This window comes from Aphelocoma coerulescens, chromosome 10, assembly GCF_041296385.1.
Source record: "Aphelocoma coerulescens isolate FSJ_1873_10779 chromosome 10, UR_Acoe_1.0, whole genome shotgun sequence".
Taxonomy (NCBI): Eukaryota; Metazoa; Chordata; class Aves; order Passeriformes; family Corvidae; genus Aphelocoma; species Aphelocoma coerulescens.
Genome location: NC_091024.1, coordinates 10420657 through 10948294, shown reverse-complemented (window position 1 = coordinate 10948294; position 527638 = coordinate 10420657). Strand labels below are relative to the sequence as shown.

The window sequence follows — 527638 nt, the reverse complement described above, 5'->3', positions numbered from 1 at the left end:
ACTCTAATATGAATGACTATAGGCAAGTGTTAAAGCAGAGCTCCATCTATTCTAGAGCTTTGAGATAGCTTAATGAGACTGATTTTTACACTGATGCATTTATATTATTATGCATTCCCAATACAGTCGAGACGCAGGGCAATTAAGTTCATTACTTAATAGATGGGAGTTCTTTTCCTCCACGAAATAGAAAAAATAAAGGAATTTACTTTATGTGAATTCTAGCCCAGATGTTTTGCTTTAAGGGTAGCAGAAAAGGATGGATTTGGAATGGTTTCTTTGCCCATGTTGAAACTGGGAACCAAAAGTTACAGCTTTGACTTATCACTGGTAGACATGGTTATAGATATTCCCATGGGAAACAAAAGGTTTCAGAGGAACAGTGGCTCTGTTGGTGTTTGCCACATTTCATGTAACACTATCCAGGAAAAAGAGCACTAGGTAACCATTATTGCACTTTTAAATTGTCAATACCATTGCAAATCCATGTTAACCTGGAAATGCAAACAGTGGGCACAGAGTATTCCTTCTAGGGGTGATATTCTCTGCATTGCAACATCATGACTCATGGTCCAGGAGGAACTGAAGCCCTTTGGGACAGTTGGTTCCAGGGGAAGTAGGTGTGGACATTCTTTTGAGAATATGAGCTCCCATACGAAAGCTGGAGGCCTAAAATTCAGTCACCTTCCTGTCCCCAAAGGCAAGGAACAACAAAGCAATGCATGAAACAAAAGAGAAAAGTTGTTGAAATTAAGATATGAGGACTTTATGTAAAGGGCAGACTTGCAGGCAAAGGATGATCTGAAGAACGCAGCGATAGAAACTGCCTGAAGCATCTGGGAAAACACCATAAGAAGTACAAAGATGAAAGAGGAAAAGAGGGAAAAAGGGGACCCAGAGATCAAATTTGTATGAGCTGGGAATGTAGAGAAGGTGAGCACAATTCTGTGGGTGAGTTCCTGGAAGAGACGCAGTAAATATATTAAAAAAGCAACATACTGCTACTGTGACTGGGTAGGAGAGTTTTTGTCTGAAGAGTTTGAAAATTGAGGTCACAGTATTTAGACTTCAACCGTACGTGGTAGCACAGTTGGAAGCAGGACGGATGACATGGTTTAACAGGGCTTCATTGTAGTCACATTAATTCAGTTTAAATAATTAATTCTCTTTTAAATTGACTCTACTCTGCACACTTGACATTTTGGAAAAGCTGCCATTGCCTGGCCTTCTGGTAAATGCTTTTACATCTGTTTTCCATTGTTTCCTTCTTGAAAAAAATCCTTGTCACTAACAGGAACCATCGGCAGCATGGAACAAATTGACTTGCCAAGGACGTTTCCTCCCATCTCATTATTTATACTGGAAGTACTCTCTTTTTTTTTGTATCAAGAGTCAGTCTGTGATTTTTAAAAATTGCCATTTATTAAGGTAGTTTTGTACTGTATTATAAGTCAAATTCTAGCTTGGTTACGTAAATTACTTTCTGTGCCTCAACATTTGGTCATACATTTTCCAAGGAGGTGATCAAGCAGTTTAATTAATAATCAATTCACAACTTCTCTTTGCCTACCTCATTATGAAGAGCCCCTGACTGTTGCAAGAGAGGGTCTCCCCCAGGTACAAATCAGAGCAGATACATCACTATCCCCCTTCTGCTCTTAGCACATTGATTTTGAGCCTCATGTGGCTGAGATTGAGTGGATCTATAATATTATTTGACACAAATTGGGTTAAACAAACAGGTTTTGTCTTTTACTCTCAAGGTGATTTGGTTTGTGTTTTCTCTTCTATCCTTTCTCAGCTCTTGATTGTGGATCAGTTGCTAAGAAAGTGTTCATCTTCTGTAAACTCCCCCATGGAAGTGGCAGTGCTGTATGGCAAAGGAACACAAACACAATTTGGGGGGGGGGGGGTCTGTTGGAGTTGGGGCTCCTTCAGGTAACCTGGAGCCAACCCTCTGATAGCTCAGCAAAGGGCAGAGCCTGGGCTGACCTACATTCCCAGTGACTCACCATGAGATTTAATGTTATTGCTCTGTTTTGCTGGTTTCTCAGCAGTTGCTCAGGCTTTAAACAAGGGCACTCTTACCTAACCAAATCGATGGATGAGCAGTTAGGACTCAATCTACTAGAGCCAGTATTTGTAATAAGAGAAGGGCACATTCCAGAGCAGTTACAGAAGAAAGGAATTTCAGATAATTAGGAGAGGAGTTGAGCAGTGATACAGATTTAAAAAGCACCAAAGATAAAATAATAGATACTAAAAATATCTGTATTGAGATTAAATCCTCATGACTCAGTACTCAAGCCAACTTCCATTCTCTAGGAATTAGTAAGGAAATAATCCAAACAGGGTAGGTCGTGGTGTGTTGCCTTACTCTGGACTTACACTTACACTTCAAAGATGTATCTCACACTGAAAAGGGACAGACTCAGGTCTGACTTTTCAGGGCAATTGAAAATTTTTAAAAGTATGTTCTGTAGTTGTAGCTTTTTAAAAAAATGGTGAGTTTATTTCTATCTAGAAAAAAATTGAATAGTGAGCACCCTGGATCTTGAAAGGCAAAAGCAATGACAGCAGGGCCAGAGATGCATTCTTTGTGACAAGAACATAATTTTAAATACCTGTGACTTTCTAGCAAATAACTGAGGAGTGATGAATCCAGCTTGCAAATAGAAACACAATTTTTTCTCTTTTTTTCTGCATGAAGTGTTCCCTGACTAGATGCAAGACTTTGAAAGTATTGAAGATACTGTAAGCATTGAAAGTACTTTGAAAGAAATTAGTATTTTGAAAAGTATTTTGACATGCTGTAGAATCTCAGAAATGCAGAAATCTGTGTTAGGAGAACTTCAGCTACAATCTGGGTCAGATTTTCAGTGCAGATGTGTCAGATGCATTTCCTTGGAAACTCTCCATGACAGTTAGTGAGAAGAGTGGCCCAACATTTTCTCACCGTACAAAATAACCGTTCTGTTTGATGATGTAATGTGCGTGAAGCACTGCTTGGATTTCCACAGCAGAGTCCTGTTTAAGCTTGTTTGGGAGAAGAGATTTTGTCTCAGAAGAGTTTCAAACATAGTCTAGCAAATCTCTTTGGTACATCTTGACTGATCTCAATCAGTTTTCGGAATTCTAATGATCTGGTTTTATTTCCAGATAATGACTAATTATGTAAATGAGATGCTTTATAAATAAATATGGAAATTATTCCATAATATTAATTACAGGCTTTATGGTTCAAACACTTATTATAGGCAAATGGTGCTGGGGATTGTCTTTGAGTTTATTAATTTAGTTAGTTTGTTAGTTTTATTTTAACTTGATTTACATATGTTGGGCAGTATTTCCTGAACTAAAACAAGGTGTATTGTGTGCCTGGATATATCAAAGGATATAGAAGGACAATAAAAATCAAAGTGTATCATACAGTGGTAGTAGTAAATGGAACCCGGACTTCAGAAAGTTTTTGTCTAAGAATCAAATAAATGAGTTTTACTTGGAGAAATCTCAGCTTAAGTGTTGTTAGCCGTTTACTCAAAAATTAGTTTTAAATTAATTATAATCCTTTGCACTTCTATAGCTGCTTCTCTTGAGAATCTCAGTAGTGTTCTACAAACATTAATTAAGCCTAATAGTACTCCTGAGAAGTGGTTAAGTGATAGATATACTTCACCCACCGTGATATAAGCAATCTCTAGAAAAAAATACAAAAACCTTAAACAGTAGGACTACACAAGAGTTTAGAGCCTGAAGTATCCCAGTCAGGCAAAATGGTGGTGAAGGTTTAGCTATGTGGAATACAATTGCAAAGCCTGGCCATGATTCAAAGATGAATAAAAGTGCAAATAATAAGGAACTCTTCACCAGAGATTTCTAGTGAAGGAAAGTTGTTTTCTACCTGATGTGAGAGGAGATACCCACAGTATCATGTGGTGTGGCTCTGGTGGTGAATTGGATACTGATTCAGAGGAAAACTGCTGTTTGCAGAAATCACCCCCAGATGGGCCAAAGAGCAGGCATCCACATGGAACATTTAAGGCTGATGCATGAACAGCAGGGATAGCAGTTAAGTCCTTCTCTCACCCCTGAGGGAACAGGAGCTGCTGAAAATAGCAACAAGCCAGCAGTATCAGTGTGTACATTTACAGCCCCAGACTGTTATTTTTGCTGGCGAATCTGCATGCACAATTTCCTTCCTGATATTACTCCACAAAGAGAAGCTTTTGTTATCTGGCTTTACTGATGACAGCAATACTTAAACCAGGTTAGTGTTGGCACAGACAGCAAGCTGCCTTTGGTAGATGCATTAGGATTTGGGCCATCCTCAAGCAACACTTCTGCTGTCCCATGCTCACAAAATGAGCTGCAAATATTTGTCCAAACTGTACACACTGATCGCTGACTAATGACAGAAGAGGTATGGATGGCATCATTGCTTGACACACCGACCCGCAGCAACACAGCCAAGCACAACTTAACTGTTTTCTTTCTCCCTGACTAACACCAAAGGCCATCCCCTGAGTCTCTTGCCATTTGAAAGCTGGTAGCTGCTGCCATGCTGCAGTGCCTTGTGAATAATTTTAGCAGTTGATGAAGGAAACTTTATGATGTGCAGCCTAAGTCCTTAGATGCACTGAAATCTTGAGGAAGCAAATCAGCACTGGAAAGGGAAATTGTAATAAGTTTGCATCAGATTTTTATTTATAGAAATGACTTGGAAGCAGTTGGATCTCCTCCTTGGGTACATTCTCTTTCCTTTTTGTTTCCCAGCATTTCTGTGCTTTTGGGACCAGAAACTCTCCCATAAATATTGGCAATACATGCTTGCCGAGAAACTCTACCTGCTGGAGAAAAAATCTGCTCATTTTATCCAAGTGGAATGCTTAGATACTGCAATTAGACAATTAGACTTTATCCTTACACATATACACTAACATTCTTTATTTGCATTTGTGAATTGTAATTCATGATACACATGACTCCAGTGCTTCTGCTGAGTTCAGTGGCCTGTGGATCAGGGCTTGTATTTGCTTCATTTCCCCATATTTTTAGCTGCTTTTAATTACTTTACCTAGAGAAGGGGCTAAAAAATATTTTCTTTTTTTGTTTTTAATATATATATGCTATTCTATTTCCTTTTATAATTTATAGTCAGTAGTTTCCCTGGAGTGTAAAAGCTTTTCAGAAATACTATATTTGAATCAGTAAAAGGAAGGGTTGACTGCACTGTTGTACTGCTGCACCATAATATTTAAATACTTTATTTATTTCAAAATCTCTCCTAGAATTTAATCATTCCAAGCAGGGACAGTCTCTTTATGTCAAAAGGGATAAGTTCCAGATTTTCAAATATGCATATACGAAAAAATCCATGGAGACGTTACTTCGTTTCCAGTGTGATTCCAGCTTGCCAAAGGCTCCATTTCACTGCATAACCCTCCGGATGCAGATCCATTACTGCGCCATAAAGTGGGTTACTGGACAGGGTAAGGCAATTCATCTTCTGAAATGCAGAGTCTTGTTTTGCCAGTTACGGAGTTTATAATTATCCATTATCATTATCTTCATAGTTATTTTTACCAAGGTTACAGATAGGTCTATTTGAAAGGTATTCTGTTGGGTTCTCTTGGAGGCTCATCCTTCCCCTCATAGAGGTAGACGAGCAGTGCCCACAGCACAGCCAAGCAAGTTCAAAAGGCATAAAACTGGTGAGAAACCCAACAGATTAAGTCCCAAACTGCACACTTAAGAAACTGAACTAAAATTGTTTTGCCTATGGAAGCCAGTCTCTGCCAGGAAAAACTGGGAATAGTGATAGCTGCCTTTTTTTTTTTTTTTTTAAGCACTGCTGAAGACCCTTGAATTATAAATTGTCAAAGCTCACAATCTTGGGACAAAGCCTCTTAAAATCATGTCCTGGGACAGCAAAGTTCTCCATTTTATTCCTGGCTCTGTCACTGACCATCTGCCACTTGTCTTCTGCCTTGCTTGAGTTTACCCATGTGTAAAATGCACTTAAAATAAGCTAAACCAGACTTTGAAAATTACTTCAGTGCCACAAGCTAGAAATTTGGGGTTGTAACATGGAAAAAAATCGTTCTGTGGTTGCTGGTCCATAGAAAGCCTGCGTGTCTCTCTGGCTGCACTCCGGGGGAGGCTAAATCTGGCTGCCAGGGCTCCACCCTGCACTTGAGAGGCAGCAGAATCCCACATTAAGCGTGCTTGGTGCCTGCCCACTGCACTACATGCAATTGTTAATTTGTGTAATTAGCTTACTATGCACAACAAGAATCTGATCCAACACTAACTGGAATTAATAAGTAGACTTCAGTGACTTGATGATCTTGGGCTTGGGTCTTCATGTGCAAGTAGAGCTCCTCGCTCAGAGATCCCGAAAATCCCTGGGAAGGGAAAGGCTTTGTCTGACTGACACATAGACACATCTCTGTGCAATGAGCCTGGCAGGAGCTGGGCACACAGTAAATCTGTCTCTGACTGTACAGTAGCACTATTCACTGATGCTGCTCTTTATTCACAAATAAATACAGCACTATAGTCACAATTTTTCATAGGCCCTTTCACACGTGGCTTTAGAAGAGTCTTAAAGTGGAAAATTGATGACAAGCTATGCAGGAAAGCTTCGTGGCGAGATTTGTTAGGAAAGGTGACTTGATAAAAGTGGTGACAAGCTAGTAACGAAATGGAACATTGCAATTAAATGTGCTGGTGGGGAAGAAAGTATGCCACAGCCAAGAGCATGAGCAGCAGGTAGGTCAGGGAGAGAAAGCAGCAGAGGCTTGATGGAACAGGGTGGGAAGGGGGGGAGATGTAGGAACAAGAAAGACAGGACAGAGATAAGCACTGTTAGCTGTGATGGCAGGATTGGGCAGAAACTACTTTGGTGTTTGCATCAAGCCTTGCAGAGAGAGATCCCTGTCCCTGACCGCAATTTGTTGACATTGACACAATGTGTAATTAAATGCAGATAGTCCTAGAAGGACAGAAATGGTGGAGGGAAACAAATTGACAGCAAAACAAAGACATCTACACAAAGTTTTACTTATAAAAGAGCTGCAAAGTATGAAAAATGCCAGAGAGTACTTAAGAATTCTGTTTCTCTAAAATGAGTTTCCTTTAGAAATAGTCTAGAATATTTTAATGGCTATGAACTTAAACCCTGCAACGAGAGCTATTCATACATCAGTGCAGGGATTTTGCTCAGTATACAGGCAGCTGTAACAATACTCTTAGAAACAGGAACAGACCCATTAATCTTGGATGTTAACGCTGAAGCCTACATGAAATTTATGCCTACATGAAAAATGAGCAAGGGCAGAGAACACAGAACAGTTTGCATATCAAAAATTACTAACACTAGCCAGAAGATGGACTTCATTATTGCTATTTATTTGAAAAGCACTTCCAAGATTAGAATATATCAGAAATTGATTTAGAAAAGTTTCTACCAGCACACAAAATAATTTAAGGACATGCTACAGGACACAGAGCATCTTGCTGCAGTGACTAGTGAGATTCTGGGTTCTTGGTCTCTCACCACACTGTGTATTGTCGGGAGAACCAAGTTCTTTATGGGTGTGGCTAGAAATGCATTTCAGGTAGAAACACAAGGAATGAGCAATATTCTTGTACTCCCTGACACATTCCTTACTCGGATTGCTGCCTGTTGAGAAAAAAAAAAGAGACAGACTCAGCTTCCAAATATCAACCCTGGCAGTGCAGAGCTGTGCCTGCATGTCCAGGCTTGCATATGAGTGCTCCTGTCCAGGTAGACACCAGCTTGTGTCCGCCACCACATTTCCTATATGAGGGCACGAGGAGCAGCATTTCTGCTGTAAGCAATCTAAATAATAAAGGCAGGTGGGGACAGTGTTATTTTACACTTTTTTGGTTTTATATTCTCCTATTTGGTCAGATTTTCAGAGGGATGAGGTAAACCAAGAGAGTAGCTTTGAACATAATCTGAGTATTTACAGTTCAGTTTTTATAAATGCACAGTATTTACAAATTCAGAACTTCATATTAATTTTATGGCTTTTATAACAAGCCACATCTAAACCCTCCAGCCAAACATCCAAAACTGAGGTAAGCCTGAATTCAAACTCAAAATTGTATGGTTGGAGCCTATCCCTAAACAGTACTTTGGTATAAAATTTGGAGACTCAGGGTTGCAGTAGACAAGCTGCCAGAAAAGTAGTATTTATTTCTGTGTCGGTACAGGCAAGAGGACTCGTTCTGTTGCGCTCAGCAACATCTTGACACGCTGCACTAATCTTAGCTGCATGCTCTTAAAAGATTATTTTTGTCTCGGGTTCTTTTTCTAGTCTTTGATGCAACAGCCTGCTGCGGGTTACATCAAGCCTGCAGAAAATCCCTCGATTTTCTCATCCCTTGTTTTCCAGACAGCCGGCACCTCCTCCGGGTCCAGGCGACGGGCGCCGCAGGTGAGCCAAATCCCGGCCTATTTGGGCCGAAGATTAATTTCTGTTTAAATTAAAGATGCTGTCTGGATTAAAAGGCTGAGGTGGGGGGGGAAGCAGAGTCGAGCCCACGGTCTGTGCACTGTTTTACGCGCTTTCACTGAGGGCGCCCCGCTCCCCCCCTTCACAGCTCGGAGCCGCGTTCCGTGAGGGGGAAGGCGGGAGCGGCGGGCCCGCGGTGCGAAGGGAACGCTCAGAGCGGACCCGATGGGCGGCGCGGCACGGCCGCCTCCCCCTCAGCAGCACCGGGACCTGGCGGGCGCCGTTCCGCGCGCCCGCCCCGCCGCGATCACGGGTCGCCGCCCACCTCCCCCGCCCCGTGACAGCCAAGATGGCGGCGGAGGGGAGGGGGGATCCCGCTTGAGCCGCCCACACGGCGGGAGGCGGCGGGGGCGAGCCGGGCTCCGCTGGGATGAGATAAGGATTCGGGCACCGAGTGCGCTGCCTCCCGAACCCCCTTCACTGCCCGCTCCTCGCCCCGGGGAGTGCGGCTCCCGCTTGAGGTGAGGGCGGCGGGGCTGTCACCGCTGCGGGGCGCGGACCGGGGGGGTTCTCCGAGGCGATGCCGCGGGTCGGGTACTGCCGCGTTCCGGGGCCGGCGGGGAAGGGGCGCGGGGCTGTCAGCGGGGGCGGGGAGGCCGGCGCTGGCGGGCCGGGGGCTGAGGCGGCGCGGGGGCGGCGGTAACTTTCTGCTGGGCCGCGGTGGGAGGGGGGAAAACTTTCTCCTTTCTCCTTGTGCTCGTCGGCTCGAGGCTCCCGCCAGCCCCGGCCGGGCCCAAGGGGCTCCCCGGGCTGCGGGGCCCGGGGCTGGCCGAGCCCTCGCCGCCGACCTGCCATGTTGTACGGGCTGCACGCCGGCGGGCCGGGGTGTGTGCGTGTTCCCGAATTCGCGTGTGTGTGTGCGCTCCCCAAATCCCCGAGTGTGCGCGTTCCCCCGATCCGCGTGTGTGAGCGTGTCCCCCAAATCCATGTGCGTTTTTTCCGCGCAGCACCGCTGCGTCAGCCGGAATTGCCCAGTGGTGCTCAGCCCCACGGTGCGCGTTTCTGTCCCGACTTTCCCTTCGGTGGCCTGGGTTACCCTATACCTGGATTAATGTGGCGCGCTGGACACAGTGGTAAAAATTAGCCTTGGCATTTTTATCGTCGCTCTGTCATGAGGTCTGCGTGCAGCACAAGTTGCTGGCCAGGGGATGATGGTATTTAATAACTTCCCAATGGTGGTTGTTATTCTGAAGTTATTTCAAACAGGCTGCATTTAAAAATGTGCCGCTTCTCCTTTGCTAAAAATGGGGTCTTGACTTGCTGCCTAGTTCTGAAACATCATTTTTTTTTAATTAACTGAGTGGAAGTGTGGTGCTCTGGACAGCTTTTTACTTCATTTCACAATTTTTTCTGGAACTGTTGCTCAACTGAAGGTTTCTGAAAAAGTGTTACATTACAGTACATAGTATTTCACTTTTTGAATGATTACACACAAATATTTAATCTTGGCAAGTGTCTGGTGGTTTAGGGAAACTAATTGAGTTAGTCTAGCCAAGGAAGGTCGAGGGGGAGTAAATGGATTATTTCTGGTTTGTGTGTCTAGCATGTAAGTCTTACTTTGTAAGAGTCCCTTGCTTTTCTCATTTTTTTAAAAAAAGTCATATATTTAGAGTACTGGTGAAACTTCATCTTGCTTTTAGAGTATTGAGGAATCTGTAAGTTTTTTAAAAACTAATATTAAAGTGTAACTCTGGTAAAGGGAGCTCTTTTTTAGGTGCTATCGTGACTTGGCATTGAAATAGTTTAATTATCAAAAATAGAGCATTTGAGTTTCTGTGGTTAGCTTTTGAAGAAGGGGAAAACTGCATGGAGCCTTCAAGACAGAACAAAAATGATTAAGCTTCTCTACAGCCTTAAGAGCTTCTGTGATGTACATGTTTTACTTCTGGAAATGTTGGGCTCCAGCTGGATGAGTACTTTCCTCAGGTTTGAGTGGCTTCTGCTTCTTTGTACAGGCTTTACCCAATGGCTTCTGCTTCTTTGGAACAGGCTTTATCCAATGTCTCTTCTAAAAAGTGCATTTGTTAGAAAGTAGCATAAAATATAAGATCTGCTTCTGCAAGCAGTAAGACAAAAAGCACCAGGACTTTTTCTTTAAACAGGGACTTACTTAGAAATGTTTTCACAGTATTTGAGATTTTCATAGATCTGAGTATTCATATTTTTTGTAGCTGTGTGGTTGCAGGTTTGTGTTTCTGGTGAGCAGCTTGTTCTATATGACTTGACACCAGTATGGTGCTTAATGGAATTACTATATGTGTTAATGGCAATATTAGCAGTTGTCTAGTTGATATAGCCAGAGTTAATTATTAGTTAGAAAAAGCACAAATATTGACATAGCCTGGCACACTCTATAGGGCTCAGGTGAACAGAGCTGATGCAGGTCAAGCCTTAGAAACAGTGTAAATAACCTGCTTCTATTTAAAATATGTGCTTGAAAGGGAAAGTAGAAAGGTGGAGAGTAAAGCCTGCTGGTCCTTAAAGGGAGTGAGGTTGTAACTAATACAACTCTTCTGTGTGACAAAAAAGAATTGTGGGCACCACCACTGCCAGAGGCCAGTCTGTCAGTTTTTAATCTGCAAGATTTTGCATTGAGGGTTTACTAATTTCTAGGTTAATTCCTACTGTAGTGTGTGATAGCTGGAAAAAACTGTCTTGTGACTCTTCTGAGAGGAAGACAATTCCTAGACCAAGCTGAATGGGATTTGATGACCTTGAGGTTTTAATAGGGGAAAAAGAAATTTGCAGCATCACTTAAATATTCAACATCCTTTTTTATTTCCATCATGCTCCCTAGCAGATGAGCTGCAGTTAGTTTTGCAAGTCATAGTAGCCTAAAATGCTTTTTATAACAGTAGCTGCATAAACATTTGTGCTTCCTGGCCAAACACAAGCAGGTTGTGGAATGGAATAGTACAATAGGTACTTAGTCAAAAGCTTTCTCAATCTTATCTCCTGAAATGAAGACTTGCAGAAAGCCTTCTTTCCGTTTCTTGTCCTTTCTTCAACTATGACCTGAGTTTTTAAATACGGTGTTAACATGACCAGAACTTTAGAGGCCAAATGTTGCCCAATTTATGTTGGATTAAATAATAAGAAGTGAGTATAGCCTTGCAGTGTTGTTCAAATGTATGTTTGGGGTATTGATGATTTCCAACTATGTTGCTATCTGACAGAGCATTTCAGTAGTGAAGGTTTTCATACACATGTGGCTGTAAAACTGAGGTATATTTCTGAAGTTTCCTGGAAAGAACTGTAATACTGAATAATGCTAATAATGAAAGAACCAAAAAAAGACAACAAAAAATTCCTGTACAAGTGCCTTAAGAAAGCATGATGCAATTTGTGGTGATTGGTGTATTTCCAGTATGTTTATCTTGCTTGTTACAGTATTTTAATCAGGCTTCTCTGGGATGTATTCAAATTTTAAACTTTTGTTAAACTGACTCATAAAAAACCCAAACAAAAAAAGCTCAAAATCCAAATCAAGCTATTCCATCCACCACATTGCAATCCCCCTCCAAAAGCAAACCTGTAAAAATGTAGGACCTTTGAAGAAAGTTTAGGTTGAGCTTGCCCTTGTGCAAGGGTGCAGGTGTGGTTTGGGGGACTGAGATTACCTGTCCCTTGTCCTTCTGCTGTAGCTTCACTGGATGGTGACAAGAGCACAGAAAAGGCCCTTGGTCTCTGCACTTATATATCAATTCTGAATGTAAATAATATTTGCTACTGCAGACACAAATCATGATATAGTTTTCTGCCATACTAAGAGCAGCTTAGAGCTATCCTGTGGAGTTAAAGCCAGCTGTGCCTTGTTTTAATTGAGGAATAGCCAGCAGATAGGGGATGAAGATGTGTAAGCTGTGAATGCATCACCACTGTTCAACTAGTGTTAAAAATCAGCTGTTTCTAACACTGGTACTGACCAATTAATTACTTGAAGTGATTGAAGTTCTCTGCTATATGGCATAATAATCCTTGGATATTTTCTGCTGTCCTTCAGTTCAGGTTTAGTCTATGCCTAGTCTAAAAGTTTGGTCTGTGCCTGCTCTGGAAATAGGCTGCTGATGCTTATTAAGTGCTCCCACAGACTCCAGAGTCAAAATTAAACCATGCAGGGAAGGCTGTGTGGGGCAGTGATGCCAAGAGATTTGATCTATAACACTCATTTCAGTAGCAGTCTGTGATGCAGAACTAGTCACTGGTAGTTCCCTAAAGAGCTCAGAAACAGTACCAGGAGGAAATTGAGAAGTGGAAATGAAAGACTTCAGAAAGTGTTGACTGGCCCAACTATTTTAAATGGTGTATTTTTACCTTTTCAATATATTAGATGTAAGATACATTGCATTATCTAATATATAGATGAAAAATGTATATATATCTAATGGATATATTAGATAATGGTTACTGTAGAGGCTGAAATAGAATGAACTAAGTAATAATGGGAAGGGAGTGAAAGGAGGAGGAACTGTGGTCTAAAAATAGGATGAGAAGAGTAAGGAGTGTGCTAGAGGTAAGTTAGCCAGTTATATCCTCCCTGTTTAATGCTTACTGTAAGTCTGAACTTTTAAAAATCTGGGTCAGGAAAATCATTAATGCTAATTAATAAAATAATTTCAATTTGGCCATCTGAAATGAAAGTGAACAGGCAGTAAGTGTGATGTGTAAGTCCATGTATGTAAATAAAAATGTCCCAAGAGAAAACCCTCACCTTGTGCGCAGGCTTTATGCAAACACAGAGGAGGGCTTTGTGGGCTGGACTCTTGAGTTTTGGTTTTGTCTTGAGCTTCAGAAGAAACTTGTGGGCCTAAGCAATTATTCTCAGAATTCCTAACTTGCCAAGATCAGGGTCAGCAGTAGTTACCTTGGCATATCATTGCTCTTCAGCTAATTTACGGTGATTTTTGGGAGGGGACCCTAATGTTGTTTTCCATTGCTTTGCTGGCTGGGATACTGTCCCATCAATGTATGGTAGTTGATCAATATATTTGTAGCTGAGCTGGTAGTGGTACTTGCACACTTATTTTTCTGTGAAATAGATGCTGAACATTTTGGTAACTGGATGTAGAGATTTGCTGGATGAGGGAGGTATAAGTGAGTGTTATCCCTCCATTAAGCCTTTCCAGTGGGGTGTAGATGATCTGCAGGCAGCAGTTACAGCCCTGCAGATGCAGTCTGTGCATGGCTGTCCCTGTCTATAATTTGCAGTGTGGTTGAGTCCAGTTTTCTCATCCTACAAAACATTTTTGCTAGTCAAAGGGAAAAAAATCGTATAAAGCATTGTAAGTCTCAAAGTGTGTTTTTAAATGTAGCAAAATACATTAGAAACAATCCCCACCTGTCTTTTCTTCCATCACATTGCGAATTCAAAATTTAATTTGGGTAGAGAATGGTTTCAAAACAAAGCTGAGGTTGGCATGTGTGTCCAAATGTGGCAGGGTGAAAGCACTTCTGTCACTCTTGGTTGATGCACTTTGACATTTTCGGTGACAGCTTTTGGGTTTGAAGCTCAATATTGGAAGATTTTCTATTTTCATTTGCCTTTATCTGCTGTGCCAAGAAAAATAGAACATTCTGTTTGGGGGACTTTGCCTTTTAAAAAGTTGTTGTATAGTAAATAGTTGTACAAAAAACATGGATAAGCCACCCTGCTGAACTGTGCTTTGGATGAAGTAATATTTACATTTTATAGTGCTTATTTTGGCTTTTCTCCCCCTGATTTGCTACAATTTGTTTTCTGCATCCCTCCCTACACGGTTGTATTTCAGAAATCCTTTCCATTCTTTGGTGGTGCCTTTTGGCCGTAAATACTGTAATCTAGAAAGAAAAGTGGAAGTTTTAAAACTGGCCCTGTTGAGATTTGTCTCTGTTGTGAATCTTGTGGGATACTTGAACATCACTGTCCTGAATTTTTTGTAGGCAGGGTTGAATTTCATGGGATTTTGCTGTGGCACAACTGGAATGATCACCAAAGGAGCCTGTGCCTTGTTAGACCCTCTTAGTAAACGCTTTGATTTTGAGACTACAAACAGCACTGTTTGTTGTACTGAGAAACAAACAAATAGAACACTTGGTGAGTGAGGGGAAAATGTGTAGAAGATGTGGGATATGCCTGATTCTCCCTCAGGGTGAATGAAGTCCATTCCTTCCTGCCTTCTCTCTGCCACTTATTGTGCTTCCTCCTCTAAGCTTTGATGCTGTAGATGACCAGTTCCTGCTCACTTTACTGTAGTCATCCTGCTGAATCTAGATTAGCCTTTGAATTTAGGCCTAATCTTTCTTGCTTTCTTGGCATTTCTGAACAAGTCTCCTTGTCCCTCAGTTCTTGGCTACATTCCTATTTTCTTCTCCCGAATTCATGGTCTTTTGTTTTGTCCCTGTGCTTTTATCCAGCGCTCTTCTGTTTCCCAGCACCTCTTAGACATCCTTTGTTGCCAAGTTTTCTGAGCTCTCTTGATTATCTCCTCAGCTGTTTGGATCAGAGATGTAAACCATGACTTGGTACAGATGATTGTGCATGGGCCTGCAAAACACTTGGTAGCATTTCCAGTCCTGTGATGCAGGGCAGAAAAATCTTAGGTTTTCTCCTAGGTTTTTTGTGGATTTTTTTCTTTTTTAATAAAAATTGATGCAGCGTCAAAGGGAGCCTAGTGGAGGCTGGTGGCTTCCTGTGAATTATTGTGTTGTCTAACACAATAGTGCAGATGTGTGCAGTAGGGTCTAAAAAATAATGCAACTGATCGCTTTAGCCCTGTTCTCACTGTTGCTGTCATTTGTGTAACTGTAGTAGGAAATGGGAAGAAAAGGTACAGGCAATGTCCTACTAAAAATAAAAATACTATGAGAAGCTCTGTATTTGGGTTTTAATGTAAGTCCTCTGCATCTTGTCTCTTGAAGAAGTAGATCCTTTACTTAGAGGACCAAAAACTATTTGCAAATAAGTTCTGCAAGTAATACAAAATACAGCTGCAAGTATGTTGGCAGCAGTGCTGGCTGTGTTCCTTGTGATGCCTAAATCTATATTTTTTTCTTTCATTTAAGTCTCCTCATTGGTTTTCCAGAGAGTTGGCTAGAAAAGAATCTATTTGAAGTGTCCATGGGGAGATTAGTCATGTGTTAATGCTGTGAAATTCTTGGACTTTTTTTCAGCTGTACTTGAGGTCTGCAGGTGATCCCAAAATTTATAATTTCTGGCACTCCTGGAAACTTGATATTAATGATTGTATAGTTGGAGAAAATTATGTTGTACTACTGCTGCATGCTCTCTTTTTAGTCTTGTATGAAAATGTTCAAGGTCAGATACTGGGAAGTACCTGGCTGTAACTGGTGCAGGTCCATGGTGCTGTGTAGGTTAGAGAGACCTGCACCAGGGCTGGATTCACTCTCTGGGCTGTCAGAGTAGTGAGCTAACAGTGCTGATTGCTCCTGTGTGATCTTGAAGAAATGGTCTTGTACATTGGGTTATGAACAGAACCTTGAACTTTGTGATCCCAAAAAAACGATTCTGATAATCTAATTCCCCAGATTTTTCCGCTTCAGGAATGGAAGCAAATATTTCATGGTTTGCATCAGCCCTCCTGGGATGTGTTTCTTCCCAGCCTCTCTTATGTTACACTTTGTTTGCTGCAGTCTTCTCATGGTAATCTTCTGAGAGTGTTTCCCAGTCTTGGGGAATAGAAGCTTCCTTTAAACAGAGTTCACTTTTGACTACAGCCTTGCTGGTGCTAATGAGTTGTTCTGGGAGCCCAGAGTCTGAGTGTCTCCAGTGAGGCGCTGTCCTCAGTCCTGTGGTGCAAAACTGCTGCTTCAAAATGCTCAGATGTAGCACAGGCTCCTGGGCTTGCAAGTGCCTCAGTGTAAAACACAAGCTCAAGCTGTCTGTGGTGATACCAATGTTTAAAAGTGGCCATGCTGATGTTCACCATATCTAAAGAAAAATTATGTATTGTGGCAGTAAGGGGCAAGATGACTATCACCCACTGCAAGAGGAATTGGGGTAAGGTGGCCAAATGGAAGAGTATGTGTGTTTTGCTGATTGTGGAGTAAGAAGGATTTGCTTAAATATCCGAGTCTTGCAAAGAAAAATGGTTTCAAGTAGACTTTGAAGGGTTCTTGGGCTGAGAGAGCACTTTGATAGCTGGCTAACACCTAGGAATGGACACAGAAAGTATTGATTGTCAGAAAATAATGGAAGAGTTGAAGTAATTTGGGTGGCTGGATCATCTTTGATTTATTTTGGTTTAAAGCATTAGGCGTTGTTTGCATTCTTAAAATATCCATGCAGCATAAAACTTGATATTTTGTTTCTTAGCTTTAAAGTCTGGTTTAATTTACTTTTTTTAGTGAAGTGATATGTAACTTTATCTTAGCAAGGAGTCCTACCGCAATCCACAGTGTTCATTTCGTGTGACCGGTGCAGTGAAGTGTGCAGAAAGTAAGTTTCAACAAATGTGTACATTGTTTGATTCTTATTTTTACTGTTTCTATAGGGAATGAAACTTTAACAAGAAGTCTATGTTAAAGCCTGGCTGACAGCAAGAGAGGCAGAGTGTAGAAGCAATGCCCTGATGAAAAGGTAGGGAACACATTGGTAGAGTTGGCAAAAAGCTTGTGTTCTGCCTTGGGAATTCCTGTGAAATTAGAGGGCTTCTGCTTTGTTCCCAGGATTGTTTGCTTGCTATGAAGAAAATACAGGGGGGAAAAGGCTTATCTGACAATTTTGCCAGGCAATTTTGGCAGTACAGAGATGGGGTGAAGTTTTTTCCTTGTGTAACTGCAGTTACTCACATGCCTTGAGACTGTTGAACTCCCATGGGATTTGTGTGGTGTTATGTCTGAGAACTGGTTCTGAGTAGCTCTGGCAGGACTGACTTACCCAGTTAACTTTGCTTTGCTCTTGTATGCCCAGCTGACCCTCTGTGGGGAGGTTACTTCAACAGGCTAATGTAGCAATGCACATATGAGATGCTGGGGGCTGTTAGAACTTTACTGACAATTTTTAATAATTAGCCTCTGATTTGTGTCTCTGTTAATCTGTTCTTCGTGTTCCTTCGAAGGAAATAACTTAGAATGTTACTGTATGATTAATATTTTAAAAAAAAATCTACAGCTTTGAACTGTTTTAAAAAAGGTTGCAGAGCCCTGCACTGGTTTCCAGCCCACTGCAGGAGATATTTGTTGCTTGTTTATACATGATCACCTGGTTTAGACAGCAAATGGATCTAATAAGGAACTCAAATTAATAAGCAATTTAATATTCTCAAAGAAAAATGCAGGAAGGAATGAGAATGACAACAAGGCAGATTAAAAGATTACAAGGCAGTTGTTGTATTTGTCTGCCAGAGGTGGACTGGCAGAAACTCTTCTAATGGAGTCAGATGGTCCTTACTGCTGTCTGGGAAAGTTGGCTCCTGGAAAGAAACTGGCATGGCTGGAGCAGTTCTTCTGGTCTGGAGCCACTTAAAAGTTACCTCTACAAAATTCTGTGGGTAGGAGCAGGTTGTAGGAATTGGATCAGTATTTTTTTCCTTGCAAATGTTGTAGTGCATCTGTAGTAAACTGTACTTTGGGAAGCATCGTGCCTGTTCCTGCTGCACAGATGGAATTTATGGCACATCCACATCAGTTCTGGTCATGTGATGGAGAAAAGCTGATGTGTGCTTTCCTCTTCTAGTATTTGAATGAGGAATGTGATCTGTTTAAAAAAGCTTGGACACTGAATGAGTTATAACAGTGGTGACAAGCAGCAAAAATCTTTAATTAGTATTTCCTAAACGTTTATGAAAAAATAGGATGTTAGAAAATTACATTGAATAAACAGTGAAACTGTGTTACCCTTTGTCTTTCAGCAGAGCAATCAAGCTAATAGTTTGTGGATTTGAGAGAGTATCTGATTGTTTCCCCTGTTCCCATATTTTTAGAAATTACAAAAAGCCCTCTCATCTATGTAGTCATAATTTGCAAAGTGTGTTTAATTTTTTTACATGTGACTTTGCTATTTGCAAGGATATTTTGGTTCTCTCTGATCTTTATGGTGTTCAATTTAATGGCTGTCATATGATTAATGCCAATATAAAAATAATTATCATGAGATGGCTCAAAGACCATATATTGCACTTATTTCCGGGGACTTTTGTAAGAGGTTATGGTTATGATCCCATGGCACTGTCTTCAAAGTGCAGCCTTTTGTCCCCAGATTACTGAAGTGTAGAGAGGCAATGGAAGCTTCTCAGTGTGGCACTCTTAATTGTGGAATTTCATCTGGAACCAGCTGCTTCAAGCAACCCTCTTGTGCAGTGTGACTTTTTCTGCAGTGTTTTTCATGTTTGTTTGGTTTGGGTTTTTTTTTCTCCTCAAAGTTTACTTGCAGTATGGTGTGATGATGTAGGCAGCATTCCTGACCTCCCACATTACAATCCAAGGGGTGGAGTGGAGACCCCATGGCCAGGCTCTGTTGAAACCATTGCAGAGGAGGGAACTCTGGGACTTTCTAGCTGATAGAGCCACACAGCAGCTGAAGACCAAGGGAGATAAGGAAAGCTATCCTGCTGTGGAATCAGCAGCTGTGGAGAAATCTCTCTCCTTGGACTGACACATGTCCCCATCCCAAGGTTATCTCAGGTACTATCCTGAGATTCATGCCTGCACGGGACAACCACTTACTCACTAAGATGTATGACTAAAGTCACTGTGGAATAGCTTCATGGTAAGAAATTTCTACAGAAATTCTTCATCAGTTTATGTGAAATGCTCTTCACAGAATGATTATTTGTCACTGAGTTAGCTTGAAATTTATGCCTTCTTTCTGGGGTCTGTTAACATAAAATTTGCATAAATCTGCTCTTCCGGTAACCAGATCTTGAACATTTGAGTATCACAGTAGCTCTAGTAAAGTCTAAGTCAGCCTTAGACTAAAATACCACTGAAGTTTATCTTTTGCATTTTATTGCATTTTTAGCTGCAAGCTTTTGTATCAAAAGACAAAAATCATATCCTCATAGAATCCCTGAATGGTTTGGGTTGGAAGGGACCTTAAATCCCATCTCATTCCACCTCCTCCCATGGGCAGGGACACCTTCCACTATCCCAGGCTGCTCCAAGCCCCGTCCAACCTGGCCTTGGACACTTGCAGGTATGGGGCAAATATGAAAGGATAATACATCATCAGCCAGGCCTTTTTTTTTCCTCTCTTCTGTAAAATCTGCATTAAATTATGAAACTCTTGCTGACTTGTGTATTATGTGCTATAACCTTAGGAAGCAAATCTGTCTGATAGCAGGTGTTTGTATGTAGGGGATTCTAATTTTAACTGCCTCTAAATGAGGAGAGCTCGTCCCAGTTTTTCTTGAAAGTGCTTTTGGGAATAAATGAATGTTTGAATTTAAGACTTTTGGTATAAACTTTATATGGAATAATGGTGAGGTTTAAATGGTGTAAAGGTATGGTTCTTCAATATTATATATATATATACACACATTATTCTGTTTATTTGTAATGCTGTCTTGGCTGATTAAACTGGAGTAGTGCTGTTAATACACTGGAGTTATAAGTCTTGCTTGCAGTTTTAACAGCCATCATTTGTATAGTTTTTGATTAGTAAAGTGTTACTTTCATTTCATCCTAACAGGCATCATGAATCACTCCAGAAATCAGTGTAGTTTTGTGAAATGGTGCTGGTGAGAAAAGGAAAAAAACCTTAATGTTACAACAGCTATAATGTAGTCTTACAGAGAGTTGTTAATGTAACAAAATACTTAGAACTTCAGTCATATTAGCTGAAAGATGTCATTATCTGGTCTTATGCCAGAGTTTAAGGATACTTTGTTAAACATCTCCTCTCCATGCATTTGTTCCCAGCCTGCCTGCGTTTGCTGGAGCCAGATGGACAGTGAGATAATAGGCGGCACATGCAGAGGTTGAGTTTGTGTGTCTTTGAATATATCACTCAGGGAGGAGTTTGAATTTGTAGTCATTACTTTCATATATATGCTGAGTAACATATTCCAGATGTTTTTGAAATAACTGAATTTAGGTTAAACTAAGCTCAGTTTTGTAACTGCATTCTCTCTTCAAACACAAGCTTAATAGTTATTTTCAAGTTGTTACTCTCCTATATATTGATGATTGTTTCCCAGTAATCATGTTTGCTGAAGTGTCCCATAGGGCTTATTAACCGTATAGAAAAAAATAAAAGCTAAATAATTTGGGGTTTCTTCTTGGCATTTTCTAGAACAATGTAAATAAGCATAAAATAAAAATCTTCACTCACTTCCTTGCAGCTTTAGAAGCTTGTCAAGCCAGTCCAGCAAAACATAACCATCCTAGAAAATAAGAGCAGGAAGAGGGAATTGCCTCTCTTGTGCTGGTGGATGAGGTTGGTAGAGGTGATCAGGCACAGCCTGACATTCTTCCTGCTTGAGCAGGGGCTGGTGCTGGAAATCTGAGGCCAGCTGGGAACAATTTGATTAAATGCACATTATCAACTTGGGATATAATTTTCCAAATTACAGTAAGAAATGTCTGAATTTATTATGTTTTAACAAAAATTCTTGGTCAAATCCAAGAATCACGATGGCATTAAGTTTGAGAAGTCTTAATCCTTGCTGCTTAGAGCAAAAAATAAAGGGAGATGAAGCAAAGGGAATAAAAGTTACGTGAAAACTGAAGTCTTGTACCAACCATTCAAACTGTTTTAAATTCTGGTTGTTCAGTTTCGTAATGTCAGCAAGCTCTTGCAACTCCTGTGTGGTAACAGTTTCTCTTGCAATAAAATTTTGCACCCAAACAAAATTAATTCAACAAAAGGGAGTCTTAAATAGCTTGTCTGGTTTAAAAAGTCTGTAACTTGATGACAGTAAACTTCCTGAAGCTACTCTAGCAAGATTCCAGCACATATGGGTGACTTGGATAAACATTTTTTGCCCATTTCTCAATGTTCCATGAGAGAGCAGAAAGCATTTTCTTTTTTGCAGGCTATGATTTTCTGTTTTTAAAAATAGCCATAATTTTATCATTTCTGATCGGTATTTCTTTCTTAGCAGTTGTAACACCTTGTAATGGAAGATGGAAGACAAAGGGGCTCGTGTTGCTGACTACTTTGTTGTCGCAGGATTAACGGATATCTCAAAACCACTGGAGGAGGAGATCCACTTCAACGATGCCTGCCATAAAATCGCCAAACCAAAAGAACCCATCACAGATGTAACAGTTCTTAATAAATCCCTGGGGGAGGAGGTTCCTCAGGGCTATAAATGCATAGATGTCACTCCCTCGGGCCTGTCCGCAGATCTCAATAACGGCAGCCTTGTAGGACCACAGATATACCTTTGTTATCGCCGAGGGAGGGATAAGCCTCCACTTACTGATTTGGGGTGAGTGCTTTCCCTGTTCCAGTGGGTGATTTTCACAGGTTTATTTAACTAAAGAGCAAATAAGGCAGGTTTAGGGAAATGCCATACTGTTTAAATACAAGGCAAAACTCTAAACAGGAAGGTATTTGTTGACTTGAGCATACTGTAACCCAGTATGAAAGGGAAAATGCATGCTGAGTGGATTTTAATGACAAGTGTAATCCTTCCCATTTTGGAGTTTTCAAATCCATTTATAATTTTTAATGTATATATTTGGATTGGGATAAGATGCTTAACCTATTTAATACAGATTGAAAAGAGGTAAGTTATATGACATTCTTAGGACTAAGCAATGAATCTTTAACAGAACTGAAAATAACACTATTTTGCAGTAAACAAAATGCTTAAAAGCAATTATGTATGAGGAAAACCAGTATAGTTTCGTCATGAAGTTTTCTGTTAGAATACAGTTGGAGATAATGTGACCTGAACTTGTCAGTAAAACTGTTTTGCTCAGAGATGAGACAAGAGCTGTGATTAAAACTCAAAAGTGTTTTAAAAATGTGCCTTCTGACTTTTTTGCTTCCCCTTTTAACTAGGGTTTTATATGATGGGAAAGAAAGAGTGAAGCAAGGCTGTGAAATCATTCAGACCACCCCATATGGGCGGCCTGCCAACATCAGTGGCAGTGCCTCATCACAGCGGGTGTACATCACCTACCGCAGGGCCTCCGAGAACATGACCCAGAACACCCTGGCTGTCACAGACATCTGCATCATCATACCAAGCAAAGGAGAGACTCCTCCACATACCTTCTGCAAGGTGGACAAGAATCTTAATAATAGTATGGTAAGATTCAAAATCTGGGCTTTGAACACTTGATACTCACTGATGTGATGTTTGTGAAGTATTTGTGGCAGTTCTTGGAGTACCTGGTGAAAAATTTTGGTAAGCGCTCTCCAAAGATAAATGAAATATTGGAAGAGTTGGAGGATTGCATTCCTTTGTTCCTACTTGGCACAAAGTCTTTCTGGAAGCCTTAGAGCAAATGTTTGGGTTTTTTTAGTGCTGACTCCGGCATCTTTGGATTGATCCTTTAGAAACTGTTGTGTACCATGTGTGTAACCGGAGGCTTTACAGGTGTGGCTGTTTCTGACACTGCTTTTACTGTTGTGGTGGGAATTCCATATCTAGCAACCAGTTGCTGTTTTGTTTTCCAACTCTTCCCTTCACCTACAATGCTATTTTATAAGTGTTATTCTCCCCAGTCGTTTCACAAACTTCTTATTTAAAGAAAGTTGTATGTGAGTAATATTGGAAGCTGTTGACTGTAAGCACATTTGAGTAATTAATATAACATTTGAGTAATAAGTCTGGCCTGCTAAAATACGCAGGTTTCACAGCACTTTGACTTTCAGAACTGAGTATTTCAGTGTCTCCTGGTTAAATCTGCAGCCCCATGTGCTGGCTCTTGCAGGGTCCTCAGAAGTCAGTGTGCTGGGGAGGATGCTGACTGTTCTGCAAGTGGGATCATGTGAAAAAGATGATGGGAATTGATTTGTGCTTGTTTTTAAATAAATGCCTGTAGGCATTAACCAATGGATTTTTCAGTTCTTCTAGTCCCCGCATTGACTGTTATGGGAGTGCTGTCTTATGGAAGTTGTTACACCTTTCTCCCTTCTGTAAAAGCTCTGTGTTCGCTCTGTGGGTGCTGGTCTTTTCTGTTCCATGGCTTTCCCCGTTCTTTATTCTCATGTCCAGAACTTGAGAATTTAAATACTTTAAATTATCAACTTTATTATTAATTATATTCTGTTATGTCCCTTTGTTATACTTCATCACTTAGTCCAATAACTTCTTTTGTTTTACAGTGGGGCTCAGCAGTATACTTATGTTATAAAAAATCTGTGGCAAAAACCAACACCATATCATATAAAGCTGGTATGTAACTACTATTTAGCTTTTTTTATCTTCAATTCAGGATTTGCAGGCTCATTTGTAATGTAATATATTTTGTATGAAAGAATTTACTATCTTGCCATTATCCAACAAGGAATCTTTCCCTAAACAATTATTTTAAAATCATGTCCAAAAAGAAGCCTTAGAACTGGGTATCATGACCATGCTGTTTTAAAATTGGCATTTAATTGGGAAGCTCAGCTGTGTTTTGGTAAGTTTCTGCAAACCTGTGTGTCTCCCACCTGGGTTTTTGTTACTGGTAACTGTCTCTTAAGGATGTGTGTACATGTATATGCAGAAGAAAATACCACAAAAATTATTTAATACATTTTCATGATCACTTTCTTTACAAACATTTTGAAGAATCCTGCAGATTTCTACACTGCCTTGAGCATCACTGGCACTGAGCTCTTTAAGTATTTTTGGATTGTGTATCATCTTTATTTTATTGTTTTATTTATAAGACAGAATTAGATTTGCTATGACTGATTAAACGTGTTGGGTTTGCATTTGTTGTGAGGGGGTTTTTTTAAAGCCTAATTTTGTTTGGCATACAAGTCATGAGCATGATTCACACTTAAGCTTTAATCCACTTACATCCCTTTTAGATGCTGCTCTCTGTAAACAGAAGTTCAGGATGTACTAAAAGGTGGACTAAGGTGTACTAAGGTGTACTAAAAGTACATTTGTAAACAAATAAAAATTTTGAAAGGCCCCACATCTGGTGGTGACTTGCACAAAATTTTGATTCTTGGCAGGAGGGGGAGCCACTGCCCTTTTTGGTTACAAGTTTTTATTGCTTAATATTCCCCTTTCTATTAGAAAAGTGCGTAGTGATTGTGCTGTCTAATGGAGAGAAATCCTAAATCCCTTCATGCAGTACCCATTCTCAGTGTGGAGTCCCCTGGGCTGGCAATCAGACAGGATGGATTGCTACAGCCTCTGATGTAACCGAGGACCTGTGTGCTAAAAGCCTCTGATTCAGATCTTCGTGTTCTACAGCTGTGTTTAAAATTAAGTCTGAACACATTGGTCTGACAGCACAGTAGCTGAATCCTCAGCTGAGGTGGATCAGCATATTTTATTTGATTCTATTGATATTTAAAGACTATCCTAATATCTAACATACATATTTTTCAGGGGATGTTTGTTGGCAAGAATTAATTGGTGTCATATTGAAAACATCAGTCTTATTTCTCAATTATTCACATTACCTTTTTTTTAAACTAGATTTTCAATTTTTGCTCATACTCGTGATGAGTGTAGACTGTTATAATAACAGTTGAGATGCACACAGCCTGAAAAGAGGAAAAGATAATCAGTTATGAATAGTTTCTAGAATGGAAAGTAAAACTTCAGTGTAATGCTTTAGTCAGGCGATTTCTCCTTAGGCCATGGGAGCATCTACCGCTTCCAGCTATTCCTGTGCCTGATTATTTACACCTTCATTGATCTTCTGAAGTTACTGTGTGCTCATATATGAATTTTCTGGCAATTATTTTATGGAATGAGCTGTTACAAACCTGTTTCTGCTGGCTCTTCTATAACTGCCTCTTTGCACATTCTATTTATAGGTTTAATATGCAGATATCCCGAAGAAGATTATGAATCATTCCCATTACCAGAATCTGTGCCTCTTTTTTGTCTCCCTATGGGTGCAACAATTGAATGTTGGCCATCTAACAGTAAATACCCTCTCCCAGTTTTTTCTACATTTGTACTAACTGGAGCTTCTGCAGAAAAGGTATTTTGAAACCTTAAAAAAACATTATTCATTTAACTGAAGAAATTCAGTTGTTTTTTTCTTCAGGATGATGATAATGAATGTTTTTATAGATAAGCTTGAATCTGTTCTCTTGGGCTTGATTCCAAGACTGCTTTGAAGAGTGACTTGCAGTAGTTTCAGTGCTGGACTGCTGATCATAAATCTGTGCTCCTTTGCTTTCCTGTTAGCCTGTGAAACTGGAGAGTTGTAAAATTGCACTGCATATACATGCAAGTAATGCTGTTTTTATTGCAAGCATGGAAACGACCTTGCATGTACATACTTGTTCTAAAAAGTAAATTGGATGTCAGGGGATACGGCTTTGAGTTGTGTATAGAGGATTCCTAAAATAGCTCTAAAGGCAATTGGAGGAGCAATTGACTGGAGTTGTACTCTTTATAATCATTATTTTTCTCTCAAATAGATAATTTTGTAAATTACTTTTTCTCATATGACATTGAGTGTTTTAAATAAATAATAGTCTGGATTTTCACAGCCATAAGAATATTCTGGAATGGAGTGCTTCAAAACATGATGCATTAATGTATCTTTTCAAACAGTAACACAGACTTGATTTTCTGTGAGTTTGGGGTTTCTTAGATTGCTTTGAAGGTCAAGGAAAAGTTGCTGACTTCGAATCCATGATGTGTTTGCAGGTATATGGTGCTGCTATTCAGTTTTATGAACTGTATCCTGAAGAGAACCTCACAGAGAAACAAAAATCTCAGCTGGGATTAGCAGCTGCTGTTGAGGGAAAAGACACGTGCAGAACAGTGCAGACAAATAAATGCATCTGTCTGCTCTCTCACTGGCCTTTCTTTGATGCTTTCAAGAAATTTCTTACCTTTCTGTATCGTTACTCCATTTCTGGGCCACATGTCCTTCCCATTGAGAAGTAAGTAATTTCCAAAATTCATAACAGTAATTTCAGTTGATAAGAGGGGGTTTTTGTTCTAAGTGTCCTGTAATATCCTTTTTACTTGGGTCATCAAACATTAAATATAATGGCTGCACTTTGCTCCTCTGATAAACATATCTTTACCTACTTCCTGAAAAAGTCTAGATTTTATTTGTGATTTAAGTGCCTGCAAAGGTCTCTGAAAGCTGTTTTAATTAGCTTTGCACCCTTTAGCCATAGTGATTAGAAAGAGCAAGATTATAAATCCTTTCTTAATCTTGGACACATCAGGTTAGGAGAATTAAATGTGTAGATTTTCATTTTTTCAAATGCCTATTTGCAGTGTAAGGAGAGATGATAAAGCAGATTGAATATTTTGCACTAGTAATTATCTTCTATTTGTGATAAATAAACTTAATTTCTTTCTCACATAAAGGATTTCACATTATAAAATGCAGAGGAAATCCTTACACCAAGAAATGGTCGATAGCTGTAATTGATACGTAATGCCACGTAACATTTCTTGGATCATGTAATGTTTTCATGCAACAAATTTCAGATACACCATTTACTTCTATTACACATCAGTGTTTTTTTCTGCTTCAGCTTAAATACTAACTTCTAGGAGACTTCGACTTTGTGGATTAAGTATTTCTTGTGATTGTTTATCCCCTTGATTATTCCACTTCCCATCACTGTACTTATTTGCAGATTCTGACTGTATAAACTTCCAATGATGAAAACTTTTTTTTTTTTAAAGCTTAGGGGTTTGGTGTTTTGAGAATGAATAAAATAATTTAATATGAGAAATGCTTTATCAACTTGGATTTTATGGATTTATTCTAATTTCTCTGATTTGCAAACTCGTCAGTTTACTGTGGATAACTTAAATATGGGATTCTAATGTAGTATCCAGCCTACTTTCTTTGGCTATTTTAATGATGATGAAAGTTGTGTGTACCATACATGTACTTGAACATTTTCAGTCAGACCAGCTGCTGCAAACAGCCAGCTTCCCTTGTTGTGTGACGTGTTCCATGTTTTGGCCACTGTCTTCATACACCAGTAATAAAGAAAAACCCAAATTAATGCTGATTTGTGGTTTGTCTTAATTTCTTCAAAGTGCAGTTGCCTGTGTCATAATACTGGTAACATTTGTAGAAATCCTGATAAAATATGTGCTGTAGGAAGGAGTTTAGGATGGAATACCTGTTTCTCATGAGTTTTTACTGACCCCGTGTTGCTTCTTTTAATGTGAAAGTGTCTATTGTGTAAAACTGCACTTCTAGAACGTGTGTAAGTTTAATCAATTCATAAAACTGAGAACTTTGTCAAATTATAAAAACATTTTTCTGTATTTGTAGTATGTGGAAAAACTTTAATGTTTTTTCATCAGCAATTTTATATAACATTTTGTATTTAGAACTGAAGAAAATGGATGAGCTTAAGGATTCTCCTTGATACTCAGCCATAAATATTTTTTTGCAAATAACCAGTTCTAGTCTCTGAGGTTTAGTGCTATTTCAAACTCTCTCAGAAGCAGGATTTTAAAATGTGACTGTGATACTCAAACATCAATGTTTCTACTTTACAAATGAAAAAAAAATCTCTTTGTAACAATCTCACAAACCAAGTTTGTATTCTGAAAGAGAATCTGCCCTCCCATTTTCTTGTGACCAGTAGAAAAATAGGTTTTCAAGGTCAGAATATCCCAGTAGTATTCAGGTTTTTTTGCTCTGTTTTCTGAATAAGTATGTGCCATTTTAATATCATAATTGCTCTTACTGTAAAAAATTTTGTCTTGAGGTAAAGTAGTTTAAGCGTGCTTTCTACTAAATCAGTGTTTTTCTTTTCCTCTAGACACATTTCCCATTTCATGCATAAAGTACCTTTTCCATCCCCTCAGAGGCCAAGAATTCTAGTTCAGGTAAGTGTAATTTGCTTTAATAACTGTGTCTAAGGTGAAGATAAAGCAGGCTAATAAATGGAAAATGTAGTTTTTGTGCTCAAATTATTTTTGTTCAGGATTTCTTTTTCCTAAATTCATGTATGTGATGTGAGAAATCTGTAAAAATTCTATTTCCAGTTTAGTTAGTGACCTTAGTGAGTTATTACAAGAAGCTGTTTAGTGAGCTTTGAACTTAATTTTTTTTCAGAGTATATGGAAATTAATGAAAAACTACTCCAAGTCAGCATGTGGTCTGACTTTTGCACTGTTTGCTTTTGAACTGTTTTCTTCTTGCTACTGTATGAAGGCTGAGTGTAAAATAAATAAATACAACTAAAACCAGATGTGAAATGTGTATCTGTGATTGCCCCTCTTCCCAAAGGGCTCTGTGCTCTCCTCTCCATGATGGACGGCTCTCAGTGAGAACTGCAAGAGCCATACCGAGTAACAGCCCCTTTATCAAACATGGGCCTTGCTCTGTCCTCCCTGCAGGACTGTGTGGGAGTGAAATAATTACAAGAATTGCTGCCTGTTCTTTGAAATTTCAGCGTGTCAGTGTTGGTAGGAGAGAAAAAATCCTTGTCATGAAGACTTCTGAAGTGTTATTAAATCTTTTTATTTCCTCCTAAAGAGGCAAAATAGTTAGAGACATGTTAAAATTTTTATGGCAGAGAAAAGAGAGCTCTCTTGCAGTCATAGTATTCTATGAATTGTGGTTTTGATTAAATACTTAAAAAATGATGCTCTTCTCTGTTATTACTTGTAAAACATAAAATATGGAGAGCCCTGTGCAGTTCTGAGCCTTAATTGTGTAGCCCATATGGTAGTGAAGTCTTTCAGAGCAAATACAATCCTGGGTTATGTCTTTATAGCATGTACTGAATATTGAAGGTCCTCTTTAGTGTATTCTAAAGGAGTGATATTTATTAAAGTTATTGGAAAGGGATTAGAGAACAGTTATACTGAAACTATATCTGGAACTTTTGTCCCTTTTCTTATGATTTTAAATTTCAATTCAAAACCCAGCATTTTTACGTCTTGTTTTAGGCTTTTTGTATTCAAATTCAATAAAATATTTGTGCTAGGAAACTCTAAACACCTATTTAGAGAGATTGTAATTGAGTTCAGAGAAAATAGTTTAATGCTTTTAGTCTGAAATGTTGGGGAATTTTGTTGAAGTATGTATGGTTCATATCCTGGAACAAAGTCTGAAGATCTAGATATAAGTGATGTGAAAATTATGTCTGTTATACCTTATTTTCGAAATGTTTTCTGCATTAAATTAGTACAACTTCAGGAGCTGATAGTACAGATTGAGAAAACACTGCTTTTATGGTAGGCAGTGGTAATTGAGGTCTGTGAAAAAATTCTTCCTTCCAGCTGCTTCCAGGGACTTAAGTTGTGTTTGAAACTGCACTGAATAAAATCACAGGTGATTGTACCAAAGACTTTTCCCCAAAATTAGTGGGGGAAATGCATGTGTTGAAAATGGCAAGCTTTTAGGACTCCATTTCTCTCTGAAGCCTGTTAATGGAAAATGTGTTGGTCTTTTGCTAAGCAATTAAACTTTTAAGTTTCAAAGACATTATAGCCATTAGTAAAGCACTCCAGAATGTTCCTGTTTGCCAGCTTCCAGCTGCCATAGTTGAGAGGTTTCTTCTGACCTGAGATCTGCTGGACTCTGTTCTGTGTCCTACATCCCCTTACTGCACAGAGGTTGCTGTGCTAATGTATCACAACCTGCAGACTTCAAGAGCATGTGGAGTAATGTTTCTCCCTCTGGGGACTGGGGGTAATTACTGCCCCTTCTGCCTGAGGGAGATGTGCTCCTTGAAGAGATGCTTAATTGTGTTTATGTGCTTTTGCTGAAGCACAAGTCAGAGGACGTCAGGCTGATGCTTCCTTTCAGAGGGTAGTTTATAAAGGTTTGCCTCAGGATGAAAAAATGAGTCCTGTGAATTCTTGCACTGAACAAGCTAATGGTGCTGGTGGTCCCAAGGTGACTTACTTGACAAATCCAGCATGTGGTGTGGTCATCCTCATTTGTCAGGGAAGTGGGATGTGAAACATGCAGGGAAACAGCATTACAGACACTCCTTAATTCCCTGGGTTTGGTGGGTCTGCAGACACAGCATTAGGTGACTTTGTGCTTCTAAGTCATCAGTCTTGTCTTCTGGCTTCTATTACCTGGTCACCTGCAGTGGGTCTAAGGTCAAACATACTCAAAACTGACATGTTACTAAAAATGGTCCAAACTTGCAGGTTAGTTATACAAGTTGCTGTGACTGAGTTACTACTGCTTTTATACAACAGAAAATGCAGGCAGGATTAAGCCAGCTGGTATCTTGTTACCCTGGATTTACTATGGCTGAAAACATCAGCTGAGCTTTGATAAACTGATTGTGTATTGCTATTCTTGTACTGACAAGAGTCTTCCTATTCGTGCTGAATATGTGAATGATTTGCTCGATGCCATGTCACTGTAAGAAAGAAATGTGATTTAATAGGATCTTCTCCTTGCATCTTCAACTAATGCAAATTTTAAAGATTCTGTCAGAGCTGAGCAGTTTCTACCAGCCAAGAGCCTAACTCTCATATGTCTTCTGAAGAAAATATAGCTTTACATTATGACCTGCCATCTCTCCCCTTCATGGGTTTTTATCCCTCTCTTTATCCCTAAATCCAGAAAGAATTCCCCCCAGTCCCTGAAAGCTGTATATGAACTATGGGTCCTCACAGCCCTTTCACTACAGAAGGCTTCATTTTTCAGCAGTTAATATATTCAAATTTTTGCAACATTAACTAGTTTAAAGTCCTCTTTATGAATATGCAGTATATTCAGTTCTGGCCGAGAAAGGAAGATCGTGCTTTGCCCAGTTTTTACTAGAAGATCCTGATGCATATCATTGCACAGCACATCTTACAGTGCTATACTACTGGGGTATACTAGATTCAGCTTAATTTGAATTGGTTTTAAGTATTCTTTGTTATAGTTGTAATTTCTAATAAATTAGTGTAATTTCTAATAAATACTTCCAAAGTTCAGAATAAAAATAATGTATTTTAAAATCTTTTCCCAGCTGTCTCCACATGATAACCTGATTCTTAGCCAGCCTGTGTCATCACCCCTCCCACTGAGGCGAGTAACAGTATCTTGTTCATTTTGAGATGTATTTTGATTTACGTTGTGGAAAACATTTGGTATTTTGAGTTGCAATTGTGTAGTTAACTTACTTTGTCTGGTGCCTTTGGAAGCTGGTGGATCTGAAGTTTATTTATGTGATTAGACCTGCACCCTGACAAGCATACACATTTAATTAACAATGTATTTGGGGTTTTTTTTAATAATTTTAGTGGGTCTTGAGGAAGAATATATAGACTATTAGATCCCGTTTCTATGAGTTGATACCTCCCAGGGCTCCCAGGATAGTTCAGTTTTTTGTTTTGGAAGGGAGTTGAAGGAGTTCTGTCACTGTCTTAACTTCCATGTCTCTGTGCAGGAGGCTGATGAAAGGAACGTATGTTGTCTCCCTGTAAATTGCTTCTCAAAAAGAAAAATTGTCATGCCTGTGTCCTGAAAATAGTCTAGACTGAGTCAAGTCTCAAGGAATCAGGGTTACTCTTGGGAAGTAACCATTCCTCACTGGCCAGTGAAGTGTGTCAAGTATTCTACCAAGTAATCTTCTCTAAAAGGAAGATTTGCAGATTTCCATTTATTTTATTATTGAACGTTTCTTTTTTTTTATTGTCCCTTGTAACTCACTGGTGTGTTTATGTCCTGTAACAGTGGTGGCAAGTTTTCTACACTACTTCAGAATTTAGGACCTGAAAATGCAGTAACTCTGCTGGTGTTTGCTGTGACGGAACACAAAATCCTCATCCACTCATTGCGACCTTCTGTCCTCACGAGTGTGACAGAGGCATTGGTCTCTGTAAGTACCAGCTTTTAGTCATACACCTGTAAAAGGAATAAAAGAATGCATCTCAGATAAAATCTAAAATTAGTAGTAGTACTGTTAGACTTAAAGGCTACTTAAAAATAAGAATTAAAGATCACTAGAGAGAAAAATTACTGTTGCTGATGATATCCTGTGAAGACAGAAGAGAGTAACTGTTGCTTATTTTTTGTGTGTAAATATTGTAAATATGTTTTTGATTATCACAGCGCACTAAAGAGTTCCTGATTTTTCCCAACTAGCACTGTATCTATTCCTGTGGAATTTTAAATGCATGATTTTCCCTGCCTGTCATCACTAAGCACTGTTTGCTGCCTCTGCTATGTTGAGTCTGTGATTCTGAAAAGCTTTTTCCAGTGGCATTTTAGAGAAATTAGTGCAGTTTTTAATTAATAATCTACATCTAGATTTTCAGTAATAACTATCTGCCATGTTAAATAATTTTGGAGTTAGTGAAGTGTGGTTTATTCTTGCATAGACTGTATTGCACATGTTTAACCTGTGTTTTTGTCTCTGCATGTTTTCCAAGATGATATTTCCCTTCCATTGGCCTTGCCCATATATTCCTCTCTGTCCCTTGGCACTGGCAGATGTGTTGAGTGCCCCATGCCCATTCATAGTGGGAATTGATTCCAGATACTTTGATCTCTATGACCCCCCACCTGATGTCAGCTGTGTTGACCTGGATACCAACACAATTTCTCAGTAAGTATTTATTGACAATTTTTCTTCCCCGTTAATTTTTTTTTTTGCTTCCTATTTTCAAAGGCAAAACCTGGCTTTTTGGCAAAACTTGGAGGGGTGTTTCTTTTAATTTTTCTTTTATTTTCTTTTCCTTCTGTCCATGCCAGTTTAAGTAATTAGAGCTCAAAACATGGCATGAGTGGTGATTGCTGGTGCAATGACAGGTGTTTAATACCATTAATCCATCTCTGCTGAGTTGTAACTGGATTGATTTCAGTGCTGATGAGTGTGGCAGTATAATCATCAGCCTGAAATATAGGGCATTGGTTGGATGGCTCTGATCAGATCTCCACACAGTAAATCAAATTTGACTTTGTTAGTTGGTTTGCAATCCTTCTCAGTCCAGTTTTAATGGAGTGAAACCTCTTTCTCTGGTGGGAGGGAACATCCTCTGAACACATTTGAGTGTATGCTTATACTTATTTTTTTTCCCTTTCCAGAACTGGAGACAAGAAAGCTATTGCATGGAAGATCTTACCAAAGAAACCTTGTAAAAATCTGATGAACACTTTAAATACTTTGTATCAGCAACTGGCAGAATGTGAGTGGGAAAGAACATAGTAAGATTTACACCAGGCACAGTGTGCCACAAAAACAGATAAATGTAGCTAATTAAATGTGTTCCAAAGTTACCAGTTCCAATAAACATTTATTTTTACAGAATGGGAAAATCTGTGCTCTAAGTCTGGAGATTAGAGAAACTATGTCGGGACTTTTGGGACAGAGGAGCCAGGACTTAATAAAGACCTTTTTTTTTCATATTCAAAGTCTGCTCAAAGTTTGCTGATGTCTTGGCAATTGAAATTGAAATAACTTCGGCACTTAAGCTAATAGTACCTCATTTAAAAATTTAAGATGGAAATAACAACCACTATGTTTTGTAAACATTAGGGGTTTAAATGTAAGGCACAATTACTGAACATCTCTAAGTAAAAATTGGTGGTTGATAGAATCCTCAAATATTGCTGAGCAAGGTATACTGCACCTTGATGTGAGAAGCAGAAAAATGGATAAGGGGTGGTTTTAGTGGAATTCATTATAACAAAGCACTTTTTTTTAAAAGGCTTTTTACACATTCCTGGCTATTGAGGTCACAAGAATTTGTGTCCTGATTAGAATGTACAGAAACAGAAGTTTATTGGGATGTGATGCACAAAGAAGTGTATAGCTGATGAAAATTATCTGATGCTTCAGAATTTTGATATATTTTACCATGAGGGCTTTTTTAGAAAAAACTCTAAACCTTGTATTCTGTATGTAAAAATAGAGTGGTAGTGATCTTAAATCTTATTACAGAGTAGGTTGCTTAAGAATGATATCGAGGTAAAGTTGACTATAATTATATTATGTGGAAAGACAGTGATGAAACCATCCTTTCACTTTCCTGAGACATTATTAGAATGTATGTGAACTCTGGGTCTAGCAGTGAAGTCTTAGCTAGAGTTCTGATAGCTTTAAAATGTTGATACAAGTGCATAATTAAAGAATACAGGTTTTGCTAGATCTTAAAAAAAAACCCACCAGCTTTTTGTCTGTAGCAGCATTTTGCAGTGCTGTGTTTTAATGGCTCCACCTTGCCTCTAAGTGGTGTTTTTCTGTGTATGTAGGTACTTAAAGTGCATTGTCCGCTTTTTGAGAGCACTTTGAAATGAAAGGCACAATCAAAAAAAATACATCCCACCTATGTGTTTGTCCTGAAAATATGCTTCTTTAGTGAGCTCTTGTCTGAATTTTCACATGGTTTTACAAAAACTTTCTTTGAGGGCTTTGTAAAGCTCTGTCCACACTGGTTCTCTGTTGCTGTAGTAACATGTGCTGACAAGAGCAGTACATCTTGCTTTTGGTGTTATTCCCAGATATGAGGTACAGAAGGTCAAGCTGAATCCATTGTCACATGTCATGATTGAATCTCTGTATATTTTAATCTATTCCAAATGTAATGGAGTTCAGTAATCACTGAATCTAGGGAGATAAACAGAGTATTTTTGACCAATATTGAGGGGGGAAAAAAGTAAAACCCTATAATGTTGTTTTGTTCACAGTGCAACAGCGACCAAGAGAAGATGCATTAATGGAATTGGCAATGAATGATTATGATTTTAATTCTGGGAAGAAATTGCATCTCTTAGATTTGGAGATCCAGGAAGCATTTCTCTGTTTCATGGCTTCAATCCTAAAAGGTTACAGGTCTTATCTCAGGCCAATAACAGAGGCACCCTCTGAAACAGCCACAGATGCAAGCTCTCTGTTTGAACTACAAGGTGAAAAGTTATAAACTTGTTTTGTTTGTATTAATTTACTATTTTTTATTCTCTTTTATCTACAGAATAAAAACATTTGCGTGTTAGTGTTGTAAATTATGGGGGAAATATAAATGCAGACAAATTTGCACAGTAGTGGCAAAGATTGCAGAAAACTTTTTGCACATAAGTAGAACCTGCACTGAGTTCTGGTGAGGGCTTTTCCATTCTAGGCATTCTGACAATGCTGCTGATTGCACTTTGCAGGGTTCCTCAAAAGCAGAGACCGTTCCCATCAGAAGTTCTACACCCTGATGACCAAAACCCAGATGTTCATTCGCTTCATTGAGGAGTGTTCTTTTGTCAGTGACAAGGATGCCAGCCTTGCCTTCTTTGATGACTGTGTGGATAAAGTAAGCAAGTCTTGGTGTGCATAGTGTTGAATTTCTGGTGTTGTCCACCTTATCTTATAATGTACTACCAGAATGTATTTGAAATGCAAGGTTTTTTTTCCTTTTATTTTCCTATTTTCTCATCATCATAGCCTTCCTTCCATTTTCCTTTTTTGTGGGGCTTCATTCCATTTCTTGCTTCAAATTCCTGAATGTAAGTAAAACATCGGGAGAACAAATTAGAGGTCCTAATTTTCACATGTGTGTAAATTTCTGTAATACTGGCCTGTTGTAAGAAGTTCAAGAAGGAGGACTGAACCGAAACCCAGAATCTTATATCCCTATTTCTATGAATATGATAAGAAATTCCACACCTAGTTGTCACTGGCTACCTGTACCAGTATATTCTGGGACCCTGCTGTTTAAGCAGGGTGCAGTTGTCTGGGATTTCCTGGAAAGTAGGTCACCTGCTGTTCGTTCCATGGGAATTAATATTGAAGACCGATAACTGCTGTTTACAGTTCCTATTTGTGGCTGGTTTTCCCGTGGAAGTGCAGATGAGCTAAGAGGAGCTGTTTTGAGAAGAAGTCTGAAAACAGTGAAGTTTGAGAGAAATATAAAAGGATGGTATAATGATATTTAATGCTCTTTATAGCTCTTGCTAGTCTCAATATTTTAGTAGTAGCAGTTTTCAAAACTCTGCTTCCCAGTTCTATAGCATGACTTGCAGGTATTCGTGTGTTGTAAATCGAGTTAATTACAAACATTTTTGTAATGTTGAGTCAGTCCTACAGCTCTGTTAGAAACCCTTCAATGTGTAGTGCTTGCTTTGCCATGTGCCAGTTTGTGCATAAAACAGGAGCTCTCCTACTCAGAAAGAGACTCCAGTGACTGAACTGCTGAGCAGCACTTGGTTTCCTTTGTGCTGCAGTTTAGTTCTCTGGCTGATGTTAAATAGGATGTTTATTCAGAATGCAATGACGGTGTAAGTGTCAAATTCTATCTGTTGCATTTCATTTTATAGAATGGTTTATGAGGGTGCTGAAGTTGATGCCATAAGCTAAAGTTATCTTGTCTGGGAACTCAGACATCTCTTTAAAAAAGTCATGCTTAGATTGCTGATGTCACTGTGAGACTGCACATAATCTGTGGAGCTGTTGGAGCTTTCACCTTTTAGGAAAGGTTAAGTAGCCATTTATACAGCTGAAACAGAGACTTGTCTGTTCTAGTGCCAGGTATTTTGCTGCTTGATGCCCTGGACAGCTTCTTTCCACTCTAAAAAATGCTCATGACAGTTCGGTGAGAATAAATTTTCCAGAATGCACTTACACTTCCATTCCTGGCAGGGAGGATTTTATTGAAGCTTATTAATGGGACAGCTGCTTCTGTGCCAGGGATAACTATGGGGAAACTGAGGCACTGGCATTGCTATGTTTTCAGGATTTGCCGTGGCTTTAGAATTGCTTGTGAAACTGGATATTCACTGACATGAGGGAGCAGGTTCCCATGTAGGATTTCTTTGAACAATTATATATTTGCCTCATCTTTTCTTTCCTGCTTCTCCTTCCTGATTTCTCTTTATTTCTGATGCCGTTCTTACCAGTAACATACAAAGTCAATATATTGAAGTATGCCAAGGACTGCTGTACCAACTAGAGCTGTAGCCAAGACCAGATATTAAAATTGAATTGTTCCAATAAAGCTAATATTTATATTTTAATCTTTTATAAGGTGAACCAGTACCTGACAGGATATGTATGAAAGAGTGATGTCATGAGTTGAAAGGTGCTTTCTTATGGGTAGTTATGGACTACTGGCTTGAGACAAATTTTACGTACTGTGAAATTAGTTATCTATAAAATATCAACTAAGCCCAGCCTTGAATAATTTGTAAGAGTAGTTTAAGCTGTAGAGTAATCTCTTCTATGTTATTTGGTCCTAGACATCAGCAGCAGATTGTAATTGATTACCCATTTTGTCAACTGAAAGATACAGTGTAGTTGTCTCACAAGTTTTCATTTTTCCAGGAGTTCAAAAATTACCTCAATTTGACACACATTTAAGCTACTGGCTTTATTATATTTCACTGGTAAAACTTATAGCTGTGGGGTTTTTACATCCTTAGAAGTATTTAAATTGCAAGTAAGGTTTCGTTTACTGCTGCTTCTCAGGAGCCATATGTTCTTGCTACTTGGCTGGTTCAATTTGCTAATGCTTTCCATCTGTCTCATGCAGCAAAATGTGTAATTAAGGACACCTCTTTGTATGTTTATCAAACTTTAAATATTCAAGAATTTTACTGAAACTACTTGATATATTTGCACCTCACTGAAGGGAGAGAACTGTTTTATGCAGTCTTTTTATACATTAACTCTCTGTTGCCAAACTCTTAATGCATGAAAAACATGCATTCTTGGATTCCACAGGTTGCTTATTCCTTTCCTTGAAGTATTCTACCATTTGGCTGTCATTTGGTTGCCACTTAAACCATTTAAGTAATTTAAATTAGAAAAACAAAGCTGTGCCTGTCCCCCCTTTAACTTCAGTAAGATCACACATTTATATTTCATTCTCTTGGAGTGCGTGTGTATTTCTGCAGTCTCTGCAAACTATCAAGACATTAAGTGCTGTGTAAGTCACTGCAATTGTGGATGGTGCTGGTAGCACCTTCTGTATGCACCAGACAATTTGATAAAGCTTGGTATTGCTTTCAGTGATTAAAAGAGGGGGAAATAGCTCTTATTTTTATATTTAAAAATAAATTTCAAGCTACTGCTGCAGTTGGAAGCATAGTTCTAGAAATGGTTGTGTTCAGAAGGATTAGTCTCTTCATACTATTTAAAATACTTACCTGAAAACAGACAGTTCAGACTATACCATTAAACACTGATTATTGGATTGAGGTAAAGTTCACAAAACCAATGCACTTACTATTGTCATTACAACTTGGCAAGGTGTCCTTGCTTTTAAGATGCTGTTCTTTGTTGCTGATGCAGACTTTGTCCTGTTGATCATACAGCTGTAAACAGAAAACACAGTACCCCTGGTAACTATGTTTTCTTCTAACTTCCTTCTCCAGGTAGATATGGACAAAACTGGGGAAACACGACTTATAGAGCTGGATGAGTCCTACAAGAGTGAGCACACAGTTTTCATAACACCACCTGAAATCCCTCATCTGCCAAATGGGGAAGAGCACCCTCTACAATACAGGTAGCTTAAGGACGCAACAGGATGCCAGCCAAAATCCTAACAGCTGCCCTTGTAGAGTTTAATTTCTAGGTTCTTGTGAGAGTCAGGAAGTACAGATTTTTCCTGTCCCTTCATGTTGCTCAAGTAAAATGTGTGTGTAAAATGGCTGTTGTGCCAGTTCTTTTGAAGCTTTAATTTTGTGCGTGTACACAGAAGCAATAATACTTAATAAAGCTTGCAGTGATCACATTACATTGTGCTGGCTATTGTCACCTTTTAAGCTTAAAGTTGAAATTAATGGACCCCGTCTGTTGTCCTCTGCTATTACTGATAACGATACAAACTGCAGATATTCTTTGGAAAGAGAGTGCATATAAAGAATCACTGAAAACTAGTGTTACTAATTTAGTAATTATGTCAGATGACTTTGTTGGTTTCTTCATTAATTCTGAGAAATATTTTTATTTCTAACCTGATTTAATCTTTTAGATTGCTATTGTTCCTATTGATTTTCATAAACCTCAGTCATGTGATGCTCACTGGGGACTAAGCCACACAGATTATTTTCTTGTATTAAATAGAATCAATACTAATGCATTTGACACATTAATTAAAGAAAATGCTACGACAGTAAATACATTTATCAATTTAAGTTGCTTACACTGAATAACAGGTTAAGAGACTGCTTGTGCAGGCATATTGAAACCATGCTGAGGGATAAGTGAGCCACTTTGTCAGTGGTGTCTTTAAAGGTTTGCTTTTGCGTTTATTTCCTGGGAAGCCTCTGGTGCAGGTGTGTAGCTGATTTCCTTTGCCATTATGTGATGCATTTGCTTTGGAGCTGACTTACAGGACTGACATTTCTCTTACAGCTATAATGGATTTCCAGTATTAAAACTAGAATTGTTTGAACGGCCTGAAGGATTTCTCACAGCACCAAATAACAAACTGTCCTCAAAAGCCAGTAGCCCCAACAGCCCATCACCAATGTTCAGAAGAACTAAACAGGTACTTGCAGGTATTCTTGGAGTGTGAGGTGCTTTGGAAGGGGACAGCTTGAGTTTGACTGTTAAGCAGTCTGATCGTTCTTCAGTTCTTCACTGACCTGGTCACTGTGTTAATTGTTCTCTGGATGTGCTTCTTGCCTGCACCGTATGCTACAAGGGCCCCTGTACAGGTTGTTACTTGCTGTGCTGTCCCTGTCCCTTCCCCTTTCTTCACACTCTTCTCCATGAGTTTTCCAAATCCTCTTCTTGATTGCTTTTAACTGCCCAGGGCTTTGAGGGACTCTAACTTCAAAGTGATAGAGATTTAAAGAAATGCAAGGTTTTAGCACTGGAATATTGCACAGTGACTGTTTTTGGTGTATCTCTCACTGCTTTTATATTCCTTCCCACTTTACTATATTGTTGATATTACTGTTGCAGTTTACATAGGTATGATGGTACATGTTCGGTTTTTAACATGTAGATTTGTGTGATGTAGATGCAAACACACACAAATAATCTCCATGTTTCTTTCCAGGAAATTAAATCTGCCCACAAAATTGCTAAGAAGTACTCCTCCATCCCCCAGATGTGGTCCAGGTGTTTGCTCCGTCACTGCTACGGCCTTTGGTTCATCTGCCTCCCTGCCTATGTGAAAGTCTGCCACTCCAAAGTCAGGGCTCTGAGAACTGCCTATGATGTGCTACAGAAAATGCACACCAAAAAAATAGATCCACCTGATGAGGTAAAATAACCCCGAATTCCTGAAGGAGTGCGTGGGTTTGAGGTGTTGGGAGCTCAGGGCTCACTGGTGTGTGTTTGCAGGTGTGCTACAGAGTCCTCATGCAGCTGTGTGGGCAGTATGGACAGCCTGTGCTGGCAGTCAGGGTGCTCTTTGAAATGCAGAAGGCTGGCATTGACCCCAATGCCATCACTTATGGCTACTACAACAAGGTGAGTGTGTTTTAGAGAGGATGGGGGGGGGCAAAACTTCATTTTTGTCCAGGCAAGTAGAAGGGAGAAAAATAACAAAGCAGTTCAGGTGTGATTCTGTAATTTCATGTAAGTTGAAGTAACACAAGACAGAATCATTTTGTGGGTTTTGGTTTTGTAGGTTAGAAATCTACTGTATTGCTGCCAGTGTAACTCAGTTTGAAATTTTAACAGTTTTCACACCCGACTCTTCCTGTAGATGACTTTACTTGATTTTGATATTTCCAAAATAGGCTGTTTTGGAAAGCACCTGGCCTTCAAGCAATCGAGGTGGCTATTTCCTCTGGATGAAAATACGAAATGTTGTCTTAGGAATAGCACAGTTTAAAAAAGCATTGAAAAAGCTACCGGCAAGCACTGCACATACATCTGTTCCTGGTAGAGTATTCACATCCTACTGTTTTTTTATATTCATGCTGATGAGAAAATTCTTTGAAAAATCTTTCTTTTGTGATTTTGATAAAACTGTTTTAGAAGAAGAAAAAACAGTAGTTCCTGCATAATTTTTAAAAAGCAGTATCTTTTCTTGCCTTTGAATCTGAAACACTCTGCTATTCATTTGTTGTATCAGCTATTCACAAGACAAGTGAAGACAAAATATGAACCTGAAATTTGTGATAATTATCCTAGTTCATCCAATAACCAGTCTTATAACTGGCAGAAACTTTTGTCCAGCCTTGCTTTTTTTTTTTATTTGCCCCTTTTTCTTTTGATGTTAGCTAAGAGGCAACTAGAACTAGTCCTTGAGTTTGCAGTACTCATTGCAGGTTCTGCATACCCACCTGCAGTGATCATGTTTATTTTTATCTAGAATATAAGTAAAACATGTGAGGCTGTAAATTATGGGGTTTCTTTCTTTTTCTTTCCAGTAAAGACTTACATAATGTGAACATCAAATGGTCATATGGCCATGCCTGTAATTGATATTTTTTAAAGGTACTGCTTTCCATGGTACTTAGAACTTCCTGGTAGTAAAGCACGATAGTACATCGTAAAGTAGCAGCAATGTAGTTAGTTTAGTTCACGTTGACCTTGGAAGACCTTTACAAGATACTTTCATAAATGTATGTAGGTCATCTGACTCAACTTTCAAAGCCCTTCCCACCAGGGCTGTTCTGTGATTCTAAATGTGTACAAATAAATCTTTGCCCTGACAAACAGAACAGATATGATGGCATTATGGCTAGATGACTTCTCCTAGACCCCAGAGACTCCAGTCCTACTTCTGGCTCTATCATTAACCTTATGGATGACCTTGAACACTTTTGCTTTATTTCTGCCTGTTCTTCATGAAGCTGAACTTCCTGATAAACCACTTTATTGAAAACCAGCTATGCAAAGCACTGTACAAGAGCTTAGCAATGCTGTTTGTAACTCAGACCATGCAAACTAAGGAAGTGTAATTAGTTCTTAATGAAATAACTGTCACTTATATAATTAATAGTATTTGCTTTTGACATCATCTGATTTTTCAAGATTAGTTTGCATGAAATCTCATAGCTAGAATGTGTGCTGACTCCTCAGGAAATCAAAAAAACCCTCCCATAAATTCCAGATTATTTTCTTATCTTTACCATAGCAACAAGGTTTTTACCCTGTCTGTAGCTGTTCAGTGCAGCATCTGTAGGGAAAAGAGGGAAAACTTTGAATTATGTTGGACTCTGTTGATTCTGGAGAGCGACTATATTAATTACACCTGGGCAGTGTTTTGGCTTGAGAATGACCAGATAAGTGGTTTCAATGTTTGCAGGGGTTTTTGGATGATGTTGGTTATTTTTATTTTAATCTAATTTTGCAGACAAACTCATGTTTGCCACTGCGTTGTTTCAATTTTTTTACTTTCTAGAGTGAAGCCACGAGAATCACATGCATTACCTCTGAGAAACATATGACACTAAAATGAAACCATGTTTACATGCCTCTTAGAGTTCTTGAAAAGATGTGACATTTTGATCAAATAAACCAGGCAGCAGAATCAAACAGTGCTTTAGTTCAATATTTTAAAAGAAATGTTGCTCATTACCCGTTTAATTTCATCCTCTAAAACATGATTTCAATGTTTATGCTATAAGAAGCCAATCCTTTTTCTCTTTTTTTTTTTTTTTTTTTGGTGATAAAATGTTCATTGTTAATTGGAATGTTCTTGATAAGAGGCCTTTGAATTACTGTTGATATTCAATTTATTCCCCTGAACAATGTCACACTATTAAACACCATAATTGTCTTTATTCTGATGTTGCCCTGCAGTGATAGGGGGACTTTCAGACACTGGCAATAACACATCACTCAAAGAAGAAGCCAAGCAAGGCAAAACTTGTCTTCAAGACATCCAAGAACAAAAGGAGGACAAGAGAGAGAGTGACTCCAGTTCTCGTATGTATCTTGTGAATACAGATATCTGGTTCATTTGGGATAAATAAGGATTTCAGCAAAAGCTAAGTGGGACAGCTGATTCTTCACAGTGAGTGTGTGTGATAATGCCAGTTTATGCCACTGCCTAAAGTTCTTTTTCCAAATGAAATTTTCTGGATGTCTAATGGTTTCACTTTGAAAATTACAGTTCTTTTTTCTCTCCTGTTTCAAATAAGTGATAATGGTAGCATAAAGGCTTAATGATAATTATAGCCTAATGTTTTTGTCTTTTAAAAAAGTGAAATTGCCTCATAGGCATAATCTACAGAAAAGCCTTTTCTACCAGTCTGATTTCTTTATAAATCCTGTAAGAGGAGAACAGCTGAAATTATGCAAGTCTGAGAGGTCTAAATTACCCAGCTCCTTGGAATTCTCAAAGTCTGGGAGATGCATCAGAATGGGAAGGCTTTTTTTTTTCTTCAGGTTTTGCATCTGCTGCTCTTGATTCCCTCAAGTGCAGTCAAGCAGCATCGACTTCATGCAAGAACATAGAAGATCAGATTGTGTAGTAAAATTGTAGAAGTACTACAGATTCCCATGTATATTCATGGAAAATACCCTTCTTAGTAAATGTTCCCCTTGTTTAAATTTTTCAGTGGGCTTTCTCCTACTATTTGAGTTAACTATCCCTTTGTCAAGTAACATAAAAGTCTGAGAAAATATGCAATTAGGTAAGTTGCTTCAGTGTTTTCACCATGATCTTCCTTCTAGCACTAATATTTTTTCCTTCAATTTGCTTGAAAAGTTGTCTTATCTGTGATCATAAGAACATATATGTAAGATTACAGACAAGTTATTTAGGTTTAATAAAACTTTTGAGGATGCAGAAAACGTGAATTCTGCCTAATTTATTAATTCTGACATTTGTGGCTCTCTATAATAATATGATGTGCTAAAACATTTTGCAGTTTTGAAAACAACTTGATAATATTAAAGTTGCCTGAAATCCCTTAAGAGAAGTAATTCTTTATTTTGGGTAGTCACCTGCAATGGAACTTTTATTTCATATCTAAAAGAGTTGAATGTGAATATTCACATTTACTTCATTTCTCCTGTGTGGTCCTGGGGGAAGTGAGATCGATGTGAAGCTGAGCTCTTGCAAAGGCAGGAGAAAATGCTCTTACACCTTTTCTATGCAAGTGAACAAGGATGGTCTTAATCTTCACAACCACCACATATTTTGGAATGATTTTTGTGCTCTGTGTAGAGAAGCTTATGGAACTTCCAGTTCCAAAAGTAATGCTGGGAGTTAAATATCCATAGTGAAAACCTCTGCCCAGGCAGATGTCAGCCTGTGTATCCTGGGGTGGGTGCTACATGATGTCACTTAATCCTGTGTGAGGTGTCCAGTAGGTAATGGGGTCTTGAGATTTAAGGGGAGTTCCTTGGATTCTACAAAACTCTCTTTTTCTGTCTGCAGTGTCCGAAGTGGAGAGCACAAAAGGGAGTGGGGACTGCCTGCCTAAACTGAATTACCAGAACTCCAGGAATGACAAAGCCACTTCCAGCATCGTGCGGCTCAATGGCACTGTTGACAATACTGTGGCAGATGGGAGCAGGGGTGAGTGGAGGGAAAATATATATAGTTACTAATGCACTCTAAGTAGTGTTCCTAAGTTCTGTTGTCCACTAAACTTACAGTATTTTATTTCTGTAATAGCAGTGGCTGATGAAATGTGGGGGAGGGCATTTAGGTTGGAGTCAGTATATGCTGTGTCAGGAAGATGCATGGGAATATTCTGCATTTCCAGATTTTTTTCTTGTTTGTTCTGTTTTTTTGCTGTAGTTAACATCTGCTTACAAAACACCAAAATCTTGGGTTTTTTCTTATAATCTCCAGCAACTAATTAATTCCTTCAGGATGGACAAGGGGTTTCTATGCAGTGGAATTTAAAAGACGCTTTCAAGACATTTTCAGGTGTCTTTAGTAATTTCAGATCTGGTTATTATAATACTGTCAGCTATGCTTGAAGTATTGTAGTGTACTTTAAAGTCTGCATCTTTATGCTCTAACAAAACAATGGAGATTTCTCTGACAATAATCCCCCTTATTAGCTCTGTTTTTAATTCATTAAGTTAGAAGGTGGTGGGGTTTTTTCATTTCCTGGATACTTGTGCTATGCTTTGCTTTCAAACCTTGTAGTAATGTCTCCAAAAGAGGAAAGTAAATACAGCTGAGACTTTTCTTGATGGTCTCTCAAAGTGCTCTGGAGGTGTATGATTTTACTCCCTTTTAAATGTTTTATTGTCTGTCCCTTCCTAAAAGTTATGACCATGATCAGCTCAACATTTCAGCCTCTAGCAGAACACAGTGAATTCCATCTCTGTGTTGTAAAATGCTTGAAAGATGAGACAAATTTGCATTCTTCTGTACTTTTGTTTCGTTTACTTGTATAGCAACAAATAAAGCACCTTGTTCCATCTGTTTTTCAGAGAGTTCTGTAGGATTACTGTTTACATCATCTTTTGAGGATGCCAATGAAGCAGAAGTTATAAAAAATAAATCCTTAAGAAGGAGACATAAAAGTGCAGTGGAAGCTGACTTAAGGGAGATTCCATGGGAAAGCAGGAACCGGAATCTGAGTGGAGATGGCTTAGTGGGACTCATGATAAACAGAATCAACCAGGAAGCAAACCCTGGAGAAATTGTTGAAAAACTGGGAGCTGATGCCAAAATTCTATCTAGTGCATTACAGAAAAGCATAAGGCCAAAAACTCTTAATATCAGAACTTCCTCTTTAGGGTCTAAGAGAGAAAGCCTGGAGAAAGAATCCAGTGATGAAGATGCAGCTTTTGATTGCAGTTTTACAGATAAAACAGAGTCTCCTGTTATCTTTGATCTGGAAGACCTGGATGCAGAACCCGAAACACCTACAGCAGTGAAAACTTCCAGTGAAAAATCGAAAAGGTTGCAAAGAAAGAGCAGCTTTCCGGTAAAGCCAGTTGAAAAGACAGATGTTGAAACTGGATTTGATCCATTGTCTCTGCTGGTTGCTGAGACGGAGCAGCAGAAAGAGGATGAGGAGGAGGATGATGATAGAAGTGTTTCTACTCCATCTGCAAGAAGAGACTTAGCTGAAGAAATAGTCATGTACATGAACAACATGAGCAGCCCTTTGTCCAGTCGTGCCCCGAGCATTGAGTTGCAAAAACCCTTTGACGACAGAAATGCTAATAAAAGGAGCCCAACCATTATCCAGCCTTGTAGGAGGTCCAGCCTTCCCCCAAACTCCCCAAGGCCACCCAGTCTTACCAAATCCAAGAGCTACCATGCAAAAAATGAAGAAAGGCCAAGGGACAGGCTTTGGTCTTCCCCAGCTTATTCCCCAAACAGCCCAGCCAAGGAGCAGCCCCAGGACACAACCAGTGCATTGACACTTGTGTCATCACCGTCGTTCAACTTGGACACACTGTTAACTCCCAAGTTTGATGTTCTGAAAAGCAGCATGTTCTCTGCTGGAAAAGGGGTTGCAGAGAAAGCAAGCAAGTGGTACTCCAAATTTGCAATGTATGCTGCATCTGCAAAGGTAAATGTTTATTAAGATCCTATCAATTAAGGAAGAACTTCATAAAGGTTTAATTACTGACCTTCATGTGATGAATCCCTTGCATGACCTATGTCATTGTAGACTATGTACATTAAGTTGTTCTAATCATGTTTGATATACCAGAACCCTAATTTTAATGTCCTGAATAAAATTTGTCTAGCTTAGGTTCTGAATATATTTAATGGGAGAACAGAAGTGTCTTGACAGAACAAAGACTGCTCTGGCTTCCCTTTTTAACCTAAAGAAGAAACATTTAAATAAGAAAATACTGGGTTTAAGTCTTTATTGCTTTTATGAGTAAGGGGAAATCTGGTTGTATTGTTTGCCAAAGTAATTTAAAGCTAGTTTTGATCAGAGGTCATTTGTTAGAACGTTCTTTGCTGCTACCAATTCAAATCAAAACTACTTTTGTTCCCACTCCTTGGTAATGAAGAGAGACACTTGCCTTGTCTATCCTAATGTATTCCTACAGCTGCTGATAATTCTTGTAGCAATGGGGTGAAAAAGTTATAGGATTAAAATGGTTATGATTTCACTTAATTATTTTTATTAGGAGAATCTTTAAAAAGGAATCCTGGTGTAGCTGTTTAGCCCAGAGTGGGACTTGCCTTGTCTTGCATCAGTTCTGAACACAGGTCTGTGATCTTCCAAGGAGGGAGGGTCATGCCTTAAATTTACTGAGACAAAGAAGGCTTCCCCTTTTTGTCAGAAATATTTTTGCTTCCCTTTCATTTTTTTACTGGAACTTCTTTTTTTCTCTCAGGATCAAAATTCAGACCGAGCAAGTGTTTCATCTCTTGGAGCTCTGGACTCAGAATCTACTTCTCTCACTGATGAAGATGTCTGCAATGATTTTGAAAGTGCTTCTCCTCAGGAGAACACCACATCAGAAATAAAGGGAATTAGCATCAGCAAGACAAGCCTGGAAAGCTCAGCTTCCCATGATGGCTCGGCTAAACAATTTGACCAGTGTGGTAAGAGACAGCTTTTGCATGGTAGTCATCACTCTGAACAAAAACATTCTAGTTTGAAAAGTTGTTCTTTCATAATTATCAGCTTAGGATCATCCTGGTCATTAGTCCTTTTTGTGGAAGAAGTAAATTTCTTTTACTACCTGAAAACTCTTACTCAAATAGGAAACCCTTTGAGTCCTTGAGTATTCATGTAAACACCTTACTTGTGTAAATTGTACAGCTCCAGAAAACATCTATAGAAACATTATAATGGTAACTTCATTGGTCTGGTTCTATTTTCTAAAAGTAGTAAAAATACTTTTTTAAAATCTGTTACAATTTTCTATAAGCCACTGTTGAAGCTGATTATCAGACAGACTTCGTAGGGTTTTTTTCCTAATGTGTGCTGGATAATTGGTCATGACTGTTGTATCAGTTTCTGATGTCATTGTGGGGTACAAACAGCACCTCTTGTCCTTCCCTAGTTTTTGTCCACACAGAAAATGTGGCTATGAATTACTTAAAATTTGTTTTCAAGCTACCAACTGTTGTTAACAAAGAAAACTGAACATATGGAAATTGTTTGTTGGTAGCTTTTATTTTTGCCTTGGTTGGTGCTGGGCAGATGGCAGCCTCACACTCCACAGTTCTGAACCAGTGTATCTCATTTGTTGCACCTTCCATCACACATTTTATAACTGCAGTATTGTTTGAGCAGAAAGACAGAGTGCTAAAAATGCATTTTTGGAATAACTAGTACTTTGGGTTTCTTCTGTTAACAGGTTCACTTTCCAAGTTCCCTTTACCTGACAAATCAGAGTTGGTATCTTCCTGCAGCACAAGCAGTACCAGCGTGTTCCAGAACTATGCCATGGAGGTACAGGATGATTTACTGATTTTAATCGATGGACTAGGAGCATATGTCTTTAAATATGAATATTATCTGTATCTCTGGTGAAGTTGAAAGCTTAAAACTAATACACTGAAAGACAGATATTTCTGTCACAAAGTAGATTTAATTTCAAATCCTGCTCTAGAAAGGTCTTTATTTCAGTCACATCTTTTAGTCCTTAAAGCTTCAGCTATCAAGAGTTTGCTATTGGATGCAATTGAATTCAGGCATCTAAATCCCTTGTGGAGATAAATTTGTTCAAAGTGAAAATACCAAGTCATAAGCAGCACTGTATGTTTAAAAATACAGAAAAGAGAACTACCTATTTCTTGGTGTAACTTCTAGTAAGATCATTTTTCTTTTCATTGTTAGGTTGGTTTGGGTGGCTCGTCATTATTTTCTTTGCTTTTCTCCCTCCCCTTACCGCCGCCCCCCCCCCCCCCCAGTTTTAGGTTAATGACTGTTCATTTGCATCCTTTTTTCCCCATTTTTACAATACTGACAGTCACCACAGAAGTGTGTTTAAATTCTAATCATAGTTTATGTAGCTGCATAAATAGTCTTGTACTTTTGTGCTTGCAGATTACAAATAACGTGTTATTGTTAATAGAAATGTTATTTAATAACCGGCTGGTTTTATTCTGATAAGCAATAACAGGATGAACATGTATGCAAGGGGGGAGGAATATTCATCAAAGGGCAAAGATTTTGGCTGCAGTTTTAAGTGCTTTGTGAAAGAAAAGTAGCTTTGAGAGCATGTTCTAGTGGATTCTGTTCCTGCTCTGTGCAGGTCCTCATCTCAAGCTGTTCTCGGTGTCGGACTTGTGATTGTTTGGTTCATGATGAAGAAATCATGGCAGGCTGGACAGCAGATGATTCAAATCTCAATACCACGTGTCCCTTCTGTGGCAATTTATTTCTGCCTTTTTTAAGCATAGAAATCCGAGATCTGCGGCGGCCTGGGAGGTAATAACAATATTGGAATTTTCCTCAGTTTTGAATGCTCATCATTGGGAAGTGCTTTTTGTTTGGGATTTGGGAGTTTTTGGTTTTGTTTTTTTTTTTTTTTGGATAATGTTAAGCTTCTGCTTTCCCTGCAGGTATTTTCTGAAGTCCAGCCCTTCTACAGAAAATATGCAGTTCCCATCCCTTTTTTCCAATCAGAGCGGGAGGTCCTGCAACACCACAGGCACTGTTGGCCTTACTACATCCCTGATGTCTGTCCAAGAGGATATCAATTCAAATAGGTAGACATGCGTTTCCTGCCTAGAAATTCCTCAGCTTCTCCATGAATATGCCTGTATTTTAATCAACTGAAATAAATTTATATTTTTTGAAGAGGAGAAATTGATTTGAGAGGATCTCTCTGCTGCCTCTCCCTTATCTCTCAGCTGGCCACATCATGCTTTCTCTGCCTGATATGCACCATTTCATCCCTAATATAAAAATTCATGTTGGCATTTGTAATTCTGCAAGTTTTATGAACTCTTTTGAGGACGTTTGTGTTCATCATCAGTGCAAGGGGAAATAAAACTTGCACTATAACATGAATGAGTGTGGTGGCTGACAAGGCAGAATTCAAACTGTCAGGTCCATTATTTCCAGTTTATTTCTGTCTGTCTGTGTACATGTTGGAGCACTCAGAGTAAAACAAAAAGCTGAGATTCTTTTTTCTTCTTTTTTTCCTCTCCTCTAGCAAATCTAAGCAGCATGACAATGTTTATGCCAGAAGTATCCAGATCCCCTCAGGACGAAGACAAAATACCTCTGGGTCAGAATGTACAAGTCACCCTGTAGCAAGGAGCATCAGTACTTTTGGTCCTTTGGAAGAAGATGAGAAGGAAAACCAGAAGATCAGCCATATCATTCCTACTGGTAGCCTGCCTGCTACTTTGCAAGGACCAACAGTGTGTAGTTTTTCTACCTTAAAAGTCATTTTTTCATGTGTGCCATAGGTTAGAGAAATGTGTAACAGCATTAACCTTCCTAAATTACAGTAAATGCTAGGTTGTATTAGTTAAACTAATGCTAGTTGCAGCTTTTAGATATTGGTGTGTCGTAGACAAGAAAAGCATTTATAAGACCTTGTAAAGACAGTTACATCCATTACATTAGTTACAACTAATGGCATTTTTTCTTTCTTACTGCAGGATTCCTTGGGCCTGGAATGGCGCTTGCCTAGTCCTGATCCTATTACAGTTCCTTACCTCAGTCCTCTTGTGGTATGGAAAGAGCTTGAAAGCTTACTTGAAAATGAAGGGGATCATGCAATAACGGTGGCAGACTTTGTAGATCATCATCCCATCGTGTTCTGGAATTTGGTGTGGTATTTCAGGCGCTTGGACTTGCCCAGCAACTTACCAGGATTAATACTTTCTTCTGAGCACTGCAATAAGAACTCCAAGGTATGGAATCAGGAAACACTGACATAGGAGAAATGGTTGTTTTCCCATATAGGAAATCGTTAGATGATTCAGTAACTCTTAGAAATGTGTCTTGCGCTATGCTGAGCCCAGTCCTGAATTGATAAAGAATGCGTCAGCTGAAGGAAAATATTCAAAACTCTGGAATGTGTGCTCAGCAGTGCTTGTGGGGGGCCGGTGTTTAGCTCTTACTTGTCACACTGTAATTTGTGATCCTCAGTTTCAAGGAGGATAAGCTTCTAGTTAGTTTTGTTGCTATTTGAGTAGCTAAGCAGTAGAAGTAGGAAGTTTAGATTTTAGGACTGTAGAAAATAGTCAAAACACTCATTTGCCATGTCACTGGCAATCCCGTTCAGATTTAGCTTTCTGTGGTTTTAATAGCAAAGCTTTTTACCATGAGGCCTAGAGATGTGAAGATATATGTTAAATACAGAACTCCTTTGTCATGACTTCGTAATAAAATATCTTTGTGTGCTTTCTGCTGTTCAGATTCCACGGAACTGTATGTCAGAGGACAGTAAATATGTTCTTATTCAGATGCTATGGGACAATATGAAATTGCATCAGGATCCGAGGCAGCCTCTGTATATTTTGTGGAATGCTCAGAGTAAGTTTTGTTTCTTGTGGATTTTGGTGGCATTTTTTAAGAACAATTTTCATTTTGAGCAACTGAAGCATATGTGTTGAGAAAAGATGTCTTTGTGGATAGTTCACACAAGCTACAATACTGATTTTTGATCATACTGCTTTTTGTCTTGCAGGTCAAAATCGCACTCTTTTGTTTGAGAGTGAGTGTTAAGTTTGGTGTTGCTATTCTCAGTTTGGGTGACTTGTTTTGGGGGGGAGGTTGGTTCTGTGCTTAGCAGTAAACTGCTTGAACAATTCTTAGTTTTCCAGCATTTCTATCAAGTCACTGACTGGCATTGCCAGTGGCGGCTTCTTCTTTGGGAAGGGAGGAATGACAGAGCAATGCATTTCATTGATGCCATTCATCCACTTGGCTCATGTTCTTATTTTTAGAATTTGCTTACTCAGAGTTTTGTTGCTGGTTTTGGATCACACACCTGAAAATAGCTCATGGCCCATTGCATCTTATGTGCTTTTTATGTTCTACATTGAAAATTGTTTTACTTGATGTTTTGTTCACTACATACATGTCAATATTTTCAGTTTCTGTAGCCTTCCACCTTTTTTTAATAACTCTGTACTTGCTACACAGAGAATCTATTTATTCTTACAGCCTTTCTAATGTTTTTCAGCCCAGAAGTACCCAATGGTCCAGTTATTGCAAAAAGATGATGACTCCTTTAACCAGGAGCTCTTGAGGAGTATGGTGAAAAGCATTAAGATGAATGATGTGTATGGACCAATGAGTCAGATATTGGAGAGGCTCAACAAGTGGCCACATATTAAAAGACAGAGGTAAGACCACCAGTGTGCCTAACTGGAGCAGTGTTGGGCAATAATCAGGTTATTTATGTGAATTATATTTTCCTAGTGTGTTTTGTAAAGAAAAGAGCACTGTTTTCCACCAGTGTTCTCAAATTTGTCACTCTGGTAAGTTGGTTTTTTTTATGGTAACTTTCACAAACTTAGTTTGTCCATTTTTTTTCTTTTTACTTTTTCCCTTTCCCCTCTCCTTTACAGCCACCTCTTTTTCTTACCTCTGAACCATGGGAAGTAGGGAGTGGGTATATGTGTGTATATATTATTGTTAAACGTTGTTTATATATTACTAGGTGTTTTAAAATAAAAACCCTACATTTGTTTCTAGGGTATATGGGTATATTTGGGGTTTATTTTTAAGTCTTCAGTAGAGGACAGAAAAGGACCAAAGAAAGGTTATGTCTCATATTTAGGAAGGGGATTTTTTCCATTAGCAGTGGAATTAGTGAACATTAATTCCTATGAATTTTCATTTCTTGCCTGGGTTTACTGCTTAATACTAGGATATACAACAGTCTTCAACAGCTGGAGCATTGACGAGGTGTTTATTTGCTTGTCTGCCTGCTTTTTCAAGCTAATGTGAAAATGCAAAATAGCAAATTCCTTGCCTGGTTAAATCTGGTGGAATTTGGTTGAGTGCTTAAGCGCATGTTTCTCTCTGTGTGCACTTGGTGCAACTTCCAGGAGACCTACCATGGGTGATGTCCATATATGGGGAATCCAGGGCATTCTCCAGAGCTCAGAAATGACAATATTTTGGAGATAGAATCAGGAATTATATTCAAAATTACATTCAAATCTTTTTAATAATAAGTTATCTTTAAATGCTTCAATCCTTTTTTTAATAGAGGTTGTTTTGTGGTGTATCAGTGCAGTATGTAAACTGATTGAGCTTTTTACCATTTCAGGAGCCTTTACAGAGAAATACTGTTTCTTTCTCTTGTTGCCCTGGGAAGAGATAACATTGATATAGGTGAGTTCTGCCAACTATTTAAATGAGCACAGATGATGAATTCATGCAAACTTAGTTGTTCAGCTTCCAGAAAAAATAATTCTGTAGATTAGATATGTGCCACTCTGGTAAGTGCCAAATAAAAAGGACTTTACAGATATTTTCTGCTGATAAATGCAGCTGTCCTGGCATTTGGGTGGTGTTTTTGAGCTCGATATCTAAAGTTGTTTTCTCCCTTCCTGCAGATGCTTTTGATAGAGAGTACAAAATGGCCTATGATCGTCTCACCGCTAATCAAGTGAAGAACACTCATAACTGCGATAGACCACCAAGCACTGGCGTGATGGAATGCAGAAAGATTTTTGGAGAACCATATCTTTAAATATACCTGGCTAAAGAGGTGATATCTATGACGTATCCCTGTGTAAAATAACCACTTCAGTCACAAGGAACATCTCAGTCTTCAGTGTTCAGGAACGTGCGTACGATGGACTGTGGCAGGAGGCCTCAGGAAATTCGGCCTGGCTACGGTTTGGAGATGGACAGAGAGCAAAATGGGCCAAATGTTATTTCCCTGTCCCTTGTCCTTTCTGAAAATTGGTGTGTGGAGAGGCAGGTTCTAAACAAAATCAGTTCTCTGACTTGGGACAACATATTACAGCTCCCTTAAAAAAAAATTAAGTAACAGGTGGACAGAAACAATGCACTGAAACTAATGTGAGCGAAGGAAATTCTTCAGAATCTATTGTTTACATAGAATATTCATGATGTTATGAAGAGCATACAAAATTGTATTATACATATTTTAAATTGTTTATAGTAAGTTGATATTTTTTTAATTTTTTTAAATTACTGGAGTGAATTTTAAATGGACTTGCTGCAGAAGCAATACAGTGCTTATTTTTTTTGCAGTATACTGCTATTTATAGTAACTTGTCCAGTTACTTTTTGGAGAGTGATTTGTTTTTAAAGCAGAATAGAAAACGTTGACCTTCACCTAGACAGTACTCAAGATCCAGGATTTCTCATGCGCACTTGGAAAACGTGTTACCACAGCAATCAGAAGGCAGGTATGGTAAATTTTGCAAAACTCTAATGAACACACTGATGTCTCTGTGAAACACTTCTGTAGAAATCTCTTCCTCTCATGTTCTCTTCCCTCCCCACTCCCTAGGAAAGGGAAAGCATATTGAAGAGTCCTATGGATTATGTTATGGAATCAGCCCATCTCAGCTGTTGGCATTTGTTAGTGTGGCCTCATTCCAGATGGGACATGGAGCAAATGCCAGTCTGCATTGAGTTCTCCATAAACACACAGTGCTCAGAGTCTCTGTGGTTTTGTTTGAAACACTCTCAGTACAATACCACATAATGCCAATCCAAAGCTTCTAACTCAAGTACATCCAGCAAACTTGCTACAGGGAATTATAGGGAATGTAACTTATTGGGGAATATTGTGCTTAGTTAAATATACTTGGAATGTTCAGTCTGCATTTCACAGTTGTTTGCAAAACAACTTTTTTTTCTCTGAAGAAAACTGCTATATGTCCTTGTGGTGGAGTCATGGCTTTTGCCTCACGTTTTCTTGTTCTAGACATATGAAAAATGTTCTGTGCTCTCAGTCACATAGCAACTCCTCACCAGAAGGTAGGCTACAGGGAAAATATCAGAAGTCTTGCATGGAGGTGGGAAAACAGACATCGAACTGTATAAAACACCCTAAACAAATTAAATCATGCTTTAACAGATAGCTTTAAGTAATCTTAATGATTTTCCAATTCTAATTTCTTTTAGTTGTTGCTGTTATAATACTTCCAAATATTCAACTGTTACATTATATTTTATATTGCAGTCTGCCTACCAGTAGGTGTTTTTAAAACATCTTTAGTTTGCAAGTATAATAAATCAGCAATATTTAGTTAGGCAGAAAGGTGATAAACTTTAAAGCTCACATTTACTTTATTAAGTGAAATAGAATGAGCCTTAGAGGCTTAAATGAAAAGTAATGCTGCTATGAAGCTCTGTAACCTCCTCCCAGACCTCTGTAAAGTTGTAAGCAGATGCTGCCCTAAGAAGAAAGAATTTAAAATGTGTAGAGCTGCAGGTATGCGCTAACAATAATTGCAGGATGTAGTCTTGGATACAGCTTCCATCGGGTAATGCCTCTTCTCTAACATGCTGCTAATTATGTAGCTGACCTTTTTGAAAGTATCCCCCCACCTGAGGTGGAGCTAGCAATGCTACACTTACAACATCTTTCACATTTAATTTATTTTAATGATTTGTGATGCTCTTTTGTACTGCCACACTTGTACAGTATCCCTTGTGCATGAAATGGAGCTCCTTTTCTCACCCAGGTACGTGGTAGACATACCCTCTTCATTGTGAAGTAAACAGGCTATTTTTGAACACATTCCCTGTAAGTACCCCTTAGTGTGCATCGCTGCTCTGCTCTGTACAGTAGGAATGCTGCATTACCATGGAAATCTTGCCTCCAGTAGTTGCTGTATTTAAGCTCACAGCTGGGTGTGCCATGGGGAGGGTCGTGTTCCCAGCTCCCTGCAGTTCTGTTTCCCATTTGCTACTGGGGCAGCCACTGTCCTATAGGACCTTCAAGCCATGAAAGGAGAGAGAGCAAGTGCTTTTTCCAGAGCTGCTGTGGGGCATTAGAGGGGCTGAGCTATGACCCAGCTTCCCACTCTGATTCCGGGGTGGCCGAAGCGCCGAGCCCAGTCCCCAGTCCAGGTCACAGCACATGTTAGTGCTGATGTGGGGGCAACACTGTCACTCGTGGCCCTTCCTCCATCTAGTCCCAGCCTCCTTGTAAGGACTTCCAACTGCCTCCAGACTTATAAATCCAACAAGTTTTACTTCTTTCCAATATCCCCCATACTATCAGGTAGTGGATACTGCACTGGGAACAGGATTGTCCGTGCAGCCTTCACACAATCTCTCTGTTCTTGCATCCCCGGCGTGGCACTCCTGAAGTGTTGCTGATGTTAATTTGGGTGTGCTTTTAAATTACTATATCATGTAATAGCTCATCAAGTGAAATCATTATACTTAATGAATTATTTTATAAAGTCTGTTGCAAGTCAGTCCACTGTAAAAATATATAAAAATAGAGTTGGAATAACAACATACTGTAAGTGAGAAATTTTCCTCATTCAAGTCATAATGTTCCAAACGTATCCTGAGGTCAATAATTTTTAAGCATCATACAATTCAGTGTTGAAACAGTTTTCAAATCTCCCTGTCCTTTATTAGAAAAGCAATTGGACTATATTTTCCAATACCACAAAGATGAATAAATAAAATATTTGAGACATATTTTCAATTTTAAATTTTGTATGAACTGAATTTCTTCCTTTTGTGTACTAAATAGTGCTTATGTCCAAAACCTTAAACAAAGGTTTTACATTTGCAGTGCAATATATATTTTGCTTTACATATGGTTCCACTGGAATAATTATTGGAGATGAAATACTGAAATGTGAATAGAAACTGTGCTGTTTCTCTGACACTGCTGTGTCCCATTTGAGAAGGTTTGCTGTTGGTACAGTTACAGCCTGATGAATTTGACTTCCACTGGCAAATTAAATGATTTGTATCCCAAGAAAGAGAAAATTCCTGCATGTAAAATCTTTGTGTAACAAATGGAAGGTGCAAATAGTAATAATAGAGAGGGGTATTTCTGGATATTATCTCACTGGGATTTAAAAATGGTACTTTGTTAGTCTGCAAGCAGCACTTTTTAAATGAATGGTTGTAGATTTGTAAATATGTAATGTTTAAATTTTATTTACCAAAAACCAATATGTTGGATGTTTGCTTTGGTTTGTAGTTCCTTTAAAATATGCAAAGTCAATGTTCACAATGTTAAGGTTTTTTTCTGTCTCATCCGAAAAAAGAAGTTTTACAGTGAGTCAATAAAAAGCTTAAAATCTTTCTGGTTATTTTCATTAACATTTTATTAGAGGGATTAGAGTGACAGAAATATCTGCAACTCTTAACCGTGTTGTGTGCTGCCATGAGGTGTTAACAATAAACCTCTTGGGTTTGTTGTCAGTGGCATTTTTTCATCTTGTCTATGTAGAAGTCAGTGCTAACAAGAGGAACTAGTGCTGGTTAAATAATCTGTAACTGTCAGAGATTAGTGTCAGGATGAAAAAAAACTCCCAGCAGTTCAACTCCTTGTAGTATTTGATTCCTGGCTTTAGTTTTGATTAGAGGTGATGTGCTATTCTAACCCCTGAGCCTTTTAGTCTCATTGCAGGAAGAGGTAAACCCAGATGACGTCACGCTTGTACTGGTGGCACGTCGCATGAATTTAGGCACCACACTGCAAGATCAGGTACAGATTTGAAAGGAGCTCAGTGCAGTTTGAGGGAGTTCATTGCTGAGCTGCAGCCTGTGTGTCCACACAGGGATTTTAAACAGAGCAGTTCTGTAAAGGCCCAGCCACATCAGTCTGATTCTCTTCCCACTGAAGTAAAAGTCACTGATTTCAGGGAGTTTGAGCAGTTCACTGGGTAATTTAGTGTGGTCCTGAAAATTTCCTATAATGAGTAAATATTCTGTGCTGAAAATCAGCTCTTGTAACTTCAGGGGATCAGCCCTAGTGAAAATTTGATGCATCTAAATTGTATCAGCCTTTCCACAAGTGCTTAAATGTGTGTTATTTGATATTGGTCATTTCAGTATCTGTTCTGATCCTAATGAAAAACAGTAGAGGCTGACACACCACTTGAGACTGATTTATTTTTTAGCATGTTAAAGATACCTTATTTTCAGTAAGTTTGTTACAATTCTGGTTGCTTTTTTCAGCAGAACAACTGCTACTTCAACCATCTTTTGATGTTGCTGGATCCTCACATAGATCTTGAAGTGTCCACATGTCATACAGATACTGGGCAGGATATTATCTTGTCCTCTAACATCACACTGATGATCAGAAACACAAAGTAGAGAGCAAACATGGTGAGCCCCAGTAGTTTGTTCATTTTCCATTTACAGAGAGAGATGGAGATAATCACAAACAGGAGCATGAGGAAAAGGAGAACAATTGCACAAAACAAACCATTGCTGCTGACTGCCACAGGGCTGAGGCCATTGAAGATAGAAAAAAGGAACCAGGGAACTGGCAGGCTGCAAGGAAAGGAAAAGTAATTGAAATAAATGTTTTAAGGCAGTTCATTTTTTGCGTCACAACTAAGCAATTTTTCCAAACTGTTACAGGGGAAAAAAAGCATGATTGTATTCACTATAGCTCAGCATAAATCTAAACTGAATGTTGTTCCTGTCAAAACTGCATTTGGATAATGCTTGCACTATCATAATCCAATACAAGAGTAAAAGGGGTTTGAAAATAATGCCTAAGAATTAAGTGCCTTGGTGTGCTATAATAAAGAAATGTCCTGATTGTTTAGGATGGGAGATCAAAGCACTGATACTGACCTTCCCCAGGAGCTGAGTGTCTCTGAGTGACCAGATAAGGTTCCTGCCTGTGTATCTTTGACATTAGCCAAAGATCTCTTGCATTTTTGTCTTGAAAAATTGGTAATTTTGTGTTGATTTAGAATTGGGTGAGGATAGTGGGCTGAGTTATGACAGTTTGTCTTTCCTGGCTGGGTTTGGGTTGGGTTTCTTCAAAAGGAACTGGTTGCTCAGCTGCCCTTCATTTTAACTACAGCTAAAATGAAATTAACTGAGGTTTGTTTGGTTTCAAACCAGGTAACGTTGTGGTTCAGAAATGCATCTCTTAGCATTGACCTGCTACTCACCCAACAGTGATGTCGAAGATGTTGCTGCCCACGGAACTGGACACAGCCATGTCCCCTAAGCCCTTCCGTGCCACGATGACACTGGTGATGAGGTCAGGGATGGATGTGCCTGCTGCCAGTATGGTTAACCCCATAATTTCCTCTGATATCCCAATTGTTTCACCAACCTAATCAACACAAAGTTGGGTAGTGCAGTTAGCAATGGAACAGGAGTATACTTGCTCTGTGAAGTGTTAGTGTTTGTGCCATATTTGCATTAAAATATTCTGAGTTCCATAAATGTGGCAGCATTTTCCTGCTTTATAGAATTAAAAAGTTCAATTTTACAGTGTCTGTTGATTCTGGATTTGCTCTATAATGTAGGGAATCTGACCACAGTGATGCCAGCACCGAGCCAAGGTCAAGTCAGCTCCAGCACAATTTTCCTGTCCTCAGTCCTCCTCTTCTAGATGCTGTCTGCCTTTCCAAATTTAACATCAGCTCCGCAAGATCCAAGGGCCTTTGGAGATGACAGTCCTTGGATTTACAGCATGATCAGATTTACTGGGCATGTGCAATATATCACTCAATACAGACTGGGGGGCTGATCCTACAAGATGGAAGTATTAGTTCCCAGAATACCAGGTGAACATTAAGACTGGGGGAGTGAAGATCATTTAGCAGCCTCCAGAATCAGAACCTATATTTTCCTAGAATTTTAATTAGGTAATGGATAATTATGTTCTGCACAGAAACATTAATCAATGAAAAGTCAGAATTAAGATAAATCTTGATAGTACTTTTCCTTTCACTGATGCACAAACTCCCTTGGAAGTTCTCAGAAAAGAATGAATCTTTGTCAAATCAAAAATTCCCATTTGGGTTTTAACAAAACAAAGTTTCTACTGTTGTGATAGATGACTGCAGCTGTAATTCATCAGATAAAATGCCACAGTAACACTGTCCCCTCTCTCCATCTACTTGTTCTGAAATGGTGATTTGCAGAAAGAACATAAGCCTCTTACCTGGTGAGCCCACCACACCATGAGGTAAGAGAATGCAGCAATCCAGAGGATGGATCCAAAAAATGTGATGACAAAGAATTTTTTGGACTCCTGTTGAAATCAAGTTTGAAAAGAAAAAAGAGATGTTTCAGGGAAGTTAATAGTCCCCACTGAAAACTATTCACCTGAAACACTTCACTGCATTTGATTACTTTAACTTGGACCCTGGTCTCTGTTTGCTCTGTTTGCTCTGTTTTTCAGCTTGATTAGGTGACCTGTAGTTGCTAGAGTTTGTGGTTTACTAAATAAAGTCTCTGGGATGACATTACACTGCAGCTGGGGCTCTTGTCCCACTCCCTGCAGCAGTAACAGTATTTCAACTATGCAGACTCCAGACATGGAAAAATGGACCCAGGGACTCTTGCCTGGAGGAAGTCTGTAGCTTAGTTAATGACTCCAGTAGCAGAAGGAAGATAGATTCTTACCGAGTTTCTGACATCAGGCAGAGTGCTCCAGAGAGGAAAGACAATGGGAAAGAGGAAAAGGTAAATTGCTTGTTTCTTCCTTGATTCTGGCCATTCCAGAGATAAGGGCTCATCGTTTTCATCACCCTCTGTGCTGTCACCATCGCTGTCCTCCTGGCTCTCAGAGCTGCTGTCTGAGCTGTCACTGCTTGATGGGGGCTGTATGTCAGGATAAAAAATCAAAAAGCCAATATGTTTTCACACTAACAAGGAGCTGCAGTTACTCACTATGGCCTCACCTGAGCAGAGCTCACATTTGTAACCTGCTGAGGGAAGCCACAGCTCTTGTGGGACAGAATCCAGGCACACCCCCACCCCAGTACCTGTGTATTGTTAACTAATTGGCATCCATTAACTAGAACTACCTTCTAGACACAAACATTTTATATCCTTGAAAAGCCTTTTCTCATCAGAGCTGCCAAATTACATCACCTGAAAGGGATTTGGGGAGCAAAACAGAACAGTCTGCTGGTGAGCACAGGACAGGCAGGTACTCTTATCTTCCCTTACCCTGGAGTGCCCTCTGACCACAGAAGAGTCATTTGAGAGGACAATACTATCCAGTCTCAGTTGGTGTCATAATTTGGACCCAATTTGTGTTTGTAAGACAAAATGTTTCAGCCAGCATCTTAATAAATCACTACACACAGAACCTATTTATAGATGCCAGTGCCATCCCAACAGCTCTGGAGAGGGAAGAAAGAAAGTACACGTGAAGGTCAGCCTGGATGGGCACTTAGTGCCTGTGCTCCTGGTTTTGATACCTGTCCATCCTGTGGCACTTCTGCCTTCTGTGTGTCTTTGCTGGGCTCTGAGTCACTGGCAGGAGTTACCTGGACGGTGCTCGGTGCTTTCTTTTCCTCTTCTACAAAAAGCAATAAGAAGGAATTCTGGTTTCAGTCATCTTGGATGGGTGGTCATCATAGCAGGTGGTCACTTTCCCTGTGACCAGCAGGAGCTCTGAGCTCCCTACCACAATGGTGGCATTTCAGGTTAAACACCCTGAGATTGCTTAGGTTTGTTGTGTGTCCTCCCTGACTCCTATGACTGTGTTTGGTAAATCTGGGCAGAATTTGGCCCACCTGGAGTAGAATGACATCTTGATGCTCCCCTGACCTTCCATCCCGAACTGCTGTAAGGGGTACATGTGTAACAGGGAAATGCTAATTACTCCATCTGCAGCTGACTAACATTTCTTGGTTTCTTTCTGGATTCTGAAGATTATATTAAAACCATCCTTAAAACCCAGAAAGGATGTAAAGCTTGGCTTCTCAGATTCCCCCCACCCCCCCTTCCCAGCAGAGCACAGCGTTCTTCAGGGACCTGATATTCTTCAAGGCTTCTGAGAAATGACCAGGATGTACTGCCAGACTTTAATCCCTGATCATTTGGTGGGTATTCAAAAGCAAATAGGAGGAAAGTGCTGACACATACAAGGAAGTAACTGCAATGTCCTGCTGTTCCTGAATTAACCTGCATAGCCAAGATGAACACGGAAACCTCTGTGGAAATAGAGTAGAAACATGGATAACACGGAGCAGAGGTGAGGGAGTGAAGTCAGTGTGGTGCTTATAGCATGCACCAAAAATTTAGTTGGGTTTTAAACAGTGTTTTTCTCAAGTTTGGGATTCATTCACCTGCGTGAGGCCCAGTGTTGGGAGGTGCTCGGGTGCCTATGTCATGTGGAGCTGGGATCTTCCACACAAAAGTTTCTTGTTATTCAAAAGCTGCAGCCTTGCTGGCAGCACAAACCTGTGTTGTAGCACAGGCCAGTTCTGGCTCCAAGGTAGCTCACAAAGCCTGTGTCTCAGCAGTGACAGAGAAAACCCAAAAAAACCATTAAACTGACAGAGGGCAGATCTAGGTTAAATGTTAGGAAAAAATTCTTACCTGTGCGGGTGGGGAGGCCCTGGCACAGGTTACCCAGAGAAGCTGTGGCTGCCCCTGGATCCCTGGAAGTGTCCAAGGCCAGGCTGAATGGGGTTTAGAGCACCCTGGGATAATGGAAGGTGTCCCTGCCCATGGGAGGGAGTGGGGCTGGATGGTCTTTAAGGACCCTTCCAACCCAAACCATTACATGATTCTGTGATTCTATTAAAGGAAGGGTGCACAGGTCTTTGGAATTGCTATAGATGGGAGTCAGTGCAGCTTATTTCCTCTGGAGGAGCCTTCTGTGTCCTTCTGCAAGTGTGTGAAGGTACTTTGTTTTAACAAACGCCTCATTTGCACCGTCTACCAAAGACCAGCAGCACCCAAGTGCTATCTGCAATGGTCTGATTTCACTCCTGCACTGTTCCCTGGCCATTTCCAGTGCATCCTTGTAGCCCTCCCTGCCCGGACGCTGCCTCACTAACAGCTCTGCTGGGGATGGCTGTTCCTGCCTGCGTGCATCGATTGATTTCTGCTGCATTGTTACAGCAGTCATCTGTGACCAGTAATAGCACAAAATTTGTGTTAGACCCCAGTGTTTCTTTGCCAGCCCTCGGGCTTTGTGTGCTGGGAAGGTGAAGGCTTGCAGTGCAAAACAAAGCAAACAGCACTGGCTCTTCCTGCACTCACCTGGCTGGGAGCCTTGTCCTTCCAGGGTCTCAGCCTTGGCCATGTTGCTCAGGATGTCAACCCTGTCTTTAAATTTTGCTGTGGGTGAGAGAAGGACACAGTCATCAGGGGCTGTCACTGCTTCCCCAACACACGCATGCTCTTGCCCCCTTCCCCTTGCAGGGGCTGCAGCCAGCACTTCTCCAGGAGTTGTTCTGGCTGTGACCCCAGGTTTTGGCTGCTGCTAGTTAGTCATAGCTGTGGTATTTAACTGCCTAGTGCTACAGCAATTACACCAGCAATTTGACATGGTACTAACACCATCCTATTTAGAGAGAATCTAGAGGAATGAGAAATCCTTTCTGGGTCAGTAATACAGGGGATATCTGTACTTCATAGGAAGAAAATGCAGAAAGAACAGAGGAGGAGTTTCGGTGCAATATCATCTTTTTCGCAATGGACTATTGATTTTTTTTCCAGGCTAGATTATGTGCAAACTAAAAATGACACCTTCCTCCTGCCATGTGGCTGCTGAAGAGGCTTTAGGGTGCTGCTTACAGCCTGGGGATCTGATGGGAATGGAAAATAAACACCTTTTATGTTCCAGTTCCCTGAAAAATTATTGCTTTTTCTAAGTATACACAAGTGTCTCCTGCTCCTGGTATCCAGGTTCAGCATGGTCCAGGCTGTCTGAGAGATGATCTTCACCAGCACAGGTCTGCTGCTCTATTTCTGGGACTGCCGAGGGCTTCTTCCACTATAAACCAAGCTCTGCTCTACTCTGCTGAGCTGCTTTTTTAGTGGTTTACGGTGAACTGTGAAACTGTGTGTCTCCATAGTTGTTTTTTGCTCAAATATCTTACTGCTGATTCTCAGAGAAAGTGAACAAGAACGGGTTCAAAGAAAAGTCCCATTTTGCTCTAATCTATGTCCTTTGTTGAGCTGCACACCCAATGACTGAGGGTCACTGGATTTGCTCGTGGACAGTAGCCACAAGGAATTGGCCAATGCTGTGCTTGGCTTTTGTGCAGGGCTGTAAATTAATTTCCTCTGAAAGTTTTATCACACTGATTTAATCTACTGTGCTGTTGACTATGCACCCAGAAGGTGCTGTTGTCATTTGCCTCAAGGGCAGGGCCCTGCCACTTTATTAATCAGAGTGACATTGAGATAATAGAAATAGCAGGTCCAGCCATTTGAGCAGAATTACTATTCTGAACTGAACCTTGTGAAAATCAGTAAATTCTGGTGTATGCCCAATAACGGGGCTCAGCTCAGACATTAACACCTCAGGGGACAAGTCCTACTCTGGTGAGATTCCTGCTTCTGTCTGACAGAAACATCTTTCACCAACCAGGATTTCCACTGAGCAGTGGAATGGCTGGACTGAGATGAAATGATCATGAAGTAACAGAATGGTTGGAGCTGGAAGGGACCTTAAAGACCATCCAGTGCCACCCTCTCCCATGGGCAGGGACACCTTCCATTATCCCAGGGTGCTCCAAGCCCCATCCAGCCTGGCCTTGGACCCTTCCAGGGATCCAGGGGCAGCCACGGCTTCTCTGGGCATCCTGTGCCTGGGCCTCCCCACCATCACAGGTAAGAATTTCTAATCTAAATGGTAATTTATTCTCCTTTGAAAGGCTGGCTGGACTCAAGAGCCGGAATCTTCCATCCTCCTTGTCAACTGAAGTTCACTGGAGGGGATGTGAAGTGTTTTACTTCCTTCTCCCTGTGCTTGTGCACAAGCACATCCCTCAGTGCAGGGGTGACCTTTTGCTCCCAGTCTCCTCTAAGCAGTGGGCAGTGCATCCTTCTGTTTGGCTTTTCCCAGAAGCTGCTGCAAAAGCTCCTGTCAGCAGGGTCAGGGTAGTCAGGCTCAGGCTGAGATTATGGAAATTCAAGCTGCTGGCTCGCTGCCCTCAGCCAGGCCACGGGCTGGGAGTGCCAAGTGGAGCCTGGGAGCATCTCTCTGTCAGGATAAACAGATTAGGCCCAGGCCACTGTCCAGTTCTCATGAGATCAGCCTCATTTAAAAGGGTGTTAATTCCTTTGACACACAATTCCTGCAGGAGGGGCTGAGACTGGAGGCAGAACTGGCTCTAAGCTGGCCAGATCTGCATGTCAGCATGGGGAGGAAGGATGTCCGTGAGCTCAGTCCATGCTGTTCTGGATTAGCTGTGCAGGTCAGTGTCCCTCTCAGTCCCCTGGGGCATTCACTGCTGGCAACTCTGTCCCCTGGGTGGAGAATGCATGACACAGGGCATGTCTGTGTCCAGTGGCCCTGAGATGTTCTCCAGGAGAATTCTTGTTCTGTGAATTGACAGCATCCAGGATGGACTTCAGGTGGTAGCTGAGCTTCTACCTTGAATTTGGCTTTTACATTTAATTCACTCTTTGGCACTAGTATTCAATCCAACAGGATTCACAACACAATCAGCAGGGAGGATTTTTTCTTTACAATTTGGCATGAACCTGAAAGATTTGGAGATTCTGCTGTCTAAAAGTGGAAATATAAAAAAAAGGTCTTTCAATTCCTCTTGCCCCTTTGTATCATGATTCTCTTACAACAAATGATAGAATGCTAATGAAGCAAGGAGAAGCTGTAGCTGCCTTCAGCCTTGTCCGGCCTGCAACAGTGCCCACTGCTCTGGTCTAATTTCCAAAATCATTACCTTGTTAACTGGGGCATAGTGAGGGCAGGCAGCTCTGAGAACCTCTCTGCTGGAGCCTTTTGCTTCATTCAAAAAGAAATGTAGGCTTCTGCCTTTTTGTGTGACTAGAGTTTGAAGAGTCTGATGGTAAGGCTAGAGGTTCAGAAATGAGAGGGTTCCTGAGCATTTCCAAAATCCTCGCTCCCTTTAATTCCCCAGCAGTTCCCTCTGGTGTGTAATGGGATGATCTTGAAAAGATCTCGTGCTCTTCTTCTACTCACTTTCACAGAAAGTGGGGAAAGGGACAAAAGAAAAAACTTGCTAGAAATTCCTAATTTAAAAAAACGCACATTGAAAGTAAAAAGTTCTGTCAAAAATATAATTCAGGATGAAATGTGAATATTGGAATTTCTAAAGTAAACATGTAGTCTCCCTGGAGACAGAGAAAAAGACTTAAGTAATGATACCTTCCTAACACAAAAAGGAAAAAAAAACACATTCTGAACTCAATCCACTCTTCAACTGAGAAATTTTGTTTCACACAAGGGGTGTTGCAAGTTTGTGTTTCAGATTTGTTTTGTACTTCCAAGACCTCTGCCCCTGAAATTCGGTTTTGGAGGCCCAGCTTTTCTATGTTTTGTACCTTGCTGCCCTGAAACCACTTCTGTGCTGCCCAAATAAAAAGCGAGGGCAGCAGAAAGAAGGAAACCCTACAGAATCCTAATTGCAGTAGGTTCAGTGAAGAACTGCTGAGCAACTGCTGGCAACCTTTTCCTCTGTCGAGTGTTCATTACCACAGCCTCTAAGTGCTGATGCTACAGGCCTTGGCAAGAAGGAACAAGGGCCCTTGAGGAAAGATAAATTGCTTTGGGATCATCTTTTATGTGGCAGCCTAATTACAGAAATGTGCCTGGTACAGACAGTGCTGCACACACAGCAAAGGGAGGGACTGTGTTGGTGATCCATGGCAACCAGGCATAGCTGTCCCCAGGGTCCCACAGGGCTGCAGAGCTGTTAACACAGGACTGGGAACTATTAACATATCAGAACACAAGTCCTGATATGCCTTGGCAAGTTCAAATCCTTTTTCAGAGCCATCCTCAGGATGTCATTTCATTTCTTTGGCCAAGCTCCTCAAGGCACTTAGGTTTTTTAGTCCATGCATAAATTCCTTTTCTCCAGACTTTCTTTTCTTCAGGTAGGAATTTATCAGGGTCAGGAGTATCTCCTACAAGACACACTGGCTCCTTGATTTTGAGTGCTGAACTGTTGTAATACAGTCATTTTATTGTTATATTTTATAAGGCGCTGTCTCTGTTCTCACAGTCTTGAGTGGAGCAGGCACGAAGGGACAGAGGTTTTGCCATTAACTCAGTGGCGTTAGTAAAGTAAAGGGTCTAGGAAATAAAAACCTTCTGGAGAGGCTGTTGCAGCCCATCCCGGCACAACCCCTGCGGTATCAGACCCAAATACACACGGCCACACTCCCATCTAGTGGCTGCCGCACACACAGGAGCTCACACCCTGCTGGGCCGCCGGCAGAGGCTTAGGTTGGGTATCAGGAAAAATTTCTACACCCAAAGGGTTCTCAAGCCCTGGCACAGGGAGTCACCAACCCCAGAGAGATTTAAAGGATGTGTAGATGGGGCAGTTGGGGACATGTGGCCTTGGCAGTGCTGGACTCGATGGTCATAAAGGTCTTTTTCAACCTAAATGATTCTGTGATTCTATGTAATGGGTAGGGAAGGTCTCTGAGAGAAGATCCAAGCTGGTCCCCCAGACCTGTTTATTCAGTATTCACAAGACCTGGGAACAACAGCCTCGTTAGCAAGGACAGTGACTCGCAACTGCATGAAAACTCCCAGCAGCCTATTCTGGGCTGAACTGGCTGGGGCTTTCCTTGGCTTGGGCTGCCAAACTCAGCCCCCCACAACTCTCCTGCTGACAGGCTCCAGGGTTTCACCAGGGCACCAGCCTGGACCAGAAAGCCAAGCTTGTGGTGGCCTGGGGTGGGGAGATACTGCACAGAGACATTTAGAGGTGTGGGAAGGATGAGAAGGTGCTGGGAGATCTCTGAGTGGCATCAGCCCCTCAATTCTGGCACTTCCTGATGCTCAAGGCAATGGCATATCCTCTTGGAAGGTTTTGGGTCTATCCTGGTGCTGTTGATACAACCTTTCGGGGGCAAAGGAGGCAAGGAGCAAACCCTGATGAGTCTGGCTCTTGTTAGGCTACTGTTCATAACACATTGGGTGCCTTCACTGGAATCTGTCAAAGCAGCCACTGATCTGCTTTGCTGTCCTCATCCAACCTCCTTTGTTCCCTCGATCAGTTTGTGCAGCTGGGATTCTGATCTGGAGAGTCCTCTTTGTAACCTCTGTGAGGGACACTAGAGGTGTTGATCTGCTTAGCTTCAATCTCTCTTTGAATGGGCAGCAGATAATCTCTTTAGAACAAGTAGAGCAGTGGAGGGGTGGGGCATGTGCTGAGCTAGGAAAGAAAACCTTAAAAATGTCTTTTTTTAATGTGCTTCTCTATTTCTTGGAAAAGGAACCTCCACGGTGTGATTGGATTAAAGTTAATATAAAGCAATCTGTTAAAAGGCTGTGTACAAAGCCCCTGGACTGTCTGGAGATGAAGCTTCTCTGCACCCTGAGCAGTTTAAAAGAGGTCTTGGACCTGAGCTGGTCCCTCCCTGGCCCTGGGGAGCTGCCTGCACAGTGCTGTGGGCATGCTTTGCCATGGTAGTGATAATACCATAGCAGTGCAGGTGGGCTTTTAGAGGTGTCGGTCTGAATCACATAGAATTGGCCTCACCATCATGATTAGAATCTCAGCTGGGATTTTAACTATTTCAAAAAGACAATTCTTCAAGGGTTTTAACCTCTTTTTCTGCTGATGTTTCAAGGCTGGGATGAGGTCTGAGCTAAGAAGAGGAAGATGGGACATGCTGCGGAAGAGAGGAAGCCTGTAACTCAACGTTTGATGACCCTGCAGTCGGAGAGACAGCAGAGATGAGGGACAGGACTGACTGTCACCACTTTCGGGGACCCCAGCAGCAGCAGCTGCCACCATAGCAGTAACTAGCTTGGCACAGAAAAAGTAGATATGGCAGGACCAAAACATTAAGTGTTTGTCCTTGCCAGCCACACGATCAGAAGGGACACATCCCACCACCACAGAGCTCCCCTCACCAAACACCGTCTGTGATGCTCAGCTGCATCCCAAGGGTGAGTTGCTGACCCTAAAATACTGATTGTATTCCCAGTTAAACCACTCAGGGCTGTGAACCCAAGGCCCTCTGGTGTGGAACATCCACTCACCTTCTGCCAGGGGGTCCAGGGTGTAGATCATGAGCTGGAAGATGGTGCCGCGCATCTGAGAGTTGTGCAGGGAGGCCGAGCTGCTGCCCCGCTGCAAGGCTGGCCCAGGCTGTGGGAAGGCACAAAGCCAGTCAATTCCAGTTTCCTTGTCCACTACATCAGACAGGGCCTCTCCGGGCCATAGGGCAGCAATTCAACAGCAACAGAGGAATGAGCTGTTCAGTGTTTGCTATTGAGGATCCTGCCAGCCTCTGCTATGAGAGCCCAGGAGGAAATCTGACCATGAAACCAGGTAAGAAGACTCACTTTCTGAATTTCTGTATGCCTGTTTATAGCAGAGAATGAACAGTACTCTTCTAGTTAAATCCACCCGGGAAGCCTGAGCTGTCTCTTAAATTTTATAAAAATTCCTTTAAGGACAGGCCTCAGCCAGGTGTCCTCTTAAGCAAAGTGTGGCCATTGTGCCTGATATGATACAGGCTTTGGTCCAGGTTTCTTGACACAGGAGTTGACACCTTTATTCATGACCTGACATGGGGAGAGATTCAAAATACAATGACTTCAGATCCCTGTAAAGTTGCTTAGACCTACCTGCAGCTTCCTCACATCTGGTGGCTTCATTGTTCCATCATCTGCAACTGCCCCAGTGCTTGTCTGCAAGCAACAAAGAACAGAAATGACCAATCACCTCTGCTGCTTCAGGATCTAATGATCCTTCAGGCTGCTGCCTGTGAGGAAGGGGGACAGCTGACACAAATGTCCATGGATGCTACCGAAAGAGCCAAAGCCATGGGCCTCCTTAAAACCATTGGCTTCTGAGAAAAACAGGATTCTACCTACAGCTCCCCAGTGAGGATGCAGGCACCTGGGGGCAGAGTCACAACTGATTCCTGTAGCTACAGACAGACCCAGACTTCATCCCCAAACATCTGTATCCTTACTCATTTTCCAGCAGAGTGAAGGTGCAAAGGGGGATTTTTTACAGTAATTAGCATTACTTTCCATCATTTATAATTTCTGTGATTTAATTTTCCCAAGGGATAGGTTCAGCAGCTCTCTGTCATGCTATTAAACATTAATAAGAGTTCTCTGTAAACTTCAAGTGCAGGGCTGGATTCAATTTGTGATGCTTGGTGATGTCCACAGCGATGTGAATGTGTCACTGCTGTATTTTTGCACATGTATCCCACTGGAATGTAGCACAGGAGCTTTCAGGACTCCCAGCCATGAGCACTGGCTGAACAACAAACCAGAAGCAGGAAAGAGAAGTAGTTTCTTGATTCTGCACCACTTCAACTATCCTCACTTTCCTCATCTGCTTCCTTCCTTTCCTTAAATGATGTGGAATGCCAGGATCAGAAGGCAAAGCAAGCTTGAGGGCCAGGGACACATCCAACTAGCAGAGCATGCAATGCCAGGGGACAGTTTGAAATCTGGTAGCATGGAATTGGGTTTGGGCACTTCAATCTGATTGCCAAGTGCTGCCCAGGAGAGCTGGCAGTGGTTGCTAAAGGCTGCCAGATGCTTCTCTGTGCTGCTGATCAGGTAACGAGTGATACCACCAGCATCCCAGCAACCCATATGGCTTCAGAAAGGGAAAAGAGAATTTTCCTCCAACATCTCTCAGTTGCAAGAGGCTGGGACAGAAGCCTTTTCCCCCCTATTTACCAGAATTGTCCAACCTTATTCCCAGACCAAGAATGTGTTCCTTCAACTTCTGAAACTTTGTTCTGAAGTTCGTTCTGAAACTTCTTTACAACAACCAAGTAAGCAAAATTCCACACGTCTTTGAAAGCACATAAGCAACCACAACTGAGATCTTTAGTAATTGCTCCCTTTTAGTGAGTTCTCCAATCTCTTAGAATCTCTGTCTAGTTTGCATTTCCCTCATTTTAAAACCATAATTATTGACCAGTACCTGTATTCTGAGGTTCAAATATGTGCTTTGTGAAGGAGATGCAGTTTTTTCTTTGTGGTTTACCTTAGAAAAAGTTACTTCCAACTTGCCCTCTGAACTCTAATGGCACCAACCTTCTGCATATGCTCTGCTGATACTGCCTGCACAGCATTTGACTTCTTGTTGAGCTCCTGCTTCACCCATTGCTCTAGGAACACGTTCTGTTTCATGGTGTACACGTATGTGGCATAGGCAGTCAGTAAAAGGAGGCTTTCCCACCAATCAATGACACTGTCTAGGAAAAACAGGATGAGCATCAGTAAGTCTACAATGTAGAATGAGATGTCTCTAAATAAGGGCCACCATGTCAGGTGGAGTATCTCCCTTGAGAAGAGGGCACAGGTGCCAACAACAAAGAGGATATTAAACACTGCTGAGCCCACAATGGTACCGATGCCGACATTGCTGTGTGAGATGAAGACACCTATGAGGGAGGTGAAGAGTTCCGGTGCTGATCCACCTGCTGCCATGAAGGTGGCTCCAGCCACATCTTCAGAGATCTGCAACTTCTCTGTGATCACTCCCAAAGCAGGGACAAAATACTCATCACACACTATGGCCAAGGCCACAAAAACATACATTATGCCAAAGATGTGAAGTACAACCCACCCTTGCCTGCGTTCTTCCACACTGAATAGGTCCTGGGGATATTCTCCTTTGGACTCAGAGGGTGGTTTTTCATCTTGGGAGCTTTCACTGGCATTTTCTTGCTGTGGTGTCGTACTCACTGATGTAGTGACCGGCACAGCTGGCTCAGGATCCACATAGATACAGTGCCTTATTTTGGGTGCTGTGGCATTGCCTCTTACAGCAGTCTTGTTGCTGGGGAGGTCTCTGGAGGTCACTTTGACAGGGTCTGTGGGTTGGGGGGCTCTGTGTGATGCTGGAAGGGCAGAGGGGCTGAACTGGAGCTGGCAGAAAGAGAGGACCAACACTATGGCAAGCAAGAAAAGGATTCGGTTCCTCTGTAGCCGCCTCCTCTGCGGTAAATGCATTTCCTAAAGGTTCAAAACTCAGAACTCAGTGTCCAGAAGCCACTGAAGACTTCACTTGGTCAGCAGTTTGCTGATCTGGAGCATCAGGATTGGAACTGCACAGCACAATTTCTAGCTGATCTGGAGCATCAGGACTGGAATTGCATGGCACAAAATGAGGAATCCTGCAAAAGAAAATCTGGTGTGAAAAACAAAGTACTGCAACTTTCCACCATTTGGGCAGCAAGACTTCACTGACTGCTTTTCTATTATCCAATAAAAAGAAATTAACTTAAATGAGTAACGAGACATCTAGATCCAGGTTTCAGTCTATTTTTTTATATATGACTGTAGGCTATGCTGATTAATAGTCATAGGTTTGGCTTAATAGAGAGGAGTTGGCTGAGACCGTCCAATCCAAGCTGAATTCTGATCCCAACAAATGCCCATATCCAGGAGCTGTTAAGGATTGTGCTTTTACTGCAGTCCAGTTGTTATTCTGTAATATTATAAACTGGGTCAGTGTTCTGCAGGAGGAGAAGATACGGCTTCTGTCAAGGAACCAACTTTAAATTGCTAGAAATGATGCTCTGAAGACAAGACTAAGCTGTATAAAACTCCCTCCTAAACCAGTTATTCACCAAAATAACCTCAGCAGGAGGATTGAAACTGGTTTAGAGTTCCCAGTGATGCTGCTCCGTGGCTTTCCAGCCTTTCAGTCCCCAGGAAACCATCCAAGGAAGGGTGAGTTTTTTCCTTCCGTTTGAGCAGAGCACGAGGAAGATGTGGTTCTAGTAAAACTGGGGGTGCTGAGCAACCATTTGTTTCTATGACTACATCTTTTCAGGACTTTCTGTAGAAATCAGAACTGGCAAAGTGGAATTGTAATCATACCTTTTATTAGGGGGTAATTAGCATATCTTGCATAATTATGTGAGCGGCATTTAGAAAGGGAGAGAAATTGTAAATGCCAGAGTGACAGTGCCTGCAGCTGTGACAGCATGGAGACAGGGGTTTGGGGCTGGACAGAATTTACCCTTCAGCACTGCTTGAATGTTTTACCTTAAATGGACATTCTTCATGGATTATTTTTTTCCTCAGAGTGGGCATGTTACATATTCTTTAGCTGGATATGAATCATAGTTTTCTAAATCATTCTCAGGTAAGCTCTTCATGCAAGTTATCACACACTTACCCTCTTGCATAACACCCAGGGAAGTTATCAACCTAAATTTCTTGCGAAATAGGCAACGTTAATTTAAACAGTTGGGAGGATCACTAAGGCAACAGTAATAGAGGGTCATGGGAGTACCAAATAAACAGATGAAACATGCTTTGCTTTTCATACCTAAAAAGAACATAAACATGCATGTGGCAGAACATCGCAATAGGTATAACAAATTGCACATTATGAGAAAATCACTCTCCCTAACAAAGACAGGAGAGTTAAAAGGATGGCACGGAGAGGACACAGACGTATGCACACAATCCTATTTAAACACTGGTTTTACTTCTCCTCTCCAAAATGAGCTGCTGAAAAGTCTTTATGCAAACAGAAAGACATCCGAAGCTAGGATCAGTTCTAAGAGCTCTCCAACCTTTCACAATTCCTGACCAGAGGAATTGTTTCTCTAGTCTTGTAAGTCTAGGTCAGCTCCTGATAAACTCCTGTCTCAGTCACACGAGATCCAATGCAATCAAACAAACCTCCCCAGCCTACCTTCCAAAGGTTTGTCCAGGAGAAAGGGAAGTTCCAGGGGTTGGATGTAGTACTGGAAACTTCTTTGGTACTGAACAGCCAGATGGGAGATGCTGCTGCAGAGAGACGCAGGTGAAAATTTTCACAATGTCTCCTCTGCTGGTAGAGTCCTAAAACAAGAGCGGGTCAGGTGTGAAGGACATGTTAGTGGGGGAATAGCCAATCCCATCTAATATGCACAGCCCCTAAGAAGATTAAATAGTATTGTATAGATTTGGGTCTATCTCTGAAGCCAGCACCTTTGTCTGCTATCACAGGTTATTCTCAATGTGAGGGCAGGTGATTATCCCCTTCACAAACTACTGGACTGAAGCAGTAGCCATGGACAAGGATCACCCTCACGGCACTGGCAGGGGGTAAATCACACATAGAAACACTTTTAAACAAGGCACATGGAGCTGCATTTTGAAGCATCTCCTATGGTTGACAGGCCAGATGCCAGACAAGCAGCTCTGCTGGCCTTTGCCACAGTATGTATCTACTTTGCAATGCCAGAGGGAGGTTTAAAACTCGTTGTCTCCTGGAAGAAATCCTCAGGCCCTGTGCCAGGAGCACCAAGGAAGAGGGAGGGAGCAGGGACCTGCTGGGCACAGCAACCTGGGGATGGTTCTTGCGACTCCTCTGTGGCGCTGATTTGGTGCAGCTCCACAGGGTAGGAATTAACAACATCCCTGGCCAAGGATTTAACAGCCACAACAATCTAATCATCAGATTTATCATAGGTGAATTAGAAAATTATGATTTGATTTTGGGTCCTTCATGCCAAGAAGGACACTGAGGGGCTGGAGCATGTCCAGGGAAGGGAATGGAGCTGAGGAAGCAGCTGGAGCACCAGGAGCAGCTGAGGGAGCTGGGGGGGCTTAGCCTGGAAAAAAGGAGGGTCAGGGGGAACCTTCTGGCTCTGCACAACTCCCTGACAGGAGGGGGCAGCCAGGGAGGGGTCAGGCTCTGCTCCCAGGGAACAGGGACAGAAAAAGAGGAGATGGCCTCAAGTTGCACCAGAGGAGGTTTAGGTTGGATATTAGGGAAAATTTATTCACTGAAAGGCTTGTCCAGCATTGGAACAGGCTGCCCAGGGCAGTGGTGGAGTCCCCATCCCTGTAGGGATTTAAAAGTTGCATGGATGTGGCACCTGGGGACATGGCTTATGGTGGCCTTGACAGTGCTGGGGGAATAGTAGGATTTGATGATCTTGGAGGGCTTTTGCAACTAAACTATTCCGTGACTCTATGATAATTTTAAAGCAAACTGTTGTCTGAACACACAATTTCGGGAATACATCACTTTTGCACCGGAGTTCATTGCCTCTCGCCCCACCTCACTCCCACACGTATAGAACTGGGAAAAGGAGCCGCACTGCCCAGCCGGGATGCTTATCCATAAACCCTTCTCCACGCATAGCGGTTTATTTTATATGGGCACCACATTCCCACATCATGGACATCCAACTTTCCCGCTTCCCGTGCGGTCTCAGCCCTCATGGGCTTCGTGTGGCGCGGCCCTTCCCGCCCGGGTCGCGCGTTCCGGGGGGACGCTTGCCGTGACGGACGCATGGCGGCGCGGCGGGCCGGGGGTGTGCAACAGCATTTCCCTTCCGCTGCCCTCCTCCCAGCCCGCTGCCGCCGCACAGCCCGGGCCATCCCGGGAGCGCTCCGGGGAGAGGCCCCGCTGAGGGCGAAGGGTTGTAGGGAGGGCTGGATCCCTGCCGGACCGCCCTCGGAGCGGCGGGGCTGCGCCCTTTCCCCAGCGAGGCTCAGCTCCTGCCGTCTCCAGGCCTTGCTCTGTACCCGGCTGGAAATGCTGTGCGGGGTTCACCGTGCATTCACTTAATCTGTGCTCAGTCCCACGTTTTGAGGGGGAAAAGGGTAATTGTCGCTTCTCCACGGGGTGAGCGTGAAGTGGCTCCACAACTACAGCTTTGGTAATGATTTGTGCCTTTTCCTCCCGCTGCAGGCAGGTGATCCCGGCTGATCCCGTCCGTGAGGGCGGCGGAGGAGCAGCTCGCCATGCCCACGGTGGTGGTGATGGACGTGTCGCTGTCCATGACAAGGCCGGTGTCGGTGGAGGGCTCCGAGGAGTACCAGCGCAAGCACCTTGCTGCCCACGGGCTCACCATGCTTTTCGAGCACATGGCCACCAACTACAAGCTGGAGTTCACGGCCTTGGTGGTGTTTTCATCCCTCTGGGAGCTGATGGTGCCCTTCACAAGAGACTACAACACGCTTCAGGTAGGGAGTGTGAACACGAAAGTAATAAACTGTCAACATCTTAAAAAAATCAGCCAATTGCACCACCAAAGCACGGTGGAATTGTGTGATTTGGTATCATCTTGTGCACAACGTCTTGAATTGAGTGGGTTTCCCTTATTTTAAGGGTAGGTGAAATCAGTGTGTTTGAAACATTTTGCTATTTTGCAAATTGTACTTCTGCAGGTGAGCACTGGAGTGTGACTAGTTGACTTTGAAATGGGATGGAGGAAAGGGCTGTCTGATGAAGCTCTACAAGTGGTTCTGTGATGGCCCTGTTTTTATGTGTGGTTGTTGGTTTGCTCCTGATAAACGATGCAGATGACAGGATCATTTAGAAAGGCTTTGAGTCAAGTGATTTGGTAGAAAGAAGGTGCTGATGAGAGTGTGGAGCAGCGAAAACAGTGCAAGTGTGAGAGTAAGTGATTTTAGGCCTCACAGATGTGGTAAAAAGTTGGGAGGAGGAAAGGGAAAGGAGAAAGTCCAAGAGGGAAATTTCACATGAATGCAGTAAGGCACTGGAGCCTCTGAATCCAGTAAAAATTGTACATTTATATCTGACCCTCATATTTAGGAGGAAATTCCACATTGCTGTCACAGGGCACCATGGTTTAGATTTGTCCATTGGACAAAGAGATTTTAAAGGCTATTCTCTGTAATGTTTGCAGTTTAGCAGGTGAGTGCCAGTGCATCCTCTCTGATTTATTTTCACTTTCCTAAGAGCTCACTGGAGGAATTTTGCAAGCCGAGAGCCGAACCATGCTCCTTTAGCAAGTTCATCTCACAGCTGCACGCTGGTGATGCTGTGTTAAATGTGAGGTTTTCACTTTAGGACAAAAGCTGGTTTATGGATCCAGATGCGAGTTTTGGGTTTGTTACTCTGCCAAAGAGTTTTTGTGAGACAAACTCCTTGTGCTCTCTGAATCTCTGAGGAGTTTGAGCTGCTCTTGCACCTGCAAGGATTTTCTCAGCTAAATGTTTCCCATTAGATGTTGCCTCAGGTTTTCACTTTTTTAAGACATGGGAAGGTGTTTTTTCATTCTTAAAGAGCTGTGTTTATATTACAGTTCCTTTCAAGTCAGCTGTCATTGCCTCATGATCTCATTCATCCTTTCTTACACCTTTCTCCCTTTTTATTTCTTTGTGTCACAGTGGAGGTGCTGCCTTAGCACAGAGCCATGAGTGACTGTTGGGTGTCTTCTGGCAGGGATATTCCCCCAGCAATGACTGTGGTGTTTGTCTTTGCAGGAAGCCCTGAGTAACATGGATGATTATGACAAGACCTGTTTGGAGTCGGCACTGCTGGGGGTTTGCAATATTGTCCAGCAGGAATGGGGGGCAGCAATTCCTTGCCAGGTATGGCTGATTTCACTGTTTTAAGTTGACTGCATATTTAGTTATCTCTGGCAGGGAGATTGGAGCTTGGTGATCTTCAAGGCCCCTTCCAACCCAAACCATTCTGTGATTGATTGATTCTATGCCTGTGAGTTGCAGATAGAAATGTAAATGTAATTTGGAAGCTTGGAATACTCTCAGGCATGCTGGTGCTGCAAAAACACAAAGAATTAGTATTTTGGCTAAATCTGGAATATGAACAGAAGGTGATCTTTATAAAAATATTCAGCAGCAGGAAAAAATGAGACCGTTTCCTGCCCAACATGTTATTGTAATGCAGTGGATTATAAAATGTGGCTCAGGAGCACTGTTGTGCAGGCCTGGTGTTTGATGTGGATGCAATCTGCTGTCCCAGGAGCCTCACTTCATTTGGACGGGGTGTAGTCACACATGCATGAACCTCTCCCCTGCAGTCCGTGATGGTTTCCAGGGCTTGTAACAATTCCAGCTCTCAACCAACAGCATGGGGCTGCACTGAGTGTGTTTTGATCTGACTTCTTTCCCAAATGAGTCATTTGCCATGCAGCTGCTCACACACTCCATTCAGCCCTCAAAGCTCTCAGCCTTCCAAATCTGCTGCCTCTTATGGCAGAGTTTGCTTTTAACCCTCGGTTTTCTGAGACACTTTATTTAAGTTCAGTAATTTTGCAGCTCAGTGAGCTGGGAAGATGCCTGAAGCAATATTCCTTAAGGAGAAAAAGGAAAGAGGCTTATTGGTTAGGCAGTACTTCATCATCTAACACAGATAAAAGGCACCTTGGGACAGCAAAAAACGTTCAAAGCAAAGAACAAGAAAGATACGAAAACCAAGCAGCGATAGACCTCAACAATTTGGTCTCTCATTTGTGTCATGGCTCATTTTACTGGCACTTCAGGTGCTGGGGTGGTGAAGAGCACTGGGGAATGTACTGTGCAGTCTTGGAGTAGTGGAAAACATCACTGGTGAGCAACAGTTCTGAGGAGACTGCGAGAGACTGAGGATGAAGAGCGAATACAAATCTGGATGTAGCAATCAACACATGGAGTTCCAATTGGATTTGATTTTCCTTACCTAGCAGCCAGAAATTCTGCTTGCAGTTGCCATGCAGCATTGAAGGAGCAGCTCTTTTACTCCTCTGGAAGTGACTAGGTCACAGCTGAGTGTAAATAATCCCGTTATTCAGTGTAATCTATTAGGTTTCCACAAGGATTGACTCTGGATGTGCAATTGAACGGAAAAGTGTGTATTCTTGCTGTAGTAGTTCTGCTGCAAAATGTGAGCATACTGCAGCTGTATTTGCAAAGAACAAAGATCATTAATACTACACTTTTTAAGGTTTCTGTGGCTTGTAGTGGAAGTTGAGTTGCTCTCCAGATTCCGCAGAAGAAATAGCTTTATCTTCCATCTGAAAATTAACCTGGGATTCTTGAGTCCAACAGCAACAGGCTGGTTTTTGGCTGTGTAGTCACTGTGCTTCTAGTGTACACTTAAAAATGAAATGTATGAAGTCCAAATTTTAGTGCAACTGCCTGACGCCAAGAAAATGTTTATTTGCCGTGCACACTTGTGTAAATCACAAGGGTTCAATCTTCAATTTCTCATTTATATGGTTTTTTTTCTGGAAGTTTTACTCACAGTTCTTTGACCAGGTCAGTGGAGGAAATCCGGTGGGAGCAGGGATTTTCAGTAGGAGCACATGCTGCAGGAAGGCTCCTGCAGTGTGTAGGTGTTCACGTGCCCCTTGCAGCTGGAAGTGTCTCACCTGTCCCCTGTCGCTGCAGATTGTCCTGGTCACCGACGGCTGCCTGGGCATCGGCAGAGGCTCCCTGCGCCACTCCCTGGCCACTCACAGCCAGCGCAGCGAAAGCAACAGGTTCCCACTGCCTTTTCCGTTCCCATCCAAGCTGTATGTCATGTGCATGGCCAATCTGGAAGAGGTGATGTCTTATTATGATGTCTTTGTTGCATTGGATAATTGTTGGTCTTCTCTGAACTAACGACCAGGTCAGCACAAAACACGTGTTGATGTTCTTGTGCTTAAGGTTTGGTTGACATTCTGGTGCTTAGTTATTGGGTGAAAGATAATTTAAGGTTTATTATTGCACTATTGTTATCTACTGCTACTGCATTATTATCGTAATCTTTATAAATCATGTCAGTTTTTCCCTAGGGAATATTATGGAATTTTAATTTCTCCATTTATATTATTACTGCATTAATTACGTTGAATGCTTTTGGGGCTCTTCTTAATCTACAGTTAAATTCTTGAATAAATGACTTGTGTTGCAAAGATGCTCAACACTTAAAACACAGTAGCTGTATGTAGAAATGTGAGAGGGCAAAACTAAAGTCTCCAAGCCAGTGTTCAAACCAGCTTCCCTTAGTTTTGAAGGAAAGGTGTCAATTTTCTTCCTCCTTTCTTTCTCTTGCAAATTTCAATCCCAGCTTTAAAAACCTTCACAGGAGTTAGAATTCTGCTGCATAAGCACTGTTTAAAAAGAAGTCTATTTGGCTAATATTCCTTAGATTAGGTTTCATTAATAGCATTGCTTTTGATTTGACTCCTGTATTCTCGTGTCCTTCACAGAAGGGTTTTCTGCTTAGGTATCAATTAGATATCTCAACTTCATGGTCTCTGTCAAAGATGATCCTTTTGATTAAGCTGGTGGATTGAAGCACTGTTTATATATCAAAATAACTGGGAAAATATTTAAAATAAATCTTCTATTTCTGATAAGTAGTAAGAGAACATTGCCTGGGAGACAAAGAATGTTGGTTTATTTGGAAAGGAGAGAGATAACAAAAAATCATGGGAGCATCCAGGCAGATGCTTTTTGCTGTGTTGTGTATATTTTCATTAAAAATACTGGTTAGTACAAAAGAGGATAAAAAGATCACTCAACAAAAATATTTCCCTTTATTTTTTTGTAGCTTCAAAGCACAGATTCCTTAGACTGCCTGGAACGGCTCATTGATTTAAACAATGGGGAAGGACAGATTTTCACCATTGATGGCCCCCTGTGTCTGAAGAATGTGCAGTCCATGTTTGGGTGAGTACGCTTGTAGATAACAGGCCTTTGGGAATGTTCCAAGTTAGTATCTTGAAAGGAAAACAAATATAATAAGAAATCTGGTGATAGGAGATGTTCTAATTAAACTCTTTTTAAAAATTATTTTATGATCTTGTTAACTGTAATTTCATCTTGGCCTTCACTGGTTATGGTCAATACTTATTTTAGTCATTGTAACCAAACCATAGCATCTGTTTAGACTTGGCAGATAGAAGACAGTAATTTCCATAATTATTGTTCATTTGCCATCAGTGGGATAATGCTGCTTTGTTTCGTAATTTAGCAACACTAGAACTATTGAATTAACTGTAATTATAAAAGGTTTGGGAGCTAAGTTAGTGTGCTTTAGACAAACTATTTTCATTTTATATGTATTATGGTTTTTTTAATAACTGTGTTTTAGAAAGCTAATAGACCTGGCTTATACACCATTCCATGCTGTCCTCAAGTGTGGCCACTTAACATCTGATGTGCAAGTATTTCCCAGACCAGAGCCTTTCATTATAGATGAGGAAATAGACCCCATTCCTAAAGCAATTAATACAGGTAACAAATCTTTGATTGCTTTTTTACTAAAATCAGTTTGATTTCTGCCCTTTCACTACCACCTCTCATCCTGTGTAGTTTTGCTTCATCCGCTTTGTCTCTGCAAGGATCAGTCACTGGCTGTGTAATTTTTTGGTGTATGCATGACACCAGGGGACAAAAATATCATCCTACTTCATCCTTGTGTGCCTGGAAAAAGGACTGGAGTAGCACAGAGGCACTTTCAGAACTCAGGGTGCCAATTTCTAGGGATAGAGACTGGAAGACAGCCACAGGCTGCTTTCCATGAACACCCTCATAAGCTTCAGGGAGGAGGAATTATTTTTAAAAACAACTGTGCAAAGAAAAACCTTCCCAGCCCTCCCATTAGTGGACACAGCTCCCATGAGCAGCAGGTATTTGGTTTTTCTGCTTTGGAATTTAGAAGACAGCAATGGATTGTGTACAGGGTAAATATCAAGGTGCCCAATTCTGTAATTGTCCATCAGCACAGCATGTGGGCAGCAGTATGTGTATGCTGAAAGTCATGTTCTCATCTTCAAAAGTTGTGTGTTTTATGTATTTCTAACTTATTAACACCTTTATACCAGTTGAGTTTGGGTTCTCCTGTGCTACCTTTTGTCATTGCTTCAGAGAACCTCGTGGCGTAAGAAGTGGTTATGTTAAATTGACTCTGAATGCACTTCAGCTATTTCCAAATATGACTTAAACTGTCTTAAATCTGATTAAAAATCTGTTGTTTCCGTGCAGATCTAGAAATTGTTGGGTTTGTAGATATTGCTGACATTTCCAGCCCTCCTGTCTTGTCCAGACACTTGGTACTGCCCATTGCACTTAACAGAGGTGAGCAAGTTGGGTTTATTTCAGCAAAAACTACTGTAAGCTTCCCTTGTAATGTGGTTTAGACTGGAAGCACAGGTTTTCTGCTTTATCAAAATACCAGATGTCATATTCGTGTGAATGCATTAAAATTAAAACCTTGACCACAAGCTCTCTTATTTTGCATAGTGTGTTCTCTGGGAAGTTCATAGAGGGACCAGAGTGCTAACAGCATCATTATTAATAGAACATGTGAAACTTACAGTTTGGAATAATAATGAGCCATGAAATATGTGGTGCAAGATGAATATTTAATGTCCTTGAGTACAATGCAGTGGAATATTTATGTATCATTATTGTGCCACTTTGCCCAAGCAGTTCATTCTGCAGCTGTTTGTTCTACAAAAGTATTAATTAACTCTTGCAGGCGGACAGTAAAGGGTGGTGTCATGGAAACAGAGCTCGTGTGTTTGAATTTATTCTCTTGTTCTCTCTTTGTTTGCTTTTATTCTTCCCCAGAAGGGGATGAGGTGGGACCTGGGATCACAGATGACACCGAAGATGAGAATTCAGCTAATCAGATTGCTGGGAAAATCCCCAACTTCTGTGTTTTATTACATGGCAGCCTGAAAGTGGAAGGCATGGTGGCTCTCGTCCAATTGGGGTATGGAGCTGGATGTCTGCCTGAAAAATCTCTTACTTTGCTCATTTAGGCTTTATTTATAAATTAAGCTTATTTATATCTGTATTCTGTGCAGAACTCTGCACTGCTAGACAAAGCTGTGCATTTTTAATTGCAGATTTGTTTCTGTCAGTACAAATTGCAAACATTGAGCCTCCACATAGGGAGAGGGAGGCACATTCTAGGCAGAGAGATGGAAGTTTTTAAGCCTTTGTGGATATGCTCTTTCCCCCAGGCCAGAGTGGTATGGAATGCTTTATTCACAAGCTGATAGCAAGAAGAAGTCAAACCTCATGATGTCACTCTTTGAACCTGGTCCTGAGCCCCTCCCGTGGCTGGGGAAGATGGCACAGCTTGGCCCCATTTCAGGTACTGGTCACTCCTCTGAATAACTCTTACACTCAGTGTTGTGTGAATGATCTTGCCAATTCTTAGTTGCTAAGTCTGTATTTTCTTTTTTCTCCCAGATGCAAAAGAAAATCCTTATGGGGAGGATGACAATAAGAGCCCTTTCCCTTTGCAGCCCAAGAACAAGCGCAGCTATGCTCAGAATGTCACTGTCTGGATCAAACCCAGTGGCCTCCAGGTAATGATCCAGGTTCTGCTGCTTTACCTGGAGCAGCAGGAACCATCCTAGCAGGAATTGCAGTCTGTGCATGTCTTGCCCATTTAATGTAATTGCTTTATTGCTTTTCTTTCAATTTTATAAACACTGCCTCTTTACAATGTCATGATTAAAATGCAATCAGAAAGCATAGCTTGTTTAATGAGAGCTGTGTCTCCAGTGGAGCATCTGGCTTAGTTTATTGGATTTAGTATAATTACCAGTTATGTTTCAGCCTTTGTGAGCTGCAGTCTTGTCAGTGGTCAGGATAATTTATCCATAAAGAGTTGGGGGTTGTTCTGCAGCTTCCCCCAGAAGCTGCCACAGTTTTTGTATTTTTTTTTCCTTTTTTTCTGCAGACAGATGTACAGAAGATCTTGAGAAATGCAAGGAAACTTCCTGAAAAAACACAAACCTTCTATAAAGTGAGTAACATTCCAGGCTGGCCTAAGTTTGATCCATAGTGATGGTGGTACATTTGACAGAGGAACCACCCTGTGTGTTTTGTGTGGGCTTGTAGTGCTCTGCAAAAGCTTAGACTGGTTAGGTGAGACAAGGGGGCTGATTTCCATGCTCTGCCACCACATTTTCTGGCAGGGTGGCAGAGATGTGTCATGTTTACAAGTGCCCCTCATGACCCCTGCTACTTTCACGGTGAACTTCTATGCTGTTGTCCAGGCAGAAATAAACTGAGGGATCAGAGAGCAATAGGAATGCAGATGTCATTCTGAGTCTGAAAATGTCTCCTCCATTTTATCTACAAATGAAGCAGAGAAACACAAAACTCCAGGCACATTTGGCCACACCATTATAATCCATAACCAGACTATAGCTGGAGGTAATTATTCCTCTTGCAAGCTTAGTGCTGAAGCAGTTTGGTATTGCAGCCTCCAGAGACTTGAAGAATGAATACCCTGCCTAAGTGCACATAAGCACTGTTCAGTTTAGAGGGAAGAAAAATCAATGTATCTGCATTTTACTGGACACTGTGGTTAAAGACAGCAGTCAGTCAGTGAAGCCCAAGCTGGAGCCCTGCTGGGACACCGACAAAGCAGGCAGGTACAATAGCCAAATGCACAAAAGGAAGAAGTGGAGATTTATAGGAAAGGATCAAGGGAAAACCACTGTTTAGTTGTGCCACTATCATCATTGTCAGCCCTGAAGCATTTTCTGTCTGTGAGCAGCTGGGCAGTGTCCAGCAGCTGCAGTGTGAGTAACGTCACCTTTACAAACAGATATAAGAAACCCAGGTTTGATGTCAAAGCTTGAAGTGGCTTTAAAAGGGGTTTTGTGTCTTTGCAGGAGCTGAATCGTTTACGCAAGGCAGCTCTGGCCTTTGGCTTCCTGGAGCTGCTGAAGGGCGTGGCAGACATGCTGGAGCGGGAGTGCACCCTGCTCCCCGACACTGCACACCCTGACGCCGCCTTCCAGCTCACACACGCGGCCCAGCAGCTCAAAGTGGCAAGTACTGGAGCCTCAGAATATGCTGCCTATGACCATAACATTGCTCCTCTGCAGACAGATTTTTCCAGTAGCAGCACTGAGAGAATGTGAAGTCTCCATTTTGGGAGCTTCTCTAAGGCTCAAGTGGTTCAAATTTTCTTCTGTTTACTTCTTAGGGCCTGTTCAATCACTGTTTTAAGAACTTCCTATCCAAACAGGGAAGTTTTGCATCAGTGCTCTCTAAACAAACGTAGCTCGCTTGTGGTGGCTTTAGTCAGACCTGGAAACTGTGGAAAGTGTCCCAAAGCCAATGATGGTGTCGGATGATGGGTGGAAGTTATTTGGTACGTGCAACGAGAAAAAAAAACGCCGCTGTAGGCAGCTCTTGGCTTTTGGCCCCCCCCAAAATGCAGTTACTATGTAACTGAACTCACTGGTGAAAGTATCCTAAAAGGCAGCTACTATATTTTAAACATCAACTTGATTAGTCCAAAGAAAAGGTGTGAGAAGCACCCTGCAAGATCACATACAGAGCTGATTTGGGGGTGTTGGCCCTGACTTTATGCCCAACTTGACAGTCTGTACTGAGCGTTATCACTGGCATTGCAGTGCTTATGCTTGTGAAAGTAACTTAATCTTGGGACACGTGGTTGTTTGCATAATACAAATAAAGATTAATTCTTCATAAAAATTTAAGTTGGATTTGTTCCATTTTCATAGCAACGAGGCTGTGTGGCCCAAAACACTGACCTGGTGAAGGCTCAGCTCCCAGGTGTTTATCACAAGTGAAATACCAAATCATACGAAGTCTCAGAAAGTTGTAAAATTTGAAGGAACAAACAACTGAAGCAAAATTTGGTTGTAAATCTTTATTAATAGAAACACATTCTTTCTGAAGGACTAAAATTCAGTAGTGTAAGATCCATGACAACTTGCACTAGGTACCACAATTTCACTGATGAATACATACGGATTTCATAACAGAAGTTTAAATGCCCAGCGGAGAAATTAAAATATGAAAGTGATCCTTGCTGTTCTGTAACTCAGCTAATTCAACATTTTCACATACTTCAAACATAGGTACAGTGTGTGCTAACTGAAATATTGTGTAAATAGTGCTCAACTCTCCTGAGTAAAGTAGGCTGTGCTTCTCCCAAAGAGAAGTTGTACCACGGCTCTTGTTGACAGAACACAATTTGTGAAATGCAGCGTGGAGCTTGTACTGCTTCTTTGTTAAAGTCTCCTTTTAACACTTACTTCCTTTCCTCTGCAGTAACAAGCACTGGGTCCATATCACAAACCTTCTGGTGTTTGTTACTTATATATAAAATAATTTTTTGGAGGGTTCATATTGTTTTACAGTAGAAAAAGATAAATAGTAACATGGCACTAAGCTAATCTCAGCTTCAGTGTCTGTTCTGGATTGCTGGCATTGCTCTGCAGTGCCCTGGGGCAGTGGCAGTTGGGAAACAACCTGTTCACAACCACAGTACAGTTTAGAGTAAACTTTCTGTACATTTCAAAACTGGATTAAAGAGGCCAGAGGAATCTGGAATAAGCAACGGGAGGCTCGGTGTGAAGAAGGATATGCTGAAATAAAGTCAGCTGAGCCAAAGGTTTCCAGGTGAGACAGCAGATGACCTGAAATGTGGGGGGAGCTTCTCTTTGTTGGTGGTGGTGGTTAAAGCAAGCAAATAGAAAAGGGTCCTTCAAACCCTGTGTGGGATCTCCCTTACTAAGACTTGATATGTGCTATCTAAATAATACAGTTTATTTGCCCCACTGTTCCATCCCACCAGGGGCCAGTCAATCCATACACACCAACTTCTCTGCTGGACCCCTAAATGCAGGTAGAAGAGTGATTTTGCTGCCTTGCTGAAGGCTATAAATACAGGAGCCACAGCCCTGCCAGGATGGATCAGAGGGGCCCCATCTCCCATGAGAGTTTCATAGTCTCCCTTTGCATGGGTGGGATGGAGTTCTGTTGGGGTTCACATGCCAGAGGAAAGCTGGTACCTATGTTCCCTTGTTTTGTTATGTTTCAGTGCTTGCTCTACCAACCAGGAAAGCATTTCTGCCCTCACTGGCAGTCTCCTTTCCCTAATGAGTGGATAGATGTGTTGCTACAGGAATACACATTGCTATGGTCCACACAGAGCTCCTATTCTGTTAAGGCTCAACTAGAAACAGACTAAGTTGGTAGCATTTAAATCAGCATTAGCTACTTCCAGTTTTAATTCTGCACATTAATAATGCTGCAGAAGAAAAGGGGGGGTATGTGCTGAGCAAGTTTATCCCAGTGGTTGATAAACACCCAAACACTGCACAGTGGTCTCCAACTGTCCCTCCTCCTGCCATCAAGACGCATCCCAGGAACAGCACAGGCCAGCTAAGAGCATATCCCAACATCAGAAGCCCTATCTGCATGCAATATTGAAAGAGCAAATCTCCAATTAAAAGATAAAACACTATTTCTAGTTAGTGCTGCTCCACTGATTATAAGCATATCATATGCAGATAATAGGATTTCTTTCTAATATGCTGGTTGACAGGATACAAGTTTAAATGTCCAATGGTAAATGCCATGCATAGATGATGGAAAGGGAACAAAATCCAGTATAAGGGAATGTTACCTGAATTCACTATGAAATCATGAAATCTAGCGTGGTCATTTCATTTTACAAAATTCTTTGCATTACAGTGGGTAAAACCATAAGAATTAGAGGCTTGTCTTGTCCTTAAGTGAGATAAGAAATCATTGCAGTCCTCCTTCACTTCATCTTTCTCTTCTTTGGTCCAAGGTGCTGTTTCCTTTGCTTGTAGAGGTGACGGAAGTTTACAAATATCCCTGGAAAAGAATGAAGCATTTAGGTAGGATGTAATTTCATCTCTTTAATGCTAAATGGCTGTACTGGATTTAAAAAGCAATAACAGAACCCAACCAACCCACCACACAACAAAATAAATTATTTAGGGGTGTGTATAGCAGTGAAAGCTCATGCAAGTGTTTTCTTGCTGGGTGAGGCAGGAGTTGCTGCACAGGCTGTTTGGTAAAGGGCTGCTCAGAGGGTTGGTTTGTCACCTTTAAGAAGTTGTGACACCAGCTGTGCAGAGCTAAGGAGGATGAACCATGTATTTCAGGGTGAAACTCGATTGAAGGGTGGCTTTAAGCAATGTCTGTGAGCAGGAGAAATCTAGTGAAAGCTCAGTTTAAAATTCCAGGTTAGATTTCGATGAGCTGTGGTTACCCAGAGTACTGGGTGTGGGTACAAGGAAGTTAAATTGTGTTTACAAATGTAACACCAAAAACTACATATGTATGAAGCAGCTTTTCGTCTTTAAATATACTATTTAAAGAGACTTCTATATTGTTTCCTGGAAAAACGTAACTTCATATTGCATTTGTGATTATACTTCAATGTTTAACTAAATTGCTTTAATTTGAAATTTTGTTTAGACTGCCACTAAATCATTCCAAAGCTCAAATACCCCATAAAAGGTGAAACTAAATATGCTATGGTTATAAATGCATGTAAAAATTATTCTTTTAACCCAAGTTTATGCTGCTAATTTGTTACCAAGATCACCTTTTTGGAGGGCTTTGGAGGTGTGTTCCCCTCCATCACTGACAAATTTACATGAACAATCCACAAGGATAATGCTTAACCTCAAGCAATTTTGTGTTGCCATGGTCCCCAAGATGCAGGAATTTAATTTTTTTTTGAAAAATCAAGTTATGCAGGGGAAACTGGCCTTTTTATTTCAATACTGAAAAATACAATTAAAGACTTACCTAAAAACAAGGCTATAAGATATATTTGAAGCACAAATGGAAACTGGATTGTGACGTTCAGTGGATTTGGCAATCCCAGACTAAATTTCCCTGTTTCACTGAAGATTGGAATTGACTGAACAATACAGACAGCTGAAAGCAGAAGGTCACCATTATTACCAAGCACAGATAAAATATATTATCACCCAGCCCACACCAACTATTTCAGCATAGTCCCTTCTTATTTGCCAGTGCTGATTAGTAACAGCAATTTTGAAGGTGTTGAACATGCAATAATAGGGTGAGAAGCACCTGGCTGAGGGGGTGCAGCAGTGAGCCTGCCTGGTGAGACACTGTTCTCACACACAGCTGCAGCCCCAGGGCCTGTGCCAGCAGGATTTGCCATCCAGAAATACCCCAACCAATGAAACAGGCACAGTCCTCCCCCTGCTTGGCACTGGGCAATGCCCAAAGCTCGTCCTGGCTCACAGACATGGGTTTGCAACACAGGAATAAGCTCCTGCCTGTCCTCTGCAGTGATTTACAAGATAATATCAAGACCTGGGAGCTGGTGTGAACCCAGGCCAGGCTGAGCAAGTCAGGCCCAGCAGACAAAGGTTTGGGTCAGTAGAGGGAAGCGAGCACTGGCATCCTGTGCAGCTTGTTCTTGTTCCACTTGTTCATGCAACCTTTTGTTGCCTTTACTCCCCCCTCCAGAAAGAGAGTCTTTCCTCCATAACAAAGACTTCTTTTCACATCAAATTGAAAATAATATTTGATTCAGTGTGAAAGACAAAATGCTTATATTTGGTTCACCTCAAAGCAAATCTATTTATCTGTTGTTCTATTTTACTATTTTAAGTCCAGTTACCAAAAAAGAGATTGAGTTATTTATCCAGCCTCAAATTCATTATTTAGTAAACTGTGTTTTAAGGAGATACCTTCTGCCAAGCCCCCTAAGGGGTAGAGGGGGATCCAGATAGTGTAACGGAGCCAGGTGAGCGGTTTCCATTCGATTCCAATGCAGGAAAGCATGTAATAGGGGTACCTACAGCCAGTGCAGTGTGAGGAGAAACAAACAGTTTAAAATGGAAACTACTACTAGAATTAGTCTTGTGTATATACACTGTGGCCAACACAATTCCCAGATGACACAAGAATATTCAAGGCATTGTCTCTGTGGATGACGATGGACACACAGTTGTTGGGCAGTTTACAGAGCTCAGGCCATTATTCTGAACACAGGGATGAAGGCAACTGCCTGGCTGCCTAATAAACCTTTCAAAATAACTTCTTTTCAAATATAACAACCTCATTTAACAATGGAAATTCAAAGCAACAAACCCCTCAAGGAATCAAGCAACAGGGCAGTATTACTTTAAGACTCCAGCCCTGCCTCAGCCTTTGGCAGATCAAGGAAGGCTGTGACAGTCCATGACTTAAGGAACTTTTACCCTCTGGGGCCAATGCACTGGTGCCACTCTTCCAAAAAATACGAAGATCAAAATCTTCTTCACAGAGTTCTTGGGAACAACCACTTTGTTCTGTGCACACCTGGTAGGAGGAAAATCCCACCTACCTGAACAGCTCAGTGATACTCCAGAAATAAAATATGAAGAACACCACAGGTTTGCTCTGCATTTCCTCCAAGCTTCCAAGGATAACAAACAAAACGAAGTTTCTTCCAAATACCTGTTAAAGAAAAACATATCAAGGAATGTTGACGCTTCATCAAAAGAAAGGGCAAGTCCTTGCTGTCAGAAACATATCTACTCTTCACACATTTGAGCACACAACTAATTGACAGCTGAGCTGTGACCTGCTTCTTACAAGTAGGCATCTTGCTCTGTATTTAGGTACAATCCAAGGGACCCAGTCTTAAATCATCCACCCTCATTTTTATGCACAACAACCACAACCAGAATAAAAAGGGCACTGGCACCAAATCAAAATCATGTACTTTTCATCAACTTCTTGCTTTTGGTGTCCTGCATTCTTACCCAGGTGACGGAAGGAGACAGACAGCCTGCCACAGCCAAGACTGGGAAGCATGGATTCCTGCCTCTTGAATAAGAAATCCTCTAGTCCAGTGCCAGTGAGGTTGCATCACTTATTTTAGGAGAGTCTCAACACTTGTGTAAAATAAACATTTACTTTAAACATAAGAGCAAGGAGAAGAACTTATAAATATTACCTGCACTACAGCAGGTATCAGCGGTGATCTGACCAGTCCTATTAGTGAATTCATGATCTCCATTAATGCCAGGGTCTGACAGAAATACATCATATCAGAAATCGTGTGAAATGTGTCATAGAAGGAATCTGTAAGACACAAGAAACCAACCATTTTAGAGAAAAAATGAATTTCCATGCTCAGGAAGCTGGTGCAGCAGCACAGCTTATGATAACAGGATTCTAGCTGCATTTGAGAAAAACATGATGCATAATTATGTAAGTTCTTTACAGGCCTTATCTTGAACTCACAGCAGTTGGGCCAGAAACACTGCTCCATTTCACACACAGAAGGATCAAGAGCTATTTCAGTAATTGCTTTACCAAAAAAGCAATAGTGCTGTACCTCAACAGAATGGATTGTTCTTGCTTCAAAACCAAAATATTCTGTCCAGATCATTTTCAAAAACATTAACATTGCAGTGAGCAAGACATTTTGCTTCAGCTGATTTTGTTAGAAGTGATCCTGGCAGAGCACAAGTATCATTCACTGAGTGCACAGCTGTGATTACAAGGGGACAGTATTTTCCTGCCCTTGACACTTTGATGACTTTTGAAAGGCTTTCATTGTGCTCTTTGGCAATGCATTCATGGTTTTGTTCCTAAATATGTCTCCCATTAGATTTTGCTATTTAAAAAGTCTTAAAAACAACACTGAAAATCAACTCAAACCCTCCAATATAAATAAAATAGTGCTCATTACTTGCCTTTTCCTAAGATGAACAGTCGTACTGTCATGTTCACAAAAATCCAAGAGAATCCCAAAAACTGTACAAGGTTATACATGATTAAGTATCCCTTCTTCAGATGTTTGAAAGCTAAAAATCAAGAATAAACACATCAGGTGAGCAGAGTACAATGGTAATAGAGCTGCAAACCAGGCTTTCTGAGAATAAAGCTTACAAGGAAAAGGGAAGTTATTGATTGTGATAAAAGCATTGTCGGGTACACTGGGGGGTTCTGGTTTTGCCATCATCTGCCAGAACTCAATTCCTGCTAGTCAGATTTTTGACATTCCTTGGAAACTTCATTCCATTTTTATTAAATTTCTAATAGCTCACAATATAAAGATCCCCCTCCAAGACGCACCAAGTCACTCAAAACTGCTCATTAAGAGTTGAGGTTCACAAAGAGTGAACAAACTTTCTAAATCCCACTTTACCCACTAAAAAGATGCAGTTACTTACGGTCCTTTGGGACTCTGGATTCTATTTTCATTTTGTTAATCTTTTCTTCTTCCTTAAGATGAAGGATAAGGTTTTAAAGACTTACTGTAATTAGCAAGTGATTTGTTAACTATACTACTGCAAAGCTAGTGGGTTTAAAACTCAGCCAAGCAGCCAGTAGCTAGAAGGTTTTAATTTTCACCAGCACAAAACAGCACATTCATCATCTAGAAATTATAGTACAGTAAAAGCCAGAGGGTGTTAACCAGTTATCCTGCCCTCACCATGTGTTTTGTTGTAGTAATTAGATACTTTTGCTAAAAAAGCCTCTGCTTTCTGTGTCAATTCTCAGTTATTACTGTGCTGTTTCTTACATGACCCACCAGCGACCTGAATGGAACAGAGAACATCCAGCCCAGGCTCTCTGCCTGCCCTTCCCACTGCTCATGGCTCCTGGCACTGCAGTGACCCTCTCTGCTCTGTGCTAAGCTCATGGCTGCAGAGGGGAACAGGGCAGTGTTTGTTGTAAAAGGGATTTGCAGGAATGTGGTCTGTTCAAGTCTTTTCCAAGTCAGTCTTGTACCTCCCCACCGCAGTAAGCTGCTCAAGCTCACCAGATGGTGGGAATGCACCAGCAGGGCCAGCCCAGTGGCTCAGGAAAGCCTTAGGAATCCCTTCTTCCCAGACAGACAATGCCCAGGACTCACTCCTTTGGGCTCCACACCACAGAGTGACATGATCCTCTGTGGATCAGGACACCAGGCAAGGGGTACGTGCAAGGAGCCAGCACAGAGCCTTCAGTTCCAATTCTAACCAGAAATGTCCCAATTTCCAAATTCTTGCTCACAATTTGAACCACTTAAACCAACTCTACATAGAACAGCAATAACAATCAGCCTGCCAGGAAACTCCTCGTAAATGAAGAATGCAGGTTCAGGCATAGAACAGCTGTCCTTGCTTTGCTGTCCTTGCACAAGCCACAGGTGCCCACAGGACTGACCTTCTCCTTCAGCTCCATTTCAGCATCGGATTCGTCCAACCAGCGGTCGAAGTCGGGCGCCAGGAAGAGCGGGCGCTTTTCTTGTTTGGTGAGCCTCTCCCACCAGTTACTCTCTTTCTTCTGCACAGTGATGTTCAGCTGCCTTTGGGTCACCCTGCACATAGGCTGGAGGCAGACACAGGAGCACACATCAGCAAAAGTCCTAAGAAACAAGCTCTGAGACCCAAGTTGATACCCAAGTTCCCCTTATCAAGGAGGCAGGGATGACACAACTGCTGCAGCACAAACATCTCTCTGCCACCCAAGGCACAGAAACAAAGGGCAGTCCAGTTGAAGATGGCAGATGTGATGGTTGCAGGATTTGATGAGCACCCTGCCTATATCCACTGCATCCCACCACAGAGCTAGCAAAGATCTCAGCACCAGCCTTCCCAGGCGGAATTCCTGATCTTGGCTTTAGACCTTTTGCACTTAGTACTGTGAGCCACCCACCTCCTCTAGCAAGCAGTAAAAATAACACTGCCAGCAGCCATACGCACATGTCTAAACAGGGGACCCCATGTGACACCTGCTGCAGTGAGAGGAGGAGCTAAGAGCCTTAGGAAACACCTGGAGACAAGGTGAGCTGATGGACTGGGCAGTGTGGTCTCTGCCACCCCAAAAGGCCTCTCTACCTGCATAGTGACAGCCCAGAACCTCTCCATCTTTACAGCCCACAACATTGTCACCTTGAAGCCCACCCCTCTGCCACCACCAGGGCTGCTCTGCATGGCACTGCCTCTCAGACGAGCTGAAATTGCTGCATGAGCTGCACTCTTAACTGAGCACGTTACTCCAGCTCTGCTCTGTCAAGGCTGGCTGGATGCTCCTCAGACATCTGAAGGCTGCAGCTGTAATTTACAGCTACTACACTTCGTCCTTGCCTGCCAGAGGCTCTGTCTCTCACTGCTGGCCAGCCTGGCACCAGCAAGGGGAACTCATGGTGCACGTCAAAATTGTGATACTTCCTGGTCCTGACCATCTGTAGTTACAAAGAGTTCAGTCTGTTCTCCAGTCCCTCCACAGTGACTCAGATTGATGACTTTTGGAAGGAGGCTGCTCTGCAGAGGCAAGGACTTGCCTTCCAGGCCTGGCTTACAGCAGAGCCCATGTCTGCCAGCACAGGAGACAGGAACAGGCAGAGACAGGCACCTCTCCCACACTGTGGGCCAGGCAGATGACAAGGCAGTCACCAGACCTTGGAACCAAGAGCTGTTCACTGTCTGCCACTCCACACCTGGCAGGAGCCACACCAGAAATGTGCCTGCAGACAGAGCCTTGAAATTCGCCCTCCAATGGTCTCGTTCCCTGTTCAAAGAGCGGAGGTGAAGGGTGGCTCCTGGTCTGACTGTAGCTATCCCAAATTTGGCCAGGAATAAGCAGCACAAATCCTGCCCCAGGAGCAAAGCCCAAGTTCTCCTGTGCTCCTAACAGCTCTGAGAGGGAGGGACAGACCTCACAGCCACCTGTGAGTAACACAGAGGGACAGCTCTTTGAGCCAAGCTCTTTCAGCTCAGACTGCAACAGGAATTAAGGACAGACTTCTCCAACAGGAGCCACAACATATCACAACCTAAGAAACTTGCACATGCCAGAAACATGAACTCTCCTGACTCTCTTCTTTTGTCCAGCTACAGAAGGAGCCAGAAAACATCACACTTGAGTGGACAATGTTCCCCGGATCTCCAGTCAAGGTTGCATCAGACAATGTGTTGTCAGATTCTCTCATTATTTTGCTGCTTTAAATCCTTTAAAAATTTACAACTGCTGTGTAACAAGTGATACAAGCAAGTGTCTACCAAAGCTGGTCCATGCGAGCACCAGCTCCAGCGAGGTGATTTGCATGAAGACAAGACAATGGCACAGAGGACTGCCACAGAGCTGGCTGTTACAGAGTTACCAGGAAAATTTAAACCGTATATTGGGAACTTTATGCATAGCCATTTTCCTTTCAAGTTTTTCAAACATTACTTTTTCTTTGCAAGAATGAGAAAAGTAAAAATACCTACTTTAGGCTCGACCGGCTCAAGGAACTCAATCTCAAATTCATAGATATTGTCTCCTTTGGCACCGTGACCCTGGGCTAAAAGACAAGACTTGACAGTCAGTGTGAGGTTCCACACACTCCACCTGCAAAGGATGCTTTGTACACAGAAATATTCAGCACTTATTCACAGCACTTTCTTCCTGCCTTCCTGGGAGGCAAGACGAAACCACACAGTAACAGGAAAGACACCAAAATGTTGCTTGGAGGACCAGATGCAGGAGTCAGCAGCTAAAGCTGCTACAAGTCTGCACCATGCTGGGAAAGGGTCCCTGCTGCATGAAGGCCGCGTGTGAAATTCCCAAAAGAGGGGCTCAAAAGGCTGCTCATGGATAACTCAAATCCAGCTGAAAATCTCCTGTCTTTGGAGGATCCAGCCTCTGCATGATGGAGCACCCAGGGAGATGGGTGCTGCTGGGTGTGTAGGAGGGTGATGTGGTGATGTTGGCTGTGCCAACAGCAGGAGGGCACTTATCAGGGTTCATTTATCATCTCCCACATTGATCCTGTCCCCGGAAGGACTCCAAAACCGTGCACACTGTGTTTAATTTCCAGCCTTCCACACCGTAAACCGATCCCAGTTGAGAACACGATGCGCAACACCCTCCTATCAAATGGCCTGGCTGCGGCTCAGCAGGGAGGCAGCAGCTCCTAATCAGGCGTCTTTTAAAAATCCACCAAATAAAGGAGAAAACCCAATAAAACCAGTGACAGCAGATACTCAGTACTACCCAGCCATGCTAACCAGCACCAGCTCCATGGTGCTGGAATGTGCAGCTGTCCAGCTGCAAAAAACCCATCTTTCAGGGTGAGATCTGCTTTAGTTTCCAAATGGAGCACTAGTTCCTGATGTGGAGGCTTGATAACAAGTGCACACAAGGTCTTTGTGACAGGAAAAATTTCTGTGAGTTATCTCCAGGGTTTGGCTGGCCCGGGATGGGAAGGATGTATGGAAATTCCACTGGTATTTAAATATGGGGAGATTGGGGTTTTCTTGTTAGATAAGACAGGGCCTGTTGTGGTTACCAGGGCTGGAACACAGAGGGCTGTGGGTGGGAGTGCGGCAGATCTGAACATGCCCAGCACGGTGGCTCCTGCCACTGACGGGAACCAGGCACCCCACGGTGGGGACAACTGCGACAGCGGCAGCCCCGGGTGGGGGCCAGGCTGAGACCCCCTCCCGATGGAGCCCCTACCTCTGAAGTGCAGGACATTGTCGGTGATGGTGATGTCCGGGTTCTGCGGAGGGAGAACATGCATTAGTTGGCAGCTCACACACCCGCGGGGGTCAGTGCACCCACCCGGGGGCTCCCGCCGGCCCAGCGCCTGCACAGCTCTCCCCGGACCCCCGCGCCCCGCTGCGAGACCCTCTCGGCTGCCGCTGCCCCCGAGGGGATCCGCGGGTGACTTCCCCTCGGGGGTCCCGCAGGTGAGTCTTTCCAGGGGTCCTGCAGGTGATTTCCCTCCGGGGGTCCCCCAGATGAGTCTCCCCCCACACCCAATCCCCCACGGGTGTCCCCGCCCGGCGTCCCCCAGGTGTCATTCCCCGAGTGTCCGCAGGAGTCCCCTCCCAGGTGTCCCCAGGTCAGTCTGCCCCCCGCCCCCTGCAGGTGAGTCCCCCCGGGTGTCCCCACGTGTCCCCGCCGTGTCGCGGCCGTACCCGGACGTCGCTGAGGTCCACGCGCAGGAAGAGCTCGCGGTGCCGCTGTGCCCAGTGCACGTGCGGCCGCAGGCTGGGCCCCGCCATCGTCCCGGCCCGCACCGGCCCGCGGCGCCCCCGCGCCTGCGCACACCGACCCCCGCTGGGCGGGGCCCCCGCGCCTGCGCGGGCCGCTGGGAGTGGGCGGGGTGGCCAGGGCCGAGCCCCCTCAGCGCCTCTGTTGGCCTTGTCGCTGACAGTCGTTGAATCACAGCGTCGTCTGGGGTGGGAAAGGCCTCCAGGATCCATTGTAACTATTTCTCGGCACGGCCGAGGCCACCACTAAGCCATGCCCTCACATCTACGCGGCTTTGAAATCCCTCCAGTATGGGGACTCCACCACTGCCGCGGGCAGCCTGTGCCAATGTTTAACAACCCTTTCTGTGAAGAAGTTTTCGCTAATATCCAAGCTAAACCTTTCCTGGTGCAACTTAAGGCCGTTTCCCTTGTGACCTGTTACCTGGTGGAAGAGACCGGACAGGTCATCAGCCATGACAGGAGAAGCTGATAAGAGGAGCTGTGTCTGCCTCATCCCTGGAAGTGTCCAAGGCCAGGTTTGATGGGACTTGGAGCAACCTGATTTAGGTGGCCCTGCCCATGGTTGGAACTGGATAAGCTTTAAGGTCCCTTCCAACCCACACTATTCCATGATTCTATGATAGTAAGGCTAAAAAAGGATAGCATTTACTTCAGTGTTGTTTCCAAAAAGGCCACCCCTCGCTCCCTCAGGAGCTTACACAAGGGCCCCTCGCCCATGGCCATCCCCATTCCAACAGCAAATCTATCCTCCCTCCAACCCATCTTGGCACGACCTCTCTCTCCCAGCCTCAGGGTCTTCCATGTGAATCTCTGGTGTGGAGACACCAGCCCCAGCCTGCCCCTGGATGGAGGATTCCCAACCTCTGCCAGCTCCTGGTGCTGTGAAGCTACCACAGAAGGTCGGGTGAGCTGTAGCAATGGTCCCCAGGAGGCTTTATTTCAGAGCACAAACCCCACAGGCCCTCTGGGGAAGCATGTGGGGAAAACCAGCCTCAGGTCCCAGTGTGACCTGGAGCTTCCAGCTGCACATGTGGAAAGGAGGGAGCACCTGCAGAAAAGTTATTTTTTCTGGTTTCTAGGGAGTCAAAAAAGATTTTCCTTTGAAAAAAGGGACTGTGCTTTGCAAAAGGAAATTCAGGGGTATAGAAACATTTGGTTGGGGGCACACAGCTCTGGAGCCTGGGGGTGTTTTGGGGGTTTACTGCACTGGAGCCTGGGTGTGCCCTGGGTTTAACACTCATTATGACAGCTGGGAATTTCTTTCCGCTGTGGGAAGCGTATCATTGTGGAGGTGGTAGCAGTTTTTGGGGAGGAAAGAAAAAGCGATTTTTGAAACTGCAGGGTCCCTGTGCACTGGGGGTTTGCGTGACCTGACTCCCGCCCATGGTGTAGTGTGTGTGTTTGTCCCGGTCCCTGTGCAAGGCCTTGGTCCCTGTGTCCCGTGTCCCGGTCCTCGCGCCCGGGTGGATGTCGCACCCTCGCCTCCGGTCCTCCCAGCCGGCAGGTGGCGCTATCGCCGGTGCGGCGCGGTGCCCGTGGCCGCTCCTGGAAGCGGAAGCTGTAGCAGCGGCCCGGCGGGGCGGTTCGGCAGCAGCGCCGCCGCGGAGCGCCGTGAGTACCGGGAAAACGCCGGGGGTCGGGCAGGGGGCTCCGCTCCGGGGAGGACCCCTGGGGGCCTTGGGACTCCTGAGGTGGGCGGGAGGAGGGGGCTTGACCCGGGGCGGCCGGGCCTTCCGCCCCCGGCCAGGCCTGGCCGCCGCCCCGGCCGTATAGAGATACCCGGGATCTGCCTGCCGCCACCCCGGGATCTGTCCCTGGCCTTGGAGGCGCCCCGGCATCTGCCCCTGGCTGTGGAGGCTCCCCCAGGATCTGCCCCTGGCCGTGGAGGCTCTCCTGGGATCTACCCCTGTCCGGGGAGAGCCTACTCCCGGCCGTGGAGGGACCCCCCGATGTCCTCTCCCGGCTATGGAGGGTCCCCTGGGATCTGTCCCCGGTCGTGGAGGAACCCCCGAGGTCTGACCGGCCGTGGAGGGACCCTCGGGATCTGTCCCCGGCCGTGAAGGAACCCCTGGGAGTATCACCCTGGGCTGACATTCCCGTACCGGGTGGCCGTTCCCACTGCTATTGGCTCGTTAACGTCTGCTGCTTTTCGGTTTTTATCCCTTTTCCTGCGAGAAGTAGGTCGGGTTAAGAAATAGCAGCGTCTGGGGGTAGGTGGGGAAAGGAGGTTTTTTCTTTGTTGGAATTCTGCAGATTAAACGAGATTTGCGGTTCAGGTTTGAAGGTTCATTGTCAGTTCCTGACGCTGTCTCGAGCACAGCACTCCTCGGTGCATGCCTTGGACCCTCCTTCCAGTTGGACAGGGCTCTTTTGTTCTGGATTTTTGTGCTGTAAATAGTATGGGCAGAAGAAGGATCTGTGTTTACTTGGTTTGTGTTGCCAAAGGTGAAACTAAACTATTTGTGTTAAGATGGCTTTGTATCAAGGTGCAGATCATATCTTTTTCACTCCTCTGGGGACATGTCTCAGCTGCTCTGTAGAGCCATGGGAGAGCCAGTCCATCAGAGAGCTCTGCCAGCTGCCCAAGCCTGTGCCTTGAGCTCCAGTGATCCTTCAGTGCCTGTTTGCTCAAGGGAAATGCTTTATTTAGGCTGTATTAGCGTTTGTCAGGCTTAGGCCAACATGCTCTGCCCTAGCAGCGTACACAACACTTGTGCAGTCTTTCCATGCTTTATATAGACACCCCCTCCCTCCCTTTGAGGTTTGACAACCCTACACCTTGGGCTCTCCAGGAATGAACTATGTGACAGGAATTTATAGCTTGGATCCTTTTGGAGCTGCCCTCAGCTCTGGGATTTACAGTGGGAGGACTTGGTTTCCTCTTGCCAGACGTCCGGGCTGATAATTTCAGCTCAGATACACTTTGTAAAGCACGGCTGACTGCAGGAAGAGATATCTGCTGAATTAACAACCTGTTGGGCAGATAAGACTTGTGTTGCAGATAAATCTGTTTGGGAAATGCTTTTTTCACTGTGTCCCCTTCTGGTACTTGTAATTGGGACAATATAATAGTGTTGATCACTGCTAGACCCTTCTGGGCTTAGTTTGAAAGGAGATACAAACAAACCCAAGAAGTTATGGGAGAATAATGGGAATAAGGACATGAGGTGCCTAAGCCTGTTGTGTGGCCTGATGGTTCCAGATCAGCTACCAGTTTTATTTCTGCTAAGCAGTTGTTTGTCCCAGCTCTTCCTCCACTCCTAATTATCCCCTGTTCTGATATCAGTGTAGTGAGGTGATATTTGTGCAGGTCTTGTGGGCAGAGAAGCAGGTAGGAGCTTAAAAGGGAAGAATTTATTCACTTCATGAACTAAAATGAGTGGCTGGTATGTGTGGACATGGGAAACACAACAATAAATCTGTGCCTTCATGAAGTCATTAGTCCCATTCTGAAAGGCTGAGTGGTGCCAGCCTGTTTTCCAGAGTGGAAATATCTTTCCTAGTCCTCTTCCTTCTGCCGTGGGTTTTATTCACCACATGAAATTATGGTTTTCTTAAAGCAGTTTTGCTGTGGGGTGTGTTCGGAGTGTGCAGTGAGGGTTTGCTGGAGCTGCAGCTCTGCTGTTCTGTTTTTTCCAGAAACATGCAACATGGCAGCAGCCATGGAAACTGAACAGCCGGGCCTGGAAATCTTTGAGACTGCAGGTCATGAGGAGCAGGTCCCGAGAGAGGAGCAGCCAAAACTGGAACCTTTCTATGTAGAGAGGCATTCCTGGAGCCAGCTTCGGAAACTACTCACAGATACACGGAAGTATCATGGATACATGATGGCAAAAGCCCCTCATGACTTCACATTTGTGAAGAAAAATGATCCTGAAGGACCTCATTCCGATAGGATCTACTATCTGGGTAAGCTGGCTGTGACAGTAGCACTGCAGGGCTGTTTGGGATTGACTGTTCCTGACAGCTGGGTGTTCCTGGTAGTTAAATCAAAAGGGATTCCAGGCCACACTGGCTGGTCAAAAGTCATGATTGTGATCATAATATCTCATTAAAACTTATGATGTAATCTCCCGTGGGAGTAGCATGATTGGAGGTGACCCATTAGGCCTGGAAAAGAACTCGGAAGTATCCTTTGGGGCATGTTCCCAAGCTGGAAGTCTGTTCAGCCCCTTTTCTCTCACCCCGAGTATATACTCTCTCCAAAAGCTATGCAGGTTCATCTCCCTTCTCTTATTACAGCTGTTGAGTGGAACCTTCTTCTCCTTCAAAGTTTCCTTCCAAAGCAGAGATTTTAACTGTAATTTTGAAAGTCCTTTGTGCTTCAGCTACCAATGGAGCAGGTTTTCCAGGAACCCTGTGGAATAAATAGCAGTGTAGGTCAGGGGCAGCTCAGAGAGTAAATACTTTTCTTAACATTTTTGGTCTTAATAATAAAAAACTTTATGTAGTTTGTTGTTCTTGGATTCAGTGCCTCACTTGAGCATTGTTTCACTAATTAATGTTTGTCTGATAGAAGTGATTTGGCATCATAAGCAGTACCGTGAGCAACCCTCTGAGTGGCTTTTTGGAGCAGGCCTTGTGGTAGAGAAATGCTTTTGTCAAGAGCTGTGGTAGCTGAACATAAATCCATGAAAACCTGGATTAGGGAGAGAAGCAATGGCTGAACCAGAGCCATGTTAATAGCCCCACTGCTTGCCACTTAGGCTACTTGCTTAAGCTCAGGTTTGTGATTCACAGAGTGCGTGTGCTGCAGTAACATAGTCAGAAAACTCCTGCTCTTTTTCCCCTTTTCAGAGGATGGGGGTCATAATCCTTGGATGATGCTGAGTTCAAGCACATCATGGGTGGGTTGACGTTGATTCCCCTGGGATGAGCTCTGGTTTCCCAAGTGCCACTTCCTGAGCTATAGACCAGGCTTGGCCTTCCCTGGAGCACACCTGGCTCCCTCTGGGCTGATCCCCATGTGCCTGGGCAGGAGCCTTCAGAAACCTGAGTGAGGTTTCACTGACTGAGGAGAGACTTTCAATGACTGAGGGAGAGGAGCAGGAAAGGGGTGTCCAAACCTCCCTAAAGGTCTGTTACTTTTGAAACACAGGCTGTGTATCCCAGACAGGGGAACTGGCACAAAACCCCTTCTTGATTTATAAAGCTTATGGAATGAAAGGGCAGTAAGAAAACACAGAGTGCTTCAGACAGCATGGGGTAAGCCTGGGTGTCATTGTTCTCTGCCTTCTCTGTGACTTGCATTTCTGCAAAGCAGGGAACTCCCAGAGCGAGGCTGCAGTGCAGAGACCATCAGTCCTTCCTCTGGTAGGAAGGGCCTGGGAAACTGTTCTTCGGCATCCTTTGAGAGTGTTTGGATTATTAACAGAAAGCTAATACATTTTTTTTTCTCTTCACTTTCACTATAGCAATGTCTGGGGAGAACAGGGAGAACACACTCTTCTATTCTGAAATTCCCAAAACCATAAACAAAGCTGCTGTCCTGCTGCTTTCCTGGAAGCCTCTTCTGGATCTTTTTCCGGTGGGTCCTGATTTTTTTCTTCAAGCACATGGGATTTGGGGTTTTCATCCTGAAAATTTGAAGTTTACCGTCTTAAAAATTTTAAGATTCTTCTTGTACATGCCAGCCCTGCAGCCATCCCAAAATGAAGCACAGCTTTCTCCTCAGTGTTTGGAGTTCCATCCACTCTGTGTGCTGGATAATTCCCTTGCTGGCAGAGATTGCAAGTGCTAATTTGCATCAAGTTCTGTGCTGTGAGATCCTGGGGATTGCTGAAGGAGCCTGTAGTCTCCAATCACTTCCCTGCTGTCTTGCAGGGGAAGTGATGATTCCCCCGAGGATCAGTCAGTGGCTCCGTGACTCATGCTAGAGCAGAGGATCCCTTTCCTACTCACTGGAATGTGGATTCCCTTTTCCCTGCTGCACATAGCAAGCCTGCACCATCCCATCCCATGCACCATGGCAGGTTGGAGGAGGTGGGACAAACCCCACATGGAATGAAGTGTATTTCTCCCTGTATTATTTACCAGGGCTGTCAGCCAGACATAAAGCTCCGGCTGGGCTCTCCTCCCACCAGACCAGTCACTGCATGTCTGGGAAAGTGAGCAAAGCCTCTCAGGCTCATTCTAGAAATAACAGACCCTCAGTCTGAGCTTTCTTATACCAGGGAATATTGGGAATAATGCTGGCCTTACAATGGGTGGAGTGACTGTCAGTTTACAGTTGTGTGGGATCTGATCATGGCCTGCACCTACGAGTGCTGATGGCAGAGGCAAAGCCGGAGCTGGCTTCCAGCTGGCAGCAGGATTCCGGAGGAGGAGGATGTCTGCTCAGCCATCTGCTCCTGGAAGCAGGGTAAGCATGCAGAGCAGAGGTGTTGATTGGGCTTCTCTGCCTGTTTTCAGGCCATCCTGGACTATGGGATGTACTCACGGGAAGAGGAGTTGCTGCGGGAGAGGAAGCGGATCGGCACTGTTGGGATTGCCTCCTATGATTACCACCGAGAGAGCGGCACCTTCCTGTTCCAGGCGGGGAGTGGGATTTATCATGTGAAAGATGGAGGCCCCCATGGATTCACCGTGAGTTTACTCATCTCCTGTCTCTCTGCAGGACTTTGCTCTGGCAAGAACCTCCTTTGGCTTGGAGTGAGAGCAAAGAGCTGATTATCAGTAGTTATTGCACTAGCACAGGAAGTGACCTTGATAACAGTGGAAACAGGGTTATCCACAGGGGTGTGTTTCCATGATTGTAGAAACTCAGATGCAGGTCTACAAGAAATGGTAAAATGGTGGCAGCAAGGCAGGACGCCAGATTTGTTTGATTTTTCATGACTAGCAGTGTCCATAAAAAGCAACAAAAGGCTCCATGCTCTTCCACAGAGTCAGACGTTACATCAGAGGCAACTTTTATCCCCAGGCTGCAGTTTCCTGGTCACTGTTCTGTGGTCAGTGCTGGATGTGTTACACCATTTTTACACCATTTGACTGTACAACTTGCAAAACAAGCAGCCTTCACTCCGCTGGTGCTGGCCTTCAAAGCTGAAAAAATTTACTATTATTATAGTAAATGCCTGGTGTTTGTCTAACCCTGTTGTCAGAGGTAATTTACTGTATCTTGAGTTGCTTTTGGAGGACAAGGTTGCATGTTCTGCCAGCCCCTTTTAGGGTGCTGTTTTTAAGAGTGTGCCAGGCTTCTCTACACATGCTGCCCTCTGATTTGGGGCTGATCCTCAGCTCTGGGGAAAGAGGCCTGGTGGGACCTTGGTAGAGGCACAGCTTTCCCTATAAAATATATGCATGGTATTTTTCTGTGTGTAAAGTGGATAGATTCCTCTCTAAACATATTTGAAGTCAGTGTCCACACTGCTGTGGTCTTCTGAAAATCCAGGTTACTTGGTGGTGGATGTGTTCTTGTGTTATATCTTACTGTGCTGCTTTTTTTTTTTTTTTTTTAAATTCCAATTCCAAACAGCAACAGCCTTTAAGACCCATTCTAGTAGAGACCAGTTGTCCAAATATCCGGATGGATCCCAAGCTTTGTCCAGCTGATCCGAATTGGATGGCATTTATCCATTGCAATGACATCTGGATATCTAATATAGAATCCAGGGAAGAAAGGAGGCTGACATTTGTGCACAATGGTAATGCATCCTGAATTAAATTCCTGTACCTCCTCTGCACTTGTTCTTGCTAGACTGCATTAAGCAATGGCACTAAAGGTTCTCCTGAAATGAGGGTAATGGCCACTGTTTATTCCACCTTGTTTGTCACATTCTGTGTGCATCCTATAGTGCAGATATGGGATGATTCTTTTCCCTGCACTGTGCAATCTGGCAGGATGTGTTGTTTGTTGGATACATATGGAAGGGCTCTTCTGAAACACAGCACAGTGCTTTTCTATGGAACAGCCTTTTTTGTGTGGAGGACCTGTGGGTGGAATAGAGCTAGAGGAAAGTTTCTTCCAGTGAAATCAGGTTGCAGAGACTTTTAGAAACAATTTAGGCAGTTTCTGAATAGCACTGGGGCTTCTGCTGTCCCCTTTTACTCAATAACTTAGGTTCTCACTGCTTACCCTCTCCAACTCTTAGACATCTATCCTGGAAGAAAGAAAATGGGAAATTGTGGGTAAAACACTTTAAAAATCAATTGCATTTTGTATTTAAACTATACCATCTGAATTTTAGTCAATTGAAATTTTTGACACTTTATAATAATGCTTTAGACTATTTAAATGCTGAATATTAAAATATTATGTAAGTACAGTAAAAATAAACTGTAGCAATGACTCCTTCTCAGATGATAATTATTTATGGAGCGCTGCTAAGTTACCTCCAGGGTAACAGGAAAAATATTGAAGCCCTATGGATATGTCATCATGTTGAGATGTTATGTAAGTCTGTTACTTTTGGTTCGTACAGTGAACGAAATACTGATGCTTTCGTTTTTCTGAATGTTCATGTTTTCAGTTTCTGTTGTTCAGAAAGGTTTGGGGTTTTGATTTTCTTAAAAGTTGTAGTTCCAATTCACTGAACTCAGGTAGAGAGAACATTTTCTTTCTTTGACTAATTGAGAGCCTGATTAGGTACAAGTAAGAAGAGAGAATGGCTTTCCTTTCCTAAAAGAAGCTGCCATGTCAGAGAGGATTAAATCCTCCCTAATATATGAACAGAGAAGGCTGGAAGCAGAAAACAAATCTGCTGAGAAGTCAGATTTATTATCATGTAATTGTTCCCTGGGGTTGAACTTGGGCTGCGTTTGGGATAATGCAGAACTGGTTTGGTTCTGCAGCACATCATGAACTAATTCTTTGGTGTCTTTTTTTAGAACTGGCCAATGTTGAGGAGGATCCAAAATCTGCTGGCGTGGCTACTTTTGTGCTGCAGGAGGAGTTTGACAGATACACTGGCTACTGGTGGTGCCCAAAGGCACAGCCGAGTAAGTGTGGGGATCCAGCGTGTCTGACAGGCCCTGTCCAGTGCAGTGCTCTCTCTTCCTCCTGCTTATCTTTATGCAAATTGGGAATGGCCTCCTTTGGAGCTGTCTGCAGCAGGGACCAGTTACAGGGGCCTTGTGAGCACTGGGGGGAGAGACTTCTCTTCTCACAACAGTGGTGGGAGTTGTAAGAGTCTCAGTGTTTTATTTTAATGAAACATGAATCACAGGCTTTGTTGGATTTTTCTTCATCCTTCCAATCTGCTTGTGCTCCTGAGAGAATATTGATGCCTGCAATAACTGATAATTCTGTTCTGTAATTTGGTAATGTTAATTCATTTACAGCACTGGATGGGGGTAAAGTTCTTCAAATTCTTTATGAAGAAAATGATGAGTCAGAGGTAGAAATTATCCATGTCACATCACCCATGCTGGAGACAAGAAGAACAGATTCCTTCCGGTACCCCAAAACTGGTGAGACCCTGAAACCTTACATCCATGTTTCTGGAAGACACCTATTTTATTCCATGTGCCTGGCAGCAGTGACTCTCCAAGCTTAGAGCAGAGAGGTGTTGAGTCATCTTTGAATTGGTGTCCAGGTGGTACAAATGTGTTTGGGGAAGCTGCTCTGGAGGCTGGATGAGTCACTGGTGACTGTGCTGATACTGCAGCCGTGTGGTTACTGGGGGCTCTGGGGTCAGGAGCTGGCAGAAACTTTCTCTCACTGTCACTGTTTGAGCCACTCTCTGGGATCCTGACAGACCTGAGTTGCTGAGGAGTTGATTCTCATTACAGTCCTGTGTTTCTGAGGGAACAGCTCCAGAATTACAGCCTTTTGGGGTTTTAGGAGGGTTTCTGTTTAGCTGCTGGCACTGCCCCCTGGCAGTTCAAGTTCTGGAGGACTCTGATCTCTAGGATTGCTCTTGGACTTTGAACAGCAAACCTGTCCTGCTGCAGCCTGCCAGGAAAACTACCTGTGGTCACATTTGCAGACAGTGAATGATCTGGAGGCTTCAGCAGTGAAGGGCTGAGGGCAGGCTTGGAGTGCCACTGGAAGCCGGGAAGTGGGATTTAAGCACACCTGCTGAGGGCTGATTCACTCTCAGGTGTGGGGCAAGTTTGAACAGTTCTACCCTTCTGAGATGTCCCTGCTGTCACAGCGGGACACATTGCTCCAGTAACAGTGGTTTGCTCTCTTTCCTCACTCCTGAAATCTTCATTTTTTGGAGAAATACCTTCTGTTTGGCTGACATTCTCAAGCTGCAGAATTCATTCAGATCTTGTGGATTCCCCAATTCAAAAGAAAAGCTTTCTGCTTTTCCTGATTTACTGCTTGTATCTAGGAGAGACAAGGGCTCAATGTGAGGCTGGGAAGAAAGAGGTGACACCTCGTGTTTTTTTGGTGCATGTGAACACTCGGATTTCTGAGAGCGTTTTGCCGTGGCTCTATTCAGTGCAAAGGAAACAAGCTAATGAATGCCCAAATCCCTTAAACAATATGTAGCCTTATTATCATAATGGCACTAGTGATGGCAGTAGGTTTTTAGGTGTTTAATTTTCACTGATGCTCTTTAGCACTGGATCAGTTTCTATGTACCACCTTGGAATAAAGCCAAACAGTGAAGCAAAGCTTGCTTTGCTATTCCATTCACTCCTGAGCATTTACTTCCACCCTGTAAATGCATCCACTGATTGTGGGAGAGAAGACTGACTGTTACAGTAGTGTGGTTCTTGGTCTGTTTGCAGGATTACATCCTCTAAATCTCCCTATGTTTGCAGTTTCTTGGTTCTGTGGTGTCTCTCACACATGCAGGGAGGCTATTTGATCAAAGAGCATTCTGCTGTTTGCCTTTTCCAGTCCTGTATGAATAACACCACAATAATGCACAGCAAACAATTGGTGCTTGACTGCTAACATCTGTTTTTATAGGTACAGCAAATCCAAAGGTCACTTTCAAGATCTCTGAAGTGACAATCAATGCAGAAGGCAGAGTAAGTCTATGTTCTGTTTGTTTGCCAAATACATATAATTGCTATGATTTTTTTTTTTTTTTGATAAAATTCATTTTCCAGTTCTGTACAAAGAAACTTTCCTGGTTGTGATGGCTTCCTGGCCTCTCTGGAGGCAGTGCCCTTGGCTCATTCCTGTGCAGATACTCAGTGTGCAGCAGTATTTCTCAAGGCTGTGCTTTCCTTTGCTACCACTGGTGTGTGAACTCAGCTGCAGAGCAGAGTGTTGTAGGTGTGGATGGTTAGACCTTCTTATGTGACTGATCTCTTGATTGGCTGCAGATATTGGGAAAACTGGATTGCAAATACAGTATATCACCTTACTAAAGTATGAACATATGGAAAGAGATGAACTTTGCTTTTGCCCTGGGATTTTTTAAACAGATGGAGAAATTTCCACAGCCCAGTCCAAGATTTTTGGACAGATGGGAAATTAATCTTATCAAACAGATACATTACAGCCATAAATTATTGGAATTCTCCCAACTCTTGAGCTACTTCAGCCATCAGCAGTCACCTGCTGGGATAGTGATGCTGGTGTCAGCCAGGAAAGGCAGGGAAAGCCTTCAAGACACTTTGGGTACCACTGGGACTTGTTCCCAGTCCCAGCAGCAGCAGACTGCAGCACTGCATATCATGAATTAGAACCACATTGGTAACTGGGTGTCATGCAGGATGTTCAGCAACTATCCATGAAAATCCTACAAAACAGCTCGGTACAAATTACCTCCCCTTTATGGGGGGGAACTGAGAGTTCAAAAGAGTTGTGCGAGATGGATGATGGGTTTGTGAGCAGCATCCAGATTTCTCTGGTCCCAGCCCTGGCTGTACTGGCAGTGTGCAGCTCTCCTGCTGTGCCGGGGTCTGGCTGCAGATGGGGTTCAGTCCCCTGTGTTGCAAAGGCTGAACAATCTAAATTGCATGAGCTGCACAGAAAAAGTCTTCTGTGTCCAGGCTCTCATCGTGCATGAAAAACTGGTTGTGGGGGTTCATCTCAGTGTCACTGAATTGCTGCTTTGTCAACAGATTGCAGATGTTGTGGATAAAGAGCTAGTTCAGCCCTTCGAGATCCTCTTTGAAGGAGTAGAGTACATTGCTAGAGCTGGGTGGACGCCAGAAGGAAAATAGTGCGTATGTTAATCCTGTCTCTGCTCAGAGGGTTTGGGGTCATACAGTCAGAAGCAGATTGTAGTGGTCTCTGTCTTCTTCCAGCTTAAGCCTGCTTTCACTTTTACATTGCTACCAACTTGTTTGTGCAAAGGGGACCGTTTTTCCAAAAGCCAAACCAGAGCCCTCCTTGTGTCTTTCTCTGCTCCCTGGCCCTACTGCTTTGGGTTTGGGCACTCGCAGCCTTTGATGTGTGTGTCCTCTCAGCATCCCTGTGAGAGAGAGTGCAGTGCTATTATCCCCATTTTACAGATGGGGAACTGAAGCCCAGAGAGGTTAAGTGCCTTGCCATGGTCACGCAGGAAGTCTGTGGCTGAGGAGAGAAATGAGCCCAGGTCCCCCAGGCCCTAGGCTAGCGCCCTAACCACTGGACCATCCTTGCTGACCAGACTTACTGATCAGAAAACCTGCTGTAAGTGCTACTTACATTTGCATGTCATTTTAACCCTGTAGATGATGTAGTACAGTGTTTCTAACTCACCAGAAGCTTCTCCGAAAGGGTATTTCACTGAAAGGGTTGTCCAGCCCTGGCACAGGCTGCCCAGGGCGGTGGTGGAATCACCATCCCTGAAGGGACTTTAAAGCTGTGTAGATGTGGCACTTGGGGACATGGTTAGTGGTGGGCTTGGCAGTGCTGGAGGAATGGTTGGACTCGATGATCTTAAGGGTCTTTTCCAACCCAAATGATTCCATGGTTTTCCAGAATTGCACTCCTCCAGTTTTCGAATCTAAAGATGGCTTTCACCTTTTAAATTTCTTTCCCATCCAAATGTGGAAGAAATCCAGGGAAACATTTGCTACTTTATCCTGTTTTTTTGCAGGATTATTGTTGGAGCTACATGTAAAGCCATCAGAATATGGCAGGGGCTGCTGCTGGTCCCTTTAGGTGCCAGTGTTACTCTCTGCTAGGTGTAGATCTAAAAGTGGTATTTTCACAAGCATCCTGAAATTTCAATTGAAATTTTTCTGCTTCATTATTCCCTCTGATTTTTCTCTTCTTTTTCTCCCTTGAAGCACAATTCAAATCAGGGAGAACAGAATGAGTTAAACTTTTGAACTTGCAGTGCTTATGCAATATTAAAATGTAGCGAAATAGGTTCTTGTGTTATGGAAGAAATTTGTTTATGTGGGTGAAATTTTGCACGTGACTTACTCTGCAATTGAATATTCTTGACTCCTTCAAAATGCCTAGTGCTACCGAGTGTCTGCTTAGATTTTTAGACTTGTGTCATACTCATGGTTGCATGTTATTTTCTCTAATATCTGTGTCCTCAACAGCATCTGGTCCATCTTGCTTGATCGCTCCCAAACTCGGCTTCAGATAGTCCTGATCCCTCCTGCATTATTCATCCCCACAGAAGACGATGCAATGGAAAGACAGAAACTTATTGATGCTGTACCAGATTCTGTTGCACCTTTCATTATTTATGAAGAAACAACAGACATCTGGATAAATGTAAGAATTTGAATTTCAGCCTTCTCTGACAGTTTGTAGCACTCGAGCAACATTGGTGTTACTGTGCTGTCAAGGACAGTGATCCCATTAGTGCAAGTTCTGTGCATATTCGGGGCTTCCTGCTGTGAAAAACAGGATGTAGAGAACAGATTTGGGATGTGAAAACAGAGCTGCTTTGCTTGAGTCTATGCAGTGCTCAGAGCCAGGAGCAGAGCCCAGGGCTCTGGTGTTCCCAGGCAGCCCCTTGCCCACAGTGTCACTGGCACTCTCCAGCTTCTTGGCAATTGTTATCACCAGCAGTGCCACCCGATGAAGTATTTTCTAGGCAACAAAGATCTATGAAGATGACACTGGGTGAACAAGTCCTGAGAGTCAGCTAACAGGCATTGAACATCTCCTGAACTACATTTGGTCTGGTGAAACAGGTTAAGGGTGTGATGTTCTGGGAGGTGAAATGCAGGGCCTGTGCTGAGAGCAGTCATGGGTGTGCCTGGTCACTGCTGTAAACTGTGCCTCTCCTCACACTGCTGCACATAAAGACCCATGACTCTGCAGTGACATTCCGTTGGAGGTGTGCCTGGGAGCATCAGTGACTGGCAACATAGTTGGATCTTTCAGCAGAGAACATTTGCACAGAAGCTTCCAGTGAATAGTCCCTATACAGCAAGTGCTCTCTATGATACCACATTCCTTAGTAAACGTTTGGTTTCAGGATGGTGCAGTGAGTTTCCCTTTCTCCATTATTTTTACTGGCTGAAGTGATTTTTGACTGGCAGCTCATACTGTGAAGACAAATACTCCCAAGTCCTTCAAAGATTGTCCCTTGAAGCAAGAGCTGGCATGTTGATGAGTGGGAAGATGATGTCAGCTCATCCTTCTTTAAATAATCCTTCCCTTGCAGGCAGCACAGGACAGAGGTCTGCAGAGGTAGACCCACCTCTGTGTCTAAGGTAGAAGGGCAGGTGCAGAAAAACTTAATTAGTTTGGTGACCAGGATATAGAGTTAGACTGGCAGAAAGCTGGAGCTGTGGGGATGTGGCACTGGCTGCAGACCCCCCTGGTTCCAAGTGTAACTGGTTCTCCCAGTAAGGTACAATGCTGCACCCAGTTAGCCTGGACTGTGTGGTCTGTGTTAAGCAGCAAGAGGAACATATTTTGTGTGACTGCAGTGCCAGAGTCCTACTGATAACAATAATCCACTGCTCTGTCTCCTCAGATCCATGATATATTCCATGTCTTCCCTCAAACCCACGAAGATGAGATAGAGTTCATTTTTGCCTCCGAGTGCAAAACAGGCTTCCGGCACCTGTACAAGGTCACCTCGGTTCTGAAGGAGAGCAAGTACAAACGGTCCTGTGGAGGCCTCCCTGCTCCGAGTAAGGGGAATTATTCTTGTGCTTTAATTGGGCATTTGTTACTGACCAGTGAGGAAATAAACGTCCTTCCAGCTGGCAGGAATTATTGTCTCATTGGAAACTTCTGCTGTTGTCCAGGGAAGCACTTCAGTGTACAGTCATTCCTCTGGAAATTGTACAGGGGTTATTCTGTTTTCAGCATGCCTTAGTTTTAGCCCCGATCCTTCCTTATGGACTAAAGGGAAAAGTTTCCAAAAACCAGATGGGAAACAAGCTCCCTGTGATACTGTGAGACATATTTGGCTTTTCCTCCTCACTGCTGGAACTTGCTGTTGCTCAGATGCAAGAAATCACTGTGTGCAAAGCTCCCAGAGTGTTTTTTTCCACAGCATGTGTTCTTTAATTCACAATTTCATGCTGTGATACTTAATTTACTTAGCGTGTGTTGAAGGCACCTACTGAACTCTGTATGCACAAAAAATACACCTAGTTTTACTAGTTCCTTGCAACTGTTGTGGGTCTTTTTTCCACATAGCATTATATCTGGGGTTGATTAGATTTCTCTGAATGCATCTGACTTCTTTTTCATGCTAAATCTCCCTCATTCTAAGGGAAATGAAATCATAAAAAGCAAAATTCTTGCAAAATTTTCCATTTCTGACACCTCATATTTCCATTGCCTGCCTATTGTTCAGTATAAAACCTTTATTTCTAGACAAGTGACAAAATATTTTTAGAAATAAAAATCTCTGTACATTGGCTATTTGCAGGTGACTTCAAGTGCCTCATCAAAGAGGAGATAGCAATTACCAGTGGGGAATGGGAAGTGCTTGGCAGACATGGATCCAATGTAAGTCTTGCTCTTGTGTCATGGATATCCTGCCACACACACAGGGAGATGGTCCCTTGGAGGGATCAGCATAAACCTAATAATCCAGTATGGTTTTAGCCAAAATACATAGTATTTCTGTTCTCTATAACTTTTGAGCTTGCACAAGGAGGGAAGGAATGGTCCCCAAACTGCTGCTCTTGTAGCTCTGAGCTGTATGAATTCTTTGATCATTTGAATTAAACTGACAGAGTTGTGGACAGTAAGAACAGTTGTTTGGTTTATACCTTGCAGATTGCTGGGCTCCAACTCAGCCATATGGAAGGTGGGGCAGGAGGGATGTGGGGGAGACTTTGAGGTGGTAGAACTGGATATTGAGGGATATGCTGTTTGTTTTGTTCCTGACAGATCTATGTGGATGAAACCAAAAAACTGGTGTACTTTCAAGGCACAAAAGACTCACCTCTGGAGCATCACTTGTATGTTGTTAACTACGAGAACCCCGGGGAAGTGAAGCGCCTGACAGAACGTGGTTACTCACACGCCTGCTGTGTCAGCCAGGTATCTGTGCCTGCCAGGGCTGGCTGGGCTGCTCTGCCTTAGCCCTGGCTTATCCTGTCACTCAGCACACAGGGCAGTATATATATATATAACAAAAGCAGGTTTTAGGCTGTGTTGTGCCCTCCTGTATGTTGTACAGTCAGTGTGTAAAACTACCCTGGAAATCAGACTTGACGTCCTGGTTCTGTTGCTCTCCAACTCACTTCAGGCAAAAGGAGCTGGGATGAATTGTTTGAAACTCTTTGAGCCTGACTCTCTGCCTGCAGTGGACTAGAGACCAATCACCAGATGAGATGAGCCTGGGCAGCATTGGGTGCAGTTCCAGGAATCCAGCTGGGAATTCATGACCCAGAAGAGAGTGTGTGACAAGCTCCTCATGCCACTCTTGGATTTGCAGGTGTATCTTTGGGTTTGGAGTGTTAAGGACTGTAGTGTTTCAGAAGCAAAAGTGCTCCGATTTCTGGTTTAATTTGGTCCATAAGCATCTTCTGAAAGATCTAAATGCAGAAAGAAATGATCATTTGCTTGTGCCTCTGCACTGAGGAGTTCAAGGCATGTTCTTTTTCTCCCCAGGACTGTGACATGTTCATCAGCAAGTACAGTAATCAGAAGAACCCCCACTGTGTGTCACTGTACAGGCTGACAGGATCGGAAAATGATGCAGCTCATAGGACTAAGGAATTCTGGGCTACCATTTTAGATTCAGCAGGTAATGGCATGGATGAGGAACAGGAAAAGGACAAGTAAGATCAATGGATGAAAGATACCCCAGTGTATGCTTGCTTGAGATTTGCTGTTTTGACTGACCAGTCTTGTCTCTGAAACTCAGGCTTTTGTGAGAAGTTCTGTGAAGTACAGGAGGGACATTTTCAGCTCAGCAACAAATGGATATAAACAGACCATGAAGGAATTTAAAGTGGAAATTACCAAGTTTCTCCTGCCAGTTTTAGCTCAGAGAGGGGTTTAAGTGCTCTCACTTGCTCTGTATGATGTGTTTGCTAAAGAGTGTGTTCATGGGGAGGGAGGTGCACTTCTTAAATAGTGTGTGCTGCTGCCTACTCATGTCTTTGTGAGACAGCTCTTGGGCTATAATCTTCCACTGGATTTCTGTTCCCTTTGATTTCTCCTTACCTGAGGCATACTTCATGTCCTGTGCTTTCTATGTGTTAATGTAGTGAGTCCTAGGTGGGATTAGGAAGCGATGGGACATCTGTAATGGCTGTGTCAGGGGAGATTTACTGTTGTTCACAGGAGAACGAGGATGGGAATGTGATAGGGCTCAGAAAGCTTACCTAGGGATGGGCCATTCACAGTCTCTGCCTGGATCCAGCCACATCCACTGGAAAGCATGGGAGACCTCCACTGGGATTGCAGTGAGACTGGTGACAGGGCAGTGGTCAAGCAGAGCTGTGTTACTCATCCATTCCTGTTTAAACCAGGCTCTCCTCCCATGGCAGGTCCTCTTCCCGATTACATTCCCCCTGAAGTGTTCTCCTTTGAGAGCTCCACGGGGTTCACGCTGTATGGAATGATGTACAAACCCCACAACCTGGAGCCTGGGAAGAAGTACCCCACAGTGCTCTTCATCTATGGAGGCCCTCAGGTGAGTTGGTGAGCAGTGGGGTGGGCTGGCAGGGATCACTCCACGGCTCTCCTGCAGGAACAGTTCCTGCTCTGTGCTGAGGGCAGCAGGTGGCATTTTGCCTGTTCGGTATGTGCTTGGCCAAAGGTGCTGTAAGGGTTCATGATCTCCAGGTCATGGATCCAGGCACTGCCACTTGTCTGAGGACAGATCTGGAGTAGCAGAGTTGGAACTGGGAGAAAAGGGAATCAGGTAGTCCTTGTTCCCAGTTCTGTCTCCTTCTCTCGAGTCGCCTCAGTGGACCTCAGCTCTTCATGCCCATGACACAGAATGGCTTGTTTTACTGGGGGAAGAATTTATTGCATAGCAGGGAGAGGAAATCTTACAGCAGGGAGTAGGGATCTTGAAAACTTCACATTATAAAATTTTATAAAGCATTTAAAGGTAAATATAAATAAAATCTGAAATTGGATTAAGAGGTGACCTCTGGATTCTGTGCTGCTCTTGTATTCCAGGTACAGCTGGTGAACAACCGGTTTAAAGGAATCAAATACTTCCGACTGAACACTTTGGCCTCTTTAGGCTATGTTGTCGTTGTCATTGACAATAGGGGCTCCTGCCACCGAGGGCTGAAGTTTGAAGGAGCCTTTAAATACAAAATGGTAAGTGGACTCTGAGTCTGGCTCTGTTCTCAGCCAGAGATGGGTTTGAGTCCCAGTGTTAGCAGCGCTGAAGCACTATTTTGGCACAGGTGCCCAGCACTGCCTGTGTGACATTTCTGGGATTTGGGGACAGGAAGTGTGTATAGGTGAGAGTTGAGAGAGGAAAGATGCTTGATGTAGGAAAGATAAAATGTCATGGTTTCAGGCTGTAACCCAGCTCCAGCCTGACACAGGGTAGTTCATAATGAGGCTGTGACTCCTCAAAGATACAATTTGCAGCTCACATGAAGCAGGACAGTTGCATTCTGAGCATGGACCACTCTTGAGCACCAAAGCTCTGAAGGTTGTTGCCTTGGGCAATCCTGAGAACGTAACATTGGCCTGTAACTAACAGAATTTACCTTTGTCTCTGTCCTCCCAGGGACAGATAGAAATAGATGACCAGGTGGAAGGGCTGCAGTATTTGGCATCGCAGTACGACTTCATCGACTTGGAGCGTGTTGGCATTCATGGCTGGTCCTACGGAGGCTATCTCTCCCTAATGGCTTTAACACAGAGGTCAGATATCTTCAGGGTATGTTCATGCATTGAGTACTTACTCTGGTGGTACAGACAGAATTTTTCCTTTAATAGTGTGACTTCCATGGGTGATCACAGCACAAAGACCTCAGAGCTTGCTCTAGACAAGTTAGGACACAGTGCAATGGCTGTTTTCTTCAAGACTCTTCTGTTTGGCTGACTTCAGAGAGAAGTTGCTTTTCTAGCAACTGTTGGACTATTGAGCTTGCAATGACAACTGTGCTGGTGTAGCTCTACCTATCTCAGGTCACCTGTGCTGAAGGTACCTTAGGTAATGTCAGCTGCTGCCCACTTTGTGCCAGCTGAGCTCTTTGTGTTGTGAACCAGGTAAGGGAAACAATCCTGGTGAAAAACAACACCTCCTTCTCATTCTCCCTCTTTTTGGCCCTGAGAGAGTAGTTGCTTTGCAGACTGATCTATTCCCAGATCAAATTGCCCATGCTGCTGCATAGGAGCATGTTCTAAAGCAGCCAGAAGGGCAGTCTGGGGATGGGAAGAGGTACTGGAAAGAGGTTCTTGTGCCTGCCTGACTTTAGACCACTATAATAAACAGCCAGACTTTCTTTGGGTAGAGATGTGGGAAGAGCTGGCTATTGCCCTTGAGATGTGTTTTGTTCTTTGTGACTACTCTTGCTTTCTTGAAGTCCAACCTTAATATTACTGGGAGGTTTAATAATTATTTGTCTCAATCCTTTAAAATTGTTGTATTTTTACCTTTACAAACACCTGCCTTGCAAAGGGGTTTTGGGTGTTTTTGTGATTGTTTTTTTTTCTTATGGGTCTTTTTTTCCACAAGCCTCTGCAAGCTGGTGGTAGCTATGCAGGGTAGTTTGCTGAGTCCTAGGGAGCTGTTTCTGTTAGGCATGCAAATGGACCCAAACCCACAGAACCCCACAGAATGCACTTCAGTCAGCAGCCCTTGCAGGTGGTATGTTTAAAGTTGCTTTCAATTTGCCTGTAGACTCTTCCTGGTTTCCAGTGCATGCAGGTCATAGCTGAGCTGTGCTGTGTGTGAACTGGGGCAGGGACAGCAAGGATTGCTTTGCTTGTTCCACAGTTACAGTGGGATGAAGCTGTGGGAGGGAGGGACGTGGCCAGGTCAGGGGGCAATGTTGTCACTCCCCTCTCTGTGGCACTGGCAGGTGGCCATAGCTGGAGCCCCCGTCACGCTGTGGATTTTCTATGACACGGGATACACAGAGCGCTACATGGGCCACCCAGAGCACAACGAGCAGGGCTACTACCTGGGATCCGTGGCCATGCAGGCTGAGAAGTTTCCTTCTGAGTAAGTTTGTTTCTGGCTCTTGTCTTCTATTTTTCCTACCAGGAAAGTTCAAGCCCCATAGACACGTTTTTATCTCCCTGTTCTTGGTACTTCTGGAATCGCAAATGCTAGCATTAATAATTTAAAAAACCCCAATACCCAACACTAATAAACTTAATACTCGAACATTTGCATTGTTACAGACCATTTCATGTAAGCCCTTTTATAGTAGCTGTAATTAAAGACTATCTTTTATGTCTAAGAAATTACAAACATATCTTCAATTTGATTAGCACTTTAGAGCCACATTAAGCTAAACAAAATTTAGTTGATTGGGATGTTTTTGTATGTTCTGAGGCTCTCTCAACACAGCAGAGCAAGCTGGGGCCATGGGCTTTCTTGCCAAAGAGCTGACAATCAGCAAGGTTTAAGGCCTTGTATTGTCCAAGCTAGGAAACATTGCTGAGAATAACTAAGATATTCAGATAAAAGGTCTGACTGTAATATGCATGTGCAGGAAGAACTTTCAGAGGAGCAAGGAACAGGTTTGAGAAATATGTCTATCCAGAGCAGTTTAGAACTGAAATCACTGCCTTCAATGCAAATATTTTTTTCTGAGGAGTGTTTTTGTAGGGATGCATGTGGACTGTGAAATGAGTGGGATTCTGTCTAGAACTGTTTGTCTCTTGCATTTCCCAGACCAAACCGTTTGCTGCTGCTACATGGATTCCTGGATGAGAATGTTCACTTTGCACACACCAGTATTTTGCTCAGCTTTTTGGTGAGAGCTGGGAAACCCTATGACCTACAGGTAAGGCCATGACCAGGGTGTAAAGGTGACGTGTCTGTCTTGGAGGAGTCCAGAACTGGAACTTGTACCATGGTTGTGCTGGACAGCTTGGAATTCTAGGATAAAATTGTAGCATTTGAGCCAATAATTTTTTAAATGTTAATATTTTAATATTATTTAAATGAATTAACAAAAAGAAAAACTGGGCAAATAAGCAGTTAAGGCTGTTTCTGAGGAGATCTGCAGCTGGAAGGCAGTGCAGCAGCATTCATATAGCATGGAACAGGGTTCTTCATTTAATTAAACCCTACTGGCTCAGTGCAGGTGGAGCCCAGGGATCCCACACCACACTGCAGAACTGGGAATGTGCTCTGGCCAGGAGCTGCCTCTGCTCAGCCAGGCTGATCCCCTCCAGCACAGCTGGATCACAGTGGGTTCTCCTGGGTTCAGGCAATGGAGGATGAGGAGTGTTAGCTCAGGTGCAGAGTTAATGCAGGGACATTCCATGGACATTTGGAATGTGGCTCTGGGACTGGTTTAAATGTTGGCACCTGCAGCTCCTCTGGATATTTACGACTTTATTTTACATTTCAGATCTACCCTCAGGAGAGACACAGCATCAGAGTCCCTGAGTCAGGAGAGCACTATGAACTGCACCTGCTGTATTACCTGCAGGAGAACCTGGGCTCTCGAATTGCTGCCATGAAGGCCATGTGACTGACCTCAAAACTCTGCTCCACGGCTGCTCTCCGGACAGGGAGGTGTAGGAAACTAGAGAAAATAGGATGGAACATTGCTTTCTGGTGCCTGCCACATGTACACACCCGTACACACCCTCACAGACACTTTTTTAAAAGTAAATTTGGTGCCATACAGGAAATTAAAGTACAGTGATCTAATAACTTTAAGCTGTAAATAAAATCCAATGTCTGTGGTATAATACAGTACCATGGGTGTTCTCTTGGGGGACGAGCTGAAATTGAAAATAATGTACTTCTACAGCACCAGATCTTCACTTTTTAAAAGCATTATGGCATAATTGATGTATTTTTACAGTGTGTTCCTTGGTATCTTATTACATAATACTGGGTGATTTACTCACTACACAGCAAGAGTTTACCTGAATGGTTACAACTTTTATTAATTTTAAATGCTATCATATAGCTTTTATGCTTCATGAAAGGGATGTGTCTCACTCCTTAGAAGCTGGTCACAAGTTGGACACATCCCTCATCTAGATGTTAATTGTTTTTTAAGAAGAAAGACTTTTAAGCTGCCTCTTAATATATTTAAAGTTTGGATTCGGATCAGTTGATGCCAGGTTCTTTGATTCCTTCTCCCCTAGGATAAATCATTGTCTTTTCTTCCAGCAGCTTGAGAACCTATCCTGATTGTACTTGATTTCAGTGGAGAAGTGAATTGATACTTTACTGTGATATGGGCTTAACAATCTTTTATTCTGAGGTGCAAACTAACTTAAGTTAAAAAGCTGAAACTGTAAATTTTCAGACAAGCTTCAAAGTGCATCCTGTTGAGATTTTTCCCTGATGTTCACTCTGGAGCTGGGTTTGCAATACTCCTTCCTTACCCTCACATCAGCATGATACGGGCATATGCATCCTGTTACAATTTAGAAGTTCAATACTCTAATTCCAAGGTCTGCAGAGGATGTGTGGGGAGACCTTATATGCGAGGCAATATGAACTGTTCTGTTGAATTTCCTCATGTATGAGGGGCTATTTCCCAGGCTTGTGTCCTGTCCAGTCCCCTATTCCTGGATCCTTTCTAGCACTACTGTGCATGTTGATGATGCTGATGCTGATGATGCTGTCTTTGAGAACCCTTTTCTGTACAGCTTCAGGTAACCCTCAAGGAATTGCAGTCCCAGTTGTGTTTTTGCTACTGAGGTTGGTTTTAACTAAGCAGCAGGCTTGGCTGAAAAGCGTAAGTGTGTGAAGGCACTTTTAACTGGCAACAGGTAATTTAGGATAGAAATCCATCGAAAATTATTCTCTTTAATCCAGAAAATTCTCCCCTTGGGACTTGCCTCTGACACTCTGATAAGTTTTAACGGTTTTCTTAGAAACCCAAGAACTTCCTTTTCTTTCTGTTTTGGTGCTAGAGAGAAGCAGAGCATGATTTTCTTTTCATCTGCTGAAAATCTGGAATCACTCTCAGTGTTTACGCTCTTAGAACTCCACATGTTGTAACCTTGTACTTTTCTTGATTTTGTACTGTTCAGCTTGATCCCAGAACTCTGGGATTTAACAGACTCGGGCTGTATCTGATCAAACCGCATCGTTTTTCAGTTAAACTGCTGGGCATGTGCACTAAAGGGAGGGGAGCTGGGGCAGTTACACGGTTGTAAAAGCCGTGTGTGAAAACGGGATCTGGTTTTTGGGATACGCAAAGGAGCCGAAGCCAACTGGCGTGCAGGGAGTGTTTCCTCCGCAGTGGGGAGCCTTGGTTCGGGCTGTTTGTTGGTTTTCAGATCGCAGTGATTACAAGTGGATCAGTTAAAAGACCATTAGCAGGTCAATAAGGGGTTGATTTTGGGAAGGGCGTGGCACGGAAGGAGCCCAGCTCCAGGAATGTCTTCTCTTAGCGGTTAATTGTGGCTGAAGCAAAGGCAGCATCCCTGGGGACTGTATTACAGTCGGCACTGAGAGAGGAGCACAACAGTGGGGAGAGACAAAAATAAGCTGTTCCTCTGGAATTCCATTGTGTTCCCAACATGTTTATGCTGTATTATATATACATATATCTATATCTGTTCATATATACATATATGTATAAAATTACCCATGGATAGTATTCACCTTCTCCAAGGTTGTTTATATTTTGTTCAATATTAAATTAACTTGCTTTTTTGGGGTGGTTTTGTTCTTTTTCTAGAGGTGATTACCCTTGAATGTAAATGTATATGATTTTTAAGACAAAATTGATCGTTTTGTTTAAAAAACAGAGCAAAAATGGCCTTCATCAAACACTGCATTTTTTGGGAATTGAAGAACTAAACGTTACGTGAGTAAGCCAGGCTGGGTTTGGATTTGAGGCAGGATGTGATTATAAGTGTTGACATATAATTCTTAATAATGCATCCTTCTACTGTTTTAAATATATACATCAAAAAGCTATTAAAGTACAACATACTGTAACTGCTCTGTTTTGCAACATAAATTATGGATTCTTTCTTTCCTACCATTTTCTTTCCTTTTTACTGTAGTTAAGCACTTTAAGACCCCGTGCTCTCTTATCCTGTGGAAGTGCTGGAAGGATTTATCACCAGAGTTTTGTAGTTATTGCAAAAGAGATGCCTTAGATGAAGTCTGACTCCAGCTAATTTCCCAGTGAAGAAAGGAAAAACCCCGTTGTGATCGAGACTGCAGAGGTAGGAAGGTGTTAGTGCTGAGGAACTTTGCATCGTTAATTTTTGGGGGTAGCGGTATTCCTGCACCCTGTATGGTGAAGTGTTGGTCTGGCCGAGGGCCAGGACAAGGCTGTACATTACAGTCCTGGAGATGGGAATGTCACTTGAGGAAGTTTCCAGCCTGTTTGATATTTGGGATTGTACTTCATCACTTCCTGCATGTTAAAAAATCTCTTGGTTAATGTGAGTTTTAAGCAGAACTAGTGAGATCCTGGGGGGGCAGGGGAGGTTGTGGAGCAAAAAGGTATGAGGAGGAGCCTTTGCTGTGGCTCCCAAACCAGAGGTTGGTATGTCCCTGTGGAGGCCCCTCTGCCTTCTAGGGGTGTTGTGCCCAGAAGGAGCCCTACTCTGAACAGGAGCAGGACTGAGCCTTCCTTGTGTGGTGGATATTTAGTTGCATAGGTGTCTTTGAGATGAATGTTTTCGTGTGTTTAAGAATATATATGAAATATGGGGATCTGAGTGCTGAGATACCGAAGTTGTGTGTTGGTGCCAGCAGTTTCCTCTCTTTCGAGGTGGTTGGGATTGGTTGTGCTTGTTCCTGGTGAAAGCCCATTCTTTCACCCCATTTTAATGCAGCTTCCAGTGATGTCTCGTGAGTGTGGGATGTGCAAAGCTGTTGGGTTTCACGTGCACCCCCCTTTGTTCTCAGTGATCTCTTTTTACTCAGAACACAGTAAAATTAGTATCTACCCAGAACTGCTTAATTTTTACAAACTCAATGGAAAAATGAGCTCAAAGCACCAAGCAAAGCTTTGAAAATAACTAACCTCATTATATTAGAATGGAAAATTCATTCCCTACTTACTGGTGGCATTTGGAAATAGGCTATGGAAAAAATTTCTGAGTGGGATGGTGTAGTAATGCTTTAACCCTGGAGCACCTGCGTCTGAACCTGGGTAGGAAATTATGGAGAATTCTCATACTCCGAGTTCCAACCCATATTCCCTGCCAGGAGAAGTGGGTTGTGTTCCTACCGTGTGTGTCCGTGTGTCCGGCTGTTCCACTGCTGCCATGACACCCAACCCCTGCCGAGGCAATAACAGAGTCTAAGTCAGTGAAACATCGGCCAGGAGGCCCCTGCCTTGGGCTGCCTATTCACTTGAGTGTCAGAACCCTGCAGAGACTTTGTGTGTGCCCCTTCAGAAGGGGAAGAGAGCTCTTGCTGCAGTTTTCACTTGGCTCTTCTGTGGAGTAGAAGTTCAGGTGTTTAATTTGAGAACATGAAGTGCCTGCTGTTTGCGTTAACAAAATTGCATGTTTCACTCCAGTGGGTTTATTGGGCTCCCTCCCTCCCCCCTCCCGAGCTCCATGGCTTTTAATCATGTAAAGTGGAGACATTAGTTTTGCTGCGTTTTATTACAAAACCTTTGTTGCAATAAAGATGCTGCTAAATAAATTGAATTAAATGTTGGGTTTTCTTCCACCCTATTTTCAACTGTCTCTCTCCCTGATTTAGGAGAGCTTGTGTGTAATTAAATCTCTGCCCTCGTTGCGCTGTGGAAAGCAGCAGTGATGTGTGTTTGATGCGTGTTGGGTGTTCCGCAAAAGCATCTGCCATGTTTCCTGTCCCTTGTGGTTTGGGAGATGGATACCATCAGGAAAATCAGGCATTTCCTTGGCACGGCGATGTTCCCTCTCCGGAGTGTTTCCATGTGAATGCTGTTAGCAGCTCTTGGCAGCCACCAGCCGGAGCTGTCGCACCGGGGACTGCAGGACACAGCCTCGCCTAGGTGGGACAAGTGCCACAGGGGAGGGGGTGGCCCTGGTGCCCCAGCAGAGGAACCTGTGTGAATGGAATGGGCAATGCAAGGGAAGAGATGTCCCTTCCTACTGTCACCTTGTTCTCAGCCTCCTGTTTGTCTCTCTGAGCAGAATGGGCTTTGCAGGCACCCCAGTCCCATGTAGTGCTGTTCCAGAAGGTCGGGGGGGGGGGGGGGCTCAAGGCAGATACAATTAATGTTTTTACTCATTTCTGATTTTTCACCCACGGAGAAGCACCCCCTGTTCAGGAGGGGGGGAAACGCTAGCCTGTGCTCTGCCCTCTTCCTGTACAAGGTTCCCAGTTTGCAATCCTATATGTGCATCCATGGAGGCTTCTGAGATCTGAGAGAAAGTAGCAAAGATTTAGCAAAGTCCTTTCAGGCTAAAGTTATGGTATACTTTTAGTGTTTAGGGTCACAGTACTGGTCAGGGACAGGATAACAGGAAAAACTTTCCTGGAAGAACTTACGGCCTGGGCACAATTAACCCTCTCATCTTCTTACGGGATTAATAACAAAACTGCAAATGGCAGCTGGGATTAAAGGCCTGTATTTTCCTCCCCAGCATCAAGTCTTTTCTCAGGATAATCATTCTGCAGACTGCTCCTGCCAACAGACCTATGGAGAACCAGTGCTGGTTCACTCAAGCTCCTCAGCACAGGCACGCAACACCACCGGGCTGGCCCTACGGGGCAGCACATTTCCCAGGGAATTCCCAAGATCAGGATTTCCTCTCATGAAAGCAAACAGCAACAGACTGCTCCAAGGTAAAAACCAGCAGCAAGGAAATGATGACCCAAAAGCAGCAAGGTAGGAACCTGTGGGAGGAAGGAGTGGTGGTGCAGAGCTGGGACTGCATCCCCTCCCTCAGCTCTTGGAGCCATGCTGTTTGCTTCCTGCTGGAAGAAAAGCCCCTTTGCTTTTCCAACAAAGATAGTTTGAACAATTTGCTTTCACCATTGCCCTCCCTCTTCTCCTTTCTATTCTGCTTGCAATTTTGTTAGAAATAGATGAGTAAATACCATGTACGTTTGTGTGGGAGCTGTGGTGGCTTGTGGTTTTATGATTTTCCCCCCAGCTGTGATTCATTGCTTTTTACATTTTTTAATCTATTCCCCCACACCCCCTCCTGCTCTCCCTGTCTCCGTGCAGCCCAGCAGCTGTCGTTATCAGTGAAATGACTTGACATTATTTTGCTGTACTTTGTTTCTATTCATTGATTTGTTGAATGAAAACTATTTATCTGGCACTGACATGCAAGATTGGAGCCTTTCAAGAAGAGGCAACTCTGCAGTACAATTTTGCTCCAAAATGAGCAGAGCAAGAGCTCTGTGTTAAACCAGCCCTGCTGAAATCCCTGGCCCCATGATGGAGCAGAAGCAGCGGCTGCACAGGCTACGGAGGCGGTGTATAGGAAAAGCATCTTTCCTTATCCTGCCTGCCCCCTGGGAAGCCCTGCTGGGCTCTTGCCAGAGGCAAATGAGGGATTTCTCTAAGGCTGGGGATGCAGGGAGGTGTAGGAGGGGAGGCAGGTGCTGGCAGCAGGTATGCAGTGTCTGACTGGGGCTCCCAACATCAGAAGGATGTGGAGCAAGTCCAGAGGAGGCTATGGAGATGCCCAGAGAAGCTGTGGCTGCACCATCCCCATCTTGAACACTGGAAGTGTTCAAGGCCAGATTGGATGGGCTTGGAGCAACCTGGGATAGTGGAAGGTGTCCCTGTCCAAGGCAGAGGAATGGAATGAGATGATGTCTGCAGTTCCTTCCAAGTGAAAGAGTGTCTGATTCTGTGATTCCTTGATTTTGTCTGGGTGTAGGTGAGTTGTTCCCCTCAGCATGATGAGCAAGGCAGTGCTGGAGCAAAATCCAGACTTGCTCCTTTGCCTCCTGTCTTCTCCATCCCCTGTGAGTTCACCCTCATTTCAATATCGGGCATCCAGCAAAAACCACATTCTGGATCCCTCCTGTGATCCAGTAAGCCTGGAGAAAGGGTTGCACATCTCCAAAAACAGGTGCCAGTGGCCGCTGTGATTTTAGTTTAAAAGAGCCCTGGGCATTGTCACCTCAAATGCCAGAAGCTGGTTCCCTGCCAGCGCTGCTCAGAAAAATCCCACCTCCTTGCCTCCATCAATACCATCCCACAGCTTGAAGGACAGGTTTTGCCTAGGGAATACACTCTTGTTTGAGGGATTCAGGATCCCTTTTTCCCACAGAGCCCTGGCTCTTTTCTTTCGGCACAATCAGCCCTCTTGCCGCTTTTCTTGCCTTTTCTTCCGTCGCTTTCCCACATTCTGTTCACACCTTCATGAATATTCAGAGGCCATTGGCCATATGAAGCTATTGAGAGCTCTTGTTAACACTCCTCCTAATGACATGCACCTTCAATAGAAAACAAAAACACAGATAAGAGCTTGTTAGCGCAGACCCTTGTTCCCCACCTAACAAGGTTTCCATTGACTCGGACACTTGTGGTGACACATTGCTAGCTCTCACTGTTGCCTCTTTTGATTTGCGACTGGCTTTTACTGAGGGGGTTTTTCCCTTTTATTTTTTTTCCTTCCTTTTTTCCCCTTTTTAGATTTTTTTTATTGTGCGGTTTTAAGCTAATTAAGAAAAAGGTCAAGCTCCCCGAACAATGAGGAGCGGTGGTACAATGCGCCCTGGGAGTGGCGTGCGCACAGCCCCGAGCAGCAGGCGAGGACCGGGCTCCGGCGCCGCGCGCCTGGGAAAGTTGTGCCACGAGTGGCACAGGAAGAGCCGAGCTTGGGTCAAGAGGTGATTAAAGCTCGGCGAGAGACTCTGAAAAGGGGCTGAGACCACCCGCCGCGGTTCCCAAGGACTCCCCGGGTCCCAGCCTAGCTGGACATCCGCGGTGGCCAAAACACTGTCCCCAAGGCCAGGCCATGGGGTTACTTCCAAAACATGACCAAGCTTCTGTGAGATGCTCCCAGTGATGCTGCCCCCAATTTATGGCCGATGTACACGGAGGGCAGAGCCCCATAGCCACATCCCGAGTGGCACGTCTGCCGCGGGGCTTTTCCCTGGGACTGGAATCCCATCCGGCTTTGGCAACTCTTTTTCCCTCCTCCAGTTGTGCTTCACCTCCCTCCCGCCGTCACAGAGATCTGCCAGGCTTTCATTAGCTGGGCCCACCCATTCGATACCATGAGATGCCTGGTTTCGTGTTGGGTTTTTTGGCCACACCTCATTATTCTTGCTATTATTAGGCTCTCAAGGCGTTATTTGTCATCTTGTCAAGGCCCTGGAGTTTCTATGGATACTGGTCCCCTAAGTGGCCATGCTATCAATTAAGACAGCTCCATGTCTGAACTCTTCCAGGGGACTTTGTGAAGATCCACAGATAATTTCCCTGATTTCCCTGCAGTTGTCTGTTCCTTATGTAGCTGCCTATTCCGTAATGACCGCTCGGTCAGAGCTCAGCGTATTCGGGTGTTTCAAGCATCAAAAGGCAGGATTACCTACTTGGCTAACAGAATTAGCTGGAGGGTGACAGGGTTAATGATAAACCACCAGATTATATATATATATTATATATGCATATATATATACACACACATATATATACATATATATATTTATGACAGGCTGTAAAAAATAATAATGAGATAACCATCACAGTGATGTAAGTAAAAAGCAGCAAAAGCTGCTATGGAATAAAAATATACATGCTTTATTATGCTTTTTTTGGACTCTCTGGGAAGAGGAAAAAGCCTCTTTTTTTTTCCTCTTCATGTTCAGCTTAAGGACAGACAACTGTGCAAAGCTCAGAGGATGCTGAGTATTTATTCTGAAAATAAGACTGCTGAAAGTTTCCAAATAGAGCAATTTAAACTTGTTTTCCTTATGAAAAGCAGCATAAGCAAGTAAAATGAAAAGCATAGCATTTCCAGTGGGAAAATTAGACAGAGGAAGATCGTGCTGGGTTGATCAGGACTTTACTGGGAACAGGCTGAGCACAGGAACAGCTTTGCTGAGCACCTGGCAGTTTCTCACTCTCCTCTCGCTGTTTCTTGAACACCCAGTATGTTTCCATGGATAAATTTGCTTTACCTACTGACTTTTCTTTCATGGGCATTCTGTCTCCATGCCTATACCAGCTCATTTTTTGCTCTCCCAATGCAGGTGAGCAGGACAGGGGCGTGTTTCTGGAGCTCCCCCACTCTCAGCCAGGCACTTCATTTTTCTGTGTCTGTAACCATAAAATGTAGATATTTAATGATTTCTCAGAAGTATCAGGAGGTTTTCAGCCAGAGAGGGGCCGAGCACTGTTTGCATTTACTCTCTGGTGAGAATTAGTATCTGGGGGCAGGAGGCAGCAGGGAAAAAGGCTTTGATTTGGATTTGAGTTTTGGCTGGTGATTACAATTCTTTATATGCTCTAAACCAGTTTATCTCTCCCTAGGTGGATGTGTGCTGCCAGCAGTGCGATAATATCCATTGAGGGCTGCCCAGAGGTACAAGGAATAAACTCATCCGTTATTAGCTAATACAGGAAAGTGATTCGATATGGGTCTCAGAAGCTGGAGTAGATAAATAGGATGATAAATGTTGGCATTAGCAGACGTGACTGACTCCTCTGTCTCTGTGATTTGGTAGTGCCCAGTAATTAAATAGTTGGAGTTTAATGTATTTTAAAGTAGAGCTGCAGCCTGTAAATCACGGAGATTATGCTCTTCCCTGCTGTGCACTCTCTGGGTCGGGAGGAATTCCCATTCCTGTGCCGCAGCTGTCCACGGCTCTGGCTGGGTATTGCATCAGTTGGGACTGGGAAAGGCAGCACCAGCCCTGCTGCTGGCCTGGGGCAGTAAACACATTCCCAGAGCCTTTCCATCCCAGCAGGGCACGTTCTCCAGCCCTGGAAGGATCCCAGCCTGTGTCCTCTCCATTTTGGATTGTCTCTTCTGTTCTGGCTGGAGCAGCTTCATGCCCATGTACACATGCAAACACACCCCAGGCCACTGCAGAGCCTAAATTCCAGGGGGCAAAGCATCCCAGGGGGGTGATTTCCTCCCCAAACCTGTGCTATGTCACTGTGGGGGCATCAGCTCCTTGGGCTGGTTTTGCTTTCAGACATTATTTTCAGGATTATTGTTTTCAATGATCCCAATTTCATCATTGTATTTCACAGGAAGATTTACTTTTCTTTGCACCCGTACTATGACCTTGTACTAAATTAAAATGGTTGTCTTTTTTTATATACAGGTTGTCCAAGAAGGAAACCCAACCCATTCCAATGCAGCTTGAAACTGTACTGAACTAAAAGTTACTTTTTCTCTATATACAGAACTATTTTTGTTTCTCATCCATTATTGGCCAGACCTGACTCTTCTGCTGGAGGTTGGTTGTATTACGCAGAGTTTCCCCATTAACAAAGGACAAATTTAAACATTTCCATGAAATTCAGCCATTTTATACCTTTTAAAACCATTTCTGGATTAGTTCAGGCTTTTACTCAGAAATTTCTCTGTGATAACTGGCCACACATTCAGACAGGGCTTTACCAGAGCCCTGCCATGATGACCCGGAAATGCTGTCTGGAACTACAGCTGGAAAAAAACCTGTCCTTGCTCTTCCTGCATATAATTATTTTTAATAAAATCTATTTGTACCTCAAATTATTTCCTCTTCCAAGCATTTTATAATTAAACAATTAATTTTGCTGCACCGTTGCAAGTTACAGTCTCTGAGGTCTGCCTGCTGCTCTGCACAGAGTGATGGTGAGGAACTTTCCTCTGGGGGAAGGATAAATATGAGTTCTGTTTTAGCTAAAATAGATGTTTCTTTACTCTTTTTATGAGCAGAAGCTGATGATTGTCAACCCACAACCTGAAGCAACAACTAATATTGCTTTCAGCAAGATCAGCAGCAGCTTAATGACCGATAAGCAGGAATTATTGGAGAGGAGTTGTGTTTTGGAAAGCATAAGGTATAACCTTCCCCACTGGGCTTTGCAGGGAGTTGGATCATCTGTTAATCATCTCTTGTTTTTTCCATGCATGCTTGCTGTTTTCCTTCCAGACTACTTTTAGCCTGCCTGTTCCAGGTACAACTGTGATGCACAACCTGCACAAACCCAGGGGACTTCACCCTGTGAAGGGTGGCGTGGGAGCTGCCATCGGAAGCTGAAGGACATGGGGACCTTCAGACTCTCCTGGCTCCATTGTGGACTATGGTAGGGCTACGGATCAACCGCCTTTTCCAGGTCCCACTGTAACCCCCTTCTTTCCATGCTGTTGTGCCTCCCTGTGCCCCATCCTTTGAACAGAGGCTGTTCTTTAGTTGCACAAGGGGCCATGTGGGTGGGATACACTGCAGGTTGCCCATGGACCAAAGGAATAAACTTTTACAAGCTCTTGCTGAGATTTAGAATGAAGAAATATGTGAGCTTGTAGCTGTTGGACCAGAGAGGCTGTTTGGATATGAGCATGGAGCCATGGAAAAAAGATATTGGTAAGAGTTGGTATAGAGCTGGCAGAGCTGTCCAACAGCAGCTGGAAGATTTTCTCATGATGAAACATCTCTGGAAGAATGAATTCCTAACCCTGGGTGACCTACAGTCTTAAGTGTTGAGAAAGAATGAAAATGCCCAAATCCTCTCATCCTTGCAGCTGGAAGTTAATTTTCCTCCTATCTGGTCCTCTGCTAAGCAGAGTCCCTGCCCTTGCAGCTAATGGCACCTTTGGTTGCTAAAGTTATTTTAGCATGAATAGAAGTGACTCAAAGGAGATCAGTGTGTGGAAAGCAGTAGAAGCCACCTGGTCTGATACAAAAGGGATTTTTTTAGCCAAGTTAAGTGGTAAATGGAAAATACAGCTGGATATAGACAAATGCAAAATGATAATTGTGGGCAACGAATGGAAAGAGGGTGGAAAACAGCAGTAGCACATCAAAAGTGGAACAGCCAGAAGGGAGACAAGAGGTACTGCAAAAATCCTTCAGAGTGATCCAGATAACCCTGGATGGAATGGAACAAAGTGCCCCCATACACTGTACATCAGCAAAGGAGTCAGGGGGGCTGCAGAGGTTTCCCATGTTGACACCCAGCCCATGGCTTAGCAGCAGAGACAGTGAATATGGCTGTGTCTGAGGAACAGCTCCACACAGTACCTTTGCTCTGACACCTCTTTTAAAATAGAAATGATGGGTCATTACTGCAAATTTGCTGAGTTAATTTGTTGGGTTTGTGTGTGTGGAGTGGCAAACAGGAAAGCAAAAGGGTCCAGGTTTGCCTGCAGCCATCTTTTATAGTCCAAGCAGCCAATTTTCTGTGTAACTGTAATAAATCACAGCAACAGACACACAGGATGGCTCAGTCTTTATAATAATTATTCCATAAATCGCCCCATTTTCTCCCCCAGAAAGGCCTCCCAGTCCCTTCTCTTTGCTGCAGCAGGTTGTTATCCTGAACACAATATGACAAATGCATTTGAAGAACTTACTTTGTAAGCAAAGGGTAAAGAGAGGGAGCCTGCTCCTGTTTCCATCACATGGCTGTTTGCTCCAAGGGGATTTGCAAAGCAAGGGAAACAACGTTACAGCTCAGGAAATCGAGCGTGAACTCCAGGACTGAAGGGAAAGCATGGCTGAAAAGCTAATCAACACAGCTGAGCTGCCAAGGGAGCAGCGGGCAAGGGCACGGCCAAGCAGGGCTCTGCTCCTCCTTTACTCCGCTCTTCCTTCCACTGGGCTGCAGCTTGGAGGTGCCTCCTGCATTCCCTGGAATTAGCTCCCATGATGAATTTTGAAGTCCCTTGCAGCGGTGACAAAGGGAAGCTTTGGCGTCTCTGAGCTGTCGCTGTGCAAGTGGCGTTTTAGTTGCTGCTATGGACAGGGCAAACTCAATCCAGCAAAGTCACCTTGATGAGCAGTGCCTTCCAAACCATCCCAGCTCCTTCCTGCTCAGATTTGCTTCTGAGAAGCTTTTAATTCTCTTCTTATTCCTTTTCCATTCTCATCCCCTGACTAACTCCAGATTCAGGCTGCTTAGCTGGAAGGCACAGACCAGGGCAGGCTCTGCCTGCAAGAAGTCAGATAAACTGTTCTCCTGTGGGCAGTTTTAAAACCCCCACAATTTGTGTACAGCAGGACTTTGGGGACCTCTTGGCTTGGCTAGTGTTTTGATAACTGAGCTTGTGTTGTTTCTCTCTCCTCCTGCCCTCTCTCTCCTCCTCCTCCAGCAAGTGGGAAGGAAAAAAAAATAAGACCTTTTTCCAACAGGGATATAAAACTTCCATCAAATCAGCTGTGTCACTAGAGACCCAAAGCTAATAAGTTGATCTTACAGATGTATAATAAACTCATTTATTAGGTTTTTATTTTAGGAGTTGCTGGTATTAATTAGATTGATATGGCCCATAAATCACTTGATCTGGCTGAGCCCTCAGATACTTGTAATTTAAATTAATACAAGTAGTGCTTAATTAATCTGATTAAATTCTGGGACAAGCAAGGCAGTATTTGCAGCATCCAGGAATACATCACAAGAAAAAGGAGTATTTTAAGGTAAAGCAGCTTCTTCACTGGAGGGTCAGTTTTGTTCAGCTGGTGAATTAGGGGACAAGAATGGAACTACAGAAGATGCAACCAAAAACTAGACGCTCTTGCTCTGCCCTGAGACCTGGCAGCTGGGCAGAGCTCATCGCAGCTTCTGGGCCCAGCGAGGGGCTGAACTTCACAAATTCATGGCAACCGCTCTAGTTTCGGCGAGTCCTGATCTTTTTTCATCCTTTGGCAGCAATAAATGAATTCTCAGAAGGTGAGTTTAAGACACTGGTGAGCGTAAGCCACAGTGTGGTCTCTTGTGGTCACAATCTTGATTTTTTACTCCCTTCAGTGCTACTAAGAAGAGATAACATTTCTTTCCAAGAGGGAATAATCCATTAATTGGTTCTTCCTTGCTCAAGAGACAGACCTTTCCAGGCACGAGTTGCCATGTTCCCCAGGCCAGGAGCAGACCTGGACAGGAAACAGAGCAGGCAGAGGTGGAGGTGAGCTGACATGTCCCACCTGAGACTTACCTACTCTGCTATTCCCTTCCCATCCCGAGTATTCCTCCTCAGGGATGTTTCTGAGTAGTGGATGGTGATTTTATTGTGACTTGCCTGTAGAGAAGATGGAATGCACCCTCCTGTGGGACACACTTTGCAGGGTGCTCTCACGGAGTGCACCCGTCTGCTTCCCAGCATTGACGGTTCCTAAACCTTTTCCAGGTGGATAACACCTGACACTCAAACAGTGTTTCCATCTATTTTTTTTCCAGAATGCTCTGTGCTTACAGCTCTCAAGATTGATGTTCCAAGTCTGTACAGTTCAGGCAGTTGCTGAGTAGCCTTTTCCCTACACTTCTGCTAACTTGCCTTAGTCTAAGAGAGCTCCCCTATGGATAGGAGTGGAATTCAGACCCTGTGGTCCGCCTTAGGGTTGGTTCCTCTGTTGTCCACAAGCTGTCCATGTGGGGTGGAGGTACACATCTGGTATTTACAGCAGCTCCCTAGAATCTGAATGAAAACCCCTTTCAAGGCTCCCATGGTATGCTCAGCAGCAAAGCACCAGCCCAGGGCTCCTGCAGCCACAGGTTGTTTCCCTTAGAGTGTGGATGCCATAAAATATGTTTTCTTTAAAAGCAGGAGATAATGCTGTTACAGCAGTTGGATTAATCCAATATTCTCCTTCATCTTCAAAAGAGAATTGCCTAAATAGCCAGAGAGAGGCACATTTTATGAGTCCTTCTTAAGAGCTATCAATCAAACCTTCCAAGAAAGGCACTGATGCCCTTTTGCTCACGAGAGGGAAATTGGATTCCCCACGGCTTTGCTTTCCGTCTGCTGTAGCCTTGCCGTGTAATCGCTGCATCGCAAAGGGTCTGGCCATCATTTTCTTCTACTGGTCTGAAGAAAAAACCCACATGGAGGAAACCTGTAAGAAGAGAGGGAAAACAGCCCAATTAAAGGCAATGATCTCTTAGCTCTCTGCCCTCTCTCCCGCCTGGATGAGGCAGATGTAAAACAATAGCTTTATTTGTGCAAGTTTTAATTGGGTAGTTCAAAGGAAGGAGCGGAGGCTCTTTTGATCTCTTGGTGTGTTTGAATGCCACGTTGCAACGGTGCCTGCTGGCCACGGAAGTGACCTCTTGTGTTAATTAGTGTTTATCTGAAATCGAATTAGCTCACAATTGGGAGAAAACAGAGCGAAAAGCAGGGGATAAGCAGAGATTTGTGCAGTTTTCAGAGGTAAAAGCAGATCTGCTGAAGTTGATGTTAAAATAACTCAGAGAACATTACATTTTTGCTGTGTTTTTCTAACACTCTTGGTCAGATGGTCCCATTTCTCTTCCTAATACCCTGTGCTGCCTTCATCTTTGCTGAGTCTGCTGGTCCGCGCCGCTCATTGGAACTTAAACCATAAACCAACACCGAACAATGATGCATTATTTATAGCAGACCGAAGGCTGTGAGGTTGACAATAGTGCAAAGCTTCTCTTTCTTGTGGTCAGTAATCCATAAATAAATACACCATCTATTTAGGTTTGCAGACTTGTCTGATGGATGGGAATAGCCTGCATTATACAACAAGGGCAACAAGGACCTTGTGAAAGCCACCACCTGCTTTTGGGACAAATCGGCTGTTTCTGAATAAACTCTTGATGGAAACAGGGGGTGTGAGAGCTGCCCAGTCACCTTTCTGGTTCTCATCTGGGAACTCTCTTGAAAGTAAAGGGAAATTGAGCTTAGAAATGCATAAAAGCACCAGGTTCTCTGAGTGAAGTATTAGCAAGGACAGAATTTTATAGCTAAAAGTATCTCACTGGACAGGTATATAATCCTAGTTTCTGAGCAGAGAATAGCCAGGGTTGTGGAAATCAAACATCTGTCCAAACATCTAGGAACATCTGCAGGCCTTCAGAGTGTTGGACTGGCTGAAATCCCATCCTCAGAACAGATCCGGATCCTAAGGTTTTTCAAGTGCAGGAATGGTTTTATTCCCACCTTGCTTTTCACTCCTAAGCTGGCTTCAAGTGTCAGCAGGCTGGACTTCGCTGCTTGCCCCCGCAATGATCTCATCACTGTGGGGCAAGGCACCCCAAAAATGCCATGGTGGCACTTACTCTGTGTCCTTGGGTGTACAGCACTATTTTCTGGGATTAGCCACAAGAGGGTGGCATGAGGATGTGCACCAGGCAGCCTCCCTGCTTTGCCGCATGGCATTTTATAGCCAGCTCTGTAGATCCAATAAAACTTCGGAACAGATCCTTATTTTTGGCACATGAACACATTTCCCACTACAAATGAGCCTGCCGGGTGTTTCTGATGGCAGCCCTGACAGAGCGTATTCCTTGATGTTACACGTGTTCTTTATGCCTAAACCCAGCCTTAGTTAGTGGGCACCATAGCAGCATATAAAATTTAGACTATTTAGGATCAAAACTTTTATTGGTCCTTGGTAACTGCTGTAGGGAGAAGTCCACAGGTGCTGTTTATGAGAAAATATTATTTTTCCTAGTCCTGTGTGTTTACAAGACAGTGATGTTCCACATGACTGCTTTATAACACACTGGGATGGTTCCAGTAGGTTTTTATTTGGTTGTAGCTGACAGTGAATGAGCTGGTTAACAAACATGCACAAAAGCGCCTCAATGACAGCAAGGGAGAATAACTGAAATGAAACAGACTCATTTCATCCAAAATCTCAGCCTGGATTGTCTTGATGTGTTTTTTTCTGAATTGGACTGTCAGCAACCCAACCCAATTCACTTGTCTCAAATGATCACAGAACCCCAGAATGGTTTAGGTTGGAAAGGACCTTATAGATCATCTCATTCCAACCCCTGCCATGGGCAGGAACACCTTCCTCTAGACCAGGTTGCTCAAAGCTCCATCCACCCACCCTGCTCACTTCCAGGGATGGGGCAGCCACAGCTTCTCTGGATAACCTATGTCAGGGCCTCACCACCCTCACATGGAAAAATGTTTTCCAAATATCTAATCTAAACCTCTCTTTTAGTATGAAGCTACTCTCCCTCATCCTGTCATTCCATATTCTTGTTAAAAGTCCCTCCCTACCTTTCTTTAACACCTTCAAAATCAGTCGATGTGTCTCTGTGTAAGGCAAATTTGCATTTGGTTTTGCAAAGCTTCACCTCACCTGGCTGACAAGTCCCAGAAAGAGCAAGAACCAGGGCACCAGGACATCCAGGCAGCAATACAAATCAAAAAGACATAAAAACCCACACCAAGTTTGACGTGCAAAGCTTTGTAAATGCTGGAGGTTTTGTACCTTACTTTAACATGATAGTTTTCCATGTGCAGGCAGAGGGATGATGTTGGTACTTAGAATCCACCCTACCCTCATTCCTGCTCCATAGCCTGGCACTGTCTATATCATAACTCCCCCATCCTGGATCTGTGCAGGCTTCTTCAGGGTGTGAGTCTCTGCTCACCCGTGGCTCTGGCTGTAGGACCAGGGCCCTTGCATGCAGAAATCCCTTTTGCCATGAACATATTTTAAATACAAGCTTCTGAATCTCATTATGTGCTGCCTTTTCCATTCGTTTTCCTCCTAACAATGCACCTGCCAATATCTGCCCCTGAGCTCCATTTTAAGCAGCGTTTTCCATAGTTAATGTCACACTCTTGCTCCCAATCTATCTTTGGCAACTGCTGACTGCCTGCAGCACGACCACGGGAAGAAGGAAAGCCCTCCCTGGGTATAACAATAACATAACACCCATTCCTGGAAGAATGATGAGATAAGCCGTGTAATAAATATTTATAAGAGCAATCGTAATGAAATGGATGTGTAGGATGCTGAGTCTCCCTTAGGGTTTGGTCATCACATGTTTTTTTCCTCTTCTTTCTTCCCTGTGATACAGAATTGTCCTGATGTCCCTGGGTTGTTGAGCAAATTGCTCATTGTGTTGCTCACTTACACAATGCATGTTATTATGTGCAACCAGCTGCTCCTGTTTGGCATTGCTCATGCATACGGAACAGGAGGCTACCATCACTTTCCTCGTCTGGAAGTCAGCATTCCCTCCAGCATCGAAGTTGCTGCCAGAGCAGAAGAAGTCTGGGAACAAAGTGAGTCCTGGTGGTAAAGGTCCCTGAGAGACTCTGTTTCTGGGAAGACCAAGGTTTAAGTCTTGCAGTGAGTTTGACCTGATCCAGCTTTGTACTGCTGTTGAAAACTTCCTCGTGTCTCTGTCTATCCCCATTGCTTTTCCTTGTGCTGGCACTAACTCCTGAGTGATTGCACACGGAGCTGGAGCAGGGCCCTGATTTTGTTGTTAATGTTGTCACCAATTAAGTTTTCAGCACCATCCTTCCCTCTGTCCAGCTACAGGCTCATTCAAACACTAATGCCGTCACCAAGGGAAGAGCAGCCAACTCTTCTGGTAATTAGAGCTGCTTAAATCCGTCATAAAATGTCAAGCTCAGCACTGCAGACACGTCTGGAGTCAGGAATGGTCAGAAAACGGAGCAAGGCTGTATTTGAGACTGGGAAGTTTAATCCTGCTTGGGAGAGAAAGAACCTAAGATGTCAATCTTCTTGCTCCTCACTGCTTTCTCTCTGAAATAGCTTCCCCCTGTTGCCCAGGTTTCTTTTCTTTTAGGGTGGTTTTTTTGGAGCAAGTGTTGTTCTTTACCTGCATTTGTTTAGTAACTTGTACAACTAGATCCTGGTAGTCTGAATCCCACAGCTGCCACCTGGAAGTGTACATAGGCTGCTTTGTGTGGGTTTGGATCTAGAGCTGGAGAAGTTCTGGTCCAGATCCCTCTGTAATGTGTTGCTGTGCTCTGAGGTCTCTTGCATGACACCAGCCTTTCAGAAGCATGGATCCTCCCTTGGCTACAGGCTGCCTGCATGGGAAAAACCCTAAAAAAATGAGGCTTTTAACCCTTAAAATGGGACTTTGCACCCTAAAAATGTGTCTTTGGATGTTCAAAATGACTGCTGAGCTACATAAATTTATAGCAGCTTTTGCTGAATTTCCCTAGTGGGCTATTATTCCTTGGATCTTATACAAACCAAGACATGTGTATGATACACTGTCCATACACCTGACTCACCAAAAAAATTTTGTAGCATAGAAATAATGTCTCTCGAAGGGGGAACAAAAAGCTGAACTACAAACACCTGCCACTTACTGCTGCTGCTCTGCCCGTCACACTTTCTTCCCTCAGAGCAGCAGAGGTTTGCAGCTATCGAAAGGCAGAAACGCCTCATTGACAGGAATGGGAATGCTGGGGAGTCTACAGCACATAAATGGGGGTTTTGCTGCCCTAAGTATTGGGGAAGAAACACCATTATCTGGGGAAGGAATGTCCCTTCTGTTGGCATGGCCGTTGTCACTTTGTTCTTTATGGACTGACAGCCAGAGAGTTATCTGATCCTTCCCAAATATTCTAAGTGGCTCTTTAGCCAGGCTCTCCCTCTGTAAGTGCCACAGGGAATCATTTCACCTCTGTGAGCAGACACTGGGACTTGGTGTTGCTCCTGCAGAGCACAGGTGTTGTCAGTGTGACGGAGCTGGTGCTCCAGGTGATGTTTTTGCCACCTTCTTAGTTCGAGGGCTGTTTGCCAAGTCATCTTTTTTTCTTTTCCCCAGGGACAGATATTAAAGGAATATGTGTTGCAAGCTTGGGTTTGTCAAAATACTGGTTTAATTCCTGTTTCCACAGACATGCAGGAAGACAGAGAGGTGCCATGGAGGAATCAAGTAACAGTAAGGTCAGGTAGAGAGCTAAGACAGGGATGAGACCTCGGTTTTTCAAAGCCTGGTCTAACCCTGGTCTGCTGACATGGAGCTTGGTCAACACCTTAACACAGGCAGGTGCTCTTAGCCAAAGTGTGCAGTGTTTTGCAGACCACTAGCAATTTTCCTTATTTATATTATGCCAGACTTGCCTGACTGCAGGGTAAAGTTTTTCCTTGCTTAAAGGGAGGGAGAAATGTCTGGGATTTGAAGAAAAAAGGGCAGGAGTGTGTCTGAAAGAAACCACTGGCAGACACAAGTAGATACTCCTTTACAGACTAGTTAAAGCATTTCGACAGCACCCTTAAAACCCTTAAAACCACCTCACACATAAAGGAGCAAGTGGGAAGGACTCAGAGAGAAAGAAGTGTTTGTTGATGATGTTAATCTTTACCTCCATGCTGGACTAGTGCAGAAGAGAAGGTGGATATTACTACCCCTTTTTCTTTCCATAGGGAGGTGAGATGGTGCAGGAATGGGGTCAGTGGAATGCTGTGGCCTTATTACACACTCCTTCTCAGCAAGGTGCACAGTGAGTGCCCACCTGATGCTGGGCAAAGTCCCCCTGCACATCTGTCTGGGGGGGGGTGGGCCGCTGCTTCCCAGGGTTTGTCTGTACTGGCAAGTGCCAAGTATGAACTTAGAGTTGCATAACTCACACTCATGGGAAACCTGCTTCCCACCACACAGCCTTTCTGGTTTCATTTAAAATTTTATAGTTCATTATACAAGCTAATAAATAGGAAGGTCTGGATTAAAAAGGGTTCTCTTTTCATATTCTGCATAGCTGAAGCCCTCTCTGCATTCCACACTGCTGTGATGAAACATCGCTGTGTGCTGGGAAGCTTCGTATCCTTTTGGAGTGCAAAGCAGACCCACTCTAAATAAGGCTGACCTTGTGTTTGGTGCCAGGTACCACTGCCGAAAGAAGGACTTGGTGTCACTTGCCCTTGGGACTAAACCTGCACCTGTGGCTTTATGCACAGACATGTGGTGCGAGTTTGTGTCTGGGACCCAGCCAAGCCAAACTGGGAGTCAGCAACTCTGGACTCCATCTCTCATCTCCTTGCCTCATTTCCACTGCTTGGCTCAGCTGGTGGATAGGTCCTGCCGCTCTCCGCAGCGATGGGGTGCAGACATGCCACACGATGTATTTTATTTGCTTTATTTTTTCAGACGGCTGAGAAGCACAGGCTAACCTTTGACGACCACTGAACGATATACACTTGAAGGAGCTGTGCCTCGAAACTAAACCCCAACAAAGCCATGGCGATGTGGGCACTGTGACGATACGGTCACCGGTGTGAGCTCCGGCAGCCCCGACGGGCAGCGGGGCCGGGGAGGCGTCGCCGGCAGCACCGTGAAGGGAGCGCGGCGGCGGGAGAGGCGCAGCGGCGGGAGCGGCACGGCGCCCTCCGCGCTCACCCGTGGCAAACCGGGAAAAAACGCTAAAGAGAATGGGGGGGGGGGGGGGGGGAATTTTGATTTAAAAAGCCACATAAAATGTTATAAATGTTTGTGGCTTGCGGAGCTGCTGGCGGGCGGAGGAGCCCCGCACCTGCCCTGTCCACCCCCTCAGGGAGCAGGGCCGCTCCCGGGGCCGGCTGAGGCGTCGCCGGGCAGCATCGTGAGGGGAACGCGGCGGCTGGAAGCGGCCCTCCACGATCACCCGTAGGAAACCCGGAAAAAAATACTAAAGTGATTGAAGAAAAAATTATTTTAAAAACCCACATAAAATGTTATAAATGTTTGTGGGTTGTGGAACCGCCGGCGGGCGGATGAGTTCCGCACCTGCCGTCCCCCACCCTGAGGGAGCGCGTACGCCCCCCCGCCGCGGGCTGGCAGCAACCTGTTGGTGCGGGCGCTGCCGGGCGGCGGGAGGAGCCCCTCGGAGGGGCGGCCGGGCCGCTGACAAAGGCGGAGCAGCGGCAGCCCAGGGCCGCCCCCGGCAGCGGGGCCCGGCGGGCAGTGCGGGGCTGGGGCTGGGGCGCTCGCACAAGATGGCGGTGGGGCGGCGGGAGAGCGCGCTCCCCTCGTAGATGCGGCCGCGGCGGCCCCTGCTCCCGGCGCCCGGCAGGGCTTACATGGCGCTGGAGGACCTGCTGCTTTGTCTCTGCTTCTCCGCCCTCGCCGTCCTGGCTGTGCAAGGTGGGTGAGGAGGGAGAGGAGGGAGGGAAGGTGTCGGTGACCCCCCCAGCCCGCGGGCGGCCGCGGTGCCACCTGCCTTCACATGGGTAGCGGGCGGCTCCGCGGGGATGCGCTCCCTGGTCGGTCACCCGCTGTACCAGCCTTCCTTCCACTTTAGTGGCCATTTACTCCGGTCGTCCTTTTCCCCCCTTAGTGGCCGTCCCGTCCTTCCGTGGCCATTCCCCCCCTCTCCCCATCCCCTTTTTCCCTCCGAGGTGGACGACAGCTGTGCTCACGGCCCATGCCTAGATGGTGTTTCCTTTGGGGTCATCATTTGGGGGGTGACACCCTCACACTTTGAGGGCGACACTCCCCAAAGGAACTCTCCTCGGTGTCCGGGCTGGGTGGGCAGCGGACCAGCAGCAGCAGCATTCCACGGTGTCTGCCTGGACAGTGGCAAGTTTCTGCCAGAGGGACGGTGGCTGTGCCAGGCTGGCAGGAAACGAAGTGTTTGTCCGGCACAGGGTGGCCCAGAGCAGGCCCAGGTGTCTGGCAGGGCCGTGGAGGGAACCCTCGGCTTCCTTGCCCTGCTCTCGCTGGCATGGGACACACGGGTGGGCAGATGTCCCATTGGTCAAAGAAATGACCCAGGAATAGCCATGCTCCTCGCTCTCGTGTTTTGCAATGGTTACGCAAACGGCACCGTGCGAGGGCACACGTACGCGGCCGCCGGGCATGTTGGTGGCTTTCTGTGGTTGCCGTCGAAGTTTGCTTTGAGGGTCGGCTGAGCAGTGGACCTTAAATTGTGGGGTTCCTTCCCTGTGTGTGCACAACCCACAAAAGGTTTTGTTCTCATGCCTGAGAAGGGCTTGGAAAGGTATAGGCTGGCAGAACTGCACCAAAAAATGTGAGCGTGTGCCACGGACTTGCTCTCATCTAAAATTCCCCCTAAACAGGGGATTGTGGTGGAGGAGCCATCCCTATGTCATTGTACATTTTTATTCCTTTTAAGATGCATTCCGGTTCAGCAGAGCATAATAATAGCACGTGGATGGCTGCAGGGTTGTTTTTATTTTCTTTCTTTTTTTCTTAGAACATTATGAGCTCCTGTTAGGGGTACGTTATGATTTGACATAGGTGTAGCTTTTCAGTGGCTGTTGTAGAAGTGAATAACGGTCCATGTAAATGGCCCATTGCCACCAGTGAGTGTGGATTTTCCTAGATGGATGGCAGGCTGTGACCCCACCAGCAGCCAAGCAGGTAGGCTGGACTGGGTGGGAACTGTGTCTCCTGTGTGTTTGAGCAAACAGCTAAGTGGATCCCAAGGCTTGTAATAGACAACAGTGATTTTAAAAGAAAAAAAAAAAAAACACACAAAAAAACCCCAAAACCAAACCAAAACAAAAAAGGCGAACAAAAAAATGGAAAAACGGGGGTGGTGGAGTGGATGTTGTTTTTCCAAACCCACTTCAACAAGAAAACTTCACATGCTTTTCGAGAATTTACAGTTGTGACTTCTTGGTGTTTCTTGCAAGCAATTCGGCAACTAGTGAAAATTGTTGCTGTTTGTTTTCTAACAATGGGCCACATCTTGTATAGGGAGTCAGTGAGTGCATCTGTACAGTCCCTGGACGTGCCGCTGGGTACGTGTAGATGTGCTTTTCAACAGGTGGGTTTGATTCCGAAAAGAAAAACGTGGACTTGTTTCAATCTGAAAGTAATCTGGCAGAGGGTTGAAATGGTTTTGGGAAAGTCTGCGTTTGATCCCGAAGCTGCATGTGTTTTGATCCAAAGTTCAAGCTTCGCTGAGTATGAAGTACCTGGGAGAGGAGTGGAAAACCTACCCCCCTCTGGCTTGATGGAAGTAGTGCCAGTGTACACTTGCTGGGGGTGTGATCCAGTGTTTTTGGAAGCCTTCTGCTGTCTGACTTTGAGCCTGTTTTCCCTGCAGTAGCAGGAAAGGGTTTAAAGAAACAAAACAAGCACTAAACAACCCCTTTTCAGTTGACTCCAAGAAGGGGGTTGTGCTGGTTCCTTTCCTTGGGGCTCTCTACAGGGGACGTGTTGGTGGGAAGTGGGCTGAGCTTTCCATCGAGGGATCAGCTGAAATCCATCTGGGTTTGTATAGTTTGGTTTTGTGGTTGAGTTCTCTTGCTTTAGAACAGATTTCCTTTTTCGACATCACCTCACTTGAGTTGTGATTTGTTTTATCCTTCCCGTCGCGTTCGTCTTGGTGGCGTGACCCCGCAGCCGCTGCCTGCCGTGAGAGCCTGTGCCGGGCAAGTCGTTCTTCCCATTGTTAGGGATCGCGTGTCCCCGCTGCTGCGGCCGCCTGCGCTTCGCAGGATGTCACCTGCCTGCGGATCCGCCGGCCCTGCGACTGTGGCGTTGCAATGTCACCGGGACGGGCGGTGCAGGGAAGCGGTGTTTCCTACAGCCTCCAAGAAGCTGGGGGGGCACTGACAGTGCCAAACACTGTGCGCACAGCGCTGGCGCGGCTTCACCTGTATCCCCTTTCCAGAGGCAGGGTTCTCGTGCTGAGGTTGGAGCTTGCTGCCGTTTTGCCGTGGCTGTTGTGACAGCCAGTCTCTCCAAGCCAGTCAGGGGCTGCTCCAGCATGGGGAATGCTTTTTGCTGGCATTTCTCTGTTTCTCTTCTGGTGTGTAAAGCTGAAGGAGAAACTGCTCAGGTTTGGTTCTGGTTTTGTTTCTCCTATTTTCCCTAGCTTTTTCCTTTTTTTTTTTTTTTTTTTTTTTTTGTGCCTTCCCTGCCTTGAAGTCCAAAGTGAAGCAGAACAGGCTAATTTTCAGGCATATCCCCCTCTTTTGCAGCAGACTTTCTCCTGGCAGCTGTAGCAGGTTTGATCTGCTGTGGAGGCCCTATGGGGGAGGGTGACTGCTGGTGGTACATGAGAAACTTTGGAGTGATGCAAGTAAGAATTGGAAAAGAAAATATTTGACAATCTGCCTCTCCCTGGGGATGAAGGGAGATGATTTTCCCTGCGTGAAGCCTCATTTGGAGATGGAGGCAGCTTCTGTGGGACAACAAAAGTGTCTCTGCACTGGGAGCACCAGGGCCTCCTGAGTTTGTGAAGCGCTGGGGTGGGCTGTGGCATACAGGGCATCTCTTCTGAGTGCCCACTGTGATCCCAGGCCAGTGACTTCATCTGCTCTAGCAAACTCATGGCCCATCTTTAGCCAAATGTAGCGATGCTTCTCTCTGTCAAAGGTATGAAATCCATCAATAAGTATTCAGTACATACATGGTCTTTGTCACTCTAGTGCACAGCTATCTTGAGAGCAGAGTGCTCTGTTGTCCCACGGGTTTGTGACTCCTGATACCATATTGCTTGCCAGATGATTTGAATTCTTACCTCCCCTGGAGCTGCTTTTCCAAAGGCTGGCTGTTCTCCCAGGGAAAAAATCCAGGTGCTTGTGAACCAGTCTGGGCATTTGCAGTGTAAGAGATGCTGCTTGCACTATTTACATGCTCCTCTCCTGGTTAAATGGCTTCAAGGCCATTAAGCCTAGTCATGGTTATATAATTAAGATGGAAATTAATATTTAATCTGATTGTAATTTGTTGCTGGAATCCATCCTAAACTGTATCCCTGTGTGAGGTGAGTGGGTACCTGAGGGAAAATTGAGGCCACTGTTACATGCAGGGTATTTTTTGCATAGACACTGGGAATTACAGGTCTGCCTTGGGTGACAGAGAAACCCTAACCTTTACAAACCCCGAGTGATCATAGTCATTTTGTTATCAGTAGGAAGCAAATGTTTGTTTTATAGTCAGCTGTAATACTAGAGGGGATATGGTAAATCATTGTTATCAGTATTTGCCAAGTGTACCTTGAGCCAAAATCAACTCTGGTGCAATTTTGTTACTTTCTGGAGAAGAACTGGCTCCACTTGACTGCAGTATTTTTAGCTGGTTTTTGAAGGTGAAGAGGTGTAATTATCCCATCCAGTTATCTGTCCATCTCCCTTTTCTTTTTCCCAATGATTCCTGGACCTGCTGATCAGTCATAACTATTTTGGACATGGACAATTCAGAGTTTTTGAAAATAAGTGACCAAGTAGAGAAGGGAGATGCAGTTTCTGCATGGACTGAAGGAGAAGCACTGGAAAACCCACCTGTGCAGGAACCTGAAGTGCCTCAATGGCAGGAAAAGCTTTGAGCAGATCATGAACCTTGTTTGGGTAGAACTGGGCAATCCACTCACAAGACACAAAACTGCAGGAAATCACAATCTCAAGTCCTTATATTCATTTGTTTATTTTTGAAGTATTTTCTGCTGTAAAACATTACTTATGATTACACCAGCATTCACGTTATGGGGCTTGGTGTCTGCTTTGTTTTCTTTTTTTTGGGAAAGCACTTCCAAACACAGGATTTGGAGCTGCTGTGACTTTGGCTGTTTTAATTGTCTTTGTGTTGGTCACTTGCTGTCTGTGCCTCAGTTTCCCCACTTGTTTCCACTGATCAGAGGATGCTTTTACACGCTGTAAACATGAAGAACACCATCACTCTTAAGCGCTCTTCTTGCATTTATTAAATCCCTTGAGTAAGTGACCTCCAAGTGCTGCTTGTGCTTTTCTGACTTAACAGCTTGTTGGTGAGAGGATCCACAGCTGCTAAAACTGAATTTGCCACCTTCATAGAAAGCAGCATTGAGCCATGTTTTTACAAGCCCTTCTAGAGCTGCCAAACCCTCCACCAGATGTGGGGGGAAGTCTGAAGAGCTTCTGTGTATCACTAGTATGCTGAAGTCATCCTTGAAACACCATTGTATTTCCTAATGCTGAAGTATCATGGAGGCTTCAAGGAAGAGGAAGAGCTGGTCAGTGTTTCCTTGCAGGAAGGTAAAATTCTGCTGGAGCTGCAGCTGCTGAGAAGGGAAATTCGTGGGAGAGCCAAACCAGGTGTCTGAGCCTATCTAACACTGTCCTGTTTGCAGGTGTCAGGACACTTTGTGAGTGTGTAGGTCATGGAGCTTCTCCCTTGGATGTGTTTTTGTTCATGTCACCGATGCCCTTTGGTGTCTCTGAGTCAGATCCTCTCCTGCTCCTAATCCATGTGATCCTGCTGTTTTGATATGGGCTGGCTTTATCTGAGAAGTCCAGCAGCTGCTGTGTCTTATCTCTGTGGGTAATAAACATACTTTGTGGTGGTTATGAAAAGCAATTACTGTGTTCCAGGGAAACTTTCATATCAGATGTTCTGAAATTATTTAAAAATATTTATCAGCATTTTGAACACAATTGCCTGTTATTGCCATATTCAATTCAGCTGAGCTATTGAATAACCTGGTTTATTCTATCCTTTCTTGTTTTTCTGTGTTTTAATTTTTTTTTGAGATCTTTCATGAAGTTGTTGAGGACAGGTCATCAGTATTAAAGGTGTGTTAATAAAATGTGAGCATCCCCAAGGTTTGCTCCCAGCCTAAATTGGTGGGAGAATTAAAATCTAGCATGTGAAGTATTGCATTTGTTCTCAGTCTGCTGTGGGCTCTTTCCCTTGTTCTGACTGACTTCTCTGGTCTCATTTCCTGCTCGGGTCTTTGAACCACATTGAACCCACATCCCTTTGGAGTTGGGATGGCTTAGCACTTTGTTAAATGTAAGACTTTGGGAAATTAAACAGTTAAAATGGTGCTAGGATGGCAGAACTTGGTGGAGCAAACCTGGGATGCAGAAGCAATGCCAGGCTGGCAGCAGGGATGTGATAAAGTCCTAGTTCTGTTTTACTGTGTGCTGGGAAATGTGCGTCCTTGATGGTTTCTAAATTGACTGTCAATAGGTGATCAAGGTAATTGGTGTGACCAAAAGGTCATTACTTAATGAAATGGATTTCCCGTGCCCTGTCAATACACTGAGAGTTTTGGCAAAATCTGTTCGTGCACTCAAGGCTTTGATAAATCTTCTTTTTTCAGAAGCATCATCAGTGCTTACAGGTTCCAGAATTGCCTTAAGTTTTGCGCCTAAGGCAAGGCTGTCCTCTCTGTGGCTGTTGGCTGGCTGTTGGATAGCTGTTGGATAGCTGCAGAATGGGTGCATGTATTTTCCAGACAAAACTGGAATTTTCCCTGATATTAAAACTAGTCAAGAGTTCACCGATTTTTTTTTTTTCTGTGCATGTGAGAAGGATTTTCTCTTGGAAAGAAGGATGTTCTTTTGGAAATCTTTGTCCCTTTTTTGTCTCTTTTTAGCTGATGGTCTAGTGAAAATGTGCTCTTACCCTTCTGGAGTTATCTGTGCTGCTTTAAAGGAATGATGAGCATAGTCCTCCTAATTACATATACCCAGAAGGGACTGAGCCAAGTTTGAACCCATTTTTGTGCCCTGCCAGTCCTACCTGTCTGTCTGACTTGTGGCAAAGCCTTGAAAGAGCTTGTAAAAAAGGGACAGGGAGCTTTTCATGGAAAGAAAAACCAAACCAAGGACTGGGAAGGGCAGAGAATTAGCAGGTGTTCAGGCTGATGTCGGGGCGGGGGGGGACGACGACGGGGGGACGGGGATCAGCGTGTGGTTTGGGGGTGGGAGCTGCCCCTGTGTGGGAGATAAGGGGCTCCTCGTTGAAGGTTATCTTCAGCAGAGGGGTACAGAGTGTGGCATGGGGTGGAGGAGCTGGAGCTGCTGGCTTGGCTTCGTGGTTTTCTTGCTTGATAGGTATTTCCCCCTGTCACAGAGGCTAGGGCAGCCCTGCTGTTGGAGAATTCAGGCTTTCACAAGAGGGTGATCCTGTCTGTGGGTGACAAGTCTGTGTGGTTTGCAAAGACACTTCTGAAGGCACGTTGCATTGTTCCATAGCAAGGCATCTTGGCAAAATACACTCAGATAGGATAAAAAGGGAAAAATAATCCCAGGATTTGATCCAACACCAGCTCCTTTGCTGGCTTGGCAAAAATTGTTTAGATTCTCCCTCCCAAGAATGGTTTTGTAAACATAATACTGCCTATTAGCCATATAAATTACTGTCATTGGTGGCAATTGTTGTGATGGAAAGATAAGTATCTTGAAACTCTGGTCTGATTTACCCCACCTGCCCAGCCAGCTTGCTAACCAATTGTTTGTGTCAGTGCTGATTGTGGTTTTTGTCAGAGAAATCTAAATATTGATCAAATTTATTTAGCCCTGTGTTCCCTAGGTCACAGTAAAGGCAACTTTTCTTTCTTTTCCTTTGTACTCTTTTTCTCTGTACTGAAAACAAAGGGAACCTTTCCTCAAGAAGATGAGCCATACGTTCCCAAAGTCAAAAGTCATCTGCTTAAAGAGGGTCCTTAGGAGCAGTCTTCCTGTCTGGAGGCTTCTCTCAAGAGTCTGTTGTGGCATTGCCACAAGTACTATTGTGGGGTTTTCTTTATGTGCACAGTGGGGAGAGATGGACGTTTCTCCCAGCGGCTGGCAGAGAAGAGCTTCCCATTTACTTCGTACTTGTGGCTGCTGCCAGGATTTGCTGTTTAGCAGCAGAGGAGTTAAGTGAGGGGTGAAAGGCTTCAGCAACACTTCAGCAGCCAGGCACGAGACTGAGCTGTCAGATAATTCTCTGTTTTTTACACCAGTGAAGGCACTTGGGATAGTTCTGTATGTTTAAGGCAAGCAGTATATTGTGCTGCTTTCTTGTGTACTGTGGGAAGCTGAGACATTTCTTATTCGAGGTTTAATGGTTGTGCTTGAGAAAGAGCATCTCTTAAAAAGCAACACCCACTTCTGACTTAAACATTTTACTGTGGGTGCTTGTCCATCACAGCCCCTCAGGAGGCTGGTTTGATGTCCTTGCTCAGTGATGTGCACCTTCAGTTTGAGTTTACCCAGCTGTGGTTTATAGGGGTATGTGAAGACAAGTCCTGGTATGAAGAGCCTCCCTGTGAGGATGGGTACACTCACTGAATTTCCCGGTAACCTGCTCTTCATTAAGCCAAGTATAGGCAGGTACTTTCTTCACCTGTTTTCTGTCCGTAATCTCAGCCTTCTGTAGTAACAGTACTAAGTAAGCCCTGCTTTTCTCACAGTCAGGTGTTTGCTCAGCTGGGAAAATCTCTACTGCTTCAGATCAGAGCCTGACTTCTTGGATCTGGACTGTGAAAATCCCTAGGGCAGCAGTTCCCTCCAGCTCAGTGCAGAGCTGCCATTCAGCCAAGACAACCAGTGCTGGATGTGGCTTTCCAGATGTGATGGGATCAGAGCCAGCAGAGGGAAAAGTAAAGAAACCTTCAGCTCCAAGAGTGTCTCTTTGTGGAGCAGCCGAGCTGTTGCTGAGGCAGATTTGGGATGTTGCAGGAGGATACTCACATGCAGGAAACCAGAGGAAGCATCAGGATGGGGCACATCTGTGTAACTTCCATATAGATTTTAAACAGAAAGGCTAAGTTGGTATGTGGTATGGGCAGGACTGTAAATGAAAATTCCTGAATACTTGTTTGGTATTTTAAAGTTCGTGAGGTTTAAAAACATGCTGCCCTCATAGGGAGTATTTTCTTCTCACCAGAAAATTGCTAGACTACAAATTTGACAGAACTAATTTTTATAGCATTTTCTAAGATGAACTAATAGTGTATTTTGGACAGAGGAAGACAACAGTGTGGATGTGTGGTTTTTTTTAGATTTCATTTAAAATGTGACTTGGATTATCCTGCAATTTATCTGAGCGATGTAAAGATTTCTGCTGGAAAATGCAAGTGATTATAGGCTGGTGACTAACAAATAATCCTTGGCTAATATGGGTTGGGATCAATTAACCTTAATCCCTTCTCAACAGTAGTAAAAGTTGGATAAAGGAGATTTTGCAAGGCTGTTGCTGACCTGAACGTGAGAATGATCACACAGCATTCCCTGAAATGAAACTGGCTCTCTGGAAAAGACATCATTCTCATAATTTGTTTCTAACAGTAGAGAAGGAGCTATTCAAAGTGGCCCAAAATTGTCTGGTTATGAAGATGAGGATTTCTTCTGTGCTGGTGTTACGTGCTGAGGCACAAGAGACCTCATTAAAGGAGGAGCAGCAGTAATTAGTCTAGATTAATGGAAATAAATCTGGTTTTAGTAAAAAATGAGGTTGGATTCCTTGGTCCAGAGCAGCCACCATCTATAGTGCTCATCTTGCAGTCAGATGCACAGAGGCAAAACTCTCCCTACTGTTGAGAAAAGTGGACGATCTGGGGTGTTTTTGTTGAAATCTCAGTGTGAATCCAGGAGTGGTTTTTAGATGTGTTTTGGTGAAATAAGCAGAAGCCCAGAGACAGCCAGGGAGAAGCATCATATCCGAGCCTGGACCCCCATTGATCCAGGAGGGCCCCGTAGTGGTGTGGCAGTCCCCACAGGAATTCTGCTGCTCGGATACTGTGTGTTGAAAGCATGTCCTTCACCAATTGGAAGCAGACCCAGGCCTTTTACTGCTTTGTCCTCAAACTGTCATGTTTCAGCTGGCTGCAGCTTTGGAAAACAGAAAGATTTATGTGTTCTGAAGAGAAACTTGTGCTAACAGTGGGTAAATGCACTGTAGATGCTGGAAAGTTAAACAGCCAAGTAGGTGTGACGCATTTTTGAAATAGATTATGAAATATATTATCCTCCTGTTGTTATGATAGATGTACATTTAAGTTTGGAAATGGGAGGGCAGATTTCCACCCATACTGACCCTTGGTCCTAACCATGTTCAAAAGTTTGTACTGCTCCTTGTTTCCTTCCATCTTCACATGCATCCCTGTAGCCACAGATATGGCTGTTATGTTGCAGTTTCTCGTAACACAATCCCTGAGCTGTAAGAGGTCACTTTGCACTTTCAATGATAACCGAGTTTCCAGATCACAACTAGATACTGTCCTTTCAAACAGGGCTAGGTAAGAAGTTAAGCCAGTAGGATTGAAGTCCCAAGGTGGTCAGGTCCTTGGTACGATCACTGCATGTCTAGCTGTGGGCACCCCTTTGATTTAACAGTTTATCATCTCCCATTTTATTATTTTCTATGTCAAACCTGCCCTCTTATCTGCTATTGTCCCAGCAAGGCTGGCTGGCTGCATTGATAACATACCGGTGGGGTTAGGTGATAACAGAAAGAAGCAGAGCAGGTCTAGATAAAGCCGGGATGGTCCACGCCCGTGGAGTGAGCTGGTGTCAGACACTGCAGCTGTAGCCAGGCAGTGAAGCCCAGATGGGTTTTGTGACTTCCAGAAGGCCATGCGGTGGGTGGTGACAGGGCTGTCCCTGGACAGGCTGGTGCTTTGTCAGGACTGCCCACACTGTCTGTTCTCTGCAAAATTAACTCTTGGCCTAATCCCCCCTCACCTTTGCCTTGTGTTTGTGTGCTGTGTGGGTGGTGTGTATGTCCTTGTGTCCTCCAAGGGAAGTGACACCTCTCTTGGGGCAATGTGGGCTTGCAGTGACAGTTGTCTGCACTGAGCTGTTAAAATACTTTTCCATTAGTTCTCTTTGTTGCTGATCTGAATTGTCTTCTCTTCCCCTGTGTGCTGGCTCATTATTTCTTATTAATTCATAGTTTGTGCAATTACCTGGGAAATGCAGGAGAGTTGGCAGGAATTTGACGAGCCCGACTTCTCTTCTTGGGAGTAGATGACTTTGTTCCAATGTAGCCTGGGAGGGTTGGTTCTTGTCCTTTCTGAGTGACAAGTTGCACACCCAGGCCTTTCTGCAGGACAGATTGGCTGCTTGGAGAGAGCTAGAAAGCACAAGGAGCAGGGAGAGGGGCTATGTGTATTTCCTTGTGTACCTTGTAGGACTGAAACCAGAGCTGTTTTTTGACATTCTGTATCTGCTCTGCATTATGGCACTTTACACCCTGCCCTGAAGACACGCTCCAGATTTGAACCCCAGCCTATCAAGAGCAAACAAGGGAGGCTCTTTGTTTAACTTGAAAAGACAGAATTGTACAATAAATAGTTCTAAACACATGCCAGGGGATTTTGTTTATTGTGAAAGCTTTCAGCTCAGTCTGTGTCTTGGGGTTGTCACCGAAGTTACACCACTGCAGAAGGGTTCTTTGCCCCTTTTCTCTGAAGACAGTATTTCAGGTAAGAGCAGAGATGTGATCTGGTCTCCTTTTGCAAGGAGAAAGCCAGCACACAGCAAGATAAAAGGGCTGTCACTGGTTAAAATGTGGCAGTTTGGCTGCTTGTACCTTACGTTTTACTGGCAAATCTGTTGTGCCCCTGGTTCTCTCATATGAATGCTCCTCTTTTTAAAAACGGTTGTATTCATACATTGACTTCCCAGCTGCCAGGAGGGACCTCTTCTTGATGGAGCTGGACTAAGCTGTTTGCTGGATGGCTTCACAGCTAGACTTCAGGCTGTTGGTAGAGAAGGAGCTTTACCTGCCCTTCTCCTTGCAATTTTATTTTCAGGTGAACTGCAGAATCTCATTACCCACGACAGTGGCAGGGTGTTCAAGATTTCTGACCTAATTATCTCATCTGCACTGCAAGTAGCAGTAAAATTCATGTGCTGTCAAGGGGACTTCGCTGTGGCAGCTGTAGAGTGGTGGGAGAAAAAGCCTTCATGAAAGGGCTCGTGCAGAGGATTTGCTTCCCACAGTGCAGGCTGGCTTGGGCTGCCTGCACGTTCCCAGCTGTACAGGTGCTTTCCTGCAAGACCTGGATGGCTTGAATGAGGTGTAAGTGAGAAGTTACCATGTTCTGGACTCCACTGAGGCCCTTCAAATGCCATTTTTGGGTAATGTTTGTGAAGGTCCAGCTTGGAAGGTGGAGTTATTTCTTTGTCAGGACTGTCAAAGATTAATGTTATGTAGAATCTGCCATTTGACTAAGCCTCGTCTACAGAGGGGGTGTTCAGTTGTGTTGGGTTAAATATAGCAAGTTTCAGTGGTGAGAGCTGCGATAAAGCCAGGTATTTGCACATCATTTCTGAGTCTCTCATAGATTCAGGTCTCTGTATTTATGCCTGGATATAAGGAATCTTCTGCTGTTTGAGTGAAACAGATCAAAATATTAACTCTAGCTATTCCTACCCTGAAACTTCAGTGAAGTGTTGCTACATCTCTCCTAGGCAAGGAACTTGTGAGGCAGACGTGGTCTAAGTAACACTAAACTGTGTGTAGCAAGAAGGCAAGAAAAAGGAGTGTGGGAGTATTTGGTGCCTTGATCATCAGTTGAAGGCAGAGGGATGAGAAAGATCTTTGATGATTAGTATCTTTGATCTTGAAGATGATGAAAAATTCAGAAACATTAGCATGTGCTCCATCCTGGTATAATTTCTTGTGTATTTTTGGGTCTGTATCTCTGTGCTTCCAGTACCTTATGGAAACAGTAACAACCATGGCTAAAAAGGTTCCCGGGGTAGTTTGTTTTCAGGTGCTGCAGGTGGCTGTCCTTGGGGGGGTCTGTAAGAGCTGTTTTCTCTGACCTCCTCTCTAAGCTGTTGTTCAGAGTCATCTTCCAGGTTTCTGTGTGGTTGTGGCTCAGTGGAAGGCAGCGGACTGGCAAAATTGTGACAAGTCACAAAAGCTTGGCAAAATGCTGGTTTCCCCCTGGCATGGCATGAGGGTCTGAGTGAACCCTCCCAATACTGATGTGTTGTGAAGCGAGCCGGTCTCTCCAAGGCTACTGCTTATTCCTAGCAACCCTCCCTGTGGCTTGTGTATCCAGGCCACTGATTGCTGAGTAAAACAAGTGTGCAAAGTCAAGTAATCTTTGTACATCTTGAGTATTGCTTTCCCTTTCTGTGGTTCCAGATAGCAGCTGGGAGAAAGTTGGTTTGGAAAACAAAGCTGTTAGGAGCTGTTTGTTTAGACACAAGGCAAAATGAAAGTGGAAAACATAATCTGTCTGTCCCCCTCCGCCTCCCACCTTCTTTTTGTTTAAAATGTCCACATGCTATTTACTTTCAATAAACAAAAGATGTTTCTTATAAGCTGGTGTTTACTAGTAGGGGTATGTGATTTATTAGGAAACAGAAATCCCTGCTTGTGCCTATGTTTTCAAACTGGAGCAAGAGTTCATAATTTTATAGACCTTTCAAGAACAGATTTTCTAAAGCAAACAGTGAGGAACTGTTAAATTATAGCCATGTAAAACAACAGTGTAATAGTGTGATTGCTCAGTAGTAATGGCTTTATTATTCCATCACAAATAGGAGTGGTTTGGGCTGCTGGGAGATAATGGGGCTTTTCTGAGATAGCTTTGGAGCTGATTCAGAGAAGCCCATTTTAGATTATTTTCCTCATGTTAAGGAGATAAGGAGTGCATGGGTATTCCCTTACCCCAGCTTTCTTCCAGGATCAGGGAAGCTTCAGCTTCCAGAAAAGCGACGCAGAGTTTCTCTCTAGAGCCTGAGAGCCACCAGTCTCACACTGTCCCTCTGAGTTAGACAGGGTGTCACTCCCCCAGCATTTGCTTGGGGTGTTTTTGTGACTTGTTTTCTCTTTAAAGGGAGTAGGAGAGTGCTGCATTCTCCCCAGAACCATGAGTGGTGGGGGCTGTGTCTGTGCCTCTTCTCAGTCCTGTCTGAGCTCACAAGCCCTGCAGGACTCCCAGGCAGTGCAGTGTGCAGGCCAGGGGCTTTGGGAATGAGCTGCTGTGGGTGCTGCTGAATTCTTCAAACCCCTGGGCATGAGCAGAAATGTCCTCGGAGTACCTGCCACTGTCATGTCTGGATCCTGTGGAGCCCCAGATTTGTACCTCCTCTACTCCTTGCTTTCCACAGTTTCTCCATGAAGCTTAAGCAAGCTGAGGTGCCAGATGCCTGACCTTACCTCTGTCTTCCACGTGTCTGTCACCTCTGGATGTTGTTGATGGTGAAAATGGCTGTTGGAGGATGGTCTGTGCTCCCTCGTGCAGCTCTGCCAGCCAGGCGCTGGCACTTAGACACTGCAGGTAGTGAGTGTGAGGCACAAGAGGCTGGGTGGTCTCAGCTGGAGCTCCTGCTTTCTCTAGCCTTGCAGTTCCCGTGTGTGAGGATGCCTGCCTGGAGCCTGGGTGGGATCCCTGACAGATGCATGCATGGTGCCCTGGCCCTCCTCCAGCTCCGAGTCATTGCAGTGACCTCTGCTGAGACACTGTGTGTTGAAAGCGACCCATCTCCTGTGTTTATTCCTTTCTTTCTCCTGGTTCCCAACTTTTGCCTGGTATATCAGGCTCATTTCTGGCTGCCCTACACATGTGCCTGCTGGAAAACCTTGTAACAGCTTAGTTGGGCTCTTGGAGGAAATTATCTGCACAAAGAGAGCCGTGATTTGTAATGAAATGGCTTTACAGTGACATAGTTTTAGTGCTGTAGTGTGTCTCTGCTCGTTTTCAGGTTATTCCTGGGCTAAAAATATGGCTCATTAAGACTTCTGAAACAGGATGTAACCATATTTTAAAGGTATTCCTGGGTATTATTACAAAGTGATTTAATTGATACTGCATTTGGAGACCTACTTTATAGGATCTTTTATCTGAAGTGGAAGTTGAGGAAAGAATTAAGTGTGTATGTCTCTGTTTCTGATAGGGAGGATGTGGTGCTGGCATGGAAGGCTGGGAGGGCTTGGGAGCTGGAAGACAGCTTGGGAGCTGCACTGGTGCCTGGTGCTGACTGATCAAAGCCACCGGACTAGCCATTTCCATTTCTGGTCTTCCCTGCCCTCAGACAAGAAGAGAGTCAGAACTGCATGGAAAAGAGTTTTACCACCTATTTCATTTGAAGCTGGATGCACTAGAGATGTGTTGAACAAATGGACAGTAGCCTTTATTCTCCCTGGGGACAGCTTTTACATGGATGGGAAGCTACAGATGGGGCCCAAGGCAGAAATGCAAATAGGCAGGGCTGTGATACGAAGCATTTGGCAGCATCGAAGGCTTAAAAGCTTCATCCCCACGGCTGCTTGATCCTCCTTTCTCAGTTGTGCTGACACAGCTGGTTGTGGGCTGTACTGTGAACTGTGCAAGTGGAGCTTTGACCTCAAAACTGTGGGATTAGGGACTTTGCTGCTGGCACTGCGAATCTGGCCCAGCCCAGGCCATCCCAGAGCTGCTTGTGAGAAGCCCTCAGAGATGTACTTGCTGTGGTTACAGCTTTGCAGAGAAGAGCAGCAGTGAGCACAAACAGCTAATTAGTTTTTATAGCCCTCTTTTGTTTGCTTTTGAAGACACGAGTCCTTTGCTTGCTTGCCTGGCTCAGTATGGTGACAGTGTCAGCGCGGGTGTGTGAAGCTCCGGTTACATGGGGAGAGTTCAGACAGGTTTGGTTTCAGCACAGATCTTGTCCCCGAACTGTTCCAGCACTTTCCTGACAGGAGGCAATCGGTGTCAGAACAGGTTTGGCCCTGCGACTGTGAAAAAAAACAGTGTTGAGGGGCAGATCTCCAGCGGTAATGAGTTCAGTGGTGGGCTGACTGTTTTTTGTAGATGAAAAGGTCAGATCTGTTGCCTGGGTTATGTAGGAAGGTTTTGTTCTGGAACAGCCTGCTCCTGATGAGCTCCTGTCTCTGCTGAGCTGCCGGGCACTGTTCTAAACAGTGTTTTTCCTACATTTTCCTCATCAGTGAGTGTTGGAGAGGTCACTTTTCCATACATTTTCCATTGCTGGGTGTTGAAGAACTTACTTTTTAGGTATGCTCATTTAAGGATGTGAAGTTTTGAGTTTAGATCAGCAACTTGGACAGCTTTAAAACCTCCATGGTTTTGAGCCTGCCCTACTTGGAGTTTGCTTTTAATCACAAGTTTTAACTGAGTCTGTTGAAAACATTCTCAGTGAAACACCCTCTTTTTTTTTCCTCAGAAGCCATTAGCTGTCTTCAAGAAACAATATTTTAATTGAAGCCATGATAAAAGCAGAGCGGCAGCGGTTGTTGTAAAGCTTAATTTATTAAACAGCTTTGTTTTTAATGCAAAAAAAATCTGTAAAGAAAAAAAAGCTACGCGCTTTAAAACTGTCAAAATAAAACCTACAACTTTGAAGTCTTAAAATACTTTGGGAAATGCTGAATGTTTTTGACTGGTTATATGGAACAGCTGAACTGACTTAACTGGAACAAAATTAGAGGCACAAAGAGGTTTTGTTTCCAGAGTGTATTCTTTGCCCTTTGACAGCACTGTCTGGCTCACACTCTGAGTTAGATATACGGAGCAGGTCACTGTCAGCTTCCCCCCCTTTGGTTAGACTTGCCACATAGCCAACCCCATTGGAACAACAATAGTATGCTTATAAAAGAGCAAAAAATACAGGAAGATTCAGGGGCAAGAGCAGAATTTGAACCTCCCATAACTGTTGGGTTGTTTTTTTTTGAAGGAGTCTGAGTCTTATATTGATGGTGCCATGTGTCAGTGCTGAGTTTGGGGATACCTCAGGCTAGCAGGGCTTTTCCTGGCTGGTGATTGATGTTGTATCCCACACAACTAGACCTTCTCAGCATGGTCTTGAAGTAAGAGACTTTTTTCCATGGAAGATGCTCTGAAAGTCTCCCAGTGAACTCTTCCCATATACCCAGCAGCTTTCATCACCAAAAGGGTGAGAGGATTTCTATGCACATGAGGTGTCCCTGGCTTGGTATTGGCACCCCGGCTCTAGGAGCTGCTCACTGTTCTTCTGTCATTCCCGACTATTTGCATGAAAACAGCCTCTCTGAAAAGTCTTCTTTTGGGGAAGGGCAGACAGCAGGATGACATGAGCAGCTGAGAAATGGGGCTCTTATTTCCATGCAAATATCGTATAAAGAACAAAAGCGGGGGAGAAGCGTGCACAGAGATGGGGTCTGCCAGCAGAAAGGCTCCAGAGTTGTTTTCCATGAGTATCATCAAGTCCATGTGAATGTAATTTTTACACTCTTGTGGCTGTGGGTCTCATGGGTGAGTCACAGATGCTGCTTTTGTTTTGGACTTCTTGAGGGCTAAATCCTCCTCTCTGTGGGAATTTTGCTGCTGAATTCACTACCAGAGAATTAGGGCTTTTAGGATCTGCTGCTGAAATGAGTTACTTCTTGTTCCTGAACCTCAGCTTGTACAGGAGGTAGGATGCAAATGAACACAAGAGGTGCCTTGTGTGTCCCTGGCTGTACCGCTGTGTCTGGCTCTGAGGATGCTGAGGGCACATTTCACTGGCTATAGGACTGCACTGTGGTTTCTTTCCCAGTGCATGGGAAAGTGCTTACTTCACTTTCCATGGCACCTGAACAGGCTGGGAAGGTGTCAGAGGGTGGGAAGACCTGCATGCCCACTAAGACCACTAGGAAAACAATGTTGTGAGCAGCAGCCTTGCTGGAGTTGACTTTGAAGGTCTTGGGGAGGAGGTGGGACTGGAGAGAGGGACAGCCCTGTGATGCGCTTGAACTGATGTGTCAGTGGCAAAGAGGACGTGGGGGCTTGCTGCTATTCACTGCTGCAGGAGCTGGGGTGGTTTAAGACTTGGCTGCTCAGAGCTGCCTGTAGTAGAGGGAACCGGCTTGATAATAAAGGCAACAGGAGTAAATGTACATCTCCCTCCTCCATCACTGCCCCCAGAAAGGCAGAAACCTCCCTTTATTAGCATTCGTGTCCTTTTCACCTACGGGTATTGAGTTGAGTTGCAAGCCAGTTCAATGCTGGAGCAGATGCACACTGAATTTAGTAGCTTGCTTAGAAATAAGTATCAGCAAGATGTCAGAGAGGTTAGGCTCATTATGAGATCTCATTAATTCTGTGAAATACCCTGTAGAGAATATATTAATATTCTGTTGACATATATTAACATATATAATAGTTGTATAATTGTTACTAATAATTATGATAATAATAAGCTTCTTCTCATAGACAAGTCAAAATGGATATTCAGAAGTCCCTGTAGGTACTTTTAACTCACAGTTGATGGACAGAGGTGCTGGTGCCTACAGTGTGGTGAGAAGTGCCAGTTCTTCTACCTGCTCCTGCCGGGGAGTAGCGTGAGCCTGGAGGCCAGATTTCACGGGTACGGTTGCTAGTGTTCATCTGTGCTGCTGGGTTGGGTTAGGCAGTTTGGGTCAGGAAGTTCCTATGCTGTTGACTGGAAATTACTGTTTCCTACCCTGGCATTTGCTGCCATTCAGCAGAAGCACCTTAATTTGCTGTGTGCCTGCTCTTGTGCCATTGCAGTGGTGCAAAAATAAAAGTCACCTTCGGCCTAAAGCATTGGTTTGGAGAAGCCCATTCTGCTTTGCCTTGCAAAGAGATCACTGTCAGTGACAGTCTCATCGGTGGGTCTCCTTTCTTACCAACTCCAGGCTTTTCAGATCCCTACCCTAGACAAGATAAAGGCCTTGGTTGTGTGTGTTTTGTGTGCGTAGTTGCCATCCTACTAGGCCAAATCTTGCCATTAGTTCTAACAGAAAACCAGAGGGTGCTCTGATTTTTAAATCATTAAAAGAACTCAAAGACACGTGGAGCTTGAAAGGTTCTGGATTAAAATGTGTTCTCCTGTTTTCTTAAATATAAGACCTGCTAACAAGCACACGGAGACCTACAGCGATTACAATTCAAAGCTTGGTTCAAAGGGTAAAGCTCGTCTTGATTTATTGGAGAACATTACTCTGTGGCATTACTCTGAAAGCCAGATACAGGGTGATGAACCAGCAGGATTATGGCAAAGCAGTAATATTAAGGATTGTCCAAAGAAAGATTAACTTTTCCAGCCATCTTTTACTGATGCAAATTGCCACCCTCTGTGTTGCAATAAAGAGCAGAAATAACTAAATATGAAATGCTGACTCATAAAGGGGAGTAATCTAAAGTGCTTTGTGTTGCAAGATTTCATGAAAATGGTTTTGAAATGTTCTGCTGCCTTTATCTTACAGAGAGGCCAGTTGTGCCAGCTGGCAGGTGCTCTCGGCAGTGCATCATCCTGGAGTTGTTCGGGGTGGAGCCTGAGCACTGAAACATCCCGTCCGGCTCAAAGGGGTCAAAACAGGATTGTTCCCTGTAGTGCCTTTTTCTTCTTTTTCTTCTTCTTTTTTTTTTTTCAATAAATAAATTTTAAAAGGCTTTGTCCAGTGCAGGTATAAAAGTCTCCAGCTTGGTTTCAGTCTCTTTTTTCTGGGCAACAGTTCCAAATCACTCCCTTCCCTAGCAGGGGGATGGCTCTCTAAAGTACATCTTAGGGTTCCTGGTCTTTAGGATCAATGCAAGTTGTGTTCAGTGAAGGTCTCTTTCGTTAAGTTCATATTATACAATATAAAGGACATTTTTCTTCCTAGTGTGAGCCCATTGCTCTGTGTTGTAAGTACCTTGTATCCTGGTGCCCAGTGTTACAGTTCCTGTTTCCTTTATGAATTGCTCTTTTGCTGCTCCCATTGTTAATCCTTACCTGGTTTGTGTTTTTGTGGTATGTTGGGTATTTCTTCTTTTTTTTTTTTTTTTCAGTAGCCTGCATTAAAGTTGTGTGTTCTTTATAGCAGACATCTTGGGCTTGATTTTTTGTTTGTGTTTGTGAAGCATCCAGTACAGTTTTGCAAGACCACCCCGAGCTAAACACTACAGCCTGTAGACCTTGTCCTGCTAAAGCTTAGAGGTTTTTGATTTCCCTGAGTTTTGCCAAGACCCTGTTGGGCTAGGTCCAAAAGGTGAATTCAGACACCACCCAGCTTCTCTAGAACTTTGTTTCCAGCTTCAATCCTTGCATCCCCTCCCCTCAGTCTAATTAAACCCCGCTGTAACGAATGCTGTGAAGCCAGCTGCCATGCTTTGGCAGGTAGCAAGCGCAGGGCAGCAAAACCTCCAGCTAATCCATCCATGCTATGAAGTCATAAGAATCTTGTTAATTTTTAAAAAGCCCTTGATGCCCACTAATCCAAATCAATTTTCATTTCTTTCATAAAGTCATGCTTCCATTTAAGCTTCAGCTAAGAATTACAGCTAATTTGTTCGATTTTATAACAGTATAATTGAAAAAGTGATTTTAATGTCCTGGCAACCATATTCCCTTTCTTTGGTTGTTAATGAAAGAATCCATTAAAGTTAAATGATTTGGGCACAGATTCAAGTTGAATCGCCTGAATATTCTAGGGGAGTGTTTCTGACCATCTGCTGCTCTGTCATTGGCATTTGTGTTGTAAATGGGACCGAGAGAAGGACTTCACAGGTCTTGTTCGAACCATTAAGCATAAAATATCATTTTAATTTTCTGATCTCATTGTAAATAGTGGAAATACTCAGGAGAGTTGGGACTGCGCTGGTCTGTGGGATCCTGCACTCATAAATATCGCTGCTGAGCAGTGCTCCCACATCCTTTCCAGGGGATCTTGTGGCTATTTGTATTGATTACAGTACATCATTCAGCAGCGGGTTGTGAGTTCCTTTTAATGACAGGCAAGACAACTGGAAGTGGAGCCTGTGAAGGGTAAAGCACACGTGATGGAGAAGTGTTTTTCCCGCTGCCTCGAGTCACATTCACCATTTCTGTCTGGCTGTGATTGGAGTGGTGCATCCTAGGGAGGGTTGGTGATCATGAACAGACACAACTAATAAATTAGAGCAGCTGTTGTCAGTGCCTGCCTCCTTTGCAGAGAGCTGTGGTGGGCGAGTTGGGGCTCTGGGGCCAAGCTGGCACTCCAGGCACAAGCCTTGTACGCCTAAGCAAGGGCAGAGTCCAAGGGGTCATGTCCTTTCTCTGTAACATGCTCTTCCTCTTTCCTTTGCTGCCAAGCTTTCTTGCTGTCCTTGGTGACATGCAACATGCCTGACATGCTGGGAAGCAAAATGGACCATGAACCAGGTCATGAAATTCACTGGAGGTGCCTCTGACTCTCACTGGAGGTGGATGAGTCTTTGGGCGCACCATTAAAGCTGGAAGCATGCCTGTCTTGCAGTGTGAAAAAAAGAAAATAAGATTACAGGTGGTGTGTTTCTTTTGAAATTGTAAAGTGTAGCCCAAGTTTCTGGAGGTCTTTAAAATGAGGGAGGAGCAGGATGGGCTCTGATAAAGCTTGCTCCACAGCTTTACACTGCATTTTGTGGATAAAATTTTGAGTTACAAAGGCTAAAGAATTATCAGGTAGAGAGGACAGGATGTATTAGCTGGGAAATTTGGCTGCTAGATTCAGACTTGGAGTGGGGACACTGTTTCAATCCTCTTTGACTTTTCCCAAGGTTTAGCATTGGATATGCTGCCTTTTCTTCTTTTTTTTTTTAAATACTGTAGGGTGATGAGAACTTGACTGATAAAATATTCGCTGTCGGAATGGAACATTTTTCAATTTAACGTATTCATATTTGTATCTTTGGAATATGCAAAGCCCATAACCCAGGGGAAAAGAGCTCCAAAATACTCTTAACTGTAGCCCATAGGTGAAGGATTTTTGTGTTTTTATTTGACAATATTAGTTTCTGGTTAAGTGACTATTCTCAAGAGGGATGATACTGAAGCTTGTATCATACTGCATACTTTTAGCTTTCTCAGGCATGAAGAGATGGAAGTATATCCTAAAAATATGCTAAACTGAAACAGTTGAAGTATAAAAATAGGTAATGTTGTAACAGGAGATGTTGTTTCAGACTCCTCTGTGTCATTTGCAGATAAAGTGTATGTATGATGAAGTAAAATCAGGAACTTGTGCATCTCACAAAAGCAAAATAACTGGTTTTCCTTTCCAACATCAGTGAAAAATGCAGGAAGTCAGTATGTGTTTAAATCGGTGTCGGTGAGATCATGCAAATCCAAGGCAGTCATTTTAGTCTGCAAATCTCAAGCTTATTCAGCCCAGACCCTCAGCAGCACAATTACAGTCACTGCAGCAAAAGGGCCTTCTGATGTTAACACCAGCAGATAACAAAAATAGCATTTAATAACTTTCATTAGAGTTAGTGTTTCTAGGGCTTTGGGGCTTTGCTCTTTCAAATAATTTAAATAATTTGCAGGTACAAGCTGCTGTGCCAGACTGTCCATCTGATTCTCTCTCTGATCAGAGCATATTAATGCACTTGTTTGATGGTGTGTTACCAATAATTACCTTGGATTGCATTAGGAGCATTTCCAGCATTGCAGCTGGTCTGTATTTTTCACTAAGTGTATTTCAGGGCCCAATTACAGGACTCTGATGTGTTATTGTTCCAGTGCACTTGTTCAGGCTTGTAATTTTAATGTGCCTCCACGCTGTAAATCTCTGAATGCAAACCCAAGACTCTGTCCTGAGTTTCCTATGCATCCCGTGCCTGTGGCAGCTTCTGCAGGGATCGTCTCAGCTGTTCCTCTTTGGCTTTTTAAGAAGGGAAGGATGAGGGCTGGGAGATGGACACTGCCTTGGAGATGTTTACAGAGTGAAGCCTGAGGTTTGGTGCATCATGTGCTTGGCATGGAGCAGCTGGGAAAGGCACAGGAACAGCTCAATCCTCCCTGGGTTGGGCAGTGTGGGGATTGTGGAGAGGTTTTCAGGGATTTTAGTGTTTAAGGCACTTCGGCACCTTGAGCATCCTTTAGTGCAAGGCAGGCTGACATTTATATTGCTATACGCAGGGACACCTCTCCCTGTTCTGCTGTGAGACACCTTGAGGAGAAGACCTGAAAAAGGCTGAGTTTAGCAAATCTGGATTTTGAAGTTCTAGACTTCATCTGCCTTCTGCCTTCATCAGAAACCTTTTTGGGGTCAGAGAGGGGAAATACAAAAGCTTAACCTTCGCAGAAGTCAAGCACTTTACTGTTATAATTGCCATTGACAATTCAACATGATGAATAGATTATTACTGCTGTTGATTTATTTCATCTTTCTGGACCATTTGTTGCAGGGGATACATCAGAATAACACACATCTCAATGAGAATGAGCTTGATCTTGAGTGCTGATGTGGTGTTTGTCCCTATCTGTTAGGCATCATCTGTAGACAGATATTTGGGCAAATGTGATGCTTCTGTTGGAAGCATGAGAGCACATAGCCCTTTCTAGAAATTGATTGGCATTTTACTTAGGTTAGCGTTTCCAGGGCTACGTGGGTTAGTGGCTTTGATGGTCTTGGGTGGCTGAAATGAGCAGCTTCAGTTGACTTCAGTTTTAGGAGCGTCTTCAAAAATACTTCCATGGGGACCTTTTCAGCTGTTTTATTTCCTTGGTGTTTTCCTTGGTGTATATTTATACACAAAGGTATTCACTTCCCCATGTGAAGAAAATTAATTAAATCCCAGCCCAAACCAGCAGATCTGTTTATTGTAATTACGGCTTTAGATTATATCATTCTTTCCTGCTATGGCCCATAAACAGTGATGTAGCGTTGCATGTGTTTTAGATGTTTCTTTCATGCCATCCCTTTTGCTCTCTTATTTTGAACTGGGAATTTGAACAGGACAAAGGCCAGAGGCTCATGCCCAGCATTGTTCTTCGGGGAGAATTGCATGCTCCAGCTTTCCCTGCCAGTACTCCATCCTGGGTCCAGATGTGTGCTAGGACTTGAGGAGCACCACTGTGCAACCAGGCCCAAGCTGGGGAGTGACCAGGACACTGTACATACACCATGACTGCAGCTGGATCTATGCAGGGTGTGAGGGGATTGCTCCTGGCATGGCCTCTTATCCGGCCCGTTGACGTGGGGACAATGTGACACTCTCCGCATGCTGCCTCTTGCTGCCTGCAGTGCTGGGCTGGCACCCAGCTGCTCATGAAAGGCAGGGATCAGCTTAGTGACAGGGGATGATCTGAGAGTCCCTTGCTGCCAGCTGGATAAATACTCCTGCAGCAGTGGGACATGCTGCATTATTAAATAAACCGTCTAGGTTGTTTACATGCAGAATTAGGATAAGGTTGGCTTCCCACTGGTGAGCACTGCTCAGCACTGGAACTGCTCCATTGTGCCTGGATATTGAGTGTTAATCAAATGGTCTTTTCAGCAGCTCTGGAGATTAGTTTTAGGAGCCTTCTGTTCCAGAGAGGCTTAATGGGTGTTGAATGTGTAACTTTCTTATTCGTGTTGCTGTTACAAGGTAGAAAGTTCCAGTAACATCTGGTAAATGAATAGGGAATGTAGGGATCTTGACCCTTCTGTCTCACAGGCCTCCTTTACGGTTGAGTGGAAGAATGTTTTCTGTTTTATTGTGCCATGGGGAGGCTGAACAAGTGATGCACAAGGGGATTTAGGTGCCCAGCTCCTCTTTCAGCCACCCATTCTGTAGAGATCATGGGAGTGAGGTGCTCCAAGCCCAGAGCTCCTCCGGTTCTCCTTTCAGTGCTGGTGTTGCTGAGCACCCAGCATGCAGACGGTCAGAGACCTTCATCCAGATTTCTTTCTGGGTCACCACTTGCCAAGTGCAATTGCCCTAAAAACAGACTGAGACCAGGCTATTGACTTGTAATTGTCAATGCATAAAGTTTCCAAGAAGAAAGAGAGCTTTGTGTTGCTTTAATGGGGACACACTGAAGTATAGTCACTCTTTGAATTAGACAATGGGAACTTAAAGATTTTCTACAGCTCTAAGAGCCTCTGAAGAGCATCGGCAGAAGGTTACATTAAGCAGAACAATGGCACAGTAGTTGGCTTGCTGAGAGGTAGGAAAACCCTTTGGAAGGAGTAACTTCACTTTTCTTCAGTGCTGTTCACTCCCAATTAAATAAGATTAATTGTGCTGTTGAGTTCCACGAGTTCAACATCCAAAATAAATACATAAATTAAGGCAGGCGACAGTGCAGAGGCTCAAATGCAATTTGAATTCCTGCCACCTCCTGTGGGATGTGGAGGGGAGAGCGGAGCCCTTTCCTCTTACCGCCTGATATCCCACAGAACACACACGACGACTGAGCGCTCTGCTTGCCTCGCCTGAGCCACTTTCCTTGCTCCTGGGAAGGTTTTCTTTGGCTGGATCTCTGCAAGGTGCACAAGCCAGTTTCAAAGTGCCAGATGTGTGTGGAATAGGAAACGTGCTGGCCAGGCTCCAGGCTGTGGGACCTGCAGCACAACAGCGGCTCCCCAGGAAAATCTCGGGCTGCCAAGAATTAGAAGTGATGTCAGCTCTGGAAGTGTGTCAGATTAGAAACCCTTGTACTTTGCTCCCTGTGAAGTATTAATCTCCCAAGGCCTGTGCTGTAATGGGTCTTGTCTGGCTTGGCTCAGCTCTCTTTGTTTTGGGCTGGGACTGTTTGAGGGGTTTCGCAGGAAGGCACTGGAGGCTGTCAGTGGTTTGGCTGCTTTGGGCTGGGTGTCCTTGAGCTGCTCCTGGGGCCTCTCCCAGCTATGCTAAAGATGGGCTTCCCTTGCCTTGAATTGAAGGTCTGAGCCTTGGAATTGTTGAGTGGGCTGGGGTTTGTAGGAGTGGTTGTGCCTTGGGATCTTGTGTGTGCCTAAATGTCTTTGGCTTTCCACAGCTGAATGAGTTTCTTGAAGAGAAGATAGAATTGATGGAGATGTGCTGTCAGTCTTACGGACCTTACTTGGGGATCGTGGATCAGGTGATTTCATCTGTGCTAGAAAAGAAGCATAGATGTGCCAGTGCACTGAATCCCTTTTGGTTTATGCCTGAATGTTTTGTTTTCATGGTAATTACTAAACCACGACTTGTTCTCCTCCACACAAAGCCATTTGTCTCCCGTTGAACAGTAACCTTTTATTTGCTCTTGGTGTGTAGCAGAGCTCAAGGACATGTTTACTGCTGATAGCCAAAATTTCACCAGAACAAGCATCTCCCTTGTCTAGGTTTTTCCACCTTGATTTAAGTGGTTAAACCTCAGAAAAGGGGAGGGAAATAGCCCTGTGTGCAAGGGTACAAGTGGGGATTTGTGCTGTTTTTAGTCATGGAGTGAAGGCTCCCAACTCTGTGGGCTTGGAGTATTGCATGTCCTGGATGTAAAATCACTGCTATGAGGGTCTCACCTCTGCCCAAGTAATTGCATTGTCAGGAATCTATTGACCTCGCTGTGTTGCTCGCTCACACTTCACCTGCTTAGTTATAGATTTGAAATTAAAACCCAACAGAATCCATTCTTTTTCCCCTTTACTCAGTGGTGCATTGGGCTATTCCTGCCTCCCTTTGATGTTGGGGAGAGGAGATGATAGGAGTGGGGTTTGGCTGGATGCTGAGATGTGTGATTTGGGAAGGGCTGTTGGCTGGTTTAATGTGGATTTTCAGATGCCTGCCTTGGATCTGAACTCAGGCTGGCAGGGGCTATGCACCTATGGAGGGCAGAGGACAGCTTTGTGCCTTGAAGATTTGACAACCCTTGTTCATTTGAAACGCCCTGTTTTTTTATGCCACTCAACAGGAGACTTTTAAATTTACTTCACTGGGCCTGGTTGCCGGAGATGGAAGGATGGCTGATGGAAGTGAGGAAATAGATGGGAGAAAAGGAACATTTTGTCCTGGGCTGTTTTTATGCACAATGTAGCCTAGGGCTTAGCAACATGAGGGAGGGTGAAAAAATCCTGCAGAACCTGGGTCAGAAAATATAATTTTCATGGGAACAAAATGCTTTTAACTTGCTACATCAAAGACCCTCCGTTCCAGGTCATGCTCTGTCTTTGAATACCTCTGCTTTCCCCCAGAACTCTGTGTATGTGAATGCACAAGCATGTCGTGTGTATCTACAAGTGAGTGTGTGAGTGTGCACATACATTTATGATCTGAGAGCTGTTACTGCCCACCTTGGAATAGCTCAGCAGTTGAAACTACTTCCAGGAGGAGTCGAAAGCAAAAAGCTGTCTGGCTCCAAAGCAGAGGTCTGTAGCTGGAACACCTGCCTGGGATGGATGTGTAAAAAGCTCTTCTGGCTCCTGCCTTGGAAGCCCACCTTGACTACATTCATTACAGCATCACCTCCAGCAGGTAAGAGAGTGGAGGTTAGCAGGAGGCTGTATGAGCACGTGGCTCTGTGCTTAAACAGGGTCCTATCCATTTCTGTCACTATAGGATGAAGAGTGGAGGTTGGAAATAGTCAGCAGCTTCTGTAAGCACTTAACATTCCTGATTTCATTTGTCTTTGATCTCACTTGGACTAATTTTACTCTCTTCTGATCCCTTCCCTTGAAGGGGCTTTTATCTCATTGTCAGGCTTGCTAATTTAGAGCGGTGTTTTGAACCAGACCTCCTCCTACATTTCCAGAGCCTGGAAGGTATTTTTTCCTTAATCAGGGAGTGTTTATGCAGTTCTTTGAACATCTTGGGACAAAAGTCATACTGGGGCTTTTTGCAATGCCAAGTCTGCACCCTGGACCTTGCTGCTCAACCTCTGTATGTGCAAATGGTTTGTCACCAAAAGCCTGCAGTATTTTGGGGGCCAAAAGGGCAGGAAGGAGGGCTGGATGATTTGGGACAGGTCAGAGCAGTCTGGTGTTGGGTGGGAACTTCATTTGCCCAGCTGGAGACCTTCCCAGGCTGTGTTAAATAACAAACAAGAAGGGGTGGTCACACGTGTTTGACCAACCAAGCAGAAGCTTGGATCCAGGTAGGTTTTGACTTTGGGTAGAAGAGCTGGGTGATTTAGGGCTGTAGAAACATCACCACATGTTTTTGAAAAGAAATACTTCTTTTTGCCATGATGGAAAGTATGTTCTGTTCTTATTCCTGCTGCAAGTAGGTTGAGCTGACTTTTTAAGGAATTGAAGTTTGAGAGGCTGATAATTGCTTCTTACTATGGGAAGCTGCGCTGCAGATCCCTTCTCTATTCCTGGCTGTCCCCTCGCACTTCACCTTTGGAAGAGGAGTAGTATTTTCAGCAAAGTGCCACTCTAATTGCTGTCTGAAGAAGCTAGAAAATAGGACAGATACACAGGCTGTTTCCCTAAGAGATGAGCAGGAACTTCTAAAAATTACAAATGTAAGGAAAGGCAAAGAATGAAGACGTTACTCAACAAAGTTTCAAGTATTTTGGAATAAGCTCTGTGTCACATACCTCAGCCTTTGCCGTAGCAGCCCTGCCTCCACAGAGGTGGTGTGTACACACAGGCTGGCTGAGCCCTGGTGACATTCTGCCAGCAGCAGCTGCTACAGGGACATCCTTCTGGAGAAGTATCTGTGTCCCTGCTTCTCCATGGATGAGGATTCTCACATGAATGGGGGTTCTCATGACAGCATCTGAGTGTGCCTTCTGTCCGGAGCTCAGCTGAATTTTCTCCAGCTGTTAACCCTCTCCTGTGCTTGTCCATGTCACCTGCACAGGTATTTAATGTGCTAAATTTCTCACTATTTCATACAGTTTTTTGGTACCATCTGTCTTGCATGAAAGGTTTCCAGAGGCAATGTCTTTCCAGTACATCTGGGGCAGCCTTTCAGCTCAGCTTCGTGTTCCCCTGCTTCTATCCTCCTGGGGAGCCACTGAGTTCTGTAGCTTGCTGTGATCCTCAAAGGACCAATCTGCCCTAGGAGGCATGAATGGGCAGAATTGCCCTTACCTCAGGAGGACGCTTGGTGACATTGCCTGACCTGGACCTGCCACGGCAGTGCTGGCTGTCAAATCCAGAAATTCCATTGTGGTGTGTGCACAGTGGGAGCTCGGTGATGCCTGCTGCTTCTGGCTGTGCTTTCTCTGTGCAGAGTGTGAGATAGCAGCATGCGGGAAAACGCTAAATCCGGGGACTTGCAGATAGCCCTGTGTTGGCAGTGGCTGCCTCTTTCATGGAGTACAGTAGCTGGCTGTTGTGCTGACTGTGACATGGGCATCTCTGTATCCTGCTGGAATTTGAGGACTGGGAGATTGCCCCCTGGATGTCCTAGTGAAGGTGACAGAAAAGGGTCTGTTCTGTCCCATAACAATGGCAATCAACAGGCAGGGTTCTTGTAAGGCCTCCTTGTCACTAAAGGGACAGAGCTGGCCAAAACCAAGTTCTCAGTGGTCATTGTACAACCCAGCAGTGGTGTCAAACCTCACAAGTTCCCATCCCCATGGGCACCAAATCAGCCACATGTGGGGATGGAGTTAGGCCCTTCCTTCCAGGGGCACCTGCGGTTTCCAGCACACGCCATGAAATAATTCCATCTCCCTGCATATGTAATTTTGCGTGTCATTGCCCCTAATTGCATGCTTAACACACACTCTTTTAAAGTGCAGCCCTTTTATCAGCAGTAGGTAGTAGCAGGTTTAATAGGGTGTTTGAATTCCTATAAAATTAATCTGTAGCCTTCTGTGATAGGAGACGGGCAAGGAGCCATGTGGTTCATATCCAGTGTTGATAAACTTGTTATAGAGGCAGGAAACATTTCTGATTGGAGCAGTGACAAAATAATTTGGAGCGGAGCCATAAAAAGAGTGGATGGTGATGGTTTGAGCGCAGCAGAGATTGAAATTGCTGGTGTGTGGAAGCAGTGCTGCCAGCTAACATTGACTTAGTGTCTCTGGAGAACTCTAACGGCAAATGCATTTTATTAATGGCAATATTCTTTTAGGAAATGCTGAGCATTGTTTCAGAGGTGGAGCCCCCCTCGAGTACGTGGGTTTGGAAGTCAGCCAGACTGAGATCTGTTCAGCTGAGCTTGTTGCTGGTCACTGCTCTGGCCTCCGGCTGCAGCAGCAAGGTTGCCTAAGGGCATGTGATGGGTACTGTCTGCAAACAATTGGAATATCCTTTTCTAGTGGGGAAAATGCATCCATCTATTCTCACTCTGGATTCACCTATAGGGATAAAATGCTCAGAGACATCAGGTCATGTGTTTAACCGTTCTTTTGTTGTCTTTCCTTTGAAATATGTTTCCCAGAACATGAACATTAGTGGGAGTTGCTGCTCTCCCAGCTGGACTTGAGCTCTTACTGCCAGTAAGAGGGGGAGCTGCTCTAACTAGGTTGTGGTCATTGGCATTGACGTGCCACATGGGGCTTGGATACTTTTCTTTGCACTTAATTGTCTTGTGGGGGTTGATCAGCCTTGGAGGAGGCTCTGATGTGCAGATGAGAGGGGAGCCTGCCCGGGCAGCCGTGGCAGATTGGGGTCCTTACTGCATCTTTGGTGCTTGCTCTTACTGTTACCACCTCTTTACCTCCTTCCAGCTGCTTTCTGCTTGAATCCAGTGTGGAAACAAGTGTGGACAACAGGGGTGGCTGCTGGGCCCATTGGGGGTGGCAGAAATGCTGCAGGTTGTACAGCCATAGGGATGGGGGATGGAGAATGCAGAGCATAGGAGTCACAGGGCTGGTTTTCACCTGGTACCTCCAGCCACAGTTCCTTTGCTGTGTAAAACTGGGATGTGATTCATCAAGGAAAGCAACCCCCACTGCACATTGTCTTTTCTTTGCAGGGAGGCTGTCGGAAGGGGGTTCTCTGGAGCTGAGCTGTAGTGCTGGTCCTGCAAAGGTGATACTGGAGCCAAACCAGGTGGTGATTTTGGACTGTAACCTGACCCCTGTTGAGCAAGTGATCAATATCACATGGAAGAAGAATGGGTTTCCATTAGTGGAGCAGGAACATCTCCACGTGCTTCCAAATGGATCGCTCTTCATCTCATCCCAGGCTGTGGCAAAGGACAGTAAACATCCCGAGAGGGCTGTTGCTGAGGGTAATTACTCCTGTGTGTCTCACAGCTCCCTAGGGACTGTCACCAGTCAAACAGCTGCAGTCAGATTTTCAAGTAAGTATTCTGGGGGTTTTGTTGATTTTTCTTTCTTTTTCCTCCTGGTATTTATACAGAAATCTGCTTCCCCAGGACCTTGAGATAAAATGTCTGGGAAATAAAACCATAATAATGGTGTATAGGTGGGATTGGGCATAGTCCACAAATAAGCAGTGGTGTCTTTCTGTTATCCCAGTGTTAACATCCTGTGTAACTCCCCCAGGTAAGTGCCATCAACTATGAATTAAAAACAGGACCCTCCTCTCTCCAAAAGATAGTGCTTGTTTTTGCAGAGAACTTCAGAGCCCTGAGTGCAGCACCCCGTGCTTGGCGAGGTGGCTGTGGGGGGGTCTGGCTATGACAGCCTGTGAGGTGAATATCTCTTTGTATGGAAGAGGTGAAAGAAAGGGTTCTTCAGGGCAGTTTTTGTTTGGATCGAGAGGGACACTCCAAGATCTAAACTGCTGAATATCCGCACAGAGTTTGAGAATAAAATTCCTTTGTATTCAGGGTTGACTCCTGGGCCTATTTTAAGTGAATGCAAATAAATGATTCCTTGACCTACCAAAGAGCTGAGGCTAGAAAATAATAGAAATACAGTAACACTTTTCTGTAGTACAGTGACTTGTGTAAATGTTGCTGAAAACAGCTGCACAGCACACCATGGGAGCTGTGGGGGGTGAAGGTGCAGAGAGAATGTCCTGACAGCCCCTTTACAATGGGATGTTTTTAGGCTCTGGTACCCCAAACGGGGCCATCTAGGTTTGGCCAAGTGAGTGTTTCAGTCTGTGAGCACTGTGCTATAAAACCAGAACTGATGGTGAAGCTTTGCCGGATCAGGGGAAAATCTTTGACCTTTGCAGCATGTCCTCCTTTTCTGCTCAGAAAATGTTTAGCATGCAGTCAGACATCCTGCACACAGGTATTGCTTGGGAGGAGGTGAAAGTCCTGGAGTAGAAAAGCTGTCATTAGTCCAGCTGGATTTATTTAGCTGCTTCTGCCTCAGTGCCAGACAGCCTGAGTTAGGATATATTTATTCCCTTTTAGGGGTGACTTATGTTGAAGTTTGTGCTGTGTCTGTTACACAGTGGCAATGGACTATGTCTCTTTTATGGTCCTGGGTTTATTGTTTGATGTCTTACAAGTTAAAACAGTGGAGACATCTCAAAATGGGGAGGCTGACTTAAATTGCCCTTCCCTCCTCCTGGATTTTTCCAGAGAGGCATACATGGGTGATGCCTCTCTCCATCCCCTTCTGTGTTTCTCCCAGAAAGAGGAAATTTCAAGTGAACTCTTTTGTTGTGTTTACTCATATGTCTCCTTTTATTACCATCTTCACGGGGAAAATGCTGCTTCCATGGCACACACATGCACCTGACATAATATACCCATTTCTGAGCGGGGAGCAGCAAGGGAACTGATTAATGAAATGCATCTCTTTCTTCGATTTGTTCCAAGGGTTGGGCAAAAGTGCTTGCTCCATTAGCATTCAGCAGGAGCAAGTGAGGATTTTAAAGGCTTGAGTTTTTTCCCCTGCCACTCAACACAGTCTATCCAAAGCTGGATGGAGTGGATGGACTTACTCTTTGTGCTGATTGCCCTGGGGACTGCTGATCAGGATGGGGCAGTAGAAGAAAACCTGTTCAGCAGGTGGGATGTGTTATTCCTGCCCTGAGCTTGTCCTTCTGACCTGCAGGATCTTTCCTTCCCTGGGATGAGGTTCCCATGCAGGGCTGTGGGCCTCTCTGTGTGCCACTGAGTCTTGCAGTAACAAGTAGGAGCATTGGGGATTCATAGCACCTGCCTTGCTCAACACTGCTTTGGTGCTGGTGGTGTCATCTGCCATGTTTCAGGCTTGTGGGAGTTCACTGCTCCCCCCTGAGAGCCCCAAGAGCAGCTCTGGCTCCTCTATGTAAGGGCTGCTGGCTTCCCAGTGGAGGGAGGGGATGTTCCAGGCAGCAGGGAGCCCAGAGGCTGGAGGAGGCCTTTTGAAGGTGGGAGTGGTGGAGGTTGGATGGCGTGTAAAGGCTGTGACAATGTGATGACTTCCATCCTTCCACTGTGGTCCAGGAGTTCAGCTTCTTGGCATTTTGCTGGATAAACATATGGCTCACTGCCCAGTGATCCCTGGCGCTCTGTGTGCCACCAAGGGACCCAATGCCATGGTCCCCGTCCGCACCTTGTGGCAGTGGTGGCCATGGCAAACGAGGAGGCACGAGGCTGGTCCCAGCCTCGTGTGTGAGTACGCCTGGTAAATGAGCAGCTGCTCAGGGTGATGAATTGGGTTTGCAGGTTTTCCTGAGCCCCACATGCTCCTGCATGGAAGTACCAGGGGCGTTACTGTAGTTGTGGGAAGGTGTAGCTTTCTACCTGTTAATAACTACATTGATGAAGATTTGTTAAAGCTTTTAATTGAGCTTAAACATTTTGTGCAAGGGAGGTTGGAGAAAATTACAGTAATTGTGACTGTCAGATGAAGATGTTTGCTGTGCCTGAAGGGAATGGGCCAGTGTCACGTGGCTGCTGGCAGGGAGCAACAGGGAGAGGTTTGGAGCGTTTCTGCACCTGGAGGGACAGGCCACAGCAGGAATCAACACACAGGATCTCTCATCATCCTCTCCACATGGACAGTGTCTCTTCTCTGTGGCGCCCTGCGTGTCTGGGATTTGAGGAATGGCAGACCAGGATTTGTTTTTACTTTAAGGATTTATTTTATAGATTTTAACCTATTTATTTTGTGAATTAGGGGAATAGGTGAGTGAAGGCCAGGGACTGTAGGCAGAGCCAGACTGGGCAGCAATACTTCCTGCACATGAATGCACAGGCTCTGGACTATCCATGGCTTTAGATGTGGCTTTAGATGCTGTTTTGGGTAGGTGAGGAGCTGGCTCCTGTGGAGAGCAGGAGCAATCCTGTGCTGCCATATGGCCCCGCAGACAGCACTGCGCTGGCTCTGCCTGTGCCGTGCTGGGGGACCGTGGCAAATTGCTCCCATGACTTTCTTTGCGTGTTCCTCTTCCACCCCTGGCCTGTTCAGAGGTGAGTCATTCATAGACGGGTGGCCTGGGTGGTGTATGTGATCTCGGTGGGGGCTGAAGTTGCCCCCACCTTGGAAATACCTCCTAATAATTATAAAAGGTACAAAGAGGACGATCACGAAGAGAGTCTGGGGGCAAAGCACTGTGGGAGAGAGCAGCGAGCCCCTTTCAGAAGGCTGAATTCCTTGCATAGACTGCATTTTCTGCCTGGGGTGTAGTGTTGCTGGCTGGCAGCCTTTCCAAGCCTGCAGCCTCCTGCACGGATCACGCTGCTGGGAGAGGGGGGAGGGTGCTGTGTTTCACCATCCTGCAGTCACCCCTGGGCTCAGGGCTAAAAGCCTTGGCACACACGGCTTGGCTCCAGCTGGGTTTAACATGTCATCACGGAGGGAGCTGCCTGCCCCACTCCTGGCGGTGCAGAGCTTGGTGCTTGGGCTGACGCTGAGGGCAATTTGCTGTAATGCTCTTCACCTTCTCACCTGCAGTAGGTAATTTTTACTGAGTGGCCTATTATGGTGTTCAGGATAATCAGTGCAACGGGGCTGGGAGGTGTTTTGTGGCTCAGGATGGCTTTGCAAGCTAAACCTTAGTTGAGGAGTTAAAAATAATGTTGAGTATGTGTCGTCTTTGTTTGCCTTTTCCCCTCAAGCATCTCCTTTCGCTGCCTCCCTATGGGAAAACCTCTCACTCAGCAGCACTTCTGGAGCAGCCCCTTCCATCAGAACGTGTTTGTGGGAAGAGAACAGCCCCTCCAAGGATCCTGTGTGTTGGAGCCTGTCCTGCACTCGCTGTGACCTGCATACACATCCGTGCAGCGTGTCCAAGTGGCAGGACCTGCTCTCCAGTCCTCTCCTCCCCTGCCTCCTTCTTTCTCCTCCCAGCACCAGCTGTTTGCAGCACAGCTCTGAGTTGCACTAGAGGTGCTGCATGTGTCCTGCCTCATCTATTCTACCCTGGTACTCCTGGGGATGAGACAGGTGGAACACAAGGGATCAGAGCGTGCTGTGGTGTTGGCCCAAGCTGGCGCAGATGCTTATGGAGCAGCAATGAGCCCAGCCAGCAAGTCTGTCTCTGCCTGACCCTTTCAGAGCTGACATCCAGGGGTCTTGTTCAGTCCTGCATCAAAGGAACCTTTTCACTTCTCTTGCTTCGATTTGGTGTTGCTTTCTGTGCTCAGGAGATCCCAGTTGAAGTTCCCTGTCCTCTCCTTCATGGAGGAGGCTGCAGGCTGCTTCTTTCAGAGCTTACAGAGGTGATTTTTTCCAGCCTATCCCTATCCCCACTATCCCTATCCTCTTGCTGTAAAAGGAATATGATGGAGCTGCTCAGCCTCTGAAGTCCACCCCAAGAATTCTGAGATGGCCCTAACAGACAAACCTGTTTGCTGGGCATTGCCAGAGTTGAACCCCTGGAACCCATGGAGCTCTCAGCCTGTTGTGGCTCTGCCAGGAGCCGTGATTCACCTTGGGAAGTGTGGCTGTTCCTGTGTGCTGCTCCAGGCGAGAGGGACGCTGCACTCACTAATCAGGATTGCTGTTTGGTCACACTCCTCTGCATCCCAATGAGGCTCTGTCAGGGGTGCATTTCTTGGCTCTTTGCTTGAGCCGTTCCAGCACGGTGGGTAGATGGGGCTGGCTTAAGGTGAAGGGCAGGATTTGGTTCTCAGCTGGGAATTTCAAGCTTGCAGGACCGGGGCTGGCTTAAGGTGAAGGGCAGGATTTGGTTCTCAGCTGGGAATTTCAAGCTTGCAGGACCAGGTCTGGCAAGTGAAAGCCAGGAATAACCAGGATAGGTTATTGCCTGGTAACCCAGGGAGCCCAGGAGGCTCTGTCACTTTTAGTACACCAAGATGATGCCACTTAATAATGAAGAGCAGAGAGACGGGTGACCCAACATGAAGTGGAGGAAGCAGAAATGCCAACAGATTTCATCTTTTCAGAAGAATTCCTGGCTCCCATCATGATCTTCCTGGGTACATGACCCTCCAGAGCCTGCCAAAATATTCTCATTTTCACCTGTAGGATGAGAATAATGGGAAAGAGGATTAAGGGTATCTGCTGGCCAGGAGAACATTGTTTTGATGGTGCCATCCTGAATATGCACTGGCATTTGATGGATTTTCTTTTAAACTCTTGGGTTCAGCAAGTTTTATTAACGTGAACTTAAAAGGTTTTGTAATCTGTAGAAATTACTGTGTTAAAGTGGTCTGCAGTGTGTATTTGAGAATACTAAAGCAGTTGGCTGAATTAAGGTCTTACATATTAATGTATTTTTCAAATTTTTCCAGGAAAACATTTTTCATTCCATTTGTATTGAATTGGAAAACTAAACGTGGCGGACAGCTGGTGGGAGAATTTGGTCTGTAGCTGCTGCGGAGAGCAATGAGTTGCTTGAAACATGTGATAACTATTTAAATTAAAGAAAAACACTAATGACAGCTGAGAATATGCCGAGGTTAAAATGGGTCATGCAAAAGCATTTCATTTTCCAAACTGTACATACTTTCTCAAGCTCACACTGCAATAAAGCATGTATGTGTGTGCATGGATGTTTGTGTGTGTGAGAGATGGAAAGAAAACTTCAAGTCTGGAGTCCTACAAAATCCAAAGCTATGATGGATGTTCTTGGAAAGTGGTGGTGAGACAAGCACATAATTGTGTTGGAGGGCCAGGAGGTCACTTGGGGTCTTTCTGAGCACAGTGCTGTGCTCGGCCCAGCATTCAAGTGTGTTTTTTGGCTGAAATTTATGTTCATTGCGCCACGTTTGGGGTTTCTGGCACTTGTGTTACAGCATTGTTAGATGGATTTGTCCAGCAGGGTGGGTTTCACAGCAAAGGCAGTTTAACAGAGGTGGATAAAGCAGAAGCTGGTTTTTCTGGTGGAAAAGAGTACCGGCTTTCTGCCCCCATCCAGGAGCCTGCATGAATATTCAGAACTCCACTATGTGACTGAGATGCCTTCAGGTTATGCTGTTGATAGGACAGATGTTGACAGCCCCGGGGGAGGATTTCTGCTGCCGGGTTTTGCTGTGTGTATGGCAGGGGAGGAAGATGAGGCAGCTGTGCATTGCGGTCCAAGAGTGACTCCAAACCTTAGTGTTTTATCTCCAAAACAAGTTCAGCCTCTTTACTATGGAAGGACACATATAGAGAGAGGTGACCCTTGGAGAGCAAACAAGTGTCCTGGCATGTATGAAATCCATCCTCCTCTGAGCAAGGTGTCTGGATCCCCTTGGCTGCCTCCAATCTTGTTGAGTAGGATGGAGTTGGTTTTTGCAGGTAGGAGAGGGTGGGTCAAAACTCTTACGGGCTCTGCCTCTGGTCTCCAGCACTGCCAGCCTGTGGGCAGCTGATTTGTGTAAGGAGCTTGACATCTGGCTTGTTCTTCCTCTTGCCTTGTTTTAATTTCCTGTGGCTGCAGGAATGCTGCGAGGCAAGGGGGAAACTCATCTCTGGGGTTGTGGCATTTCCCCTCTGTTTCTCATTCTGTGTCCTTCCCAAATGGAGCGAGTGAACAGACAAGGAAGCAATTTAGGAAGGTAACCAGTGAAACCACCTAATTGCCTGTCTTTCTCTCACACTGTTGCCTTAAGGGAGAAAATGAGGCAAGAACCAAATTTACACATTGAAACCTTTCAGTTACTGTTGTTAGGGCTGCTGAGGGTCTGTAGGGGCACAGGAAAGGGAGGAGTTACGTTTCAGGCTATATTCAGGAGAGAAAAGCCTTTCTCTTAGCTCATACGTCGTAACAGGTTTGCATTTCTCAGCAGAAACACTGAGTTATTAACTTTTCTTCCCTTCTTCTTTCTCCAGCATTATCACGCTTTTTCCAGCAGCCAGAGTCGCAGACAGTGGAAGAAAATGGCATGGCCCGGTTTGAGTGCCGGATCGAGGGGCTGCCCTCCCCTGTCATCACCTGGGAGAAGGACCATGAAGCTGTTCCAGCAGAATCCAGGTGATTCCCAGATTGCTTTCCTGGGCCAGCTTGAAAAAGAGCAAAGCAAAACCTGACCATTTAGGATGTGGAAGTCATTCTATAAAATGGTAGAATGACAAGAGAGGTGATAGACCAGGTTTGGACCTGATAACTAAGTCATATAAGAGGAGGTATTCAAGAGGCCCAGGAAAAAAAGTCCATAAACACCTAAATAAAATATCTTTCTCCCAGATATCCAAACCACAAAGGAAGAACAACCCTTGATATTGTGCCAGTTATTACAGCACAGAACCTGCACTCTGCAAGGGCTTGTATGTGCCTGGGATGGGGCATGGCAAGGCATGGACTGCTTTGGCTTGTCCTCTTGTGTGAAATGACACAGAATTCTTTGGGGGATTGGGGCCTGGGGTGAGGATTATTGACCTGGGCATACCCGACTGTACTCCATGATGTGGTTTTTCTTTGATTTTGGTTATGGTTTTAGTGGGAGGTCTGTAGACATCACTTCTGCAGGGAATCAGTGACTGAATTGTCCTTTAGTTCTTAAAAACTCCTCTTCTGTTCTGCAGAAGGAGCTGTTTCCCACCTGCAGAAGTTAATCCAAGTGGCAGAAGAGGAAAAAAAAGAGGGTGGGGTGGGGGGGGATGTTTAGGAATACTTTTGCAGCAGTGACTGTTTCTATAAGACTACTCACTTATATCCTTGAGTCTGGAGTGTGGCATCTAAAGGTTCATAGGACTCTGTTGCTTCATAATGAAAAGAAAATTAATAAAAAAGGAAGGAAAAAAACAAAAAAGAAGGGATTGTAGGGAGAAGTGTGCCATAGATACAATGGCTTTTTAATGAGACAGCTCGATGGATATTGTGAAATTACTTGCTCAGAGATTGCTTTCATCACAGGCAGCCTGAAAATTGTTTTCCTTGTAAAAGCCAGGCCATAATCTCTGGCTGCAGATCTTGCTTTTTAAATCATGTTCTAGCTAATATGCTTTTTCAGAAGGATTTGTTTTTTTTGTTGTTGTCTAGTTGTTGTTGGATTTAATATAACCGGCTTTCAAAGGAATTAAGTGAATTCCAGGAAATGTTGGCTGCCAACCAGAGCTTTCTGTTATCCTCCCTGCATCATGCCTAAGGACAGGATCTCAGGCTGGCCTCATTACTGTGGGCTGCCTCTTGTGCACACTTCAGATGAGCCTGTGAAAATGCAACCCTTTGGCTGGGCAGGTGTCAGGGTGATGATTTCATATTCCAGATTAGCCGGGCTTGGGAGGGTGTGCAAAATCAGGCTTGGGGACTGGAGATACAGTCTTGAAGTAATGCTACTAACATCAGTGTTTGTGATTTAAGAAGGCTAGAATAATTGTGTGGAACTCACATTGCTTTTCCCTTTTTTTGCTTTCCCTTTTTCCCCCTCTTTTTTTCCTTTCCCCCCTCTTTTCCCCTCCTTTTTGCTCTTCCCCCTCTGCTTTTCTTTGTTGTTCTTACCTTTGGGTATTCTTTTCAGTCTTTGCCCCTGGGTGCAGGTTCTAGCATGGTGCCACCTCAAAGGTACTGAAAGCTAAGCTTAAGTACTTAAACCACCCAAAGGGTACCAAAGTGCTGATTGGTATTTTTAGAATACCTTTCCTGTCCCTCTTCAGTACAAAAATCTAAATTCCATGTGTGAGTAAGGCACAGAGTATTTTGCAGTTCTGGCTCTGGAGTACATTGAATAAATACAGTCTTAAATCTGCAGCAGCTGCTGAAAGGTGGCTCACAGGATTTCTCTAGATTGCAGTTGCTTTGAGGTGTCTGCAACATCTCTTGGCATAATCTCTGATTTAGGTGCTGGCTGAGTTTCACATCAGGTTCCAAATTGCTGTTTATTTTCTCTAGAGACAAGATGAGCTCTTGCTGGGAACTGGAGGTCTTTGGACGTCTTCACAGCAAATCCATAACCTACAGACCACGTGCTCTGCGGTCATTTTTCCACATTTTGGCTAAGTGAGGGTTTTATCTGTGTGTAGCATTTATTTCTGTGCTGTGTCAGGAGTGCCTTGATGTGTCTCATGTTCATGTACAGGACTCTGGAGCTGTGAGCAAAATGGTTTCCAAACTGAGCCTACAGCAGAGCTGCAGATTCCTCACTGTGCTCAGGACTGGTGCTTTGGGCTGTCCTAGGCACCTTCAAAAGGCTGCAGGGAGGGTGTACTGGCAATTTACTGGGGAGAAGGTAAGAAAGGGGATAGAGCTGTTAATGCTGGAATATCCTCTGAGCTGTAGGGCTGCAGGGTTTGGACACGAGGCAGTGGCTCTTGATTTCAGTTCTTGAACACTGCCCTGGTGAGCAGCCCTGGGCCCCTCAGTGCTCTCAGGGAGGGGAAAAGCTCTGTGGGTGTGCCCTGTTGTTCTTGCTGCCTTTGAGGCTGTGGTAGTTGGCCCTGCTCTGAGTGTGCTGTCCTTCAGTGTAATCCAGGGGGGTTTGCCTTTCTCCCCGTCGAGGCAGTCTTCTCTGAGGTCCTGACAGTGCAGCTATCAACAGCAAAACTCCTGGGAGTGCCAAGGTTCCAGCGCTTCTGTTGCTTCCAGGGCCTTTGTCTGTCTGTCCTTTAGTTTTTGTTTCCAGCTTAATCCTTGGTGAAGGTGAGCAGACAAAAAGATTTGCCCTTTATGTGGAAGAAAAGCTCTGCCAACTGTCTGCTCTGAGTCATCAGGCAAATTTCCTTGTAGGGAGCCTGGGGATGGAGCAAATGCCCTTGAAGGCTGCTTCTAGTTTAGGGCTGCTGGGACCCTGAAGAGCTGGAGGCTTTGTGAGCAGCTGGGAGAAATGGTGGATAGAGAAATTCTACTTTTCTTCCCTCCTTGCTTCCCCAGCAGAGCAGTCCTCGCTGCTGCCGTTTTTTCTCAACAGAATGTACTGCACTGAGTAGATCTCTTCCAATGGTGCTGAAGGGACTGTCTCAAGCTCTTTTGATGAAGTTTCCCCACTCAACCCCCTTTTTTCCAGCTCCTGCTCTCTTTTGAGACACAGTGGTTTGTTTTGTGCCCTCAAGAGAAGCTGGGTCCTGAACACCCTGGTCTAGTGACCCTGCTCTGAGAGGACAAAGGCCACAAACCAGAGGTCCATCCCAGCCCCAGTGAATCTGTGATACATCACTGACGCATCTTTTTGTGGCTGGGAGATGCCTTGCCTGATGTTTGAAATATGTTGATATTAATTACAGACTCAAATAGCAGATGCACGACAAAAATAAATATTATCCCAGTGGGAGGCTTTCCCTCCGCGGAGCTGAGAGGATGCAAATATTTGTCATCTTTCTCCTGAGTTCTGATGAGGCATCCTGATGAGGGCTTTTGTGTGCCACCTCCTCTGAGGTCTTTTAGAGCTTGATTCTGAGCAAAATCTCTTTGTAAGTAGCAGGAACATGGCTTTAGGGATGTAAAGCAATGTGTTTGTGTACGTGGGAAGCTTCAGCCAGTCTGTGTCTGTGAATCAGGCTGTAGGATTGTTCCAGTGGAGACAGAATGGTCACTGGAGGAGCTCTGGTAGTTCTTCTTTCTTCATCAGCTGTGAAGAGGACAAGACATGATGAGCTCAACTGCAGTAGCTGCGGTCCAGGATCGATGCAAGACTCACAGCGGGGATATTTGTCTCTGGAGCAGACCACTTGGGGCAAGGGAGGTGTTTCCATGAGTGCAGATTTAGGATAAATGTTTGCAGGAGCAGGCATGCTGTTGATGACCATGGCTTGAACACAGGATGAGTGATCCATTAAAGACTTCCTGGATCTGTGATCCTCGTTCGTGGCACTCCAGCAGTCTCAGCACCTGGAGAACCACAGTTTGACTTACTGTGATCTTTGTGGATGGCGGGACTGGCATTAATGGTTATAACTTGTCTTTGTACTGTTCCTGTGGAATAGCTGCTATCCCTCCCCTTAGCAATTGCCTTTGAATGTGTCCTCTTCATAATGAAGACTGATAACCCAGAGCTGCCTGTCAAACCTCAGCAGCTCTGTTTATAGAGGCTTGCAATTAAAAATGGATCTCATATATAATTAAAAAGGATCACGTAGGCTTTGTGCCTTTCGTTCAAGAATAAAGAGGCTGCCATCTAGGAATCCAGGCAGAAAATGGAGATACTGACAGCCTGCTCCTACTTTTATGCTAATTGCTAATCATGTGCTTTGTTCAGTGTAATGCAGCAAGGATTGTGTTCATGTGTGAGCAGTGTAGCCATTTCATTCCGTGGAAGTGTTTCCCAGTAGCATCCCATGGGCAAATCAGGGGATACCGAATGCCCAGCTGTGAGTTTGTCACCTTGTGAAAGCCAGAAACTTGTGGAAGAAGGAAAGGAATCACTACAACCCAGAAATGGTGCAGGTTCAGGTGGCTGTGTCGTGGCTGCGTCGTGGCTGCTTTGGCCCATGAAGGTGCAGCTGTGTATCAATTGGTCCCCCTTGCTGCACCCTGAGGTGCAGCAAGAAAAAGATGATGTTCAGACTTCTTTGCAATGTGTTTTTTTGTGTGGCAACCAAACCTTTGTAAAAAGCAAGTGCTGAAAATGGCTGTAGTGTGTGCTGAAGCACCTGTATGCCTGGGGACATATACAAATGTGTATGTAGAAGCGTGTGTGTATGGAGTTGGTTTGTACTGTCTAGTTGGTTTGTGTCAGCAAAGTCCTGTTAGTGTGGTCTCCCAAAAGCACCTTTTGCATTGTGAAGACTCCAAGGTGATGGATAGGTCTGTACCTGCTGCTTTTTGAGAACCACCGGTTGGGTTGCTCAGAGGTTCCCTGATCCCATTCTGCTGTCATTACCAGGACCTGCACAAGAGAGATTTGCAGGAGAAAAGAAAGAGATAAAAGGGCTTTGGGATGATGAATAGGTGGGGTAATGCATAGCCTGTCTCACACTCTTCCTTTTGGTCACTCAGGTTTATAACTCTTCCCAATGGTGTCCTCCAAATCGTGGATGTGCAGGAGAGCGATGCCGGGATTTACCACTGCGTGGCAACCAACACCGCCCGAAAGCGCTACAGCAGTGATGCCACCCTCAGCGTGGTGAAAGGTGAGGTGCTGGCAGCAGCCTCTTGGGCTGGGCACAGGTCTGCCATATAATCACTGTGTGTGGTGGAGAGCTGGGCTCAAATACCAGTGGCCTTCTCTCCTCCTGCTGTGGCTCTGCATGTGGCCAGCTTTGGTTAAAACTTGCAGAGAAGGTGTTTATGAAAGATTTCTCTTTGCTGTGATGGGATAAGGAGGCTGAGTTGGGAGGACTCCTCTGTGCTCTGGAGTCGTTAGAAGGGATGAGGCATCCTGTTTGCTCCTTGGGGACAGCAGCATTGTTGGTGGTGTTCTCTGCAGCAGCCTTGGATGGCAAGACAGGCAAGGTTTGGCATGTATAGACAAACGTGCTTCCCAAGCAAGCAAGAGAACTAGCTGGAGACTGGAGTATCTGGCAGGACCGTGCCTACCCCAGATTGCCTGGCACAGTCCAGAAGAGGTTGAGCACAGTGATATCTGACTTGTATTCTGAGTCCATATTGGTGATGCTCTGCTGAGCTCCAGAGATCGCCAGCTGGGATTTATCCTGGTGATACAGGCCTTTGGAGCAAGGCTTTGGGTGTGAGCTGTCTGATCTGTCCGAGCTGGCTTCCTGATCTGGGCCTCAGCCTCTGAGTGCATTTTCCTTTGTAAGCCAAGAGTGCAGTGGGCAAGTCTGGACATGAGAACGTAGCTGAGAGCATAAGTGCAGTGGGGGTCTCCAGACTCCAGCATCCTTCCCAGCACGCCTGGCTGCCTCCCCAGCTTTGTATAATCCCTGTCCTGCAAGTGGACAAACTCACCAGGGCTGGGAGTCTGGCTGAGGTGTCCATTCTCTCAGGACCCCCTGCCACATCTGTCTCCTGTTTGTGCTGACCCCAGTGTATCTTGCAGGGAGCTTTAACCTTGAAAGCTCTGAAATCCTTCCCAACCCCTTTCGTCTTTGTTTAGGATTGCGTTGCTTGACATTCTGCTCCAAATGTATTTTCCCAGCGATGGCTTTGCTGTTCATCCATCAGCAGGGAGTGTAATTAACTGTGGAGCCTGAGAACACACCTCTGATCAATGGATTATGTCGTGGAGGTAATCTGGGTGGAATCTGCAGAGAATTCGTGAGCGGTTGAATGCTCTGTATATAATTGCCAGCCCCTGCCAGATCCTCTGTGTGTTTAATGAAGCACGGAGCCGAGGGGAGTGCTTCCTATGGGCAGTTCCACGCTCCAGAGACAGCTCCCATGTTGGGTCTGGTGTGCTATTGATAACTAATATCGATCAAGCTGCAAAGGTGAATTTGATGTCCTTGGCATCATAACTGATTCTGCATAATTGCATCTTGTAGCTCTGCAATGTTTAATCTGCTTTGCAAATGGAGGCACTGGAAGAGGTTAAATGGGAAGAGTTCCTTCTGGAGCACCAGCCGGCCTGAGCAGATTTCTGCCTGGAGTTCTCACCCAAATCTCTCTTCTGCAGCACCACACCACCCGCTGGCTGCTAAAACAAATATGTGAGGTTGAGTTTTTCACCAGATTGAGCTGATAGTGATGAAAAACATGCCTGTTAAATCTCTGGGGTTTTTTATAATTGGGGAGAATATCTCTGAGACAGATGGGAAACTGCAGTGACCTGTGCAGGCTGCAAACTCCTCCACGAGTGACTGGCATGGTATTGATCCTTTTTTGTTTCAGCACTTCACCATCAGGGCACATTTTTTGATGCCTGGACTGGCTTGAGGAGTCTTTTCCTCCCTGTTCAGAAGCAGCTGAGAATAGTTGGAGTGAGCTGGTCAGGCAGAAATCCTTTCCTGATTGTGAGAAATAAAACCAAACTAAACCAAAACAAAGAATTCTAGGAAAAAAAAACCAAAACAAACTGAAAAACAGACAGCAAAAGAACAATAGTCTGAAATACAGTTATTTAGTGTTGCTTATTTGGAAATTTCAGGGACCAAACTCCTATGTGTCTGCAGACAGGAGCAACTAAACTGCTTCTTCCCTCCCTGCTCCTGGCTAGGGACTCCTTTGTGCCAAGATAAGGTGACAGTCCAGCTTTTCAGTCCCACTGTACTTCCAGGGCCCCTGGAAAAGATTTGTGCAGTGGGACTTCGTGTCTCCTTACCCACTGTCCCACTGGCAGTGCTGTGTTATGATGGTAGAGGCTGTGCTCCTGGCAGATTTTGGGGTCTTGCTGGTGATAATGCAAATGCTTCCAAGGATCAGGCCTGGGAACTTTCCATGTTCATGCCTCTGCCTTCCAGACAGGGCTGGATTTGAATGGGCTGTGCATAGCAGAAGAATCTGTTTCCCTATAGCTCTTCTGCCCAGTTGTCCTGTTCCTCTCCCCTGTTCCTGATACAATGGCTGGGAATAGTTCCATGTCCCTTATTAAAGGCCTTTTCCAAGTAAAACCAATGATTAATGTGACCCCTTTCTGTCATATTTGCACAACCTAAAAACCCCAAAAGTGTTGTTTCCCTGGACAGTGTGACTTCCCCATCCTGGGGGGAATTCCAGCTGTGCTGTGCGTCTGTGGCTGAGCACATGCTGGCCATCCCAGGCAGGGCAGGGAGCAGCGGGGCTGCAGATGTTTTGGCTGTGCAGACTTCATGGTGCAAATTTCCAGGCCTTCCCTGGGGAAGCGGCATTTGGAGCTGGAGGGGAAAAGAGCAGACGGAACAGCAGGATTCAGCCATGCAGCCCTGAAACAGAGCCTGCTGCTGAAATAGGGGTAGTTTGGAGATTTTCCCATTGGATCTCCACTGCTCCCCAGCGGACGGAGTACCAAACACATCTGGCAGCACTGTCCCTTCAGCCCTCACCTGGACAGGTGATGAATGAACACTGCGGCTCTGTCTGCCAAAAAGGTCATTAGGAGCTGGCTGTGGGATGCTTTTCCTAGGCTCCAGCTGTGCATGCTGCCTTTCCTTGGGGTCAGCTGTGTCTTGTTTCTTGTAGCTTCTTCTCTGGAGCCCTACCCTGAACTTGTAGGTAGAGAACTAATTCCTTATGTGTCCTGGTTATGTTCCCAGGTTCTTGACATATGCATGGACACGTTGCCATGCTTCATAAAGCAGCTCTTAAAGAAGAGTAGCAGAAGGGCTTGGGGAACATGACGTGTGGTCTCAGCAGGTCACTTTGCCTGTCACTTCACTTTCGCCCTCCATGTCATGCGCATGCTTGCTCTTTGTGTGTTTTCATGGGAATAGGGACTCCCTCTTGCTGTGTGTTTGCCCCTCAACTGGCACAATGTAGCACAAATAGCAGTCAGAAGCTGTGCTGCTGCAAGAACAGTAAACTTTTGCAAGGATTTGATCTATTCTGTTTTTAAATGTCACAAGGAGTGTGGCTCCCCCTAATTTCCACTGCATCTTCACCACTGAATGAATGCTGGGATATCTCTTCTCCACAGCTAACCCAATTTCACTTCCCTGCAATTCATCCTATTAGTTTTAGTTGCAAAGCATTGGGAATCTTGAAAAAGTTTACATTCCTCCTTATTTTTTAATCCCTTTGACTATGTATAAGCAGTGTGGTGTCCCCTAAGTGACCTAAAGAAAGTTAGAAATCTTGGCAATTTTAGAATAAAATAGAGTTTTCTTCCACTGCGGTGGGAGAAACAAGTTTGAGATCCTGACCCCAGAGCTCCTTCGTGTAGATCTCGGTGTTTGTGTCTTTTCATATTTAGTGGGTATTGCAGAAGAATTGTCAAAGCACAGTCCTGGGAGCCAGGACTCCTGGGTTCTCTCTCCCTCTCTGTTGTTGGGCTGCTGAGGAGAATCAGTTCCTCAAAGTTTTAATTTCTGTAAATAGGGATAATTTAATAAATAACATTGGAGTTGCCCTTTGGGAGGGATGGGTCAGTCTGGAGAGTGATTATGGGCATTTAGTGCTGGAGGTCATGGAGGGGCACATACAGAGAGAAGTGTGGACATGTATCTCAGTGTGGGTGTGAGATTCCTCTTCCTCGTGCCCGCTGCACCCTGTTTCCTGGTCTGTGCACGTGAGGTGGCCGTGACTGCTGTAACATGTATGGGAAAAACCTTTGCCTCAAACCAGGCTGGCAAGAATCAGAATCTCACTGTGGTGCAATAATGCAGGAACTGGAGAACAGAGCAGGATGATGGGTGGAGGTCTGGGCTGAGCAAGCCACAGGAGGGGTCTCTCAGCAGCTGAGCACATCCCCCACAAGCTGGGATTTAGTGCCGTGTTATTAGAGATGACACTGTGAGGTTGCCGTTGGCAGAACATCATTTACGCTGACAGTTGTAGCAGCTTGCTGCAGCAGTGTCCCAGGAAACGGATTTTTCAGCCAAATATTTGTATGAATGTGATAACAGGGACAGAGCTTGGAGGCAGCTGAAACACCTTCAGGTTTTTTGTTCTTTTAGTGTTTGTATTGCAGTGCTTTGCAGGTACCAAGGGAGAGCCTGGGACAGGGGTGGTTCCTGCTCCAAAGGGCTGTGGGAAAATACAGCTCTTGACTGGGATGAGCTTTAGGGATGGAGGGGAAGGTGGTGATGAAGTGAGCAACAGTCGCAGTTGGCCACCACCTTGCAGAAACAGACGTGCTGTTACCACAAGTGGATTTTCAGTCCCTGCATGTGTGAACGACGTGCTGGATGCTGGCTTGGCGCTCAGCCTGAGTCCTGGCCACGTGCTCTGCTCCCCTTGCAGTTTCCAACACAGGTACTGGGCAGCCAGGGAGCAGGGAACTTTGGATTTGGGTCAGTGCTGCTCTGGGCTGACCTCCCTGACCTCAGTTGGGTGTTGATCCCATGTGTGCTGCCATCAATGGAGAAGGGCAGTGTTAACCAGAGTGGAGGGATGGTCCCACCTGGATTGGGGTAGTCTTCCTCTGGTAGGAACCCATTGCAGGGGCAGCAGGGCCCTGTGGGGTTGTGAGGGCAAAGCTTTCCACAGCTGTGTATGGGCATGGCACACTTCTTCTGAGAGGCAAGTCATGGGAACGTGTAGGGAGAGAAATTGTGGGGTGGGATAACACAGCTGCATTTTTGCTGTGAGTTGGTGTAACCAGCAAGTGATGCATCACCTCTGGAGAAGGAGACAGTTCTGGCCTGCAAATGCCATGTTCCTATTCCGTGTGCCTCCTGTGCTGGACACAGAACTGTCACTTTTCCCTCTCTCCTTTTAGCATCCCGTTTTTCTTTGCCCTCTGGTCTCTCACATCACCAGCAGTTAAGCAGGGAGCTGCTCTCCACTTGACATCCCAAAAGCTCAGCCACGAGGACTCTCTTTACAAGTGTTTCACAGCTCTGGTTTCCTGGGAAGCAGGTATCTGAAGCTGTTTGCATAATGCATCTGATGGATTCTGTAAAATGCTGTTGTTCCTGCCTGTGGCAGAAGGTGCTAAGCAAGCCATGGTAAGTGTGAATTCAGAGGATGGCAAGATCAAGGAGGAGATACACAACATTTCATGCTTAATAAATAGATCTTTAAAGCTAGAAGTGACCTTCTGCCTAACAAGCTGTAAACTTTAACTCCATCTCCCTTTTACTGAGCCTGGCAATGCTGGTGGGTTTGAAGCACGCGTGGAATAGGATTGAGCCCATAGATATTGGATGAAACTTGTGGAGGTCTGGTGCACACGTTAGGCACCCATCCAAACACACAGCTCTTCTTGGCTGGGGTTCCTACAGGGCCAACATGCATCCGCACCCCTCACGTTGCCGAGGGAAAACTGCTCGTAGCTCCAGTGTCAGCAGCTTGCTCTGGGAGCCCAAGGGGAGTTCCAGCTCAGCTGTCTGTGAAGTTCCATGGGGCTCTGATATGCCACACTTCTGACAGCTCCAGCAGCCTACAGTGACAGAGGGTTTGATACAAAATGCAGAGCCCTCACCTCCCATTAAGCGCAACAGCTAAGCCCAGGGATGGCACCAAAGTGAGTGGCAACAGAGGTGTCAAGGATAATAGAGCAGAACGAGGGATGTACGGCTGGGAATAGGTGAGCTGTTTCCAGGTCCTGAGGGGAAACTGGTCTAATCCACATGCAGTGGTAGCTGTGCATGATGTTTAGAGCTGTCAGATATGGCCAGGCTTGTGTGTTACTGTGCCTCCAGCTCCTGAAGACTAGGGATGTCTGGATTCAGGTTTGTGGTTTGTGGTCCTCTGGTGTTCTCCACATGCATCTCTTACTAATTCAGGTCTGCTGCACTTTTGAGGCTTCCTGAAATAAGTGTCTGCTGGTGTTCGGTAAGGCTCATACTGAAGCAGGGTTTAAGCAGTAGGCTCCATTCAGTTCTTCTCAGAGTCCCTTGGTGGTGGTGCATTCCTGTGGTGCATCAGCACATCTGCACTACAGGGATCACACCTGGCCCGTCCCAGAGAGTGTGGGACAGGCTGTGCCTGCATGGGGAGGCTGAAGGCAGCTAGGAATAGAGACTATAATTAGGTCAGCAGCTTGCAGTGGGCTGCAGACAGGAAGGTTGATGTGGTTGGGCTCCTGATGACACTTGTTAATTATTAATCATTGGTGTTACAGCTGCTGAGGCTGAGGGCTGGTAGTATCCTCCGGCACTGACAACGTCCAGCAGCTGGAGTGAGTATGTTGGAAGGGTCTGAAGGCATAGCAAAGCTCATGGTGGTGTCTAATCCCATTACTTTCGACATGGGATAGACATACGGAGCAACCTTGTCTCTAAGACCCACCAGTACCTACAGGCCTGGAGGGTGCTAAGGAACAGGAATGGGAGGAGGGGGCCTGGGTCACAGGGGAGGCTGAGTCAGGAGCAGAGCTGTGCTGCTCTAAGCCCTTGCTTGGATATCTTGGATGCCAGGGATCACTCAGAACACAGCCGGGAGTTTGCCTTCAGTAGCAGAGATGTTTTTGCCCAACTCTGTTTCTGGTGCAGCCAAGGGGCAATGCCACGTGGATTGTAGACAAGAATGAGGAGCAGGAAGAGAGAGGAAGGATGGGATAAGGAGGGGCAGGTGGTGTTATCAAACACTGTCTTAATGTGTAGCCTTAGACAGATAAGGGTTCCCTGTGGCACCCAGCAAGTGTCCATCCAAAGGGCTTTGACAGAATCTGTGGATATCAGTGATGATCTTTCCCCATGGAAAGCCAGCTTTTCTTTCAGACTTTTCCTAGAAGAACAGATTTGCATTGTCCTGAGTGAATGCAGATGCATCCATCTGCTTTTAGTTCTCCCTTCCAAGTTGGCAGTCTCAGTTTGCTGCCAGACTGTGTTACTGTGGGCTCCCAGCGTGTTGTGTGTTCACAGCATCGTTTTTGGGAAGCATTCTGTGTACCTGGCATCAGAGGGACCCCACTGCAAAATCCCTTCCCAGAATGTTCCTCTTTTCAAGGCTTCTCAGGACAGTGGATGCTGCTCTGGAAGAGGGAATGGGGCAGAGCAGGAGCCGTGGCCACAGAAGGAAGCAGGTTGTGTCCTCCTGCACAGTCCAGGGCCTCCAGCCTCATCCCTCTCTGCTGTCTCTGGATGTGCCTGAATTGTAAATGAATCTGATGTTGCAAATAAATCTGAATTGCAAATAGATCTGATGAAATAGGTGTCAGCCCCTGGGAAACGTCAGCCTCAGAACACAAGGAGGAAGTGACTGGAGTGAAATGGCTCCAGTCACTGAGGCAGGGTGAGTAAGGAGGAGTTTCAGGGTGACTTGTGAGCCAGAACGGGCTTCTGTTGACCATGTCTCTGTGTCATTTCTCTGCAAGAGGTAAAGAAAAAAAGCCTTACAGTTTGGTTTTTTTTTCTTGGAGCTTCTCATGTATCATCCTAGAAGGTGATGTGCTGCCCTAGGATAATGACAAAGAGAGCTGGTGTAATGATGGTTAGAAAGGCATGAGGATGTTTCCACTGAATCCCAAAGGCTGGCAAGCTTATGTCCCCAGGACCATTTAATGTTTACTGATTTGGGGGGGGCTGTGTCTGTATTTAAATCATGGATACTGTGGCTTTTGTCAAGGGTCTTCTGATGCTCTCTGGCTATTACTTTTGCACCTTTACTTCTGTGAATGACTGTGTTGTGAACCCTGAGCAGATGGAGTCCCAGAGATGGTGAGAGATGTGCCCAGAGCAGCACAGTGACTTAGTGACAGAGACCAGGGGAGACTGTCTTGAACCACTGGACCAGAGCCTGGTCCTGCTGGGCAGCTGGGATATTATCCTGACTGGATGTCAGCCATGGGATGTTCCTGGTGTACTGTGGAGGTTCCTGTTGCAGTGGTGACTTTGCAAAGCAGCCTCTTGCAGCCCTTGTTTTTCTAGTCCATGTTTTTGGCAGCTGCTGGGGAATGGCTGGGGCTTACAGTGCTTTAAGGGCTCAGCTTGAGTAACATAAGCTGTCTGGGTGTTAGGGTAGGGAGGCTGCTCTGCTGTTTTCTGCTGCACTGAGGTACCTCTGCTTCTTTCTTCATTTCTCCTTGTTGGCCTCTCACCTGATCTAGAGCCTCAACTCCCTCTGTACCCTGAGTGACTTTCTTACAAGGAGTTTGTGTGCACAAAAATCTGTGAAAATGTGCCAAGAAAGGCCCATTTATCAGTAGTAACTATCTAAAATGGTGACACTATCAATGCTGCTCCAACACAGTCCTTCTGTCAGATCTCAACATCCACTGTGCCCTGAGCTGGGGTTTCCTATTGCCTGTGCTACATTCCAGCTCCATGGGCTGCTGCTTCTTCCTCCTAGAAGTTCTCTGTGATGTATCTTCAGGCTTCTGAGGATTCAGATGCCTGAAGGCCTGAGGTGTCCAACCTTTTGGCCTGTGGCAGAAGCCAGAAGAGCCCCAGTTCTCAGAGCTCTCTGCAGTGGGGCCGCCTGGCTGCGGCTGCCGGGACAGCTCCTCCTGTTTATTTTGTCTGGCTCTGGCTTGGAGCGGTGCAAATGGAGGCGCTTCCAAGCGCTCTGGGGAAGCAAGCAGGAATTCGTCGTGCAGTCTGGCTGGCTCCCGTCCCTTTTGGCGTGATGAAGAGCAGTTCCAAATGCATGTACGCAAACAGAGAGCCAATGTTGACAGCTTTACAAGAGCTGGAGTGGTGGGTAAAGCACACTCCGACTGCTTTGCAGCAGAATTAAACATACCCTGGACATACAAAACTCCATAGCCTGAAGGATCAAGGGTTTGGGGAGTGGGGCAAGAGCCCCCCTAAAAATCCAAGGCAGTTCCTGGAAACCTGCCACTCTTTCTGGGCTTCTGGTTACAGAGAATTCAGGGTGTCAGCTTGTGGCTGAGCTAGTAGTACATTAAAGGATTTAATTTCTGAGCCGAAATCTGTCAGCTGTATAAAGAAGTTGAGAGGAATGAAAGAGTACTGCCTGATGGCCCCTTTGCCTGTCTGGACTGGGATCCATGTGCTCCCAGGGCTTCCAGACACAGGATGTGGAACTGGGGAAGACATTGGACAGGCTGTTTCTCAAGCCGAATGAGAAGCTGTTCCTAGTGCAGCTTCTCCTGCCACACTCTGTGGAGAGACCCCAGAAGCTGTGGCAGGTGGCAGTCTGAGGAGTGTGTCCAGGTTGTAAATGGACACTCCTAATCCAAACTAATTAATTTCTCTCCATCTTTTTTTAATCAGAGAAATGTATTCAGTCTGTTAAATTCTCTGTTTTTCATGTATATGCAAACAGGAGAAGAACAGGTTTTGTGAAGTGTAGGTTGGACCATATATTTTAGGATCTGTTTGCTGACTTCTTTGTTGGAGATTTTGGGATTGTAGTTTTGAGATACAAGTGCTGTATGTGGAGGTCTTTTAATAACACTAAGAAAGTGATTGAACTATGTTTTAATCACTTACATGTTCCTTTGTGTGCTGCTTTAAAGATGACGAGATGTGTCACTGCTCTGCTGTAGCACCAACTTAGTGAGGAAGAGAGACTGCCCATTCCAAAACATGGAGATAAATTCTTCCCTGTTCAGCTTTTCAGTTCAATGTTTGCATTGACAAATGCATAATTGCTTACAAAACCTTTGGAAGACATGAGGTAAAAAGACAATACAAAACTGATTTATTGAGCTCATCTGTATTATTGGGCAGAAATAACTTGTTATGCCACTACACTAAGCAATGGAAGCCGAGTTCCTTTTCTGCCTCCCTTCCTGGATGACTCGTGTGCTGACACAGACACTCCACAGCTACCTGGGAAGTGAAAGAAAAGGAACATTTCTGTGAGCTCTGGTGCTGACACAGTGTACTGGGACAACCTCTGCAGTCCCAGTACCAAAGCATTGCTTGTGCTGGGGTTTCTGCTGAGGCACACACCTGAAAGATCCTGCAAGGCTTGGGAACCAAAGGCTGCAGAGGAGGAGTTCTGAGAGCACTAAAGTTTGGAGAATTGGGTCCATAATCTCATAACCAAAAGTCATCCCATCCTTCAGTGACTGGAGAACAGAACTTGTATCCAAACTGCCGCAGGCACCAATATAGCGCAGGTGGGAGAAAAACCCCAAAAAGTCAATGGTAATTTTCAGAAAGGATATGTGCTTGGATTTGGGGATAAGAGGAGGCAATTTTTGACTTAGGATACTTGGGAAGGCCTTATTTATGGTGTTAAAAGGGCACCACTCACCTTCTCTAGTCACCTACGAAAAGTGCCCCATGCTAGTTGTTTTTGCTTTCCTCTTTGCAAAGCTGTGCCTTGCCATTTTCAGATGAGAATAGTTAGAAAAGAAGAAATGCCTATTGCTAAACATGCTCAGGTATGAGATCTGACATTGTTTATATTGCCCCCAAAGCAAATATTCCCTAGTGTTTGGATACAACTAGGCAAGAGTCCTGCCTAGAGATTTTACATACTGGTTATCCTGAAATAGAAATAAATTACAGATAAATTTCCAGGGCAGTGTAGTGGGAGGAGAAAGGCAGGTCTGGAGGATGTTTTTCTCTTCCACAGTTGCTGTCAGCTTTTTCCCTAGCAGTCCAGGAGGTCTGTGAGTTATTCAAGAAAAGGGAGAGAGCTGGGGAGTGGGAGTCGGACATGCCGTGCAAACACAGCGCCCACATTTTTGAAGGTGTGTGCTTTGCAATGGGTAATTTGCTCCTTTATTGTCTGCAGAATAACAGCAGTGACAGCATTGACTTTCTCTAATGAACAGCTGCTCAGTGCTAGGATCTATTCCCAGAGGAGGCTCGCAGGGATGAATAAGGTTTCATGCTCCTCCTCCAGAGAGGGTGAGAAAGTTTGCAGAACAGAAGATTGTTGCTTGATTGTTGGAGATCTCCAAATCATGACCTGCTGAGAGCTGAATGTGTCGCCATGCAAGTCATGCTTAACCTTCCAGCACTTTTGCCGAGGCAGGGTGTTCATGGAATTGGGAGAGAGGTGTTAGTTCCCATCCAAGAAATCATCCTCTTGTCACTGCAAGCGACCATCACAAATTGGCTGAACAAAAAGCATTTTCCTCCTGTTGCACTGCCTGAATTCTTTGCTGATACCCTACACTAACAAGAGCAGGGAGAGGGGAGAGGATCGCTCTTGAATTATGGATGCATTAGAGACAGAGCCAAGTTATGAACTCTTGGAGCTGGAAATCACGGATGGATGTTATAACTCAAGCCATAAGCTGAAATAAACATTTTGAGTTTTGTCCCAAGCTCCCCTTGGTGCCTCCCTTGACATCCCTGCTCAGAGTTCACCTTCGCTGTGAAATGACACAATTGGATTTGAGATCAGGCAGTCTTGGGAGTGGACTGAGGTGCGTCTGGCCACTCACTCACAGGTTTCCTGTTCTCCCCTCTCCATCTCCTTTTGGGTTTACAACACACATGATCGTAAATGCTTTGTTGTATTTCCTCTGTGCCTGCCCTGAACCCAGCTCCAGGCACTGAGGGATGCCTGTGAGAGCAGTGGTTACCACCAAGTGGAGCACCCAAGTTTGGCTAATCTCTCCTGTCTCATTATAGGAAAATAGAAAAACACATAAACTGAGAAGTCCTCTGTAGTGAGTAATTTGGAAACATTAAACTGCAGACAATATATCGAAATATTTCTGCAGCTGATCGGTAAGTCTGGTCTCTTGGTCTGTGGTAGCACTTTTGTTGTCTCCCAATGCAGGGGTTAATGAACTGTGCAGGAAAGGAGCTGCCTTCTCAAACTCCTTCAACGCCCCAAGAATTTCCTTCAGTTCTCCCTCAGTACTGCCAGTGATCCCAGAGCCATTCCTGGCACCCCATAGGTGTTTTCTCCAGTAAAAGAGGGTAAAATTAATCTATCTGGTTCAGAAGGGCAGAAAGTCCACAAAGGCCTCAATGATGGCAAGTTTTGATGTGAATCCGTGGGTTGTGCCTTGGGCTGTGCAAAGCTTTTGCCTGGAGCAGCTCTGCTGCTTGGAGAGACAAAACAAAGCTGGCAGAGGGGGAGAAATCTCAAAGCCCAAGTTTTAAATAACAGCTCTATGAAAGCTTTTAATGCCTCAGAGCGGCCAGCACAGCGCAGATGCATTCAGTGACCTGTTTTGTTCAGGCAGTGAAAGACGTCTTGGAAACTTCAGCTGTTTTTTTCCTTTGGTTCTCACAATATTCCCTGACAATTTTCACCTGAAATTGTCTTAATGGCAGTGGAGACAAAAATCCTCACATTGGTTTTACTCTTTGATATGTGTTGGAATCCCCTGTGTGGAAGTTTTCCTGGTTAGCTGAGTACTGTTCTTGGGAACTCCTCAATGGAACACAGTTTGTAGGAGTGAACTTGCGATCCATTGTGTCCAACCAGCCTAGAGAGGTGACAAGGGAAAAATGTGCTTCAAGTGGGCTCAGTTTGAAGAGAACCTTGTCTTGTGGACTTGGTCTGAGAGACCCTCAATGGAATACAAAGCTGGAGAGAAATGTGTTTGTGTGAGCAAGAAGTGTAAGGGGCATTCATCCATGCACACACCCAGGAATGCACTGGGAAAGCAAGCAAAGCTGTTTATGTTTGTAATATAATTTTCAGTAATAATCAGTGGTGGGGGCTGGACTATTATGTTTTCCCAAAAGTTTTTCAAGGCTGAAACTACGGTAAAACCCCTCTCCTAGTGACTGACAGCACTACCAGGCAGCTGTCGGGGACCAAGTGATATGGGACAAGTGCCTTCAGGTGAAGCTTCTATAACCTGTAAAGTGCCTTTGCCAGTCAGCACCTGGGGCCATGCACCTGATGGAACAGATGAGTGTTTAAGTCAGGTTTGAGGAACTTTCTCTCTTTCTCTGCCTTAAGCTTGGTAGAGAAATCTGCTTGGAAATCTCATGGGGAATATATTACCATCTGGCCGGTGTTATTTTTTACTCTTAGATTTATTTTTTCCCCCAGCAGTGCAGAAAAGGACAGCTTTTTGCACGCAGGCATGTCTCAGCCATGTCCTGCCCAGCAGGTATGTGGCAGCTGGTGGTGTTGGGTAAAGAATCTCACTCCCATGGTAGGCTGGAAGTCTTACCATGGATATTCCTGCTCCCAGAATGTGGGGTGTCAGCTGCTGCCCTGCTCGTTTTCATCAGAAGCTGCCATGGCCCCGTAGGCGATGACCAGTGGGCAGATTTGGCTTACCTGAGCCCTGTGCAGGGTGAGCTGGGCCTGAGCCTGGGCTGCGTGGAGATGTGTGACCTCATCCAGCCTTGCTCAGCACAGAGCAGCTCCTCACCTGGCTCCTTTGTACCACTTCTCCCAGCTTGCTCATCACAACTTACTGGGTTCTCCAGAGTCTTTCCAGCACTGTGGCCTTCCCTGCAACATCTGCTGTAAAACCCTTTTCCTTTGTTTCTGATGCTTTTTCATGTGTTTCCTTCCAGATCCTGGCTGGAAGGCTCCTTGTTCTTTCTCTGATGTTGCCTCATCCCTCTGTGCTATATGGGGTAGAGGTCTCGCACTAACAATGTGCAGAGCAGCCTCACCCATGCAGCTGGGCTTCACTGGAGTCCCTGTGCTCAGTTCTTGTGCAGGACTAATGATTACTTGTGGATTTTAGTGCTTTGTTGAACTGGAGCTGGAGTTAAAAGATAGCTGCTGTCTGAGAGAGCCTTGAGTTTCTCTGATCCTTGAGCTTACGTGCCTGGAAGCTCTCATGCCAGTTTTTGCATTACGCCCATTTTCTGTCTCAGTAGTTCAGAGTGACCAGGATTTTGATCTGTTTGTCAGTGAATTCTCGGAATCCATATCTGCTGTGTTTTCTTCCTGTCCATTTGCTGTCCCCCAAGTTGTCCTCCTGCAGCCAGGCGTGCTGTCTGTGAGGCTGAAGGTGTCTGTGGATGATGGGAGCAGCAGGGGATGTGACAGAGCAAAGCCCTGGCCAGCCCAGAAGGAGACTGGGTTTGCCTGTCCACACCAGCCCCTCTGTGTAGGGTACTCGTTCCACTGGAAGGAGGACAGCTGGCCTGGCTCTTCCCTGCCCCAGGGCAGCTCCTCTTGCTGGTGTTTGCCCAGGGCTGGGGTTGGAGGTCAGCATGGTCCAGCCACTGCCCCAGGTCAAGCACTGTGGGTGCTCCTTGGTCTCTGCTTCCATCTGCTGGACAAGCACTGGCTCCTGCTCGCTCCCGGTTTCCCTTGGTGCCTCCTTTTGACTGTGCTCATGTAATACTAGAGATGGAAATCCCTTTCACGCACGTATGGACTGCAAGAACATTTCAGTGTGGAACCAACTCTTTGGCAAGACTGCCCTGCTTAGATTGACTGGCACTGAGCCTGGGGCTGGGCTGAGCACAGCACATTCAGTGCAGCCCTATGTGGCCTGCTGCCATGCAGGCAGCTCTGCCTGTGAGGCTGAAGCTCCTCTGGTTTATATCCCCAAGGAATTCAGATATGAGTGAGTTGTTCGGATGCTACGTGAATGGCCCTTGAGGGTCTCCAGAATTGACCAGAGCAGGTGCTAGAGGACAGCATGTTAAAAAACTGGGCAGGGAGGACATGGTGCTTTCCTTGGACATCTCCCTGAGCATCTGACAGTCAGGATCCCAGTCAGAGTATCCCAGTCAGGAACATTTTGGGCTGGGAACAGTAATGATATCATATTTAATAGTCCTGGTAAATGTGTCCTTTATGAGCTTGTCTGAATCTCTTGGGTTTTGAACTCTGCAGCATCTTGATACACTGAGTTCAGAAAGGTCCTGCTTTTATTTGTTTGAGACCTGCTGCCAGTAAGTTTCATTGCAGGCCTAAGTGTTACTGGTACTACGTGACTCCTCTACAGTTACTTCTCCCTTCATGAGGACAACAACAAAAGTGTCCCCCAGAGTTAGAGGTATTTGAGAGAGCTGGAGGAACTGGTGAGGGTCATGAACAGTTTGGTCTGCTCGAGTGCTCCACTTGTTTTCATCTGACAACAGAAATTTGGCTGCTGCAAAGGCATTTCCTTAACCTTCCCTTAACCTCTGCTCAGCAGTGGGCAGACACAGGCAGAAGGATCATTTCAAGCAGAATATCCCCATCCCATTCTCAAGGCATTGTGCAATGCAGCCTGGAGACCTTCCTGTAAACCTTGCTTGATTTAAGTGTTGGCTCTTGGTCTGTGCACGTACAAGCTACACAGCATTGCCTCCTCCAGATGTGCTATGACTGATCAGTCTTTGTGCCTTCAGGTGAAGGTCAGGACACAGCCATGACCTCTCTGTGTTGCAGTTTACAGTCCAGCATCTGGCTGTTAGAATTTCTTTAGCCAAGTGACTGGATTTTTTCTGAGCTGCTCCAATGCCTTGGCGAAGGGTGAGTTTTGGTTTTCCTCTGAGGACAGCAGTGTCTTGTTTCATCTAATGAACGAACATCCACATGGCTAACAGTTCATGAAGGTGCTGGGTTGAAACTCTGTTTATTTTCCATATGAAAATCCTGACATTAATTTTTACTAGGGCCAGTATGATTAGAGTAAATCTGCAGGGCAAATTGTTCATTTCCTTAGTAAAAAATATTGTAGTTGTGTAAAAGCAAGACCTGTTTTTATCCCCCAACCAGGCATAAGCCATTTCCACACGTGAGACTGCCCAGGGAAGCGCAGCTGGGGAGCCAGGGCTCTACATGCTCTTTTTTTCCAGGAACTTGGAAGGACAGACTTCTCTTTTCATTTTTGACATTAGGTTCCCAGCCAGCAGGAGGAGATGTCACCATTGTCGCCGCTCCAGAGAACACCACGGTGGTGGCCGGGGAGAGCGTGGTGATGGAGTGTATGGCAGCTGCTGATCCCACCCCGTTTGTCTCCTGGATACGACAAGGTGAGTATGAGGGGCAGGACTAAATTTTCGTTGTGCATAGGAACCTGTGGATACTAGATTCTAAAAATCTATTAGAAGTGGAGAAATCTGGGACAGGAAGGGTGCTTGTAACATCAATACCTAATGACACAGGTGGTGTCGCAGTGTGGGATGTCCTTGCTAAAGTGGAATTATTAATTAAATCTTGAAGGTTACAAAGCACACATTTCAATTTATAGTTGTTTGACCTGTGCCTGGATGCCTTTTGATCTAAATTAGCCTTTCTTGTGTGAACTGGAGCCGTAAAGGTAATGAGATGGGGTCAGGTGCCACTCCTCCCTGCACTCCCAGGTTACTGGGGATTCTGTGGAATCTGCCATTGCACTGGAGAAATAGCTTGTATTATCTTGCAGGATTATAAAACTTGATAAGATCTGTTGATCCTTGGAGTGACTGGGACTGTTACTAGGCGGTTTTTGTTCAATGGAAGGATCAAGGGGCTGCTTAGGTTTTGTCAGAGGTGTATGAATGAGCCAGGCTGTCAGATGTTACCCAGGGCTGATAGCCAAAGTCACGAGTTGGATGCCACTGTCACTTCACTGAGAGTCACATCCATCAAATGTGTTTCAGAGGCGCTGACTGAAGACATTCTCAGCTCAGAGGTTGATTCTCCCCCAGAAAAGGCTCTCAGCCATTTTCATAAATCCGGGTCACAATTTAAGACTTCTCTCCCCTGTAACCATTTATTGTGGATGGTTTTCAGCCCAGATTTGTCCACAGGTGGTGATTTTAGCATATAAAAATACTTCCTCTTCCCCACAAAAAAGGAGCAAAAAACCCTTGGAGGATAACACTTTGGAAATCAAATGAGCAAGGATTAAACGTTATGGCAGAAATGTTTCTAGTTTATTGCATGCACTTCACAATTACAAATGCTCAGCGTTCCCGTGCTAGATCACTTACTGCTGTACTGAAAGCTGCTGATGCCCATGGTAAAGTAGATATTATTAGAGCTAATTATCATTACGAAAGTTTTTTGTAAGGAAGGAAGACAAGGGTGGAGGGGGGAAGGACTGGTGAACTAGTTCTTTCCATGCTTTATTTTGAAGCGTTTGCTTGGTCCCAATCTCCTTCCTTGTACGGACTCCTCAATTTAAAAGGATGGACTAACAGTGCAAGTCATTCTGAGTTACACAAGTTTCTTTCCAAGCCTTCATTAAGGCGCAGGCTGGGCTACTGGACCATCAGTCGTGTCGGGAACACCGAGGATGTACTTCCAGGTTGCCAGTTTGGCTCTTGCCAGCCTTGGTGGTGTCAGCTAATTGCTACCATCTGGAGTCAGTTTTCCAACCAACCGCTCCGGTGCAAATTGTCTGCTCTGAATGTGCAGTCACTGAAAAGTGAGACCATCTGAAGACCCCCAAAATGCAGGGAGGGGGCAGAGGATCTGCTCTGAGCCACATTCCCTGCTGGTAGTGCTAAGACAGTGCAGCTGCTCGCAGTGAAGGTGGGGATTTTGTCCTGTGTGCGATCCAGGCTCAGCTGAAGCTGGAGAGGTTAAGGCAGGCAGTGCTGAAGTGGTGCTTGTGTGGGTGGAGAGGGACAAGGTCTGGTGGTGCACAGGTACTGCACAAATTGGCTGGTTCTCCCCATCTGCAAATTTGTGCCAGACCTCCCATCCAAGGCTTTCCTCAGCTTGTCCCCAGCTCTTGACTCTGTCTCCCACATTCATTCAGAGGTACCAATGCCATACCCCCAAGTTTCTCACCTCAGAGTGATGCTGAGAATATGCAGTGCCCAGCACCAGCCTCTGCTCTGTCTGTGATGCTGAGGAGCCCAGGGCTACTTGAAGGTGTAGAAGGACAGCTTGGCTTCTGGCCAGTAATACGGAGCTGCCCTCTCCTCCTTCCCTACTCAGCAGTGCTGAGCACCCAGCCTGGAGAATGGGGAGAAGGCAGCTCATGGCCCATGTCTCTGACATAAACACCAGAGTCCCAGGGAGAACCAGGTGTCTTTCTGACACCTCACAACCAAGCTGTGAACAAGGAGTGAATCAGGAAGCTCAGTAAATCTGGGTTCACGTCCAGGACACAGAGGAGGAGGAACCCCTGAGTTGTCAGTGATTCAGCAGTCTTGCTGACATTGCATGAATGAGTGAGGGGTGGAGGTGTGTTTGTGGTCAGCAGGCCGATCCAGCAGCTTTTCCAAACTGTGTGTTAGCACAGCTTTCCCTTGAATGTGCTATTCCTAGGGCTCCCATTGCAGGCACACCCTTAGGCATCAGAGACTGTTCTGATCCAAACCAGAACTTTTTGGATTACAGGCTAAACTAAGCCTTGAGCCAATGTTGGCTTGAGCTGGCTGTCAAGCACTGAGGATTGTCCCTGCAGGAATCCTCCTCTGGGTTGGGGTTTGGTATTTGGGGTTCTCTCCACTCCCCAGCTGTGAGTCTGGTGTTGTTTACAAGGCCTCATAAAGGGCAGCCTGGGGCTCCCTCCCACATTGGTGCATGTTTCTTCCTGCAGATGGAAAGTCCATTTCCACAGATGTGATTGTGCTGGGCCGGACAAATCTCCTCATTCCTTCCAGCCAGCCCCATCACTCTGGGGTGTACGTCTGCCGAGCCAACAAACCCCAAACCAGGCAGTTTGTTACCGCTGCAGCTGAGCTCCGCGTCCTCGGTGAGTAGAGAACAGGCAAATTCTCAGGTAGAAATGCTGACTAGGTTGCTGTGGATTGGATGGTCCAACGTCCAGCAGATCCCCAAGGGTCGTGGCCTTTGTGGCCTGTGCTGGTTAAGATGGGAGCCAGGTTAGAGCCAAGAGGGCTGGGTTGGGATAGCTCTCAGTGGGAGTGTCACCTCTTGAAGTTGGAGTTTAGTTCCTGGTATTTACTGAACCATTTTATGCCTTATTCTTGTTCTCCAGGGTTCCCCCTTGGAAATCTCTATCAGCAATTAACTTTCAGTATCGTGGAATCCAGCAGGGAGAACAGCCTAGGATCAGGGAACGCAGCACGTGATTGATACAGAATTTATTTTTCCTTTTGGACAGAGTCTAAATTAAGCCTCTAGAGTCTGCCTGGCAAATCCTATCTTGTAAGCAAAGCTGCTACTGAATAAAACATAGCACCGAGTGGGGAGGAGAAGGGATTTGCTTTGCTATCTTTTCCTCCTCCTTCCCGCATTAATTTGTCCTCTCTCCTCCCAGCTACTCCCAGCATCTCCCAAGCTCCTGAAACCATCTCCCGCACCCGAGCCAGCACGGCCAGGTTTGTGTGCAAGGCAGAGGGAGAGCCAGCCCCCACCATCCACTGGCTGAAGAATGGGGAGCCCATCCTCTCCAACGGGCGCGTGAAGGTGCAGAGCAGCGGCAGCCTTGTCATCAACCAGATTGGCCTGGAGGATGCTGGCTACTATCAGTGCATGGCTGAGAACAGCCTGGGCATGGCCTGTGCCACTGCCAAACTCTCGGTGATCGTGCGGGAGGGTTTGCCCAGTGCTCCCAAGAAGGTGTCGGCTGTGTCCCTCTCCAGCACCACCGTTCTCGTGTCCTGGGAGCGGCCGGAGTACAACAGCGAGCAGATCATCGGCTTCTCCTTGCACTACCAGCGGGCTGTGGGTAGGTGTCACCTTCCTGAGCAGCACAGCTGTGTCAAAGGTACAAGGCACAGGTTGACCTTCTTTCCCAGCTAGTGACAAGTGTGAGGCAATTGCGTTTTCATTGCAGGTAAAGGAATTTTCTTGTGGAGTCAGCATCCGCCAGTGACAGTGCCTGTGGATTAGCCAATATATTCTAACTTGTTGATTGGCAGTAGTGTGTCCACATAGCTGAGTTGTCTGGATTCTATGGGACCAGCCACTGCTGATTTTATACATATTGATTTTGTATGCATAGAGTGGGATTACTAACAGTGGTATTGATCAGCTGCATTGTGTACAGGGGGAATCACTAAATTATCCACACCCAGAATATGCAGTGAGGCACTTGGCTCTCTTGGGGTCTGTCTTCCCAAACAGCCAGCAAGCCAATGCTCCTGCTGAACTGTTGCCAGAGCTCCTCTGAAAATTAAGCTGGTAACTGCAGCTGCTTCAGCATGGATTAAGGAGTTTGAGTCAAAACGGAGACATTAACATTGAGGCATTGGAGTTTCTGCCCAAAGAAATCATGTAAGAGATGAGGCTGTGCAGGTGCTGGGGAAATTGGAGAAGACATAGGTTTTTTTTAGGATAGGATTTTTAAAGTGGATTTAGTCTGTGGACCTTGTGAAGTAAGTGACTTTTTGAGGAGTGTCTTGGCAGTTCACTGACCTGCTGATCAGTGTTTCCTTGGCTCTAGGAACAGATAATGTGGAATACCAGTTTGCTGTCAATAACGACACCACTGAGCTGCAAGTCAAGGACCTGGAACCCAACACCAACTATGTCTTCTACGTGGTTGCATATTCCCATCTTGGAGCCAGCCGGACATCCTCTTCCATCGTTGTCCAGACCCTGGAGGACGGTGCGTTGAATTAGATGGGTACTGGTGCCTGGAAAATGTTCCTGGCCTGGTTCATGGTGAGCACTGAATGTGCTATGGAGAGTAGTAGCAGCTCCTAGAAACCTAAATCTGCACCTTGGTCTCATCATCAGCTTGGGTGATAAAGGTTATGTAAATAACCTGGCTGATGGTGGGGCCCATGAAAATCCTTCGGGAGTTTCAGTCAGCTCCTAAGGGCTTTCACCTAACCCATGTGATATTGCTCCAGGCTTGACTCTGGGCCAGACTGGATTTTAACTCAGAAGACACATCTATTGAAATTTTTAAGGGTGGAAGCAGTCTTGAGGTCAGATCCCTTAAGAGCCAGTAGTTTGTGTCAATATTACCATTTATCACGTAGCATGTTGTGAGCATAAAGGCAGAGTGCCAGAAGCACAGCTGCCCAACGGGAGGCCATGCACAGCTTTCGGCAGGCTGCAGGACAGAGGCAAGCAGAGATGGTTTTGGCAGACCTCGTGTGCATTATGTGCTTTTAATGCTCCTGACATAGTGACCTGCGTGGTCCCATGTGTGTGTCTGAAGCCTGAAAGACTGAGTTGAAAGCATGAAAGCTGTCTGCAGCCCAGAGCTGTGGTTCTCAAGGGAATGAGGATTCCCAGGCTGCAGTTTGGATCTGTGAGCCATTTGCTTTCGTGTCTCCTTCGTGCCCTACAGTACAGCACAGGCTGAGAGCTGATGTGTGGCCCCCTGCCTAGTTTGCCCTAGACATGGGTTCCTTGGAGCAGTGTGGCTGGGGCCAGCAGGCTCTGGTCAGCCTGAAAGTGGAACAGTTCATCATCTCCCCTCCCCAGACACCCCTGAAGGGCTGTGGGGTGTTGGTTCCCCCAGGACACCAAGTCACCAGTGGCTGTGGCAGAGCCAAGATAGTGGCTCCGAGTGCTGGCAGAGATGTGTTGAGGTCTTGCTCTGGTCTTTGCTGACTTCTCTTGGTTCTTTATCCAGTTCCCAGCGCAGCCCCTCAGCTGTCCCTGTCGAGCATGACTCCTGGTGACATCCGTGTGATGTGGCTGCCTCCTCCTCCTGAGCTGAGTAATGGCAAGATAACCAAGTACAAGATCGACTACTGCACCCTCAAGGAAGGTGAGGGAAACACTACTGGGGAGTTGTGTCCTCCTCTCCAGTGGTGTTAACAGCCTGTGATGTGGAGGGGAGGTGGTGCAAGGCTGAAAATAGAGGCACCCCTTCTACCCAAGGGAGAACTCTTCCATAGCCTGACTCTGTCTGGTGGTCATGGCAGTGCTACTCACACCACCTCGAGGTGTCTTTTCCTGGGATTGTGGAGGAGTTGTGTCCCCAGGAGAATGGCCTGACCCATGTTTGTGCTGTCCCAGGAATGTCTGCATGAGCAGCCCTTCACTGCCATCTGCACTGTGTGTGTTTTGGGGGAAGAGCTTTATGCTGCTTGGGGAAGAGGGGTAAATGCTTTCAATTTCCTTAAAATGGAGTCTAATCAAAGTGGTCCTTGTGGGAAAAAAAACCAAATATCCTGGCCAGGTTGTCTTGCTCTATTGCCGAGTTTTATCCAGTTTTATTTACTTTGTCAGACACGCTAAGCAGGGTTCAGCAGGGATGGTAACATTTACCTCTGCTGGATGTGGCTGTTCCAATTCCACGTGTGCTTGCTTTGCAAATCCTTCTGGGTATTTGCTCTTAAAACTGTCAAAGCTCTGCAGCTTCTCACTTCCCAGGGTCATGATTCTTCCTGAGAGGGGGATGCAAGTGTGATGAGGTGCTGGACCTGTTCCCATGTATTTGAGCTGGATTAGTAGTCTGTGCTGTGACTCCTGGCTCTGGTTCTTTTGCCTTGAGCCTGCACATGGCTCAGTGGCATCGTAAAACCTTGGAAACACTTGCAATCCAGGGATCACACTCAGCAACATGCTGTTACATAGCATGGACAGTGCTCCTGACTGAGTTGACGCCAGAGGAATCTGAAATCAAGACCTCCACATACTCTAAACAGGCTGCATGAATCTTCAGCAAAACCAGTTAGTTGATACAGTGAAAATCCCAGGCTACTCTCAGTTTAAATTTCCTGTTACCTCCCTTATGAACTTGGGTGGGCTGAAGAGGGAGCAGTATTACTGTGTCTGGTGTGGATGAGGGTGTGAATTTTGCAGAAAGGGCTGCTGGACAGTTCTGGTTCACATTAAGGTGAGGGTTTAAGTACAGCAGTGAGAAGCACTGGAACATCCCATCAGCTCCCATTAGCTGTGTTCATGTTCCACCATCACGTCATCAGGGCAAGGTTTCTGACAGCTCCCTCTGGGCAGGCTCTGTGGTGCTAAGGCAACCTGCAGTTTGGAACGTGATGAAGGGAATTGTCAGTCAGAATATCAGCTCTGCCCAGCCTTTAGTTCTGGTTTCCCTGGTGGCATAAGACTGCTCTGGGCAAAGCCAAGCCAGCCCAGGCTGTGCAGACCACAAGGGGGTAACAAGGCTTGTGGTTGCTCAGCTGTACTTCCCTTTGGCTGGGAAATCCCTCTTTTCAGTGGTGTCCCCTTGGTTCCAGCAGATCAGGTCACCTCCATTGAAGTGGGTGGAAATGAGACCCAGATCACCCTCTACTCGCTCCATCCCAACAAAGTGTACAAAGTTCGAATTGCAGCCAGCACCAGTGTGGGATACGGGGCCCCTTCCGAGTGGACCCAGCATCGGACTCCTGACAGAGACAACCAGACACATGGTAGGAGGCTGGGGAATGCCTGGGATTTGGGACAGGGTGTGGGGAACTTAAGGCATTTTCAGAGATACTTGCTTTCCTTTGGGTATTACAACCATTGGTTTTTGTCAGACCAAAGTGCTCACCTTTTCCTTGCTGCTCAGCAGCCCCTGTACATCTCACTGCTTGCCTGGGCAGTGGGGCTTTGCACCCTCCATGTGCAGCTGTGAAAGTTCTTAAAAAAAAAAGCAAACAAACAAACAGAACTCCAGATCCCAATATTATGACATTTGGGAGTGAATAGACAATTCTTCCAAACAGAAACGAGCCCATGCCAGACTCCAGTAGTGGTTAAAGATGGTGATATCTCAGAATACATTGGGAAACCCCCATAGTGGCTTTGTGACGTTGTTTCCTGTATCACCCAGCTGGGAAAGTCAGTGGTAGAGTGTGACTGTCCCACTCTCCACTGTCAGGGAGTGGAGACATCCCACTCAGGACAGCCTTTTCCTCACACTCTTCCCCCACTACTGAGGATAGGGAGGATTCAGTAGACCAGGGAAATGGAGTTATGTGGCTGAATGTTTTTCTCTTGTCTTCTTCTCTCAGTCCCATTTGCCCCGACAGAATTAAAAGTCCGAGCGAAGATGGAGTCTCTCTTGATAACGTGGCAGCCTCCAGCCAACCATGCCCAGATATCTGGATACAAGCTCTACTACAGAGAGGTGGGCCCGGAGGAGTCCAGTGATGAGAGCCCTTTGGATGGTGCTGAAGATGAGAGCTGGGATGTAGGACCCATAAAACTAAAGAAGAAAGTGAAGCAGTATGAGCTGACTCGACTAGGTTAGCTGGCTGCATCTTCCTAGCATTTGGTGTGGAAACCCAGGGCCTGTCTCTTGCACTTTGTAGCATCCCAGGATGCTCCCAAGAGGCTCAGTTGTTTGCTTGGCTGGAGATACATAGGGCCAGGACCATCTGAGGTTTTTTAAGAGCATCCAAAATCCTTTCTGGAGTGGGGCTCTTGAGGCTTGTGTTGAGCAGTATCAAAAGCACAGAAATTTCTGATGCCAATTAAGCAGGGATTTTAACCAAGGGTTACCAATATACTTAGTATATGCTAACAAGTGGTTCTTAATTAATTAGTTTTTTTATTGTGTCACTATAAAGAGTGCCGAGATTGAAATCTCCAGTCAGTACAATGATCTCTCCTTCCCGGTCTGTTTCTAAGGAGCTCCATAATTGCGTGGTGTTTGAAATCTCTCTGTATTAAAGTGCAGAGACAGGATAATTCCCAGCATACTAATTTTAGCCCATTATTCTCCTCTACCTCCCACTAAGGGAAAAGAGATGGAAGAGTGAGTGTCCATGACTGGAGAACATCTGAACAGCAGTGAGACCTGCCTGCCTGGCTCACTGCGCTTGGCATTTCCCACATGGGATTATGTTCCTAACATCTGATTGTATTAATTAATTGATTTACCCATTGATACAGGATGGAGAAAGAAGAGAGTCATGGCAGATGCATCCTTGAAAGAGGATTTCTGCTTCCTAGAGTTCTTCCGTCCCCCACTTTATGCTTCATCCCTGTTACTGCCCAGTGAGTGGAAACTGTAGGGCGCATGTGTGTCATGCTGGTTTAACTCACGCTTGTAGCATATATATTATGCACAGTGTAAAGGCCAGTTTGCAGCACCTGGAAGGACTGTTTGTGCCATCTCTTAAGTGGTCTCCCGGCTCTGTCTCAGCCATCTTGCCACTGAGAGTGTTAACAGTGATGAGTTTCTCTGAAGAATTTAGGTCTGTAATTATTGCGCAGAGGAAACCACATATAAACATCATCACGTGCTGCTCCAACCACTGGCAAGTCAGTCGGTGAAGGGGCTCGGAGTGGGCTGAATTGGTTCCAAATGCTCTGGCACGATGATGCTGAGAAGGCTGCTTGTTCTCCAGTAATTACTTCCTTGAATTTGGGCATCCGTCAAGCCCTAATGGTTTCCGTATGATTTGGCAGCTGTGTATCGGCTATCGCTGTGTCAGGAGCGCAGTCTCGGGTTTCTCCCAGCCCAGGATGTTCCCTCTGCTCCTCTCATGCTGTTGAATGATGTGCTCCTGCACGCATACAGTAAAGGAAGGGGTCAGGAATCTGAGGAAGGCAGGGAGTCTGCACATGAAACAAGGAGGAGTGGTTGGGATTTAGAAGGGTTTAGTTTTATGGTGCAGAACTGCCCTGTGCAGGTACTTAGGACTGCAGCTTGTAGGTAGAGCAGGTAGGGGTCTCAGGAAGGACTGGCAGCCCTAATGTGATCTGGGCTGATGGGGAATTAGCTGGGGGGATTTCCCAGTTCATGGATATCTGCCTGGAAAGCACAGCACTGGAAACCTCTCCTAAGATCCATCTGTAAAGACAAATACCCAACACTGTCTCTTGGGATTACCTACAATGGTCATTGAGTCCAACTGCCTGGGTACCTCAGTGCTGACCAAAAATTAAAGCAAATTCTGTCCAAATGTCTTCTAAACACTGACAGGCTTGGGGCATCGACCACCTCTCTAGGAAGCCTGTTCTGGTGTTTGAAGTGGTGTCAGGAAATCCCAGGTTGGGCACTGGGAATAACAGGCTGAGCTCAGATGTGGTGCATTCCATGTCAGTACAGACAAGGGCCAGAGTGGTCACTACACGTCCCGTGGCTCCACAGCTCCGTAGTGTCACTGAAGCCAGCGTTCTGCCCCTTATCTTGGTTTGAGGTGTGGCTTGAAACAGAAGACTTCTCCCATCTCGTGCTAATCTCTGGAGCAAACTGTGTCTCCTTAGAATGGTTTCACTAATGGTACCTTGTGTCTTACCTGAGAGGTGTGTGCTGCAGTCCTGTGAGAGAGGTGGGCAGCTGGTCAAGGGGACATAGGAAATCCAGAAATTTCATGAGTCCACAAAATCAGAAGGAAGCTTTCCTGAATCACCAGGAGAACTTTTCCCTGAAAAATTCTTAGTGACTTCCATCAATGTTCTAGCACTTAGTCTCTTGGATGTGCAACTACCAGGGCCATAATTTATGTGAAAAATAAATGGCAGGGATCTGATCCTGTCTTCCACATTCCCATGAAGGAAGATCGCATTCCTCTGGAAGTAATGCTCTGGAAATCAGGGTGTTTTCCCACTTAAAGGAAAGTATGGCTTATGGCACCTGGCCAATATGAACACCTTGAAACGCTGAGTGAAGCAACATATTTAGCATATTGGATATATTATGCAGCCATCCAGATTAGTGATTTGAAATTATCTGGTCTAGATTATTCTGCTTATATTTAATGTATGATGGAATGCAGTGAAAGACATCTGTTTTCATGCTGCCTACCAGCTTCTTGACAGCTTGATAGAGTTTTATGTCTGCCTGTTCTATGAGCTTGAACATCTGGGCCTGTGTATAGAAATTGAAGCCAATCGTCTGACTGAGAAATCCAAAATACCCCTATTTTCAGGATGTGAGGTGCTTGATCTTGTAGTCGAGCTCCCCTGGCATCACGTGTAAGCAGCTGCTGTATTGGTCCTGCCCAGGGATGGAGATGGAGGACTTGTCCTTTTCTTCACTCCATTCTCCAACAGGAGCTGCCCACAGCTGCATCGCATCTGTGAGCTTCTCCTCATTGTTTTGGATGGCACTGTCCATGATGTGCTCATGTCCCAGTGAAGCCCAGCCCAAAGCTCAGGCAGAAGGAGAGTGTGGTCCTGGCAAGAGATGGGCTGGGGGTTCTTTGTTCCACTGAGCCTGTGGTCCTGGCCCTTTGGAGGTTGAGTGCCCCTAGGTCTTATCCCCGTTGTGTGGGTTCAAAACATTCTTCTGTGGCAGGAGAATGTGGAAATGCAGATCAGGCTGTCTTGGAGGCAGACAAAACTCTGTTTGCTTTTGGGATTCTTTGGGGGAGAAAAACGTGGCTGAACTGTTTTTTATTCTGAGCGTGAGCATTTGTTGTGGAGCAGAGAAAGCCTTTGGTAATTGGTACCATCAGCCTCTGGGAGTGTAATCAGGGCAGTAATAATAAAATTGGCATCAATAAGAAAGGTTTCATTCTGCTTACGTTGTCTGGCAAAGAGAGCAGTGATCTGTGAGGGCAGGGAATGAAGAGGCATGTCCCAAATTAACAAACTTCATCAATGTGCTGCAGCCAAGGCAACAAAAGGCAGTGTGGACTGCTCTGGCTGAGCTCCTGAAGGGACTGGCTCAGGGAGTGTCTTCTTTGAGAACTTTATATCCCCCAGGTTGTTTCTTTGATTAAACATCTCCATTAAAAAACCCCTCAGATGCTACAGCAGAGGAGCATTTCAGCTGATGAAAGGATGGAGGAAAAGAGGGAAGTGGATTTTGGACCAGGGCAGCACGGCTTGGAGACAGAGCGCCCTGTCCTGCAGCTCAGTTTGAGATTCCCCACAGTGCAAGGCTCTCTGATGGGAAGAGTGTGCATTGAGGACCCTCAAGTTTTTGGTGTGGGTTTTCTGTACACTGTTGCTTTTCTAATTGCAAATTGGGAAGCTCTACTGTGGAGGCAAAATAGACACCATACAGTAAAGGCTGCCAGTGGCTTAACAGGGCGTTTGAGGAATTGCTGGAAGGAAGATCCTCACAGCAGTGAATAAATCAGAAAGGACTTCAGAAACAGGAGGTACATTTTGGGGGAGGAGAGAATGTCCTTAGTCCTCGGGAATAAACAGTGCAGTGCAGTGCAATCACTTCCATGGTGGAGAGAGTAGTCAGCATGTGTAGGTTTCTTTAGTAGTTTGCAAGGGAGGAAGATCTAGAGATCCTGAGTAGATGTGCTGCAGGCCAGGACACTGGTCAACCCTTGAGGGCTGGGGCAAGTCCATTTTCTGCTGATAATTTCTGTCAAAAGCAAGGGGAGAACCAAAGAGCAGCTGTGTGGATAACATACACCGGCTGTGAGACAGTGTTTGTGTGTGGGAAGCCTGTAAGTGGAAGGGGGACTTCCTACTGTAATTTAGGTATTAGGTGATATTTATTTAGGTATAAGGTAACAAAAATGTATTTATTGTGTTCAAGCTGCTTTCTTGGATGGTGACAAAAGCTGGTGGGATCAAAGAAAACATGTCTGACTGGGGAAGGTTGGTGACAAAAATAACCCAAGGTAAACCCTGATTGATTTTTCCAGCTCCTGGGAAACTGTATGAGGTGAAGCTGGTGGCATTCAATAAGCATGAAGATGGCTATGCGGCGGTTTGGAAGGGCAAAACAGAAAAGGCACCTGTGGCAGCAGTAGGTGAGAAGTGCCCTTCACTTGTTGTCTGTCTCTTCTGCTTGGCACATGGCTTCAGAGGAAGGGTAAGAGGGGTAACAGAAGATGAATTTCAGAAAGGACAATACCAAAATAGGGAAGGTCATAACATAAGGGAACTTCCTTTGACAGTCGTTGCAAAATGCATTGGAGGAATTTGGAGGGAGAGAAAGGAGCAAAATATCTCCCTTCTCATTAGGGTTGTTCTTATACTGGGTGTGAGTGGCACTACTGTCATGTACATCTCCACTTCTCTTTTTGTGCTGCACCGTAGATCCCCCTGTGCAGAAGGGGCCTCCGCTGCCTCCAGTCCAAGTCTATGCAGAGTCCAACAGCTCAACCTCCATATGGCTCCGCTGGAAGAAACCTGACTTCACAACAGTCAAAATAGTCAACTACACTGTGCGCTTCAGCCCCTGGGGCCTGAAAAACGCCTCTCTTGTGACGTACTACACCAGGTGAAGAGGGGTGCCAAGGGTTCATCTGCCATGTGTTGTTCATGGCAGGAATGAACACGGGGCAGGAGGAAGCTGCATGGAATTTCCAGAACTTAGCAAAATCCTGGATGTTTCATATGCTTGGAATATCTGCTATGGTCACAGATAATGTTCAGAACTGCTGAGATGTGGCAGTTCTTGGGACTTGTCTTGACTTGAATACCAAGGAATTGTTTACTGGTCTCTGCATCTTTTATTGCTGTGGTTGGACCTTGCACACTTGTTAACAACCGGGTACAATTACGCATTCATGATTTGTGAGATGGTCCTCACAAATTTGGTCTATAAATTGCTAGAGTTTAAGCAGTTTTAATAATTTGGGATGTATTTTACATCTGAATACTCATGTCCATTTTTAGCCTCTAACCAGGCTGTTTTCAACTTTTCCCTGCAAGTACATCAGAAATGGTCTTGAAGACTGGGAACTGCTTTACTCTGTCCCTGGGAGCTGAGTGTTCTTGCATTCACATGGCTGCAGGAGCTTTAGGTGGAAAATCAAATACTGTCAGAGCTAGGATGATCTCTTAGAGTGTTCCTGGTGAGGTGTCAAGGTGACTTGGGAGAACCCTCAGGTGTTCATGGCCTCGTGCTGTGTCCTCTCTTTCCAGCTCAGATGAAGACATTCTCATTAGTGGGCTGAAGCCCTACACCAGGTATGAGTTTGCTGTGCAGTCCAACGGTGTTGGTATTGATGGGCCCTTCGGCAGCGTGGTGGAGCGCTTCACCCTGCCTGACCGTGAGTGTTTATGGGAACCAAATCCTCATTTCTCCTGGCTTTCCTTGAGTCTCTATCAGATCCCCCCTAATGTGCCCCTGAGAGATGTGATCTTAGACTCTGTCTAAGTTCTGATGGCCTTGAGTACGTGCTGGGAGGCCCTCTGGGGGCAAATGCTCTGCTCCTCTTCTGCTGCTCAGGCTGGGTCTTTATTTGTCTCTGCCAGGCCCCTCCACTCCTCCATCTGACCTGCGGCTGCACCCTCTCAACCCCTATGCTGTTCAGGTGCACTGGTGCCCACCTGTGGAGCCCAATGGCATCATTGTGGAGTATCTCATCCTGTACAATGCCAACAATACGCAGCCAGATGACATGTGGACCTTGCTGACACGAGAAGGTGAGCCTCTTCCAGGTACCATAATACCCCAGAGTCCTCCTGCCTCCTTCCCTGCCTCTGTAGCCCTGGTTGCTCAGTCCTGCTGCCTTGATTTCTGCCTCACTGTGAGCACAGACAAGTATTGAAGAGCTCATCCTGCCAGTTTTCTTGAAGCATATGCTGGACCCGGTCATAGTGGAGAGTCCAGGGACATGGCTACTGAGAGACATGAAATCATACATGTCTGGGGCTGAAATAGCCATTATCATCCAGGAAATATCCCACAGATACAGGCTGGCAGCCAGTTATTCCTAGAGAAACATGTGCTAGCAGCATCTGTATTGTCGGATCTGTAAGCAGAAAGTTCATTATTACTGAAGAGGTGTATAAAATGCACAAAAATGTCACAAAATCCCTCACTTCTGAGGATCCAGCAATTCCACAGCTGCTTTGCTGCAGCATCTGAATACTCTTGAAACAGCACATTTTAAACCTCTTTTGGTTTGCTTTTGGTCAGGAAACATCTTCAGCACTGAAGTGCATGGCCTGGAAAGTGATACCAGGTACTTCTTCAAGATGGGAGCAAAGACAGTGGTGGGATCCGGTCCCTATTCCAACGTTAAGGATGTGCACACCCTCCGGGAGAAGCTGTCTGGTATGAATTCCACCCTTGCCCCAGGGCATTGGGGAGACTGTGATTTGTCAGCAGTGACATTTCTGTTTGCCAAGCAATTGCCTGGTGTCGCTGTGTAGGATGTGAGATAGGATTCTCTACAGGGCAGTGCAGAGGATCACAGCAGAGCCCTCAGATGTGCAGCTTCAGAACCCATCCCACAGCCAAACTTCATCTCTTCCCCATCTTGATTCATCTGGAAGGGCACATGCAACCTGCATCTTGCTGTAGCGTGACATTAATGAATATGCATAGATGCCAGTTTGCTTTAAGTTGCTCTAAATTGCCACTGCCAAGGAATCTTACTGTTTTTTGTGTATAGAATCAGAACCATAGAACAGTTGGGTTAGAAGGACCTTTTAAACCTGTTTGTTTTAGTACAGCTGGTGCTTCTCTGAACGTGAGACACTTTGTACCTTCTTCCCGCTAGCAGCTGAAATGATGTGGCTGTCCTTCCTTGCCCTCCTAGATGTCCTGGATATCCACTCTGTGACGGGGATCATCGTGGGAGTGTGCCTGGGGCTGCTCTGCATTCTCTTCTGCATGTGCGCCAGCTTCCGCAACAGCAAGCACAGGTGGGTGTCACCTCAGGTAAAGGAAGCTGCTGTGGAAGGAGACAAAAGCACTGTGAGCTGTATGCCCTGTTCAGCTGGGCTGCTTGGCATGCAGTGTAGGACACAGTTAATGCACAACTTGGATCTGTGGATGGATAAGGAGCATATTTAGTATAATTTTTTCACTGATTTATTTTCTCAGTAGTTTCGCTTCAAATTGCTTTCTTAGATTAGCAGGGTTTTTTTTTTTTTAGAGAAAGAAAATGCCCAAGAAAATGGAAGAACCAGTTTATTACCTGTGTCTGTTAGTGTGGGTAGTATTTGGCTTCTGAGATTGCACAGCTCTAAGGATGTTTGGAAATGGTTTGTTAACTTCCAGCTGAGAAAATGATGAAAAACTTCCCAGTGAATGACAGGCTGGTTTAAGGAGGATTGGACGCAGCCCAAAGCCCCCTGCTATCCCAGGGGTCTGAATCCAGCCACAAGCATTTGGAAAGACCATGAGCAGAAAACAGCTTAGTTGTTCAGATGAGCTTTGAGCTCACAGCAGATTTCAGGACTAGGTACAAGCAGCTTCTGAAGTCTCATCCTAATGTGGCCACTGAACTTTTCTGTCGTGTTGTATCTCTAACCTGTAAAGCAGAGGTGACAGGAGTGACACAGCTCCCCATGGGCCAGGGTTGGTAAGCACCTGCTCCTGCTGGAACTCAGGGCGTCTCCTGCCCTTGGGGTTTGCTGGCAAAGGGAGAGCTTTGCATCCCACAGTGGGATTTGTCTGAGTTTTGGCATTAACCAAGGTGGTGCAGAGATACATCTGCAGTGAAAGGTGTTCGAGTGGGATGTGGATAAAGAATATCCCCAGGAGTGGCAGGGCAGGGCAGGGCTTGTGCCTAGTCACTTCCACAAGGACCAGCTGAGATGTCAACTCTTGCTTGTTTTCCCTCAGGGAGGCCCTACCAGGCCTGGATTCCCAGGCTGCTGGCAACCACACATACTACCACCGGAGCAGGCAAGGGGTTGCCTCTCCCAGTGCCACCTTGGACTCACATGAGCTCGAGTCCCTCATGTCCCCGCTCCCAGAGGATGCGCCCTTGCCCCTGGGGGATATCACAGAGCTGACAGAAGTGCACAGCCTCATCCACAAGAGCCTCCCTGAGGACATCGTTCATGGGAAGAGGAAGGTAAGGACCCATGCACGTGGTGACTGGGTTTCCACCCTTGGCAAGAGCCTTTGTTTGGTGTGTGGCTGCTGGGAATCCTGTCCTGGCTCTGCAGTGTCAGCAGTCTTGGCTGCAGGCTGGTGCTAGGCAGTCACACATTTCTTCCCTCTGTAGAACTTGACTGGGTCAGCCTTGGCTGTTGGATATAATTTGGGATCCCTGTGCCATCTACCACCCCTTTCCATCTCCTGGGACAGTGACCCCTCAATCTGAGAAGCTGCTGCCAGACTTGGTGTTGCAGAAAGCTGTGGTATTCCTGTTGCTGTGGCATGTGGATGGTGGGAGGAAGTGTGAGGTCTAGAGCAGACACGTGGCCTTCCAGGATTCTCTTTTGCTTGGACTAAAAGGAGCTGTCTCCATAAATAGTGTGATCACTGGAATACTCTTGAAGATAAACAAGAAGTGAAATTGTGGGGGTTTTGTGAACCTTATTTTTTGAAGTAGTCTTTTCCTGCCCTGCTTGGTTTGTGTGACACTGCATTGTCTTTCATTCCTCCCTGTCTGTTTCCTCTTTCAAGCTTGCCTGAAACATTTCATTCCATTAGGGAACCTTTAATTGGCCTAATTTAGTTAATCAGTTTATGTCTCTCTTTGTAGCCCTGGGAGAGCATGTAAAGTAATTAGGAGGTTCAGTAAAACAAATGCATTGTGAGCATGTGGGATTTCACATATGCATCAATGATGTGCTCGTGTGTCACTGGAGGGAAGGTGAGTTCAGGTACCTGGCTGACCATGAGCCCTGTCCATGCTGCTAGAGGCAGTGCAGATGTGATCTTTTGGAAACACAAAGTCTTCTGTCTTTAGTAGCCTGTGAGCTGAAGCCATCCCATGCCTGTGGCCATCCCTGCATGCTGTGGCAGATCAGTGCTCAGCTGAAGGAGAGGCTGTTTTGTTTGCAGCCAAGCCACATCTATGGATTTTGGTGGAATGTGGCTGCCTGTCTGGATCCAAGCCAAAGAGTGTGAGGAATTTCCTACGGCTCTTTCAGTTAAATTAAGGAACAAATGTTTTCAGTGATGGGGACTTACCCCTGAGAACAGGTCAGGGTCAGAGGAAGTTCCCTTCTTTGTGAGGCCTTTCTGGAGGCAAGCATATCCAGATCTCTCTTCCAGAGCAGCAATCCTGCCTGTAAGGGCTTACACCAAGAGTTGTATATGTGCAAAGCAGGGGCTGGAGAGGACAGTGCCAAGGCCTGGCCCCTCGAGGCTCAGCCTGAGAGCTTGGGGCCCTCAGAATGGGCAGTGCCCAGCAGCGGAGTTACAGTCACAGACCAAAGCTTTGGGGAGACAGACAATTCTGGCTGTAGGGTCTCCATAATTGGATGGGGAAAGGCCATTGAGAGATAAATTCACTGAGGATTTTTTTTTTTTTTGATGGATGTGGATTGGGAAGCAAGGGTCACTGGGAAGCAGCCACCCGGAGAGCAGTGTTGTCATCCATGCCGACCAGGAGGGTGACCTGGCAGGTGGAGGAGATCGAGTGGTGGTCGGGAGCAACAGGCTGTTGTTGCTGGGAGCGGGCACTGGAGGGAGATGTACTCCCACGCAGGAGACCCTGCTCCCTGCACTGCCCCGTTCCTGCTGGAAGTGCCACCTGAGCACCATCACTTCCTTTCTGTACTCTGATGTGTATAATCAAGTGTGAAAGGAATATGGCCTTTATGCTGCAGTGGCCAAGAGGCTCCATGTCTGGCTGGTGATGTGATGTTACCTGGCTGGGTAGGTCTCAGGTACGTGGCCAGAGTGGTGCACACATACCTGGTGCCCACTCTGGATGTCAATCAAGTTAGGAGCAGTTGTGAGTGTGTGCATCTCCCTACTTATACACAAAATGCCACTAGTCGAGGCTGTGGAGTAGATGTGGGTGTCCTGTGTGCTGCAAATAGCTTCCCCCAGAATCCACTGAAGCTGGAAACCCCCAGGGACCCTGCCTGGAACAGAGTGTTGTGGGAGCTTTGCACCCTGCAGTGACCAGCTGCCTTTGTTGCCTTCTCTTTTCTTCTCTCATGCTGTGTGAAGTTGGGGCTGTGAAAACCCATGGCAAGGAATGCAAGAGAGCCACAGGAAGAAGAAAATCATAGTGGAAGGAAATTCCTGTCCAGCCTGGCAAGGGGAAGCTCCCCAGGGTGCTCTAGGTCAGATACTGTGACTTGAAGTCCTATTCACTGAAGAGAGGGAATGAGAAATGTCTCAAGGATCCCTTTTGTTTAGCAGCATATCATGTCATCACAGAGCTGGGGATGTTGGCTGGGACAGACCCTTGGGCTGAAGCTGCTTCCACTGCAGGGCAGGTTTGTGTAGCTGTGGCCTCCAGTTGCCTGCTTGTCCCTCTGTCCTCAGGTTACACTCCTGAAACCTGGTTTGTGTCGGCTGGTTGGCACTTGCATTGGCTGCTCTGTGCCTGCAGGCTGTGTGCCTGCAGGCTGTTCCCGTGCTGACACATTACTTATCATTCCATGGATTATTCTTTATTGCTTTTATTCTTGTGGCAGCCTGAGGTTCCAGTTGAGATTGGAGGCTCCATGTTAGATGCAAAGAAGAGACTGTCCTCATGCCATATGGAGTCAGAGTGAGTGAATGTCATTCTGCAGGTGTGGGGACTGGAGAACAGACTGAGGGCAGGAAATCTTGAAAAACCCTGAGACTGGAACTGATTTCTGCAAAGAATTGTGGGCAAGGGTTGCAAGGTGTCCCCTTGATCATTTTCAGGTCAAGATCATCAGTTCCTTTGAACTTAGGGCTGTGATTCCTCTTGAGCTGTTACACACGGTGCTGGAGATGCAGGATGGTGCAAGTGGAAGGTGGGACAGTCCCAGAGGAACCTCCTGGCCCAGCTGTCCCTGCCTGCAGGACAGCAAGGTGCTTCTGCAGCCAAGGTGTTGGCACAGGACCCCTCTGCATGGCCACAGCTCCATTAGGCAGGAGTACACTTGGCCATTCAGTGGTCCATTTTCCTTCCTTTATGTAAGTTTCCAGTGGTTGCACACAAGGATTTCCAAATACACTGACAAGTGATTTTCCTCTCTTACTCTCTTCCCCTTGCAAGCACCCCCCAGACTGATGCCCTCAGTAGCCCCATTATAAATGACACTGTCGTGCATAGGCTGTGGTGATGCAGCTCTGTCTCCTCTGACAGATGGACTGAGGATGATAAAATGGCTCTGCTCCAGACATCTCTGTCACTGCTGCTTGTGGGCCAAGCAATTTAAAGGGTGGGGGAGAATGTTAAAAAGCATCTGCTTTCCATGGAAGACTTCAGCTTTTCATTGAATGAAGCCAAACCCAAGCATTTTGGCTTGGAAATGTTTGCTGTTGTGCTTCTTTTGAGCTGGAGCCTTCCTTGCTTGCTGCCCTGCTCCTTCCCTGTGGGCCTCCTTCCCACAGAACTGCATTTCCCACAAAGCATCCCCGTGACTCAGAGAGCAGAAGCTGTAACACATCAGGGAACTTGGATTTACCCGGGTTGTTTGTCATTTTTGTGTTGAAATTTTTCTGCGTGGAAGAGAAGTCCCAGTGTTTTCAGAGAAGCCTCAGACAAGAGCTGTGCTCCTGGTGACAGCGAGCGGAGACTTCTTTATCTGCTGGGGAGAGGTCTGTGTTGTGTTGCATCCCAGCTGCGGGCAGGGATGTTGCTGTGTTTGCGTGACACGGAGCTTTCCCACTCCCACCCGCTGCTGTTCAGCGACGAATCCCTTCTCTCTGCTGTACCACTCTCAAAAGCTGGGCACATTTGAAATGCCCCCAGCCTCGTTTTGCACAGGGCTTCAAGCTACTTTAAATAACCATCCTCAAAAACCAGGGAAGGTTTCAAGTTGGACTTTTGCTGTGTGTTCATTCTCAGCTCATATATTTGCATCAAATCATGACTTGTCACTGAGAAGGTAACATGATCTAGGCACGTTTTTACCAGTCGGAGTTTCTGTAAAAAGGCTAAAATGAAAAGCCTTGTTTGCTTTGATAAGGATTTAGCTGTAATGGAAATGTCTTTTATTGGAAGATGTTTTTATTCGTTTTCATTCTTGTGTTTGCAGGGAACCAACAAAGAGATTTTTCCCCCTTTAAATTAGTATTAGACTGACACTCCTTGCTCCTTGCCTTCAATACTCTTGTTGCAAAAACCAAGAGAACATTTCCTTCCTTCAGCCACCCACTAGCTCCCCTTGAGTAAAAAGAAATAGTATCATTTCTTACACCAAAAAATGCTACTTAAAAAAGCAGCAGAGCTTTCAGGCACACAGGATTTCTTCAGGTCTGTGATGAAAACAGTCCTAGAGTTAATTGCTGCTGCCCAGCCTTGGAGACTAAGCCCCAAGAGGGATTTGTCTTTTGCTTTTTTTCCCCCTCTCAAACATAATGTGCTTGAACAACATGTGGGACACAGGCCATGTTGTGTGGCTGATGGTTTTTTCTGTTTGTTGAAAGTTGCAAACTGGTACAAAACAAGTTTGTTCTTCGTTGCAGCCAATTTCAGCCAGAGCTGAACAGGCTGTTCCCAGAGTCATCAAAACCTATGTAAACATGGCAGATTGACATTTCCGCTAACAGATGGTCCATGGGGGATTGCAGTAGAGCTGCCTGTTTCTTTCCACTTTTTTTGGTATTCACAAGATGCCTGCAAGAAGGTTTTCGAGTTTGCTCTGTGTGTGTGTGTCTGCGTATGATGCTCAGATCTCTCTGATGGCAAATATGCATGCAGGCATCTCTAACAGGACACACATTTGGTGCATGTGTGCAGATTTGTGTAGGTTCAGTGCTGAAATTTCCAGGCAGTATTTGCTCAGTAACGTATGTTCCTTGGAAGAGGCACAGAAGCCATCAGTCAGGGATGTAGCTGCAGAAAGCCTTTCAGATGGCGGCAGAAGCAAATTGAATACGCTCCTTGAGCACTCGCATGTGGAGGTATTCCTTGTTGTGAGCTCTCTGTGATCGCTTGGTTGATTTCTCGCTATTAAAGTGTAGTTTAATGATTGTCCACTTAGAAACAGAGCAATTAGGGAAGGCTTTTGACTCAGAATATATTGTTGAGGATTGCAGAGAGAGAAATGGAAAAGACACTGCCTCAAGCATCCACATCTAAATTAGCAAATGCTTGATAGTCACAGCACTGGGCTTGGACATCACTGTTCTGCAGGGTGTTGGCATATCAATGAGGTTTTTCACTATTTGTTTGCTAAAAATTTGCTCCTGAGGCAGCAGCAAAGCTCCTGTGACTTGGAGGTGGTGCTGGGATGTAACATAGCTCTGCCTTCCACAAGGTGTTGAGCCATTTGGGTGCCTGGGTGAGGGTGGACAGAGGGCTTGGGAGCAACTCCATCTGCCCTTCAGCACACACGCAAGCGCTTCAGTGTCCTTCTGCCAGCCCTGGCAGCACGAGGTAGCATTTGCTTCTTGCTAAATAGCTGACTTAGGAATGCCTGGCTCACATACAACATCTGGTCCTGTATTTCTACCTAATTTCCAGCCAGATGGACCGAGACACAAGGAGGTCAAATGACTCACCCAAGGTCAGGCTGATGTCAGAAATCTCCTCGCTGTCTCGGCTGGACTTGCACTACTTTAGCGGTTATTGGAATAGATTTGGCCTAAGGAGCAGCCACATATGCAGAGCAGGATCCTGGGCTTCTCCTGCTGGCAGTGAGCAGTTGAGGGTCAGTGGGTTTGAATAGACATCCAGTGTATCTTCACCCTACACAGCCATTGTGCTCACACCACCAGTATTCTGTGTGCATGTGTGCACTCGCTGTTGTCAAATCAGGATTTTCTCCCCTTCTTCTTTGCATCAGCCTCTCTTCTACCAACACAACATGTAACATCTGCAGAACAAGGCCAGAAATAATGGGCCTGTGCAGTCCTTAAATCTGAGTGTGCATGTATGTGTAGATGTATGTGAGTACTAGCAAGGCTCAGCTCAGGTACATGCAGGACAGCCCAATAAAATCAAAACCTGGAAAGAGAGTACTTTTCTGCCTGTGAACTAGTAGTCTGAGCTGTTAAATAACTTCAGCTCTTAAAGACACACATTTCCCATACACAGAGGTGTGCATTCAACAGTTTATTGCAAGGGGAAGCTGAAAGAACCCAGAACAAATTGCGTTCAGCCCATATAATTTAATTAGATCTACAAACAAGGTAACACTGGTTGCCCAGGGGATTTAAAGCTGAGCTAAGAATTGCTTGGTGGTCTGTTACAAAAAAAAAAAAAAATTAAAAAAAAATTAAGGCCCCCAATTTTGTGCCTCTGTCTTGATGGGGAATGGCAGAGTGTTTTCCCAAGTCCTGGCTTGGTGCAGGAGCTCTTGTCTGTGCTGCAGAGTGAGTGGTTTAGCAGAATCTCCAGCTCTTACTGGAGCACACAAGGCAATGCCCACAGGTGAGGATCCTTCTCCATGCTGTGGAGCATCGCTTGTGCTGAAGCAAAGACTGGTATTCAGCTCCAGATTTCCCTGTCCCTTCCCAGCTCTGTGGTATTTTTCAGTAGGCTCATTCTGCTCTGGGCTGTTGCAGCTTTGCAGGGAGCTGATTCCAGTGGACCTCTAAATGATGTCTGTGCTATGATATACCTGTTGGCCTCACAATTTGAGAATCAGTGGAAAGCCCCTTATGCAACCAGTTGTAAACCATCTGGCATCTTTTATCCCTGTGCTCTGCATCAGCCCATGTAACAGCAATAAACCCAGTTCTAAGGCAGTGACTGTGTGAGTCCATAGCAGAGCATTTTTATTTTGATGCTATCAGAAGTGTCCTCCACATTTATGGTATTTTCCCAACTTGCACTTTGCTTTTTCAAGCTGCTTCTCATTTCAGATGTATGAGGATAAGAATCTGTGTCTGTGATAACTGGATCTTTTCTCCTCCCACTTTTCCCCTGCAGTCTTCATGGAATAAATCAGCCAACCAGGCCTGGACCAACAGCATCACCAGATATGGGGACACCATCACCAAAGAGCCTCTCTCTGCTGTCAATGGGTCACTGAGGCTCCCTTCCAGCGCAGGGCAGAAGCTTCTCTTACAAGCCCTGGTTTATGATGCTGTGATGGTGGGTGTCTTTGTTGACTTGTGTGTTCTGATGTGGGTTTTCCATTTATGTCTCCATCTCCCTTTCTCCATTTTGCAGCCCCTTTTTTGTGGGCTTGTTCTTCTGGTGACGGCCAGGTGGGGTCAGAAGCTCGGTTGTCAGCAGGGTCATGGCAGTCCTGGTTCTTGAGGATCTGGAGCCAGACACCAGCAGTCTGCTTGGAGTCTTTGCTGTGGCTTGTGCAGCAATCAGCCCGAGTGAGTTAGGAGCTGCAGTGCTCAGCACAGTCATTAAGATCTACAGCATGCTTGCCTGACAGAGGGATTGCATTTTTGGCTGTAAAAGGAGTCAAAGATCAACGGTTGATTTAAACTCTCTTCTCCAAATAGGACAGAGTAATCTTCACTGCACTTGTGTTCTTTATGTGGGTGCATAGACTGGGAGGAAATCCTATTTCTGATATTGCATCATTGGAATAAGTATGCACTCCTGTGTTTGGGAGAGTGTACAAGGATTGGGATGTTTTAGCAAAGCAAGCTGACACCTGCTCAGGCTGACTGTGTACCAGAAGATTTCTTTGGTTATTCTTTTAAAAAGTTCATTCACCCCCCCAGCAAATACTTCTAAGTAACCTACCTATGTTTCCTTCCTAGACAGTGGTGTGAAAATCAATTATACACAGGATGTAATTAAAATTGTGGATAGAGTTAAGACAGTGTTTTACAGCCTAATAACAGGGCAGCATTTACAGCACAGCTTACCCATCAGAGTTTGTCAACAAAAGAGAAAAGTGTTAAAATATGTAAATGATGCTCAAAGTTGGCTTCAACAGAAAGCGCAAATTACACAGGGGATATCACTTCCATACTCTGAATTGTCTTCTTGCTGCTACATCACACTCAGCCCAGAATCTGAGCGCTGACTGCCTAGAGAGCTCTTTGTGAGCTTCTACAATAATTTGTCTGTTAAATTATTAAGTGATAATCTCGCAAAATGACCTGCTTGTCAGCCAGATTTGTGGAGATCTGTAGCCCAAACTCCATTTAAGCACTGCGGAGCAGAACTTACTGTTTTCTTTCTGAGTTAAAGTGCTTGAAATTACACAGACTTTTGCAGGCTGTGACCAGGGCTTTAACAAACACACACTTTGTGATATGTAGCCAAAATTAAATAAGGAAAGTGAAGGGAGCCCCGGTATTTATCTCAGAAGCCAGTTTCCTACAGTGCTTCCCACTCAGCCTCTAGAAATCTGGCCCTTAATATGGAAACAGACTGGTGAGATTTGAAAATTGTGGTCTTTGACAGAGGCTTGGAGGAATGGTTGCTCCAGCCTGCCAAGAAACTGTGAGCAAATCACTTCACTCCCTTGGGACTTGCTTTCTCAAACGTAAAACAGAAATAATGATTCTGAGGTGATTTGAGTTGCTTGTTAAGACTTAAGCCCTGAGAAACATATCAAGATAATGCTTAATAGAGGCATGTGTACATCCCATTGCACTCAGTGGGATTAAAAATAAATATATTTCAGTGTTTGGTTTGGTCACAGCCTCAATTATCTGAATTTCACTTACTTTACCTTTTTTTTTTTTTTTTAAATTTCCCCCATTTGATAACAGAATGAAGCAAAGAAAAGCCACCTGCCAGCCAGCCTCCACCAAGTAGAGGCAGACGTCATTGTCCATTCTGATTTTTCAGCCTCTGACAGAGACTATGACTCCCAGCTGCACACCCTGGAGAGTGAAGAGACAGAAATCAAGGACCAGGAGCCTGAAGAGCTCCCCTTGGGAGAGCTGGCTCTTCCTGTCTTTCCCAGTTCCCAGCAGGACACTGGCCAAGTGTTGGTAGACTGCATGGACAATTTGGAGACTCAGGCCCAGGCTGAGCTGCTCTGTACCGACACAAAGACTGACAAACCAGAGGCTGTTTGCACCCATGGGCTCACCAATGGCTTCCACAGGCATGGGGAAAGTCTGGATTCAGTGGAGAGTGGAGGTTCGGACTCCATCCAGGAAGGCAGGGGTGATATGCAGCCAGGCAAGTGCCAGTTGCTATCCACGGCGCCTGAGGAGGCCCTGCTCTGTAGTAACTCTGGTTTAACCAGTCCATCCTCAGCATCTGAGAACATGGCACATGTCCACAATCACAAAGAGTGAACTGACCTGATTTTAATCACAGCAGAGAAGCACGAGGAGGGCCTGTCCCTGTGAGGTGCTGCTTGCCCTTGGCTCGCTGACCCCAGCAGGAGCTGGGCAGGTGCAGCATCTCATCAGAGGAGGGCTTGGACCTGTCAGCTCTACAGAGGCCTTCAGGAAGCCAGGTGTGTTGGTAAGGGCCCGTCTTCTTCCCGCTAAAGCCGATGAGGAACTGGGTGTTGGTGGGAGCAGGACTGAGCCGTCTGCCAAAGTCTGATGTGGAACCACAATGGAACAGAGCCTTCTGCGCTAGGCTGGGGCTATCACTTCACCAGAGCCCTCGAGGCGACTGGCAAGATGTCGTTTAATGAAGTGGCAAAGTGCACCGAGCGATCCTTCTCAACTGCCTCTTCCTTGGAGAGTGCCCAGGTACTGCCAACTGCCTGGCAGCGTCAGGATGGATTCTGACACAAGACTCCCGGAAGGGGGTGGAAGCCCTGGAAACAAAGGTAGTGAGCTGTAAGCACCAGCCTTTTCTGCCCTCCCGTGGTTAGAAGGATTACCAGGCTCTCTGTGTGCACTACTGCAGTAACTACTACTAGCAGGCTGATGTAGTGGCCTTTTATTACACACTCTACGAGTGCCTCTAGCAACTTGTACTATATAGAACCTTCTGCAGTGTCTGGGTTGTTTTACCAACCTGGGCTTTGTTTTATGTCGGTTCTTGTACCTAATATTTTAGGTACACATCTGTCCTTTTAATGTACAACATGTATTTTTATTTCCTTGGAACATCTTTATATTATTTAATTTTATAGAGTGAAATAGTGTGTGGTATAGAGTAGCATTTTTACTACTTCTCTCTTTCCTTATTTTTTCCTCCCTAACAACACAACTACCTCATGTCTGTTGGAGAAAAAAAAAAAAAAGCAGTAGATCTACTCATTTGTTATAGTCCATTATAGGTTTTAACTTATTCTTACACTGCCTTTTTCTAAAGAATATGTTTGCACTGGTTGTTGACTCTTCTTTAACACATAGCGCTACAGATCTGATGTCTCTCTTGCTTTGTTTCTTTGACACCTTCCCTACAGCCAGAGAGTTAGGTTGTGTCTCTCTGTAGGACTGTTTTGCAGCAGCTGCCAAAGGAGACTGCTTTAGCTGGCAGGATGTCGATCCATCTTTCCTCAACAAGCTTATACTAACAAAGAGAAAGAAGAACCAGCAATTGCAAAAGTAACTTGTGATATTGGGGCCATGTATTTCTTTTCTCTTTTTTTGAGTGCCCATGTGGAGACATCTCAGATGGTTTTGATTTACAGAGAGCAGCTCAGCCTTCTGTAAGTAGTGGACTTGCTGAAAGCTTTGGATGAGCAAGTGAAGTTTTCCAGTCACTTCTGATAGACCTGGCTGAAGTGCTTTTGGGTGGATTTTTTTCTGAAGAGCAGAGCACCACCAGAGCTTTAAAATGAAAATTCAATCTTTGGTCTCATACTAGTCAGTCTGGCTTGAAAATCATCCAGTGACTCTTCCTGCTGATGCTGTTTGCTTACTGCTGACATGTCTCTCAGCCTGGCCCTGCTAGGGGTAGACTTTCTCTACTCTTTTTTAACCTTTGTCATGCTCCAGGCTTGCAGGGTTTGACTGCAAATGCTACAGATTGGACCAGCTGCTCAGAGGTAACAAGGATCAGTGATTCTGTTCATGGGTGTTTGGTAAATGTTCTGCCTTCTTGGAGGATTCAGACATCTGACCATTTGTTTAAAAAGTGAAGAAAAAGATGCCCACCTTCCCCCTTTCTTACTAAAATTCTCCCCAGGGTATATGGGGAAACTGTGTGCCAACTTGAGATTCTGTAAAAGACCTTAGATTTTGTTTTTCATGGTGACTGCTGGGTGGAGGTACCACTGCTTGCAGCATGGAGAACTTTACTTCAGCAGCACCCTGCAACCCTTTTAGCTCCTAGCTCTTCGGCAGAGGAGAACCTCCAAGCCTCCATGTACCCTTATGGGAAGGATATTGGAGCTTTCACCTCTCCCCAAGTGGCAGGATCTCCTCCCAGTATGTCACACTGTTCTGGTAACTGGCTGTATTTCCAGTCATTGTGCTTGTTCTGTTTCTCCAGTTGTTGCTTGGTGTCTTGAGGAGTCTCAGAAATGCTGTTCCATGCTCTGAATAGCCATGACTCTGGAATGCTGTGGGACAGAGACTGGAAATCAGTGCTAGTGAGCAGGCGAAGGCAGAAGTTGGTGTGTGTATGCTACTGGAGCAAGGAGCTAGAAAGGCAAGGAAACATAAGTGGGCAGAGGAAGCGTGTAAATAACCTCCAGAACCCGCTGCCACAAGACTTTGAAACTCATGGCTTAGCAAGGTTACAGGTAAGGCAGTGAAGTGTTATTGCAGGCAATAAGGGCAATTCACAGTTCTCTGGGAGCGGATGCAGTCACAGAGGTACAAACCCTCCAGCTGGGAAATGTCAGGCACTCACTGTGGAGCGTCAGGGGACATTGTGCAGGTCCCAGTTAGTTCCATGAAGAGTCCTTGCTCTTCCTCAGTGACAGAACAGGTGCTGCACAAGCCACATTGCCACTGCTGGTGTGCAGAAAAGGAGGAGGGCACTTCTTGAGAAAGCTCACTCCAAGGGAACCCCTGGTCACTTCTTTCACCTCCCAAACCAAGTCACCCACCCTCAAGTGTGCTGAAGGACCGCTCCTGCTGAGCCTTCTGGCTGTCAGAGGGCTGTGCCAGGAGGAGTTTGGCCAGCAGTGGGTATGACCAGGGCACCAGAGTTTTCCTTCCATCTCCGTGTCTGGACAGTGTATCTGGGCAGGTCGTGAACCTTTCCATCCAGGGGGATGGGAGGGGACGGAGGCTTAGTCCGGTGGCTGATGTAGGAGGGTGCCACAGTTTTGGGGGCACTCCCTTGTACATGCACCCCCTGCTTTGCCTGTACAGACTTCAGCAATCAATCCTACAGCCCTGAGCTGAGCGACCTAAAAGCTGTCCCTGCCTGTCACTGAAGCCAGCACAAGCAGCACAGTGGGGCACCATTCCCCTGGATCACTTCAGGCCAACCACCAAACCACCACAGTAGTTACAGGCTCAGAGAGCTTTGGGGAGATGCAGCAGAGCACAAACAATTTTGTTTACACCTCCCCAAAACACTTTTGTCACCTTGTGCTGAGGCTTGTTCTGATCTTGTTACACTTCACCAAACTGTACCAGGGTGTGAAGCTGGCAGTGTTTGAATGTCCAGGAACTGTGGTGGCCATGGGCTGGTAGGCCAGACCCGAGATGCAGAAATCCGGGCAGTTCCCTTGGAGCCAAAAGGTCACCACTGAGCAGCAGCACCAAAGCTGTCCCTGGACAAACGTGTCCACACAGAGTGCTCGGTGTCCTTGTCCAACTCAGCTGCACCCCAGGTCCCCCTTGCCCTGAACGTGCAGGGACCTTTCAGTCTCAGCTGGAAGTGAATCAAAGAAGACACATAATACACATTTGATGTGTAAAGCTGAAACAACCAGTGCATATATTTATCATGAAATAAGTAGCTTTCTTGCATATTTCTCACAGGCACACAAACTGTTGATATCTTTAATTACCCATCATGCTTAATATTTGTTCCTGCATGACAGGTTCCTTTCTGCCTTTTCTTCCTTTCAGTAACACTAAAGATTATTGCTGTTCAACTTTTTTGCTGGTGTATATTGTTTTACATTGTTAAAATGTCAGGTTTGTCTCACTGGCATAATTTTCTAGTATTAATGTTACTGTTTGGCTACACAACTGTATATTCCCCATGCTGCTGTGAGAGTCACAATTCTCATCCTTTTATTTCTTTTCATTTCTTATTATATGAAACATGCAACTCAGATAGAAACCTCTATCAGCCTTTTATTGATTTGATTTCTTACTTAACAGGCAGCAAAGTTCTGGTTTAAATAGTTCAAATGAGATAACTTCTAATTTAGAGTTTGAGAATTTTTTTACATTACTAGCTAACAATCAGCCCATGAAATACGCTGTGTAAGAAAACAACCATTTTACTAGAACACTGTATATGGGTTTGATCTCATTAGTAATAGGTGTTTTGAAGGAATCATTGTGTCTTTTCTAATCAGTACTTTTGTTAGAAAAGTAGTGTTTAGCCAGCAGAAATCTACCATCTACTTCTGTTACTGCATTCCCTTGCTTGTATTTTCAAGTTAAATTTAATTTTCTGCACAGTGCATAAAGATGTGTAACCAGAACTTGATCTTGTTTGAAGGTTGTGTCTGTTTGGTTCCATGCTGTACTTTATTATAACTTTCTTTCTTCAGAGACTGTTCTTATTCCACAAATACTCTTTAGTGTTAAAGTGTAAGAAGACATTGTCTATTCCTTAACTAATGGGTTATTAATAAAATGTTTTAAAAAAAGAGTGGAATTTGTCTCACAATTCAGTCTGTTCCAGCTGTGCCAGGCTGTACCTTGCCAGCAGAAGCAGTGGTGGGAGCAGAATGCAGGATTCATGCTCACACCAGTTCAGTACCAGAGCTCATCACCATGAAGTTGAGATTGTGAGGTGATAGTGGGTACCTGGTTCCTTAGGGATTCTTCTGGAATTTCAGACATGAGCAGAGTTTGTATTCATTAGGCATTTCTGGATGCTTGCTCCTTTCTCAGTTTTGAACTGATTCCTATAAAAAAAAAATATTTGTCCAGTTTCATGCTTCATCTTGCTGGGGAATTTTTTAATGGGAAAAATAAGCGGAGGCATCTTAGCAGATGAGTGGTGAGACTTCTCTTGGATGGCAGACTGGGCTGAGCACTCGGTGGCTTGTGTCCAGTGAGATTGACGAGAGGATACCTGCCAGTGCCCAAGGACACACCATTAACCTCCTGTGCATCTCCCTTCTTTCCTGGGATGCATTCCCTACTTCAGTACATAGCTTCCATTATTATTTTATGCTGCCACAACAACAGAGCCATAAAATCTCATTTTATCTGCATTACAGAGGTAATAAATCTGCACTTAGCACAGTGTCCTCTGATAGTGGTTGAAGGGAACTCTGTCAGACTGTGTAGCTCTGATGAGTCTTTCTCCTAATGACAGGTAACCCCACAAACGAGCAAGGAAGGACCTTGGAGGGGGTGATGGGTGACTGCAAATCACTCTTCCAGCTCCTAGTTTACAGCATAGGATGCTGGTTGGAGGCTGCTGAGAGGAGACATGGTGGGATGGCATAGATGACAAGAGATAGATGGACATGGCTGTTACAGGAGAGAAGTGAAGAGCAAAGTGTCTGGTTGCGTTTCTTTCTCTTCCCAACCTTTATCACCCCAATATACTGTGCAAGGATGCAGCTGGAAATACCACTACAGTGGGCTTGGGTTTCTCGTGGTCTCAGGTAATTCAGTGAGTTAAAATTGCCTGGTGCAGCATGTGGCCCAGCTCAGCTCTCTGGAACACGGCACAGCACTAGACAATGGGCTGTGTGATGAAGAGAGGTGGCCAGGGTTCTGTCACAGAACCTCAACAGACACAGAGAAAAGAGTTCCTGCTGGGGCAACAGCTTCCAGAAGCAGGTCCCAGGGTTGTCCTACCACTGCTGGCATGGCTTTGGGCTCAGTGCCTCAAAGTGGGTGCCACGATTTTGGGTCCTGCTCCCTGTTGCTCACTGACCGTGAAACAGATGCTAAAACCCTGCATGTACGTATGTAAGGGAAAAGCTCCCAGGCTGTTAGCAGGCAGGCTAACCACAATTACGTATAGAATAATAAATTGAGTGAATTCAGACAAGTTAATCTCCCCCTTCATCCGCTGAAACTACTAATGGTGTCTTGGGGACCTCAGTTTGCAGTTAATTGGTGTAAATCAGGAGCACGATTGGAGCTGATGGAAATTTGCTGTGCAAGGAGTGAGGGGTGAGTGATGCCCTCTGAGGGCAGCTCTCCTGGAGGATAACCTTGTGGAGAGGGAGGGCAGATGGACAGACAGATCCTGTGCCCCTCAGCAGCAAGGGGGATGGAGAAATGGACCCATCAACTGCTCTACAGGAAAGGGTTTGGAGCCTCAGTTTGGGCTGGACACCGTCCCTCCTGTAACCCTGCTGCTTTTCCAAAGGCTCCAATTTCTGCTCGCAGTGTGATAAGCAAATTCCTGCCTCCAGTACAAAGCAACTTTTCTAAGCCCTCATGCTTACAGAGCATAGAAAAACGCGAGTGCTCTGAATTCCTGCTCTTAGGTGGCTCCAAAAGCCCCAAACCTGCCTTTTCCCTAAAAGATCTCATGGCTTTTCACACAAGTCCTATTGTTTGGCAGCAGTGGGTCATTTCTGAATGTGCCACCAGTGCTTCACCAGTGTCATTTACAAGATGTGGGGATGAACTTGGTAACACCCTAAACATGTACCTACCTCCCCCAGCCCCTGGGTCCTGCCAGGGCACTCAGCAGCAAAAGCACACAAAATCTGTGGTTCACAGGGAAAAGAGCCCTGTAAAGTACATAGTGCTTAATTTCTCTTGGAATTATTAGTTCCCACAAGCCATCCTCAGTGTTAGTGGCCACAAGTCCATGAGGGCTTCAAGCGTTACAGAAACGCTGATGGGGCCCCATGGCAGGAGCCAGGGAGTCGGAGCAAGAGCACGGTTGGTGCCAAAAGGTCAGGGACAGCGCAGAAATTCAGATGTTACCGAGAGGCTGGCGGAGCCAGAGCAAATTCTTCCCCAGCTGAAAGCAACTTCGTACAGCTCAGCCCTCCACTAAATGAAGGAAGCTTTAATATGGAGCAGATGTAGTGACGTCTTCTTTCCTCATTAGCTGACTCCAACACACTCAGGGTGCACCATCCAGGGGAGCCTCGCGTTGCTCCTCTTCACAAGGGGTTCTTCACCAGATTTCTGGGAATGGTTACAGGGTTTAGTAACCTGGTCCACAAAATCTGGTTTTAGTCTGAGGAAAGAAATTAGTTAGGATCGATTTTTATTTCATTTTAGTTCTTTTTTTGCCAAGCAAACACCACAAAACACTGAGCTGTCCTTGCAGAGATGGCTTTTGCTGCTGACAGTGGTGATGCAAGTTATGTTTGTGGAGAACATGGGCCAAGGCACAGGGTAGGATCCATTGGAAGGCACAAAATATTGTGTAGGTGCTGGGGCTGAGAGCCAGGTAAGGACACGTTATCCTCATTTCATACCAGGAGGGCAGACAAATTATCCTGCTGTGGCAGGATTTAGGAGCAGACTCATCCCTTACTGGGTCCTTCCTCATGGGGACTCTTCCAGGGTGAGCAAGCTATTCCAACACCTGCATTACTGACTCGGGTAAGTCACTTTAGGATAGCATTAAAATAAGGAGCACAGAGGAGGGATAAGCCCAGCTCAGAAGAGCTCCTGCGAGGTTGCCCCAGTGAGGGGAGACAGGTGAGGGAAAGCCCCCGATGTTCCCAGCAATCCCTGGAGCTCTCTGAAGAGAGCCCCGGGAAGTGAAACTGGTGAGGGGAGATCAGTGAGAGGAGACCCTTGAGGGGACTCTGGTGAGGGAGACACACAAGGCGAGACCTATGACCGGAGACTCCTGAACCGGCTCCGGTGAGGGGGTAGCACCGTGAGGTGGCACTGGTGAGAGGAGCCCTGTGAAGGAAGCCCCGTGAAGTGGCACCAGTGAGGGGAGACCCATGAGGGGGTTCTGAAGAGAGGGCCCCTGTGAGGGGAGAAACGTGAAGGGGCTCTGGTGAGCGAGACACAAGGGGGAGATCTGTGAGGCTGGACCCGTGAGTGGGTTTTGAGAGGTGCTCTGTGACGGGAGCTCTGTGACGGGAGCCCCGTGAGGGGGCTCCGGTGAAGGCAGACCCCTGAGGATCCCCGCACACTCCCCGCGGGTCCCGGGCGCTGAGTGCCCCCTCACGGGGCCGCCCCTCAGCCCGGCCGGCGCTGCCGGCGCCCCGGCGAATGCGCAAGATGGCGCAAGGCGCTGCCCGCCCCCCGCCCGCCGGCGGCCCCGCTCCCTCAGCGCCGCCCCCCGCCCGCCCGGCGCGGCGGCGTGTTCGCACCGAGGGCAGCACCGCTGAGAGCCGCTTTCCCCTTTTTTTTTTCCCCCTTTCCTTTCCCCCCCTCCCCCCCTCCCGCCTGCCCCGCAGCTGGGGGTGGTTCTCGCCTGGCCGCCCTCCCTTGTCCCCTCCCTCCCGCCCTGCCGGCGGGCTGCTCCCTCGCCGTGGGGCGCAGGGAGGCGAGCGTGCCTGCTCGGGATGCCATGGCTCCGCCGGGCTCCGCGCTGCCCGCCTGTCTGCTGGGGTTGCTGCTCCTTGTCTGCCGCGGAGGTAAGAGCCGGGCTGGCCTGGGGCAGCGGGCGGGGGGGCGAACACGGACCTGCCGCCGCCGCGCCCGGCACCGGCGCCGCTCCCCGCCGCCCTCGCCCCGCGGCCGCTCCGTCCGTCCGTCTGTCTGTCCTTCCAGCACTTCTCGTCCCCTCATCACCCCCGAGGTGGCCGGGGCATTGCTCGTCCCCAATCCCCTTGTTCCTCCCCATCCCCACCGCCGGTCCCGGTTCGCCTCGCTCGTCCGCGTTCACTCGCAGCCCCGCTATCAGCCCTTCCCCGTGGCTCCGGGCCGCCGCGGGCGCTGAACGGGGCCGAACAGCTCCGCGTGTGTCCGCCGGTGCGGCGTGGGGGTCCCTGCGGGTCAGCAACCCTCGGCGGGAACAGGGCGCGTACCCCCGGGAGGGCGAGCGGGAGACGTGCTTGGGGCTGCGGAGTCTCGCACCAGCCCTGATCCAGCGCCTTCACCCGCAGAGATCCCGAAGTGTTCCCCGGGAGCTGTGCTTCCAGTTGGAAACCCCTTGTTCGGGGGGCTCTAAGGAAGGACGGTGGTGTTTGTGGAGCTCGAGCCCGCACCACTAGCTCTGGGGAGGGATGTGATGGCTGCCGGGGCAGTGGCGTGGCTGGGCATCCAGCCGTGCCCGGATCCTAAGAGCCGGCATCGTCACCGCGGTGGGAGCGGGAGGCAGCGCCCGACGGACGCGTCGCGTTCGTCAGCAAAGGCGATAGCGACAGAGAAGAGATGTTGGGAGACAAGTTGCAGGGATGAGGGCGAGCAACTTCAGACCTGCAAGTATATTGTGCTCTCCTGTAATGCCAACTCTGTCCACATTGGTAACGCAGTCCACCGAACCAGGGCCGAACTACAGAACATCAAAGGGAGCTTTCCCTGGACCTACTGTGCACGTGTCCTGCTGATAAATGGCAGGGTTTTTCTTCTGCTGGTGATGCTACTTAAGCATAGGTCTAATCTGAGAAAGATGCTGTTCTGCAGCAAAATATTCGTGTGCATTCTGTTCTTGTGTCTCTTAATAGCCTTACAGATAAGGAAAAGTAGGAGCTGAGCAACCTGGGCTAGTGGAAGGTGTCCCTGCCTATGTCGGGGGCGGTTTGGAACGAGATGGTCTTTAAAGTCCCTTCCAACCCAAACCATTCTATGATTATTTTATGAATTGCTAAAAAAAAACAAACCTGTAAGCAGCCCAGCATGGTCAGAGGGAGAAAAGTGTGTGTTAGATTTATCAAAGATTAGCTGCTAGGGTGTTTAGGAAGCCAGGCTGTGGGTTAGTAGTATCATAAATCTCGCCACGTGGTCCGTAGCAGACGCGTGAGGAGGAGAAGCCAGTGTAACTCACGGAAAATAGAAGTGACCTGTAAAGTGAATGTAATGAAGCAGGTCTTGTTACTATGTTGAGATTCCTGCGTAGTACAATGAGGATGCTTTAAAAAGTACTTTTTTTTTTTCCTGGAGGGAGGGAGGCAAGGAAACGAAGTGAATACTTGAAAGCAGAACCTTAGCAAGTTGAATTTGTGTCTAGGTTTTCGCCTGCTGCTGTCCAAATTGCCCTGTGTGTTTGTTTGTGCTGCGCCTTGGCGGGTCAGTGGCTCCTGACTCTGAGGTGTGTTTTGCTGGCCCCGCTCAGGAGTGTTTGGCTACACTGTCAAAAGTTTTTGGTTCCGAGGGTTTTTTTCCCCTTTCAGTGGATTTATGCGCTCTCGACGTGGTTAACAGCGAGGTAACGTGTTTGTGCTCTCTGCTGTGTTTAATAAACCCTCCTGCGTCGGTGTCAATCAGCGCCGGAGCAGCCTCGCCATGGGGACGGATGCTGTGTCGGAGCAGTGCCTTGCTGTGCGGGACACGATGCTCCACTCCCAGCCCTGTGGTTTTCAAACTCCCCAAAATGCTGGTCTGGCGACTGTGAACCAGGCACTGGGAGCTGCTGGTCAGCATGCTGGAGTGGGCTCAGCAACGAGACAGTATTTTCTTTCTTTCTTTTTTTTTTTTAAATTTCCTGGATCTCTTTGTTCTGTGTGGTGGACAGCTTTTGTCTGTTATTGCTGAGCCCGGCATTCAAAGGCAGGCATAGGATACGAGAGGCTCCCCGGCTCTGCTCAGTAACAGCCTTGGAATTAAACATCGTCATTTATATTTAAGTAGGCTTAACTTCTAAATTATTGAAGCTATAAGCTTTCACTAATTTCTACTCTGTATGACTTTGTTGTCTTTTTTTCAGACGCAAGAAAAGGATTGCTTTCTCCTAAATTGCTGTAATACCCTGTCTTTTTTCTTAATATACATAGAGAGTATCAGGTATCATTTCCCCGAGTAACACTCAGAGACTGTGTATGAAATTCAAGCCCACGTTTGGGCTTCGTCTCTCTCAGGGGTTCAACAGGAGAATCTCAGGACGTGATTTTCCCGCGTGGAGGCAGCAGGCAGCCCATGAAATGGGGCAGGCATCTCACAGCCGTATCTGTGTGCACCACGTTTGGGACCTGTGCTCGGGGCAATGCTGGTGTAGGGTTGTGAGTGCAGCCACCCCTACCCGTGGCACTCAGGTGACTGCTGGGGCCATCATGGTGCCAAAAGTAAACTTTGGAAGTATATAAAGCAAGCTGAGAGGGGAGGCAACAGGACAGGTTGCTCTCCTTCTGATCTGCCCCACCACTCCCTGCAAAGGGAGTCAGAAATACTAAGCTAGTGTAATTGTGCCTCTTCTTGTTACCTGCCAGGCTCTGGATCTTGCACAGACCCAGTTCCCATGCTCACTTAGGAGCTGGCAGAGGGTTCCAGGGGAGAGGATCTGGGCAGAGGGTCCCAGATCCAGGACTCCAGCCTGGTTCCCCACTCCCCTCCGTCCTTTTCAATCCCAGTTTTGGCCCATGTGCTGTCAGCCTGGCATAGGCTAGCATGGAGCAGCTCAGCAGCAGCACTGCCCGGCAGAGAGCTGCAAAACTACTCTCATTTTATGTGTGCAAATGAGAAAGTGCCTCTCCCTCTTTTCTGGCTGCCTGAACTTTTTTATTTCTGATTTCCTTGTTCCTCAAGGGTCCTGTGTCACAGCATGTGAAGTGCCAAGCAGTGACCCAATACAATGCCAGCCCCTTGCTTCACCGACCCTTAGACTCTGCTCGAAACCCATGGGATGAGCAGACCATGTGCTTCATTTTGCAGCCTGCAGCAGATCTGGGACAGATCGGATGCTTTTTTCTCTGTCCCTTTCTCTGTCCCTTTTCCTCCCAATATTTATTGCTTTGCACTTCTGGGCTTCTGGCTCTGGATATTTTTCTTGTATTTAACTAACAAAACAATGCAAGAATGTCCCTCTGCATATTAAGAATTCCCATTTAAATCAATCAAGTAACATTAGTCAGAAACAGGAATAGTTCATTCAAAATTACTTTGAAATCACAAACTTATTTGAACTTTAGTGGAGCTTTTAGTTTTACAGAGTTTAGAAACTAATAAATTATGTAGCAGGGCTCATGAAAATCTACCCGAGTCTGCTTATCCAAAAGAATATCCAACATTTTGGTTTTGCAAGAAAATAAAAATAATTGTTTACACATGTTCAGGAGTCATTGGCAAGCATATAAAACTGATGGTTAAGGAGGCGAACATGTCAATAATTGCATTTTAAGAGACGAGAGAGGCAAATAGACAAGTGTATGAGGAAAGCACAGAGCACACTGATCTGGCCTTGCTATTATATCAGATGTCACTGTTGCATCACACCCTCCACTCGAGAGCAGCCCAGTCACTTAATAACCCAGACCCGCTCTGCATTGGTAATTTAAAACCAGAGTTTCAGAGTAGAGTCAAGGATTTGCTGCCTGTTTTTTTTGTTGTTCTTGCACATGAAATTGCGTTGATGAAGCTGATGGCAAGTCAGGGGATGCGGGTCGCGGTGAATGGTTCTGCTGAGCTGTGAAGATGCTTTTGCAAAAGGGTCGTTGCTGCTGAAACCTGAGAGTACATGAAAAGGGAGAGAAGAGCTTGTGTTTCAAGACGCTGGTTTTGGAGCGAGCAGTGCTTGGTTCCTTGAGAAGAACACGGAGATGCTATCCTCCATCCTGAATTTCAGGGTGGGAGGTGATAAGGCGGAGGGGATGGCGGGGAGTGCTGAGTTTGCTTTGAATCCCCTGGATACAATTAAGACTTTCAAAGTTTTTCATGTGCACACTAACTTCTCCTCCTGCAGAAAGACCTTTCCTTCCCTTTCCTTGGATGCCATCCCTGCCTGCCAGAACTCAAGATGAAATTCAAGGGCTTGGTGGCAGGGCTGTGCTGGCTGGTGGGGTTTGGCACTGTGATGCCAAGGCGCTCTTTTGGCAGCCTTGTGCCATCATCCCAGCCACCATCTCTGATCCATGGGCACTATCACTCACCACTTGGGCAGTCCATTTCCTGCTGGGTCTGTGCCAGGGCCCGGCTGTGGGTACAGCCACCTCCCTGATGCTTTCCTGCAGGGTCAGGGAATGAAACTGGCTGTTCCCCTGTTCTACGTTAGAGCAGCCTTGGGAGCTGAAGCCTGGAGGGACCCTGGCTCTGGCACAGCATTTCCCATCTTGTCTGTACCTTCGCTCTCTGCTTGTGTGCGGTTGCTTCCTGCTCTGTGTTTGTGTCACTGATGCCCTCTGAGGTGAGGCTGTGATCTGGTCAGGGCTGTGAAACGTGGGGAGTGCAAATAACAGCACATCCTATGCTCGGCTTGCTGCCATGCTCTTGGGATGCCTCACTATGGATGGAGCTACTGTGGGTAATTAGCTCAAGAAAGGTCTTTGCCCTTTCCAGCTATACCAACAGGTTTTATCCTGCTTTCTTTAGAGATAGGGGAACCCACAAGGACTTGGAGCTTGTCCTAGAAAGGCTGTTTGTGCTGTGAATGCTTCCAGCTTCCACAGTGTTCAACAAGTGACCTCCTGGGATTTGCTCAGTCTGGTCTCAAACATTTGAAAATTATTTGGGGCAACTTCTTTGGCTCTTCAGCTCTTTGCCTTCCTCAGCTAAAATCTGTGTCCTCAGTGAGGGCAGTGATGCTGGCTGTTTTTGGGCTCTCTGTCAGGTGGCTGAGAGGCTGTGTTATCCCTGTCAGAGACCTCCTGCAGTCATTTAACTAGTGGATGTGGTTTATGCTCTCTGATGGAAAAATCGCTTTATATAACCTCCCGTCCAAAAGGAAAGGGAATAAAAAAATCTGAGCTAGTAAACTTTACTGCCAGCAAGATGTGGGGCCTGTTACAGCCTATTCTCCTCTTCTTTAAATGTAAATTTTCTGGATGCCCTAAAGAGCCAATTTGCACTTTACTGCAGTGCAGTGCTTTTCTCCTTAGGGTCTGGGTCAGCCTCAAGGAGATTTAAGAGGGCACCAGCTGGATTTTTAGGCTGCCAATTTCATCAGCCTGAAGCTTGTTATAATCTGTTGGAGAATATCTTTCAGGTCCATATATCTCTTTCTTCCATATTCTCCCATTTGCAGAAGGATTTGAATGAAAAACAACCCACCATTGGAAAAACAGGAGCTGTTTTTCATGTGCATGGCCCAACCTGCATCTAGGTTTTTGGTCCTGATACTCACCTGGATCCCACTATAAAGTCTTCTGGTCCTGCGCATCTTCTTTTGGCTTTATTGGAGCAGGACTGGAGTGGTTATCCTTGGTGGTGGTTGTGCTGCTGATTTATGCTGTGTTATGCTGGGAATAAACACAGTAAATCAGAAGGGGGCAAATTTGTGCTGATGTGAGGCAATTTGCAGGTGGATGTCGTGATGTTGGTGTGATGAGAAAGGAGCTGGTGCTACCTTGGTCTCCCCAGCAGTGCTCCCGATGATGCTGCACCAGGAAGAGCAGGGTGGATCCAACTGCTCCCACAATATCTCGCCTTGCCACAAGCTCAGAGTGGGCTGTTGGCAGCTTATTTCATCCCTCTGTGATTAATGTTCCCTGTCTAGAACAGGAGTAATAATACGGGCTTCATCTGTCAGGAGCGCGTGCTCCCAGGGCAGGGATGGCCCTGCTGGCTGCGGGTCTGGATGGGGTCCAGGAGGATGAGCCAGGATGTGACTGAGGTCCTTGGCGATGGATGTCACCGCTAATTAGAGCGGTGAGATTAGTCACTGAAGCACAGGAGGGAAACCCAAAATCATGTTTCCCAAATGGAAAAGGACAATACAGGGGTATAAGCAAGTTCTTTTGAAGACCTGAATGTGAATCACAGTGTCAAGTAAAAAATAATTAAACTTATTTTTTTTTAAATGTACTTCAAAGTGTCTTTTAAGCTTCCCATTAATTCGAAGTTCTTTCTCTCAGTGCTAAATAAATCTCTTGATTCAAAAGCACAAGTGCTAATTGGTTTCTCTGAGTATGCCTGTCTGCTTGATCAATAGGGGAAGTAGTTTTTGTTAAATATTTGCACATATAGTCACATATTGTATTGCTCAGGGAGATGGTAAATGTTTCTCAAAAGGAGACTTGTAGAATGAGGATTCTAGTAATTTTCTTGTGGCCTTTATATCAGAGCTAATCACACTTCCTCCTTCCATCCCTTTGCAGAAAGCAAAGCAGTTTTCCCTTGTGCGCTGCCAGCGTCGAGACAAGCAGGCTGTTCAGCTGCCTGCCTGACACCCCGGCTCCAAATGCAAACTCGAGCTGCCACAAGCAGAGTTGTACAGTTCCTGCCTCGAGCAGGGAGTGGCTGTGAGCCACACTGCCTCACAGTCCATTTTGGGAGGTACCTGGGATGTTGTGTGGGATTAGCAGGGTTTGGATACACAGCCAGCTGCTGGAGAGGGATGGGGCTTTCAGACTCCCTGAGTGAATGTGCACAGCCTCAGCAATTTCCTTGCTATTTCACAATTAATTGCACTTTTACTATTTTCATGGGCCTTTGGAGTGTTTTACTTCGAACTTTTCAGCATCATTTCCGTGCCTCACTGCTAAATGCAATCAGTTCTTTATGCTGATGGAATTGGGCCCCTCTCCCCCACTATTGCCTCTTTATTCTGTCTGTGCTCTCCCTCTGGCTCAGCTGAGCTGACCTCTAGAGCAAGCACCAGGAACCTTCTTGTCCCACCATGGAGATTCCTCTGGGAGTGTCTGTCCCTTTGTCTCTCATCCTGAGCATCCCAGCAAAAGAGGGCTCTGTGTTCAGAGTCTGCCTTTGAGACAGGTAAAAGACAGAGCTTGCCTTCTCCCAAATCTGCAGGTGGCGTGAACTGGCTTTTCCACATATGTCTGGTTAGTTGGCCCTGAAACTCCAGGAAAGTGGCAGTGGGATTTCTTCAAGGACTGATACGCATCCCATGAGAAAAACCTGAATTGAGTTGGAATTTGGGTACTTTTGGACACTGTAAGGTGTCTACAGGTTGCAAATCAGTTGCACAGTGTCACACCTCAAGGCACAGTCCTCCTGTTGAGTCCAGCCCAAGGAAACCCCAGGACCAGTGTCCATCCCCACTCCAGCAAGTGTCTGAGTCCACCAGTCCTAATTACAAGCGTCATCACTCTTGCAGTTCAAGCAGCCTGGAGTGAGGATGCAGACCGAATGTTTATGGAGGCAAACATGATTATCTCCAATCACAGGCCTTAATGATGGTTGTTATAATGACAGCAATTGTGGGAAGGGCATGTAATTATGTTGATTCTTCCTTTTATTGTACATATAATAATAAGCTGTTTTATCTAAGAGTACAGGGGTGCTGGGGGAAGATGGGGCATTTATTTAATTAGGGATTTTTTTCTGATTGCATGTTAGGCTAAATCCTGAAATCTTCAATCTTTCTGGAGTCAAAGTCCCTCTTGGTTCAGTGTCAGGATGCAAGGGTCCCTATCCTACCTAACTCACCAGAGCACCTACACAGGGAATGGGGCCCCAGCATGGTGTTGAGACGCTGACCACTTTGCAGAAAAATGCAGAGCATTCATCTAATTCCTTAATTTTCACCAAAAAAGAGTAATTGATGGGTTTGTGCTGGCTGCAGTCTGACTTGCTGAGAGGACCCCAGGGCTATCTCATAAAAAAGAAGTCACAGTGAGCGATAGATCACTGAGATGGCTGGAGCTAGCCTGACATTTTAAGACTTAATGGGTTAATAAAGTGTGTATTTTAGGTGTCTGTCACTGAGTGGGGTTTGTCCATTCCCTGCGCACACTCATACCTTGTTGGCAGTACCTTTGGCCTGGCCCTGCAGTACCACTGTTGTCTTTGTCTGCGCCATCCATCTGCCTCGGCTCAGGTTGCACTCAATGTTTATCCCCCGTAATCCAATTTAAGTTGCCGTAGAAAGCAGTTGGGATTTACAGAAAGAAAAAAATCTCACTGGGTTTGCAGAGCAGAAAAGACAGACTTTTTTTCCTTCTCTTTCTTTAGTGTAACTGCCTCTTCTCATTTCTGTTATTCTTACCATGCATTAACAGTCTGCCCTCCACCCTGGTTTTGAGCCTAGTGTGGGGGGATCCTGTCCTTGGTGGGGTCTGTATGAGTGACAGGCATTACAAAGCCTGTGCTGTGGCTGGTGTTTGCCAAGAGATATTGCTTGTGTGCATCCCAATTCTGTGAGCATCTGTGGAGTTGGTCCCACTAAGCCTGTGAAAGAGGGAAGAAGCTGTATCACAGGTTGGGAAGCCACCCATTAAAGGGCCAAATGCATAAGTGAACTGTTAGAAAGGCTTTCTCCATATTTGGATGTAACTGTAGTTTTCTTACTCTGTTGGAATTTCTTCACCATTGCTCTTCTTTCAAAAAAATGCAGTTCACCTCCATCCCTGCATTTACAGCCTTCAAATATCTGTATAACTCCTGTCTCTTGGTCGCTTTTTGTCTTTCATGTCTGCATGTATTTTGGCCAATCTTTAAGCAATAGTTCTATTTCTGTCATCTTCTGTAGTGTCTGTTCATGACTATAGGGCAAATTATACCCTCAAAAGGTATGCTGTGACCAAGTGAAGCATAACATGCCAAAGACAGAGCGTTTAAATGTTCTGTTGGCAAAAGAAGTAAATTAGGACATATCTGTGTGATGGGAAGTGAGGGTTTGCCTATTGTTGGTACAAAGTCTGCAATAACTTATCTCTCGTGGACATCGTTTAGTGTAATTGCTTTGCAAGAAACCTTTTGTGTGGCTGAGCTGGAACATTGTGCGTTTGTATTTTGGTGCTTAACTTGCTCTTCATTAAGGGCTGAATAGCACCATGCTTTGCCTGTTACAGCATGAGAGAGACCAAAGCGACAGAAGGGCACGGTGTTGTGTGCTAGAGGCAAACAGCCTCCTGCTCTGCCAAGCGGGAGAAGTGTCAGGAAGATGCCGGTAGCAATATGGTCTGAATCGGGAGCTGCTGATCCCCCCTTCACCCCCACCGGCTGTGCTGCAAACAGGTCTGGGGCATGGCGCAGCCCCTCTGCCACGCTTCTCCCTGGTTATGGGGGGAGAGGAATGGCTTTCTGGCACTGGTGTGCACTTCTGCTCCTGGGCTGGGAATGGCTGACACCCTGTGCTTGTGCAGGTTTTAGCTGTCTAATGCTGCACACCTGCAATGGGAGCTGAAGAGGCAATCTTCAGAGGAGCATGGAGTGGAGCTAGGGTTTTGCAAACTGCTGGAGGGGTGTGCCTGCCTGTCACCTTCACTGGAGCCTCCAAAGGCAGCCTTGAAGGACTTTGCCTGTGGTTTTGCTTTAAGAAATTGCACCCTGAGGTTCTGAGAGCAAAGCCTTGGGAGGCAAAGCGTGCCCATGGGTTTTGTGTTTCTCTGAAACACTTGCACCTTGTAGCCCATCCAAAATGTTTCCATTGTCCCCTGTTTGCTGCCAGAGCAGTTGACTCTTGCCGCCGCTCATGGACACACTGCTGACTCTGTCCTTCTCTCTTCATTTTAGATTTTGGCCGTTCCTCTGAGCTGGCGTTCGTTGTGGAGCCTAGTGATGACATAGCTGTGCAGGAGCAACCCTTGATCCTCTACTGCCAGGTGGAGGGCATCCAGCCCATCACCATCACGTGGCGAAAGAATGGTGTGATGATCCTGGACAGTGAGAATGCCTTTATGTTGGCCAACGGGTCTCTCTACGTCTCCCGCTTCCAGAGGGTCCGGGGAGATGGGTCCTCAGATGAAGGCGAGTACGACTGCATGGCACAGAACCACTATGGGCTGGTGGTGAGCCGGAAGGCAAAGATTCAGGCAGCGAGTAAGTACGGGCACTGTGCCACCCCCACCTCACAGGGCAATCCCACAAGGGGCACTGGCTTTGTTGGGAAGTGGGAGGGTGGCATGGTGGGTGCTGGGTTTTCATGGAGGGGGGTTTAAAAAGAAGGAAGAGAAAAAAATCCTGGAGCTGGTGTCGAAATCTGGCTGGCATCTAATCTGCGTAGCTGTCCAAGTGGGAAAGAAGAGCTCATCAGCTTTCTTGGGTAGAAAACTAAAAACCACCTTCTAACAGTAAATTCTCTGTGTTGGAGGTGTAAGTTACAATCAAATCATGTGGTGAAGTAGTCTGTGGTTTGTGTATCTCCTGCGGTGAATTTGGAAGCCCCTTTGCTGTGCAGCACAGCTGGGCTCTGCTTGGCAGGCAGAGCTTCCCAAACCATAGGCAAAGACCTCCTGAAGGTCATGGTATCTTTCATTTTGTTATTTAATGCTGGCAGTGTAGAGGCAGCAAGGTCTTATTTACTACCTGGAGTGGCAGTGCCTTTGGGGGCAAGGCTAACAACACCAGACAGATTGTCTGATGGGGGAGGCTGGAGGAGGAGGAGAGAGATGAAAATGTCAGTGAGGGAATGAAATTTAAAGGTGGGGGAGGAAGAATTCCAGGGCAGGCTGTGACTCCAGCCTTGCACACTACCTGGCTTTAGCCTCTTGCACTGCCCTGGCCAGAATGGTTGGGCTTGTTGGGTCTCCTGGTTCTCCACTGTCAGCTCTGGTTGCTGGTTGGTGTTTGTGCCAGGACTGATGGCAGAGCTGGGCGTCATGGTGGTTTCTGTCCCTGTTGTGTTGGTGGCCTGCTTTGCCCACAGACTGTCTGGGGGCTCTGGGAGTGCAGCCACTGATCATTTTGGCATTCAACCAGAATTGCTGCTGGGTGTAATTTCTATGTGAGTGTGAGAATGGGTCTATGGTACGGCCGCAAGACCTGGTGGAACACTGGTTTGTTAAGTTTTGCTGAAGAGTTCTCCAGCTTGTTTGGGAGATGGCTACTGCTCTTCTTTCTGTGCAAGTCACTTACTAATGCTTCTGTTGCATTTGCAAATATCACTGTGATTTTCTGGTACAAAGCAGGAAAAGTATAAGGCAAAGTCTGCGGCTGAGGTCCTGTCTGCATTCCCCAAACTGGGGGGCCTTTTGGAGCGCTGCTGCCCACTCCCTGCAGTGCCAGGGCCGGCTGGCAGCCCACCAAGGGAACACTCCAGCCCTTGTGTATAACAATTCCCGAGTGCATGAAGTGGCCATCTGCAAACCTAGCTTTTCAGGAGTGTAAGAAGTGACATTGTCCAGGAGCCAAGGGCTTTGGGGCCGTGCCAGATTAGCAGCTGGATCTCAAACTTGTCAGTCTTGTGGTGCTAAACCTTGGAGCACTTTTGGTGAATGGCTCTGGCATTTATGAGCTGGAAGCTGACTGATGCACAAGCACAATGCCAAACTTCTTGGACCTGTAAACTGGAGGCATGAGAGCCAGAGGAATTACCTTTGAGATTGTGGGTTGTAAACACTGTTATCTTGGCTCCTGCATCAATATGTATGTGATGTGCTGTGTGTCCCTGAATAGCGTTTCTTTTTGTAGCCATAGTTTCACATGAATCAAAATGAAAAAGAGATTTTGTTGAAAATGCTCTGGGCTCTATTCTGGCTTCAGGCTTCATTTGTTGCCAGCCCTGAAAAGAGGTCTGGGTGAAGCCAGCACAAACAGGGGGCCCCCCAGCCTTGATGCTACAGGTGCCCGCAGATAATGGGAATAAAACAGGATGTTGTGGGCAAATGTAATGTGCTGCTCAGGGCAAGCTCCCCCACTGTGCCTGAGCCACAGGAACACACTCTTGCACTTAGGACTCTGCTTAATCGTAGATGAAATCTCCTGAGAATGAATCACAGTTGTGCCCTGAGCCGCAAAGTCTCAGAGTGGTTACACACAAGAGATAGTGATTTTCCTTGCTCCAAGTCCCAATCAGCAAGTCAAAGGAGAAGGGTAATTGTCCCCATTTTAGGGACCTTTGCATCGAAGGAATGGGTGCTAGCTGCTTGGAAGGGAAAAAAACCCAAGCGCTAAGCAGACCTTTGCGGAGCAGAGTAAATACTGCCGATGGGTAAAACCTCATCCCAGTGCTGAGCTCCTCTTCCCTCTGAGCCTGACATCTGAACACAAAAGCAAAGGAGAAATAAAATCCTTTCACAAACAAAAATCTTGAAAGTTGATCAAGGCTGTGCTACTGAGGAATAAAAGAGATCTGACAGAGCGGAGCCCCTCGAGAGCTCTGTTGCACTTTTCGCTGTCTTCAAAGGCAGGCTGTTAGTCTCATATCACCGTTACAGACCCTGGCTTTGTATTATTGCTTGGAATATAATCTTCTTGGCTCAGAGGAATGTACATATTTGCATCCAGGAAATGTGGGCTGGATATCATATTTTTATGTTTCAAATTTACTTCAACACTTGGCATTGAGTAAAATTTAACTGGAAGAATATGCTGCTCTCAGCCGCTGCGCGTGCGGCCCTGATGGGCTCAAGGTGCCGGCAGTTTCCTCAGGGAGTGGGTGCATCTTAAACCCTTCCTCCTAAAAATTAACTCATTAAATTTATTTAATTAAATTCTGAGGTATTTCTGTATGTTGCCATTATTAATTGAAGATACTCAGTGGAAGGAAGCTGACCTTGGCTGGTTTGTGGATTGGCTGGTCAGGTGCTAAATACATTGATAATATTTTTGTAGTGTAACTTTCTTTTGAACAAGCACAAGTGTGCAAGAAGCCTACGCGTGACTGAGCTGAGTGGGGAGGCCCTCAGCATTTCTACCCTCTGCCTAACACCCTGGTTGGAATTCTTTCAGTTGCTGTTTCTGTGTCTGTTCAAACCCTGGTGTGTTGGTTTAAAAGGTTGTGGAATGCAACATGTTTTTATAATCTGACCAGGTTATTGAATGCAGATCTTTTCTGTCTCTCAGTGACAGTTTCGTAATTTTGCATGACTCCAAGCCGTCTTAATTAAAATCAGCTTCATAGTCAGAGCGTTCTCTGGAGGCACTGCTTGGCTGTGTTTTCACAGGTCTCTGAGGAGCTGGATTTCCCCTGTGCCTGCCAGAAGCTGAACATGCTTTAGCTCTCTGTGGATGAAGATACTCTCTGAGCAATTGTAACATCCAGAGTCCGCTCCTCTGGAAGGTGGGCTAACCCAGAACACAGCCACCTTTCTTCTCATCACCACCCTTTGCTTAATGTGGCCTCACTTGATCCGATCATGTCATTTCATGGCATTTCCAGCCCTTTTTGCTGATGCTGTAATTTGATGGACCTGGCTCCACATCATCATAAATCACAGCCCAGCCAGTGGAGTAAGACCCATTGATTATATCACTCAATAACAGGCAGTTACCACTAATTGGAAATCGCCATCAAACTGGGTATCGGATCAGGCTCTGCACATATCCAGCCTGAGAGCAGCAATTTTCCCTGTTTGATCTGATGCTTTTTTAAAAAAAAAAAAAAGAAAAAAAAAAAAGAAAGAGGAGAATTAAGTCAATGGTGCAATTTAGAGCCAAAGAGATTTCTTGAAGTTTGGTGAATTGGACCTGCCCAGTATTTGAAGTACTGCAGGACCTGATAATAACTCTGGACAGATCTGAGCTTGTAAAGACATTTTCTTCACTGTGTCTTGCTGCAGGGTGACTGGTTTGTAGTCAAGCATAGCAGCACACATCCCTCTGCCATTCTCAGCTCCCTGATCCCCTTTCCTTCTGCATCCTGCCCCAAATTCTGCTCCTTCATCCCACTGGGTGTGGCTGTCCGTGGCACTTACCCTGCCAGCAGGAGGGCAGGATTGATAGCTTGGGCAAGGCAGATGTTGTGACTCCCCTCTGCATTGATCCCTGCAGACAGCAGCAGCAGCTCCTCTTGCCCAGCCTGGAGACAAGCATGCTGTCCCCACAAACACGCTGGCCACTGTGACCTCGAGGCCAAAGGTCTTCAGGTCACTGGCAAAATATAGAAGTGGGGAGGGCTGGTGCATATGCAAACTTGCAGGTTGGTTTCCCTGCCAAGCTGTGTGGCTAGGGGAGGAGGTTGGGAATCACAGGGATTTTAAAGCAGCAAAGATCTTCCCATCGTTTCAGCTCCTATGCACAGAATATATTCAGGGTTTAACCTGCAGCCCCCTTTCCAGGCTCTGGGGTGGTGGGAAGAGCTGCTGAGCCCAAATAATGGCAGCATTTATAAGAGTGTAGAGACAAGAAGGAAGTCTAAAAGGATTAGGGAGAGACAAAGGGGGCTGATTATTTTATGGGTCACAATACAAGGCATTAGAGTGAGATCACAAAGGGATGTAATTACAAAAGAAGGCCATACTGGGGGGGATCAAACCAGGATTAGAGTGGGAAATGTTTTTACACAGTTTTGTTCCACTCATTATGAAGTTAGCATTTTAAATTAAGGTTTAAATAAGGTGACACCAAAGTTGTCACCAAGGTATTTCCTGGGCAATGCCACTGTTTGGATGCAGATTGCGAGTCTCAGCTCAAAACATCAAGGCAGACCTTAAACATGTGGGTTTGCTGTTGGTTTCTCTTGTGCCTGTACACTATCTGTGTTGTCAGCAGAGCCCTGCCTACGGTTTGTGCTTAGGACAAGTTAACCTGTTTTTGCAGTTGGAAGTGGGATACTTTTGTAACTCTTTGTTTTACTGGTGCAAAACGTGCTGGAGGTAAAGGTATGCCCTGGTGTCAGTTACAGTTCTAGAGACATCTTCCTTTTACTCCCAGAAACTTTTTTGCTAATGGTCATTTGCATTTTCGTGCAGTTTAACTCTTGGTGTTACGTGCCAAGTTTCCTCCATCCATAAACGAGATATTTTCCCCCCTGTTGTGGCTCTGCTCACATTTAATGCCCTTTCTTCTCTAATGTCGAGCAGAAGGGCTCAGCCCTGATGCCAGTGATATTTCTATATTGTCTGTGCTTTGAATGCTTATGGCAAGCCCAGAGCAAATTCTGAGCTTGCAGCAGTGGGTCTCAGAGGGGAAAAATACCCATGAGGAATTACTAAAGGAAAAAAAGGAAAGCAAAAGAAATTAAGTAAAGCAGAAACACTGTGAGAGGTTTCCAGGAGATGGATATGATGGGTGAGCGGGTTATTTTCCTCCATCAGCTCTTTTGGCTGCCCCTAGGACATGCTGGTTCACGTGACACTGCCTCTCACATCTGTACTGTTGCAGTAGTTGGCCTTGTGTGTGCTGCAAAACAAATGTACAAATATAGGCGTCACTAGGGGAAAATTGGAGAGATTTGACTGGGAATTTTAGTAGATTTGCAGGATTAAAAGAGTTTGTCACTTACCACCCACTGCATTTCAGTGTCTGCATGTAACAGCCAGGATTCATCCTGAGACTTGAGCATATTATAAGACCGTATTTCTTTTGGCTGCTCATTTCTTAGCAGTGTGATAGTTATTTAAATATCATCTTGCACTTCTTTCCAAGGCTTCTAACGTGGATGCGCCAACCTTAGCTCCAGCAGCGTTATCTCTCATATAGGGGGTTCGCACTGCAGGCAGTAATGTCACTTAGTCATTTGTAGAAAGCTCAAGGGAAATATATCAGAAGAATTTCATTAATGGCAGCACTGTTGAGTTATTTGTCTCAATTAACTCTTGGAGCACAGCTGAGGAAGTTCTGACATCTCTGTGGCCTGCACCTGCAGCATGAGGCAGTTCTCTGCCTGCTTTTTTAACACAGTGTGAAGCTCTGTGATACCTGCACGGGCAGTTCTGTGGGGACAGCACAGTGCCCAGCCCTGTGTGCTTGTACCCTGCTTGTCCCTCTGCCTGCTGCTCTGCTCCAACCTCTCCTCGAAGTATTGGGCCACTCTCCTGTATCATTTTAATCAGGAGGACAGGTCTCTGCTTGTATGGCTTTCACTCTCATTTTGCCTTACAAGGGTCCCAGCTGGCCATGGTGTCGCCAGTGACATCCATGCACCTGCTGTGCCTCAGTTTCCCTTCTCTGAACCCAGGATGTGTTTACGGTCAGTGCCAGGATTTGCACGCTCCTGTGAACACCTGGGGGGCCAAGCTGCTGGTTTGTGTTTATCAGGGACGCAGGTTAGCTGGCCATGGTGTTTCATCTGCACTATTGCTTCTCTCTGAGGGGTGCACAGTGCTGGGGCCAGGCTGGGGCCCAGGTGAGAGAGGAGCTGCTTTTCTGCCACCTTTCATTGGCAAGACTGTGAGTAGGAATCAATTTTGGGTGGCATTTGACCAGAGCAATCAGTGCTCTTGATCTAGTGAGTAACCATTGAGATGGGGATTTGAGGACCTTGCTCTGAACGTTTGGGGCCTTTGGGTGCAGTAGTGATATGAGCAAGGTCAGACCTCACAAATCCCTTCTTATGCGTGAGTCTGCACAGGTGCCAAAGCTGCTTTCCCAGAGCTGGTGGGATGGGACCTAGGAGAGACATCAGCCAGAGCTTCCTGACATCAAGGGATGCTGGATCTGAGCTCCATGCACCTCTTCTTCCACTCTGGTTTTGGCTCTATCCACCATTGCAGCTCTGTTGCTGGGGGGGGAGTCTGCTCCCACTCCTCCTAGGCACAGCATATGGTTTTCAGAAAGGTTCTTGCTTTAAACCCAATTTTACAGTTGGGTTGACTGAGGCAAAAGGAGGTCAAACGATTCGCCTGAGGTCACCCAATAAGTGGCTCAGATTAAATCTCAACCCATGACGCTGCCCGTTCCCAGCGCTGGCTGTGCTGGCCGGACCAGATGGCCTCCTGAATGCAGCGTCAAGATCCTCAGCTTTTTCCCCACCTCATTGTTCTCCATTGTGGGCTTCTGAATGCAGGACCTTGAAAGTGAGAGTCATTTGGATTTGCCGAGTCCAAGTTATTCTGTTTAATGGCATGGATTTGCAGGAGAGGGTTTAAACACACTGTTTGCTGCTGAGGTTGGAATTTTGCAGAGATTTACCTCTTTGCTTTGGTTTTCTGATGATAAAACTTTCTCTGCCCGACCAGCTAAAATTGGTCCCTTACCTGTTCAGCTGCCCTGCTGCTGGTTCACTGGCTGCAGGGCTGCCTTTTCTTTGTACCTGTGCAGGTTTGTCCATAGGTCTCTTGGGTCCTGATCCTTGGGATAATTCTGCAGCACCACACCTCTCTGGTCTGTTTGTGCAGTTTGTGTCTTCCCCCTTAGCTTGGTTCTGGGATCACACAAGGGGTCAGTGCAAGGTGCTGCTGGATGGACAGTGTCATGTTCTTACCTCTGGGAATCTGCAGACTCTCGTGTTAGCTCTGGAAATGCAGATGCTGACATCTCCCTCCTGATCTGATGTGCGTCCCATACATCACCCCTTGACAGAGCAGGGGCCACAGAGGAGCTTAAAGCAGAGCTTTAAAGAGCTGTTTAAAGATGAGCTCCATTCCTGCTCTCTCTCTGCTAATCAGCAGCCTGGAAAAGTGCATCTCTGTAGCCTCTATTGGAAAGCAGGTGTGCAAATCCTTGGGATTGGGACACACAGAGCAGAGCCCATCTGCCCATGAAGCAGCAGTGCTTGTGTCTGGGGCAGACTGCAGTTCTTGGGGCAGGGGGGGTTCTCCTGCACCCACATATCCCTCTATGTCCTGCTTTCCAAGGGAGGGCCCGCACTTCTGCACCACTCACATGCCTCAGTAAGTTGGCACCTCTTGAGCATGCCTTGATTAATGGTGGTTTTTTGTCAGTCCTAAGAGGCCCCATTATGTCCCTTTGATGCTGCATTTTGCACTTACCACTGTCACTGAGCTCAATGACTAATTTTCACAGGTCAAGGGAGAGGGACAATGGATCAGGCCACATTTGGAAGAAACAAATGAAATTTTGCTGCAACTGAGAGCACTAATTAAGAGTGAGGATCAATTTGGGTGTACAAAAGAGATAGTTTTAGGCTGCTGGTGTGTAAATGAGTGGAAGTGTTGCGGTAGCAAAAAAGGTTCAGTGTATGCATACTTCAGCTGCAGCATTGTACTCAGCTGCATTTGGTCAGTTCTTCTGTGCTTATCCATCAAGGAAAAACCGAGTGTTTTCCTGCCTGCTGTGCCCGGGAAGGGCAGGGACAGCCAACCTGCCAGATCAGGTAGTGGCTGATCCCTGTGAGATGTTTTTGGCCAGAAGGAGCTCGTGTTTCTTCAATTGCTTTGCTCATCTTGGACCATGGCATTGCAGGTTGCCTGATGGCTTTTGAGTGCAGTGCATGGCATTCCTTGCCCAGCTCTGTGAGCAAGATGATGCCCATTTTCATCCCAAGCCATAGCTCACTCTACCAAGGATTGCACTGTTCGCTGAGACTCAAAGGAACACTGATTTGGAGCTGTCAGAAAGGGAAGGGACACAGTGAACTTGGATCAAGGAGAATGTCATGGATACAGAAAGGAGGATAAGGAAAACCAAGACTCCACAAGCTGGATTCATGGCTTCACTAAGCATTGCAAAAGTGTGATTCAAGTTTTTTTAAGTCTTCACATACAACAAAAAAGTCAGGGGTGTTGTGTATTTGGGAAGAGCTGGTTGCAAATGTCCAGGTGCCCAGTTAAAATTAGTTTGCAGATGCTTTTGATAAAATTGTGTCTGGTTTTGATTGGATTTTCCTAGGAACATCAACTGGAGCAGTCTTTTGCCAAGAGAGTTCTCCAGGGCCTACAGGGTTCCCATGAAGCAAAGCCTAAATGAATATGAATCCAAACAAATTTATGGTACCAAACAAATCTCCAAAATTATCAGGTGGAAGCAGCACTCCATCCCATTTTCCCTTGTTATTTGGTGGTGTTTGCCCACAACCATATTATTCCCTGCAGCTCAGAATCTTCCCCAGAGGGCAGTGGGACATTCAGCCTCAGTCCAGAGGTTTACTCTTGTCCTGGGCCCTTGTGGTGACATTGTCCTGAATGGCCAAGCAGTACAGTCGCATCCCTTTGGGCCCCAGCATGGCAGCTCTGAGGTGAGGGCACTTGCCAAGGGACTTTATTTCCTCAGAGCAGCATCCGTGTCCAGCTCACCATTGTTTCCCACAGCAACATGTAAAGTGGTGGGAGGGAAAGTCCTGACTGCGTCTTTCATTAGTGATCCTAATGCTCAGGAGAAGGGACAGGGCCCCAAGGGGGTCAGCTTGAACTGTCTCTCAAAAAAAAAGGAGGGGAAAGAGAAGAAAAAGTCTTCACATGCTGAACTGGCCGTTGTAAAGATGACAGCAGAAATAATCCTTTCTAAAAGTTTTTTTTCATGACCAAAGAGAAAACAGTTTCCTTGTCACCTGGGACATCCATGGGTGCTCTAAACTTTCATGAGGGCTCAGATGCCGCAGGCACCCACCACCTTTAAATGACAGGGACTGGTCAAAATCCTAAATACAGAGTCTGGGTGCTACACTTAAATGTTCCAGACTTGACTGCTTGGCCAAAGCAGTGTGGTGGCTGATACCTTGGGAAGCCTGACTCTTGCTACTGATCTCAGGCAACTGTCCCAATACCCTTGTATCTCTAGGAATTAGGGATGGCAGCATTGGTCCTCCCCAGATCTCCCCATCCCTGTTGGGTTTGGGGGCCCATTGCCTGCACACTGTCCTTGCCAAGCTGGTGCAGGGAGCCCTCACCCTACTTGAAGCTGTCAGAGCTCGTTACCAGCACAGGCAGCTCCTTCCCACCGCAGTGGGGCCGCGGAGGCCAGGTGCCTCCGGGTGGCTGCTCAGCGCTGATTGCTCTGTGCCTAATCGGGGCTGAGGAGTTGGGGCACTGTGTGGACCTCACGCCACTGCCAGCTGTCGATTTTCATAAGCCTCCTGGCTCTGAGTTTTCTGAGACCTTTGAGCTTGTACCCAACCATCCGGGAACCAGCCAGGGGGGTCAGAAGTTCTTTTATGGGAAGGCAGAAGTCCCTGCACCATATATATTCATATGTAAAACCCTCTTGGAAAAGGAGTTTTAAAAGCCGACATGGTGTAGGTGCACAGGAGGTATTTGTGTTGCTGTGCTGGGGAACATGTATGAGCCTTTCTGCTTTAGAGAGTGGTTTGCATGTGTTTGAAGCACCTCGATGATTCACACTTCTGCATCCCGTGGGGAAAATGGATTTGTTCTCTTACGCTCGCTTCCTGCCCAAGGGGACCCTGCTTAATTTTTCTTTTACTGACTAGGTTCTCCCAAGAATGAGAGATTACCTGATCTTCCAAAAGCATTTCCAATGTTCGGAGAAGTCTGGATGACTCACAACTTTTAATTAGCTCTCCTGACAGAGGCAAGGATCCCTCCCTTTCTCCCTCCTTCCCTAACAGAGAGGTGGTGATTAGAATTACAATGAAGATAATCCAAACTGTATGTGTAGGGTTTTCAGTAAGCGGAGAACAAAGCAGGACATCCATCTGGTGAGTGTGAGCCCATAATACCTTTCTGCTCATTTCTCCAGTGCAACAGGAGCTGCTTGGGACGGAAGCAAGCTCATTATTTTGGAAAGGCTTGCTGACACGCAGAGCGGGGCTGGCTTGTAATCTCTGAGGCACTGAAACCACTGCTCAGGAAGGAGCATTGCTTTTAATTTTAAGTCTACCTTTGTATTTCTCCTTGTTAAAATCTACAGCAATGAGGGATACCAGCCTCTTCTGAGCCTGTCCTTAATTAGTGTGTGAAAGATAGATGCCCTTAGTTTTAGCAAGGCTAATGAAAGCTGTAAGGAAGTTTTAAAAGGCAGCCAAGCTAAGCCTGTTCTGTGCAAACATTCCAGCAGCAGTGAGGAAATGCATTAGCTGGGGACAACCTCCTTTTGGAGTGATGCTATTTCCCGTCACTTAAAATCTCTGTGTCTGACAGAGCTCCTGCCTGAAAACTTTGGCTTCCCTTTATGTCCTTTCTTTGCAGTGGGACGCTTGCCTGTGCCATGGGATCGGCTTTCCCATGCTGTCCCCTACAGCAGAGAGGGAAGAGGCAGAGTTTGCAGCAGAGAAAAGCAGTGTTGGGCCCTCAGCCACAGCGCTACTGTGCTTTATGGTCAGCTGGGTTTTGCCAGGCTGCTTCAGTACGGAGAGAGGATGGGCGCACTGTGAGAAAGGAACAACAAAAAGCCGTTGTGGAGGAGCAGCCGGCGCTCCGAGCTGCGGCTCGCCGCCGTGCCGGCAGCGCAACGCATGCCTCGACTCCTGCCATGGCAACAAGTTCATCCTTAGGCCAGGACAACGCTTGGCTGCAGCGTGGCAAAGTGGCCAGGAGCCGGTCCAGCCTGCAGCATCCCCAGCAGGACCCAGGGAGACAGGAGGGATGGGATGAGGTTTCGTGCCTGCAAGATGCTCTGCCAGCTTCAAGATTCAGACTGGTGGTTTCCCTACCGCAAAAGCACAGGAGAGCTGCAGGGAGATCCTTCTGAGGTCACGAGCTGGGTAGCACCTGTGTGTGGAGTCATGATGGCTCTTGCCCTCCAACACAAAGAGCTCAGGAAGGAAGATGAAGAGCCCAGATCCAAGGAAATGCTGGCCAAACACAAGGAATCCCTTCCTCTTATTAGTGTTTCAAGCATTAAAAAAATTCCCCCCTGCATACCAGAGTTAGGCACAGCCTTTGCTTGCAAGGAAATGTCTTTTCGAGCCGGGATGCCGGTGCCAAACTTGCCGCGGGCAGCCCCGTGCGAGCCAGGCGTGCCGGTGGAGTGCAGCTGGTGCGGCTCAAAGGGAAAATATGATCAGCTGTTGAATGGCAGAGATTTGAGACGTCACGCCAAGGCTTCGCGTTTTGATTTTGTGAGGCATGCTGTGAAATTCATAGGTGGAATATTTCTAGGGAGCTGCTTTGCTTCCTCTAGGAAAAGTGAGGTGGAAGAGTGGAAAATAAATGATGTTCTCTATTGACAGCTTCTAGCATTAAAAACCTGGTCTGAGCTGTCTCTTCGTTCTCAAAATTGTGACACCTGCTCTGGGTTCTTGATATCAAAAAATAAGAAATTATTATTTCCTTTAGGTCACCTATTGACTTTTAGCTGGTGCACTTAAAAAATGTTTCCAGCATTAATGATTCGTGAGAAAAAAAGGAAGCTTGGAAACATCTCGCTTTTAGCATAACGAGAGCTAAGGTTGACAGAACTGTGAAATCCTGGAAGTTGGGGCTTCACGGCATTGCCAGACATCAGAAGGTCCTTGATGACATGATGAGAGCTGGGAAAGCTGAATAAACTGATGAGCTTCTTCCATTCTGGTCCCTTGTCATGTAAATAGGCTCCAATCTGCATGTCAGATCCCTTGGGAAAGGAGTGTAATAACATTAAAAATAAGGCAGCAAAACCCCCAAGGTGTGTGTGTATGTATGTGTGTTAGCAATCTTTAAACAGGCAAAAAATATGCTTGGAGGAGTTTGGATGGGGGGTGAGAGGGCTCCTCATTACCACTCTGCTTCGAATGCAAAAAGGTAACTGCCGTGGCTTTAAAGAAAGTACTTTAATGCTACATAAATATAATTGCTTCGATGGAATGTCTTTAGCCTCCTGAGGGAAGTTGTAGTCTGTACGGCTTTAGATATGAATGGACGACTCTGTAATTGCTATTGTTTCGGAGACACATTAGGAGGGCCTAATGCTGATCATTCCTGGCATGTTGTGGAAGCGGAGTAATGGCAATCCCAGGCAGCGGGCAGGGAGAGGGGATTAGTATGCATTTTGCAGGATGAAAAACTGACAAATGCTTCAGGACTGGAAGTTTTTCTTCTCATTAGATTGTGAGCTTGTAAATTGTATTTGATTTTTTTTTTCTTCCCCCTTTTCCTGCTGATATGCAGAGTGAAGGTATCTAATTCTGGCAATTTAGGGTTTGGATAATGAGCTTGAAGGCAGCATCTCAGAGGAGTGCAGAATTGATGGGTTAGTACATCAGCTCTGGTTAATGCAAGCTCCTGATTCAGACAGGGTCCAAAACAACTGGTTCAGAGAAAAGAGCAAAATAGGGGTATTGAGAATAAGTATTTTTTACTTTAAAAAAAATTATTAGTTGAACATGGGATTTTCTGATATGTGGGTTGTGCTTCCGTCTCTGGATTGGGAGCAGCTAAGTTTGAAAAATCAGAACCTGGGTTTAGAGATGATTCCTAAGAGATAATTTGGGTGTGTCCTGGAGACTGTAAACATCCTGTTTTCCAGCTTTTCTTCCCAGCATAGGGCCTAGAAAGTCTAGCAGACTGCTCTGGCATGGTAAGCAACTGGGCAGGAGCTGAGAAACCTTACCCTATCACAGCAATTCTGGCACTGGTGGTATTTTTCCTGAAGACAAGTGAAACCAGGGTCCTGAGAGGTAGCAGTTGGATGTTTTTACCTGCAGGAATATCTGTCAGGTAGTAGCCAAAAAAGAGGTGAATTTCTGCGCTTGGGTTGTGTGTTGCCTCTACAGTGCTGGTCTCACACCATCCCATGTGCATCTCCAACTTGTTTTCTGAAGTTGGTTCCAAAATATTAGGGAGCTGCTACCCAAAAGATCTGGAGAGAGAGCCTGGAAAAAACTCTTCTGGGAACAAACCAGAAGAAATGGGGTTAGGTTCTTCACCATTGCTCTGTCCTTGTGTAGGGACTGATACAAATACCCTCATCTCCAATGCACCTTGAACATCCTGTTATAGGACAGAAAGTAATAACTTAGTGATGCTTTCCCTTGGATGTTGAACCTCAAGTGGTAAATCTTGATCCAACTTGGGATTTATTTTCTTCTGGAGATTTTTACTGCCTTCAGAAACTTCATGTAGAAGAGAGAGATTTTATGTTTGATTTTAGAGAATTGTTTTTTTCCCCGGGGGCTTTTTTTTTAATGAAGATGAGAGGAATCATGTAATCCTTGACATACAATAGATTGTCCCAGATTAATAACACACTGTCTTTCACAGTGAAGACGATCCTGTCCTGCTGTAATTTACTCTCCATCCTGGCATGCTGTTAATTAGGATGAATACTTACGTGAAAGCTCCACATACGGCCAGTGCCACCTTCCATAATAAGTCACCCCAAAAACATGAGGAATGAGCGGTAGTGAGTCAATGAAAATCCCGACATAAATTGACTTTTTGTGTCCTGGCAGTGCTTGGCTGAAAGCCAACGACAATAAGAGCCTGGTGTGCCAGAATTCACAGGCAAATAACACTTTTCCACTAGAGCATCCTTATGAGACACCCTCCCAGCAGCCGTCCTTCCTTCCTGCCACTCATTCCCTTGTGTCCAAGGAGGCTGTCGAGGCGGTGAGCGAAACATCTCGGTGTTGTGACGGGGCGTGATGAAAACATGAGTGACAGAGTGACATTTTGACAGCCTGACTTCAGGTTCCTACTGCAAATGTAAATACGTTCATTTGAATCCAATTTGCACAACCAGAAGTTTTTAATGGAAAATAAAGGGGGGTTGCTTAAAGGTGACTTTTTGGGAATTTAATCCAGGGTATTTGTGGACTTCTTAGCGGCTTCAAACTGCAAATTTCCATGGTGTTGTGGAGGTCCAAGTGGTCTCCATCCCACTTTGCTCCAGTCATGTGTTTTTATATCGAATTGCTTTGTTTTCTCCCAGTTTAATGCTAATCCCTGTCTGAGTTGAGAAATGTGGTTCACTAAATGTACCTACTGAGCAGCTGATAAAATTGAACTGCAATCCCATTCTCCTCAGATCAAGGACTCCTTAACAGCCAATACTCCATTTTATCTTTTTCCTAAGGGGTCTAATCTGTTGCTCTTTCTGACTTGGAGACTTGCTGTGTTTTCGGTGGAGAAGAGTCACTGAGTGTCTTGTCAGGTGGGAACAAGAATGGCTGAATTGCTCTTCAAAGTGTGATTTATTTCAACAGTCTTGGCACCTTGGGGATTTCTTATTCCTTCTTAGTGCTCCTTGTGGTAATTCCTCCCTGAGATTTGGGTGAGTAGTACTGGAAGGTGCAAGTTCCCACTGCAGGAATGATACAGCTGAGCCTCAGTAGCAGGTGGTGTGAAATGATCCCCTGCATGACAGCATGGGGATCCAGCTTGGATGCAGAACTCTTGTTCTTCTGGGATCTGATTGCAGTGCTGCTCTTGTTCTTTCCCAGGGCCTTTTTCCTCCTGGTTTTCTCAGATAGATACTTTTGTCTCTTCTGTGGTCCTTGGAGAGTCTGCTTAGTAGTTCTTTATGGCTGCAGTATTTTGGGTAAAGCAGCTGGACTGAGGGGACAAGATGGACCATGGCCAGATATGGCACAAGTGCGGGAAACTGAAGGTCGCTTGAGGCCAGACCCTTATCCCAGTGATTGGCACACCAGAGCAGCATGTGATGCCTGTTGACCCCCACAAATGTGGGTCCAGGTGGGCAAACAGACTGGAGTCAACACCAGTTCCCAAAGGGACTATTTACTAAGGAGGGTTTAAACGACATTAGGAAAAATTTCTTAATGAAAAGGGTTATCAAGCATTGGAACAGACTGCCAGGGAAATGATGGAATCACCATGCCCAGAGGGATTTAAAAGACATATAGATATGGCACTTGGAGACATGGTTTAGTGGTAGCCTTTGCAGTGCTGGGTTAATGGTTGACTTGATGATCTTAAAATTCTTTTCCAATCTAAATGATTCTGTGATTTCCCTGGGTGTTACAAAATGTTAGGAAAGCACAAGGGATGTGAATAGAGTGTATAGGAGTCTGGCTTTTCATGTAGTTGTGTCCTTGGACCAAGCTGGCTTAAGCTGGTTCTCTGATTTTCTCCTAGCTGAGAGTCTCTGTCTCTCCCAGAGGGAGTAGGACCAGGGAAACTCATGAGTGTGTTAAATCCATGTTGTCTTTGTAGCATTGAAAAGAGACTGAAGCTTTCCACTCATTGTATACTCATCATTTGTTGTTTGGGTCCTGTGGTTTGTGTCAGAGTCACCTTGTAGCTGCTGGTCCTCAAATGAGTGGTTTAAACCTTGGTATTTAAAAAATTTTGAAAACAGATTTTGGGGTATTGGGTTGGTTTTTTTTTTTAATTTATTTGTTTGGGTTGTTTTTACTGCACATCTATTAGCATATGGGGGTTTTGTCTGTACAATACTCCATTCCTGAGTCTGTAACTGGAGTGGATGAGTTACCTTGGCTAAGAACCAGCAAATCTTTAGTTTTACCCACAGCTACAGAGACCACATGACCTTGTAGTTGTAGGTGTTTGACTTGGGCTGCCTTGGGACGGGGAGGTGAGAGATGGGCTCCTAGCAAAGCCTGAGTTTCACACCTGGAGTTTTGTTCCTCCAGGGACTTCAACAGCGTGCATTGCTGTCGGTGCATGGAGAATGTCACCCTGGATTTTAAAGAAGTAGCAGATTGCTTCCTCCTTACACTGAGACCTGTGAACACCCATGAGGGATGCTAATTAAGCATCTGCTTCCTTCTCAGCTTTAAGTGAAAGGGTGGCAAGTTAAAGTGACAGTCAGACCTCATTTATCTTAACGAGGAGGGTCAGGAGTTTAATGGAATTTTGCTTAGTGAGGGTGTTTCAGCCTACTTTGTGTTTGTTTGGGAGATGTCTCTGCAATTTAGGTCTACAGGGCTTTTTAGCTTGGGTGGTTTGCCTGCATGGGATTCAAGGGCCTCTGCAGTCTTTCCTAGGGAGAGAGGTTTTAGAAGAAATCCAGGAGGCTTTCCGGCGTGTCTGCTGTGATTTTCTAAATGATTGGGATAATGATACAGTGAATTTTGCAGATGACTTCTCCCTGGCCAGCAAGGGGCTGTGTTGCATCCACCTGAGGTGTGCCGTGCTGAGCAATGGTCACTTTGGAGTTCTTGCCTGTAACAGTTTAGACATTTAGCCAATGTACTTAGCAGATACCAGCAAAAAATGGGGATTGTTTTTACATTCCAGAGTCTCACCTTGTACTTACTACTTCTGAGGTCTGTTTGACACCACACTGACATATTTACAGTGTAGCCTTACTGTATATAGATGGAGTAATCAGGCAGTCACTCAGGGCTGCAGCAACTAGGCAAAAGTAAAGCTCTTTTTACTAGTTCACGTGCAGCACCACACTGTGTGCATAACCTCATTTCTCAAGCCTGTTTCCTGGGTATTGAGCATAGACCCCAGCAACACCTACCCCTTGATGGAACAGAGCTCCAGCTGGCCTGTATCAGCACAGCTCCAGCCAAGAACAGCCCTCCATCTACAAAGGACTATGCCAAGATTAGCGAGGGAATTCATGCAGGGCCAGCAGAGCAGGTGAACGGTATCATTGTCATTTTTCAGAGGGGACAGGAAGGAATAGGAGGGGTGGGATGCTGCTGAGACAGTCCAGAGCTGTGCTGCAGAACTGATGCAGAGCGTGAAAGCCTGCAGTCTCTTGTTGGGGCTGCTTGCCGTGCCTGGGGAGGAATTCAGACCTGCTCTGCTGGAGTCATTAGCGCTCATTCAAAGCCAACATCAAAAGGTCCCATTCTAATTCGATGCTTTTTAACACACAAATGGCAGTAAGATCATTAATTATTGCACTTAACCAGCTTCAGTGATTTAACACTTTGTGAGTGTCACGAGTTAAATCTTTCTGGTGCTGTAAGTGAAGAGCAGAGTGTTGCCAGCTGTTGAGGTTGGATGGTGCTGCAAGCAGACAACAGCTACCTGCTCTCCGAAGAGCCACATCTGTGCTGGGATATAAACTCCATCTGGCCCAGAATATTTTCATGTCATGGCCTGATCGCCTATGAGAGCTCTCTGCTCCTGCTTTGCTGCCCAGGTAGGTATGCAGGATCATGTCTTCTGGAACAGGAAAGCAGTAGTGTGAATACTTTGTGCTGTGGGAAAGTGGAGCACCTTGTCTCATCAAGACAAATGTCTCTGAGGTCTCCTGTAGATAAACCTCTGTTGGATTCTCAGTTTGTGAGGTGTTCAGCAGCTCTAACAGTGTTACTTTTCTTCCACCAAGCACAGTGCAGTGGGACTGGAGTAGGGAGCATTCCCAAGGGACGTCTCCCTCCACCTTGGGAGATGCTGGCTTGAGGCAGAGGTGCCTTGGCTTGAGCTCTTTTGAAGCTGAGGAATTCTGCAGGCAGCTTGTAGCTGTTTTTGCCGAACATGGCTGGTAGGCAACAGGAGAGCCAGGCGGTTATTTTCCATCCAGCCAGTTTTTGTCACCTACCACTACCCAGGAGGAGAGAATTTCCCCCCTCCTCCAGAGTGCGAGACCTCATTGTTCCCAGCACCTGAGGCATGCAAAATCCCCCTTGCCGTCCTGGAGGAAGGGTCCAAGGGTAACCATGGCTGATTAGTGAGCCCTGAGCAAAATATGGGCCAAAAAGCTCACACCCATTACTGTGCAGGGAGAGAAAGTGGACCCTGAAAAGAAGGTGCAGCTCCTGCCCTGGACATCAATGGCTGTGACAGCCTCGCTCCCTTGGACTCTGACCACCCAGCAGAGCAGGGCTCGAACTGGGAGGCTCGAATTGGACCTGGGATAATCACACTCTCCATCTGGGTTTGTGTTTGGCATGCTGGGGGGGACACATCCCTTGCTAGACTAATGAGACTAGGCATATGTGACATTTTTATGACTCCTTCCCAAGCTATTTCCTCCAAGTTTTTAGAGTTCAATTGGATTGCTTCCCCCAACCCCCTGGTGTTGTCGGGAAAGCCATCTGCAGACAGAAGAGTGATGCAGAGATAATGCTCCTGGTGTGGGTCTGTCTTGACTTTATAGCTCTTATATCTTTCCTTTAGGGTTTCTTTGACTTTTTGCCAGGCACAGACACATCTCTCTGGGCATTTCCCTTGGCCCTGCATTAAGATCTGCCCAGCCCAGCACATCGTGGATCACGCTCATCCCACAGCCCTCCCAAGACTTTGTTGCAAGAGGTGTTTCGGAGCAGATGTCCCAAACGAGCATTTCCCAAGTTCTCACCCCACTAGAGATATTCTCAAGAGAAACATGCTTCAGTTTTATAATGTAGATGAGCCTCTCTTTTTCTTTCTTTTTATTTTTTTCCCCTCCAGTTTCCAACCCCAAAAGTAGGTGGTGAATTCTAAGGCTTGAGGGAAGCAACCACACAAAAGCCTATTACAATCCAGTCACATTGTGCAAGGTGAGGATTTGCAATTTTAAGCAGAGGGAGAGGGAATCATCATGATAATTACATATAATACCTAAAGTACCTATAAATACAGATGTATATTTATATAAAGCCTCTCCCAGCACACGAGTTCCCTGTCTGGCTGGGGTTGCCAGACCACCCTGTCCTGCACAAACAAATGAGTTAGAAAGTCCGAAATTCCATCCCTGCCTTTCGGGGCTCGTCTGGGGAATTCCTGAGTAATGGAGGTTGAATTGGGTCACAAGGGCAGCGGGGAATAAATCTTCAAAGGTTAGCTCTGGCATGAAGTCTCCTTTTTTAGGCATGTGAGGGATTCTTTTGTTTTGCTTTGTTTTCCAAAGCCCCCCCCTCGCCGGCAGGGGAACAATACCTCACTGGGGCCAAGCCTGGCTGGGCACAGCCCCGCAGCATTGTCCGGGGGGCCGGGGAGGGGGCCGGGGGGAGAAATGACATCTTAAAGAATGGTGCTTCTTCTTATGGACACTTAGTAGATCAGTGTGCATTCAATTAACCCTATAAACCGTGCAAGGTCCAGGGAAAAGGCCTTTCAGGCATTATGGATTGAAAGTATTAAGGGGGATGGGGGCAGAGCTGTTGGTGAGTCCAGTTTAAATAAAGCCCATTAGGCAGGGGCAGTGAGGTGGGGGTGGAAAAAGGGGATGTTTTTCTTCTAAAAATGAAATCCATGCACGTACTGATCTGGATTTTCTTTCAGTAAAGTTAGGAATCCTTGCACAGCTCAGGCTGGGTGTCTTGGTTAGGCATTTGGTCCAATTGTCTTTGGGTTTGCTGGCTCAGGAGTGAAGGGATCCTGTAGACTGTCTTGGGTGGAAAAAAGATTTTACATGAGTATTTTCCTCCTCAAATTTTTGCTCAACCCCGAATTGTGTCCTAAGGCCTCAGCTGTAATAGCCTGTGGGACATCCTTGACCTGCCTGAGTGCATGTTTGATGGTCCCCAGGGCATGAAAACATCTAAATGCTTCTGTGAAGGACCAAAACACCTTGGTTTTTGCAGTTGTGCCTGTGACATCTTGCAGGATCACTACAAGGCTCTGATGTGTTTTGAAAATACAATATTTATTCCTATTAATGTTTGGAGGACGGTCAAATTTTGAAACTTTTATGTGCCCCATTATTCACCCCAAGCCTCAGTGCCAGTCAGGGCTGATTAGCCCCTCCAGGAGGAGAGCAATATTGTGAGCAGGGAGATGGAAACAGCCAAATTTCTTTCAATGCATATGGCTAATATTCACCTGGAGAAATCCAACCCATTTGTAGATATTAAACTAGACACAGTAATAAGTTCAGTATGTATTTCAATTTACTTAGCTGCAAATAGATTTAATTTACCAACTGCAGAGTTTGAGATGGAACTGCCTGTGTTCCCGCCATTTTATGCTATGTTCTGAATATATTAGATGTAAAGTTGTAAATTAATAGGCCTGTTTATGATTTGTTGCACATATGACATGGACCTGCAACTAAATTAACAGTGAAGTCTTAGTGTTGCAGAGTTTAATTATATTTGCAGGTGAATCAGCATCTTATTCCCCTGTCCCTTCCTTAATGTGAAGTACACTGGAAATGGTTTTTTCCTTCAAGATGTGGGTATTTTGTATTGTTCTGAAAGCTGATCTGTGAGATCTGCTGGACTTGCAACTTAGCTTGGTCAGCACAGTGTTGCAGGCTGAAGAACCTCTAAATCCAGGCTGAGCCTGTCAGTTAACAGCTGTTAGTTGGCTGTTCTTAGGTGGGATGTTTCCTGAATCGGGCCCAGATCAGGCAGTGTCAGCTGTGCTGATTCACTCCTGTGAGCGAACTCCTAATTGCTGGAGGTGCCATCATACTGGTGAGCCAGGAATGTGGACTTCTGGAGCTGCAAAGTTAAACAGTCTGATTTTTGAACAGAGCAATGAATTTAAAGTAGTTGTGGTTTTGCCTGCTAGTGAAGTCTGGTGGTACCAAATAAGGAGGGTATCCTCCTTCTCCCCCTCTGCTTTGTATTGGTTTCCTAAGGAAACAGCACCTATGTAGCTTCCCCTGTCTTGGGAAGTGCTGCAGAGCTTGGTGCTAACAGCTTTGTGCCGTGTGCTCCTGAAGATCTGCTAAAGTGTTTGGCTTCTTGGAGGAAAAGAGATGATGTGGGGCTCAAAGTCCTGCCCCAAATTCTTCCCTAAAATGCGCCATTCCCTCAAGGAGCAGGTACATACAGAGCTGGAAACTCTGAGAAGATGTGACTGTGGAGAGTGGCATTTGTGTGGCTTCCTGCCAGCACCCTGGGGCTTTTCAGGGGCTGTAGTACCCATCTCCTTGGAGTCTCCAGAAGTGTTAACTTTTCTGGGATCAGAGCCACAAAGTCAACACTTGGTGGCATTACTCTCAGCTGTAAATTGTGTAGGTGCTTTGCTGCTCCACTGGATTGAGGGCTCTTTGCACAACACCTTTGGAAGCTGCCTCCATCCTTGGCCTGTTAGTAGCATCTTGTTGACCTTTTTGAGCAGCTGGAATGAGATAATGAAGTCTTGCTTTATTAGCTCTTTTTAAAATTATTCTGACCAAAATAATGGTTTGCTTTCTCCCTGCATTGCGTTGATTCACTTTTAAATAGCACTGAGCCCTTCTGTTAATCTAAAAGTAGCTTCTAAGCACATCACAGTACAGATCACATCCTAGAAATAAATATTTCTTCTTTCCTGAACAAATATAGACAGAGTCAGCAAATATGAAGCATGTCTTTTTTCTGTTGTCTCAAAACTGTGGCGTTCCCGAGATTGATCTGTGCTTGCTTGAGGGTGTGCTTTAACAGGAGCACATTTGGGATATAAAGTGGGGAAGGCTCTCAACAGCTTTTAATTGGAGTTGTTGCTTTTGATGGGGCTGCACTAATTTCCAGTGGCTTCAAAGCTGGCGGGGAGCAAGGAAGGCTGGTGAAATCCCAGCTCCATCCACGGGTGGTGGCAGGTTTGCTGCTGCCTCAAAGGGATGTGGTGTGATGCCACTGCACTTTGGGGAAAAACAAGAATTAAATCCAAATGACACCGATCCATGCACCGGAGCTGTGTGAATGAACTGGAATTTAAATTTGTGTCTGTCACTGCCTAAGAAAGAAATCTGGGCCATGATGAGAGTTTGTAAGGGGAAACCAAGCTATTCCCCCCAGAGCCACTTTCCTAAGCCATGCCTGGTTGCCAGTAGCTTCCTGTCTGTTGTTAGTTTTTCTTTTCAAATACAATTTAGTTTCTGCAGGCCAGTGGCTTTTAATGATTTCCTTTGAGCCCATGCATCCTCTGGAGCAGCCCTCTTCTCCCTTGACATTTGATGTGGGAATGTGTACATCAGTATTGTTACTTAAACAATACCCTTCAGGCACTGATGCTGGGCCCTCAGATAAATCACAGATTAAAATGAAGCAGAATTGCTTGATAAAAAGTCTACAGTGTGCTGGCATGCAGAGAACAAACTGCACAGAGTCCAGGTAATGGGAAATTCGGTGTGTTATCTGAAGGCCCATGTAATTAATGAACAAGAAACCTGTTTACTCTGAAAATAGATGGCAGAGTTGCTATAATGCCTTTCTGCTTTGAATGCTGAACAAGTATCTCCAGAGGAATAAAAGCTTTAGCAGCTCAAAGTCACATCTCAACCAGAAAGGCGGGTTGGAGATGGTAGTGAGCATCTGAGCTGTTTTGCTTTTATGAAGAATATGAAATCAGCCTTCCTTCTAATAAACACCTCATTTATTTTCTCTTGGCTCCTAAGCGATCTCGTTTGCAAATCGTGGTGCGGACGGAACAATTAGCGGATTCGATTCAGTGCACATGCCATTGCCAAGCAGGAAACGAGCATGCTGGGCATGAATAGCATCAATCTGATTTTCAGGCATGTGCAAGTATCTGGCACTTCAGAGAGCTTTGCAAACAGGCTGTACTTGTGGTTTTCCCCTCTTTCCCTCCCAATCATGCTGCTGCTGTATTTGTGTATTAAAAAAGGCTCATGCCTTCCCCGTTAGGGCTGCTGGAGGCTTGGTAGGCTTTTACCATGCTCAGTATTTTATCCCAGCTATTTTCCACGTGTGGAAAAATGCACCCGTGCAGGTCTTGGCACTGCAGCGTGTGCTGGGAAGAGGAGAGCTGTCCCTTTAACCATGCAGAGCATGTGGCTGTTTTTAGTTAGAGCTCCTTTAGCGAGTTGTCTCAGCACATCAGGGCCCCGCTTTCATCATGCCTGGCTTTTTTTTTTCCTTCTCTTTGAGTCCTAGAAGTCAGAGGCCACAGAGGGGGTGACAGAAAGCAGTGACCTCTGCATAAGCGAGGGACCAGATGGCCACTCCTCTTCCTCTGAGCCTTTCTCCCCTGGCCCCAGGGCACAGATCTGTGACCTTCACTTTAACTGAATGCCCAGACTGTGTGACTAGGGCTTTGACATGCTTTTTAATAGGCATACATTATCCGTCCATTGCTAAAAGCCCAGGAAACTGGGTTCATTTAGATGGAATTTAAGTAAAACTGTTTGGATTGGTCTTACTATCCCCTAGCTGCCTCCTGCTAAATTGTTGATCTTAGTGCTAATGAAGGGAAATGCACTTACAGACAGTCTGGGAAGCATTTTATTTGCAAAGTTTAGCAAAACCCAGTGTTTTTTGACAAATGAGGTGTGCACTCATGGTGTGAGCTCACTTGTGTGCCCATCCATGGCACAAGCAGTGCTCTGGTACTCTGACCACATCAAGCCCTTGCCCTCTGCTGCTGGACTGGGTTCAGTTTTGCTCTAAGGTCTGTCTATCCCAGTTAAAGAAAACTTCTGATGTTAAACAGTGGCAGAACTTGGGTTTGTAGCCTCTCGCAGCATTTGCAAGCACAAGGGGGAGATATAATCACTAATACTTAATAATTCTCAGTTCCAGCTTTACACGTTGGTCTGATTCCGAGTGTGAGCCAAGCTAGAGCATTGCAGTGTGGTAAGATCCCATGGTACTGGGCACAGGATTGGTGAGAATGGGCGAAAATATCCCCAAGGAGGAGAGGTTGCACTGGAGCAACTGAAAATGGAGAAAAGACTTTATTCTCTGTGAACCTGAAGTCACCGTGTTTTTCCCCAGTAACCGAGAAGTTCATCTGATGTTTCTGTCTGGTCCCGTAGGTGTTATTAGAGGAGGCCAGGCTCTCGTTAAAGCAATTTGCATAATGGTAGCTATGCTCTTCGGGAATGTCCTTTGGAGAGACTGGAAATACACTCTTTTCCAGCAGAATGGAAATGCAGAGTTGTGTTTTTCTGCTAATGACCAGCAAACATCGATGCTGATCAGGCATGGGTGGCCTCCAACCTCTGCCAGGCAAGCGGATGCTGAGGAGGGGCTTTATTAATGCCTACCATTTCCGAAGGGTTAAGCACATGAAAGTTATTCCAGGAATTTCCTTTCCAGGGCAGACCTGGGGAGGTAGGTATAAGCAAAGGCCAGTTCAGCCCTGCTGAAAGTGATGGATGCAAAATCTCTTTGAAGTTCCTGGGAGCTGCACTTACTTGCTGCGTGGCTGAATTGAATCCAGAGATCTTCAACTGTGAATCTGTAGCCACAAAACACGGTTTTGTGACATCTGCTGTGGTTCATCAGCTACTGAAGGTGGGAAGGGGAGAGCAAAAAATTTTCCAGGAACACTGGTGCAGATGATACCCGAGGTTTGACTGCTCGCAGCTCATGTTCCTGTTTTCAATTAAATTAGAAAGTATTTGTGGATGAAGTGACCCATTAGTTGGGTAATAGCACTACCTTATCACGCCTGCTTATCAGTATTAGTTATGCACTATAAAACCCATCCCAAAGCCCTTGGGGGAATCAATTAAAGTGGAGGGGGCAGCTTTGTGCACATGTGTGATGGAGCTGCCATGAGGTGTGTGGGGCAAATTTGTGCACCAAACTGTTGCATGTTTGGGGCAGAGAGTGTTTCTGAGCTTGCACACCAGCCCTGCCTGTAAGCTGTCAGCATCACACATCTTTGTAGCCTCTACCAATTCCTCTCTGAGCAGAAGAAACAGGCCATAAATTTGCTGATTATGTGCATTTAGGCAGAGTAGCTCCCTTAATGGCCTTTACGATGGCTGCAGCTGCCAGTGATGGAGTTTTTGCATCCCCAGCTTCTAATAGGAGACGGTTGCTTGTTCATGCTGTACATCCTGTTAAATAAATCTGAGCAAGTGGTAACTGATTGCTGATATTAAACTGCAGAGGGAGAGATTAAAAATATTTTCCCTATCTGCTTGGAAAGCTTTAGTGGTTTGTTGTGAGTTTTTTTAAAGAGGAGGTAGGAAACACTGTAAGCAATAGTCTTGTCTCTCTTTGCCAGTGTTTGAGCTGAGCAGCAGGTAAGGGAAACCTGATTTAATGACATATCAAATAGAGAGCTGCTTCTCATCTGATCCCGATCCCTCTTTGAAATGCTGGTGAGGAGTGATCAGTGCCTGTCTGCATCAATAATTAGACCTTATAAAGTATTTAGACTCTCATGGCACAGGGAGCTGTGGTGGCTGATCACCTGGAAAGGGCTTTATTTCCAGGTAAAATCTCTCAGTGTAGTGATTGAATCTGCTAAGGTTTCAGCTGGCCAAAAGGAGCCAGAGAAAGTCAACCATCTCTGGAGTCTTTCAGGACTGCAGTGTAAGGAAAAAAGTGGTGGTTTGACATGTCCATTACATCTGTCACCCCTGGGGCTGCAAAATGGCCACGTTCCTCTCAGCCACCAGCAGCGAGGAGAGATTGGAGGGGAGAGCTGAAGTGTGGGGTGATGTGGGGCTCTTCACCACAACCCCTTCATCCCCCCTCAACCTCCCCTGGGGCTCAGCTCCAAGCATCTCCTCCCTGCTTTGAACCTGAGGAGCCGTCACACCTTAAGGTCAGGCGAGGGGCCCCTGTTAGCGGGTAGGGGGAGGTGGAGGGAGTAGGATGTCATTTTGTCATTAGCCAGGCTTCAAAGGCAGGCAGGCAGGCACCGGGGAGGAGGGAGAGGAGCAGTGGGGTCACGGGGGCTGCAAGCCCCTTGCCCGGTCTCCCTGCCGGCCCCTTGCCCAGCCTTCCCGCCGGCTAGCTCACCTGGTGCACAGCTGCTCCAGGAGGAGGGAGCCCAGGGAAAGCAGAAGGATGGAGGAGGCAGTGTGGGGAAAGCATTTTACTCCACAGCCTGCCAAATTCAGTGTGAGGGTTTTAGGCTGGGCAGATCTTTTATGGTGCTGGGATGATGGTGTGAAGCACTGCTTGTGTTAAGAGTGCTGTTCAAAGCGTAGCCCCCTTGGAGCGTTGCTGCCTAGAATGATTTAGTGGGATCCTGAACATCTCTTGGAGACTCTGAAACATGATTTTGGCTTGCTGGAGGTGCTCATGTTGGAGGCTGGTCATAGGGCTCCATGTCCTTGTGTTCATACATCCTGCTTTGGATGGCCTTCAGCTTTCCCGAGTCAGATCCAACCCCAAAAAATTAACAGAGTGGGTTAAAAATTACAAGATTGCCAAAGGATAAGAAAATTACCCTCATTTTGGTGTTCTGTGAATTTGTGCTTTGGATGTTTTGAGAACAGTTGAATAGTTTGGGGTCCCCTGTCAAGGCTTTCCTCTGCAGCCACCAGGGATGGGTTTGTTTATTCCAATAAGCCAAGGTCCTCCTGCCGGTCCCCACAAGTGGGTCTGGGAGCAAACACCGGCTGCTGCAAGGCTGGAGATCAAAGCACACATGTTGGCAGTACTGGGAAGCTTCTGGGACCAGATGCTGCAAAATCTGAGGGCCCTGATGCACAGTGCACATTGGGAGCCAGTGGGATGAGGGGCAGCAGCTTCAGGAGCAGCTGGGCAGTGCATGGAGTGGCTAGAGCCAGCAGAAACATGGCACAGCTCTGCTCCACAAGCTCCTTCCATCCCGCAGCCTGATCAGGCTTATGTGCTGGTAATTAGGATGTTTGATGTCATTTCTATGGGTGTGACAATGCATATTCATCAAATATGTAAATTAACACATTAAGCTATTTGCATAAATCTGGATCCAACAGGATGGTGGAGATGAATTGCTGCAAGAGCAGCTCTGTAAGTGATTCCCTGATGCACGTCACACTGGAGTTCTTCACACCCTCTGTGATGCAGGGTCCTACACGCTCCCCGTGGGTGATGCAGAGCAGGAACTTGTTTGGGTTAATTAGTGCAAGAAGTCCAGGCATCCTTACCTCTGGAGCAGGATTATAGCTGTGTTTACACTGGCAGCCCTCAGGTGGCCTTTTTTCTTGGGTGAGGATGGGTTGGAGGAGTAGACAGGCAGGTGAAAAGTTATCCATGGAAAAAGCAAAGCTACCTGTGCACTAAATGTGCTGGTGGTCTCCAGTGAACAGTAACACACACATGGAAGTTTGCTTGGGCTTGCTCCGAGCAGTGAGATTCCCAAGAAACCCCCGGCACAGCCGCTGCCTCTAACACATCTGGTACTACCAAAAGGAAAATACATAAGACCTGTAACCCTTTGCCTGCAGTAGCTTAACAATACCTCTGAGTATTGCTTCAAATACATATAATAAGTCTGAACTAATAAAGTAACGAGTTTATGAGCTTTTTAAAGATTTTACTAGATGAACAGAGGGCCTAATAACATGATTCAATTTCTTAATATAAACAATGTATTTGCTGTGGCCTCTTAAAATATTCCTAACTTTAACTGCAGAAAATCCAGCGCATGATTTATATTTCTGGCTGCTGGAAGCTCTGGCTTTCATTATCTGTGTATGCCACAAATCCAATTATGTAATATCATTGAGATAAGGCGTGTAATGTTTCACATCTAATTGTTCTAACATGCAAATTTTTTCCAGTGCTGGCGTACGTTGGATTAAGAGGAAGGCAAGGGCTGTGTTTCATGGGCGTAGGTTGTGTGGGTGGAATGGGGCTCTCTGCAGGCAGTTGGATGTGTTGACCTGGGTGTGTTGTATTCAAGGTCTCTGAGAAGCTCTCTGGGAGCCACAAGGTGATGCTGTTTTTTGGGTGAATAAAGTGTTGGTTAAATGCAACCAAACAGCAGCCTCTTGCCTGAATGGGGAGAACTGTGTATGGCTGCAGAGTATTTCACTGATCCAATCATTGTGACTCATTTTTTCCCCCATGAGGCCCATGCCATGGGATTTGATAATCCCTGTGCTTCAGTATGAATGGGACAGCTTGAGTCTACAGCGTCCTTGCTCTCCCCAGCAAGCGGCTTTGAAATCAGGGTGTGGGCTGGATATACCCCTGGCAGACAGACTGTGCCTGTCTGGCTGACAGTCCAGGGCACCTGGTGATTCACTGTACAAGATCCAAATTTCACACCCATTTTCTAGGTAGTTTTCATCCATAGGTAGGAAAGAGACTACAGACCTAAGTTCTGGTACATCTTGTTAAACAGCAGCTTCTGTGCTTTGCCCCTTAGTTATTATCATCACTGTCTGAACATCCTTGGACAAGTGTGTGCTCATCCAAGACTACATAAACTTAACTTTAGAGCTGGCTGTGTCCTTGTCCCTTCCCATGATGGGGTCCCATCCAGCCTGCAAGCCCAGGTTGCACACCCAGGGCAGGCATGAAGACAGGACTGGACAACACTCAGATCTCCCCTGTTACATCCTCAGAATGCAACCAAGGAGCATGTCCTGACATGGGAAGAGGATGGCATGGAAAGAAGGAAATGAATGTCATCTGGGAGACCCACATTTTTATCCTTAGGATCAGAACAGACACTTACATAACATTTGCCCACATTAGTGGGAGGGCAGGTAGCACCATGATGTGAATCAGGGATCTTTATGCAGTGTGCAGGTGTTTGGCTTCTGCTTAAAGGGTGCTTGGTTTCTCTGGAAGGGGCTATGTATATGGGTTGTGGCTTTGATAGCCTTGCTTGTTCACTACAGCACAAAGGAACATGGAGATGTGTCTAAAAACAGGGGATTTTTAGTAGGCTTTGTGTTGTCCATGGTGGAGCTGGCTGGGGGAATTTGAAGGACTCATTTTAAGCAAAACATTGGGGTTTTTTGGCCCAGTGCACTCGAATGCATGAACTTGTCCTACACTTTGATTGGGAAGTGCAGGCCAAACTTCTCAGCCTCTGCTCTTCCTTGTGGCCACACACGCTGTCCCTGCCAGGTTCTGGTACTGCTGTGGTATTGGTGATACTGTCCAGACAGTGGTTCTTGTCCTGGTATTTAGCTCTTCTGAGGAAGTTTTCCACTATCTTACAGCCACTGGGCATTGTGCTCTGGACTTGAATAGGTCCCTTTCAACCTTGTTTTATTCATCATCAGCAAAGCATGAAATTACAGTGGAAATGCTAATAGATTTCCTAACAACTTGGTATCTACTTGGGTGAAACAGTTATTTGTTGACTAATTAGTAAGTTAATTGTTTTATACTTTATTGAGGTCAGGTTGCTGTTTTAATGTAGAGGGAGGAGGTGTGGGCTCTTCTAAACAAGATGCTACTTTAATGAGCAGTTACCATCATTGATTGGGCTGAAGAGGTGTAGGAAAATGGTAATGGTATCTCCAAAGGAGATATCTGGAGCCAAAAGGATGAGCTGTCCCCGGGAGCTGGGACAAATCCTGCTGGGGTGCCCGGCTTTCTCTCAGACCATTAGCAGGGCAGGCTTCTCAGCTCCCACAGCTGCTCACAAGCTTTGGGAATGCTAATTAAAACCATTCCTGACAAAAAAAAAATGGCATTTTGCAGAAAGAGTGGAAAGACCTCTCCTTCCTGGAGTTTATGATTGAATGTATGAGTAACCTGGCCTTAGGTTTCTGGGGCATGAAGTCTTTTTCCTGGCTTGATTTATATCATTTAAAAAAAAAAGTTTTCTGCTCTCTTCCTTAGTAGCTTTCTTTCTCCTTTCTTCCCCCTCCTGACCCTGTGCTCATGGCCAGGAAAAGTTTTCTGGATTTAGAAACGATCTTAAAAGATACCCATGTGTGGATGGAGGCAGTAGCAGATCACTGGGGAAGGCTCCTCCAGGATAGTTAAGCATATTGCTTTGGGTATTTTTTTCCCCTTCCATGTCCTTCCTGTTCCTCCTTCTAACTAGGGCTTTGTTGTAAATGCCTGCCTTGGCCAATCCTGTCCTTTCTCAGTTAGAGCAGTCCTGGAGCTGTGATGTGAATCAGTAGGTTTGTGCCTCTTCTCCCTCATTCTGATAAGCTTGTCTCCCATGTAGCAAGGGATTTTAAGATGAAGGAGTTCAGAGTTAGATTAGATTTTGAGATGAAATTCTTCCCTGTGAGGCCCTGGCACAGGCTGCTCAGAGAAGCTGTGGCTGCCCCATCCCTGGAAGTGTTCAGGACTGAGTTGGATGGGGCTTGGAGCAACCTGGTCTACTGGAAGGTGTCCCCTGCCATGGCAGGGGGTGGAATGAGATGAGCTTTAAGGTTACTTCTGACCCAAAGCATTCTGTGATTCTGTGATTGTTTATAATATATTATTCTGTGTTAGGCAGAATCACAGGGAAGACCACGAGAAATATTATTGCTTGCAGACAGCCCGTTTTCTGCTGATTCTTCCTCCTTCCAGCTGGAAATAGAGTGTGGAAATACTGCGACCTGTAGATGTATTTGTGTGATGGTGATCCTGTGCTTTTTTAAAAAAATTGCCTTGAAGTATCTCCAGCCTGCTCTGTAGTCTCATTGGTTTTGGCCATACACCTATAGCAGTTTTGCAGTTCTGCAGAAATGCAGAATTACAAGTGAGAGACCTGTGTCCAGAGGGATGTGCAGGTAAACCTGCCCAGTCTGTGCCCAAATTTGCCCAGTTTTCCACTCCTCTCCTGCTGTAAAATCAAACTGAAAAAGGCAGGATGGCTGCCAGTAAATAAAGCTGGTACCAGCTCATTGCAAAAAAAATAAACAAAATAGGACTCAGACCAACCAACACGCCATCTTGGTTGCCTTTGTTTTTTTAGTTGCCTTCTTTTTCAGTTGCTTATATTTTTTTTGCTCGAGTGGCCAGGTAGCTTTTAAGTTTTGGTAGTGGTACTTTTCCTGTGTTGTTTCCAATAACCCTCTGCATGGATTAACTGGCAAGAACAATCCCTGGGCAGCCAGGGAAAAGGAGTATTTTTACAGCCTGCATCCAGGCGTGACTCCAGTGTTTCATGCCACCATCTGAGCTAGGACAGGCTGTGAATACAGATCACGCCTCTCCCTACTTTCCCCAGGCTTCTCATTGGGAAAAGGGCCTTTGCTCAGAAGCCACCAGGGAAGTGGGTTATAAAAGTTTTATTGGTGAGGCAGAAAGATGTTTCCACTCTTGCTGTTCCTTGGGAAATAAGAGAAGGAAAGACAGATAATGTTTTGTCTCTTTATTAGATTGGGAAATCATCTATAAAGCAGAGGTGTATTTCAAACCAAGCCCCCCACGTCTCTTGTTAATGCCAACTCAGCAGCATCCAGCTGGCCGGATGAAGGGTTTGGATGATGCAGTACTTTGAAGGGATCCTGTTTTAGTGGGATGAGAGCCCCAGAGGGGCCAGATGTCTGGTAAGAAGACCACAGCCACCAGCCTGCGTGCCCTGCACTCAGCCCTTGCAGCAATCCCACCAAGTGCTAATATTCACCTGTGACAATCTGCAGGCTGGAAAAACTCATCCTTGAGGGAAGCTACCTGCCTGGTGGATAGATGAGAGCTTGTGCATGCTCAGGGGTTGTTAGTAGGACACTGAAGGATAGCAGTGAACCGTAAAACGGCCTTAAAAGTGGCAAGTCCAAGTGAAGCTATGCGGCTTAAAATGTTTTATCATGTCATATGCCAGGGCTATTAGTCCCCTTCTGTGCTTCTGTCAGGCAGCGTGGCAACCAGCAGTGAAGTTTTATCAGATATTAAAACCTGCTTTTGAAATTTCTCATAGAGCAGAATGCTAAATCAACCTCTTCCCAGTGATATTTCTTTTTTTCTTCTTCTTCTTATTGTGCTGTTTCCTGCCTGGCAGCTTTACCTTTACTTCCATTTCTCTCTCTCATTTTCTATCAGCTCTATCTGTAACCATTTTGTGTTTTATTGAGCATGAATGAATAGTGGTACCTTTTAGATGAGTGATATTTTCATCTGAAGATGCTTGTTTAATATAAGCCCCCACTCAGCTGTTACCCAATGGTGCTTTGTGTTTACCAACAGATTATTTCAACTAGCTTGAATTTGGAAGCAAATTTTATGTGGGGAGGTTTTCTGCTTCTCTTCTGGTGGGATGTTACGAACCTGGAACACGCTTCAGAGGCAGTGTGAGCTGTGTAAGGGTTGCAGCTTTGCTCCTGGGGCTGAGTATAACCTACGCTTACCATATGCTACCAGCCTCTGCTTTGGGTAAAATGGGGGGTGTTTCTGCCTCCCTGCAAATGATAGCGGAGACTATAATCACTCAAGCTGCTGCCGTGTGGGTCTCAGTGCATTTGGGAATAAAATTTTCTATCTGTGGAAATAGGCTATGGATCCAAAGTTATTAGAAAGAGTCTGGATTTACCCTTGGTGCTGCAAGCAGGATCTCAGCTGTCAGTGACAGTGATGGATCCCCAAATACCTGCTTGTTGCAAAGCATCACTGCCACCCCCAGAGGTTCCCTGGGATGTTCAACAGCAGCTGGACCGGGGGAGACTGAAATGTGCCTCAGTTGTTAAAAGGTTTGGGTTTTGCTTGGTCTGAGGTTTGTCACGGCAATTCCCAGGAGGTCTCTGCTGGTTGAGCTCACTCTGGGGAGGTATGTGGCTATTTTTTTGCACTGGTGATGTCACTGCTGCTTACAGGAACTGGGTTCCCATCAGTTCTATGAAGCCAGTGATGGAGGGCAGAAACAAAATCCCTTCCTGAAGGTTGACTTTCCTGTTTACACCCAGATGGAGGGGACAGATCTTTGTGCATTGCTCCAGCCAGAGCTGAGTCCCTTCAGAGAGCTCTGACCTGCATCAGCATCCAGACATCCCCAGGGTAGCACCTGGGAGGTTTTGGAGGCACAGTCATGTTGGGCTCAGGGGAAAAGGAGGGACTGTGCGTCCCCTTGGGCTGAAGATGCACTCTCTAGCACACACTTCCATGCTTTGAGAGCACTGTGCATCTTTAAGCCCTTGTCGTTTGTCCTCTTGATCTTCATGCAACAGCTGGCAAGGGAAGAGGCCGGAGTTGAACTCACATCCTTGACAAGGTGCTCAGCCAGCCCTTTGCTGCACCAGCACTGACTTTTCCCTTGTGATTCAGTGCCCGGCTCTGCACCCTTGTCCAGTACCATACTGCTTAGGGAATTCAGACATTCATGGCTGCAAATGTTCCTTTGGGACATGAGTCCTCTGGGTCCACTCTGCCAAAACCATCAGGGTTGCTCCTTAGGGAGGGGCACTGCTGCCGAACTTGGCCCCGAGCGCTCACATCGCCACTTCCATCCCCTGCTCTGCCTGGACCCCGTGCACACTAATTTCCCAGCCGGTCTGCTCCATTATGGCATTACAGGGACATTAGTTATTGAGGCTGGTTCTGAGAGCATGGTCTGAGTTAATCTGGGCTGTCCCCGCTGCTGCAGAATTTGCATCTGGCCAGGATTGTGCATCTCGCAGCCGAGCTGCCAGCACTGGATGAAAAGGGCAGCGCTTCCAGAAACCCTCGCCAACAATTTGTCTTGCAAATGAGCAAGGGTGGCTCGCACCGCCCCGGCCCTGCTGAAGTCAGTGCTGGGCTGTGGCTCCGGGTTCGTGGCACGCCGCAGCTGCCTCACACCGCTCTCCTCGCCGCCCTTCACCAGCCAAATTTCTTGCGAGCGGGCCACGCATCTGCATTAATTTAGATGACTTAATGTGGGGAGATCATCAGCTTGATTTCCCCTGTGGCTCTGGGAGTCAGCTGGGGCTCCGGGGCCTCCCATTAGCGGCCCAGCCCGGTGCCAGATGGCGGGTGATGGCTTGCAGAGGCTCCGGAGCTGACGTGCCCCATTGTGCGAGAACACAAAAGCGAGCCAGGCTGGGATGTTTTTTTCTTACCCCCCTTTCTGCTTTCATTTTCCTTCAGTGCTGTCACCCTCACAGCTAATTCCTGCAGCTCTCTTTATTTATTTATTTTGCTTCGTGGTGGTGAAGGCTGTGAAGTTGCTGACAGTGTTTTCCATGTGGATGCTCCTGCCTTGTGCCACACTGGTATCTTAAGGACTTTGCTTCCCCTGTCTTTTATTCTCTGCCTGAATATGCATGTGGGATGCACAGTCCCATGTGCATGCACACCCTCATGGAATATCCTCTTGGACATTTGGGTCACATAATCAAGTTATTAGGATATTACAGTGGGTCTCCTGGGGGGCCATTATATGCCATGAGGTTTTGTTAAGATAGATTTAGTTGCCTTCCTGAATATTTCAGGTGTCTCAGCAATTTTTCAGGTCTCTTAACAGTCTGTTCTACAATCACCTGTTTGTTACAGAGTTTTCATCTCTTTTGTTAATGCTGGAGAGGTGCCTGTTTTGGGGTGCAAGTGTTTTTTCTGATGAAGAAGCACATTTCAGGAGGGAGAGGACTGATTCCTCAGGCTTGGTACAGGACACACTGAGCATCCCTGCAAGGGCCCCCTGAAGATCAGGCTTACAGGGCTTTGGCTCTGATTTCCCCAGTGTGCTACAAACACAGAGGCAAAGCTCAAGTTCAGAGCTCCAAGTCACTAAATATGCTCCTCTGCAATCTCTCCATTCAGGCGCAGCATCTGACCTCTGCCTGCTCCCTAAAACCCACATCGCTTTTGCAGTGCTGCTGCTCCTTGGCATTTATCATCACTCCAGCCCACGCAGCTTTCCACATTCATGTGCGCATCCCAAACTTAAGCTTTAATTAAAATTAAATTTCATGCTGACAGAGAGCTTAGGTGGCTAAATGTGGTTAGCATTGGCATCTGGGAATGAGTCTGGGAAGCAAATGAGAACAGCAAGTGAGTGCTTGAGCAGGGATGGGGACAGAGGAGTCCCAGGCAGCTGCACGTCTGTCTGGCTGTCCCATCACTTACAGTCTTTGAAGGCAAATGCTGGTATTTAAATTTGGATCATGTGGCTGCTTGAGTGTCCAGCCTGTCTTCTAACTCTTACTCCTTTGGCAGGAGCTGCAATGTCAATGTTGACCTCTTCTCCAGGCTGGGCACTGTGTGCTGGGTTTCTTTTCAGCACCCCCTCTTGTCTTTTGTCCTTGGCACTGAATTTTGTTGCCAGGAGTTGTTTGATAGGATGGGTGGAGATCGATGGAGGGTGTAGGGACTTGGTGCATTTGCAGTGGGCTTAGGTGCTGGTAGTAGCAGGAGAATCTGTGAATCCTAGTCAGGGAACCACTGCTTGGGCAGTCTGGCAGCCTGCCCACCCTGGCCTGCCCAAGTGAGTTTCAGGGTGCACAAACACAGGAAGGAGCACAAACATTTGGATAAAATATTCGCAAATTTCACAGTAGGAAATAACACAGGCTCTTCCAACCTCTTCTCTTCCCAACAAATCGATAAAGCCCCTCCTTGTAGCCCTGAGAGCTGATAGTTATCCCATCTGGGAGCATCCCTTGGGAATGCTCTTGAAAGGCTTCCTGAGCTTCACTGCCCTCTCCTCCTGTTACCCAGGGCTTCTTGTCATATCCTGTTCCCATAAACAGTACCAAAGGTCCTTGCAAAGAGAGGAGAGGCACCACCTGAGGTGACCTATGTTTGTTTAATCAAGGATAAAAAAGCAAAAAAATTTAGAAGCATCTGAAGTATATATCTGAATGCCCGTAACAAAGTGCTCAAAGCTGAAATTTAGTTTTAAACACTGCTTGTTTTAAAAATTCCCCACAGACAGGACTTGGTTATTTCTCTGTGCCAGTAAGAGATGCATATGCAAAGTTCTGTATGTGGTTGTGACACAGTACAGAGGTTGGATGATGGCAGATCACAATCGTGGCTCTCCCATGAGCACGGTCAGATTGTCTTTCGAAACCACATCAAAACCTGCTCTTGTAAACCGTCTTCTATCAGGAATCTCGCCCACCAAGCGCAGCCCCGTGTGGTGTGGCTATAGGTACAATAAACCATGTGACGGCCTCACAGGAAATCAGTGCATCCCCTCTTTCTGTCAGTTTGCTTCCTTGACGTGATGCTCTGGGATGGTTTAGTGCTGGTGGTGATTTCCCAGGTGGTGTTGTCTCACCAGCCACTGCTGCTCGGCACGTGCCGGAAAGGACGTGCTGATCCAGGAGCGGCACCACAGGATAATGGGAGCGTTGCCTCCTTGACCCACGACTTTTCTCCTGCCACCTCTTTCCAATGAATCCTCAAAGGTAATGAGTTTAATTTGGTAAACTGGGCCCAGGGTGAGGTGTCATGGTGGGTTTAGGAGATAAGCCTCCCTGCTTCTTATCAACAAGAAGCCAGTCCTCCCTGGAGAACTGTGTTTTCTGGAATGCATCAACTGCTCCTTGGGTTCAGTGATGGTCTGATGATAGTGAGGAAGATATAGATGGTGAGATTGGCGGTTTGTAACTCTGCTATTCCTCTGTGTCACCATCTTCCACATCCTTCTTATCTTTAACCGTTCTCCTGTGTCCTCACTTGTGTTTGTCTGCCAGGATGGTGATTGTGTCTCCCAGTTGTATTTAGGGTGCTGTGGGGTACACAGGGAAGAGAGGGGGCTCACTGTGGATGCAGAGGTGCTTTGGGATACAGTGGCTTCTTTGCATGGACCTGGCATGAAATTTAAGCTGTCACCTTCTCGTGGGAGTGGGTGTCTGGAGGGACCCTGGCTCACAGAGTCCGACATGTGTTACCACCCCCATGCTGTATCATAAAATCATTGAATCCTAGACTGGCTTGGGTTGGAAAGGACCTTAAAGATCATCTACTTCCAACCCCTTGCCATGGACAGGAACACCTTCCATCAGACCAGCTTGCTTCAAGACCTGTCCAGCCTGGCCTTGGACACTTCCAGGGAATGGCCATCCACAGCTTCTCTGGGCAGCCTGTGCCAGGGCCTCCCCAACCTCACAGAGAACAACTTGTTCCTATCATATGTCCACATATGTGCACTTGTACACACACTACTGTGTCTATGCTGACAAGCAGTGCTGGGGTACAGCCCCAAGTGCAACCATCCCAGTGGAGGCGCAGGAAAGGAGTTAACACTCGCTGGCTCGTGCACAGAAATACAATCCCCATCTCCTCTGAGCTCCCAGAGAAAAATCGGTGAAAACATCAAACCGCACGTCCTGTACCGTGGGGCCGATATGCCGGAGCTATGAACTTTCTCTTTGAGGTGGTAATGGTTTGGCTGGCAGCCAGGAGCAGCAGCCGTGAACGGAAAGGGGGACTTCCAGAGATAAGCTATTTTCAGCCAACGGGGCTTCTCACCGCAAAATAAATAGAAAAAAGGACGAGCTCTACGTCTGCAGTCATGTGTCCTGCTTTCGTGGATTTGGCCTATTTTCTGAAGAATGGCTGTAATTCAGCTTGAGTTTCCCCTGGATTGCTGCCAGCAAAATAGGAAGCTGTTGCTATTGCCAAGGAGCGAACAGGAATTTATATAGTAACTCAGCCACAGGGACGAGATGACAGCTAACGGCTTAGCTGCTGCTAGGAGGAAAAGCAGACCTGGGAGGAACCTGGATTTTCTCAGGATCACAGCAGTTCAGTCCTTTCTACATCTTTGGCATTATTCCCTTCAATCTGGACTGGGCAACATTGAAGCACAATATCTGTGCTCCAAACCAAGGGATGGGAGCAGAACAGCTCTCAGCATTTAGGAAAATCACCTGTATTTGAGTGAAATTCAGAGTTAAAATGAACAGAAAGGAGCTTTAGAGCAGTTCTTTGCAATGCTAACCCTGTGCCCCGCTTTCTCTGGCTCAATGCTGGGATCCTGTGGTCTCTCCTCTCCCTGTGCACAGGGGATGCTGAGTATTTCCCTTGCAATGATGTGAGGCAGCTCCTCTGTGGGAATCCAGCTTTTTGTGATTATTTTTCTATTTAAATAACTTCTTTAGATATCGTGTGTACCATTTCCACTTCTGTTTCATTCCTTAATAAAGAAGGGGAGTAGTTTATCGTGCTCGGCAGAGTATGGACATGGTGAAAGACATACTGTTCTGAAGGATTTAAAGTTAATTTCCGTTGGACAGAGAGGCTGTTGTTTGGGGTACTTCCACAGCCGCCTTTCCCTCCTGCTCCGGCTGCCTTGGGTCCACAGGGAGCCTTTGCCTTGTGTCTTTGGGCAGCTCTTCCCCCTGCCTGCACCCCGTGTGCTGGGAGGTTTGCAAGTCTGTAATGCTTTAGATTCTGAGGGATACAGCTGGAACTCAGGACTGCTGTGTGATGGGACGCAGCGGAGAGGTACATCTGGGTGCCACAGAGCCCATCACCTCTGACTGCCCACTCCATCATGAAAGCCAGAGTCTCTCCATGCTGTGCTTGGGTTTTTGCCAAGACCTACGAGATACTTCACTGTATGGAATGCCACCCCTTGGACCACCAGATTCAGGAAAGAGATCATCTTGGAGGCAGTTTCACCTCTTCCGGGGACTCCTCAGCTGCTGCCCAAGGGAATATATCTCAATCTGTGCAGCAGGCAGAACGGGCTGTAGCTCAATTTTCCATGGCCTTGCCCATCCCAGCCGAGCAGGAGCAGCGTGATGTCCGTGGCTCAGCACACTGAGCGCTCACTGAGCTCCCTTGCCCAGGCAAAGCTCCCACCTCGGCAGGGCTGACCCTGCAGCAGCGGGAGGGAAAATGAAGAGTGAATTTGCTGTTTGCTGTTGGCCCAATAAAAATGGCACCTTGCCCAAGTCTTCTATAAATCACAGGTTCCATTTGGAAAGGAGTTTTCTGTGGTAATTAATGAGCCAGTATAAAGACATTAAATGGAGAATGTGTAGTGATAGAAAGGCTTGTCATTCACTGAGCCATCTTCCCCCATGTGAATAACCACAGGGGAACAAAGGCCAAACTCCTTATAGACTGAAGTGCACTATCTCTGATAGCTGGGAATGAAGTAATTCTCTGAAAATAACAAAGGCGCAGTGAAATACATTAGTAAACTAATTACAAGAGAGCTGGTAAAAACAGATGCTGAAAATTTAAAGCTATTACTGGAATGATTGCTGGCAGAAAAATGGGGGCTGACAACAAAAAATTAAAAAATGCATCTCATTTAAAATTCATTAGCCTGTAAATCAGGACAGCTCCCTGTCTGAAAGCGAGGCTGATGGCATTTCCATGGGCAGTCGTGATGAAAAGCTTCCTTGCCTTCACCTTTACGGATTCCACCAGTGCCTCCGGAGATGCCGAAACAAAGTATGCGCTCGTTGGCGAGCATGAAAAAGCAGGGAAGCTGCTGGCTTTGCTCTGGGGAGGTCTGAGCAGGGATGTTTCTACTCAGAGGTGTTGTGAGGGCTGCTGAGGATAATACCTCATGCTTGCTTGGCGCACTGCCTCTCTGAGCTGATGAAAAGCGGGATTGCTCGTCCATCCGCGCTTCATATTGGAAGGAGTTGGCTGCAAACAAAGTGGTCCAGGGCCAAAACCAGCTGTGTGGGAGCTTCCTCTTTTACTATCTCCATCAATATTTGGGAGAGGGATGGAAAACATCAGTATTGTGCAACAAATCAAAATGGTAACTATGTAATTTGTCTTAATTGTGTGTGTCGGAGTAGGAAAAACACGAGGAGCTCTGGATGGGAATCTGGCAGGAGAGACCAGCCTGCTGGCAGCATGCTGCACACTTTGCTCTGCCCTTGCTGAGCCAACCTCTCCCAGAGGCTTGTGGACAGCTTGCCCTTCATTTTCTCATTACTTCAGGGGTCTGCAGGGGCACTTGAGTGGGATAAATCATTGCTATTTTGCAAAGAGCGAATGTGTGCTTCAAAGGAAAGTCCTGAAGAAGCCATTGCTGTGGATGCAACAGGAAGGGGCATCTTCTTGTGATGCTGGAGGGGAACCCTGCTTTGGGGTGGAGGAGCCTTGTGTGATGCTGGGGTTTCTTAAGAAGTCACCTCACGAAAACATAGGAGCCCTTCGTGGTGAGTTGTACATCTGGGCAGGTGTCACAGCAGCCAGTGTTGCCTGGCCAGCATTACCCTTGGTGCTGGAGCCCTGTGCTGTTGACAGATAACCCCTTCCTTCACTTCCAGAATCACCAGCCCCAAGTGCAGTCCACCCAGGCAAATTAGGAGTTGTTTATGACATTTAATACTCGCCCTTCCCTCCAGCAGCAGGGCAGCAGAACCACAGGTTTGGCTTCACAAATGGTTGCCTCAGGATACACTAAATGCTGTCATGAGCCAGAGAGCAATTTCATCTTGAAAAATTACTGCAATAGAGCTCCCTGGTAAAGGTCTCTCCCAGCAATGCCTCCCTCTTTGCCAGAAACTTCTCTCCCTGAAACCAATTTGAGAGCATTAAAGGGGCTGTTTATTAGTCTGTTCCCCTGCAAAACAAGAGGGTGCTGGAAGATGAATAACCACCCTGGGCTGTCTGCTGTGCTGCTCGGTGTAGCAGGTAATGTGATGGGATGCTGCCATGTGCTCTGAGCATGGAGGGAAGTGAGAAACATGATCCATGAGATTGCCAAGATGCATCTTTCAAAGTGATTTGTAAGGAGCAGCGTTGCCTCATGGGTAGCGTGTACTGTTGGTGCTCAAAGGATGATGTTGGATTTTGGTTGTGACCATGGGTGTCACTTTGTGCCTGTCCCTAAAATGATCGATAACTTCATAGGAAAGGTGTGAGGGTGTTCAGACAGTCCTAGTTGCTCACTGCACTGCAGAAAGGGTGTTTGTGCTGATGCACAGGGACTCCCTGCTCTTGTTTCCAGGCTGGGATGATTTCTGGCTGCAGCCACATTATAGGAGGTCTTGGGTCTGAGCAGGCAGCATTTGGGCAGTGCTGCTGCATGAGGGAGAGCATGGCAAAGGCCAGATACTCTTTAAGGGTTTCTTCTGGCATTGGCAGCTCCCCTGGTGCTCTCTGCTCTCTTAAGTTAAGACAAACAAGGGTGGTGGGCTGTTGAACATTGGGGATGCTCCCTCGCATGCTGTACTGGGGCAGTGTGGGGACAGTCTCTTTCCAGAGGTGGAGCATTTTGTTTTATAGAAATTGTGAGATACTGCAGTATAAAACAGTCCTCGGGCCGTAGGGCCCCTGTTCATTTACGTGTGTGGTGCAGAGTCAAAAATCTTTCCCGCTCACGGAAGAGTACCCCTGAATCAGCAGCTGATGGTGGTATAGTTCATTTTCCAATAAGGGAGCTATAATCAATACCGTGAATATACTAAATATCCTCTAGACTGGAATGTGGGCTTGGAGATACCTGTGATTGTGCAGGAGAGGCTGGGTGTGCTGATGATGAGCAGCACATTCAGTCAAGCCTCAGGAAGAGGAGTAGAGCTGGAGTACAGGCATTCAGAGGTTTTCCAGGTGCCACCCTACAAGGACCTTTTCAGGAAGAACCCATCATCCTCCTCACAGCCTGGTTTCTTCATTTGTGGAGGGTGGGTAGAGCAACCAGGGGCTCCTGAGGATGTTCCCTCTGACTCCTGCTCTGCATGCAGTGGAGATGTGTTCATTACCTTCACAGGATATTTACCATCCCCATGCAGAAGCAGCCCCCACAGGGCTCTGTGCTTTTTTCTGCTTCTGAAAGCAGCAGACCCAACAGTAAATCATGGGTCAGTAGCATCTATTGGGGCTGTTCACAGCGGTGCAGCAGGGAGGTGACCTGAGCTGGATTTGGCTCACAGTCATTTCATGTGTTATGCAAAAAGTTGAGAAGCCACAGTCCCAGACCAGGCGACAATTTGCCTCCTGGTGGACTTGAGTCATGAGGTAGTAGATTCCCCCCCCCTCCACTCCTCTTGTAAAATATCTGTTGCATGTTCCCTCCCATGGGCAGCTGCTGTGTCCCACTGCGAGGCATTATCTCAGTTGTCTCCCTTTCATCCCTGTCCCAGGAGCTTGGTACTGGAGAAAAAAATAGGTCAGGTGGAGACTCTTTTCCTCAACCAGAGAAGTCTGTCTGATGTGGTGTCTTCTCCAACCCATTTTAAATTCTTCCAGTCAGCTTTGATTGTGGGTGATAACAAGAGACATGAGGATGCAAAATGCAGAGAGAAAAGAGCCTGGACCATCATCCATCCATGCTCTCAGCCATCCTGTTAGCTCCAGGGGAAAAAAGCAACAGCTAAAGCAAAAGAGGAATAAGCATTTGTTTGTGAATATTCCAAATAAAAAGTGTTCAGGACTGACCCTTTCCCCGTACCTCTGCACAGACCAAGGTGCGTTGTCCTCTCTCTCTTATCTCACCATGTATTTTTGTTCCTCTTAAATGAACTACATTCCTCTGAAATGCCTTTGTTGCTTCAAACTCTCCTGAGTCTTGCAGCCCATATTCTTTTGAGATCTGAGGCTCAGTATGGACAACAGAGATTTGGGATTTTCCCCACTATGATTAGTGGACAGGGGCAGAGAGGATTTTCCTCTGTGCTGGAGAGGCATGGCTGTTCTTTAATATTTCCCTCCCTTTCCAAAGCTGAGAGAAAGGCAATTTTTCTTCTCTTTAGATGTGAGCGAAGGGCCCCGCTCCTGCTACTCCTGGAGAATTAAATAGATAAATGGGCGGCGCTGTTGTTCACGCTTCACTATGCACAAAGCAACTTGCATTCAAAATTGGGCTCATGGCAGTTCAGCAACAACCTTGCACAATAGCGTCATTAGACACGCAGGGCCAGCTCGCAGGCGCAGAGGCTGCTCTCCAGCTGGAGTAGCCACCGGGCTGGCCTGACATGGGCTTTTTTTTAGCTTTATAAAAATGCATCTTAAAAAAAAAAAGTATAGAAAGAAGATTCAGTGTGTTTTGCTTAAAGACTTGGGCAGGCATTGCTGTTTGAAGGCAGGGGGAAGAAAAGAGAGGATGGGATTTGTGGTGTCCACACACCCCCCGTCTTTCATGCCAGCTCCTTCTTGTAGGGAAGTCCTCCATTTCCAGAGTGTGGAGGGGGCAAATAAGGGACCTGTGTCTGCAGAGCCTTCACCTGCTGACTTCTTCAAGAATGTTCCCTGGCAGGTTGCTGACTTAGTGGTGAAGGTCTCTTAAGCCAAGAGGGAGTTGAAAATTAATCCCTGTGCTTGCCTTGGCACTGGTGGCTTTCAGGTAAAGGAGTTGGGTGCTCTGTGAATCTCACAGATAGTAAAAGTTGGTTCTTCTGGAGCTCTCAGCCTGATTTGAGAGTGGTTCAAATTTGGCATTAATTGGCATGGTGTTCATTGTGTTTTAAAAACAACCCTGACTTCTGCTGACCTGAGGAGGAATTCAGTTTTATTAATGAGTAGAGAAATTCAGTATAAAAATCAGCAGCTCACTGTCATCAGGATGGAACCAATCTTGGAAGGGGTCAGCTTGCCCATGGCTTCTTCTCTTGCACTGGGCAAATCATTTGCCTCCCAGATTTCACCTTCCTCAGTTGTAACAGAGGTAGCAAAGCCTGCCCTCCTTGGTAGGAGCATCTGGAAGCCAGGTACTGGAGGCACGTCCCCATAAAATTCTTCTTCCTTATATTATGTTAACTTTGAGGCATTTTAACCACCTGCCTCCACTGGAAAAGGTCTAGATTTAACAGGTTAGTGGCAGAAATGTGGAGAAAGGATCTTGACTTATGGGCTGCTATTTGTGGACTCCCTGGCATCTGTGGTGGTGTGGATGCTCACTCCTCCCCAGCATCGTCGTGTGTCAGAGCCAGCCTGGGTCTCTGTAAGTAATTTAAAATGAAGAGGCAATTTGATTGCAGAACTAACTGGCTTTCCCAAATACTCTCCTAACACCAAGATTGGCACTGAACCTTTCAAGTCTTCCTCCTCTCCTTGTGCCTGCACAATGTTTGCGTTTTAATTACTCTAAAGGCCTTTGCTTTGACATACCAAGTTAATGTTTTCTTTTTCTATATCAAATCTAGGTCAAGCTCTGGCTTAGCACTAATGCTGTACTGAGCAAAAAAGGATTGGCCACTAATGGTTTCAATTTAGTTTTTTATGGAGTAGAGAAAATTTCACTTGATAGCTGTTTTCATTTTTATTCCATTGGCCTTTCCACCAGGCCTGTTGGGATGGAGAAAGTGCTTGTGACTTGATTAGAGGAGATCCCAGAATGAATCCGCCATTAATATGGATGAGGATAAGAGTTGCTGCTCACCTGTGCTGTGTCCATAGGACATGCCTTCAGGGACCGCATCCCAGTGGGGGTTAAGTGGTGGGCAATCCCAAGCTTGGGGGTTTCTTTATGGAAGAGCCTTGCCTGTGATCCAGCATCATCCTAATTGAGGTCCTTAGTTACGTAACACAGGGGAAGGAGAGATGAAGAGTAATTCCTCTGCTTCATGTGTCCATGTGCCTGTAGACAGCTCAATCTGAATCTAGCCTTGGCCAACATCTCTGGGAGGAGGCTCCTCTATGCCTGCAGCGTCAGAGGGCTGCCAGGGTCATTCCCTGTCTGCTGTGAGCCCTAATTTTGTCTTTCCCTGCCCTGTGCCAGTCTCTGTGTACCGCAGCCAAAATCCAGGTGGGATGATAGCAGAAGCACTGAGACACCACAGCTTGGAGCATTAATGTGGAGCAATGAGTGTGAGTGTAATTTATGTTACTTTTATGGCTTGATGACACAAGGAGATGGCAGAGGGGAGTTTAATGGGAACTGGGGTGGTATTCACCCCTCTGGTGATGGTAAAAAAGGCCTGGAACAGCACCAGTTCCTCCGCTGGCACGTGGATACTGCATTGCTGGGTAGCAGAGACCACTGGCAGATGGATTAGTGAGTGCCTCCCCTCTTAGGAGCTCGCGGGTGAATATTGTGATTGCATGTATTTATTTTTAAAATTATTATGGCCATTAGCATAGAAATGAGCTGCAGCTCCCTGGCTGCTGGCCAACCCCACCCGGGCTGGCATGCAGCTCTTCTCTGTGGCGGCTGGAACAAAAGCGCCCGGCTGGTAGTGGGGCTCCTGCTGCTTGCCACGGAAAGACAAGTGACAAACAGGAGCAGGCACTCTGCTGCATGAGTTTGTTACAGTCAGTTGGGACGTATATAAAAACCTCAGATGGGTCAGCAGAGATTTAGCCCCTCCAGGCAATGCCCTGTGAAGCCGTTGAACTCCTATCCCTCTCCTCTTCTTCTCCCTGGTGATTTATTCCCGGGCTGAAAACCCAGTAATCGCTCACATTGAAGTTTTGTTGCTGTTTCACAGGAGATGCTCCAAAAGTCTTTTGTCTCTGCAACTGTAAATAAACTTGTAAACCCGTTTTAAAAATAGCATTTTGTAGCTTAGTGCATGAATTTTTAATGCATCTTCTGCAAACCAGCTGGTCTTGGCAAGGGTCACAGTGTTTCCTAGGCATTTAACATAAAATTGTGCTTCAAAGCCACATTATAGTGTCGTTGAAGAGTAATATTTTACTTAACGTCCTCATAACTGAATTATTTATAACTTTCCATGTTTTATTAATGATAAATATTAATACTGGTGTATTTAAGAGTAGAGGTTATTGCTGCAGTTTTACCTATACGAGGTGATATTATTGAAATAAAGGAATAGCGATGAATTCTGTAGCTGGCAGAGCAAAGTCTGTGCTGGGGCTGTTCTCATTCACACCTCCCTCTTTTATCAACCCTGTCAGCCACCAAAAAAACTCAGTGCTGAGCATCTCTACGTTCAAAATGAATTTTCCTGCACGCATCTGAATCCCTGCTCTTTTTGAAAATTTTCTTAGAGAGCTTTGTGTTATTGTCAGTAATTCTTGGGTTCAATTCTTGGTGAGGGCCCATAAGCTTTCGCTTTGCAAAAATTCTCACCCTGATGTGGGTCTCCAGCCTTGAACTGTTCTGCAAGGTCCCTTGAGTTCTCCTGCTGCAGGCACCCCTGGATCCCCCATCTTTTGAAGCATCCCTTGCCACCTTGGATGAGGCATTACTTAGTGTAGAAGACCTCCTAGCAGCCTTTGGGCTCCTTCCCACGTCTGAGTTCTCTGGGCCATGATCAGTCTCATTTCAACGCTAAATCTATATGATTTGGGTAAATTGCCATTTCACCATTGGCCTCCATCCTTTACCAGAGAGGATAATTGCATTGGCTTTCATCTTGGGAAAGGGAAATACAATTTTCTGTGATCTTTCACCTTGTGCTGGTGTGTCCCCATCTGGCAGGGAACATTGTGCAGCCACTCCCCGGTCTGGCTCCCAACGTGGAGCTGGCTGCCTATCCCACCCTCATACCTACAAAACCCTCCGAACCCTGCAACTGTGTGGGGCCGCCAAGGCTTTGCTCCGTGTTACTCCATCAGCTTAACAAATCTGCCATCACTGGGTTGAGAGAGGTGGTTGCGGGAGCAGCGCAGGTTAATGCAACACATCTTTAATGTATGATTGCTAATGGCCATCTCCCATCTGCCTGAGTCCAAGTGAGTTTGCAGATGAATGATTAAGCTGCCCTGACACATAGGCAGCTTGTTCCTTAGCAGACCTACAGTCATTACACTTGATGCATGTGAAAGGGGACGAGGCTTTCTAGCTGGGGAGAGGGTGTCATCGGGCTGGGGTGATGGAGCAGGGGGTTCTCTTGGAGTTTGTTTTGTATGGTAATGTGAGAGATCTTCCTGTGGATGCAGCACTTTAAATGAATCATGAGCTCAGTAACCACTGGGATGTTTATTAGCTTTGAATATGTTTATTGCGGAGTCAACAGGCAGCACCTTCCAATTAATTAATAGTAATAATTACGGTATTATTTATGTAGCTCTAACAGCATGCCAGAGTGTTTCCACACAATGGTTACAGCTGTGGCTTGCTAGAACAGGCTGGTCTGTATTCACTCTGTGTGGGCATGCTAGGGTTCATCATTTACTGGTGCTCCCAGCTCCAAAAGCCTCTCTTTGCTGAGCTCTTGGCAGCTGCTCTTTCTTTTGGCTGAATCATTTTGTTCCACAGTGCGGTGATGTGGCTGTTCCTGCTGCGGTGCTGGAAGGCAGAGTATGCAATGAGCAGGAGCACCTGCAAACAGAGGTGGAAGTCAGGGACAGTACATTTCACTAGGGTATTTCGGTATTCTTCTGCTCGGGTATTTAAACAACATGAGTTTAGGAGTCAAGCTGTACATATCAGAAGGATATTTACAACAGATAAGACATTGATGGCAACAGAAAGAATCCACCTCTCTTCTGATGTGGACTAGGATCCAAAGGCTGCTCAAGCTGTTGGGAATGACCTCTGCTAAGTGCCAGTGCAGTGTCTATGTTTCTCACTGCCCCTGCAGACCTTGCTGAGGACCATGATCATGGAGCAAAATCTCCTGTTCTGGTTGAGTCAATCAGTTCAATGTGCAGAGGCAAGTGGGGGTACCAAGAACTTCCCACTAGTCTTGTTTTTCCATGCAGAAGGTTTGCCTACAAGTTGGCCTTCTGCTCTTACATTACGTTACAGTCCCATTTGTGTTCTGTGGGAAATGAGGGTGTTTCTAGGTTATGTGAAGTTGCTGACATCTTCCAGTTGTTGGATCTTTCTTCACACGTGAATACTTTTGTCTCTCTTTTTGTCTTCCAGCGATGTCTGACTTCCACATCCACCCTCAGAATGCAGTGGTGGAGGAAGGTGGTGTAGCGAGATTCCAGTGCCAGATCCATGGCTTGCCTGAGCCAGTCATCCTATGGCATAAGAACAGCATGCCAGTCAACACAGACAACGAAAGGTAGGACAGCTCCAAGCCATGTGCTGGTGGCCTTTCTCCAGGTGGGAAAAGATGGCCAGACTTCCTATTGCTTTCACAGCTGTACTTGGATGCAACTAACCTGGGCTAAGGGTCTTGGCCAGTGTTCCCACCATGGAAGACTCTTTTGTTTAGTGTTGTGGCTTTTCTGGTTTGGTTCTCCTTCTGGCCAAACACCTTGCAGGAGTACTGGCATTTCCCAGGACAGGTAGATACAGCTATTAGCTGATTTTGAAGGGCTTGCACTGACCCTCCCTGATCAACCCTGCTCCAGGTTTGTTTTCCAGCATGGAGACCTGCCCAGCAAGCCTCAAAGAACTGGGTAGCTTTGGCATCCTTCATCCCTCTGTGGCTCCATTTTGCATAACTCTTTCTGAGACAGATCCATGACTTAAGATTTTGCATATGGGTCCTGGACTCTTGCAAGTGCTGAATTACACTGTGGCTGCTATTCCCAGGTGGACTCCCTCATGTGTGGCAACTGGCGAGCTCCGCAGAGAGCTTCCCACAGCACCCTGAGCTGCCATTTCCCAAACAATCTCCTAAAGAGAAACTCCAGCTGCCTCCCCTGCCAACGTAGACCTGGAGCGGCACGTCGCTGCTTCCTGTGTTTGACAGGCTGCTCCCTTTGCGTCAGAAACATCCCTCATCACAGTTTGATCCTCGGCACAGCACGGGACAGGTGGCAGGAAACGCGTGCTCGGTGCCGGCAGCCGCCAGTGGCCCCAGCTGTAGCTCGGGAGCCGCACAACCAGTGGTGGGAGACAATCGCTCACAGCACACCTCGATTGCGGATTGACGTCCCTGCCTTGGGAATAGGCGAAACCAGGAAGCTGTAAATATTTTCATGAAAGCCCCTATTCTTAAAAATGTCAGTTCTGCAGCAGAATGTGGTTGGGTTCTTTGGAGGCAGGAGAAAACACAAGGGCTGGAACAATGCCTGACCTTCTCGGAGCGGCAGTGAACTTAAAGTAGAAGGACCCAAGAGGCCCAAATCTGCCGTGGAAAACTGCAACTGTCAGGTTTTGTTTTTCCTTGCATTTTTCATCTGAGCTTTTTTTAGCCCAGCACAGGGTTGATTTGTTAAGCCTGATCTCCTCTGAAGGCTTCTTACTCATACAGGTGCTGAACTGGGGATGCAGTTGAATGGAGCAACTGATCCAAGGTGGCATCAGCAGAAGTAAGGGGTGGAGAACTGGGCTGGATACCTTGTGGCATTCCAGTGAGATGTTGCAGGACAAGTCAAATTCCCCTGAAGTCCTTCATGCATCATTGATCCTTTCCACTTGAGCCTGGGGACACGGTTTTGGACATGGTCAGAGATGTGGCAGGGATTTAAATGTGACCAGGACTTCTTTTCTCCATGGCTGAGGAACCCCAAGGTTGAGGAGCTTCAAGACCAAGAAGCCAACACTTTTCTCCAACCCAGAGAGTCCCAAGCTGTGCTCATTCCCTCTGCTTCTCCTCTGGGGGAGGGAGTCTGCCCAAGTCCAGGAGGATATGGCCTAGGAACAGTTTCCCTACGTTTGTGCCCTAATTTTGAAGAGATTTTGCTTTTTGTAGGAGTAGAGTTACCAGGGAAGGTTTTTATTGTCAGCTCAGTAGATTAATCTCTGACACCAGAGCCTGGGTGATGAGAGTTGCTTCTCTAACTGAATTGGATTTCTGCATTAATCACGCTTGGTGCATTTCTGTGTATAAAGTGTATATAAATTTGTATGCCTAGTCTTGCACTTGGAGGCTTTGAAGGCAGAATAATAGCTTTGGAATTGAATCTTCTAATGATGTGGGCAGATTGTTAACAAAAATGAAGGCTTCTTGTAGTATAATTCATCCAAAACAATGGGCATTTTAAAGTCCCAGAGAGATTGCAATCAACTTTGGGCCATGTAAAACTGATTGCTGTCATGCTGCCACTGACACGGAGCCACACGTTTGGAACCCAGCACAGGGAGCAGGTTATAGGCACTTAACCATATGCTGATACGGAGAAAGATATTCTTCATCATCCGGACGGAAATGGATTATTAACTCATCACAGTGTAATGACTTACTACCAGCCAATTTAAACAAGTGGTTGCCAAGCAACCTGTAATGTATGTGTACATATATGTGTGTATGCATGCATGATTTAAATGTGCCTATGTTTTAAAGATGTAAAATATTTATTGATGTTTACATTTTCCCACTCAATATTTATTTTAAACATACCTTTTCATGCATCTGAGGTTTTAAGGTCATAAGGATTTGAGTCCTGGACCTGGTGTGGGGAGTATGGAGCACAGGCTTCTCCTGATGCTTGTCTGTGGTCACTGTGCTTCAGCTGATGAGTGATGATTCCCACATCATGATAACTCTAGTGTCAGCTGTCCTCACATGCAAATGCATTGCCAAAGCTTTTCCACAGGTTAAATAGGAAGCATCTACTTTGTAGCCTTCCAACAAAAATCACCATTTTTCAAGGATACATCAGGAGATAAATGATTTTCTTTTACCCCCTGTAAAAGAAGACCAGAGGCTCAAGTATCCAAAAAAAAAAAAAAGAACTGATGCAGAGGTAGGCGTGGGCTCAGCCTGCAGGGGCATTGGCATCTTAGTGGTATTGGCACCTCTGCACTGGGGTGCAGGGAGCCAGCCTGCCTTGCCTGGATGGGTGTGCAGCCTGCTGTCACATCATGTCCTGCTTTGCAAGCTTTTGATTCTGTTTTCTCTTCCCACAGGTACACACTGCTTCCCAAGGGGGTTCTCCAGATAACGGGACTAAGGGCAGAAGACAGTGGGATATTTCACTGTGTTGCCACCAATATTGCTAATGTGAAGTTCAGCCGGGAGGCCCGACTCACTGTGTCAGGTTAGTGTCAGCTACACTGTCCTGGCTGCCTCCCTGTCTTCTTCATACTGCTGTTCTGGACTGGGACAGTTTAAGAGAGCTTCAAGCTAACAGCACTGAGAGGCATTCCTCTGTCCAGCCATAACACCTTCCTTGTTCTGGATTGTTCTTTGTTCAGATCCCCTCCAGTAGGGGACATCCCAGGTTCCCTGTGGAAATGGAGATTGCATCTTTGGAGATAAGAGGCAAGGGAGGTCTGCCCAGGGATGGTTGGGTGGAAGTTTCTCTCTGAGCTCTTTCTTATATGCAGCCAAAGGTCTTTCCCCTGCGCTGTGATAATTGCTGGTACCCAGGAGCTGGAAGCTTTCCAGCATACAGCCACATCTCACAGCTTCCCATCACCCTCCAAAATACTACCTGGCCAGTGGTTCTGGAGCAGAGACTTAACACCTGTACCAAGTGTCAGATTAGCCTCTGCTGACCGTAAAAAAGCAGCATGTGTGAAATGGGGTGAAGCCGAGGGAAGAGTGATGCTGTGTATATCAACTCTGAGAGGGAAAGAAAGCAGGTTAACTGGTTCTGAAAGACCTCGGAGCTTTGGGTGCCTGTTACTTATCTGTTTGCTTCATCTACATGAACAGTAGCCACATGGAGGGAAAAAAGAACAGTAAATTATCAATGTGGTGAAGTTCTTTGTGTCAGTTTACTGGCCTGAGTTATTATTTCTCGCAGGGCAGAAAGTGCTAGTTGTTCTCATCTGACCATCCCACATTGCAGATGGATATTTTCCAGGTTTCCCGTCTGTGAAACATTTGTGGTTTTTCCTCCTCCTTAAAGCAGTCGGATGATGAATATGGGCACCGTGTGTAAGTGTTTGTTGAAGGGTTTGGACCATGCTTCAGTGCCTGCACATCAGCAGAGCTGCTGGAACTGGACATTTGCATGGAAAACTCATTGCTGTGGGTTAAACCTCCATGGAAAAGCTTTATGCTCTGTGGTGTTTGCTAAGAACAGACAAATATCTGTTAGAACTGGACAGCAGGTATGTGTTAGCATGTGAACCCTGGGCTTTGGCACAGCAGCAGAGGCTGTGGTGAGCCACAGAGGTGCACGGGGCATTGCTTCACTGGTGTGGGTGTTGTGTCAGTAAATACTGAGCTAACGAGAGTGCTGCTGTGCACATTGCATTAGGCATGATGGGGTAAGCAGAATTCTTGCAAATCTTTGTATCCCCTTCCTCTTGTGTCAGGGGTGAAGGGAATTATCTCTCTGCTCTTCATGGTGGTGGGAGGGCTCCCACTTTTCCCTGCAGGGCAACAGCTTCAGCCATTGCTTCACCAACAGATAAGCACCAGGTCTGCCTCCCTGAGGTTTCCAAACCAAGCCCTGCCTGGAGAGGGAGGAGGGAGAGGATGAGGATGGGCTCTGGAAGCCTGTGCCCTGCAGGGCACTGCCACAGCCTCGTGGGAGAGGAAGAGGAGGGTGGCTGCCTGTGGGGGGTGAAGGAGCCGGCTCACAGCGCTCTCCCTCCTCTCCCTGGCAGTGGTGGCGGGGCTGCCAGCAGTGAGCAGCACAGAGATGTCTTCCAGTCCTGCTGATTGATTATTTTCAAGTGCCTGCTCAGCAGAGCTGCTCCCGAGGGGCTGCCTGCCTCTCTGCACTGACACCTTCCCAGTGCGAGCTGCAGCTCTCTCTGCTGCTGTCCTTTTGATCAAGATCTGGCAGGCAACCCTCCCATCCCTGCTGGAGTGCCTGTCACTGCTGGCAGGACTGGGGACCTCCCCATCCTCACTGTGACTGCTGCTGGTGGAGTCCCAGAGGACCATGGGCATCATTAGAGCCTTTTCCCCTTTCAGAATAAATCCCTGCACTGCCCTGAACCCTGTTGAGCTCCAGCAGCACTGGCCTGTCATGAGTCCCTTGATTTGTCACTCCTTCCTTCCTGACCCTGCATCAAAGGGCTGGTCTGGTTGAAGAAGGAAACCTCCTTCTTGATGGTGGGACATGGTTGGCCCCTTTGTGTTGTGCTGGCATCTGACTGCTGTGTCCTTGCTGTGTCCATGTCCTTGCTGTGTCCCCGTCCCTGCTGGCCCTGGAGCTGTCACTGCCTTGGGTGGTGGGCTCAACAGCAAGGCTACAGGACCATTCCCTGGCCTTTGCAGGAGAAGGTAAGCAGTGGTGGAAATGCCACTTCCAGAGTTGGACAGCATTTGCCCAAACTCAGGGAGCTGAATCCACACTCAAAAACCTGAATGTCTATTTAAGACTCAGAGTAGAAATCAAAGAATGTGATTTTAAAATATTTTGTTGTCAAGCTAATGTGTTTTATAAATTCTGCTTTGAGCTTGGCTTCCATTTGCTGATATTCTTGGGTGACCTTGGACAATTCATTTCATTTCTCCATGTTTTGAAATATTGAAATCGCCTTATAATACGCTGATAACACCATATTATTCTAAGCGTGAACATTTAGTATTGTGATTCAGAACAATAAATCTACATGGGTTTTAAAGGCACTCCGAGGTACTGAGGGGAAGGTATTGTTTTTCAGATCTCTTGGGGTTAACCAGCCGGTCATATGAATTTATTGTGCATTCTGGTTCTCATCAAAAAATCTGCATTTTATGGCTTGCAGTGAAATGCATTTAGTGAGAAAGTCTACTCTTAAGTCACACTGACACGGTGATTTTTCTTGGATTTTGCCCATTTACACACAAGCTCGGAGTCACTTTATTGCTCCCTGCTTGGCCCCCGTAGGAACAATTAACAAACAAGCTGCTCTGATCTGTGCTTGCCCTTGGACCACTGTGGAATCCCCCTGCTATGCCCTGATTCCAGCCCCTGAGCTGCTGTGAAAGGATAACACTCAAAAGTGCAGAAAGAAATTGTTTTTCTTGGAGAAGAGCCCCTGTAGATAGATTTTGGTGGATCACTTCTCTTTAATGAGCCTTTTGGACATTGGGAAGTCCATGTACAGGAGTCAGTGTGGGATGGTCCCTATGGTAAAGCCCAGCCAGGGCTGTGCTCCCCAGCCCTCCCTGTGCCCCACTCCTGCTCAGCGGCAGATGACAAGCCCAAGTATTTCTCTCTGCAGGTGTACAGAGCTTTTCTTGCCAGCAGCTGTAAGATGGATGGAATTTCTTAAACACTGCTTGACCTCAGCATTTCTGGAGTATAACTCAGCTCTTATCAGAGACAGGGAGAAAGACTAATGCAGAGATTTTCACTGTTCCTGTTTACTGAGAACTGAGAATATCTCTTGCGTTTCCTCCTCTCCTGCTCTCAACAAATAGGAGTAAAGGCTGCAGGGACAGCAGGGATAAGGCACTTTTTAGGGAGTCAGGAGATGTGGGTTCAGCTGTGGTGTACATAACACAGGATGATGCTTTTGTCCCGTGCTCTCGTTCTGTCTAGTGAAATGTGTTTTCTTTTGCCTTTCTTGTGCCTGTCTGGTGTCCAGGGTCCTTGTGCCAGGATTTTGTTCTGTTATGGGTCTGTACATCCATCTTGCACGATGGGTTTCATTCTTGGTTGCTGCCACTTGGTGCTACTATAGTGCAAATAAAGGATTAGTGGTTGTTTCATGAGCAGCAAATGTGTCACAGTTAAATCAGAGCAATGGGATGCATCCTCTCCCTGCAGGAAAATGGTAGGAAAATGACCACCCTGTGGGGTGCAGTCACCAGAGGAGTTTCCTCTCAGAAGGATCCTCAGCAGGAATCAGGACCGTTACCTCCATCACTCCTTGTCCCAGGACAGGGCATTTGGAGCAAATTACACCAGCAGCAAGAGAAGATGCTCACAAAGTTAGGCATTGTGGACTGTATGAATTACTATATGGCATGAGATGCTAAAAGATAAAGCAACTCCCTCATTTATTTGCATTCCTGCTGTCCTGCATGTTGTGTTTTCCTTATATACCATGTACATCTTCTCTTTGCAGTTCACAGTGCAGTTCCTTCTTTATGCTGCTGATATCCAAGTGTAAACAGGGCTGTTTGTGGCTGGATCATTGGTTCAGGGGTTTTCCCCAGGAATAATCAATGCACACTAAACATGTTCAGTGTGACTGTCACACAAACATTGTGCTCCTTTTGTTTCATGTACATCTCAGATTTATTGAGGATTACACCAGCCACATCATTTAGAATCCTGGAATGGTTTGGGTTGGAAGGACCCTTAAAGATCATCTCATTCCACCCTCTGCCATGGACAGGGACACCTTGCACTAGACCAGATTGCTCCGAGTCCTGTCCAGCCTGGCCTTAAACACTTCCAGGGATGGAATCCATGACTTCTCTGGGCAACCTGTGCCAGGGCCTCACTGCCCTAACAGGGAAGAATTTCTTCCAAATACCTAACCTAGATTTCCCCTCTTCCAGTCTGAACTCATTACTCCATCTCCTGTCACTACAGTTCCTGATGAAAGAGGATACGTACTTAGAAGAGATGTACTTAGAGGATGCCTGAAGTCCTCGATGTTCCCTTTAAACAAGAGGGAATCAGATGCCTTCTGACAAATGTGCTGTCTTTGCAGGCTCCCACTCCACCGTGTACAAGGACCCCATGATTCTCGTGGGCCCAGAGAACCTGACGCTGACTGTGCACCAGACAGCAGTGCTGGAGTGCATTGCCACCGGCAACCCCCGGCCCATCGTCTCCTGGAGCCGCCTAGGTAAGCCCTGGGGGTCACTGGGATTTCTTCCTCCTCTCCATAGCCATCAGGTAGGAAATAGGTAGGTGCCACTGACTATTTTATACAACAACTGATTCATCTTCTCCCTTCCCACAGAAGCTAATTGTAGGCTTGAAGTGCTTTTTATCCTCATGTCTACACTTTGTTTTTTCTCTCTGCCAAGATTCTGTTTTCAACTGTTAGAGAAGTGGGTTGGTTAAACCTGTAGATGTTTCATGAAAGGTGATAATTTTATCTTTTCTCAAGTGACAGCATCTTCTTCTGCTGCATCAAAAACATCACCACTGTTGGCCTAGAGAAAGCAAAATCATACACAAACACATCTTTCACATAAAAACAGACTTGAAAGAAATTTGCTGCCTGTTCAGGGAGTTTTAAAACAATTTTAAGGGGGGGAGGGTGTTTAAAGTAGTGTGTCTGAAGCCCTGAAAAAACAAATGCTTGCTGCTGGGATCCGTGATATGTTTTTAAATCAGCATGGAAACCAGAGATAGTGTCTGATGGCATCATGCAAGTGAGGAAGAGCAAAAGGCTGTGTTTCTCTATGGTTTATTTTAGATTCTAACTTTGTGATGATAGCTTAGAAACTGTTTTGCTCAGAGCAGCACTCCCATTGCCCTACAGAAACCTGTGCTGAGTGAAGAGCTGATGGATTTTGTTTTATCTCCCAGAGTTTGTAACTCTGCCTGTGCACACAGTGGGGTTGGGTTGAGTTAGGATTTCCCAAGATCTTGCAGTCCTCGAGGTCACATCATTTTTGGGATGCTCATCTCCCAGTGTCTCTCAAAGTGGCTGTGAAGCATGAACAGGGATAATCCTGTCTCATGGTGCTGTGCTGGATGTGGGACTATACCCCCATGGCTCTCCAAGGGTCAGGGTCAGCTCATGGGCAGGGTGACTTCCTGCTCCAGAGCTGCCTGCCAGGGAATCAGGACTTGCATCCAATATCAGTTGCACATTTTTTCCATGTTTTCCCTCCTTGCATCCTCTGGTGGCTTGTAAAATCAGCCTGTGTATGCCACTAACTGGCATTTTTGCCTCCAGAGCAATAACCATCAGATTGATGCTGTTTTAAAAATTCCCCAGATACTCTGTATCACTGGTTTGGTTCTCTTGGACACAAGGCAGCTCTATGTTAGTGCTCAACTATAATAAACTACTTTATAATTGCCTTAATTATAAGTGCTTATTACCTTCTTCAAAACACTTGTCTCTATAGAACAGTGCAATAATGAAGATGTAATAGCAGTGTGTGATGTTTGTCTGGATGGTCTGAGCTCAGCATTGCCTTCCACCAAAAATAAATACCCTCTCCACGCTGCTTTGCAGCACAGCAGCAGAATCAGAGCTACTGAAGGGGAAACAGATCCTGTTATTTTCCCTCTCCTTCAGCAGGAGTGTTTCCTGTCCAAAGCATCACAAGGTCTTGTTTATTATGACAGTGATCCTGACAGTGACGTGGTGCACGGGCTCTCTGATGACTTGGAGAGTTTGTCATGTCTTTGTAGCCATTTCAGAAGTGCTTTCATGTGTCCTTGTCTCTGTGATCACAAAGAGGGAGAGGGGTTTATGGTGGACAGGGAGGTCCTTGGAGTATCTGTCATCTCTGGCTTCCTCCCATGTAAAGGTCTTCTTCATGAAGTTCTTCCTACAGAGCCAGTTTAGCTTAGATAACCAGTTAATTCACTCAACTTAGGAAAAAAAACACTTTTAATCCATTTGCAGAAATAAAAAAATCCATGGCCACAAAGTCTTAGAGATGCAGGTGATTTAGCAATAGGAATGGCTTAATTTAAGCAAAAAAAGTCAATTCTGTGTGAGCATCTTTCTTGCCTGGTAGAAGTAAGGAAGAGCTGTGGCGTTGCTGTTGTGCTGGGGCTTTGCACAGGGCACGTTGCCTTTTTGGAAACCCTTTCTGAACCCCTTTGCTCACAGTTTTGACATTGTGGCATTTCTTCTGTCAAAAAGAAGCAAAAGAACAATTTTGCTTTCACAGCTTTCTGGTACAGGGGAAATCAAGCTATAAACACCATTTGCACTTCTTGCTTTGGCTTTGCTAAAACCTGGCCTGTTTTCAGTGGGAAAGGCAGCTATTTTTTGCTTAAAGGAAATAATTCGGATTCTGGGACAATTTTCTGCGTGTCACACAATCAATTTTGAATTTAATTTCTTTGGGAATATGTTGTAGCCCCTGACCACAAACAGAATTCCTGTGTCTCGCCGTGCATGAAATGTCAACATTCATTAGAGAGCAGGCTCTGAGAGAGATGTAAAATCATTAAGGGTTTGTTCAGGGAAGATAGGGATTTTCCTTTCAGAGCTATGCACTTCAGGCTTGGACCTGTATGTGTGCACAAATTAATATCCTGGGCACTTACTGCAAAGCCTTTTGAATGAATGACGATTTTAATGTATCCTTACTCTTTAACTGACAGGCCACTGAGCTGGCCTCCATAAAAGGTACCAAAGCAGAATAATAAACTATTTAGAGAGATACAGAAAAGTGAGGCGAGAAAGAAAGGACAGTGATTATCTGATAGCGTTATACAGAAGTTGTCAGAAAGGGCCGCACAATGGGAAGGAAATTACTAAAGAGGGAGCCATTCAAGAAGTAAACTATACAACAATTGTAGGAGCCAATTAATTGGTAACTTATTGGACACAGAAGCTTGCAATAGATGGCTGACTGGTTGACAAGAGCACCGTTCCTGTAAGTGTTTAGAAATAATAGAGTAAATTTCACCACTTCACATACTGAATAGTCAACTGTTGCAATGTACTCTAAATATGCTAATCCACAGTGCCCAGTGTCCGCAGGAGCAGGAGACCCATGTGTCTAAAAAGTGGAAGGCTACTATGACACAATACAAAGAATTCACAAAAGACCTAAATGATCAACATTAGAAAGTTGTTACTTTCTTTCTACTTGCTACTTATAAAAGAAAGGCGTTCCTGTTGTTGCATATTCATATCGCCTGGCACGTTTTAAGGGGGCTCTGTAATTGGTGCTAGTGTGCCAATCACTCGGTTAGCAGGCAGAGAATGGGCTCCAGAAAGCATCACATACACCTTGGAAAAATAAATAATGTGGCTCCCAAACCGCAGGCGTCTTTCATCCAGACTTCACCCCAACAGGAAACCTGGAGGTATCTAAAGGGGCCTAAAGGAAGGCTGGAGGGGGATTTTTTGCATGGGTGTGCAGTGATGGGACAAGGGGGAATGGCTTTAAGCTGAAAGAGGGTAGATTTAGATTGAATATTAGGAAGAAATTCTTCTCTGTGAGGGCGGTGAGGCCCTGGCACAGGTTGCCCAGAGAAGCTGTGGCTGCCCCATCCCTGGAAGTGTCAAAGGCCAGGTTGGATGGAGCTTGGAGCAACCTGGTCTAGTGGAAGATGTCCCTGCCCATGGAAGGGATTGGAATGAGATGATCTTTATGGTCCCTTCCAGCCCCAACCATCCTATGATTCAGTGAACTCTCTACTTGTCTATAGCCAGAGCATCTTTTGGGGGCATCTCCCCATTTGGAGAATGGTCTCCTTTATTAATTAGAGGTCTGTCTGCTCTTCACAACAGCTGAGCCTCCCCCTTTTGTCCTCATCAATTGAAGATCGAAAGACATTTCCCTCCAGACTGGCTTTTTTTCAGCCAGCCCTCAAATTTTCTGCTTTTTGACTTCTTTAAAAGAAGTAGAAGGTCATGTTAAATGAGCAGTGGTTTCAAGCCTGCCTGGGTCCTGAGAGCTTTGGGAACTGAGCAAGTGTTGGCTTTTGCAGTCTTTCAGATCTCCATGTGAAGAGATGACTTAGTGGTGGCAAGTGATGCCAGGAAGGTGGATTTTTACAGGGTTTGGATTGCTTGGTCCAAACCATTCTTCAGGTCTCCGTGTAAAGAAAACAGGGTTAAAATAAATAGCAACCTTTGCAAAGCAGGTGTGAGACATCAGTCCCTCAGCACAGCAGTTCTGCAAAGTGCAGAGCTTTCAGGATGCATGGAATTTCCTGTGTAAACACTCTGTATTATTTATATGTGTTGTCAGTGTTACTAAGCTGGACTAGATATTAGCTGAAGACCTTCTAGCTGACTGCAGGACGGCTCAGGCTGAGCGAGGCACAGTAGAGTGAGAAGGATGGAACAGACTGGGAAAGTAGAGATGTTTCTGTAGAAGCCCTTTTCAGTGCTTTTTGAAGGGGAGGAGTTGAGGTGAGAGGTGTCTGGGATGATCCGGCACAGTGATCTTTGCTGGCTGCTAGGGATGGCCATGCTGACCCAAATGGCAGATCCACTGAGGTTTCTGAGCTTGAAGGGCTGTGTTCTCCCGGGAAATGAAAGATGTGTGGACAGGTGCTGTTTTTTCAGACCACTACACCTCTAATAGCTGGGGTTGGAGAGATAACTGAGGGCATATTGATGCTGGTATTTGGACTTGGGGGGGAGCACCTGCTGCAGGCTGAGTCTTTGCATGCTTAAATGATGGAGCACGTTATAAATAATACAGTAAAACTGCTGACATTCAAGTCACATTTCTGTGGTATTTCTCAAGGCAGTGATGTGATGAAGGATCCAGGTATGACCACTTTGCATCTTTCACTGGTCCCATCCCTCCCTCAAGAGAGAGATTTGATTTTTATGCCTGTTGTAAATACAGACTTCTGAAAGGTCTAATTTAAAAGATGAAATCAAGTTCAATTTGGATCTAATTCAGACCTCTTTACACTTCAGTTCAAATGCTGTTTGGAAGGAATGGTTCCTTGTTATTGCTCATTAAATGTGGGACAGGTCATGTTTTACTGTCCTTTTTATGGTTGAGCCATTTACTGTGGCGGTGGCTTGGCCAGCAGTGTGATCATTTAATGACATTGTTTTTCTCTCTCTAAAAGACCTGAGCATTTTTCCTTGCAATGCAAATAATGAAGAGGTCTGGCATTTCCTGTCTAATGAAGCAAGGAAACCTTCAAGCTTCAAAATTTCCTGAAAAACAATATATGAAGAGCATGGCAGGAGATAGGTTTTGGAAGTGCTTTTGTAGCTCTCAGTCCATGCTTTGCCGATGTTTACTAGAGGGATGCTGCCCAGAATCTGAAATGGGATCCCTCACTCCTATGGTTGTATTGGGCTTGCATGACAAGGTTTTGGTAGTGTGGGGGCTACAGGGATGGCTTTAATGAGGATTTGCTGGGAGCTTCTTCATATCCAGTGGAGCCAATTCCAGCTGGCTTCAAGATGGACCCACCGCTGCCCAAGGCCAAGCCTATCAGCAATGGTGGTAGCACCTCTGGGGTAACAGATTTAAGAAGGGAAAAAAGTTACTGCACAAGAGCAAATTGCAGCTGCAGAGCGAGTGGGAACATGTGAGAGGAACAGCCCTGCAGACCCCAAGGTCAGTGCAGAAGGAGGGGCAGGAACTGCTCCCAGCACCAGAGCAGAGATTCCCCTGCAGGCTAGGGTGCAGCCTGTGGTGGGGCAGCTGTGCCTCTGCAGCCCATGGAGTTCCACAGGTAAGCAGAGATCCACCTGCAGTCCATGGAGGAGCAGGGGTTTTCCCAGTCTATTCCCAAACCTGCTGGTTATGAATGACCCAAACTCTCTAATATTTTTTATTATGCAAAGCACGACATTACATCTAAAGCATGTAATTGCTGGGTAACTTTTAGCCAGCCCTGCATGCTGTCTGTGTTGGACCATGAAGCTTGTGGCAAGATTATGGCACAGACTTTGGAGCACAAGATCAGGCCTCTTCTACTGTAGTGGAGCACATGAGTATGGAAGTCTCATGGGATGGTCAAGTGGGGACATCACCAGGGCTGCTTCTTGTTTCTCTGGTTTCTGTAGGTTCTTTAAACTCCTCCATGAGCAAACTTGAGAGAACTGAATTCATGATTCCTGTCTGATTGAAAGCATGCTCCCTTTAACTGCTCCTCCAGTAAAACTCCTCCCCTGCCTTGCCCCTCTGCTCAGACACCCTGACATGTGCTAGGCCTGATTTAGAGCTGCCTTTGTCAGACAGTGTCTTAAAACACAGATCAATGAAACAGTAGAAAGCAATAGCCTGATACTAATGAAACACATTGTAATTAGAGCTGGCTGGGAATTTTCCAGAGAAACCAGGGAAGAAGTGAATTCCCTTATACTGAACTATTTCACATGCCTCATATCCAGCACTCAGGATGGGGGCAGCTCTTTTCAGTTGCCCTTCCAAGCCAGAATAACTGAGATCTAACCACCAGCTCAGAGACTGACCAACCCTAACCCTTGGCCCTGAGCTAGTGTGTGTTCAAGGGCTAAGGAATCAAAAATCAAGTATTCTCTTATTTTCTGAAGCCACAAAATCCATCAAGGGTTATCAGGTAAAGTGGTATAACTTCTGGGTCAGGTAATCTACAGGTCATAAATTGCTGGTGGCTGGGAAAGTGCATCAGGGAAACACTGCAGTAGGTTGGCTGAACTTCTTCTTGAAGCCTCTCTGTTGGAAATAGGCTATTGAGCTGATTGGATCCTTGCTCATTCTAATGCAAGAACCCAGGCAATGGCTCAGAGAAGCTGAGATGATTTATCTTGGTTTAACCCCTCTGTTGAACTGTGTTCTGGGTGCTTCGTCTTAATCTGAACATGTGGTTGAAAGCTTTCACATTTCCTGTGGTGGTACTTTGGGTTTTTAAGCAGCACAAAGAATGATTTTGGGCAAACATGTAAATAAGGATCTGGCCTTCTGCAGAAGGCAGTTCTGATAAGAGCATCAGCTAAATCCCATTGACTTCACTTTTCAAATGCCAGTAGCAGAACCTGGCACCATTCCATAAGTACTTAGATTGGACTTCACTGAGGGCTGTGGCCTGGAGAACCTCATGCAGAAGTCCAGCATGTGACTCTTGTCCTTCTCTCCTTCTTTCAGATGGCCGCCCGATTGGTGTGGAGGGGATACAGGTGCTGGGCACAGGAAACCTCATGATCTCAGACCTCACGGTGCAGCATTCTGGCATCTACGTGTGCGCCGCCAACAAACCCGGCACGCGGGTGCGCCGCACGGCGCAGGGCAGCCTCGTCGTGCAAGGTGAGCCCCTGGGACCCTGAGGGCTTGGGTTGGACAGGTGCTGACTTCATCTCTGGTGGTACCAAACAAAGCACTTCTTCTCTGGACACGTGGTTTCCCTAGTGGGTGTGTGTCTGTGTCCCACGCAGGTGAGTCACAACCGGGTATCATTCAGCTGAGGCTTCAGCTGCATGGCCTGCAATGATTTCCCACCCCATCACAGGCATTTCTTTGTCTTACCAGACAGTGGTTGTTACTTGTTATCATACTTGTACATCTCAGCAGAAAGCCTGAATTAATCAGCCAAATTTGTCCCGTGGACACCTCTGAATGATAGGTACAACTCTGGCAGTGATATCCAGCAGTGGATACCACTCACAGAGTATTGTTCTCCAACTGAAATGGCACCAGTAAGTCTAAAACCATTTCCTAAAAGTCTGTGAGATTGTTTCCTGTAGCAATTGACACTGTCTGAGCCCATTGCCATGACCTGAGTGAAGCACCCTTTGGGCACCATGCCCATAGGATGCAGGTTGTTCCTCTTCCTGCAGCAACTGTCCTGAAATGCTACTTGTAAAGGGCAGTTCAGCCCAAAGCAGAGATCAGCACTAGGGAAAGCACACAAATCCTTTCCACATGCTCCGTGTGACCAGTCTCCATGGTGAGGGGAGCCAGGCAAGTATTTGTGAAGGCAAACCCAGCTGGCAGCATACTCTGAATGGCAGCAATTCGCCCCTGATTACAGGCACTCACCTCCTCTTCAAGCTAGTCCACTTAAAGCATCTCACGCTCTCATCAGTTCACTCATTAACTATTGACTGATGATATCCTGAATCTAAAATTACACACCTCCTGCCGGAGCCGCTAATTGAACCTTTCGTGCTGCTGATGGGGAAAGTGCCCTGCTCCAGCCCTGATGCTCACCCAGCTCCAGCCCTGATGTCACCTGACAGATCCCAGGAGTCGCTGGTGGTGATCTGACCAGCCATGGAGGAGCAATGTAGAAAGGCTGTGGAAAGGGCTGCCTGTGCCTTCTGAGCCCCAGGTCCTGATCAAACATGAGACAAGGTGAAAACTTGCTGTTTCTTTTGCTCTTGAATTTCTGGGTGAGCAGTGCAATGAGGGGACTTCCCAACTGGCACAGCTATGAATCCCCTTATTAAGAAACATCAATCCCGGCACGAAGAGCAACCTCTCTGTACTGATACAAACCCTTTAGAGCTGCTGCAGGACAGCTCTGAACATGGTGCATGTAGGAGAGGTCTCCTAAGCCCAAGTGCCAAGCTGATGTCCAGGAGGCAGGGAGGCAGACCCAAAACAAATTACTTGGAAAATCTATGAAGTTGTAAAAATACAGCCATTGAATACAGTTGACTGCTCCTGTTAGCAACTGAATGATAGGGTGAAAGGTAGCACAACTTTTTATTGCTACAGATTGGCAGTTCTTAGTCTTTTTGGAGATTTGAACATCAGCTCTCGAAGAGCTGGTCTAGTGCTGGAGTTCACCTGCCATAGAATTACTGTGGATTTTCTCCTGGGGAGCAAAGATAAGAATTTGTGCATAAAATGTTACTCACAGGGTCATTGGAGCCCAGTCTTTCTGTGGAAGGGGGATGTTCCTGTATTCAGCCTCAGCAGAGAAGGTGGCAGTGGTGTGGAGAAGTGTGGCCAGTGTGTCCTTGGAGTAGCCATTAGACAGGACCTGCAGTGTCCAGGACCCCAGCCTGTATTGCCCATCCGTAAAATGCTTCATGTTTTTTAAGGGAATGTTCCCCAGTCAGGGTAATGGCAGACCCCGGCTAGGCAGCTGAGCTCATCCCAGGTTTGCTCACCCTCCCTCTGGAAGCAGTTTTTCCTGCCTCTGCATCTTATTTTGCCTGAATTTTCCAGCTGAGAGGTACAAATGATTGCTGTTCAGGTTCCTCTGTGAAGAAAACAGCGATAATGACTGACATGGGAGACTGTGGGTTTTATCTTTGTCAAGATGTCAGCGATGCAAATTACATCCGTAAAGAGAAGAAAAGCAAAGAGCGGGTTATCAAAAGCCTGGTTGGAGAGGAAGTTAGCACAGGGCTAGGACAATACGACATCCTCAAAGCACACCAGGCCAGGTACTTGCTGCCTTTATGCAGGGGCCCTTGAAGTGCCTGGAGGCACAAATTAACTTGCCCCATGTCTTTTGAAGGAGGGACCGTTTTATGGGTGGGAAACTGGAGGAGAAAGGGCAATGTTTCCTGTTGTAAGGCAGGGAGTTAGGGGGAGGCTGGAACTGAGACCCTGTCCTCCCTCCTGCTGCCAGCAGTGGTCCTTGTTCCATCCAGCAGCTGCGTGGGCAGAGGTGTCCCAGCACAAGGCTCTGCTCTTCCTCCAGCAGTAATGTCCTTTCCATTGCAGGTTTTCCTTCAGATAATCTAACACCATTGTATTATCTTCCTGGGAATTCCTCCTCCCTCTAGAGTAGAAGGCGTCAATCCCCCACTCCTTCCCTCCCTGCCCTCCCTTGGCCACTTAGGCTCCTTTGATCTCTTTTGTAAGGTTCTCACACAAGAAAGTTTCCATTTTCCCTTCAGATCCTGGCACAGCCATTTGAATATTGCTTTGTGCTGGGCTTCGAATGAAAGTCTCACGGGGGGAGTTGTCGAAGGGCCGAATGCGGTGCTGGCTGAAACTGAGGGTGTGCGTGTGTGTGAGGCGAGGGAAGAGCAGGATTCGGTGGCAAGGAAAAAAATATATCAAAGCACTTTCCCTCTACCTCCTGCGCAATCTTTTGTGCTTTATTATGTGTTTGGTGTCATAACAAACTGATGGGCTGTGAATGGCCAGATGGTCACCAGTGTTCTCCACTCCACGCTTCATTTCCTCCTGAAAGCTATGCAGAAAAATGAGATCCCATCTCATAAATGAGGGCCCATCTTAAGGACATGGGTTTGAAGGCTCTGCTGACAATACCCGCCTTGTTCTCCTTGCTTTCTGTTGGCAGGACTGGGCAGCACTCCTTGGTCCAGCAGATCCGGCCACCGCTGCGCTTCCTGATGTTTCTTCCATCGTTCTTGCTCGCTGGCATCACAAGCCTTGGCTGCGGGGTGGAATTCAGCAGCAGATGTATTGCAGTTGCTGTGGTTTAGGCTCTGTGGTACTTGGTTTGTCCTTGAGTTTAGCCCTAAATTCATTCTGCAAACCAGCTTCAATACATGTTGTGTGAGTCAGTGTCCCCCATGGAGCAGTTCCATTCCTGTCCACATTTTCCTTCTCAAGAAAAGGATGTGTGTGATCCCTCTGGAGCATTCTTCCAGGACCACACTTGTGGGTGACATTGGAACATATCCTGCTGGTGTGGAGCTCCAGCCTGCACCTTGTTGCGACAAGAATTTCATGAGGGCTAAAGGACAGGCTCTATTGGCAGCCCCCTTGAGTGTTCTCTGTCTATTTTCCAGGGGACATGGGCACAGTTTCCATCTTTGGCCCTTGCAGCCCCATCACTGCTACTGTAAGTTACTCAAGTAAACATCTGAGCATCCTCTATGGTGAACAGAGAGAAGCCAAGTGAGCAGCCATTGTCTTAAATCTGTTACCATTGCTGTGCTTGACTGACTTCCCCACTGACCTGACTTCTCCTTTTTACCCTTATTGTGGGTGCCAGTAGCCTAATTTATGAGGTTTTGTTGTTTCCATGTTATTTTTCCTTCTCTTCACCCCTGCTTCCCTCCCCAACCCTGACACTTTGTCCACTTGAGAATTAACGACACTTCACACTGAGATGCAAGAGGCACGGATTGGTCTGGCACCAGAGCATTGGCTGTCAGTGCTTCCTCATCCTTGGCATCTTCTCAGTGATCTGCCAGTGCTCCCTGATCCTTGGGACCTTCTGTGAGCCGTCAGGCGCTGCCATAAGCACCACACTTCGACCTCATGGCAAGGACAGCAAAGCTCCCCCATACCTTGGGGGACACACTGGTGGCTGGTCCCTGCTGACATGTCCCTAAAGAGATGGAGCCCATCTGGGTCTCTGTTAGAACCTGCTGTTGCAGTGCATCTCCATGCTATCACAGTTCGCTGAGCACAGTAAAAGCTACTGAATCACTTTGTTAGCAATTCTGGGGGTGGTATTAAGTGTTACTGCTTTTTGATACCAATGTCAAGTCTTTAAATATTCATTAAAACTGCATGATCCCCTCCCTCCCATTAAGTCCTGAATAATCAACGCTCTGGTTACCAGGGCTGGATCCTGCTCACTCCTCCTTGCCAGGTTTGAATCCTCTGCTCTTAACAGTGATCTCCATTAATACCTTTATTAAAATCTTAATGGAGGGCTGAGAAATGCTTCCTCTGGCTGCCTGCGATGGTCTTCTGGCATGTAGTGTGGAAGGGGCAGAGGTGTTCAGGCCACTGTGCCTCCATGCAGGGTGGGATGGGCCCTGACAAGATGCTCTATTAATTATGAGTGATGAGGAGGGTGAAGGGCTGGCAGCGGGCAGGACTTGGCTGAAGGCAGGCCTGGCAGCAGGCAGGGTTGGATTCTGCTCCTTTCCCACTAACCCAGGGTGGCAAACTATTGGATCCTGTCAAAATCATTTGGAAGGGCAGGGGAGGGGACCTAGGAAAGGAGAGGAGATGTTTTTCTGCCCGGGAAAGGAGCCATGTGCCCTGAGTCCACTCAACAGCAGTTGCCTGAGGGCATCTTCCTTGGGGCACTGGTTATGAACACCAGGTCGGATGCATCCTGGTCCAGGTAGCAGAGGGGCACCCACTCAGTCTACATCCTTTAAACTCCATCTGTTCCCAGACCACGTCCTTCTGACACCATGGGTTTCTGTTTTGACCTGAGCCATTTGGCACTACAGCTTCACACTGTTGAGATCTGAACAGGACAGAGCAATGCCTGGGGAAAGCCAGGAAGAGCAGGAACAGTGGAAGGGCAATCTGTGTCTTGCAACAAGGGATGCCATGGAACAGGGGACAGCCCAGCGCAGCAGAGGTGGGAACCTGCTCCCCAGAGAGTTTAAGCAAGTTAAACAGGGGCTGGGGTTTTGATCTGGTTGTGTTTAGCAAGGCAGCAAAGAGGGGGAATGGCAGAGGGGAGCAGGGACCTGAGGAACCTGTGGGGCTGTGGCACTGAACAGTGTCACTGGCACCAAGCCAGCGGCCGCAGCTGCACATTTGTTACACCAAGTCACATGCGACACCGCTCCAATTACTCCCTCTTGACACGGGCTAATAAGGGAGGATAAGGAGAGCTGGTGGTTCCAGAAGGGTTATGCTGGATGCTTCTTTCCATATTTCAACTTTGTTTCTGCTGGAACAAACAGTGGGTTAGAGATTTGATGAAGCGAGGGGGAGGCAGAGGCAAAGAGCCAAGAGGATCTTTAGTGAAGCTGCAGCGAGGAGCTGGAAGGTGGCTGTGCCCTTCCTTGGCATCATGGGTTTGCACCTGCAAGTGCTGTGGGTGCAGCTCAGCAGCCCAGATGAAAGCAGGGAGGTGCACAGCCATTTGCAAAATAATTGCTCCTGCAAAACTGCGCCAGCACAAAGCGGGGGGCGGGAGGCTGAGGAAAATCAAGTCTCTAATGCTCTCACTGTACACCACAAAGGGGCCATTCATGGCAGGGAAGAGGGGGTTTCCCCCTGTTTATTCTTGCTTCTAACTTTTATTGAACCCATCCTGAATTTTGTTTTAATCTGTAAGTCTAGAGCAAAAACATAGAAGGGAAGTAAAAGGGCAAGAGATTGATTGTCACACGGGGAAGTTTAGCAGGATTCTGGAAGTACATGTCCATTGGGTTTCTGGGATCAGGTGCGTTAGTGGAGCCGAGCGCTGACAGCGGTGGCCTGACAATAAACTCTGCTAGCGGATACCCTGTACCAGTAACGTAAGTCACACCTGCCATGCTCCACTTCCCTCTGATTATTAAAAATGAAGGAGGGGGCTCCTTCAAGTGGGACGGGCTCTGTGATGAATTTCTCTGTCTTCCTGCTTGGAGGACTTAGAATCTGCACAACTGGGCTTTTATTCTCACACAAGCACCTGTCCCTGCAGTTTGGCTGGGTTACAGCAGTAGCTGTGCTCTTCCCTTACCTGCACATATCTGGGAAAGAGCTTTATCCCCCCAAAATGCTGCAGCAAACCCCAAGGGGTGTTTCAGCCATGAACCACAAGACTCAACTCTTGCATCCCACTTGCAGCCTGGCCACTCCTCAGTATATTTTGCTGGACCAGTTTGCTCCCTTCTCCAATCCCATAATCTCCGCTGGTGGCACAGCCCACCAACCCCATGCTTGGAAAATGACAGTGAGTTGCTCTGAACGTGTCTCCCTCAGTAATCTTTCTTTTGTCAAAAAAATTTAATGTCAGCCATCCGTTATGTGATGTTAGTCAGTAAATTTATTATGGGCCTGTGCCTCTTATCTGTTTGTCTTCATTGTGTCTGCTGCCGGTTCCACCTGATTTTAGGTTTCAGTAGCAACATGGAGTATATTTATCACTTTGCCCTTTGAAGCAGAACTGCTTGAATAATCTCACCTATTTGGCAGTGTCTGTCAGGCCCTGCTTTCTGCAGGCTGATACGCTGGTTTTGATAAATGATTTAAAATCTAATTTGAGCTGCTGGAAGGAGAAGAAGATCGCTTTCTGTTATGAAATGTTATTGCCAAAGGTGAAGACATTTGGTAGCAAGGTGAGCAGCAGTTACAGGCATGGTGTAGTCTGCCAGGCTTGGCAGGACCCCAAGGGTCCCAGACCAAAGATGTGGGGTAAAAAAGGTTCCCCAATCTCTTGCTGACAGGAAAAATTGGCAGCAGATCTGATCTTTCCTGGGGAGAGAACACCCTGCCAGATTGCTGTATGATATCCATACATTTCTTTCCATTTCAAGCAGTTTGCTAATGCCATTCAGGTCCTTTGGACAAAGCCAGGGTGTTGCTTGAGCTCTGCCACTGAGGAAACAGCACATCTCCCCAGTGTCAGCACTGGGGTTGCTTTCCATGGAAGACCAGGGAGAGGTGAAGGGGCTTAAAGCTTGGTCCCGTTTGTCTGAACCCTGCAGGACTCATCTCGGCTTTCCATCACTTCTGATCTGGCCTTCAGGTGCCTCTTGTGAAGCCATGAGTGCCGAGGTGGGCAACCAAAAAGCAGCATTGCATTGTTTACAGACACACCATCCAAACAAGAGTTATCTTTGTTACACAAAGTCACATGCGACATGGGCTGTGGGTTGGCCAAGTATCCCATGTTCCCAGGCAGACAGTGCTTATTTACAAGGTGGATTTTTTGTACCAGGATAAAGTGGGATCATCATGACTTTTCTCACCCTCTTTCTCCTTCCTCCTCTCAGCCCCAGCAGAGTTTGTGCAGCATCCCCAGTCCATTTCCAGACCTGTGGGGACTACTGCCATCTTCACATGTGTGGCCCAAGGGGAACCCCCTCCCCAGATCACATGGCTAAGGAATGGGCAGATCCTGGAGACCAGCGACCACATCAAGCTGAAGAATAACAACAGGTAAGTCCTGGTGCACTGGGCTCTGGCACTGCTGTGGAAATGGGAGTGGGAGAGAGGTTGGTTTGCTTTCTGCATAGCAAAGGGCTGATGTGAAGGTGGCAGTGTTCTGAAGCAGATCTGTGGATTCAGCTTAGGCTTTGATAAACTAAAACACTGCTTCAGTCCTGCTGGCTGCACCTTACAGTCTTACATTTTGGTGCTCCATGATTTTTTGTGCCAGGACATCAGCATTAGACTTTGTTGATGCAGGAACCCAGGAAAAGTTTCTCTTTTGTCCTGATCATCATCTAGGTATTTCTGGAAGGGCTAAATGTTGTTCCTGGAGCTGACAGGGACCACATTTACTCCTCAGTGGAGGACATGTGCTTTAACACCTGAACATTAACCTGCCTGGGTGTGCAAATCCAAATACATTAGAAATAATACTTGTGTGGAGCCTGACTTTCACTAAACTTTAGCCTTCTATCTCACCAGGGAAGAGTGTATTCTCTGAGCTCTAAATAACTGCATTTTACTGTGAGGGGATGGGGATGTTTGTACTGAGGAAATGATGCACTTAGTGTGAAAATTACCAGTCGACGATGTAGTTTCTATGGAAATAGCATGAAAAAATACACTACAAAATAATAGCACCTGTGTTGTAAACTTGAAGTATTGGTAGAGGTTTGTGCTCTGTGGTGTCAGATAGCTGCTCTCTATATTAACAAATGTGTCTCAGGAAGGCAAGTATCCAGCCTTGCTGGAGGGGTCTGGACCTTCAGTTTAGACAGTTGGGAAGTGCTGTGCAGGCACCATGGTTTATTCCTCAGGGGACAAGAGTGAGTTTATTTTTCTGACTGTCTATATAATGTGGCTTTTTGTTTTCTCATTTGAGGGGTTTTTAAAGCTTTGTTACACAAGTGATGGAAGGATGTGTGATGCGAGAAGGTATGAGTGGTAATAAAATCATCTCAGTCCATAGAGGTTTTCTCCAAACTGGAAATTTTTAAAGCTTCAGGAAACTTTGTATGTGCACATACAGATGACACTCACTTCAGGCTTGTGGTCTTCTAGTTCATGGCATGGCTTTCTGACCCATGTCTGCCCTTTATGGTGTGAACAGAGCAGAAGGGATAGGAGGGAAATTAGTGCATCCCCTTTTATTGATGAGATAGTCAAGTCAGAAGTGATGAAGTCCAAGTGGTCATTAAATCCATGGCAAAACTGACACTGAATCCAGCTGTGTGTCTCGCCCAGGTATCTTCCCTGTGAAAACATTCCTTTTCACTGTTTGAGGAGAGCCGGAGTTGGGTCTTTGGTCATGGTCCTGTCTCCTGGCCAGGTCCCTGTGCCTGGAGCTGTGCTACCCATGCACATGAACTGCAACTTCGTGAACATTGCTGTAATCATTTTCTTATGGGAATCATTTAATGCAGTTTTGCATCCGCCTTTTCCACAGCGAGCTGAATGATCAGATTACAGCATCTGGCATAGGCTGAGGGAGCTCAGCCCATTCCTGGGGCTCAGCTGACACGTGGCATCTTCTTAAGCTATAGTAACAGGATTGTAAAGCTGAGCCCTCAGGCTCCCATACTCGACAGTGTTGAACTTTTGTCTTCCTTCACACTAGTCTTGGTCTACTCCAACCTCCAGCTCTAGGCAAGTGGCCATGCCTAGAGGTTTCCAAAGCTGTTGGTCTGGAAAATGCCCTCACTGGTGCAGCAGGGCTGGGAGCTCCATGAAGTGGAGGAGACACATCAATGGATGATGTTTTCCTGAGCTTTTTCAAGTTTGCCCTTTGTTTTACTCTCATGGGCATGACTAAGTGCTGTAACCCACTTAGTTCCAGGCAGAATGTTTGTGGTTATGTCTTGGATTTATCAGTCTGTTGCACTTGGAAAATATTTGTCTGTGTAAAGATGGATCTTGAATCTACCAGTAATGAACCTACTAAACTGCACTGTGAGCTTTTTAATTAGATTACATGGTTTCCTAGAAAATTCATTTGGATTAAAACTCTGCTTAATATTGCCATAGAGGTCTGAATTCCCCCTAAGGAATTTTTAGGAAAAAAAAGAAGTAAATCATCCCAAAACATCATGTGCTAATTGACTGCAAAATGTGTCATTAGGAGCAACTTCATTTTTGTAAATTAACACAGCCAAAAGTGAGGTCCAGACCTGCAGAAGATGGTGGGCTCGAGATGCTGCTCTGCTCCTGAAAGCTTGAGGCCCTGTGGGCAGCAGCACAAACCCACAGCCAATGGATCTGTTGCTTCCCAAAGTTGTGAAGGGCCCTTTTGCATCTGCCTCATGCCACGCTATCTCTCATATGCAGTAACTGCAAATCCAAGGAGAGCAAACCCCACAAGGTGAGGGGACTCCAGAAGCCCTTCATTGCTGGGATGCAGCTTCAGGACTGGATTCACTGGAGATTGGATGTGGCTGCTGGTACAACATCAGACATTCACTTGCTAAGCAACTTCCAGGCTTTCAGCACAGTAAAATCAGCCTCACAGGCTGCGTCCAATAAATATCTCATCCCTCGTGGTCCCTCAGACATGAATTCCCATCACCTGATGTGTTGACGGTTTCTGGGCACATTAGCATTAAAGATCAGCCTTCTGCTGTGCCCTCTCCAGAGGTGGTTGTTATGTTTTCAAAATGCCAGCTGTGTGGGAACAAAATAGCCAATCGATGATTAGCAAAAAAATCAAAAGCAGTTCTGGGATAGCGGATAATTGTTAATGAAAAATGCATGAAGGCTCAGGCATAGGGAATTGTGGGCTTTTCCATTAAAAGCTGTGAATAAAAATGACTGAAGGAGCTGACGATGGGGCTGCCTTGCCGTGCAGCCCCTAGGCTTGGGATGCAGCCGACTGCTGTCGGGGTGATACTGTGCTGAGCCAAGCTCTCCGAGGGAGAAGCTGATGGAGCCTTTTGGACTTAGGTGCAGCTATCCCCATGTCCAGCAGTGGCAGGGTCTTTCCCTCTGTGCTGATCAGAGATGCCCATGTTGCTCTTGGAGTGATTCTGATCAATCATGGTCCAAAAGCCTGAGAGGTATATGGGGAATTTCTAGCAAAATTTGCACCCAGCATCACCAGCCCATCCCAAAGGTGGAGTATTGCTGCAGGAGGAAGGTGTGGTTACTGGGCAAGTTAACCGTGGGCTTGTGTAAAAGTATGTTTCTAGCTTATTACTTCAAAATTTACAAGGAAGCATGAAATAGTCCCTGAATTACCACTGTGAAAGGTTTACTGCTTTTCTTCCTTTGACCTAGTCAGGTTCAGGGGGCTAATTTTCAGCCTGGAAGTGCATCACACTGTGGGGTTTATATTGCCATAACAGCAAGGAACAAAGGCCAACATCTTCAGAGAAGGCAGGCTGTAAATATTGATTTTCCAAGAAGATTTTATTTACAAATTGTAATTAAGGGACTTCATTTGTTCCATCAGAAAAAAGCTTTGTTAGAATTTGGGCTCACGTGGCATTTGCTCTCCTTGGTGACTTTTGCTTGTGAACTTGTCCCCTTTTTAAATTCTTCCTCACTGGTTTGCACTTGGTTTAGTGCTCTGGAAATGTCTCACTTTCAGGGCTATGAATGTTCAAGGTTCATCAGGGGAAATATTCCTTTGTAAATAAACATCAGGACAGCTTTGCTCTTCTTGCACTTCTCATGCTGTTAAATCCCAGCGCAGGTACAGAGAGGGGTCTTCAAGCACAAACATCCAAGCACTTGGGACCAGACAGCCCTTCTGGCACCAAACCCAGGGAAACCAGAGCCTGTCATTCACAAGGTGGCTTTTTTTCTATAAACCCTACATTAGCTGGGTGTGGAAAGGTGCAGATGGGTTTGTACATCCCTTCATGGTGCACAATCCCCACAAACACTTCAGTTTGTAGGGTTTTGGACCACATAAGGGAGGACAGGCAAGCCTGAAGTTCCTTATGCTGTGAGTTTGCAGACAGTTGTGATTGAGGGAAGGGTGCAAATCATATTTCAGTTCCCAGAAGCATGACAAATAAGTACGTGGAGGATGGGTATGTGAACCAGCTGCTCCTGATTTAAGCATAATTTATGGGTTTGACTTTGGAAGACACATGGAAATGGCCTTTGCAATGAGGATCTCTGCACAAATGCCCAAAGCCCCACTAAGCAGTGGGGAATCAGCATGATCCCTGCACCAAGCAGCGATCCTGTGCTGGGATCACACAGCCGTATCCCACAAAAAGGGACCTGCAGCAGCCCCGGATCAGCCAACAGCAACAGGCATCAGTCTCTCCTTCTCATGTGGCTGTGATTATTTTGCTGCCAAGTTGCCTGTGTAATTTCTCTGTGTGCTGCTCCACTGAGCTGCTCTTGAAGTGCATCGAGTCAGGAGTTTAAGTGCTTGTTCCAACTGTTGCACACAGCAAAATCCATCAGCAGAGAATGGTCCTTACACAGGAGGCTTTGAGGCAGGACTGAGCCCATAGTGGTGCAGCCTAAAATTAGTCTCCCCTGAATTAGCCTGGGTCGTTTTCTTCTCCAGCATCTGTTCTGCTTGCTGGGAGAAAGGTCTGGGGGACTTTCCATTTAGCAGTAAAGAGCTCTCCCCAGAGTCTGCATTTCCAGTCCTACCAATATAGGCTCTGTCCTCCCTTCCAGTAGCTTTTCCTGAGATAGTTTTTGCTTCCCCATGGTCCTGATGATGTAAACACTGCTCTGCTTCCTGGGGCAGGATTCACTTAAGCCTGTGATTGTACTCTGTGGCTCATAAAAACAGACTGAGTGGCTGGGACCAGCAACATCGTTCCAGAAGCTGCTCTTAAGTGAGTCTGAAATCACAAGATTGGGCTGGTATCCTGGCCAGTGGGCTGCAGTACCTGCAAAATAGAAACCAGTCCTTCTGCATAACCCAACCCAATTTCACCTAGGATACTCTGTATGAGATTTAATTTCTAGATGTGTAAGAATATGCATATGGAGGACTGGGAATGATATGCAGTGTCCCTCTGGGTTGCTGAGTGTCACTTCTCAAGCTTTGCACCTTATTTTCAGCCTGTGTGAGGCAACCTTCAGAATACAGGGCATTTCTACAAAGCTGAGGGGCAAAGGGTCCTTCCCTGTGCGGCACGGGCCAGCAGCCCAGGAGCAGATCATTCAGTGCAGCACAGCACAACATAGGCCATGACAGAAACAGAGCAGGGATGGGGCATCTGAATGTGGCATTGGTGGCTTTCTGTATCTGCTGGCACTCAGAACGCTGTCCCTGCTACCACAGCCTGAAATTAATGCCTCTGCATTAATTTCATCACACTCCCTCCTTTGTGCGCCTGTGCGCACACAGGCTGATGCCCTCCCAGATGGGCCCCTCTTCTTTGTGCTGCTGAATCGATGAAGAGGCTTCCTTCAGTTTGCAGACTTTTTCAGAGGAGCCTTTGGAAAGCCGATCTCCGGTCACCGGCCTGGACCCCTGACCCGAGCCAGATCAGTCATCCTGATTGCCTATGAACTGGGAAGACAGCTTGGGAATACTTTGGCTTTCAAGCAGTGGAGGCCTCTCGTTTCAGCTCAGCCGGGTGTGAATCTGCAGCAGCTCCTCTCCCCACTTCCATCAATGCCTGTCAGGGCATTGTGTGGAGATGTGATGGAGCCCTTGGCTCGCCGAGCGGCTCTGGTGACCAGCAGAAAGCCTTCTGGCATCTCGCCTCGTCTGACGTGCTCACGGCACTGCCAGTCTGGCACTCGCGGGGAAGTTTTCCAGCAGCAGATGTCCCAAAGTGACAGATTTTTTTTTTGTGTGTTGACGGGAAGAAATAAAAGGACACTGCATATTTCAGATGGTTGATGCACAGAGACGCTCTGCGCCTTCTCACACGGCAACTAAAGATTTTCCTTTTGTTTGATCTTTCTTAAAAAAAAGACAAAAAGCAGCAAAACCTGGGAGTAAACAGTGGCCCTGCTGCACCACATCCTCCACATGCTGGAAGGTGATGCAGTGGGTGAAGGCAGGAAGAACTTGTCTATAGTTAAGGTGGACATAGATGCACAGCAGAGATATCAGCTAGGGTGATGCTGGGGTTCAAGTAACTCACTGCCAGGTCCCACCCCGCTCATGGTAGCTTATGCCAGGACTTGCAGGAAGCCTCCTTTGGAGATCTGCCGGTGGGTGTTAGAGGGACCCACCTGAGAGAGAAAACCTTTTTTCTCATGGAGCTAGTGTTTAGATGCTGGACATTCTGTTCACCAGCTTCTCCACGCTCTTATAAATCTGTCTGTTTTAGTGTCCCTTTGCCTGCGTGTCATTCCAGTTAACGTGGTCACCAGGTAGCCGGATTGCCAAGGGTCTCATTGTTCAGCACAAGGAAATCTCAATGAAAATGAACTTTCTGAAGCCTGAAGCAAGTTTCCAGCTACGTGCCATGCCAACTTTGCAGAAAACACTGTGTTTATTTTTGACTTGACTGTGCATGGCAGAGACTCTGCTGAACTCCAGGTCCCAGTGGCCAAGTGCCATCCATCCAGGACCACTGGCATGCTGCAAATCATCTGTGTCCCACATGAGGAGAGAGAAGTCTTTGGCCCCAGAATCATAGCACTGCCATCAGGCTCCTTGCAGTGCATTTCAGCCTAGCTCCCCTCTTCCTTCCTCCACGTCTTTTCCTCTCTCTGTGCAAAGCAAATAAATGCACCTAGAGGCGATGGAGCCTAAATAGTCCTTGTTCCAGATCTGCTTTGTGCTTGGGAAGCTTAAGGCTGCTCTTGACCCATGTGCCAGCCCGGCCTGGCTGCTCTGGGTGCCCAGATGCACAGCAGCCACATGGAAATAATCCCTGCATTGACAGGGCAGAAGGAAGTGCTGCTGCTCCTTCCACGCATCTGCTTTGTGCAGGTCTGGGAGTGCAGCTCTCGGATGGCGTAATCCTGCCTTCTGCCATCTGTCCTCACAAGAGTCAGTCCTTGTTGACACAGCTGAGCCACACATCGGGTCCTTCCTCCCCATGCCCTCTCCCAGCTCTGCCTTTCTCCTTCCATTTAATCAGATACATTGAGCCTGTGGCTATGAGAGGAGCTTAGGGCTGACTCTCGAAAATCACCATATCAGCTGAAACCATCACATTTGATATTCCATTTACAATGTTTCCAAGGAAACAAAGGCACAGGACATAAATAGATGACTGTTAAACGTTTGCTCACTCACCGTGGCCCCCTATAATTTGCAAGGCAGAAATAGGAATGTTAAATCAACAGCAATAATAAATTTTAATATAGGAAGACCAATATTTTGCTGCAATTAGAAGAAGTATTTGTTCTGACATATGGGCAGGCAGTGGCAGGTTCCTTATCATTTCCACTTCCAATGTTCAATTTTTCATTTACATAAAAGGCAGCTTTGATTGTGATTCCCAAAAAGCCATGAAGGGCCCCCTGCACCAGCAGGAATGCTTGGGATTTACTCATGTGCAGTCAGGTTCCAGGTCCACCTGGAATTCACTGCAGGGGAAGAAAGTAATTCTCCTTAGAAACAAGCAGTGGATGTGGATTTGTTTAGGTGTGGGTCATTTCTTACAGAAAAGTAGGAAAAAGCTCATGTGAGCTTCTGAAGTTTTCCCAAGGATGTCCTGTGTGTGAGAACACCCTCCCAGGACCAAAGGCACTGTAAGCAGATTTTACCATAACCTGAGCTGCTGCCTCAGAGTTGGGTAAAAAACATCTCCAGTGTCAAATCTGCCTTTCCAGCTCCAGCTCAGAGCTGTACACAGTGGTGACAGTGACCCAGTGACCATCCCATGCCTTGGAAGGGAGATACACTTGGTATTTATTTATTTATTTATTTATTTATTTATTTAGGCGGCCTTATGTCCGATGGATTCAGATATTGAATTGTGTTGTTCCTGGCTTGGTTTTGAGTGGAGCTTTCATCGAAGGGTCCCTGTTTGTGAGCAGATGTTACCAAGAAAAGCTGCTTTGCACGTTCAAATGGCAAGACAGAGCTAATGTGTCACACAACTATTTCTGAGTCAGTATTTGCTGGTGTTGTTTTAAAGATATTGAGCTGGCCCTGAACTTGCTCCAGTCGTTCACAGCCATTGCTGGAGGGTCCTGCAGTGCAGAAAGGCCTCCAGTTCATGTGGCCACGTGTACAAGGACTCTGGTTGTCCCTGTGCAGAGATGGGCACTGTGCTCAGGAATACGCTCATTTGGGAGGCTGGTATGTGGCTGGTTTTTCCCCCTCCTTTAGGGATGTTTTCCAGGGTAGCCAGTGCCTGTTCTTTCTTGGATGGTGAAAACAGCATCTAAGCCTGATATGGAAGCCCCCAAGAGCAGGCTGAAAGAACTCTTCTGGTTGTTTCCTGGAAGGCAGCAAGCTCTGATGCACCAGCATCAAAAATACACTTGGAGGTCCTGCAGACAAAACCTGTGACTTGCTCATAAGCTTTGGCTTTTGGCTTATGGTGATGGTGTTTCTGGAGTGCAGAAGTAGGAGCTGAGGCTGTAACCCTACTGGATAAATGAGCTAATCCCAGTGTTACCCTAAGACAGCTCTAATGTGCTATAATGCAATTAGAGCATCACTAGAGGGCTTTCTGGCTGTGTTTGATTAGACTTGGCTTAGCAACCGTGTGCAGTGCCTGGATGGGTCTCACTGGTGTATACTGGAGCTAAGCCAGTTCAAGCTCTTTTGAATGTGTGGATGCACTTGCCACAGAGCTGGCTCTGTAGTGTGGCTGGGATCTTCCTGAATCCACACCTTTAGATCCTGTCCCACCCTGTGTCCACATCTGGCTGTACTTGAACCACAGTATCTGCAGGTTGAGACCGACAATCTGCCCAGTCACGGGTTCCAGGGAATGATGCATCCACGTCCTGGACTTTTCCTTCCCCCAAAGCACCAGCCCACAGCTTGCTGAAAGCTTTCTGTGGAAACAGAGGCCATGGGATGCCCTGCCATGAGGGCCAGCATGGGGACCATGGCAGTCAGTGTAATGATTGTCCCCCTCATGTCCCCACACAGCACTCTCTCCATCTACGGGATCAACCAGGCGGATGAAGCCATCTACCAGTGCCTGGCCGAGAACAGTGCGGGCTCCACGCAGGCCAGTGCCCGCCTCACCGTGCTGTGGGCTGATGGGCTGCCCAGCCCTCCTCAGGGTGTGAGGGCAGAGACTGTGTCTGCAACCACCATCCAGGTGTCCTGGGAAAAGCCCCTGCAGAACACCAAGGAGATCATTGGCTACGTGCTGCACATCCGGAAAGCTGCAGGTACGGTGCTACACCCACTGCTCAAAGCATCCTCAGCCTTCCTGTAATTTAGCAACACAGCCCACTAGGTAAAACCAGGTCTGCACTGCAGCAGTCCATGCTGCCATCAGTGTTCTCCATCACCTCCCAGTTTCTGAAGAGCAGAGATGAGGCTGTAAATACACTGTAAATACCTGCAAATACTAAATATACCATTGTAAATATTGAAAGGGGGGAGAGGGTGAACCCACACAGTCAAATCTTGCTGCCCATGTAGCTCTCTGGCAAAGCACACAAAAATCACAGAATCAGAGAATCACAGAATGGGTTGGGTTGGAAGGGGCCTTAAGGATCATCCAGTTCCAACCCCTGCCACAGGAATATCTTGCCCTAGACCAGGTTGCTCAAAGCCTTATCCAACCTGGTCTTGAAATGTAAGCAGAAATGAGTGGGAGCATATCCACCCCAGGGACCAAAATTACTGCTTGCAACATCTGCTTATTCTCTTTATCTCTTGCAAAGCCTAGCACTGCTGAGTTCTCTCTCCCTTTGCATTTCAGATCCCATAGAGATGGAGTACCAGGAGGCTGTTAGCAAGAGCACCTTCCAGCAGCTAGTGACTGATCTGGAGCCCTCAACCAGCTACAGCTTTTATATAAAGGCTTACACCTCCCGGGGTGCCAGCAAAGCCTCAGAAGTGACGGTGGTGAGCACGCTGGGGGAAGGTAAGGAGCGCTTTGTGCAGGGACCCTCGGATGCTGACCCTGCTGTGTGTAGCAGCAGTACCAGTCACCCCGACACTGCCCCGCAGCACTGTGGCACTGTAGCCTGTGGTGTTGATGCTCCTTGTTCCTGCTGCTCCTCGTACTCTGGGATATTGTGTAAAACTCACTTGTATCATTGCAGGGGGGTTGACTGATTAAACACAGCATCGTCTCTCCCATCTGATGTTGTAGCAGGGGGTGAGTGCAAACCTGCCTGGCCTTGTGCATTGCAGCTGCTCTGGGCTGTTCCTAAACTCCTTGCTAAATGCAGACTTCCTGCTCAAGCAGCATCTTAGCATCTTCCAGCAGCTCTGGTACTCACAGCTCTTACTTGATAGGTGCCACACTTTTAAAGATTTTATTATTTTCCGCTCTATCCTGGGAAAATGACACTAGAGCTGAGCTGCCCTGACCTATAAATCCCTACCTGGAGCAGCTTTCTGTTTCAGTGGGAAGTTAGGGTGATCTCTAAGGCTTTTTTTCCCTGACTTGGCCACCAGTTAGCTTCCCCAGTAAGACAGTGGGTGTTTTAATACAGGACCCTTGCACACAGGTACCAGGCAGAAACCACAGCCCCAGTGTTATCTGTCAGTCAGAACTGGAAGAATGTTTTCCTAGAGAATCATCTACTTCTGAATCCTGGCTTGTCTCAGATATGGAGACTAATTTCTTAGGAATCACTCTCATGAACATTCAGTAATTATGAATTTCCAGCGGAGAGGGCCGTGGGTATGAGGATATTATTTAGGATCAAATGGAAAAGTGTTGACTTCCAGGTGGGGGATCCAGTTCTCATTCTGTTCTCAGCCCTTGCACATATTTATTACAGAATATAAGCAAAAACACCAGTAAATCCTCACCCACTGGGTTGTTGCTCTGCAAGTTTATTTTCCTTGGTACTCTGCAGGGAATCAGTCACCCTGGGAGTTTGTTTTTCCTCCCAATTTAGAGGCATAAGGATGGGCTAAGGCAAAGCTTGAAACTCCTTGACCCGATACTCTGAGTTCAGCCCCAGGAGCTACAAGCCAGCCATGCTCTATAGAGCTTGGTGACTCTGCAGAAGTCCAGGTCAAGTCAGAGAGGACTTTTTGTCATTATTACTTTCAATCATGACAGGAATAGTTAGGTATCTGGTAATGGAATCATAAATTTCCTGGCTCTCTGAAGTTTTAAGGTATCTCTGTCCTGCTGTCCTTTAAAAAAGGCTTGTCCTGTGTAAAAAAGCTTTAGGAATTAGCTCTCTGTAGATGATGGACACTTGCTTGGTTCAGATCACTCAACCTCAGCCTGTGTTTGCCTTGTAGGAAGGTAAAAAGATATCTAGAAGCCCCAGTCCTGGCTTCATTTGTTTGCTTTGCTTCACTCGGGTGCCTGTTGCCTTCTGCTCACAGGGGAGAGCGGCTCAGAGAGCCAGGGCCCCGTGGCTTTTGTCACCAAATTTAGGTTTCACTGCAGATCTGTCTCTTCTCGTGGCCAAGCCGTTTCACCCTGTGCCCTCCCAACATGCACAAGAGAGCTGTGTCCACCCTGAGCTTGGGAACCCCTGGATATGTGCTAACAACCTCAGAAAAGGATGGATTTTCCAAGATGCCATATCCAGCAGCCAGGGACAGCTCAGTGGAGCCAGGGCAGCAGAGATGCTGCCAGCTGGAGACTGGAGTGACCATGTTATGCTGGTATTGTTTGGAGCAAGAATATGAAATATTCCTCAGAAAACAGAGGAGCAGGGTTACTTTTGGCTCGGGGCCATCAGCTTTTCAGGGCTGGCAGTACGCTGAGAGCATGCTTGGCTGAAGCCTCCGATGCTTTTTTGAGACACAGTGCTCCTTCCTTTGTGCCAGTACTGATTTTGGATGGAAAGTAAAAGGGAAGATGCTGTAGAGAAGGGACCCAAGTGAACCTTGTCCTCCACCATAAACCTTACTCTCTGGGAAGGCCCTTCTGCCTCCTCCCTGTCATTCTCCTTTACGCCGTTTCACAAATGCTGTGGTATTTTAAATCTCAAATGCTCTCTGCTTCATTAAGCAGCACACACTCCTTTGTTCTTGTCTTTTAATGCTTTTTAGGGTTTTCTCCAGGACTTTTTGACATTTCTCTAGGATGAAGACTGTTCCTTTAGTCATCTTCGGCTAAAGACGCCTTCAAGAAGAAAGTTGAAATGACCTGGGGAAAATTCCAAACAGCACGGAAGAGGAAAACAAGTATCCCAGCCCTTAGCATGAGGGAGATGCCTCACTTATAGTAGCTCCATATTATGTCTAATATATACTTCTGTGAAGCACCTATCTGCTGGTGTGTGTACATATATTTACACACACACAGATATATTCCATTGTATACACTTATTTGTGTAATCACGTTATAAACAGCACGTGCATTCTGCGAGTGCATTTACCTATAATCAGTATTATACATATATATATACTCAAAGTTTGAATAAATACGATATATTCCATACTTTGAAGGAGAGATATTCTTGTGGTTTTTATTAAATGTAAGGCTCTGCAACCATAAAATAAAGCCAACTCTTCACAAATCAGGATGGCCCACATCAGTGTTTCTTTGTCCATGGGATAATGTGATAATTTCCCTTTCTGTGGTGTTTTCATCTGTGGCTGGAAAAGTGATGCTTTAAGCAAGGGTCCAACTTCTCAGAGCGGGGATTTTGCCCTAGAGGGAATTGGGAGAATGAGAAAAAAGAAGTATTTAATTGGACTGCAAAAATACACAGCCTTGGGAGGAATGGCACATTCTGATATAAATAGACTTTACTCTGTGTTTTGTACTCAGGAATTGTTAAGTTCAGCCTTCCCAGCAATGAAATGCACATCAGAATAAATCCTAGCAAGAAGGAGTACTTCAGCCCATTTTTTTCCCATCGGCAGCACTCAGGCAGGATGGGATCTCATTAATGTGACCCAGGACACTGGGTTTTCCTCCCGAATCCACATGGAAATATGCAGCAGTCAGCAAGGACTTGTTCATCTCCATGGGCTTATTCAGAAGACATCGAGCAAAACTCCTGCAGCCTGAAGGAGGGCATTACTTTGGGAAGTGACAGGATTGCCCAGACCCTCCTGCTCACCTGGAGAGGCATCCATCCTTCCTCTAAATCTCCTTGTGGGAAAGCTTGAGCTCTCAGTACCTGGGAAAAGACAAACGGTTGTGCTGTGCAGTTTTACTGTTCAATTGAGGAAATGCCCTTTTTAGCTCTCATCAGTCTTAGACTGACATGGCCACATTTCATCTGCTTTTCCCCACTGCTCACTAATGGTTGCGCTGAACTCTCTGCCAAAGGTGGGGTTTGCATTGCTCATCCTTAGAGACCCTTTAGGGAGAAACAAGCCAGAAAGCAGCTTCGGTCCAGTTCAAGCCCAGCAATCCTTGTATTTGGAACTGCTGAGCTTCTAATCATGTGGGATTGGAAAAATATCTCTACCTCAAAGCTTGGAGGCTGCTGGAGAAGTAGAGCTGTTCTGCTGGACAATTTTGCTGTGGAGTGAGCTGAGCTTGGTGCCTCCTGCCCCAAAACTCTTCTCCCTCCTGGTGCCAGTGTTGGAGCAGAGCCCTGGGCAGGGCAGAGCCTGCAGCACCTCATGCTTTGCACTTTCTGAATGGTGCCAAAGGCTGGGGAACTGATGGGAGAGTTTAGCCTGGGGGTGTTTCGTGGAAATGAGGAAAAAAATAATCAGTGAAATGTCCTGCTGAGACACATCTGGTATTGGTGTGATCAGTGTAGGAGAAAGGGGGGAGGAGGAGGAAACATGGACTGTATGCCCCAGTGCTGCCCAGGGCACGAGGCTGGGCTAGGGGCAGAGCCAGCTTTGGAAAACCCAGGTATCACAAGAAAATTGGCTTTGATATGCAGATCTTTCCTCTCAAGCCAGACCGATGGGGCAGGATGGGGCCAGGCAGCTTTTTGGGGACCTGGAGAGGGAATGGTCTGACCTCCTCTGCAGCACATCCTGAGAATAAGGGCAGGGTTTTGGGGCATTTACTGGAGCATGTTCCTGGTGGACTTAGAATCAGCAGCAGGGACATCTTCCCAGCTAACCCCCTGTGTGCCCCTAAGGTCAGGTAAGTGCCTGCCTCCCAAAATAAGCCAGCCCCAGCTGTGCAGGGATCTCGGGCTGTGCAAGGATCTTGGGCTGCTCAGCTGCGCAGAGCTGTTGATGAGGGCCTCAGTTCTCTCCTGAGTCCCCAGCACAGTCACAAACCTCCCTCCTAAAGATGATGGGGAGAGTAAGCCCCCTGCAAGCCAGTGCAGGTACCTAGCACACTTTTAAGATGAATGTCTCCAGCTCCATCCCATCTGCTTCCTTCCTCCAGGAAGGGGGGATTAATCACTCTGAAAGGTCTATGCCTCAGGGTGAGGGCAAAAAATTGGAATTTGAGAATGCATTGCCAAAGTCACTGCATTCCTGCCCTGACCCGGCCAGGCTGAGCATCAGATTGCAACCAAAGTGTAAAAGTAGCTTCTGCTTGCTGATGTGAGCAGAGGGAACTCTTGGAAGCTCCTGCAGCTCCCTGAAGAAGTTCAAAGCTGTTAAACCAGATTCTGGTGTGCTCAGATTTTTCTCAGTCTCAGCTGGCACATTCTTTGGTGCAGTGACTGCAGGGAAAGGCTGCTGGGAAATTTCTTATCACACAAACAGAAAAAGCACATGCAACCCACTGTCTTTCTCTCTCTGTTTCAGTCCCAGCCATGCCATCCCTCTTTATTAAAGTCATTAACAGCACCACCGTGCAGGCAACGTGGGAGCCTTCCATCAAACTGGGCCAGCACAAAGGCTTCAAGCTGTATTACCGCAAAGTCCACCTCTCCCAGTACACAGGTCCAGTGCTCCTGGCCAGCAACGTCACTGCCTACAACATTACCCACCTGGGTAAGTATGGTGACACCCTGATCCATGTCCCCTCCCCACCCCTGTTGTGATTAGCAGGAGAGAGCTCGAATGTGCAGCCCAACCCCTTAATGCTGCAGCTTCTCCCCCAGGTTTTGTGGGTGCTTTCCCAGCAACAGGTACTTGTTTGCAGCATCTTGTGTGTATTTGGTAAGATGTTCTTTTCCCAAGTAAGTGTTACTGGGGGAGATGAGGCTCATGGTTACACCTCAACTGTCCCTCTTGTGTCCCGCCCCGGGCAGATGCATCGGTGGTTTATGAAGTCAAGCTCCTCGCCTACAACCAGCATGGAGATGGAAACTCCACTGTCCGCTTCGTATCCCTGAGGGAAACCGTGGAGAGGACAGGTGAGATGGGACCTGCGTCTCAGTGCTGGTTTTGGGAAGCTCTGCAGGAAGGTGGTGAGGCCAAACACATCCTGTGTGCCCCCTGTGGCATTACCCTCATTTCACCTTCAGCCACTCATTTATTTTCAGCATCACAAATAATGCTGAGGCAAAACTCTGCAGGGCTAAGAGCACCTGGATGGCTTTTTTACCAATGGGGAGAAGACAAACCAAATGTTTTGCACATGCCAGGTTTGTCCCCTAAGCTTGAACCAGAGGTGAGGCCATGAACATGAACAACCCCCATGCATAAGGTACAAGCTGCCGTCCTCAGGTGAGACGTGGTGCACTGAGCATCTCTGCTCTCCTGGAGCTCTCCTGGATATTTTGACCCTTCACTGGTCAAAAGGGAGGACACATGGCTTTGGAAAGGGAAATGGCTGCAGAGTGTGAGCCCTGCATTACACAGCAACAAAGGAGAAACCTCTAGAGGGAATTTCTTAACTGATCACACCTTTCATATTCATCTATGTGTAAAAAACATTCTGCTGCTCTTGGAAGCCTTTTAAGCCTCCAATGGGAATATCTTCAAGAGATAGTTATTACTCTGTCTGTGCTGGAGTAAATACTAATCTCATTGGCATCTGTCTACTCCATCAGGTTTCAGCTTGCTCTGATGTGGTGGCTGCCTCTTACCTCCCACCTTGGCATGGGCGATTGCAAAAATTAACATCAGAGTGGGTTTTTGCATTAATTGTGTCTAATGACAGCAGCCAGGTAATGGGGCTGGCTCACTACAGACATTCCAGTCTTGTGCTTGCTGTGTCTCCCCTCCTGGGGTGCTGGGAGCAAGGGAGGTGCTTGGCAGGCAGTGACCCCGCTGCTTCCCACGTGGTTCTCCTCTTCCTATACACAGCTCCCAGCACTGCCCAAGCCTCTGACTTTGGCTGTGGGCTCCCCAAAAGCTGGAGGAGCAATAGAAGAGTAGCACCACTGACCTCCCTCTTCTCCTTTTCCTGGCAGTGCTGAATCCTCCCTGTGACTGCATGAAGGATGAGCAGAACAATAAAACCTCCACAACGGGCATCATCATCGGGATCCACATTGGTGTCACGTGCATCATATTCTGCATCCTCTTCCTTATGTTTGGGTACCGAGGAAGGTAGGGATGCTCACGCCACTGCTCAGGGGTGGTGGTCCCTGGTACTGTGGGTGTGCCCAACTGAGTCTCACATTCCCAGTGCAATGCTGGACTTGATAGGATAGATTGAAGGATGAAGGAATGTAGCACAGGGATAAGGCAGACGCTGGCTTGGGGAAAGGAATAGAGGATGAACCACCTCTCTCACTCTCAGGCTCCATCTCTTTATTTTTCAGGCTGCTGATGTGCAAAAATGTGCAGGAGCAGCTGTCAACCCCACAGATCCCCCGGAGCCAGCGGAGCGCCACAGGCCTTGTCCTGAACGGGGCCACTCGTAGGGACAGGGACGACCGGGACTTGAATGGAAAGCAGCTGGATATGAATGAGCTGGAGAGGTTATTTCCAGCATCCCCATCCCAGGAGCAGCAGGAGAAGGGAATAATGGTAAGTCCAGCAGGACGGGAGCACACCTGGCTGTGCATCCGTGAGCTGTCACTGTCACTGCATTGTCCCCCCCCCACTCTCTCTCTCCAGATGGCTCACAGCCCGTCAGCCCCCCATGATGAAACCCAGATCTCCACACTCCCTCTGGATGAGTTCAGCATCATTGAGGAGCAGCTAGACCCCCTCCCAAAAAACCCCTGTGGTAGCAGTCCTGCTGCTCCGGCTCCCAGTCACGGTCCTGCCAATGAAGGATAAAACTGCCAAGACTCAAAGCCTCTTGTAGGAGTTACCAGAAACCAAACCCGCGGCTGGTGATATCTTTACGAGTTGTCAATCTCAGGTCAATTGAAGATTTCTACGGTCTGATTGTTATTTTTTTGTTTTGCTTTATTTTTATATATATATATAAATATATATATATGTATACAGCCTTTTGGAAATTCTGTGAAGTTTATCTTTCTGACCTCTCTTGAGCCTCTCAATGTGTTTCTTCCAATGACGGCTCTCTGGAGACTGGTCATGATGGATTTTCCCTGCAGCTGCTATGTAACAGACTCCTTGGCAGAGTTTGGCAAACTCTCCAGTCTCTGACAGACTGGAGATACGGTGGAGCCCCCAGCTCTTGGCATCCCAGACTTTTTCCTGATCAGCAGCTTTAGGACTACTTTTTGGATCTATTTTTCATTTCCAGAAGACTGGATTTGGAAAAATCCTTCTAACTTGACTCCAAAAATCGAGGCCCAGGAAGGCTCTCTCTCCATGGATTTGATGATTTTGTACACTTTTGCTATTTCTCAGGATACTTTTTTTGCTGATTGACTTTAAATAATATGAAAAAAAAAAAAAAAAGAGTGTATGTGTGTCAAAGGATGCCTGAGGGCTACTGAAAGACTCGGACAGACAACCCGAGTGAACTCAGAACCTACCTCAACCGGAATGAATGTCTTCTGGGAAGCAGAAATACCTGTGTCTTCCTTCGTGTTCAAACAAACAAGTAGAATAGCACTTGGTCAGTACAAGCATGGTCCTACCTCAGCAGTCACACTCTGTACCCGCCACCTTGGTGGCTTCCTTGTTGTCATTCCCATGTAAAGCACTTCCAAACATTTGAAAGCAATGTTCTACCTCAAGCGTGAGAGAAACTCATGTGTGAGAGTGTGTGTGTGTGTGTGTGTGTGTGTGTGTGTGTGTGTGTGTGTGTGTCCCCTCTTCCCCAATTCCTGCCTCTCCGACCCAGCCCCACGTGAAGCCCAATGCTTCACTGATGTTATGAGCTTTACTTTTGGGCGTTCTGGTGTGATTTTGTGTGGCAGAGATTCATGTTGTGGTTTTTTACTTCAAAGATTGTTGGGGCTGTCACAGACAAGCAGCACGACGCCGTGTGGCTCCCTGGCACTGCTGCCCTTCCAGGGCTGATTTGGGCACCAGTCCATCCTGAGTTTGAAGGTATGGGGTGCTCAGATGCCAGTGCTGGGGCCAGGGCACCCTTCTGCCTCATTAGTGTGCTGCTCCCCAAGGCTGATTCCCAGCAGGATGATCTATGGCATGTGCTGGCATGAGCAGCACAACACACCCTTGGGAGGTGGGAACTTGGATGTCACTGTCTTGTCCCAAAGCCCACCCTGCTATCAGGAGCACCCATGGGGAAACCCCAACAGAGCACTTCCAGAACCCCTTGAGATGCTACTGAGCTGCTCCCAGCTCCTCCAGCGCCTTTCCAGCCACAGGAGAATGTCCAAAGGATGAGTAGAGCCAAAAAGGGTTCAGTTCCCCAGACAGGACAAGGCAAGGAGGATGCTGGGGGCTGCCAGAGCTGCTCCTTCCCCATGCCCAGGGTGGGCAGAGGAGCTCCTGACACCAAAGAGAGGGTTTGTCCCTTCCAGAGATCAACCACCAACCTGACACTGTGGAGGTTGGGTTGTCCTGGCGTGGTGCAGCCTTTTGAGTCAGTGTGTGACTGGCATTGTCCATGGGTGAGAGGGGGGGCACGCATGGGGGACAGGGACACCAGGTGCCAGATGGTGCCAGAGGGCAGCCCTTTCCCTGCTGTGTGAAGTGGTTAAATCCAGGCAAATGTGAAGGTTTGATCTCTTTGTGTAGGTGGTGGTAAATCAAACGTTGTTGTATTTGCAAGGACAGTGAAAGGAATCAGGAAAGGAAATTACTTTTTTTAAAAAAGTATTAATTGCATTTTTTTAAATGGTACCAGTGGGAGAGTCCCTTGTGTCAAAAACGCCCCTCATGACCTGCCCAGCTGGCAATGGGATGAAACTGATGGCTGTGTAAATAGTACAATATACAGGAGGATGAGCAAATGCCTCTTCCCTGAGTTGAGCCCTGGTACTTGGCAGGGTTACCTGGGAGCAGGACTCTGTCCTTCCATGTTACCTCATCCAGCTTGGCCCAAGTAGACGTAATGGCACCAATCTCAAGAGCAAGGAGCTGTTCAGGCTCAGTGTTCCTAGCCCTCTTCCATGAAAATTTCTCCTCCTGTAGACATCATCATGCAGGACAGAAAAGATGCAAAGGGTTAAATTTTGGCATTAACCCCCCCAAACAGCCTCTCCCCACCCCAGCAAAGAGGCTAAATGGGCTGTCAGAGGATCCCTGCTCACACCTGTGATGCTGGACCTGGAGACAGCCTGGGAAGGGACTGTGGGGGGACAGCACCATGTGAGACCAATAGCACAGCCCACCCCATCGCAGGAGCCGAGGTTAGGGGAAGGCAGGAGGGAGGAGAAGACACCAAACAGCTTGAGTTATAACCTCATATCAAAGACAACCCGATCCTCTCCTGACATCCCACTCCCACTCCAGCCCAGTTTTTATTTTCATTGTTTTTTTCATGTGTGTAATGCCACCATTCACATTGAATAAGTACTGTTGCCAAAGTGAACACAGAACCTAGAGTAGTGTTCAGCTCAGACTTCCTGGAGCTGTGAACATGCTATTAATTTAATATCATATTATTGTGATATTGTAATAGTAACAAGTATTTGTCACTACTTCCTTTTATTAAAGGGAAATGCTGTGCCATTTGACTAGTTGGAATACAATAGTATGTGAAGAGTAGAGCTTTTTCTTTTTTTTTTTTTATTATGCAGAAATGTGGTGGCTTAAACCAATGCAGATTCTGTGTTGGTTTGAGATGGTTGAAAATGGATGTAAATCTTTAAAGACTATTTTTTAGATGTTTAGCTTTTCCTAATTTTTGGAGTTTCTTTTCCACTCTTGTCAGTCTGTACCATTGGGACCTAATGCAGACGGTTGCAGCAGCTCAGTCCCTGAAGGGGTGTGGCTGAAGTCTGGTGATCCATGAGGATACACAGTCTTCCCTGAATTACCTAAATCCACCAAACTGGGCAAAAAAACCCACTCAAAATTACATATTGGCTTTGTGCTTCTAGCTGTCACTCAGCTGGATAAGCGACACAGCCCCACTCACTGTACTTCAGTGCTTGAATTGGGCTGGAGGCGAAGCTGTCCCAACCCAAAACTTGGGAAAGCGTCACCTAGAGTATGTTTGGCCCTTAATCTGTGAAATGAGAAGGAAAAAAGAATAAAAAAAGAGCTTGTGCTTGGTTTCAGCATGGGGGACAGTGTCCTTCGTTCATCCAAACTGCTGCCCTGGTTTTCAAGGAAACTGATGGAATTTTATTCTGTGCTTGGGGCACAATTGTACTCAAGCAGACAAGTTGTTCTAGGGTAGACACATATTTGGGTGGATGTGGGACAGCAGGTGTGCTGCAGATGTGGGGCTGTGCCACAAGACACAGGTCAAGGCATCATTTGATGTCCCCAGACCAGAGGCAGAGGCAGCCGGACAGTCCCAAGGTGGTTCCCAGCACCTTTCACCATCGGTGCCCGCCTGCCAGCCAAGGGCAGCGCTCCCTTCACACTTCTTTACACACCACAACATCTAAGGAACAGGTTGCAAGGGTTCTCATTCCTTTCTGCCCCCCCCCCCCCCCCCCACCTTTTTCCTGATGGGAGGAATCAGTTCTACCCAGAGATAAAACCATTGGATAACGGGCAGGTGTTGGATCTGGTGCAAACTGCTGAAAACCGCCCATGTTTGGGGTAGGAATCTCATCCTGTAGTATTTTTCAAGTAATTACACTAATTCAACCTGTTGCCTTTTCTCAGCTGATCCCAAAAACCCTCTTATTTTCTGGCTGTGGTGAAATGAAATTATAGGAAGGAATAAATATCCAAAAGCTGATTTTTTTTTTAATTTTTGGTAACCCATAATGGGCACAACCTATTCTTGGAGATCTCAAGTTAACCAGAGATGGCTTCTTCCTCAGGGATAGTATCCACATTGTCTTTAGTTGAACAGGGAATAGTTTCATGCTGTGACAGGGTATTTTCACGCTGTTGGATTCAGGTATTTATTTGTCTACCGTTATCTTTCTTCTTCCTTGTTTTGTAAAGGTGCTGATGTATTTAAGTGCTGGACCAGTTTGGGAATTTTAAAGCTTCCACCCAAAATTATACCAAGGTACTGTAGGTTTTAAGTTGGCAATAAGAGGAGAGAAGCTATGAAGTGTTGTTGCCTCTGAATAGTGAAGGGAAGAGTTTTGCTGCCTGTGGAGGTGTTCCTCTGGGATAACCATCCCATGGCATTTCAGGGGGGATCAGTGCAGTGTCCAAGCCCTCTCTGAGCTGAGTGACAGCACTTAAGCCTGGGAAGATTGGTTAAAAAAAGGAAATTAAAAGCTTATGGAAACAAACGGGGGGAGCTCCTCACTTCATCTGTGCAAACAGTGTGTGGAAATCTATCCCTCCCCATGCGCGCCAGAGCAGGCAGGTTACAGATCCCATTGAGCAACTTGATGCCGGCTCATTTGTTTCCCTCACGCTCCAAATTAAAAAAAGGGAAAGGAAAAGGAAGGTGCCTGGGCTGGAGCTGCGGGCGGGGAGATGGGGACGAGTGAAGCAACAGCACCCCCAGCTGAAAGTGCTGCTGGCATGGGGCCATGGCATTGAACCCCCCTGGAGCACTCAGAATCAGGGAAATGGCTCCAGGTTTACTCCAAGGGCAGAGCCTGGGCTTCAGCATCGTGTGGGAAGAAGGGACGGGGCCAGTTGTGAAGCCCAGCGAGTCGGGGACAAGCCTGATTTCATGGAGCTTTGGATCAGGGTCTGACTTAAAAAGCAAAGAGGGATTTGTACTTTGATCCTATTTATCATGTAAACTTGCAATATCTTTACCTTTGTAAGAAAGTCATAATAAAACCAATGCTAAACCTTTGTCCCAGTCCTTTTTGGGAATCAACTGTTAGGAGTAATACTAAAAACCCAAATTGCAAAGCACTTTTCTACTGTTTATTTTCTACCTTTCTTACTTTGAACTGTCTTGATACTGAAATCCCACTGATCCCACAATTGTTAGCTCTGTATTAAAAAAATAATAATAAAATAAAACCCAGGTTTTTTGTAGTTTGCTCTGTTTAGATTTTAGCCTGTGGCTACTTGTACAAGAAAAATAAAACTAGAATAAATGAGCCTGTGTGGGGCTTTTCTTTTCACATGCAGGGCTGTGGTGTGGGGATCGTGCAGGGCAACTTGGGGCATCATCACATCAGATGGATGGCAATGAATCCAGCTCCTCTCAAAGAGCAGCTTCCAAAACTCAGCATTTAAGGGCTGAGGGGTCTTTTGGGAGCTGGGTGAGATGAAACCTCCAGGGTCACAGTGTGACACCTGTGCTTGGAAGTGCAAATCAATTTCCAAAGAACCTTGGCTCTTGTTCAGCTATTGCTGCATATGCTTTTTCCACTGCCTGCAGCGCTAATGGGGCAGTACCTGTGAGGGTGGGGAGGCCCTGGCACAGGCTGCCAAGAGAAGCTGTGGCTGCCCCATCCCTGAAGTGTCCAAGGCCAGGTTGGATGGGGCTTGGAGCAGCCTGGGATAGCAGAAGGTGTCCCTACCCATGGCAGGGCCTGGAACTGAGTGATTGTTAAGGTCCCTTCCAATCCAAACCATTCTGGGATTCTAAGGTGCATCCTTGCCCCAAAACAGGCTGTGAACCATAAGCCACCTTCCTGCCACTGTCCCGTGTGCTGCTGCTGCTGCCCTTGATGTCAAAGGACAGGCAGAGTAGAGGCTGCAGGGAATAAATGAGCAAGATTGAGCCCAGCAGCACTTTCTAAAGGGTTTCAATAAGCAGGTGAGTGAAAAGTCACTTCAAACAACTCCCCAAAGCTCTCGGAACTGCTAAATTGCAGCCTGGATTGTCTAAATATATACTTCATAATAAATACCAGCACAAAAACTGATTTTATTTCCCAGTGGCAATGCAAGAGGTGAAAAAAAGATCAGAGTGGGCTCACTCAGGGGATTTTCATGTAAGTTCAGTGAAATCTGGTACTGCAGATAGCAGCTGCAAAGTCAAGGTATTGTGTAGAGCTTGTGGCTTTCATTAAAAAGGACTTTCCCTGCCTTTATGGCAATAAAAAAAAAGTTTGACAATATTAATCTGAAGTCTTAGAAACTAAGGCAATAAAAAACCCCAAGCAATACATTTAAATCGCTTTGAGTTTGGGCTGTTGGAAATAATAAGAGCCCTCAAAAAAACCCTACTTGAGTGCTCAAAACTCATCTTTAATAGACACAATCTCCTTTTGACCATGTGTATTCAAATTTCTGCTGGAAACATCTCAAATCAACTTTTCAGCTACAGAAACACTAAAAGAAATTAAGTTAGGTGTTTTCAGCTCCAAACACCACATTCCTGCCTTAGATATTGCCAGAGAAGATGTTACTAATGTCCTAGTTATAACCCTGCCAACACAGGGAGAATTTATAATATCCCATAAAGCCCTAACTGTTGGAAAGGTCATTTTGGTGTTAATACCACTTGGGCATCACCGCTTCATTTGCTGACACTTTTACAGAGCCATGCTTGATTCCAGCACGGCTGTTGTAAAACCTTTACAGCAACGGCCTCAGCCTCCAAAAATCATCTTAAAAATCAAGAGCTGGAACATCTTCATCAGCAGGTGCAGGCAGCCCAGAAAGGCTCCGCTCTCTCTCAGTGTGGGGTCCCCCAAAACCCAGGGGGAGTACCCAACCCCACTGCTATAGGGGGGATTTATTCCTCACATCTCATCTCCAGCCCTGTTATTCCCAGCACCTTCAGTGGCTAAATTAAAAGTCTCCTAATTTCATACAAAATTACCAACCCCTTGCCTTGCCCAGAAAGCCATTTCCTTTGCACGAAAATAGCTAAATTAGTCTTGCTCAGCCTCGTAAAGGAGCTTGTCTTGTTTATTGAGCGATAAATATAAAGGTACAGTAACTAAATTCATCAGTCCCTAAACGCAGCCGTTGGGAACGGCCATTTCCACCATCCAATCTACAGCTGCATGAATATTTCAGAGTCCTTTTTCCCTTGGGTGCTCGCCTTATCTCTGGAGCCTGGATATTATTTTCTGCTTTTCAGCTTTTTGGATGTATTGGAGGAAATGTCATTATTTGGACCTGGGTGGATTACAGTTGACTTTCCTAAGCCAATTTATATTGGCAAGCTGCTGTTTTTAAAAACCCCTATAAATCACTCCCATGAATTTTAATAATATAACGTGGTTTCAAACATGCTCCCTTAATACATGACACACTATTACAGCCGGCAATTGCTCCTCGGATTGTGAACTCTGTTTTACCGTCACCTTCAGCAAGTGCCGCGGGGGACAGGTGGTGCCTTGGCCAGAATCATGGAAATACCCATTTCTGCCCCAAATACCTCATCATTGTGGTGATTGTGATTTAACAGTGAGCCCTTAAAAGATGCTGGTGCAGAAATCATGGGGATTAGGACTATCTGCTGATATTTTCCTAAATAAAGATAAAAGATGCACATGCAGAGTTCAGCTCCAGGCTGGGATTCATGGCTCCAACTGGTCCAGAAACTCCCACATGCCAGGAGGTAAGGCTATGCCTCCTCATCACCTATGGACTTACTTGGATGAGCTCTGTCCTCTTCTTGTGCAAATTATATTCATTTTCTTTCCATCCCCATTGCAACAACGCCACGGTGTCTGCTAGCTCTCAAGGGGTGTCTGTCAGTGGAGAGTGGTCTCCTAGTCAGAAGAAAAAGGGCTAAGAGGGATAAGGAATAAAAGCCAGGGCAAAGGAGAGACCTTGGGAGACCTTTGTCAAGGAACATCTGTGGATCATATGAAGGAGTTGATGATGGGGTTTGACGCCCCAATGGTGGCACTGGTGATGCCCCCACTGGAGAGTTGCTTGTTCACATTTCCTGGTTTTAGTTGTACAGAACCAAAATATAAGAATATTCCTGGAAGTGTTCAAGGTCAGGTTAGAGCAGCCAGGTCTAATGGAAGGTGTCCCTGCCTATAGCAGGGGATTGGAACTGGATGGTCTTTAAAGTCCCTTCCAACCCAAACCAGTCTGTGATTCTGTGAATATAATAAGAACATCTGCAAGAAAGAGGATCATTAAGGGATGGACTAATTGCAGGCAGGGAAAAAAATAATGAGCCAGACTTTGTTTTTTGGCTTCCAAAAGCAGCGAGGGCTCTCCAGCACAGGATGCAGCAGGATGGGGGTAAAAGGGGGTGCAAGGACCTCCTCAGACCTTGCCATTGCCTGCTCGGCTGCACCCGGCACCAAAGCACCCTGGTTTAATATTCTTGGGAGAAAAAAACAAAAATCCCGTTTGTACAGGGAGCAAACAGGCTTTTCAAAGGCTTTCACTGTGATGATTTACCCTGAAATGTTGTCACGTTCATCATTAATCTATTTTTTCCCTTTTCTGTAACTTAACCTGCGACAAGCCAACATTGTAAGTGCTTGATTTTCCAAGAATAAATTAGTTTCATAAATGGTATTTTGCTTCGCTGCTCAATTTGCAAGTGAAATGATGCCAATTGCTTTGTTCACAGGATTTTATCTAGCACAAACAATATCATCCTCAAGATTTATTTATTTTTTAACCCTCAAGTTATTTTCGGAGCCTTTATAACAGGAATACATGGAAAAGTACACGACAACCCATATGTTTTGGCATGATCGACTAACCATGAGCAGATACAAGGGCCCACATGCCTATAAAACATCAATCTAGGAATGTGATGTCACACACACAGAGCAAGCCACTGCCCAAAGAGAAAATAATCTCTTAGATCAAAAATATTTACAGTTGCCCCATGCTGGGTTCGAGTGCCCTGAGTGACTTTTTATATGCATGATTTATGATTTGGGGCTGGGAAATCAGCCCCCTCAGCTTCTCCCAGGGACTACCAAGTTGTCTCATGGACCCAAAGGAGTCTTCAGAACATAATGTCCCTCAGTCCTGTTGAAAATATGGGTTTTACACCAGCTTAACATTTTTTTTTCTTATATGATAAAATTATGAGAAATAGGAAAACAATAAAAGCACCTTGGGCTATCTATGTTTTTTAAATGCAGAGGAATCCTCCCCTGGGTTCTGCCCAGGGGTAGCCAGGCCACACAGACTGGGACATGTCACCATTAAACCTGGTAAAGCCTGTCGTCAAAGGGAGGAAAAGAGAGAAAAAGTCCCTGCATGGGAAATGTTAATGTTACAAGATTTGGTTAACAGCCATGGCTTCTGCCAGGACTTTTTTAACCCGTGTTTTTAGGGAAGACCTTGGAAGAAATACCCACTTTGGGGAAATTTTTTGGATGTTATTCACTTTTGGTGTAAGACAGAAGGTGAATGGAAATGGTCGTATTTGGAATGGAAACCTGGTGTTTGAGGTGTTTGTGCTCACCAATACGTCGGGATAAGTTTGGGAAAAGCCTGGAGCTTCATCTACATCCTTTAACTGAGCCACCCTATTGGAGCTGGCTGGCTCCAGGTTTTCCTGCCGTTGACAAATGATTTAGCCAAAACCACAGAGCTCTGAATCTGCAGGTGACATGGGCAACAGAGGCAAAGTTTGCATTTCCAACAGAGAAACTGAGGCACAGAGAGAATATTTGTCTTCCCCTTCAGATATGAAAGTATCTGTCATCCCTCCTCTGCTTTTCCCCCCACTTCTCTCATCCCCCTGGATGAGACATTGGGAAAAGCTTTTGCTTTTCCTTGCAAATGGATGCTTCAAGACAGTCCCAGACCTTCAGAGGCTTTGAATTTAGCACAGAACAAGGATAAATTTCTGGTAACAAACCACATCACAAAACAGAATTGTCACCTTTTGGGCAACCCCAAGAGGAAACATGGAAATCCTAGTGAAATGAAACATTCTCAGCCAGACAAAGCATGTCCCAATGTCTCTGCTGAGGCCATCATCTGCTGATTGTTACAACATGGAAAAGCAGAATAAAATTGAATTGAAAAGAAGTGAGGTGTTGCCCACTGCAGGTAACTGTGTGGATGGGTCCCTCCGAGGCTTCCCCACATACACAGCTGCTGGCCACGGGCTCCGGGCTAAGGGGCTGGGCTGCTAATGGCTTTAAGCGGCGCTAATTGATCCGTGCAGTCACTGTAATTACGGAGCGGGATATGGTGGCAAAACATTAACTGCTGCGAAAGGAGAAATCCAAATCACGGGTGAATCGATCCTCGAGCAGCCGGCACTGACAGCCCCCGCTCTCACCGCTGAGGGTTTTCCAATGCGCTGAGGTTTTCTGCAGGAACGTGCTGATTTCAGAAATATTTGACGGGAAGAAGGGTGGCTGTTAGCTCTTTTGATCTATTTCTTTGCATTTTGCCTTCAATCCCAGGCTGAGCCACTGCACAGCTCCCCGGCTTTGCCCTCACTGCACTGAGCAGCCCCTAATCCAAAGGTGCCCAAGAGAAAGAACTGGCTATCTTTGCAATTAATTAACCTTAATGACAACCTCCAGCAGCTTTAGTGCCAGGTGTTGTATGAGCCACAACGAAGAGCTGCTCTGTGCGAGCAACAGGGACCCACTCCCGTCCTTTTCCTAATGCAACTCGTTGATTATTCTAATTAAAACATGCGTTAGTAGGTACTTCTGATGGTGACGGGTTGTGTGGGGCCGAGGGCGAGTGGGAGCAGCCCCCAGCTCCTGCCTGCAGACACAGGCTCCCAGCAAGCACCTGAGGATGGAAAGTGGAATGAACAGGGGAAGGAGAGGGGATTTGGTCCGGGGACAGCGCTGGGAAGTGACAAGGTGTAGGAAGACGACATTGTTTTGCAGTAACCTCCCAACCTTCGTTAATACTGCTGTCACAGCGCCGACGTGCTGCATTAATTAAAATGAATGGTACATGACAGAGCAATAATTCCATTACTTCTCCATGCTTGCAGCTTCCTGTGCTTCATCCTCGAGGAGCAGGGGAGGGGGAGCAGGGGGCAGAGTGCCAGGACCAGGGTCCCTGAGCAGCCGAAGGTCCCTGACCTGCTGCCTCCTGTCAGGGACCTGGTGCCGACAGCAACAAGGACGCTCGGGGCTCCACGGCTGCCGATCCCGTCCACACCCTGCACCGCTGCCACAGCAAATCGCTGCCCCGGCAGCCGTGAGGGTCCACATGCCCCATCCACTCAGGAACACACCGAGGGCAAGGAGGCCCCTGCAGCCATGAAGAGCATCCAGTAAAGGGACAAATCCTGCCCTCCCACAATTAGCAGCCACAAGCAACAGACAGGCACGGACTGACGGTGAATCAAGGGGTTTGCAAAAATGCCTCTTCAGAAACTGTTCTCCCCGCTCCCACACCTCTCCCTGCCTCTGTCCAACAGCATTCCCAAAAGACTAAACACCTTTGGTTTCCATGGCAGCCTGATTTTCAATGAGCATCCTTCAAGTCCTAACCAGAAAGAAAGTGTTTCATTAATGCATACAGGACACACTGGCATCTCCCTGGGGTGACAGTATCCTTCCCCCAAAACTAGCACCTTCTGCCCATAGTTTTTTTATTTTAGTGGATTGATGGACTGATGGAGCCATGGGAAGGGGCTGACCAGCTCTGCCACTGACTCGCAGAGCTTGCTTAAAGAGGGAATTGGGCTGCTTTTGCTTGGGGTAAATTAAATAAATAAAGTGATGTTGAGCATCGGGAGGTGGCATGCAGAGCTTCCCTCCAAAGTGGCTGCCTCCCCTCCAGCCCATTGTGGGGGGACATTGACACCTCCCCAGCTGTCCCCTTCTGAGCTGTCCTGGATACCAATCTTCTCAGTTTAGTTTGCTTATTTCCATCCAGACTCCGCTTCTGTCTCCTGTTTAACACAAGCCAAGCAGTTTGCACACTCAGAATTTGCCATTTCTTTTGGGTTTAACCCCATTCAGTGGCTCTGCCAGGCAGATGGTACCCAGAGCTGGAGAATGGGAAACTAAGGAACTAATGATTTGAAGCACGGGGCTTCAGTCCTGCAGGATTTCATCAGAAAGGGTCAAAAGACATTCCCTCCAGCCCAGGGGTGCCAGGGCAGGGCAAAGTGGGATGTGTTTTGCTACATGATGTCCAAATCAAGTAACCACTAAGGAGAACAAGTGAAATTTTTCAGTAGAGGATGCCTGGGGGAGGATGTGGAGGATGTGCTGAGGCAAAGCAACCCAGCCTTCACTAGCCTGAAACTATTCAAAGGTTTTTTAAGAGACCCCAGGTCACGGCACAGCCTTGGCCCTGGCTTTTCCCAGCCCAGAGGATAATTGCTGTCCAGCCGTGACATACCCTTTTGCTGACCTTGCCTGGGTCCCAGCCACCCTCCAGGATCTGGCAAGGACAGATATAAAGCTGGACCTCAGGGGGCTCCTAAAAGCAGGTCATGCCAAAACAATACAGCTTTGTTGGAGGCAAAGGGGGAACCAAGCCGCAGACAGCCCCAACTGCTGCCACAGGATTTACTGCCCACAGATGGGACGGTGGTTGTGGATGATGTACCAAGCATTGCCCTGGGGCAGCCAGGGAAAAGAGAGCTGGGAAAGTGCCCCCACACTTGGCTTGGTTTTTGGTTTGTATGTGCAGCATCTGCTGCAGCAGAGGCTTCTCTCCAGAGACCAGGATTTGGCAAGTCTCAGGTGGGTCCTATGTTTGGCTAAGGTTCCCTGCTTGGATGTCTAAATCCAGGCTACCAGAGCTGAGCTGAGCTCCAGAGCAGGGTTTGCCCCCAGGGAGGTTTGCTCTGCCTTTTACATCACCCTTCCATTGGATGAGCCTGCCCATGTGGACTCCCCCATCTCAGAAGGACCTGGACTTCAGTCCTCCATCCCTGAAAGGAAAGCAGGATGCTGCCATGCCAGAAACATGTATTTATCTATAATATTTATTCAAGAGGCTAGGAAGGAGCTATAGGGACATGATAAAGAGCCTGTCTATGCACCAAGGGGTGGTCAAAGAGCACCAAAGGTAAATGCAGACAAAGATGCTGCAAAGGATACACGTGAGATAAAAGGTATTATTTCTTAGAATACAGTCTTATAAAGTCAAATTAAGCATGTAACAACTGTCCACCTTAGCACCACCCTCTCAACTTCTTTTGGGAGGACACACTCCATTAAGACTCAAAATCTTTAGACACACTAAAAAAAAACAAACCCAAGCCAATACATTTTGTCTTGTCCAGTGCTAATAAAGCCTTCTGCATTGCATGGGGCTTTTTAACAGAGAAAAGGAACTTTTCCTAATCCTTCTGCAAAACCAGGGCAGTTTCCACAGTCAAATTTCAGACCAGCCTTGCAGTTTTCTGACTATCCTTGCTCCACTAGTCTGATGCATTTCCACAGCACAGGGCAGCCCATGAGCCCTCGCAGAAAAGCCCCTGGTGCTTCCATGACGCAGCTCTCTGCCAGGAGAGAAAACTCATTAGAGCTCCCAAGAGCAGAAAACATGTTGGAAGCTGGCAACATCATTAAATGAATATTCATAAATTATTTTTCTACATAAACAATATGAATATCACACCTTCCACCTTCAAAAGCCTATTGCAGGCAGGGACTCATTAAGACCCCAGCAAAGACCACTTGCAGACTTTCGGTTACATGGAAACTCAGAGACTTTATTAAACACAAGCAATATATTTATTTTAATAGAGTACAAAGCCTGGATTTGGCCACCCTAAAACACCACTCGGAGCACTGAATCTCCGAATAACCCGATCAAACAAGACTAATGTGTGCAATATATCTTGGGTGAGTAATATACAGCCACATTTCCTGCTCCATTTACCCAGTTTTAACTACACCTGACCTACTCTTATCCTAATAGAAAACGGCTGCTCTTCTCATTGCCTGTCCTCCACACATGTTTTTCTGATAATGACCAAAACTAAATCACTTCCCTTTCTCCTAACTGCTGGGCACCAGCTGTCTTGTGACATTTAACTATAACAAGTCCTTTTGCAGGACCTCCAGGTTAGTACCTGGGGCCCTGGACCTCCATCTCTGTGTCCGGTCTCCATCCTGCATCCGGGCATCGGAACTAAGGCATTAGGTGAAGTGCCAGGTCCTGCACTTGGGTCACAGCAACCCTATGTGACATGACAGGCTTGGGAAGAGTGGCTGGAGTGCTGCCCGATGGGAAAGGACCTGGAGGTGCTGGTTGACAGCAAACATGAGCTAGAGTGTGCCCAGAGGGCAAGAAGGCCAATGATACCTGGCCCATATCAGCAATAATGTGGCCAGCAGGACCAGGGCAGTGACCACCTCCCTGTACTGGGCACTGCTGAGGCACCTCCAATCCTGGAGTCAGTTTTGGGCCCTTCACTCCAAGACAGACAGTGAGAGTCTGGAGCGCATCCAGAGAAGGGAACAGAGCTGGGGAAGGGTCTGGAGCACCAGGAGCAGCTGAAGGAGCTGGGGGGCTCAGTCTGGAGGAAAGGAGGCTCAATTGGACTCAATGATCTTAATGATCTTTTCCAACCTAAATGATTCCATGATCCTATGATCCCAGCCCCGTGGGATTTCCCTATATGGCCTCACCCAGGAGGTATGTGGAGAAAATCCTGGGAGCTGCCTCAGCTCAGGCTGCCACTCTCTTTCTGAGCCAAGGTCTCCTTGCAGCAGTGAGGATGCTGCTTGTCAGCAAGCACTATCCATCAGTTCCTGCCTGGGTGAGAGGTTCTCCCAAAGCTGTGAGCATCACCTCATAGAAGAGGTTCAGCTTTGGCAGGGAAAAAAATCTGCTTCCAAGCAGTGTTTTTGCCCCCCATGGAGCTTAGCTTGGAGTGATCCATCGAGGTGGATTTAAAACTTCCTGAGCAGCATGTTTAAATGGCCAATTTGACCAGAAAAAGTGCTTGATTCACAAGCGCTGGCTGCGTTTCTCCAGTGCTGAGAAATCATGGCTATATTTCATTATTGTTACTAATTGCTATAAAGTATTATGGGGAAGCGATGGCACAGGCGGAAAGAAATATAAACCATTTTCAGTCTATTGAGCCCAGAGAACATTTCCCAAGCTTGCTTAGGGGTGCAGAAATCGGTGCTCGGTGCAAATAAATGAGCAAAAGCATTTTCCGAAGGAATTAGCGCATGGCACGAGCAAATTGCAGCAATTGTGTCTCTTCTTTCTAAGCACTGAATTGCCTCTATAATTCCCCATCATTTAGTTGCATAAATCTTGCACAAATAAACCCGCAATTTGCATATGCACAGAAAAGAAATTATAGAAACACAAGGAAAGATGTTATATTTTTCCTTCATGAGCTGGAAATAAATATGCATTGCTTACTGCCTAAGCTGTGTTTGGCCCAGCTCAGAAATAAAAATTTAGGAAACCCTTTAATTTTCAATAATAAATACATATCAGAGGATGAAAAAAATATAATTTGTGGCATATGGAAGCCACAAGTTTCTGGGTTGTTGCATCATGAAATGCGATGCCAGAGCCATGCGTGCATGCAGAAGATGCAGCACGATCACAGCATCATAGAATCCTAGAATAGTTTGGGTTGGGAGGGACCTAAAGATCAGCTGGTTCCAGCCACCTGCCATGAACAGGGATATCTTCCACTAGAGCACGCTGCTCTAGACCATGGGTCATGCCCTTCATGACAATGGCCAAAGGATGCAGCTCACCACAGCTGACAGGAGGAGCAATGGAGAGGGGTGAATGCAGCTGCCTGTGGTGGAGCTCAATCAAGCACTTACTGAAATAAATGCAGAGGCTTTTGGGGCAGCAAATACCTCTTGATGACAACACCTCCTTTATGCATCATCTTGATTTTCAGCCATTAAATGCCTATTTGTCCTGATTTCTATGGAGCACGCTGAGGTTTCACAACTACAGAAATCCCAGGGTCAAGGCCAGAAGCAATTAAATTATATCTCTAAATTATTGAGCCGTAACGCACCATCTGGCCTTAGACCCCAAGGGTGGACCAAGGCACCAGTGGGCAGGAGGGGTAGGAGTGGCTCTGACCATTTGTCATGCTGGTGGAGGCTTCCCAGAGGAGCAAAATAGCTGTTTCCGATTAACTCCCCGTGTGACTGATCTCATTCTGGAATAAGAGGGCGTTATTCCAAAACACCATAATCCTCTTCCAAATGACTTAATCGCATTTGGAATAATGTGCTTTTCTTCCAAAACATTCATATAGGAAAAAAATCAGGGGTGAAAAAAATCAGAAACAGCCCTTTGGAATAACACCTCATGCAGAAGAGCTCTCAGTGGGGACATATGATACCGCACTGGTCTACAAAGATTTAATAAATCACCATTTGCAGTAACTCCTGCAGGTTGGGAGGGCAGCATGACTGAGAGGCACACAGCATCTCCTCTTCCTCACTCCAAAGTTACAGAACTCCAAAACGATCCCACTACGCATTGGTGCCTCAGGCACTCATCCATGTCCCTTCCGTTCCCTATGGACCACATATGGCTGGAGCGTTGCTGCAAACCCATTGTTCAGGGATAGTCAGTCAGGCCAAGTTGGAAAGTAAAAGAAGGTAGGACCACCAAGACCACCAACATCCACTGGCTCCCACAGCCATTCTCTCTCTCTCTCCTCTGCATCTCCCACACCACTGGGGCAGGAGGACCCTTGCATCAAGGAGAAGAAAGAAGAAGCGGCCTGGGATGAAAGCACGAGCTTTCACATCTTTCATCCATTAACTAACCATTCCTCCTGCACAATACATGTGCCGATTCATCATAGGTGATCAATACCTTCCTTGAGGCCCCGGGATGATGAACGTCTCTGCTGATATTCAAATGACCTTGAAAGAACAGGGGCAGCTCCCTCAGGCACAGGTCAAAGAGCCAAGCATCATGTAAGATGATACACGGTCCCAAAATCTCTCTGTAAGGCACAGAGAAATGTTTTGGCTAAAAAGCTTCTCCAGAATCACAAAGGAAGACTTTAGGTCATGCAGAGGCTGAAAGATCATGCTGGACCAAGCAGACCTGGATTTTGTGTGCCAGGCTGGAGCAGAAGGCTGTGACAGCCTCCTGCAAAAGGGCAATGTGGTTCCTATCCTGTGCTCTTCCTCTGGGCTTAGGGTCAACTCACAGCGTCTCTGTGTAGAGATGGATTCACAGGCTGGGACCTCCATTCTTCACAGACACCAAGAGTTGATGTGCTCCTGAGTGGCTCCTCTCTCAGGTGCAGTCCCTTGCTCAATCCCTAAGGCCATTACCTGTGGCAGGGTAAGGAACAACTCTCTCCCTCTCCAAATCACTGTTCATCTCACCAGCCCAGCAGATCCCAAGAGCTGCTATCCTCCAGCATGAAGAACTGCTGTCTTCAGCTACAGCTTTCCCCTCTGCCCATATCCAGCAATGCCAGCAGGAAAACAAACCCCAGTCCTGCTCCATGTGCACTGCAAACCAGGCTCAGCCTTGTGGGCTGCCCATGGACTACATGCAACATGTAGGGTTTATTTTTCTCAGAAGAGGAAAAAAAAGATAACCAAAGATAACTAAAGCAGCTCTCCACCTTCAAGAAACTGAAAACCTATCATTCCAGACAGCTGTTAGTCCTGCAGAGCTCCATGTTTGCCCCAAAAATAATTAAAAGAAATGCTGAGAACTGGCAAAGCTCCTACAGTAGTTGTTTGCGTGATTTAGGTTAAAAATAATTGCTGTCCAGGCTTATCTGCCTGACATAAGTAATTAGATCACAGAGTACTTATAAGCTGCCATTTCCTATGAGCATATTTTAACATGGCCTTTATCGTTTGACCTTTATATCTGCAGAGGCTTCATCTGCTCCCTGCTACTGTGATGGATTTATTTTCGAAGATTGGGCTCAGGCTTGCCAGTCCTCGGGCGAGGATGCAGCACAGGAGACAGATTATGGCCCCAGCAGCTTCTGCAGAGAGGAGGAGAGAGCCTCTCTTTATGAGGAGATGTGCCAGACCTGGACCCTGCTGCAGCTCCACCAAAATTAATCTGCAGGGTTAAATTATTGTTTGCACCAAGAGAAATTATTCATGGGCACTAGAAAGGCTCGGGCAGTGTAGAGCTGGGGGAACGTGGCAACACACCACTGAAAGGGAATGGTCCTTTTTACATGAGATACATTCATATATCTCATATATTCATACTTTCAAAAAAAAACATTGATACATTTTCCCCCAAAAAATGGAGAAGTGTGGCAATCCCTTCTTGTACATCTCAAAAGCAGGAGATGTGCTTCCTGGCTCATGGGTGAAGCAGCTCCCTCACTCTCAAGGCCAAAAGCAAAATGCTAAGAAAAGAACCCAAGAGAACAGACCACTGTCACTATTTTCAGTCACAAAACCAACTACAGGGAGATACTGATCCTGTGCACAACAAAACCTATAGATACACAGCAGGGACCTGAGTCCTCCACAGCTGAGCAGCTCTGAGTAAATTAAAAACCCCCAAAGAAATCTAACACAACATCATCTACTTTCCATGCGTTTTTATGAATCCCAGACTTGGGCAGGCTCCCTCTTCCCAACAGCATCCCTTGAGAAGCAATTTGACTTTGCTGGAGGTGTCAGATTTGTAAAATAAGACGTTTCATTTTTACACCTCACTCATTTTTTTCGTGAAATCTACTTTCCTTTTAAAAGAAATTTTCAACCTTCCCTCACAACTGATGGATTTGTTTTTCTTTTATTTTCCAAACCTCCTTAATGATGTAAAGACCCTAAATTTGAAGGGATTTAATGTTTGCAGAGCATGTTTTAATGTCTCCATGGATGGCAATCTTGTCCCTCTCTTCATGCAGATAAAGTGAACAGAAAGCACGAGCTCTCTGGGGTCAGAGTTATTTTGGAGAACAAACAGACTAAGAGGTTGCCTTCTTTAGGGGACCAGGCTGAAAATCCTGGAAGCTGCCAGTCAGGTACTCTTTCTGCTGAGTTTCAAATTAGGAAGCAGAACAATAACGTTGAGTCTCACCTTCATCTGACAGTGGTGGGATCTCTCCTATCCAGATTCTCTAGCACTCCACACCTTTGGAGTAGGTGGAAAAGCCAATGTGACAATTCATCCCTTGCCACTGGTAGGACATGACATGGATTGAAAAGATGCTGTACCACCCATTCAACCAGTGCTCCCTGTCCACCACATCTCAAGCAAGCCCCCAGTCCATTTGCCATAGTTTTCTGCTGGTAGCTTGAGGAGGATTTGAGGAGCTGAGAAGGACCATCAGTCCCATATAAAAGCCAGGGCTGTTTTAGATCTCCAACTGCTTTCAGAAGTGGTACACATGGGAACAGCTGCTGCAAACCAGAGCTGTTTCCCATCAGGTAGGCAAAACCAAGGGTCTCTTCCAAGTTCCACACAAGTTTGTCTTATCTGTGAGTTTGTCTATTTTAAGGGGAGGCAGAATATCTCTTAATAGGATTTCAGGACTGGTTTATCAACCAAGGAAAAAATCCCACAATGAGAGATCACCACCAAGAGATTATCCTGTGCTCTCTGAAGGAGAGAGCACAAGATTATCCCCAAATGAGGTTTGTTTCTGTGGAGGTAATGAAAAATAATTGGTAACCCCGTTGGCATAGCTGGGTGACCCAGTGAGTAGTCCTAAAGTAGAAAAGCAGCAGCATTTCCAAAGGCAAGGAATCCAAGGTCTGCTGTGGACTCAATCTGAAAGAAAAACTTCTGGAAAGGATCAGGGCAAGGCCATGAATTTATGAAGTAGTTGTTCGGCTGACTCTAATTTTTAAAGCATTATTATCCTTTTAGCGGGGCTGTCAGGTAGATGGAAGCCAGAGCCAGTGTGATGAAGAGCAGCTGAATAGCGATTTGCAGCAATTCCTCCTGCCTTCCGCACTTTTTTCTGCAGAGCAGCGAGCCACATTTCTTGTAACCAGCTTACTGCAGCCTGAAACGCTGCAAAAAGGAAAATTTCTGGGCTGGTGGTATGAGGAATGAAGAGGGAGAACGAAAAAGGAAGAGAAACACCAATGGCAAGTCCTGAAATTTCCTGGCATTCCAAAGCCCAAAGCCAGACAGGTGTTGGAAACATTTACTTTGAATTCTTGGAGATTCTTTCTAGACTGACCCAAACAGGGCAAACCAAAGAGACATTTCTGCAGATTTAAATGCATTTTGTGTGCCGTTGCAGCAAATCCTCATCTTGATCACAGTCGTATCATCTGCATTTCTCCAACAAAAGCAGCCCAGTTGGATGCAGCACCCCTCTAACATTCCAGGTGCTCAAAAGCCACCTTCCAAGTAATGCAATCAAACCAATCCAGCTAAAAGCCTTTCTTCTGGCCTAGACTGACATGAATTGTTTCTAATAAAGCTAAAGCTCTGTGGGACAACTAATGGGTGCTTATTAGTACAGGCAATGGACTATTCAATCATCCATATAGAGAAACTAATGGGGATTGATGGCCAAAATACAGGATGAGGATTTACCTCTAAATAAACAGCTGATAGGCTGGTGATCAGATTAATCTTAGGTATCAGTGGGGAAAGTTCCTACCTGGCTAATAAAGAGATCAACAAAATATGTGGAAAATAGCATCACTGGGTCCCTGGGGGGTTTAAGGTTACAGCTGTGGCAGCAGGTGGGTTTCCAGAGATGTTCACCTTTCCAAACAGCATTGGTTTGGAAAAGAGTTAGAAGGTGGTGTAACCCAGATGGTGGGAGAAAGCAGCTGGAAAACCTCTGGATGAACCTTTGCACTCAGTAAGAGTAGGTTTAGATTAGATATTAGGAAAAAATTCTACCCTGTGAGGGTGGGGAGGCACCAGCATAGACTGCTGAGGGAAGCTGTGGATGCCCCATCCCTGGAAGCGTTTAAGGCTAAGTTGGATGAAGCTCTGAGCAGCCTGGTATAGAGGAAGGTATCCCTGCCCATGTGAGGGGAGTTGGAACTGGGTGATCATTAAGGTCCCTTCCAACCCAAACTATTCTATGATTCTATGGTCCTTTCTTTTTTTAACGACCTTGCAGACAATCCTACCTTTTCCTGTTTCATCTCCTCCCTTCAGCAAACGCTTCCCAAGATTTTTCTACAACCCAAGATTTTTATACCTTTGTCCTAGAGCTGATGAAGGAATTCAATGATTTGCTGAACTGAAGGAAGGGTATGTGCACCTCTGGGGCTTCTGAGTCACTCTTCCCTGCAACAAACTGCTCCTTGATCTCCACCCTCCCATTTCCTTCCCTTTGAAAGGCCCCTGACCGGATCACAGATGGCAATTCCTATGTGACAGATCCTAATGTCATTATTGATGACAAACCAGATGTCCATGGAGACATAATGCTCCTTTTAATCCAAAATTCATTAAAGGCCTCACCTTTGTAGTTTAGGGTGAGTGCAAAGGTATCTTCATGGGAAGCAGTTGGGGCCACATACTGTTTTTCCCTCTTGCCTCAGTTTTCCTTTGCACAGCGTGGCTGGAAGTGACTAAACCAGACACCACAGGGGTCCTGCTCTCATTAGCAGCATCATTAAAATGCTACAAAAATCTGTCTTGAACTTTACAAGGGCCTGGGAAGGGACATGCTGTATGTGACAGTGTGTATGAACCTCAAGCCATTACAACATGCTGCTCCTGCTCCTTGCTGCATTTTAGGTACGTAGTTCCTAGTTAAGAAAGAAAGAATTCCTGGTTTAGGCTATGGAGCAATCCTGACTCCTAACGTATCAGTTTGTCTCCTGCCTGACAGCTAAATATGACAGATTTTTCCATAGATTAAGTGTTGTACAGCTCTCCTGCTATAAGCCACTAGATAAAAAGGGAATGACATGGCATCAGCATAAGCAGGAGATGCAGTGTGGACCACAGCTAGTTAGCAGCAGGTAAAACACCACAGGTGACTTGTTCCCACTAATATTTTAAAACAAGAGCTCTTGTGCTCGTTATCTCTCTTGGAGACAGGGAAAAAATCCCAACAGCCTTTGTGGCAGTGAAGACAAAGCTTTGCTCGGTAGGAGATATTCTATACAGCATAATGTATGCCGGGAGCAATGCTGGTGTTTTATGGGCCCGCTTAGTGTGAAGTGCAAAACAGGCTTGGGGCTGAGGCTGCATTATTCATGGGGGACCTTAAATATTTCAGTGTGAGGCTGAGGTAGGGAACAACGGTAACAATAGTGTATTGTCCTCTTTCTTCCCCTAAAATCATTGTTTGTGTTTAAGAAGCCATGGAGGGAATCTTTCCCTTTCATTCTAATGCCATGCACTGACACATCCCAGGGAAAAGCAGGATACCAGCAAGGCAAACCCCACAGTGCCTCCAAGGGAGGGGGAGTTGTCCCATCACCTCCCAGTTCCTAAGGAAATATCAGTCCTGTCTTTAGAGAAGGAACAACTTAACGCCTGACATATATTCTTGGAGATGATTGACCAGTTCTGTGCATGAAGGGACACATCAGCAGGTGGGTGTGCATACAAAGAAAGTTTGTGACAGTTTTTCCCCTTTGAAGCAGCAGAATTATCTCCTCTCAACTCTCCGATCACTCTCCTGCGTATGACTTGCTTGATCCGAAGCAATGGCTGGTTCACAGCAGGGCAGTGGGAATAACCCAAAATTGCAATATTTGGGGTAATGTGGTCAGAGCAGCAGAGGGCAGAGGCAGGTGAGCAGGCAGAGCTGCCTCTGTGCAGATCCGCTGCTGCCATCAGCCGGCAACTGCAATCCAGCACAAGGCCTCTCCCTGGGACACAAGCTAAAGCAGACACAACACACACACCACTTATGCCAAGCCCCTCCTTGGCTGTTTTCACTGTGAAGAGGCATCCTTGGGCTCAAAAAAGAGCAACACAGCAGATGGAATGCTCAGACAGGGGAAAGCTGGACCTCTCCAGGCAAAATTTGCATTTAAGTGCTGCTTTATCCTCTCCAACACCACAGAGATGAGAGTCACCAAAGCTTAAGGACAACCCTCACTGCATCCCAGGCTGGGTATTCTGAAGCTCAGCAGAAGTGGGATCACTCTGGCAGCTCCTTACATACTGTTCATACAGCGCTGAAGTGGACCAGAGCTTCAGGGTCCAGTCCCCTTGCAGACAGCCTGGGTCTTGCTACTTATCCCTATAGCTCTAGTCTGGTGTTGAGACCCTTGTGCGAAGTGAGGTTTGGCCAAACTTCAGATAACCAGTTATTTCAAATAACATGATTCTGGCCAGAGCTACATGAGATTCCAGACCTTTCTCACTTCTGTTTCCCTTCCTGCAAAGACAAATCTTGGCAGCTGTCTCTTGCACAAAATAAAACAGAACCAGCTCCCCACATCTGAAACAGCTGAAGCGCAATAAAATCCCTGTTTCTGCTCTTCTTGGAACCATCAAAAAGAAACTCAAGTGACTTCCCCAACAGTGAGAAATCGTGAGATTTCAGTTACAATGTTTAAACTCATGCATGTTCCTTCTCAGCTTCAATCAAGGTTCATAGCCCCAAATTCACATTCCATAGCCACAAAACCTTACACTAGTCCACTGTATCAGTTTATTTGTGACCTGTAACATGTGCTGTGCTTTCTACCTGGAATCATTTGCATCCAGTCCCTTCCAAAACAAAGCTGCACAACCTTTCCTTTGAAATCAGCCCTCCAAAGGTGGGGAGACAAAGGGCTCATATATTTCTCAGGTAACAGCCCTTTATTTGCCAGGAGATGTTGCTGCCTCCAGGACAACTGTTGCACATCCAGAAGTCTCTTCCTACAAGGCTGATATGAGCACTTTGAAGACTTCCCTTTTGTTTAGATTAACTGATAATTAACAGGCACAGCTGTTGCATTTTTTGATAAGATGGAGAACACAGAGATTGGTGTGAAGGATTGGGCGTGACCTGCACACATCCCATGCCAGAGCACTCAGCTTTCTCCAGCAAGAGCATTCCTGAGAGCCAAATCCTGATGCAGCCCCTGTGCTGCCCTGGGTATTCCCATATCATTTATCTCCTTGGCAAAGCTGCAAAGCTCTCATTTAGGAAGTGGGGAAGAAGCAATAGGTCCCCCATTTGCTGCAGGGGTGTCCCTACAGACCCACACACCTCCTGTGCCATGACACAGGTGCAGCACAGACGTCAGGGGTGCTGCCACCCCCAGCTCCTGCCAGAACTGACCCAGAGGCTCATTCCTGACCTGGCCTGGATTGGAGACCATGACCTAGAGGTGAACTGCTCTATATCCCATATCCAGTCTCCCACTGAGTTTATTTTCTGGTGTGGCAGATCAAAGACTGCAGTAAGGAGAAAATCTATCAAAGGCTCAGCACCCTAACATAGCTTCAGCTCACTTTTATGTTTACTTTGAACAAGCATACTCCTTTCTATTGTTCAGCAACCGCTTTAAAATGGACAATTATCAGATTTCCCTATTAATGGGAGAAGTCAGGCAATCATAAATCTTAAAATGTGCTACTATCTGCAAACTGCATGTAACACATTATGGAAAAAACAATCTCTGGAGGAAAGCTATTACCAAGTGACCATGTCTTGGCTCAGCAGCTGGTTTTAATTTCAACAGAGGATCCCCTCTGCTTCCCAGCATCCAGCAGCACTGCTCTTCCCACTGCTTCCCTGTAAGCACTGCAAACCTACAGTGTTGGCCTTGCACTACAGCAATTCAATGGTGCAATCAACATGGAGAACCTCTGCATCTAAGTCAACAACCGCCAGCCCCTCACTGCATCTGCCTTGTCTTTCATCTAATCCAAAAATGGTTTGAGTTGGAAGGGAGCCTAAATATCATCCTGTTCCACCCCACTGCCATGAACAGGAACACCTTCCAACAGACCAGGTTGCATCCAGTGTGTTTGAAAGAATGGAAAAGTTCTTTTCTTTCCCCTATACAGTGACCTACACAAAGCTGAATCTGGACTCAAATGACTGGTGGACACACTGCCTTTCAAGTCCTGGTTCTCCCTTATGGCACAGAGAGAAAAAGAGTAAGGGCACATGGAGCAAAAGATACCAGTTAGTCTTGTGGATAAAGCAGCAGAATCCAGGAATTGTCAGGTGGGATTCTGGTCCTCTCCATCAAAAAGGGTTGGAACGTAAAGTAGCCATAAGGACAAATCTGAGTTTTGCTACAGTTTACAAGTGGCTTTGGGTAAATTGCTTAACCCCCCTCCGTTTCCATTCCCTGTGCTAGCTGGGATGTTCATGCCCTTTTCACTGGGATGTCTCATGAATTGTCTGGTATTTGGGAAGGTCTTAAATCCATGTAATTCACATGTAACAAATATGATCCTGCTTTTAGGTTAGAATAACAATAATTCAGAACTGAGCACATTTTGTTTTGATTTTTCTAAGACTGTCTGAATTCACTGAGACAAGTGACAAAGAAATATGATTCACCATATTCATGACTACTTCCAAAACGGTTTACTTTAATCTGAGCAATTGGAAAAATGTTAAAGGCAAAACTGCTTTACCCAGCTGACTTTAAAAGGTTGTTTTATTCCACACTTCTGTTTTCAATAAACATCTCAGGATAAAAACGTCCCCTGCAGCAGATCTATGCAAAGGACAAAAAGGCGTTAAATCCAAAGTGGGGGCGGGTGGAAGAGATAAATAGTTTACTTCTATTATCTTTACCATATGTTCTATTCCAACTGGATACACATAAACAGCATGCAATCTTCAAGCTCAGCTTTAGACTCTTTGAAGTGACCTGACCATACTACTGATTTATTTCAAACTAACCTTTCTCTTTGAACCTTAGGTCAAGGTTAATTCCATAATAAAACATATCTTATACAGCTGGCTGTTCCAGTGGTGCTAGCAAGGAACGAAGCCCTCAGTCATAAGCATTTGTTTCACTGACTGTGGTATTGTATTTCTATTTTCCCTTCCTTGTATTAATTTCCTTCACAGACCCTAGTTAAGGGGGAAAAAACCCTCTTTTCCGGTCCATGAGATCAATTTTAACCACACTGGAATTAAATGAAGACATTTAAGCCACATTTCTTTGCTGAAATGCATCCACCAACCCCAGAAACTATTTTTATTACAGTCTATGTTTAATAATCAGATCTTCAATTTCATAAGAAGCCACACAGATACGTTATTCAAACTCCTGCACCAGCAATGACCCTTTCAGCATCTTTTACAAAATCATCTTTGCACTGAATCACAGAAAATAAGCAAGGATAGCTTTTCTATCTAGGAAAATAAAGTGGGAAAAGAGAAACACGTTTGAAGAGTCCTTCTCAAAAAACCAAAGGAGAGCTCCTTGCCAGTGCCCCAGCCAGTCTTTCCTGCCTGTAGCTATCGAAGCACACGAAGCAGGGGTGCAAATGTGTGGGAGTAAGCTTGGGATGTGGGATGCAGTCGCTAAGAAATGCTGAGGTGCATAACATATCACTCAACATTGCTCATCGGGTTGTTTTCCAGAGGACTGGAAAGACGCTTTTGAATTTCAGCCTCCAGCCCACAGCACACACTCACAGCACTTAATTAAAAAGCAGCAACACCAAAGCTAAACCAGCAGCTGTTCCACATTTGTCCTGACTCCAGAGCCTTGCCAGCATGGTGCCTCTTGGAGCTGTCAGGAGAGGGATGAGTAGAAACCTTCGGTTTGGTTTGGTTTGGTTTGGTTTGGTTTGGTTTGCAAAGCACAGGCTGGAAAACCTTATCTGCTGTAGCTAACCCTGAGGGGAATTGTGCTTCCCCTCCAAAGGAACAATGATTTTATCCAGGCTTATCTGCCTACATTTTACAGGTCTGAGACTACAGTGGTTGATGCTCAGGACCACCAGCACAGAAAGGGGCACCCCTCCTAAAAGAGCCCCAAAAGCTTTCAGTGCTTCCTCTCTGGCTTAGGGGCAGCTTTGTGACACAGGGTTTAGCCCAATGTTAAACGAGTTTGAGCAGGCAGCACTCTCAGGCAGCATCAATACAGCAAACTTGTTATCTCATCAATATCTGTCATTGCCAAGCTCAGCTGAGCTTGCCGTAATGGAAGCACCATCCATTTGGAATCCCAAAGGTAGGCATCAGTTTTGGATCAATGCTCTCAGAATCTCCATTAAGTATTACAGTGCCAGTGATGTTTTAGATCTATTTTGGGTTAATTTCTTTAAACCAAAACAAGGCCACAAAAGGTCTTTCACTGCATTTTGACTCTCTTAGAGTAATATAAAAAGTGGTGGCACAGGAAGCTCAGCATCCCCAGAACTGATGTGGTACCAAGGAAAACCTTTTCCCTCCAGCTCTCCACTCCCATTTCACCACACTGTCTTTCAGCTTCTCCTCAGGGACTATTGCCTATTCCCACTCCTTAATCACATGCCAGGACACCCCACTCCCCACAGCAGTGCTCCAGCTGGCAGTGCCCTGAGTGTCCTGCTCTCCACCCCACGCTCTGTCCCAAAACCACAGCCCTGGGCATGCTGTGAGGTAAAAGATACAGCATGCAGAAATTCCTGAACAAGAGACACACCTTTTGCTGCATGGAGTGTCTTTACCTGTCCCATAGATATCAAGAGCAATACTCCTCCTCTTTCCTCTACCACAGTAATTGGTACCTTAAATGAGGGCATTGGAATTATATCAGTTCAAGAGCTTGAAATAACAATGTAAAATTCCACCCAAAGAATTTTTGAAATTGAAAGAGACATCTCTACCATTTTCTAATCTTCTTTAACAGGCACCAAAAAATATTACATCTAATGATTTATTAGTGAATGAAACCAGCCAATTAGACAGCCAAGGACTGATTTTTCAAAAGGATCGCACAGAACAATTTAATATCATGGGAGATAATAAACATGTCCTGAGCTGGATCACTGAATGATGTTGCTAACAGCCTGTCAGAGATATCAGATATTTACAGCAGAATAAGGCACCACATCAGATAAAGTAAAATACATCCTCTCAAGGATATAGAAAAATGGAAAGGAATCACTCCAGCTGCATTTTAAGTCTGGGTAATTTCCATAACTCCTGAGAAGAGGCTTTGTGTGGTGCTAGTTCTTGTCTTAAGGCACCCATCCATGCTGCTGGCATGTGGGAGACCCTCTGGAGCAAGCAAGTTGAAAAACAGCACAGACTTCACAAACTGGACAAAGTTTTAAAGATAAAAACACATACAGGTATCTACTAAATTGGGTAACATAAACTAAAGGCACCTTTAAAATAATATTGTCTACATGCCATTAAATATGTCCCAAGCAAGTATTTGTGCTGTCCTAGAAGTGATGGCTTCCTATTGCAGCCTTTTTGATGCAGCTCTTATGGAAAGACACTTTTTTGATAAACTAGTAAAAAGCAAGTAAACAAAGCTACAATTTAATTCAATTATATATATCATTGTGAAATATATTACAATTTAATGCAATTGTGCACAGGCTATGATCTATCTGGTTCTAACCAAAATTTTGAAACCTCCTCATTATTAAACATAGTCAGAATTATTAAAAATTTCAAGCCATTCAAGTGGATGAGTAAGAATAGGAATTCTGCACTTGGGTGTGAAGTTCCTATTTTTTTTTGCTTTGATACCAGCTTGCCCTTAGACAGGATGTAACACAGCTGGTGTTCCTGTTCAGGAAGGCTGCAAATTGCAGCTCCAGCTATCTCTAGAGATTCAGCTATGAGATGAGAGCCCAGTTACAGGTATTCACAACTGACCTCAGCATTTTTCTGAGCATCTGTGCAGTGCCTGTATCAGTCACTTCATGGATATGTGCAATATCCCTCCTGAATGAAGAAACCAAGAAAGGTGTTAGAAGACATCCAATATTGCTATACATTTCCAAAATTGTACTCGGGACACCAACAATTTGGGTTGAGGGGACTTCCACCCTGATAATGGGGATTTCTAAGACATTCTGGGACTGGAAAGATGCTTCACAGCACTAACACTACACCAGCATTCCAAGGAGGAACACTTGAGTCTCATCTCAAGCAACATAGTGAATGTAACCTGATGAAGAGGTTCAATTAAAAAGTGAATTCCTCTTCCTTAATCCTGCAACACCAGCCTGCAGAGATGACTCAAACAAACTTGGATTCTTCCTTGAGACTACAAGTTTGGATGATAAAGGGAACTGTTGAGGAGTAATGACAACTACATGTTTTTGACTTAAGTTAGTCTGTTAAAATCAGAGATACATAAAACCAAATTTGACACAAAAAGCAGTCTCCTTGGATGACCTTTCTGGTTAATCTCCTGTTTCACACGAATGCAATGACCAAGCTGTGAGTTTGTATCTGCCGTGGCCCAGCAGTTGAGGGCAGGAGCCAGGGACCCTCCCAGTGCTGTGCAGAGGATGGGGCACAATCCATCTGACATGGCCACGGTGCAACTAACACCCCAGGACACTGTCACTGTCCCTCCGCTGTACCAGGCCTTGGGATCCCAATGTGCTGGCACAGTGGGTACAGAGAGCTGGGGTCCCACTCCACATTCTCCCTGCCCCATGGGCCATGGACCTGAGCTGGTCTATACCTGAGGTGAAGGTCACATTTTTCCCCACAATCCATAACCCCTTCCAGTCTCTGAGAGGAAGAGGCAATTGCTCCCTTTACCCCCTCCAGGTCACTACCTGAGAAGATGCTGTTGTACCCTGTAGGCCTCTCACAGTTTCCACCTGAAGAGAAAGCACTATTTCCCCATACCCCTCTCCCAGTCTCTACTTGTGAGGGCGATGCCATTTCCCCCTGCACCCCTCTCTCAATCTCTACCTGAGGGCAAGGTACCATTCCCATCTATACCCTCTCCTGGTCTCCTCCTGAGGGGAACACGCCATGGCCCGCTGTACCCCTCTTTTGATCAACACCTGGGGGGATGACGCCATTTTCCCACTGCACCTCTCTCACAGTCCCATCCTGAGGGGAAAGCACCACTCCCTCCTCATACCCTTCTTCAGGTCATTACCTGAGGCAAAGGTGCCATTCCCTCTCGTACCCCTCTTCCGATCTCTGCCTGAGGGGAAGGCGCTATTCCCCACGAACCTTCCCTCGGTCTCTGCCTGAGAAGAAGATGCCACGGGCCCCTGTAACCGCCTCCGGTCTCTACCCGAGGCGAAGGCGCCACTCCCCCAGACCTCCGTCCTTCCTCCCCGTCCCCACACAACGCGCCCCAGCGCCAGCCGCCCCTGCTCCCGGCGGCGCGGGGACCGACGGCTCCGGAACGGCGCGGGGCGGGCGGAGGCCGCTGCGGGGCGGGGCGGCGGGGCCACGCCGCGGCCCCGGCGGCGGAAGGGGCGACGCCGGCGGGGCGGGCGCTGCCGCCTTGTCGGAGCGGCCGGCGCTCGGCAGCCCCTGCCGGGCATGTCAGCGCCCGGCCCCGACCCCGGCGAGGCGGCCCCGGGCGCCAGGGAGGCGGCGCGGCGGGACCCGCTGGCCGCCGACCTGCGGTGCAGTCTGTTCGCCGCCGCGCTGCAGAGCTACAAGCGCGACTCGGCGCTGAGGCCCTTCCCGGGCCGCTACGCCAGCGGCGACACCAAGGACTTCGAGGGGCTGGTGAGTGCCGGGGGCCGGCCCGGGGGAGCTGCCCGCAGAGCCAGGGCACCTCCTCAATGGGGGAGCACGGGCTGCCCGCCGAAGTGAGGGCAGCGACACCGCAGGGTCACGGATAAAGCAGGATCAAGGGTTTATCCAGTCAAGGAATCCCGGTTTAAAAGAGTATTTGGGCTTCTGACCGATAAACCCACCCTGGGAAACGCCCAGATCCGGTGTAGGCACGTGAAGTAACAAGCGATAGGTAACAGGTAGTCAGGGACAGGACGAGAGGAAGCGGCCTCAAACTGCTCGAGTATTCTGGAATATTTCTATCCTGAAATGGTGGTCAGGCATTAGAATAGGCTGTCCAGGGAAGTGGTGGAATCACTATCCCTGGAGGCGTTCAGAAAACACATAGATATGGCACTTGGGGACAGGGTTGAGTGGTGGGCTTGGCAAATAATAATAACTCAGTAATCTCAGATGTCTTTTCTAGCCTTAATGTTTCTAACATTCTATGAAGTGTTACGAGAGCTTGCCCAACGTGAAATTCAAATTCATATTGAAGGGTTTGCATGTTACATGGCGTGAACACCCCCATGTCAGGCCTGCTGCACAGACTGCTTTGTGACAGCTTGTTTTCTCTCAGGAGTCTTGATTGTTCCTGTACAAACCCTAGAGATACTGTTGGTAATATCACTGTTTATAACTTGCCTGCTATTTGCTTTCAGAGCAATTGACAGACTTCCCCACAAACTGGATACAAGTGTTTGTATCTCAGAACAGAACCTGGTTTTCAGTTTGTTGGGGTGAAATATTGTTTTGTTTTCACTAGAGGTCCCTGTTCAATCGCAATGGCACTAAGGAGCTTGTGCTAAATGCCTCTGTTAGCTTGCAGATACCAACGCTCTACCAAGCCTGAAAGAGCTTCTGGAGTCTGTTCCAAATACAGATAAAAGGACGTGGGACCTGTTTAATTGGATTCTATCATCTAAAGTCTTCATGATACAAAGTACTAAGAAACAGGACGTAAGTTTTGAATTCTGAAAATCTTGATTAGAATTTGGTTTTTAAGGCAAACTTGTACTTCAGAGAATATTTCCTCCTGTCAGAATTAAGTTGGTTATTGTGTGAGCTTGACAGTTGAGCATAAATCCATTCTTTTCTGTGTATAGAGAGGGGTGTTTTTAAGTAAAATTTTCAGGAATACTGGTTGGAAGAAATAGTTATCACTGTCAGTAGTTGATGATGGGCAGTGATTGTAGGTGGTTACTGCAGTTAACATAATACATACATGCATGGTTTAGACTGAGAGTCCAACTCAGATGTCATGGAGCTGGGTCCTGCTTGTCACCGAGAAAGAGAACTCTTGTCTTCTGCATACTGCCCCAAAAAGGGAAAGGTTCAGAACCACTGAGGCACTTCTGTAACGGGGATCAAAATAGTTGTAGAGATTAGCAGCAAGATGAAAACAACTTCTATTTTCGTGGTTTTTTCTCTTGCAAGATCAGCTGATGAATATATTGTTTTAGTAGCCAAGGTAGAATTGTGATATTGTCCTTGCATCATAAACTAATTCGTAATTACAATTCAGATTTGGGTTTTTTTCTGGAGAGAAGAATTAGGATTTAACTTTGATAGCAAGAAACCAGTAGAATTTTTACTGTTCACTTATTTTTGAATTGTGACAGTGTTGAATTCTAACTTAGAAAAGTATAATCAGAATACATTAAACAGTATGAAGGGACAGGAAGCAGAATTTCCAGTGAGTAATCTAACCACATAAATCAACACTGATATTCTTTCCTGTTTTTTAAGTACGAGAAGATCCAGGAACTCACAGGGATGTCTGGGGCTGCAGTTCCTGCTCCAGACTACCTCTTTGAGATCGTGTACTGTGATCAAATGAACACCAAGTTTGCTGAGACCAAGGGAGAGCAGGACCTTATCTATGCCTTTCATGGGAGCCGCCTGGAGAACTTCCATTCCATCCTGCACCACGGCCTGCACTGCCACTTGAACAGGGTGAGGCTCCTGCCATTGACACCATCTTCCCTTGGTCACTTGCAGCTGGGGACACTTTTTAAAAATAGGCCCAGATTCCTTTTGGAGTATGAAATGTGCTGATGATCTTGTACTGCTGTTTTCATTTCAGTGTAGGCCTTTGTGGATGGCCGTGTTGGATTTTCTAGTGCAGCCTGAGGGTAAAAACTGGAAGTGGCATGAAACCCTTTTCACCAGCGTGACAATTCATGACTGTCCTTTGCTTCTTTATAAGGAAGTGTAATTCCTCTGAAAATCCTGACCTGTCTGACAGCCTGCAGCTGGGAAGTGCCTGTCTAGAGAGGAGGAGGATAGTGGAGATTTTCTGCCTGGCCTTGTGTTTAGATCAGCAAAGTTTCAGGTGCTACTTGCAAGTGGAGCCTTCTTAAATGGTCTGGTTTAGGGATACAACCCATGGGATTTGCACCTCTTGATTTCAGTGGAAGGGGAGTTGAGACTCCTGGCTTTTTGTGTCAGTTGTAAGGCAGCTTTGACACAGCACCTGCTTGACCTAGCAGTCAACCTGGACTATGTTATTTTCCCCATATTCTCGATGAGTAATAGTTTACTGGGTACAATGGACTTACTGGAGTAATAATTTTAGCCAGTGTGGCAAATTGAAAAGTACTTTCCTCTTTTCTAGTAAAGCATGGATTAAAATGAAGTAAAGCCTTGCCTTGTTTGGGGAGTTTGGATTACTTGAATGATGACAGTCTCAATAAATTGATGAAATGCCTTTTAAGAATGGTGCAGTCATGTTGATGTAAAATACTTGCTGGCAAACTAACTCCAAATCCGGGAAAGCATGAATCTGTCCACACCAAATGCTCTGCCAAGCAGCTAATTTGAGGGATGGGGAGAGGGCAGCAGCCCCACCCCAAGGAGGTTGTGCCAGGACAAAAACAGCGCGTGGACCAGGCCCAACACGGGTCAGAAGGCCTTTCGTAATTTACCTTCAGAAGCAGAACTGCCAGTCTGAAAGGAAAGAACACTTGTATGTTGTTTGAGGTTTGCAGTACATGATTTTAGGATAGATTTCTGCTCTGTTTCAGACATCCCTGTTTGGTGAAGGCACCTATCTGACCAGTGACCTGAGCCTGGCTCTGCTGTACAGCCCTCATGGTCTCGGCTGGCAGCGAAGCGCACTGGGCTCTATCCTCAGCTGTGTGGCTGTTTGTGAGATCATTGACCACCCAGATGTAAAGTGTCAGGTGAAGAAGAAAGGTAATAACTGTGTAGTTAGTTACATCTGTCCTTCATGTTGTTTTTCTTTCATTATTAATATCAGTGGCTTCTCGAGCACTGGATGGGAGAGTCACCTCCTTGTCACCCTGGTCTGGGCCATAATGTCATCCATACCAAGGATGACTAGGAGTGGTACAGCCTCAAGCAAACTTCTCAGTCTATTCTTGGATTCAGGGGAATACCAAGACTAGATCTTCGGTTATCTCATTCCCATTCTTCTGGGGGGTGTGTATGGGGGTGTTGGTTGTTTACTTTTTTTGCAGTTACTTGAAGTTCTGCATTTTTTTTCTTTTCTCTTGCCAATTCAGATTCAGAAGAAATAGACAGAAAAAGAGCAAGAGTGAAAAACAGTGAAGGAGGAGATGTACCACAGAAATACTTTGTTGTCACAAACAACCAGCTCTTACGAGTTAAATACTTGCTAGTGTATTCACAGAAGCAGCATAGGAGGTAAGAATTCAGCTGTCTAGAGGGATGAGCTGCTACAACAGCCAGATAAACACATCTCATTGTTGAAAAACAACAGAAAACAACCAAGAAAGATACACTGCACCACCAGAATTTGTTCTTAGCCCATTGCCTATGGAAATAAGTCTTACACCATCATGTTGCCTCTATCTTGCTCTTTGACACTCCCAGTCTCGGCTAAATTTGCTTTTTTACCAGACCTGTAAGCACTTAGTGTCTGTGAGAGCTCTAATTATCTGTTTGTGGCAGGAAACCAAGAGTGGATGTCTGGTGAGTGCAGCTCTTAAAACTGCCTCAGTTTTAACTCTGCCCTTATCTATCCTAAGTGGCAGTGTTCACTCAGCTAATCAACACGTGTACAGGCCAGGCAGCTACAGCTCCAGACCACAGGGAAAGGTGTGAACATGGGGACAAAAGACAGGATTGTGCATGGAGACTTAGGGAAAAGGGATGTGGTGAAAATCAGGCTTTGTTAGTTACATGGATTGTGGAACAACTTTCTGTTTCTATTGCATTTGCTTAAAATATCAAAACCTGAGATACTCTTTGCCAACTATTCATGCATATTTGACAGAATTAATGCACTTTTCCCTTTTCAGGCCTTCTAATGAATCTTCCTGGTTTTACACCCACCGTTTTGCCATAATGATGATGTTGTACCTGCTGTTGCTGATAGTGATAGGGGCCAGCAACTCGCCAACCTTCATCTACTACTGGCACAGAATGTTTCACATGGAGAGATGAACCACCCGAGATGATAAACTGTTACTTTCACCATGTGCCTTAAGAATAGCTGATCTGCAATGCACTGCATCTATTCCAGAGCTCTGGAAATAAAGGTGCCTGGTCTGTCACCAATACATTAATCCTCATGGCATCTCTGCATTTATTCTTATTTCTATGTTCCTGGGATTCATGAGGATGCCGAGTACAGCTGAAAAGGATCACAGTGGTGCAGTTTAGCATAAGCCAGTTGTTAAGGGTCCATGGGAAAAAAGGTTATTTAAGATTAATGAAAACTAAGTGTGCAAACACTCAGGTGTAACTTATTTTCTGTCAAGCTGAAGTATGTTTGCACAAGTTGGAAAGGAGGATTTTTCTGGATGTCAGGCAAAGCCACTTGTTGGGAGTCTTATCAGTATGTTTTCAGAAACTGAATCTAGTGATGTTTGGCATGTATCAATGCAGATGGAATTACTTTTAAACTTTTAAAACTAACTTTGGTCAGGAATTTTTATATTTGAGCATAATGATTGTAAGTTAAAAAAAACCAACGAGAAATAAAACAACCACTAAAATGGAAGAAGTTAAATGGTTTCTAGTGTGTTTTTTCCCCTCTGTAGAACATTGTTGTGTTTTAATCCCAGCTGGCAGCCAAGCACAAATCCAAAACATAGTTACTACACTGCTATGAGGAAAATTCATTCTATCCTGGACAAAAACAGCACAAACATCTACAAGGCTTGTGGTCTCAGCCATGATCTGTCATATCCTAGCTTACTGTGCAGACTAGACAAAGTCAGGGTTTTCAGCATCAATACTGAATAAGGATTGTTCTTACCAAACTGGGGATTTGTTAGAGAACACACCATGTGCAAGTTAGTAATGCAACATACACAGGGCAACACTCACTCCCTCCTGTCAAGTCATTTGTGTTTGCTGTTGTTACAAAGCAACCTACAACTGCCTGAAACAGAAAAAGGAACAAAGAACTGTCCTCTGATTACTGGCCGTGGGATAACCCCATGAAGACCCAGGGATTCTAGGCAAAGAGAAGCCAGATCTGTGCCACAGTTCAGTCTCTCAGTCCAGCCTTTAGTAGATTTGATAAATGCAGGTTTTCATTGCACAGTGAACCCTAACCACAAAAAAAAAAATTCTCATCACATATTTCCAGCAAATGAGTCTGTGATTACTACCTTACTCATTAAATAGTTCAAAGAAAATCTCTTCTTTTTCTGATGTTGTTCTAGTACCTAATTGCCAGAAATAATGTCCTGGTAACCAGGTTTTTTTAACTTAAGGCTGACAACAAATTCATTTACAGCAAGCCCTCTTCTTGGTGACTGGAGCTAGACACATTTATCCCAGTTAATTTTGCTGCCAGAACAAATTTATTTATTCACCATACAGCTTGCAAAACAAGAACATTATAATCCAATTCCCCATTGCCTTTTACAGCCCGTTAATAATGCTCACTGTCAAAGCAGCCCAAGAAGTGTCTGTGCTAATTATTGCAGAGATTTGCAATTAAAATATACATAATCTAATAATTTATTGTGCAACAGGTTCAACTACTTTATAGTAGTTTACTCCTTGATATTTCAATGCAGAAACTTGGGGTTTGAGACACGCACAGGGGTCCTGGGAATATTTGCCCATTTTTTGGTCTTCCTCAGCATGTTATATTAAATGTTGTGCAATGTAAATATACAAGTTTATGGGAGGTAATGTGACAGCCAGAAAACCTGGAGGTATTTGATGCTGTCTAAAGGGTAATGGTTTGTTAAAAGCCTGGCATGTCTGAAAAAACCTCCATCTTTGAGAACAGATGGGCTATTTGGGGCAGTTTGGAAAAGGAGGAGATTGAGCAGCAGTTTGTGGGATGGCTGTCTGCTGGCACTGCAGGGAAAGGCACAAACCTGGGAGCTCCTGAGCCAGATGAAAGGAACACAGCAGGGATTTAAAGCTCTTTTCTTAGGATTTCTTTGCATAGGAAAGTTTCTGAGAGTAAGCAAACGAAGTAATAATAGCTCCAGGCTATGTCCCCAGAGAGAAAGCATTGTGGGGGCTCATGGCAGACAGGCACAGTCTAGCTCTGCAATGAAATCAGCAGGTATCAAAGGAAAAAAACCCAGCTTTTTCTGCTTTGATCAGTTTGAATAGACCCAAAAAAAAGGAGGTGGCTGCAGGTGGGAGCTGAGTCCTGATGGATGCGTGTGGAGTATCCCTTGGAGAGCTCGTAGCCCCATCCCTCATGCTCAGGCCTGCAGGGATTCTGGGCACAGCCTCATCATTGCTTCAGCTGCACAGCTGCAGAGCGGGGCAACAGCAATGGGAAAATATTTTAAATACATTTAAGGTGCTCAGATCCTACCTAGCAGCCTGGCAAAATCCTTAATATCCTACTCCCACGCTTGTTTTCTGTGCTCCCTGCTGATTTCAGCATGTGTTTCCCAACGTGGTGAGGTGCAGTCAGCTGGATTAATGCGGGTATTGTGCTGAGTAACTAACAGTATTATGAATTAACCCAAGGTTTGTGTTAGCCTCTTAAGCCACTTGCGTGGTTCTCTGAACATGCACAGTGCTATAAAAACACTAACAGGGAATGAATCAGAATTTCCTCCCCAACAAAGGGCCGCTGTGTTTGGAGCAGGCAGCCCAGGGTGAGGTCGAGGAGTTGTAAAATACAGAGCTACCTGCTTTTATTAAGATATTCATTACATTACTGTGTTGAATATTAAAGAATTGTTACTGAATCAGACAAATCTAATCCTGGCTGGGACTGCAAGAAGTGTGGTAACTGGTGTTTCCTTGGTGGAAATGGGCAGGTTCTGAGGAAGTGGGAGAATTTTTCTGCCACAAGCAGACACAGATAATATAAATAAAAAGTATTTTTGTCTCTCTATGTATTTTATATATATTTATATATGGAGATCTCAGGAGCCAGCTGAGGAGAAGGGCAGGTGCTGTTGGAGACAAGGGGTTTGAGGCAATGTGGGGAGAGAGAGGGAAGCCCCACAGAAAGCAGGATCACCCCTACGCAGGGGGGGAAAGTGAGACTCTGGGATTCATGCTCCCCGATAAGCGATGCAAAAATCTTGTGCTCTCTAAAGTGTGAGAAAATATAAGAAAAGCAGATTCAGAAATGCAAGAATATGCAAAGCAGGCCTGGGCTTTGGTCTACCTCTGGCAAGATCCAGACCCAGACTGATCCCAGCTTCCCCAGGGAGGTGCTGCCCACCTGCTTGCTCCCCCTTCCTGCATGCAGTGGGCACATGGCTTGGCAGCACACTCTTCCAGTGACATTTTTCTTCTCTCATGAAAGCTGTCACTTTGGGCACCTTGCCCACACTCCAGGCTCCACAAGATGTCACTTTGAACATCAGCAACAGGAGGGAAGGTATGAAAGAGATGGGCAAAAGGAGCAGTGCTGGAGTGCCTGCAATCATCCCAAGAGATGTGCTATGCTTCCCCTAAGGACTAATGTATATATGCTTGCCAGAATTCCCCTTTTCTACTCTTCATAGAGAACTTTTCCAACCTAAATTACTGTAAGATCACCAAGTCCCCCTAAAGCCAAACCTATTTTTGCCTTTTCACTGTACCCATGGGGTGTGAAGATGGTGGATCCTTCCCACAAGGAAAAAAATGTTTCTTGCTCCTCAGAGAAGACCTCTGAGCTCTCCTGTTGCTGGGCAAGAGGAGACATGTGGTCTTAAGTGCATGAGCAATGTCGGATCTGTTCTGTCCCACTCAGTAAAAAGGGGATGAAGATAGTTTTCAGTAGATTAAAGACACTTTCCTGCTTATTCAAGGCTTTCCAGAGAACCAATACACCTTCAAGGCCTGCCTCCCATCAGCAGTATAAACAAAGAGACCAAAGGAATGTCTGATTAATAAATTAGCTTCCCCTACTGCAAGCCTTTCCCATCACCTTTCAAGAAGCCCTTTTTTGCCAGCCTGGCATCAGCCAGCCCCTGCTCTGTTAGCACTGGGTAATTAACATTGAGCAGAATGAGCCCAGGAAAGCCAAACTGCGATTACGCATCTCATTGGAGTTTGGATGCTTCCTAAATGGCTCACACTAATCCCCACCAGTTGGTCTGGACTCCTGCAGTTCTAATTGATTTTTTTTTTCCTCCTTGGGCTACATGTTTAGCATAAATAATAATTAGTACCAGAAAGGCAAAGGCTGAATACCCATGTGCAGCTCAGCATCACCCTGAGCACTGTGGCTTCCCATGTCCTCATTGCACAGCCTCAGCCAGCCTGCAAGGACTACTTGCCACCCCTCCAATTTTAGTAATTTGTTAGCTGGCGCACTGGGAGACCAGTCCAGATCCTTTCTGGCTGATGGGGAGGCAACACCTCTCAGAAACAAGGTTGAGAAAAATCCCCCTCAGTGCCCAAAGGAGACTTGTTTTCTTGAGGGGAAGACATCTCCCAGCTCCCTACACATGCAACCACAGCAAGACAAGAGTTGTTTTTAAAACAAAGCTCTTTCATCCTGATAATGTCCAGATGCTCATTCAAAGCTGCGGTGGCCACAAAAATAGCCAAGGAACTGCCTCCTGCCAAGTCTAGAGCTCCTGAGCTGTCCAAAGGTTTAACTAAACTAAGAAAACAACCACCCACCTGGCTCAAAACTAAATTTCTCTTCAAAAGCAAATCCCACTTTTAATAACAAGCATCAGAGAATGAAAAAAAAAAAAGCAATAATCCGCTATTTCTAATTACCTGGAAAGGACAACACAGTTGAATAAATGCATCTCTTTAACCCACACCCAGAGAAGAGACCTCTGCCTTCACAAGCAACTTTTGGCACAGTTGTAGAAAGCAAACAACCCATGTTACTCACCACAGCTCAGCTAATCCCTCCAGAAACCCTCCTTGCCCTCTCTTGCCTCTGGCACAAAGAGGTGCTGATAGACCCCTGCATCTACCAGCTGCTTCCTATCCCTTCCATCGTTGGGACACCTCAGACAACACCTGTGGGGTGGCTGCACCTGCTCTGCTGGGGCAGAACCAAGGGGCTGGTGCTGCTTAGAGCAAAGAAAATGTGTCTAGCATGTGGCCTGCAACCTGCCAGCTTGTGCTCTGGGACATGGGGACAGAAAAGTCTAGGGGGCCTGGGCAGTATCAGGTCTGGTTCTCATTACCCCAAATACCCTCCCTCCTGGTTTGCCCTGTGTCCCACAGAGCTGCTGTGTAATGATGTGTCTGTACCGTCCCCTTCACACCAGAAAACGGTAGCAGGGACTGTTTTCTCTTCTGGCTGTCTTCAAAAGAGAGAAGAAACCTCACCCCACTCCCCTGTGGTTCTTTGTACCACTCTTGCCTGAGCCCCTCCATCCCCACAGCACTCCCTCCCTCCCCACCACGCCTGGAGGATGAATGCCCCTGAATTAATCAACCTCCAGACATGTGGATCTTTCCCAGGGTTTGTCACACAGCCATGGGAGAACTAGGCAGGTTCTGAGTCAGGAGATCTGGAATTTCCAAAGAGCTTTTCCAACAACGGGTGGAGAAAACAGAGTAAAAGCCTGTGATCACACTTTTGCAGCCTCAGGGTGACACCATCCATGCAGCTCTACAGCTGGGTGTAGGTGCAAAGGGCACTTGAAGACCAGCTGCTCCAGAGACATGACCCTGGACCACAGAGGAGATTGCAAATTTCCTCCCAGGGGTTGATGCTGGAAGTATGGAGAAGCTTGCTCCCAGAATCAGGGCCGGAGCATGTGTTAGGTACAAAAAGAATGTTTTTCTAGTTGTCACAGCGCTGCCAGAATACAGCAGAATGACCATAAATACCCCCAAATATTTTTCACCCTGAGTAAAGGCAGGAGACACATTCTCAGTCTCTGGCCAGAGACCCTCATCCAATAAAGCTGAGTAGGGAACCTCATCATTAAAGTCTCCAGAATGGTCCTACAGGACAAAACACTCCCAAAGCTGTGCCTGCCATTCCCCTTGTGGGTATATCTCTTCATCAGACCATGCTGACAGTTGTCCCGTTGGAGCCCCCTGATGCCACCCCACCATTTGCAGCACCGTCCTTGATGTTCTTCTCTGAAGCTGAGATGGGCTTGTGTCTCTTTTGCCTGGTGATGGCTGTTTCAATGCCCCTGAGACACAACTGCACGTCCTCCCGAAAGGAGGGTGTGTACAGTCCATAAATTATAGGGTCGGTGCAGGTGTGCAGCAAGCCAAAGAGGAAGAAGCTGTGGTTGACATACTCCGGCATCTTCTGGATCATGGCTGGCTGGAACCAGTACCACAAGCCCAGGAGGTAGTATGGGGTCCAGCAGATGATGAAGGTGGCAACAATCACTATGGTCATCTTGAGGGTCTTCATGCGTGCCTTGGAGATATGGTCATTTTGATTTCTTGTCAAACCTGCCAAGGAGAGTCAAAAGGATAGCTGAAGATAGGGGAAAACCAAGACAACACAACCATCCATGACTCTGCTTCTGCCAGAGAGGGGAGACCATCTCATAATCTGGTCCATGTCCCAGAGGAAGAAGACAGCAAGGACTGGGGTCAATAAGTTTGTGCAAAACCTCTTAGTTGGTTTATCTTTCAAAGGATGTTGTGGCAGACCCAACAACTCCAGGCTGGAGAAGCTCAGTCATGGAGTCAAGGCGGACATTAAAGGGTTGGGATCTACTTACCTTTATTGACCTTTAGCTGCTTACTGATCTCCCAAAGGATCCGGATGTAGCAAACGATCATGACGCTCAGGGGGGTGATGTAGAGGGTGGTGAAGGTGAACATGTTGTAGACGGTTTCCTCCCAGTGCGCTCGGAAGCTTCCGTGAGTAACACACTGGGTGAAATTCCCTCCCGGGGCTGTGTTCAGGTGGAAGAGGAAAAGCTGAAATGGAGAACCAAAGAATAACTCAGAGAGGATTTGGAACAGAGCACCACATCCTGGAGATGCTGCTGATTGTGCATGGAGAGCATCTCCCTGCTGTTGTTGGACTGGGAGAGGGGCTCTGGGCACCTAACTCATGGCTTGGTCTGGTGCTGGTGGAGCCCATTGATTGGGATAGACTGCCTGGGGATGTTGGGATGGAGAAGCCCTTCTCCAAAACCACCCCAGCTTAGGCAAAATCCATGGGGAGGGCACTGAACCTTACCTGGGGCAAAGCCAGGAGCACGCTGCCAGCCCAGGCAGCACGGAGCAGCATCCCATTGCGGTGGTGAGCACGGGAGAATGGATGGAGGATGGCCGCATGCCGGTCCAGGCTGATGACCACCAGCACCAGGGCAGCCGCGTACATGGCAAAGAGCTTGAGGAAGTTGAGGATCTTGCAGGAGATGTCCCCTCCATACCACTGAACTGTCACATTCCATGCCGCATCCAGGGGCATCACCATCACTGTCACTAGCAGGTCAGCCAGTGCCAGGCTGAGGATCAGTGGCTGCACATGGGATTTCCTCCTCTTCCTCAGCAGGCTGCCCAGCACCGCCGTGTTGCTTCCCACCGCCAGCAGGAAGAAGATGGCTGTGATGATCACACGGACCTTTGCTGCTTGAGTGAACTGGGGCTCCACCCAGTACTGGGGGTACCCAGAGGCTGAGACATTGGTGTCCTCCCACGCAGATGGGCAGTGGGGAGATGCAGGGAGCTGCTCCTCACTCATCCCCTGCTGAAACACAAGCAGCAAAGTGAAACCCTTCTTAGGGGCTGTGTGGAGTGTGCAGCTTCAACATATGGAAAAGTGGGGAGATGGTGGGATCTTCACTGGAGGCATCAGCAGCAGTCTGCTCCATCTGTCCTGTCCTGTCCCCTCTGTGTGGACCATTTTGCAAAGCCACCGTGTACCCCCATCACGGTGACCCAGCCTGGCCGCCCTCTCTTGCTTACCCCTGCTGTAGCTACAGTGACTGCTCACACAGACATATATTTTTAGCTCTTTGCGAGGTGGCTGAGCAGCTGGGAAAGCAGGCGTGGTGGACAGGACCATGGAACCAGTCTGTCTGCCAGTATCCTGCTGGGAATGGATCATACGAGAGCTGGCTGAGCCTGTGCTGGGACAGCTGTGCTTGATTCAAGGGCTTGTCCTTCCAAAGGGGGTTTGTAAGCAGGGCTCAGCTTTTTAGAAACCCCACAGCCCTTCCCATTATTGTGTTAAACCTTAATGGTCCACCTCCATCTCCAGTACCGGATCTGAGGTCATAGGCAAGAGCAGCTGGGGGTGGCCAGGCAGGGAGAAGGGGGATCCCACGCTGTCCAGCGTCTGACAGTGGCTCCTCGGAGAGGATCACAGTGGCATTTAGGAGCCTGGACTTTCCCAGGACCTAAGCAGCACCAGCTCAACACCTCTGTCCCTTTCACTTCTGGAGCCAAAGCAGGAGGTGGAAGGGAAGGTAGAACCCTCCCTAAACACGGGGTGGCTGGGGAGTGATAAGCAGTGTGGTGGTCCACACACTTGATTTCATTGCCCTTTTTACCTGAGCAGAACTCACATTTTAAGGGCAAATACTTCCAACTCCTGTGGCCATGAGCTGTTTACAGTCCCAGCTGCAGGTACAGCACATCTCTTACTGTTTCAAGCACCTTCCTGTTTGCTGATTCCAAAATCACAGAATCACAGTATGAACTAGGTTGGAAAAGGGCTTTGAGATCAATAATCAAAACAAAGCATTCCTTACCTTTGTACAAAAAACAAGAACAGCAGAGATCAAATCTGTCTCCCCAGCTCTGCAGGATGGAGATGCCAACACCTTGCAGCAATGTACCCTCCTCCAGCCCTACCACCTGCACCCCGAGCCCCCTTCCCCTTGCTGTCTTCACCTCCTCCCTCCCCAAAGACCAACCCAACAAACAAGCAGCAAAAAGAAAGAACAGCTAAAAAGTACCAAGTTGCTCGTCTGCAAGAAACAAGGAGAAATCCATATGGAGGTCAGGATTTATCACAGCTGATGGGAACATACCTGGCATACGCATGCCCTGATGCCGAGAGAAGATGCTCTGTGTCTTTCCCACGGGTCCCCCACCGCTGCGGTGCTGAGTCAGGATGCTCCAACGTTTCCTTGCATCACATCCCTGCAAAAAACCTTGAAGCAGTAAAATTTCCCCTTGCCAGCGGCCAAGCCAGGAGCGACGCTGCTGTTAGCACAGGCGTATGCAGGCATCTGGAGATGGGAATGCTGCTGCAAACACCCCCTGCACCGGCAAACCAGGAGCAGGGCACACCGAGGTGCGCACCCACGGGCAGCCTGGCTCAGGCAGCCACCATCACCCCTGTCCTTGTCAGCTTAATGAACTGCCCACTTAATGAGCAAGCAGCGGGGATGATAACAAAGCCACCGTAATGCAAGAAATGGCCAAAATTCAAAATGTTGTGAACAAATGTGGCCCCATCAGGGATAAGTGCCAATACTCCCTGTACTGGTTTGCTATAAATACAGGAAAATGAGTTAATTATCCTGGGAGTTAGTGATGAACGTCCCGTTGCTCAGACAACCGAGAGACTCACAGACACACACACACATACACCTCAGAGATGCTCCAGGACCACAAGGGTCCGTGGGAGCATCACAGGTACGTGCCTGGACTGGAAATGCTGTAAGGAGGGAATTAATAAGGGGAAATGTGGTTCATTTTGCCATTTTAATGAATACAGTTTTTTCCTGCAGTCTGTCAGTTACCATCTTGTTCTTTCTGTATTTCTTGCAGCATAACACAGTGAGAGGGAAGGACCTTGGGAGGGACAAAGAGCTCACAAGAGCCTAAAAAATACGATGTGCAATGTGAGGGGAGGGAGGGAAACTGAGGACCTCCTGCTCCTCTGGCCAGTAAAAGAGCTGTGGGGGTGAAAGAGGGACAGCCCCAAGCCCTGGTGGGGCCAGCACTGGCAAACACACTCCCAGGGGCTTCACTGGGACTTTAATGACATGGAGATAGACTTCTACATCTTCCAGGCTATTAAATTAAAGAGTACGTGGTGTACAGGTCCCTGCAGATCCTAGGCTGGCAGTGAGGGCTCTGCATTATTCCCCAAGAGGAGGAGATTCCCTTTCTGGAATAGGTTTTCCATCATTAGAACTACTCCCACTTATTTCAGGAGGAAATGCCTGAGCTCTGAGGGTGATTGCACCATCTCTGAGGCTGCTGTGCTGGCAGGAGTGCTCCTGGACACAAGTAGAAAAGATATTTTCTTCTTTGTTGGGTTTAAGAGTCAAATTGCGTGCCAGAGGGACCAGCTCCTGAGACCCAGGAGATGCTGCAGGCACTGGACCATATTTGCCCTGGAATCCCCTAAACTCTCCATCACTTCTGCATGGAGCTGCCGAAAAGGAACAGGATGGAAACTCTCTGCTCAGAGCCACAGATGGCAATTTCTGCATCCAAAGTGCTTTACATACAGGAGGAAAGAGAAAAGCAGACCCTGCTGGCACTGCCAGCGAGCACCAGCCAGCCCTGCCACATGGGATGGGACTGTCCCCCTCACCTCCTTACCTGATAGGAGCACCACCCACCAGTGCCTTGGGAACAAGCCTGGCCCTTGGGGGAAAAATAGCACAAAATCTACAAAGAAGTTGGGTGGAAGCCTGTTTGTTCCAGCAGCCACCTCCTCCTGACGTTAGGCTCCTGCTTAAAGCTGAGATTAATTCGGCCCCACACACTAATCCGTATTTTCCCTTTCATTTAGCCCTTTGCACCTGCATGAAAGCAATTAAATAGCAAATGAGGAATGTATTCCCTGTTTGTCCTTTGTCCTGGCTGATGGCCTTTTTGTCTAGAAATGTCCTCTCCATCCCTGGCTGTATGATGCAAGAGAGGGACAGGATTTTTCTTGGGAACTGTAAGCCTTGCTCATGCCACAACAAAGCCTTTAGTCCCTGTTCGGAGAGAATTTTTTTAGCATACCATCACACAGAAATGTCCTGGGCATGCATTAGCAATAAGTCTTATTTTAAGGGTGGGGTCCCTTATTGAAATGACTGCTTTTCTCTGGTGTTTGCACAGTAACCCCCTTGTGTTTTCTCTCTTTTTCTTTTTTTCTCATCTCCTCAAAGGTCAGTTTGGATGTTGTCTGCATGGCAGCCTTCAGCCGAATCTCTGAACACTGGTTTAACGATCAGAGGGTTTTGGTGTCCAGGATTAGGAAACAGTGCTGGCAGGAAGGGCTTGTTTCCATACATCCCAGCTTGGCTGTTCCCAAAATCTCCTCCTCTTGGGATGCTGCCCCAGTACATCCCCAGAGCTGCAGTCCAGCGCTGGGTCATGAGGGGATAGATCATCCCCCAGCATCCCCAAATAGGACTTATCTCCCTATGCTGGAGAAAACAGAAATCAGGAACCACACTGAGTAATACAGTCCCAGTGACAATTTCTGCACAGCAGACCTCAAATAAAAATGCAAGTACTGTGTTTTCCATCGGACACCCTGTATATACCAGGATCTCATCCAGGCAGAGCAGTGTGGGATATAATTTCCATTAACCTATTGCAAACACATGACAGGGAACCTGCTGCTGTTTATCCTGATAAATCACTGCCAGGGTTTTGGCTTCCCAAAGAGAGAAAAACTTGTATTTTCCTCTCTGAGAAAAACTCCAGCTGCTGATTGTTATGGGGGGTAATGATGGGTGATTCTTCGGCTGGACTCATCACCCACACCCTCTCCCCAGGCAGGTGCTTCTGCCGGGCTGGCTGCCCAAAAACTCCCCTTTAGTCAGAAAAACTTAATGATTTCAGTGTTTTTAATGCTGATTCCCCCTCCCGCCGCTCCCCCCCCTCCCCCCCGATTCTTCTCCTCCAAACTTTGAATTGTCTTAGGAGCAGCTCATCCAAGGAAATTTTTGTCTCATACTGGATTTGAAACAGAAAGTCTAGTCAGGGACATCTGACATGCAATGTTTTTGTGAGTAAATACCAGCGTCCATGAAGTCATTTCCCGGGGTTAGAAATGAGCTCACCTCTGGAACAACTTCTCTTCTTACCCAAAGTTCACAAGTCAAGAGATTGGGAAGCTCCCACTTTTCAGCCTTTTCATTAAATAACAGAATCATAAAAATTAGCATGGTGCCACTGTGCTGTAAGTTACAAACAGGTCCAGAACAGGACATCACCCAAAATTCCCCTAAATCTCTGCAGCAAAAGACAGAGACACAAAGCCCAGCGATCACCAGGAATAAACCAGCACCTCATTCTGCCTGCTCAGCCGGCCCTGGCTGCTCTGCCGAACCTGCCAAGGAGGGATGGTGATGGCTGCCCCTCCTGGGGATAATCTGGGTCATCCCATCCCCCTCTTAAAACCCCTTGTTTAAAGCAGAGGAGGGATCTGTCCTGCCTTCCGGGCTCAGTTACTTGGTAAACTGTGCCTTTAGACCATTCATTAGTGAGACAATGCTCTGTTTCTGATTCAGCTTTGTATATCAAAACCTCACTGATAAAAACCCTTCTCCAGGGGGTATCACACCATCGGACAGGGGTACTGGGAAAAACATACTCAAACCTGCTGCAGTTCCCACTTTTTAATACCCTGGCTGGTGCTCCTGATGCAGCTGAGCCCAGATGTCCAGAGCATCATTCCCAGGGGTTCCCTAAGTTTACATCTTCCCATGCAGAGCAGAGGCTCTCAGGATCCTTCCTCCATCTTTCACCAGGACATGTCAACCTGAGCAACATCCCCCTCCCTCATCTCTAAACTGGAAAAGAAAGAGGAGGGAATTCATCACCCCAGACCAAATCCTGAGGTCAAGCTCCACAAAACGTGGTGGGATCTGATGGTGGTCCCATCTGCTCACCACCAAGCGATAAAACCTGTTTTTGTGTGTGAAACCCCACTCAGCTCAGCTTCTCCACAGCAGCTTTGCTTTCTTGCCCAGGCTGGAATTTATTGGGGGGGGAAATTATTTGGGAACTTTCACCTGGCACCCCAGCCCCCAGAAAAGCAAGAAAATCACACACAGGGTCAGTGGAGGGACCCTGGGTCCCCTTCAGCTTCAGCACATGCTGACCCAGTCAGGGCTCTCACTGACCTAACTGGTATTTTTCTTGAGCTGGAAGAAATTATGAAATGCCAATGTTTTCGTTGTGACTAACCATGGAAGTGAACAATTTTGCCCTTGTTTTTGGACACGGTTTAGTTGCTCTCCTTGACTTTGCCTTCTGTGCCCTCTTTTATCCTCATCTTTTCTTATTCCCTGTGGGACCTGTCCATCGCGTTGCTCCAAATATCCTCCTCCCTCCAAGCTCTCAAATAGGATTGTGTCCCCCAAGGCCATATTTCGGTTCTCCTTTTGGATGCTCCTTCCCAAACATTGGCCAAATTCAAGGGCTGGTCTCCTTTGTTGCACTGAGGGAGAGGTGAGACATGGGGAAAGCTGACATCCCTGTGGGACCCTTGGCAGTGTTACACAGGGCTTGCAGGAGCAAAAAGCAGGGAACACCTCCCCTGACACCGCCTTCCCATGAGCTTCTTATCTCCAAGCAGTTTTCAAGGCTTAAAGATACTCCTGGATGAACTTTATGCAGGCACATGATCATTCTCTATGCTTTTAGGAAAGGATCAGTGGCTTGGGGGACAGATATCATTAATACTGAATTTAATGAGTCAGAGGGATATAATTTCTGCTCCCCAACCCTGCTTTCGCCCTCCTGCAAGAAATCTGCTCTGAGCCAAGCCACTGGGGCTGCAGGACCCTAGTGACCATCCCTTAAGAGGAACATCAGTGCTGACATCTATCCCCATGCAGATTTGGCCTCCCAGTGAGGTGTTTTGGGGAGCCAGTGCTCAATTTGCTCCTGTTGTTTCTCTGCAGAAGGGCTTATCTCCCACACTGCCTTCCCAACCTGCACCCAGCAGTTTTTGTCCCAGATGGGACAAGGTGCTCACACCTGGAGCTGCCAGCCCTTCCTTCTGCAGCTCTTGGCCCCAGCAAACCCTCTGGTGTGCTCCCGGCAAACACACATTTACCCTCCAGCGAAAGCTGATCTGGCCACATATTCCAGGGGGAATCCCAGCAGCGCTGGAATTAGCTCAGCAGAGACCGGCTTTTCCGAGCATGTCCTTGGCATATTGCATAAGGTCGTGAGATATTTTACATCTCTGGTCACCCCCATGACCACAGGCACTCCAGGAAGGGGAGGCATTTCCAAGCCCTCTTTTGTCAGTGAGGATGCTTGCAAACTCTTTTGGAGCTGAAACCTGGGGGCAGATCAACCCTGGTTACCCCAGCCCAGGCACGGCTCCCCATTGCTCAGTGCAACAATTACCCTGACATAAATTCCCACATGGTTCAGTGAGGAGTGCCCACTACCCACATAACTCCATCTCTTCCATCTTTCTGCCCATTCCACGTAGAATGAATGTGAAGAATGTTCATCTGAACACTAAAATTTTTAACCCCAAACTTCACTTTCATTGCCATCACTGTTGCCTCTGGTCTGACTTACAGAGCCTACACCTCTACACCTGCTGCCAGTGCAATCCCTGCAAAACAGGAGAAAGACAAACTGGAAGAACCAAGCCCTCCCCTGCACACCCACAGATCAGGCAGGATCTTGCTGGTTTTTAGGAAAAACTGGCTGACGTTTTGCTGGTGTAAATCACTGCAAACCTGCCCATCTCAACTTAGTTCATATCAAGAAAATGGAGGAAAAGGCATAGATGAGATCAGGGGTCACCATCCCATGTGTGGGAGGCTGCTCTTCATGCCAGCACGGGTGCACAGCCTGGAGTGCATCCCAGCCCAAAGCCAATACCCATAAACAAGAGCAATAAATCAAGGATTTCTTCAGGAGCAATTAATTACCCAAATCAACATGGACTTTGACACAGGATGGTCTTTGTCCATCCAACCCTGTCCAGAGCTAAAGCAAACAGCTGGTGGACTGTGGGTTGGAGCTCTGCTCCAGCCCTTCCTTTGCAGTGTCAATGTCCCCATTGAGGTGCTGTCCTGGCTTGGACCTGGCCACATTCCCATCACGCCTGTTCCCATCCTTCGACCGCTTTTACATCATTGATCAGAGGTTGTGCAATAGCTCAGGTGCTGCCACAAGCCCACATCTGCAGCAGGATGTTCCCCACACACGCCTGTGATGCTGCCCTGCAAGTGTCCCTGACAGGTTAATGCTCCAGGGAGAGGCTGGAATATGCATTATTTATGGATGGCTTGAAGATAATGGCTTTCTCCATCTCACAGAGAGTTTCTAAATGAGTCAGAAATCTTATTTCTAAATGAGTCAGAACTCTTATCTTAATTTCCCCAGCTCAGCAATGCAAGTAAAAAGGGATTCACTATTGAGGCACTTTTGGTACTCTCACAATTCTGCCCCTCCACGCTCTGATGGGAAAGGAAAGACAGCAGATGTGGGCAGGGCACCTAGGAGGGAAATATCAGTGGGACCCTTCCACAGTCCAGGATATCCCAGTGACCACTGAGTCCCTCCCCAGGGTACGTGGGTCTGTATGTGTGCAGCAGGGATGCAGGTGACAGTCCTTGACCACTCCAATAGCAAACATGCCCTGCAAAGGCACTAGAAGAAGCCCTTTTCCTTTACAGATGGAAGCATGGAACAGAGGGCACCCTCTTTTACTTGTCAGGGGTCAGTTGTGTTGTGCTGGTGCCAGCAGACATTTGGGGATTCACCATGTGGAACAGACTCAGCACAGCCACAGACACTTACTGTCCCCTCACTCCTGGCTTTTTCACCACTGCAGAAAAAGCCTTCCTGAGCTCCAGAGCTAAAATCAGTCTTTCCCTGGATCCTGGCTCTCCTGGTGTCCCCACTGTGCACTGCATTTTGTATCTGTTCCATAAATGATGTTAGCACTATTGAGCCCCAGTCGAAGCTTTAACTCCCAAGCAAATCCTTCCAGAGGGGAAAAAGTCCACTCACTCCTCTTCTCCTAGTCACAGTCTGTAAATCCTCATCTGCACAATGAAAATAAACTCCAGTAATTCATTTTTTTGGTTCTTTTCCAAAGATTTTAGGCAGCTGGAGTGTGATTTTGTGCTGATGAAGCGGTGGAGGAGGGCTTAAGTGAAACAATATTGTGGTGGCTGCAAGGTTTGCTGGTGTTTCAGAGCTCAGAGGGAACCTCAGGGACCTGCCACATCTCCAAGTTCTCCTACAAACCATGCAAATCGCCACTCCGGCTCCTGGGATAGCAAAACAGGATTTAAAAAACAACATTAGCCACCCCTGGAGCATGGCTGGAGAAGTGCCGGGAGCCAAGTGCTTAATGAAATCCCAGCTCCCAACTCTCCCTTCTAAACCACGCAAACTTCCCCAAAGTGTTTGGGATGGAACAAAGTCATCAATCAGTTATTTTAACTCCCATCTCCGTAAACAGAAGCAAGCCCAGAAACATGCACCAGGGAAAAATAACCGTCAGCTCTCTTTGGCGGAGTGGAGAGGGCACAGGGAGGGAGGACGAGGGCAGCTGGCGGGGAACTAAGCACAGCCTTGGCCCAAAAGGGGATTTTACGGGCCCCACAGAGCATTTCACAGACCCCACAGCCTGTGAATTCCACATGCAGCCCTGAGAGCAGCCCCTCCAACCCTGCTGCCCTCCCGGTGTGGTGTAGTTGGCTTTTGGTGATGGTCACTCAGCCCATGCGGTACTAGAAAGGGTGGGATGCATGAAGAACCAGGATGAGCATTACTAGCCAGTTTTCCCCTGGATTTATTAGATGAACACAAGAAAAGTTATGGATACAACCACAAAGGAGTGTGGGGAGGGAGATGCTGCTGCACCATCTGCTGTCACACTCCTCTGACACTGCCCCAGCCTTGGCACTGGTCAGAGGGAGCATTAAGCACGGCAGCATTCACATAAATACCTTATGGCTTTGTAATTATACATCAGTGATGAAACCATGGAAAAAACCCATGAGATTTGGGTAGGCTCCCCAGCATTAATCTGGGAGGGGAATGAGTCCAAGAGGCTGTGGATCTGCTGCTTTCTGATGGGAAGCAGCAGCCTTAGGCAGCTGAAGCCACTGGTGATGGGCAGAAAGATAGGAGCAGTTTGGTCTGGGATTCATCCTTCTCACTGGCCACAGGTGCTACAGCCCTGCAGAGACTACTCAGGGCATGGGACAGCCCCTGGCTCGTCCTCTCCACCCTATGGATTAGGGCATCATTCACCTCCAGGCAGATGGAAAGCATCTCCCAGAGCCAGAGGTGCTCAGCACTGGGAACATCTGGGGCTCTTCTCATGCTGTTCCCTCCAAAGTCAGCCACATGTCGGAGCTGCAGCAAGGGATGGTCAAGCCAAGAGAGACTGTGCAAATGAACTTTTCTAGAGACTTGGGGTTTGCATGAACTCATATGTCCCAAACCTGCTTCTGAAGCAGCACACATGTCTCCAGGGCTGGTCTTGAAAGAGACACGCTAGAGAGAAAACAGCCATGCTGAGGAGGCTGCAAAATCCCCTGCAGAAATGCCTGCACCCACACTGGGTTAGAGCTATCATCCCATTTCCATAATGTAAGGAATAACATTTTATTCCTTTTGCAGAACAGCATATTTCCTTACCCAGCAGTGAGACACATGGAAATTGATGCCAGGATGTGGGCAAGCAGCCGGTGGGACTGGAGATGTCTTGCCAAGGCATCGATGCTCTGCTTAGTGTGGGTCAGCTGTGGTGGGAGGTAGGTGCCATCTGGGGAAGATGAATTCCTTGCTCTCTGCCTCAGCACCTTTCCCACGCCCTGTCCTCATCATGGCGGGGAAACGGAGATGAGCTCCGTGTTTATGCCAGAGATCTGGAGCTTCCAGCTCACTGGGCACTCCTTGCCCACCAGATAAACATTCTGCTGTTTTGGGCACATCTCAGATGTTTTTTCCTTTTCCCTCGTAAACATAAACAGGAGCCAGTGTAGGTCACCACTGATTATTTTTTATGTGACATCTTGATCTGTGTTCCTCCTGCACCACTCCCTTTGGCAGCAGGGCTGACAAGGATTACCATGAGGCAGCTTGGGACACCACTGGCCCCCACTGGCTGCCCCAACACCCATCCCCGTTCTTTGGGGGTAGCTCCTGACACATAAAGCATATGCTTTCACACCACACTCCTGCAGCAACTGTCTGCACAGTCCAGCAGCTCTGGGGCTGCGTGCTTGGGTGGCAGTCACTTGCACAAGGCCACATGCTTTCTCAACACCCAGCAGCCCCGAGTCCACAGACCAGCTGCCACAAGTTCCATGAGAAAAATATGGCTGCAGAGGGAGGAAAAACCTGGAAGGCTGAAGCCAGTGTGGGGCAAGCAGGAAACTCTGGTTAGGGGTCATTGCTAGATCTCCCCATGGCTCGAGGGAGATGCAGTCACATTTAATTACAAGGATGGTCCTGCCTCTGCAGCTCTGTGCTACCCCAGGTGTCCAAACCAATCCCACTGGCTTTGTCTCACATCCTCACAGCATCCTCATTTGACCCCTGCCAGAGCCAGCACAGGGGCAGAGGTTGGCAGGCAGTACAGGGAACAGTGCCCAGCTGAGCCATACCCCACACCTGCAAAATGGGGCAACTCCACATGCACTGCTGGGTGGGCACCACGTTTGTCCCAGACCAGGTAAAGCCAAAAAAGCATCCCCAAAACTCACTGCCTGCTCACCATATCTCCACCTTCAACACTCAGCAGCATCTATTTCAGATCCAGACCCCGGGTGAACCACTAACAGTGACGGTGCTGTGCTGCGATGCGGTGCCCACACCGGGACGTGGTGCCCACACCGGGACGTGGTACCCACACCGTGCCCTGCCCCTGCCACCAGCAGCAGCCGCCACGCCGTGGCATCGCCACAGGTTTCTGTTTACCATCACCTTATTAAAGGATTATTCAAGCTGCGGTTTCCTCGCGCGTCCGATCTGTTTGTGCTCGCGGCCAGTGGCTCGCTGCCATCCCCTAAGCTACACGCTGGGCTATATAAGCGACCTCGCCGCCTCGGCGGCGGGAGGCTTGTACACAGCTCGGCTCCACTCGGCGCAGGGGAGGTTTCGGTAAGCTGCAGCTCTCTCTCTCCCTCTCCTTCCCAATCGGCTGCAAATCCCTGAACCCGCAACTGACAAGCCCTCGTCTCGCCCGCGGATCTCAGCTCGGCTGGCGGCTCCGTGGTGAGAGGACGGGACTCTCCTTAAGTGGGGTTTCAGTGGCTTTTTAGGGTAAGAGAAAAAAACCCAACCCAATCTTGCTGTTTTTCTTTCCGTGGCAGATAGTGGTTATAATTCTGCTGTGCTACAGCAGCTTAATTAAGTGCGGCTGTGATTGAAGGTGAGGTGGAAATTAATTAATGGGCAGATGACGGCACAGAGGCTGAAAAACATCGATGGGGATGCAGTTCTCTGCGTCCCGCTCCTCCCTTCCTCGTCCCAGCTAATGGTCTTGGGGAAGGGTTACGGGACAGCTGGAGCGGGGGTTTGGGGGGCTTTGCTCACATGGGGCTGTTTGATCTCCCGTGGCTCTGTCCCACGGTGGCTTCCCCATCCCCCTGCCATAGAGGGGACACAGGCAATTCCAAACCTTCCCTGCTGCCAAGATCCAGCCACTTGAGCCCCCCTTTTCTAGCATTGCATGTCTGGGTACAGAGGGATGTATCTCAATCCCAAACCCAGTGCTGAACAAGTTGCAGTCAGCTCCAAAAATAGCTGCCAAGTGGGAAACAGGATTAATTTTTTCCTGGTTATTGTCTGGCTGCGAGTTCACAACCCCACCATAAGCCCACAAAATACCGCTCATGTGTTGCTTGTTATTTTTGCTTCACTGGGATTTGCTGAGCCATAATCAAAATATTTCCTAGTCCCACATTCTCCGGTCTCTGAGGGGATGGTTAGTACCACTTACAAATAACAGAGTGTTCTCACCCCTGGCTGCTGTATGTCAGCCCCATTTTATAGGTAAACTGAGGCACCAAATGGCTGGAACAATATTCTCCCTTCCTCCCAGTTCATCACTTTTGGGTGCATAAAGTAAAGCACCTGGAATTCCAGCTGGTGGCACTAGGGGTAACACCAGCTCCATGGGCACATTCAGAAATTAAATACCCAAATGCTTGAAGCTCTAGGGCAAAGGGACTCACTGAAAACAAAATCTGAAGTGGCTGAGCTGGTGAAGAACGACACAAAGCCTCAGTCCCACATCTGTGCCTGTCGGAAAAGGAAAATACTGAGCTTCTTGCTACATTTGCAGGAAATACTTGGCTTGTGCATGGGGTTTTCCACTTTCAGAGGTGCTCAGGAGCCTTCCCTCTCAGGCTCTGGGATATACTGGGCTAAGATTCTATCCTCACACTATGCCCAGTTTGCAGGCAGAGGGATGGAGGCATGGAGATGCCTCTGCTCCTGTGGGGAGCACAGCTGGGTGCTGGGGGTCCTGCGGAGCTGTGCGGGCTGTAAGAGATCCCTGCAGAAGTATTTAAGCTGTTCCAAGGCATGTTAAGGAGATGCCATTACAAAGCAGTGCTCTGCAGAATAGATTTGGGCTCAGATGTGATGGTGAGAAGCAGGGGGAATGCAAACACAGATGTGGAGCCCCTGCTGCTCCCCACTGGGGGAGTAGATGAGGAGCTGCTAGGGGTGGGTGAGCAGGGGATACAAGTGGCCCCGTGGCATGTTTTGGAGTGGTTCAGCCTGGGAGAAGTTCCCAGAAAGCAGCAGGACCTGAGTGAGCCTTGACACAGTAGGGCTTGTCTCTGCAGGACTGGGGAAGGCGTGGGACGGCTGCGGAAGCCCCTGGCCACATCTGGAGACAGCAATGGTCACCATGAAAGCCTGGATCCTCCTCCTCCTCTTGGGAGCCACATCCGTTTTAGGTGAAGGTTAAATGTTTCCATTCTGGTCACTGTGCTGTCCCCTGCCCATGCCAGTGCAGGCACGTCTGTTGGCAGCCACTGAGCCAGCAGACACAGCCTGACATCGATGCTGGGTGCTGGTCTGGGTCACTGTGGCGTTTGCCCAGCCAGACAACTTCTGCAAGGACTGGCTCCCATCCAGCCCCCGGCGTTCAAGCAAAGCCTGTCTGCGAGTCAGCGAGCCCCTGTATGACCAGAGATGAGCTCCCCAGTCCACTGGTCATGCTGAGACCATCCCTGCCTGCTGTCCCTGAGACCCCATAGAATCCAGTCTGTACCCACAGGAGCTGGGCACAGGGGAGAGCTGGTGCTGGGGCTCAGCTCCCCAGTTTATATGGGACCGGTTCCCAGGAACCAGCCATGGCCATCAGCTCCCCTCAGGCATGCAGGTGGCCAGCAAGTGCAGAAATCCGTTCTTGCCCCATAGGGACAACCAACATTATCCACCTTGGATTCATTTCTCCTTGCACATGGAGAGGCAGGAGATATTTTATCTCTCCAGCTATAAAAAGATGAATCAATCTGAGCTGCTCCAACACAGGAAGTACGAAAAACTTCTTCAGTGATAAGGGAAATAGAAAATTTGTATCATACCTGAGTTGCAGTGATGCTGTGGGACATCTCTGTTATGTCCTTCTCTTGGCATCTCCTGTACTGCATCCTACAGGAGCTCTAACCAGCCACAGTCCCAACGGGAAAGCTGTAATATTGAACCTAAGGATGCCCAATTTCTTCAATCTATTTTATTCTTTCATTTATTGACCCTTAGGACAAAGGATTCTGAAACCAGCCCTCAGCAGGGTCCAGATAGGACCGAAAACCTTCAGCCCGCTGGTAATGCTCAGCATGGAGAGTAAGTTAATTCCCACCTTGGGTGGATTTTCCTCGCTGGACAATTTTTCCAACAATTTACAACCAATATTATTTGAGTAGAAGAGGACATTTAGGGTTAGAATCACTCTGTGATTCTATGATTTAGGAAATGGAATAAATGTTAATCATCCATGACCCCCTGTAGGGTTTTGGCTATCGCTGACACAGGCTGTTGGCTCCTCTCCTGGAAAAGGGAAGATCAATGTGTGACCACAGCCCCAGCTCCTGCGGGAGGCACGCGCAGGCTGGGAGGGTGAGAAGAGCCCAGGAATGGGCCAGCACATGCTCTGACTGCCTTTACCCAGCCCAGACTGTCCCCACACCCTGGGCGGTTTTGTGACACCATTCCTTTAGAATCAAAGCCTGTGGGGAATAATTAACCTGCACAGCCCACTCTGCTCATTAATCCCCAGGAGATGCCCCAGCCTCTCATCTTTACTGCCTATGGCTCAGGATTTAAATTCTAGCAGGCACTGAAAGGGCTGGCCATGCTGAAGGATTTGGGGATTTTCCCAGCCATTTGCCCAGCTCCCAGCAGCTCCCTTAGCCACTGGGAAGAATCAAAGCACCAAAACCATGGACACTGAGAGTTCCCCTCCACTTGCTGAGAGGTATTTTTAGGAAAACTACCAGTAAAATAGTTTTCCCCTCAAAGTGCCTGGCACAAGGCAGTGATGCTGGGGCTGGCTCCCTGGCTGGCAAACCCTGCCTGAATCACCCCTCTGCCCACAGGTACAAGGAGCAGCTCTCGCCGGGGAGACCCGACCTTCACCTACATCAGACGCAGTATGTTCCTGCCGGCCGGTGCCACGGGGTAGCCCTGTCCCTTCCCATGTCCCCACCAATGCTCAACCCCTCAGCTTCTCCCTCATCCTCTACTTTCTGCTTTTTCTGCTGTCAAAGCACTACCCAGAGCCATATAATGCCATTTTCCTCCACAGGATTCCCCTCCTCATTTCCTATCATCACCAGCCCTGCAGATTAAAGCAGCTGGTCCCAAACAAACTTAGGATCTTGCTGAGATCCCGGTTTAATCTGTTGCACATTAAATTTTTGCTTGGGGCAAGCACAAATAGGCATTTCTCCACAGGATGTGACCACCCCAAGCCCACCTCCTCCTGCATGGATGCACAACTTGGGATGCTGAACCAGAGATGCCAATGTGCCAACAGATTAAAACCTTGCCCATCTAAGCCAAGTGCTCACTCCAAGCCAGGCATGACGTTCCCATATCTGCTCTCATTTCAAGGGTCTTTTCCACCCACCTGCTTTTATAAGCCAGGATCATTTTCAACCATCCATTCACAATTTGAACAGTCCAGCTCTGTGTCTGTCTGCCTTTCTAGGAAACAAATCAACCTGCTCTATTACAAATTGGGTGGAAGCATAGGTATGGGAGATGACATAGCACACATCTCCAAGAAACTTCATTTTCAGAAACTTTAGTCACTAGCACATCCTCATAAATATTATTAGAACACTGTCATTTTAAAAAAAGCCCAAACCACAGACTCGGAGTGGATCTCATCCATTCAAAGTAGCTTAAATTAATAACATCTAGTAGCCCAGTTAAAGAAATTCCTTTAAAAATCTAACCTCATATTAAACTCTCAATGTGTTTTGCAAATTTTCTCTGTTTTACCAATCAGCTGGCTCCTGACATGCTCAGTCTGCTCGGTAGCATCTTAAGCTTCTGGTTTGCACACAGTAAAAGTGGTGCTCACAACAGGACACACGCTGCCCCTATAGAAAACATATGTTGAAATTTGGTTAAAGATATTCAACATGATCATACCAATAATTTTACCATTTTATAACTATTTAACCACTCTACCTTTTTTTTTACTATTTAACCACATTTGAAACAGACAAGTGTTGCCCCTCAAACAACATTTAAATGAGAATGTGTGTTTGATTTCCTTAAGCCAAAGTTATTCAACACTAAGCATAAGCTGCCTGCACTTTGCTTCTCTTGGGTTTATCTTAATCATCCTGAATTTGGTAGCCTGCAGGAAATTAAGTCAGAAGCCTTCAGATGCCTTCTCATGCTTTAATTCCCAGCTCCCTGAACATGCTTTGAGTTTGTTTAATCCATGTGGTGCATAATATCCAAATGTATAGTCTGAGCTCTATAGAAGCTGCTAAAACCCAACTGCCCATTTTTGGGCAGCTGTTATGTGTAATGTGCGCCTCAGTAACACACCACTGATGTTATTCAAGGTCCACTGGTGCAAGATTCAAAAAGGTTTTTGTCTCCATGGTCGAAATGGAGCGAGTGCTCAGCAAAGTGTGGCCAAACCGGGGTGCAGAAGCGTACCAGATCCTGCCTAGCTGAGCGCCTCTGGGGCGTGCACTGTAATGAAGCAACTGAGGAAGGGCGGCTCTGCATTGGACATGTTTGCTCAGGTGCTCCTATAACCTCACTTACGGGCAGGGGAGGATGTCCTGGTCTCACCACTGCACAGGTGTTTTACTCCCTTTGCTGTCATTTCACCATCCTTCTCTCCTTTACCAGAATTTAGTGATTCCCGAGCAGGGCTGGAGAGTACAAAGAGCAGAGCAGGAGGAGTTTATAGCCAAACAGAAAGATAACAGGGACTCACAATATCTTTGGGATATAGAAAAAATCTCATTAATCTTGTTATAGCGGCAGCTCTCAAAGTGGAGTCTGTGACTGCAGACAGCTGCCTCCATGCAATCTCCAGGAAAGAGATGATTTGGGAATATCAAATTGGCATAGTCCCTGCTGAAGGGGCTTGTAATTAATTATATTATTGTTACAATCCCCTTTTAACCAAGTAATTCTGAAAACATTCTGAAAACAAGTTTTGTACAGAAAAATTGTTTCAGGTTTTCCCTGATTTCTTACATTTATTTTAATCTTTGAAAAATCAGGTAGCCGCTGTACAGGGATGCTCTGTGATTGTAAAAGGAATGACCTGAGCCTTGGGAAAAGACAGATTATTATTTAGGATTAATCACTATAGGTAAATGAGTACAGAGTAATATTTGGGAGACCAATTGTTAAACCCATCAGGTAATGCTCACTTGGCAATTACCCCACATCCTGCCCAAGCCAGGATACTAATTGAATAAGGGGAGACAACTTTTGGGAAAGACCAAAATCACAACTTCTGGGCATGCACTGGGAACAGAAACCTAGAAAGTTTACGACATTGAATTTGTAATTTTGCCAGGGTTGAGCTAAGAGCTCACATGCTGATCTGGATTCAAACTTCCCTGAAATTGAGCCCTTTGGGGAAGATAAATAGCAGTTCCTAGCTGTAATTATATCCACGTGGCTGCTTTCTACTAATTGTAAGGTTCAAAATGACATCGTCCCTGCCTTTCTGATGCACAGCTGTTGATAATCAGGAAAAATATGTTTTGGATACAATTTGCTCCTTATGCAGTATTTGCCTTATTGCATCTAAATTAAAAGCAGACACAAGAACGTGCTGTGAGTGCTGTGGGGACTTGGGGCTGGTTTTTGATGTGTCTGCTTCTCCTCCAGCCTGCAACATCACCTGCCCCATGGGCCGTGTCAACGCCGACTGTGACACCTGCATGTGTGAGGATGCCACCCTGCACGGGAAGGTGTCTCTCGAGGATGGGTCACCTGCTGCCGATGCCCGGGTCTACCTGCAAGCCAAGAAACTCAAGCTGTTGACAATGGCCGATAACAGAGGCATGTTTAGGATCCCCGGAGTCTGTCCTGATGGGAAAAACACCCTTAAAATAAAGAAAGCCAAATATGCAACAGCGACTGTCACCGTGCCTGAAAGCGACCGGAGAAACCTGGCAATCCAAGTGCAACTGCACCGATCAGGTAGCCCCAAAGAGGGGGGATGAAGGAAGCTATATGCAGGCATCAGAAATAAACTGTGGTTTTATGGGAGGAAGAGTAATGAGATGGCCTTTTCCTTCTCCTGCAGGCAAACCCTACGTTTTCAGGAGCCCTGAGGACAAAGCCAGGAGAGTGGGACAGAGTGTGTCACTCTGCTGTGATGCCCGAGGGAGCCCAGCCCCTGACCGCTACCTCTGGTAAGGAGCTTGATTTCAACCTGCCAAAAGTCGTAGTTGTCCCATGGATGCCAGTTTTATCTCCTTACCATCTCCATAAATGGGGGGGTTAGCTATAAAATAGTTAAATACTCTGAGAACTGATGGCTGCAAGTGATGGCTTCCTCACAATGGCAATGTCATCTGCTGAGGGATTCACTGGAAAAACACACAAAGAGTTTAAAAATCTCATCAGACACAACTGGCAGCTCTGCCTGCCTGCCAGCTGTCCAGCAGCCATATCTCAGTACAGCCAGCAGTAGGGGAAAACTTTTCAGGTGATGCCACCTAGCCAAACAAAAACCAGGGAAACTGAGGCAGGAAATCTGGCAAAATCCACATAATAGGATGCAGGATCAAGCCATCGCTGTGCTCCAGCCAGACTGTCAGCCTCTGTCTCCTTAACTGTTCCTGGCAGGTACCACAATGGCTCACTACTGGATCCCTCCTTGTACAAATATAAAAACAACCTGATTCTGAAGAACCTGAACAGTGGACAGTCAGGAGAGTATTTCTGCAAGGCCAGCAGTGCTGGGGGGTCAGCGAAGTCCCAAGTTGCCAAGCTGGCTGTCATAGGTAAGAGAGTTATGCTTTCCAAGCAGCTGGGGAGCTGTTGGTGTGCAAGAACCAGAAACTGAGATACATCTGGTAAAGAAAAGCCACAGGAAAAATACTTGAGGTTTGTAACATTCATCTGTTTGCAGATAAGCTTGAGTGAGCTGGTTATGAACCAGACGCTTCTTACAAACCAAAGCTCTGGATTGCAGGTGACCTACCAAGCTCAACCTGCTGCTGTCAGATTTCTCACTGTACTTGCTGCCTGACATGGGAATATTTCTGGTTGTTTTTAAAATCCTGGGACACATTTTAGTCTTGCCATAGTCAAAAAGCCAGGCAGCAGCAGAGTATCTAGCTGAGGGTGGGTTGGATGACTATAGTGGATAAGCAGGAGCTGGGATGCTCCTGCAAACAGCTCTTAATCAGGGTCCTAAAGCTAAAGCTGAGCTGCTTCCTTCACTGAAATGAGTTAACCAGCTGACAAAAATCCTGAACAAATCTCACTGTTTTTAGGAGCAATGTTTAGCTCTGAGGTTTCAGACAACACAGTGATGACTGTACAATTATTTCATGCTGCTCATTAAGAAATCCTATTCAACAGGAAGACAAGAGGCAGCCTGTGACCCCCAACCCCAAAGCCACCTCATCCGACTTCCTCATGATTGCTTCCAAAAAGCAACAAACTCCTTCTACTATGATGTGGGCAAGTGCCCAGCAAAGACCTGTGTGGGGAAGCTGGATAAGGGACTTCGGTGTAAGGACAATGTCTCCTACTGCTGTGGGGTATCCAAGATGGAAACCAGGGACATCTCCTGCGATGGCTACACACTCCCCACTAAAGTCATTATCGAATGTGGTTGCAAAATATGCACCGAGACCAAAATAATGATTCGAGGCAGAGCCACAGCAGCAGATAATGGTGAGCCACTGAGGTTTGGCCACATTTACATGGGGAACAAGAGAGTGAGTATGACTGGCTACAAGGGAACCTTCTCCATCCACATTCCAGCAGATACGGAGAGACTGGTTCTAACTTTTGTGGATCGACTGCAGAAGTTTGTGAACACAACAAAAGTTCTGCCCTTCAAGGAAAATGGAGGTGCTGTATTTCATGAAATCAAGCTACTAAGAAAGAAAGCCCCTGTTACACTGGAATCCACCGAAACAAATGTGATTTCTTTGGGGGAAATGGAAGAAGATGATCCAATTGCTGAATTAGAAATTCCTCCCAATGCATTTTATAGGAAAAATGGAGAGGTCTACAGTGGCAAAGTGAAAGCCAGCGTGACATTTCTGGACCCGAGAAACATCACCACAGCCCCTGTGACACAAAGTGATCTGAACTTTGTAGATGAGGAAGGAGATGTATTTCCGCTCCGCACATATGGCATGTTTTCTGTGGACTTCACAGATGAACAGGGTACAGAGTCCCTCAATGCAGAAGAGGTGAAGGTTCATTTGGATGCTGCTCAGGTCAAGATGCCAGAGCACCTGCAAGAGATGAAGCTTTGGTCCCTGAACCCAGAGACAGGCTTATGGGAGGAAGAAGGGGACTTCAACATTGAAAAAAGCACACGGCGCAAACGGGAGGAGAGAACTTTTTTGGTTGGGAACATGGAGATCAAAGAGAGGCGTCTCTTTAACCTGGATGTCCCTGAGAGCAGACGGTGCTATGTCAAAGTCCGAGCCTACAGAAGCGAGAGATTTCTGCAAAGCGAGCAGATCCAAGGGGTTGTAATTTCTGTTATAAACATGGAGCCAGAACCAGGGTTCTCCTCCAACCCCAGAGCATGGGGCCGTTTCGAAAGTGTAGTCACTGGTCCTAATGGTGCCTGTGTGCCCGCTTTCTGTGACGAGCAAAACCCCGAGGCCTACGGAGCTTATATCTTGGCGAGCATGGGGGGTGAAGAGCTCGAAGCTGTGCCCTCTGCTCCCAAACTCAACCCTGCTGCGATTGGGGTCCCACAGCCATACCTCAACAAGCTCAACTACAGGAGGACAGACCACGAGGACTCCAATATTAAGAAAACAGCATTCAGCATTAACGTGGCCAAGCCAAGCCCTAATTCCCCAGAAGAGAACAACGGCCCTATTTATGCCTACGAAAACCTCAGTGAATGCGAGGAAGCTCCACACAGTGCTGCTCACTTCAGATTTTACAGGATAGAAGGAGACCGGTACGACTACAACACTGTTCCCTTCAGTGAAGATGACCTCATGAGCTGGACCGATGACTACCTGGCGTGGTGGCCCAAACCCATGGAATTTAGGGCCTGCTACATTAAAGTAAAAATAAATGGGCCCCAGGAGGTGAATGTAAGATCTCGTAACATGGGTGGGACACACCCACGCACCATTGGCAAACTCTATGGCATCAGGGATGTCCGCAGCATCCGTGACCCCCAGCAGCGGGACGTGTCGGCAGCCTGCCTGGAGTTCAAGTGCAGCGGAATGCTCTTCGACCAGGACCGTGTGGACCGCACACTCGTCAAAGTGGTCCCACAAGGCAACTGCCGTCGAGTGAGCGTCAACAGCATGCTCCATGAGTACCTGGTGAACCACCTCCCCATGGCTACCAACAATGACACCAGCGAGTACACAATGCTGGCACCTCTTGACCCGCTGGGACACAACTACGGCATCTACACAGTCACTGACCAAGACCCAAGGATCGCCAAGGAAATTGCCCTGGGCAGGTGTTTCGACGGCACATCTGATGGCACCTCCAGAACCATGAAGAGCGACGTCGGTGTTGGGTTGACTTTCACTTGTTCGGAGAGGAGTGCAACAGAGCAAAGCATCTTCCAGTCTCAGAGGAACTTGGGCCAGCAATCTCCAAGGAACTCAGGCCAGCAGTCCGTCCTGGTTCTGCCAGGGCAGAGCCCTGCGTACCAGAGGCCGCCAGCAAGCCGCCGAAACAACCAAGCCAGGATCCCGATGAGAGGTCAACGTCCCACCTACTAGAACTGTATAGGAGCATTGGTAAAGTCACTCACACTCAATTAAATATAATTTGAAAGCAACATCAACCTGCTAAATAACCTAATTGAAAGCTGGTAGGTGTCATTATTTATGAGACATAATTAAGGTGCCATTTTTTTTTCCCCACCAGAAAGATATAAGGCGAGAAGTGGGGGCCAGCAGTAGTGAGTTTGTGTCTTATTAAATGCATCCATAAAAATCTTTTTTCTGCCTGACATTAAACAGCTTCATGTGATAGCCTAAAGGGAAGACTAAATACGATTCAATTAAGTCATGTACATAAAACATTTTTCTGTTCTGCATCTGCAGACTTTGCCAGCCCAAGTACCTGTACAGTAGTTGGTAACATGAAAAGGAATAAACTGATTTCCTCATACTGAATTCAACTGCAAGGTTTCATACTTGAAATGTAAGTATTTTATTTATTTCTAGCTTGTTTTAGAATGATTGTATTCAAGCTAAACTACTGGCAGCTGCATTTCTAAGAACTCACAGGCTCAATAGCACACAGAAGCCATGTGGATTTGCAGACTCCACGTGGACATAGTTAGAGTTTTCTCTTGCTTCTTGCATTATTTGACAAGAAAATCCATGCTCTATGATAGGGTAGGCTAATAAAAAAAGTAATTTTGTAGCTTTGACAACGTGTGTCACTTTTGTGTTTGAAATGCCCGAGTAAATAAACCACATGTAGAGCTGAGTAAAGAATAACCTGCAGGATTTCACCTTTCTGTTCACAAACAGATCACAGTTTTATCAGTGTGAGACTGATCCTGGACATGGGTGAGGGGTTTCATGGGTGCATGGTTCTCCTGCAGGTGCAGGGTTTGGCCATGGCATGCTGCAGTCAGGGAATCTCTCCCCATCTTGTGGAGAGTCAGCAACGGTGGTGGGAGAATCAGAGCAGCAGGTCTGGGCAGGGATGAATTAAGGAGTGGCACAAGATGGAGTAACAAAGAGGGCTGGGAATGCGTGTTTTAAGGATGATAGGAAACCAGGCAATGTAGAGAGAGCAATGCTGGGTGGAGATAGGGACAGGCTTCCCTCCACACTCAGAAGCAGGGAGCAGAAGGAGCTGGCAAGAAGCTGCTCTTAGCTGAAGGTACAGCTGGTCACAGAAGGGGTCAGTGACCCCTCTCTGAGTGACCTATTAAATTGTCCTTTCAAGCCCCCACTCTTTCTAGACTGAAATCAAGGACCTCATAGCAGAGAAGACGTGTTTACAGGCAAACTCTGGCAATAAATTTTTGGGATGCAGACAAGCCAGCAAGTCTCTGACACCAAAGTTCCCACTGAGAGAAAGGTGGATGCAAACTGGAATTCAAAACACGTGCTCCAGCATGGATTTCCCTCTCCTGCCCCATCCCCTCCTACGGATATGAAGCCAGTTCTAGGCCTATGCTGCCATACCTACAGCCCATCAAGGGCATAGGGAATCTTTCAATAGCATTTAGCAAGCTTCAGAACCAGTTCTCAGGTCTGATATATGGCAGTCTGAATTATGCTTTAAGAGATAAAAAAGAGCCCTTAATAATCCACTTTTTAATGCAAATTGACAGTTATCAAAGAAAAGCAGAAAAGGAAGAGCTGTGGAATACTCTGGCACATCCTCTTCATACCAATGAATTTAGACTGTGTGTTTTCTTTTGTGTCTAGTCTGCTGCAAGGGCTTGGCAGAAGCTGGAGCCAAGGCAGCCAGTGGGGAGCATTAGCTTGGACCTTCCCACAGAGCTCTTGGCTTGTGCAGAGAAATGTCTTTTCCCTCTGCTCCCCTCCTCCTCTGCAGACAGAGAGCCAAACCCTCAACTTAGTTTCATCACTTTGAGAGTGAAGTAACACAAATGACTTCTACAGACTAACCCAGGAGATAAATGGATGAAAGCAGGCTCAGGATCCTATCCCTGCACTGCATGTGGGCTCGCCAGTCAAACACAGCAGAGTACAGGGCTCTTCCTTCTGGGGAGAAATGTGTGTTTATTAGCACTGAAATGGTCACGGCCCTACAGTCTGGAACAGCCAGAAGCTCTCCAAGTTTCCCCAAACTGTCCCCCTCTGCAGCTTAGCACTGACTTGGAGGAACAAACTAATCTGTGCACTGACTGAGTCCCTGAGCTCTCCCAGGAGGCTGCTGGCAGAGTGTACTGGATACAGAGCAAGACAGAGGTTTCAAATACGGGTGTTTAAGCACTACCAACAGAAAACAACCTTGACATAACAACCACTCACTGCTAACACTTCACCACTACTGATGAGCCAGCATCCCAATACATTAAGAAAAGTTTATATAGGACCAAAGCTACAGCAGGTCCTGGCATCTGCTACTCAAAACAAATTTTACGCTGCAGGTCAATGTCAGTTCTGACTCCTCCAGTTCTGTTTACGGTCAGTGTATGGCAGTGTCCTTTCTGCAACCTGAAACCTAACCCACACTCCCACATATCAAGAGAGCATCAGCTGGAGGAATGCAGGAAGGCTGGGACTCAGCTCCTCCCTCAGCCTAAGCCTTTGGACCACCAGCCTTGAGGAACAGGCTGAAGAAGGAGACACAGCTCCTAAATGTCAGCAGGTTTGTGACTAATGGCAAAGCATCTCCCATTAAGGTCACTCAGTTTCCAATCCTCAGATAAATCCACTGACCTATCCCTCCTGTTTTTAAGGGAAACTACTGCTTCCCAGAAGCTATCAGGATGTTAACAGATAGGATAAACAAAAGGAGAGATATTCTTGTCTCGCCTCAACCAGCAAATTTTTGGGGATTTTGCAAACAACTTTATAAAAAGGCTCAAATACTCCTCTGATTAGTCACTTATACTTTTTGCTTATTTGTAATGTGTTCAGAAAACCAGAATAAAGAGGTTTCCTAGGAAGCAGGGGAAATAGTAAGGTTGCGGAACATGAAACAGATGCATCTAATTGTGAGTCACCAGCATCTTAGAAAATGTAACTCCCTCTACTAACACTTATTTGAAACCCATGATGAAATCATCCCTATCCACCACCAGAGCCCTTCTGGTGCCCAAATATTTTGCAGTTCTGCCAGTAATTTGGTCCCAGTGATGTTAAATTGAGCTATGGTGGACACTGGGTCTGTGAATACCTCTGTTGCTTTCCCTCTCTCCTCTGAGAGGAGAACAGCTGTTTTATTTTGCTAAGATCCCTTTCCAATGGCCAGGATAGCTGTACTCGACCTCAACAGTGGTACTGGGGATCAAATCACTGTGTCTGTGTTCCAGAGTCAACCCTGACATGCTATTCCACACCTCATCAGTGAATGCCCCATTTTTGTTTTGTCTGTTCTGCAAAAATAATCAGATTTTCATTACTTACTGAGTTAAATCCCTGCAGAGCCAGGTGAAAGCAAAGTTTCCAAAGAGACATTTTGGCTAACAGCTGCCTGGGGAACACCAATTCCCTTTAAAACTTCTCTACCATGCCAAAAACAGCATGCCCAAGACCTTCTTCATAAAAAAAAAATTAATCTTACCTTCTTTTGCTCCGTAAAATGACTGGGATAAAGTTGTGCATATACAAAGCTAAGACATTAACTGTTAAACAACACAGAACTGTCTAATCTTTTATAACCTCTCACACAGAAAGCAAGAGAAGCCTTAAAGCAAACTCTGCACAGATCAAAAGATTAAGTTACAAGTACATGGGATCCTGGCTGCAATATGGTTTAGACATTATTCACTATTAAACAACTAACTGAAGACGTTCTGTACCAGATTTTCACCATCTTCGGTCCAGCTGTCCTTGGTTTTCACCCTAAAGGGATGCAGCGAGCTCCATCTACAGGGATTCTGGGCACCTGCCACCTCGAACTTCCCAAAAACACAGGGAAACTCTTGCTGTTGCTTTATGCTTTAGTGAGAAACAGATTAATTATTGTCTGCCACCAATACGTCTCACACTGGGCACGACCTAAAACTGAGGATGAAAGATACACAGAGGAGTTAAAAGAATTTTCCTCAAGTCACTGCTAGTCAGAAACTGTTAATTTAACAGTTTGGTTATCTAAAAGCTTTCAACCTGGACTCATCTGAACTTTTGGCACTGTATTCTTTCTGTGGGAGTCACACCTCGCTGTTCATTTTCCTCAGGTTATAATGAACCAGAACTCATTTTCCAGTGCCTAGGGATCTGAAACATCTGAAAAGTTGAGTCCCAGTTAACCAAAACACTTCTCCCAAGTCCAAAATTCTTTATCATTAGTGCTTAAAATTATCTCTAGATTGTGGTGCTAGGGTTTTGCCATATAGCAATGTATCAAGCCCCAGAAAACTGCCCAAACCACCCACCATCCCCACAAACACACAAAAAGCTCACCCTTCTATTGGCATAAAGCAGTAACTAACCTTTATAGACTGATCTGAAAAGAGTAAAAGCAAAATCACTCCACGACTTTCACTTGCAAAGAGTATCAGGGAGCAAAACACAAAAATACATCATTTTCTTGGAAACAAACTTGCCGGATTTAGAATTTCTGCAGCACAAATTGCACTGAGTCTGTGGTCAGGAACAACAGGAATTCTCCACAGGAGCCTGACTTCCACCTTGCTGTTGTTTCTAGTTTTTGACTCTGATTCACAGGCTTGGATTTCTTGGAGGACCATGTGTTTTGGAAAACCTGTCAGAGATAATTAATTGATGGACCAATGGCAATAGAAGAAAAATACTGCAGCAGCTGTTTTAACAGATGCTTCTTCACAAACATTTTAATCCTTACGAAATGATACATTTTTCTAGATTTTTTGGTTTTACTTCAGCAGAACTCAGAAAAAGCAGGAAAAAGTTAGCAAATATTAGAATAGCTCCTAAGATATGGTCGTCTTTTCTCTGCTGTTATACTCAGTGCTACATTACTACTTACAAGACAAAAAAGTGTAAGAATCACAAGTTTTGGGGTTCTTGACATGAAATACTTCTTGTATATGCCATTAACCAAAGACAGATTGAGGAAAATCTTGGATAACAACTCCTCATTGGGTAAAAATCTGTCAGAAAGTAAAATAGTAGAACATAAATTTTCTGGATGGAGGGCACAAAAATTTTAAACAGGACATATCCCAGGATATGAAAACAGAACAGGGAAGGAAGAAAATCATCACGGACAGGAAAAGATTCTCTAATGTTCCCAGCTAAATTATTCACCTCAATGCAGGGATACAAAAAGAATTTTATGATCTACAATACCACCAAACTAGATAGTCTCAGTGAGCATTAGAAAAGCACTGGATTTTAGTCTTTCCAGATCAAAATAATTGTCCAAAACTCACGCCTGAAGAAAATTATACCAAAAGTCCTCAATACACCCCTGAAAACGTTGTATAAAAATAAATTTATTTCGTAACAGTGGAAATAGGGATTTATTCCATATCTACAGCACTCATGGAGATTCTCTTCCCTGATGGAGAAAGAGAAGTATCTTCAAGAACCCACAATGAAAACATGCAGATGACAGTAAGATCAAACACTATGGGAAGAAATCCCTTAATTAAGTTGAATGTTATAGGTGGGCTTTGAAATATTTTATATTACCATTAAATTACAGACATTAAAAAATACATTTACTGCTTTATATCCTGTGCCAATATTCCCCTCTCTTTCAGAGTCTTTTTTGCCACGCTAAGTTTGAGTGTTTGAAATCTGCATTCCTCATGAACTATTCTTCGATTCTGATGGAACCAAGAGTGCATATATCCGTTGTAGAAGTCAACTGCTGTAAGCTTCTTCTTTAAAACGACTGTTTTGATTCCAACCCAGCCTTCCTAAAAATAAAAACAAAAAAAAAAGGCAGTAAGCTTCTTCCATGTTTAAAGTTATCTTTAGTTCCCATAGGCTCACTTACAGAATTCATTTTATTCAATGTCATCAGGTCTATAAGTCGAATTCCTGCTTGCAGGTGTGCAAAGCCCGTTAGTGGAAATTAAAAGTTCACGGTATTAAATAAAAAAATCTGTTGCTGATCTAAACTAGTACAGAGACTAACAACAGACAATTAAGACAAAAGTTATGCACCACGCAAATACTAAAAACCTCATCTTTAGGGCAGTGAATATAAAACAAATGGGAAAAGCCTACCTTGCAGCGAGCTATTAGTGTTTGGGAAACTTTATGAAACAGCACTGAACCAGGAACAACTCCACAGTCATTTGGTATTTGATCTAAAAGCAAAGAAAGATCATCCTGCATTTTTATGCCAACAAGTACAGAAAAGGTTTGAACCTCTTCTGTTCCTTTGAAGCATGATAACCATCTTGAGTCACTATTTTGCTAAAAAATACTTTATTGTATTCTGTGTTTTATTATAACCAAATGAGCAGAAACAATCATAACAGTCATTCTCTGGCACTGCTCCATATCTGATCCATGAACTCACTAAGCCCTGGTCAGTCACACCCCTTGGCCCACATGGCACTAAGATTCCTAAAGAAAATGGTTTAAAATTTTAATAATTAAGAGTAAATACCATAAAAACCAGAGATATTATCCACTTCCACAAAATCCAGAAGTTTAATGGTAGTACCCTTCCAGAGTGTCTGCAAAGGAAACTGGAAACAGATGACACATTGAGAATATTTTCACATTTCCAGCAACTGTCTAATTTTCTCCTTATGCAAAATACCTGTGATAATAATGCTAACGGAAAATTTAGCTGTTTATCTAGATAGATTTTCCTTATCATATCTTGTTTTCCTTGCTCTTCCTCAACTCAAACCATTAGCATATGCAGAAGTGAGTTAAGCAACTAGCTACAACAGCTCTTCACTGTGGTTGTTGGCACTGTTTACTGTCATGCAGAGATGTCACTGTAGCATTCCAAACCTTCTCAAACACATGAGGGAAAATCTGAGTTCAGGAAACAACATAAAATTTTTGAGCTGATTTCACACATGGGATCAAGTCCATGAAAATTCTCCTCCACATTAATTCCACCTCTAATGATAAACTACCAGGATTTTAAAACACATGCTAGGTTACAGAGACTAAAACAACTAAAATTGAGGTTTAGTGATTAGTTAAAGTATCTATGCCAAACTCGGCCATGCTATAGGACAGAAAAAGGTTCAAAAAAAATCCACTGTCTCACCATACTCCCTATTGCACGATGCAGTTGAATTATTTGTGCAGCAGTTTGCTCTTCCCATTTTATACAACTCTTCGCTATAGAGATTTTAGGAGCTAGGGGGAAAAGAGAAATTAGAAGACTTCTTATTTTGTTTTGCATCTTAGCAAACAGCTGTACTACTTTATCCTATTTTAAACCTCAGTTTTTCCTGACCAATAGTGGGTCTACGATCCAGCTAAGGTACCTCAAACAACAACTGGAGAAGAGATTTTGTAAACCCTTAATTTGGATTATTTATATTTTATTCTCAGTTGCTCTCTTATTTATCCATAGCACTGCAAATTTGTAACATGTTTACAAGCATGGCTGTAATCCTTCTGTCTGCATGACAACCATGAAGAATAACAAACTCAGATTTTGTGACATCAATATTGATTTTGATATTGTACAAGTAACTGGAAAAAAAAATTAAGTCTGAAGAATTCTGAAGCATTTTCCTCCTGTATGATTCTTTTAAGTCAGTAAAGGCAGTGAAAAGAGCATATTAGAAATTGATCTAAAGAAATACAACTCAGCATGGCAGGAAACTTAAGTTTTCCAGCTGATAAAGGAAAAAATGAACAAGTCACATTAAAAACAATGTGTACCTACCAAATGTTACTCCTTCTTTTGGCTGCTCTTTTTTATTTCTTAAACTTTCAGGCAAGTTCTTCAAAACTGCTAACAGCTGCAAAATTAAATTTTGTACAGAGTATTAGCCAAGCTAAGTTTAAGCAATAATAAGCAAAGTAAAACTTAATTTTTCAACAGTGAAACTGTCCCGTGAGCTTTTAGAAAATTGGCTCAGTATATTCAGAAGATGTGTATCATACACACACACACAGTAAAGACATCCTTCCCACTGAATCACAATTAAAAAACACAAGTGATTTTTTATGGATGATCTCTTCTCTGATATTAATCCCAGAACAGGACTAAAGCTGACTATTAAAATAAAAAAGCAGATATTCATTTAAAAGAAAGAACCTGCACTATTTCCATAGACAGCATTTGGGTTCTTCACTGAATAGAAACAGAACAGAACACACAGGACTGACGCTGAAGGCTGATCATAGACCACTGAGCTCTCCTCTCAGCAAGGCAAAGTGCTCACAAACACCAAGCTTCACATCATTCTCCTCTTAAACTTGACACCAGCTCAGAACAAGATTAGTAAGAATTCTGTTTGCACATGTTAAAAGCAAAGTACCAGTCAGAAGTGACACAGCTGGCAGGGCTTTACCATGTTTGCACCCATCTTTGCCAACATCCCTTCCAGCTCCTGTGCCGTACAGCGGGGAGGAATGGCAACCTCTTCCTGCTTAATAATTGGACCTACATCAAACCTGCAAGGTGGAAAACATACAACCATACTGGAGAAGCTGAAGCTCAGTTAGCAGTTCAAAAGTCTGTATTCAATATGTTAGCTCAGTTACTAACTACCCTTTTTGATTTTCTCTTAAACTATTTTTCATATGTCATTTCACATTATCAAATGTTTGGTTCACAAGACAACACAAGGAAGAAAATACCAGATCTGTCTTGGCAGCAAGATTCTCCTCAGCAAGCTGAGCCCGATATGAACATACAATTTACAGTTCAGAACATGAGAACTCAGAAGAAACAATCTGAAATACCCAGAGGAAATTTGTTTCACACTTTCCTGAGATCTATTATTAGACAAGCATTTAAGAAAGGATAACTAGGATAATGCATTTTCACAAGCCTTTTAAGCCAGAGTTTGGACTGAAACTAAAACATATAATCTCTCTCATTGCCTAGACAGGCAATTTTTTTACCTCTGTCCACTTACAGGATGTTACAGGTGACTCTGAAGTCTGAAACCCAGATCTTTTCGGTCCTATCATACCAAGTCTATTGACAAAGCTGTGTGACTGTTCTCTGTCTGTTCCCTGTGATAATGTTAAGAATTAGAGAACAGGCCTGGAGTGCAAATTACACACTTACTAAAATACTGTAATCGTGGCACAGATCTCATATGGTCAGATGAAGATTCCTAAGTGTTTCAAACTTTAAACACACACATTAAAAAAATTTGTGATTACATAGAATGAGTTAAAATATGATTTCAGCAGTGATGATTTAAAGTCCCGAGAGGCAACAGCAACAGTGAGCTGCACACCAAACCTACCTTTTTGGTCTTATTTCCATAATTGTCACTCCAGTCACCTTATCACCATGAAGCACTGTGTGGACTATGGGTGCAGGACCACGCCATCGTGGGAGACAGCTGGGATGGACATTCAGCACACCACTGGAATGAAATATTTACAAGTTAGAATAGGAATGGTACCTGAAACATACATAAATGGATCTGCAACATATATTACAGTGAAACTACTATCTGCTCATACCTTCTCGTGTTACTGGCTTAAATATGCACTTGAAGGAAAATTCACACTACATAAACTTCAGTTTCTCGCCAAACACAGAAAGAGAGATGTGAGGAATAAAGGCAAACATATTCTGCTGAATATTTGCATAAATTTACATCCATGTGTCAAAGAACACTGAACTTCACAATGACAGCAATAGGGCTCAGGCTAAGCAGATGAACCCAGGGAAGCTGACCTCACCTAATGCAAATCACAGATGCTGCCTCAAAACTAGAGTGGAGCTTTGCTAACAGAACAGTGACACTGTCCACACTTACTATGGGAACTGCAGAATGAGGTCCTCGCTTAGGAGACGTCCAAAAGATGCCACCACACCCACATCAAACTGCCCCACAGGTCCCGTGTGTGGCCACTCGTGCACAGGCAGCTGGAGCTCCCTGGCACAGCTCCTCACGGGCAGGTCCCCGGGCAGGCGGGAGGGCAGGGTCACCACCTCCAGCCGAGACACAAGCGAGTCCTCGCTGGGCTCCCTGGAGTGGACAAGGGGCTGAAGGCGTCATGCAGGCAGACTGAGGCGAGGGCTGGGTTACCTCCACCCCTCGATGTGCCCCTGTGCCAATCCCCATCCAGCCCATGCTCAGGCTCCTTCTCCCTCCTTTCCCTGCCACCCTCTCTGCCTAACCCACGGTCCCTCCCGCGCGACTCCACCTCATCCTTCAGTAACCTCTGAGCCTCATCATTAGCCGTCATCTCCCATCCCTCTGTGCCCAGCACTTCCCTCACCCTCTCCAGCCCCTGCCGTGTCCCCTCAGGCTCCGCGCGACCCAGGGTCCATCTCCCCCTCAAGCTTCTCCCTCACGTCCCCGTCCCCCGTGCCCCCTCTACCCCTCTCTCCTGGCCCCGTCTCCCCTCAGGGACCCCTCTCTCCTCGGACCCCTCCCCCCCGTGCCCGGGCGATACCCGGCGGCCCGGAGGGCTCGCAGGGCGGTCACGGCGAAGCGGTCGGTGCCGAAGAACAGGACCCGCCATGGCGGCCCCGCCGCCCTCACGCCCTCGCTCCAGGCGCGCAGCACCCGGGCCCGCATCGCGGGGCTCCCGCCGCGCGCGGCGATGACGCAGCGGGACCCGCCCCGGCGCGGGGCCGCCCCTCAGGGCTGAGCCGGTGCCGCCATGATCGTAAAATCTTAGACTTGTAGGCGAACCTGAGTTGGAAGGGACGCACAAGGATCATCGAGTCCAACCCGTGGCCCTGCGCAGGACACCCCAATAATCCCACCCTGTGTCTGAGAGCGTTGTCCGAATGCTTCTTGAGCTCTGGCAGCCTTGGGGTCGTGAGCATTCAATGGGGAGCCCGTTCAAGTGCCCGACCACCCTCTGGGGGAAAAACCTTTACCTGACATCCAACCTAAGTCTCCCCTGACTGAGCTTTATGTCGTTCCCTGGGGTCCTGTCACTATCGACGAGAGTGAAGAAAGCAGTGTCTGCCCCTCTGCTGACCCTCGGAGGGATGTTGAAGACCACAATGAGGTCTCTCAGTCTCCTCCAGGCTGAACAGACAAGTGCCCACAGCCGCTCCTCATACAGCTTCCCTTCCACACCCTTCCCCATCCTCGTGGCCTCCTTTGGACGCTCTCTAAGAGCTTAATGTCTTTATGTTGTGGTTAGTCTGGAGAAGACCAAGAGAGGATCTCATCAATGCATAAAAATATCTCCTAGGGTGCTAAGAGGATAGTGCAAGGCTCTTTTTGGTGGTGTTCTGCAACAGGATGAGGAGCAGTGTCCATAAATTAAAACACAAGAAGTTCCATCTCTACATGAGGAAGAACTTTATATTGAGGGTGGCAGAGCACTATGACAGCTGCCCAGAGAGGGCGTGGAGACTCCATCTCTGGAGACATTCCAAACCCACTTGGACACGTGCACCCGTGTCACTTGCTCCGCCTGACCCTGCCTTGGTAGGGGGTTGGACTGGGTGATCTCCAGAGGTCCCTTCCAACCAAGAATTCTGTGATTCTGTGATCTTGGTGTGGGGTGGTGGGAGCCATCAGGGCAGCCCCCAGGGTCTGTGCTGCCCTGACGGCTCCAGCCCCACAGTGTCAATGCTCCTGGGTGGTGTCACCCATGGCCCCTTAACCCCGACCAGGAGTTGTCCGTGCTGCCTCAGTGTGAAGATAACACAGAAAAACGTCAGGGACTGAAAGGGGTGTTGACCCCACAGCCACTGATCTGGCTCTGACAGCATTTGAAAAACAGATTTTAGTTTCCGCCACCATGGACAGCTTCATTTTAACAGTGACAGTAACTCAAAGAATGTTTTCTTGTAAACTATGGGGTCAGAATCACCACTTAAATAACTGTTTCCTCCCATAACATAAGTATGAAAATATTTTATCATTCTGCTAAGTACATTCTTTCTCCCCATGGGAAGATGGTTTATTTGTGTAGCTTTTAAAGTGAATCACATACACAAATTCCCTGCACATCTAAATCACAGTCTATCCTACAATATTTGACACTAGGAATTTCTGCAACATGGAGTGTAAGAATCTGTAAATGTCCTATATGCCAGTGAAAAGATGTAAATTACTTGGAAAATGGATGGCAGAATTTTATGTCAGATACATGAGGGAAGGGTCCAAAAAAAAAGTGAAATTTTGTGCCATACTAAGCAGTGCTGTGTATATTCCTTCCCTTTTTCATGTCTGTTGGTCCATCATTAGGGTTTTCCTCTCTCAGACATTGAAGATGTCACTGTTTCCAGTGGTGCTAATAAAGAGAAAGTAATTAAAAATTGCTGTTACAGGTAAAAAAAAGATTCAGGCCATCCTAACTGGGATGCTGACATTCCTGCACCCTGAGAAAAGGAGAATATACTACCAAATACTGAGGTAATTTCCTAATCAGTATGTAAAAATCAAATGCTCAAAAAAACTTAAAATTCTCTATTACCTGGAGAGTCCCATGAAAATCCTTGGTTTAGTCACAGGCAGGACACTTCAACTCTGGTCACCTCATCTCAGTGCATAAATGAAAGGTTATAGTAAAAATAAATAAAAATATAAACAAGAGGCTAGCAAGGATGAGGGAATGGCTTGTGCTTGAGAAGAGATTAAAGCTCCCAGAGTGGTTCATGTTGGAAAGTGGATTGGAAAGAAGGGAAGGCGAACAGTCTGACTTATCATAAACAGGGAACAATTCGTCATTTCACAATAACTAAGTAATTACAGGCATTCATGGCTGTCAGGCCCCAAACGAGAGGAGCAGTGTTCAGCACAGTGTAATTTCAGGCCTTATCTCAGATGGTGAAAAATGTGATCTCATAATATCTCAGATGCTGAAAAATACTCGTGGTTTCCAGAGGCAGTGAGGGCAATTGCTGGAAGAACGGCTGGAAGGAGACATTCTGTGTGGTGACAGCAAATACCAGTTCTCTGAGGTCTTGGGTGAAGCCCTGGATTTATCACCAACACATCAGAAAGGCCAGGGATGTACATGTGTGTCTGGATTGCCCAAAAGTTGTGAGTTTGAACCCAGGATCCAGCTGCTCAGTGTTAATTTTCAGGTATCAGATCCAGGCACTGAATAAGTCCTTGATGCCATGTGTAGAGTTTCACCCGCTGCTCCTCCAGGACTTAAGCCCTGGAGATGGATTCTCACTTCTGGCTGTAGTTAATGCTCCTAGAAATGCTGTAACTCCATGCTGAGCTTTTGCCAGACTTACGCACAAAGTAATTAATGTTTCATTTGCAGTGAGTTTTTGAAGTGGACTTAAATTCCCTCCAGTACACTTGCTCCCCCGTAATTCATCCTTGGCTCTGATACGACACCACAGTTCAAACACATTATGGCTGTTATTCATTATTATGCCTTTGACACAGTGTTTGTGAATTTTAACTGAAGATTTATTTTGATATAAATTTTTTCAGAATGAAAGCAACTATCTGATTATTTCACAAAAAAAAAAAAAAATCTGGCTTTCCTGCTGCATTTGTACTCTGCTTTTGTACATGGAAAGAAAAAAAAAAATAAACCCAACCCTGAATGTTTAGTTATTCTGTAACCAGGCATTTCAGGTTAAAGACACTGAAGGGATCAAAAAAGATAAGCAAAATTAAAACACCAAGGTCAGACAAATTCTTCCCAAGAGTAGTGAAGACAAATACGAGGAGGAAATAGAACACAAATCAGATCTTATCTCCACTTTGCTTCCTGGCCAAAGATGCTGAAAGTGTCTCCAAGAAGTAAAAAGATATCTCCCATTAACCAGTGCCAGTGTTGTCAGGGGAGATACAAAATCAAATACTCATACCCTTGCTGGAGAGGAGCACTCCTGAGCATGTTTGTGGTTCTCTGGAAAAGGAGAGGATTACTGGGAACATGAGCCAACTCTCACCAGTGGTGAACTGGTTTTATTTCCATGTACATCATGCTGAATCCTAAATGTATCTCAGCCACCTACCTGCGTCCTGACCCTAGGCAGATATACATCAAACCATGCAGAAAATTGGGATGAAAAGGAACCTTCTGGGGCTTTGCAGTCACCATCCTTATGTTACAGTCACCCCTTCACAATGGCCAGTGTCTCCATCCCTCTACTCAGAAATTGTTCTGCAGGGACCAGGTGTCTTCTTTGCACAGGAGGATTTTATTGTGAGATCACTTACTGTCCTGTCCCTGTACCTTTTCCCTGGCAACAAAATGCTCACAAGGATGCCAGAAAAGTGTTCCCCACTGTGGTGGCACTTTTAGAAAGATCCAATTGGAATCGAGAAGGAAAGACAGTACAATTTACTATGCGGTGAGACATCCTGGCTGGACATGCCTCCAGCAGCAGGGAGAAGCTCCTGTTTCCTGGGGGATGCATTTCTGAGCTCTCATCCAGTCGCTGCCAGGCTGAGGCTGAGGAGTGAGACATCTCTGTTTGGGGAGCACACGTCTGCTGGGTGAGATTTCACAGGGGCTGCCTGGGGAAACTGATTGGATATGAGATGGGATTCAAAGGATTAATCACACAAGAACAAAGCTTCAATGCCAAAGATCATAGAATCATAGAATGGCCTGGGTTGGAAGGGACCATAAAGATCATCTTGTTCCAACCCTTGCCATGGGCAGGGACACCTTCCATTAGACCAGATTGCTTCAAGCCCTGTCCAGCGTGGCCTTGAACACGTTATTTCAAGCTGAAAAACACCGAGAACAGGACAAACATAAGGATACCATGCCCACCATCTCAGTTTAGCTGGAGCTAACCAGTGCTACCTGTGTGCCCCAAGCCCACATCTCTCTTGCTTTGCAGTGTGCAGCTCCATCCATGAATCAGGTAGTTCAGGGAGGAGGAATCCTCCTTTCCCAGTGTGGCTGGCACAAAAATCAGAGCCTCTTAGCAGACTATTGACTTAGCCAGTCACAGTACCTGTGAAACGGGGTGGCAAAATCTCTGACAGGTGCTTCATGCTTTGCCTGCAAAGTTGATTGCTCTGGTAAGATACTCTGACAGCCTTAGAATGGTCATTGAAAAAAAAGAATTTAAAAAAAGGATAATATCTGCTTTATCAGGACATGCTTCCTGTGTGCAGTGCGGACTGAGCCAAGCAGAGTGAACATTATCATTTATTTTAACTGCAGGGTAACTTATTACTGAGTGTCATTCTACTCAGCATGCTCTTTTAATACTGATTATGCCAATAACTTGAGCAAATAAACTGGAAGTTGCTACAGCTCATTCTTTGGCAAAAGGTCATTCACCTCATGCTGTAAATGGTCCCACTAAAGAGGTGTGTTTTTTCAGGGGCTGGAGTGTACCTCACCTGTTGAACTGGCCTTCACACATGACTCAGGAGCAGAATGAATCACAGCTCATAGCATACCCAGAGCAGGAGCACAGGGAACCTTGTATTACCACGGTGCTCGGAGAAGATGTCTTCGGATGACAGGGCTTAAAGAAGAAATGTAGCTTCCTCCCTGCTGGGAACTGCATGTTTCTGGTGAGTTAGCGGAGATTAACGGGCATTCCTGCTGCACAGGCTGCTGGGTTAATTTATAGCTATCTGTAAAGAAAGGCTTATTTATTTATTCCAGTTAGAAGGCTTGAATCCTTGAAAATTTTAAATGAAGGCAGACTTTTTAAGAAGAGACTGTCTGAATGGCAAGTAAAAAGCAGGCCGGGATAACTCCTGCATATACAAGCAGTGAAAGGAAAATATGTAATATAACTCAGATTTGCTCTTTAGCTTTTTACTTTACAGAGGTTAAAAAATAGCACAGACTGCCTTCTTGCCTTAGTATTTTAAATACTAAACATTTTTCTTGTGTTCCTTAATGGAACTCAGTCCTTAATGTGCCTTTATAAACCACAGCATCCATTTGCATGGCTGTGGTGTGACGTATATATATCCTCTATGAATCCCAAAGACAGGACATCCCTCTTTAAGACTGTATTTGGAATAACTGACCCATTTTCATGCTATCAGCTAAGATAAGATAACCACCAGAGAAAGAGTCTGGATGGCAAGAGGAGACTACTTTAGAAAGACTGGGATAGTCTAAATGCATTGTCCCATATAGTGTAGTGAGTTTTGAGTATGGAGCCCAGAGGGACATTGTCATCTTAACAGAAGCTGTACTTGATGGTATTTCCAAAAGATTTTTCCCCATCTTTACTTACACCAGTATAATATGTATCTAAAGACTTCTCATTTGCAGAATGAGGGCAACATGTGTCTCCGTGAGCAACCATGAATATCAGACCTGACAAAACCCACTATCGAAAGCACGGGGTGGTTTCAGAGCACCACGTGCTGTGCCCTGGCTGGAAAGAGTCCACGTGCAGCTGGGGATGTGTGTGTTCCCATGTTCCCACATGGCACAGCCCCCTTGCTGGATTATGCCAACCTTTAGAGCACCAATCCCTCAGGTCTGCCTTCTGCATGTGATAGGTCTCAGATCTCCAAGGGCTCCCATTATGAGAAAGGATTTTACCATTTAAGTGCTGGGATCAATGCATGGAGCAAAAAGCAGTCACTTGCCATTTTTCTGTAATTTCTGTAATTTCTGTAATTTAATTTTTCTGTAATTTCTTGAGATTTCATTGAATGCTACCAAAGTCCACAGATCCTCAGGAGGATTTGAAATAGCATCAGTGAGTGACTCTTTGTTCCTAAAATACACACCACCATACAGATTTTGAAGCTTTTGGTATGAAAATCCCATTTGCAAAAAGAAAGAAATTACAAAAATGTTCAGGTGTCAATATAAATACAAAATAACACAGGTAAAATGTTTCTTGAGAGATAGTGGGCTCTTTGTTCTTTCTGCCTCCTTCCATATGAGTATAAAATGCATGAGCTCTCTCTCATTTGAGCTTCCCGTGTTGTACCCAAAATGGGAAGCAACCTCAGAAGGGTCTTGGGTGTCTTCAAAGGGATAGGAGACCGAAGTGCACACTTGGAGTTGCAGAGGCCTGGATCAAAGGGCTTATCCCTGTCCATCAGCAGGCAGAGTCACTGCTGAGATGTGCAGGCAGGGGAGCAATGGGGAAGAACATCCCCCACACTCTCCCAGCTGGTCTCATGAAGCAGTACTCACCCAGGCTGGGATGTGGGCAGCAGGGCAGGGCAGCTGCCTGGGGGAGGCTGGAGGAGATGGCTTTAACAATCTCTTCTGGGCTGGAAGATCCAAACTCCTCAGAGCATTTCCAGTCCAACTGTGGGAGTCACTGTTCCTTACTGAGGAAATTGGTGGTTTAGGCAGAATTCTGGATCCTGCTCAGACTCCACTGGAGCAGACACACTGACCTGAAAGCACTTTGTTTTGTAGCTTTGATGAAACTAATTTGGTTAGTGTGATTTAGATGTAAGAGATCTGTAAAATAACAGTAGTTTCCCTGAAAGTATTTTACCTAAATGTCCTGTTAATGCTCAATAAATGTCCATTCTGCTGCTGTGTTGTACCTGCAAAGTTCTGGCCTCCAATGTCTGGAAAGATTTGGCAGTTGGTCACTACTTTATGAAGTAGTGAAGTACTTCCAGCAGCTTTCCAGCATCCCTGCAGTGCATAGACACCAGGAGGTAGCCCACAACTTATGAAACACCTAAGGGGAAAATCAGCAACATTCTTGTCAAATATTCCTGTTCGGGCGAATGATTACTCAGAAGCCTTGCACTGCAAGATTTAACAATTCAAGTGCCACTTCTTATTAGGGTGTAGCTGACTTGTAACTTATTTTCATTGGCATCAAGATTTTATTTCCTCCTTTGTAAGGGGTGATCCATGTGAATAAGCTAAAGGTTACCTGGACGGAAAGGTAATTGGCACACCTAACTGCGGGGAGCAGCTTTACCCATATTTTCTGTAATACAAAGTGGACCACATATTTGAGAGTCCCCTCCTCAAAGATTTGCTAGCAGGTGGTTTTCTGGCAGCAGGGAGCAAGCCTGCACGCCTGGTTAGCTATAAAATGTGAACTTTGAATTGTGAAGACATTGAGAAGGGGGGGAAAATAGTAGCAATCATTAGGTCTATAACCGACGGGACAAATGCTTCCCTGAGGAGTCAGCAACAGCATTGCTGACACGCCTGGCACAGTGGAACATGCTTGTGAACAAGTTTCAGACAGCACCAGGCCACACAGCAAAGGCAGGTAAAAGTTGAGAGTATCAGACTGTCATAAAAATCTCCATATAATAATTAATGGCCTGTGGGGCCAGAATGTCTGAGGGACACGTGTGTGTCGTGGTGTCGTTGACCTGCCAGTGGGTGATGGCCAGAGAGCAGTGGGCTGGGTAGAGCCACCTCAACATCTCACCAACTCACAATGGACAGCCAGGAACCCCTGCTCAGGGTAGGTCCCTTCAAAAGAGGCTGAAGAACTAATTTGGATAAGCAGCCATAAAAGTTGGATTAATGCCACTGACAAATGAGGGACTAAAGGTCAAGGAGGACTTAATGTTTCCCTGAAGGATGGGAGATACCGTATGCTCAATGGCAAGCCAGCCTTGCCTCCTCTTGGAGCTCAGCCTTCCATTTCCTCATCTCCACACCCTTATTCTGCCATCCATGGGTTGGCAACAGGTAATCACATGCAAAGTATGTATTCTCTAAGGATTAAGGCAGGGGAGCGAGCAGGGAAGCTTAGTTAGTTGGGGAGGGGCTGGATTGCAGCAGCTGAGCTCACATCTGTACAGGTTCACCTCGGCAAGGGGTCCAACCTCAGGCAGCAGATGCTGTGCCAGACTCCCTCTGCGGTCACCTTGGTGGCTCCAGGGATTTCTGCACCCTGTCGTGGCAGCTCAGACTCACATTCACAGGAGGAAACATACCAAAGTACATGAGATCCTCCCTCTGAACAGAGCTGGAGTAGGAGGGCAATCAGGGTCTCTCTCAACTTCTTAGTTTCTCTGTCTTTCTCAGGCATCTCCACACTGAAGAAACACTGTGAAGGCGTGATCCCATCCCACCTGCATACACAAATATGAAGTTCTTGTGGATAATCCCATTTTTCCTGCTGCAAGGTAGAGTCTTGGCTTAAAGGACAGTGTTGTGGGTGAAGTAGGTCACATGTGCAAAGACCTTAACTTTCTGGAAATACAGTTTCTTTCTTTCTGTGGGGCTATTTTCCTCAGTATACACCAGCAGCAGTCTGGCTGAGCCATGGGAAAAGTTGCACCCCAGTTCCAGAACTTGGTGTCATTCCCATCTGAACTCTGTGTATCCTCTGCTTGGGGTTGGCCACACTTACATGTTGGTTTCTTTGCAGACATTTAAGCTTTTCTGATAAAAAATGCTAGAGTCTAGCTGTGTTTACAAGCCAGCCTGATAAATAGGAATTTATTGCTGGAGGACTGCAGTCCAGAGTCAGATTTCCAGGACTGGTCTTGGCAACGCAGCTCTCTGGTGAATTGTGGCACACAGAGCTGCCTCTCAGTGGAGGGAGCTGGGGAATGTGGAAAGGCCCTATCAGCATCCTGGGGTCTTCGCAGCCCTGGTGCCCCACCATAATGGGTTCTGCAGCCAAAAACACTCTCCACTTTTCAGTGCATGAGATCAGGCTGTGCACTCAGGGCTGCATTCTGCCTGCTTGGAGAGACGTGCTGGGCAAGCCTGCGAGTGAAGGGGAAGGTCACTTCCAGTCTGAAGGGCTGCAGTGAGTGACCATTGCATCTTTCTCTTTCCTCCACAGCTGAGGCAGAGCACAAGTATCTCCCGACGACCCTGGCCAGCACACACGTGTATGAGCACACACCAGGCAATGCTACCCTTCCACTGGGCTTGGAACTGGAACAGCTGGAGGAGCTGCTCTGGTTCTTCCGCAGAGAAGACCGTAAGTCCCATTGGTGTTCCTGAGGTCTGAGACACAGTCCTTGGCTGTTAACTTTCCTGCTTAACAGAGATGCCTGAGGGCATTACCTGAGGAGGTGATTTACCGCAGACACACAAACCCTCAGTCTCACCTCTGGAAGAAGCAGGCCATAGGTGAAGACAGGCAGGAGGCTTTGCTGAGATAGTGTCTCTGGGGTTCAGCCTCTTTCCAGGCAGAGCCTGCCAAGAGAGCAAAGGTCTCTTCTGATTTTGGCAGGGTGAGGGAGCAGATTGACATAGCAGCAGGTCAGTGCCATGAGGATCAACTTCAAAGCCACAAAAATCAAGGACAGAGCATCCTGGATGCCCTCAGGAAACACTTGGCCAGGCTCTGTGGGTCACACTGTGCTGTGCCTACTAACAATGCCTCTCTGCTTTCCCTCAGCCTCAACATGGAATTACTCTGTCCTTGCGCTTTCCCTTGCGACCATGATTTTGGGTCTTGTTCTTCTGACCATTAACATTGTGCGAAACAGGTGAGTCAGGAAAATTTGAGAATCTTTTGGTATGTGGTGGTGCCCTGAAATCCTCACAGGCAAACAGACACAGGGGTTTGGCAGGGCAGGACAAACCCTGAGTGATGAGGAGAAAAGCAAAGACAAACTCCCTTTGAACCATTTTTTGTTATAAAACCTTGCCTGATGCCTGCTCTCTTTGTGTCACTTGGAACAAGCCCCTTTCCTTCTCTGAGTCCCAGATCCAGTAAAGGTCTGCACAGTTCTGCCCAGCCCAGCAAGGCTGCTGGGAGGGAAGTGATGATAACTATGCTGTGATGTGCTTTCCCCTAAGTACAGGGGCTCTGGAGCAGGACTCCCAGCCTTTCTCCATCCACATCCCCACACTGTTCCCCTGTTGCTGCACAAGCCCACAGCTGAGGAGCAACTCACTGTTTGCTACTGCACGAAAACTTAGCTCTGTGTCAGAGCTGCTGTCTTCAGACAAGAAAAGAGCTAATGCTACGAGCCTGCCTCGCACTCCCTCTAGTGATGGCTGGCTGCATGCTGCTCCTGACATCAGGAGCTGGGTGCTCTCCAAGTGTGAATCCCACAGCTGTGCTCAAACACTTCAGAGCTCTTACCTGTCAGCGTTTGCCCATAAGCAGCTGGCGTGTTCCAGGAATATGGTGCAAACTGACGGCTGTGACCATCACCAGGGTAGGTGCCCTCAGATGTGGGCTGGGTTTGCTGCTTCACTCCGTGTGTCCTTGTGCCTTCCCTGCAGGAAAAGGAAGATCCTCATGAATGGAGAAGCAGCACAAACCACACAGCAGGCTGACCTGGATGCCAAGCAAGCCCTGATGCCTGTGCAGGAATACAGCCCGGACGAGCCGCAAAAGCAGGAGCCAGGGCCCCAGGACCGGAGACCAGGGGATGTGATGGTCCAGTGGAAGGACGGGACTGTCACGTCCCTGTACACGGAGATGTCTGAGGAGGCCATATAGTGGCAGCTGAAGTCAGCCCATTTAGGCCTTAAGAAAGGTATTGGAAGGTCTCAGTTCACAGGGATGGAAGTTTAAAAATGCAGTTTAGCCTGGGAAAAGAGGAGAGTAAAACAAGAAAGCAGCAGAGTTGCACCTGCAGGAGGGGCCCTGGGCTCAGCTCCTGCCTGGCTGGTGTTCCCCCATTGCTCTCGGCTGCTTCCAGCCTTCCCTCCAGTGTCAACTTCGTCTCCTCCCTCAGGTGCTGCAAACAAGAGGGAGCTGAGCCAGGGAAGGAGGTGGGAAGCTTGGCGTGCAGTCAGGCAGGGTAACCACCCTCACTTCCCATCAGGAAAACAGCAACACTGAAGCTGAGGCATTTTTATTCTTTTCAGAATCATCTTTATTAAAATACTTTCCAAAGTGGTTGATCAAAATGCCGTATCAAATCTCTCTATGAGTAAGGTCATATATATATATGTATATATATGTGTATATATATATATATGGCTATATATACAAATATACACATGGATATTTTACTCTGCAAAGTAACTGCAACTCCAGGGAGAAGCAGAACATTTAACGTGATAGAGCACCTGAAACCAAACACCCAGCCCTTGGCCCTGGCTTGGGCACAGGTAGAGCCTGGTCTGCTCCAGGATTCCCTTTGTGTCCTTTGCTGGGCACGTGTAGAAGCCATTAAATAATTTAGGATATTATTGGAAATATACCAGTCTTTTAAACAAAGGCTTTTCAGACCATGTCCTCGTCAGCAAAGCGCCTCCTTGCATAGCCTCTGGAAAGGGATGCTATAGTGTAAAAAGTTCATTAAAAAAGCAGCAATTTTGGTGTGACTTAGCTTGATGTGTGGGTATCAGTTTCAGTCTACCTGAGGCCTTTAAGCAGCTGAAACAGTATCTGCATCTTTTTTATCTGGATTTAAAAAAAAATAAAAATTCCTCCTACTTATTGCTCAGTCGGGGACCTGTGGGATGAATAAGATGGGTGCCTCCATGCTGGATTAATGATTAATTCCCCATTCCTGGGCTCCTGTAGCTGTGTGCCAGGTGCCCAAGCTGGCTGGGGGCTGTGGGGATGGCCCTTACCCTCCCAATGGTATCCACAGCTCTGGCTCCTTTGGGAGCTTCTGCATCCTCATGGAAAACTGAGCTGGCCCCGGTGCCAGTGGCAGGACAGGGTGCAAACACCACAGCAGCACTGGACAGGGGCAGGCAGAACAACGCCACAGCCCATGTCAGACCCTTGGCACCCTGCCTGCTTGCCAGGTTGCCACTTCTGGCTTTGCTCCGACACGGAGTCTGGGGCCACCATCTGCCAGTGGCTGCTGCAGTGCCTGTGAGTCCATCATGGAAAATTTCACCCCCTGCGGAGCTTGGGGGATGGATGAGATTCTCTCTCAACCCTCTCTGCAGCCCACAGGGATGTGTCCTAAAATATCTTGAAGCCTTTCAGCAGGGTGAGTGTGGGAGCCTTCCTTTTGCTCTGAGCCCGCGAGGACTTGATGGTGACCAGCTTGGCCTGGGCCACTGAGGGGATCTCCTTGTAGTTGACAGTGGAGAGGGTGTTGAAGGTGCAGGTGGCCAAGCTGTGGTGGGTGGGCAGGGCCACCGGCGTGGCCACGGGTGGGCAGGGCCGCTCCTCGGAGATGAAGAGTGGCCGCACGGGCAGGTTCCACTCGGCCTGGCGCCGCACCTCCCGCACGGCCTCGTGGAAGACGTGCTGCACCCGGGCGAAGTCCTGGCACGCCGACACCTCATGGAAGAGGCACCCAAACCGGCTGGCGAGGGACATCCCCTCTGCTGAGGGCACCTGCCTGGTGAGAGGGGAGCGGATGGGTGCAGGATCCCTTGGGGCATGGCAGCCACCCAAAAAGGGTGCAGGCAACAGATCCTGCATCCCATGCCTGATTCCCAAAGAGCACCAGGGTAGCACCTGCCCATCCCTGCCCTGGGACAAGCAGGTACATGAATCCAAAAGACTTTTGCCTTTCCCAAAATCCCAGAGTAACGGTCTCTTTGTGTCCTTGGGGAATCACACAGCTTCCCTTTCAGGGATGTGTTCCAGGGACCTGGGGGAGGGTGTGAGGGCAGTGCACTGGGAAGCAGGGAGGAGGAGATGGGGCAGGTCCTTGCTGTGGGGAGGGGGATACCTCCATCCTGGGAGCACAGGGGTTTCAGCAATGCACGTGACTCAGGGACCCATGGGACCACAGAGCAGCACAAAAGGCCAGAAAAACATATCAGGCACATCCAGTCCTGGCAGTGGGGCTGGGACTAGAGGGCTCCAAGGAAAGGAAGGGCAAGTCCAGAGGGGCTCCTCTGGCTCAAGCCCTGCCAGGGATGGTGATGTTGCCTCACCACTCAGCCAAAAAACATCCTACTGAAAATACCAACAGGCTCAAAATAAACACATCACTGCTTGGGCAGGAGAGCAGAAACTTCGGGGATGTGGGAGGATGTTGCAAATACTAATGGGGATGGAAATACTCATAAAGAAATTGGATTTGGGTTTTGCATCCCAACTGGAGGGATGGGGGATCCGTGAGCTCTCTCCCACGGGGAACAGGCAGCCTTACCACGTGCCCGATACCTGTACTGCTCCATGTCCAGTTTGTTTCCCAGCAGGAGCACGGGGCAGCGGCACTGGCAGCCCTGTGCATGCACGGCGAGGACCTCGAGGTAGCGCTGGCAGCCCTCAAAGCTCTTCCTGTTGTCGATGCTGTAGACAACAAGGAAGGCACTGGCCCAGCACAGGTAGCGCTCGCAGTTCCCAGGGCCATCCTGGGGGTGAGAGGAGCAGCTGAGCCACAGTCCAGTCATGGTCCAGCCTTGGTCCAGCTGGTCATCACCCCCCAGTGCCTCACCTGGTCAGCTGTGTCCATCACCTTCAACAGCACAGGCTGCTGGTCCACCAGCTCCTCCAAGGAGTAGGTGTCCTCTGCAAGGAGAAGGGTGGTTGTGAGGATGGGCTGGCACATCCTGTCTTCTTCAAAGCCAAGCAAAACCCGGGATGCTTGGCATACCATGGAAAAATTTCAGCCTGATGAGGAGCATCCTCCACCAATGCCTCCTACCTTACTCCTCCCATTATTTTGAGGGACTGGTGGTGATGTTGCTGGGCAAGCCTGGCTAGGAACGCTTATTTCTCCCCACGTGCTGCAAGCATGGGCTCGCGTGGGAGAAGGAGGGAGAAGAAGGAGCTTGGCACAACAATCCCTGCACCTAGGACTTGGCCCTTATCTCACCACAGCCTGGTGAGATAAAGTGAGCTGGGGGCTTGACATGGGACTGTTTCCCAATAAATGAAGCAAGAGGAGCAGTCCTTTCTTTTGGAAGGAAGCCAGGCAGGGAGAGCCATTCAGCCATTCCCTCAGGAGAAAGATGCTTTCTTTGGGCCGGCTTTTAACGGATGTGTTTCGGAAAGGTTTTGACGTGGGAAGATGAAACCACATTCCCAAAAATATCCAAGGAAGAAAGTATTTATCCTTCTTTCTAAGAGTCACTGAATTATTAGGAGCTGGAGTTGGTTCATGGACAAGGTCCATATCTTCCTAATGTCCCTGATAAATCATTTATGGTTCTTCCCCACAGCCTGGAGTCAGGCCTAGGAAAATAGTTCTTAATTACTCAAGTGAGTGGAAAAAAAATGCCCAGAACTGCTCGCTGCAAAACTCAGCCCGAGGGTTGCCTGCTGTGCACCCATCTTCATTCCCTCAGCCCAACAGACATGAGATGCTCCTCAAAGAGCCCCAAGAATTCAGCTTTTGGGTTTTTTAGGGGGCGATGCAAGGAGCCAACATTCCCTGTGAGACATGCCCCCAGAGAGGGCGCTGCTTTCACCTCTGTTTTCACAGACAGTTTTGGGTCAAATCCAGCCCTTCTTGTTGTTTTTTATATAATTTTGGGTGGGGGTTTTTTTGTTCCCCTTACATGCCAATTCATGGGAAACGCAGGAGATAGGAAGGATGCTCCATGGGATGAGAACGTGTCTTACCCAAGTTGGGATCATATTCGCTGATGAACCTCTTGGTTAGAAATTTCACGGTCAGAGCTGCAGGGGGTGAAAGAGGCAGGTGAGGCAGGTGTCCCCTCACGGCACCCCGGCAGCTCCCCGACGCCCTGCCCTGCTCGTGGCTGTGGGTGCACATCTCACCTGACTTGCCGGCCCCTCTGCACCCCAGGATGGCCACGTTGCACTCAGGGAGGGGACTCTGGGGTGGCCGCTCGCCGCTCGCTCGGGGTTTGCCGAACATCGAGGACATCCTCGGTCCTGCGGGAGAGAGCGGGGGGACATAGAGCACCCGCTGCCATGCCGGATAGGGACCTTCTCACTGCCTGACTCGAGGGTGCCCCAGCCTGGGGATGAGAAGGGCTCAGCAGCACCAGGGTGGGAGATCCCCTCTCTTCCATCCGCATCCTGGAGCCAGGCTGGCTGGCATCCTCATCCCACAGCGGCGGCCAGCACCCTATCCAAAGACAGGGACCCCCCAGCCTCCTGCCCACCCATCACACGCCAGAAAGAGAAGAGAAACGCAGCCTCCCACCTTAAAACCTACGGCCGGAGGGGACGTGGGGTTCTCCGGGAGCGCGGGGCCAGGGAAGCAGCGGCCCCTCCACGGCCGGGGCTGGGATGAATGAGGCAGGCGGAGGCGAGCGCGGCTCCCGCTGCTCGGGCTCCAGCCAAACTCCTTGTAAGGAAAGCTGCCACGCCGCGGGGCAGGACACGCTGCCCCGGCCACCCCGAGGACGGTGCCCCCGGCAGGGCACACGCCAGCACCACGAGCTCCCCCGGCTTCGGGCAGGGACCCCCGAGCCCGAAGCCTGCCGTGCCTCGGCTCGGTGGCCACTTCGCCATGTCCCGACACCTTCTTGAGCCCTCAGCTCCTCGCCGTGTCCCCAGCAAGCCCAAGCCTGGTCCCTCTGCCCTGGCTGAGGCTGGCGCATTCATCACACCTCCGGCAGGCAGGAGCAGCACCCGGAGCTGCCTATCCAGCCACCCTGCCCACCACCTGCCCGGCTCCTTCGGATGCAATTAAGCACAGGCACCTTCTGCTGCCGGCAGAGTCTTTCGAGGGAGAAAAATACTCTTTTCCCACCCAAAAGACTCAGTCCCAAGAGGAAAAGGGAGCCCGGGGAGTACTCACCAGTGCCCGCACCAATCCATCAGCAGGCAGCCAGTGGCTCTGAGCCTGAGTAGGTGGCAGAGGCTGAAGTCAGCGTTGTCATGGCGATCACAGCCATTTGGGATAGGGCTTAACGGCCAGGACCAAAGGATACGGCCCCTGGACCGGCCCCGAGGGACTGCGGGGGGGGGTCATAGCCGAGGCTGGAGAGCGAAGGCTGCTCCGTGGCCATGCGGGGCTGCTGCACCCTTGGGAATATTGTCCGTTAATACAGGCAGGATATTTTTAAACCCTCCCAAAATAGTCTGGGAGTGTGGAAGTCCCTGCAAGCCTCAGGGACGGGGAGGATGGGGATCACAGGAATAACTCCCCTGTGGAAAGCAGAACCCCTCTGAGGACCTCTGACCCCAGACTCCCTTTGGACACAGGTCTAGGGTGCTTAAAAGCAATTGGAACTAAACATAGTATTTTAAGCTGGGTATCCATGAGGATCAATTACAGTGGTCCAAGTGCAAAACTCTCCCCTTCTCCCTTAAACTCAGACTTTTGGGGAAACCTGCTGGGGCCATGACCCTGAGGCAACAGCTTCGCCATCATGCGCTGCCCTGAAAGTTTCCAGCTGCTGGGATGAGGAGGTTAAGGAGGGAGCAAAAAATAGACCTTCAATGGGATGGGCTGCTCAGGTTAAATGATTCATCAAAACCAAAACACCAGCTGAAAACTAATCACGGGTAGTGATGGGGAGATCCAGGAAGGAGGCCCCCAGGTGAGCCCTGTTGTCAGCCTTCCTTGGCACCCCACGGCAGAGGTGAAATGGGATTTCTAGCCAGAAAAACCTGTGATTAACACACATAAACAAGTGTTGTGCCACAAGTAACACTTTTCCTCACTGTCAACCTCTGTGTCAGTAAACAGGGGTTTATCTCTCCCCACCACCAGGTATTATAGGGAGCTGGGCAAGCCCTGAGGCCAGAGGGGAGGTTTTTTGGTGAGAACAGGTTGCTGCACTTCCTTTTTCTCACCATGAGATCCCAGGTGACACATAGGCTCGCTTATGGCTCCTTGCAGCTGCCATGGATGTTGCAGATGCTGCTGCTGTGGGGTGGGTCGCAAAGGAAGGTCTCTCCCTGCCCATGGCAACGCCTGAGGAAGAGCCAAGTCCCTTTCCCATGGCTGAGGTGGGTGGCAATGAGATTTGCTGATGTCATTTACCTCCCTGGGCTGTAAACTCCATGTTTTAAGGGAAAAAAAATAGTGTGGCCATATGCTCTTCCCAGCCATGCAAGTGTGCTGCCCTCCCCAGGTTGGGGACTGTTCCTTTAGGGCATTACTAGGACCATGCCTGGAAGTGGAGAGAATAAAACCTTATTTCTCCTGAGTGGCTGGGCATACTCCATGGGACTATCCAGGCACCTCTGCCGTGCCCAGTGCTGGCTGGTGACATTGGAACCCTGCCTGAGTTTGGGTGGGCAGCTGAGCCTGGCGGATACCTTTGAAGGGCCCCGGTCACAAGCTCAGCTATCTTTAGCCCAAGGTATTTATATTACAAGGCCGCTGGGCAGTGCAGCAAAGGCATCAAAGAGTGGAGAAGGCCGGAGGGGGCTGTACTGGGCACGAAGGGGCATCGGGTGCTCCCCCACCCCTGAGAGCTGCTCAGGTCCCAGGCGAGAATGACCCCAGAGGAGGGAGGTTCCCAGGCAGGGCCCCCGGAGCGGGTGCGTATCCGGGTGGAGGAGCAGTCATTCTCGGTGGAGAAGACCTTGCTGGTGGAGAGCAGTGAGTACTTCCGTGCCCTCTTCCGCTCGGGCATGAGGGAGAGCACACAGGAGGAGATCGGGCTGGGGGAGCTGAGTGCAGCTGGGTTCCTCGCTATGCTGCGGGTGCTGGCAGGTGAGAGGCCCATCCTTGGCAGCGAGGAGACCTTCCAGGCAGTGGAATGTGCTGCCTTCCTGCAGGTGAAGCCCTTGGCCAAGTACTTGATCCACTCCATCAACTCTGACAACTGCATCCTGCTGTACCAAGCCGCTGCCATATTTGGCCTCCTGGATCTCTTCCACTGCGCTGCGCTCTACATCAGGGACAGCTACACTGAGCTGGAGGAGTACCTGGACTGCCTCTCTGATGACCTGCTGGCCTACGTGGAAGCCCTCCTACCCAGCACCTTTGTGGCAGTGGGAGCCCACACACCCACCTTCGAGTTCTTGGAGGACCTCTCCAGGACCATCTGCTACCTGGATGAGGAGACCAACACATGGAGGACCCTCTCCTGCCTTCCACTGAGTGCCAGCACATTCCTAGCCGGCATGGCAACCATGGATAATAAGATCTACATTGTGGGTGGTGTCTACGGAGCCAACAAGCAGGTGGTAGAGAGCAGCTTCTGCTACGATGCTGACACCAACACCTGGAGCGAGTTCCCCAGCCCTCACCAGCTGCGCTACGACGTCAGGCTGGTGGGCCATGAGGGCTACCTCTATGCCATCGGCGGCGAATATGAGAAGATCTCACTCAAGTCCGTGGAGAGGTACGACCTGGCCTCCAGCACCTGGACATTCGTCTCCGACCTGCCACAGCCGAGCACAGCAGCACCCTGTGCCCAAGCCTTGGGGCAGATCTTTGTTTGCTTGTGGCAGCCACTGGACACCACTGTCATCTATGAGTATGAGACCCAGCAAGACGCGTGGCTTCCCGTCACCGAGCTCAAGCGGCACCAGAGCTACGGGCACTGCATGGTGGCCCATCGTGACAACCTCTACATCATGCGCAACGGCCCCTATGACGACTTCTTGCGTTGTGTCATCGACTGCTTCAACCTGAGATCGCGGCAGTGGAGCGCCCTGCCTGGGCAGTTCATGAACAGCAAGGGAGCCCTCTTCACCGCTGTCGTCAGGGGTGACACCATCTACACCGTCAACAAGATGCTGACGCTCCTCTACTCTGTGGAAGAGGAGACCTGGAAGCAGAAGAAGGAGCGGGCAGGTTTCCCACGCAGCGGCTCCCTGCAGACCTTCCTCCTGCGGCTGCCAAGACGTGACCATGACATCGCAATGTAGCTGATCCCCCATCCCATGTCAGGATGCTCTCCTTGCAAAGGCCTCAGCTCTGCACTCACTGCTCCCCTGGGCTCCTCTCCTCCTCCGTGGAGCTGTGCTAGGGACCAGGGATGCATCATGTTGGACCTTGGAGGTGACATCGGACCCTGCCAGGCGGAAAGGGCAGCTGCTGTCTGCCTCTTCCTCCCCTACAGGGGCACAAAGTCCTGTCAGCCATGAGCTCACAAGCCAGCTGTGTGCAGGACATTGTGGCTTCTGCAGAGGACAGATACCACAGAGGTGCAAACATGGGATTTATTTATTCTGACTGCACTCTGAGGGTGTGCAGCATTCCACCTCCTCTCTGTCTCGATGGGAAATCATTCATTACATGCCAGAATTAAAAGGAAAACTATAGAAAAGCTTCTAATTACTGTGTTTTTCATTACTCTTAGGTTTGGGGTTTCTTTTCCCCCATGCTTCTGAAGGAAAATACCTCCTAACAGGGATCTACGTCAGGACTTGCTCCTGCCCCTGAATGCTTTTTCAGCTGCAGCTCAGTTTCAGAGCCATATGTGGGAGTGCAGTTCCCACGCAGCCCCGCACTCCCCTGGGAATTCTCCGTGCCTGCAGCGGGGTCCTGGGAGGAGGAGGGGAGATGGGGAGTGAAGGAAAGCAGCTCCTGGGCATCAGGTGCTTAATGTGCCAAGGGTTTTCTGGGACCTGGAAACAATCACCCCTCCAAGTCCCAGCACAGACCCAGTGGGGTGGCTCTCACCAGAGACTCACTTGAGACAAGTCAGGGTCTTTTGAGGACATGGCAAAGCTTGGTAGTACAGAGGGTGCCAAAAGGAAAGGAGGGAGAGGTAGCAGCACCATTACATGGTGATACCAGGCTTTCAGAGCTCCACAGCCAGAGGAGCTGTTCCCGTTAGATCCCACCACCCAGTGTTGAGGGTTGACAGCCCTCAAGACCAGCTCTGGGGATGGCTGGGGAGCACAGAGCTCCCCTCTGTGACCATAGGGGCCAATGCAGCAGCAAACCCAGACCCCGGCTCAGCTCGCTTCCCATCCATGGGGCAGGCTTTGGGCTGCCTGTGCTGTCCAGGCTGGGAGGGAGCGGAAGGGAATACCAGCCAGGATGCTTCAAATACCTCCACTGCTGATCCTCGCCAAGTCTCAGTATTTTCAAAACAGTTCCCGCATTTGAGAATAAATCCACTCAACGCAACTGCAAATCAAAACAAACCAGAAAACCCCAGCTTGCACCCACAGCCAGATGGAAAACCACTGGATGCGCCTTGTCCCCATTTGCTCTCTGCCACTGGGCCAGGCCACCACCCTGCTGTCACCCATGAGGGGACCGCTGCCGGTGGAGCTGCAGGTCTGGTGGTGGCAAGGGGGAGGCAGGGGACACCAGTGGACCTGTCCCAGCTCTGCACTGTGGGCACTGTGAGCTGAGCAGCATTGCAGTCCCTGGATGGACTGTTACAGGAACTCATCAAATCAAATCATTGTCCCCTTCCCAGACAAAGCCAATTAACATTTCACACTGTCTTCTCCTGAGAGCAGCACATGGAAGCACATTGCTTTAAAACAATTTTAAGCTGAACAAACAGCTTAAACATCCATTAAAATAAAGCTAAAATAATTCTGTTACTAAAATATTTACATTGGGCTTGTGTGGCCAACCCTAGACCACAAAACTTGGCAGGCTTACCCCTTCCCTCCATCTTTGACACCAAGTGATACAACCTCCTCCCCACCTCCACATACTGCTTTTTGACAGTTCAGGGGTTTACAAAGATATTTGTCAACAAAATGCAAAAGGTTTTAAGATTTTAAGTGTAGCACTTGAGGGAAAGCGTGAGTCTTGGCAGGCAGCTGACTATGGCACGGATGCTCCCAAGAGCCATTTGTTGCCTCCATCAATCCAGGCTGTGATCCAGAAAGTAACACAAAATAATTTTAGATGCAAAGGGAGGAAAAGAGATACATTTCTTACCTCTGCAAGAAACAATGATCCAGAACCGAGCAAGCCACTAAGGAGGGCGAGAAGCTGCTCAGCCTTTGCACAGTGAGTTGGCGCTGCCAATGTGCTTTGCTCCACCAGAATCCAGCACCACTGGCACCAGCACAGCCCCCTTATCTTCCCCTTTCCATCCTCACGGTGTTCGCTCCGCCAAAGATCACAGTTCGAGGCGACGCGATCTGCCTAATCACAGTTTAACCTTTTGCAAGTCTCGTTTTTAAGGTGACATCATCTTGGCAAGGGGGAATGTAAGGAAAAGCTGTCTGTAGATGGACTTGCCTTATAAGGTCTGTATCAAAAATAAAAGCTTGTATAACCAAGGGAAAGCAGGAGGAAAAACAGGGCTGTGAGGCCCAAGAACAGCCTGTGAGCTCCCCAGGAATATCTGCCTAGGACATACAAGGTGCTGCATTTTCCATTTCAATGCCATTAAAAAAGAGCAGGAATAAAGCATCCTTGGGGATGGATGGGTCAACTCCCCCAAAACCTGGATGCCAAGTTTCCTTGTTGCATCCAGGCAAGAATGAAGGCAGCCATGGAGAGCTGTACCTTCCTGTTGTTGTCTGGCACCCACCTGGAGATCCAGGGAGAAGGGACGTGGTGTTTTACCTTGATGGCAGTACATTGAGCTGCAAGATTGTTTGGAAGGATACAGTGGAAAAATGGTACTAATACAACTAAGGATTTTCTCTGCTGAGTTGTGCCAGTTGGCATCCTGACAGAAAAAGACACAAACATGTTGCAGAAGAACCCCCCCAAGCATCTTTACTCAAAGAAATTACATCTGTATCTAATTCAGAGGAAAATAACATACTTTATGTGAAAACACTGTCCATTGTTCTGCTGCCAAGCCAAGACACACATCCTGTACAGTGATCCGAATCTCCCATTCTTTGTCATTCAGTTACATACAGAAATTCCCTTGGGCATCCAGATGTTCCTGACGATGACATTCATGCTTAACTTCATTTGGAGCCACTGTCTTCACAGTTTAGGGAAGCATCCTCTGAATTTTCCTGATTTGGGCAGAGCATGAGGGCAGTGAGCAATTCCCCATCTCTCTATTCTCATTTCATGAAGTTGCCTGAGGATAAACCTTTGCCTCCACCATTTTTCATTACACTGGATAAACCTCACGTATTTCAGAGCAAGGGCAGCCTGTTTTCTTTCCTTACCCAAATGGAACTGTGTATTTTTATCACCTTTCTGGTTTAAAATGAGAAGCTAATGTGATCAAAGTGGATTTCAATTACAATATTCAACCATGACTAAGTCAGCTGAGACTCTTTCCAAGCCAGGACCAACACATGTTCCTGCAGGAGCCTTCAAATTTTAGGAAAACAATTTCTTCTGTTGATTTATATAATCTCTTAAGAATCCCCATTTGATTGTAGTTGAAAACATGACACCCATCATCCCAGGTGGAGGAAGAACACTATGGTTTGGTTTGGGTTTTGCAAAAATCTAAGCCGAAGGCGGTTTGGATCTTCTTTCATCTAATCTGAACAGCTGAGATGATCAAGGGTGGGGATGCGTGGGTGAGGAGATAAACATTCCTGCTGTGCAGTCGGTGCCTGAATGACAAACACTCTTATGATGGATGTCCATAAAACGAGACACCAAGGCAGAGCTGTGAAGGTCTGTGTCTGGTACTTCCAGGGGTGGGGATGGAGCAGCAGAATCACCTGAGTCCTTCTGGTCTGGTGCAGAGAGGGGAAGCTGTGACTGCTCCAGGATGCTGCTCAGTGGGTTTTCATCACAAGTTCTTCCAGCGCCCTCTCCCTCTGATTCCCACAAAGCAAAAGAACTTCTTTGATTTCATTTTGCTGGAAGCCCATATCATTAAACTGAGCCAACAGATGCAGGAATTCAGCTGCCTGGAAGGAAGAATGAGAAGAGAGGAGTGATGTTATAATGGATGGATGTATCATGGGGTTGCAGCAGAAGCAGTACTGTGGGACAAGGCTGCAGCCAGAAGATCTGGCTGGGTTGTATCACCATGAGAGCAGATCAAGGGCACACATATCCCTGGTAGCACTGGAACTTCTTAAATAAGAAATACTTAATAAAGTCAGCCTCTAGCTTCACTTATTCCTTATAATGTTTATATCAATTCCATGCAGTGTTTGTCAGTATTATAAAGAGAGCAGGGAATGGCAGTGAGCACAGCTGGAATTCATTTGTCCTGCTCCCCACCCTGCTCAGGCTGGGCCCCAGTGCCACAACACCAGAGCTGTGTCCCCAGTAAATAAACCCTTCCCCGACACCAATACCCGGGCGCCCTCCCACTGCCACTGCCCTAGGGAGCTCCACGGCAATCCTACAGGCATCAGCATCCCAGCAAACAGTGCCAGCCCTGATTTCATGCCGTTCTATCTCCCCAGACTCTTCATTACCCCCAAGAGGAGACTGATGATGGAGACAAATGCCCAGTTCTCCATGATTCTCCTCCATGTGGGTAGAAGGGAGAGCTGGCAGGGTAGGAGAGAGCATGAGTGCTGGTGGGCTCACGACAGGGTATTCCCTGTCCAGGAGCTGGGTGAGCATCGTGCTGCACAACAGGGTGAGAGGAAGGGCAGAGAAGAGTGAAGGAGCAGGTGTCCTCCCCCAGGGGTCCTTATGGTGACACTGCTCCCGAGGTCTGACCCTCCACGGGGCTGCAGGAGGGGCTGTGGAGGCAGAGGGAAGCATGCAGCCCACTGGAAAAGAGAGCCTGGAGGACACAGCACAAAGTGCTGGGCTGTACCATTCCTTTCTGACCTTTTTCTCCGAGTACTGGAACATTTCCATGGCTTCCTCCACCTGCCCTTCCTCATAGCCCTGCTTCAGCAGCCGGTCACAGGCACCCAGGTAGCTCAGGAACTGCAGAGGAAGACAGTCAGGTTAATCCAGCCTTGCAGGCATGGGGAGCAATGCCAGTCAGGAGCCCTTTTGCCACCTCCCAGGGACACACCATGGGGGAGACATGAGCCAGCACCATCCTGCTGGTTCCCATCTAATGTTCAGCCAGGGTGGTCTGTCTATCTGCAGGATTCCCAGTGGGAGACATCATCTTGGTCCCCCTTACCCTCCCAGGGAGGGAATGGGAACAAGGTGGAGGGAGGACAAGGAGCAAACCAGACATGTGAACATGTGAGATACAGAGCAATGGCCTCCAGGCTGCAGGGTGAGGCAGAGCCTGTCCCGGTGGGATGACTTCACTCAGCTGACCCCACATCCCTTTGATGCACCAGGGTTCAGTCACCCATGGGTTTGTTCCAGGGTCTGAGTGCAAAACCCACCCCAGGGGAGACCTGTATGCTGTCATTACAGAAAGTAAACAGTTATTTTTGGCTTTCCTTGTTGTTCTTGGAGTGCTGACAGCACAATTCCCAGCAGCATCTTTTAAATACCATGAGAATCACTTACTGTCCAAAAACATATGGGACAGGCAATAATAAATGAACTATACAATAGCAGGGGGAATAAAAGCATCCCACAGGTCTCTCCAAAGCTTCTTGATCCAAGGAGAAGCTGATTCATCTCTCCCCAGATGCACCAGCGCACAGACCTCCACCCTTCCCAGCACTGCCATAGACAAGGAGAAGGACTCAGTGAAAGGCCATAAAACATATGAAAAAGACAAAAAAGTCTCTCAAACATTGAGTTGATCTATTTTGGCTGAACAGTTGAGCAGGGATTTTCAGAAATACCAGCCTTAAGGAGCACAGTAACTCAGAAAGGAGTCACTGATCATTGGCATTCCTCACCTGATATTATTTCTCTTGTTACCAGGCTAATGACAACCCCCGATCTTTGCTGTATTTTCTTCCTCTGTTGTGACAGAACAGCCACTCACCCACAGCATAACACAGACAATCCTGGCAGCTTGGTGAAGCCCAGCATGAAATTGGTGCCTTTGTCAACTCAATGTTTTTTATCACTAAAAATATATATATCTCCTCAAGACTAAACAAAAAGATTTTTTTTAAAACTGACCAGCTGCAGCCTTTGTCATGTCTCAGTTCATATGTACATTGAGGACTCCATGGATCAACGATGCATTTTGAATTGATCAATGATCATTGATCAAAATGCAATGGTGCCTTTTAGGCCATGACATCCTACATTATGAACCTCTGGCATGCTGGGGCAACTAGTCCTGCTTGAGCCTTTCAGAGAAGTTCTTCCACCAAAATTAGGAAAGCATTGCTTCTAAAAAAGGCTACAAAAGGCCTTGCCTTCTCTACCAGGGTGGGCTCTGCCAGTTTCACTTGACACTGCAAGGAAGTTGAGCAATTTTTGGCTACCATCTGATACTTCAGTCAATCCTCACAATTGAAGTAGTTGTCACACATCAAAACATCCATCACCACCAAGTAACAAAGAGCACCCATGCGTCTTCTTTTTAACTTCAGCTGGAACACATTTTCCAGGAAGATTTAGACTAATTTGGTAGTTTGGTACTCGTAAGAGATGCATGAAGGGTCAGGCTTTACCTTGGCTGCACTGGGCATAAATGGGAAAGATGGGAACTGCCGGTGAAGAAGGCATGAGATAGAAAGCAGACCTTGTCTTTTGGTGCAGTAATCTCTTCTCCAAGGGAATGGGAGTCCCTGTGTTTATACAGAAGGGAGCAGGCTGTACCCATTTCCAGCCTTAGTAAGATGCACTCTTTCTTCGTTTTGAACCCAGCAGGTGCTACAAGACACCGTCGCATGGCTCTATGAAACAACATGGGCTGGGCTCTGCCCATCTCTCTGTGCCTAGATGAAACCTCTATGGATTGAAGACATAAAGCTTCCCTTCCCACCTCAGCTCACCTGAAACTCCAGCAAGCTCTGGGGAGCTGGTCCAGTGGGGGTGAGTAAGGAGGGAGCCGGAAGCTGCAGGATGACTCAGCCACAGAGCAGCTCTGTGCAAGGACCAGGCGGGTGAGAGCTGGCCCACGAAGCAGAGGCAACTCCCAGGGGAATGGGAAGGAGACTGGCAGCTGGCAGTGGCTGCTCGGCACCGTGCCTGCTCATGCCCTGCCATGATCTGCTCCTGCTCCCTGGTTTGACAACCCCATGGATATCCCTCTTGCTCAGCTGTGATTAAGACCCTTCTCTCTCTGCAAGAGCTACTTGGATAATTTAGCCCTAAAATCCTCTGTTGGGATGGGCAGGTCCAGCCCCAAGTTTGCCAAGGGAATCAGAGCTAGCCGCCTCCCTCTTGTCATGGATGCTCTGAGCCCACCTGGACCATTGTGACATTTGTCTGGACAAGCAGAGACATTAGGAATGAGGATGCAGCACAGCAGGCAGGGATGTACTCACATACCAGGGGTAGGAAGAGGGTGCATGTTAAATAGTTTTAATAAATTCCAGGTTATTATAGAGGGTTCCTCAGGAAAAGAGCTCTGGGAACCCACTGCAGTGCTTGTATGGATTCCCTGCTTGCTCCAACACAGAGAAGTTGTGTTTTGGAGAGAGCCCAACCAAATCTCCAAGGTATTCCCACAGTCCCGCTCTGACAGGATGAGCCATGGCAATAATCACACGAATCCAACAGCTGGGAAAAATGATGTGCAAAAAGTTTCCATGTATGGGTGCAAAATTTGTACCTCAAAAGGACATGATGCTTCACACAACAGATTGAACAGATAACAAAACCAGCCATGATTATGCGCTGAAAAGCTGAGGGCGACTCATTGCTATTTTATTACAGCAAAAGTGTAATCTCATGGAAAACCCTGTCAGCTGTGGTCTGACACCAAAGTGGAAAGCCAAGGCCATCTAAAATCCACCCCAAAGTAGACAGCCATCCCTTTCTCCATGAAAATCAAGTTTTCCTTTACCAAATTTTCTCACAGTGCTATGCCAGCTCCACCAACCTGACTTAAGCTTTGCCTTCCAGTCTTCTGGAGGGTGAGGATGGCTTTGTGGGTGGGGTAGCCCAGGGCTATGACGGGCTCAATGAGATCTCGCTCCTCTTGGCTCAGTGCAGAGAGCAGGTCAGCTGAGGAATCCGTCTGGGATCTGTGGGAGCTCAGAGGTCGTCCAGGCGTGGAGGCAGGAGGGAGGGAAGTGTAGGGGCTGAGGGACTGCAAGGAAAAAAGCAGATGGTCTTATTGCTCCAGGTCATGGAATGAAGTGAAACAACCCAGGTTGAGGCAATGCTTCTGAATGAGGGTGGTTACCTTGCTCTCTCCAGAAGAGGAAAATTCCCATACAAGGAACATCAAATGGGCATCAAATGAGACTGGACTTAATTAAATCCAGGCTCAGCTATAGATACAGGTCAGAGAAGAGTGCTCAGGCTGGGTGTTGTACAAATACACAGCTGTTTAATCTTTCCTTAAACACTCCATGTCAAATGCAAATGCATATAAATAACCTGGTCATTTATGTGTCTGATGGCTTTATTGCAGGTTTTCAGTAATTCATCTCCTAAATCTCTCAATCAGCTGGATTAGATGCAATTTCTTAAAAGCAGGGTGCAATTCAGATTTAAGGTGACAGAGTATTATTTACTCCATCCTTTCACATCACTCTCTCTATCACTAAATGATCTGTATTTCTAGTAGGACTATGAAGTCCAAAGTTTCCCAGAAAAGACATAATGACTGTAAGGGAACATTTCCCTATAAACCCCACTTATATCTGTTAGAATGGAATAACATAGCAAAAAGAGAAAAAAACCCCCATATTTCACTCTTTTTTTAGTGATTCAATTGAAAATCAGATTAGACCCTGCTTGGGAAAAACACAGGTGTTTTGGTCAGAGCAAGTAAATGTGCACCCAGAAAGCTTCTTTCAACCTCAGTGAAAAAAATCAAACCCTTTCTTCACTTCTTGTGAAAACTTCAGCAATTCCTCATGGGTCCAGTGTTTCTGAAGCCCCATTTTGGTTCCTTTTTGCTGGCCAGCCCCCACCAAATGAGACCAATTCAATGCCCTCCACCTCCCTCCTCTCACAGCAATGAACAGAGGGCCACCAAAGGAAGCTGCTCACCGGTACGGTAGGCTTGTGCTGCTTGATGGGAGGGATCGGCGCCGCTGTGGCTGGGGGAGTTGGCAACTGGGACATGTGTGGACCTGGCCCGTACTTGACGCTGCGGTTGGTGCCGGGACACTGGGGGAGCAGCCGTGGCACCGGGATGCCCCTGCTCCCTGCGGCAGCTCTGTTCAAAGGATGCACCAAAGCAGCCAGCTTCCTCCTGGCGGCTTCCAGCTCATTCTTCATGTTGTTAAATATCACCATGGATCTTCTCTGCTTGCTGGGGTCTGGGCTGGCTGGGCTGTGGATATTGTTCTCTGGTGAGGGCTCCAGCCAGCCAGGCGATGTCTTTGGTCGGGTCTGGTAAAAACCGGGACGTGAAGACACACTTCTCCCAGAGCTTCTCCTCCTGGAGAGGAGCCTCTCATCCTTGTCATTCTCTTCCCAAGAGGTTGAGGAGTACTCATCATCTGAGTACTCACCCTCCTCTGAGTGCCAGGTGTCACTCTCGGTGTCGGACAGGGCCGCCCTGCCCTTGGCGTGCCCGTAGGAGCTGTCGGCTGCGCTCAGGCTGACGGAGCGCCGCACTGCCCCGTCCCGACCTCGCCCCCCGTAGGTGTCAGCGGGGTCCACCAGCAGCAGCCAGCACGGGGGAGCTGTGGGGACGACTTCGGAAGTGACCCGATGCCGGGAGGTTTGCTGCTGAGAGGCCACCTCCACCCAGTACAGCACTTTCCTTTCCAGCGAGAAGTCGTGCTGTGAAAGAGCGAGAGCAAGCTGGTGAGGACATGTGAAACCAGACCACGTGGCATGGAGCAAACCATGCACTCCACGAGGCATCTAAAGGGCTGCAGCCTTCCCATATCAGCTTCTATTTCCCTGAACATTAGGGTTGGCTGTAGGATTGGGCAGTGCCAGCCTCATCTCTATAGGGAATCCCCAAATTTATACTTGAAAACAGTCTATCTATTAAGTCATTACTATTGTGAGTTGCACCTACAATTCTTTGGAAAAGTGTTTTATGCTTGGAGGTGTTTGTGTCACTTTGACTGCTGTGGAAGGTAGGAGGGTGCAGACAGGAGAAGTGGGCATCCCAGTTTTAGACACCTGCATTCAGGTGAGAGAGGCACCGCATTCAGCCATAGGCTGCCCCCAGGATGGTGGCAGAGCTCATTTGTGACCCTCAGCAGCAGTGCTTGGCAGAGACACTTCAGGCACATGGACTAGGGAAGATGCCACCTCGGGCAGAAGCAGAACCAGCCATGGGATTCTCTAGTGGCGCCAGGGGCTCAGCTGGTCCCCAAACAGAGTTGTCATTTCCACATAGTTCAGCTTAAAATATAAGTGTGTTTGTGACTGAAATCTGAGGGTTTTCCTGGAACAAACAAGTCTTGCCCGTCCCAGAGCTCTCCAAACAAGGTCTCCTCCTGACAGGCAGGCAAGTACATTCAGAGCCCAGGAATGCTGTTTTTACTGCTCCTGCCACTTGGGTCAGTTGTGGACCCAAATCAGCCTCCCGGAGGAAAACACCCCCACATCCCTCCAGAAGGATCAGCCTGAACCAGCAGCACAATGACTTGGCCTCAGAGGGGAACACCAAATCATCTCCAAGTAGGGAGAAACACGGGGTATTTTTATATCTATTTTTATATTTAGATATATTTATATATATTTATATATTTATATATATATAAAAATATGTATATGCTGCCGGCACAGGTAGTGTTGCCTGGTTATAGCTGGTAGATTTATTGGTAAATATGTAATAAATATTATTAATAAAAGAGACAGTGGTAACTCCAGAGTAGAAAACATCCCTGGAGCAGAGCCTGAAGTTTGTCCTCCTATCCCAGAAAGACCTAACCCTCCTGATTGGAAAGGATTTTTAAAAAGCAACCCCAAACCAACCCCACTGTCACCACCACACACCACAAATCATCCTCACCTCCTCCCAATACTGCTGCAAATCAGACAGTGAAGAGGAGATCAGTTAGGAGGTTTCCCTTCCCTTCTTTCATAAGAGAACACTGCTGACATCCCTTTGAGCATCCCCCAGCAGTGACCCGGGTGTGGACTCACCATGGTGCTCATGAGGATGTCAGTGCAGTCGGGGACCTCAATGTCCGGGGCAGTGATTAAAGTGATTTCTCCCTCTGAGTCCCCATCGAGGCTCATGGCCATCCGGAAGGGAACTTCATCCAGGTAGTTCATTGGTGCTGCCTGATTTCTTGCTGCTGGAAGGGAAACAAAAACTGTAAAAGGGAGGACTAGCATCTCTTAAGTTGGGTGGAAGGAGAGAAAGATGAGTTATTTCAAGCGCCAGCTGGGTAAAAACAGATTGGCGAAATCTTAATTACTGACAGCAGGAAGCTTTGTCTGAACTAACTTTTGCTATTCTCAACTTGAGCCAGCAGGACCTGACCAAGTTTATGGCTTTGTTTGGCAGAGACCCTGAGCATTTTTCTCCTCCATGCCCACCCTGCTGCTTCCCATCCTTCCTGTCTCTCTCCCTCCCTCTGGTGCCATCGCACGGTCCCTTCCCCAAGCTGGGGACAGATTGAGCACTTTTTACAGTTATAGAGGGAGAAAGCACAGCCAAGGAGGACACCTTGCCAGTCTCCCCTGTCTGTGCAACCTGTGGTGATAGAGCTCATGCACACAGCCTCGTGTTGCTAAGCCATCACATGGAGCATCCCAAGGGAGCTGGGGTGAGGGCATCCCTTCCGGCAGCAGCCAACTGGGAGCCAGGCAAGGAGGCTGGTGCATCAGGCAAGCTTGAGAATTAGGGGGATGTCAAACAAGCCATTTTTAAGATTAGCTTTCAGGAACCATACATTCATTTTAAGTGTGGTGATGGTTTTAGATCAGGAATTGCAGGGGAGAGAAAAATTGCTGGTGAACTGGGAATGGTGTCAGGGAAAATATTACTGCAGTAGTGTTACCATCAGGTCTCTATAAATGTTTCAGTTTAGTAAAAAGCCATTACTTGCTGCATGAAGCCTCGAGCTTTCAGCTTCCCAGTGATGACAGTGTGTAGAATAATTTCTTTTATAAATTATAAACTGTTAGGAGCCAGTAGCCAGTCTTCCACCGAGTTCTGGTACTGGCAGTATGTGCCTGCTCATCCCAAAGTCCTCAGCACTCATCCTCAGGTCACACAGTAAATATGTATGTGACATCCCTAAGTGCTTTTCCCAATTACTTTTTTCCTTTAAAAACAAACAGCTTCTATGGCAACAAGGATAAACATACCACTAAAAGAAAATATGCAGAAGAATATACACAAGAATGACAAAACTGCCTGTTTAATGCAAAAATGAGTCTATAATGGGAGATGGGGTTCAGGGTAGTTTCCTGTGTTGGCAAAGGACTCACAAAGAGCTTGCAGGCCAGAGAAAGTGACACACGCAGTCAACATGTACAATCACTCGGTGCAACTCAGCTGGTTGTACCAGAATGACAACAGGGTTGTCACTTTGCCTGCTTACGCCAGGAGCCTTTAATAGCTCTGCACAAGCAGAACCCCTAATGAGCTTTCTGCTCCTGCACATGTCCTGCCACTAACATGCGACACAGGCAACGTGTTGGGATCCCACATGGAGCCAGGCCATCTGCTCAGCTTAACAGGGCTCAGCCTATGGAACAATCCACGTCAGCACTGGCAAAGGTGACACCTGAAAACATCTGTAAGCAAAACCACCTTCCCTCAGCTTTTTGCTACTCCTCGAGCAGCTCCTGCATGCAAGGGGGACAGACCTTCCCTGCAGCTTGGGCTGTAAACCAGCTCTTCTCAAAATCCCAGGGTGCTGAGGAAAGGAGTGTCTCAGCATCTGTCACCCAGAATGCCTCCACTCAGGTTCAAATTGTACTTCAAGGGATTGGGACAGGTAGCGTGTGTGTCTGAAGCCACAATTAAGAAATATATGAGGAGATGATGGTACTGTACTTTGCTGTATTTCACTGCATAAATACTGTGCTCTAAGAGAGGCTCCCACAAGTGTTAATTCCCAAAACCACAGTTTAGAAAACAAGAAGTACTTTGGGGCAGGAGCAATGACAACAAAAATGCTACTAGAAAAGGATAAAAGAGGGTCAGTTATAAACACCGACTCCCACCAGAAGGGAACTCCTACAAGGGCTCTGACCTCATCTTCTCCACACCAGTCCTGCCCACTTCCACACTGCAGACACCAACCAGTGCACACCAGTTCACATCAGGAAGAGGATGTGCCTAAACAGCAGGAGAAACCTGACCTGCACCAGGACCAGGGGAGGAATAGGATACAAATGAGGCTTGGAAACTCACAGCCAACCCCTCTCTTCTTCTGGGCTACACTAAGTTCTTAAAACTTAAAACCAGTGGGAAATATTGTACTCAGAAAAACAGGAATCAAATCTGAACACGCTTTTTAATTAATACCCTGTGCCCATGTATTTTATGAGTTGAGATTTTAAACATTCCTCCCCATGTGTGGCTTCAACAACTTCCTCACTAAAGCTATTAAACATTTTAATGCAGATGTTGCTAGACAGGAGCAAATACACAGAACAAACCATAGAACACACCTAAAGGTAGATCCTCCCCTGGCATTTTCAAGCCCTATGTTTATTAGCAACATGAAGCTGTCCTTACCATCAGATGAACTCATGGAGCTCTCCTCTCACAGCACAAGGGAGAACACGGCTGCTGCTTTTCTGCCTCCTTATCTACTGCTCAGCTCTTTAAATTCCTGCAGTGTCAGACAAGCAGCTGACTTGGACAGCTTTAAGATAATCATAGCTTAAGTGGCTGGCCTGTTCCATCAGACATGCTGATGGTATAAGGAGCCTAATTGTTTAAGCAGAGCATCCTCTGGTCACTAAGCTGCCTGAACTGAAACTGTTGGGTTTGTATTGGTTTTATGCAGTTTTTTTTATTTTTATATTTGAACTTGTGTGTTTTCATCAGGGAAGACTCCCCAGGATTGGCCTTGGAGGAATGAGATGCTGGAAGTGACATTAGGGATGGGAGGATGTAGGGAAGAGCAAATCAGAATGACACCTGCAGAGGACTTCATGGCAATCTGTATTTTGGGGTGCTACAGGTGAGCAAAAACTGCAAACTTCTGCACTCATATTCTATCAGAAACTACGAGTTCACGTCTGTTACTGACAGAAACCAGTGCAAAGGTTCAGCGAGGACACTACTAACATTACACCTAAGGCTCAAGTATTGAATTTAGGCAATGACGTGCATGAATTACGCACTGTTGTGACGCCAAGACGCAAAGCACTGGAGAGATTAATTTGATTCCCACACATTGGGGCTAAACAAGAATAAGGACTGCAGCTCTGGAAAGGTGCCACAGCAATCTGCATACAACAGCAAAGCTCCAAATCCATATGGCCCATCACAGTTACAAGAAAACTGTCCAGAACATGGAAAGCTTTGACATCAGATGCCTCTGTCACCTTGCAGGAGGGAGAAGTTCCTTCACACAAACCTTTTCCCAACAATTCTCTCCTCGCTGGAGTTGTATTTGATGCAAAATACTCAAACAAATCTCTCCCCCAGCATGAAAATGCTTTAAACAAAAAACCAAAAATCCCTTTTTCTCTATTTGTTCTACATAAAAAAAAACAACTTACAAAATAAAGCTGTGGTTTTTAATCAAATACTATAGGCATGATGTGTCCCTATACAAAAATATCTACATAGGCAAAACACTTGCAGTAGGTTAGACTTCAGATTTTATTAGTTTTTTTTCCAGCAGGCTTATTCATCACATTTGTATTTATTCGCATGGCTATCTGACCTATTTCACCACAACTGGGAATTTTTTCCATGTTTTGGTATCAGTTTTAGTCCACAAAAGTAAAATAGCAGCAGCTGCTTTAATCAACCTTGAAAAACCCTGTCTTGTTTGTACTTCAGAATTCGTTTGTAATAGGTTTGTCTCTACACCCAAAAATACAGGACCTATTTTGACAGTGATGCTTGACATGCTTCATTTAAGAAGAAAAACATATTTACTAATGATCTCATCTTATTTTTTTAAATTTCTTCATTTCTGAAGTTTTCATCATCCTTTATAAAGACAAAAGCCACTAAAAATGGGATATTAGTACTGGCACAAATACCACAATCAGCAGTGTTCCTTTATTAAGATTGAGATTTAACAAGAACTTGCAGCAGGATTGTAATTCCACACCATGAGAGGCCTGGCAGCTCTGGGCTTGCTCAGCTAATTCCCTGCACAGTCAATCAGCAAAAACAATTCTTAAACTTTTTTTCAAGATGTTCCAGTAAAGACATTCCAGAACCTGGCTGCCGAAAGAGAGGACGAGATTTCCTCTTTGGACCCTCTCATATTTACACATGCAATTATAATGAAGCAGTCCTCCAAAGTTAAAATACTTTATAACTAAATTATCTGACAGCAGTGGCCCAAGTGTCATTGGTGGGGAGACTTGGAAGAACCCATCCTGGAGGGATGCAGCTTCCTTCGGGGTGGTCAGCTGGCACCAAGTACTGATCCCATTCATGCCTTTAACAGAGAGAGCATTGTTTGAGAGGAGAGCTGGGATTTATTTGGTGGTAAGATTTATTATATACCCACATAGATGTTACTGATCAATACAAAACCCTCTATAATTTTACTCTTAAACTTGTTTTTCAAAAGACAAATGTGAAAATTCAATGTTCTGGTGTTAAATGGAATGGTCATGCATGGAAGTGCACTCTGCCTCACATGAGCATCTGTTGGATATGACTCAAGCAAGAAACTTGAAAAAAAACAGAACAATCCATTGCATAACCATATTTGGAAGCTGACAAACCAAAAGGGGCCTTGAATTTATAATTGCAAAAAACAGTGTTTGTCATCTCTGATAATAAAATTCTTTCTTTGGTTTTACCTGATCTGGATTAGAGCTGCTACAGAATGTTCAGCTTGTAAGTAGTAGTCTCTGAAAGGCTGCAGTAGATGGGCGAGCGGGAATTCAGCTGTGAAAACACAGACACAGAAACTGTTTAATAATCCGGAAAAACCTTCCGTTGTAGTGAGTCTCAGAAGCCCCAGATTTGCCAAATCATTTGCTACTGCCTAGCTGTAACCCGAAATCAGGTCCCTAGATAATATATGAAGGACTGTTTACATGTTACACATCTCCTGGTCCGTACCACAGCTGTCAGAGGAAAGCCAAGACTAGCAAAACTTCTCCTGACTCCACCCTCTAAATACAGGGAACATACGGACACTGAATCTTTACCGATTACCTGAGTCACACTTACCAAAGCACCAGAATAAAGCACCTATTGGGTTCTGGAAGTCTTCAATCTATTCTTTTTATTCTCACTTCAGTTTAATCTACAACCTCTTCTTGCAAAACATTATGAAACCAGCTTGAGATGTACTGCAGTCCATGTCGAAGAGCTCAACAGTTCCTCTTACACCACGAGTGTTAACAGCATTATGTTTATCCCCCGTTCTCAGACCATAAATTACTCCAGTGGATGATCCCTTTCTCAACCAGATCTGTGCCTGCATTTCAAATCCAGTGTCTGTGAGATGGGGATGTGGTATGGAAAAACACTGCTGAGAATAGCATGCAAAATTTACCTGGATCCCCAAACAGCTTGGAATCCATTTCCAGTTTCTGCTGTAGTAGTTTTTCCCTCTCCTTCTTCTGTTTCTTTTCCATTTCCCTCTTCCTTTCCTCCTCCTGTTCTCCCTCCAGCATAACCCTTAATGCTCTTTCCTCAGCTTCATACAGTTCTGTGCGAGTTTTGAGCAATGTTTTGAGACTCTCCACCTGATTTTCAAATGCTTCATCTGCTGAGGGGGGTGGACAGACACCTGAGCAGAAAGAAAAGTGATTTTAAGTTTTCATATTCAGAAGGGCGTTTGTTACCTGACTTGAGAGCAGAGCTGGCAGAATCTCAGAGGAACATGATCTTAACCTTGTTAACAGATGGAATTCTTACTGGAATAATCCTGCTTCTAGAAAGTGCTTGGAAACATAGGAACACAAACACTGAATTCAGCATTTTGTACCTATTCTTGTAATTAAAATCACAATAAAGAGACAGCTTTTTGAAGCTGCACCTTGTTAGTCAGCACAGGGCACCCTCATCTTATTTCCTGCATGTGCAATTTTAAAAGTTTGGATCAATCTTGTAATTAACCTTTCCTGGCAGCAGCCTCTTTCCTCAGTTTCCGAAGCTTTTCCAACCCACGCAGGACGTCCATCATCCTCTTTGTGTCCGCTTGCTTCTTCCGGACTTCAGACAGGACACTGTCAGCAGCAGCCTTCAGCTCTCGTTCCTATGAAAGGAAGGAAAAAAACAGACAAGATGTGTGAAATATCCCTCGAAGACAAGAATCAAATGGTATTTTCAGAGATTAGCAAAGCACCAGAGAGCAGAGTGACTTCATAGTAATAGCAGTAAGTCAAGTCAACCATCCAGCCTTGCCTCTTTATGAAAAAAAGGCCAAAACACCACAGAGTTAAGAAAACAAAAAAGAATGCCGTGGGACTCATACATTTGGGCTGAATCATGGAACTGTTAAAGCTGGAAAAGATCATCAAGTCCAACTGTCAACCCAGCACCACCACAATGTTCACCACTAAACCATGTCCTCAGGTGCCACATCCAGACATTTTTGAACACTTCCTAGATGGTTTATGAATTGTGAAAGCCTGAGAGCCTTTAACCACAGAAATTTAAGGAAAATATCTAACAATAAACAGAAACCATCCCAGTTCCACAGTTCTGCAATTAAAGACCATTAACCTGCCACAGTCTGACCACAAACCCTTCCCCAGCAGCTGCTCTGGACCATCCCAGCAGCAAACCAGCAGAAAGGGAGCTCTTTAGCCAAAAACTATCAGAAAGGTGCCTACAGCACTTCCCAACGAGTCTAATTTGAGGTGGGTTTTTTTTGCTTTGGAGATGTTTTACTTCCTGATGAGATCAAAAAGCTTGCAAACCACAAGCTTTAGAAGGATGAAAGCAGGAGGCAAGGCTGATGGATACTGAAACAGCACTGACCACCACAGGGTAGCTGTGAGCTGTATGGGTAGGCTGACACTGGGAACCAGAGAGGAAAACCTCCAGGAGTTCAGAAACAAACCCCAATTTCATGTCAAGGCTTAGAATATGAGGGCAAAACCGAGATATCCAAGACTTCTAAGGAAGAAGCAGGACTGCAGGCCTTGGAAACAGCACGTCTCTCAGCATGCTGAAGTCATGCAGCACCTCGATGGCACCCACTGAAGCGCAGGGGTCAAAGCCAGGTGTGGGACACGCACAGCTCGCCGTGACCCCGTTACCGGCAGGTCAGCCCCACTCGACGCGCTGTCCTGGAGCCCCGAGGAGAGGCAGGACCAGGCGCTCGGGACCGTACCCGGTTCTTTTCCTCCACCTCCTGGATGCACTTAGCCCGCCACTGGTCGATCTTGGCCTCCCGCTCGGCAGCCCGGGCCGCCTCCTCCTCCTTGGCCGCCTTAGCTTCGTGCTTCCTCCGCTGCAGGCGCAGCCTCCTCTTCCTCGCCCTCTCGGCCTTCCTGCGCAGCGCCTCGCCGTAGCCGGGCTCCCGCAGGGGCCGCACGACCTCCCGCAGCTCCCGCAGCGCCGCCTCCGCCTCCTCCCGCGTCCGGGCCCAGCCCGGCTCGTCGCCCTCGTCCTCGCTGCGTCGCAGGGCCCGGCAGAGCGCCGTCAGCCGGGCCACCCGCCCCAGCGCCGCCACCGCCACGGCCCGGGCGCTGCTGGGGCTGCCGGCGGCGGGCGGCGGTGGCGGCGAGGGAGCGGCGTGGCGGCGGCCCAAGAACTGCGACAGCCACAGCTCATCCTGCTGCCGCTGCACCACCTCCTCCTCGGCCGGTGCCCGCGGCGGGGCCGCCGCTAAGTAGGGGACGCCCGGCGGGAAGCGCGGTCCCCCCTCACCCGCAGGCGGCGGCGGCGGCAAGAAGAAAGGGGGAGGTGCCACCGGCCCCACCGCGAAGGGCGCTGGGCGGACGGCGGGGCCAGGGAAGGGCGGTGGGAAAGCGCGGAACGGCGGCGGGAGGCGGGCGGGGAAGGGCGGCGGCTGCGCCATGATCCCAGCACAACCCTCAGCGCGCCGCCATGCTGCCGCCTCAGCTCCCGCCGGAGCACAGCGCCACAGCGCCGCCTGGCGGCCGGGAGGACCCGGCCCGCCCGCCTCTCGCCCCACTTAAGTTTCAAAAACTACTCCTAAAACTTCAAATATGTGGGATGGCGTCAGGGATGACAACTCTCCGCTGCTTGAATATTCGCTTTTATTCAAACGCCAGAGGTGAAGTACAAACTGTAGTTACACGGCATTTTTGTTTCCTTAAAAACAGTTCTTGGTTACATAATTCCAAACAACTTTCAAAACTAAGTTGTTGAACAGTTTCACGTAAAATGTTGTGGTTTTTTCTATCTGTTTAAAAAAGGATTTGAATTAAAGGATTCAGAATTAAAAGCTGTTATTATCTTTTCACTCTACAAAAAGGAAAGTGAGGATGCAGTTACAGATAGTTCAACACAGATTCCCATTTCAAGGGGACCAAGCTTCTAGAAACATCCTCAACACCAAACGCAGCTTTCTCTGAATCATGAGTGGGTCATTTAACCTGAAAAAATCTGAAATCTCACAGGAAGTATCTGTTGCACCTGGCTACAACTGCATGTCACACTGCTGCTAGGGAAGAACACAAGTATTACATAAAATTTACATGACAAAAATTAATGACAAAAATAGGGTCAATAGATTTTTCAGTATGTTTTCCTGTCCTAAAACATCCAATAGACTGAAAAGAAGGATGAAAGTTTTATTTAAATTGTGTGAATTAAAGTTTTAGGGAAACTCAAGTCCACATTTTCACCGAAGGACAAAACAAAGTTGTAAGCAACAATTTTAATTCCTGAAACAAATCAAAACTATACAGGTCCTTTAGTGTTTTTACAAAGACTTTCGTAAAGGATTGAATTAATTTGGTGGAGAACAGAAGAGGGAGGATTGCTTGCTGTGAGACTAAAAATCAAAGACAAACCCACAAGATGCAATACTAGCATTTGAGAATATAACTTAAAAAGCACTGTCATGTGAACAATCACTACTGATTACAGCAAAAATATTATACATTTACTTATTTCATCTCTTAACATTTTAAGATAGGTTGGGCAAATACCTGGCACCAAAAAATTGATGCATGATAGTTCCAATATGTTAAACAAAATGTACTATATTAGAACATTAATATTTAAAAATTTATGGTGACTTCTTATCCAAATTCAAATGGTTTTACCGCTTCCTAGGTATCTTGTTTACCCCTCTGGAAAACTAGCAAATAACTGATTTCACCTTCTTTCACAGTTTCGAAGGTGACTACAGCTCCCAATGGAGATGTGAAGGGTATTATTCAATATTCAAATTACTGTAACAAACCAGTGTCACATTTTAGCAGAATCTCCCAGCAGTATCATAAAGTGTGTCCCAGTTTTTCCAAAAGGGCTTCCTCCCCCACCAATGTAACAAGTCACTCCAGCACCCGCTGGGTTTCACACACCAGCAGGACTCTTAACACTGACCTGAACATAACCCCCTGTGAGCCGTACCAGGAGCTAAGATAGTTTACTCACCCTCTACTAAACATTAATTTTGATTTCCCATTTGTAGAGTAACATTATTGTTAAATCTAACTATTGGCAGCACCCGCACTGCTGGTTTAGTTTCTGGCAAAGGCAGTGCGGGTGCTGCTGCATTTGCTATACATTTTAATTGAACAAGTGTAATATACAATTCATATTTGAACATTATGCCATCCCAGTCCACACTCTGTCCATCAAATCAATGTGATGCTGCAATAAAATACACAGTCTGATTTAGCTAATGAAGTTCCTCATCACGAATCGTATCCGAGACAGATCCGGTGCCTTTAGGATCAGGCTGAAGCCAGAGGCAATCGTAAAGAAAGAACCGAGTGAGCTTTTTGTGGGTGGAAGTTCTGACAGCGTTTAATGGTTTGCAGCATCTGCCTGTCGAGGCCAGCCTTCCTCCTCCACTCCAGAGTCATACTCCTCTTCTGACGAATCCTTAGTGGGAGCCCTAGGATTGAAAGGAATCATCAGATACCTTGGAAATTGCGGAAAAAAGCAAGAGACACTTTCCATAGCTTCTGACAAACACGTCACTTGCACAGTGCCCCATGGCAAAAGTTCTGACTTTCTGATCTGGAAATGCTGCTGTGCACATTTGCAGTGCCACCAGCACACAGTCTCATTAATTGAATTCAATTAACCTTCTGATTTTCAGTAAGTTGTTTGATTTAATCAATAAATTTGGTAGTTCTGGTGCTATACAAAAATCACTTAAAGCAACCATCAGTGTAATACTTTCCATTCCCTCCACCCACACCAGGCTGAGCCAAGCTTCAGGACAGACAAGGTGCTGAAATGAGTAAATGTGCCTTAGTGGAGAAAGCCACTCAAACAACATTGTCAGTGGTAGAAACCAAGACACAGTTAGTAACTTTCAGACCTGAAATTTTTTAACCAGTTTTCACCTGACCCATTCCCTCTCATCTCCATCCATCATTCACTAAAATCCTTTTTCTTTTTTTTAATCCAGATTTGTGCAGTGCTTTCAACATTCCACATCAATACCATAATCTTTACAACATCAAAATGATTGTTTAGAGTTCAGCAAATCAATAGATGTGCCTTTCTGTCTCTCCACTGCTGCAAGAGTAACGCAGAAAACTCTAGTAGCCCAGAGCTTGTATCAAAAACCCCATATCAGAGGTAAAAAGTAGGAGGAAAGAAACAGTTTCATTTCAGAAATTTCAGTACAGTCCCAAATGAATTTCAAATTTTTACTGTTAACTTAAAATTTACTTCTCTTTCTACAGGTATACATACACAAAAGTTACTTCACATATGCTTATTTTTAAATTTCTGTTTAAAAACTAAAGTAATACAAATCCAAAGTCTCTAGGACAGAACAGGCACTAATTCAGCTGTGTACAATAGACAAAGCATTGAATCTTTTTTAGGTTGTGTGCATGGATTTGTGTTTATTCCATCAGAATACCTGTCTAGTTGTATTACTGGTCTGTTCTGCTACTTCTGTTACGGTTTTACCTAATGTATCCTGGCTCTTTTTTGCCTTCTACAACATCTTTGTCAACTTCCACACATACGATGTCAGAATTGGGTACTTCAAACATGGGCTCCAACAGCAGCTTTTCCTACAAGAAAATAGAGGGGAAAATATTTCTGTATGCCCTCTTCTACAAGAGGGCAAGTAATTTTCAGAGCTAGAGAGTCTTCTTGGAAGAACTCTTGAATACTCACAGCTTTAGAAGGACTTACTGTGTCCATGTAAGTACCAGAACTAAGTGTGGTTTTGACAGGAAATGGTCACAATTAGGTCCTTACACACATCCAGGAATGTTCATTTACTGTTTGTAAGACTTAATTTACTCACCATTATAGATCGAAGACCTCTGGCACCAGTTTTTCTGTCCAGGGCCAGTCTGGCTATAGCCTTCAATGCATCTTCAGTTACATTTAATTCACACTACAGAGAAAAATGGGAAGTTCAGTTAAGTATTTCATTTATGACTGTGTTGAGTACAAGCATTACTGAAAACAACACTATTTATAAACAAGAATACCAGAGAGTCATCAAATAAAAATTCAAACCTTATCCATGCTGAATAGTGCCTGGTACTGAGGAACCACAGCATTCCGTGGCTCTGTAAGAATCCGTACAAGGGTTTTCTCATCCAGGCTGTGCAGAGGAACCACAACAGGCAAACGTCCCACAAATTCGGGAATCATGCCAAACTCGATGAGATCCCTGGCTTCCACGTGGCGCAGCAAGCGATCCTTCTCCTCAATATCTTCCTGTGGGTCAGACTCTCCACTTATATTGGCAAGATCAGCTGCTGCTGCAGCCCTTCTGCCTTTCCCCATGTTAGATGGTGTCCCAAATCCTAGGTACTGGAAGATAAACATGTTCTGCTTACAGAACTGCAATAACTGAGCTTTCTTTATGTAAATAAATCACTTTCCATGAGTTTTAAATAATCTGCAGTGACTGCTATGTCATTACATACTAATTCAAGCTCAAGAAACTACTTAGCATAAAATTAGACCTCTAGCACACAATCAGTTTCTTATAAAATGGAATTCCCTCAGTGAAGGATTAATACATCAGTACAAGAGCAATTTTTTCTTAAAATAAAGAAGGTTATCAACATATTCTGGCCAGTTTACAGTGACGCTTCATAAGTGAAGCAAATGCAGGCAAGTTTGCTTACATGGGAAGCTACACAAATTAACATGAACAGTAACTTGAATTTCAGTCACTCCTTTTGTGTAGAAACAGGGAGCACATTCTGTCAGAACGCTGCAGCAAGACCCCTGTCCCAGACATTAATCTACAAAACAGTGAACTGCATGACCAGGTATTTCAAGATGAAGATGCCTTTTAGCACCACTTGCTGAAAAAAAGAAATTTAGTGTGTTTACAAATATGTCAAGACCTGTAAAAGTCAGTATTGCAAACAGTAATTAAGATGATGATTTTTCCAGCTCAGATACAGCCTGACGCACTCACTTTTTCATTTTTCCTCCTGCTGATAATTCTGTCAAGACCATTAAAAGCACCAGAAGCTACAAACAGGATGTTTGTTGTGTCAACCTGCACCGTTTCTCCACGTAGTTTCCGAGAATTCTTTTCTGGAACATTTACTATTGTGCCTTCGAGTAATTTTAACAAGCCCTAAGAAGGAAAGAAGAAATAAGCAATAAAAAATTAACACTGTGTAGCATCATATAAGAGGCCACACCATGCTATGGTCATTTTCACAGATGCATTTTTTGCTCCCTTATGCCTTTATAGTAACAGTAAGTGTGCAAAGAAGTCAGTTTTCCCTATGAGACAATCCCACTCAAGGACAAAAATGTTCCTTTAATGTGGTTCCCATGCACATTATGCATGTCATGATTAGCTGCTTTTAACAGTTTTGTTTAAGTGGGAAATGTTATCTGTTCTTGCCTACATTATGAACTGGCTGTCTGAATGCTGCAAAGACATTTTTCAATTAAAACATTTCCATGAGGAAGTCTCAATTTGCTTTTGAGATGATGCTTTTAAAATTAAGAAATTCAAGAGGAAAGATGTGTCTTTTGAAGGTGGACAATTAAGAAACTGAAGAACTATGACTCCATAAATTCCCATGCTGTTTGACATGACAGGATGATACATCCTGTTCACTCAGGAAGTAAAATCACTCCATGGAAGTATTTACCTGTTGAACACCTTCTCCCCCAACGTCCCGTAACTGATGAATACCAGGAACACTGCCAATCTTATCTACCTCATCCAGAAAAACGATTCCTGCAGTTACAGAAAATGGGTTTAAAGATGACCCTACTTTTAAAGAGAAGCAAGAATTTACAGAAAATAATAACATTTGAGAGAGCAGCAGTCTGTTCCACTTCTGGACTGCAAAGACGTGCAATTTTGTCCAATTATGGACAAAAACAAAACTACAAGAGCTCTACACTACACTTTGAGCTCTTTTCAGGTTTATTCTGTCTGATTTAAACTTTGAATACATGCAGCAGGAACACCAATTTCAGGAATAGTGGTGGTCTCAAAAGCTCAGAGCAGTTAGGCAAAATTAACACAGTCTCTGAAACACACATTAGAAGTTTACCTTGCTGAGCTTTTTCTACATTGTAGTTGGCATCTTGCAGGAGTTTTGCGATGACAGATTCGATGTCTTCCCCAACATAGCCAGCTTGAGTCAAGGTGGTACAATCGCAAATAGCAAAAGGTACATCTAGGCATTTAGCCAGAGTCTGAGCCAGCAAGGTCTTACCTGATAAAGTAAAAGCTGCATGTTAGAACTGCCACACATTTCTCTTAGAGCACACAAATCCAAGTATTTGGACAGGGACTTTTAACAAGGATGTATAGTAACAGGACAAAGGGGAATGGCTTAAAATTGAAAGAAGGCGGGTTTAGATGAGATATCGGGAAGAAATCCCTTCCTGTCAAGGTGCAGGAGGCCCTGGCACAGGTTGCCCTGAGAAGCTGTGGCTGCCCCATTCCTGGAAGTGTTCAAGGCCATGTTGGTCGGGGCTTGGAGCAACCTGGGACAGGGGAAGGTATCCCTGCCCATGGCAGGGGTGGAATGAGGGGAGCTTTAAGGTACCCTCCAACCCAAACCATTCTAGGATTTACCACAGGATCGTTGTTACTCTTATTAGACATTCTGAATCATGCCAGCATCTTAATATAGGAATATTTTACAAAGGAGATAGCTTTCGTAAGCAGTGGTTTTTACATTGGCAGGCTGTATTTCTGGTTTTAGTTTAATAATACACATTTAAGGCAGCTTGAAATGCATACAGTATCACAAATAAAATATCACACAATATAAAAACCATAATACATGTACTTGCAGAGTTTAAAGATTAAATAAATCAGTAGTCCTTTGCAGACACTCAGGGTGCAGTGCAAAGTCCAATTGCTCCTGCTTTGAAGTTGGGAAGAAACAGAATTAAAATATTGTTTAGTGAATGTTCTCCCAAAAAGTCTGCAAATGCCATCACTTCAGCACAAACATTCCCAAGTCTTATGAACATACAAAATAATCTCTCTTTCCAAGCCCCTGCAGCTAATCTGTCCTAGAGGTGAAACAGCACTGTCTTAACTGCAGCATCTCAGCTTGCCACCTAAGCAGAGAAACTATAAATGCCTTTTATTTCAGCTTAGTCAAAGTGACATCTTTTATTCAGTCAGTAAATATAGGCATTAAAAATAGAAAAAAAGAAAACCACACAACTACAGCTTGCTCCTTTTTAAGGTCACTAGCTCAGCATGTTAACATGTCATGAAAGCACTGAAATCCCAGTTTGAAATTCACATTTAGGTTTTTTATAAACCAAGTTGAATAATCACAGAAGAGGGAAATCACTCATTAACAACAAATTCCATGGAAAAACAGGATGCCTATAAAAAACATGCAGCTGTATACCTGATCCAGTTGGTCCAAGCAGCAAAATATTACTTTTTTCAAGTTTAATGTCATCATTGGGTGAATCTAGTACTTCTCCTCCCCGTTTTTCCTGAGGTATCTGCTGGTTCATTTGTTGCTGCATTGATGCTCCCAAAGCATTACCATGTGGACTGATTCCAGCAATCTGCAGGAGTTCTGAAGAGAACAAAACAGCACTGTTTGAGTACCAACAAGGTCTGTTGTTACCTTAAACACACAGTAACAGCTTGGTTCTTTTGCAAATCTAGAATTCTGTTTGTACAGAAGCTTACAGAGAGGACTGCAACAGAAATACAGCACAATTATTACACGTACAGAAGTTCCAACCATGCTTTTGCATAGGCATATAGGAAAAGAATTTCCAATGGCACAGTGGATTACCTGAAAACGTTCCTCTGCATTAAAAGCCAGAGAAATTTTCAGTCCTTACAAATGTACTCATTTTAACTGTAATTTCTTATATATTTTTTAAGACATGAGAAGAAATAAACCCAAGCTGTTGATTATCATGATGAAAAAGTACAAGAACTGGACTTCACCCAGCATTTCAAACTAGCAGTCACTAAAGACTGTTCTGCATGTCATAAGAGTAGGTATTGCAGAGGAGGACATGAGGAGAGGGTTCACTTACTTGTAAATCTGTACTCATCCTCCCGTCTTCTGATTTCTAATTCTAAGAGAGAGGATGAAAACAGTAATAAAAATGTAAGTTTATAAAAGGTTATAAATTCTCCACCTCTTGCCCTCTTCTGAATACATCTTATCACTGTCTATGAATGTATTTCTAACAAGAAATCCCCACCAGAGCTATTTTTTATTGCTGTCAAAATTAACCCAAAACCCAACCTGCATGATTTTAAAACGCCAGCAAGCTTTCTACTTCTTAAAACAGTAACAAATGTATTACCTCTGATTAGATTTTCACTTTAGAACCAATTATAGAAGGAAAAAAGTACAGTAACAATTTTGGTTTGAAAAGGCTTCCTTAAACTCTCCCTGAGTGTTACAATGTAAGACTTTGTTATAGGACAGAACTCTGAAATATGTAAACATTCACTGTCAGTCTCTCTGGGTATGGACCATGTTATCTCCCTGTGGAGGGTCAGAACTTCTAGTGCCAGGCACACAACTGCTCTCTTACCATTACCAGAACAGTGCTACTAATGTTCCCTCCTCAGTTAAAAGACTTCTTTAAGTAAATTCAAAAAGCAAAGAAAATTTCTGTTTGCTTAACATGGTAACTTCTGCAAGACAGAACAAAACACCTTAAAAAAAACCCACCCAAGGTACGCTTTTGAGTCAGAGGTGGCAACTTAATCCTGCTTCTAAAAATAAATTAGATCAACATAGCTACACACTTGCTCAGCAGCAAAAGTACTGCCAAGAGTAACTCCATCTACACCTGCTAGATATGAAACAATACACTGGTGACCAGCAGATGCTGCCAGCAGAAGCAAGGGAAGTTAGAAGTCTAAGTACTCATCAATTTACCTACGCAAAATATCACCTTCCTGATCTGCATTGTTGCTTGCAGATTAAGCAGCAGATTTACTGTTAAGCAGTAAATGAGATTAGAAAGAAAAATTTAGGAGGCTCACTTTAGAAAGTTAAAGGAGAATACCCCATAATATGTATCAGTAAAAAAGGCTAAACATATGGTAAGCACCATAAACCTTCTGACTACCATTTAAATAAATCACAGAAGTTCACAATGGAAGTTATATTTGGTAGAAATTCTTTTACATCATTTCAGTTATAGAACATCTAGTGTCAGGGTAAAACCTTCCTTGGATTTCTTAAGTTAGGGCCCTGAAATGGTGATTTATTTGACCAGAAAAATAGCAAATATCATACAAACCTCTTGGTGTTAAAGAAGTCTGTTTCTCAACTTCTGCTTGCTGTCTCAGGTTAGACGGGATATTATTGTAGATTCTCTTGTAATGATTATACACAGCAACTGAAAGCACCTTCTTGGCAAAACACTGACCAACAACGTATTTGTCGAGGTAGTTGTAAATCTGAAAAATAGCTTAATCTTAGTAACATTTCTAAAGCACCTTGCAGCAGAAAAGGAAAAATAGTATATTGTGCCAAAGATGGACTTTGGTCTAAATAGTTACAGACCTGAGAAACAGAAACCAACATCTAAAATACAAAACATATTCCTGTTGACAAATTTACTTTAAAAACGCGGTGCTCACACACTCATATTGTGCCTGTCAGTTCTGCCCCACTAATATATAAACCAGTTGCCATTTTCATCTAAATTTTTAAGAGGAACAGAAATTTTAAGAACACTTAATTTCTCAAAAGAGGCCTATCAGAGCCATGTGCAGGTTCAGAAATCATTACAGTCCACCAGGAACTGAGAAACATAAAAGGCTTCCTCACTATTCTCTACAAGGAAACCAAATGACTTCAGAAGGATCATGGCCACCAGTTAATCAGCTACAGCTCTCACCCAAAACCACACCAAATAAAAGGCCCTGCAGCTACAGAAAGAAGCTGCTAAAATAAGGATACAGAATGCAAGGCCATAGTGAGAAAGAATAGATAATATGGTTGGTGAGGGATGAGGTCAGCCTCAAGGTCAAAGGAGAAAATGAAGTCACAAGACAAAGACAGAGGAAAACAAGCTCAAATACCTTTATTGGATCTACTTGCTCCATTTATCAGTGCTCTGCTGGGTCACCTAGCTCACAAAGTTTAATCTTGAGCTAATCATCTTTATTGTTTGTTGCTCTGTCCCAGCAGCCCATTACACACCTGGTGCAGATTAAGGGAAGCATTTCACCATGCTGCAACACAAGGGGACACTGGGTGGAATTAAAAACATACCTTTTTCGGTGGAGGTGGTGGCTTCTGCTGGAATGCCAACTTCACAGCTTCTGCTGCTGACTCGGGCTCTTTAATGATGCTCTTTTTTGTGTCTGCCTCTGACAGGACAACAAAAAAGTGGTGACACTTTTCACACTTCACAAAACGGGTGGAAGCTGCAGAAAAAGTCAAACAAAACAGTAAGAGGAATTGCTTCTGCCCGAGTTTATCACACAGGACAAGCACGTGTAAGACAGCACAACCACTATGTGTTTACGCAACACTTCTCCCTCATTTACCTTAGAACATTTAAAAGCAATTATTGGCCTATGAAATTTAACACAGAGGGAATACAATTTGCCCCAAAGAAATACAATTCTGGGCAGCAACCAGACAATGGATTAAATACAAAACTTTTTGAGACTTATCCAGTAGCGCCACACTTAGGAGAGGAAACTTTGCACTTCTGAGAGAGACAAAATTAATGAAGGTTTTAGCTATGCAGGAAATGCTCCTAACTCAAACTAACAGTTTAAGTGCAGGGAAGCAATCTAGAACATCAAAGACAGCATTACAGGAGGGCTCTGGCAGCTCCTGCTCTCTGCATCCCACTGGCTTTGGAACACTGTGGATCAGGCCCGAGTCACCTAAGCCCAGGACACCAAGCACAGTGGGGTCACCCAAAGGGCTCATCCCAACAAGAGGCAGCTGTGGTATGCAACAGATCATGAGGACTTTGATGTTTTGCAAGATCTTCTGCTTGTTTATTTTTACTGTTAAGACTAGAACAAATTTCTTTCAAATACCAAAAGCTAAACCCTCCTACCGCTGGCCTTGTGAACTATGTCTCAAGAAATCTGCAAAGGTTGGTTTCATAAGCCTGAAAATAAGAGCCTTCATTGCTTTTCCTTTGGCAAAGCAAACTTGAAATAATAGAAACAGACAGTAGAGAAGAATAATAAAAGTAATTCAGAATAGATCCTTTCTAGCCATACTACTATGCTATTAAATGCAAATCACAAGCAGTAGGATAGATTTAAAGGAAATATACTAGTAAATGTATTTAATTAAAAGTAAAGTAAATGTAGAAAAACAACCCCATGAAAAACTCCAATATCAGAATTTCTGAAATCATAAAAAGTTTTTAGAAAATGGCTTGAACACTGTAGCATGATCTGTCTGTAACAACACCCTCTAGCAATAAACAAGCTGCTTATTTATAACTTGTTGTCTCCCATAGGACTGGCATCAGCAAACAAGGAGTGGGTGGGGTTTTTCTTACCATTAATCCCACTTTATACCTGGATAAGCAAGACCAACAGATCACTTTAAGAATATAGCAACTAATACTGTGACCAACACAGCTTTATTAACTTTACTTGAAAGAAATTTTGTGCAACAGCCTGAAAACTCTCCTAGCAACCTTCCAAATTTCTGTTATCTGACTGATGGGAATGTGATGGAGATCCACTTGCACGAACCCATTCCTCTTACGTAACTATTATTTAGCAACAATATTGTTGGGGAAAAAAACAACCCAGCCTTTCTCCCAGGGCTCACTCAAAACACCTCTGATATCCGTGATGACTACAGTGCCACGAGGCTGTTCTCCTTCCTTATACAACACTTATTTAGGATAGAAGAGCCATGAGAATGGTTGTTCCCTTTAGAGATCCACATGAATGATTAAAAACCCCCAGAAAATAAGGAATGGGCTGTAAGAGTACAATAGGGCATTTTTAAAACGTCACTAAAAAAAATGAGTACACTATTGAGTTGCAGGCAACTTTGCTAATCCTAAATACTGGCATGTTTTCATATGTTCTTTTAGCAACCACATAAAAGCACAGCAAAGAACACCCATGTCACATTACCTCCCTGTCATTAAGATGTCTGCAAATATTTACAGTGTGCCAAAATGCAAGTCAAGTGTTGTTTTTAATCATACAACATTGCCACAGAGGCTGCATTAGCAAAGGGATTACTAAAGTCTGTGTGAGCTTACCTTGCCAAAAAGAAATGCCAGGTTTTTACAAAACATACAGGAAACAAAAACAACCAGAGGATTAAACTTCAGAAGACTTGTGGGGTTGAGATAATGGGCTACTATCAAACTGCTTTAAGGTAAAAAAAAATCCCAACCAAACCAGGAAAAAGAAAGCAAGGAAACCTCTGAGTATGTACAGTAGCAGGGAAGTCTTGCTCTGGAGGATGGAGTAAACCCAATGGCATCAGGTGGAGACAGTAAAAGGAGCAACCAGATAAGGCTTCTTATGTCAATCAGCTTTATAGCTGTTGGATTTCACTCCACATCTGAGGATCAAGTCTTATTCCACTGATCAGAAACTCTCCTTACAGACTTTCACAACCCAAAACAATACAGGAACTGCTGAGAAAGGCGGTCAAAGCAAAATGACTTTTTGTTTGCCTCATACTTTCCCTTCATTGTTAATTACTGGAAAACCACTGCCAAGCAAATCTTTCTGCAAGATTTGCAGACACAGAGTGAAGCTCCATCAAAAACAAACTCCACTGGAAAACCAGCCTGTCACACTGTCACTCAATGGCAATTAATTTTCTAATGAATGTGGCTTTTATTCAGTATTGTGTTTCTCTACTTCTCTCAAAATGACTGAAAACCTAATATTTAAACTGAAACAAATGCTAATTGCATGTTTTCCTTTGGTTATAGTTATTTATTTAAGGCTCTGCAGGTTGGCAATTCAAACCAGAGCTGTGCAAATTTATCATTTTTCCTGACTAAGCAACAACAAAGGCTTATCCAAAAAAATCAACTTACAGTAGGCTTAATACAACTTGCAACCCATTCATTTTGAGCACAATGGGACACATTTCTTTTCCTTAGTTTTTGTTGTCTTCTTTCAAATAATTTTAAAGATAATTAGAACTTCTGTTTTCCAGCTGCTTTATACAGTGTGGTTGGGAAGCAGTGTGCTTTATACAGTGTGGTTGGGAAGCAGTGTGCTCAAAAAGACTAAACCAGAATAACACAGGTCCAGAGGAAACTTCGCCAGAACTCACAGGAGCTTTGGAAAAAAGTGGGTTTCCAGTCCCAAGCTGTTTACAGAACCTGTGTTAATTCTCATGCTCAACTCAAGTGGATTCAGTGGATTCACTACTTGTGAATTTTAGATTGCACATATCAAGATATGTTCTCCCATAGTGTTGGTATGAATAAATCCTGTTCCCAAGGAAGTCTCCAAGCATGTTTAAGTGTTCCCAGCAACACTGACAAAACACTAAATCACATCTCTGCTTTCCAGGGATCATTCTGGGACAATGCTTGAATGGTTTTTCCAGATAAAAGCACAAACTGCAGTACCAAGGCAAACACCAGTGAAGTGAGAGTTTCAAAAACATCTCTGCCTACTCGTGAATCATAAGAAGGTAAATAAGCTTAAAAATCCTTCCACTGTTTCCAACCACGCCTAGTCCAGGGAGAGACCACACTGAACACCAGACAGGATCATATTTCTAGTTCCAGAAACTAGTGCCAGGTTTTGCAGAATACCTTGTTGCCTATAGTTTCAAACAAACCAGAAAAACAACCTTATTTCTAGGGGGGAAAAAGTAACTGAGGACTGATCCTTTTATCTAATATAAAGAAATACATTATAATAGAACTGTCCTGTAATTCATGACACTTGATCATTTTAAATCCTATTTTATATGAGTAGCAGCAAATAACAGCACATCCACTCATTATTTTTGCCAGCTGTGATATTAACAACTGCTGAACATGTTTATGCTGACCTTGTCTTAAGCCTCTTAATGCACAAGTCTGATCATGACTTGATACTTCCTCCTTGAGCTCCACCAACAATGGGTATTTGCTTTCTGACAACTGTTTTCTAAGCTAGTCTCATTAGTGTTGAAATGAGATATGAAATGTCTTCAGGTCTGATAGAACCTAAAGCATAACTGGCATTAATTAGGATTACACTTCCAAAGAAAAAAAAAGTAGCAATTGCTGCTGGAGAACAGGCATTTTGGATTTTCTAGTTGGACTTCCCAGCCTTCTGTTTGGAATGTATTGTAGCTCTGACTTTTCCATAGAAGACTGTTCTAGTAAGCCATCTGTCAGATACTAATTCCTCTGCTGGATAAGCACTTTGGTTACAGTAAATGCAGGATTAAACTTTTATTATTTAAGAAAGAAAGGACAGACATTACAAACCTATATAATTAAGCATATATTTATATAATAGACAGATAGAAGTACCAGTAGTTAAAGTGCTATTTTTTATGCATGCAATGCAATTAATTATTTTTAAAATATTCACAGATGCAATGTGAATTCCACTACCACATTCCCACACACCATGGGAACTACACAAATGTACCCACAGAGACAATAAATGGTTACACCAACAAGGCCAAACTAAGCATAACAAAATTTCTGACATCATATAATTAGGTAGGCTAAAACTTCCCTATCAGGACTATGTTAAATGATAAAGTCACTTCTGTGCCTACTAAAAAAAGGGAAGTTTTAATGAAAACTTACACACAAAGGTCTCCACGTGTGTGCACAAGTCCCCACACTTCGGGCAGCGCAGTTGGTTCCCTCCTTTCCCAGAGCTTCCAGAGCCTGACTTTTTACCACCACCCTCACCAACAGATTTCTGAAAGAGATTTCCAGACAATTAGCCCCAAACAATGGAGCTGGTAAAGTAGGCATTTAGCAGTGTGCTCATGGAATCAAAATAATTTGAATTTTGCAATAGCTGAATGACAAAGTAGCTATTGTCAGGATTTTTTAAAGGCTTTGAAAACTTAGAAGAATGTGACAAACACTTGGAGGTGTACACACATCTGCATTTCCTAGGTCTGCCAGTTTTGGATGCCCATGGAAGAGGTATCCCATACCTGAATTAGAGCTGCTTGACTGGCACTAGAACAGTAACAAGCTGTGTCAAGAATGTTTTAATAGTGTATTTTAATGTTTTAATGCCAGACAAGAAAACAAATGGTATTTAAAGAGTATTTTATTATCTCAACTGCATGGATTCTAAGGGTTTATGAAGCAACAGCTCCTCTCACTTCCTTGACAGGTGTAGCAATCTATGCTAGATCAAACATCTCAAAGTGCTTGGAAATACTGTATTTTTTACTTGCATCTCTTCTATGCCTTCATACTTGGATTAATAAAAGTTATCATATTTTAGGAAACAGTAAAAATCTCTCTTCCCTTTTTAAAGGCAGTTCCCCATTTTTAAAACCTTTCTTGCCTACTGATTTCTCCTCACAACCCTTCTCAAGAAAAAAAACACTATTAAATTTTTTTTTTTAAAGTTTAATTGCACCTTCAGAACACACCTGTGTCATCTGGACAGTTCCTCAGGTTCACAACACACCATACTAAGGCAAAGTTATTGCCTGTGAACTCTCAAAATGTTATTTGCTGACTAAAGAGCAGTTTTATTCTCAGGTAATCATTTATCTGAAGAAGCTGTTTATTAACTATAATTATAGAGAATGACTAAGATGAAAATAGATTACAACTGACTAACAGGTGATCGATCTCATGTCCTCACTGACTTGTCTTACTCAACACAAATCAGTTCTAAACCCAGAGACATTTAAAATGTACTTAGTTTGAAAAAGCCTACTTGGGAGCAGCAGGCTTTTGAAGGAGAATAGCTCTGATTACTACTTTTTCATGAGATCCTGAAACCTATTCTTGATTTATGACATCCAATAAAGTTTTCAAGTGTCCTCTTACACTGAGCAAAAAAATTTATAAAACTGGGAAAAGCATTGTAGGACATTTATAAGGTTTGCCTCCTAATAAATTCACAATGCAGTTTATTTTTTCTTCACTGCAGCAATTTGAAGGATTAGAAATGTCAAGAGTTGGCCAACATTTAAAGATTAACCTAATTTTAAGTTAAAAAAATATTAAAAATTTAAGGAACATTTTACATCAACGACTGAAACCCTGAGTGGGTGGAAATTACCTTGCTTCCATCTCCAGAACCATCCTTGCTTGCACCATCCTTTGAAGCAAAATATGCTGGTGTTTCTGAAAAGTTTCTAAGAGGAATTCGTTTTAGGGAACAAGTTTCAAAAGTCCCAAGTTTTCCTAAAACGGGGATGCGTGTACGACCACAAGTAATACCTAGAAAAAACCCCAAAACACAAGAAAAAAAAGAAAGTTAAATATTAAAAATACTCCTGTTTTGATTCCATTGCCACCAAATCTCAGAAGTGATTTACTTTAAGTGGCCCTTAAAGGTTTTGGCAGCAGAATTCAGCTTTGAACATCTACATATCAGTCATCAAAGTAAATTATCTTCACCACCTTAATGTTCATCTCATTAAAAGCTGCCTGGGTTTTCCAAAAACGACCCCCAAAGTAATTCCAGGTCCTCTGATATCAGACAATTGAGAATCCCATTGTGGCATCAAATAGGGAACATCCCAGTTATGAAACTGATCCTCAGAATGACAAACACAATCAACTTACAGCTCTTATTGTAAAATCATTCAACCCCCAAAATAAGAAAGACCTCTGAAGACTCTCTTTATTATAAAAAAAATCAGGTGTTTCAGACTCAATGACTGCACGTCTGGATTTGGCTTTCACTTGGGAACTCCACTAAAAATTAGTTTCCAGGAATTTGAGGCACCTCTTGGCAACAAAATCTGTGCTGAGGAAAACTGAGAAGCCATGTCCTATTTGGCACTCACTGCCAGGCCAGCACAGGCAAACTCAGCATAACCTTAACTTTGCTGAAATACCTTATTGCCAACATGGAAAAAGAACCTCATTGAGGAACTAAACAGCCTTTCCCTCCTCTTGCAACATGGGCAGGATTGCATTTCATGGCTGGGTATGATGTGAGCCAGCATATGTTGTGCTTGTGATTTCAACATCAACAACAGCCTGGAATCCATATCTCATCTCTCACATTTAAAGTGGCAAATTTCTCACTTGCTCTCTGGTTTTGATAAGGACTCTGTGCCTTACTGACAGCAGAGCTATACAGCAACAATGGCAATTACAAACTTGCTGGTAATACACAGTTTTATTGTTATGGGGAAGAGAGAATCCTATTGAAAATCCAAAAACTCTTAAAAAATAAGAAAAAGTAAAAATGGCAAGAGGAGTACAGCTTCTTTGCTCTGAAAGAGGAAATAAAAATAACCAAGAGCTAGAAACTTAGCTGAAAGAGGATACTCAGAAAATTCTCCTTGTTACTATAACAAGAAGGGAGAAAAATAAAGAAGAGGAATCTAAATTTACCAGGAAAACTCCTACAGGCCTCTGCAAAGTCACAATGAAGATGACAGTGTCAAATGAGATTTGAAGCTGGTTTATTAACTTACGTGCTGCTTAAAATTCCTGAACCTGAAGATGACTTGCAGCTATTTTTAACATAACTAAAAATTAATCTTTTAAAAATCTCTAACAGCATTGCTTCTGTCTGTAAACATGAGGGAGGAAGAACAATCAATGAGCTTCCCCATTTTAAATTCCTCTGTTGAGTGCCACTGCAACACATTTTAGATTACACAGGATAAGCTATGAAAACATCACAGAAAACTTGAAAACACTGGCTGGCTGGCTCTCAAAAGCAGTTGTGTCTTTGAATGTGCAGAGAACTCTGATGACTCCGTGTGCCAAGTGCACTTGTCAGTAAAGAACAAGCTTTGGTGAGTGTTCACAATGCAATAGCTGTTCTGAGCAGTCTTGGAGGCTCATTCCTCATAGAAGGCTCCTTTACTGAGATTTGGTTTAGAAGACCCCTTAAAATAAAATAACCACCTCACCTCCCTTGAAGAAAACCTGAAGTCACACAACTTTCCTTTCAACACAAGGAGATGTGGCCTGTGGAGAAAGGCTGAAGCACTAACACAAAAGCTCAAACATTTCAGAGTCCTCCTTTTAATTCAGATTGCTCTTATGAGACAGAAAATGCACTGAGAACTGTATGGGATGAGCTGTGAAACCTTACACAGCACTGGGTACTGAGCTGTGAAAACTAAACCAGGAAAAAAAGTATTACTGCTACATCAGCTTGTGGCTAAGCATGAAAAGCCTCATGTGCTTATCGTGAGGTCTGAGTGGTGTTTTTTTAACAAAACATCATTGTATAATTACACAATGAAGCAGTAAGAAAGTTATCACCGATATGTCCCTGCGTCAGTAAGCCCAGAGGGAGATTTTCAGGAGAAATCAACATTTCAGCCCAGTGCCTGGCAGCTGCCACTGAATGTATCCAGATACTGATAAATGTTCCAATATGTAACAGCTGGCAGGATATGCTCACACACACCTGGCAGTGGCGGCTCAGGTGGGTTTTTTTTTTGAGCACTAAATTCAAAGGACGTGTTCCTAACACTGCTGGCAGCAACGGAACCAATCCAGCACGTTTGGATTTGTGCATTAAGAAACAATGGGAAGCTCCTTAACATCATATTAACCTTTAAGTGATACTTGATGAAATAAATAGTGACTTTGGGGCCAAGCCTGGGGGATCTTGGAGGCATCTACTGCTCAGGAAAGTGACAGAGAGACTGTGACAAACTGTAACTGTCCCACATAACACTCGATTGACTACACTGATCTGTGCACTCTGAACTCTGTCAAGTTTGCACCACCCAGCCATAGCAAAGGAAGCACCTGGCAGAAGATATAATGTAATAGAAAAAATACACTAAAATATGATACATTTATTTTTAAATAACTTTCATTGAAGGATGATGGATAAATAGCTGTATTACTTTATCTGCATTTTAGTCTCATTGGCTCTTTTATATAACCCTTTTGAATCTTAGTTCTGACCAAAAAACCCACAAATTTAAAAAAAAGATAATTCTGAAATAAATTCAAAATAGTACTTGCTTTAAAGTTTATTGTTTGAGGGGGTTGGATAAAGCCAGACAAGCTGGACTTGAAAGTACAGGTTTGAACCTTTCAGCACAGGTGATATCTGAGATATAAATGTAAAGGCATCTACAAAGAGTTAACTCACCTCTTAAAGGCAGTAAATGATCTCTGACTCATCGTGCTATTGCGGAGGGTACAGTAATTGCAGATATTGTCACAAATGTGGCAACAGATGGATTTTCAGCACAATTTGGGGGTGCTCTACCTTTCACTCAAAGCAGCACATGGTTTGTCTGCTCTCAGTACCCTCAAGAACACCACGAGAAGGACAAAGAAAGTAAAAAAGTAACAGCTTCCCACCACTTCAACTTCCAGTGAGTGGTTTGCACAGTCTCGTCCTTCTACCAAGTCGGAAAAAATTAAATTTGCTAACTAAGCCCATCTTTATAAAAAATATTCCAAGTTTAAGCTACAACGAAGGTAAGCTTTTAATCAATTAAGGTAATTAAGCCATTTTAAAGCCAATTAAACACATTTGCTCGCACTGCGGGGTAACACACCCTGGCCGACAGCTGCTGAGCATCGCTTCTGTTGAAATGAACTATTCTCGCATTACATTTCCCCATAGCGAGGGCAAATTCTCCGATACTTCACACCACGCAGCACTGCCCTTACCCCCGACACTCGCACCGCGCGGGTGAGCCCAGCAAAAGGTTAAAGGCAGCAAAAAAGGGGCAAAGGCCGCCGTGCCCCGCCGCTGTCACAGCGCGATAAGGGCAGCGGCGGGGCCGGGGCCCCCCTCAGGGCCGCGGGCCGAAGGGCCTGACCCCGCCGGGCCCGGTGAAGGAAGGCCGGCGGCCCGAGCGCGGTTACCTCTGCGGGCGGAGGGCAGCGTGGAGCCGAAGAGGCGGGCAGCGGCAGCGCAGCTGTGGCAGGCGGACATGGTGCAGCGGCCGCGGGCCCGGCCGGCTCCCCCCCGCCGCCGACAAGGCCTCGCTGGCGGCGGTCCGGCCCCGCCCGCCCCGGTAACGCCCCCGTGACGGCTCCGCGCGTCACTGCGGGACTGCAGATCCCAGCTGGCAGCGCGCCGCACCGCGCTCCTCGGGAACCCGCTCGCCATGCGGGGCATCATGGGAAGTGTAACCTCGGCAGTGAATGGTTGCGTGGGCGCCGTGTGGCATTGTGGGAAATGTAGTCTGCGACCGTAGCGCCCCCGAACTCCCTCGGTCTGCCTTCGGCACACCGTCCAGGTGTGCGCATTCCCGGTGATTCCTTTAATTCCTCTTTCCGAATACGGCATAAGATGAATATTTCCCTTTGATCACAGATTTTTTTTTTGAAGCCTTTAATGAAAAGATCAGGCTGAGACAGGAGCAGAAAGACTTCATGCAAACTGAATCGATTTGGGGAGCGAATAGAAAATGATGCCCCGTGTCGTGGGATGATCTTCAAGCAGGGAAGAACACTCTATAAATATATATTATCTAATGAAGTGTATCCTTTAGGATACCTTATAGACAACGCACCTATAACTGCAGGTAACTATAGGTCTGTCTCTTTCAGCTCACCTTGAAGTCCTATTTATTACATAGCAATTAAACGGGGCTAATTGACTCCACCTCTTCATTAGAGAAATGACTCAGTAACCTGTCGTTCTCCTTAATTAACCTGAGCTGCCCTGGAGCGAAAAAGTTGCCCGAGAAGCTGCGGTCCATCCCTGGAAGTGTTCAAGGCCAGGTTAGACGGGACTTGGAGGAAGCTGGTCTAGTAGACGGCGTCCCTTACCGTTGTGGGGGAGGGGGGGTGGTGGAACAAAATGAACCTTAAAAAACCCTTCCAACGCAAATTATTCCATTAACTAACACAGGTGTCACGTGACTTCCGCCTCGGTAGCGATGGCGGCCGTGCCGCTCACTTCCGCCTCGGTAGCGATGGCGCCCGTACCGCTCACTTCCGCCTCGGTAGCGATGGCGGCGGAGCTGTTTCCGCCCCGCCCACGCCCCGCCCAGGGATCACGCGGGCTGCGCGGGCGCAGCACCCGGAAGTGGCGGCCAGCGGGTGCCCCCGGCTGGGCGCGCGGGGCGGGGGGAGGAAGCGGGAGAGCGGTGGCGGCCGTGGTGCTCCTGGTTCTGTTCCTCGTCCCCGGGCCCTGCTATCCGGTGAGCGCCCAACAGTGATGGGAAGGCGAGAGTCGTCGCTGTGGAGACGGGGCTGCCCCTGTTGTCAGCGCCCCGCTTCGTGGAGGGAGCTCTGAGGGGCCGGGTGGGCGCTGAGGCGAGCGGGGTGGTCTCTGCTCCTTCGGGACAGTGCCACCCCTGGAAAGGCTGCGCCGGAAGAGTCGGGGGACTGTGCGGGGCGGGGGATGTCTTTTGGGATCTGGAGCGGGGTCGTTGCGACCCCTGAGGGAGAGAAGGGAGAGGGTTGGGATGCGGCCCAGCAGGGAGCCCCAAACCCCGCCTTGGGGCTCCATTTACTGGGGATCTTTCAAGGGAAGGGGCTGCCTCAGCTTGTGCTACAGAGGGGAAAGCCTGAGCTGAGGGTGCTGAGTTGGCTTTTGTCCCCGTCTCCCTACAAAGCTGTGGAGCCAAATGTGGTTGAGGAGGGGGGTGGAGCAGGAGCTGGGGGCCGTGGGCAGCGTGGGGCAGGGTTGGTGGGAGCAGCGCTGGGAGATAGGGGAAAGTGCTGCTGCCATATCCCAGTTATCCATACGTCTTCTTTCTCATCGTCTTTTTAAATCAATAATTAATGGAATATGTCATTAGTGTAGTGGAATAACTCACAAAGAGACTATTACCAAGTGCTCTGAGCACATCCATAGGTGATTCTTCCAGAGGAATAGTTTTTAAGAGGTTGAAGTTCTTCAAGTTGTTGGATTTTACTAAAAATGAAGCTTGGGCGTTTAGAGGCTGATCTTGACCAGCGTCAGGCTCTTTGTGGTCTGAGTTACCGTCAGTAGCTGAATCCCTGTTTTGAGTTCATGGTTCAGCTTCTCTGTGGCTGGAAAGCACATGTAGTTGTTAATATGAGTATTTGTGTGTACAAATTGAATGCTGCATTTCTGTGCAATGGAGAAAAGAAACCCATTTCAGTAACAGGACATTCTCTAATCCAAGAGAAATTTCCTCTTGCCTGGAAAGAAAGGCAGCCCTTAGGACTGGTGATCACAGATGCTCCTTTAGAAGAAAGCTGGTGGAAATCAGCCCAGGTGTTAGTGGCCAATGGCTCACTTCCATGAGTGGTAACAGGTGAACTGGAAAGTTCAAAATTTGGGTTTCAGATGGACTCTAAACCTGCTGTGGTACCAGACAAGGTGCAGGGACAGAACAAAGTTCACTTGCATCGTACCATTTCCTTACCTACTGTAATCACAAAGCTCTGTGCTCCCAGACCACAGCAATTAGCTTAAGGGTGCTGAAAGACTGAGGTGGTAGAAGCAGCAAGATGATCACAGGGGGAAGAGGTTGCCAACCCTCTCTGGCAGCCAGAGTGAACAGCAGGAAAAAATCTCCGTCTCCAGCGTCTCTGTGTCTGTGTGGGGCCCTGACCATGGCTTGTGCTTCTTGGCCCTGACAGTGCAACAGTCCGAGATAATGTGTGTTTTAAGGCATTTCCTGTGATTTGTTTGTCACATTTTTGTCACACCGTCGTTTGCTGAAGAGCTTTTAGAAAGCCATTGATGTGTGGTTATGGAAAGGAATTACTCTGAACCGCGGTTTCCTCGCTCCAGTGGCTGCTGTCCCCCAGTCCAGGGAGGCATCCTTGCACCTGCTCTGCTTTGCAGGTTGTTGGAATAGATATTTTTTACTTTTTCTGTAATTTTACTTGCTGCCAGACTTTGATAGAGAGCAGAATAGTTAGTGCAAGCACCAAAGTGAAACCACACAAATTTGAACCAATGGCCACACAGCTGAACATCTCACCTCAAACCTTTGAACATGGGAGGTGTAGCACATGCTCTGTGGAAGGTGTGTGTTTGTCATGCAATTTAGAAAGTACTTTCCCTTTTAAAATTCATATTTTTTGCACTTGGGAGATGGGAAATGAAGACTGAAAGATGAGGAAATTGTAACTGACTGTTAATCCAGCTGTAACCCTATAAACTGGTTAAGCTGCCCACTGGCAGCTCTCCTGCAGGGACAAATGAATTGGAGTGACTCGCAGAACACAACAAGGTCTTATTTTATGAAGAATTAAGAAACAAAACCTATTGATTTAGACTTGGCAACTGTAACAAGAGCAGTAACAAGAGTAACAAGAGCAAAAGTTTCTTTGTTTTTCTATGCTCAGTGCTGTGTGTGAATGCATGAAAATAGTCTCCCAAAGCTGGCTTTCAGGGTGAAGCTATTGAGTCTGCAAACTTCAGAAGTGGTTTGATGCCATTTGTTGTATAAATGGAAGCTAATGGTCTCTTGCTGCTTTAAAAAAAAAAAAAAAAAGAGTTAAATCTTGGAGCTACCTCAGTGTTTATTACTAATTAATGGAGTATTATAAGATACTCATTATGTATGAGTATAACATTCTGGCTGGGGAGTGAATTATATGTGTATGTATGTATATATGTATATATATGTGTATATATATATGTGTATATGTATATGGATGACATTCTGGCTGGGGAGTGAATTAGTGGCATTCCTGTGTGAACTCAACTCTGAATCAATTTGTCCTGTATTAATGGTGTGCTTCAAGGATTTCTTCATTGGTAACTCCTGACGAGTCTGCTTCTGTGCGGATAGAATTAAAACTTCAAGGATTTTCTGTAAATTAAGCCTTGGATCAGGTGATGTTCCTGATGTGCTTTGGGACTCGTTTGGGTCAGTTATACTTAGATGGAAAAACGTGACCTGAATACTGAGTAGGTTCATGAAATAACATCTGTGGTGTGAACTCCTGAGTGAATTGTATGAATATTTATTAGCTATAAACTTGGAGTGCCTTATCAATTTAGAACAAACCAAGAACATGCTTTAGGTTTTGAAGCCACTTACAGCCTGCAACACAATTGACTTTCTCTGCAGCTGTCACAAGGGAATGCTGCTACAGAAGCATCATCATTTCATAATTAGGTTGGTGCAGTAAGGCAGTCAGGTGACTGCCTCTTGGGAGAATAATTGCATGGTTTGATGAAAACAGAGCAAAAGTGAACTTGGTGTGAGTCAGAGGTAGTGCCATCAACTGATAAGAGCAAATCACCCTGCACTGCTTTATTTACATGGCACAGCTTTCAAGACCTGCCCACGGTCAAACTGGGGTATTGATTTCTCATTCTCTCTCTTTTTCAGGCTGACCCAAACTGAGTTTTTTCTAAGCATCATGGGAGAGATTAAAGTCTCTCCTGACTATAACTGGTTCAGAAGCACAGTTCCTCTTAAAAAGGTATGTACATCTTGTGAGTGAAATATCTTCTGTTTTTTTAGGGGGAGAGACTAAGTGTGGTTAATGCAGAGCAGTTGTGGCTGTGCTCCTGACCTGTTTTATCTCCTGAGCTGTTGTCCCACATGTCATGTGAGTGCATGAAAGCACACCCTTCATCTTCACATGCTTCTTGGAGGTCACTTCTGCCTGTGGTGGGGAGCAGAGACTCGCAGCTGTGAGCCATGGCAGCTGTACCTGCCATGCTGGTGCCAGCCATGCTTGAGGAGGGGGCTCCAAGGGAGTGGTGTGTGCTGGGCATCATGTGTGTGGCTTCTCAGAGCTGTCTCTGTGCACTGGACTGAGCTGCCAGAGCCACCTCCACTGTTCCTGCCCATTGTCCTCAGGCCAAAGCAATGTCCAAAGGCAACTTCCCAGCAGTCAGGCAGCATGCAGGGTCCTGAGAATGGGAATATCCTTAACCACGGTGGAAAAACTTAGACAGTTTCTTCTGCCTAATCACACTGTCCAACCACTTTCTCCTCTTGCTTGGATTTCCCCACTTCCTTTCACTGAGCCACAGGAGAATGTTTGAAGTGTGCAGGGTTCCAGCCTGTGCTCTACCTGCCGAGTGGCAGAGGGCATGCAGTGCAGTAGTAGTATGTAACTCCTGACTCAGTAAAGCACTCATGTACCTTTTGCAGGTCAGGCTTGCTAGGGCTGTGGTTACAGAGTGACCTGCAGCAGCCCAGACTCCTGCCAGAGAGAGGGACAGCCCTGTCTTTACACCTTGCTGCTGCAAGCACAGTCACTGCTGTGGCTGCACAGGCTGAGCAGTCAGTGTCCTGTCTAGCCTGGGATGTGTTATAGTTTGGTTTTGGGCTAAGCTGACTTTGGTGTGGTTCCCTTATCTGGATGACTTTGTGGGCTGCAGAAACACCTTTAGGGAAGAGCTGTAGGATTCTCATTAATTTTTTGCCAGTTTGTGTCTTCTGTAGATAAGAAAGGTGCATTGCTGTTGACTCCACATGCTCCGTCGAGGCTCTGGCTGTCCATCTGCTGGGTCTGTTTGTGCCACACTGTTGCCTTCAGGCAGTGCCTCACTGGGTCAGGGGCCAGTATTTCAGCAGAAAGATATGTGGGTGCTCTGAGGCTCTGCTTTGTGTGATGCAAGATGGTGAATGGAAGGAGCTGGAGATTGTGGTTCCAAGGGAATGTGGTGCTGCTGCAGCTCTGTCAGCAGCCACTGCCTTCAGCTACTGCCAGTGCTCAGGGTTTCATAACTGGGGATGTGTGTAAACTGAAGCTGATAGTGACCTGGTGACCTTCAGAGTTGGGAATGCCTTACCCTCTTGAGTGCTTCTATCTGCTCAAAAGGCAAATGATGTCACAGTGGTGAATGTGGGGTATGAAGAAGGTAGAAATAAGCAAACTAGTCCTGGTTATTGGAGAGAGAATTAAAAAACAAAAGCCCAATTTGAAAATGTAATTAATCTCTGAAGCAGTCTTTGGAAATACATTTGCCTGCATTATCCCTCCAGAAGTGCAAAGCATGTGCAGTACAGAGGAAGGAATAACTGGCCTTGGTTATTGCAGTCAGGTCAACTTAAGGAAGCAGAGCCAGAGCAGTTTCTTTGAGAATGTGCTGAGATGTTTCTCCTGACAAGCACAGGAAATGCTCAGCTCCATCCTCCTTCCTGCTCTGGTCAGATATAGGAAGTGCAGCACAGAAAATAACACTTTTTAACCGAGTCTCCTGCTTTGCCTGTGTGCCTCCATTTGCATACACCACTCACTGTCTTATCTGAGTCCTTCCTAAAAGTTTTCATCAAGGGACACCCTGGCCCTACTAAAAAGTTCTGCTCTTTGTTTTGAGGCAGTGCAGATTTTACCTTTTATGTGAACTGTAGCTGATCTTGATCGATCAACCAGAAGAAGAAGGTTGGTGACCTCCCAAGTAAGCAGTTAACCACACTGCTGCCTACACAGCTCGGGAGCTGGAGTTAAACTGTCCAGCATGTGGCCAGAAATCAACTAGAACAAGTGCTTAAACCATTGATTCACTGTCTGGGCTTGAGGAAAGAAACCTTATCTCTCAGCCTCAGCTTTCTTGGCGTGGACTAACTTAGGTGGTGTTATTTCAAAGAATATGGTCTGCCTTTGGAAATACTCCTAAAGGTAAACTTGGTAGTAGCCACCCTGAATGGATCCAACATTACTGATGGAATGACGGCTGAGAACAGTGAAGCCTGGAGCCCAGGGGTCGTGTGCAAGGAGTTATTTTGGTGGGGATTGGGAGGGCTTTTGTACAAAGTTTATGTTTAAATGGTTTCACTGGTCTGGAAGCTCTGGTATGCAATCTGTCTTTTTTTTTAGAGAGACTTTAGAAACAACGTTATCATGTGGTTCCTCACATGCTCCCAGAGCCTGAAATACTGGCTTTATTAGGAGCAGATTTGTTAGTTGAGCAAATCTGATTTGTGATACACTATTCTCCTCTGATTGCTGAGAAGCTTAACTGCTGGGTTGGAAAAGCAAATTGTGCTTGTGTATTACTGTTCAAAAAGCTATAAAATCTCAATACAGAGGAGATGATTTCTGGCTGCTTGACTCAGGCTTTCCCCAGAGGTTTGTGTTTGTTGGTCTGGTACAAGATGCAGCTTATTCTGGCTTGTGGAGTTGAAAGAACATCTGGAATATAGAAAGCAGCTTCTGGTAGAACAGGCCCTGTGAAAACAAGTCAGGCTTTTTTTCTGCTAGAAAAGAAGACACAATTCTTGCACTTTTGAAGATACCAATTATGCTAGGACTTGTAGTACTGTATGAGGAGCTGCTCATAAAGGATAGCACCTCGTGTGTGAATAATCTCCCTCAGCCAGCCATGTCCTCGGCAATCCAGATGCTCCTGAGATGCTGCCAGTGATGGAAGCACTTTTCCCTCCAGGTCAGCCTTGCAGTGCTGCCCTGGGAGTTGTGTGTGTCTCTGTTTCTGGCAGGCACCTGTAAGTGTTTCAGATCAATAATTTGTGGTGATAGCTGCTTAATTCTGTAGGCCTGCATGGATCCAGACTGGAAACATCTGTCCGTGGATGCAAATATCAATGGTTGTTTAAAAAAGCTGTCCCTGGGGCAGTGCTGGCTCTTCCAGGCTCCAGCTGCTGCTCTTGGTACCCTGAACTGACCTCCTGTGTCTCCTGAGCATGGTGGCTCCTTTCCTGAGGTGCAGTTCATTATCCAGCTTATGTCAGGATGCACAAAATATTCTGTCTGATGGTGCGTGGCCACAATTCTATTCCAGCTGTATCCATATTGTCATTCCAGTTAGAAAACAGCCTGAAAGCTGTTGTGAAGAAGAGTAAAAGAAGGTCTTGAGTATTGTAACATTTACTAGATGTTGGAAATTTCTAGAAGCAATCCTGGAAGCTGACTGAAGAACCTCACTTGTCTTGTGTTTCCTTTCCCCTCTGTGCCTCTCTTTCCAGATAATAGTAGACGATGACGACAGTAAAGTCTGGTCACTGTATGATGCAGGACCAAGGAGCATTCGCTGCCCACTCATATTTCTCCCTCCTGTGAGTGGAACTGCAGATGTGTTTTTCCAGCAAATTCTGGCACTGACTGGATGGGGCTATAGAGTTATTGCTGTGAGTATTCTCAGTCCTGTGTCAAAGGTGGTGTGTTTGTGCTTGTTGCTCTCATTAGAGGTTGGATAATGAACTTCTTAGTTTTGACTTAAAGAATCCACCAAAAAACTTTGTGCTAAGTTGCACTACAGAGTAGTTAGCACATGGATCCAGCCTGGAATCTGCTATATGTCCACAGCAGCATTTACCCAAAACCTTGTGCATGCATAGTGTTAACTTCTCAGCCTACTTTTCCTCTTGTGTGTCCTGGACACAAATACTTTTTGCTTCTATCTGCATCCTTGTTAGCCCTGAGGCAGAGACATGAATTAGTTCAAGGTTTCCATGTTTTCCTTAGGGATGGTGGTTCTCAGGCTATATAATAGCTGCAGATGCTATGTCACTCCTTAAATCCTACCAGCATGCTCTTCTAGGGCTTCTCAGCTCCTGAGCTGAACTGAAGTGGTTGATTTGTACAATACATTAAACAGCCCGGCTTTAGGAGTACCCCTGTCTCTTGCAGCAGTTAATGATTTCTGTATCTGTTACATGGTACAAAATCACTGAAGAACCATTCCAGCCTCCCCTCCCACTGATCCCAGAGTGAGGCAATGCTGCACTTTCCCCACCAAACTCTTCTCTGTGGCACTTTGTGTGTTTTTGTGTAACTGAGGGGGAGGTGTTTGCACCCTCGGGCTCTGGGGACCTTGAAGAGGAACTTCACGATACATCTTGCTGTCTTGAAATCATTGTTGTGAGAACTGGTACAACTTTGAAGCAGATTGATCTCAGCCAGTCTTTTCTAACTTTGTATTATTTTAGTTGCAGTATCCGGTGTACTGGGATCACCTGGAGTTCTGTGATGGATTCAGGAAACTCTTAGACCATCTTCAGCTAGATAAAGTGAGTGCTCAGAGATGAGGAAGTGGACGAATCGTTGCAATAAAAACCTGATGTTTGAGTCTCATTTAAGAGCCAGCGTAAAAAATAGGATACAAAAGTGCAGCCTATAAAGAGGCTGTGTTGCAATTTCACATTTGAAACTAGTTTATTTTTGAAGGTCAATGCCCTTGGGAATTGTCATACTTGCCCTAAATTCAGCTGCTATTCCAGGCCTGTAAAATTGTATGGGTTAACTTCAGTTTTTGTGAGATCCTGTGGAACTTAGCCTTCCTAACTCACATAGTACAGAACACCACAGTCAAGTCTCTTGGACTGGAGTAGCTATGGAGAACAAAGTGAAATGTTCGAGTTTTTTCTTAAGCTTGATGAACACAAAGAAATTTGTACTGTGTATCTGTGGGAAACATTTCCTACTGTTAGTATTCATCACATTTATATTGCACATAAAACCAGGAGATGAATGGAACAGTGATTCTTTCAAAATACGGGTTATGAGGACAAGGTAAACTTGAATGACCTATTTTTGTAATGAAGCACTGTGCTCAGAGGTCACATTTCATCATCTGTTTGTTTTTTTTTTTTCCCCCTTGCATTAGGTTCACCTTTTTGGAGCTTCTCTGGGAGGCTTTCTGGCTCAAAAGTTTGCTGAATACACACACAAATCTCCCAGAGTCCAATCTCTGATCTTGTGTAATGCCTTTAGTGACACTTCTATTTTCAATCAGACGTGGACAGCAAACAGGTAAAGAAGACTAAGACTAGAAAGCAGACTCACAGCATTAATTCTTCTGCAATGAAATGTCACACTGATTAGTTGGATATGTGTCTAACCTGATTCCAGCCTAGGGGAGGGAGGTGTGGGATGGAATACTTGTGACTTTTAAAGGCACACCACAAGAAGAATGGAAATGTTAACAATTGAGAGTGTGGAATTAGACAAATTGTTCTGTGATCCTCTGTGGATGTGTGGTCAGATTTAAGAACTCTGCCTGTTGTCAAACAAAACCATTTAGAGCAAGAAGAGTGTTGTTCACCACGTTTAAAATATACTCTTGCCATGTAAAACTAAAAGCTGCTCAGAGCATTTCAAGCATCAAGCTGCCAGGTTTTCCACCTCTGTGCTTTTGAAGGTTCTTCAAGGATTTCATCTGAGGTTAAAGCACAAAGCCTGTGCAAGGAAAGGGAGCATTTACAACACAGCGTCTTGATGTTGAGTCCTTGGTGCTTGAAGATCTTAACATCTTATTTCTGTTTTAGCTTTTGGCTGATGCCTGCTTTTATGCTGAAAAAGATTGTCCTTGGGAATTTCGCATCTGGTCCTCTAGATCCTGAAATGGCTGATGGGATTGATTTCATGGTGGACAGGGTAGGTAGCTGTGTGCTCTGATGGTTGTGGTTTCACTGTAGATTTACTGAGTGGGAGGTTGTAGATATTTCTGCTGCTTTTTTCATTCACTGACCCAGGAGGGAGGAATGAGAAGTGGCTCTTTACCAGGTGTTGACTGCCACAGCCCCAGCAGTTTAACTGATACACTGACCCTCTACCTTAGTTGTGTTTGTGTAGTTCAAGAGAGGGAGTTAAGGAACTGAGGTGGGAGAGAAGAAAGTTCTGGGACAGATCTGTACGCCATGCTCTGGGGGCAGGAACAACTAATGGAATGTGGTTTAAGCATTTGTCTCATGCAGAGTAATGCTAAATTGGAATTGTAACCTTCATCCCTTTGAAACGATCTTCTCTTTGGCTGTATTGTTAATATTGCATTAACTTCCTGCAGTGAAATATGTTGTTAATTGGTCTTTCTCTCTACTGCAAGCTGGAGAGCCTGGGCCAGAGCGAGCTGGCCTCAAGACTCACCCTCAACTGCCAGAACTCCTATGTAGAACCTCACAAAATTCGAGACATCCCTGTAACCATTATGGATGTAAGTGAATCTGAATTTTTTAATTAAACAGTATTTCCTTCCCTTGGCCATGATATTTAGTTAGCAACTTAGCAAGCATTTGCAGCATGTGCCTTCCTGTTTAGGGAAGCCTTCTGCTGACTGGGCAACGCTGTGCCTCTTTAGTGCTACACTGTGAATTGGATATTCTGTGCAGTAACACAGCCATATGTTTCAGTATCACAGTATTGGATTTCTAGCTGTTGATGCCCAGGTTTGCTTGTTTTCTGTTTCATTAACACCATTCCACAAAGAAGCTGAGGGTCTCTTCTAGAAGCAGCATGCAGCCAGTCTGATGTAACAAAACGGGAGGTTCAGAGCTCACTGCTGGGACTTGTTCCGTAGGTGTTCGACCAAAGCGCGCTTTCGACGGAAGCAAAAGAAGAAATGTATAAGCTTTACCCTAATGCCAGAAGAGCTCATCTCAAAACAGGAGGCAACTTCCCCTACCTCTGCAGGAGTGCTGAGGTCAACCTGTACATTCAAGTGAGTTCCTGAATTCAATCTGTGAACATGTTTAGCCACAACAGCAGAAGGAAGCTCCTGTTCTGAGCTTTTGTTTAACTTCCCTGAGTCTGTGCGCTCTCTGCTGCTGATACCAAAGGGCAGGCTGGGAGCAGCTGTGTCCATGCTAGGCCAGCTTTGGAGGTTTTCTGTCTCTGAACTCTTGTACTCCAGAGCCATGGTTTCACCCTCACAAAAGTTACTCAGAAGGAATGTGTCTCTTTTACCAAAATGCTGTGCTCCTACACCTGTTTCTGTGTTATTTCCCATGTCCAACAGATCCATTTGCTGCAGTTCCATGGTACTCGGTATGCAGCCATCGATCCCTCCATGGTCAGTGCAGAAGAGCTGGAAGTCCAAAAGATCAGCCTTCACACCAGCAATGAGCAAGAAGGGCAGTAGGCTTGGGAGTGCCAGTGAAACAGAGGCATTGGTTTGGTGGTCTTCCTGTGTACAGTCAACTGTTCCCACTCTGCCTTTTCCCTTGTGTTAGCCGATTATCACTGTGTGATTCCAACACGATCAACAGTCAGTGAACTACCTGTGGACAGCAACCTCCAGCAGTGTAATGGGATAGATCTGTTTAATTTTTATTCTTTGGATTCAAGGAAGTATCTTTGGAGACTACACTTTTAAAAATAAAGACATTTTTTCTACCAAAGTCTTCACTATATCATGTTCTTCAGCAGAACGGTATTTCTTTTTATATTTTTCACTCGGCTGTATATATTACCACATGCAGATTGTGTACTTAAAAGCTGACATATATTTTTGTTGAATATTTGATTTAAAAGATGTTTAAGTGTCAATGTTGCCATCACTTATTTGCTTCGTACATTGTGTTGTTAGTTTGTTTCTATTTGAAATAAAGCATTTGAATTTTTAACTTTCTTGCTGCTTAAAAATGGTTTTCAATAAAACCTCACTTTCAGCAAGTGTCTCTTGTTTTGACTCCAAGAAAACAGCAGCCAAGCTCACTGCAGTCCTGGTTTGCCTCTACAGTCACCTCTGGAACTGAAGAAAACCACCACCACCTGCTTGAATTCCTCTCAAGCTTTAACTATAAAGTTGTACTGGTTTAGCTATAAGTAAGAATGCTGTAATGTTTTTTAAATAAATTTGACAAGATAGAACTTGTAACTTTAAAGTGTAAAATCTAGATTTATTGAAATACAGACATTATTTTCCCCATGAGATGCTGTAAAAAATAAATATGAAGGATTACATGACAAATTGGTATGTAAAGAAATCATCTTTGTGAGAGGCTGTGTAGATAACTAATCTCTTGAAAAGATGGTTTGAAAAGGTTAGAGTCACCTATTTGATTTATAAACAGTACACATTAATGTACATTTATAAATGGTATGTGTTAATGTTCTTCTCAAACTTTTTGTGAAGAGTTAAAGCATTGAAGATCACAACCCCTAAGGTTCTAAAAGGACCAAATTATAGCTTTGATTTTGCTTAAGTTCTCCTCTTATGGTAGGAATTTATGGACACAGCTAAGACATGAGTGACAGATACCCCCCACAGATAAGGTTAAGTAAAGAACATTCCTGAAAACAAAGGCTTTGCCCACATTAACTTAAAAAGCTGACAAGTAAAAATTTATATATAAAAATGTGCTGTAGACAAGTTACAGGAAAACTCTAATATTTCCTGATGCAGTATGACAAGTGAGGCTCACTCACCAAATTCTCATAACAGTACCCAGACCGTAGGAAATTGCTGATAAAGATCTCCCTTCTGTGTAGAGCCATTTTTGACCATGAGTATTTGTTTTACCCTTGTCATTTCCGTCCAGAAGGATGCAGCAGTGCCAGCTGTATGTGACAAGAAGCCCTTAGGTTGCATCTGCCTTCTCTCAGCAGCAGAGAAGTGTTTCTCCTGTAGCTGAGACCCACTGAGGATGCTCCTGGTGTTACATTGCTGTGCACTTCCGTGGAGAGGTGGAGTCTGCATTTGCTTTTTTCCGGATACTTTCTGTAAGAGAGAATGATCTACTGCACAGAAATATAAAGCCATGGCAGGATGTGTTCATTTATCAAACTTAAGAGAAAGAGATGACATGTAATGGAAGCAAGGGGGCAGGGCAGGTGCTTTCAGCTCGTGTGAATTGGCTTCACTGAAGTTTTCCTTTGTGTCTGTTGTCTAAGCACAGAATTTGGTAAATTGATTCAAATAATGCTCAGTATGCATTATTTGAAGGAAGACAAAAGCATTACCTGCTAAATCTCTTCTCCCGATCCCCACCAGGCCTTCATACAGTCCCTTGATTGGATTTTCTCCTGCAGTGATCACACCATGGAGCCAGATCAGCAGCATTCTGTGGCCGTGTTCCCTGTAGCTTTTAGTGCCTGGCAGGATCAAACCACAGATGAAATCCTGCACTCGGAGTGCACAGCTCTGATCAGAGCAGATTTCTGCACTGGTGGGTTTGCACACCCCTCCCTCCTCTTTGGATTTTACTAGGAGGCTGTAAAGCATGGTTTTAATTCCTGGTTGTGATGTGATTGCTGGATTTGTCTGACACTTAACGGAGTGGCTATTGTTGCACAACCTTTCATGGCAATACAGTTTCTACCTTCAGAGCACAGCTTGGCCCCTTGCTCATATCATCCAAACTACAGAGTCCTTACAACAGCCAAACTAGCAGTGATCTGCTTCTGACTCTCAGACCCTGCTTCTGCTAATGTAATTCTTAAATTCTAAAGAATTCACTTCATGCCTTCTTGTTTCTTAGAAGAAAAAAGTAAAACCAGCAAGTTTCTTCTTCTATAGAACAAGAATTGTAGCAAGAACTCTCAGGCCTGGTAAGTGTCTCATAAGCAAAGAACCACTAATTCCCCTGTTTGCTTGTTTTATTCCTAGATAAATTACACTGTATAGCTAGTTCCACATTCAGTAAAACCAGAATTTTTAACCGAAGCTTTTGGTTGCTTCAAATAAACCAACTGGTTTTCTTCATGCTTTACTCTTACTGCAGCTTTATCTCCTAGAAACAAAGTCCAAAGGAAGAATGGAAAATACCCGGGAAGTTTTTTTATACCTGTCCATTGTTGCTCAATGGCCCTAATGTGGTCATCTGTGAATTTCCAGTAATGTGCCAGCTTCTTCCATTCCCCAGGTTTGAGGTACTTAGTGGCTAATCTCCACATGACTGAGCGAATGTGCTGTGTTTCTAGCCTGTGATCCTGCTTAAAGGTCAAGTGCTTTGCCACCCATGAGCCGGAGTCGCTGTTCAGGTTCTCCTGAAAAGCCAGAACAGGGGGTTCAGTCAGGTGCTGCAGCAGTGCCTGTGGATCTGCAGCCTCTCCCATTCTCAGCTCTGTGGTCCCTTCGAGTTCCTCCTGGCACAGCTCATTTTTTAATTCTCTTTATTCTCATTTCACTCTGTGCTAATCAGGGTTAAAACTCCGGTAATGGCCACTTCGCTGTGGAAGTCCATTCAGATCACAATTTGCATTTCTACACTGCCTTTTATCTGGGGTTTGGTGCAGAATCATTTAATTAAATCTCCTGCTTCCCTGCAACATCAGCTTGTGCTCACAGCCCTTACATGCCAGGCTGCAAAGAGGCTGAACAACATTCCCTAGGGCTGCATGGGAAGCCAATGCAAGGGCCTGATAGGAAGAGCTTTAGTCCTGAAGCTGCACCTGAGCTACAGGCACATTCTTCCTTTTCTTCCTTTTCTTCCCCCTCTAGAGCACCAGTATGGGAAGATGCCCAAAATCTTAACATGCAAGGGGTATGACATTTGGCTGTACTTTCAGCTCACTCTGCTCAGCTTGGTTTGGGCACAGGCTTGGGGTAGGCAGGGTTTCAGAGGGGAGACTGGGGCTAAGAGGCTGCACTTTGTGGGAGAAGTTGGTTGTATGACTCCAACAGGAGCCATCTCCTCCCACTGCTGAAAAACTCCCAAAATCCCATTTGGTGAACTCAGGCCAAGCATTTTCCTGCTCAGTCCTTCAGTTTCTCCTTCTGGGAAAAGGAACTAATTCTATCCCTTTGGGAGCAGCTGTTAAATAATTTTTGGAAACCCCCATTCCCATCAGTACAACCTGGGATTTCTAAAAGAGGCCTTTTGAAATAAGGAAAGCCTTAAGTAGATGCTGTTGGCATGGTGCGGACTTCTGTTTTTCTTAAGTAAGGGGATGAAAATAGAGGTCAGGCTGTCACGGGATGTCCTGTATTTCTTTTCCTTTGACAGCTGGTATGTGGAGTCTCAATGGAGAGGAGAAAGCACAGGGGCTGTTGTGTAAGCTGCTCACCTTCTCCCATTTGTAAAATCGATCGGCTTTGATAATCATGTCCGCCAAGTTGATGTGATTGCCTCGGGCAGCAACATCCAAAGATGTTTTCCCTTGCTGAAATCAGAAAGGGAAAATGAGCTGGAAAAGACTTTGCACCTTAGGAGGTACAATCTCCACGCCAACCCAGCATCTGCAGCAGCAGGCACACGGACTATTGAGTAATGCATCCAGCCAGGACCTATTCTCCACCTGTCAACACCTCAGATGTGAGCTGGTGTCAAGCTCCTGTGTTCAGGGCATGGGGAGTGGTTTTCCAGGCTCTGCAACATCTCCTCTGTTGCTACAAGGGATCTGCCTGTTTTGCAGAAGGCACTGGAAAAGCTTCCTGCAACCCACCAACATGAGAGCAGCCATCAGAGGAGCAGCTCAGCTCTGCAATCCAAGGTATTTTATAGCCTTTTGCACAGCAGGTTTGCTGACACATGAAACCAAAGTGATTTATACAACCTCACTAACTTTACAGGCTCCAGATACACGATTAGAAATGGTCTCCTGGGAGAAGCACAGGCTGATGGGACTATGAAAATGTGACTATGTTCCTTTCATGAATATGATTTTGGATTGGGCAGGGGGAGATTTGTATTTCTATCTAAAATCAGAAGGCAGAAAAGAACAAGCTTTGAAAGTTGCATGAAGGAAAGCAAGCCAGCCCAGGCATCAGGCATACCAGGAAGAACAGTTCTAGCCTCAGATGTGAGCAGAAACCCAAATGGATACAGAAAAGCATGAATGTGTCCCCTGTGCTGAGTGTCACTGCGGTTCCACAGAGTGCTGGAAGGTGGCAAACATTGACCATAGCTGAAGGCCAGTTCAGCTGGGTGACTTCAGGTCTGCGCTTGCTCTAACCCACTGCGAATGGCAAACACTATTTTAATCTCTGCCCAAGGCCCTCCAGCATTTTCTGGGCACATACTACATTTTCAGGCCACCTGCAATTCGTTCTGTTGATTTTATTAGATGGCAAAAGCCCCAGAATTGTGCCAGATCTGTACCAAACAGATCCTTTCAACCTATTAGAACATGTGTGCTGTAATTTTTGAGGTATATTACTCATCATTATTTGAGGAAATCTTTGATATTACTGTTCATGATAGTACAAGTAGAAGGAACTAGAACTTTGAGAAGGAAAGCATTGTTCATTGTGTGAACTATTTTCTACCTGTCTAGGAACCAGTCACTTCTTTCCTGGAAAACACATCATAATAACCTACTCAGCTGTGTTTTAAGGCCTTATCCCTGGAAATATCTGGATTTTAATATTGCTAGCCTTCCTTGAAAATTATGAAAACCACTGGGAGAGACCACCTATGTATATTTTCCCTCCATACTTCCACAGAACCTGCTTCACCTATGGAGACTTTACCTTGTCTGTTAGCTTCAGATTAACTCCTGCAATGAGAATCATCTCAGCAATGTCCTGCCTGCCGTGCTCCGCAGCAATGTGGAGTGAGGTCTGCTGCCTCTGCAGAAGGAAGGAGAAAGGACTACACTTCAGAAAAGGACAAGTGTGAGGCTGGAAGGCTGGAAAACTACCAGAAGGAACCTTGGGACTGTTTACTGAAAACTAGTAAAATCAAACATAAAATGTGTCAATTTTATGGTGTCATCAGGAGAGAACATAGCTACAAGTATGAACATTAACCAAAACAAGCTAAACAAAGGCTCTCATTCAGAAAATTACAATTTGGTGAGACAACCAGCTACCTCCAGGCTTGCCTCCTATTCTCAGCCCTCCAAACATTTTGCAGAATATCTTCCTGCTTGAAATTTCTCCTACCTGTTTCCAGCAAGGAGGAGAGAGCCTGACTATGCAATGTTGCAGGGGACACAGCACAGCTCTCAAGTTGGATGCCATCAAGTGACTACCTCACTGAAACACTCAGAATTGGTTCACAGGTGTCACATTTCCTAAGCTGCACTTCCAGAACCACATTTTAAAGTACTCCTCTTTAATCCTGTCCCCAAGGTGATAAAATGCCCCATGAAACTGGTTCACATTTCAAAGACAAAGAACAGGAGCTGCAGTCTTACATTATCTGGAATGTCAAGGTCACACTCTGCACTGATGAAGAGCTTCACCATGGCTGGGAAGTTCTGCAGGACTGCAATATGTGTTGCTGATGCATTTTGCTGTGGAAAGAAGATCCTGCACTTAGGGAGAGCTTAGCTCATAGCACTGACTGCTGTGCCCAGCATGTCCTATTCTATCACAGCTGCCAGTCTGCACTGGGGGATGACGGGGATACTGCAGCACTGATCCTCCCACAGTTGCTTCGTGCTCTTGAGCAGCTCCACAAACTGGTTTTACCTTTTTGTTAGTGGTGAGAGCATAGAGAGGGACTCACATGATTGAGAGCATCCGCGTGGATTCCTGCGTCCAGGAGGATCCTGGCTATCTCCTCATAGCCATGAAGTGCTGCGTAATGAAGGCAGCTCATCTTTTTCTGAGAGGCAAGTCAGAAGAGAGGAGTGTTAGTCAGGGATTCACCCCAGCAGCTGCAGTTGTTACAGACTGTCCACAGAGAGCTCCCTGATCCCTCCTGCGAGAGTCCTATGGCCCTGCACTGACAAATTCATGGAGATTGTCTGCAGCCAAACCAGTCCCAAGGAGCTTCACCTGCCTCTTTGTACAAAACCACATTTACCTTCCTCTAAACTCCCTGTGCTATTCCTGAATGCAGGGCTCTCTCTATAATGGGTGACCTGGGAAGCCACAGGTCTGGGCATAAATCCACAAAGTAGGGTTTGGGAATGGAATCACCTCCATGGAGCTAACCTGGGTTTGGGCATTGACGTCAGCACCCGCTTCCACGAGCAGCTTCACACAGTGGCTGTGTCCCCCCTCAGCAGCCAGGTGCAGAGCCGTGAGTCCTTCCTGCACAAGGCAAGAAAGGACACAAGCAGCATTTCTGTAGACAAGGCTGAGACAGAGCAGCGGAATGAGTCAGACTCTACCCCATCTTCTGAATCCATGACACATTACAGTACCAGTTCTGAGGGCCAGGGATCTCCAGTTGATTGTTAGGAAAATAGAGGACACAGTTATCTGCTGTGGACATATCAGAGTACTGTTCTGTCCTGAATGTCATTGGCTGTGGGCCACAAGACAGTCACTGTGTTCACCCTCTTTCCTCCCCTCCAGCCCCTCAATAAACCAAAAAGGATTTCACACGGACAGTAAAGACAAATCATTTCCCTGGAATAGCCCAGAGACAGAACTAGAAACCTGTGACCCTCAGTCACTGGTTCTCCCTTCTGAGGATTGCAGCTCATTTCATTACAAGAGAACAGAAGCAAGCAGAATTCCTCAGTGATTTAATCTAGTTTTATTATTGCTCTTTGCACAAAGGGCAGCTCATCTGGGGGTAGACAGATGTACCAGTTACTAGAGAAGGTGGCTCCCCCTTTTCCTTCAGATCTTAATTACAATCAAATACACTTTCAAAGACAGTAACCAAGTAAGACTAAAAAAAATGCAGATAAACTTAATTGGGAATGTGCCCTGGCATAAGTAACAGTGATACTAAGCCAATATTTGCTATCTAAATCATTAACTGTGTTCCAGCCATATAATTTTCCAGAGCGGATCTGTCAAAAGGGAGATCTCAAACAGAAGGTCCATATGTTCAGTAACTAAGTCAATACTTTAAAGCATGGTGAAGTTTAGTTTAAAACACACTCAATAACCATTTAGGCACTTGAATGTACAAGGGTCAGGGAGAGAAAGGGAGATTAAATGGAGTGATAAGGTAGGTGAGCAGATACAGCAGGAAGAGAATGCAACACTTTAAAGCTGGAAATTGGTCCAAGACGGATGTCGCCTTTCACTGATACTCTGCAAGTGTGACCTGCATTTACCCACGTAGGCTTTAGATAAAATCAGCTATTTTCTAGAGCATTCCTGTCAATACTGACTCTTCAGCCTGATGACTGTGGCAGGAGAGTATTTCTAGGGAGGAAAAGGGCAAAACTGATGTGGTTTTGATTTATTTTAAATGTACTTACCAAGTTTTTTTCATCAAGGTCCACTCCAACGTCTATAATCTTCTCCAGCACAGAGAAGTGTCCATTTTTAGCAGCTAAATGCAATGCTGTATTTTCTTCCTGAAAGTAAACATTACTTTATAAATATATGTCTCACAGGACTGAGTGTTCATATGCCACAACCTTGCACAGAGTATATCCAGTGTGGCTGAAAGGGAAGTTGTAACCAGTAGCACAAATCTGAAGCAATCTTCCTATAGTTGCAGCAGTGAGGGAAGAACCCCAGCTACCTTAAACTGGAGCATGGTCCACCAGGCTTGCTGTGTGTCCTGCCAGAAAAGTCCTGGAGAGTAAATAATGAACTGAGCAAGAAAATGGCTTGAAGAGGATAGGGAAGAAAAGCCCTGACATATCACAGCCATAGTTTACAACCATAGACAAGTTGCTGGCATGAGCCTCATTTGCTATCCTGTTCCTGGGTTTTCACATCCCCCAAATCCTTGGACTTCATCTCCCTTGCACGTGGTTTTGTGCCTGTACCTTGTCTTTGGCACTGTGAGAACAACCCAGTTGAATGAGGAACTCCACCACCTCCAGCTGCCCGTACTCTGCGGCCAGGTGAAACGCTGTCCTGTCCATCTTTGAAAGGAAACAGAGAAACATAGTCCAAAAGGCTCAGAAAGCACAAGATCAGATCATCTGCTGCAAGAAGCTTGACCAGAGCCAAAATCCCCATCATCCCTAAGCTCACTCTGCAGGAAGGCTTCTGGGAGTAGTGTTGTCTGACTCTGATTCTCTTCCCAAGATCAAGTGCAACATTCCTGCTAAGCTCAGCAAAGCAAGACCAGACCTCATGAAACAAAGTCATGAAGAGCCTTCCTACCTTGTCTGTCTCATCCACACACACATCCTCCAAGTCCTGCATGATGAACTCCATGACCTGGATGTGTCCCCTCTGAGCCGCACAGTGGAGCAAGTTCCTGCCATGCTGGAGAGGAGATAAAGGCCTGCTCATATTACAAGTCCAAGACTGTGGGGCAGTCAGTCTCTTTTGACAACCTGTTCCACTTAGCAAAGACCCATTTCATCCCTCCCTACACCTCTAGGGCTAAATATTAATGCTCTTTTTCCCAGCCAAAGTCTGTTTTAGAATATGCAGACTGCTGTTTACAGAATCCATTTCCCATTTCTGTAACACCTTCCCCATCAGCACTGCACAAACATGAGGTGAGGAAGCTGTGTGCATCTCTAAAACTCAGATTATTCCACCTGTTTTAGGGATAAATCAGAGTGCAGATGGCACTCCCCAAAGTAGATGCTGTTACACACGACTGAGCTCACAGGTACGCCTCTCTCTGTCCCCCAACACTGTCTAGAGCCAAGCGATGCATTCACATGGGGAGACTCTCACCCTATTGACACAGCTAATCTTGGCCCCAGCACTGATGAGGATATGCAGGACTTGGAGGTGGCCAAACCAGGCAGACAGGAGAAGAGCATTCATTCCAAACTGGGCAAAAAGAAGAGAGATACTTACAGTTAAACTACAGCCACCACCATATCCCCACCCTGGAGGGAAGCTGTTCCCTTAGCTTAATGAAGTTTCCCAAATCTTTTTGTTTCTCACTGGTATATTTTTAGCTGCACTTTCTCCAAGTATTATTATTTCTATCACAGATATTCACAGCAGCTGAGCAGAGACCTGCCTCTTGGCAGCTACTACATATTTAATGGTGTGTGTTAGCCTGGCTGTATGGGGGAGAGAAAACTTGTTGGCTGTTCCACAGGCCCCATCAACACAGCCAGAAGAAGCCAAGCATCCCCATGGCCTATGGAAAACTTCACAGATTCTACCAGCCTATTCCAAGTCACTGTACATGCAAGGAAAAGGCCAAAATACAGAGCACAGACACGTGCAAACAAGGCTTGCTCCAGCTCCTTGCTCAGCAGGTGCAGTGTGTCACCCTGTGCCACCCACCCAGGGCTAAGGTGCAGTCTGTAACTGCTGGCCTAGCACCCAGGCCCTGGTGCTGCCCCAACACTGAACACATCTGCAGCACATGCAAGGGTCGCCTTTGTACACTGTCTTCGTCATCCACAGGGACATCGTGATCCAGGAGCAGTTGCACAGCATCCACGTTCCCTGCTCCCGCAGCCCAGTGCAGGGCACTCCGGTCCGTCTGGAAGGTAAGGACAGAGAAGGCTGATGTATATAAAGTGTGTGCATCCACCAGCCCTTCTGAAGGCCAAAATATCCTTGGCCATCTATGGAGCCAGAATTTCTCACACTGTGCAGGGTTTTCTTTGGACGCAGTCCTGGTTTTCTTTGGACACAGCCCACTGTCTCTGCTCTCCTGTCAGGCAGACAGGTGTTAGTCACCTTCTACTCAGGAACTGCAGTTCTGGACTATAATGACAGCACAGAGTGAAGAACATTGCTGACCATAAATGGAGAAACTGAAACACTAGGGATGGATGCAATCCTGTATTTCTACTAGTCAACAAGGAAAGATCTGCACCAGAAACAGAGTTTCTTATAGCCTCACTGTACAGCAGTAGCAAAATCAAAGCCTTTCATGGTAATCATGTCTATCTGGCACTTGCAGCTTTCCAGTGTGGCCAGGATGATAGTGCTGGGGGTCTCACAGTGTTGTGAAAACTGCTTGGTTGCCACAGGCCCTGTTTGGCACTGGGTGTTGTATTTTAAAGCTTTGACAAATTAAGCAGTTAATGAGAAGAGCAGTGCTAAGGAGCTGCAGTTCTGAAACATGCCCTCAGCACTTCTGCAGCTTAGAGGTGGAAAAACCCAGGACTTACATTGTTTTTGGCTTTGATGTCAACTCCTCTCCTGATGAGTTCCTCCATCCTGGCTGTATCATTTCGCTTCGCTGCATCATGGAACTCCTTCTCTGACTGAAGCACTGCAGCAGAGCAGAAGAATGAGCATTAAAACAGCGCTGGTAAGGAGCACGGGGCAGCATGCCCCAACAAACCTCCCCTTCATCTCACTGGGCCCTGTGGCTTCAGGGAAGGATGACTGCAGAAAGATTCTTCCAGCCAGAATCCCAGCCCTACAGATGTTGGCATGTTTGCTGGATTTATCTTCTTCCACTGTCTCTCCTTCCCTGAGCAGCCCTGTGCCGCATCAGTGCTCTTCCAGTCCTACCCACTTCTCTTCTAATTCAGCATCTTTCTCTGCATGGATTTGCTCCAGCTGCAAAACCTTTTGATCCATGAGGTCCATATCCTCTGGGCACCTTCTGAGGCCCAGAGTCAGTGTGAAGGCTCTGAGAGATGACACAGACCCTTTCTTCCATTCTTCCACCTACATTCCACTGCTCTACAAGGAGCCCTTTACACATGGTCCCCCTCCAGGCAACCTGAGCCAGCCAAGCAGCACAAAACTGCCAGCTCAGCCTGTGATTAGTGTTGCATCTCTTAATAAACCATGGCAGTTCTGCACATAATTTACCATGACTGGCAGTATTTGTCCTGCACAGTTAGGCACGATTTAAGAGTGTTTACTCTCCATGCTGGGCCTTGCCCCAGCAATCTTCTTGATCGAATAAACCTTCCTGCCAAGAAACAAGAGCAAGGCTGTGACTGCCATGGCCCGACAGGGAGGCTCTAAAGGCTTTTGGCAAGGCTGGTGTCAGTGCTTGTTGCACTCAGTCTCTGTCCTAGCGCTTCTGGGGAATTCTTTCACGAAGTTCTTGAGTCAGACCCTTGGCCTGTCATGTCCCACTGGAGAGCTGTCCCAGAGGCAGCTGTCCCTCCTCTATACTTCTACAGAACTCAGGCTGCAAGTTGAAGACCTCAATGCAACTTCATTTTGTTTCAACATATCAACTAAATACTAACCACGTGCCATGTGAAAGGCATCAAAACATATTATTGCTCCCATTCCACCATACTGAAGGAGATAAACAGGAGACTTGCTGCCTAAATAGCACTATTAATCTTTTCAGAGGGCACAGAAGAAAGGCATCCCTACTATGGACTCTTAGAGCAACAGAGGTATAATTTCATCTTCCAATTTCCATTCCCCTTGCCTTCAAAAAAAACTTTATCTCAAGAAAAGCACAAATAACACAAATCTTAATGCTAGACAGGATCATTCAATAGTGTGTTTATCCACTTCACACCAGACATGGTCATCTGAGAGTGTGTATTCAAGAGTGCCGGACCTGCTGCTACAATGAAGGCAGTAGGATTTGGACACTGATTTCTGCAGAAACAGGATTTCCTGTACTGTATATTAAGACTCTGTTATCACCTGGTCAAGTGTGTTAACAGGATTGCATTTCACCCTGCATCGACCCTTCATTTCAGAGGAAATATCAGGAGAACTTGTGACAAACATATTGAGTTTTTGTTAATTATTAACATCAATGGCTACACACATACCACCTCCTTGTAAATGCTTATCTCCGTTCAGTGGAGTAAATCTTATGTTTCAATTAAGCAAATGCTTCTGCCCCTGCTCTCTAGGTGACAGAAATGTGTTGTTACATTTTATGGTCACACAAAGTATCATTTTCAAGAGATGCCAAACCACCTTATTTATTATCTGCACTGCCTGTGAACATGCAGTAACAAACATGGCATTGCTAAAGCTGTAGAAGCCACAACTTATTTCTTTTCAGCAACACATAAGTACCAGTTTGATGGTGTGAGTTTCCTATTTAAGATCCACAGCAGCTCTGTAAGTGTAAATGCACCCCTCATCATGGCGTCCACCTGTCCAGCATTTCAGTGGATATTTAGCAGTTTTCCTTCTCTTTCAAACTCAGGTTCCAGGATATTTCATAGCTTGTGTTACTGAAGAGGTATTCACTTATCCCAAACAGCATGGAAAATATTTTAAATTATTTACCCTCAGTGCAATGAACCAACTCACAGGCAGTTTATTATGCAAGAGATGTAGAAAAGCAGCAAAGGAGGTGAAAGACATGCAAAGAAACGTGCAAAAAACCATCCACAGGGCTTCAACTGGGGCTGCAGGACACAAAGACAACCTGGGATGAGGACGGGGAACCAAGAGGGCCAAAACCCCCAAGTGCGGGATACCAGAGTTACGTCCAGCATCTCAGCGGTACAGGATGCTCTGGGGTAACAGCAGTCTTGATTCACTGGTAGGTTTCTACACCTGCTTTGTTTCCGAGCGGATTTTCACGTGTCGGGTTATTCTTTAGAGCATCCCGGCTCTGCCCCTCAGTCCCGCCGGCGCTCACCCGCCCCCGCCACACGATCGGCCCCTCACGGCGCTGCGCCCCGCTCCCCGCTGGGGCAGCCCCCGCTGGGGCGGCCCCCGCCTCGGCCCCACTCACTCACGGGTGTCGCCTTCCGACGCCAAGTCGTCCCCCATGTCGCGACACAGCGGGCTCAGCGCGCCACAGGGTGGGCTGAGGCGCGTTCCCGCCGCCTCAGGGCGGGCTGACAGGCGCGTCCCCGCCTCCTCGCAGGTCACCCCGCCGCCGCAGAGCTGCTCCTTTGCTGCTCTTTAAAGCAAAATGTCATGAACCAAGCCCCCTTTCCGACAAACACGATGTTTTCGGGCCGTTTGGGAAGGACTTGAGCGGGGACATCCAGCTGCCGCCATTTCGGCCTGGTGCCGCTCTTCACCTCAGCGCGGCTCTGCTGAGTGCTGCTGCTTCGAGGTGGTGGGTGGTTTAATTTAAAATTAATTTAAGTCTGTTTCCAAAGCAACTGGGGAGGAGAGGGATTCTAATCAGTAGGAAATACGGGGGGGAGAGGGGTTGGGTTTTTTTCCGCTGAAAGCAGGGCTCATGGGTTGATGTTTCCAGGGAATGAGGTGTCCTTGTTGCCACATGTCCCTCAGCAGATGCAGGAGGGGGCAAAAGGGCTTTTCCCTCAGAGTTTTAGTGAATTCTCCAGTTTCAGCGCCTGGGCTGGTTTTGTCTTTTATTTTCTTCTCCATTTTGATAGTATGATAAGGAAGAAACCAGGCTGAGCTGAGGTTGGGGAGAGCATCACATCTGTTTCTGTGGGTCCCCCCCCCCCCCCCCCCAGTACTCCTTCACTGGAATCCTTCATCCAGCTCTGGGACTCCCCAGCGTAAGAAGGATGTGGAGCAGCTGGAGCGAGTCCAGAGGAGGCCACAGATATGTTCCAAGGGTTGGAGCACCTCTGCTCTGGAGCCAGACTGGGAGAGCTGGGGTTGTTCAGCCTGGAGGAAAAAAGGCTCCAGGGAGACCTTAGAGCCCCTTCCAGTGCCTAAAGGGGTGCCAAAAGAGCTGGAGAGGGACTTTAGACAAGGGCCTAAAAGGACAGAACAAATGGGAATGACTGCCCACTGACAGAGGGCAGGGTTAGATGGGATATTAGGAAGAAATTCTTCCTTGTGAGGGTGGTGAGGCCCTGGCACGGGTTTCCCAGAGAAGCTGGAGCGCTACCCCGTTCCTGGAAGCATCCAAGGCCAGGCTGGATGCAGCTTGGAGCACCCTGGGATAGTGGAAGGTGTCCCTGGCCATGGAAGGTGGTGGAACTGGATTATCCTTAAGGTCCCTTCCAGTCCAGACCATTCTGTGATTGTTTGCTGCTGGTCTCAGGACAGGAGAGGTGACATCAGGTGTGTATTCCCTCTGCAGACCGTGCTGGCCCACAGATGGGGGCCTTGTCAGGACTCCCTGGAGAAGTCTCTCTGTATCGCTGATACTGGCTGTGAGCTCACTCTGATGCCTGTCACCACATGAGGGTGCCAGTGCTGTTCACCTGCCACGATTTCCTGCTCGAGCAATAAACTCCAGGGTGCAGATGGGGCTCTTCCCTGGGCTCAGGACAGTTTTGGGGTACATCCCTATCTCAGGGATCCTTGTGTGGGTCTATGCTGCTCCTGTGAGAGAGCGTGGGGCATTTGGTGTGGTGGGAGGTGGGGGGAGGTAGGCAGTGTCCTGGGGGTATGCAGAGATGCAGAGACCCTCTGCTTCTCCAAACATGTCCCTCTGTGGGCACAGCATACCAGAAATGTCTTCAGGGCAGGTAGACGGTGGTTTCCATTTCAATGAAATCCATCACTGAGGGATTCAGCAGCCAAGTGCTTGCTGATGCAGTTGAACTACCACGGCTTGGCTTGCCCAGCTGTGAAATGGGGAGGTGGACCCTAAGCTCTTGAGCAAACACAGAATGTGTGGGGGTTTATAGATAGCTGCTGCTCTCAGAGATTTGGATTTGTGTTTTGTTTGCCTTTTATTCAAACTGAAGTAAAAAAAAAGACAATCTCTCTGGTAGGAAAAGTGAACATAAGGTCTGTCTGGATAAAGGGGAAGCCCTTCTTTTGTACAGTATCTTAGCGGGTGGAGCATCCTCCCCGAGGAAAGGGGAAAGCTGGGTTTGATCCTTGTTTCTGCCGGAGGGGAGGTGCAAACCTCGGGCCACACAAGACCCCAGAGAGCACCGTAAACAACAGGCTGCAAGCATGTCTGGTGCGGAGAGTTTTTCTTGCTCTTTCCTGTTATTTTAAATAATTAATGACTTGATGGAGCAGGGAGTGGAGAAGGCAGGTGTCCCGTCTCCCTGGAGAGCAGTCTGTGCACCCGGCAAGACAGAGTCTTGCTCTTTCGCGATGAATATTTAAGTGTCTTCAGACAAACTGGAACGGCGCCAGCAGGAATGACTGAGAAAGGCTGAGCCCTTCCCACTGGGTATCCTAGTGCCTGGGGGCTGATGAAACAACGCTGAATAGGGCAGGGAAAAATCCCTGCTTGCATGGACTATGGAGGCACCGTGCATCCCAGCCTTAGGTGGGACCCCTGGCTCTTGTTAGCCTTTTGTTATGCTGTAAGAGATCCTTGGATGGAAAGCTGTCTGGATTTAACCTGCCACTGTTATAATGTCATTGTCTTCAGAGCTTGAATCAGCCAGGACTCATCACCCACAGCTCTTCTGCCGGTTAATGCTGATCTCGGAGGAGAAATAGAGCAGATGCACTGAGAGTTCGCATCTGTTTGTGAGCTTGGATGTTTCCAACAGGCAGAAAAAAAGGCAATGTAGGCAGTTCCTTCTGTCCTTCCCAAAGTGGTATGTGTTCAGGGGTGGAAGGGACCAAGACTTTCTGCTGATACTAAGTACAGAATGCTGCGACAATTTATTAACGACATTGAACACTTGCCTAGCAATCCATTTATTAGCTTACAGACCTAAGAGAGCTCTTGGATTTTTCCACTAATGTTGTAGCATAAAGAATGACAGGGGAGGTGGTAATTTGAGCCCTTTTTGTAATATATTCCAGACATTGACCCCATCTTCAGAATGGTGTTAAAAATCTTTGACTTTATTTCACTTGAAGAATAACTTTAGCTGAGCCAGCTTTGTGCTCTTTCTCACTTAGAAGTGAAGCTCTCTGACAGAGGATTTTGTGCTCTTATCTTGCATGCACAATTTTTATGTACTTCTTTAGGATAATCATTATTTTCAATCACTTTCAAAAATCACGAGCCAGGCTGCTTAAATCCATGTAATTTTAAAATGTGCCTCTGTTAGTTCCCTGGTTTAGTTGTATACACTGTGATTTTCAAGCCAGTCAGATTTGCAGTTAGCCATGTAATACAACCCACAAACCAGTATGTGTTTATGCAGAAACAGTTGCTTACCTAGAGGTTTAGCAAATTGGACTTTAATTTATAATCTTCCTTTGGAAGCAAAACTGGAAGGTGACTCCTGCCTGCAACTGCCTGTAGTTTGGAAAGTCAAGCTTCTGCTTCCCTGGAGCTGCCCACGGCAGGGGAGACTGGCTTGAGGAACAGCCTCCATCCTTGGAGGATTGTCTTTTCTGGCATATGCTGCCACAGACAGGAAATTGAATATTGCATGGGAGAAGGGATGACCACGTTCCTCTTTCAGTGCCAATGGACTGTTTTTATGTGACAGGGTGTCAAAACAGCCCCATGTGCTAAGATAGCAACTGTGGGCTGTGCCTGGCAGCACCTGAACCAGATCTTTGGGCACTGGTACGCGGCTGCCACTGATGCTGTGAGGAGTTGTATGTTTGTGCCTCTTTATGTCCCTGCTGTGGGTATATGAAAGGGACCAACCCTGCCATTTCTGTGCTCTTTCAGATATATCCCATTAGAATGGAATACACGTTACAGCTCTGGCTGCATGGCTTCATGTGTGGCTCCAGCTTATTTATTTTTTGTCTGGGTTTGGCTTTTAGTTCTTCTGTAGACTAGGTTATTTTTGGTGCTTTCTTTGATAACTCTGTTCCTGTGACATGCTGTGGAGCCAGAACTCCTCTGGGAACATCCCAGAAATGCACACAAACATCAGCCCTGTAGCTTCTAATGCTCAACATATGGAGCTTTCAGAAGGCCTGGACACCTCACGGGACTCCACAAACCCACTCTGGAAGCCTGAGAAGGGTTCCAGCAGTTTCCTCAAAGGCTGCATTCATTTCCTTGCAAGGCTTCCACAGAGGAACAGCTTGTTAGAGGGACCTGTGGAGCTTGGAAGCTTTGCCAATAATAATTCAGGCCCAATTCTGAAGTCAAATATTTAGCTAAACAGAGACTGTCTGATGACTGGATTAAACACAGACTGCATCTGAGTGAGCTCGACACTTCAGGTTTTTGTCAGTGTCCATTTCACAAGTCTGTAATTCCATTTTTCCTGTCTTCCGAGACTCTGTCATGCTGTGTAGTGTTTCAGACAGCACAGAATAAGGTATTTCAGCAGAGCTGTTGCTCCTAGCTCAGGAAGCAGCCTGAATCACAAAGTGACGTTCTTTGCTTCAGGTTTAGGAATAATCCAGTATTATGGGACTGGGAGGAAATCATGTTAGAGAAACTGAAGGGTTTGTTTGTTTGTTGGTAAGGAAAAGTCTCAAGGAACCAGGGGGTTGGTGAGTGAGCCTTGCCAGTGTGCTGCATGGTGCTGACACAGATAGCTCAGTCCATATTAACAGCAACTGGACCTTTCAGCTGGTTATTTGGCATTTCCCTCTCCTGTCGCTCTCACTTCCTAAAGCCTATAGGCCTTTAAATCCCTTGTAAAGATAAATGAGCTTAAGCTTCTATGTAGCTTTGAAAGTGAAGCTTACATGTAATTAGCACTGTGGCAGGGGTTGTTCCTGACGGTCAGGCCACTCCTGTTGATCCCTGACCTCCACACAGAGCTTACTGACATGAGTCCAGTACATCTTCCAACTCGGTGTAGTCTCCTTCCAGCTGTGGAGAACTGGGCTCACATCTATCCTGCAGGAATACATGAGAGGCAAAAAAATACCTCCCCAGTATCTTTTGTACCTGAATGATATTTTAGAAATAACTGTAGGAGAAACAATTTGTTATTTCTGTGATGCTTGGCTGAGGGAGGTCTATACGAGCCCATTGTGTTCACACTCTTAGTGGCTGAGTACCAGTGACCAGTAGCTGGGAGATTACTGGTTTGACAGTCTGTGTCTCATGGTGATGATCAGGTCACAGTGGTCATTCTGGCTGTGCTTTGAACTCTTTGCCTTACTGAAATCATGGAACCTGGTCTTTCAAAGCCAGGAATGTAACACTAGTGTGGTCTTAAAACATCTACTGTGTGACCAAAAGCAAATGTAGCAGGGAAGGATCTAAAGGCAAAATATTTTTTCTTGAATTTAAGAAGAGAAATGGCATGATGGAGCTGGAGTCTCAGCCCTCCCTGGTTTGAATGTGATGGTTAACTGAGCAAGTGTTTGGTTATGGGAGGTGGAAAAGGTTGCCTTTTATAAACCAAGCAATTAATCGGGACACTGAATCCTAATCCCCTCACTGCCATGCCTGCAGGCAATGTTTTTATTCTCACTTTACTGCTTGCCTAAAAAGAGGGAGGATCCTCTGCTTCCTGGGCCTCTGAGGACCATCTGGCTCCTAAAGACAATCTCTCCCTGTTCTTTTCAAGACAAAAGTGAACCTGCAGTGTAGGATCTTTTAACCATAAACCTGAACTGCTGAAACCTACTTCCAGAGGCACAGCCCTGAGCTGCTCTTATGCCATGCTGAAGGACTCAGTGCAAATCTTGAAGTGAAACAGAAAATTGTATTTGAGGATTTAATAAAAGCAAAGTGGAAGCAAAGGGTTGCTCAGTGATGCCATCGCTCCCTTCTAATCTGACTCCATGGAAAAGCATGGAGTCCAACAGGAGCAGGCGAGTACAGTGAAGCTTTGGAAGTGTTTCATTTCTGTCTCTCAGCAATTTTCTTCCAGAGCCCAAAACATCTGTCTCTGCCTCCAGCCACATGCAAGTGCACCGAGAGTGTTTTGTTCCAAGCCTAATGAGTAATTTTATGGCCTTGGAATTGGAGGCAGGGGGAGGGGGCTGGGACAGCAGCCGGAGTCGTGTTCTACAAGGAGCTCTGCTGATGTCAAATTGTAGCCTGATGATTTTTATTTTACTGCAGCCCACCAGGCTTCCCTTTAAAGTCCTCTGCTAGAGTTGCTGTTGATCAGTGCAGGAACAGCTCTGACATGGGCTTCTGCATTCCCAGGGCTTCTTCACTGCTGGGCACAACAAGCAACATGGAAAATAATGACATCAGTGGAGAGGAGGTGGGGGAGCTCAGCTGGGCGTCAGCTCGGCTCTGTGTGTGGAGAGAGCACACGTGAATGCAGAAAGCACACTTTGCCTATCCTGCCTCCGGCTTCAGTGCTCAGGAGGGATGAGGGAACAAACAACCCCGGGCAGATGTGTAATCACATCTCTCAAGTGTCGAGCAGATGGTGCTGAGATGTGATACACGTGGTCTGAGAACAGGTATAGAATGAACTGATTCAAACTGTCACTGGTCTCAGCAGTGTTTTTAAAACCCCAACTTTCTCTTTGAAAAGGACAGGGTTATCTGTAGAGAGAGACAATCTGTACACAGCACAGGAAACACAAGGCAGATGTTGTCATATGTTTATCATATATTCCACCACAGGGTCTTCCTTTGGGACAGGTTTGCAGATCCTAGGCCCCAGAGCAGGACTTGCACATGGAGAGACCATGATGTGTTTATCCAGGGTCGATTATACAGAGCTCTTCCTCCACCTGCCCAAATTCTCTTGGTCTGAAAAGCAAGTCTATATTCACCGACTGTGACTCAGCCATAGAGTCTGACTCATTTTCTTGCTGTTACTCATAGAAAGGAAAAGCCGAATGGCAACCAGTCTGTGCCTGTAGCCACCTGTAATTCTCCAGCTTTCTGCTGTTACTCTCTGGATGAGTTTCTGTCTGTCGACACTAACACACTTATCCTGCTGAAGCTTTTAATACTTCTTTCTACAGAGGAAGACTGATTAGAAAATAAAATTTTCTACCCCGAAAATGAAGAGGAAGTGTGCTGAATCTCCATGGCTGATTGTGGAGTTCCTGAAATGGGACTATTTCAAGTGGACACTTCACAATGGGACCAGATGGAGCAACCACCAGGCAGAACTGGGAGCAGCTGCAGAATTGCTGCAGCTCCTTAGCTAACCTCTGTGGTCTGGAGGAGGTTGCTGGTGGTCTGTCTCTAAGGCAGAGATCCTGCTTCCAGCAACGATGACTTGCTGGTCACCAGAAATCTGTCTCATGCACTATCTTGGCTGGACTCCCCACTGCAATGGAAGGATTTGAGCTGCTTGGGGTTCTGTGGGCTGCCAGTCCTCAAAGAAAGGGATGGTGTTTTACTCTGTGTAAGCCTCTGTTGCACTGCCAGCTCAGGAGTCTCTGCTCATTTCAGACCTGGCTGTTGCTCACTTGCACATATTTTGTCCTCTCATCAGGGTGAAGGGAAACACCAGGCCCTGGTTCCTTCTCTTGCAGTGTGATAGGTGGCTTATTCTGCACTAGAGACCACAGGGGCATGAGTCAGAGTCAAAGACCTCACCCAAGAGAAGCTTTAGCTGTGAGGTGGGAATTGGTGCCTGCCACTATAGCTGGGCCAAATCCAGCCTTTCCCATTTCAGCTTCATTCCATGTAAAAACTGCACAGGAGAGCACAGTGCAAAGCTCCAGGTGGGTGGGCTGTCCAGAGGACAAGGACATATCCTGGGTATGGAGCAGGGCTGTGTTAGAGCTCAGGCAGTTTCCTCTTGGCTGTAGGAGGCTGAGGTTCGAGTCACCAGGCTGAGTCTTCTAGAGGGGAACTTGGCCTTAAACCCAGCTCTCCCTTCTCAGCAGTCTGCTGCTGGGTGAGAGGCCAGCATGGCGTTCTGCTCTTTCATCATTCTCCTGGATCCCATCTTAAGAGTTTTGATAAGAATTGTTCCACAGACTCTCAAATGAAAAGCTGGGATTTTGGTTATTTTCTGGTGGAAAAATATTTGATTGGAAATATATTCCTTGGCATGCTTTCAGCTGGCACACTGCCTGCCCCTTTCTGAAAAAATGGCTCATTTTGAGTGCAAATGCTTCTTGTGAGGGTGGTTTTTTGGTTGCAATCCCTCACTTGGGTTTCTTTTTGCCTCAAGCAGATGATAGGAGCTGGCCTCTTGTTACATGGCACTGAAGTGACCTCCTGGGGCTGCCTGTGTGTCCTGCTACCCTTCATGGCAGAGCGTGGCTGAGTGAGGATGGAGTAGTTCTTTAGCATGTAGGGAGCAGGCACTGCCCTGCTGCTCCTGGCTGTTTGCTCTTAATACCTGCCACCGCCCCCAGCTCTGGCAACCGTGTTTGCAAAAAGCTCTGCAGGCAGTGGAAGTGAGCTGGTTTCTTCAAGACAATGTAGTTATCCTTTTAAGGGAAAATTCCCTCTGGGAGCCAACCCTCAATTACCTCCTGCTCCAGTGCCTTCTTGCTAGAGATGGCTTGTAATACAGCTGAGTTACAGCCACAGGAACTCAGCTGAGTGCCCAATCACTAGAAAAAAAAATTAAATTCTGTTGGCCTCTGTTTTTTGCTGAATCTAGAAACTGGGGTCAGAACCCAATGGCTGGCTCTCCTCATTAGTGCATTTGTGCAGAACCAATCTGTGGATGCTGCATCTTCAAACCCAGATGCCACCTATTCCCATGGTATTTATGGTGTGTGCAGACCCCTGTGTGCGTGTTCTTACCTAACGCAGTTTGTTGCAATATTTGGGAGCTCTAGGTAGGACAGGACTGGTGATAATTAGCCAATGCAAGTATCTGCTAAATGCCTGGGAACTGGGGTAGGCAGTGGCTGCATTTCAATTTGCTGTTATTCACTGTGGTGAATGAGAAGGGCCCTCCAAAGGTCCTGATTTGAAAGCTGAAAAATTCCTTCTATTCTGCTGACATGTTTCATAGTTCACAGGAAGGATGTCTAACCAGGATGGGGCTGCTGTGGATGTTTCCCTCTGCCTCTGTCTCAATGAGCAGAACAGGAGCTGTAGAGAACAGCCTGTGCTCTTTCTATTCTATAGGAATGGTGGCCTTGGCTGCAAGCCCCAAATTTACATCTCTTGTGTTGAGTGCTGAAAATAGTTTAATTCCAAACAAGCAGCTTAGTAGAAGAACATGACACTCTTGAATGCAAACCTGTCACAGGAATGAGACCAGACTCCTTACAGATGTTTTAGGGATTCCTTTTGATGTCTACAGATTTACTGGGATTGTGTGGGCATTTTCTCTCATTTAAAAAACCAGCCCTGTACCTGTGCAGCTACTGTTGGCTTGAGATAAAATAAACAGACCACAGATCATGGCATGATTGGATCATCTGAGAATGAAACAATGCACCTTTGTGGAGCAGAAGAGCCAGGCTGGAACCTTGTGCCTCATTTTGAATGAAATGGACAGGAATCCCACTTTGTCTGCCCAGGTCGGACTCAAAAACCTTTCACATCTTCTCAGTTTTCCCAAGGGTTTAAATTCTCTTCCCTTTATCTAGAGCAAGGAAAAACATTTAAAAAATTTTAAAACTTTTGTGAGCAAACAAGAGGCAATCACACAAGCCCCATCAAAGTATGTAATTTCATATTTTTAAAAATGCTTGGGTTAGTTACTTTAAAAATTGTAAATCAAAGTGTTGAAATTGTGTTTTCAAGCTGCAGAGCAAAATTGTCTCCTTTTGAAACGTCAACTTCTCAAAATTTTTTTTGGTACAGTTTTTTAAACCAGCACACCTTTCCTTATCTGCAGTCCTCTGATAACAGCCTTGCATTGCTGTTTTGACCTGAAAATGTTTCACCAGAAAATTTCTCACCAGCAGCTCCCACGAGGCCCTGATTCCACCCTTGAAGGTGGGTGGTTTTGAATGCACCTGGATAGAAGAGCAGAAGTGTGGCTAAGCTGAGAGCAGTCCTGTCCTTTGAATACATGACTTTTGTTTGCATTGGTGACCTTTCACAAGTTCATTAGCTCTTGGCCATGGAAAACAAGTGGAGTATATTTGCCTTGCTCAGGAAATTCAACCCATGCTGTTGAAAATTCAATGTTGCTCCAGAGAATGAGCCCATCAGAAGCTCTGCGGTTGGACAGGAAGGTTATCCATGGGCTGGGGTATCTCCTGTGATCTCCCATATGACATCTGGCCATGTTTTTTCCTTTGAGCTTCATTTTCCCCTCACCACCATCTCTTGCAAAGCTGTACAGTACATGAAGAACTGGGCAGTGCTTTGCTGTCATGGTGATGTGGTCTAAACAAACCCAGAAGATTTTGCCAGAATTTCAAAACTCACTTCTTGTTGCGGATGAAATAGCAGAGGAACTTGCAGTTTTGTTTGCCCAGTTAGTCATGCTGGCTTGTGTATCTGTTGGACTTTTGGAGATCTTCTTGTGTTTTATCAGTTTCAGTGATAAATGTCCCAGTGTGCGGTGGTGTGCTAGATAACTTGTACGTAAAACAGATTAGCATTTGTTCTCTAAGAAACATTTCTTTCTGTGCAAGGCACGTTTCTCTGGAAGGAAAAATATCTTTCCTCCAAAACTAGAGTTTTTGTGGAAAGGGAAGGGAAAAATATTAATATAGTAAAGACCTTTGCAAGCATCTGAAACTATTTAGAGACCAAGAGAGAATTAAATGTTTCAATAAAGGGTAAAGGAAAGTCAGTAATCAGCATTCAAATATCCTGATTTCTGGATATGCCCTGCTGTGTTGTTCTGTGGGGAAGGAGAGTTTGAATCTGTTTGCATTGCATAAATGTCATATCCTTACCCATGAATGACAGCTAGTACTTGGCATTGCATTCCCATGTCTTGCCCTCTTCCTGCCTCTGACCTCCTCTCCTGATAGTCTCTGCTCCAGATGGCTTTGTCTTTTTCCCCAGAACATCTCCAAAATAGTTCAAGTTCTTATTTCTTGTTTTAAATGAACAATATTGGCGATATAACAGATGTATACAGTATTTTCATAGTATGTCTTATCCTATGGGCTGGGAATACAAATTCTTTAAGTGTCATATTGCCCAAAACAAGCAGGATTTGGAGGTCCATTCCAATCCCTGCTAAGGGTTAGAAAAGTCATCAAAGGACAAATTCTCAGAATTGGATATTTTTTTTTGTTTGTTTGGTCTTTTCATGTGGACATCTGATATTCTGGTTATTTAATGTTTATTGCAAACTGTCACTAGCTCACCAACTAAAAATAAAAGTATCTGCTGCAGGAGTATGAGTTTGGAGCCCACCTCTTCAATGCTCTGTGCCTTTGCCTTCATTCTGCAGGGTGAGAAGCTCCATCATCTCTCCTGGTTTCATCACAAGGCAAAATTAATTCATGGCCATAAAACACCTTTAGGTCTTTGCACTGGAAGATTCTATAAAAGAACCACCAAGAGAGGTAGTTTTAGCTTTGAACATTTTGATTCCTTTGATTAATTTATTTTGAGCTATTAATTTTTAAATTAATTTCCTGACTTTGAAGAATGCCCATGTTCCAAAGCACAAACTTATCCTTCATGGGTGTGGGGTGGAAATAGGAAATGTAAAATTGGGGATTGTAGACACAGGGGATGTAGAAACTGGATTGTAACTCTGGTAAAGGTGGGAGTAAGGATTTTCCTGGCAGCAGCACAACTAAAACTTATGGAAAGTTTCTATCAACACAGCATTGAGCTTTCTAGAGATCAGTTGTTCTGGCAGAGAAGAGGCATGAGATGGAAAAGTAGGGAGAGATGAGAACTGAAATCTGGAGCAGAAGAAGAGGATCCATTTTGGGAGAGCAGGCCAGGCTATGGAGGTGTGAGCAGGGTCTACAGGGACACCACATTTATCATCTCACAACTCCTCAGAGGGAGGGAAGCCAGGGTTAAAGACCTGAGTAGCCTGTGAGGTTTATCATTCCCTGAGTCTGTTAATGTTCTGTAACATCACCTACCAGTGGTTGTCACAGGAATATGGTGGGTTGCTTAGCTGTGAGGTAAGGCACTAGAACACAGTGACTAAGCTTCCTGGAATACATTAAGCACTGGCTTTTTGAAGTGTGTGAATTTTCACAGCATAACAAAACAGTGATCTCCATTCTCTAAACGCTGTGGGTACCTTTCATGTCTACGAATTTTCTGACTCTTAAACTGGAAAGGGGAAATGTTGGAGAGCTTCACTGTTGATGACTCATGTTTAAAATAAAACACGCATTTTTTAATAGCAAGAATAATTAGTCATCAGTGTAGGCTAGCTCAGGCTGTAGTAAATCTTTTGGACCCCTGGGACTGGAAGAGATCTTTCCGCTCCTTTTCAATTGCAAATTACTGAGTTCTGTAGGATCACAGTAAGGAATCTAGGACCTGCATTGTCTATTTCAGAGTCTATTGCACAAGACAGTCTCTTCGAACCAGTAACCCATGACTATCCATTGAATTAAGAGCAAGTCAGGCAAATGATTCCTATGCCAATACTATGTATGTTTTCTTTTGCACTTTTTTTTCATTTTTTATTGTTTCACATAGTGCTAGACATTTCCCTTCCTTACCAACACCAATTTCAGGCCAAAATGTGATGTGTTGTGTGTTTTCTTAATAAGAGGAGAGTCCCTTTCCCTACAGCGTATCTGTAGAAATCACCCCTGTCTTGGAGATTCCTTTGAGGAACAGCCCCCTTCCCAACAAGGGGTTAGAGGGTTTGCTAACCACAATTTTTCATCCAAATGAATGTTCTTATTGTGTAACAGGATGACATGCACACTTGCACTCTTTCCCTGCTTCCTCGTAACTTTTGAACCTACTGACCAATTTTGGACCAGTTATTGCAAAAGGGAGGCAGTCACTGTGCCACCAGCTTCTCTTGCTGCAGCTTCCTGCCATCTGGGCAGAGGAACAAGCCTCTGGTGTTCCTCACCACCAAAGGAACAAGTGCTGAGTGGGCTCCACATTCTGTAGACACCAGCGAGTCCACATGAATGCGTTAAGAGCAGCCCAGCCAGCTCTGCTGGAGACTGCACTTGGTGATGTGATGCTTCCCACTGCTTTCCAGAAGGAGATCCTGGCCTCAGCCATGCTTTCTGGCCAGGGCAGCCAAGCTGGCAGGCAGGGATGAGTCAGGAACCGCTCTGTGTGCAACAGCAGCTCCAGCTCTGTGCCAGCACCAGCCCCCAGTGCTTCTCCTTCCTCCTGTCTTGTGGTTAGCACAGCACCAAGCTCACCCCAGCCTGACCACAGCCTGTGCAGCGTTCCCTTCTTAAGAGCAAAGCCTTAACGTGCTGCTTCTGGTGGCGCTTCCTTGCTCCACTTTAGGACAAATGACTCTGAAACAGCAGATTTTTAAAAGGAGGTTTTATTGCCAAATTTCAAAGCTCTTTACAAGCAGGAGACAAAGTGCTGCCTTTCCATGGGCCGCAGCAGCTGCTTTCAGATCGTCATCCACACTTGCTCGCTTGCAAACTCACTTCCTTCCTGTCACAGACATGTAAACTGGTGGCACAGCCCAAAACACAGACTCACACTCCAGCACTCCGAGCCCAGAGGGTTTTCAGGCACAAACTCCCCCAGACTTAGTGCAGCCAGGAATTAGATGCAAGTTTAAATGCATGTTTAAAGAATATTGAAAAAAAAAGTGCATGGTGGCAGGGTGTACGCTGAAGATGGGAGTTGCCATAGAAGGCTGGATGTTTTAGGATGAACCTGCTAAACCTATTAGAAAAAACAGTTAAAACCAAGTCTAACATAGCATTTGCAGCAGTAAAGTTACTGGGTGATGCAGAGATTCCACTTAAGTTATACCTATTTACAAGACATAATACAAATCTAGTAAGATCTGTTAGTACAGCATATACAGTAATTAGCTGTAGCTTGTAAAATGATTTAATTTGCCCATATCCTAACAGGTAGAGGGTATTTATCTGTTAGGATTCCTACTGATGGGTATTCGGTAAAATGTCAGACATTTATTCACTGAATATTGAGTATAATATAAAAATATACAGTAAATATAAGCACATCCTCCAGGTTTGGGTGTAACAGAGAGGGATGTCTGGGTATTTTCACCAGCACTGTGCCAGACGAATATCCACAGAACACACCGCCACAAGAAAACACTGGGGAGAGCAAAAGAAAACATTTGTATATAAATTAGGGTACTGAGCTACCCCATAAGCTGTTGTCATTCTCCTGGATTTAAGTTCCAGGCTTTGATTTGCCTGTCTTGAAGTTTAGGATTGGCTTCAGCTTTGGGATATGAACCTGTGTGCAGAGTTTGCCCTGGTTTGTGTATATTCCTTTTAGTGTGAACTGGGTTTTCCCCCATCTATCTCTTGTTATAGAACTGCATCTTGCAAAAGCCTGCCTGCTCTCTGGCGCTGATGTCCCTTGACTTCCAGTGCACACCACGTTCTGACAGCTCACATTCATACCACACAGTGTTCGGTAAACAAAAGTGCACATGCAGAAAAATCATTTAGATAGCAGATAGGCACTGAATATTGTCTGTGTTCTTAGCCCTTGTCCTAAGTGTGTCTGGAAAGGTGAATATGACCCATAGTTCACACTGAACCTACAGCAGCAAATGGCACAGATCCAGAGTTTGCTCCAGGCTGTGTGCCTCGGGGTGGGCTTAGGACACTGGAAACTTCTTGTCTCAAAGCAAAGCTTTTTGGCACCTGAGCCCTGAGTGTTTGACTACGTAGAACTTTCCACATGACAGAATAATAACAAGTGAACTCATACAACATCTATGGCTGTCTTGAGAGGAGGACTCGCTACCAAAACCAAGGCTAGTTTAATCAAAAGAGGCAGAAGCATCAGTTATGTCTTGCTGGCTCCAAGTGGTGAAAACCAAGGTATTTGGAAGCCCAAAGCCAACCTTTCTGTGCTCAGACCTGAAGTACCTATGCCTAGCCTAAGAGGAGGCTTAGATGAAACTTTACTGCTGCTGTGGGTGGTGTTTGCAGCCCCCTGTAGACTTGTGGGACCTGGGAAATTAGAAGAAAAAGAAATGGATGAGCTAAGAACAAAGTGCTGGCAAATGAGATAAAAGAGTTTAGGTAGCGTGTCACTCCTTAAAACCAGACTGGGGAGATTGCCATTTTCCATGTTTCCAGAGTTTGGCTCAAGCAAAGGAGAAGACCTCTGGGCTGTCACACAATTCTCCTCAAAGCAACTATAGAGAACAGGGCTCGGGTATGGGGCTATGCAGCAGCAGTGCAAAGATATGATTTTGCCACTGCTGTAATCACTAAAGACCACAGGAACTGTGGTTGCTCCTAGCAGGTGGACAGGGAAGCTGTGGGAATTGCCCTGAAGCCTTCTGCAATGCCTTTCTCACACCCTTCTGTAGCAATGCATTTTTCATATACTTAAGCCATTGGGACCAGCCCCAAAGTTTTCTGTGCAAAAACGCCTTTCCCTCCATGTGTGTCAATCTCTCAATAGAGAGATCTAGGCCAAACCATGGCTCTCAGGCTGACCAGGACACAGCAGGTAGAGACGTGTTTAGCGGGAAGGGGGATCTTGTCCAGACTCACTGCCTGATGTGCATGCTCCTGTCAGTTACATCCTGAGACAACATTAAGGGAACACACATCCCCAAAGCTTCTTAGTGACAGCTCTCCTAGGAAGCTCCAGGGGATCTCCTGGACACATGTCCTCCAAATGCCTGACTACTGGTTCCTAACAACACCGAGGGGATTCAGTTACCAGATAGGTATGGTCCTCAATAATAAATGTGTTGTCCTAGTAGAAAACACCTTCACAGGCCAAGTGTAATCTCAATTTCCATATTAAGGAAAGAGGAATGATCAATACTTGCCTGGCAATGGTGCTTTGAGACTTGTGCTCATTCACACAGTGCTTAGCACACCTAAAGCGCTGCAGAGGCAGCCTCAAAGTGCCTTCATACAGCTGCTCCACATCAGGGACACTACTTGGAGTCAGGAATTGGCCAGTTTGGTTTGCCTCTGTGTGAGGTCACTTTTTAACTGTGGATGTGGTTTGATGAGTATTTTTGGAGAAGATTAAACCATTTATCTTTACATTCCTAGATGTCACTGGGCCAGGTGGTCTGGGAAACTGTGCCAGCAAGTGAACTAACACTGTCTACATTTATCCTCAAATGATTTAACTGGGAAAACCAGATAGGTGCCAGTGTAATCTGGGATTTGCTTGTCTGTAAATACAGAGAGATGGGCTTTTGCTAGAATAGCCATTCTGCTCCTTTCAAAAAATCTGGCTTTGTCTGATTACCACTAATTTTTAAGGCCTGATCCATTGAAAGGACTTTGGACAGAATCCTTAAAGAGCATTCACATTTTTGAAACTGTTCACTGTCCTGTAACCTTCTGCTGTGCTAAGAGGATTAGAACCAGACTGGTATGTACAACATGAAGAAAGAAAGATCCTATAACTGAAAGCTCAATTCTGTCCCACAAACATGGTGTGTGCACAGCAAAACACCACCTTTAAACACTGGCCTCGCAATGGTACAAATCATAAATGCAAATGTTTAGCTTTGATTTTGGGAAAGAAGTCTCTGCAGAGTGTGTCAGGGAGCACTTCTCCTATAAAGAGTCACTAGATCCTTTTGCTTTTCTTTCTGTTTCTGTGTTCCTTCTCTTTTCAGTTCTCCAAGACCTTTAATTTCTTGCAAAACCTGTGTAGCTTGCCGAAGCTGTTCAACTGCCTCATTGAGCAATGTCTCTGCCATCACTGGGGGTCCATTACCCCCCTGGGCCTGTGCCAACCCTTCCCGTAAAACCTTCTGCAGAAGCTTTTCTGCTTTTTCCCTTTCATTAGCAACTTTCTCCTCCATTTTAGCTAAGCACTGATGGGAATCTTTTGGGAAACCCTGGCCTGGAAGTGCTCTCTGTTTATTTTTTGAATCAGAGAGTAAGTCTCCCAGAGAAGAACAGCGAAGTTTGAGACCTGAAGTGTTTTCTGTAGAATCTTTCTTCTCAACAGTTGCTTTTACACTCTCATGGTCTGTTTCTGTAGCTAAGGAAGTCTCTGTCTCTTCTGCTGAAGTTTGCTGTTCCTTCTCGGCTGCGGTCCTCCCATTTCCTTCTTCTGTTTCAGCTGTTGGGGATGTGAACTCTGCTACCTCGCTGGCTGTGATCCCGTTCACCGGGGGCTTGGAGCTGCCAGACTCCTGCTCTTCCGAGCCCCCAGCTTCCAGGTCACCATGGCTGGAGTTCACTGTGGCAAGCATTTTCTCTGACAAAACCTTAGGAGGAACAGGAGGCTTTGTAACATCTGCAGCAGCAATCTCAGCCAGGTTGTCTTTGCCATCATCTCCTGATGACTCCAAGTCTTCTGTCTCTTTAGGTTCAATGGTCGGTTGGTCCCAAGCTACTTTCAGCTTGTCTGGCACACCCTTAGGAAGTGGAATTGGAGCTTTTGCTATAACCCTGTTGCTGACCTCAGTGAGGTTCTCCTTGTTCTCCTCACTTGGTGCTTGGGATTCTTCCACATTCTCCTCTGGACTGACAGAGTCCTCTTCCTTGGCATTTATACCATCCTTTGATGTGATGCCTTCCTTAAGCTTCTTATCTGGAGGCAACGGAGGAGACAGAGGTTTTTTATGTTCCTGGTCAGGAATATTGTTCTCTGCCTCTTGGTTTTCTTTTGTGCCAGTAGGTTTTGTAGGTGGCATAGGTGGCTTTGGAGTTTCTTTTTGAGGTGGTTCATTGTCGCTTTCACTGACAGTGGAATCAAAGGTTGGTGGTCCATTGTCTACTATATCCAGATCTAGTCGCAGGATACCATCTGATGTACACTTGGCAGCCTGAAAAACAAGAAAGAAAGTTTTCAATATCTATCCCATCATTGATCCCGTGTTTCATCCTTTAACTTCAAGTTAAAGTGCAAAACCCTCACAACCAGCATGGCAAGCAAGGGGTTGCTGCTTCAAGCTGAGGGAGTTGGGGCTGTTCAGCCTGGAGAAGAAAAGGCTTCAGGGAGACCTTAAGAGCCCCTTCCAGTGCCTAAAGGGGGCTTCCAAGAGAGCTGGAGAGGGACTTTTCACAAGGACATGGAGTGATAGGACAAGGGGGAGTGGCCTTAAGATGAAAGAGGGCAGGTTTAGGTTAGATATTCGGAAGAAATTCTTCACTATAGGGGTGGTGAGGCCCTGGCACAGGTTGCCCAGAGAGGCTGTGGACTCCCCATCCCTGGAGTGTTCAAGGCTAGGCTGGAAGGGGCTCTGAGTAACCTGGTCTAGTGAAAGTTTCTCTGCCCTGGCAGATGATTTGTAAGGTCTCTTCCAACCCAAACTAGCCCTTGATTCTAAGAAAAGCACAGAACTTATTTTACTACTTCCTTTGAGAAGAATGTCTTAAAGCCTGTTCCCCAGTTACCTAATTTCTTGGTTTTCCTGTGGGCGCTAGTGTTAAGCTCTGCCTTTTTATTCTTTGTCTTGTGGTAGTGGGATCCCTCTGCCCCCTTCATTGACAATGTGCCTCCCCAAAGGCTCACTTTTCTGCTTTTGCGCTTGTCATAAACCAAGTTGATCTCTGGATTGCTTAGCCAGGGATTGTAATCCTGTTGCCTTCTGCTTGCATCCTCCAACCTGATGTCATCCCTGCCTTACGAGGGCCAAGCCTCAGCTGGTTAAACCTCCTTCAGACCACAGGTTGTGTGCAAATCTCACTAGTAGGGAGGTTTTCCTAAAAAGGACGGACTTAGCAAAGACATTGCAGCATGTAAGCTCAGTGCCCCACAGGGAGAACCACGGTGACAGTTCCTGTGTGAGGGAACCCAAAACCACACAAAGGCATAGCTGCAGCCAGGGCCAGGCTCCTGCAGAGCAGAATTTAGTTAAAGCCTCTCTGCCTTTCCAGCCCATGAGAGAGATGGAGGCAAGCTGCATCCTGGCAGCTTGGCCCTGATCCATCTCCTGAACACTGAAAATCAATGTTCATGCCATTTCCTTCATGAACCTGCAGCCAGCAGCCATGATACACATCTTCCTGCAGGCTCTATCCCCTCATTTCTGCTTCTAAATTTGTAAGCGAGTTTCCCCTGATTTTGGCTAAGGGTGAGAAGTCTTACAGGTATTAACTTCAGAGGTTATCTCATGAAAATAGTGATCTGAGCAGGGAAGAGAGATGTTTGTAGTGCCTAGGGACTAAAACCTGCTACCTTACTGAACCCATATTAGGCAACAGAACCCACACTCCATTGTTGCTGTGACTTTTGTCATGTTTTCTTCTGCGGTTTTCTGGAGGATGGGAATCTATGATTCATTCTCATGCATTTCTCTGGGACAGATGCTCTCCCTCCATTTCTATGCAAAGTAAAAAGTCTCAAGGCATCTCATTTTCTGCACAAGGGTCATCTGAGTGTTGTGCAGGCACATAAGTCAGAGTCTTGGAAGTCTGAAGAAAGAAGGTTTGATTTAAAATCCTTCCTTGCTTGAGATTAATGCTCTGCTAAAATATCAATCTGTCTGTAGAAACTTTTTCATAAATCACACAAATCAAACATTAGTAAGAACCTCTCTCCTGAAAATGAAATGCAGGTTTATTTTGTGTTTTTTTCTTTTTTTTTTTAAGTGACAGACCCAGAAAATCAGTTAAAAGTAGACAGGTTAGTCTATAAAGCTGCCTGGGAGAATAATGTATTCTCTTTCAGACCTAGGGAAGGGCTTGTAAGCTTGAAAATTCGTCTGCTTTCTCTGGTTAGCTTAATAAAAATACAGATCTTCCTGTGGACCATGCAGTTCTTCTACCTTTAGACTACTGTGGCTACAACATTATCACATCTTTGAAAATAAGTATAGGAGCTTCGGTTTCTTCTGATGAAAATGAAACTCTAATGGTTCTTACTAGATGGTGAAGCAGCTTATGAGTTATGAAAAGCTAAATATATGGTAACATGTTGCAGCAGATAGAGATCTATGGGAACCTGGAGCTTCGTTAGAGAGGTGCTGGCACAGTCTTTCCTGGAGGAAGTTGTTTTCCTCATCAGCTTTCTCTGGGCTGTCCATACCTGAGGTTTTTCCTGGGGTTTGGTACCTGAGTGGAAGGACCAGCAGTGATCCCAGCTGGTGGGTTGGCTCACTCCAACAGGGTGCACTTACCTCCTTTAGGTGACTTCTTGTGGGTGGCCGGCGTCCATGGGACACTTTCACCCTGTCCCGAGTTACGTGGTCTAAGGAAAGGCTCTCATCTACTTTTACCTTTAACAGGGGGAAGAGGAGGGAAACAAAAAAGGAAGAGGGTCATTAATTTCTCAAGATATGTCTATAAAGTTGTCACTGTCATACATGAAATTTCAGCATTTCATTGGAGAATATTTCACCACTAGTCTTTACCTCAGAACTCAGCTACAGCCTGCCTGCAAAGCCCTGCACATATGTGATGGATATTTAAGGTTTCAGAGGTTTGCAACTTCTCTCCACCTAAGGGGCAGGGAACAAAGGACACAAGGAGCTTTGTCCTCACTGCACCCTGTGCTTGGACCAGCTCCTGCATGTGGCAGAACACAGCACCAAAACTGCTGTTTCCATCTTAGAGGTGAAAGCTCATTAATAACTGTGACCTGACTGTGAACTGTATCAGCAGCACTTTGTTACAGCCCTTCCCTTCCACAGCTCTAATGACTGCAGGATGCTGAGGAGAAGGTGTGAGCAGTGACCTGGATTAATTGCAACTCCAGCTGAATTAACAAATTTATTTCCTGGAATCAGAGGAGAAATCCACTGCCTCACATTCATAAGGAGGGAGGTCCCAGTGCCTTGACAGATACTTCTCTGTGCTGGCTCTGTGACCACCCACCCACACTGTGATGGCCAAGGGCTAGAGTCTGCTCCACATTGAGAGGCAGCATCAGTGACCAGGGACACTGAAAACATCTGTGTGTCCTTAGTACGACAAGTTTGTACAATAGGAAAGCTGGTGAGGGTGAAATAGGGATTTAAAATGGCTGGTATGGCAAAAGTGGTTTTACAGCTCCTTCAGGGGAGAACAGATAATCCAAGCCAGCTGAGGGCTTGACCATTAGCCTGTGCCTGGCCTGTGTGGAAACACTTTAAATCTGAGGTTTGATCCTTACTGGAATGAATGAGTATTAGAGCCTGGCTCCCTCTGTAAGGAGGATAACCCCACATCACAGGGCAGGGAGGTAATCTGAGATCTCAGCTTGCTGTGCTGATGAAGGGTGTGCAGAGTTCACTGCCCACTGTACCCATATGCTTTTGCCCTCTGCTGAATAAAAGCAAAGCCCAACCTCTCAGAGTTTACATCTCTAGCACTGTATCTACACCAGTTAGTCCTTTTCTCAAAACTTTTACTCATTGCTTTGGTTTCCTTTGCTAAACAGATCTTGCTGATTGCTTTGTCCCTCCTTACCCTGCTCATTTTTTCTTGTGTCATTCCCATGGCAGTGGTTTTGTTCACTTCCTTTCAGTTACTGAAAGAACTGCAGAAGAGATGCTGCTCCTTTGGTTTAGCTCAGGGCCAATTTACAAACTAAGAGGGAGCAGGGCAAGGTTAAACAGGCTCTAGGTTGTGCAATTTTCATCCTCCCCTCTGTGCAGCAGGATGGGAGGAGAATTTGAAAGTGCAGGTGTGCTGGGGCTAGCTGAGAGGCAGGCAGGTTTGGCCAAGGCCATGGAGTAACTTTCCACCAGACTTCTCTCCAGACTGCAGGCGGAATGGCTGGTGGACTGAGTCACTTCAGACTTTTCCAGTCCTGAAGACTGGGCTATATCCTAACCAAATACCTCCATTTCCACACTGCTTGGTGCTGAGGATCATGGCAGCATGGGGAGGATGAGTCTCTCCAAGCTGCATCCCAGCTCTACATAATTCAGCGCTGCAGCTGCTTCTCTGCACTGGCCATTTCCACTGGGAGAGGGGAACTCCCAGAAATCCTCTGATCCCAAGCTCTGAAGGGAAGGAACCTGCCCTACCTTGCACACCATCCTTCTCTTTCCTTGGACCATGGCTGGCATGCAGAAAGGATGGGGAGAACAGGGGTTCAGGCAAGTTCTTCTTTTAGCTAAAGGAGCCATGGATGAGAAGACACAGAAACACAGGAGTTTGAAAACTGATTCTCTTACCTCATCAAATACTTTGTTTTTGCCTCTATTGATCCCTTCATTAAGAGCTTTTATCCACGATTCCTTTTCTTCCAAAGTTGGAGCTTGAAATTTGATATCATGAACCTGCAAGAGCAGAGAAACAATTTTTGCCTGAGCATTCCTTGTCAAGACCAGAGGTACCTCTGAATCACTTCAGTTTCTATATAACATCCAGTTCTAGCCTGTGTTTAAACTACAGATTCCTTTGTGCTTTGGCATAGCTCCCATGAACAGGATTTTGTTATGCTGGACAGCTTGTTGCTGTAGTTTTATTTTGGTAACTACTAAAGTAGTAAAAAAGTAAGTTTCTTCCTGCTGCAAAACACTTGGATTAGTTCTTGGAGCATCAGTGAGTTGTACAGCAAATGGTCACACTGCATAGAGTCAGACTGAAAGTCCAAGTTATACTGGCTGGTTCAGATGGAGTAAACTACTTTATGTCCCACTTCCCCCAGAATACAAGGAACGGGAAGGCTGCATGCAGTGGGCTTTGCCTGCTTCCCTGTTCCTGTGGCTCTGCAGAACAGAACTGATACAGGTATGTGGGGCACTGACGTTGGCTGCACTAACCCTGACCCAGCTGGGCAAGGGAATGATGAGGCATAAGAGCAATCTAAGTGCAAAAATCCACCATATCTTTTTCTGTTTGCAGATGAAATCCATCAGTGAATGCTACAGACAGGCACACTCTGGCGTCTGAAGAGCTGCCCCAAGAAGGGAAGAGCTGGCCATGTAAGAAGGAACTGGAAAGAAGTACGGGTCACTAATAAGGAGGGAGGAGGGGTTGATGATTGTATGGCCTGTCCTCCAGCCAGCCAGTTCTTCCCTTCCTCCAGGACAGCCCCATGGCTTTGTTCAGTGTTTCTAATCTCTTCTTGCCCACAGCAGGGACAATAGGCAGGGTGTCATTTACTTCACTGCTGTTTTCTCTGAGTACCTCACCAGCTTTGCCCCAGAGTACACTTCAGATGAGAGAAATATAATCTTCACTTTACAGGTGGCTCCATGGCAGACCAGATGGGATCCAAACAGCTCTATGTGGTGTCCTAATCCACACTGCACAGGCACACAGGAATACTCCTGTGCTAAAGGACATCAGCAACATTGCAAAATCAAGCACTTAAAAGTTAGACACTCCTCGTACTTACAGGCTGTAGGGATGTCAGCCTGCTGTGTGTGTTCCTCCTAGCACCATCCCTAACAACAGGCTGGCACTTCTTACTAAGTTATTCTATCATGTGTTTTATGTCAATATGTCTTACTGATTTCACTGTGCTTCAGCCCTGCCCTGAAAACAGAATTACAGATTCCCCTGTCAGTCTTTTTTCTTTCCTATTTACCACTGCAACATCTGGGGGGCTTCACAAGTTTCTTTTCAGAGCAGCTGAAATTATCCACCTCCTACAGGTGGGGAAGTGAGCTACAGAGAGGCTTGTTCAAAACACAGCCTTGGAGCTTTGCTTGGAAATTTTTTTTGCAGGTATTTAACATTCTATAGGTACTCTGCACCTTCCCAGTGTTTTCAAGAGCAGTTGTAGCCTCAGCCTTTCTGTAAATGAGGCCCCACATTCCAAAATCACAGCAGTGCCTATATAAAACAGGGACTATATTAAATGAGGGGGACAAAGCGAATGGTGACTGACAGTCAAGTGCTCTTAGCAGCTCCCTGTTCGTGGCACAACAAAGCAGCAACTGTTCTGGGTCTCAGCAGCTTCTGAAGGGACCATCAGAAATTCTGCAGAACTAAAGCCTGATCTCCTTACACACACTCTTGCTGTTAGAAACCAACTGTTCTTCCTTTCTGTATTTATTTCTCATGTCAATGCCATGGATTTACATCACAGCTGCCAAGTGCCAGACACTCACAACCAGCATGGCAAGCAGGGAGTTAGGGAGTAATTTGGGGAAAGAGTCTTTATTTGATCAGTTTGCAGGAAAGGTGACAGGACCACATGCCTTCCTGAGAGCTCAGAGGGGAGGTTAGGGCCTGACCCACAGCCCTCTGGAGAAAGAGCCCTTTGTCTGGGATGCAGAAGGGCCACTCTAACCAGGGAACCTAAGGGAAGGCAAGGCTCCAAAACAGAGTGACAGCCAGATTTTGTTTTAGTCCAAGCTGGCCTGGTTTTGTGTGTGCTTCAAAACTTTTTTTGTTTGGAAACGATTTTGCCCTAAAGCTTTGTGATTATAAAAGCTTATAAGAAAGCTCTACTTGTGAGCAGCTGAGCTGCTGCACTGCCTGGCAAAGACCTGGCAGCCTGCACCAGGGTTTAGAAATCTCCGAACACGTTGTTCACGGGAAGGATTCCTGCCTCACTTCAAGCTTCCTCTTCCAGTGCCACTTTCTGTGCCTCATTCCAAATAAAGCCTCCCAGACTGTGACTAAGCACTGGTGTCAGCAACTCTGTGGCAGAGCAGAGTGAACCTCGGGTGGGTGGTTCCTCGTTAATGAGAAGCTGAGATGTCTCTCTGGCATGCAACCCTTTGCCATCAAATGCAGATCCAATGGATGGTGAGAGAAAGGGACTCAGGGAAGGTGGCAGCAGAAGGGAGCCAGGTGAGGGAGGATGAGCAGCACAGTGGGACCCAGCTCCCTGCCAATGGGGCAGTGTGGGCAGCGCCAGCCTCATATTGTTGCAGCCTGGCTCCCTGCTTGCACAGCTCCCTGAGGCTGTGACACAGAGGGCCAGGTTCCTCCCAGTGCCCAGGTATCTTAGAAATTTTTTTTCTCCTTTTTATAAAACACTCACAGACACAAGGCAGAGTCAGGCTGCTGGGGCTCTGAGGCTCATGCTCTGGCTGCTGCCAGCCACAGCCTCTTTGCTGCCCTGCAGTCCCTGGTCTGTCTGCATCCATCTGTGGCTCGGCCAAGGCACTGGGGAGAGGAAGCTAACCCAAACCAGGATGGGAGCTCTCTGTAAAGCAGGAAGCTGCAGAGGAGAGGCAGGAAGGAGCTGCCTGTCTCAGTCCTGCCTGTGACTGGGACTCTGCACACTACTCTGAGACTCCCAGCCTCTCAACAAACAAGGAACAAATGAATTTCTCTTGTCTGTATTTTTACTCATTTGAGTATTTACAAACACCAGCAGATGCATCTAAAGATGGATATTTCCTACAAAACATTAAGCAGGGTCTGTTCTCCAGCAGAAATTTAAGGCAGAGAGTCAGTGACACCAATGTGAGAGGGCAGCAGGCAGGGTAACACATTTGCACTCCTTCTTGCTAAGCCAGCTGAGACTGAGTCATGCCATAAACAACAGGCTGGTGTGCCAGGAAAAGCTGTCATGGCCAAACCTAGTGACCATTGTAAGCCATGAATGCAGGCTACGGAATTTACTGACAGTTACTCAGAGCACAGCACAGCCGGTCGGCTCCTACTGAATCACTGCCGAGACGTCATGCAACAAGAGCTCCCACACGGATCCCTGTCCATGACAGCAGCGGGCACTGGCTCCCCGATTGCTCCTTGTCTTCCCCAAGACATCAGTCTCCTCAAGCAGTGACAGTCTGATGGTAATGCCGAGCCTGCTTTCCAGGAAAGAGAAGTATTCCTGGGGTCAGTCTGTTGTACCTGCACTAAATGATTTAACAGACATGCTCTGGAGAACTGTGTAGCTGCAGTTTGAGACTGTTACCAACACTTCTTCTTTGCTAAGCAATTCTGCAGATCTGCTGCAGAGGTGGATGACACAAACCTGTGCTTAGTCCTCACCTGTATCAGTGCAAAGCCTGGTGTTGGCTTCAGTTCTGTGGGGCTGGGCTAAACTGGACTGTGAATCGCATGTGAACTGCTGGGGGGATGTGTTCCCTTCTGCTGACCTTTGGTATGGGGTGGTCACCTCCAGCAGAAGCTGGAGCAGAGCCGGGTCAGTAGCATCTTAAACTACCATGAGTGCAGCAGAGTCTATCTGCCAGATGGGAGGTCATTTCTTGCCTTCTTCTATATGACTTTGTTAGGCTAGATCATGAAGGGGAAAGGAGAAGACAAGGGACTCCCTGCCTATGACAGAGAGGTTGGAACTAGATGATCTTCAAGGTCCCTTCCAACCCAAACCATTCCATGTTTCTATGAGATGATTGTCAGAGGATTCTGGTGGTTTTCTGTCGCTGAACCAAGACCTACACAATCCCTGGGAATAAGGCAGCATGTCTGACAGACTGGCAGACCCCAGGAGCAGACTCCCCCAAGCCTCACTGCATTCTACTGCAGCTTCAGGCTGGGCCCCTGGTGAAAGCAGTTCCAGGTACCTCAAAAATTGATGAAGGGTAAAATAAGCAATGGAAGTTTCCATCCCTGACTACAGGTGCAAGGATGCATGGGGAGCTGCAGGACTTGCTGGTGGACTCTTTTCCTTACTACGACCCTCTTCCCAATATTAATATTTCCCTGCAGCTGAAGGTTTTCAGATCCACTGAACACCAGACTTGCGCCAACCTCGGTAATTTCCAGAGTCTACACCAAGCATCATTTACACTGCTTTTTTGCATTGTGAGTAGTACATTTTAAAGTCTCTGGGCCAAGGCTGCTGCCCTTTCTTAGAAGCCCAGCTCTCTGCATCCAAAAGTCTTCATTTAATTGCTGTGGATGGAATGAAGCATTTGAGATTTCTAAGCAGAACAGGACTTTTGCACACTGTCAGCTTCCTTCACTGAAGAATTGAAGCTCAGGGCGCAGTGCTTTCTTTCAGTTCCATACCAGTGCAGGCGTGTGACATGCTCATATTGTCACAGCTTAACAAAAATGTCATCCTTGTACACAGGCCAAGCAGAACCCGGGGTACATCAACGACCAGTGTTTAGCAAGACAACTTATTTATTCAGGTGCAACTTCAGCTGCAGAGTAATTTTAACTCACTGATTCATCTCTGCTCAAAAATATCCCATCCAAGATTTAAACTGGGATTCCCCTACAGCTAAACTGGGCTCCCTGTACTCAAGATTTGTGCACTGAAACAGAAATGGCCTTTCCTAGCTTTCCTATTGGAGGCCGCACGGGACAGGGAGCCTGGATCCCCGGCGGGGGGAGTGAGAACAACAGAAGCCAAAAAACCTCCAGCTCAATAGCTTGCACAGTTCTTTTATTGATCCCAATAATTCTATTCTCCAACACTTTCCTAGTTCCTAAGTCTCTCAAACTCATTCCTCAGTGTTATGCTCAGGAGAGAGGGTGAAAAAAAAACCCTAGCAAGATGTGGACGGGCTTGGCAAGCTGGCTCACAGGGTGATTTTAAACTGTGGATGGCAGCAAGCCTCCCAAATGGAAAATGTTTAACTGATATATATCACCACAGCTGCAATTTCAAAACAGAAGAAGGACAGTTGTGTACGTTGGCCTCCTAATTGAAGCCTGTGCTAACATCTGCCAAAGTATGTTGTGTGTCAACACCCGTACCAGATTCCCAGCCAAAAGAAGGGTGGGAGGGGAGCTACAAACAGGGAACTTTTCATTTATAAAAGCCCTTCCTTTTACCAAAAGAGCCTTATAAAAAGTAGCCTCTATCTAGGTCTCCATTGAATCAGTGGCATGAAAAACAGGGTGGCTGTAAACTTGCCAGCATGCCAAAAGGATGAAGTTACCCTTTTGGGCACAGTTTGGGCATATTTTTCTCATAGCAAGAAATGAGAGGTTTAGGAACAGGTCTCACACCCTGTATTGATTCATGGAGCAGAACAGAGACATGCAGCTAATACACAATTCTCTCAGTAACATACTTGCAGATAATACCTGTTCCTACTGTGCTGCCCATCTCTGAGCACGCAGGGTATTACTGGCCTCCCTGGGAATAGGTGTGCACTTGGAATCACAGAATCCTAGAATTATTTGGGTCGGAAGAGATCTCAAAAAACATCTAGTTCCAGCCCCCCTTCCACCAAAGGGAAGGGACACCTTCCACCAAATTATTCCAAGCCCCATCCAACCTGGCCTTGGACACTTCCAGGGATGGGGCAGCCACAGCTTCTCTGGGCAACCTGTGCCAGGGCCTCACCATCCTCACAGGGAAGAATTCCTTCCTAATGTGCTCTGGGCTCTGGTGCTCTGCAGGAGCTCACTAGCCCAGGGTTTTGGAGCAGGACAGCCCTTGTTTTGTTGTTTTGAATGAAGTTTAGCACAATGGTGCTCTGAACTCAGCTGGGGTCTTATTTATATGAATAAACATGAAGTGACTGGAGTGAAAGAATAAGCAACAGTGACAACAAGGACTAAACAATCTCCATTTATTTAAACAAAATGGAGATGGGGGAATGCAGCAATATGGTATTTTTTCCTGTTCATGTTCTTATGGAAATGAATGTGTTTTGTCCCTCACAACTTCTCAGATTTGCATGGGGAGATTTAGTAAGAACTCTGAGGCCAAAAAAATCATATTGAAATTAGAAGCAAAGTGTGATACCCTAAAGCAATAATGAAGGGTTCTAGCCCATAAAGATGCTGAAATGGATAGCATGCAAGTAGGAACTAAGGAGAACTTCCAAAGATGTGTAGTGATGATGAATATAGATAGGAAGTAAAGCAGGATGTCCTTGTATACACCCAGTGCTCAGATGGATGTATAGTCTCTTTGCAATGCCAGCCTGGTTTTTAGCTTCTGGATCTAACCAGATGCTGTGCAGGAAGCTACTGATGTAGGCTTTCATGGATTCTGCAAAATAAATATTTTGTCCTAGGAACTATTTGGCTGCAAGTAACTTTGCACTGGAGTTTTTCAGATCAATGATTCTAACTCCAGGAACATGGATTGGGATTATTGATTTCACTGGAACTTGAGCAAAGCTGCAGCATCTACAGGTGCTCAGAGGACATGGAGGAACTATAGGGAATGGTCATTTTTCACTTCTTAGGGAGTACTGGAAGAAAGAAAATGCTAAGGCAGGAAAAAAAGCAAGAGGAAAAAGTCAAGCCACAGGAAGATCCTTTCCCCATGACAAAAAGAAAGTCTACATGACAGTGGCTTTCTTTCTTACACACTGTAGACCTTTCACAGACACAGGTCATTTCTGCCAGCTGCCAAGGAGCTCAGTCTCAGAGCTTTTCATCTGCTCTGGGTGCAGCTGGCTGGAACTCACTTTGGAGTTAGCAGACTCGAGGGTGATGAGAAAGGCAATCCTACCTTCTTACCCGGGGAGCGGATTAAAATGAAACGATTTTTCCTTTTTAGTAGTGCACGCAGCTCCTGGCACTTGTCATAACTCTCCAGTTCCACTGTTTCTATGCACTTCTGTTCATCCTGCAGAGAGGGAATGAAACATTATTATGAATAGAAGGCACTGAAATCAATCATAGACCATCAAATTCTGCATGTCTTCCCTTTGCATGTCTAAAAGCTCTTCTGCCTTAAAAATAACCTGCATGCAGACAGCAAGCCCCACAAATCAGGCTGGCATCTCACTAGGAAAACACCCTGGTCTTTAAGCTACAAGCCTAGTGGTCCACAGTGGCTGAGCAAATAACAGGTTGTGGACAGTAACACCAGTTTCTGCCATTGCTGTTAGCCTCATCTAGGGATGTGCAGCCAGAAGCGACACTACCTCCAACTGACAGTGAAAGGAGGAGATGTGATCCTGCTTTTTCACAGGGAATATGACACAAGCATCACGATGGTCCAAGCATCCCACTCAGGAAGCCTGAGAGCAGGGATAAGAGGAGAGCCCTGCTGCCACAGTGAGCTGGGGCAGACTGGTCCTCACATCACAAAGGTCAGCAGGAGCCATGTGTGATGGACACAGTCCTCTTGCAGCCACGCTCTGAGCTGTCAGAACACTTAGGATTGGAAATACAGCCCTGTACAGCCAGCAAAACTGTCTGGGCCAGCATCTCAGTGGGAAATATTTATCTCTGGAGTATCTCCACTGATGACTGCTGGCCGCAATCTTGGCTTATTTCTCCCAGTAACATAACTAAAATTCCACACGTGGTGCGTGGCTCAGTTCAGCTGCAGAGCACCATCCCTAATAGGAATCACAGAGTAATGCTGGGCAAATAATATTCTTCATGTCTCAGTAGCCCAGCAGAGACCAAAGCTCCCTTTTGCTAAGCACAAATGAGCAGTGAGAATCTCAGAGCAGTTCTTGCCAGTGAAGTGCTACAGTCAGCATGGCTCATGAACCTCTTCAGTACCATCCTGAATTAAAATCGCTGGCCATTACCACCCCCAGCTCAGGCTCTTGTCCCAAGGCAGCTCCTTGTGCCCATATGAGTTTGTATTTAGCAATTCCTGTAGTGGAGAAGGGGGTGTGGGATGAGGAAACATGTGGCAGTCAGGAAGCTGCTGCATGGCTGGAGGCAGGGAATGGAGAGTTCAGAGGGAAGTGGGCTGCGGGGAATTTCCTCCCTTTACCACTTGACATTTAAGTCGTTGTGCAGAACTTAGGCTGTGTTTCAGTTTTTTCAACCCTCCTATCTGGGGATAGGGGCCCGGCGGAGCTGAGGCCAGTACACAGAGCAAGTCCTGAGCCACCGAGGGATGTCTGGATCTAATTTAGGTTTATTATTTTAATGACATTACTGTTTATTTCATTAAACACTGAGTAGGTGAATGTGAACTAGGAAAATGCATACTAGGAGGAGGAGATTAATCCTGCCCAAACCTAAAACCCAGCTGATAAAATCCTGCTGATGCTACCGAGCCCTTTGAAGGCTCCTGCTGCAATCCTGGTATCGCAATGTCACTGCAAAAGGACAGGGTTGGAAATAATAACCCCTCCACGGCCAACAAATGACAGAGAAGGGTGAGGTCAGGAATACATGCCTCGGGGATGGGTGATCTCATCCTGGCCTTCTGAGGACGACCGCCCACGTTACAGCCCTGTCGCACGGGCCGGTGCAGCTCCCAGCTCCTTCCCTGGGCTCAGGATGTAGAGAGCTTTGCAGCGCTCTGACCAGAGACCAGCCCCAAGCCTCCTGCCCACTCTCCCACTCAAGAGCAGCTCTGTCCCCAGGAGAGCCCCTGTCACCCTCCTTGTCCATACCATCCTTCCTGCCTCTTGGACAGGAACTTTTCCTCTGATCTCGTGCAAGCTGTGCTCCACTTCCCAAGGGCTGTGGAGCACTGAGTTAGGGAACGAGGGGACTTGGCAGGGTGGAGAGATGTGGTCTTGCTGTGAGATTGCCTCTTGCCTTCCAGCTGCCCATCTTCTCCCTGGGGAGGTTTTGGGGACTGTGACTTGGCTAGGGAGCACAGGCAGAGAGGATGGGGATGTGTAGGATGCGGTGTCCCAGGGACACCTTGACTGTTCAAGCTATGGCTCCTTCATCTCAGGGACCTGAACTTCTTAAGTAAGTTATCCTCTTCAGGGAAGGCAGGGAAAACAGCAGCCAAAGAAATATAAAAACTCCATGTATGAGGCAAAGGAAAAGCATCTGAGTTCAGCGAGCACCAGAATGAGGCTTTTGTCTCTGTTTTACCCTTGGCAAGCGGCCATCCCCTCTCTGTGAGCCCACCTGGGTCACAAAGAGATCCTTTATGTCTGTCCTGCACCACTAAGGTAAAGAATGAAAGACCCGACCCTGACGCAGGTCTTCAGGTCCTTTCAGCTTCCTGGGACCTGAAGGACACTCAGCACCAGGCAGAGACAAGGGTCAGTTCCAGAGTCCTGCCCTGACACATGTTCTGGACAAGCTTGATCCTGGTACAGAACTCCTATATTCACGATTTAATACAAAAAAACTATTCCAGTAACTCTTCATGGAGCAGATCCTGTGGCATAAAATATCTGTGTCTGTTGGCTTGGCCCTTAAGAATAAAGTTACTGAACACCTGAACATATTAATGCATGTGCTTAATCAAAGAATCATACTTGGCAAACAACTTCCTTAATGAAAAGTTGATAAAAAGGAGGGAAAAAAGACTCTCTGAAAATTTTATTTATATGAAGGTGTAATTCCCAGCAAAAACTTCTTCACTGATGCACACTCGGGCTGAGACCCTCCAGTCAGTGTAAAATGTCTAGACCTGAAATAATTTGTTTCTCTATTTGAGGCTCTCAAAGTGTTTTAATAAATCACTTTTGGGTGTATCTTGCTATCACTTTACCAGGGAAAAATGCAGATGTTAAGTGCCCAACTGCTGAACACCAAATGGATCCTCTGGTCTCTAGTAGGATTTTTCCCTGTCGAATAATACACTTACAAAGAAACCGTGAAACAACAAGAAAACAGCTCTAAGCACTAGCTACACTGTTTAGAGGGAAAAAGCCAAACTCAAGACAGATGCTTTCTAATCCATGAAGTGGTGATATTGATCTGTCTAGTCACTCTACATAGGATTGCCTGGTCTTCAGATGCTCTCTGTAGATTTTTTTTTATTCTGGCAAGAATATGCAGAGACAAGAAGTCCCACTAGAAAATAACCTGCTTGGTTCTGTGCAGACCAGCACAGCAGTTTCTTGGGATCCCAACACCCTGTATTTGCATCAGTGCCTCCTTTTCTGATATTTGGGTATGTCATATACAAACATCTTGCTTAACTGCATCTTTAGGTGAGGGTACAGATGCAGGGTGCTGTAGATGGAGGCACAGCAGAAAACAAGAAATCCATCCCCCTTCATTTCCCATCAGCTGAAAGAAACCTGAAGCCGTGTGGGATAATTTTCACCCCGTCTGCTCCAGGTAACACAATAGGCATTTGCCATTTGCCTTCAGGAGGTGGCTATGCTTTAAACCAAACCCAAAGCCTGACTAGCACATGCAACTTGGGGAACACACTCCCAGGGCAGGTCAGGAGCACGTTCCTGGAGATTGCTACTGATGATGATATACAGTATTTGTGTGCTGCTCAGACTGTATTTTCCAGTAACAGTGTACAATGTTCTTGTCTGTATCTCGTGTTGGCTGTTCCTTCTGCTCTTGTTTAGCACCTAAACCTCAGCTACAAGTGCAGCCGGGCTCATGCAAATGCATCAACAAGGTGGCCTGCGTAGGAAACAACTGCTAAAGGCAACATTAGCACCTCTCTGCGAAGGGCTGGACATGGGAGGGACTGAGAAAAGCACACTGAGTCCAAGGCACTGCTCAGTTCCTGGAAATCTGATGGGCTCAGACCAGCTTAAATGCTCAGCCTCTGAACCTGCCTGCCCTCATGGAAGCTGACTTCCCTCCCGTTTAACCCATCCAAGTCTAATTTAGGATACATATGGAGAGATAGCTTTTATTCCTGTTGCCTGAGGTTTTATCTCCTCTCTTTTTCAGCAAGCACTGAACAATCCCATTTGTAAATGTTTCAGCTTGAGGATGGTCTGGAATGCTGTGTCCTTCTCCAGGGTCACACAGAGCAGATAAGTGGAGAAGGTCCAGTGGGAAGAATGGCACCTTGAGCTCCAGAAATGGAAACCACCATAGCACACTGCACCACAGACTCTCCTTAGTCATCAGCCCTTCCCATCTCAAAAATTTTGTTCCCCACTTGTAAGATAGAGACAGCCACACTGCCCTGACTCACATTAAATGAAGATAAATAACGTAATAAACACGAACTGCCTCAATTCTGTGGCAACAAGACCCCCCCTGAGTGCAGAAAATTGCCATTTCCTTTGGTTTCCCTGTAGTAAGGCTGCACAATCACATGTTATCCTATTGTGCTACCAGATAATTTTGCAGCAATTTCCTCTCCTAAGACATTTGACTTCACTGTAAGCCAGTTTAATAGCCTATAGATATTAACATGATCCCTTATTTACAATAATGGGACCTTGCAGCTACTGTAGCTTACAGATGCAATTTATTACAGGATGTTACCACAATCCGCAGGCTACCAGAAAACATTATGCCTGGTTGTTACAAATGCCATTTTCCTTGTTGAGATAATAAAATAACCCTTTAAATGATTGGGATTTTTCCTTCTTCTGAATGTCTGTGAAAATTAATCTTACTTTAAAAGCCTCCTTTTCCCTTGTGGTAATGAGAGCCTGCATGTATCTTGTTTTTAAAGGCATGCCCTTTAAAAAAAAAACCTACGTCATGTTTATAGATTTTGAATCTGCAAGCTCCTGAAGCTTCAGCTGGAGTCAACAGGTGTCCAGGGCACTGGGAAATGATCTACAGAGAGTCAACAGGACCAGGCTGCATCCCTCTGGGTAAGAGCACCCCCCCTTGCTTTTCCTGCCTTCTGAGCTGCTCATCACCCGACATTGACTTCTCCTGTCATTATTCTTGCACCCTTTCTGACATTTCATATGAAGAGTGAACAAACGACACCAGGAAGCGTCGGGATTTGGGAAGAGCAGGAGTGTTCAGCATAAAGGGAAGAGGTAATACCCTTTAACCTAAACTGTTTATAACAAATCTTCTTTATTAAGCAAGAGTATGTTTTTAAAAAAGAGAACTGAACTCACTGTCAGCCCTGTTGTTCCTGAAACCATCGCAGCAATGAATATGCTGAAACATTTCCCTATTCTTCTTCCCTTGACACATTGCACATGAAGCTTTACATTATTTTGCTTTTACATCGTCTTGATACCCACACATGACCCAGATCCTCTTGGGCCAGACACCTCACAGGCACGTGCTCTTTGTGCAGACCACAGTCCCCCACCCTGCTGCACACACAAGCCACCACAGGGCTCAGACTTACCCACCCCTCTTCTCAAACCTCTCTTGGTTGTAGCTTGTGCTTTGCACTGTAATTTCTAACTTTTGGGGCAAACTCTGCTCTTGCAGAAGCTGCTTCCAGCCCAGGAACGAGGGCTTGACTCAGTACAAAGCCAGGACTCAGCATCTCAGCAGGACCAGCCCTGCACTTTTCATTCTTCTTGCCTGAAGATGCAGGACAGATTTGGCTTGGCTCTTATTCCTCATTTGTCTGGAAACAGCTCTAAGTGTGGTCATGAACTTAAGGCATGCAGTTTATCCAGGGAAGTCCAGGACAAGGCTCCTAGGGGTCCTTCGCTCAGAATTGGCTCAAGTAAAGGGAAAAGATGAGCCAAATCCAGACTGTCTGTGCTTAAGGAGGACAGAAAGCATTCACAATCTCACTCTGCATCCTTCAGTGGCTAAAAGAAACCCTGAAGAGTCTGGCTGGCAACAATTTGAGCTGCTTGAGGGGTGCCAAACAGCTGCAGGGTTGCCTGCCATCCCCTCAAGTGGCAGGTGGGAAGTCAGCCTGCTACAATCACTTTTATCCTTCAAAAGCCAAAACCTCATAGCACATATCCTGCTTCCGCCCAAAGCTTTACTCCGTTCACCTTCTCACAGGATGTCCTGCCCCCCATTTTTTCATTCTGGCAATGGCTCTGTCAAAATATTCAGTGGCTGAAAATTTATGCTATATAGCATATTTAAAAATGCAGCTGCCGTCTCTTTTACAGCATTTACCCTTCCTGGAGATAACTGGAGAAGCCCTTTTGAAAGGAATGGGCTGGAGGGTAGAGTTAAAAACACAGGGATATGCATGTGTCCCCAGGGGCCTGCTCCTGTCCCTCATTCAAGGCTGTTAGCTGTGACCATACCTCATCCTCGTAGACGATGAGCTGTGTTTTCCGTAGCTGGATGTAACGATCCTTCCACAGCCCCAGGAGCCCCCCGCTGCTTTTTTTAATCCAGCCATATTTCTCTGCAGTTGGAGCAGACTTTGGTTTCTCTGAGACCTCTTCCTTTGTATCCTGTAAGGACAGAAGGGATAAGGAGTTTCCATCACCAAAAAGCCTGCCCAGGGAAGATTCTGGCACCCACCAAATGTGGTCCCTCCCCACCACATCACAACAGGAGGCTGGCATCTTCCAGAGGAAAACTCAACCAGCTCCCATTGGGCTGGAGAGTGGGCACAGATCCCAGATATCCCTGGAGACAGTGCTGGGATGGCAACAAGCGAGCCTTGCTCCTCTGCTCTCCCAGGGGCTTTACTTCCCTCTCTGGGGAGGTACTCCTTGCTTACTTGTACACCAAGTGGACCTTAAAAAAGAGCAGCCTCCTCTCCTCTTTGCTCCTCCAGTTTTCTGATGAATCCCAGCAGGATGGATTCTGCTGGCATCTGCAGCAACACTCATATTTTAGCCCAAGGCCACTTCTGCCAGCTTCTCTTCTAAGTGTCTATGCTTGGTCACCATTCCCAAACCAACTCCTGTGGGCAAATCCATGGCATGAGGGCCAGGACTTCATCATGTCTGCACTAAAATGTTCCCAGCATATTAAAGGAGAGCTTTTCTCCTCTTCAATGCACTGGAAGAGCCTTTGCAAAGGCAGGATCCCCGTATCCCCTCACTTGGAGCACTCTGCTGCTCCCAACACCCCATGGAGCCCTCAATAAGCCTCTTTCCCTGGAGCAAGGCAAGGGGAATCCCTTGCTGAGCCAAATCCCCTTACATAAACACCTCACCAACCTTGCAAATTGTCAGGAGAGGCCAAGCCCAAATCCTCCAACCTCCTCCCAGGGACCCCACTGTCCCCCAGACTCCATTTCCTCCATGTCCCCACATGTAATAGCAGCAATCCAGCTGCAGAGAGCTGGCACACAAAAAGAGGATGTGTGACAAGAGAGACCCAAACATACCAAAATGGCCCTCACTGCACAAACGGGACCGGCTGGAGCTCAGACATCTTGTTTCATAACATGAGAAAATCCCAAGTGCATGGAACAGAATCAGAGCTGGACACTCCCATAGCCAGGACAGAGCAAGTGTGTATGGACGAGCTCCAAAAATGTGGAGAAAAGCCTTGCTAACAAATATGTTTTCATGCACCAAACTGCCACTGAACATACCCTTGGACAGCAGCTTTCATTAGGGTAGGCTCTTATTCCAAAGAGGGAGCTTGCACCCATAAAAAGAAGAAAAACAGCTTAAAGATCCCATGCACCCACATTTATTCTGACCTCCACTAAGAAGAAAAGGCTGCCAAGGTTGTAACAGGTTTCGGCCCAATTTTCTTTTAGGTGAAACATAGTTTGAGTTCCTGGTTCCTAGTCTGCACCTGAGCCTACTTGCAAAGCCCAGCCCCTTCCAGACCTTAGTGGAGGTCAGAATAAATGTGGGTGCATGGGATCTTTAAGCTGTTTTACCAAAACCTGTTACAACCTTGGCAGCCTTTTGTAGAAGTTATTTCAATTGTACTGAGCTGCATCTGAAACGGCCACAATACAGGATGACTGAGCATCAAAAAGTTTTCCGGGAAATGAGAGGGACTGCGTAGGGTGGTTTTTTTTAAACTTGACTTTTTAGGTTGCCAGGAAGTTGTATTCAGTTAAGACCTGCGACTTCAGCAAACATCAATTCCTGCACAAATACAGACCTGCTGGTTTCCTGATCGAGAACCCTTTTGATGTAATTTTTAGATAATTGGGCATGGACTTCAGCATCCCTCATAGCACTTGTGCATGGATGTAGCTGTATGAAGAGTTTATTCAAGTGAGTGCAGACCAACAACTGCTACAATGTTTTTACTCTTTAAGGCTTTTTTTTTTGCTTGGCAGGTAAATTTTTGCGGGGTTTTTTTCCCCACCTGGCAGAAAGGCTGAAGTCACATGGTAAATACGTCTATCCACGCTCTCTTCTGCAGAGTGAAAACGACTTTGGTTTTAAAACAAAAGTACTCCCTGTGAAGACACAGCACATAACATCTACCTCTGAAAAAAAACCTGCCCCAGCAGAGCTGGGGCTCATGTTGGCACCTCTGCAAAAGGCACAGCAAGGGCAGAGCTGTTTTGGGGCCTGGCTCTCCAGCCTTCCAGGGACAGTACCTCCCCTCCTTGGCATTGAAGGGTTGCCTTGGAGCTCCCCAGATCACTCAGGAGCCCTGGTTGGAACCCCTGCCTGAAAGGAGCCATGCATGGGGCACCCTCCATACCAGGTAAGACTTCCTGCTGTGCCGGCACCTGGGATCATCCACACAGAGGATCCATGACTCCAAGCCCCACCTGAGCAGCCCAAGAGAGGGAAGGTGATGGAAAGTGCAATGAAATGGAGAGTGCTGGTCTCAGCAGATGACAACAGCCACAAGTGGAGGGCTGTGCCCCTTGCACTGCACAGAAGTCACCTAAGCCTGAGCTGCCTCCTCTTGTCCCTGCTACATGGCAGGGGGTGAGATCCAGAATTCAGTAGGGATGCTGAGCTCTGGGCTCTGGCTCACCGGCTTCCCCCTTGCATGTACCCAGCACATCCCACAAGGATTACAGGTGCTGTAATCCCTCACCTGCAGCTTAAGGACATAAAAAAACAGATGATGCAACTGGGAAGTTTGTTCCTGCAAAAGCAAGAAGAGGCTCAAAGATGGTGCTTGACATTTTTGTGGATTATTTTTATGCCGGCCCTGCCCCAAATTGGCAAGGCGCTGTTGGCCAGGGCAGGGCACCGGCAGCAGGGCATTGTGTCCATCCTGTGTTCTCTGCCTGCAATTCCACAGTTAAAATGGGAGCATGACACAAAGACATGAGCTGCTGTTAAAATATATGAGCATTCTGCAAGAAATATAAGGATATCGTTCCTGGGATGTTCTTGGGTTGGATTCATTCCTGTGGTAAATCCATGAGAAGAAGCCCCCTGACATCAGCCAAATGAGCCAGTGTAAACGAAAGAAGAACTGAGTTATCCTGATGCTCGCTCATGCCAAAGGCATTGCTCCCAAAACCAATCCATAGGAGCTATTTTTGCATTTTATATCATGGTGGCATTAGAAGTGAAACACGAGTTCCACTCCTTCAGCTTGGTTTAGTCTCACATTTTGCAGCTCAGCAGAAAACCCAAATCAGACAGGATGGCTTTTTATTTAAGAATTAGGCAGTTCTTTCTCCCCTGCCCTGCCCTGTATTTTACAGGCCCACAAACCCACATACTCTTCATGTCTTCCAACACAACAAACCCCCAAGAGTTGAATCACAGTGGTGCTTTAAAGTTACACAGAGACAGAAGTGTCTTAGCCAGTTACATCAATTTCATTGCAAGCAAGCATCTCACTTATCACACACTCCTTTCTACCACGGCGCTGATGAACAACTCCCAGGAGACAACCTGCCTCCCGACACCTCCACTCTTTTTCTCCCTTTTCACCTTATCTCCCAAACCTTGCTGTTAGCATTTCCACTTCTCCCCAGCCTGCTGGAGCAGAACTACCTCACTGGAAACAAACTGCTCAGATCCACGTGGAACTTGGGGAACTGCCTCTGACACCCCTTCTGCGAGCAATCCCCCGAGGATGCATGTGTCGCTAAAGAAGGGAAGCCCGTGAGACAATCAGTCAATGCTGGGATAGGTGTGAAGCCCCTTTGGCCAGCAGCCACCAGCTGGAAGCAGTTTCTCTGCTGTGGATTAATTTCATGGATGCCAGCGGATAATAACAACTCTCAGTCACTACCAACTTGGGCTGCTTTGCTGTCTCCCTGCTGTTTTAAAAGAGCTTTCATTCTTGCCACAGAATGTTGGGAGATGAAATAAGGAGGTGTGAGGGGGGAGAGACAAGCCACAGCTACAGGGATCGCATGTACCACACAGAGCTTAAAGTCCTCCAGCAGTCCATCCTACCGGGAGCTTTCTTTGTGCATGAGCAGCAAAACCTCATCCAAGGAGAGGAAGCAGAAATAATTGCATGGCCAGACGAGGGGAGAAAACGACCTGTTTAACTTGCTAACAAATTTGTGGCATTTTTATCAATCCTCACAGGGATGGATTATTGGGCTGTGTGATCCCATGGACGAGAAAACCTACGTGTGCAGAACAAGCACCACTGCCCTTCTCAGAGTTAAACCCGTCCCAAGCAGAAGGAGGAGCAGAAGAGAAGTGGGGAAGGCTGGAGGTGCGTAGACATGTCCAAGCTGGCGATTTGACCCAGGCCCGGCTCCAGCAGGGCAGGACAACACCCCAGCGGGAGTCACTCGGGGTGGCCCGAGCACGCGTGGAACCAGCCCGGCTTAGCCAGCGCCGGCCGACCCCGGCAGCCCCTCCCGGCCGGGTCCAACATCCCGAGGGATGCGGGGATGCGCTGCCGAGGCTCTGCCCGAGCCGCTCCGGGGGCTGCTGGGCATGGGGAACCCCCCGTCCCGCGGTCTCCTTCGCTGTCTCCCGGGCGCAGCGGGGCCGGGATGTCCCAGCGCCGGCGAACACCCGAAAACACCCCGAAGTGGCCGGTGCGGTCCCCCTGCCCCGGCAGGGGCTTCTCCCGCCCGGCCTGGGGATCCCCCCTCCCTGTCCCGGGGTCACCCCCGCTCCCCGTCCCGCTCCCGGCCGGACTCACTTGCTCCATGGCTCCTCGCCGCCCGCTCAGGGGCTCGGCCACCGCCCCGCTGCCCCGCTGGGCTCCGGGCGGACGGTCATGCCGGGCGGGCCAGGGGGTGCCGGCCCGGGCCGCGCCGCTCTCCCTCCGCAACAACTTCTCGGGAAGCCGGAGCCGCAGCAGCAGCAGCACCGCCGGGTTTCCGGCGGCTCCGGCGCTGCCAGCGAGGAGGCGGGGATGCCCCCGCCGCCGGCCCCGGCCCCGCCGCAGCCTGGCCCGGCCCCTCGCCTGGCCCGGCCCCGGCCCCCCCCCGCCGCCGACGTGGGCCTGGGAGCCCCCGGGACAGGTTGGGACTGAGCCCGGGGAAGGGGGATGAACGGGGTCCCTGCGGTCAGGGGTGGGACATGGACCCTGGGGTGGGACAGGATAACCAGGGATGACAGGATACC

The 527638-nt window shown here is 45.9% G+C and overlaps 20 protein-coding genes and 1 long non-coding RNA gene across 48 annotated transcripts; 10 read left to right on the top strand and 11 right to left on the bottom strand.

Annotated features, from left to right (window-relative positions):
- Positions 1–8830: 8830 nt before the first annotated feature.
- DENND4A (DENN domain containing 4A) lies at positions 8831–59700 on the top strand. 11 transcript variants are annotated; one of them, XR_011154182.1, is made up of 36 exons: positions 8831–9004; positions 17033–17118; positions 21584–21913; positions 22492–22741; positions 23764–23833; positions 25426–25595; positions 26273–26511; positions 28375–28441; positions 31543–31601; positions 32250–32394; positions 32948–33123; positions 33603–33703; positions 35205–35423; positions 35670–35815; positions 38874–39007; positions 39859–39994; positions 40511–40717; positions 40798–40926; positions 41199–41343; positions 43213–43338; positions 44798–44938; positions 45811–46904; positions 47689–47899; positions 48661–48755; positions 49561–49736; positions 49871–50017; positions 50467–50677; positions 50921–51175; positions 51683–51800; positions 51955–51981; positions 52453–52615; positions 53548–53612; positions 53837–54661; positions 57857–57945; positions 58422–58571; positions 59325–59700. XR_011154182.1 is itself a non-coding variant. In XM_069025886.1 (33 exons), exons 3-33 carry the CDS (start codon positions 21606–21608, stop codon positions 53971–53973), a joined length of 5667 nt encoding a protein of 1888 aa, XP_068881987.1. In that variant the 5' UTR covers positions 8831–9004; positions 17033–17118; positions 21584–21605; the 3' UTR covers positions 53974–57539. The 11 variants fall into 11 exon arrangements, 8 of the variants coding, with proteins under 8 accessions (XP_068881987.1, XP_068881988.1, XP_068881990.1 ...); XR_011154181.1 differs by having other exon boundaries at positions 58419–58571; XR_011154183.1 differs by lacking the exon at positions 58422–58571.
- On the bottom strand, positions 58460–72353 carry SLC24A1 (solute carrier family 24 member 1). The gene is made up of 9 exons (XM_069025894.1): positions 71428–72353; positions 69988–70050; positions 69397–69505; positions 63417–63518; positions 61646–61731; positions 60843–61040; positions 60379–60468; positions 59375–59541; positions 58460–58739 (listed from the first exon to the last, which is right to left on the bottom strand). Exons 1-9 carry the CDS (start codon positions 72346–72348, stop codon positions 58490–58492), a joined length of 1986 nt encoding a protein of 661 aa, XP_068881995.1. The 5' UTR covers positions 72349–72353; the 3' UTR covers positions 58460–58489.
- A 3307-nt stretch (positions 72354–75660) lies between these two features.
- Positions 75661–85568, top strand: INTS14 (integrator complex subunit 14). The gene is made up of 12 exons (XM_069025895.1): positions 75661–75951; positions 76040–76314; positions 77581–77688; positions 79489–79644; positions 80639–80757; positions 81182–81324; positions 82075–82167; positions 82663–82807; positions 83061–83194; positions 83293–83411; positions 83789–83854; positions 84732–85568. Exons 2-12 carry the CDS (start codon positions 76093–76095, stop codon positions 84981–84983), a joined length of 1557 nt encoding a protein of 518 aa, XP_068881996.1. The 5' UTR covers positions 75661–75951; positions 76040–76092; the 3' UTR covers positions 84984–85568.
- A 148-nt stretch (positions 85569–85716) lies between these two features.
- Positions 85717–96921, bottom strand: HACD3 (3-hydroxyacyl-CoA dehydratase 3). Its single transcript, XM_069025668.1, has 11 exons — positions 96786–96921; positions 96322–96364; positions 95091–95164; positions 93043–93207; positions 92064–92115; positions 91584–91694; positions 90839–90966; positions 90224–90336; positions 89586–89692; positions 88666–88797; positions 85717–87720 (listed from the first exon to the last, which is right to left on the bottom strand). Exons 1-11 carry the CDS (start codon positions 96870–96872, stop codon positions 87644–87646), a joined length of 1089 nt encoding a protein of 362 aa, XP_068881769.1. The 5' UTR covers positions 96873–96921; the 3' UTR covers positions 85717–87643.
- A 1492-nt stretch (positions 96922–98413) lies between these two features.
- On the top strand, positions 98414–122869 carry DPP8 (dipeptidyl peptidase 8). Of its 4 annotated transcripts, none has more exons than XM_069025559.1 (20): positions 98414–98474; positions 100503–100772; positions 102278–102390; positions 103275–103448; positions 104341–104509; positions 105693–105803; positions 106146–106274; positions 107731–107792; positions 108837–108937; positions 110256–110433; positions 111650–111809; positions 112559–112638; positions 113026–113178; positions 113752–113887; positions 114636–114781; positions 115276–115422; positions 115844–115996; positions 117144–117286; positions 117965–118076; positions 118650–122869. In XM_069025559.1, exons 2-20 carry the CDS (start codon positions 100514–100516, stop codon positions 118770–118772), a joined length of 2649 nt encoding a protein of 882 aa, XP_068881660.1. In that variant the 5' UTR covers positions 98414–98474; positions 100503–100513; the 3' UTR covers positions 118773–122869. The 4 variants fall into 4 exon arrangements, with proteins under 4 accessions (XP_068881660.1, XP_068881662.1, XP_068881663.1 ...); XM_069025560.1 differs by lacking the exon at positions 98414–98474 and adding an exon at positions 98534–98554; XM_069025561.1 differs by lacking the exons at positions 117965–118076; positions 118650–122869 and having other exon boundaries at positions 115844–115980; positions 117144–117230.
- A 17074-nt stretch (positions 122870–139943) lies between these two features.
- IGDCC4 (immunoglobulin superfamily DCC subclass member 4) lies at positions 139944–228757 on the top strand. Of its 4 annotated transcripts, none has more exons than XM_069026375.1 (20): positions 139944–140168; positions 170239–170568; positions 177401–177542; positions 182439–182572; positions 198557–198691; positions 201196–201351; positions 201880–202290; positions 203008–203172; positions 204154–204291; positions 205724–205897; positions 206483–206716; positions 211034–211141; positions 211431–211614; positions 212262–212389; positions 212595–212765; positions 213262–213399; positions 213887–213992; positions 214918–215152; positions 222062–222226; positions 223822–228757. In XM_069026375.1, exons 1-20 carry the CDS (start codon positions 140060–140062, stop codon positions 224356–224358), a joined length of 3900 nt encoding a protein of 1299 aa, XP_068882476.1. In that variant the 5' UTR covers positions 139944–140059; the 3' UTR covers positions 224359–228757. The 4 variants fall into 4 exon arrangements, with proteins under 4 accessions (XP_068882476.1, XP_068882477.1, XP_068882478.1 ...); XM_069026376.1 differs by having other exon boundaries at positions 139945–140168; positions 205727–205897; XM_069026377.1 differs by lacking the exon at positions 139944–140168 and adding an exon at positions 165713–166836.
- A 3757-nt stretch (positions 228758–232514) lies between these two features.
- IGDCC3 (immunoglobulin superfamily DCC subclass member 3) lies at positions 232515–329849 on the top strand. The gene is made up of 14 exons (XM_069025228.1): positions 232515–232637; positions 242506–242811; positions 290442–290586; positions 293325–293455; positions 297972–298109; positions 305020–305178; positions 312486–312651; positions 321632–321879; positions 322419–322583; positions 327320–327508; positions 327769–327873; positions 328876–329014; positions 329230–329437; positions 329528–329849. Exons 1-14 carry the CDS (start codon positions 232571–232573, stop codon positions 329690–329692), a joined length of 2331 nt encoding a protein of 776 aa, XP_068881329.1. The 5' UTR covers positions 232515–232570; the 3' UTR covers positions 329693–329849.
- Positions 324726–369573, bottom strand: LOC138116221 (uncharacterized). 3 transcript variants are annotated; one of them, XR_011154081.1, is made up of 6 exons: positions 369505–369573; positions 358353–358421; positions 337403–337521; positions 331795–331927; positions 325708–325767; positions 324726–325292 (listed from the first exon to the last, which is right to left on the bottom strand). It is a non-coding gene; the product is annotated as an uncharacterized lncRNA (long non-coding RNA). The 3 variants fall into 3 exon arrangements; XR_011154080.1 differs by lacking the exon at positions 369505–369573 and adding an exon at positions 359602–359892; XR_011154082.1 differs by lacking the exons at positions 337403–337521; positions 369505–369573 and adding an exon at positions 359602–359892.
- Positions 359934–365235, top strand: PARP16 (poly(ADP-ribose) polymerase family member 16). Of its 2 annotated transcripts, XM_069025227.1 has the most exons (6): positions 359934–360188; positions 361059–361196; positions 361986–362192; positions 363263–363434; positions 363764–363905; positions 364523–365235. In XM_069025227.1, exons 1-6 carry the CDS (start codon positions 359997–359999, stop codon positions 364665–364667), a joined length of 996 nt encoding a protein of 331 aa, XP_068881328.1. In that variant the 5' UTR covers positions 359934–359996; the 3' UTR covers positions 364668–365235. The 2 variants fall into 2 exon arrangements, with proteins under 2 accessions (XP_068881328.1, XP_068881326.1); XM_069025225.1 differs by lacking the exon at positions 361059–361196 and having other exon boundaries at positions 359935–360188.
- A 1062-nt stretch (positions 369574–370635) lies between the features above and the next one.
- Positions 370636–372291, bottom strand: LOC138116530 (gonadotropin-releasing hormone II receptor-like). Its single transcript, XM_069025947.1, has 3 exons — positions 371785–372291; positions 371318–371519; positions 370636–371042 (listed from the first exon to the last, which is right to left on the bottom strand). Exons 1-3 carry the CDS (start codon positions 372289–372291, stop codon positions 370636–370638), a joined length of 1116 nt encoding a protein of 371 aa, XP_068882048.1.
- An 11294-nt stretch (positions 372292–383585) lies between these two features.
- Positions 383586–394581, top strand: CILP (cartilage intermediate layer protein). Of its 2 annotated transcripts, XM_069026032.1 has the most exons (10): positions 383592–383615; positions 383711–383777; positions 385310–385423; positions 386232–386315; positions 387068–387121; positions 388556–388741; positions 389850–390164; positions 390271–390379; positions 390816–390973; positions 391557–394581. In XM_069026032.1, the coding sequence occupies exons 3-10, from the start codon at positions 385366–385368 to the stop codon at positions 393917–393919; spliced, it is 3327 nt and encodes a 1108-aa protein (XP_068882133.1). In that variant the 5' UTR covers positions 383592–383615; positions 383711–383777; positions 385310–385365; the 3' UTR covers positions 393920–394581. The 2 variants fall into 2 exon arrangements, with proteins under 2 accessions (XP_068882134.1, XP_068882133.1); XM_069026033.1 differs by lacking the exon at positions 383711–383777 and having other exon boundaries at positions 383586–383615.
- A 4675-nt stretch (positions 394582–399256) lies between these two features.
- MTFMT (mitochondrial methionyl-tRNA formyltransferase) lies at positions 399257–404525 on the bottom strand. Its single transcript, XM_069025945.1, has 9 exons — positions 404363–404525; positions 403720–403932; positions 403198–403320; positions 402289–402391; positions 401658–401733; positions 401028–401119; positions 400407–400488; positions 400019–400101; positions 399257–399705 (listed from the first exon to the last, which is right to left on the bottom strand). Exons 1-9 carry the CDS (start codon positions 404485–404487, stop codon positions 399505–399507), a joined length of 1098 nt encoding a protein of 365 aa, XP_068882046.1. The 5' UTR covers positions 404488–404525; the 3' UTR covers positions 399257–399504.
- A 4644-nt stretch (positions 404526–409169) lies between these two features.
- Positions 409170–416154, top strand: SLC51B (SLC51 subunit beta). Its single transcript, XM_069025539.1, has 5 exons — positions 409170–409386; positions 412811–412911; positions 413580–413720; positions 414144–414234; positions 414980–416154. The coding sequence occupies exons 2-5, from the start codon at positions 412872–412874 to the stop codon at positions 415197–415199; spliced, it is 492 nt and encodes a 163-aa protein (XP_068881640.1). The 5' UTR covers positions 409170–409386; positions 412811–412871; the 3' UTR covers positions 415200–416154.
- RASL12 (RAS like family 12) lies at positions 413733–425422 on the bottom strand. 3 transcript variants are annotated; one of them, XM_069025537.1, is made up of 7 exons: positions 420343–421070; positions 419352–419468; positions 419193–419249; positions 418063–418136; positions 417789–417979; positions 414837–414973; positions 413733–413938 (listed from the first exon to the last, which is right to left on the bottom strand). In XM_069025537.1, exons 2-7 carry the CDS (start codon positions 419458–419460, stop codon positions 413847–413849), a joined length of 660 nt encoding a protein of 219 aa, XP_068881638.1. In that variant the 5' UTR covers positions 419461–419468; positions 420343–421070; the 3' UTR covers positions 413733–413846. The 3 variants fall into 3 exon arrangements, with proteins under 3 accessions (XP_068881638.1, XP_068881637.1, XP_068881636.1); XM_069025536.1 differs by lacking the exons at positions 413733–413938; positions 414837–414973; positions 420343–421070 and adding exons at positions 416245–417012; positions 425359–425422; XM_069025535.1 differs by lacking the exons at positions 413733–413938; positions 414837–414973 and adding an exon at positions 416245–417012.
- On the top strand, positions 421233–423759 carry KBTBD13 (kelch repeat and BTB domain containing 13). Of its 2 annotated transcripts, XM_069025735.1 has the most exons (2): positions 421233–421499; positions 422277–423759. In XM_069025735.1, the coding sequence occupies exons 1-2, from the start codon at positions 421395–421397 to the stop codon at positions 423372–423374; spliced, it is 1203 nt and encodes a 400-aa protein (XP_068881836.1). In that variant the 5' UTR covers positions 421233–421394; the 3' UTR covers positions 423375–423759. The 2 variants fall into 2 exon arrangements, with proteins under 2 accessions (XP_068881836.1, XP_068881835.1); XM_069025734.1 differs by lacking the exon at positions 421233–421499 and having other exon boundaries at positions 421829–423759.
- Positions 425423–427122: 1700 nt separating the features above from the next.
- UBAP1L (ubiquitin associated protein 1 like) lies at positions 427123–437030 on the bottom strand. The gene is made up of 6 exons (XM_069025534.1): positions 436979–437030; positions 434425–434579; positions 432361–433101; positions 431240–431449; positions 428146–428247; positions 427123–427262 (listed from the first exon to the last, which is right to left on the bottom strand). Exons 1-6 carry the CDS (start codon positions 436992–436994, stop codon positions 427128–427130), a joined length of 1359 nt encoding a protein of 452 aa, XP_068881635.1. The 5' UTR covers positions 436995–437030; the 3' UTR covers positions 427123–427127.
- A 1027-nt stretch (positions 437031–438057) lies between these two features.
- Positions 438058–442541, bottom strand: PDCD7 (programmed cell death 7). Its single transcript, XM_069025690.1, has 5 exons — positions 441735–442541; positions 440513–440651; positions 439947–440183; positions 439243–439330; positions 438058–438872 (listed from the first exon to the last, which is right to left on the bottom strand). The coding sequence occupies exons 1-5, from the start codon at positions 442422–442424 to the stop codon at positions 438755–438757; spliced, it is 1272 nt and encodes a 423-aa protein (XP_068881791.1). The 5' UTR covers positions 442425–442541; the 3' UTR covers positions 438058–438754.
- Positions 442542–443149: 608 nt separating this feature from the next.
- On the bottom strand, positions 443150–462383 carry CLPX (caseinolytic mitochondrial matrix peptidase chaperone subunit X). 3 transcript variants are annotated; one of them, XM_069025683.1, is made up of 14 exons: positions 461957–462383; positions 458208–458368; positions 456755–456872; positions 452248–452402; positions 451268–451427; positions 450041–450082; positions 449389–449565; positions 448063–448227; positions 447652–447740; positions 446958–447122; positions 446039–446338; positions 445821–445913; positions 445475–445581; positions 443150–444440 (listed from the first exon to the last, which is right to left on the bottom strand). In XM_069025683.1, exons 1-14 carry the CDS (start codon positions 462381–462383, stop codon positions 444350–444352), a joined length of 2250 nt encoding a protein of 749 aa, XP_068881784.1. In that variant the 3' UTR covers positions 443150–444349. The 3 variants fall into 3 exon arrangements, with proteins under 3 accessions (XP_068881784.1, XP_068881785.1, XP_068881786.1); XM_069025685.1 differs by having other exon boundaries at positions 444330–444440; positions 445425–445581; XM_069025684.1 differs by lacking the exon at positions 450041–450082.
- Positions 462384–462537: 154 nt separating this feature from the next.
- Positions 462538–474291, top strand: SPG21 (SPG21 abhydrolase domain containing, maspardin). 2 transcript variants are annotated; one of them, XM_069025692.1, is made up of 9 exons: positions 462538–462621; positions 466366–466459; positions 469918–470079; positions 470881–470961; positions 471558–471703; positions 472219–472327; positions 472776–472883; positions 473247–473387; positions 473685–474291. In XM_069025692.1, the coding sequence occupies exons 2-9, from the start codon at positions 466397–466399 to the stop codon at positions 473805–473807; spliced, it is 933 nt and encodes a 310-aa protein (XP_068881793.1). In that variant the 5' UTR covers positions 462538–462621; positions 466366–466396; the 3' UTR covers positions 473808–474291. The 2 variants fall into 2 exon arrangements, with proteins under 2 accessions (XP_068881793.1, XP_068881792.1); XM_069025691.1 differs by lacking the exon at positions 462538–462621 and adding an exon at positions 463117–463242.
- Positions 474292–474423: 132 nt separating this feature from the next.
- On the bottom strand, positions 474424–487117 carry ANKDD1A (ankyrin repeat and death domain containing 1A). Of its 2 annotated transcripts, XM_069025688.1 has the most exons (15): positions 487037–487117; positions 484520–484623; positions 483784–483882; positions 483114–483212; positions 482586–482690; positions 482243–482341; positions 481724–481822; positions 480495–480593; positions 480064–480162; positions 479750–479848; positions 479082–479180; positions 477677–477772; positions 476455–476656; positions 475631–475762; positions 474424–475388 (listed from the first exon to the last, which is right to left on the bottom strand). In XM_069025688.1, the coding sequence occupies exons 1-15, from the start codon at positions 487068–487070 to the stop codon at positions 475327–475329; spliced, it is 1527 nt and encodes a 508-aa protein (XP_068881789.1). In that variant the 5' UTR covers positions 487071–487117; the 3' UTR covers positions 474424–475326. The 2 variants fall into 2 exon arrangements, with proteins under 2 accessions (XP_068881789.1, XP_068881790.1); XM_069025689.1 differs by lacking the exons at positions 483784–483882; positions 484520–484623; positions 487037–487117 and adding an exon at positions 483681–483756.
- A 13197-nt stretch (positions 487118–500314) lies between these two features.
- On the bottom strand, positions 500315–527389 carry PLEKHO2 (pleckstrin homology domain containing O2). Its single transcript, XM_069025857.1, has 6 exons — positions 527211–527389; positions 522500–522652; positions 516169–516285; positions 509042–509146; positions 507059–507157; positions 500315–504763 (listed from the first exon to the last, which is right to left on the bottom strand). The coding sequence occupies exons 1-6, from the start codon at positions 527217–527219 to the stop codon at positions 503525–503527; spliced, it is 1722 nt and encodes a 573-aa protein (XP_068881958.1). The 5' UTR covers positions 527220–527389; the 3' UTR covers positions 500315–503524.
- Positions 527390–527638: the final 249 nt, after the last annotated feature.

What these genes read in the sequence shown, in the direction of transcription:
- RASL12 (XM_069025536.1), bottom strand. Translation starts at nt 419,460, where the DNA reads ATGTCCTCGATGTTCGGCAAACCCCGAGCGAGCGGCGAGCGGCCACCC. An exon ending in CGAATATGATCCCAACTTGG is followed by an intron (nt 418,137 to 419,192) that starts GTAAGACACGTT and finishes TTCTCCTTGCAG; the next exon opens with AGGACACCTACTCCTTGGAG. An exon ending in CTGGACATGGAGCAGTACAG is followed by an intron (nt 417,013 to 417,788) that starts GTATCGGGCACG and finishes CCCTCTCACCAG; the next exon opens with GCAGGTGCCCTCAGCAGAGG.
- PARP16 (XM_069025227.1), top strand. Translation starts at nt 359,997, where the DNA reads ATGTCAGCGCCCGGCCCCGACCCCGGCGAGGCGGCCCCGGGCGCCAGG. An exon ending in CCAAGGACTTCGAGGGGCTG is followed by an intron (nt 360,189 to 361,058) that starts GTGAGTGCCGGG and finishes TGCCTCTGTTAG; the next exon opens with CTTGCAGATACCAACGCTCT. An exon ending in AAAGTACTAAGAAACAGGAC is followed by an intron (nt 361,197 to 361,985) that starts GTAAGTTTTGAA and finishes CTGTTTTTTAAG; the next exon opens with TACGAGAAGATCCAGGAACT.
- UBAP1L (XM_069025534.1), bottom strand. An exon ending in ACATCCTCATGAGCACCATG is followed by an intron (nt 433,102 to 434,424) that starts GTGAGTCCACAC and finishes GCTCTTTCACAG; the next exon opens with CACGACTTCTCGCTGGAAAG. An exon ending in AGCACAAGCCTACCGTACCG is followed by an intron (nt 431,450 to 432,360) that starts GTGAGCAGCTTC and finishes TTTTCCTTGCAG; the next exon opens with TCCCTCAGCCCCTACACTTC.
- IGDCC3 (XM_069025228.1), top strand. Translation starts at nt 232,571, where the DNA reads ATGGCTCCGCCGGGCTCCGCGCTGCCCGCCTGTCTGCTGGGGTTGCTG. An exon ending in GGCAAAGATTCAGGCAGCGA is followed by an intron (nt 242,812 to 290,441) that starts GTAAGTACGGGC and finishes TTTGTCTTCCAG; the next exon opens with CGATGTCTGACTTCCACATC. An exon ending in GTCAACACAGACAACGAAAG is followed by an intron (nt 290,587 to 293,324) that starts GTAGGACAGCTC and finishes CTCTTCCCACAG; the next exon opens with GTACACACTGCTTCCCAAGG.
- PDCD7 (XM_069025690.1), bottom strand. Translation starts at nt 442,424, where the DNA reads ATGGCGCAGCCGCCGCCCTTCCCCGCCCGCCTCCCGCCGCCGTTCCGC. An exon ending in AGAGGCTGCTGCCAGGAAAG is followed by an intron (nt 440,184 to 440,512) that starts GTTAATTACAAG and finishes CTTTCTGCTCAG; the next exon opens with GTGTCTGTCCACCCCCCTCA. An exon ending in GCAGCTCTAATCCAGATCAG is followed by an intron (nt 438,873 to 439,242) that starts GTAAAACCAAAG and finishes TCTCTGTTAAAG; the next exon opens with GCATGAATGGGATCAGTACT.
- SPG21 (XM_069025692.1), top strand. Translation starts at nt 466,397, where the DNA reads ATGGGAGAGATTAAAGTCTCTCCTGACTATAACTGGTTCAGAAGCACA. An exon ending in GCACAGTTCCTCTTAAAAAG is followed by an intron (nt 466,460 to 469,917) that starts GTATGTACATCT and finishes CTCTCTTTCCAG; the next exon opens with ATAATAGTAGACGATGACGA. An exon ending in AGGTCAACCTGTACATTCAA is followed by an intron (nt 473,388 to 473,684) that starts GTGAGTTCCTGA and finishes CATGTCCAACAG; the next exon opens with ATCCATTTGCTGCAGTTCCA.
- LOC138116530 (XM_069025947.1), bottom strand. Translation starts at nt 372,291, where the DNA reads ATGAGTGAGGAGCAGCTCCCTGCATCTCCCCACTGCCCATCTGCGTGG. An exon ending in TGCTCCTGGCTTTGCCCCAG is followed by an intron (nt 371,520 to 371,784) that starts GTAAGGTTCAGT and finishes TCTCCATTTCAG; the next exon opens with CTTTTCCTCTTCCACCTGAA. An exon ending in GCAGCTAAAGGTCAATAAAG is followed by an intron (nt 371,043 to 371,317) that starts GTAAGTAGATCC and finishes TCTCCTTGGCAG; the next exon opens with GTTTGACAAGAAATCAAAAT.
- KBTBD13 (XM_069025734.1), top strand. Translation starts at nt 421,992, where the DNA reads ATGACCCCAGAGGAGGGAGGTTCCCAGGCAGGGCCCCCGGAGCGGGTG.
- HACD3 (XM_069025668.1), bottom strand. Translation starts at nt 96,872, where the DNA reads ATGGCGGGGCCCAGCCTGCGGCCGCACGTGCACTGGGCACAGCGGCAC. An exon ending in TTGAGCCGGTCGAGCCTAAA is followed by an intron (nt 93,208 to 95,090) that starts GTAGGTATTTTT and finishes GTCTGCCTCCAG; the next exon opens with CCTATGTGCAGGGTGACCCA. An exon ending in TCTTATAGCCTTGTTTTTAG is followed by an intron (nt 87,721 to 88,665) that starts GTAAGTCTTTAA and finishes ATTCTTTTCCAG; the next exon opens with GGATATTTGTAAACTTCCGT.
- INTS14 (XM_069025895.1), top strand. Translation starts at nt 76,093, where the DNA reads ATGCCCACGGTGGTGGTGATGGACGTGTCGCTGTCCATGACAAGGCCG. An exon ending in GAGACTACAACACGCTTCAG is followed by an intron (nt 76,315 to 77,580) that starts GTAGGGAGTGTG and finishes TTGTCTTTGCAG; the next exon opens with GAAGCCCTGAGTAACATGGA. An exon ending in GCATGGCCAATCTGGAAGAG is followed by an intron (nt 79,645 to 80,638) that starts GTGATGTCTTAT and finishes ATTTTTTTGTAG; the next exon opens with CTTCAAAGCACAGATTCCTT.
- SLC51B (XM_069025539.1), top strand. Translation starts at nt 412,872, where the DNA reads ATGAAGTTCTTGTGGATAATCCCATTTTTCCTGCTGCAAG. An exon ending in CCCATTTTTCCTGCTGCAAG is followed by an intron (nt 412,912 to 413,579) that starts GTAGAGTCTTGG and finishes TTTCCTCCACAG; the next exon opens with CTGAGGCAGAGCACAAGTAT. An exon ending in ATTAACATTGTGCGAAACAG is followed by an intron (nt 414,235 to 414,979) that starts GTGAGTCAGGAA and finishes CCTTCCCTGCAG; the next exon opens with GAAAAGGAAGATCCTCATGA.
- CILP (XM_069026033.1), top strand. Translation starts at nt 385,366, where the DNA reads ATGGTCACCATGAAAGCCTGGATCCTCCTCCTCCTCTTGGGAGCCACA. An exon ending in CTTCACCTACATCAGACGCA is followed by an intron (nt 387,122 to 388,555) that starts GTATGTTCCTGC and finishes ATGTTATTCAAG; the next exon opens with GTCCACTGGTGCAAGATTCA. An exon ending in GCCCCTGACCGCTACCTCTG is followed by an intron (nt 390,380 to 390,815) that starts GTAAGGAGCTTG and finishes TGTTCCTGGCAG; the next exon opens with GTACCACAATGGCTCACTAC.
- DPP8 (XM_069025559.1), top strand. Translation starts at nt 100,514, where the DNA reads ATGGCAGCAGCCATGGAAACTGAACAGCCGGGCCTGGAAATCTTTGAG. An exon ending in CTTCCGGTACCCCAAAACTG is followed by an intron (nt 106,275 to 107,730) that starts GTGAGACCCTGA and finishes CTGTTTTTATAG; the next exon opens with GTACAGCAAATCCAAAGGTC. An exon ending in TGGAGGCCTCCCTGCTCCGA is followed by an intron (nt 111,810 to 112,558) that starts GTAAGGGGAATT and finishes GGCTATTTGCAG; the next exon opens with GTGACTTCAAGTGCCTCATC.
- DENND4A (XM_069025889.1), top strand. Translation starts at nt 21,606, where the DNA reads ATGGAAGACAAAGGGGCTCGTGTTGCTGACTACTTTGTTGTCGCAGGA. An exon ending in CTGGAGCTTCTGCAGAAAAG is followed by an intron (nt 25,596 to 26,272) that starts GTATTTTGAAAC and finishes ATGTGTTTGCAG; the next exon opens with GTATATGGTGCTGCTATTCA. An exon ending in TTGATGACTGTGTGGATAAA is followed by an intron (nt 35,816 to 38,873) that starts GTAAGCAAGTCT and finishes TTCCTTCTCCAG; the next exon opens with GTAGATATGGACAAAACTGG.
- CLPX (XM_069025683.1), bottom strand. Translation starts at nt 462,383, where the DNA reads ATGCCGTATTCGGAAAGAGGAATTAAAGGAATCACCGGGAATGCGCAC. An exon ending in ACACGTGGAGACCTTTGTGT is followed by an intron (nt 452,403 to 456,754) that starts GTAAGTTTTCAT and finishes CTTTTTCTGCAG; the next exon opens with CTTCCACCCGTTTTGTGAAG. An exon ending in AAAGAGCCAGGATACATTAG is followed by an intron (nt 444,441 to 445,474) that starts GTAAAACCGTAA and finishes TTTCAATCCTAG; the next exon opens with GGCTCCCACTAAGGATTCGT.
- MTFMT (XM_069025945.1), bottom strand. Translation starts at nt 404,487, where the DNA reads ATGCGGGCCCGGGTGCTGCGCGCCTGGAGCGAGGGCGTGAGGGCGGCG. An exon ending in CTCATTCTGCAGTTCCCATA is followed by an intron (nt 403,321 to 403,719) that starts GTAAGTGTGGAC and finishes ATTTCATTCCAG; the next exon opens with TGGTGTGCTGAATGTCCATC. An exon ending in CACTAATAGCTCGCTGCAAG is followed by an intron (nt 399,706 to 400,018) that starts GTAGGCTTTTCC and finishes TTTTATTTTTAG; the next exon opens with GAAGGCTGGGTTGGAATCAA.
- IGDCC4 (XM_069026375.1), top strand. Translation starts at nt 140,060, where the DNA reads ATGCGGCCGCGGCGGCCCCTGCTCCCGGCGCCCGGCAGGGCTTACATG. An exon ending in GCTGTTCCAGCAGAATCCAG is followed by an intron (nt 177,543 to 182,438) that starts GTGATTCCCAGA and finishes TTGGTCACTCAG; the next exon opens with GTTTATAACTCTTCCCAATG. An exon ending in TGTCTCCTGGATACGACAAG is followed by an intron (nt 198,692 to 201,195) that starts GTGAGTATGAGG and finishes TTCTTCCTGCAG; the next exon opens with ATGGAAAGTCCATTTCCACA.
- ANKDD1A (XM_069025688.1), bottom strand. Translation starts at nt 487,070, where the DNA reads ATGGGGGACGACTTGGCGTCGGAAGGCGACACCC. An exon ending in GTGTGGATGAGACAGACAAG is followed by an intron (nt 482,342 to 482,585) that starts GTAGGAAGGCTC and finishes TTCCTTTCAAAG; the next exon opens with ATGGACAGGACAGCGTTTCA. An exon ending in ATCTGAAGCTAACAGACAAG is followed by an intron (nt 477,773 to 479,081) that starts GTAAAGTCTCCA and finishes TTCTGATTTCAG; the next exon opens with CAAGGGAAAACATCTTTGGA.
- SLC24A1 (XM_069025894.1), bottom strand. Translation starts at nt 72,348, where the DNA reads ATGCATTTACCGCAGAGGAGGCGGCTACAGAGGAACCGAATCCTTTTC. An exon ending in CCTGGACCCCCTGGCAGAAG is followed by an intron (nt 63,519 to 69,396) that starts GTGAGTGGATGT and finishes TCTCACCCACAG; the next exon opens with CAAAATTTAAAGACAGGGTT. An exon ending in TGGTGTGGTGGGCTCACCAG is followed by an intron (nt 59,542 to 60,378) that starts GTAAGAGGCTTA and finishes TGTGTTGATTAG; the next exon opens with GTTGGTGAAACAATTGGGAT.
- PLEKHO2 (XM_069025857.1), bottom strand. An exon ending in TCCGCTCCCCGGGTAAGAAG is followed by an intron (nt 509,147 to 516,168) that starts GTAGGATTGCCT and finishes CTGCTCTTGCAG; the next exon opens with GTTCATGATATCAAATTTCA. An exon ending in AAAACAAAGTATTTGATGAG is followed by an intron (nt 507,158 to 509,041) that starts GTAAGAGAATCA and finishes CCCCTGTTAAAG; the next exon opens with GTAAAAGTAGATGAGAGCCT.